At 41.0% G+C, this 470,942-nt stretch overlaps 5 protein-coding genes, 1 non-coding gene and 1 pseudogene across 16 annotated transcripts; 5 read left to right on the forward strand and 2 right to left on the reverse strand.

Annotated features, from left to right (window-relative positions):
• Window positions 1–5,472: 5,472 nt before the first annotated feature.
• RELT (RELT TNF receptor) lies at window positions 5,473–30,438 on the forward strand. Of its 3 annotated transcripts, none has more exons than XM_060605682.3 (11): window positions 5,473–5,748; window positions 17,496–17,564; window positions 18,600–18,674; window positions 18,769–18,935; window positions 19,136–19,215; window positions 19,854–20,111; window positions 21,424–21,504; window positions 21,726–21,807; window positions 21,972–22,229; window positions 22,664–22,862; window positions 23,004–30,438. In XM_060605682.3, exons 1-11 carry the CDS (start codon window positions 5,473–5,475, stop codon window positions 23,049–23,051), a joined length of 1,593 nt encoding a protein of 530 aa, XP_060461665.1. In that variant the 3' UTR covers window positions 23,052–30,438. The 3 variants fall into 3 exon arrangements, with proteins under 3 accessions (XP_060461665.1, XP_060461666.2, XP_060461667.1); XM_060605684.3 differs by lacking the exon at window positions 5,473–5,748 and adding an exon at window positions 13,729–15,535; XM_060605683.3 differs by lacking the exon at window positions 19,854–20,111 and having other exon boundaries at window positions 5,643–5,748.
• Window positions 30,439–34,009: 3,571 nt separating this feature from the next.
• On the reverse strand, window positions 34,010–233,128 carry FAM168A (family with sequence similarity 168 member A). 4 transcript variants are annotated; one of them, XM_060605674.3, is made up of 10 exons: window positions 232,819–233,128; window positions 219,281–219,354; window positions 94,127–94,214; window positions 55,271–55,351; window positions 50,475–50,501; window positions 45,353–45,478; window positions 38,267–38,409; window positions 36,361–36,535; window positions 34,900–35,030; window positions 34,010–34,185 (listed from the first exon to the last, which is right to left on the reverse strand). In XM_060605674.3, the coding sequence occupies exons 3-9, from the start codon at window positions 94,194–94,196 to the stop codon at window positions 34,918–34,920; spliced, it is 735 nt and encodes a 244-aa protein (XP_060461657.1). In that variant the 5' UTR covers window positions 94,197–94,214; window positions 219,281–219,354; window positions 232,819–233,128; the 3' UTR covers window positions 34,010–34,185; window positions 34,900–34,917. The 4 variants fall into 4 exon arrangements, with proteins under 4 accessions (XP_060461657.1, XP_060461656.1, XP_060461659.1 ...); XM_060605673.3 differs by lacking the exons at window positions 219,281–219,354; window positions 232,819–233,128 and adding an exon at window positions 217,856–218,150; XM_060605676.2 differs by lacking the exons at window positions 45,353–45,478; window positions 219,281–219,354; window positions 232,819–233,128 and adding an exon at window positions 217,856–218,158.
• On the forward strand, window positions 40,543–40,615 carry TRNAM-CAU (transfer RNA methionine (anticodon CAU)). The gene has a single exon. It is a non-coding gene; the product is annotated as a tRNA-Met (tRNA).
• Window positions 233,129–239,287: 6,159 nt separating the features above from the next.
• Window positions 239,288–241,276, forward strand: LOC132661305 (bifunctional purine biosynthesis protein ATIC-like; annotated as a pseudogene).
• A 14,390-nt stretch (window positions 241,277–255,666) lies between these two features.
• Window positions 255,667–271,542, forward strand: PLEKHB1 (pleckstrin homology domain containing B1). Of its 5 annotated transcripts, XM_060605677.2 has the most exons (9): window positions 255,667–255,682; window positions 255,825–255,907; window positions 258,607–258,682; window positions 259,834–259,986; window positions 260,567–260,669; window positions 261,769–261,808; window positions 264,689–264,793; window positions 269,533–269,632; window positions 270,204–271,542. In XM_060605677.2, the coding sequence occupies exons 2-9, from the start codon at window positions 255,890–255,892 to the stop codon at window positions 270,338–270,340; spliced, it is 732 nt and encodes a 243-aa protein (XP_060461660.1). In that variant the 5' UTR covers window positions 255,667–255,682; window positions 255,825–255,889; the 3' UTR covers window positions 270,341–271,542. The 5 variants fall into 5 exon arrangements, with proteins under 5 accessions (XP_060461660.1, XP_060461664.1, XP_060461661.1 ...); XM_060605678.2 differs by lacking the exons at window positions 255,667–255,682; window positions 255,825–255,907 and adding an exon at window positions 257,219–257,375; XM_060605680.3 differs by lacking the exons at window positions 255,667–255,682; window positions 255,825–255,907 and adding an exon at window positions 257,579–257,721.
• A 10,666-nt stretch (window positions 271,543–282,208) lies between these two features.
• On the reverse strand, window positions 282,209–368,660 carry RAB6A (RAB6A, member RAS oncogene family). Of its 2 annotated transcripts, none has more exons than XM_060605672.3 (8): window positions 367,974–368,660; window positions 324,434–324,492; window positions 315,168–315,221; window positions 313,675–313,780; window positions 311,585–311,696; window positions 303,201–303,294; window positions 285,721–285,787; window positions 282,209–284,271 (listed from the first exon to the last, which is right to left on the reverse strand). In XM_060605672.3, the coding sequence occupies exons 1-8, from the start codon at window positions 368,041–368,043 to the stop codon at window positions 284,207–284,209; spliced, it is 627 nt and encodes a 208-aa protein (XP_060461655.1). In that variant the 5' UTR covers window positions 368,044–368,660; the 3' UTR covers window positions 282,209–284,206. The 2 variants fall into 2 exon arrangements, with proteins under 2 accessions (XP_060461655.1, XP_060461654.1); XM_060605671.3 differs by lacking the exon at window positions 313,675–313,780 and adding an exon at window positions 313,503–313,608 and having other exon boundaries at window positions 367,974–368,656.
• A 27,054-nt stretch (window positions 368,661–395,714) lies between these two features.
• MRPL48 (mitochondrial ribosomal protein L48) lies at window positions 395,715–464,011 on the forward strand. Its single transcript, XM_081790163.1, has 13 exons — window positions 395,715–395,858; window positions 395,946–396,035; window positions 402,169–402,292; window positions 402,483–402,536; window positions 410,851–411,029; window positions 420,138–420,190; window positions 423,081–423,118; window positions 427,007–427,060; window positions 435,723–435,811; window positions 450,031–450,200; window positions 460,240–460,342; window positions 462,454–462,543; window positions 463,716–464,011. The coding sequence occupies exons 1-13, from the start codon at window positions 395,715–395,717 to the stop codon at window positions 463,788–463,790; spliced, it is 1,263 nt and encodes a 420-aa protein (XP_081646289.1). The 3' UTR covers window positions 463,791–464,011.
• The last annotated feature ends 6,931 nt before the right edge of the window (window positions 464,012–470,942 follow it).

The following is a 470,942-nucleotide window of genomic DNA, read 5'->3' on the forward strand; positions in this document are numbered from 1 at the left end:
CACCTCCCTGCAGCATCACTTCACTTGGAAGATCTGGGAAGGAGGGGATTATATTAAACACACATATTCCGGGGTAAAAGGCAACGTTTGTGTGGAATTCATGGTGCAACAAAGCAGAAAGGACACAGACTTTGAAGCTGGACAGAAATCTTGACTTTACCACTAACTAGCTATGTGACTTTGAATGACTTGTATCCCCTGTGAGCCTTCATTTCCTCATTTGTAAAATGGGGCCATTAATCCTTTCCCCCACAAAGAAGAGATTTGTTCTGCCCTGAAATAAAAGGGGGGATAGTTAATGGAAAGGGGAACTGGCAGTAAATAGTTTTCAGCACAGTGGCCCACATTTTGGCACTCCGTCTCTGGACACTTGGCTTTTTCACCTTGAGACTCTGGTTCCTCCCTTGCTGCCAGATGGCTGCTGTTCTCACTGCTTCACAGCTTCTGTGGCCTTGGGGCCTCTTCACCTCAACATAGGGGTCCTGGTCAGACTTCAGTTCTGGCATTGGATACCCAAGGCCGGATTCTCAGCATGTTCTCAGCTCAAGTACCTTAGTAGGACTGGGCCAGGCCCAGCCCACTGTTACCGAGGAGGCCACATCCCAGGGCATTGGTCAGCCTGTGGACAGGTGTTTATGCCTGAGCCAGTCAGCTGTGGGGAGGGAGGTCCTGGGATGAATAGTTATCAGGCCCCAGGCCCAGGGGAGGGTCCTAGAAGAATTGGCTCCTCTAAAGCAGTAGTTCTCAACCTTGGCTGCACATTATAATCACCTGAGGGGCCCGGCCCATATCCCAAGCCAATTAAGTCAGAATTCTGAGTGTAGGACCCAGGTATCAGTATTTTCCAAGGGAACTGGATTGAAGTCTAATGTTTGTATAAAGAAGTACACAGTTGTTAGTGTGTGGCTTGATGAATTTTCATAATGTAAATACACCCGGATCAAAAAGCCGAGTATTTGTCAGCCTGAAAACTCCCCAAATGTCCCCTCTGAGTCTATCCTCCAAGAGTAACTGTCTTAGGACACCATGTTTTAATTTCGCCAGCTGAGGTGGAGAACCAGTACTTTAAAGGGTATGGCCATGGCTGGCCATTGGGGTCGGCTTGAGGCAAGGCTTGAGCAAAGCAAGCAGCTTGAGGCAAGGCAAGCAGGGGAGGGGGGCCAGCTGGAGTGAGGAGTCCATGGTGTAGGCCCAGCTGGGGGAGAGGAAGAGGTAGGGGAAGCCAGAACATGAGCTCTATGAAAGGGGACTTCATTTTGGTTTTTTGCTCCATCCCTAGGCTGCCTGCAGTACCTGACACGTAGTAGATGCTCAATAAATATTTGTTGAATTAAATCTGGAGAATTCTGTTAGGGTTTCCTTTCAGGTCTTAAATATCACAAAACAATAACCCCAGCTCCCAGTTATTGTTTGCTACAAGTCAGGAGCATGGATCATCTCAATCCTCAGAATGGTCCCGGGAAGTTGGTACCATTATTATTCTCTTTCTTCAGATGAGGAAACTGAGGTTCAGAGAAGTTAAATGCCTTCCTCAAGGTCACCAGTCTGCTAAGTGGTACAGCCTGGATTCACATGCGATCTGTCTGCTCAGGTCTCTGTGGCTCAGGGAAGAGAAGAGGGGAAGTCACATGGAGTGGCTGGAGGACAGGAGAGACAGAGTCTGAGCAGCCAGAGCCACATCCAATCACTCATGAGGTGTCTGGCTCAAGTTCCTTAAACCAGCCCTGGGTGGGGTGTTCTGACCTCAGAGGACAAGAGAGAGCCATCTCTTCTCCAAAGGGATTCTCCAAGTGGTTCCTTGGGCTAGGGACAGAGGGCAGGGTTTAGCTAGACATCTACCTCAGGGGGAAGATGAGGCAAGGAGAGGGATAGGGACTTATTTCAGATCACACAGCAAGGCAGCATTGAGGCTGGGGGGTGGGGTGGGGGTGGAAGCTGGGTGGGTGTAGAGGACAGCCCAGGCAGGAAGGTTTCCTGTGATCAGAACAGTCAGAGAATGACCCTTAGAACCCCTGAAGCACAGAACTAAATTAGCTGGTCTTCAGGGGCCCCGTCATATGCCTTGAACTGGGGCTAGCAATAATCTGCAGGTCCAGAAGACTTGGTGAAGGGACAGCAAATTTGGCTAAGGCCCCGGCTTAGACATTTCGGGTAGAGACTGGGGAGGAGATAGGGGACTCAGATGTCCGCACTCAAATCTCAGTCCTCGCCTCCCTTCACTGTGTGACCCCAGGCAAGTGTCTGCCCTCTCCGGACCCAAATGACCTCTATGAGACCTTCACATATTTTGCATGCCTGCCAAACACCAATTCTCTCTTCTGTCCTCACAGACCTTAAGCCACAGGCCAGGTTGCAGGAAGCAGCAAGGGGAAGTGCTATTTTGGGCCCATTATGGCCAAAGAGGAGTCCTGCCTGGCAAAGGCAAGTGAACAGGCATCCTAAGCTGGATCAGGGATAGATTGCAGGACTGAACTGAGGAGGTGGATATAGAGCAGGTATCAGGGACAAGTAGGGGCAGAGCCCAGATGCCAGGGTGTGGGGACGACACAGGGCAAACACTGAGGATGCAGGAGGAGAGGGAGCAGATAGGGGTTCTGAGCCTGGAAGGGGTTCTTCTTTCTAGAAGAAGCTGGTACCCCTGACAATGGGGTTTCAATAGATCCTCACAACACCCTGGGCTGGGAGCTTGCTCTCAGAGAGATAAAGTCACTTGCTTAAGTGACACAGTCTGGCAATGGCAGACTGAGACTTGACCTCTTTCTGTGCGACACCAAAACCTAACCCCAGTGGGATTTCAGACCCATGTCGGGGTCTAGACCTAAATTCGGACTGCACCTAGCTCTCAGGCCCAGCAGCCTCAGCTCAGTGTCTGCCCTGCCCCAGGCTGAGCCCCACCCACCCTGGCCTCCTAGCCTCAGTTCCTCCTTAGACCTCCCCATGGAGCTAAGGCACAGACATAGGGGGAAGCCTGCCCTTAGAGGGGTAGGACTTGGCCAGTTGGGGATTAGCCAAGTGCAGAGCATTGAAATTTTTAAAAAAGATTTTTTTTAATTTTTAAGTAATTTCTATAACCAGTGTGGGGCTCCAGTTTACAACCCAGAGATCAAGAGTCGCATGTTCCACTGACTGAGCCAGCCAGGCACCCCTAGAGCACTGAAATTTAAGTCGGAGCCCCCAGCATTCCTCCTCCTTTGTATTTCCATGTTAAAATTCCAGTGCAGCCAGCAGAGGGCGCTACCACTTCTGGTCCGCAACCCAGAGACTGACATCTGCTCAGGTTCCTTGCAAACAACTGCATCCCATGCCTCTGATCCTTTGGGACAGGGTCCCCACTGCAGGCAGGGCCTCAGTGGGACATGGAGCTCATGACTGTGCCTCTGGAGCACCATCGCAGCTCATCCTGGTTTACTGGAGCATGTGCTGTGCCACCTAAGATGAGGTGCTGGGTTTCTCTGGGCTCACTTCCTCAGCTGCACCATAACAGGTTCAAATGAGATGGTCTCTGAGGTCCCTAAGTGCAGGGATTGTAATGCTAAGATTTCGCAGGTTCATGTGAGATGCCAGGAGTTTTAAAAGCCTGTGATTGTGAGAGTCCTTTGTTCTCAAGCCTGTGGCTCTCCAAGCTCTATAAAAAGCCTATCTAAATCTCTCCTGTGGCCTCCATAACTCTTTCTCTGTCTCCTCACTAGATGCTCCCAGATTCTTGAGCAGGGTCCCATCTGTAGCTCATTGTGGTTCAGGAGTCAGAGCTGGTAGTAAATAACAGTTAGGCTCCCTCATAACCTGAGGGTGCGGGGGTGGGATGTGTGTGGTCTGTGGCTCCAGGAGACCCAACTCCACGGAGATGCAACCTGAGAGCCCGAAGTTGCCAACCAGAGTCCCCAAAGCCACAAGAGAGACCACATCAGCCCCACCATTCCTGATCTTTCCTCCTGGCTCAGGTTGCTGCTGCCCACCCTTAGCACTCAGACAGGTGGGGCAGATCACCTCCTGCCACAGAGAACCGGAACGACCTTCAGGTAACAAGTTTGGCACCCAGATTTTCAGATGGGGAAACTGAGTCTGGGGAGGGATTTGACCAAAGCCTCACAGAGAGCTGGCAGTAGGTGTATACCCTCTGTAAGATGTCTGATTAATAGCCTATGCTCCTTGACCAAAAAGCATATCCTCATGTAATCTATTAAGTGGCACGTGACATGCCACCATTTGAACTCCAGAACTTGGAACTCAGGTATAGAAGGTCCTCTTACAAAGAAAACATTTGCAGGAACAGAGGGCCTCTTGGGCTACTCTCATCGCCTCACCAGGTGCCAGCATGGATCCTCTCTGGGCTCCCCCCACCCCATGGGCTTGGATTTGAGATATTCGACCCTAGGACCACCCTTGCCCTAGCCCTGAGGGGTGTCCATTGAGATGTGAGGGGGATGGGGCTATGATCCTGATGTCAGTCACCTGGAGCTCTTCACCTACAACCTGGGCATGGCCCAGGGAAATGGAAACTCTTCCCCTCCCCCTCTCCCTCTGCAGGTGTCCAGTTCTCCTCTGAGAATCTCCTGGACCCTGGGGACCTGACCTTCCCCACCCCCTCACCCTACAGCTCAGGTTCTAGGACTCAGTTTGTTTAGAAATCTCCACCTCTTCCCACAATCTATCCCCAATAGACTTATTTACCTTCCTTTACCTCTGTCATGAGCTGTGATTATCCCTTTCCCAGCCCGCCTCTGCCCCCAACATGAGGCCCTCCGTGCTGTGTGCATCTTCTCCCAGCCCTGCTGTCCTGGGAGGACCGCCTGGGATCCCCTCAATAGTACTGAGTGGGGGAAACTCTGCCTGCTGAGCTGCTGCCTCCAGTCCTGGCCCACCATATTGCACAACTCCAGAGGGCACAATTCACAGAGCTGGGAATACAATGTGAATAGTGTCCTGGAGTCCCTAGTCCCTGCCTAACTGGGCACCCAGATAGCTGGCAATGGGAATTGGCAGAGTGGGGCAGCTGGTGGTAGGGAAGGGAGAACACTGTGTCATCTGTCCCGTTGGAAGGAGACACTCACTATCTTGTCAGAGAGGGGTGGGGTGGGGTAGGGTGGGGAATGGGGACAGGAAAGGTCTCTGGAGGAAGGCGCTTTGGGTTGCGCCCTGAGGCATGTGCAGGAGATCACTACTTGTACCTCCATTATAGATTCACTTTCACTTGGACTTTCCTCAACAAGCGAGCACTTCCAGGGGCCGACCTGGGCCTCATCAACAAAGTGAGGTCGTTCTCCCTGGTTGCCAATTTCCAGGAGGAAAACAAGACCCAAGAAGGGGTGGCGGTGGTCCTGCCTGAACCGGCAATTGTGACAGGACCCGGGGTAGCATCCAAGTCTCCAGACTGTGTTGCATCGCGCAACCCCTTCTTTCTTGGTTTGGAGTCCAGGAGAGGCGGATCCAAGAAGCCTCGCAGCCCCCTGCAGTTCCCGGGGGGCGCGAGAGATGGCGAAACAGAGCGGCGCGGCCCGAAGGGAGAACGCGAGGCCCTACGCGGCCTCAAGGGGGTGGGGACCTGGGGGCTCGAGCCCGGGCTCTGACGTAGGGGGCGGGGCCGGAGACCGTGACGCGCGGAGGCGGGGCTGCGCACCTTCCCGGCCCGGCCGGCGATTCATTCAAAAGGCGCGCAGCCTGCGCGGCCGCCGGTGCGCTCGCGGAGCCGGGCCCGGCCTGCCAGTCTGCCGAGGGGTTGAGCTGCTGGAGCTGCTGCGGGGCGGTCAGGTAAGGAGGGCGCGTGGGGCCTCAGCCCGGGGTCTGCTTCCCGCGGCCGGGGCCAGAGTGGTGCGGACCCGAGTGGCGCCCCCCTGCCTCCCCGAGTCTCTGAGGAAGTTGGCCGGGGCGGCGGATGCCGCAGCCCCGGCTCTGCGCACCCCCTCCCCCGCGTCCTGTCCCGGCGTCTTCCGCGCACAGGTCCCTGCCGCTCTCTAAGCCCCCTGCCCCGGGAGCTGCGCGTCCTCTAGCCGCGACTCCAGGCCCGGCCGTGCGCGGGGGCCAAGCAGCCGCGGGACCTGCAGTTTGAGGAGTCGGCGGGCCCCGGAGACGCCCCCGGCCTGGGAAACTTGGACCGAGACCAGGAACGGGTGCGGGACGGGACGGCTGCGGCGCGGGGCGGCCGGACGGGGGGGAGCTCTGAACGGTGTCAGCCCGTGACTGTGGGTGACACGGCGCGTGAGGCGGCCCAGCCCGGGAGAACGTGTGGCCGGGACACTGGGCAGTGACGCCGGGACCAAGCGGGAGACACAGAGGGGCTCTGTGTATCTCTGACAGGCCGAGTGAGTGCGTGTGATTGTGTGAGAGAGACCCCAGGTCCTTGCGGGTGACCGTGACCCCAGCTTACTGTGAGACCCCGGTCACTGGGGTCACTGAGAGTGTATGTGGCCTGGAACGAGACCAGGGCAGGGCCAGAGTGACTCCCTAATGTGAGTGTGAAACAGAGAGGAACCCTAACTGATTTGGAGAACCAACCTCCAAATCACTGGGGCCTAGTGTGCTCGTGGGGCCAAGTAGTGTGTGTGTGTGTGTGTGTGTGTGTGTGTGTGTGTGTGTGTCCAAGCCTCAGGAGAATGAGTAAGAGGCAGAAAGAGGAGGGACCTCAACCACCTGCCGTACAAAGAGGGAAGGGGAGGAGGGGAGGCAGGGGCGGCTCCACAGCTGTCCCTAAGAGGGTGCCTCTCAACATCTCAATTTAGTCAGCCGGGAGGACCCTGAGTGACTTACTCTGGCAGGGAGAGAGGAGGCCAAGGCTGGGTGACATCTGCTGAGATGACTGACACTTCTGGCAGCATCCGAGGGGCCCTGAGGTAGCCTCAGGCTCCACCTCCCAAACACACTCACACACTGAGGTCCCAGATGCCTGGCAAAGCTTTGTCCCCAGTAACCTGTATTCTCACTGGGCCTATCTTCCTCTCAGACCCTGCCCCCATTGGGCCTCAGTCTCCCTTTCTGCACACTGAGGCGTTGGGCTGTGAATGGACTGTGAATCATCACTTTGGGATCCTCTATTGTTTTTGGGTCAACCGCCTCTGTTCTCCCCTCCCTCCCTCCAGGCAGAAAGACTGCAGTAGGGGGTGGGGGCAGGTTGGCTGCTGGGGACACAATGGCCCAGGGGCTGCTGGCGACAGGGATGGAAGTACAGCTTCTCTGACAAAGCCCAGAATTCCGATCCATAGACATTGACCTCTGTGGCCCCGGTCTCCTTCATTTCCCTTTGTTGGGGGAGAGGGGGCATGGAGTTGTTCCCCATGAGTGGTCTCTGATCTGGAGAGCTGAAGCACCATCTGGGCTACCCTCTGAGGCACCCACCCCCACAAGAGGGTCTGTTGGGTCCATGCAGGGCAGAATGGAAATTGGGCTCTCTAGACCAGGAGGGGTGAGGAGGTATCTGCTAAAGGATCTGGAAGTTCTGTCCTGCTCTGAAAATGTTGGTTGCATTCTGTGTTGGGGCTGAGGGCAAGGCGACAGTACCAGGTGCTATGCTGAACACTTTGTGGTGTACTCTTGTTGAATCCTCGCAGTGGTTCTGAGATAGGACTATTTTTCAGAGAAGGAAACTGAGGCTCAGAGAAGCAAAGTGACTTGGCCAAGGTCATGCTGAGTCCGGATACTGCCAGGACTGGAATTCAGGTCTTCTGCCTCTGAAACCCTGTGAGATGCTTGGAGAGGGCCACCTATCTTTCTAATATCTGTTCATGGCTTATATAGGCTTCCCTCTCTCAAACCCGGACTGGCAAGCATGGCCTTGCCAGAGTGTGCCATTGTGAGTTCTGAGTGTAGTGTGTATTTGTACACGTGTCTGTGTGGGTGGGTAAGTTATATGGTCTTCCTGTTCCTCCTCTTCCCTTCCCCCAGCTCTCACCCCTAGCGGGAGGTCACCAGAGAGGCCTGTCTCTTGCCTTCTAGAGTCTGCAACTGGCCTTGGGAGCATCCACACAGCTACAAAAAGTGTCAGGAGTCAGCAGCACAGCCCAGGCTCCAGGGGTGGCAAGGATAACTGAGAGTCCCAGCTGACCTTCACCATACCGGAGAGGCTCTGTTCCACTACTTAGAGTTGCTCTGGGCGTATTTTCCCAAATCTACCCACAAGCTGTGGTGTGGGGGCAGGCTGGGGATGACCTGGGGTTGCCCCACCCTCTCGGTCCTTCAGTCTCCCCATTCTTCCCAGAGGCCCCGCAAGTTCTGACCACTGCTGCCACTGGGCCGAGGGCTGTTGCTGGGGGGTCAGGGTGTCTTTTGGTCCTCCCTGGAATGACTGGGGCTGTGCTTCTTGGGGCTGATCAGAATAGCTATCTTGGTCTCCTGGGGCTGAGCCTGAGTTATTTCTATCCCCAGCAAACAGGGAAATAGCTCTGGGCCCAGGGCGGAGGAGGAAGAGGGGAAGGGTTAGCCTCCTCTTCTCATCCTAGCCCTGGTGGAGGCCCTCCCAGTCCTACCCTGTTCACTGCCCAGGCTAAAGCTTTCTGGGAACTTGGACCTCCCAGAATGACAGTGGGGCCAGGGTGGGTTTCCACATATGGCCCCAGTTGGGACTGATGTGATAGCTGCTGGAGGGAGGTACCTGTGTTTGGCCAAGGAGGGGAGACGTTGAGGGGCAGCCATCACTGCACGCCTGCTCATAGAGTCAGCCTCATTTTACAGAGGGAGAGACTGAGGTTTGAGAAGTGCTGGGACTTACCCAAGGTGTCCAGAAACCTGGTATTCTGGCTCTCACCCTCCAAACAGGGTACCTTTCTTCCTTCTGTCCTGCCACATGTTCCCCGGCAGACTGGACGTGGCCCAAGACTGGAAGCAGGCTCCAGACACACCTTCACAAAATCAGGCCTCCCTCTGTTGTTCCACTCTGGCCTTGCTGTCCTGCCCCAGACTCCCGTACTGGCCTCTCTGCCTCCATTTCCAGTTCTTCCACGCACTGTCAGAACATCCTCCCTAAGGCAACTTACTTTTTTTTGCCTGCATAACATAGTCCAGACTCATCTGAGCATCAGCACTTTTCCTTCGAAGACCTTCTGAACTTTACGTCTTCACCTTCATCTCTCTTTGCCGTGTGCCTTGGTTCGAGTCTGCCTTTGCTCTTGCTGTCTCCCCTTTCTGGAACCCTCCTGGCCATTCAGGGTACAGCTACCCCTCACCCAGGAAGCCCTCCCAGCCCAGTGTTAGCCCCTCTCCATTGTTGTGGTCACCTGTCAGGTGTCCCCCCCCACCTCCGCCCCCTCACCTTTGGGAATGGGCACAGGTGTGGGACACTCATGGGCACTACATACCCGGCTGGGAAGGGCAGGCCTGGTCAGCAGCCTGCCCTGTCTTGCCATATTGGTGCCATATCGGTGCCGGCCAGGCCTCTTCCTGAGGAACGACAGCCACTGTAGGCTGAGGGCCTATTGTGTGCTGGGGGGCTTAGAGGTGAAGACCCATGACCATTCTTTTTGAAGGGGAACATCTGGTGTCTGGGCCCTCCTCAGACAAGGCTCTCATTCAGGGCCAGCACATTCCCTGCTGTTTGCCAGGCCCTGGGCTCAGGTCTCAACCGTACTGACAGAGGATCTTATTCCTTCCCAGGCTGCTTACTGGGGAGCTGAAACTCAAAGGGCAGAAGGGACCAGTCCTAGTTTGAGTCACACAACCGTGGTGCTGGAGTCTGGTGCCCAAGCTCTTACCCAGCCCTGTCTCCCAAGTGGAGGCAAGGGTTGTCTGGCATCCGTTTCCACAGAAAGATCATGCTGGCTACCTGCATTGGGAGGAGGAAGTAGTGGGGCTGTTCAGCACCTGGCCTGGCTGGATAAGGCCAGACCCCTTTGTTATGGGGCTGGCCCTTCAGCCGGGTGGGTGGGAGGGGTACACCAGAGAGGGCGGGGTTTTGCCTGAGGTCAGCCAGCGGGGCCCATCTGGCCCCACCCCCACTCAGGATTGAGTGTTGCTGGGACCAGGTCTCTGGCAGAGCTCAGTACCCATTCTTTGCGGAGGCCCTGGGTGCCTGGACCTGGCCCTAGTGCCACTGGCCACAAGGAGGACAGGAGGGACCCAGGGCTGCATCCCTACTGTGTGCTCAGCCCTGGGATTAGGACCCCAAGGCTCTCACATCTTTAGCCTTATGCCCTGAGGGTCAGCAGTCCCTTCTAGGTATAGGTAGGGAAAAGAGGGCCCCCGAGAGGGGAAGGGACTTGCAAGACCCTAGTGTAACTGGGATCTTAACCCAGGTCTGTTTGCCTGGAAAGCCATCCTGGGAAAGATGAGAGCTCTATAAATAAACTGCCCATGTGGCTGTGAGTGTGTGCCCTGGCTACTTGGCACAGAGAGAGGGATGGAGGGGCCTCTGCGGCCAGTTAGAAGCGGGGTCTGAGTGTGTGGGTGGAGAGAAGGAAGGAGGGATCTAAACTTGGATCTGCATATTGTAGTCACCGTGAGAAGGAGCAATGAGCTCAGGGAGTGGCCTGGTGCCCCTATGTGCCCACCAGCCTGCCTGCTTGCCTGCCTGCCTTCCCTCCCTCCCTCCTTCCCTCCAGGGAGATCACAGGTGGCTGAAGGGGTCAGGAGAGGGGAGGGTCCACCCAGACAGGGAGGCTGGGAAGGCTTCCTGCAGGAGGTGGCACCTAGGCTGAAGCCTGATTGTAAGAAGAGTCACTTTTCTCCTGTGAACTCTGGATCCTCCAGCCACACCAAGAGGTCAGCTGAAGAAACACAACTATCCCAAATTACAGAGGAGGAAACTGAAGCTTGGGGTTGTGGGGCTGGGTCCTGACTGCTCAGCACCCTTCCACCTTCCTGATTGTGGCTTTAGCTGGCATGGGAGCAGGTGGATACAGGCCTGGTATAGCAGCTGAGAAATGGGCACCCACGGGCCTCCCTGGGAGGCCAAGGCTCCTTTGTCCATGCTGCTGGGACTGATGCTTGGTTCCCCAAAGCACCCTTACTTGCTCCAAAGCCACTGGATGACCTTGGCTGGATGCTGCTTAATTCTGAGCCTGGCTCCTCCTCTGGCCCTTGTGGGTTGTGGTGAGAACTGATCCTCAGGAGAGGTTTGGTCAGGCCAGGCCCTGGTCAGCCCTGTTTACAGTGGCTCCACTTATCCCTGCAGCATCCCCAGAGATAGGGACCAGAGCCCTTGTTTGCAGAGGAGACCCCTAAAGCTCAGGGAGGGTAAGTATTTTGCCCAAGGTCACAGAGTCACTAAGTGACAAACAGCTTGAACCAGGAGTAACTGTTCTGGAACCCAACCTCCTACCTTGTGCTGACCCCAGTCCTCAGTCTCCATGGGTTGGGGCCTGACCTAGAATTTCTGGGGAGAGGGTTCTTTTCCCCCGCACCTCAGGTCTAGAGGAGTCTGAGGACAGGGCAGGCTGGGCCTGTGGTCTGCCCTCAGTCTCTTGTGAAGCTTTGCCCAGGTCAGGGTGACGGGGGGCCTGTGCTGAGCAGACTGTGATTGAGCACGGTACCGTGATTGGTACCGAATGTGCAGCTGGGGTTGGCGGCAAAGGTGGCTTCTCAGAGGAGGTAGCAGTAGCATGAGTGAGTGGGCCATTGCCATCCTGCCTTGGGGCCAGGGAGACGGCCCAGGGCTGGCTCGGGCTCCCTGCATGAAGCCCAGGGTGCTAAGTGGTTGGGTGTCAGGCTGGAGAAGGCCTGTAGGAGCAGAAATGCCAGGCCTGGGGTGGCAAGGACAAGGGCTGCCTGTCCTCACCACTGGGTGGGTTAACCCTGTCTCCTTTGAGACCGACTTGTTACAGGGTACTCCTTAGTCTCTCTGAGCCTCAGTTTTCTCATCTGTGAAGCCTGGGACCCCATCTTTGAGGCCTGGGATGGGATTGAGGCGTGCAGTAAGTGCTTAGGGGGTTTGGGGAGGCCCAGCTCTGCCCCAGAGATGACTGTCTGGTTTAGTGCCCCCCTCCCCTAGCCCCAGACTCAGCTCAGGTAAGGGATCGGGTTTGCAGCTGAACTGCACCAGACTGGGAGGAGCGGGGCTGGCCCAGTCTGGCCACCTCAGCCCTTTTCTTAGCCTCAAGGGCCAATTAGCTCCCTCAGCCCCACCTGCCCCCATCACTTCCCCGAGCCTCTGAAGTGCAGGCCCGGGGGCAGCCTGGAGGTCTGAGGGGCAGAAACATGCCCAGCCCCCGGGGTGGGTCGGGGAGCAGCTGCTGTCTGGTGTGCCCTGGTGTGGGATTTGGGGTTCACACGCATGGAGTCCTCACCCAAGGGTTGTGCCCGGGAGACCAAGGCTGCCCAAGGCTGGGCTGGGAACGGGGGTGCCCTTCCCACTGAGTGGCCCTGACATAGCCTCTGCACAACTCTAGGCCCCCAGCCTGTCAGCAGCCTGAGGAGCTGGGCTCCACCCTGGGACTTGCTCTTCAACCCCCTGGGAATTCCCAGCCTTCCCTGGGCTTCCTGCTTCTCAAAGGTGCCACTGCCTTGTCCCACAGGAGCTGGTACATAGGGCAATATGCAAGTTAGTGTGGGTGGAGGCAAACCCTAGAGACCCCCAGGAATGGGGGCAGTACCTCCTTCCCTGGGGCCTGCTTGGGTGCTTTGTAATAGCCTCTCAGTGAGCCCCTTCTGTATGCCACTACCTCCCTAGCCTCTGCCATCTGGTTGGTAAACACTCAGAGACTATCTGCTATATGCTGGACCCTAAGCTAGGCTCTAGGATTAAGAGGGGTCAGGAGTGAGGTAGGAGGCAGAATCAGACAGACCTGGGCCCCTGCATCACCACACACTGGCTGTGTGACCCATTCAAGTGATCTCCCGTGGCCTCAGTTTACCCAGGTGTGAAACAGGGATACTCCTAAGGAGTAGGGGCAACTGAGGGCCTGGCCCGAGGGAATGAGGGCCAGTTGCCTTCCCCGTGAGGGTGGAGGATGGAAAGGAGGCATGCCTAGCTGCCCTCACCGCTACCCACTGTGGACACCGCCCTACTTCAGCTCCAGTTGCCAGGGAACCACTGGGTTCCTCACTAACCTGGATTTCTAACTATTGGTGGGCGGCCTTTGTCTTGCTGCCTCGAGTGGTCAAGGAAGGCCTGTGCCCAGCTGTGTTTCCTGGCAGCTCTAGCCTCTGAAGGCTGCAGGGAGGTCCGCAGGCCCTAGAGCCACCGCTGGGAAACACAAGTACCTGCCTCCCACCCTCTGCTCCAGGTGGGGACCTGCCTCTCACCTCTGTCTCCCCAGTCCAGCCTTCTTGGCAGGCAGCCCAGGAAGCCCTCTGAGAGGCAAATTGTTCCATACCTCTCCTCTGCCCACTAACCCTTCAAGTCTCCCACAGGCCCTTAAGGCAGTGCAGGCTTCTCAGTTTGCATCCAAGTCTTGGTGTGACCTGGGCTGTGCCCACCTATCTTTCCAGACCTCTCTCCCTTCTTATACCCCCCTACCTCCCAGAGCCTCACCATGGCTAATTCAGCACCTCCTGTGTACAGGCTCTGGGCCAAGCATAAATAGAGAAGAATCTCTTTTGTACCTCACACCTGCTTGTCAAGTGTGTGTCGTTCCCTGCTCCATAATTTATACATGGGGAAACGGAGGCATGGCGAATGCTTACTGAGGGCTCATTCTGTGTGTCAGGCCTTGTGCTGCATGTTTAAGGTGAATTCTCTTAGCCTCACAGCAGCCCTCTGTCTTGATGGGAGCGGGGGTGTCCACAGCCACAGAGCCAGTTGAGGAGCAGAGCAAGGCAGACTGATTCTCCCCAAGTTAGCCCAGGGGTTCAGATCCAGTTTCAACTCCCCCCCCCCCCCCCCACCTCCCGCCTAACCCCAGCCTCTGGGCTCCTTAACGGAGATCCTGGTCTCTGGCCCACCCAGCCTTGACAGAACCTAGGTGCTCTCCTGATCCCTGCCCCCCTCCTTCAAACCCATCCCATCCCCAGTTCAGCATATATCTACCCACTTACCAGGGCCCTGGCCCTGTGCTGCGCACTGGGCACACAGGTTGTGGGGAAGGGGCCGGGTAGGGTACATGTGGATGATGACTGTGTAAGGGAAGGTAGCGGTGGGGGGCTTCCAGGAGGAGGTGAGGGGCCTTGAGCTGAGCTCTGAAGGAAGAGTAGGTATTGGCCAGGTGATGGGAAGGGTTTCTGGGTAGGAGAGGCAAGTGTAGGGGAGTGAAAGAAGCTCAGAATGGCTGGGGGAAGGGGCAAGGGCCAGATCCCAGTGTAAGGATGCCTAGGCTGCAGGTGGGGCTGAACTGGAGGCCAAGGGCAAGGGCCCTTGGGGATTCAGTGGAGCTTCAGTAGGAGGCCAGGTTGAGGTTGGAGAGTGAGTAAGTGCAGAGGAGGGCCCCAGGCTGGGGCCTCATGACCCTACAAAGCTTCAGTTCTGGGAAAGGGGAAGCTGTGGAGACCTGGGTGGTGTCACAGCTTCCTCTTTGAGGCCTCCAGGGCTGCATGTCCCTGGGGCTCCGCTGCCCTGGTTAGTTGGTTTTCTTCCAGGGAATTTCTGGTTCTAATTGTTTGGGCATTTTTGGAGATGGGGGTGGGTTGCATGTTAGGAAGCTTGCTCCCCCTCAACCTGTTTTGTGGAGGCCTCCCGCTCCAGACACTGCTGGGGGAGGGCTTTGTGGTGAATGAGACAGACATCCCTGCCCTTGCTGCTGTTGGGGTGGGGTAGGGGGAGCAGCGCTGAACAAGTAAGCAAACAAATACTTAATTACAAACCTGAGCCAAGGTGCAGAGGGAAAGAAGGGAGTGATGGGGAGGAAATCACAATACCTTCCTTAGGCTTGTTACCTCATTTAAACCTAATCACGGTCTTGCCCTGGGAGACAAATATCCCCATCTTGCAGATGAAGATACTGAGACCCAGCAAGGTGTAGCAGGGGCTCCGGTCCCACAGGGAGTTGGTGGCAATGGGGACAGGCCCAGGTTAGACTTCTGGGAGGAGTGGCCTCTAGGCTTACTTCCTCCTCTGCCCCTGGGGCCCTGTTGGGTGTTTCTCCTCTGTCTGGAGCACTGGGCCCTGAGAGGAGGCTCCCTGCTGTGGGCCTGGGTCTGCTCAGCCACCTTGACAGCCTTCTTCCAGGAGGCTCTCTGGAGGCCTTGGAAGGTCACTGACTTCCTGGCCTTAGGACTAGGCAGAGAGGTGGGGATGGAGCCTTCACGGACACTCAGCCAGCTGAGGGACTTTGATCCGAACTTGCTTTTCAGTCAAGATTTCAGGACTCCAGGCTTAGAGATGCTGGAGTCCTGGTGGGACAGGGGGTGCCGAGGGGCAGGTCAGAGCGGCAGGTGCTGCCCTGTGTGTACACAGAGGGGGTTCTGGGTGGCCTACCATGGGCCGCCTGACCGGACAGGTTCATCGGGGGCTCAATCTAGCTGAGTGAGGGGGCTGGGAGTGCAGCTGTAAGCAGACTCCGGCAGCCAGACTGGAGTAAGTACCAGTTTGGGGTAATTAGAAGGCACGTAATTAGAAGGCGTCAGGGCGCTAGGCGGCAAGTGTCTGTGAATATGCCTGAGTGGGCCCTTGCTGGCTTTGGACCCCTGGAAGACTTTCCTCCTGGAAGTCTCAAGATCACGGTTCCCCATCGGCCTGGAGGTGAGCAGCTGTACAGCCCCTCACTGTGGGTTCAGGTTACCCAGCAGGTGCCAGTCAGGGCCAGGAGTGGGACTGGGGTCCTCTCCTCTGTGGCTGTTGTGCCTCTTTTCACCCCTGGTCCAGCCCCTGTGGGGTCAGCCTGAGGCCTTGGGCTTGTGGTCAAGTCCGTGGATTAGATCCTATGAAGAAGGATCTTCATGGGGGGGCAGGGCTTGAGTGGGAGCTCGGCCTGGGCAGGGGAAGGGACACCTTGGGCCAGAAACTGGAAAGGAAGACTTGTGACCAAATTAGAGGAGGGGACAAGTGGGGGAATGGGTCTGAGTATGCTACCTGTTGGGTATAGACAACCAGGGTGTGGCCTTTATGCTGTGGCCCGACCTTCTCCTGTCCTAGGTTTTCCCCTTAGCTGGCCTTGGGCCAAGAGTGACTTGGAGAGTCCCGAGGATGTTGTGCCTGCCGCCCCTCCCCCTCCCTTGTGGTGTAATTCGAACCCCTGGCTGCTGCCACCGAGGTCTGTGTAGGGGGATCAGTTTCCTCTGGCTCCTTTTCCACGTGGGAAGGCCAGGCCACCTGTGCCCCCGAGGGGCTCTCATATGACCTGGGGTTTACGGCAGGCAGCGCTTCTCCCACCAGACTTGGTATCGGGCAGCACGGGGCTCCGGGTAGGGTCCCCTCAATCTGCTGGGGGCCCTGGGCCAGTGGCTTGGCTGCCCCTTGGGGGTCAGAAGCTATATGGCCTGTGGCTGAGGCCTGACAAATCCAGCTTCCTTCACCCTCCTGAGCCGGAAGGCAGGTCTCCTGGAAATAAGTGATGGAACTCTCTTGTTTTGCTACAGTCCCATTTATCTAAACTGAATCCTCCTTCCTGTTCTTCCAACCTGCCTACTGGCTGGAGGCTTTTCTCCAGAGGACCCCATGCTTGGAGCCTGGGTGCTCAGCCTCAGGCCAGCGGCCATCCCATGCGGCGCCCTCACCCTGCCTCGTGGTTTGTTGGCACTTCCCGCTGTCTGGCAGGGGGGCATTTCCCTGTTCATCTGTTGACCATTGGTATGGTCAACAGGGATGGGAACTCTCTGAGGATGGGGACAGTGTCTGTCTTCTTCTGTTTCCTGCGCCAAGGGCAATGCCCGACACACAGTGGTAGGTGCCTGAGAGAAAGGACAGAAGGCTGAACACTGGTTGCTATGACAGCAGGAGGTCTGCTCTTGACCCAGAGATGCAGTCACACCTCTTCCAGTGTTGGACATGTCCTTCCACATCCTTCGGTGGAGAAGACTGCCCACTGGGGAGTGGGACTTGTGGTGGGACTGGGACTGTGATGGGGGGCAGTGAGTAGGGAGACATGCAGGCGCTTTGATCCCGGCTGTGAGGGGAAAACGAAATCTCGAGAAGCTTCTGGACAGAGATGCCTTCGTATTTGGCTTTGATGGCTGAGGGAAAGTACCTTCCTTGGAGCAGAAACAGCAAGAGTGAAGGCAGAGAAGCCAAGGGGCCAGGCCCACAGGAGGTCCAAGTGGCAGGAACCTGGGAGCTGGAAATGAGGTTCAGAGTCTGGGCATGGGGGGATTGCAGGCCCTCTCAGCCCCCACCCCCAGGACTGCTGCTGCACACTTCCTTCCTCCCAGGGCCCCCCTGCCATGTCCCCATGCACATGGCTATTTATGGAAGGGAAAGGAAGCCCTTCCTCCTCCGGGAAGTCCCCCAAGCCTGGCAGAGCCCTCTGTCCCCCTCCTCTGCTGCCCTGGGAGGCCGGCCCCAGACAGGGCACCCCCCATCTCTACCCAGGTTTGTGGGGGAAGGGGGAGGTGCGGTGAGTGTAGGCCAAACCACCCCAGTGTTGCCTGCCCAGCAATACCTTGCAAATTCCCATCCAGTCTTGTCCTGGAAACAGTGCTGGGAGGACAGCAGCTGCCTGCCTTTTCCCATCTCCTGCTGAGCCTTCCCTCCATGTGTGTTGTAGGCTGGTGACTCCTGGGGCCCGAGGATGAAGCTGAGCCTGCCACACTGGCCCCTGTCCTGCCTTTTTGTGGTGAGTTGGGGATGGGACCTGGGAGTACTGAACCCTGCACCCCAGCCCTTCTGAGTTCAGGAACCACACGCTGGCTGCCATGCTAGGGTTGGTTACACACCTCTTCCTTTGCAAATTGAGGCAGTCCAACCCTAGGAAACACCTCCTGGCCTGTGTGGCTCTTGGTGCAGGAGTCCTCCTAGGGTTTGGCAGGTGTTGGGAGCCAGGGCTGGGGCCTGGGGAGGGTCCCAGAGCCTCCTGTGTGACATTCCTTCTGCCCTCCAGGGCAGCTGGCTCTATTCTGTGCTTGTTACCCCAAGTTGGGCCAAATTGGAGGACAGGTTTGGGGGGGGGGGGGAGGGGAATCTGCCCGCAGCAGGAGGGATTCAGGGCAGATAGTTCATTCCTGGAGTGGGGTCCAGAGGGAGCTGTCAGTGGAATGTGCTGGGGGAGGCCAGTTGAGATCCCTTCCTTGAGGTGTAGCCCGCCCCGTGTGGGTGCAGGAGTGTGAGCTGGCCGGCCTTGTGTGGAGAGGTCATGGAGGAAGTTGTCCCAAAGACTCTGCTGAGGGCCCAGAACAGGAAGCACTGGCTGCAGACTTGGCCCCAGGGATGATGAACAGGGCCTGGTTAACAACAGGCCCAGCCGTGGTGGCGGGGCCACAGCCACAGGAAGGGAGACAGAACTTGAGAGAGGAATTCGGAAGCATTTCCTCTTTATCGTCCTGATTAGCTGGAATGGATGTGACTCAGGGACCCAAGGGCTTGAGATCCTGATCTGGCTCCATCTGGGGTTTTCCAGCACTTTCCAGAAGCCGATGTGGTTTTCTTTCTACCTAGGCAGTGGTGATGCAGCAGGTATGGGACAGGCAGGTTTTACTCGGAACAGGAGGGATTGAGGTTAGAGAAGGTCACTGAAACCTGGGGGCTGGCCCTGTGTGGTCAGTGGTCCCCACTCCTGAGACATTAGGAAGTGGGTGGTGGATAGATGGCCCCAGAGATGCCATATCCCAGCACTTTCTGCTCTCTCAGTGTGTCCTGCCTGCTGTTCTTCCAGCTGCTGCGCTGGCCTCTGGCCACTCCAACATCAAGGACCCTTTGGCGGTGCCCACCTGGGGAGGAGCCCAGCCTGGTGAGCTGCCCTGTCCTGGGAAGACTGTTGAGGGCCAGGGGCGGGTTCCCCAGACCTGGCTCCCGGCTTTGTTCTCATCCTTTCCCTCCCACAGGACCTGGGGCAGGGCACATTATGCAGGTCCTGTCCCCCCGGCACTTTCTCTGCTTCATGGGGCCCTGGCCCATGCCAGCCCCACGCTCGCTGCAGCCCTCGAGGGAGGCTGGAGGCCCAGGCAGGCACAGCGACTCGAGACACCCTATGTGGAGACTGCCAGCCTGGGTGAGCCATGGGGTGGGACTTGAGGGCTCATGGCGAGGTGACCAGGACTTTGGGTCCTAGGGTCCCAGCCTCACCCACCCCCTGAGCAGGCCTGTCTTCCCATCTGTGAAATGGGAGGGGTCAGGACCAGTGAGTGTGCCTGGCAGGAGCCTCTCTTAAGGATAGTTTTTAGGCCTTAGTGATGTCTTCTCTCTTTGCAGGTGGTTTGCCACTTCAGGGGTCCCCCTTGTCTCCTGTCAGCCGTGCTCCTGGACACCTCTGGGTACTCGCAGCTGTTATGGTGAGTGACAGATCGGGGGCAGGACTGGTGGGGGTCCGGTGAGCTTGCCTGAGCCCAGGGAAGGGTGCGCAGCCAGAGGGCGTCCGGCAACATGTGTTCAATTGTTCCGCTGGCAGTGTCTGCTCTCCTCGTTTCTGGGTGGCAGGACCCATCCGGCAGGTGGCAGCCATGGCTTGAGGCCCTGAGGAGCTAACACCCTGCCTGTCCCCTGTCCTCTTCCCCTCAAAGAGAGACACATGAAGATGCGTGTGAGCGCACACTCACACATACACGCGCACACACCTCTCGCTTGTTGTCAGTCACTTTCTGAGGAAACTAATTCATCGGCCAGTCGTGGGGGGTGGGATCCGGTGTCCACAGGCCCAGGCATGTGCTTAGGTACTGTGTTCACCCCAGAATGAGGGGTGGACAGGGGGCTGAGGGTCTGGCTGTCCTGAGGTCTGAGGAGGCCTTGCTCAGGCTGATAAGATGGCCAAGAACAAGTAGGGGTGAGTTGGCCTTTGCCTCCCCAGCACGGTGGAGTGGGCAGTAGGCGGCTCTGGACACATTTGTGCCCCCACCCCCCTCCCATTTAACCCAGGCCCTGGGCCTCTCTGCCTCCATCTTTCCTCCATGCCTCCATCCTCTGTGGTGCTCAGAGCGGGGACGACGGGCCCGACGTGGTGTGGAGATGGCAGCAGGGGCCAGCAGTGCTGGGGATACGCGGCAGCTTGGGAATGGCACGCGGGCAGGTGGCCCGGAGGAGACAGCTGCCCAGTATGCGGTTATTGCCATCGTGCCTGTCTTCTGCCTCATGGGGCTGCTGGGCATCCTGGTGTGCAACCTGCTCAAGCGGAAAGGCTACCACTGCACGGCCCACAAGGAGGTTGGGCCCGGCCCTGGAGGTGGAGGCAGCGGTGAGGCTCAGCCTGGGGTCTTGAGTGGGGAGGCCAGAGGGTAGGGTCTAGCTCAGCCCAGCTCAGCCTGGCGGCTGTGCAAGGGAACCTGTTGGCCTAGAGGGACTGACAGGGAGGGACCTGCAGAGGGCTAACCAGGAGGGCTTCCTGGAGGTGTGCGTGCGGCTGCAGAGGAGACCGTGCGAAGTGACAGAGTAGAAGGAAAGGTGAAGTGGCCTGAGGTGGTGACGGGGGCAGAGCAGAGGGCAAGTGGCTTCAGTGGGATTCTGGTCCTGGGTGAGGCCCTGTCAGGCTGTAGGGATCTGAACTCTTTGGGGACTGCAGTTGTATGTATATGGTTCAAGGGTCGGACTGCCTTCTCAGGTTGATCTCTGACCTGAGTGGCTGGCAGGGCAGCTGTCCTTGGCAGACCCCACGAGGGGCTCAGGTTTCAGCTCCAGGCCATGGTTTGAGTTAGGAGTCCTGGAACCAGAGGGAGAGATGTGTTCCCCCCACCCCCGGGTCCTGGGCCCCTTTTTTCTTCCTTGCACCGTCCCTTGAAGGCCAATAGGGCAGGGCCCCCCATGCACACACACTACCCACAGAGCCTTGCGGGCAAAGTTAAGATCGAACCGGTGCTTCCCATGCCTGTGCCACAGGCTGCCCGGGACTGGCCAGAGCCCTTCCCAGCTCCTGACGCTGCAGGCTGGCAGGGACAGGAAGTGCACAGGGGCTTTAGGCAGGCAGGAAGATGGCAGCTCAGGCCATTTTGTCTGGGACTGCACTTGTTTTCTCCTAGCCTAGGTTCTCCTTCAGCTGTTGGCTGCTACCTGGGTGCAAGTCCTAAGAGCTGTTTGCCACTGGCCCAGGATTGATTACGTGGCCTGTTCTCACACTCTTGAGGTTTGGGCCCTGAGGGCCCTCAGTTAGACATATGGACAGGGTGGTGTGTGGGGAAGTGTGATAAGCCCGGAATGACAGAGTGTGCCCGAGAACTGTCCAGGGTTCTGGGCGGGGAGACAGCCCACAGCTACCTGAGGCTGTGCAGGGGAGATGATAGGCCCCAGAAGGGGTGGCCCCCCTCACCCTCCAATTGCAGGGAGCAGTGATAATGAGCTTGCAGAGCCTAAGCTGAGGCCTGGAGTGCCACCACTGCATCAACACCCAGGCTTGCAGCACAACTCACAGGAAGGCCTGCGGTGCCCTCTGCTGCCACATCTTGGCATAGCTGTTAAATCTGGAGTCAAGTCTGGAGCGCCGCCCGCCCCCCCCCCCCCCCCCCCCATCAACCCTCCACTTCCCCAGGACCATGGCTGTTGCTTTTCTTCCACAGGGATCAACCCCGCCTACCGGGCTGAGGACGCCAATGAGGACACCATTGGGGTCCTAGTACGCCTGATCACCGAGAAGAAAGGTGAGGGGAGGTCTGACCCCATCCCCATGCCGGGGAGAGGATGGTCTCCTCTCTGCTCCGCCCCTCCCACCGAGACACCTGGGGCCAGCCTGGCCCTCTCTCATCAGTGTGGCTGAGGGGTGGAGGAAAAGGCACGAGGCCTGGGGTGGGGTGGGGTATGGGTGCATGGGGAGCACCCCTTTGTGGCCCAGAGCTGGGTTCTGACCACAGCTGCCCAACAGAGAATGCCGCGGCCCTGGAGGAGCTGCTGAAGGAGTATCACAGCAAACAGCTGGTGCAGACCAGCCACAGGCCCGTACCCAGGTGAGTGGGCAGGTGATCCAAACCCACAGATAATCAGCCTGCTTCCTTGGGGATTCACCACTTGGGTATGTTCCCTTTCATGTTCACGATTCCCCTTTATTACCTCCTGGGACCCGCTGGCGCTGGCCTGCCCTAGTGACCACTTCCTCCTGTGCTCGCTGTAGGCTGCCGCCGGGTCCCCCCAGCATGCCACACGTCTGCCCACATCGTCATCACCTCCACACCGTGCAGGGCCTGGCTTCACTCTCTGGCCCCTGCTGCTCCCGCTGTAGCCAGAAGAAGTGGCCTGAGGTGCTGCTGTCCCCTGAGGCCGCAGCTGCCACTACTCCTACTCCCAGACTCCTGCCCAACCCGGCCAGGGCTCCCAAGGCTGGGGCCAAGGCAGGACGCCAGGGCGAGATCACCATCTTGTCTGTGGGCAGGTGAGGTGGGCATAGATACTGGAGGGTCGGGGAGAGACATTACAGCCAGGGTGGGAGAGACAGGGCCCTATTTGAGCCCTAAACATCCTGCTTGGTGACTGGTCCCTCTCTGGCCTCAGTATGCCTCTCTGGGCAGAAGGAGGGTTGTCAGAGAGAAGTCAGGTCTTCCAGCTATGCTGTGTCTCACATGAGCCCTTGGGCGCCAGGGCAGGGTCCTGGCCTCCATCACACCTTGGGCCCCTCAGGCCACAGGAGTGTTTACCTGCAGCGTTGAGAGTGGTTGGGAGCTCATCTGTGGGTGGGAGGGCATAGGAAGGGCTCAGACTCCGATCCATGAACTTGGTGTGGGATCCTGCGGGTGTTGCCCTTTCTAGACCTGTGGTTCTGTCTTTAATGGAATCATCACACCACCACTCCTCACTCCACCACCACAGGTTCCGAGTGGCCCGAATTCCTGAGCAACGGTCAAGTTCAGCGGCCTCTGAAGTGAAGACTGTCACAGAGGCTGGGCCCTCAGGGGGTGCTCTCCCTGGCTCCCCACAACCTGGCCTCCCCACTGAGCAGCAGGCACTGCTGGGAAGTGGCGGAAGCCATACTAAGTGGCTGAAGCCCCCAGCAGAGAACAAGGCTGAGGTGAGGGCTAGAGGGGAAAGTGTCAGTTGGCACCTGGGCCGACCCTGACTGCAAATAGGGCGGGGGTGGAAGTTCAGGGGGCCCTGGGCAGGGAGTACAGAAGCCCCTGACTCCACTCTGACCCCTCACCTTGTCCCCCAGGAGAACCGCTATGTGGTCCGGCTAAATGAGAGCAACCTGGTCATCTGATGGTCTATCTCATCTGAGAACATGGCAGCCCTGCCCTAGGAGGTTCTGAAGGCTTCCTGGAGGAGGTAGAGCTGCAGCTGGGCGTGTGAGGACCAAGAAGTAACGGCCCAGCAGACAGAACAGCAAAGGCCAAGGCCTGGAGGTGGGAGCGTCCGCCCCAGTGAGAAGGCAGGCCAGCTGGCAGGTGCTGTGTGCAGGAGCAGGTTGAGAGCCCCTCCCCTGTCCCTGCCACCCAGTTTTTTCTCTGAAGGATGCCCTGTGCCCTAGCCTGGCCAGATCCTGGGACCCTGCAGGATCCTCTGTACCACTAAGTGGCAAGGCCTTGGCCTGGTGGGGAGGGGCCCTCTGCCTGGTGCTCCTGGCCCCACACCTTGGTAATTAGCTGCCCTTGCCTCTGTACAGGGCCCTAGTACGGACCTCTCCTGCCTCTTCTAGTGGGCCCAGTAAAGGGAAGGAGCAACAAAAAGCCATGGGCTGGAGACTTGAGTTCCCAGGCTCTAACCACGGGCAAGTCCCTGGCCATCACCTGGTTATAATTCTTCTGACTATGAAGTGGGAAAAGAAAGGCATCTCAGGGCGCAGGGCTTCTCCAGTTACTTGGCAGGTTCTGGCCCGGGTCATGTGAGGGGAGAGCCTGACTCCTTGCCACCCCTCCCATTAGTAGCTTTATCTGGCCCCATTTTTGCGGCTTCTAAGGCCTCTGCCTTCAGGCCCCCATGGGGCGGCCCATCCCTGGCTCTGTCTATAAGAAGGGGCTTAATGCATGTATCTGCTCCCCACCCTGCTGTTTTTATTGAAAATGGTACCACAGTCTTGACCTGGGCAGGGCTGTAGTACAAGGTGCCAGCCTGCATAGCCACCCCAAGATCTCAGGAGCTTTTGGGGAGAGGTGTGGGTGAGGGGCTGGTAAGGTGCCCCTGGCCTCAGTGGTTTGTGTGTCCCTGTGGTGTTGGTGTCTGTCCCCCAGCCTGGGCAGTGCGGGCGACTGCCCAGCCCAGTCCCTATGTCCACTCTGGCTCAGCAACCTGGTTATTTATGTGGGGTCGTGCAGGCATGGGCCCCACTGCCATCCCTGTTTCTCTTATTTATTGAAACTTTGCTGTTGTCCTGTCTTTGTCTCTATTCCCATCCATTTATTGGATAATAAAAGGTGGGAAAGTCGTGTCATGAAGAGCTTCTTTCCCTGTGACTCTTCCCAGGTCATCTGGCCATTCACCAAATAGCTGTGTGCCAGGTACTGTGTGTGGGACAGGCCATCCCTCCCCTCGCAGTGTTGGCTCTGTGGCAGGTAGGCATGGGGACAGCGGGTGAAGTGGGGCTGGAGGAGGCCCCTCACTTCATCAGGTTCTCACTGAAGCCCCTAGAGGTAGTGCTGTCCAATAGATATATATATATAGTATGTACCAGATATGTAATTTAAAATTTTCTAATAGCCGCATTTTTAAAAGTAAGAAAAAGATAAGCTTAGTATCAATAATGTATTTAAGCCAGTATAACTAAAGTATTTTCATTTCAATATAAAGTCAGTATAAAAATTATGCATGAACCACTAATTTTTTTGTTTTGAAATCTGGTATTTTACACTTAAAGCACATCTTAATAAGAACTAGCATATTCAAGGGCTCAATAGCCACATGCGGCTAGTGGCTCCTATCTTGGACAGCACAGCTCTAGAAGAAGTGGAGCCTGGGAGATGGATGGGGTCAGACCTGTTGGGAGCTGGAGAACGTGGGAAAGGGAAACGTGGTCTGCAGAGAGAGAACAGCATGTGCAAAGGCCCAGGGGAACTACGAGGAACTGGAGAAGCTGGAAGTTGAAGGTGACAGGTGTGGAGACTGGATTGGGTGTGGGCAGAAGACAGCTACACGTGCTCTTGGAAGCCATCAGTCTTCTGCCAGAGATGCCAAGGAACCTCTAAGGCATTTAGGAAGGGGAGCTGGTCAGCTTGCTCTTGGTCACAGCGTGGAGGGTGGAGCAGGAATTCTGCATGGAAACTGTCGCAGCTGTCCAGGCAAGAGGTGGTGGAAGCCAGGGTGTGGGGGGCAGGATCTAAGATTCCTAAGATGGAACTGCTAGGACTTGGTAACAAGATGTGGGTCAACAGATTAGGGCCAGCTGGGTGGGGAAACCGGAGGAGGAGCCCAGGAGACAGCTGTGATACAGCCCCCTGGGCGTCTGGAATGTGAAGGCCTGAAGTGCTCGAGAGACCGACCTGGGCTACAGGAATATTTAGAAGCACTCAAGTAGGCATTTGCACCAGGACTGGACCAGGAAAGAGGGCTCAGGGCAGACTCTTGGGCTGCCCCAGAGGCGCTGCCAAGGAGGTGGGAAGGAGACCAGGGAACTGCAGTGTCCTGCAAGTGAGGGAAGGGGAGTGAGGGGCAGGATGGTCCACAAGGCCAGGTGCTGCCACAGGGTCAGGACTGCAGCAGTCCTTGGTTCGTGGACATGGTGAGAACAGGACGAGGTCTGATTGGATTGAGCTCCCCACAGAAGCCAGATTGTGACAGGCGATACTGGTAGGGACTTGGGCCCCAGGGAGGTAAGGTTTTTAATTCTGGGCTCTCTAGGTATTGGTATATTTTTTAAAGGTGGAAGAAGGGGACACGTTTAAATGCTAATGGGAGAGTCCCAAAGAGAGGCTGAAGAACCGGATACTGATGTTTGGTGGAGTCTGGGGAAGTGTGGAAAGGGACAGCCTGTGGGAGTCCCAGACCTCCTGGATGAAGGCGGCTGGTCAGGATGGGACTCCAGAAGGCCCAGCTCATGTTTGCTCTTGCTGCTCCCCCGAGGCCACAGGTGCCACTACTCCTACTCCCAGACCCCTGCCCAACCCGGCCAGGGCTCCCTAAGGCTGGGGCCACAGCAGGATGGCAAAGTGAGATCACCATCTTGTCTGTGGGCAGAGGCCTTTCTCCTGTGCAGAAGCCATGGACCTGGCCCAGTTAGCAGCACAGAAAACTCCTGCCCAGAGAAGCTGGGCAGACATGCCTTGAGATTTGATCTCTCCCTGCCTCTTTCTTGCCTCTCCAGGGCACAGGCTTCTCTTTCTGAGGCTTCTGAGGTGTGTAGGAAAGGGAGGGGACTTCCTAGGGCCTAGGAAACAAAGCTTTCCCTGTTCTAGGAGAGAGGAGGGAAAGAGACAGGCTGTACATCAGGAGGAATTTTCTGGAGCACCATGGGTTGCCAAAGTCTAAAACAGGTTGTTCATTGTAGGGGCCTAGTGCATCATCCGTGCTCCCAAGGAAATGTTCCCTTGGACTACCAGGGTCCACTTGGTGTCCCTATTTGCCAACTCTTAGCTGCATGTCAAGATTTGGCTTCTCAAACTTGGCTGTCCCCTGAGCCAACCAACCCCACTTCACCCAGGACTTGGATGACACACCAAGATGATGAGAAAGCAAGAGACGGGGTGGGAGTTGGGTCCCTCCCACTCTCCAGCCTCCTTTCCCAGGGGAAGGCTGGACTGGGGACTCTAAACGCCCTCTTGCTGTGGAGACTGAGGCTGGGTCTGGCTTCCCAGGCCAGGTAAGAGATAACCCTCACCTTGGTGCTGGGCCCTGGGGTAATAAGCACAGCTCTTCTCCAGCACTGCCTGCCAGCCCCCACCCCCCCAACCCCGGCACCCCATTTTTTGCTTGCTGGAAGGTCAAAGTAGGACTCTGGCCTAAATTTCTTCACCTGTCCCTAAAAGGATGGGATGCATTGCTGAGGGATCAGGTACGGGTATATCCAATACCCTTGGCCTTCAGGGCCCCCACCCTCATCTGAAAGTTTTCCTGGCTTGTCCCTCTGAATCTTGGCAGCCCTGGGAGCCAGAGGACAGACTGGGGCGCTGGGCTGAGGGAAGTTCTGAGTCTGACCTTTCCTTATTCCACCCCTCACCCCAAGGACCAAAATTGTGAGTATGGGGCCCAGATCTCCACCTCCCTGTCTGCTCCTGGTCCTCAGCCCTGCCATTGTGACCTGGAACTGAGTCCCTGGAAAATCCCTTTCCTGCTCTGGCGAAACTGCTGTGACACAGCCCAGCAAAGTCTGTGGCCAGAGGTGCCCTCAGCCCCCACACATGATAAGAGCTTTCCACTGCAAGGGAGGGAGAATGAGTCTCCTGTGAGGTGAGGACAGGAGGGAAACTGGGGAGCATGCTGCAGAGGCACAGGGCATGGGTTGGTAGCAAGGGCTGGAGAGTTAGGAGTATATCCTGAAGTCCAATTACAGCTCTAGTGTGAGCCAGGTCAGTGAGCCTCTTGGGGCCTTAGTTTTTTCTCTAGTTGAGGAGGCTGAAATACTTGACAGGCTATAGGAGCATCAGGATTTGGGGGCCAGGCCCTGGGAGGCAATGGTGGCTACAATGACAAGGGAAAGAAGCCTGGGCCTGGACTAGGGCAGTGGCTTTGCCCAGAGGGAGGAGGAGGCAGAGATTTAGGATGGAAAATGGACAGTAGTTGACCATTTGGGTGGAGACCACATAACCTCCCTCGACTGTCCTTCTGTGACTACAAACCTGTAAGCTCCTTCTTCCCTTGGTTTCCCAGCTGACAAACTCTCCCTTTAAGCAAACACAGACACTGCCTCCTCTGGGGTGGGCAGGGGAATGTGGGGCCTGGCCAAGTGTGAGCTCCGACTCTGAATCTCACGGCTCTGTGACCTTGGCCAAGGTACTTACCCTCCTTGGCTGCTCTGTCTTGAGGGCAGGGTTAATAAATAGGGCTCGCCTCCCATCCTGCTGTGAGGATTTTGAGAACTAGCAAACATAAAGCACAGCGCTGGCCACACGGTGAGCCTTGGAAGATGGCAGCCTTCATCATTTATGACCTCCTGGCCGTGTATCACACACCTCAATTAGTCCAGGTGCTGATGGTCACTTCCCAGACCCCTCAACTGAATCCCAAGGAAGCCCTGCTATGCCTGAGGGGAGATGCAGCATAGTCATTACCTGACTGGTGAAAACAAGGTTAGCATCAGCTTGGGGAACAACCCAGGGGACTCACTGGCCTAAGAGGTGGTGTCTCCCTGCCCCAAGAACCACCAGTCTGGTCACCCCGGACTTTTTTTTTTTTTTTTTTGGAAACTTTTTTTTCTTTTAATAGTTAATGAATGTTCTACAGCTTACAGTAAATATCATAGTTACAAATTCTTGGCTTCAATCTTTCAGAGTGATCACTATCTGATCTTCAAAACAAAATGAAACAAAAACCCAAAAGAATCCAAAACAACAAAACAAAACCAGATTTACACTTCATACACACAAGGCGAGGCCACGGGGCTTTCCAATCTTTACACTCCAGGCTGTGTTTTGAAAACACTGATAAGTTCTTTGATCAAACTACTTGGAAGACACCGGTCAAAGGTTTATTATTATTATTTTAAATGCTTTTCTTTTTAAAATGTGAGTTCCAATAAAATTTAAAAATTAGATTCCAACCTGTAGATTAAAATGAATTAAAAAATACAAAATCATATACAATGCTCTCACAGGGATGTTACATGCCACGAGAACAGGTTTCTCTGTCACGTGATATGATATAGGGATGCAATGCCTTTAGTCAGGAGATAGACCCTTGGGCCTTTAAAGGTCATTATAGACAACTCCAAGTTGCTAGAGGCCTGGCCTTACCTCCCCTTGGGGTAAGGAGGAGCTTGAGTCCCACCATAGATCCACACGATCTGGCTGACTTGAGAAGGTGGTCTGTGGGTAATCCCACTCTTTTCCTGACTCACAGGCATGAGGAGGAAGGCTAGAGCCTTGAGATGCTGGTCTTGCTGGGGTCAGGCCCAAAGAGGATTTCACCCATTTGACTCCTATTGGGCTGGTACTTATCTGCAAAGCTGTTCTATAGGTTCTCTTCAGGAAGGAGAGTACCCACTCTGCCAGGAGCTGCAATGGGTCCAGGGCCTCACCGCCACAGCATGAATGCCCAGGGACTATGGATGCAGCCGCAGGGAAGCAAGAGCTCTAGTTACCCTTTCTGGTTTTGTGGCAGCCAGTCCCAACTCCTGTGTTCCTCACTTGGCCACTGGGTTGGACTCAACAGCATGCAAGATAGAAAATAACCATTGGAGAAACTGAGGGAACAGGGCCCAAGTCTGGCTCAGGCAAAGTTGGCTATGGAATGTTGAAGCTGGCCTGCCAGGCAGGAATTGTGAAGGCTGGGCCCTGGAACCATGTAATACATAACTTCAGAAACAAGTTTTCTAGGAGAAGGGAACACAGGTAAAGGACAAACCCTGCAGCCAACCTGGCATGCCCATGGAAACTTGATCTCTGAGGCTCAGGAATGGAATTCAATGTTAGCCTGGTTGAGTTTCCTCTGCTGTTGGGCTGGGCCTGGATTCCCCTGGGGCTGTGCCCCTCCTACCTGCTCACTCCACTGCCTAACCTGCCCCTCTCTGGACTCTGGAGCTTGGCAAGCAGCTGGGGACCGCACACTCTGTAGTGATGTGGTAGAACAGAGGGTGGAAAAACAGGGCTTCCATTTATCTTCACTCAAATGCAACTAAGAAATGCCATGGTGATACCTAAATGATTAATCCAGCCAGAGTGCTATAACCAAGACCACACAAAGACCAAGACCCATGTCCTCCAGGCCTTCCTTCTCTGGCCATGAGGCAGACCCAAGGAATTGGGTATGCAGGGCTCCGGGCTTGGCTCAGCCAGGGCCTCACTGGGGCTCTTGGCTAAATCTTGTCTACACAAGGACGCCAGAACTTGGTGACTAAGGGCCTGCCTGCGTTTTATGCTCCATGTGATTCATTTCTGAATGCCACTCAGAACAGAGTAAGCCCCTCCAAAGGAGCATTCCTAGCTGAGATTGGTAAACCTCAAACTTGGAACTATACAGTGTCTCTCTTGGTCCTGGTTCTCACCCATGGGAAAAGCAAGCCCAGGGATTGAAGGCATGTGCTTTTGGCCATTCAAGGCTACATCAGGTCCCCTGGGAGTGTCGACTCACTGCGTTTGGACAGTGGGCAGGCCCTCCAGGGTCAGAAAGCAAGGGGTATGCAGGCTTCCCTGGGACACGGGTCTTTCAATGGACAGAAACCTGGGGGCTGCCCTTGAATGTGTCTTCAGCTCTCGGCATCATGACCCCAAAGTGTTATGTTCAGGTTAGGCCTTCTGTTGCCAATTTTCATCCTCCTGGTGCTGCCAGGGTCCTCGGGGCCCCTCATAAAAAATCTCATTTGGGAAGACTGAGCTCCCCAGGTCTTTTGGAGTCTTCCTCTGTTTGGAACAGACAGGTAGCAGCCCACCCCTTCTTAATGCCTGCCACTGAGATCCAGCAGGTGCCAGCAGAAAGAGCAGAGGATTTGAAGAGTTCAAATCTCAGCTCTTTCTCTTAACTGTATGACTTTTGGCAAATCTCTTCAGCCATTTTTTTTTTTTTTTTTTTTTTTAAAGTAAGCTCTAGGCCCAGCATAGGGCTTGAACTCACAACCGAGATCAAGAGTCACATGCTCTACCAACTGAGCCAGCCACATGCCCCAAGTCTCCTAAGCCTTTTAAGACTTAAGTTTTTTCCATCTATAAAATGAGGATTTGGCAATCAATGAATGTCAAAGCACTTTGTACATTAAAAAAACATGTGGATAGGTTTGTGTGTCCTTGTTCGATATTCAGATAAGGGGATATACACTTTAGGGTCATTGCCAAGAGAGAAGAGCCACAGCAACTGTCCCGTCTCATGAGGAAAAAAATGTTTTCACAAGTGGCAGGAAAGTTATGTTTCAGGCTCTCACCACTGGGGGGCACTCCAGACTCCAGATTCCTGGGCCCCAGGCTAATGAGGAAAGGGAGTCAGGTACAAGTTGGGGAAGCCAAGAGGGTTGGCTGGTGACTAAAACCACCTGTACCCCTAACCCTGGCCACCAAGCTTGTGGTACTGGGGGCAGGCACTGGAGTGGAGGTGTCTGCATGCTGGTGCCAGCACTGTAGCTCACTATGTCATGTGGGCACACTCCTTGTCCTCTCTGGCTTGCTGGCCTTCCTAACAATGACAGGGCCCTTCCAGCTCTGACCTTCTGTCCAGCTTTACCAATGGGCCACCCAGTATCTTTAGATGCCTCCCAAAAGATGCCTATGATCCTGCCACGAATGTTCATTCTGCCAGAGGCACACTACTACTACCCCTGCTCTCCTGGACTTGTTCCCTTTGCGATGACTCCCCAAGCTTGGCCAGGCTTGTGGATCTCCGTCAAAGCAAGAGGGGGAGGCCAGCAGAACTGGGGCTCCACCATGCACACTGAAAAGAGGGTGCTGGACTTGGGGCTCTTCCAGACCACAGCCTTTCTGTACCTTGTTTTCGCCTTGGGGCCTGTCTTTGATCTGGAATTACATACTAGGGCAAAGAAAGGGTGCAGAGCATAGATGCTTTAGCCCTCAAGCCTGTATGTGCAGTCAGACTGGAGGGAAAGCAGACAAACTGGGATTCAAGTGGCTCTGCCACTTATGAGCAAATCACTTTGCTTTCCCAAGTCTCAGTTTCCTCATGGATCAAATAGGAGGAATAATCTATTTCACAGGGTTAAGCCACATGATGGATGTGAAATTGCTTTGTGAACTGTGAGGTACTAGATGTTAGTTTTTCCTTACTGGCATAGGAAGAACAAAAGCAACAGGGCCATTCCTAGGTCTCCTCCTTTTTACTTCCTCTCTGTGGTTCTACCCAGCCCACCTAGAGGTAGCAGGGTACATGGAAACCTATTAGGATACTAGCTAGCATTCTGCTCACCTTGGCAAGCTCCCTTTTCTTCTACAACCAGTTTCCTCATTTGTTAGATGGGTGTAATAACTCTGACCCCGTCTCTCTCTCTCTCAGGGCCAGTAAATTAAAGGCTGTGAAGTGCTCTGAAATCTATGAAGCACCTGACAAATGCAAAGGTTTCCTATTATTATCATTAGTATTATTTTGGCATTTTCCACACACATATGACATAATCTAGAACAACCTTCACCCACCCTTACAAAACCAGAGAGTAGGAGGAGGTATCTGCAAAAAATGGATTAACACTGGAAAACTTTGTTGTTTTAAAATGAAACCCCATCAGCACTCTAGAACAGACCATTTAGAATAGCTAGGTTTCTCCTTACTGGTCCTGCAGTTCCCTGGAAAGCCAAGAAGGTGGGTCCCCCAACTCCTGGCTCTGGGTTGGATGCTGATGGGCTTTGCCCTCCTGGGAATGCCAGACAACCTCTGAGGTCCTTCTGGCTCAAGAGTTTCCTGATTTCTTCCTCCTTTAAGGGAGACATGGGAGGTAGGGGTAAGGGTATGTCCAAGTGCATGTGAATTTAAAATGAAAAGGGTTGTTTAAAAGTCCCAAATGTTATCAATGATCCCATTTTGTACAGTAAAATGTTCCTGCACCCCCACCCACACAGGAGCTGCTAGCTCAGCCAAAAGCTGGGTGCAGGGGACAATGCTGGGCAACCTGGGCTCCTGGCTGAGACTAGCCTGGACTCCTGACTGGGGGGTTCCTCTTCTCCCATGAAAGCCCATGCCTCCTGGGCCTCATCCTTGTCCCCTTCTCTTTTCAGGAGGAGGGGCTTTTGTCCTAAAAGCATAGATCCTCCTTTTCAGCCAGCCCACTTTCTCCTTCTCCTAGGGCTGGAGTCAGGTATAGAACGAAAGTTCTAGATGTCTTCACAGAATTTCCAAATGCTATTTCTTCATTTGCAATTTCTGTTCCTGCCATTTGCCCCCATGTGACCTCTGCCCAGTCTTTAACCCCGCTTTGGAATCGATGGAGAAAAAGAGCAGAAACAAAAGCCCAGAGACTGTTCCAGAGTTCACCGGGTGTGAGTGCTGCTGACTTAATTTCTACAAAACCAAGCCAATCCATCCCTAGTTAAATTTTTGTGGATAACATGCCCCATGGTAGGAAGCCTGCATTTAATGCTAATTTACTGCAAGATCTAGGGAAGTCCTTTCATCTTCTCTGAGCCTCAGCTTCCTCATCTATCAAACAGGGGAATGGATGAGATGATTGCTAAGGTCCCATCAGTTCCATGAGTCTATGAAATGTTTATTGCTATTGCTTTTCCTTCACTATCCTGACCTTCAGAGCTGCCAGCACCCACCTGGAATGTGGTTCCTTCACTTTGGCCGTGAATGGCACAAGATAACCAAGAGCCCCACGGACAGGCTGGTGAGCCCTGGCACTGGGAAGGGCAGAGGGAAGGGAGAGAAATGCCATAGGTTCCCACTCTAATCAGGAGGAAGCATCTCATCAGAGTGGGTCCCTGTGGGCTCAAGGGCCAAGGTCTGGATTACATAGGGCATCTGGCCTTCCAAGGCTTTGGGAGGCTGGGATACCATCACCCTGCAGCTGCTTGGCAGGACTGAGGTCAAAATTACATTTTGAGGAAGTGCCAGGTCAGTTAACAACACTGTGCAAATCAGAAGGTCCAGGCCCAGACAATTTGGCGAGAGACCTTACAAATCAAAGCCAGCAGGCAAGCACCTCTCTCCCCTCTTCCTTCCCCCAGTGCCCTCCCTCCCCCCACCCTCCCTCAAGTTCTCCCAAAGAAAGAATCTGGTTTTCCCAGGTTCTCACCTGGGGTATTAAGCTGCTATGAACACTCCTACCTAATTCAGGTGGTCCTGTTCTCGGTCTGTTGCGATGGTTCTCAGAAGACATTTCCTTTGTGTCAGGACATAGTAACGTCCTAAACTAATCTTGCTCCGGAAAAATAAAGAACAATCTCCCAGAGATGTAACCTGCTCAACAGCTTTGAGTTCCTACCCTAGACCCAAGGGCCACAAGTGTTACGCTCTTCAAAGGAAATCACACCTTCAGCTGAACCATTGCAATAAACCCTGCTCTCTGCCACTAGACTAGGATCCCCGGGGACTGGATGCTTGGGGAAGGAGAGAAGAGCAGAGAGGATGTGCTTGGTCAGGAGGAGGGGACAGAGCTGGAAGGGTAGCTGCTAAGAAGGAGACATTGGGGAGAGGCAGGAGATTAGAAAAAGCAGCTTTTACAAAAACCAAAAATAAAAACCAAAACCGTTAAAGATGCATAAAGTGACCCTTGCACTTCCGTTGTCTCTTCTTGCAAATAGAGGTGGTGCTGCTAGGGAACTGCTCCAGCACCTGTGTAAGACTTGAGTAGTTGCATACAATGTGTGACTCCAGATCTGAGGAAGGAAGAGGAGAGCCATTAGTGACCATGATATTCCTGTCAGGCCATTTCAGGAAGCCACTGGATCCCCTCCCCTCACTGTGGGAGCCCTAAATGGAGCCCTCTGTGCCTCCCTAGTGGAGCTGCCTGCTTCCTGTCCAGTGCCCAGAGCTCCTGGAGGACGTGCAGGGTAGGGGAGATCAGGAGGTAGGGCAGAGGTATTAAAAGTTGATGTCCCTCAGGAGCAGTCGAGGGCAGTAAGGAAGCTGGTGGGTGGGGGGGATGTTGGCCCAAGGTCTCCAGCCGCCCCCCTCCCCCGCTACCATCGCCAACATCTGATTAAGGTAAGATTGCATCTGAAGAATGAGGACCAGAGTTAAAGGAAGTCTAGAGACTGTAGGTAAAGAGCACAGAATTTAGCACTAGAGGGCTGGAGTTCAAGTTCCAGCTTAATTCTTACTGGTTAAGTGATGTTGAACTATCCATTTATCAGTAAAACAGAACTAATAATCCTCATTTCACAGAGCTGCTCTAAGGATTATGAGATAACATACGTAAAGTATCTAGAACATATGGAAAGTGACAGCTATCATTAAGGGTAATATTACTGAACTCAGAGCAGGAAAGCAACTGGTAACTGTCACTGGCCCCTACCAACACCTGTGCTTTGCTAGGGGCGGTTCTGGTATTTGGTCATCCTCCTACCTCTCCCAGCCCAGGCCCCACTCACTTGGATGGGCTGCAGGCTTTACCAGTGCGGGGGCACATAGCTGTACGCAGGGGTCCCTTGGGCCCTGTATGTTGGCATGGACACAGGGTGTGCCCCAATCGCGGTGTGCTGGGGTGCAGTCAGCAGGGTACCTGAGCATCCAGAGAGAAGAGTAAACCCAGTGAGGCTGTCCCAGGGTGCTGGGATGAAGAGGATGAAGCCATGGTCTTTCACACAACTGCTCCCCAACCTGGGCCCCCCACCTGCTCATGAACTTCCTGCCCCTCCCACCTTGCCAAGCTTCATCTCGTTAGGGAAAATTTTGCTGATACGCCAAGACAGAGTCAATCACTCATCTTCAGTGGCCTCCTTCTACTCTTCTTTGTATGCTTTTTGTAATCTACCGAGTGGAAATTGTTGGTTTATATGGTTGTATTTCCCATGGGCCCTGCTGTTCCTAAAGGCAGGGCTCTGGTCTGATCTATCAGTAACTGGTCCACAGGACCAGAACGAAGGCTGGCACCAAGCAGATATTCGATAGCTTGCTAACCAGATTTAGGGAATGAGGCCTCAACAACCCCTTACATTAGGGGGCCACATAAAATCCCAATTCTCACCCCCTGCCCACTAGACCCCTTGTACCCTCTTCCCTCAAATGATTCTTTAAAAGTTGGGTCTCTAAAAGTTATCCACAACCCTCTTGTCATCTCATGCTCTTCTTTTGAATGTCCGCCGTGCACCCAGAGACTTCCCTAAACTTACTCTCCCAGTGTCGTCTCCATCCCTATCCTCAGGGTTCCTGAAGGGCAGGGCTCTGATGTGATTTCTGGAGTAAGCCAGAAATGGAAAAGGGGTCCCTCATGCCTTACAATTAATTATTGGACAGGGGCTTAAGCTTCTGCCTGCTCAATAACATTAGCCCCGTGCACTCCCTTCTAGAACCCTGCTGCTACCAGAGTATTAGTGCCATCATCTTTCCTCTAAATGACAGCCTCCCCACTGACCTACCTGCTTCCAGCCTCTCCTATATAACTGTGCCTCCACCCTGCAGCCCAAGAACGTTTAAACCAAAACCATCTCTCCTCTGCTTGAACCCCTTTGCTAGCTCCCCATTACCTAGAGGTATTCGAGTCTCCCCACTTTACTTTGCTGACTCCTCCAGCTGCTCTTCCAAACCCATGCCCCTTTTTTCTAAGGACCTTGGACCATTTCCATTCTGTGAACGTGTTATGCTCATGTTCCTTCCACCTGGACTGCCCTCCCCTCTTCCATCTCTCTGGTCAGCTTCTGTTCACCCTTTAAGGTCTAGCTCAGTATGTCCTCCTCGGTGACATCTTTCTCATCCCTATGGACAACATTCCCAGAAACCCCCAGAACACAATTTCTCATGCTATGGGACACTCGATTCCATGACTGTGTTCTCCAGTCTGTCATGAGTTTCTGGAGAAGGGGGATGGACACTGACATAGATGCTGCCCTCACCTGCTGACATTGCCATGGTGGTGCCGGCCACCATGCCCATGGCCACACCGTTGGTCCGGGGGGCAGCAACAGGCGCTGGGTAGATGGCAGAGGGAATGCTGTTGGGCTGGACAACCGTGGTGTGGTGGATGACGTGGGGCTGGGCAGCATACACCGGCTGTGTGTAGTAGGCTCCCTGAGGGAAAAGAGGCCGAGGTCACACAAGCTTTTGGAGATGTGGGGTAGGACATGGGGAGGAGGAAAAGGGAGGGGGAGCCTGTTCCTCCCAGACCCTATGGGATAGGGCCAGATAAGCATGGACCTAGAGATACAAGGTCTGGGCCCCAGTTGGGATTCTGTGTCTGTCTTACTACATGACTCTGGACAGTGCAGTAACGGGCTCAGCTTTTCGTTATGAATTACGAAAAATAAGGCTCCAGCCCTGTCCTGCTTTGCTCCTAGGGTTGCTATGATGATCTAATAGGGTAACAGCCCGAATTCTGACATTTTAAAATGGTTGGATCTTACTGCAGTGTGCTTCTATGAGCTGCCTAAAATGTAAGGGCAGGGACCACAGTCAGTGAGTGAGAATATGGATGGGGCTGGTGAATCCAGACCACTGTGTACATGCACATGAGGAATTACCAGAGGGGCGATCACACTGGTGCGAGTACTGCCGTTTTACCTACTGGGGACTGTCACAAATGCAGAGCATTTCCCCAGATGTCTCTTACTATTTCTCTTTAGGCAAAGAGGTGAGGATGGAGACAGTTGTCTTAGGTGACTTCCCACTGCCTAGATCACAGGGCTGCTTCCTGCTGCCACAGCCCACAGGCCTGGTGACCTTTGTGGGGAGTAGACACAGCCCCCTGGGTCATCTTACTCCAGAGCTTTCCCAATGCCTCTACTAACTAATGACAGGAGCCTCAGAATATGGGTTTATAATCCCAGAGGTCTGAGAACATAGTGCAAAGCAGCCTACCACAAACCAGAAAAACGATCTCCAGCCCACTGTTCTATCTTTTAAAAGTTTTGCATTCTATTCTACAATGTAGCTTTTCTTTAAATCAAAAAGTGTTCTCCTCACTACTTAAAAACCTCATGTAGAACTGTCAGCCGAGAAAAAATGTGCCATGTGGTATGCTGGAGCCTCATATAGTCCCTGTCATAGCCATCCCCTCAGAGTACACACATTCTCTCTAGCTGAAAGAGCCCAGATGGGGACACTAAGGCACTCAGAGAAATAACTTACTGATGGTCACACAGGGAACTGGTGACAGAGCCTGAGAACTTATCTCCTCCCTGTTCAGCTCACAGACTTTATCAAGGAAGGGTAGGTGTGGGGGTTAGGGAGAGAAGCCCAAGACACATGGGGTCTCATCCTGACTCAACCAACAGCTCCCTGTGTGACCTTGGACAACTCACTCTCCTCTGGGTCTCAGCTTCCCCACTTGTATAAAAAGGAATTGAGTGGAGTGCCTGGGTGGCTCAGTCAGTTAAACATCCAACTCTTGGTTTCAGCTCAGGTCATAGTCTCATGGTGGTAAGACTGAGCCCTATATTGAGCTCCACACTGGGCGTGGAGCCTACTTAAAATTCTCTTTCCCTCTCCCCCTCATTCTCTCTCTCCAGAAAAAAAAAAAAAAAAAAAAAGAAGGAATTGAGCTAGATGATTTCCAGGGGCCCCTGCTCCTTTGACATTCTGGGCGCTATTCATCTAAACGGCTTCATGCATCACCCCTGAGGGGCTGAGGTGGGGTGAGGGAGTCTGTAGACTACAGGGCTACCATTTCTATGATATAATAATGGCAAGTGGTCAGAGCCATGAACTTGCCTTCCCTCTCTTCCTTACCCACCCCCAACCCTCCTAGGCTGGTCACTCCTTTACCTGCAGAAGTGGTGGGCCCAGGCTTCCACATGCACCTACCTGGGCATACAGATTCTGCTGGGGGTAGGCACTTCTGATTGGATACATGGCCGTCTGATAGGGGTTGGGTGATGGGGAGTAGGGGGGTGGAGCAGTATTACTCTGGGTCGGTGGGACCTTGTACGGTGTCCCTGCAGTATATCCTGTACCAAGGCAATAAGAGAGACTTCCAGTTAGTTGACAGAACATTGTCAGAAGGTAGCAGGTCCCAGTCACGACTCCCCAGACAAGGATGGGCTGATTCCAGGCTGGAAACACAGATGAGAACAGTGAACAGGGCTCCACCCAGAGAGCCTTGGCCCCAGAGGCAGCTCCCTCAGTCCTGGTGCACAGGGCACACAAGTGATTCTGGCATCTTGTATTTTTCTGGGTCTCAGGCGTATGACATATAAAATAAGAGGCTGGAACCAGATGATCTCCTAAGGGACCCTTGCAGCTCAGACAGTTTGGGATTCTGTCTACATGCTGTGAGACAGGCATGTACACACAGACAGGAGACCCTCCGCCCACTTGCCCTTTATCGCACTCTGTCTTCCTGCTTTTCTGTCTCCTCACTCAGCAGCCCGGGTGTCTTCTGCTGCTGTTTCTCTTTTGTTTTCCCCCTTATTCTTTTTCTCTCCTTGTATCTCTCTCTTTGGAATTCTCTCTCCCACATTCCCCTTCTTCCCTGAGAGGGTTAAGGTGAAAAGCCCACAGAAAACACCATTCAGAGCCAGCCTTTCCCCCCACTCCTGGGGCTTGGAGGGAACCACCTCTGCCTGAAGTCAGGGGTCATGAAAGTTCACATCAACCTGAAACCTAGGCCCCAGGGAGCTCACAATCAGTGACTTGATTAAACTGTGCTACCTTTGACTGTTCTGGAAAATAGAGTCAGATCCTATGTCCACAGGAAAAAGCTGAGACATAAATCACCCAGGAACAAGACTATGTACTCACAGAACACAAAATGAAATGATTCTATGGAAACCAAGTAATCATCAAGTGACCCCTAACTCTCTTACTTTATACAATGGGCTCAGAAAGGGCAAGTGTTTTTACAAACTGCTCCTTCTTTCTAAGTTGAAGGGACAGTGCCAGAAGACCTTGGCTTTGGATCTCCAATGGGGTGTTGCTGATACTTCTTCCCTGGGCTTCCCATCCAGGCTCAGCCTGGTTGGTACATCACTGACCTTCTCCTGCCTCAAAGTAAGGTCTTTCACCTACAAGATGCTCACCAAGGACTGTCAGCAACGTGGTGCTGATTCTGCAAGAAGAGACTGGGGGGCAGAGCAAAGAGGGGTGCTTTATTGGAAGAAAACAGACCAAGGCTTCAGTTCAGGCTTTTTTTTTCCAATTTGGTGTGCCTATTATCAAGTGTCTGGGCTTTAGTTTCCTATTTTGTTAAATCAGAAGGCTAAGAGTGAAGATCTCCTCCTGAACTAAAATCCCATTTTTCTAAAGATCCTAGGTCTCTTTTACCCTATCCCCGAGTAAAAGCAAGCTGCTGTAAGGTCACAAATCTGTCTCCATCCACAGCACTGGCCTGGCGCCCGCCGCCCCCACCACCTCCCCGCCCCTGATGAAATACTCAGTAGGACATGAACGCTGCTATTTGGTCACCAAAAAAGGCACCACCGAAAGGCATCCTTGTCCTCTTCCCTGGAATCATGTCATTTACTTTTCCATCTGCAGATCCATAGTTTATTCCATGAGAAACTGGTTTTGTGGTCAAATACATTTGGGAAATAAGTAGCAATGAAGATGGAGTGGAAAGAATACATTCAGGAGAAGGTAGCATTGTGAAAAAAAGAGAAACTAGACATGGAGGTGCGAATCAGCTGAGAGAAGTCTGGAGCAGATTCCTCCAAGTTTCTAGATTGTGGCACTAATTATGATATGTGGTCAAGGCAGGTGAAGCAGATACTGCAGGGGCAGACAGAAGTCTAAGTCTGTGATATCTACAAGGAGCCATCTGAGGGGCACTTCACCTTGGAGGCATGGTTTTTTAATCTGTAAAACAAAGGTGGAGGTTCTCAAAATGGGCGTGTCCCAAGACTGTGCGATGAACTATATCATTCTGAAGGATTTTAATCACTGTTTAAAAAAAAAAGTGCAGTAATGTAGAATAGAGATAAATAGGTTTGTTTTTTATTCCATGACCCTGAGAAGTTTTAAAATGACAGGATGAACTATGAATCTCCGAGATAGGGATATGCAGGAGACTATTTACAAATTTAATTTACCACTGAATCTTTTATTCACGCTATTAACATTTAAAACAGGCAAACTATAGGGGCGCCTGGCTGGCTCAGTTGGAAGAGCATGCGACTCATGATCTTGGGGTCATGGGTTCGAGCCCCATGCTGGGTGTAGAGATTACTAAAAAATAAACCATAAAATTAAATAAATAAATGAATACATAAAACCTGAAAACTACAGTTTTTGTAATTGCAACTTATCTTGGTAAGCAAAGTTTTATTGTAACAGCCACGTCCATTCATTTACTTCTCAACTATGGCTGCTTTCTTGCTACAACGGTAGTTATGACAGAGACCATATGGCCTGAAAAGCCTACAGTATTTATTATTTGGACTTCTACAGGGATAGCTTGCTCAATCTGATTTAAAGGAATAAAATAAGGTTATGAGGAGTCCAGCCAGAGTGGAGAGCATCTCTTTTCTATGCAGAAGGGCAGGATACCCTTGAATCCTAAGATACCTGTCTCTGAAAGCTATACAGCACAGAGTAGCGGTTATGAGTAGTCTGGAGCCAGACTGACTGCCTGGGTCTGAACCCCAGCCCTGCTATTTAACAGCTGTAGAAAACAGCAGTCTCCTCATCTGTAAAATGGGGACAACAGTACCTATTTCATTGGGTTGCTGTGATAAATACATTAATTAATAATTGCAAAGCCCTCAGAATAGTGCCTGACACATTAAAAGCATTTCGTAAAGGTGAGCTATTATTCTTTTCTCTCTCTCACTGTATAGAGAAACACTTAGTAAGCTTCCTACCCTGGCGGTGTGCAAGCAGAGACTGGTCTGAAAGACTACAATAGAGAGGTTAAACTATGACTTCCATTGTGTGATCCAACTTGGAACACAGACTCCAGGATTCTAAGATTCTAAAACTGTATGGTTTAAAATACCATGACTTCACAATTCTTTCAAGTTAATAAGCCAACGATACTGGCAACTTTCCTTTATGTTCCCCAAGAATGTGCTCTGGAATTTCTATCCCTAGGGGAAGGCTGCTCTATTCCTCTATGCCACAAGGACAATCAACCACCTTACAAAGTATTGAGGTTATCTCTCTGAGGAAAATCAAAAAGCACCAAGAGTCTGCAGGAGAATTTGGTTTCCAAGTCTAAGAATAACTTTTTCTGAAAATGTTTCCCTTTCTTCATGTTATGAAATGAGATACACATATACTCAGAATACAAATCAGCAGCCAGAGTACCCTTGGCAGCCAAAAGATGATGCTGCAGAAGAAGGCCTTGCTCATTTGTCCAGACAGTTTGAGAAGGAAGAAGCAGAGCTAGAGATCATTAAGCCCCCAACACAGACATTTCACAGATGAGATGACGGACAGATGAGATGCTCTGAGACAGAGCAACTGCTCGCCAGGACTCAGGACCCAGTGCTCCTTCCTCCAACTACAGTAGTTCTCAAGGTTTCCACCTGTGTTAAGAGGCTGCAGGAACTGCCTGGGCTCCCATCCTGGGCTTTGTCAGTGAGTCAGGTCAATTCTTCTCTCAAGGAATACCCTCATTTGGACTGGATAGTATCAGAAGGCATTCTAGTGTTGATATTCTAAGTCTCTGAGTATTTCAGTGAGACTTATGAGAAAATCACTGCAGTGGACTTTCTACAACTGACTGACAGTCCTGTCTGCACCACTGAGGATTATAAAGTCCCCTGGAGCTATAGCCTCAGCTACCTTGGGTAAGGCAAAATTTAGGATTTGTTATTCTGTGCATCTAAGTAAAAGAAGCTATTGGGCTTGATGATGCAAAAACAAACAAACAAAAACAAAAAACAAACTCACTGATTTTGCTGAAATGAACTTAGACTCAGCTCCCTCACTGGAGGTCTGGCACTTGTGAATGGACTTCTACCTAAGTCTGAAGGTCACAGGATTAGGACTTTGGAATGCTATGCCTTCAGGACATTAGAGACTTGCATTCAACTTTTTACATTTCAAATGAATCTGGAGCTGAGAGTGAGGCAGCGACCTTCCCGAAATCGCACAGCAAATCAGTGCAGAGCTGGCTCAGAGTTCAGGGCTTCCCATGACCTGGGCAGCGGTTCCTTTCTGAGTTATAGGTCTCTGCAGTCCAATCTTGGACATCTGACATTTGGCCTTCATGTCATCATTTCATTAAAGGCAATACTGTGACAGAAAAAAGGGAATTAGATCACTAGAAGTCCCAGCTCTGCCTTCTGAAAGAGGCTTTGTTTATGAGGCCCTATTCTTTCTCTCAGGTCCCTAACTATAATTTTAGGGTCCATCAAACAGGAAAATAAATAGAGTCTGCACATTAGTGAGATAAAAACTGTTTTAGCCCTCTCTTCAATCCTTCTGCACTACCATAAATCTTTTTCAGTTGGAGAGCCCCTACCACCTTCAAAGGCATTGATCCTTACATCAAGGATGCCTTTTAGACTAATCGGTTTATTGACCATCAGATTTACATGTCTGAACAAAGCTCTATGTCTGAGTCTTGCCTTGACCCCCAAGTCTCCTTGTTGATAGCCGAACAAGAGAGTGTGGAATAAGTAGGAGGGAGACCCAATTACAAACAGCCTTAGCAAGTGTTGGTAAAATTAAACTGAATTTGTTAAAGTGCCCTGAATTTTCTGTAGCAATTAGAAGCCACAAAATCTGTGTCGGGAGGAAGCCTGGTGGGAGTGGGAGGGGCAGGTGAGCCAACCTCTATTTAAAAATTCCACAGGTTCACACACTACTGGCTTTAAAGAAAAGGGGCACATTGTGGTCCTTTCCAGGGACTGTGACAGCCTGTGAGGACAGTGGGAGGTAGCTGCAGGACATTTCAATGGGACTTCAGGAAGATTTCAACACAGGAGAAGGTGAAGCCTTCTAATATTCAGACATTCTCACTGTAGAAAGGGTTGCCTGTGGAGGGAATGAATACCCTGGAGATATATATGTGAGCAAAGGCTGGCTGGTCAACTACGGGCAGGGTAGCTAGAAAGGTCCCTGCTAGGGTGGTGGATATTGAGTACACAGCACCCTGGTGACAGAATCAGGAGTCTAACAGCTAGACAGAACTTTCAAAGGTCCTAGTCCAGCCCCCTCATTTTACAGTTGGAAAAACCAAGGTCCAGAGCATGGACATAAATTATCCAAGGTTGTACAGAACCAAGTCTAGAATCCAACTCTTCTGGTCTCCATCCCAGGCCTCTTTCTGCTAAACTATAGTAGGTGTGTCTATATGCATGTACAATCACGTGTGGGTTTAGGAGAAAATATGTATATGTATAAGCCCATTTACATATATGTTTGCTCAATTCTACCTGAGGTACCTGAGAAAACTCCCTACTACTGCCATCCCTCTCTTAATGAGTACAATCAATCTCATGAAAAAAGTCAATAAACTTAACCTGAAATTTAAACCTGAGTGATATCTTTTTAGTTGTGCTGCTTGCTACTTGGATGACATTCGACATATTACCTTTCTGAGCCTCAGCTTTCAAACCTGAATAGAAATCCACCATAATAGGACTATAGTGTAGATTAAATGAGAGGGTGATAATGAAAGCAAATTCTCTAAAGGTGAAGAGTTAGGTTGTTTAAATGTAAGTTGATGACGACATCTAGGGACAACAGTAACTAAGGAGAAAATAACATTGGGTATTAAAAAAAAGAAAAAATGCAGCATATTCATTTAATCCACTTAACAGATTAATAATTTACTGAACTACAAACTATCAGGCTTTATCTGCAATATCCCTCTTAAGGGTATGTCAAGCTTCTGCTGGCACAACTTAAGAAAAAAAGCACTCCCCACAACCAAAGCCAGCCATTCCTCTTTGGGACAGCTCCAACAAGGCACAAAGTCTTCCTTATATGGAGTCAAAATGCCACTCAGTAACTTCTAAACACTGGTCCTCATTTTACCCACAGAGACATCTTGTATTAAAAATCAGGTGTGGGGGCACCTGGGTGGCTCAGACGGTTAGGCGTCCGACTTCAGCTCAGGTCATGATCTCACAGTTCTTGAGTTTGAGCCCTGCATCAGGCTATGTGCTGACAGCTCAGAGCCTGGAGCCTGCTTCAGACTGTGTGTCTCCCTCTCCCTCTGCCCCTCCCCTACTTGCACTCCGTCTGTCTCTCTCTCTCTCTCAAAAATAAATAAACATTAAAAAAAAAGTAAACATCAGGTGTGAAGGTGAAACCATCAGTCACCCCACTGAACCTCAAGATGAACATAACCAATCTGATTGGCCAGATGGTTTCTGTCTTCCCTGAGGATTCCCTGTACATACCTTGCTCTCACAGTGTAGCTTCCACTTGGAGAATATTTCTCATGCAGGGGGCAATTCTGCCTCCCCAGGAGACACTTGGCAATGTTTAGAGATATTTTGGTTGCCATAATGAGGGTTTGCTGGCATCCAGGGGGCGGGGAGGAGGGCGGGGCAAGGCCAGGGATTCTGCTTAGCATCCTACAATGCACAAGTTAGCCCCCTACAACAAAGAATTTCTATCTGGTCCAGATGTCCATAATGGCAAGGTTGTGAAACCCTGTGCTAGCTAGAGGAGCCCTCTCTGTCCAAAGGTCCACAGGCCTTCAAATGTTCTTTCCCTTAAAATGTAGTAACAGTTCTTCCCTTATCAAACTTGTTGGCCAGGTGCATACTTCCTCCTCCCTCCCTCACTGCTTTGTGTCTCCCCAAAGCCGGGTACATGATCAAAGAGGATGACCTTCCCTGTATGAGGAAGGTCAATTTTTTGTGTGGGTAGGAGAACCTCTTAAAATAAGTGTCTTATAAGGTCAGTTTTAAAAGTGCCCTTTCCTTTCTTTCTAAGAGACAAATCAGTCCCAACCAAGGGGAACAAGGAAAGGAGGAGACAGGCTGTATTTACTGAAAGCCGCAGAGGATGCTTGGTAAGTTCGGTTCTCGGTCCCGGTGTCCACTGGGAGGTGGAAGGTGCCTTCAGTACCACAGGAAGACGAGTTCTGTGGCCAGGCCTGTTTCATCAGCAGAGTTGCTTAAGGGAAGACACAAGAATGGCATTAGGCAGAAATAAGAAGTGGGCACCACCAATCACAGACACAAAGCAAGGGTCTTGTGCTGGATGGAAACATATAACCCAAGGGGCCCTGTTCAGACACACAGGATGGTTCAGCCTTTCTGAGATGGGCGAGTGGGTTGCGGGGAGTGCTGAAGTGAGCTTCCAAATGATTTGAAACCAAGGAAATCTGAGTTTACACTAAGAAAGCCAGGGTTTTCTATCCACTACCAAAACCTTATGAAGATGCCTATGAATACCACCTCTTACTGACATTCTGGCCTAAGGCTCTGGGATATTCCTTAGCCGCTTTCTTATGAATATGTCACAACTTGGAGCCTTTGACTGTGTACTGGGCCACATCAACCAAGTACTCATTTTTCATGTCTGAAATCTCACCTGGGGGGTATTTAATAAGTTGTTTTCAAAGAGAGACCTCAAAAGAATTATCACGTGACATGAACCTTGCTGGACTGCCATCTCTTTTAAAGGGACTGAGCTGTGGCGGTTCAGGAGGCATAGGCTGTCCACGGGGGCTCTTCCCATTCCTTCTTCTTCTGTACACCCAGCTGGAGCCAGACAGATAAACATCTTGCACACCCTTTATACCTCCTATTGAGGTGCTGCTGTGCCCCACCTGAGATATCTCATCATGAATTAGAGATGATCTGCTGGGCCATTAAGAAATTCTATGTCAAACTTGGGATAGGTGTAAAATAGAGATGAGGCCCAGTCTGAAAGAAATCTGCAGACACTTCTCAGGTTCACCTGAAGCTTAGCCTGGGAAATTTGAAGGATGATGTTTCATATGATCTGGAAGTGGGGAATGACTCAAAAAACTTACCTTCATGGTATCCTGTGGGGAAGGAGAGAGGAAAGAGGGTTTCAAAGGGGGGAAATGCCTAACTTTTTAGAGATTTCTGTTGATATACTTTCTCCTAAAGGAGAAACCATTCTTGACCCAAATTTCTGTTTAGAGTAGGAAGAACAATTGTAATAGTATCTTTTCCACTCAAATAACATCTTGGGTATGAGGGGTTTTAAAGAACATTAGCAGGATGTGGGGGCTACACTGGCAATAGTTGGATATACTGGAAACATTTTAACAAGGGGCTAAGGTGCAGCACGGTGGCATGAGAAGTATGCCTGTCCACTCTGATTCTGCCAGGGCAAGGACAGCCCGCCTCCAGAGAGATCCCATAACCCCTCTGCCCATCCAGGTAACAGGTAATGCCTCTGGTTCCTTCGGCCTTGGGAGTACTGAGGCCAGAGGAAGAGGTCAAGGACCCTGCTGTTTTGCCAAACTAAGGCTAGAAGTGTAGCTGTTCTAGGCTGACTCTGCGCTTGCATTAATGGCCCGCAATATATACAGCAGATGCTGAGAAATGAGAAGGAAATCATGGGCAGGAAAGTGACACTAAAAGGAGAATTCTGGCAGAAGAAATGGACACCCAGCAGAATTCCATGCAGAGTCCAAAGCCTTTGCTGGACACCAAGACATGGCTCTGCAAACAATACAGGAGGAGGGCAGTCAATTTTAAACAATTACCTTGAGTTTCTTTTCCCTGGGGTGGGAGCAGGGGGTGGGGATTAATAAAGGATCCAATTAGTGTTGAAAAATCTTATCAAGATGTCTCCAAATTTAGAATCTGCCACTCAATGTGGCTGGAAAGCCCTGGTCACTCCAAACAACTTCCTAAAAAGTGAAACATGTAATTCTGAGAAGTCAGATGTCCTCAAGACCCTACAGGGTTCCATCAGGGAGCAGAAGGCCTGAATTTAGCCACAGAAAATTTGGATGTCCTGTTCCAGGCCAGTTTTTTCCCCCAAGTGGTGCATACTTCACCATAATTTTCATCATAAGCCAAAAGTCTGACATCAGTCTGAAGGACTGCATGACAATTAAAGCAAATCAAGATTAACCAAAGAGTAACTGAAGCCTACACTGCACTCAGCACTGAGGGGAGCGCCACAGTGGACAGGAACACATGTGGGTCATGGTCACCGCACACAAGGTATTTATGGGCTAGCTGGGGATGCAACACAGCCACACGCCAACCAGAGAGTGAACAAGACAGCATTATGCACAATAAAATAACATTCCAGATTAACCAGGAAAGAAGCAAGTGCGACTGTGCCTTTGATTATGTCTTATCTAACTGATCAAGTGAACTAAACTGTTTATGTCCTGAAGAAGTGGGTATTTCCTTCTGGTTTCATTAAAAAAGAAGAGAAAACAAATATTGGGATTTTCTGTGTTTCTCTCTATATTTGAGTACTTTATAATTTAAAACTGGACAAATATGAAGGCTACAAAAACCAACAAATATTAGCTGTCAACTTGACTTCCTCATTGGTCTGTTGTATTGTGCCATATGATCTTCCTCTTCCATGTACAATTCTAAAGTAACCCATTCTGTTGGTGGTAGCAACTGAGAGCTCAGTTGTGGGATAGCGACAATCCAACTGAAACTTTAGAGGCACAGTAATAGAGGAGGCTGCTCTGACAGGCATGCCTGCTCTTGGGTGCCATGAAAGGTACCAACTCCTAGAAATGTTCTACACTTTCAACTAGGTGGTAGTAAAATACAAGTGTATACATATGTCAAATATTACTGAGCTGTACATTTGAGACTAGTGCACTTTATGTACTACTGTATATGTATTCTTCAATTTAAAAAGGAGAGAGAGAGAGAGAGAGAGAGAGAGAGAGAGAAAGGGAGAAAGAAAGAGAGAAAGAGAGAGAGAGAGAGAACACACCCTTGGCAGTGAAGGGCCATGGCCCAGTCACAGCATGCTGCCCACATCCAGGTGCTGGGTTGTTCACTTCCCTGGATACGGGGCCCTCACGCCCTCTGACACTTTGAACAATCTGTTAAGCACACTTACAAGGAAGAGAGGCAGCAAGGGACCATCATCCTGAATAATGCAGTAGGTCAGGAAATCTGAGTTCTAACCTGGGCTGTGCCACTTACTAGCTGGGGGACCTTGGGCAAGTCACTTAATCTTTATTTTGTTGTCTCATAACACAGCAGTAATAACTTCTCTCTGATTGCTTCATATTGTTGATGTGAGGATCAAAGTGAAGTGTCATCCAGTCTTAACAGTTTCTAATTCTGGTATCTGCTCGTCTTCCATCCCCACAGTTATAGACAGCTCTAATTTAAGTTCTCATCAGCTCTTCACTACTGCAACTGCTTCCTCATTGTTCTGTTTTTACACCTGCCAACTTCAATCTACAAACTGCAATCAAGAGACATTTCTAAGACCTAAACCTAATCACAAAATCTTAAGAACACTCCACGGTTCTCCACTGCCTACAGGCTAAGACTGAACTTCTTGTGTGGCATTCAAGGCCCCTCATGATCTAGCCCTGTGATCTCTCTAGTCTCTCACTGTTCTCACTTTCCAACCCTACACTATAGCCACACAAACTTTATCATTCCCAGAATATGCCAAGGAGTGTCACAGCACATCTCTGTATTTTTGCTCATGGTTCACTCTTCTTGGCCTGTCTTTCCCCAAATGCCACCTGGTAAAGATTTATTCAGCCATCAATCATGAGCTTGCCTCTACTATGAAGTCTTTTCTTTTCCCCACCCTTTGACCACAGCCCCTTCATATATCCCACATGGTTCGCTATCCCAGTTTCTGTGATTCTTAGAAACCCCTGTACTTGCTGGCTTGTCTGTCTCCCCCACTAAATTGAGTTCCTTTAGAATAGGGACCTTGTGTCACTAGTCTTTATCTCTAAAGAGCCAGTGCAGGGTCTGGCACAAAGCATTCTGTGAAGAGAAGAGCTCCGCACATACTTTTTAGTATTTCTATTTCAGATGTTATAACTAGAGGGGTGAGAAAGCATGAGAACTTCTCTCACTTTTTATGGAATCTTCTGTCCAAGTTCATTGATCCTGAGGCAAACAAAAAATGGACTCTCCATAAATGATAAGAGAAACAGGTCTGTGACTGGCAAAAATAATAAAATTATAAGAGGACAGACTGCTAACATTAGAGGGAGCTGAGAGAACATCTGTAACAAAACACTATCTATGGCTTGGAGACATTAGCAAATTGCCCAAGATCACCCAGCCCACAGCAGTGGCAAGGAGAAATTTCACAGCTCATCTCCTGAAAGATGCGCCATACACAAATTCAATATTCAACATCCAAATAATTCAAGTTTAAAAGCTGAGAAAGTGTGCAGAGATTTTAATGAAAACATTGTCCTGAGCAGCCCAGGTGAGAGTAGTGAAAGTGGCAAGTCCCTCTCATGGTCCCTTACTGTCTGTGACAAAAAGGACCTAGTCCAGTTACACTGCTGGGACCCTCACAGGTGCCCAGAAGTTCCCGTGGTGCTTTGGGCCTGGAGTCCACACTGCCCACTTAGTTAGCACACTTGGCCCTCACCTCTCACCATCCAGGAAAATGCCCTGAAAATGAGCTAGAGCTCAAGATTTGGGCTAAGGGAACAGATTGTATCTAAAGTCAACCAGGTCTTTCAAACATGTCAGACTGCCAATGGAGATGGAAAATCTGATCCTGGGGCAGATTGTTTTGGGGTTCTTATAGGCATGATCCAGGTACTCCTCCACAGGAGCTGCCACAAAGCCAACAGAGAGGAGCCATACAAGCTGAAGAATTTTGTTCACTTGATTGTTTGAATTCAGCAGCCAGGTTAGGGTGAAAGTTTCTGACCTAGGTCAGATGGGACCCCGGAGGTGAGGAAGGGGAAAGACGCCTTTTAGTGCCATGATCCTTCATTGCTGCCCTAGGGGACGGTTCATGTGTGTCTCCAACCCATGATTTTGCACCATCAGACATGTTCCTGCATGCTTTAGGAACTGCTGCTGAGCCACCTGGGGGAGCCCAAGCCTAAGGGATGGGATTTGGGGAGGGAAGGAGAGGGAATCTACTGTTGTTACGAGATAACACATTCATAGGCCATAATACAGATGAGGAAAAATAGCTCTCCTACCATAAGCTGAATGCAGGAACTGAAACTCTGTTGGATAGAAATGTTAGTTGAAATTACCACTAAGAACTTGTGCAAAGTAGTATACATTGCAGTTACAAAAACAGACTGTCTCAAGATAGCAGTTTCCCCCAGGCTACATAAGAAACAGTGAATGCACAGGGCGTGAAGTGTCTCTACCCTGGAGGGAATGACAGACTTGCCATCCAGGAAAGCCCATTCATTGAAGAGAAGCACTCTTCCTTGACGCCACTGCATCTTCCAGGCATCTGACCCAAGTTAGTGCTCTTGAACTGCAGAGGGACTTCACACATGACAGAGGCTTTGTGTGTGAGAGGAAGTAAAGGTTCAGGGTTCAAAATCATCACCTTTGGCCTCTGAAGAGCTCTCTGTAAAGCCCCAGAGGGCTAGGACCAATGCAGAGGTACTTCATCACTTGAAACTTCTGGGGAAGTGAGGTGCTACAGGAGGGGCTGTAGGGTCAGACAGACTGGGTTTGAATTCTGGCTCCACTGCTTTTTAGCTGTGCAACTTGGGACAAGTTATTTAACCTCTGAGCAAAACTGGAGGCAGGAAGATTCAACTCACACAAGACTAAAGTAAAAATTAACATCTGTGTCACGACTCACACACTGCCTGGAATATGGCAGGTATTCAGGAAGCACAAATTCCTTTCCCTTGCCCTTCTCCAGGTTTGTCACATACAAAACAGGAACAATTTGTATTTGTACTTCATAAAGTCGCTATGAAATCAAGTGAGACAGTAGGTGAAAATGGTTTATAAACACATCTCTTGTGAGGAGGTATTTCATTTCTATCTACATTAGTTATTCTGTTTATCCTTTTCTTTCATTTTCAGGTCAGATTACCAATAATGTGATACATCCTTTGGTTTTCAGATTCTGAGAACGAATCTCAGTTGGCTCCTGCTTCCTGCAGAGCCAAATGGTCCTTAAATAAGATCCCCGAAGTCATTAAGAGCTTAGAAAAAAGCTCCAAGTACCCACTGCTTTCAGAACCAATGAAAGAGTGAAATGTTTCCCTGCATCGTGAACAGATGACATCTTAGAGTACTCAGAGCTGCTAAAAATAGCTCTCTCTGAAGCAACTTCTTGGTCTCCTTGAAGAAGCTGAGAGAAATTTAAACCTGAGAGCCTGGCTCTTTGCAGGCTTCTACCCCACAGGCATCTCTCAGCATCACAAATGGCTGCTTCTAGCAGGAAGCTGAGAGTAACCTACACTGCCCTTGAGCCGGCCCTTCCTCAACAGGAGCTCCCCTACTGCAGTCAGGAGACCTGGTGAATGCAGAGGCTGGCCTCTGAAAATATGGAACAGACCAGTGGGGTGTGTCTAACTCCAAAGGAAAGGGATCTGCTCAAGGTCACATCAAAATCAGTCCTTCCAGCTTCTAGTTAGGGGCCTTCTGACACAATGTGGGAATACCACGCTCTACAGTGGATTGTATGGGTTTCTAAGGAAATGGTCAGGTTGCTTCAGTCATAGCTTAGACATATGGTGAAATTTTGAAAACATAAAATTGGGGAAAATCAAGTTAGAAGTGGGATGATATTTGTTTGTTTTAAAATTAAGACCTAATCAGTACTTTATACATGCTGGAAGCTTTCCAATCTCTCCTCTTTTTTTCCCCACAGTCCCAGGCTCCTTCTGTCTGTTCTCTCTAGTCTGGTTGCTCTAGTCTAACTTCTCAATTTCTCTCTGGCCGGCCACAGACCACATGCAGGTGTGGTGGCAGGATGCCTGAGTTTGGATCTTTGGGCTAGTTCCTAACTCCTCTAAATTTTAGTTTTCCCACTTGGAAAATGGGAATAACAATAGTAATGACTTCAAAGGTTTGTTGTGATAGAAAACAAGTCAATATCCATAAAGAGCTTAAAATAGTCCCTGGTACATAGGAACCATTCAACAAATATTATCTATTTATTTTTATTCCCTGTCCTTCCACTTTCTTGCTAAACTAATCCTCAAACAGTTCCACAAACCAGCACCATAAATTCTGTACATTATGAGAAAATGCCCCAGTGCTGGAATTAGAGCCTTGAAGAATTCATGGCCTCCACCCTCAGTGGAGCCTCCTGTTACACGACTGTGTCACCTGCTGGTGACACTTATCCTTCCCCTTCCAGTAAGGCTTTCACACATTGACCTCTCTCCTTAAGAACCCTCCCTCTATCCTTGTTCACCTCTCCAACAGCAAATCAAAGTCATTAAACAAGAACTCTCCACTTTCCACTGGACAATTTACTCTAAGCACATGCATCTGTGACCTTTCCTGTAGTCGGAGAGGAAGAGCTGCCCTCCTGTGTGAGGCAGCCCCGTCCACCTGCTCCCCCAAACAAAGAAGAGAACAGAGCTCTAGATCTCCCACCTCAGCAAAGCTTCCTTGAAGGCCTGGGTCTATCTGGCAGCCTCTCTGACTTATCCTCCTCATTTGCTCCTTCCCATCAGCGCTTACATGCTCACATGCTTAATCATGCTCACATCTAAAAAAATGCCTCCTTTAACCCCACCTTCCCTTGTTCTCCTTTCCCTTGTAGTCAAGTCTCTTGTAAGAGCAGGCTCTGCCTGCTAACTGCTTCTTCACTCCCGGGCTCCCCATTTCATTGACTCTGCTTCCGTAGGTCACTGGTGGCCTCCTGACTACACACACACATCTTCTTCATCCTGACCTTAGCTGACCTTGTGAAATTACTCACCTCATTTTGTTTTAGACCAGATAGTTTACCAAGCCAATTCACAGATCTCACAGCATTTAAATTTAAATCATTTCTATATTGTGAGATACTTGATAATCAAAACCACCGTAGTTTTTCAGACAGATCTTATCAAATTTGATTAAATCTTTTATCAGGGTAAATTTCTGTAGCTTTCATTGTTTCTGCCTATTACACATTTTTTTGGAAATATGTATCTTGTTGATTAAAAGTGAATATAGAATAAACTATTAATGCTGAGATAGAGACGTTTTAGCTTGTGGATTACTCCTACCCTCACAAGCTCTTTGAGGTCAATGACTTCAGCTTTCTCAAATCTGAATCACATGCAGTGTCTTCCAGAGTGCTTTGGGCATAGCAGGGCCAAAATAAATGTCTGTGGAATGACATACCTATGTAAAGACTTTAGGGGTTAACATCACTTATTTGCATAAAATAGTACTTTGTCTCTCAAAAAAGAGGGAGCTCACGGTATGTGCGTGAGTGTGTATGATTACAAAATGATCCCTACTTTAGAATGGGGCAACTGAGGTTCAGAGAGGTCGAGTGACTCTAAGGTTGTTAATTTAGGAAGTGACAGTCAGAACTCACATCTAGGTCTTCTGACACAGACCATGTTCTTCTCTTATTTAAATATTCCAGAAGAAAGGGAACAATGGTAGGATGAGTGCTGGATTGACACAGAAAAGCATGAGACCAAGAACTCGAAGATCTGCCAAGGGTTCTAGTTCATATGCTATTGCTGCATCATTGAGTAATTTGGACAAAACACTGTTTATCTCTGGATCTCTCTTGTCAAGAGAAGGAGCTGAACTGGAGGATCTCTAAGGTCTTTTCAAGCTTTTTAACTCTAGAATAATCATTACTAAACAAGAACATGGCGGGGGGGGGGGGGGTATGATTATGGCATTTAAGGCCTTTCCAAATCTGGCCCTTGGACATCTGTAGTTCAGATTCATCTATTATCCCCACCCCTACAGTGTGATTCAACCATTCCCACATCACCATTCCTTTGCCCAGGCTCTACTCTGTTTAGAACGTCCAATTCTTTCCTTATGTGCTTAAAAGAATGTCTCCTGCTTCTCCCTCAGGTCTCTATTGAGAGACCCCCTGTGAAGCGTCCTGTACCCTTTCATCACACCGCACAGCTATGAATTTGTTTATATGCCAACTCCCAAATGAACTAGAAGTTATTTTAGGCAAAGATGGCTCTTTTTCTCTATTGTAGTGTGGAGGACATTCAACAAATAAATACTTGTTGAGTAAATGAAGAGGAACTTACTTAAAACCATCTACACCCCTGAGGTAAGTAAGTAGCACATTTCTCTGAGAGAACTATTTTGTCCAAGGCCTCACAACTAGTGAGTTGAGTAATCAGGATTCAAACCCAGGACTTTCTACATGCAGCATCCAGATTCTTTCTCCGGCCCCTTGAGTGTTAAAGCACCCACTAAGTATGAGGGTTAGTATTGGTGGTAAGACCTCTGCACTGCTCCTAGCCCAAATGAGAACAATTTTTTATTTTTTTAATATTTCAAATCTGTATCAATCTCTATCCAGGAATGGATAAGATAAAGGAATGCTAGGCCTTTGTGATTTGTGAAAAACAGGTTCCTTGCCTCAGCCTGAAAAGCAGTTCTTTATCCTCTGGTGGCAAGTCTCTCACTCTCTTCCAAATTCCACACCCAGGAAGTCTGGTGTGTGTGTGTTTGCATCTGTGTGTGTCTCAATGGCAGCCTTAGGGAAAACCGAGCAAAGAACTGATTTGGACGTTGTTTGGGAGAGCAGAAAAGGTTCTGTGAAGAGGATGCATGTTTCAGATATTCCAGCAGAGAAAAGATGGGCCAACCTTAAATCCCAAGGAGAACGGAGGAGATTCTATTCCCACCCCAACCCTTAGGCTCAACTGCCCCCAGTTCCCAGAGGGGACTCCCAGGAGAATCAGGCCTGGATGGGCGGAGTCCAGAGCAATTAAGGACAGGAAAAGGCCAGCAGGTGGGTTTGTTTTTCCAAACAGAGTCCCACCTCCCACCCCAGGCACCACTGCTGTCTTCACTTTCTCCTTACCTGGAGCATAACTGGGGCTATTGGTGGGGTACAGACTGGGATTGTAGGCAGGGGCTGCTGCGGGGTAGGCTGTAGGGTAACCTGTGAAGAGACAAAAAAGCCCCAATTAATTGGACAAGAAAAGGAAACAGAATCCAAGTCCCAGGGTTGGCCTTCAGCCTCTTTATGGGCCTTTTTTTTCAGACAGTATATGTGACCACCTTTTAGCCTCTTGAGAAAAGGCACCAATACCACAATCCTAATACATGCAGATTTTTCTTTTTTTAAAAAATAGCACAAGAAATGGGGCTCCTGGTGGCTCATTTGGTTAAACATCCGACTTGGGCTCAGATCATGATCTCACAGTTCGTGGGTTCGAGCTCTGCGTCTGGCTCTGTGCTGACAGCTCAGAGCCTGGAGCCTGCTTCAGATTCTGCGTGTCTCTCTCTCTGCGTCTCCCCCAGTTTGTGTTTTCTGTCTCTCTCTCTCTCTCAAAAATAAAAGTAAACATTAAAAAAACAGTGTAAGAATTGTATGTCTACGTACTCATTGTAAAAAAGAAAAAAAAATGGAAACACCATCAAAGTGTATGTGGTAAAAAGTCTAAGTTTACTCTCACATTCCTGCTGCAACACTACTCTACTCCCCCAAGGTGGTAACAGCTATCCTGGAGAGTTTTCTACACATTTTTATATATTCACATATATTCAGTGGTGTTCTGGTAAATATTTAACAACTGGCTTGAGGGGATTGAAGTGGAGTTCTATTTCTAGCATTTGCCAAGTTCCATGGTAGAAATACTCCCACCATGGCTAATTTCAAGCTACCAATGTCACTGAAGGAGTAGTTGGGAAAAGGCGCTCACAACTGGCTCTAGAGGGTGCACACAAGCTAGATCTAGCCTGCCACTGCATGTTATATATTGTTGGTGTTGCTGTTTAATTTTTAAAGGATTTTTTTTTTAAGTACAATCTACTCTCCAATGTGGGGCTTGAACTCACGACCCCAAGACCAAGAGTCACATGCTCTACCAACTGAGCCTGCAGGGAGCCCCTTTTTTGGAAATTTTTATTGGGACAAAATACATATAACAAAATTTGTGACTTTAGCCACTTAAGTCCATAATTCAGTGTCATTAATCATGTTCACAATGTTGTACAAACATCCCCACTATCTGTTACTAAAACTTTTTAATCACTCTAAACTCTATACCCATTAAGCAATAATATCCCATTCCCTCTAACCATAGCTCCTGTTAACCTCTAATCTACTTTGTTTCTATGAATTTACCTATTCTAGATATTTCATATAAATCGAATCATATACTACCCTTTTGTGTCTAGCTTCTTTCACTTTAGCATAATGTTTTTGAGATATGCCCATGTTTAAGCATGTACTGAAACTACATTCCTTTTTAAGGCTGAATGATTATCCGCTGTATGTATATGCCACATCTATTTACCATTTATCCTTTGGTGGTTTCTGAGGAACCACCCAACTGTTTTGCATTGTGGCTATACCATTTTACATTCATATCAGCAATGTATTAGGGTTTCAATTTTCCCATATCCTCAGCAACAGTTGTTACCTTTTTTTTTTTTTTTAATTATAGCCATCCTAGTAGGAATGAAGTGGTATCTTGCTGTGATTTCAATTTGCATTTCCCTAATGATTAATGATGTTGAGCATCTTTTCATGTGCTTATTGGTCATCATATACCTCTTTGGAGAAATGTCTATTCAAAATAGTTGCCCATTTAAAAAATTGGGTCACTTGGTTCTGTTGTTGAGTTTAAGGAATCTTTTATATAATCTGAATATTAAACCCTAATCAGGTATATGATTTGCAAATATTTTCTCCCATATTCCATGGGTTGTCTTTTCCTTTTGACAATGCCTTTGATGCACAAAAATTTTTAATTTTGATGAAGTCCAATTTACCTATTTTTTTGTTTTGTTGCTCATGCTTTTGGTGTCATATCTAAGAATCCATTGCCAAATCCAAGGTCATGAAGATTTAACCTTATGGTTTCTTCTACAAGTTGTATGGTTTTGGCTCTTATATTTAGATTACCAATCCATTTTTGTAAATGGTGTGAGGTAGGGGTATATGTAGTTTTATATTCTACTTTTTCACTTTAACATTGTAAGTATTTTTCCATATTAACTACATATTATTCAAAAACATTATTTTAAACATCTTTATGATATTCCATTATGTAGATATCAAATCATTTAACCATGACTCTGTTTTTAGATGTTTAGGTTGTTTGCAAATTTTCATTATAGTAAATGCAGCTATGAGAACAACCTAAATAAATCTTTGGCTAAATCTCTATTTTAGGAACGATTCTAGAAGTGAGATTTCTAGGTCAAAAGATAGTGCTATTTTTAAAGCTCATCCATTCAACAAATATTTGAGTATTTACTCTGTGCCAGACACTGTGATGCCTGTACTTGTGGAACTTATATTTTAAAAAGGTAGGAGAAGGCAGTGGATAAATAGTAAATATGAATAAACACAGTCTAAAGTGCTATGGAAAAGAGAAAAATGGCAGGGTAGAGAGTGTAAGAAGTGCCAGAGTGTTGGACGGAGGCACTGCCATGTTGAATAGGGTAACCAATATAAGACACATTGAGAAGGTAAGATTTTCACAAAGACTTGAAGGAAATAAAGTTAACCGAGCAGATAGCTAAAGAAAGAGCATTTCAGATGAAGGAAAATGTACACAGCCCCTAAGTGGAAAGCCTATGGGATGTGTCCGAGGAACAGCAAAGAGGCCAGTACGGCTGAAGTGGAACAAATGAGGGGGACAGTAGCAGTAGAGGAAGTCAGAGAGGTAAAGGGCTGGACAGTTCACACAAGGCCTCATAGTCCTATTGAAAGGACTTCACTTTCATTCTGAGTGAAATGAGAAGACATCACAGGGGTTTGAGCAGAAGAATAATATGATCTGACTTTCGTTTGAAAAGGGTCACTCTGATCACTGTGTTGAAAGCAGAGTATAATGTGGGCAGTGTAGAGAAGCAGAGACCAGTTAGAAGGCTACTGCAAACTCCTAGCAATAGATAATGGGCCTCAGATCAGGGCAATATCAGCAGAGGTGATGAGAAGTGACGTGCTAAGAGTTTTCACATACTTTGCCAAACTGCTTCCTAGACAAACTATCAATTTGTACTTGCACTAGCAGTAGGTAAGTGCCTGTCTCACTGCTCCCTGCAGCTTTTTAATGCTCATTGGTATTTTGACTGATGATGGAAAGCTGATTTTAAAAGTCAAAGATTAAATCCCTAAATCCCTAAAAGCTTCTTTGGGATTTGTAAATATTGCGCTTTAATAATGTATCTTTGTTAGTATGCCTTTCCCTAAATCTTTTCCAACTCCAAAGAAAATTCATCTCACTTTATCCCTCAATCATTTTCTAATTTCAGAACCAAGGTAGATAACTTGTTGTCTCTTAATTAGCATCATGGAGATCTGCTACTTATCAAGAAGAAAGTCAGGGCTTTAATCTGAGAAGCAAAGTGACCCAGTCTCCTAGCTGAAATCTATATTCAGCTTCACATGAGAGGACTGTGAGGCCAAGGGTAATCATACCCCTGTTTTGTCATTTCAGATGCCTTTTACTTTGGGGGGGGCAATTATAGGATCTCCCTTCAATGTTTCCAAGTAGAATTATTTTTCATTCACTTGTGTTTGACAGATATAAGATGGCTGAATAGAACGAGCTTTATTTGATCCTCCAACCCTCTTTGTTTTATAAATGACATCCTCAGGCTGAGAGAAAGAAAAGGGACTGCTGATGCTAGAATGTACTCAAAGGCCATTTGGTTGACCCTCACATTTGGGTCTAGGGCCTCCTCTATGACACACTCATGGGATCATTCAACCTAGCCCTTACATCTCTACAGATAGCAAACTCTTTCCTTTCCTGAGACCCCTACTACACCGTGAGATTGCTCTGATGGTCTGAAAGTGACTTTTCATACTTCACTGAACTCTATTGGTAGCTTCTGCCCTTCAGAACAGAACAAATTTGAAGACACATGTATCCCCAACTACAGAACTTATCACACTGTACATCAACGGTATGTTTATATTTCCTGTCCTGCTCACCCTCCCCAAACTGTAAGCTCCCTGAAGACACAACTATGTCTTATTTGCTTGTATACAATAGCTTTCGGTCAGTTCCTCGTTCCCACTCTATTAACACACCACTCCTCCCCTCCCCTTCCCTCAGCCTGGACAGGAAGCATCTGAGCTTCTCAAACATAAGGTGGTGGTGAATAGTCTTTGTGGCCAGTAGAGAATCTCTTCCCCACCATCAACTTTCCTTCTCTAGAAAGGGCATCAAATGTAAGCTAGTCTTCCTCCCTACAACTTTCCTGGTTTGGTTTTGTTTCCTTGTTCCCAACGATATTATTCATCTTGCTGCTTCTGTTGATGATGGTGCTGGCATCTCTAAAGCCTGGCACAGATAAGGCAGAAAATAGGTACTCAATGCAGAGATTATGGCGGGGGAGGGGGGCGGTATTCTGGAGCTAAGATAGGTTTATAAACAAGAGAAACAAATTCAGCAGGGTCCCTGGCTTTGAGAGAGTCACCAACTAATGAGGGAGAAAGATGGATAAGTGGATAGTTAGAATGCCTCCTGAAAAGTGCCATGATAAAGGTTGAGAGTGGGCAGAGAAGAGGCCTTCATTAACCAATATTTTTTAGTATCTACTATCTGCCAGGGATTATGCAGGGCACTAGGTGTCCTGGATGTGGATAAGAAAGAGAAAGAAGGACATTCCAGGCAAGAGCATGGAGGGTAGCATTTTGGGGCATCCATAAGTGGCTTGGTTTGTACCTTCCTTGGCTCTAAGAAGCAGGACTGATGGGGTAACCATACCTGAGAGGAAAGGTTGTCTTAGGGGCTTGAGCTCATCATTTTATCTTCTTGTAACCATGTCTCCCTTTATAGTGGATGGCTCTAACTTACCTTTCCAGCTATATCTGTCACTATGTCTGAGTTTCGTACTGTTAAACCAGACTTCTCTCCTCAACTCCTGACTCATATAGTATCTAACTGCCTACTCAACATCTCCATTTGGATATTTGCTAGACTATCAAAGCTATCAGATAGCCTGGTCTCTGGAGCTAGATCCAGGCTTAGGTTTGTATTCCAGCAACACGACTATTTATGTGATCTTGGGCCACTTATTTACCCCCTCTGTGCTTGAGTTTTCATCTGTAAAATGGGAGTGTTACTTACCTAACAAGTTGCCCTAAGTTTAAATTAGTTAAGACCTCAAAGCACTAGGAGCCAGGCAAATAGTTAAGACTTCAAAAAGTCAGCTATTATTATTTCAAACTTCTACTTGAAAAGAAATTTTTACTTTCTATCCTCCTATTCCCTTCCAAACCTGTTCCTCTGCAGTTTTCTCTACACCAGTAAATGACAACTCATTCTTCCAGTTCCTCAGGCCAAAAACCTTAGATTCATCCTTGATACTATTCTTTCTCTCCTATCCACATCAGCAAATCCTTTCAGTTCCACCTTCAGAATATATTCAGAATCTGACTCTCTCTCATTGCCTACATACATCTTTCCAAATTACTGCACTAGCTTCATAATTGGTTTCCCTGCTTCTACCTTTGATTCTGTGCAGTCTATTTCCCACAGCAGCCAGAGTGATCCTGTTAAAACATTAAATCAGATCATGACACTCCTCTCTTTAGCTTCCCATGGCAATCACAAAGAAATCCTTTTAATGACCCACTTGAGCCTCAGCCACCTCTCTAAACTTCCTCTCCAACTATCTGCCCCCATGCTAATCTACTCCAGCCACATTGGCCTCCTTGCTCTTCTTAATGTGTCAAGCATTTTCCCATCTCAGCCTTTTACTCTTTGTATTCCCTCTTCCTGGAACTGTGTTCAAAGGATTTTATATTCTTTCTAAAATAGTACTCTCAACTTTCATTACTCTCTATGCTTCTTATCCTGCTTTGTTTTTCTTCACAGCACTTAGCCTGACATACTATATATTTACTTGCTTAGGGGAGACCATCTGTCTCCCACCACTAGAATATAAGCTTAGTCCACAGTAGCACTTGCTGGTATGCAGCTATTCCCTGCTGGAAGTCTCCTCCTGGCACACTCCAAAGACATTCCCTTTGACTCTCAAAGACCCAAGGAAGCAGAATGCATTCCAGGTCCTGGTCCCCCAAAGCTACCTGGATCTGTGGAAGCTCATCAGGGGTAAAGATATTGAGTTCAAATAATACACCATATACATTTCTCCCACTGCTCACACAAAGATATTTTTTACACCTGTGATTTCATTTGAGCCTCAAAACAACACTAATGTTGGGGCACCTGGCTGGCTTAGTCAGTGGAGCACATGACTCTGGATCTTGGGGTTGTGAGTTCAGACCCCACATTGGGTGTAGAGATTACTTAAAAATAGAATCTTAAAACAAAACTAAACTAATGTTATTTCCCCCATTTTGTAGAAAAGGAAACAGAGGCTTGGAGAGGTGAAGTGTCTTTCTGGATAAGGTTTTTCAGCAAGTCAGTGGTATTACTGGAAAGGGAATCCTGAAAGCAATAATACGTTTTCCACACCTGTCAAATAACTATGATTTGGTCCTTGGAAGGAAGTCTGCCCCTTCTATAGTTAAATTCTTTGAAGGTCAGGAGTAAAGAGAATAAACGGAAAAAATGAGCTTTTCTCCTTTGTATCCCAAAAGCTATAGTAGTGATCAGGTTTCCTGGGATTCTGATGTGTACATTTTAATTGCTTTATGGATGTCAATATAATCTAATCCCTTCCTCTTGTTGTCACTAGGATTAGGACTGAAGAAATGTAAAGCTAGTTTTCGATTAAAATGGAAATTGGAAATTGCTTTTAAGAGAAATCAGAGGACTATTTCTGAAATGACTTGATCTTTAGGAAGTAAGAAAGCAAGAGTATCAAAAGGCTAGTGGAAAACTAACTCCCTGGCTTAGGAAGACAAAGAGGATTATGTCTTTGTGATCAGAGGACACTTATGCAATGAAGACATTTTAGGTCTGCAGCTCAAGATGAAAAAGAAAAAAACTGCCACCCCCTTCACTTCAAGGCCTGGTGACCAAAACCCAAACAAAAAATATTTAATTCTCTCAAAATAAAAAAGAGGGTAAAAGGAAGAATATAATTTTGAATCTGTATTATGTTCTGAGCATTATGTCAGGCCTTCTTTATCTAATTTAATCTTCACACTAACTCCATGAAATACCTTAGCAATCCCATTTTAGAGATAAGGATACTGAAACTTAGACTTATCTTACATATCTTAGACTTACCTTAAATAGCTTGTGAACAGAGTGGAGACAGAATCCAGACCTGCTGAGACAAAGTCCATTTCTACCAACTTCCCTACCTCTCCTCAAAACATGAGTCTACTCAACACAAACCTTGGGATTTGGCTGCCCCCCACCCCCAACAAGTTTTAGCTTCATAATGTGGGAAAACAAAAAATTACTCAATTTGGTCAAAGATGGTTCAGTTACCCAAAACACAACACAACACAACAGCTATTATTCCCACTCAGCATACTAATGTAAGTCATACTGGTGCTACTGAAAAGCATCAGAGGGGTGCCTGGGTGGCTCAGTCAGTTAAGCGCCAGACTTCGGCTCAGGTCATGATCTCACGATTTGTGGGTTAGAGCCCCACACTGGGCTCTGTGCTGACAGCTCAGAGCCTAGAACCTGCTTCGGTTTCTTTGTCTCCCTCTCTCTCTGCCCTTCCCCCACTTGTGCTGTCTCTCTCAAAAATAAACATAAATTTTTTTTTTTTTTTTTAAAGAAAAGCATCACACAAGCACTGAATTACAGAGTTAGAAGAGGTATTAGAGGTGATTGAGTCCAATTTGCCACCCAGTACAAGAATATCCTTTATAATGGTCCTCATAGCTGGCCACATGGCCCCTGGTGGCACACTCTTCTAATGATGGTATGCTCAGAAGCCCTTTAGGCAGTCAAAGTTCCTGCAGGAGAGCTCTGAAAGTTAAGAAATTCTTTACACTGGCTAACAACCTGGCTTATAAGGTATCTGACCCTGAAAAGCTTCCAAGCTACTGGTCCTGGTTCTCAAAGAATATGTCTGTTCCTTCTGCTCCAGGACAATCCTCCAGAGATATGAAGGTATCAGATATTCTTCCTGAATCTTCTCTTGTCTAAATCCAGTAGGTCCAATTCCTTCAACCCTTTCTCCATCCTGATTGCCCACCTTTAGCCAGACTTCAATTTACAAATCCCCTTCCCTTAAAGCAATTCAACTTTCTTCTTGCCTTGTTCAGTCTTCTGCTGATGGGTTTTCCCCAATTAAAAAAAAAAAAAAATGGGCACTTAGGTAGCTAAGTTGGTTAAACATCTGACTTCAGCTCAGGTCATGATCTCACAGTTCACGAGAGAGAACAGCTGACAGCTCAGAGCCTGGAGCTTGCTTCAGATTCTGGGTTTCCCTCTCTCTCTGCCCCTCCCCGACTTGTACTCCATCTCTCTCTCTCTCTCTCTCTCAAAAGTAAATAAAACATTAAAAATTTTTGAAAAATAATTAATTGACGTATTAAGATGCTGGTGATGTGCAGTCAGTGAAGGCCAAAAGTAACTTAATCCAGATTTCTTCATCATTATCCATCAGCATAGTTAATATCTACCAAATGCTTACTCTGTGCTAACAGGATGTAAGGTTCCTTACAGAGGAACTTAAAGTTTAATAGGGAAATAATATAGGCTACTTATATTAATCTACAGGTAATCTATATGACATACAATGAGAGAATGTCGGAGTGTTACCAGAATGCGGAGGAAGGAGTGAAGAACAGGTCTGGGAAAGCTGGGAATGGCTTGTTAGAAGAAGGAACATTTGATTGGCCTTGAACAATGAGTGGGAGCAGTTTGTCAGAGGTGTGAAGGAGTGGGGACAAAGAAATAGATCCTCCCTTCATGCATGATGGCATGAAAACGTATGCCACACTAGGGAAACGGCAAATGGTTTAGTACGGTTGGAGTTTATAGTATGTAGGGAAAAGCAACAAGAAATGAAGATAAGAAGGTAGACTGAGAACAGATTGTGAAGGGATCTGAATGCCAGGCTTACGGATAGAATTTATCACTCAATAATAAGAATCCACTGGAGGATTCTGAACCAAGAGTTTCAGATTTGTGTTTTGTCTACTCCAGCAGCAACTGTAAACAGGTTCAGAGTGGGTGAGATCAGAGGGAAGGACCAGATAGGAATTACTGCAATTGCCCAAAGGCAAAGCTAAAACAGTAGCGATGGGATAAAGAGGAAAATGGGCAACAACAAAGATGCTTAGGAGACACAGCCTACAAAATACCATCCTTATAGCAAAACCTCACTTTTCCTGCTGTGAGGCAAAAGGCTACAAAGCAAGATGGGAAACATTCTAACTGCAAGTTTTATAGGCTTTTTGTTGCTTCTTTTAATAGGCAGAAGGAAAGAAAATAAATCAAATGGACTCTTGAATCTCTTGGCTCCAGAAAACAGCCTGAATCTGATTTTCTTCCTAGCTGGGAGGCCTGGCTGCTTAGAGTGCTATCCTGGCGAGACTGCAGGTCAGTCTACACAGACAGCGGTTCTACAGGGCTAGCTCTGGACCTGCCCACAGACTTGAATTTGAGGTAGCCTAAACACTGGCAAGGCCTACCCACCCAGACTCCCACTAGTGAGCCCCATGGAATTTTAAGGGTGGTAAGTAAGGCACTGTTCTTCCCAGTTTAGGGCAAGGCAACTCCCTCTGAGAAATATCCAGTAATCAATTGTGCTCTGACCTGTGTTGCATCTCCAGGGAGGACTTACCCTCTAGTTAAAAAGCCAGTAACCTGTGTGGGTCATTCATCCTGGATGAGCCCTAGAAGAAGAAGGCTGCTAAAGCCAGAGCAGGTTTAACATGGCATGCCTTTAGTGCAAAAGCAGTATCATCAATGAAAAAAGATAAGAAAATAGGTTGTTAAATAGCCAAATTATGGAAAGAACCTAAATGTCCATCAACTGATGAATGGAAAAAGATGTGGTTTTTTTTTTTTTTTTTTTTGGATATGGTTTATATGTACAATGGAATACTACTTGGCAATGAGAAAGAATGAAATCTGGCCATTTGCAGCAACATGGATGGAACTGGAGAGTATTATGCTAAGTGAAATAAGTCAGGCAGAGAAAGACATACCATATGTTTTCACTCATAGGTGGATCCTGAGAAACTTAACAGAAGACCGGGGGGAGAGGAAGGGGGGAAAAAAGTTACAGAGAGGGAAGGAGGCAAACCATAAGAGACTCTTAAATACCGAGAACAAACTGAGGGTTGATGGTGGGGGGGGGGGGGGAGAGGGGAAAGTGGGTGATGGGCATTGAGGAGGGCACCTGTTAGGATGAGCACTGGGTGTTGTATGGAAACCAATTTGACAATAAATTATATATAGAGAGGCAGGGGGAGAGAGAGGGGCAGGGAGAGAGAGGGGCAGAGAGAGAGAGAGAGAGAGAGAGAGAGAGAGAGAAAGAGAGAGAGAGGGGAAGAATAGGTTGTTAAAACTAATAATAAAACTGTTCCTTAGGTAAGTACATAAGGCCAAGTGTGTGCTGTTTCTGAAGGGAAAAAAAATTCTTTTACAAATCTAACAGTATCTCCAAAGCTCCCTCCCTGTCAGCATGGGGTATGGGAGAAATTCTAATGGAAAGCAGATGGCCTATTCTGTCTCAAACTCCACTCCAGGAGTGTGCTGCTGCCTTTTTTTTTTTTTTTTTTTTTTTTTTTGGCATCTATGAAGGGAGGTCTCAATACTTTACAGATTGTTTGGTGAGTGATTCCCACCCTCCCTGTATTTATTTTCTAAAAAGAAATAAAAGAGCAGATGAAATTTTGCAAATTGATGATTTAGTCCATAAATTCGTTTTCCTCCCATGTCAATTCACTTTTTTATTCTATTATGCTGTTTTAAGAGATCTGGAAAGGGAAGATCTTGTTTAAATTCAGTAAAACATAGAATACTTGTTTCTTCCATGTGAAGAAAAAATTTGATCCCCATCTCATACTTCTCCAATTCCAGAAAGACCAAAAACTTAAATATTAAAACAACAACAACAACAACAACAACAACAACAACAACAACAACACTTAAAACTATTAGGGAAAATAGGAGAGTATAGTTTGAACTTGGGATTAGAAAGTATTTCTTAGATGAAATCAAAAGGAAAAACCAAAAAAGGTTGATAAATTTAACTCACTAAAATTTAAACAAAGTTAAAAAACAAGTACAGAGAAAAGATATTTGTAACAAATGTATCCAGAGTAAAAAACTCATATTTAATCAACAAGGAAATGAAAATAAGCCAATAACATCTAATCACAGTATTCACAGAAGAAATCACTCAAAATGACTAGGGAAAAGGAGGAGAAAGGGAAAAGATGTTCAATCATACTAGTAATCAGCAAAATGTGAATACATGGAATAAAATATCATTTCACACCTATTAGAGTGACAAAAATTTTAAAGTCTCACAATAGCAAGTGTTGGGAAGGATCTAAAACCATGGGAATCAGTAAAAGCATTCTGAAGGGCAATTCGGCAATACCAGATAAAGATACACAACCTAGCAATTGGGAAACTGGATTTTTGAGGTGGGTCTTGTGAGGTGGCAGGATTCTGGCAGGCAAAGATAAGAGGAATGACATCCAAATAAAATAAAACCAAAAGAACAATATAAGCAAAGTCAGAGACAGGAACCCATCTGAGGACTGACAAGACTGTTTTCTAAAGTGGCTACACCATTTTTTACATTCCCACCAGCAGTATGAGTTTTCACTTTCTCCACATCCTTGTCAACACTTGTTATTACCTGACTTTTTGATTACAGCCATCCTAGGGGGGTAAAGTGCTATCTGATTGTGGTTTTGATTTGCATTTCCCTGATAATTATGTAGGAACTGTTTCATGTGTTTATTAGCCATCTGTATATCTTCTTTGAAGAACTATCTATTCAGGTTCTTTGCATATTTCTTAATTGGGTTGTCTTTTTATTATTGAGTGAAGAGTTCTTGATATATTCTAGATGCAATCTAGAACTAGATGTCTTATCAGATAGATGATCTGCAAATATTTTACCCCATCCTGTAGGCTGTCTTTTTGCTTTCTTGAATGTCCTTTGAAACACAAAAATTTTCCCCTTTTTTAAAAATATTACTTTTATTATATTTTTTTTAACTTATTTTTTAAATGTTTATTTTGAGAGAGAGTGCACACAAGCAAGGGAGGGGCAGGAGCAGAGAGAGAGGGAGAGAGAGAATCCCAAGCAGGCTCCACGCTGTCAGCACAGAGCCTGATGCAGGGCTCGTTCTCATGAACCGTGAGATTATAACCTGAGCCAAAATCAAGAGCTGGATGCCTAACCGACTGAGCCACCCAGGTGCCCCCAAAACTTTTTACTTTTGATGAATTCCAATTTATCTATTTTTTTTCTTTTGGCTGTTTGTGCTATTGGTGTTATATAGTTAAGAAACCACTGCCAAATCTTAAGCTCACAAAGATGTACCTCCAAGCTCTCCTGTATAAGTTTTATAGTATTAGCTCTTATATTTAGGGCTTTGGATCCATTTTAAGTTAATATTTGCATATCATGTGAAGTACTTCATTCTTTCATATGTGGATATACAGTGTCCCAGCACCATTTGTTGAAATGATTATTCTTTCTCTATTGAACTGTTTTTGGTATGCTTGTTGAAAATTGACCATAAATGTGACAGCTGGCTTCTGGATACTCAATTCTATTCCACTGATGCATATGTCTACCCCTGTGCCAAAATCACATTGTGGCAAAAATCACAATAAATCCACATTTATTATTGTAGCTTTCTAATAAGCTTTGAAATTGGGAAGTGTGGGTCCTCCAACTTTGTTCTTTTTCAAGATTGTTTTGGCTAATATAGGTCCTTTGAATTTCCACATGAATTTTATTAACATCTTGTCAAAATCTGCAAACAAACCAGCTAGAACTTTGATAGGGTTTATTTTGAATCTGTAGATCAATTTAGGAACTATTACCATCTTAAAAAATATTAAGTCTTTCAATCCATGAACATGGGATGTTTTTCCATGTATTTAGATCCTAATTTCTTTCAACATGTTAGAGTTTTCAAAGTATAAGTTTTACACTTCTTTTGTTAAATTATCCCTAAGTACTTTTATTCAATTCATTTGCTATAAATTCATAATGCTGTACATGGAATGGTTTTCTTAATTTTATTTTTGGGTTGTTTATTATAACTATAGAAATACAATTGATTTTTATATATTGATCCTGTATCCTATAACCTTGCTGAACTCATTTATTAGTTCTATCAGTTTGTGGGTTCCTCAGAATTTTGTACATGCAAGATTGCGTCATCTGCAAATACAAATACTTTTACTTTTCATTTCATTTTCTTACCCCGTTGCCCTACTTAGATCCTCCAATACAGTGTTCAATAGAAAGGGTAAGACTGCACATCCTTGTCTTATTCTCAGTGTCAGAAGAAAAGCATTCAGTCTTTTAAAACTAAGTGTAGTAATAGCCATGGGTTTTGCATAAATGTCCTTTGTCAGACTGAGGAAGTTCCCTTCTATTCCTAATTTGTTGGGCTGTTTCTTTGTTTTGTTTTGTTTTTTTAATCATTAAAGGGTACTGGAGTTTGGCAAATGCTTTTTCTGTGTCTACTGAGATTATGTGGGTTTTGTCATTTAACCTTTTAATATGATGCACTGCACTGATTGATTTTCCTATGCTGAATGGATCTTGCACCCCTGGGATAAATCCCACTTGGTCACAGTGTATAATATAATCCTTTCTATAACTTATTGGACTCATTTTGGTAGTATTTGTTGAGGACTTCTGCATTTATATTCAAATGGGATACTGGTTCTATAGTTTTTTGTGATGTCTTTGTCTGGTTTTGGTATCAAGACAACACAAACTAGTCTCACAGAAATTAGAAAGTGCTCTATTTTTGAAAGAGTTTGTGGACAGTTAGTGTTAATTCTTGTTTAAATGTTTGTCAGAACTCACCAGTGAAACTATCTGGTTCTGGGCTTTTCTCTGGGGGAATTTTTTTTTTTTTTATTACTAATTCCATTTTTTTTTATTACTTGTTATAAGTCCATTCAGATTTTCTATTTCTTCATAAATCAGCATTGATAGTTTGTGTATTTCTAGTAATATGTCCATTTCACCTAGGTATCTAATTTGTTGGCGTACAACTGTCCATAGTATTCCCTTATAATCCTTATTTTTATAAAGTCAGGAGTTAAGTCTCCTGTATCATTCCAGATTTTAGTAATTGAGTCTTCTCCCTTTTCTTCTTGATCAGTCTAAAGTTTGCCAACTTTGTTGATCTTCTGAAAAGCAATAAACTTTCAGTTGATTGATTTTTTTTTTCTATTTCCTCCCTCCCTCCCCTCTTTCCTTTTCCCCTTTCCTTTTCTCTTTTCCTTTCCTTTTCTTTTGAAAGAGAGAGCATGTGCAAGAGAGCAGGAGAGGGGAAGAGGGAGAGAGAGAATATGCCCAGCACAGAGCCCAACACACGGAGCTCAATCTCATGATCCTGAGATCATGACCTGAGCCAACTCAGAAGTCGACACTTAACCAACGGAGCCACCCAGACACCTTTGTTTTTCTATTTTTAAATTTATTTTATTTCTGCTCTAATCCTTATTATTTCCTTCCTTTCCCTTATTTTAGGTTTAGTTTGCTCTTTTCCCCCCAATATGTTAGGGTGAATTAATTATTTGTTTTTAATGCAGGCATTTACAGCTATAAATTTCCTTCTAAGTACCACTTTAACTACACCCCATAAATTCTGGTGTGCCGTGTTTAATTCATTCCAAGTATTTTCTAATTTCCCTCATGATTTCTTCTTTGACCCACTTGTTATTTAGGAGTATGTTAATTTTCACATAATTGTGAATTTCTTACATTTCTTCTATTTTTAATGTCTAGTTTCACTCCATTGTGGTTGGAGAACATATTTTGTATGACTTCAATACTTTAAATGTATTGAGAGTTGTTTTATGGCTCAGCATATGGTTTATCCTGAATGTTTCATGTGTACTTGAGAAGAATTATATTCTACTGTTGGACTGTCCTACAGATACTGGTTAGATATGGTTGGTATACAATGTTGTTCAAGTTTTCCATTTCTTTGTTGATCTTGTGTCTGGTTGTTCTATCTATTATTGAAAGTGAGGTACTGGAAGTCAGCAGGATGCAGTGGTCAAAGAAAGTGAGGTACTGAAGTTTCCAACTATAACAGCTGAATTATCTCTTTTGCTCCTCATTTCTGTTACCTTCTGTTTTGTGTATTTTGGGGCTCTATTGTTAGGTGCATATATAACCATTACATCTTCAGGCTGGATTGACCCTTTATCATTATAAAATATCCCTTTTTATCTCCAGTAACATTTTTGGGGGGGGTTTGTTTTAAAGTCTATTCTGTTTGATATTAGTATAACCATTCTAGCTTTCTTATGGTTGCTATTACATTACCTTTTTCCATTCTTTTACTTTCAGCATTTTTGTATCTTTGAATCTAAAGTGGTATCTCCTGTAGACGGTATACAGTTGGATCCTGATTTTTTTTTTTAAATCCAGTATGGCAATATCTGCCTTTTTATTTTATATACAGCAGATTTAATAAAGGCATTGGAACAGCAGGCTGTGTTGAAAAGTGAGTAAAGATGTTGACAGTAAAGGAAAAGAGAGAAGATGACAGCCTAAGGAGGTAAGAGGATCCATAGGAATTTTTTTTTGGAAAGGACTCATTCCTTCTGAGAATCGGGAGAAAGAATCTCCTGCTCTGGCTCTCTTATGGGAGCCATCATAGTCCAGCAGGAAGAACAGGTGGTCTGAAGGCAGGCAAATGTGGATTCAAAAGTCCAGTGTACCACTAACCAGACATGAAATCATACGCAAGTCTCTTTACCTGAGCCTCAAGAACACAGGGCTATAATATACTACAGGGTAGAAAATTAAGACTTAGCATGCAAAATACCTAGCACAAAACTTGGTACAGAGTAGTAAGTACTTCAATAAATGTTAGTCCCCACCCCTGTCCCTTTCATTAAAAGTTCCCTAAATGGTCTTATTTAATGAAAATCTTCTAGATCCTCAATCACGTCCCTTACCTCCTGCCTTTCCCTCCCCCTTACATGACTCCTGGTGATTAAACCTATTATTGCTTGGTCAAACACAAACTGGACAAAAGCAAGATCCTACCTAGTTAGTGTGGCTCTTTATGCAAACATCGAACCAGTCACTATGCTTTGAATATAGGTAATTTTTTTTGTACTGTTGTGTTTATGTATACTTACAATCTTTTATGCATTATAAAGCATTTTTGTCTCTTTAAAAGAATTTATAAATGAAAGTATCCCCACATTTTTGCATTTTTCTCATTTATTTTCAGTCTATTATTTCTGCTTTGTGCTACTGGTTAATAGTGAGAGTTAAAGAAACCTAAATGTCTGTCAACAGGGCGTTATGAGACAAATCTAAATAACCCAACAACTCGAACTTCCTTAAATAAATTAAGGTGTTACAGGACAGTGAGCAGCATATAATCTCATTTTTATTGAAAAATAATGTGTATGTGTGCTTATTTTACAAGTTCTAGGAAAAAAAAAGATATACCAAAGTGTTAACAGTGATGGTCTCTGGATCAGATGAACTATGGATTTTTTTTTTCTCATATTCAGTATTTCCTGAGTTTTTTAAAATGAGCACATTGTTTTAGAAATAAAGAAAAATAACAACAGAAACCACAAAATGTTTATATTAATGGACACTTAGGTAGATTCCATTGATCTCCTATTGGTTAGATATTTCATCTGTTCCAAATAACGGCTACTCATCCTTCAGGCAGAGCCAGGACTAGAATTCAGATACTTATATTTTCCAGCTTTATGTAAAAATGTCCTAAAAACTCTTTTTGGGCTCTACAAATTTAAGACTGATGTTCCTAGAGACTTATGAGCTCACGAGTGAGGTCCTAAAGGAAGAAGGTAGAAGATGGTATGACATGCACACCAGGACTGGGTTTTCAAATAAGCTGAAATATGGAACATGTCTTCAAAGATTCCCCCCAAAATGCTTCCATTTCAACATATTTTTTGTTTAGAGCTGCCACTAAAGTACTGTGTGACCCGGGTAAGACCCTTATAATCCTTATCAAATTCTGAATCTCCATTTCTGTGTCTGCAAAATAATAACAGCTACTGTTAAATGAAAATCTCCCCTATTTTACAGATAAGAAAACTGAGGTTCACAGTTATGCAAGTGACAAGACTGACACCAGATCTATCTAATAAAGAAGAATAAGGGTAAAGGAATCGTGGATTCTATTTTTATGAGTTATTTTATTTCTTCCTTTTAACACTAAAGAGGCATCAGTAGACCTTTCTTTGTATAATGCAAATGATATTGTACACTATTGGATTGAATTAGAAGGTGCATTGAATTATGATTAACTCATGGCCTCATTTTAACAGCTGAGTAATTAGATCAATCTAATCTTCTGAATTTTATTGCTTATTTTATTATGGCCTATAATCAGTTGAAATTACAATGGGAAGTTCAAGAGTCTCACATAAAGGCAATATGCTCTAACAGGCAACATGCTGTAAGCTGAGTACCTCGGCAAGTTACTTAACTACTCTGCACCTCAGGTTCCAAATCTGTAGAACGGGAATAGCATTATCTTGCCCCTTCATTACCAACACGTGTTGGGTTTAGAAATCCCAGCACTAGGAAAAAGGGGGATTCCCAAAGGGTTATGAGGAAATTACCTGAGAAATTACAAGGAAAGCTCCCAGACATATGCTAGCCCTGGTACTCCAGAGAACTCAGTGAAAGGCATAACCGTGCAACCTGTCACCTAAGTCAGAGGAAGCCTGATTCTTCCTTCTCCCTCACTTCCTGAATCCAGTATCAAGTCCTAAATTATTAATTCATATTCCACAAATGCTGAATGTCTACTGTATGCCAGATAGTGTTCTCTCTAAAAATGTCTCAAGAGTGTCTTTTCCTGTCCATCCTAAATACCACCCTTAGTTCAGGTCTCTCGACTGACCTCTTTAAAGAGCTCCTAACTTGTGTTCTAACCTCCATTTTCTCTCCCTCTAATCCATTCTCTGCACATATCCAGAGAGATCTTTTGAAAATGCCAATCTATCCATCATGCCTAAACCATTCTGGTGGCCAAGAATAAAAGTTCCAAACAAATATCCAAAGAAGGATAAAGATATTGCTATGGATAAAGTTGCAAAGTTCTTAGCATGGCATAATAACCCTCCAAGTCTTCTATCCATCTAGATGTCCCATCTCCCCTCATGGCGACTCTGGCCTGGCATTTTACACTTTACCAACACCAACCCCAAAGCTGTTCTAGCATACTCCATTTGACTGTTCTGCTTCTAGGTCACCGTTCAGGATGTCTTCAATGCTTGATTGTCCTTCCCTTGCCCTTCACCTTATTTCATTCTCCAGAAAGTCTGCCTTGACCTTCCTCCCTTGAGGCTAGAGTAGGGGCCCCTTCTGACTACCCCCCACAACTGGCTTTTCTTACAGTTCTTATCAAATTATATTTCCAAATTGGTTTTCTCAAATTCTCATCCCCCAATTTGGTGGATCTAGTATCAGTCCTGTGATAACTCCCTAAGTTGTGGTTCTCTTTGTCCTTATATGTCACCGACAGGGGTTTCTGCTGGGGCTCTCACTGTCCAAATTTATTTTTTTCAGTTGCCTTCACACTCTATTCACCAAGTGTGTGGCTAGTGCCCTGGGTGTGCCAAGGCATACTCATCAAACAACCTCCATTTCCCTGCTGACTCAACTTGCAGTGCAGAAAAAGGAAGTGTGGAATTTAGATTCAGATATAGGCTCTAAACCAGTTTTGCCATTTCAGACTCTGAATTCTGGCACGTTATTACTTCCACTCACAGAGCTTCAGCCTCCTCTTATGTAAAATGGGATAATAATTACTTTATGAAGCTGAAATAATATTAGTAATAAAACAATATTATTACTTATTATGTGTCAAGTATTATGCTAAGCACTTTACACTGATGTCATTTAACCCTCACAGCTCCTTCATAAGGTAGGTTCTACTACTATCTTTATTTTATAGATGAGGAAACCAGCCAGGGAAGCCATTTACTTGCTGAGGCCACTGTGGTAGACCGTGGGTGAGCTAACCCAATGCTCATTCCCAGCCCCCTCTGCTCTTTGACTATTCAGGCTGGCAAAGCTAAAAACTCATTTTTCCAGCCTTCCCAGAACTTAGAATTAGCTAAGTGGCCCAATTCTGACCAACGAGATCTACACAGAAATCTCCTGCGAGAATTGTGGGAAAGCCTTTGCTTTCTTAGTAAAAGGACAAACATTACTGATGTTCCTCTATACTCCCTTTTTCCTCCCTCAATCACAGACATGATACTTACAGCTATAGCAGCCATCTTAGATCAAAAGGGGAAAGCCAACAGGCGCAAAAAAGTACTAAAACTCCCACTCTTGATTTCAGTTTGGGTCATGATCTCACAGTTCGTGGGTTTGAGCCTGCACTGGTCACTGTGCTGACAATGAGGAGCCTGCTTGGGATTCTCTCTCTTCCTTCTCTCTCTCTTCCCCTACCCTGTTTGCTCTCTGCCTCAAAATAAATAAATAAACTTAAAAAAAAAGGGGGGGGGGGAGCCAAAAGAGTCACAGAATACTGGTCCTGAAATCACTGACCTAATAAATCAATGCCATCAGTCATTAACCTCCAGACTTTTCTTTATGTAAGAAAAATATACTTTGTTTAAGCTACAAATAGTCAAGTTTTCCAGTAGCATCTTCAGGTATTTATACTTCAGGCACTTATACTTTGTATAAGTGATATAAAGTAATCAAATGATGGAGCTAAGACTCAAAAATAGGCAGCCTTAACCATTAAGCTATATGAGAAACACTTAGCACTGGACTTCTTAGGGAATGGGTACTCAAATGATGAAATGAGTAAAATAATATCAGTCATTCAGCATTCTTCTTCAAAGTTCCAAGCTCCTCTGGAAACTCAAGGATTGCCAGTAACCTAAAATCATAATGTAGCTGCTCAGGAAGAGACCACCCCTTTGGACACTGTGTCCAGCCCTCTTGTCTGCATTTCTGAATTCAATTCTCCCAGCTCAGGGTCTACCCTAAGGAGGGAAAAGGGAAGGAAGATCTGGAGCCAGATCTTGGATGCTCACACCTACCTATCTCATGGTACCACAAAGCTTCCAGGCCTCCTACCATGCACACATAAGAGGACAGAGTTCAAGGAACTCAGCATAAACTTACAATCGTGACAGCACCTGTGGTGACAGTGAAAGACAAAATCTTTGGAAGCCAGAGACCTTTGGAGGCAAGAAGTGTGGTTTTGTAGCTTAAACAAAACCACGGACTATTGATTTTTCTGCCTCTTCCTGCTGAGAGCAGTAATAGCAAAAATCTGATTTAGACACTTAAATTCAAGTACCTTCCCCACCAGCAGAGCAATTTTCAAGTAATCACACTTTTGACCTCACCCAACATGAGTCCTTTTAAAGCCAATTTTAGGGACCAATTATTTAGTTCTCCTAACATGTGCAGGGAAAAAGATACGATTGCTGGCTATCATGCTGGAAGCTGTAGTTTCTATTCCCATATCCAGGGTTTAGACTGCCTGTTCAGAGACCTCCCAATCTGTCTGAGAAGGGGCCAGCCACCCTTGTCACAGATGACACATGATCTCTGTTCTAAAGCTGCTTGGAACTCAAAGGGCATTTCTCAGAGAAATTATGGAATTAATGATGGCAAGATTTCTAGATAACCTTAAAGAACTGGGAGAGAAGAGAATGTCATTTATTGAACAGTTACTAGATGGCAGATAGGAGCATCAGAATCATTTAGGGAGCTTGTGAAAATAGCTTGCTGGGAACTACCTCCTGAGTTTCTGATTCCAGAGGTCTGGGGTAGGGCCTAATAATTCTCATCTCTAACAAATTCCTACACCTGGGACTATACTTTGAAGCCACAGAGGTCACAGAGACTTTGGAAACCCACAATTTGGTCCAAACTCTCAACCTTTTTCCACAACACAACTGTGTTCATGATAGCAATGATGAGGGATGGATAGGTACAAAGATGGAGCAGACAGGATGTATATGAGTGTATACTGGGGAAATGGTAAGACAAATAAAAACCAGATAATTCTTAGATACCATTCATGGTAGCTTAGGAGCTGTCAATGGGTTACAGATGAATCGAGACACTGATTCCTTAAGCACATAGGGTGTCTGGGAAGGAAGTAGGGCACAGGAACTCCCTCGTAGCCTTGTCTGTTTATCCAGAGTTCTCTACAAATACCATCATTTTCTGTGTGGAAGTACTGGCTTAGAGCTAACTGTGCATCACTGGTTTAGAGAAGAGTTAAGAGAAAAACATTTATTCTAAACTCTGAGGTCAATTTGCCAGATACTTATGAACCTCTGAAAAGGCTTCATTATTAGAGGCTTGATCATTTGCCATTTAATCATTCAACCAATCAACAGTTTACTTTGTCCTTTTTTTTTTTTTAATTTTTTAAACATTTATTTATTTTTGAGAGAGAGAGACAGATAGAGCATGATTCGGGGTGGGGGGCAGAGAGAGGGAGACACAGAATTTAAAGCAGGTACCAGGCTCCGAGCTGTTAGCACAGAGCCTGACGCAGGGCTTGAACCTGCCTACTGCGAGATCATGATCTGGCCAAAGCTGGAAACTTAACTGAGTCACCCAGGTGCCCCAAGAGTTTACTTTGAATTAGGCACTATGTTAAGCACTGAGGACACAGTAATTGTCTATGAGAGGAATAAGTGTTCCAGAAATATAAACAATTCTAAGGCAGTAAATAATATAGACAAGTAACTCAGTGATTAAGAGAATGGAATATCCAAACTTAGACTTGATTCTGGCTCCACTACTCTGTGACAGGGACAAGTCTTTCCATCTTCCTTAACTTGTGTCTGTATCAATAAAAACTTTGGAAAATAAAGGTTAACTAAAATAATGATGATACAGTTCTCAAACTGGGCACAGGAACCCCTGTGGGTACTCAACAGTATACTAAAGGGTAAATGAGCAAATATAGTGTACTTTCTTGGTAGGGTAATTATACCAGAGGGTAAACAATTTAAATTATCTGTTGTACAGAAAACAACTATGACTATATAATGGTGACTTAAAACAAAATTCTTATGCAGTTTGAAGATAATGCAGGGGCTTCAAGTAATTTTTAACCTTGGAGATCCGCTCTGGGCTATATTCCCCCACTGATTCAGAGATGAATTTGTTCTCCTCTGATGTCAAGTACACTTGGGTAGGAAAGTTTCCAAAATACTGTGCATGGCCAATAATGGATGACCAACAAACAGCAACCATTATTGGTAATAATAGATAGCTGTTAGTTATTACTAACCCTTCCACAGGAGAAACCAACTTACTCTGTAGTGTCTAGGGTAGATAAAGGTGTCCTTTCTACCCAGGTATCCCTTTTTTCCAAGCTCTGGACTTTTCCAGTTGCTCCCCAGAAACCCTGTGATTCCTTGGGAAGTAGAACTCCCAGGAAGCAGGCCAATTTTGCCCCCATACACCAGGGAGTTCCCTTCAAAAAAGAATTTCAGCACCAGTAAAGTAGCTAGTCTCATCAACCTCCAGGCCTCCCTGGCCTCAGTCTGCTCAAGGAGTTAACCCCCAGGATAAGAACAATCATGGACCCAGCAGCTCACTCCTAATTAGCTTTGTCTCATTTAAAAAGCTCTTACTGATCAATTATCTCCTTAAAGTCTTACAAACAAGTGATAGATAAGGTAGGTATTATTATTCTTACTTTATAGAGGAGGAAACTAAGGTCCTCCAAAACAAAGTGATTTGTTTAAGTTTTCAGTTAGAGACAGAGCCAGGGGTCAAACTCAGGTCTCTGACTTCTAGCAGAGATTCTCCCCACTACATTAAGCAAAAGTCATCATTCCAATGAGAATCTACGTAGCACGGCCAAAAATTCAAGTCCTTTATCGATATCTCACCAATTTTCAGCTGTAGTCACAGCCACAAAATTATATTTTCATTGACTAAGAACCATAAGTAACTAATAGAAAATGAAATTAAATTGCATGAGCTTAATCAGCAGGACAAGGGCCCTAGTGGTGACTATGGTTATATCCGACCTTTCATAGGAGGACACTTATGAAAAGGCTTTCATGGTTTCCTACTGATCTTGCCCAAGAAGGTCAGGAGCTCTGGGGCAAGAAGCCCTGAGATGATAGAAGGCACAGTCACTATAGGAGAGGATTCTCAGCTGACTGCATCTTCCCTGTTTCTGAAATCTTCATCAACACCAGGGATTCCAAGAAGGGGCACAGAAAATTTTGTTCAAGAAGCAAAAGAAATAGTTTAAGGGAATGAGCCAGTTGTTTTAATGAAAGAAGGCTAACAAAAATTTATAGATTAATGCCCAGAATGTTAGAGCTGGAAGGCAAATTGCTAAACAACACATCTAAGCCCCTCAGCCTAGATGGGAAGGGAAGGCAAGAGAGATGGGCAGGCCTTGCTCCAGCGTCTTGAGTCATTAGCAGCAGACCTGGAACTCGGCTTCTCTTCGTGCTTTCAGACCTAGTTCCATGCCTGACTTCTCAGAAGCCTTTCCTGACACAACCTCTGCCAGAGTTGTGGCCCCTCCCATATGCCCACCAAGTTTTCATAGCAATCTGTACATCTATTTATTAGGTTAGACTCTTGGAACACAATGGCACATCCCTTTGCGACAGCATTTATCTCAGTGTGCTGTAACTGTCTACTTACATGTCTGTCTTTCCCCTTCTTAATCTGTGCTGGTTAAGGTGGGGAGTCAATAGAGGGGCAATACACACAAAAGACACACTGTATGTGTTGTCTTCACAAAGCTGATAATCTCACACTTTGAAGAACAGGGTGTATAAGAGAATTAGAAGGTCAGAATTCATCTTGAGCAGTTCAATTAGCTCCCTACTGTAGCAGCAGAACCCTTTTTGTCAAACAAAACCTCATCAAGAAGCCTAATACATAAAATGGGTATGAACAGATCTCTACCGAAGGGGAAAGGGGCACCCACTTGGCTTACCTTTCCCTTTAACAGCTCCTAAGGCAACCTCCTACTTTTTTGAATGAGGGAAGTGAGCCAAAATAAAGAAACTATTTATGCTAGGTCTTCCCCTCATTCAGCATAAGATAGAGGTCAGAGGAGGATCTTTAAAGCCTGGCAAAACTAATGAAATCCTTTATGACTTTGGAAAAGTCATTTAAGCTCCTTGTGTCAGTTTTTTCATCTAGGGTGGGCAAGAAGGACCTTGTCCTCCAAATACAGGGTTTACGAGTTTGCCTTTGATGGCTGAGGGGCTGACACAGAGGCTTGCAGCCATGGTCCAACCTCCCTGGGCTGAAGTTTATTCCAGAGGATTTAAAGAAACAGATGGATAAACAAAATGTGACAGATACATTATATGGAATATTATTCAGTGATAAAAAGGAATGAAATCTCGATACAAGCTACAACATGGATGAACCTTGAAAACATTGTGTTAAATGAAATAAACCAAATAAAAGGACAAATATTATATGATTCCATTTATGTGAAATATTTCAAATAGGCAAATTCATAGAGACAGAGATTTAGAGGTTTCCAAGGGTTAGAGGGAGGGGGGAATGGGGAATTATTATTTCATGGACACAGAGTTTCTGTTTGGGATGATGAAAAAGTCTGGAAATAGTGGAGATGGTCACACAACACTGTAAAGGTACTTAATACCAATAAATTATACACTTAAAAATGGCTAAAATGGTAATTTTTATGTATATTTTGCCACAATAAAGCAAAAAAAAATGTAAGTCTACTTATATTTCGCTTAAGGTGACACTTAAAAGCTACATGACCTTCAGCAAGTTACTTAATAAGCTGAACCTTATTCCCTCATATGTATAAGGATAACAGTTCTCCCTTGTATGGTTATTATGAGAATTGGAGACAATGTCTGTAAAGTGCGTGGCACTGCACTGACAGTCATTAATGGTAATTATTACTATAATAATTATCAACAGCAAGCGTAACATTATAATATAAACATAATGATAAATAACTTAATCCAATGAATATTTAATGAGTAACTAACTGTCTGCTCTGTTCTAGGCACAGAAGGTACATGACTGCTGCTCAAAGAGCTCACAGTCTAGAAAGACATGAAATAAATGAACAACTACAGAAAACAGGAAGCCAAGAAGGAGCAAGGAAATAATAATCCAACACCACCACCAACACTTCTTTCTTTGGGGGAAAAGGTTGATCTTTTCTACAGAAGTGGGAAATCATTTTGTGATCCAGGAAAGTAAATCTGTCATAAGCCAACAGCAAATTAGTTTAAAGTGCATGATTCTTGCCCAGACAAGATTTAATCCATCTGCTTTTTGTGTTGACATCACACATTATGTATCAGAGGCAGACACACTCACTTCTTGTGTTCTCTCCAAAACCCAGAGAGGCTTTGCCTGACAGCTTGGTGGAATAGGAAGAGCCTCGCTGCAATTTACTAACAGCATAAAGTTGCACATATTTATTAACCTGAGTCTTCACCTATAAAATGGATGTTTTAATAAAAATTTGTAGGGGCACCTGGGTGTTTTGACAGCTCAGAGCCTGGAGCCTGCTTCAGATTCTGTCTCCCTCTCTCAGCTCCTCCCCCACTCACACACTGTCTCTCTCTCTCTCTCTCTCTCTAAAATAAACATTAAAAAAAATAAAAAATAAAAATTTCTACCCATAGTACTGTTGTAAGGACTCAATGAAATTACAAATGGTAAAAAGTTTTCTAAGTTGTAAAGTATTGTACCTCTTATTTATTATTATCAGGAGTTTTGTGGGCCCTGTTTTTTCACGCTTCAGAAGATATCTGTCATTGGTGAGTCAATTTTTGTTTTTTTTTTAAATTTTTTTTTGAATGTTTATTTATTTTTGACAGAGAGAGAGACAGAGCATGAGCGGAGGAGGGGCAGAGAGAAAGGGAGACACAGAATCCGAAGCAGGCTCCAGGCTCTGAGCTGTTAGCACAGAGCCCAACGCGGGGCTCGAACTCACAGACCGCAAGATCATGACCTGAGCCAAACTTGGACACTCAACCGATTGAGCCACTCAGGCGCCCCCAATTTTTGTTTTTAAAAGTCAAATCTGGCTTTGTTACCAAAGAAGCCAAGACCCAAAATGAGCCTGTCCAAGGCTGACTACATAGTTAACATCAGGAGGTTTAAGGACAGCTCTTCCTTGCTAAGAAGCTCAAAGGAATCATCAGACTTCAACTATCATTGTTTGAAAAAAGAAAATTTGCTATAAACCAAGTTTGTTTCCTCTGAAGATCTGTGCTATCTGTACAAAACTCATAAGTAGAAAAATCTCCCTATTCCATTTAGTCCATATAGAGGGGTTGACCAGTCACAATAGATTATCCAAATTAAATGTTCTGGGCCTCGGTTCATTCACCTACAAAGCAAGAACAATCTCTTCCACATTGGCTACCTGTCCCAGATTCTCCTTGCCATGACAGAGGGCTACTAACTTCTCTCTTTCTTCTCGTCTTCCCTTCCTTCTTTCAAAATTCACTAAGTCTATTCTGCACTAAGTCACTGTGCCAGGTGCTGGTGATATACACGCACACCTTGGAGATACTGCAGGTTCAGTTCCAGACCACTGCAATAAAGTGAACATTGCAATGAAGTGAGCCAAACGAACTTTTCTGTTTCCCAGTGCATATAAAAGTAATGCTTACACTATAGTGTGGTCTATTAAGTGTGCAATAGCATTATGTCTAAAAAAAACAATGTACAAACCTTAATTAAAAATAGTTTATGGCTAAAAAATATAAACCATCATCTAAGCTTTCAGCAAGCTGTAATCACTGATCACAGATCACCATAACAATATAGTAATGGAAAGGTTCGAAATATTTTAAGAATTACCAAAATGTGACACAGAAACATGAAACAAGCAAATGCTAATGGGAAAATGGTGTCAAGACTTGCTTGTCTCAGTGTTGCCACAAACTTTCAGTTTGTAAAAAATGCACTATTTGCGATGCACAATAAAATAAGGTATGCCCATAATGATGACTAATAACAAAACAATGGCTACTAATGTTTTACTACCTAATAAGAGCATAACTGTATGCCAGATGTTTTACACATAAGTGGCTTGGAAATTAAAAAGCAGCATAAGGTGAATAGAAAGAAAACTAGTTTAACTGTCAAAGTTTTGGGTTCTACTTCCAATTTTGGTATCGGTTAGTTCATCTATCTGACTAAAAAATACTTAGTCAATATTCATGGCATGCCAGGGACTGAGTACTAGGAAGAGAGAGGTAAATCAGATATTGAATTCATGGTGAACTGTAATAGGTGTTGTCCTTAGGCACTTATGAAACCTCAGGTTCCTCACCTGAGAAGAGGATTGGCCCTGATGATCTCTAGTGAAATTATAGCTCTAAATAAAAACATAATACCAGCCACCACTTGGAAAATACAGATACATAGGATGAGCAGGAAATGGGCTGGAGGGATGTGAATGGTCAGGTCATAAAAACCTTCTCTTGCAAACTAAGGAGTTTTCAATTCAACCAAAGGACAATGACGTATCATTAAAGGGTTGTAAGTACTAGAGAACCCCGCATCTGTACTGAGTGCAGGGCCTGCTTCCAATTCTCTCTCTGCTCCTTCCCTGTTCATGCTCTCTAAACAAACAAACAAACAAACAAACAAACTTGGGGGGGAAAAAAAGAAGAAGAAATGGGCAAAAGACATGAATAGACATCTTTCCAAAGAAGACAAACAGATGGCTAACAGGCACATGAAAAGATGCTCAACATCACTCATCATCAGGGAAATACAAATCAAAACCACAATGAGATACCACCTCACACCTGTCAGAATGGTTAAAATTAACAACACAGGAAACAACAGATGTTGGGGAAGATGAGAAGAAAGGGGAACACTCTTACACTACTGGGAATGCAAGTGGTGCAGCCACTCTGGAAAATGGTATGGAGGTTCCTCAAAAAGTTACAAATAGAACTAATCTATGATCCAACAATTGCATTACTAGGCATTTACCCAAAGGATACAAAAATACAAATTCGACGGGGTGCCTGGGTGGCTCAGTTGGTTAAGTGGCCAACGTCAGCTCAGGTCATGATCTCACAGTTCCTGAGTTCAAGTCCTGCATCGGGCTCTCTGCTGTCAGCACAGTGCCTGCTTCAGATCCTCTGTCACCCTCTCTCTGTTCCCCAACTTGTTCTCACTCTCTCCCTCTCAAAATAAATAAACTTAAAAAAAAAAAAAAGAAAAATACAGATTCAAAGGGGTACATGTACTCCAATGTTTATAGCAGCATTATCAACAATAGCCAAACTATGGAAAGAGCCCAAGTGTCCATCGACTGATGAATGGATAAAGAAGATGTGGTATAGGAGGTGCCTGGGTGGCTCAGCAGGTTAAGTGTCCGACCTCCACGGTTTATGAGTTCAAGCCCCATGTCGGGCTCTGTGCTAACAGCTCAGAGCCTGGAGCCTGCTTGGATTCTGTGTGCCTGCTTGGATTCTGTGTGTGTGTGTGTGTGTGTGTGTGTGTGTGTGTGTGTGTGTGTGTGTCTGCCCCTCCCCCCACTCATGTCCTCTCTCACTCTCAAAAATAAACATTAAAAATTTTTTTTAAAAAAGATGTGGTATATACAGATATATATGTGTGTGTGTGTGTGTGTGTGTGTGTGTGTGTGTGTGTGTGTATACACCCTCTCACACAAATAATGGAATATTACTCAGTCATCAAAAAGAATGAAATCTTGCCATTTGCAATGACATGGATGGAGCTAGAGTATATTATGCTAAGCAAATAAGTCAGTAAGAGAAAGACAAATACCATGATTTCATTCATATGGGAAGGCAAGGGAAAAGGGGGCTACAAAAGACAGAGAACAAACTGAAGGTTGATGGAGGAAGGTGGGTGGGAGATGGGCTAGATGGGTGATGGGTATTAAGGAGGGCACTTGTGACGAACACTGGGTATTACATGTAAATGATGAATCACTAAATTCTACTCCTGAAACTAATACTATACTATATGTTAACCAACTAGAATTTAAATAATTTTGAGAAAAAAAAATGAAAAGAGTTCTATGTATGGACGGTGCGGATGCTTGCACAATAATCTGAATGTATTTAATGCCACTGAACTGTACACTTAAAAATGTTTAAGATGTCAAATAATTTTATGTTATGTGTATTTTACCACAATTTAAAAAAAAAGACAGGACTTAGTAACTGACTTTAGAAGGCAAAAGAAAAAGCAGTATTAAGAAGGACTCCTATGTTTCTGATTTGAGGGAATAGGTGAATGATGGTACTAATTACAAACTGATAAAAGGAAAAATGCATTATAAGGAAAGATAATAGGCTCAGTTTTAGACATGATGCATCTAAACAAAATAGGAGACATTCATGGAGAAGAGGTTCTGAAGACAGCTAGATAATAAACTGGTCTGAAGCTCAGAAGAGAGGTTTGCTGTAGAGCTAGAGTTTATGAATCATCAGCCTACAGACAGTAGCTGGAACTAAGATGAAAGAGAAAGTGGGCTCTTGGGCAACACCAACTTTTACTGGGTGAGTGGGGAAAGAAAAACTGGAAAGCAGACAGACTCAGGAACAGCCAGAGAAGAAGAAAGGAAAAACAAACAGAAAAATAAACAGAAAGACTATGTTGTAATCAATGAAAAGCAAGGAATGAGAAAACTTCCAGAAGGGAGGAATCTGGAGTTTCAAATGATATAGAAGTGTCAAATTAGAAGAAAGGCTGACAAGGGTCCACTGGATTTAACAACAAGGAGATTACTAGTAACCACAGGGAGAAGAGTTAGTAAGAATTCTTCTTAGAGACCTATTTCAGTCATAGGTGAAAGTAATTAATTGACCTGAGAAGTCTTTCCTGAGTAGACATTCAGTCTGAACATCAGAAGGGAGTTTTGTGGAGTAGTTTTCACCATTTCCTGGGCTCATCTAAGATCCTAATCACTATGATGTCCAAGAGATAGCCAAGTTGGCTAGAGCAGTAAAAGCACTTGCTTTGTAATGCAGAAAATCTGGGGTTTGGGTTCTGCTATACAATGTGACCTTGGGAAGCCTGATCCCAACATTTCATCTGGAAAATAAGGGCTATCTCCCTAGACTTGTTATAAGAAATAAATATGAGGGGGAAAAACCCCACAAAAGGTTCTTTGCAAAGAACAAACTAGTTATAGTTAGTCTTAAAACCTCCATCAAGTGATCCTCACAAAGGAGGGTGAAGGGTGCAGGCCGGGGTCACTGAAGAGAAAGATACTCTTTTTTAGTCTCACTGACATTACAATGATTATTCATTGTATCTGCACACTGTCAGCTTAATTATCAAGGTCTTCCACCTGAAAAACTGTGTCAAATACAAATATACTTCTTAAATCCAGTTGTTTTTTTTTTTAAGCAAAAAAAGCACTCTAGGAAAAAAAAAACTGAAAAATGACAACGAAGTCTTTGAACAGATCAATTTCCTAGTTTTCCAACCTTGAGAGTCATGTGTTTTGTTGGAGTATTTGAAGTATTTCAATGATAATTGCTGTGAGCTGAAAGCACAAAATTCATTTAGGGCCCAGCACAGGAGTGGGGGAAAGGATATGAGCTGGTATGGACCAGCAGAGGACTGAGAAGTAACCAGGAGAGGATGTAAGATGAAACCTTGATGTTGCTCTGTGGTAAAGAGACAATGAATACACAAACCCGAAACAGGGGGACCCAGTTCCAACATTTCTGCAAAACACTTCTCCATCTTCTCACCTATAAAATTATGGGTTACTTTAAGAGGTCCATCTATTCTCACATTTCAGAATTCTTTCCAATTGGGTTTTGGAAACTTCACTCCAAATCAATGGCTGGCCCTGTTACATTTATTACTCTCTGCTGTCTTGTGAAGAATAAATTCCTAACGGTTTCCCCCCACCCCCGTTGCTTTTTTTCTTTTTCTTTCAGATGATGTACTGAGGCCTAGAAAGTTTAATAATTTATCTGACATCACACAGTTTTTAAATGGTAGAATCAGGTCTAAATCTAAGTCACTCATTCTTTACCCCACATTCTTTCCCCAGTAGAGATATACTTAGTGTTGTGCATTGTAACAACTGTTAACTGAACACCACATTTGAGCCAGCCATGGTGCCTTAGACTTCATAAACATTTTCATGGGCCTGTGAACCAACCATCTGTATAGATCATGACTCTATTTTAGAGTTGAAGAAAATGAGACTGAGAAAAATTAAAGAACTCACCCAAGGTCCTACAGCTAATTAGTGGCAGAGCCTGGAGTCCACCCCAGATCTGATAGATTCCAATATGTGTCCTCTTTTCAGCATCTATTCTAGATCTCTGGTGATGCTTGGACACTCTCAGCATCAGAACATTTTAAGGAAAAGGAAAAGGAAAAGGAAAAGGAAAAGGAAAAGGGAAGGGAAGGGGAGGGGAGGGGAGGGAAGGAGAGGGGAAGGGGAGGGTAAGGAAAAGGAGGGAGGGGAGGGGAGAAGAGAGAAGAAGAGAGAAGAAGAGAGGGGAAGGGAAGGGAAGGGAAGGGAAGGGAAGGGAAGGGAAGGGAAGGGAAGGGAAGGGAAGAAAAGAAAAGAAAAGAAAAGAAAGGAAAAGAAAGGAAAGGAAGGGAAGGGAAGGGAAGGGAAAGGAAAGGAAAGGAAAGGAAAGGAAAGGAAAGGAAAGGAAAGGAAAGGAAAGGAAAGGAAAGGAGCATGGAGAATTATTTAGGTCTTGTCTACATTGCAAACTTCTGGCAGAGAAATGTTTCTGAGGCCTTTCAGAAAAAGAAATGCCCCATTCTTTAAAGAGCCCCCTAGTATGGTAAATCTATGTGAAGGGTATTTAAGTGTTCACTGTATTTACTATCTTTATTAACTGGCTCAGGCTGCCATAATATAATACCACAAACTGAGCGGCTTTGACATTGATTTCTCGCTCTCTGGAGGATGGAAATATGAGATCAGAATGCCAGCCCAACTGGGTTCTAGTGAAGGTTCTTTTCCTGCCTTGCTAATGACAGCCTTCTTGCTGTGTCCTCACATGGCAGAGAGAGAGTTCTGGTGTCTCTCTTCCTATGAGAGCACTAATCCCATCATGAGGGCCCCATCCTCAGGACTTCAACTAAATCTAATTATCTTGCAAAGGCCCGAACTCCAAATAACATCACAGTGAGAATTAGAGAGAGTGTCAACATATGAATTTGAGGAGACACAAATATTCAGTCTATAACACTACGTTTTAAGTGTTTTAAAGTATATGGACATAGTATATTCTCTGAATTCTCTTTTCCAAGATGCACAAGGAGCTAATTATAATCACTTCACAGGACTGTTTCAAGTATAAAAATATTGTCTGTAAAACACTGAGATCAATTTTTGGCACACAGTAAGTGCTCAGTAAAGGAGTTTAAAAAGGACGTGAAAATACTGTCATTTGACTAGCAGACAACTGTTCACTGAAATATACTGTATTGCTGTATACCATGATTTACAATAGGAAATAAATATTTGGTCTTCATCTTTATTCCTAGTGCAAAGCTCCTAAAACCACTGGAATTTCCTAAGTGATAAGAGCCATAAAGGTATCTTGACATTCAAAATAAACTCCTTTCAACCACATCTGTTTATGTTAATGAGTGACATCTGGAAAGCAATGGGGACAGGTTTGCCAGGGGAACCAAACATGTGATTGGAGAGTTGGAACTTTCAGTCCAACCACCCTGACCTCTGGGGAGAGGAGAGGGGCTGCAGCTTGAATCAATTGCCAATGGCCAATGGTTTAATCAATCATGTCTATGTAATGAAGTCCCCATAGAAGGCAAAAAGGACAAGATCTGGAGAGCTTCCAGGCTGGTGAACACATGGAGGTGCAGAGAGAGTGGCACCCTCTGGAGCTTCCGTGCTCGTTTCTACATTCCGTGCCCTATGCATCTCTTCCATCGGCCTGTTCCTGAGTTATATTCTTTTACCATAAACCAATAATCTAGTGAGTAAACTGGTTTCCTGAGTTCTTGAGCTGCTCTACCAGATTAAATGAACCCAAGGCAGTGGTTGTGGGAACCTCTGATTTACAGGCTATCAGTCAGAAGTACAGGTAACAACTTGGGCGTGCGATTAGCATCTGAAATAAAGACAGTGTTGTGGGATTGAGCCCTCAATCTGTGGAATCTGACACTAACTCCAAGTAGATAGTATCAGAATTGAGTTGAACTGTAGGATACCTGACTGGTATTGGAGAACTGCATGGTGTGAGGAAAAAACCCACACATTAGAACTGATGTCAGAATCATAATTGTGTAGTTATATTTTATTTCCGTCTCAGATTCCACAGAGAATTTCAAATCAGTTTTTCCAACCTCTGTTCCATGTGGCCACTACCCCATTACCTCTGAGGCAGATGAGACCACAATGAACTTGACCTTCCACTTTTGCTTCTACTGCCCTTCACTAGCCTATTCCAAACTGCTGGCCAGAAGCAGGCTTCTAGCCCCTCCAAGGTAAGGCTCCCTAGTCCTAGAAAGTGAAAAAACAACCCTCTCATCTAGCTTATCACTGGGAACAGTAAAAGGAGTACATATTTTAAAACATATCAGCTTACTATAACAGGAAGCACATATACTTCGAAATCATAAAGACCTGATATTTCCTCATCTTTTAGAAGCTATATACACTGGCCAAGTTTTATGACCTGAATTAAACCACCAATTAAACCACCATTAAAAGATGATCCTATGGGGTTTGTGATTAATAAGATTAATTATAGAAAGTACTCAGCATGTGTTTGCCAAATGGTAATACTCTTTAACATAACCATTACTGTTATTAACAATAACAAATGTTTACTCTAATGCATTACATTTGGCATTTGCTTATAAATTATCTTACTTGGGTTTTCTATTTCCAGCACTATGGAGAAGATAACCTGAAAATCTACTTACTACATAACATCTTGAAAAGCTGGATAACAAACACTTCATGTCATATAATAAACATAAGCAGAGTTGAGATTTTAAGAAAGAAAAAGAAATCCCCAGGAGTGAAAAACTGAAGAGGAAACTAACTCTCATAGCTGATGTTGGTCTGGGCAATTACAGGGCTTGCTTTATTTCGCCACTGGAGGTGGGAGATGAGGCGTTGGGTCCTGGGAAGGACAACGGAACTCGAATTCCTTCTAAAAAGCTGGGATCTTGGAAGAATCATATTGTCAGTTCAAAAAAAAGGGGGAGTGCCTGGGTGTCTCAGTTGGTTAAGCATTCAACTTCAGCTCTGCTCATGATCTCACGGTTCATGGTTTGTGCCCCATGTCCGGCTCTGTGCTGACAGCTCAGAGTCTAGAGCCTGCTTCAGATTCTGTCTCTCTCTGCCCCTCCCCTGCTTGCACTCTGTCTCTCTCTCAAAAATAAATAAACATTTAAAAAAATTAAAAAAAAAACTGACTCAAAAATACAGAGACAATGGAAGCTTAGCTTAAAAAAGAAAGTTTCCTGAAGAATTTGAAACCTTGGCCTATGTGAAGTCTGAACTTACTCTATTTGTGTGGAGTTTATTCTTCCTATGTGGCCTTAGAATCTGCAGCAGAGAAATTAACTTAAAACATAGTTTCAGGCTTAGAAACAAAGACACTCCTCCTTCTTTCCCTTGGGAGGAATACTAATTATTTCACTTAATTTTCACAAGTCCTATGGAGTAAGTAATATTATCTCAGTTTATAAAAGAAATTTAAATTAAGGGAGATTAAGCAAGGTTAAGCTAGGTTAAAGTCACCTAGCTATTATCTAACAGAGCTGGGATCTGAATCTTGTTGTCATTCATTCAAAAAAAAATTTTTTTTAATGTTTATTTATTTTTGAGAGAGACAGAGACAGAATGTGAGTGGGTTAGGGGCAGAGAGAGAGGGAGACACAGAATCCAAAGCAGACTCCAGGCTCTGAGCTGACAGCACAGAGCCCGACGCAGGGCTTGAACTCAAGAGCTGTAAGATCATGACCTGAGCCAAAGTCAGATGCTCAACCAACTGAGCCACCCAGGGGCCCCTGGTTGTTGTTCATTCAATCAAAATACATTTACCAAGTTCTAATACTATGTGCCAAGCAGAAACAAGGTCCACTTCCTTCCCAATATATCACACAGCCTAATCTTTTTTGAGCAAATCAATAGATAAATGCAACTGTTTTCTTCTTTCTCAAGTTTAGCAATTCAGTGAGAATGAATGCAGCCAGAATCACAGGAAACCCACAGGATTCCCCTGGGCTCTGTCTGCCAAAGTGGCTCAGTCCTCTCTGCCAAAGAGACTTGGGTTGCTGAGACACTAAACTGGGAAGAAAAAGAGCAACTACTGCTCGGTAGGTCCTGGTTTTGGCATTAATTTCTTAGAGCAAACACACAACAATTTTAGCATATCGTAAATATTTTCAAACAGAAATTTCAAAATATTTACTATTAATGTTAAGTAGGGATAATAAGGCTGTTGTGATAAACATAAACATATGAAATTGAAAGTAATAACAGCTATAGTTATATCAGGCTCAACATCCAACATATTTGAATGTTTTTTTGAGTTGCCTCACATTAAGAAAATCCTGATTTACAAACACAAGTAGCTACGACTATTTGTGTTTCTTTAAAAATTAACATGCATTCTTAGAAGCTTAACACACTGATCATCTTATTTGTATACATACTTTATAAAAATAGTTCTAAATATTTTTAATAAATCAAATCACATTATTTGAGGAATTTCTGAAGCACCTTCCTAGTGTTTTTACAGAGCAAAGTATGGAACAATTAAACAAAGGACACTTAGAGAACCCTCAAGTTTCTGTCTAGGAAGTTAGGATACACAGTAAAGTGAGAAGTTATAAGAAGGAACCAATATATTCCGAAATTCACTGCCAATGACTCTCTTCTGGGACAAAACTCTCTACTCCCTCTTTCACTTCCAATCCTGCCATGAAGACCATTATTAATCTACTTTTTGAGTGTCATTTCCCACTTTTCCCCTTTTCTTTTTTTTTAATAAAGATTTTATTTCTTTTTTTTAAGTAATCTCCTTCCCAGTGTGGGGCTCTAACTCATGACTCTCAGACCAAGAGTTGCATGTTCTTTTGACTGAGCCAGCCAGGCGCTCCCCCACATTTCCCCTTTCCTGCTCTTTACTCCAACTAATCTCAAGTAATGACTGTATGTAATCTGACCATACCTTCTTACGTCCCAATGTGTTTATTCATATTGTTACCTTCACCTTGGATCTATAATCACTGTATTCTTGAAGGCCCATGCTATGCTAAGCACCATGCTGGACAATCTAAATACATTTTCTTATTTATTTCTATTACCATACGTTTTACCCATCTTTATTTATTTGTAAATAATAACATTTTTAAGTGCTTACTTTATGCCAGATATTATATGCTCAGTGCCTTACACTAGTTCATTTAATCCTTATGACAGCCCTAAATCAAAACAGTATCGTACTGACACAAAAGTACACACATAGATCAATGGAATGGAATAGACAGTGCAGAAATAAACCCATGTTTACATGGTTAATTAATCTATGACAACGGAGGCAAGAATATACAATGGAGAAAAGACAGTCTCTTTAATAAATGTAGCTGGGAAACTGGACAGCTACATGCAAAGGAATAAAAGTGGACCACTTTCTTAAGCCATACACAGAAATAAACTCAAAACAGATTAAAGGCCTAAATGTGAGACAGGAAACCATAAAATTCTTAAAAGAAAACATCTCTCTGACACTGGCCATTGCAACATTTTTCTAGGTATGTCTCTTAAGGCAAGGGAAACAAAAGCAAAAATAAATTACTGGGACTACATCAAAACACAAAGCTTTTGCATAGTAAACCATCAACAAAATGGAAAGGCAATCTACTGACTGGAAGAAAATACTTGCAAATGATATACCCAAGAAGGGGTTAATATCCAAACTATATAAATAACTTACATAACCTAACACCAAAAAACCCCCAAATAATCCAATTAAAAATGGGCAAGGGATCTGCATAGACGTTTTTCCAAAGAAGACATATAAATGGCAAAGAGACACATGAAAAGATGATCAGCATCACTCATCATCAGGGAAATGCAAGTCAAAACCACAATGATATATCACCTCATGCTAAAATCAAAAACACAAAAAAGAACAAGTGTTGGTGAAAAAAAAGACCCCTTGTGTACTGCTGATGAGAATGCAAACTGGTGCCATCACTATGGAAAACAGTACGGAGGTTCCTCAAAAAATTCAAAACAGAAATAACATATGATGCAGTAATTCCACTACTGTGTATTTACCCAAAGAACACTAATTTGAAAAGATATATGCATCTGTATGTTTACTGGAGCATTTTTTTGCAATAGCCAAATTATAGAAGCAACCTAAGTGTCCACTGACAGATGAATGGATAAAAAAGATGTGGGGCGTGTGTGTGTGTGTGTGTGTGTGTGTGTGTGTGTGTGTGAATGGAGTATCACTCAACCATAAAAAAGAAGATCTTGTCATTTGCAACAACACAGATGGACTTAGAGGGTATTACACTAAAGTGAAGTAAGACAGAGAAAGACAAATACCCCATGGTTTCACTTTGTGTGGAATCTAAAAAATAATTAAACACAACACAAACAGACCTATAAATACAGAGAACAGACTAATGGTTATGGTTGCCAGAGGGGAGTTGGATGGGGGATGCAAAATGGGTGAAGGGGAGTGGGAGATACAGGTTCTAGATATAAAATGAATTAAGTCACAAGGATAAAAGGTACAACATAGGGATAGTCAATGATAATGTAATAGTGTAGTATGGTGACAGATGGTAAGTACATTTGTGGTAAGCACAGCACAACAGATAGACTTGTCCAATCAGTATGCTGCATACCTGAAACTGAAGTAATAGTGTGTGTCAACTATACTTCAATTTAAAAAAACAAACACCTAGAATAAAGAATAAGTGTGAGGAACAAAAAAAAAAAAAAAAAAAAAAAGAAAGGAAGGAAGGAAGAAGGTAATATTATAATGGGAATACAAAGGCTCTGGAAGGTTAAAAAAATTTGCCTAAGGCCAAGTATGGGAGAGAATGATTCCAGGAAGAGTGCTCTCTGAGCTCAGAGTGGAGTTCTTAAAGAACAAGGTGATGCTATCAGGGGACAATGGCAGTCCAGACAGAGGGACAACATACACAAAGAGAGAAGTAGGAAACAGCTTGGTATGCAGTTCAGGAAAAAGATCAGCTTTCAGGATCAGCAGACCTGGGCTCAAATATCTATTTTTGGTTTTGTTTTATGGCCTCTTACTGTGACTATGGCTTTCTCAACTGTCAAATGGTGATAAGAAGCTGTACCATGAAAAACCGGTTTAAAATCAAACATGATATGTGAAACTGCATCACAGGGCTAGGTCCATGGTAGGTATTCAATAAATGTTACCTCCCTTCCTTTCCCCTAGATGACAATTTAACAATCCTTAGTTGTAAGAATGTCATTTCCATCTCCATTGAACCCCAGACATATCTCTCTTCTACAAGTTCCCAAGCTTTACCAGGGCTTTTGGAGGCACAGTACACCAAAAGTCATTCAGCAAGTTATTTGGTAATGCCCTTAACCACCGTTTTTCAAAATGAGAACTATTTTCACACCACTTACCTGTGTAGGCCATGTTCTTAGGGTTGCCATAAGGAGCCCCAGGCTGCACGGGGCTATAAACAGGGTTCATTGTGGAAGACTGAGGATCCTATACAGAAACAAAGAAAATAGCACTGATTATTGATTGTTCATTTTCCCTGACATCAGTTTCCCTTCTATAATCTTCAACTTATACTCACAGAGAACAACATGGTATAGCAGAAAAGAAGCAAAAAGCCATTTGTTTGTACTTGGCCCTATGCTATACACTTTTCTCCTTATACAAATGAAGATACTGAGAAGCAGAGAGGTGATACAACTTGCCTAATGTCAACCCAGACCTTTTGGCTTTTAGTTCAGAACCAGACCCACTATCCCACAGATGACTCTGCCACTGGTATACTGTGTGGCATTGGCCAAGTCACTTCCTCTCTCCGGACTCTAACATCGTGATGTCAAATCAATTAGTTTAGGCTCTCTGAGGTCTTTTCCAATGCTAAGGATGCCAGTCCGGGAGTTGGGTAAGGATGCACTTCTACTGTTCATCAGGGGAGTGTAAGAGCCAAACAATAAATACACAGACTATTAGGAAGAGCAGCAAGTGTCTCACCAACCCTTTGCACCTGCAGAGGACAAGATACCAGTTACTAACAGATTTGGGAAAAATGGAAATTTATCACCACTGAGAATTTTAATGCAAAACACAGTCAAGATCTCTTTCAAAATTTGTTCAACAGAAAGAAACTTGGAAATCTGTGTGCAGTAAGTATCACCTGCACAAGTGCTTTGTTAATTACCTTAATGAAGCACATTCTCCATTCTGATTAATGGAAACATCTGTCATTAAACTCTGTTTTACAGCCCATTTGTCCCATCTTGTTTAGAGAACCATCTCTGACACATAGGCCAGTACATGTTTGAAAAACTTGTCTCTACAAATATATTATCTACACTTCATAAAAATCAAACAATTCTCTCCTAACTAGGCTCACATGATGGATGGGCAATTTTTTAGGTCATTAACTTCTCTTATAGCACCTCAGGACAGGAAACAAGCCAAATGTCAAGACAGGCAGTCAACAACTGGCTTGATGACAATTGCTCTGAGATTAATTAAGTCTCTCCAGGCTTCTGGAATGAGAGGTGGAGTAAAGATGGGTTCCCAAGGAGAGGAAGGCAGGGTGGTCAAACAGGCAAAAAGGAAAATGCTACTGGTTAATTCCAGAGGCTAGAACTTCCTGAAAGGTAGCCAATGGGCAGCCCTGGCAAATGACCCCAAGGCAACAGGCTAGATTAAACTACTACCAGTAAATGAACTGAAAACTTGAGGATGAAGGTTACAGGATATATATATATTTCGGCACAATTTAAGGAGAAAATACCCCTTGCATCCAGAGTTATCTAAGAATATGGCCAGGTAACATTCTCTCTCTAAATATAAGCACTCTCCTTAACAGATACTGGGAGAATTAAAAAAGATCTCAGAATGTCAAAATACACCACCAACTGTCAGGTGGTGCACACATGTAAATGATGATAGTGATGATGTGATGGCAGCAACAACACAGAAGACAACTTGTACACTTTTCCTGCCTTAGGTCTCTCTTCTACCCAACTAGTTCTTTGCTAAATAATGTGGCGTAAGCAAGACTGTTAAAGTGCTAAGCAGCACAACTGGCCTTGTAAAATCTAGTCACACTCCTAATAAGAAGGTAATCCATGTTGCTGATTGGGCAAGGTATGAAAATGTTTTTCATAACCAAAGAAACTCAAAAACTTTGGAAATGGTTTCCTCCTGCTCCAAAATGAGGGCCTCAGCCTCAAAAGGATATCTTGACTGGGGAGCACCCCACAACAGCATTGATTCCAAGCCCTACTGATGACTGACAGAAATGAGATATTCCATGGGTTCAAAATTTGGATTAAGAATGTGACAGCCACTTCTGGGGAAGCTGCTTGCAGGAAGACACGGTCCCTGGCTTTCAAGGGTAAGTCAACCCTTTACGAGAGAATCCGCATACTCTTAATAGTTTCAGGGACAGACTAAACATGAGTAGGAAGATCACAAGCTCTATGATCAGATAGATTTAGGTTCAAATCCTAGCACTGCCACCTACCAAATGTGGGACCACAGGCCACTAACCTTTCTGAGCTTCAGTTTCCTCTAGCCTCAAAATGGAAAATATTACATACTTTATAAAGGTGTTGTAAGGTTTTCTTAAAACAGATTTATTGAGGTATAATTTACATATAGTAAAACTTACCCCTTTGGGGTATATAGTTCTATGACCCCTGAAAATGTGTAGTCATACAAACACCACCACAAGTAAAATATAAAGCATTTTCATCACCCCAAAAAGTTCTCTCATCTTTGTATTCAATACCCTCCCATTGATTCCCAGCCTGTGACAACCACTGATCTGTTTTCTGTTGCTCTATATATACACACATAACAACTTTTACTTTATAGATGAAATAAGTGAAGCTGAAAAAAGGTAATGAACAGCCCAAGGTCACAAAGCAAGTTAAGGGCAGGGTCAAGACTAGCACCCCAAATGGATCAAAGACCTAAATGAAAGAGCTGAAATACAAAACTCATACAAGAAGGAAGAAAATACAGGCATAAACCTTTGTAACCTTGGACTGGCAATGGTTTCTTAAATATACCAAGAGTACAAACAACCAAAGGAAAAAAAATACACTGGATTAATCAAAACTAAAAACTTTTGTGCTTTAAAGACACCATTAAGAAAGTGAAAGACAACCCAGAGAAGGAGAGAAATTTGCTGACCATATACAGTTGACCCTTGAACAATGCAGGGGTTAGGGGTACCAAACCCCTGTGCAGTCCAAAATCTGTATGTAACTTTGACTCTCCCAAAACTTAACTACTAAGAACCTACTGCTGACTGGAGAATATAAACATTCGAATAACACGTATTTTGTCTATGTATTACATACTGTATTTTTGTAATAAAGCTAGAAAAAGAAAATGTTATTAAGGAAATCATAAGGAAAATACATTTACAGTATTGTACGGTAAAAAAAAATCCACGCGTAAGTGGACCCACACAGTTCAAACCCATGTTGTTCAAGGGTCAACTGTATAGGATAGGGGATTGGGGTTTTTTTAAGGTTTTGTTGTTGTTGTTGTTGTTGTTGTTGTTTTAATTCTGAGAGAGCAAGAGCACAAGTGGGGGAGCCGCAGAGAGAAAGGGGGACAGAGAAAATTCCAAGCAGGCACTGCATAGACAGTGCAGAGACCGACATGGGGCTAGAACCCATGAACTCTGAGATCATGACCTGAGGCAACATCAAGAATCACATGCTTAACTGAGTCACCCAAGTGCCCCGGGTATTGTATTTGTATATAAATATAAATACCTGTATTTAAAAAATATAAAGAACTCTTATCTTGGGGTGCCTGGGTGGCTCAGTCAGTTAAGTGTCCGACTTCCACTCAGGTCATGATCTTGCGGTTCATGAGTTTGAACCACAGTGCATTGGGCTCTGTGCTGACAGTCCATAGCCTGGAGCCTGTTTCGAATTCTGTCTCCCTCTCTCTCTCTGCCCCTCCCCCAGTCGCTGTCTTTCTCAAAAATAAACATTAAACAAATTTTTTTGGAAAAAAAAAAAAACAAAAAAACTCTTATCTTTACTCAATAATAAAAAGGCCAATAACTCAATTAAAAAATGGGCAAAGGATCTGAACACACATTTCTTCAAAGAAGTTATATAAATGATATAATGAGATACTACTTCTCTACACTAAATGGCTAAAATAAAAAGATAACAAAAAGTGTTGACAAGTGTGTGAAGAAAATGGAACCCTCATACAAAGCTGGTGGGAATGTAAAACAACACAGTCACTTTAGAAATAAATCTGATAGTTCCTCAAATAATTAAACAGAGTTACGATATAATCCAGCAATGCCACTCCTAGGTATATACCACAGAGAAATGAAAACACATGTCCACATGAATGTTCACAGCAGCATTATTCATGATAGTCAAAAGATGGAAACAGGGGTGGCTTAGTCAGTGAACCATGCAACTTTTTTTTTTTTTTTTTGACATTTATTTATTGTTGAGAGACAGAGAGACAGAGCACAAGTGGGGAGGGGCAGAGACAGAAGGAGACAGAATCCGAAGCAGGCTCCAGGCTCTGAGCTGTCAGCACAGAACCTGACGTGGGGCTCGAACTCACAAACTGTGAGATCATGACCTAAGCCGAAGTTGGACCCTCGACCAACTGAGCCACCCAGGTGCCCCGAAGCATGTAACTCTTCATTTCAGCTCAGGATGATCTCATGGTCAGTCAGGGATCAAGCTCTGCATGAAGCCTTCTTGGGAGTCTCTCTCTGCCCCTCCCCCACCTCACTCTCTCTCTCAAAACAAAAACAAAAGAGGGAAACAACCTAAATGTTCAACTGGTGAATGGATAAATGGAATGTGATACATCCATACAATGAAATATTTGGCAATAAAAAGAAATGGAGTATTGATACATGATACAACATAAATGAATCTTGAAAACATTACATTAAGTGAAAGAAACCAGTCACAAAAGGTCACATATTACATGATTCCATTTATATGAAATTTCAAGAATAGGCAAACCTATAGAGACAAAGGTAGATTAATGGTTGCCTAGATTAGTTCATGACACATGAAACCTAATAACTTCCAAATCCACATTTTCTCACAATAATTATTATAACGTAACACTCAACCACACATCCACACCCACATACACCCTACTTTCATAACATTTCTTCCTGATCACTCCTTAAGCAATTCAAACCCACCATACCCAAAAGTAAACTCAGAATCTTTTCCCAGCCCCATTCTTTCATCCTGTATTGCCTGTCTCAGAGTTACTGACAATCCATCCACCTAGCACCTAAGACAAAAACCTGGAAGTTATCCTAAATGCCACCCACTCTTTCACACCTGATCATGAGCTCCCAAAAAACCCTACTGCCCCTGTTTGAAGTTTCATCATCTCTTGTCTAAACTACTACAACAGTGCCAAGAAGTCTATTTTTCCACATTCTAACCCAGTCTACCTCATCCTTGATATTCATTATTAAAACAAAGGTTGGATGGGTTACTCTCCTCAAAGGCTTTGGGAATAAAATCCAAATTCTTTCACATGGTGTACAATATTCTCTATGCTCTATGGGATAGGGCTTAGGAATCTATGCATTTATGTTTCCAAGGAGATTTTGAAGCCCAAATAGTTTGAAGACAATGCCTGAGACTCTCTTTCCCAAATGTCATTTGTCCCACATAAACTTGATAGAAGAACAACAAATATTCCTACCTACACTTGAGCTGGGAGAGGAGGAGAGACAAAATTTTCTAAAAAGTAAAATATATTGTATATCAGATAGTGGTAAATGCAATAGAGAAATCCACTGAGGGTAGACAAGGAATGCTGGCCGGGGGAGGGGAAGTGCAATTTTTTAAATGGCTAGAGTGTCATTGAGTGACATCTAAGCAATGAATAAGTTGAAGAAGCAAGCCATACAGCTGAGAGGAAACTGTCCAAGTAGAGGAAACAGCAAATGCAAATGCCCTGAAGTGGAACTATGTCTGAGAAACACCATGGAGGCCACTTTAGCTAAAAAGCAGCGAATGAAAGGGAAAAGAGTAGACAGTGACATCAGACAGGTAATAAGGGCCAAATCATGCAGAGCCTTGTAGACCAGTATAAGGAATTTGTTTTTTATTTGAAATAAGAAGCCACTGGAGTATTTTGCGCAGAAGAGTGACATGATTTGACTTCATTTTAAGACTACTTTGGCTGCTGAGCTGAGATCAGATGGCAGGAAGGCAAATGGAAAAGGGAAATTAGTCAGGATGCTATTTGAAATAATCCAGATGAAGAATAATGGTGGCTTGAAACAGGGTGGTAGCAGTGGTGATAGTGGTGGTGGAAAGTAGTCATATTTTGGATATATTTTGAAGAACAGGCTGACAGAAATTACCAATGGATTGAATATGGAGTATGAGAAGGAGAAAGACATTAAGGATGACTCCAAAGCTAACTTGAGAAATTGGAATAATAAAAATAACCACTTACTGGGATGAGAACTATGAAGAGAGCATGTTTGGGAGTGAAAAACAAATTTGGATTTGGACTTAAATTTGTGATACCTAAGAATACTACTACTGATTGATAGTACAATCTATCAATGATTGATAGTACATTACTACAATGATTGATACACAATGGGTATTGTGTAGGGATTAACCACTACCAATATTATAAATATTACCTCTATTACCGGCAGCTACTATTTACTGAACATCTACCAGGTGACAGGCACTGCGCTAGAGACTTACCTTATTAAGTCCCTATAAGTCTTAAAAGGTCACAGTGATCTTGCAATATAGGTATTATTTTCACTGTATTATAGATAAATAAACTTAAGTCTAGAGAAATAAAGCAAACTATCCAAAGTCTCATTACTAAGAATTGAGAAAGGTCAGTTTCATAACCAGGTCTGTCTGATTCCAATGTCTAAGCTACTTCCACCATGCGAGATGAAGTTCCTAGTCTCCCAAACCCAGCACTAGATTCTCCTCTGGAATGGCAGGCCCTGAGCCTTTCCCTTTAACTCAGGATCCCTTGTGACCTTGACAGATTCCTCTCATGGAGGCAGTTCATATCTACCTGCTGGGTCCCAGCGGGGCACACACAGTCAGTTACAAGAGAATAAAAGCACTGCCTGCCTGACTTCTACAATCTCAGCTGCCATACACTCCCTACCCATCCGACCTGATTTCACTTCTTTAGTAAGAAAAGTAAGTGCCCACTGTGCACATCCTTCCTAGCTATCTCTCCAGAGCCAAGTATGGAGTTGCCCCTGCTTCCTGGGGCTGAACCACAGCAAGTCTACATTTCTTGTGCCAGCGAACACAACTGTGTAATAGCTTCCTTCTCATCTTATTCAGAATAAAATCCAAAATCCTTATAAAAGTCTACAAGGCCTTCTATGATCTGACCTCACATGCCCACATCTCTGATTGCAACTCCTACTACTACTACTGCCTTGCTTTCTCCACTCCAATCACAATGACCTCCTTGTTCTCTGAACACAGCATGCATGCTTACATCTCAGGATCTTTGCACTTGCTCTTCCCCCCACCCAGAATGCCCTTCCCCCAGATATCCAAATAGTATACTCCCTCACTTCAATCAGGTCTCATCTCTTACCAGAAATGACTTCTTTACCTTAACCCACCTACCTAAAATACTTCCTCCAAAGATGTTATTCTCTGTCCCATCATCCTGTTTTACCTTTCCTATTGATACCTATCACTACCTTATATATTTTCTTACCTATTTATTTTCTCCCCAATTAGAGTAAGTTCCATAAGAATATGGATTCTGTTTGTCTTGTATCCCCAGCACCCAAAATATTACCCAGCACAGAACGGACACTAAATACATAGTAGTTGAATGAATAATGAACCATCCTTCATATTCTCCAAAAGACAACTCTGAAAAAAGCGTCAAAGTGCTTGCCACTTCTTGGCATATCCCAGTGAACTACTTGGCTCCACATCTCCCCAGTATTTATTTCCATTGTCCATAGAAGCCTCCATTGGTAGTTCACCCCTCTAATTGCAGAATAAGCAGTGGTGAGCCAGAATAACATGTGAGAGAGAAAACAGGTCCTAAAAACTTCCCTCCTGGTGCAGCTAGCAGCTTTCATACCCAGACTGTTCTGCAAGTGACCTGTTGCTGCTCCCCCAAAAAACACGTGAACTATTTCTTTCAAACCAACAGTAAAACCTATGAGCATAAAATGACAAGGAAAAAAAAAAGCCCATGGATTCAGGATGAGTACTTGGAAGTACTACATGCACAACAGGTTGCAGCATTAAAAATTAGTGTTGTAGCTTGCAAACTACTTTAAAATTTTCAAAGAATTTTACCATTTACAAAGTGTTTTACAGTTTATGAAAATTTTAACTACTATTTCACTTGATACTTTGAGGTAAGCAATGCAAATTAACTTCATTTGACAGATAAAGGAATGAAAGCTCAAATGTTTATTGCACTTTGGATGGGTACTGTACAGAAAAGAGAAAGATGGTGTCTGCCCAAAGAAGGTTATGGTCTAGCTGGGGAATTTTTAAAGTTCAATAAAAATAAAGATGCCAAAAATAATACAAGGAGACAGAAATTCTGGAATGCTTAAATTGCTCAGCAAACCTTCTCCCTAAAAAGCAACAAAACTGGATAAAATTGTCAAAAACAACCAATTCAGGCCTCTGAAAATTAACCAAAGGCATACATACATCAAATTGAGAAAGGATTATTCAGGAAAAATTATTGAACCATACTAAGAACGTGAGAATCTGTGGCATTTTAGCCTAGAGCTGCCCTTATCTCCCAACCCCCAGCTTCCTGGGAGTAATTCTGTCAGAGCAGGCCAGGCCAGGCCAAGCCAAGAGGATGACTGGAGCCAGAGTGGGCTGATTTAATCTGAAGCTGAGCATAGAAAATCAGCTCTGGATACTATGCCCAGCATCACAATAGGGTGACAATCTGAGGAACAATAGTAAACAATCCAGGAAGGCCACTACTGGAGCTAGACAAAGGTCATACTATTAGTATTAGGTAGGGCAGGCAACAGAGCAGATAAACCAGAAATTTAAAAGGGCATACTAGGGAACCAAACAGCCATAATGGGTCTTGGTAAGACCTACTATGGGATCCCTGGTGGTAAAACTTCACAGTTGCTAAGGAGAAACTGGAGAGGGTCCTAGCTATCTACTGACTCTATGTGAATGTAAGGCCTTGAACACACTGAAACTAAAGGCTGATGCAGAATTGTAAGTTGTCTGAAATTTGAATGCATTACCCAAATGACAAACAGATCCTATAGCAAAGAGTACAAAATTTCCTGGCCTAGGGGTTAAGCCAATCATTGACCACTAATCTACACTGACCCAGGGGTGACTTTTAAGAAGCCAAGTTTAGGGGCGCCTGGGTGGCGCAGTCGGTTAAGCGTCCGACTTCAGCCAGGTCACGATCTCGCGGTCCGTGAGTTCGAGCCCCGCGTCAGGCTCTGGGCTGATGGCTCGGAGCCTGGAGCCTGTTTCCGATTCTGTGTCTCCCTCTCTCTCTGCCCCTCCCCCGTTCATGCTCTGTCTCTCTCTGTCCCAAAAATAAATAAAAAACGTTGAAAAAAAAAAAAATTTTAAAAAAAAGAAGCCAAGTTTAAAAATTAAAACAATAGTTTTAAAAGTGTGACCAGAATAAACTACATTCATGTTAAATAAATAACTAAATATTCATGTTTAAAAAAAAGACATCAGTAGTCACACACTGCAGAAGAGATAGTCACTACAGAATAGTCTAAGCAAGTTACTAAATAAACAAAAACACCCAGCAACAATATCCCCCAACCTCCAAGGGGGAAGAATCTGAATCAAGAGTTGCTACAATATATTATCTAGAACATGTAGTTTTCAACCAAAAAAAAAAAAAAAAAAAAAAATGAATCATGCAAAGAAACAGTGAAGTATGCCCCATTTACTAAGGAAAAAAAAAAGACCATAGATACTGACTCAAGGGAGCCCAGATATTGGAATCAGCAGATAAATATTTTAAAACAGCTATTATAAATTAATAAAAGGAAACCATATTTAAAGAATTAAATGAAAGTATGATCATAATAACTCATCAAATAGAGAATATCAACATATAGAAATTATAAAAATAAAAGAACCAAATGGAAACTGTATTCTGAAATAAAATATTCAAGGATTCAACAACAAATCTGAGCTGACAGAGAAAAACATCATCAAATCCAAAGACAGATCAATATAGATTATACAATCTGAAAAACAAAAATAAAAATAAACTGAGTGAGTGACCTGTAGGAAATATCAATCAAACCAACATGTAAGTAATGGGAGTTCCAGAAAGAGGAAAGAAAAAAAAAAATGAGCAGAAAATATTTGAAGACATAATGGCTAAAAGCTTCCCAAATTTGATTTTAAAAACAAATAGGGGTGCCTGGGTGGCTCACTGGTTGAGGGTCCAACTCGATTTCGGCTCAGGTCATGATTTCGGCTGAGGGTCAAGTCCTGTTTCTGGCTCCACACTGGGCATGGAGCCTGCCTGAAATTTTCTCTCTCTCTCTCTCTCTGCTCCTCTGCCCTGCTCTGCTCATGCTCTCTCTCCCTCCCTCTCAAATTAAAAAAACAAGAAAGAAAACATTAAACTACACATGTAAGATAGATAATGAACTCCAAGTTGGCTAAACACAAAAAATATCCATACCTGTGTACATCACAGTAAAAACTGCAGAAAGCCAAAGAGAAATTTTTGAGAGTGGCAAGAGAAAACAATCTGTCAGATAAAAGGGAACAAGATTAACAGCTCACTTCTCATCAGAAATAATGGAGGCTAGAGGCAGTGGAATGATATATAAAATGTGCTAAAACAAAAAAAAGTAAACATATTAATCAAGATTTATAACCCCCTTGGAACCACAGAAGAGCCTGAAAAGTCAAAGCAATCCTGAGAAAGAACAAAGCTGGAGGTATCACAATTCCAGATTTCAAGATATACTATAAAGCTGTAGTAATCAAAACAAGTATGGTATTGGCACAAAAAACAGACACACAGATCAAAGGAACAGAATAAAGACCCCAGAAATAAACCCACATTTCATGGTCAATTAATCTATGATAAAGGAGACAAGAATATACAATGGCTAAAAGACAGTCTTTTCAATAAATGGTACTGGAAAGACTGGACAGCTACATATAAGAGAATGAAACTGGACCACTTCTGAACACCATACACAAAAACAAACACAAAACAATAAAGACATAAATGTGAGACTTAAAACCATAAAAATCCTAGAGAACACAGTTATCTCTCTAATATCAGCCATAGCAACATTTTTCTAGATATGTTTCCTAAGGCAAGGGAAACAAAAGCAAAAATAAACTATTGGGACTACATCAAAATAAAAAGCTTTTGCACAGTGAAGGAAACCATCAACAAAATGAAAAGACAACACACTGAATGGGAGAAGATACTTGCAAATGATGTATCTGATCAGGATCTGATACCCAAAATATATAAAGAACTTATACAACTTGGGACGCCTGGGTGGCTCACTGGGTTAAGCAACTGACTTCAGCTCAAGTGATGATATCACAGTTCATGAGTTTGAGCCCCACATCAGGTTCTGTGCTGACAGGTCAGAGCCTGGAGCCTGTTTCAGATTCTGTGTCCCCCTCTCTGTCTCTGCCCCTCCCCAACTTGTGCCCTGTCTCTCTCTCTCTCAAAAATAAACATTAAAATTTTTTTTAAAAAGAACTTATACAACACCAAAAAAAAGCAAAAAAAATTAAAAACAAACAAACAAACAACAATCTGATTAAAAAATGGGAAGAGGACCTGAACAGACATTTTTCCAAAGACATAAAGATGGCCAACAGATACATGAAAAGCTCAGTATCAGTCACTGACAGGGAAATGCAAATCAAAACCACAATGAGATACCATCTCATGCCTGTATGAATGGCTAAAATCAGGAATACAAGAAACAACAAATGTTGGTAAGCATGTGGAGAAAAAGGAACCCCCATGTACTGCTGGTGGTAATGCAAATTGATACAGTCACTGTGGAAAACAGTATGGAGGTTCCTCAAAAAATTAAAGATATATGATCCAATAATTCCACTATTGGGTATTTACCCAAGAAAAATGAAAACACTAATTCAAAAAGATATATGCACCCCTATGTTTATTGTAGCATTATTTACAATAACCAAGACATGAAAACAACCTAAGTGTCCATAAATAGACAAATGGGTAAAGAAAACATATATACACACACACATATACAATGGAATACTACCCAGCCATAAAAAAGGATGAGATCATGCCATTTGAGGCAACATGGATGGACCTAGAGGGTATTATGCTAAGTGAAATAAGGCAGACTGAGAAAGACAAATATCATTATGATTCCATTCATAAATGGAATCTATAAAAAATAAATAAAACAGAAAGCAGAATCAGGACTATAAACAAAAAACAAACTGATAGTTGTCAGAGGGGAGGGTGTTGGAAGGGCTGGGCAAAAGGGTGTGGAGAGGAGAGGGAGATACAGGCCTCCAGTTATGGAATGAGTGAGTCAGGGGAATATAAAGCAGAGCATGAGGAATACAGTCAGTGACAATGTAATAGCATTATAATGGGACAGATGATAGCTATACTTGGGTGAACATAGTATAATGTATAAACTTATCAAACCACTGAGTTGTATACTTAAAATATCTAACACTGTGTCAACTTTTCTCAAAAAATAAAATAAAAATAAAAAATAGAGGCAGCTGGGTGGCTAAGTGGGTTAAGCATCCATCTTCAGCTCAGGCCATGATTTAGCAGTTCGTGGGTTTGAACTCCACATTGGGCTCTGTGCTGACAGCTCAGAGCCTGGAGCCTGCTTCAGATGCTGTGTCTCCCTCTCTCTCTGTCCCTCCCCCGCTTGCACTCTCCCTCTCTCTCTCTCTCAAAAATGAACATTAAAAAAATAAATTAAAAATTAAATATCCTCCTTAAAAAAAGATTTATAACCCCAGCAAAACTATATTCAAAACTGAAGGCAAAAATAAAGGCATTCCCATATAATGACTGAGATAATTCACTGGCAGCAACCTGCCTTTCTAAAAATACTAAAGATGGCACAAAAACAGACACTCAGATCAACGGAACAGAATAGAGAACCCAGAAATGGACCCACAGACGTATGGCCAACTAATCTTTGACAAAGCAGGAAAGAATATCCAATGGAATAAAGACTGTCTCTTCAGCACATGGTGCTGGGAAAACTGGATAGCGACATGCAGAAAAATGAACCTGGACCACTTTCTCACACCATACACAAAAATAAAATGGATAAAACACCTAAATGTAAGATAGGAAGCCATCAAAATCCTCTAGGAGAAAGCAGGCAAAAAACTCTTTGCTCTTGGCCGCAGCAAATTCTTACTCAACACGTCTCCAGAGGCAAGGGAAACAAAAGCAAAATGAATTATTAGGACCTCATCAAAATAAAAAGCTTCTGCACAGCGAAGAAAACAATCAGCAAAACTAAAAGGCAACCAACAGAATGGGAGAAGATATCTGCAAATGACTTATCAGATAAAGGGTTAGTATCCAAAATCTATGAAGAACTTATCAAACTCTATATCCAAAAAACAAATAATCCAGTGAAGAAATGGGCAAAAGATATGAATAGACACTTCTCCAAGAAGACATCCAGATGGCCAACTGACACATTAAAAATGCTCCACATCACTCATCATCAGGGAAATACAAATCAAAACCACAATGAGATACCACCTCACACCTGTCAGAATGGCTAACATGAGCAACTCAGGCAACAACAGATGTTGGCGAGGAGGCAGAGAAAGACAATCTCTTTTGCACTGCTGGTGGAATGCAAACTGGTGCAGCCACTCTGGAAAACAGTATGGAGGTTCCTCAAAAAATTAAAAATAGAACTACCCTACGACCCAGCAATTACACTACTAGGTATTTATCCAAGGGATACAGGTATGCTGTTTCGAACGGGCACATGCACCCCAATGTTTATAGCAGCACTATCAACAATAGCCGAAGTATGGAAAGAGCCCAAATGTCCATTGATGGATGAATGGATAAAGAAGATGTGGTGTGTGTGTGTGTGTATATGTATGTGTGTGTGTGTGTGTGTGTATATTTATATATATATATGTATATATGTATATATACATATATATATACATATATATATATGTATATATACATATATACATATATATATATATATATATGTACATACAATGGAGTATGACTCGGCAATCAAAAAGAATGAAATCTTGCCATTTGCAGCTACGTGGATGGAACTAGAGGGTATTAAGCTATGTGAAATTAGAGAAAGACAAATATATGACTTCACTCACATGAGGGCTTTAAGACACAAAACAGATGAACACAAGGGAAGGGAAGCAAAAATAATATAAAAACAGGGAGGGGGACAAAACAGAAGAGACTCTTGGGGCGCCTGGGTGGCTTGGTCGGTTAAGCGTCCGACTTCGGCTCAGGTCATGATCTCACGGTCCCTGAGTTCGAGCCCCGCGTCGGGCTCTGGGCAGATGGCTCAGAGCCTGGAGCCTGTTTCAGATTCTGTGTCTCCCTCTCTCTCTGCCCCTCCCCTGTTCATGCTCTGTCTCTCTCTCTGTCTCAAAAATAAACAAACATTAAAAAAAAATTAAAAAAAAAAGAGACTCTTAAATATGAAGAACAAACAAAGGATTACTGGAGGGGTTGTGGGAGGGGGGATGGGCTAAATGGGTAAGGGGCATTAAGGAATCTACTCTTGAAATCACTATTGTACTATATGCTAACTAACTTGGATGTAAATTTAAAAAATAAAATAAAAAATAAATTAAAACAAACAAACAAACAGATAAATAAATAAATAAATAAATAAATAAAAATACTAAAGAAATACTGAGGCTATCAGGCTGAAAGGAAATGGTACCAGAGTGTAATTCAAATCCACGTGAAAAAATAAAGAACACCTGTAGAGGTGATTATGTAGGTAAAAAGTATAAATATTTTTCTCTTATATACTGTCTTTTAAATTTATGAAAACAATAACTCCAAAACTGTATTATTGGGCATATTATATATAAAGATTTGACTTATATAAAAACAAGTAAAGGAGAGGGGGGAATGGAATTATATTGAAACAAAGTTTCTATATTTTACTGAAATTCATTTAGTTTGTATCTGAGTAGATTATATGTGAAGCAGACTGTAATAAATACAATAATTTGTAATAAATTAAGATATACATTTAATTCCCAAAACAACAAAGAAAATATCAGCAAGAAAAAGGAAAAAACCAATGATACATATCACAACATGAATTAACCTTGAAAATATCATGCAATAAAAGCAGCTGGAGCAAAAGACCACATACTATATTATTCTATTTATATGAAATGTTCAGAAAAGGCAAATTTATAGAGGCAGACAGATCTTTGGTTACCTGGGATTTGGAGTAGGAATGGGGATTGATAGCACATGGGAGCAAGAGATCTCTATAGGGTAATAAAAATGGTCTAAAACCATTTTAGTGATTTTAGTGATAGTTGCACAATTCTGTAAATTTACTAAAATCACTGAATTGTATACTTAAGGGTGAATATTATCATATATAAGTTATATCTCAATAAAGTGGTTTAAAAATACAAATTAGTGTTTCAAGAAATAGTTCCAGATTTTTTATAAGCTAAAAGTATTGTCATTTAGTTCAACACCTTCATTTTATACACATGAAGATACCTCCTGTGCCAGGCTCTGTGCAAAGTGTTAGAGATAACAGGACACAATTTCTATTCCTGAGGTATTTATAAGAAAGAAACAGACATAGAAATTGACAACTAAAAGCAATACAGTACTGTTATTATATTGAGTGTTTAGAATTTATAACTAACTAAAGGATGGTAGTCAGGGAAAGAACGCTAGAACTACCACTAGGTGGCAAAACACTCAGTTAAAGGATTCTAATTCCTAGTGCCTCCTGTAGTTAGGTGTGGCTATGTAATTAGTTTTGCTCAATGAGATACAATTCAAATATCGTTAGCCTTCTATTAAAGGCTACTTAAAGGGAACAGTGTTATCTGCAGGCCCAGCTTTCTCCACTTACTCCTTCCTGCTATCTAGAATTAGGACACAATGGATTGGAATTCATCAGCCTTCTCTTCCATGATGTAACCTTGAGAATAGAAGTCTCAAATCAAGGATGGTAGAAGGAGCCTGTGTCCTTGATGATTTCATGGAACAATCAGGTCAGGCCTGGACTGCCTACCTCTGTACTTCTTTTACATGAGAGTTTTAATAAAACCTTATATTTCCAACCCACTGTTATTTTAGACTGTTGTAGCTGAACCTAGTTCTATTTGAGGGAGAGATGTTGAAGATTTAAAAAACTGTCATTCGATCTGTTTTGAATGATGAGGGGAATTCTACAGAAGGCAAAGGAAAGGACATTCATGAAACTAAGTCATGAGCGAGCAAGGCAGGATGTCAAGCAGCTCTGAACAACTGGAGCACAGAATCTAAGTGAAACATGATAGGGATATTATCATCCTATACTCATTTCTCAGTTGTGTCTACACAGTTCTTATGAAGAATCTCAGAAGGCCAGATAGGGCATGACTACAGGCCATTTTATGATCCCAGAGCTCTCTGAACTTCTGTTATAAATACTCGTTGCAGCTGTAATTTGCTTGTGCAACTCTTTTCTTCCTGCTACATTTGAAGCACCATGAGGTCAAGGGACCATATGTTTTATCCACTCCTAAATTTCTAGAAAAGGGCATGGTATAAAGCAGGGTGCTCAGTAAACATCTGTTGATTAGGCAAGATGAATGAATTAATGGGTAAATAAAAATAAACCTTTACTGGAATTCAACAGTTTCATATCACATATTGCTTCTTCTGAGCAAACAAATTTAAGAAAAGTCCATTTCAGTGGGTTTTTCCCCTTAATTTTATCAGTATGATGATACACAAGGAAGGCCAGTTTTTATAATAGATGTCTGCTTCTTTATACGTCTGCCAAATGTAATCAAACTGCCCATTAGATTTCCATTTTACAGCTCTGTATATATCATTTCATCTTAGAAAACGTTTCAATTTAAAGGTGAAATGGAGGAGAACTCTGATTTCTAGGATCTGCTAAGAGGATCTCAATATCAAAAAGGTTTCCACTGTTAACAGAAAGCTCTTTTCATGTAAAACTTCAACAACCACCTCTTGTGCCTGCCTGCCTGTAAATGATATGCTCATCTGCAAAATGTCACATTCTAACCACCGGAGCATTCAGTCCACCGAAACAGCTTTAAGAAAATGGCTTTTTTTCTTTTTTAATATAAGCGATGAATCATAGGAATCCACCCCCAAAACCAAGAGCCCACTGTATACACTGTATGTTAGTCAACTTGACAATAAATTATATTAAAAAAAAAAAAAGAAAATGGCTTTTTTGTTCATCAAAAACATAACAAAATTGTCTCTCCAGTCACATGTTTGCAAATAATACAAGATTTCTTCTCAGGGTTTTTTTTTCTAAGGGCAAACAAATTTCAGAGGGAAACTCCCTTAATATACAATCCAAGTATCCATTAAACATCACAAGTAGTTGGGACTTACATTGTCATTTCTCTGCCCTTAAAAGAACTCACCTTTTAATGGGGAAACATCTGCAAATAAAAATTACTATAATAAAAGTGCTATACTAAAAGTGTTTAAACAGAGCAAGGATGTCATTCTGCTTTGCAGAAGAATTAAGAAAGCTTTCATAGTGTAGCAGTTTTACAGCTTAAAAGGATGGTGCAAGAGTTAACAATTACTAAGAATCAGAGAAGTTAAATAATTTTTCAAGATCCCATAGATAGCTAGTGGCAAGCCAAAGACTAAAACCTGGGTCTTTAGATCCCAAGTCTAGTCTTTTCTATGACATCATGCTATTTCCCAATCCAGAAGGGATACCTAAAATGGCTGTAATCTTAAAATAGCCTTTTCCTGCCTTCACACTTTATAATCCAGCAGGTATTATCTTTTTTGAGTTCCCCTGAACATGCCATACTTTCTTGCCTCTGAGTCTTTCCAACACTGCTGTTCGCTGTGCCTGACTGAAATACCATCCTTTCTCCATCATTCAGGGGTTCTCCCTGATCTACCCTATCTCTTAATCTGGGTAATTCCTCCTCTTCTCTTCAGGGCTCAATTAGATGTCACTTTCACTGGGAAGCTTCTGTAGTATTTATCACACTCTTAACATAATTATATCACACTCCCAACTCCTGCCAAGTCCATGAAAGCAGAGATGTGTCTTGTCAGACTTTTATTCCTAATACCTAGCACAAAGTCAGGAACACAGTGTGTGCCTGGAAACTATTCACTGAACAAACTGATTGCATACCACAGTTTCACAACCGCATAATACAATGATCTTAAATTATCACATACCTCTGAAGCAAAGTTATAATTTGCTAGAAATGGATTGCTATAGGCAGACTTGCTATATAACATCCCAAGCTATAGGAAATAGTCAACACGCATTTCTAGAGAAGCTATAAATCAGAGCCTCTCTTTAATGGTTACTGACAAGAGGCTAGATTTGCAATGCAAATATATAAGCCAGATTTTATCTTCTTAGAAGAGGCCTGTAATATAATATAAAAGTACCAGTGCTACTTTTCAAAAGTACAACTGCCATATTACCTATGACATCCAGCTGCAGAGAGCTAGTTGGAAGAGGCCTATGGTCATGGCATCCAAATACCTTTATTTATTTATTTTTTTGAAGGAAAACAAAAACAAAAACTGAGGCACAGAGAAAGGAAGGGACTACCCCAGAAATACATGGCAAGTTAGGGTCATGGATTGGGTCCTTAACAAAACCCAGGTCTCCAACTTTACACTGGAGGCTTTCTACCATCTCTCCTTGATATCATTCTCTGCATGGACAGATGAACAGACGATTAGATGGGAAGACAGACAAATGGACAAGATAGCTATATGAAAACACAGTCCCAATAAAGCCCCTCTTCCCCCTTTTGCTGGTAATAAGTCTTACGTGGCATTTTAGATTGATCTGTCATGAGACACAGGATACTAAGGAAATCTAAAGAAATAAAGGTATTCATTGAAGTACCTATTCAGTCAAAGTGTTCTACCAGAATATGTTAGTTCTCTGGAGCAAACCCACAAAGCCCACTAGACTGGCAATTCTCAACAGCAAGTTTATAGCACACAAAGTTATGATCCTTCCTAGGGAAGCAACATGTGCAAAGTGCTACCTAGAAACTTCATATAATAGTTAAGAACATAGGTTTTTAAGTCATAGCACATGTGAGGCCTTGTATGCCACACTTAATTTCAGTTTCCTCTTCTGTAGAGTGGAAATACTAGTGTTAACTATATCCTAGGATTGTTGGGAGGACTAAATAAGACAATACATGTTTTGCCAGAGTACAAACACGTAACAAATGTTGATTTTTATCATTATTGCATCTGGGGAAACATCCTCATCACATATGATTTTCAATGCCTTGGACCCACAATTTCTATAGGGACAGGACTGTTAGACTTTAGACTTTAGACTGTTCTCTTCCTGGGTCTGAGGTTTTAGAAGGGTAATTAGCCTCAAAAGGCTAAGAGGAGTATTAATTTCACCTTGAGGCCATCTGTTCCAGGAATGCAATTATCTCATCTATAACATGGAAATTGAGCCCTACCATATAATCTAAAGAAATGCTATGAAGATAAATAGGGAGCGACGAAAAATTAAATTAATAAAGTGACATATCTGTGTTTTAGAATGACATTTCATGAGAAGTTGGAGGATGAACTGGCAGAATAGAAACAAGAACTAAAAAGGAAGAGTGGAAATACAAAAGAAGGAAAGAACATAGAAATTATTTCAGAGTCATAAGTGATAGGTTTTAGAAACTCTATACAGGGCTCAATGAGGAGAAAGTAAGGAGTTTCTAGGTAAGCAGTGAAATATGGCATTCATTTTTGAACAAGCAGAGGCAAAGATGTCCAGTGAACAACTGGAAATCAATATGATCTGAGATGACGACTGCTGTGAACTAACTACCCACCAACCATTAGTTCATTTGCTTAGAGGTCAGCAGTAGTCCAACAAGGGTATAAAGGCAGTAAGGAATGAAGGAACATGGAGGAAGAGTAACAGGACAGCAAGCAGAACATGCTGTCAGATGTAATTCAGAGCCAAGTAGGACTCCCAGAAAGCATGTCTTTAGAACCTTCTCAGCTGTTAAAGGAGCAAGCCTGCTTGGCTCCCAGTATGCTTGCTTGCTTTCTTCCTTTAGTCAACAAACCTTCACTGGGTGTTTATGTTATACCAGGCCCAGTACCAGCATTAAGGATATAGAGATGAAGGGCGCCTAGGTGGCTCAGTCGGTTAAGTGTCCAACTTCGGCTCAGGTCGTGATCTTGCGGTTCATGGGTTTGAGCCCCGCATCAGGCTCTGTGCTGACAGCTCAGAGCCTGGAGCCTGCTTTAGATTCTGTGTCTCCCTCTCTCTCTCTCTGCCCCACCTCCACTCATGCTGTGTCTCTCAAAAATACATTAAAATGTTTTAGACAATTAAAAAAAAGGATACAGAGATGAGTATAAGTTATGATACCTGCCCTTAAGGACCTTGGAGCTAGCAGACAAGGGAAACATATCAAGAGTCAAATAAGGACACCCACACGCTTTGGTAGGGACAAACACAGGGATATAAAGAGCCTAACTCCATGCACTCTTTTCTCCAGGATGTCTTCCCTAAATATTATTATTAGCTAGTATTTGTGGAATGCTTCCTATGAGCCAGGCATTTTTCTTAGACCTTTACATATATTAACTATTTAATTTTCACAACCACCCTATGAAGTAGGTACTATTATTCCCTTTTTACCATTGGGGAAACTGAACAGCCTGGCCTATGATGAACTCTCTCCTCTGAGCTCCCATAATCCTCACAAAGCATTTTATATCTTCACACAGTGCTTTGTATCATTAGCTTTTTAAAAATACTCCTTGAAGATAAAGCCATAATTTATGTCTTTATTTTTCAAAGGGCCCAGCACAGGACCAAGTATCTACAAGTATTCAGTATTTGCTGAACATCAAAATGACTGTCCATTGTCCAAGTTTTACATCAGATCCTAAAAAGAGCAATCATTTCTTATTCATACATCAAGTCCATAGTAATTATTCAGTCTGAGCCAATCGCTGGTGCCAGGTATAAGCTAAATAGAAATAAACCAGACAAAGAGCTTACCATCAAGTTTACTGTGGCAACCACTAATGTCAGCCATTGTTTAAAATGAGCTCTATTTTCTTCAGACATTAGAGCCAGAGATACATGTGTGTCTTCTGAGAATAAACTATCAGTTGAAAGAATAGATGGGCGAATGACAGACACTCTGAATCTTGGACCAGACCTTGCTGTGGCCACCAGAAAGCTCAGAGTTGAATTTGCTACCAAATCTTAGCAAAAAAAAACAAAAGCAAAAACAAAAACAAAAAACTCCTGGTACTAAATTTATCTTGGCTTCATTTATTCTGTTTTCCTTATTTTCCCCCTTCATTGTGAATCTCTTTATTTACTTTTGATCCTATTATGTTATGATATTTGAAAAACTAATTCCCTTCAGGGGGAAAAAAAAAAGATGAGCATGTAGAATTTAACTGGTCAAACTGCAGATGGTATGATCAGTCTCCCAGGTCCAAATCTCTGCTGAAGAACTGGATACAAACCAGGCAGCACGTGCAAGTCAGGAGTGCAGATCTCAACTGTTCTGCCTCTGTGCTCTAATAAAGGGAGGAGGTCTCTGCTGAAGGAACTATATTGCTTCAGGAAAAGCCCCCCACTTATAAGTTTTAAACTCCCTCATTTATGGCTAGGAAGGTTCTGAAACTAGACCATGTTGAACTAGACACTCCCTCTGACTTAACAGGAGCAAGTCTCTTAGAATCAATTTCTTTATCTATTCCTATCTACCTACTTCTCAAGGCTGTTCTGAATGAGATATGAAAACATTTAACTGTACAGTAGTACACAAATGTAAGGTATTAGGGAGAAGGGGGTTCATTATTTGTAATTCAATATGAGAATGGGGTACCTAGGTGGTTCAGTTGGTTAAGCATCTGACTCTTGATTTTGGCTCAGGTTATGATCCCAAGGTTGTAGGACTGAGCCCTGAGTTGGGTTCCACACTGAGCGTGGAGCCTGCTTAAGATTCTCTCTCTCTTTTTCCTCTGCCTCCATCCCCACCTTGCACTCTTTATTTCTAAAATAAAATAAATAGAATAGAATAGAATAGAATAGAAGAGAATAGAATAGAATAGAATAAAACGTGAGAATGGTCAACTCGTTTAGGCAAGCAATCTTGTAGGCACTGGACACTCAAAACACTGGAGGATTTTTTGTTTGTGGTGGTAAAATATGTATCACAAAATTTACCAATTTAACCATTTTTAAGTGTATAGTTCTGAGGCATAAAATACATTCACACTATTGTGCAACTATCACCACCATCCATCTCCAGAATTTTTTCATCTTCCCTAATTGAAACTCTGTACCTACTAAAGACTAACTCTCCCCATTCTCTCCTCCCCCAACAACCACCATTCCACTTTCTACCTCTATGAATTTAATTATTCTAGGAACCTTGTATAAGAGGAATTACACATGTCCCTTATGACTGACTTATTTCACTTAGCATAACATTGCCAAGGTTTATCTGTTGTAACATCAAGACATTGATTTTTAAAACGTTCCAGACTTCCTGTTTTAGATAAAGATGATCACAAACTAGAAGTCTGACCACCATTTATTAGCTTTTCAAGATAAAATCAAAAGCTCACTGCAGGATTTTTTTTTTCCCCCTCACGTGCCACTGGGATTTCCAAATTGATTTGTAATCTGGAACAACTATTTCTGAATAGATCCCTCAGATGAAGCAACCTGAAAATAAATTCCAGCATGTTCATTAGGAAGCAAAATGACCCTCAGTAAAAAAGACAAAGTGGTATCAATGTTTGAATATATAAATTAATGCTTCGAACAAGATCCAATCTACTTTGGCACTGCCAAGCATATTTTCTTGCAGGAGAATAATGTGCATCTGTCTGCTTTTTGTAATACACCTATAAATGTTTCTTATTCCAAAGCAGTATGTTTTTAATATTTGCAAATAAATTTATATTATCCACATGGATTATTATTTTGAATGTTTATTTATTTTGAGGGGTGGTAGGGTGGTTCAGTAAGTTAGGCATCCGATTTTGGCTCAGGTCATGATCTCATGGATCCTGGGTTCAAATCCCGCATGAAGCGCTCTGCTGTCACTGTAGAGCCTGCTTCGGATCCTCTGTCCCTCCCCGACTCTCATGTGTGTACACTCAGGCGCACACTCTCTCTCAAAAGTGAATAAACATTAAAAAAATAAAAAATAAAAATAGGGGTGCCTGAGTGGCTGGCTCAGTCGGTTAAGCGTCTGACTTCGGCTCAGGTCACAATCTCATGGTTTGTGAGTTTGAGCCCCATGTCGGGCTCTGTGCTGACAGCTTGGAGCCTGTTTCAGATTCTGTGTCTCCCTCTCTCTCTGCCCCTCCCCTGCTCACGTTCTGTCTCCGTCTCAAAAATAAACATTAAAAAAAATTTTTTTTTTTTAATAAAAATAAATGTTAGAGAGAGCACTCGTGTGGGCCGGGGGAGCGGCAGAGAAAGGGGAGAAAGATCCCAAGCAGACCCCATGCGGTCAGCACAGAGCCCAAAGCAGGGCTTGATCCCACAGTCCATGAGATCATGACCTGAGGTGAAATCAAGAGTCAGAAGCTTAACGGACTGAGCCCCCAGGGCGCCCACAAGTGGATAATTTTTTAACCAGCAAATCATATCTTATTCCAAATGTCATTGGAAAACCAATTTGAATAATCTTACTACAAACAATTAGAAAAGACCACCTCCTTCTCAGTTGGGAACGTCATTAGCTGCTGCACCCAACCCCACCCCTGGACCCCCAGGCTGTTTCTCATCTTCCAGACTTCACTCCTATGTGGCTTGTACATTGCATTTTCTGACTCTTACCTCTCTCCCCTCTTCATCTCCTGACCTTTTCCACTGTTCCCTCTGGATCTCAAGGTTAGCAAGTCTCTGTATATTCAATCTCTTCTGTGAATGTCCCCCCCCGTGCCTTCTTGCTCTAAGTGAAATCTAGCAGTCCCTGACAATGTTTCCTTTGCAGCCCTAGCAAATGGGGCTGTTTTTTTCTCTCATTCCCCATCTACCACTGGGCCTTGAACTTGTAGCCCAAGATATTTCCACTTATGTCTTAAAGGTTATGGTTCCTAGCAAATGGTTTTTCTCCCCAATACCATTCTTGCCATAATTCTTGGTAATTTCAGTAACTATATAAATAATGGCTACAGAATACTGCCCTCCCAGTTACTTGACCTCCTCTTCTCTGTTGATCTTGAATTCCACTCTACCTCAGCCTCTCATTCCATGGTTTTACCTTGTCATTACCAATAACTGTCAATTTTCTATAGCCTTAATTCCAAGTATCTCATTCTCCAGTCACTATCTCCTATCTTTCCAGTTTACTCACTATAGTTACCCCAATTCTAACAACCCTTCAGCCTATCAGGACATTTAATCTACTGATCCTACCTACATTTAATTTCTATCACATTCCTCACATCCTTACTTCCCTCCTAATCCTGGCTAGTTTAAATTCCTTGGTCAATTTTTATAATCACTCCCTGGGCCCTCTATCTTAACACAAGTTTGATTAAACCACAGCTCTGGTTAAATGTAATTCACCATCTACTCTCTGCCTACATTGGCACAGGTCTTGGGAGAAGAAAATATACACAACTATGTCCACCAAATTTAAACTTTAAACTTATGATCACTATTTTCATGTAGGCTCTAAATGCAACCCAATCATTCTGTATTTGCCAAGACAATTTACTTTTCCTACATTATTTCATGCTTTCTCTGCTGCTAACCTCACTAGTTATTTTATCACCTAGTGACTTTGCTTATCTGTCTAAATAAATCAATCACAAAAGAGAATGCTCCCACCACATTTACCTACCTAAGTGCGTCTGTGCACGTATACTCTGATTTCTCCCCTCTGACCATGGGTACCACTCCATATCCAACCCTCCAAAGACAGATAAACCAGATTCCATCCCCTCACCAAACAAATGACATTACTCTGGTTATTTCTTCTCTTTCTCCCACATTATCAGGTTTTTCCCTTTCTTCGGGATTATTCCTGTTAGCCTCCTGCTGCTTTTGTCTTATCTAAAAAAATAAATTAAAAAAAAAATAACAAAACCCCCATTCTTTATTCTATTGAACATGCCAGTTATCAATCCATTTCTCTACTTCCCTTCACAACAAAGCTTCTAGAAAGAGCTATTTATATTTGCTTTCTCTTGTCTTTCGTCTCATTCTTTTAAACCCATGCCAATCAGGGGCGCCTGGGTGGCTCAGTCGGTTAAGCGTCCGACTTCAGCTCAGGTCATGATCTCGTGGTCCATGAGTTCAAGCCCCGCGTCGGGCTCTGGGCTGATGGCTCAGAGCCTGGAGCCTGCTTCGGATTCTGTGTCTCCCTCTCTCTCTGCCCCTCCCCCATTCACGCTCTGTCTCTCTCTATCTCAAAAATAAATAAAACGTTAAAAAAATTAAAAAAAAAAAAAAAACAAAACCCATGCCAATCAGATTTTTCATTCCCACCATACATACCACAACTGCTGTTCTTATCAAAGTCACCAATGACCTCTACCATGCTAAAACTAGTGATCAGTTTTCAGCTCTCATCTTCCTTGATATGTCAGCAGAATGTGACCCAGCTGATCACTTTCTCCCCTCTTTTAAGCACTTTCTTCACTTGGCTTCCAGACGCTATACTCACTGAGTTTTGGTGGAGGTTTTTTGTTTTGTTTTGTTTTTCTGCATTATTCTGGCAGTTTTTTCTCAGTATCTAAACTTTGTGGTGACCTAGGCTCAAGTCTTGGGCCTCTTTTCTCTTTTCTATCTTCATGCATCCCCAAGGTCACTTCATCTAATATTGTGAATGTAAATACCATCTCTATTTTTATATTCACTCACCCTCTCCCCTGAAATCTGTTTCTCCTCAAGTCTTTTCCCAGTTCAGTTAATGGCAACTCCATCCTTTTTTTTTTTTTTTTTAATTTTTTTAATGTTTATTTATTTTTGAGGGAGAAAGAGAATGAGAGAGCATGAGTGGGGGAGGGAAGAGAGACAGGGAGACACAGAATCTGAAACAGGCTCCAGGCTCTGAGCTGTCCACACAGAGTCCAACACAGGGCTCAAATGAACTCTCGAACCGTGAGATCATGACCTGAGCCAAAGTTGGAAGCTTAACCGACTGAGCCACCCAGGCGCCCAGTCAACTCCATCCTTTCAACTGCAAAGGTCAAAATTTTGGTGTCTCTCTTCACTTCTCTTTTTCTTATACCTCACAACTACTTCAACAGCAAATTTTTTTCAGCTCTACCTGAAAATCAAGTCTCACTACCCCCACTTCATTCATCTTAATCTAAACCACCAACATCTCTCACCAGGACGGATGCAACTGCCTAATTGGTCTCTCTGCTTTAGGAGCTATCCTTTCTTCCATCTATTCTCAACAGAGTAGTCAGAATGAGTCTATGAAAACATATGAATAAGTTGTATCAGGTAACTCTTCCGTCAATGACTTCCCATCTTACTCTGTGGAGAAGCTAAGTCTTTCCTAGGATCTAGAAGACCCGACAAGGTCTACTCCCATTACAACATTCCAACCTCTTCTATTATTCTCCCCTTTGATCACTTCACTTCAGCCACCCTGTCCTTGTGCCATTCCTTGAAACATACCAGGTCTGGCTTTGGAGCCTTGGCACTTGCTGTTCTCTGCCTGGAATGTTCTTCCTCCAACTCATTCTCTCATCTTCTTCAGATCTTAATCGAAAGTTACCTTCTCAAGTGAGGCATTCCTTGGCTCCTTATTTAAAAGTTCACTGGTACCTGGGTGGCTCAGTTGGTTAAGCATCTGACTTCAGCACAGGTCATGATCTCACGGTTTGTGAGTTTGAGCCCCACATCAGGCTCTGTGCTGACAGCTCAGAGCCTGGACCTTGCTTCCAATTCTGTGTCTCCCTCTCTCTCTGCCCCTCCCCTCACTCACGCTCTGTCTCTCTCTCAAAAATAAATAAACTTAAAAAAAAATTTTTTTTAAGTTTAAACCTTCACCCCCAACACTATAGTTCTCCCTCCTTTGCTTTATTTTTTCCTCTTTCCCACTTGTCTACCATACTTAATATTTTACTTTTTATCTTGGTTATTTGTCTTCCCCGCAAAAATATAAGTTCCATTATGATAAATATTTGCATCTATTTTTGTTCACTGTTGTACCCCTAATCCCTAGAACAGTGCCCAGAACATGGCAGTTAATTTGAGAGACTCTCCTTGTTCTGTGACTCAGATGAAGCACAGATTAGGGATAACGAAAGCTTCCATTAGTCACTACCTACTGTGTGTCAGATGCTAACTCCAGTTGACCTGACTGATGTTATCACATTTATTCCTTGTAATAATCTTGAGCTTTCAGGAACCAGCTGTTAATAAAGAAAACACACACACACACACACACACACACACACACACACACACCTCCCAAAAACAGAAAGGAGATATGATAAGACACTGCTTATGGTAATACTGTTCTAGTGGGAAGCAGCTCTATGAATGGTCATCTATGGCAGAAGCCTTCATGTTTAAATTTTTTTTTTAAACGTTTATTTATTTTTGAGACAGGGAGAGACAGAGCATGAACAGGGGAGGGTCAGAGAGAGGGAGACACAGAATATGAAGCAGGCTCCAGGCTCTGAGCTGTCAGCACAGAGCCCGACGCGGGGCTAGAACTCACGGACCGCAAGATCATGACCTGAGCCGAAGTCGGCCGCCTAACCGACTGAGCCACCCAGGCGCCCCGAAGCCTTCATGTTTATATAGCACTTATAATCATGGGATGCTCTTATTACATAGCTTCTATCTCACATTCTTACATGATACAATTCTTCCCACTAGATTGAGAGTTCCTGGGAAATTGTCCTTTCACTTCTGCAACCTCAGAATCCAGCTAGCACAAAGTAGACTCCCGTAAATGTTTATCAAATTGAACTGAATAATTATGTGAGGCATTTATTCTCTCATTTTTATTAACAAAACTAATCTTTCAGCAACATTATGTAACATGTTCAAGGATGAATACACTTTAGTGAAGACCAGAGATTTGAACTCAAGTTCCCTATTCTTTCTCCTATGCAACACTGCTGTTATACAAAAATGATAACTGACTGAACACTGACTCTCTGATCTCATATCGTATGTGAGATGCAGATCCTTCACCCTAGCTGTACTCTGAGAAAAGACATCATAGGACCTTCACAAGACAAGTCAAGTTCCCAAACTGAACCCCATAAAACCTGACAAGTCTCACATTCAAGCACTTTTCCCTGATTCTTTTCCCTCCCCACCCCCTTTGTTCACTTCCTTTATTCCTTTGTATTCATACCTGCCTGCCAAGTTAGCATGTAAAGTACTTGGAGGGCAAAGGCTATATCTTACTCTTCCTTCTATTCCTCTAGCACAGGATTTGGCACACATTAAGTACTTTGTGAATATTTGTTAAATTACAAATGCTAAAAGCCAAAAAAAAAAATCAAAGATCAATTTTTTACTTTCCAAAGCATTTCTGCAATCATCTAATAACTCAATGGGGAATCAGAGGTGGGATTAGTCTCTACTTACAAAGTTGCCCAGACTCTACCCTGACTCCTCACACTCTAAACCCAGTGTTCTTTCCTTCATGTAACAACAGGTTTACTATCCTTCTTAGAGCCAAGAAGATGGTTGAGGCAAGAAAGAAGGATCAAATTGACAAAAAAACCAAAACAACAACAACAACAACAACAACAACAACAAAAACCTGTTACACATTTGGGGTGCCTGGGTGGCTCAGCTGGTTGAACCTCTGACTGTTGGTTTTGGCTCAGGTCATGATCTCCCGGTTCATGGGATCTAGCCCTACATGGGGCTCTGCGCTGACAGTGTGGAGCCTACTTGGGATTCTCTCTGTGCCCCTCCTGCACATGAATGAGTGCGTGCACGCACGCACTCTCTCTCAAAATAAATAAACTTAAAAAAAAAAAAACCTGTTACATGTTTAAATTTATCACTTAATATAAACACCACATCTTAAATAAATAAGCAAGTGTGACATCCATATCAGAGCCAAGAGACTCAGTTTAAAATAAGCCCACATCTAATGACTCTCTACTCAGGGCTATTTGTTACGAAAATCACTTGGAAGAGGTACAGATGACCAAAGAATAAGATCTATTGTTTGCCCTATGGAGGTCGTAGTGTAGTTGCAAAACTGAGACTCAAACCCTCAGCTTAAAATCCTCATAGCAGACAAAATGAGAGAAGCTACTTGAACTCCTGGTTCCAAATAATAAAAACTAGAGGAGCTTTACATGTAACCTGTACACCTATACAATTACTGCAAGAGTTTGGACAAGGGAGGAAGGGATTTCTATGTGTGTGTGTGTTTTAGGTTTTTGTGTGTGTGTGTGTGTGTGTGTGTGTGTGTGTGTGTGTGTGTGTGTGTTTAAGGAGTAACATGATTTACCATGAAAACTGTGGCAAAGTTTGAGAAGGGAATGGGCCTGGGGACTATGGGGATGGGAAAAGGAAGAACAACAGAAGTGAAGACAGGACCAAAGGCTCAAACCCTCTCTCCTACTTGAAACTTCACAGATCCTTCCAGCAGGAACTAATCACTGTGCTCTGTTCAAACACACCAGGTGGAAGTCCCATTCTGGACCTGCTTCAAGTTAGACGTGATTGTTCATGTGAGTGCTTCCCTCCTGGGCTATGAGCTTTGTGAAAGCAGAGGCTATCTAGTTAACCTATGGAGTTCCCCACTGGCTGATACAGAGCTGAGCACACCATTAATTAATGGAAAGCGACCAAAGAATGTATAGCTTAGTAGGACCTCAAAGATCATTTAATTCAAGCCCTTCATTTTCCAACAGAGAAAACAGAGACCAAGTGACTTCCTCAAAGTCACAGGGCAAATCAGTAACAGATCCAGGACTGGACCGCAGGTTTCTAGACTCCCCAAACCAGAAGAATGGCAGTGAGGCTGCTTTTCCACCTGAAGCACAAGAGACCTCCTCTGCTTACTGTGTAGTTCAAAGACTACTGGGCCCTTGCAATGGGAGGTCCAAGACTCTGAATCAGGAACTGCTGCATTCCAGACAGTTGAGACTCTGAGTATCAGGCCAAGTCCTTTGTCTCAGGACAGAAAGGCTCAGAAAAACCAGGCAAAACCATCCTTCTTTGATGCAAAGGCCCCAGGAAGCCCTAGGCTACAGGCCTTGGCACAAGATCAGGAAGAGTTTGGTTGTGATGAAGCTGAAGAAACGGGGAAGAAATTTAAGATAGGACCAATGGAGAGATTGCTGCCCAGCAGCACCAACACTGAGAAAGCACGCCTGCTGAAAAGGAAAGATACTGAAAGAACAAGCTAAAGGCTCAGAAAATGGAAGAGAGGGTAATTTCAGGACACAGTGAAGACTCCTCAGGGAAGCACCTGTCTAATTTGAGGCTTAATGATATAGACATAACAAAAAAATCAAACCGGAGACAGCATGTGATGCCAAGAATAACCCAATTGAGAATAATGTAGCTTGAATGAGCCAAGCTTCCTCACTCTCCATCACAGCTGCTGGCCCACTCACCACCACACTCCATCAGAATTACTCAGGGTACTTATTTAAAACAGTTTTATAAATACATAATTTGATTTAAAACTTGGCAGAGAACTTGAATAGACATTTCTCCAAGTGGCCAACACTCATACAAAAAGATGCTCAACATCACTAATTATCAAGGAAGTGCAAATCAAAACCACGATGAGCTACTACCTCACATCTGTTAGGATAGCCAGTATTAAAAAAAAAAATTAAATTAAAAAAAAAACAGAAAATAACAAGGGTTGGCAAAGATGCAGAGAAACTGGAACCCTTGTGCAGTTTGTGGGAATGTAAAATGGTATAGCTGCTGTGGAAAACAGTATGGAAGTTCCTCAAAAAGTTAAAAATAGAATTATTATATGATCTAGCAATTCCACTTCTGGGCCTAAATCCAAAAGAACTAAGAACAGGATATTAAAGAGATATTTGCATAACTATGTTCACTGCAGCATTATTCATAACAGCCAAGAGGGAGAAGCAACCTAAATGTCCACTGACAGTGAATGAATAAAGAAAATATGGTGTATATTTGCAATATATTATTAAGTCTTTAAAAAGAAGAAAGGGGTGCCTGGGTGGCTCAGTCGGTCAAGCGTCTGACTTCGGCTCAAGCCATGATCTCACAGTCCGTGGGTTTAAGCCCCACATCGGGCCCTGTGCTGACAGCTCAGAGCCTGGAGTCTGCTTCCGATTCTGTGTCTCCCTCTCTCTCTGCCCCTCTCCCACTCATGCTCTGTCTCTCTCACTCTCAAAATGAATAAATGTTAAAAAAATTTTTTTTAAATAAATAAAAAATAAAAAGAAGAAAATCCTGGGGGCGCCTGGGTGGCTCAGTCAGTTAAGTGTCCAACTCTTGATTTCAGCTCAGGTTATGATCTCACAGTTCATGGGATGGAACCCCGCATCGGGCTCTACGATGACAGCATGGAGCCTGCTTGGGATTCCCTGTCTCTCTGACCCTCCCCTGCTTGAACTCACATTCTCTCTCTCAAAATAAATATTTAAAAACTAAAACAAAAATAAAATAATAAAAAGAAGAAAATCTTATCATATGCTACAACATGGATAATCCTTGAGGATGTTATGCTAAGTAAAATAAGCCAGTCACAAAAAGACAGATACTGCATAATTCTACTTACATGAAATATCTTAAGTAGTCAAACTCTTAGAAAGTAGAATGGTAGTTGCTAGGGACTCTGTGGGATAGGAAGTTGTTGTTTATTGGGTATAATTTCAGTTGTGCAAAAGGAAAAGTACTAGAGATCTGTTGTACAAGGTACGTATAGTTAACACTACTGTACTACACTACACACTTAAAAATAGTTTAGACAGTGACGTTTATGTCATGTGTTATTTTACACACACACACACACACACACACACACACACACACACACACACAGATTTGTAGGTCCCACACCAAAACTACTAACTCAGACCACCTGAGAATCAGAATGCTAAACAAGCTTCCCCCAGGTATTTCTGATACATGGTCAAATTCAGAAACCTCTGGCTTAAAACTAAAGGCCAAACTTTATTTCAGCATTCAAGGCCCTCCATGAGCCCATCACTCTCCCTCTCTCCCTCTCTCTCTCTCTCCTTTCTCACTACTAGCTTCTCCACCTCCTCCTCCTTTTTGCCCTCTAGCCTGGATACCCAGGAGGTGCTAGAGAAGTGCTGTTCAAACTGAACTTTCTACAGGGATAAAAATGTTCTACATCTGCAGTGTCCAATATAGTAGCTATGAGCCACATGAGGCTACTGAGCACCTAAAATGTGACTGTTGGCTACCATATTGAACCAGCACAGAATTAGGGCAACTGTTAGGACCTTAGAAGATAAAAGGGGCCACAGCAAATAAAATAGCTCCATTTAACTTTTTCTCGCACAAATATTATCAATGCACATTCATTCATTTAACAAATACTCATTGTTTACTATGTACCAACTACTACTCTAGGTGCTAAGGAAACAGCACTGTCTTCAAGAAGCTTATGTTCTAATGAGGCGGTGTAGTACTGTGGTTAAAAGCAAGGACTGGAGCCAGAGATCTCAGGTTCAGATTATCACTCCACTGCTAACTAGTTATGTGTTCTTTGAAAATCACTTAATGTCCTCATGCCTCAATTTTTTAATCTATAAAATGGGGATAATACTACCACCTAACAGGATTTTTATAAGGATTAAATTAGTTAACATATGTTAAGTGCTAAGAACAGTGCCCAACATATAAGAACTAGCTGTTACTATTATTGCTGTATTTTGTTGTTATTATGAGTGAGGAGCAACAAGATTAACAAATAAAAAATATGAACAATTAGCAGTACAGCAGAAAAATAAAGCAGGATAAGGGAACAGGGAGTGTCAGGATAGGAATTACAATTGTTAAGAGGATAGTTAGGGAAGTCTTACTGAGAGGGTGATATCTGACAAATGATCTGGAAGAACAGGAAAATAAACAAGCCATTCAGTATCTCAGGAAGAATTTAATACCCCTGTTAGGTGCTTAGTATTACTTACACCACTTTATAGATGGGAGAACTGAGCTTAGACTAAGGAACCCATCCCAGGTCATATGGCTTACAAATGACTGAGCCTAGAATCAAATCCAGAACTGCTGGATTCTAATTCCTTCTCCACTCCTGGACTCTGTTTGACCTCCATTCCTTTCTGCAGCGAAACAATACCAATGCATACTTTTCACATCAGTTTCCCCTTCTGGTACTGAGATTTACAGATTCATTCAGACTAGACAAGCTCTCTGAGTTAATGCATTGCTTGTGGGCACAGGCCATTAACCCACCCTGCCCACTTCACTTGCAGTCTCACCCACCGCTTCCTAAGCAGCTCCACACCAGGAGCTCCCCATGTTAACTGCAGGCTGTGCATAGAAAACAGGCATTTATCAAGACCAACAAGCCTCAAACACCAGGAAGGAGAGGTAAATTACACATCAGAGATAAAGGCCACTGCTTCCAGCCAGGCCTTTGAGGGAAAAACTCTGCTAGATGTGCCCTGTGGGAAAACTATGATCAAAAGTTAGGTTTAACCTATGGAACCTTTCTAATCTAAACTTGGTACACAAGATCTGTAGAACTGAGAAAAAACCAAACCTCCACATCCTCACTTTACTGTAAAAAGTCAGTGATTCAAAATACTTTCAATGATATTTTCTCTGTATGTTCTACTCATGCTCAGGAAATCTGTGGAAACATTGGCAACTTATTACAGAAACTCATTAGTGCTGCCAGGAGCTGTGGATTCCAGTCCTTCTCTACAACTTATTAGAAGTCACTTCCCCTTTCTGTGCCCCAGTTCCCTCATCAGTTAGAAGTAGAGGCTAGACTAGACATTCTTTAAAGGTTCCACTTTTAGCACTTTATTGCACATTATGTCTGAATAATGACACAGTACCTCTGTATCTTCACAATCAGACCCAAAATGCATTCATTCAATAAACATTTATGTAAGCAAGACATAGAAAACACAAATATATTAAATGACCCCACTCACATATATAAGTACTTCAGAACTGTGTTCCTACTAAAAACAAAACTTGGCTCCAGAATTTGGTAGTTTTGTTTTTTTCTAATCACACTTAACTAGGGTTGTGGAATTTTTATTATCATATGCTATATTAACAACCCTTCCCAAAATAACAACAACAACAACAAAATTCTCCCTATTAAATCGTAGCTCACACTTTTAAAAAAAATTTTTTTTAATGTTTTTATTTATTTTGAGACAGAGACAGAGCATGAGCAGGGGAGGGGCAGAGAGAGGGAGACACAGAATCTGAAGCAGGCTCTGAGCTGTCAGCACAGAGGCCGACGCAGGGCTTGAACTCACAGACTGTGAGATCATGACCTGAGCTGAAGTCGGACACCCAACCGACTGAGCCACCCAGGTGCCCCTTGTAGCTCACACTTCTATTCCTCTCCTTTAAATCACTCATAGCCTGAACTCATTAGGGGTTTTCCCTCCACTTACTAACTAGTGGGAGCACTACTGCTTCTGAATGTATCTTTTCCTTACAACAAACCATTAGTTCCTTAAGAACAGACCCAACATCTTATTTTTCTTAGCATCCCCAGTAAGACCTTTTTATAATTTATTTATAATCCAGAGCAAGACTAATCCAAAAGAATGTGAAACGGTTCATCTTATTATGATATAAAAATAAGACAGTTTAAAGTGAAAATGAATAAAAACCAGCTGGGACACACATTCCAAACCAAACAATCAAAATTCAGGTCCTATATCTACCATATATCTGCCATGTGATTACTGGCAATTTACAACTTTTCTGGTCAGCTTGTTCATCTATAAATGAAGATACAATGCCATATCTCACAGAGACAGTAAACCACAGAAGTTAACAGAACTGATTGTCCAGTCAGGCACTACTGGCTGGATTCCAGTCTGAGCTCCATCACATACTAACTGTGTGATCTTGGGCATCTTGTTTATCTTCTTTGGGTCTTACTGTCTTCATCTGTTTCAAATTGTGATAACACCACTTTTACAGCTGATAGAAGAGTTGAGTGAAATGATACATAGCAAGTATTTAGCACATTGTCAGGCACACAGTAAGTACTCAATAAAAAGTAAGTACTCATAGTAGGCATTATCTCTAGGTTGTTTATAAAGGTATGTTATATAAAGGCAAAAAAAAAAAAGGCTCTACACTTTAAGTGCCATGAAATGTTTGGAATGCCTTATTACAATTACTCATATCCAAAACTATGGAGCAAATTAACAAAAATGAGGAGAAAACAAAAAATTGTCCAAAGGCAGTTGTCTTAAACCACATTTTGTATATATAGTTCCTTACAGTTCCCTCTTTTGCATTTTTGGCCTCTTTCCACAAATCTTTAACACTGCAGTAAAGCAGAAGTGGGCTGTAAGCTACACACTTGCAACCAACAGAAAAGGTGAGGCTTAAGGTTTTTCCATCAAGTTGGGACAAAATTGCCACGTCTCCTCCTCCTGGCCCTGCAGGCTGCCTGAGCAGAAATTGATAATCTGTAGATACCAGGAAGGCCAGTTTAAACTGAAGCAGCGGGTTCAATTTAAAATGTAATTTTTGTTGTTTTTTCCCAAATACTACTAAAATGCAGTGGTGTCTTTGGATCTATGACCTGCTCTGCAGGATGACACAAGGCAAAGCCAAAATATGAAGGCAGCGGAGGGCATAAAAGGACAGAATACAACAAAAACATTCAAAAAGCCAGCGAAGCATGATTACCAACGTTTCATGTACATGTATTGATTAGACCAATATGTGTATAGTCACTATGGTACAATTATGTTTTAATGCATTATGATCTGTGTATAAGAAGAGTGCCAAAGAAAAGGCTGATCTGTGTTCCATATACAGAGTCCTGAAGTATCAGAACCAGAAAAATTGTTAGAGGTCTCCAGCTCAGCATCATTGTTACTGTGGATGCAGGAACTAAAGGAAAGAGGCTTATCCATGGCCACACAGGCAAGTCAAGGACTAGAGTTGGGATCAGAACCCAAGACTAGGCTGATTATGGATTTGTTTAAAGTGTAGGAAGGGTGGGGCGCCTGGGTGGCTCAGTTGGTTGAGTGGCCGACCTCGGCTCAGGTCATGATCTCATGGTCCGTGAGTTCGAGCCCCGCGTCGGGCTCTGTGCTGACAGCTCAGAGCCTGGAGCCTGTTTCGGATTCTGTGTCTCCCTCTCTCTGACCCTCCCCCGTTCATGCTCTCTCTCTGTCTCAAAAATAAACGGTAAAAAAAAAAAATTAAAAAAAAAAAGTGTAGGAAGGGAATATATTAAAAACCTTGTCATTTGTAGAGAAATCTCCAGAGACAGTTTAAGAATCCTCATATTTACATATGTCACTATCCATAAGTGGGAGAGATTCCTTAGCTAAGTAAACCACTCTCATCTACCATTGCCTCATCAAATGCTTTTCAAATGCTCTTCTCAGGAAAATGGGAATTACAAATGTCATGGACCTCTGAGGCTGCTCCAGAATAGCCAAAGCTGCATATGGTAAGTTCATCCAAGTGAAATGTCTAAAATAAAACCCCACAAGAGTAGTAAGGCAGAGTTCATTACCCAGTTGCTGTCCAGGGTTCCTACAACTCATCTTTGAAGAGGGAGCACATCTGCAGTGGTATCAATAGAAATAAAAATTAAATCCTCAAATCCAGAATTCTATGCTTTTTAAAACCTAGCCCCAACCTCCACTTTCCAGTACTCCCCTCCTCAAAAACACTCTAGGCAAATTAGAAAGATGCTTGGCTTTCCAACTTTGTTTAAAGAGGAAAAGAAGTATGTCCTCACTTCTCCACAAATCCTGTGCCTTCCCTGTGAGTTCAAATCCTAACCATCCTTCAGGCCCAACTCAAGACTCCCAACTCCAGGAGGCTTTCTTTAAAAAGTGCACATTAAAGTGATCTGCCCTACTCAAGGGACTTTAGTGTCACTCAACCTAATTTGCTGAACCAAATCTGGAGAACCCCTGAGTTAAGTGCCCCAGAGGACTGTCCCCAGGTGGGAGGCAGGGGAGAGAAAATGGTAGCCATTCCTACATTGTTTGTATAGTATTTATTGATTCAGGAAACAAACACAAAATTCTGAATAAAATGACTTGAAAACTGAAAATAAAAATAAAGTGATCTGTCCTCTTTGGCTCCAAACCTTTTTCACCTTTTCCCCCCAATGTTTCTGGCTGCCTGAGTCCTACCTCCCCTCACTTAATCCAACCTGTGCTCTAGCCACATCAGTCTAGTTGCTTCTCTCCATGTACAGCCAACACTCACTGCCTCTGGAGCTTGGCTCTGTCTGGATCACTTTTCCCCTGTTAAAAGCATACCAATCCAGTAAAAGTTTACTAGAAAAAAGACTGTACAACTTGGACTCAGAATACCTGAGTTAGAACCCCAACTCCATTGACTCCTAGCCAAGATTTCCATCCAGGCCTACCTATCTCTTTCTTTCTTTTTTTTTTAAATAATTTTTTTAATGTTTATTTATATTTGAGAGAGAGACAGAGACAGAGCATTAGTGGGGGAGGGGCAGAGAGACGGAGACACAGAATCTGAAGCAGGCTCCAGGCTCTGAACTGCCAGCACAGAGCCTGACGTGGGGCTCACACTCACCAGCCGTGAGATCATGACTTGAGCTGAAGTTGGACACTTAACTGACTGAGCCACCCAGGTGCCCCTACCTATCTCTTTCCACTAGGCAATGCATTCTCCATATGTAACATCAGATAATAACAAATCTGAGCATATCTAATAACTTGGGCTCTCTGAAAGATATAAAGGTATAAAAGGCATGATCTCTGCCTTCTAAGAGCTTATGATTTTATATGAGTGAGAAAAAAGGAGGTAGCAGGGTCTGGTAGGTAGAAAAAGTGACCTGGAGTTAAGGCATCAGAGTCCTAGTCTCACCTATGGAACAAACTCTGTGGAATCTGGGTAAATACTTTCCATTTATTGGGTCTCAGCTTACTTGCTCTGCAAAATGAGCAGGGGTTAACCAGGGTTTTTTAGGGTCCTCCCAGCTTGGATATTCTGTGAAAAATAACCACAGTACTAGCCCACTCATGAGGTGAGCCAAAGGGCAGTACAGATAATGCCTAATGTAATCAGAAACAAGCTGCTGAATTCAATGGAAGCTGCTTTGTTCCTGGTAGATCCAGTGGAATCTTTTGCAAAGGAGAAGTGGGAAAGTTGAAGCCAAATGATGAAAGTATCTGCTGCTAAGAGGTCATGGCTAATCACAGGAACACTTCTCATTCACAGGAAGCTCTGCACAAACTCTCCATTCAGGTCCCAAGGTCCCTGCCCACACAAAGGAGCCTGGTTGCCCAGAGAAGAGGTACCAGTCAGAAGCCTCACAGGATAGACAATGGATAAAGTTAAATGGGACACAGCCCATCTTGCCCAAAGCTGAGGCATCTTGAGCTTTCCCAGACATTAAGTTTTTCCTTGCCAGACCAGGTAACAGGAGCAATAGAACAGCAGGGCTCCAGATGCTGAATTTTTCAAAATATGTACTGAATCTCAAGTCCTTTCAGCCAAAAACATAGTTTTGCTTTGCTTTGTAGGACTTATAAATTTCAAAGAAACAGCAGCAAAGTATTTTTGTAAGGACCAGAAATAGTAAAAAAGGTTTTATAATTGGTCAGATTCAGGTTTAAGTCCCAAAAACTACTTACTATCTACATGACCCTGGGCAAGAAATTTAATACCATTAAGTATTAGTTTCCTCATCCATAATGATATGACTAAGAATCTCCAACTCACAGAGCTGTCCTGAGAATTCAATGAGGTAAACGATAAAAACATTGCAGTCATTCAGTGTGAATTTCTCCTTCCTTCCTGCTCCCATATTATACTGTATTTACTTCTAGTATAACATTATTATTATCCTTATATATCTCTTTATATATATATATATATATATATATATATATATATATATATATATATATACACACATATGCTGTGAGTATATATGTATATGTATACGTATATTTGTATATTTACATACTGTTTACATATCTATCTCTGCCATGAGATTGTGAACAGCTTCAGAGCAGGGACAGTATTTTAATCCACATTTAACATCTCCTAAAACAGTGCCTGGCATATAGTAGAGGCCTCAGGAAATTGGATGAATGTGTCTATTATGTGTCCAGTCCTATGCTAGGTGCTATAAGGGGAACAAAACAATGATCACAATAATGTTAAACATAATAAGACATAACAACAACAAACACATAGCATTTACTGTGTTTCAAACACAATTCTAAAGCCTTTAAATTAATTCTTTTCCTGCTCCTGTATCACACTTTCAACAACCTGATGAGGTAGGTATTGTTTTCCCCACTTTGTGATGAGAAAACTGAGGCACAAGGTTAAATAACTTGCCCAAGACCAGAACAGGCAAATCCGAAGAGAAAGAAAGTAGTTTTTCGTTTGCCAGGGGCAATTAATGTATCAGTGGGCCTCTGCTACTTTAAAATGTTTTTATTTATTTTTGAGAAAGAGACAGAGACAGAGAGAGCACACATGAATGCAAACAGGGGAGCGGCAGAGAGAGAGGGAGACACAGAATCTGAAGCAGGCTCCAGGCTCCAAGCTGTCCAGCACAGAGCCTGACACAGGGCTCAAACCCACAGACCACTAGATCATGACCAGAACCACAATCCAATGCTCAACCAACTGAGCCACCTACGCACCCCAAGGGCCTCTGCTACTTTAAAGAGTAAGAATGTCTGCATGGTAGGGGCACCTGGGTGGCTCAGTCAGTTAAGTGTCTGACTTTGGCTCAGGTCATGATCTCAGTTTGTGAGTTCTAGCCCAACATCAGGCTCTGTGTGGTCAGGGAGGAGCCTGCTTTGGATTCTATCTCCCTCTCTCTTTGCTCCTTCCCCACTTGTACTCTCTTAAAAGTACAACACATGGTAGAAAACCCTTCATTCGTTCATCCAGATATATTTATTAAATGCCTTTTTTTTTAATGTTTGTTTATTTTTGAGAGACAGAGAAAGAAAGAGCGTGAGCAGGGAAGTGGCAGAGAGAGAGAGAGGGAGACACAGAATCCGAAGCAGGCTTCAGGCTCCTAGCTGGCAGCACAGAACCCAACGTGGGGCTCGAACCCACAGACCGTGAGATCATGACCTGAGCCGAAGTCAGACGCTTAACTGACGGAGGCACCCAGGTGCCCCTTAAGTGCCTTCTATGTACTTGGCAATGGATGAAACAGACATGATTCCTGCCCCCATGGAGTTTATTGCCCAGTGGGGAAGACCAATATGAAACAAATAATTACAAGTATACTAATAAATTATTTTTAAAAAAATACAGATTGCTATGGGAACTCAGAAGACACAAGAGCATGTCGGCATAGAAAATTTAGATTGTAAGGCACCTTCAGGGTCACTGAGTCCACATACTTTTCTGTTTTAAGCAAGTGAGTAGTAAACAGTCTTTCGCCATCCCAGTCTCTGCACCGTCACCTCTCATGCAGGTAGTCTAGAATCCAGGTCACCTGATTACTACAGCCTATTGCTCTTTTTGCTATTTTAATTCATAGATTTTTAAATCCAACAGAAATAGATGTTATCTATTAACAGTTAAAGAACACTACTTAGGGAGGAAAAAGTCTGTATAGGTCATGATGGATTGTGTTTGCCCATTAATTCTCTGAGGGTGCACTTCTTCAGAAATAAGTATTTCTGTCCCTCAAAAAGATCAGGGAAAAACAACAATTCATAAGTATCTTAAATACTGTATAAGCTTGGTTTTGGCTCAGGGACACCAATAATTTTCTTGAAATACCTAATATGACCTTGAGTGTTTTTGAACATGAAGGCAGATACTAATACTACAACATAAGATAGGAAGCATAAGCCATTCATGTTAAGGTCAGTTACAGAAGTGGAGATCAGGAATCATTCCTTTCAGCATAAGCCATAACTTAATAGTAAATGCCTACATGGTACCTGCTTGGCTCAGTTGGTTAAGCCTCCAACTCCTGGTTTTGGCTCAGGTTATGATCTCACCATGCATGGGATTGACCCCCTGCATCAGGCTATGTGCTGACAGCATGGAGCCTGCTTGGGATTCTCTCTCCATCTCTCTGCCCCTCCTCCACTCACTTGCACTCTCTCTTTCTCTCAAAATAAATAAATGAACTTAAAAAATAGTAAATGCCTATAAAAAAGGGCCTTAAGAAACTAGAAAAAGAAGAGCAAATTAAATCCAAAATAAGCAGAAGAAAAGAAATAATAAGAGAGCAAGATCATTAAAATTGAAAACAGAAAATCAATAAAGAAAATCAATGAAACTAACAGCCTGTTCTCTGAAAATATCAATAAAATGGATACTAAGAAAAAAAGAGAGAGGACACAAAAGACGAGCATCAGAAATGCAGACATCACTATAGATCCCATGGAAATTCAAAGGATAATGAAAGAATACTATAAACAACTCTAAATGAAACAGATCAATTCCTTGAAAGACACCATCTGCCAAAACTCACACAAGAAGAAACAGATGATCTGAATAGACATCTATTAAAGAAATCAAATCAATAATCAATAAACTTCTAAACAGAAAGCACCAGGCCAGGATGGGTTCACAGGATGGGGTGAATTCTACCACTTAAGGAAACAATTATACCAATTCTCTACAATGTCTTCCAGAGAATAGAAGCAGAGGGAATACTTCCTAACTCATTCTGTGAGGCCAGCATTAACCTAATACCAAAACTAGACAAAGGCATTACAAGAAAAGAAAACTACAGACCAATCTCTCTCATAACCATAGACGCAAAAATACTCAACAAAAGATTAGCACACATATTCTTTTTTTTTTTTTTAATTTTTTTTTTAACGTTTATTTATTTTTGAGACAGAGAGAGACAGAGCATGAACGGGGGAGGGGCAGAGAGAGAGGGAGACACAGAATCTGAAACAGGCTCCAGGCTCTGAGCTGTCAGCACAGAGCCCGACGCGGGGCTCGAACCCACGGACCGTGAGATCATGACCTGAGCCGAAGTCGGACGCTCAACCGACCAAGCCACCCAGGCGCCCCAGCTCACGTATTCTTAAAGAACGTAAAATGAATTATACACCATGACCAAGAGGGATTTGTCCTAAGTATGTGAGGCTGGTTCAACATTCAAAAATCCATTAAGGTAATCCATCATATCAACAGACTAAAAAGAAAAATTATACAATCATATCAATAGATGCAGAAAAGTTTCTGACAAAATCCAACACCTACTCACAAAAATTTTTAGTAAACTAGTAAGAGAGGGGAACTGTCTCAACTTAATAAAGACCGTCTACAAAAAACTACAGCTAACATACTTCATAGTGAGAAATTCCAACTATTCCCACTAATATCAGTAACAAGGTAAGGATGTCACCTCTCACCACCCTTTTTTAAAAAATCATACTAGAAGTCCTTGCCAATGCAATAGGCAAGGAAGGGAAATCAAAGGTACACAGATTGGGAAGGAAGACATAAAACTGTCATTTTTCACAGATGAAATTATAATCTATGTAGAAAATCCCAAAGAATTGACAAAAAAACCCTCCTGCAACTAATATGTAATTACAGCAAGACTGAAGGATACAAGGTTATTATATAAAAGTAAATTGCTTTTCTGTATATTAACAAAGAAGTAAAATTTGAAATTAAAAACACAATACCATCTACATTAGCATCCCCCCAAAAAGAAATAGGTATAAATCTAACAAAATGTATACAAGATCTATATAAGGAAAACTACAAAACTCTGATTAATGGAACAAAAGAACTAAGTAAGTAGATATTCCATGTTCCTGGAGAGAAAGACAATATTATCAGGATATCAATTGTCCCCAACTTGATCTATAGATTCAATACAATCCTAATAAAAATCCCAGCAAGTTACTTTATGGATATTGACAAACTGATTCTAAAGTTTATATATAGAGAGGCAAAAGACCCAGAATAGCCAACACAGTATCAAAAAAGAAGAACAAAGTTGGAAGACTGATGCTACCTGACTTTAAGACTTACTACAAAGCTACAGTAACCATGACAGTGTAGGACTGGTGAAAGAACTGACAAATACATCAATGGAACAGAATAAAGAACCCTGAAATAAAGCCACATAAATATAGTCCATTGATCTTTGGTCAAGGAGCAAAGGCAATATAATGGAACAAAGACAGTCTCTCCAACAAATGATGCAGAAAAACTAGACATCCACATATAAAAAAAAAAAAAATCCATCTAGACACAGACCTTATACATTTCACAAAAATTAACACAAAATGGACCACAGATTTACATGTAAAACACAAAATTATACAACTCCTAGAAGAGTAATAGAAAACCCAGATGACCTTGGGTATGGTGATGCCTTTTCAGATACAACATCAAAGATATGATCCATAAAAGAAATAACTGATAAACTAGACTTCATTAAAATTAAAACCTTTGCTCTGCAAAAGACAGTATCAAAAGAATTGGAAGACAAGCCACAGATTAGGAGAAAAGATTTGCAAAAGACACATCTGATAAAAGACTACTCTCCAAAATATACAAAGAACTCTTAAAACTCAACAATAACAAAGCAAACAACCCAATTTAAAAATGGACCAAAGACCTTAACAGACACCTTGCCAAAGAAGATATACAGATGGCAAAGAAGCAGATGAAAAGATGGCTGGCTCACATCATCAGTCATCAGAGATGACTTATTAGAGTTGCTAAAATTTGGAACACTGACAATACCAAATGCTGGCAAGGATGTAGAGCCAGGAACGATCATACATTTCTGGTAGGAATATAAATAAGTAAAGCCACTTTGGAAGACAGTTTTATGGTTTCTTTCAAAACTAAACATACTCTTATGGGATCCAGCAATCACACTCCCTAGTATTTATCCAAAGGAGTTGAAAATATATGTTCACACAAAAACCTATAAAAGAATGTTTACAGGCAGCTTTATTCATAATTGCTAAAACTTCAAAGAAACCAAGATGCCCTCCAATAGGTGAATAAATAAATTGTAGTACATCCAGACAACAGATTATTATTCAGTGCTAAAAAGAAATGAGCTATCAAGCCATGAAAAGACATGAATGAAACTTAAATGTATATTACTAAGTGAAAGAAGCCAATCATAAAAGGCTACATATTGTATGATTCCAACTATATGACATTCTGGAGAAGGCAAAACTATGGAAATAATAAAATCAGTGGTTGCCGGGGGGAGGGGGATTAGGAGGAACGGACAGGATTTTGCTGGCAGTGAAATACTCTGTATGATATTATGATAGATGTGTCATTATATATTTGTCCAAACCCAAGAATATACAACACAAAGAGTGAACCCTAAGGTAAACTATGGATTTGGGGTGATTATGATGTATCAATGTAAGCTCATCTTTGGTTAAAAAAAAAAAAAGGTGCCATTCTAGTAGGTAATACTGGTGAAAGGGGAGGCTATCCACATGGAAGGAGGGGGGTATATGGAAATTTTTGTACCCAATCAAGAGGTAAAGTATAATTCTCTTCCTCATGAATCTGAGCTGGACTCACCCAACCAGTAGTATGCAGCAGAAGTAAAATGCTGTGTGACTTCCGAAGCTTAGTCAAAAATGGCGATTCAGAAAAAATTTTTAAATGGCCATTCAGCTTTTGCCTGGTTCTCTTGGATACTCCCTAGAATGCATCCTTTATTCATTCAAACTTTCAACAAATATTTGTTACGAATCCCTACTATGTGTCAAACCCTAGACATTGTTTTAGGTAGTGAGAATGCAACAATGAACCATTCAGCCACTGCCCCTGTCTTCAGAGTTTATACTCTAGAGGAGGAAGATGATGAAGGGCAGACAGGACAGACTAAATACATCATATAATTACAACTTGTAAGAGATGCTCATAAAAAAGCAAATAGAGATTTTCTTGTGAATAGCAAGTTAAGAAAGGACACTCCAAGGTAGTGACATTTAAACAAGCCATAACAGAGGAGTAGTTAGTCATAAAGGAGGAAGGTTCAGGGAAACATTTTTGGGAAAGGAATAGCATGGGCAAAGGCACCGAGGCAGAAAGGAACTTGATATGCTCTTAGAGGAACTGAGAGAGTGTGGCTGGAACAGAGTGAACATGGTGGAGAACACACAGGAACAGAAGATAGATTTTTGAAGCAATACTGTTAAGTTAATCATAGATCAGTGAGAGTAGCATATCAGCAAACTCTTATAATTTATTCTTTTAAAGCCAGGTTATATAACTTCAGATATAAAACAAAAGAACTCAAGTAATAAGTGCTGATACTCAATGCTGTATGACTAGATGCAGTCACATAAGCAAGCACATTATGCAAAAATGGGAATGTTTCCAAGACAAAAGAACATATGGTTTGAAGGCCTTCCTGTAATTAACCTCTTTAGAATTTCAGGATACAGAAAGACAGAACTGACTTTCTCATTGCCTCATTAATGGTGCATTTCATAAATCATACCTAATTTGACCTAGTTTCTTTAGCAATCTTCTCAAAATGTTTCTCTGAAATTATAATTCATAAATGGGGAGGATGATCAAGCTTGTCACCAAAGGATGCCCTGTCTAAAAAGAAACAGCCCCTTTACAGAATTCAGAACATCAAAGGGGCTCCCTACATATCCTGCCCAAAGGCTTTGTCCTCTTATCAGGTGTCAAGCCCTTGAAAAAGAAGAAATGGGCTTACACATTATTTCACACTACTGTCAAACATCTGTTTTTGCACCCAAAGACAACTGAAATAATGAGCTGAAAAAACCATTACTGGCAATGGCTCCCAGAAAACCACCTCACAAGCCTGAGACCTCCCAGCAAACACTACCTTAACAGCAAGGTCCTTTGGTCTAAAAGACTCTCTCTTACACTGGTTGAAACCGGTAAGTTCCAAGTTACAAATGAGCTGATAAAATTTTATTATGGTACAGCAGTTTCAGGAAGTATGTTACTATTTTTATAATAAGATGGATTTTAGTTTTATAATTTAAAAGGATTGGTGTCTTTTTTCTGCATATGCAACCTAGCCTATTATTGTGGCTCTTGGTAGGAGCCATAAAAGAAGGAGCCCATTGGCCTCCTCTCCAGGAATAGTCTAAATAACAGGACAACGACTCTATACTCTTGTCTGTACTGTTGTTGCAACACCTGTGGAACTCTCTGAAGGCATTGCTCCTCAGGGACAAGAAAACTGAGACACACCTACCCCTACCTACATTGGGACCCTCTTTTCCTCTCCACTGAGCCCAGGGCTGGCAGGAGATAAACACAAAGTTCTGCTCTTGTTTTTGCTCACATCCGGTCATGAAGTTTGCTCTGCTGGTGAATAACAGCTCTTACCTTCATCTTCAGAACTTAGAAATCAGTGTTTAACAACCACAAAGCAAAGAAAACCAAAGGAACATGCAGTTAATGCCTGTGGACAAGAACAGTTTAATGGTAGTAACAATGAAAAGGGGATAACCTAGTATTTGAAGTAAACCACAAGGGCACTGACTCATACTGAGGCCTTCACCCTGGGTTGAATCTTGTTCAAGAGTTAACACATGAGGGCAAAGAATGAATCTCTAGCACTAGACAATGGGATTCCTTGCTGAGAATAAAATTCTCACGCATGATAGGAGAGCAATAAATCATTTGCAGAAGTGACTCAAAGAAATATCTGGAGCACAGGAAATTCAGGAGCACTACAGTCCAATGAAGAGGTCAGAGAGGGAATTCTCAAGGAAGTTGAAATTGGAGCTTAGAAAAGAAAAGAAGGAAACGTACCTTGCTAAAGGGGGTGGAGGACACAAAAAATGTAGCAGGACAAAAGCTTGCATTCAAACTGTCTGACTCCCAAGCCTAAGCTATGACTTCCCTCTCTTACAATAGGAGTATTTTGTCAGGTGCCAATGAGTGATTTTTAAACGTGCGTGTGTGTGTGTGTGTATGTGTATAAAAACATTATTATAGATTATTTATTTATTTATATATAATATGTACTTGTACATATTATATATAAATACACATACATACATACACACACACACACACATAATTCCTGTAGAAGAGCTATCCCTAGTCCATCAAAAGGGAAAACAGAACTGCCAAGTTGGCATTCACAAACCAGTTCTATAGTAATTTATTACCCCAGCATCAGCTACTCAGGAACTGGGTCATTGGGACTCTTGTTTGCTAGGTCAGTCACTTTGCAGTGTCCTAGATGCAGAGGCTGTAATGACCAATATAAAAAATATTGAGAAGGCTCTGTTGGAAGCACAAGCATTCACTTGTATGATCACCTCGAGGCAGGCTGGAGGATAAAGCACACTGGTAAGAATCAGAGAGCCAAAGGTGGAATCTCAGCTTCTCTAGATATTCACTCTAAAACCTTGGACCCCTTAACTCTCTGGGCCTTATTTCTATGTAGGTAATAGCCCTTTACTTCCTATGTATGTAGTACTATAAAGCTTATAACAAAAAAGTGGCAGTCCCCTGCCTTACTCCTGATTTCTGCTTCCCAAAGGCAACTAGTTTTAACTTTGGCTCTTTCTCTTGGCATTTACCTCTTTATTTCCAAAAAAACCATGCTTGTACTGGTTATTATTGACTTAATTTTTTGGTCAATTTTAGTTACCATTTATCTTTCTGTATAACATAATCATCACCCCCACACCTATCCATACACATATATACACACTATTCTTCCACTAACATAGTCACATCACAGTTTTTAGTTAAACTAGTATTTAAGATATACCCATACAATAGAATAATACTCAGAAATCAAAAGGAATGAACTACTGATGTACATAATGACTTGTATGGATCTCAAGGGCATTATGCTGAGTGAAAAAAAGGCTATTTAGTGTATTATTCCATTTATATACTTATCTTGAAATGATAAAATTATAGACATGAAAAACAAATTAGTAGTTACCAGGATTTGTGGTGGGGGGTAGGAGTATGACTATAAAGGGATAGCAAGAGGGAAATGTCTGCAGTAATGGGATATTCTCTATCTTCATTGCAGTGGTGGTTACACAAATACACATGTGATAAAATGGCACAAAACTATACATACACATTGCACCAATGTCATTTTCCCAGTTTTGATACTGTACTAAGGTTATACAAGATCTAACCATCGGGGGAAATTGGATAGAGCGTATATAAGACCTCTCTATACTATCTTTGCAACTCCCTGTAAATCTATAAATATTTCAAAAATGTTTTTAAAAATTAATATTCAGAGTTCACATTATTATAATGTTTTTCACAACTAAGCCACGTAATGTATTATGACTGCATTGCCCTTCTTGGACAACTAGAATTCTAATTTCTCCTTGAATTAACAGTTGCCTCAGTTTTAATTTACTGAGTTTTAAGTCCTTTTCCCCACTTCACCTCCAAAGTCTCCAAAATAATATTAAAGCTCCTTTTAATATTGTCAAAAATATCAGATAAAGTATTGGTTTCATTTTACCTTTTCTTTAAAACACCCCTCTAGGAGATCTCCACCGTCTTGTTCCAATCTGGTAACTCTCTCTTGTCTCAAGACCTGCATAGCTGTGGTCTTGGAATACTTCTTTCCCACCACTCTGAGGTTTCTACTCACTTTTCTATATTGGAATCCCTTGTTCCTAGATCCACGCCTTCCTCTTTCTCTTCCATCTCATCATGATGTATCAAACTACCAAGTTTCCTGAGATAGCATACATGGGAAATAAATGTTTTGCAATGCTGCATTTCTAAAAATCTTTTTCTTTTTTCTACCTTCAGATCAGATAGTTACTTTTGACTGGGTATAGAATTCTAGATTGGAAATCATTTCCTCTCAGAATGTAAGGTAATTCCTGCAATTTCTTCTAGCTTCCCATATTGCTAGGATGTGTACGACCTGTTAATTCTCTCTGGAAGCTTTTACAGTATTCTCATTCTACCCAGTGTTTTGAAATTTCATGATGATATATATATAATTTTTTTTATTCATTGTATGGAACATACTTGATTGGGTTTTCAGTCTCTACATATGTGTACTTAAGTTCTGAGAAATTATATTATTTGTTTGATGATTTCCTTCACCCTGTGATCCAACACCTAATTATGAGGAAACTCAGAGATCTAAAGGGAAGAAATAGAGAAAACGGACAAGGAAATGATAAAAAAATAAAAAATAAATCAATTCTTTTGAATTTAAAAAACTTTTACATTTAAATAAATTTCTTTTTTTTTTTTTTTTTAAGTTCATTTATTTATTTTGAGAGGGACAGAGTGCAAGCCGGGAAGGGGCAGAGAGTGAGGAGTACAGAGGATCTGAAGTGGGTTCTGTGCTGACAGCAGAAAGCCCATATGTGGTTTGAATTCAAGAACCGTGAGATCATGACCTAAGCCTAAGTCAGCCACTTAACTGACTAAGCCACCCAGGCACCCCTACATTTAAATAAATTTTAAACTGATCTTCTAACTTCTTTCATCTCCTACCTTCTACTTATTTGTTTTTATTCTTTCTTAAGTTCTAATACATTTAAAAGAATTTTTTTAAGTTATTTATTTTTTTTTTGAGACAGATTCAGCACAAGTCAGGGAGGGGCGGAGAAAGAAGGAGAGAGAGGATCCCAAGCAGGCTCTGCACTGCTAGCACAGAGCCTGATACAGGGCTTGAACTCACAAAACCACAAGATCATGACTTGAGCTGAAACCAAGAGTTGGACACTTAACCGACTGAGCCATCCAGGTGCCCCAGACTTCCAATACATTTTTAAGGGTCGAAGATTCTTTCTTGTTCTCTATTCCTTCTTTTTAACAGGACCTTATCCTTATTTCATAGAGACAGTATCTCCTTTGATGAGTTTTTTTCAAATTTTCTTTTGCTCCCTACATTCTCTCTCTTGTGCTCTCCACCCACCCCTCTCTTTTGGAGGTAGAGTTCGTTTCATCCGTTTCTTTTCATTCTGTCATTCATGTTAGAGGGTTTTTTTCAAATATTAGGTGATCTTTGCCTATTCTCTCATATTTAAGAGTAAGGCACTTGCAGATACACTGTATGAGCAATAGGGCATGTTAACTTCTAGGTTCCTTGTGACAAGAGAAAGTGACAAACCAGTTTTTTACTGGGGAGGTCCTCAACTTCTGTGAGTCAGTTACTCAGAGAGGAATCCTCCAATCTCCCACCTCAGGAGAAAAAGCGGCCTCCCAGCTTTTACTTCCCTAGAGAATAAACCTCCAATGTTCTGAAATAGTGAAAAGATCTGGGTTTTTAACTGTTCCTTATAACCAATGAACCCCTGTTTTCAGCTCCACCTCTCAGTCTAACATTCAAGATGCCAAGAACCTCTGCTATCCAGAGCTTTCTAGAGTTCCATACCACAAATGGCTTTCTTTGTTCATATCCACACTCCCTCTGCAGCCTCAGCATTCTGCCTTCCCTAAATCATCCATCACTTATGGCTCTTTTCCATATTCTCCCATTCTCTTAGCCTTTGTAAGTTAATACTAGTTATTTCAATGGAGTTTTTAAAAGGAGGTAAGATGTACATGCTCAATCCACTTTATTCTCATCATAAGCCCTCTTGAAATTCTTGAGAGAACAAAAGATAGAAAGAATTTGAAAGTTCTTGTTAAATTTGTGAATGTTCAGTAGTAGTGTTAGTGGTAAGAGATGTTATTTTTAAACAGTTATGCCAGGGGTGCTTGGGTAGCTCAGCTGGTTAAGCACCCAACTCTTGGGTTTTGGCTCAGGTCATGATCTCATGGTTTGGGAGTTCGATCCCAGCATTGGGCTCTACACTGACAGCACAGAGCCTGCTTGAGATTCTCTCTCTGTCCCTCCCCTGTTTGCACTCTCTCTCTATCAAAATAAATAAACTTTAAAAAATAAATAGCTATTCCAATACAAAGGGCTTTTTTCTCTCTGGTGTTCTAAGGAAGCATCAAGTTTTGTAAATAAAATGTCAAAAGTATTTGCAGTCTATATATCAAAAGATGAATACCTTTAGTATACAAAAGAGCACTCCCTCACCAAGTTGATAAGAGACAAAGAACCTAGCAGGGACTATGCAATAAATGACACAAAATTCACAGAACTACAAATGGCCAATAAACATGAAAACATGTTTAGCTTGTCCAGTAATTAGGAAGATGAAAATTAAAACAATGAGGTCTTTTTCTCTCATGAGTATAGCAAAAACTGTAGAAAGTAATAATATCCAGTGTTGACAAGGTATGACAATGTTCCCAGTGATAATCAAAAACCAAAAAACAAAAGGGCCTTCTTGCTCCTCAGTTCTAATTCTGACCCTCACTATGTGACTCTAAACAAGTCACCCTCCCCTCCTTGGGCCTCAATTTCCTTTTGTTATTGTTGTCTAAACAAGAACAAAACCCAGGGTCCCTGTGTGGCTCAGTCGGTTAAGCATTTGGCTCTTGGTTTCGGCTTAGGTCATTGAGCTCATGATTTGTGAGATCAAGCCCCGCTTAGGGTTCTGTTCTGACAGTGTGGAGCCTGCTTGGGATTCTCTCTCCTTCCCTCCCCCCTTCCCTCTCTCTCTCAAAATAAATAAATAAACTTAAAAAAAAAATCATCAAGAGTATCTGACTTGCTTATCTCAAGGAGTGCTGCAAAGAAAAAAGCAACACTGGCCATGAAAGAACTGTAATCTTTATACCTCAGAACAATCCTGTAGCATTTATGAGAAGGAAAATGAGAGCATATTCTTAAAAATAAGCTGCTTATTGTTAGCTAAATATCCTATGAAAGAAAGTGAATTTTCCCAAAGAACTACAGAAAGAGAATTAAAAAGAAATCTAGGTTCTGCTTTTGCCGTAAGACTTTAAACAAGTCCTCTAATCTCTGTGCTTCAGCTTTGAACATCTCTAAAAATCTATACCTCTGTGACAAAGAGAGAAATGAAACCCTTGAACTGAAACAGTTGGAATTCAAACTAGCCCAAGTCTCTTGCCTAAAGAGGCTAAGGAGATCAGAGGCCAGCTTTGTAGAGACATCCAGTTTACTGTCCTATAAAACATTTTTTACTGGCCAGCCCTCCTTCTTGGCTTATACCAAAGAAATAGCAAAATAATGGCATGATCATACCTCATTAAAGGCCTCTAACAAACCCTCCTCAGTCTTGTGTACAAAGCAATGAACCCAGAAATACAAGCTAGTGGAAGTTTTGAACCACAACTCAGTCTTTGTACTCCACTTTCTCTATAGAGAGCAACTTGGAATAGCAATGTCAGGACGACAGCTTGGGAAGGAAACTTTCAGGGGAAATAGTTCTGTCTGGAGACACGGTAGAAAAAGAAATACCAATAGATCAAGTAAAACGGTTCCTAAAGGAAATGACAAGACCTCCCCACTGAAAGAATTAACCAATGAGTATTTATTAAGCCCTGATCCATCCCACAGCAACTATTACACCCTCAGGGATCTTTTCCTTCAGATCTCCTAAGAGCAGTCATTGCCACTATTTAGCACTTAGCATACTCAAATACTATGTGCCAGGCACTGCAACAGATATTTTCATTTACATTAGCCAGTTTCTTTCTCAAACTAAACCTATTATTAGGGAATTACTAGCTCCATTTTACAGATAAATAAATTCAGGCTCAGAGAAATTAACAGATTTACCCAAAATTATGGACCATTATTATTGTCATTATTATTTATCATTATTCTCATTTTAGTGAAAAGGAAACTGAAGCTCATACAGGATAAATAACTATTAAGTTGCTAAGTAGCAGAATGGGATTTTGCCCAGGTGATTGTGCTATTATAGCCCATACTAATTCCACTATATGGCTTTTCCTGTTCAATGCTAACCCACAAAATGAAAGTAAGATTTCAACTCTAATGAGCATGCAGTTAAAAATAAATGACATGTGCAGGCTTTCTTCAGTTCCTTCCAAAGAATAAATGTCATTACTTCTGAAAAGCAGTTAAGCAGCAGCATTTATGGCCAAGAAAATCAAAGGGGAAGGTAACTATCCTAAGATTCCCTAGTCAATGATAGTATCAAAAGAAATGAAGGAAAGGTGACATTGGCCCAAGGGTTTTTCACTGTCATGTTGAAATCACACTCCCATGTCAGCAATCAGTGGTCATCCCAGTGGATATTCGCAAAATAACTAGCTGAATAATCTGATTAGCAAATCCTGACATTATTGGTCTCTTCCAATGCTTTCAATGAAAAGCTTTTCTTATTAACACTATCTCTCTCAGGCCACATGCAATACTCTGACCCCTCAAGCAATAAGACAGGCATCTGGGTCCCCAGCATTGTCTGGCTGACAACCAAAGAAAGGAGTAACTGACTCTCAAACCTAATTTACCTAAAGGGTCTACATGTGCTGGCTCAGAAGCAACAAAACACACTAGCCTCATAAATTCTGTGTCCTAACAATAATTAAGTGGTCTATCTAATTTCAGGCCCCAGAAAAGGAAAGAACTGTGTAGGAGCAAGAGAAAAGAAGTTTAATGTAGGGAATGCATCAGAACTCTTTTGTGAGCTGGTAGTGTGGGATTTGGAGAAAGAATACCCTGCTGCCAGACAGCAACTGCTCCACAAATCAGATATCTGAAGCTCAGGCTCAAACTGGCTTACTTGAAAGGCCAGCTATTAGCAAACACCATCACTGCAGCCTTGCAAGTACTGCTATTTGCTTTGTTGTTACTTGTCCAGCCCCAAACGACCAGAAAGAGAAAATCAATTCCACACATTTATATTGCCATCAGCTAATAGAAACTCTGTGCTTGTACGCTTGTAAGCTGGGAGAAAGGGATAGAGTGTTGCCCTGTTCAAAATTTTACAACAGCCAAACCTGAGCTCATATCCCACTTTTGGAACTTACAGGCTGTATAACTTTGGTCAAGCATCTCAACAGTCCTGAGCCTCAGTTTCTCCATCTGTAAAATGGGTATAATACAATGGGCTCTAGGGATGAAATGAACTAAACTGCACACGACACATAATACATTAATCTCTTTGCTCTTCTGAGGAATATACTTATGTGCACACTACCCCAGATTTCAGAGCATCGCCCTTTAGGAAAGGGGATATGTTTAATTTCATATTAAATATATGAACAGGAAAATGTTCTCACTGTAGCATCTGATGCAAGGTATGCACATGACAGGCACAAGACAAATGGCATTCAATAAGGTTTTAACTGCTAGGGAGGATGTTCAGTTCCAATTTCTTCCAAGATAATCAGACTTACACCAACCTAGAGAAACACCTAATTTTCTCTTACTGAGTCTTTCCTTCATTCAAACAGTATTTACTGAGCAATTCTTTAGTGCTAGGCTCCTTCTGGGGCAATGTAGATACAGAGACAAATATGACACTGTTCTAGCCACTATCAAGCCCATGGTGCAATGAGGAAAATAAGTATCAAAACAGATTAGTACAAAATGGAATGTATTACTTGCTTTAAGGTTCCAAACAAATTCTTCATTGCCCTGCTCTGTGATACTGGACTGGACTCTACAGGCTACATGTTTCCATTCCCAGGGGATTCATGTCTATTTTGCCAACAGAGCGTGTTGGAAAGAGATTACAAAGCTAAGAGAGAAAGAAGGGACTTTTACAGTGCTTGGTTTTTTCTACAAATCAGCAAGTAGATCAGCATGCAGGGGATCATGGTAGATTTCAGCACAGTGGCTTTCCAGGTTTTGAGGCGAGCACTCTCCAGCCAGTTTCTTCTTCACCACAGCAGAAAGCAACACATTCCTACAGCAACCATACACTCTCCTCAGAGGCCTGAATTTCAGCCTTGCGGAGCTCTCTTTTCTTAAGCTTCTAAGTTCCTTCCTCGTTTATCTTTCCTTCAGCCCTAGGGATGGTACCAGTTTTCTGCAGTTACTACCTCTATTACACCTTAGAGTTTCTTTTTATCTCTTTTGTAGTTAACTACTTTTTATCTAGTTAACAATTCTTCATATTAAATTTTACCTGTTCAAATTATTAGTGTGGTTTCTAACTTTTCAAGTGGACCTTGACTGCTATAAGTAGAATAAATGATGTGATACTGGTCATGGAGTCCAACCTTCATATTTTACAGATAAGAAACTGAAGTTTGAAAGATTGGAAGTGACCTACCTGCCCAAGGTCACATGATGGTAGAATTAGAATTAGAATTCCTGCATTCTGGCTCTCAATAAACAATAAACATGTACCAAGCACCTATCCTGTGTCCAGGCGCTACACTGGCTGTTGAAAACACAACAAATGGACTATACCAAAATCCCTGTCCTCAGGGAGCTCACTACCTAATTGTGGAGACAGACACTAAAAAAGAGAGTTGTAGGCAGAGTGACAAGCCCTAAGACAAAAAGAAAAGGAATTATTAGCTCTAGGAGGGTCAGCAAAGGCTTCTTAAAGGGTCTCACTGCACCATGTTTTATTCCCTAAACTGAAGGATTCCTGAGCTGATTAGAAGGTTAAACAACCTCAAAATAAACCTATACCCAAGGCTTAAGAAATATAAGTAACCAAACGATAAACCTCCACTCCGACCATAATCAGAAACATCATTAATAGCAAATCCTTCTAGAATAGAAAGCAATATAGAAACAAATCATGGATGAACACTTGTCAGTATTAACTTAGGAGGCAACTACACTGGCTTACAAAGGGCGACAGGAGTTGGGATAAGACAACAATCAGCTATCAGCCTGGAAAGCTTTATAGAAGAGTGTGTAATTGTACTAAGCTCTGAAGAAAGGCTAGCAAGATTGGAGAGGAGATGCAGCCTATCTCAGAGAACACCTACATGTGAAGAAGAATATACCTAGTGAGTTGACACAGCATAGTAAGAAGGGGGCCTTGATAGTCCTAGATCAGAGAGGAGGCCTACTTTACCTTACTCTCCAGTTCTAGCTGAATCAAGCTTTCCACTGCTTCCCTCAAACAATAAGCTCTTTCATATTTCTAAGATTCTGCATATACTGTTCCCTCTGCCTACAACGCCCTTCATTCCCTTTCTGTCTAAAGATGTGACCCATCCTGCAAGGTACAAATCAAACATCATCTTCATTGTAAATTTTTTTCCAGTCACTCCTCTCACTCTTGGTCTGATCAGAATTGATCATTCCCTCTTCAGTGCTCTTTGTGTATCTCTCAATTATAGTGCTTTCTTAAACTACAATATAATTATTTGTCTGTGTGTGCCTTCTTAACCAGACCATAAAATTCCTAAGCAGTGTCGATTACTATTCCTAGTAAACAGCAGGAGCTCAATAAAGGTATACAGAATTGTTCTACTGAACTGTCTAGACAAACTCAGCCTTTAAGCCTTAGAATGAATGGATTTCAGAGCTCTAACATTCCCTGATTCATGATAAATCCCTCCTGGGGTCTAGAACACTGGCTGTACTAGAAACTCAGTAAGTTATTTCTACTTGAGAGCTTAAATATTTCCTTTTGCCAAACTGGCAATGCAACTGTATCTTTAGTGTTTCCACTAAGGGAATTAAAGTTTGTTGCAAGTCCAAACATTACAGTTCTTTATCCTCCTTCCTTACATAAACTGGAAAAACAGACTGAGAATTCCAATCAGCTGAAACCTTCCCAGGGAAGAGGACTTGGCTGTTTACTAGTATTTCAAACCATTGCTGTTAATATGCACATGGCTGGCGTATTTTCTCTTTTGGCAGTTCATTCAGAGTGAGGAAGTATCATGCACTAAAATCAGAGAGCAAGATTTGGAGTCAAAAGAAGAGAATGAGTCCCAGCTGTGCCGCTCTTTATTTTGCCAGGTGACCTTGAACAAGTCATTTAATCTAAGCTTCAAACTCCCCAGAGAGGAAATAGAAAAAATATTACCTGTTCCCTGGGTTACCATAAAGATCAAATGAGGACTATTCCTTATTGTGCTGAATTCTAATCTTATGAATTTGACCTTCTCTGTAGAAGGCCACTTACAGAGAAGACAGAGAACACAAGGGTTTAAGTCAGACAACCTGAGATTGCTCTTCCACTCAATTATGTGATATGAACACATCATTTAATCTCTCTGAAACTCAAACTGCCCTATACATACAACCGGAATAATCCTACCTGCCCTACTACCTTGTAAAATTACTATGAAGCTTAAAATAATGAGATGATATGGATGAAAGCAATTTATTTGACAAGCTATGAAGCTTCATTGCAATACTTCACTTGTATGGAATTCAGTGATCCAACAACCTTGTCTTCTGGATCACATAGAGAACTAGAAAGTAAGCAAAAACACTTCTTCAAAGCCAAAATAACTATCTTTATTTTAATTCTTCACACTTTACAGGCAGTAGAATCCCTAAGGCCTCACTTTTCCTTTACAAACACATCTAATAAACTCAGTAATTTCAGAGCACCACATACAGTATGTGAGAAGTGACAAAGAAGAAAAGGCAGAAAAATAATTCCAAAACAACCACAAGATATATAAAGCACAGTACTCACCAAAAAAGAGGCCCTTAGCTTTTTGTTTTTGTTCTAAAGTACAGCATCAGATAGGTTAGTATAGAATACAATAGCTCCCATGGCCATCAGTGCAACACAAAAAGGCAGAATAATTGATATTCACAATAATGAACCTGAATCTCAAGAAAGATTAAATAATATTGTCTATTCTGAGGAGGGGAGTATATAATTTAGACCCCACCTTTGGACTTTTTATAAGGCATAAAATCATAAAAACAAAGAGAAATGAGAAGAGCAACAGCCACCAAATATTGAAAGCTAGAAAGCAGCAATAATCAGTAACTGACATCAGATCCAAGAAGGATAATACTGAACCAGCAGTGGCGGGGGAGCGGGGGGGGGGGGGGGGGGGGGGGAGCGGGGGGGGGGGCAGGCAGAGACAAAAAGTAACCTGATTTGCTATTTCTGTGGAGGTTTTGTAGAAGCCCCACAAGTTTCAGAAACTGGTAGCACCATGTTCAGGGTTTCTTTTTCCTCTGAAAAGGATGACAGAGGGTCTCTAGATAAGGGAATAGCAGGTACAGTTGAAGGCAGGGTTACAATAGTGAAAATAAGAATGTTAAGTAAAATGAGAGCCTTCCTCTCCCAGTCAACTTCCAGACCACTAGAGCCAGGCCAAGAACATCTAGGAAGAAGACTAGAAGATCATTCCACAAAATCTGACCAGCCCTAGTGAAAAGACCTACTGATGCTGACATTGTAGGTGCCTCACCAATATCCCAGGCAGATCACCATATAGTGAGGTCCACAATCAGTAAGCCCCACCCAAATATTTAAAATTTCCAATCAGCTTTTTAGTATCCCATTTTAATATGAACAAACAACCAAGGATCACCAGATATCTGGGGAAAGCTCCAACATGAAAAACAGAATTCAGATCTTATTCATATCAAATTTGAGAATCCAGGGGCGCCTGGATGGCGCAGTCGGTTAAGCGTCCGACTTCAGCCAGGTCACGATCTCGCGGTCCGTGAGTTCGAGCCCCGCGTCAGGCTCTGGGCTGATGGCTCGGAGCCTGGAGCCTGTTTCCGATTCTGTGTCTCCCTCTCTCTCTGCCCCTCCCCCGTTCATGCTCTGTCTCTCTCTGTCCCAAAAATAAATAAAAATGTTGAAAAAAAAAAAATTTAAAAAAAAAAAAAAAAAAAAAAAAATTTGAGAATCCAAATGAAAAGTTATATGAAAAAAAGCCTAAGTATAATAATGATGCTCTGTCAATGATTTATCATTGATTAAACGATTTAAAAATTGATTCAATCACTGACTAAATATCACAAAATTAGATCAGATGGACCTACATCACCAACCTGATAATAAATAGCTCTTTTGAAACCTAGTGATTCATTTTACTGATGACTATTCATTTCATCAGGGTATAATAAAATACAATTTGCTACGTCTTGGCAAAGGCTGTATTAGATCTGTGTTTATTTTTCTAATTCTAAAGATATCTGTTGTAAATGGATCTACATATGAATGGAGTGTCCCAGTGAAGGCACTAAAATAAGTCAATGGGTCATGAATAAAAGCATTAAGAAACATAATTGTGTCTACTAATCACTGATGCTAAACATGTAGATTTTTGTAAATACAAAATTCTAGATGAACCTAGAGGAGGGAAGTCTCTCATCCCATGGCACCCCACTTTCAGAAGTCAGGGAGAACTTCACAGAAAACATGGTTTTTGAGAAAAGTTTTAAAAAAAATTTTTTTTTAACGTTCATTGATTTTTGAGACAGAGAGAGACAGAGCATGAACGGGGGAGGGTCAGAGAGAGAGGGAGACACAGAATCTGAAACAGGCTCCAGGCTCTGAGCCGTCAGCACAGGGCCCGACGCGGGGCTCGAACTCACGGACCGCGAGATCATGACCTGAGCCGAAGTCGGATGCCCAACCGACTAAGCCACCCAGGCGCCCCAGAGAAAAGTTTTAAAGAAAGAAGTCTGTCAAGTAAGCCAGAGGAATAAGAAAGAGGGGAAATACAGACAGCAGAAAGACTATCAGGGGCCAAATACATGAGGACTAAGGGATTGAGAAGCATCACTGGAGCACAGGCAGGAGCAGTGGGAAATGAGGCTAAAAGTGTAGGTCAAGACCAGACTGAGGAAGATCTCATATGTCATAGAAGGAATCTGGACTCTAACCTAGAGGCAACTGAGAGCCAATGGAGAGCCAATTAAGATGACCAGATGTGAAATCTTGGAAAAGCTCATTCTGAGGATGGTATTACAGATCTGGGGGATGGGAAAGGAAAAGGTGGTGGCTACAATCTTCCAAGCTATACACTTACTGTTCCCAAAAGGCAGGTCTCATACTTACAAACCCCAGGTTCTGCTCTCACCTTACCACGAAACAGATTATTCTATCTCTAAGAAACCAGTGGATACCAGGGACACACTCTAATGGTCCCCCTGAGGAAACCAGCATCCAAAGGCCTCCACTGCCAGGTTCTTTATTCTTCCCTCCTAAGGTCTTCTTTAAAGGCACAAAGATTATGTTATGTCACCTTACCAGAGTATACCTCTCTGCCTGGTTTCAATGAGTGTGGCAAATTCCAGCCACTTCTCAAAGCTATGTTAAACTAACACACACATATACACACATGTATATGTGTCTGATTTCTCCATGTACATTCCTTAAGGATGATGGGAAGAAAGATGGGAAGAAAGATGGGAAGAAAGATAGAAAGGAATATTTAATAAGCACCTATTCAATGCTTGATTCTTTCCTATAAATTCTCATTTAATCCTCATCACAACCTTAAACAAGGTAGATATTTATATTCCTACTTTTAGAGATGAAGAAATTACCATGCAAAGAGATTAAATGATACACCCAAGATCACAGAACCAGTGCAAAGCAAAGCTGAAATTTAAAGCCACGTATGCCTATACATTTACCAAGGCTTTTCTACTACCTCACACTAGGTTTCCCTGTATCTTATTTTATTCATTACTTAATCTCCACTTTACTCTGTCTATTGAATTGCATTATACTGAGCCACTCACAGAATAGATCAACAACCTGGAAAAACAACCAAACAACAACAACAAAAAGTACACGTGGAAAACTTAGGACAACAGATGTAAGTAGTAGTAAGGATAGTAGAAGCAGCAGCAGCAATCCCAACAAGCTCTGTGGAGCCCTAGCTGATACCGGCAAGGACAGAAATAGCCAAAATCCATGCTGACAGACCTCCATTCCAAAATTTTATCTCTTCTTCAGCCAGCCCCAGCACAGTCCTTGGTAAAATACTGCCTAAAGTACTGCACACATCACAAATGAATTCCAATAAGCAGATGCAATCTCTCCCTGAGGCATTCTCACTCTCACAAAACCACTAGGAACTGGAGAAAGCTTTTGTTCTCCATCTGAACTGCCTGCAAGCACTTGGTGGTAAAGGGAAATTGGGTTTGAGAAGCAGATGGCTTGTCAAAGAGCCTAAAACCTAAGGTGAAGAGGAAGCAATTTACTAAAACCAAACATTCCAAAAGAGAAACCAAGGTATCTCTGAGGTGACAAAGAATATCATCATAGTCATGATTTGCCCTCCAGAGGGTCCCCAAAGCACCCTGTAGAAACAGAAGCCAAGTCTTACAGACTAGCTCTAGATGCACTGGTCCCAGAGTTATCACCACAGGTTAATATTAACATTCTGAATTTTTCTAAAGTAAGCATCACTTGTTTACAACAACTGTGTTTAGTTATGAAGATTTGACTATGGAAGGACTCTGACAAGAGAAAGTACTATTATACCAATTATACCAAAAACTATTATTATAGTACTATTACACTTGGCGCAAGACAGACGCTTAATTACTGTTTGCTCAAGTGACCTGAAAAAGAGGAGAAATTAACATTTAATACCTTCTGATTATCAAAAATGACCTTACCAGTTTCCATATACTTGATCTCATTTAACCCTCAAAACAATCCAGAACAAGTGTTAATCATCCTAATTTTATATATAAGAAGAGAGGTTCAAAAAAAATTAAGCTATTTGCATGGTTATTTAGCTATTAAGAGGAAAGAGTTGTGATTTATTAACAGTATCAGCAAATCATACGGATACTGGAATACCCGAGTTCTAGTGTTAACTATGCCAAACTGTTTGCAACTTAAGCTAAGTCCCTTCCTCTCTCTGGATTTGAAATTTCTCCCCTAACTCAACAGTGGTACAACATTTAACTTAAAGACTAAATTATCTTGAAACTCCAGGAATATAGGACACACAATCAAGACCCTACTGGACAAGAAATTCTCCCTTGCTGCCTAGTGTTCACTCTGCTCTGCTCTTCCTCTGGCTACACTCAATACTAACAGCTTACCTCCACCTGTCCATCAGCCATTTCTAAGCCGGAAGCATCCCTTCCAGGGCAGCTCACCACCTGTGCTGGATGCTTCATTAAGTGTAAAGCTGATACTGTACTTTGCTGGAAGCCTGGTGCACAAATGTTACCTGGAGATGAATAAATCATTCCAGTTGTGTTGGGTTGCAATTGTAAGGGCAGCAGCTGTGGGTCTAAAAACAGATGGTCTTCTAAGGATAGAAGACTTCTCTCCTATCTGATTTTCCTAAGGCAAGCAGGTTTGGGTCAGCAGGAAGCCTGGCTGGGAAGTGGCTGAGTAGAGCTAGTATCCAGTGATGAGGAAAGACGGCAGAAATGCACATGCAGTTTCTTTCCATAATAAATGAATATATCAGAGGCTGCAATTACCAGAATCCCAACCCATATTTTTATACTTACTCATCAACTTCTAAATCATTTTCTTTTCAGTCCAACACTTCTTTCTTTGATTTTAATACAAAGGTGAGCTCAGGGAGACTGCCTAGCCTGAGCACAAAAACAGAACTTTAAGATCGCTGACTAAAACAAATTGAAAAGAAAAGAAAAGAAAAGAAAAAAGAAAAACAGACTAAACTTACTGGATGACAGTGGAACGAGTGCCTAGGACATAGTCAATAATAATAGTGTGCAGTAAACATACGTTTAATAAAGTAATATTCCAGCCACCATCCTAGATGTTTTACATACATTCTCTCATTTCACTTTCAAGATACCTTTATTTTATTATCTCCATTTTAGAGATAAGGTAATTAAAACTCAAAGAAGTCAGGTACTCTGTCCAGAGTCACACAGCAAATTAAATGAAGGGAGTCATAACTGACCCTCCAGGGCTAAATGACTCCAAAGCTCTCTGCATCTTGTCAACCTCCTGTCCTACCAATGGCTTCCTTGCTGTTCCTCAAACACATCTAGCTCATTCGTACCTCTGGACCTTTATGTTTCTTGTTTCCTTCATCATGTCTCATGGCTTTCTACTTTAGATCATTCAGGTCTCTGCTAAAATGTCTTCACTTCAGAAAGGCGCTTTTTTTTTAACTTTTTTTTTAATGTTTACTTATTTTTGAAAGAGAGACAGAGCATGAGCAGGGGAGAGGTAGACAGAGGGAGAGACAAAATCCAAAGCAGGCTCCAGGCTCTGAGCTGTCAGCACAGAGACTGATGCAGGGCTCGAACCCACAAACCACGAGATCATGACCTGAGCTGAAGTCAGACACTTAACCGACTCAGCCACCCAGGCACCCCAGAAAGGCTTTTCTTTTCTTGATCATTCCCCCAACATATCCTGTTCCCTCACCTGGATTTTTTTTTTAATTATGGCACTAACATTATTAGTTAATTTGTTTGTTTACTATCAGTCTTACCCACTAGAATGAAAGATCAAAGAACAAAAAGGGCTTTGGTTTGGTCACAACTGTATCCCCAGCACTTAGAACAGTGACTAGTACATTGCAGGTGCTCAATAAATAATCAATAAATGAATTCCATATGCTCAAAATCACAGAGCTCTAGAATATTAGTGTAAAAAATATAGTTGTTATACAGTATAAAGTGCACATGCTTTGAGATCAGGCAGATCTGGGTTCAAATCTCTAACTGACTATGACTATGTGACTTTGACAAGTCTCTGAACTCTATTCTTCTCATCTGTAAAATGGGCATAAAAATATAAGTCCCATAAATTTGTTATAAAGATTAATGTGCTATAAAGTATTATATACATACGTTTATTATGATGATGGGGAAAGTTTCAAGACAATTTAATCAAGCCTTTCACTTTAGGGATCACCCACAGCCCAAAAAAGTAACATGAACTGTCCAATGTCCCACAGTTACTTAGAACCAAACCAGGCAACCAAGTTGGGACACTTGCAATTATCCTCCACAAGTTACTTGGACTCTGGTACTTCACTTTCCCTTGATTCTTCTTTTACCTCACTGGCCCTTCCTTTCATCTTCTCAGCCTCCCCAGGGCTCCAACATCAAATCTCCTCTGCTCTATCTACACACATTTCTTAGGTGATCACAGCTACTTTATGGTTTTACATATGCTCATGACTCCCAGAATTAGATCTCTAACCAGAACTTCTCTGAAATCTAGATTTGTAAATCCAACTGCCTACATGACATCTCCTTTTGGTTGTCTAACAGCCATCTATTATGTAGTATGTGTAAAACCAAACACCTGATCCCCTCCTACAAATCTGCTCTTCTCAGTCTTTCCCATTCACATAAATGGTAAATCCAATCCTATAGTTGCTCAAAGCAAAAAACTTCCTGTGACTTTCTTACTCCCATAGTCCTCATCCAATTGATCAGCAAATTCTGTCAGCTCTACTTTCAAAGCATACCCTGATTCCAACAATTTCTTACCACCTCTACTGCTAACACACTGGCTCAAACTTTCATTATCTCATTCCCTAACTCTTGTTAATGGCTTCCTATCTGATACCACTGCTTCTATCTGATACCCCTTGCCATCTATCTATCCCCTGACCCTTTCTCCTCAGAAGCCAAAATGATCCTTTAGATTCAGTTCAGATCATGTCACTCCACTGTGTTCAATACCCTGCAATGGCTTCTCATCTCACTCAGAATAAAATACAAAGTCATCATCATGGCCTACAAGACACTGTGTAATCTGGCTCTCTTCGAACTATCTATCTTACTCCCTACCATTGTCCTCTTTGTTCGTTACACTTCAGCTACACTGCAATAAAGCTAAATTGGAACACCAACATTCATGTTGTTTAGAAACTACTCTGAGGTGGCCAAAAACACATACCAAGAAGAACATGCAAGCCTCAGATTCCTTTTTCCTTTTTAATGTTTATTTATTTATTTTTGAGAGAGAGAGAGAGAGAGAGGAAGAGGGAAGGGGGGAGAGAGAGGGAGAGAGAATCCTAAGCAGGCTCTGTGCTATCAGTGCAGAGCCTGATGTGGGAATCGATCTCATGAACCGTGAGATCATGACCTGGGCTGAAATCAAGAGTCAGACTGAGCCACCCAAGACCTCAGATTCCTTAATGTGAACAGCAGGGACATTCTTTATTCTTTCCCTTCTTGTTGTTCACTGATAAGCCTAGCACAACCCCATCTCAGGAATTTAGCATTTATAGCTCTGTCTGCCCATTCTGCCACTGAATTATTAATATGATTTGTTCCCTCATTTTGTTAAGATCTCCACTCAAATTTCACCTCACCAGAGAGGCCTAGGTTAACCAATCATATCTAAAATAGTCCCCTCCCTTTCAATAACTCCCTTTCCCCATATATTGCCTAATTTTTCCTGTCTCTGCTCAGTAGAGTGCAACTGAAAGCAGGGGCTTTAATTTATTCACTGCTCTATCCACAGTGCCAAGATCAAATTTTAAGTGCTGTATAATCAATACTAGTAATCAATTCAGGTATTAACTGTTCTTTAATTAATATCTTATATTGTCAGTCTGGTCTGGCCATAAAAAGACTGAATATTATTTTAAAATTTCTCTTTTTTGGATCTCCTTCCTAAGGATTTTCAGTGCTAGTAGTAACTAAAAAAAGTAAAGAATAAAACATTTAAAAAAAAATTGGCACCTGTGTGGCCTAGTCATTTAAGCGTCCAACATTGGTTCAGCTCATGATCTCACAGTTCGTGAGTTTGAGCCCCGCATTGGGCTCTGGGCTGACAGCTCAGAGCCCAGAGCCTGTTTCAGATTCTGTGTCTCCCTCTTTCTCTGCCCCTCCCCCTCCCCCACTCACGCGCTCACTCTTGCTCTCTCTCTCGCTCTCTCTCAAAAATGAATGTGGAAGATGTGGAGAAACTGGAACATTTATTTTTTTTAATATTTATTTAAGTAATCTCTACACCCAACATGAGGCTCAAACTCATGACCCCAAGATCAAGAGCTGCATGCTCCACTGACTGAGCCGGCCAGGCATCCCCAAAATTGAAATCTTTGTATTTCAGTATATTTCAGTATATTTATATACTGGTGGGAATGTAAAATGGTACAGCCACTTTTGGAGCTCCTCAAAAGGTTAAACATAAAGTTACCATATGATCCAGCAATTCCGCACCTAGAATGCATTTTCCTCCACTTGAAAATGAAAACATATGTCCACACAAAAACTTATATATGAATGTTCATAGCAGCATTATTCATAATAGCTAAAAAGCAGAAACCACCCAAATGTCTATTAATGATATGATGAATAGATTAATAAATGTGGTATATCCATAAAAGGGAACATTAGGAAATGAAAAGGAATGAAATATTGATACATGCTACAACATGGATGAACCTTGAAAACATTACACTAAATGAAAAGAAGCCCAGGGGCGTCTGGGTGGCTCAGTCGGTTGAGTGTCTGACTCTTGATTTCAGTTCAGGTCATGATCTTGCAGTTTTTGGGACTAGGCGCTGCACTGGGCTCTGTGCTGACAGTGCAAACCTGCTTGGGATTCTCTCTCTTCTCTCTCTGCCCCTCCCCTGCCAATGCTTGTATGCGTGTGCAGGCTCTCTCACACAAGCTCTCAAAAATAAATAAACTTTTTTTTTTTTTTTTTTTAAGTATTTAGAGGGCACCTGGGTGGCTCAGTCAGTTAAGTGTCCGACTTCAGCTTGGGTCTTGATCTCATGGTTCATGAGTTTGAGCCCTGCATCAGGCTCTGTGCTGACAGCTCAGAGCCTGGAGCCTGCTTGGGATTGTGTCTCCCTCTCTCTCTGCCCCACCCCCACTTGCACTCTGCTTCTCTGTCTCTCAAAAATGAATAAACGTTTAAAAAAAGATTTTTTTTAATAAAAAATAAATAAAGTATTTAGGATTGAGGCACTCAGTCTGTTAAGCGTCCAACTTTGGCTCAGGTCATGATCTCATGGGTCATGAATTCAAGCCCCACATCAGGCTCTATGCTGACAGCTCAGAGCCTGGAGTCGGCTTTGGTTTCTGTGTATCCCTCTATCTCTGCCCCTCTCCCATTCAGTCTTCCTCTCTCTCTCTCTCTCAAAATGGAATAAACATTAAAATATTTAAGTGTTTAGGATTAAGTGTTTAATGGGTATGTGATTTCTTTAAAATACATACATACACAGGAGCACCTGGATGGCTCAGTTGGTTAAGCATACAGCTCTAGATTTCAGCTCAGGTCATGAACTCGCAATTCCTGAGTTTGAGCCCCACACTGGGCTTCATGTTGGCAGTGTGGAGCCTGCTTGGGACTCTCTCTCTTTCTCTCTCTCTCTTTCTCTCTCTCTCTCTGCTCCTCCCCAGCTCTAAGTAAATAAATAAACAGTAAATAAATAAACATAGCCTAGGGCTGGTGGATATGAAAGAAGTATGAGGTGACTGCCAAAGGATATATATTTCTCTTTGGGATAAGAACATGAAAATTAATTATGATGATGGTTGCACAATTCTGTGAATATACTAAAAGCCACTAAATCATACTCTCTAAACAGTTGAACTGTATAGCATGTAGGATTATTGCTCAATACAGCTATTATTTTTAAAAAACTTTAAAATGTAATCTGGAATTTATTTTAGGTTCCACTTATCAACATACTTAACATTCACATTCAACTTAACATTTATTGAATGCTAAATAACTCTCACCTTCTTTATTTTACTTAATATTTACAACTAAAAATGCTATGAGATAGGGGTTAACAGTTCACCCACTTTGCAGGTAAGAAACATACAGCTCATAGAAATTAAATGATTTAAGATATATGGAAGTTATCAGAGCCAAGAGTCTGTCCTGCCTTCACTGTCTCCAAATCTAGGGGTCTTTCTCACCTCTCTTACCCCACTTCTTACTAGTGAGCATAACTAAGACCCAGCTATAGCACTTACTCATCAAAGCTATGAATTAATAAACCAAGGACTAAGAGAACATGAGAACACAGATTTATAACCAAAGACTGAGAGAATGATTATCAAAACTGTGTATCATAAAATCCAATATCCTTGCATTAATTACTTGGTCAGCAGTGCTCTGTTACATGAAAAGAAGGGGGTAGGTTTGATTTCCAAGGTCACCTATGGGGGGAAATAAAGGAAAGAGAAAGAAAAAAAGTATACAGTATCCTCCAGCAAACCAATTAAGAGCCATAAGCACTTCAGACTGGTTTGCAGCTGATCTTGCCCATTCTTGAAATAAGACAGTTTCTCAATAACACCACCAAAAAGCACTTATTAAAAAGCTAGCTGTGGGGGCACCTGGGTGGCTCAGTCGGTTAAGCATCCAACTTCGGCTCAGGTCATGATCTCGCAGCTCATGAGTTCAAGTCCTGCATCGGGCTCTGTGCTAACAGCTCAGAGCCTGGAGCCTGCTGTGTCTCCCTCTCTCTGCCCCTTCCCCCGCTCACACTCTGTCTCTCTCTCAAAAATAAACAAACATTAAGAAAAAACTTTTTAAAAAACTAGCTGTGATGAGGAAGTTTTTCTGAGTGCTCTTGACTGAGACTGTGGTGCTGGTTACACAATCTATGTATGTGTCAAAATTCATTGAATTTTATGACAAAAAAATAGCAATTTTATTGTTGCTAATTTAAAAGTAAAATTTAAGAAAAACCACATTTAAAAAATAAGCGTTTGGGGGTGCCTGGGTGGCTTGGTCGGTTAAGCGTCCGACTTCGGCTCAGGTCATGATCTCACGGTCCGAGAGTTCGAGCCCCGCGTCGAGCTCTGTGCTGACCGCTCAGAACCTGCAGCCTGTTTCAGATTCTGTGTCTCCCTCTCTCTCTAACCCCTCCCCTGTTCATGCTCTGTCTCTCTGTGTCTCAAAAATAAATAAACGTTAAAAAAAAATTTTTTTTTTAAATAAGGTTTTGTGCATCAAGACATAATCAACAAAGTAAAAACACCCACAGAATCGGAGAAATTATTTACAAATCATATATTGAAAAGGAATTAACATCCAGAATATAGACAGAACTCCCAAAACTCAACAACAAAAACCTGATTCAAAAATGAGCAGGGGCACCTGGGTGGCTCAGTTGGTTAAGCGTCCAAACTTCGGCTCAGGTCATGATCTCACAGTCTGTGAGTTCAAGCCCCACATCAGGGTTGCTGCTGTCAATGCAGAGCCTACTTCAGATCTTCTGTTCCCCTCTCTCCCTCCCCCACTTGCGCTCTCTCTCAAAAAAACAAACAAACAAACAAAAAACAACACTGAAAAAAGTGGGCAAAGAACTTGAATAGACATTTCTCCAAAGAAGATATACAAATGGCCAATGAGCACATGAAAAGATACTGAGTATCACTAATCATCAGGAAAATGCACATCAAAACTACAATGAGCTACCACCTCACGCCCATTAGGATAGCTTCCACCAAAAAACTAAAAAACAAGAAGTGCCAGTAAGGATATGCAGAAATTTGAACCCTTGTGCACTGTTGGTAGGAATGTAAAATGGTACTGCCACTGTGAAAAACACTATGTAGTTTCCTCAAAAAATTAAACACAGAATTATCATATGATCCAGCAATTCCACTTACAGGTGTATACTCAGAAGAATCAAAAGCAGGGTCTCAGATATTTGTACACCCGTGTTCATGGCAGCATTATTAACAACAGCCAAAATGTGGAAGGAACCCAAGTATCCACCAAAAGATGAATGGATAAAAGCAAAATGTGTTGTTTATATACAATGAAGTATTATTCAGCCTTAAAAAGGAAGAAAATTCTGACATGTGCTACAAACACACATGAATCTTGAGGACATTATAAGTGAAATAAGCCAGTCACAAAAAGACAAATACTGTAAGATTCCACTTATATGAGGTACTTACATTAGTCAAAATCAGAGAAAGTACAACAGTGGTTGCCAGGGGCTGGTGGGAGGGGCAATGGGGAGTTGTTCAATGAGTATAGAGTATCAGTCTTACAAGCCCAAAAGAGTTCTGAAGATGCATAGTGGGAAGGTTGCATAAGAATATGAATGTACTTGGGGCGCCTGGGTGGCTTGGTCGGTTAAGCGTCCGACTTCAGCTCAGGTCATGATCTTACGGTCTGTGAGTTCGAGCCCCACGTCGGGCTCTGTGCTGACAGCTCAGAGCCTGGGGCCTGTTTCAGATTCTGTGTCTCCCTCTCTCTCTGCCCCTCCCCTGTTCATGCTCTGTCTCTCTCTGTCTCAAAAATAAATAAACGTTAAAAAAATTTAAAAAAAAAAGAATATGAATGTACTTAATGTCACTGAATTGTACACTTAAAAATGATTATGATGGTAATGTATTATATGTATTTTTTACCACAATTTATTTAAAAACAGATGAGCTGGGCATTACCTGAGGTAAAATGATAATAGTAGCTAATGCTTATTGAATACTGACTATGAGTGAGCACATTATCTCACCCAACTCTGACCATAATCCTATAAAGTGGGGACCATTATGATCTCTCACAAATGAGATGTCTGAATGTAGTAAGATCAAGTCAGTTGTTCAAGACAACATAGCTAGTAACTGAAATTAAATTCAAATTCAGGCAGTCTGACTCCAAAGCCTAGGACCTTAACTGCTGTACTACAACATAAAATACTATATAAAATACCACAAAGATAGCTAGAAGTTCACAAAGATAACTATTCCAGCCAGTCCTGATAACCTAAACTATCAACTGAAGAGACCCACAGTAGAAGCAGACATACTGTACAACCAATACAGCAGATCAAAAGCATTGTGGAAACATCAAGATTATTCTTATAAAAAATGTACACACATAAATTTAGTGAGCTACACAGTCTCTCTCTTTAGAACCATGCCCCAAATCAGTCCATAAAAGAAAGAGCAAAATAATGACAGTTCCAGATCACAGGTGGGATGGACGGATGGACACACGGACACACGGACACACACACACACACACACACACACACAATCTAAGACCCCAGCCTTCAGCATCCCAATTTTAATACTGCCCCCCCACCCCAAACCTCGTAGGGTAAGATTCAAGCGTCACCTTCTTCCTTTGCAGGCACTTGGAAATTCTGAGTCGTTTCGGTATTTGCTCTACGCAAAAGACTCCCCTTTAGCCTAAGGCTTTGCAGAACAAACATCACCCTCTGTATCTTCACCAGATAAATGAGTGCTAGAACTTAATCTATGCCCAATGCTAAGCAGATTTCCCATTACTACTTAAATTCTTTATTCTCTCATACCTCACAGTTTACGAGGTTTATTGATATAAAGGCAGAAACTTAAAAAAAAAAAAGTACAATAAGCCAAACAAAAGTGTCAACAGCAGGAATGGGGGGCTAAGGAGGAACCTGAGCATAGAAGAGAGACAAGGAACTAACTTTTTGTATAACCAGTCCCTATTATTCAAGGAAAGGCAATGAAGGCTTCTCAGCACGAGTTCCCTTCTCTCCTGTAGCTTCTATCAAATAAACACATATATAATAAATATACTTATTAGCTACATTTATTAAACCCTAGGCCATACTTCTTAATTCTCCATATTTCTTTGTAAAATTTTCTTAGTCTTTCCAGGAATTTTAATCCTTTCCTTAAAAGGAATCCCTGATTAAACAGAGAAAGGTGCCTGGATGCATCAGTCCTTAAGCATCTGACTTCAGCTCAGGTCATGATCTCAGGTTTGTGAGTCTGAGTCCCACACTGGGTGAACTCGAGCCCGGCCTCAGGTGAGCTTGTGCCCCACTTCGGGTGAGCCCCACTTCTCTCTCTCTCTTTCTCTCTGTCCCTCGCTCACTTGCGCCCTCTCTCTCTCTCAAAAAAACAAAACAAAAAACAAAAAAAAAAACAGAGGAACAACAGTCTTACATTCAACCAAACTTAACTGAGCATATACTATGTTTCTGAATTAGATTTTTTTCATAAGCTTCTCACTTAATTCTCAAAAAGAATCCTTTGACTAAAGCATTTTTGGATGCCACCCTTTCTCTTTTTATTTAAACCACCAAGTAAATTGAGAATCATACAGTTAAACAACTTACAAACATCTTACACCTAAAAAAGCAAAGGGAAAAAAAAATAAAGGAGCTAGGATTCAAACCTAAACCTTCGCTCTCACCTCTCTGAATCTCAAATTCTTCATCTGCAAAATGGAAATAATATTATCCATGCTCAAAGGCTGATGTAGGGAAACAAGTGTTGGCAAGGATATGGAGAAAAAGGAACCCTTATGCATTGTTGGTGGGAATGTAAACTGGTGCAGCCTCTGTGGAACACAGTACAGAGGTTCCTCAAAAAATTAAAAATAGAATTACCATATGATCCAGTAATTGCACTACTGGGCATTTACCCAAAGAAGACAAAGACACTAATTCAAAAAGATATACACCCCAATATTGTTTATTGTAGCATTACTTACAATAAATAGCCAAGTTATGGAAGCAGCCCAAATGTCCATCAATAGATGAATGGATAAAGATGTAGTATGTGTATATATACACACACAACAGAATATTACTCAGCCATAAAAAAAAAAAAAAAAAAACAGGGGCGCCTGGGTGGCGCAGTCAGTTGAGCGTCCGACTTCAGCCAGGTCACAATCTCACGGTCCGTGAGTTCGAGCCCCGCGTCAGGCCCTGAGCTGATGGCTCGGAGCCTGGAGCCTGTTTCCGATTCTGTGTCTCCCTCTCTCTCTGCCCCTCCCCCGTTCATGCTATGTCTCTCTCTGTCCCCCCCAAAAAAAAAAAAAAAAAAAAAGTTGAAAAAAAAACCAATGAAACCTTGCCATTTGCAACAACATGGATAGATCTAGAGGGTATAATGCTAAGTGAAATAAGTCAGTCAGAAAAAGATCAATACCACAGGATTTCATTCATATGTTGAATTTAATAAACAAAACAAAGAAAAAAGGAGACAAACCAAAAAACCAGACCCTTAACTATAAAGAACAAACTGATGGTCACCAGAGGGGAGGTGGGATGGGTGAAATATGTGAAGGAGATTAAGAGTACACTTAATCATGAGCACCAAGTAAGGTATAGAATGGCTGAATCACTATCATGTACCCTAAAACCAATATAACACTGTACTTATTTAACTATACTGGAATTAAAAAAAAAAGTTGAAGTAGGAATTACTACATGCAAAGCACTCAGATCAGTACCTGCTCCTCAATAAACATTAGTTCTTTTCCTTTTTTCTTTCATGCTTGAATTGTCTGGTTTGTTGGCTTATTCCAAACAAATAGCATTTTCAGTGTTGACTATTGCTTTTCTTTTTTCTTTTATTTTTTCAAGATTTTACTTTTTTACCTTTTTTTTAAAACTTTTTTTTTTAATGTTTATTTATTTTTGAGACAGAGAGAGACAGAGCATGAACGGGGGAGGATCAGAGAGGGGGAGACACAGAATCTGAAACAGGCTCCAGGCTCCGAGCTGTCAGCACAGAGCCCGACGCGGGGCTCAAACTCACGGACAGTGAGATCACGACCTGAGCCGAAGTCAGACACTTAACCGACTGAGCCACCCAGATGCCCCTTTTTTACCTTTTTAAAAAAATTTAATGTTTATTTATTTTTGAGAGAGAGAGAGAGAGAGAGAGAGAGAGCGCGAGCGCACAAGTGGGGGAGGGGCAGAGAGAGAGGGAGACACTGAATCTGAAGCAGGCTCCAGGCTCTGAGCTGTCAACACAGAGCCCGATGTGGGGCTTGAACTCAGACTGTGAGATCATGACCCGACCCGAACTCAGACGCTTAACCGACTGAACCACCCAGGTGCCCCTTTTCACTTTTTTTTTTTTTTTTTTTAACATTTATTCATTTTTGAGAGAGCAAGCAAGCGAGCGAGCCAGCCAGGGCGGGGACAGGCAGAGAGAGAGACAGACAGACAGAATCTGAAGCAGGCTCCAGGTTCCTAGCTGTAAACAGAGCCCAACACAGGGCTAGAACCCACGAACCGTGAGATCAAGACCTGAGTCAAAGTCAAAGCTTAACCAACTGAGCTACCCAGGCGCCCCTTACCTTTTTTTTTTTTTTTTTTTTACAAAGTTCATTCGTTTATTATTTCTGAGAGAGAGAGTGCACACAAGCGAGGGAGGGGCAAAGAGAGAGAGGGAGACAGAAACTGAAGCAGCCTCCAGGCTCTGATCTGTCAGCACAAAGCCTGACATGGGGCTCAAACTTATAAACCATGAGATCATGACCTGAGCTAAGTTGGACGCTTAACCAACTGAGCCACCCAGGCGCCCCAGAGATTTTACTTTTAAGTAATCTCTACACCCAACGTGGGGCTCAAACTCACAAATCTCAAAGATCAAGAGTCACATGCTCCACTGACTGAGCCAGCCAGGAGCCCCAAAGTTGACTGTTTTTCTAAGCTAATTTATTAACTAGTTTGTCTTGGTCCCCACAACGATGTTCATCACATGATGTGACTCTGAGACACTCAGGAGCATTTCTGGCTCACCTGGCAACTAGGATGCCTGCAACAGAGCACTTACTTTATGCTCAGAGACTTGCATAAGGATTACTTCCTCTCCTCTATTCTCCCTTAGACAAACAGACGCACACGCAGGTAGAAAAAATTTTGAAGCCATAATTAACTTAATTCACATAGAGTGACAGAAATAGAAAAAGCCACAGTGTTCTGGCCAGGCAGTAGGCTTCAGGAGAAACAAAAATTCTCTGGCTGGCAAAGTGAGGGGAGTAATAAGCATCCACTAGGGAGGAAAAGAGTCATGGCCAAGTGGCAGGAACTAGGGAATGTCTAAAATGAAAGGTCAACATCATCCACCAGAGCCCTTACTCCTGATCCCCAGAATAGATTAGGTGCCCTGATCTATCAAACAAGAACTTACACCAGAGAAAAGTCTGATTATGAGCTCCCTAAGGGATAAAACTATAACTTAAATCGAGATCCCTGGGGCACAGAACAGTATAGACAGGCATTCATATTTGTTGAGATATAATGAATGGATAAGTGAATAAAGTCAGATTGAAAGGTTTTCTCCATCTTTTCCACATTGCACTAATACTACACAAGGAGAGTTCCTACCATCGTCTATCATCCAATCCATAACTATGTTTTATTTTATCTGTTTTGTTTTGGTTTATATGTTTTATATGTTTATATTTTCCAGCTTTATTGAGATATAATTGACATATAACATTATATAAGTTTAAGGTGTACAACATATTGATTTGATACACTTATATATTGCAATGATTACGACCACACCATTAGCTAACACCTCCATCATATAATTACCATTTTTTGTGTGGGGAGAACATTTAAGACCTACTCTCTTAACTTCCAAGAACATAGTACAGTATTGTTAACTATATTCACAATGCTGTGTATTAGATCCCCACTACTTATTCATCTTCTAACCAGAAGTCTGTATCTTACTATATTTTCATTCTTAAAAAACTGGTAACCTAAGTCCTAAGAGAGTGGTGACTGGTTTCTTGTTTGTTTTGTTTTTGAGAGAGAGAGAGAGAGAGAATCTTAAACAGGGAGTGGAGTCCAATGCAAGCTCGATCTCACAACCCTGAGATCAAGACCTGAGCCAAAATAAAGAGTCAGCCCCTTAACCAACTGAGCCACCTAGGTGCTCCAATTCTTTTTTTTTTTTTTTAATTAATTTTTTTTTTAGTAATCTGTACACCCAATGTGGGACTCAAACTCATGACCCCAAGATCAAGAGTCACACGTTCCACTGACCGAGCCAGCCAGGTGCCCTGACAGTGGTAATTCTTTTAAGCTAGGATATGTGACAATCAGGTATAGCCACTCATCTTTTAAGATTAAGATTCTTAAAAGCCTTAACCTTTTCTTGATTTCCTCTCCCCATTCCCAGAAATGCCTAATCTATTTCTTTCGTTGGGTTCCACTTTACCCCAGATGTATCTGACCTATTCCTAGCTAGAACCCTAGATATACTTCTATCATAGCACCTATTAAACTTACTTGTACTTCCTTATTTACATATCTGTCTTGTTACTCATTTGCCCCTCCAGATCTGTGCTTTCCAACACCGTAGCCACTAGCCACATATAGCTACTTAAATTCAAATACGTTACTTAAAACTAAATAAAATTTAAAATTCAGTTCCTCTGTCTCACCAGCCACCTTTCAAACACACAAGGGCCACATGTGGCTGGCTGGTGACTACCATATTGGATAACACAGATATAAAACATTTCCATTACTGCAGAAGGTTCTATTGGACAGCACTGTGTCTACATCATATATGTTCCCTAAGGCACACACAGTCTAGCAGGCAATCTGGCAGGAGTTATGCTTAATTCATTGTGGTAACCTAGCCCTTGGTAAATTCCTAGTAAGTCTCTTAGGAATGACTAACAGCTTGTTCTACCTTTCTTATTATTACACACCACCAGGGCCTTGGTTTCATAAGTTCAATGTCCCCTATAGGCTAGAATCAGTGTAGTAACTCACCATCATACCAACTTGTGAAAAAAGGTTGGAACCACAATAGTTAGGATTAATCAGAAGCCTAAGTTTGGTCTGTCTCCTCAAACCAAAGCTCCACTACTTAATGTGAGACTTGGTGAAGAATAGGGCTTATTTCTTGTTTCCGTTTTAGCATGTAATTAAACTCTAAGTAATTCTAAAAGGATTTTTTTTTCAAATATTGGAACAATCTGACAACTCAGCAGAAATAAAAACAAGGAGACACTGAAATTTATCACACTTTTTGGACTTAGTATGTTCTTTATTTACACATATAGTCTAATCTCAATCTCTCTCTCTCTCTCTCTCTCTATATATATATATATATAGTCATTTGGCACACATTTTCTGAGGCCTTATTAAGGGCTGAGGGCTAAAAAAGAAAAATAAATTCTAGTGGCAGATAGAAACAAATTAGAATAATACAAAGGGGTAAGTGCTCTATGATAAAGGGCAGTACCAGGAACAATGAAGAGCACAAAGGAAAGGCTGAGAACCCAATGGTGAAATGCGACAGAGGGTGGGGGAACTACAGGGAGGCTGCTCAAAAATATGCCCAAGGTAAGTTTTAAAGGGTAATTAAGAGGCTGGTAGATGAAAAAAGGGTGGAAGGTGTCATACACAGAGACAATGGCATTGAAGAAGGTACAGGCAGGCATGTGACTTAGACAGTAAATGTCAAGTAGTTCAATCTGGCTGGAGCAACACGAAAAAGAAATAAGATTTGAGGCTAATGAGGCAGGCAGAGCCAAATCATGAAAAAGCTTTGCAGAATAAACTAACCTATGAAGGTTTTTAAAGTAGGAAAAAGGAGTGCAATCTATATTCAACAAAGCTCACACAGAAGCAGCATGGAAGATGATTTGGAGGAGGTAGGATAGGAGCAGGGAAGTTGCTGGAAAAACCTGATGAGATGGTATATTTTACCACCACCACCACCACCACCACAACAAACTGGGGGAAAAAAGTGATGAGATAAGGGCCATCTGATGCAAACAGTTTTAAACACAACCTATTTTAAATGGGTCTGTCTTCATTAGTCTATGCCTCTCAAAGCTGTAACACCACGATTCAATTATACAGCACAACTACAAAAGCAACTGTTAAAGTCAATTAAATAAACTAAAAAAATTACACTGCACTCTTATTCAACATTCTTTGAACTAAAGCTGCACATTTTTCTCTATTCCACCGCACACAATTTTGGAAAAACACTTCAGCCAGCTGAGCACATCTGTGCAGTGTGCAACAAGTGTAAACAATTTAACAGGAGTTTAATGAAACATTTCCTATTCTTATTAGAGAAAAAAATTAGAAAATTCTAACATGGCAACATCAGGTTGCAAATTGACATTTTTAAATTAGTCTTTTTTTTTTTTTTAAATGAACATGCCAATTTTAAATCCCATCTGGTTGCCTGGTGCAGCTGTCTTGAATGAATACAGCACTTTCAGTTATTAGGCACTTGGCTAAAGCATTCAGAACTGCCATGTGCCATCTACAGCCACAGCCACAAGTATATATAGTACTGAAGAAGTACCTACATACTCTTACTGGTATGAGAGAAATTCTTAGTCTATCCTGAAGTAAAGGGGACATATGGGAAAATGAAAGAAACAATCTCACAACTTTAACAACATATCTTTTTTCCCTTAAAAGGGAATGGAGTCTTGGGGCCCTGGCCAGCTCAGTTGGTGGAGCGTGTGACTCTTGCTCATAAGTTCGAGCCCCACATTGGGTGTGGAGCCTACCGAAAGAAAAGAAAGGAAAAGAAAAGGAAAGAAGAGAAGAGAAGAGAAGAGAAGAGAAGAGAAGAGAAGAGAAGAGAAAAGAAAGGCAATGGACTCTGATAACTTTGATCCCATAGTTCCTTTGCCTAGAGAGTTTTACCTACCCTCCTGCCTTGGACCAACAAAATCTTAAGAACGAAGGCTTTGTAATTAAACTAAAACCAGGTTCAATTCCAACTCTACCTATTATACACTATATGAACTGAACACAATTCTTGATCTTCCAGAGACCAATTTCCTCATGTGGATAACGATAACACCTAACCTGGCAGAGTTTGGTGAAGATGATAGAAAATGTACATAAAGTATCTATAGAACATCTGGCTCATATGGGCATTCAATAAAGGGTAACTATTTTTACACTCTCCTTTGCACCTCACTGTAATTTGTATATAACAGTAATTATGCACCTACCTTAAAAGTTTATTTTGAGGATTAAATGAATTAATACAGGTAAAGGGCTTAGAACAGTGCCTGGCACTTAGTAAGCAACCGTTAATTGCCGGTTGCTATTGTTGTTATTACTATTACACACCATTATCATAACATGTTTCACACTGAATTGCAATTTCTTTATTCACTGTCTTCCTCCCTAGTACTTAGCAGAAAACCTTGTAAACAAGCTGTTGACCAGTTGAATAAATAATGGCTGAAGGCATGAACTGAAGAGATCACAGTTCTGTGATAAGGGGGAAAACCTTTCAGAATTTATTACACAACTGTCATATAGTAGCCATTCAATAAGAATGTGTTGTTGGGGCCCCAGGGTGGCTCAGTCAGTTAAGGGTTCGACTTAGGCTCAGGTCATGATCTCACCGTTCAGGAGTTCAAGCCCCACATTGGGCTCTGTGCTGACAGCTCAAAGCCGGGAGCCTGTTTCAGATTGTGTGTCTCCCTCTCTCTCTGCCCCTCCCCTGCTCATGTTCTCTCCAAACATTAAAAAATGTTTAAAAAAACAAACTGAGGGGCGCCTGGGTGGCTCAGTCGGTTAAGCGTCCGACTTCGGCTCAGGTCACGATCTCATGGTCCGTGAGTTCGAGCCCCGCTTCGGGCTCTGGGCTGATGGCTCAGAGCCTGGAGCCTGCTTCCGATTCTGTGTCTCCCTCTCTCTCTGCCCCTCCCCCGTTCATGCTCTGTCTCTCTCTGTCTCAAAAATAAATAAACGTTAAAAAAAAAACACTGATATTTAACAAAAGATTTTAATGACACTTGAAAATGTTTATAACCTAATGTTAAATTAAAAAGCACTCTGGGGCTCCTGGGTAGCTCAGTGGGTTGAGCATACAACTTTGGCTCAGGTCATGATCTCGCAGTCCATGAGTTTAAGCCCTGTGTCAGGCTCTGTGCTGACAGCTTAGAGCCTGGAACCTGCTTCACATTCTGTGTCTCCTTCTCTCTCAGCCCCTCCCCCATTCACATTCTATCCCTCCCTCTCAAAAATAAACATTAAAAAAAAAATTTTAAAAAGGCACTCCACAAAACTGTTTCTATAGTATGATCTTTATATGAAATAAATAGGAGGGACACCTGGCTGGCTCAGTCACAGGACCATGCAACTCTTGATCTCTGGGTCATGAGTTCAAGCCCCATAATGGGTGTAAACATTACTTACATAAATAAATAAGGTTTAAAATAAATAGGCGGAAAACAATGCTGAAAGTTTTAAAAGTTAATCTCTGCCTAGTAGAATACAGGGAGGACAGGATATAGAGAGAGTTTTGTCAAGTTTTCAAATTTCCCGTAACAGGCATTTTTCAAAAAACCACAGAGGTTTTTTGAAGAAGAAGAAGAAAAATGAGGATGTTAAATGCCATCAGGACTACTCAAAACCTTTGGAATCTCTGCTAGGTGAGGATATAAAAGGCGTATTATTTTTATACAAAAGGATTACATTAATTCTAGTGACAAGTGACACAACTACACGGGTGAAACACAATAGGACAGCAATAAAGAGGAAATCCAATCAGAGTCCCTGGTGGTCACTTTCATTCTGGAATGTCTGTCAGCAGCAAAGTCAAGTTCAACGAGTGAGGTGAGGAATGATGCCTGATCGGTGAAGGTGGCAGAAATATAGCTAAAACCTAGTGCTAAAATTTGTGAGTTACTTAAAAGCACAGAACCTGTCAATTACCATATGGTATGATATAGACCATGATGGAAGGCAACAGCAAGAATGTGGCACAATAGTATTCCAGAAGGTCCAAGAAGGCTTCATATGCAAGAAAACTACTTTATTTTTTTTGTATTCTTTTTTTTCAATATATAAAATTTATTGTCAAATTGGTTTCCATAAAACACCCAGTGCTCATCCCAAAAGGTGCCCTCCTCAATACCCATCACCCACCCCCCCCCACCCCCCATCAACCCTCAGTTTGTTCTCAGTTTTTAAGAGTCTCTTACGCTTTGGCTCTCTCCCACTCTAACCTCTTTTTTTTTTCCTTCCCCTCCCCCATGGGTTTCTGTTAAGTGTCTCAGGATCCACATAAGAGTGAAAACATATGGTATCTGTCTTTCTCTGTATGGCTTATTTCACTTAGCATCACACTCTCCAGTTCCATCCACGTTGCTACAAAGGGCCATATTTCGTTCTTTCTCATTGCCCTGTAGTACTCCATTGTGTATATAAACCACAATTTCTTTATCCATTCATCAGTTGATAGACATTTAGGCTCTTTCCATAATTTGACTATTGTTGAGAGTGCTGCTATAAACATTGGGGTACAAGTGCCCCTATGCATCAGTACTCCTGTATCCCTTGGGTAAATTCCCAGCAGTGCTATTGCTGGGTCATAGGGTAGGTCTATTTTTAATTTTCTGAGGAACCTCCACACTGTTTTCCAGAGTGGCTGCACCAATTTGCATTCCCACCAACAGTGAAAGAGGGTTCCCGTTTCTCCACATCCTCTCCAGCATCTATAGTCTCCTGATTTGTTCATTTTGGCCACTCTGACTGGCGTGAGGTGATATCTGAGTGTGGTTTTGATTTGTATTTCCCTGATAAGGAGCGACGTTGAGCATCTTTTCATGTGCCTGTTGGCCATCCGGATGGCAAGAAGACTACTTTAAAAGATAAAGACTTAAACCTGGAAAAAGGGGAGAAGGCCATTCTAGGAAAAAGGGGCAGCCCAGAGAAGAGAAACAATTTAACATGCCTGAGAAAAGGACATTCATTTCTGTGTTGCCAGAGTACAAAGTGCAAGGCAGGCAGAGGTGAAAGATGTGGGTGCAGAAGTCATCAGACGCAGGTCTCAGAGGACCTAAATACCTGGTCTGTTAGCCAAGCAGCTTCACATTAATCAATCAACAAGGGTACCAGTCCAAAAGAAGTTTATTCCAGGAAAAGACACTGGCCGCGTTGTGGTAAAGATAAGTGAAATCAGGTAGCATAGAAAAGAGTAACCAACCCAGTCTGGGGGCTCATAAAGTTGAGAGAAGGTGCTAAATTTGAGACATGAAGGAAAAATTGAGCTAAGGGCAGCAACATACAAGATGATAGCACACTGTTGATACCTGGGGTCTGATACAAATTCTGCAAATCAGGGAACCAGTCCTTCCTGCAATGCTTCCAAAGAGGCAACCATTCTCATCACCAGAATGTAAGCTCCAAAGACCTCATTTGTCTTGTTCACTGCCATGTTTCCAATACTAAAAATATCAAGCACAAAGAAGCTGCTCTATAAATATTTGTGAAGAAAAAGACATAAGGGTGCTTGCTGTTATATTAAAAAGCAATGGGAATTCACAGTAGCCAAAAGGTAGAAGCAACCGAAGCATTCATTGACAGATAAATGGATAAAAAATAAATGTGGTATATACATACAATGAAAAATTATTCGACTTCAAAAAGGAAGTAAATTCTGACATATACTACAACCTTGACATTATGCTAAGTGAAAAAAACAGTCATAAAAGGACAAATGCTGTATAATTTCACTCATATTGATGAGGGAAACAAAGGCAAGAGAAATGTAGCTTAAATTAAACCTCCTTACAGCTTGCAGCTCACTGATAGATACCTGAAACATGTAGAGCGTGACCTTCCTCAAGAAACTTATGGCTTCCTGAGTGCTTTAATGTTTATATTTATTAAAGACTAAAAGTAACATTATCCTAAGAGCAGTTAGCCTGGCAAGGTCCTGAAAATCTTGCTTCAAAATTCCTTAGAAACTTACTTTAACTCTATCCCCTCTCCCTCCACAAACTTAAAAGTATATTATCAGTCACTCTTCACAATCCCAGTGCAGCTCTTTCTGCCAACAGGTCTTGTTCCTGTGCTATAATAAAATCACCTTTGTGCACCAAAAACATCTCAAGAATACTTTCTTAGCCATTTGCTCACAAACCCCACTTCAAACTGCATCAATATGAAATTTGAATAGAGTAATTGAATTCATAGTGACAGAAAGTTTAATAGTGGCTGCTAGGGGCTGGAAGGAGAAGGAAATGGAGAGTTACTGTTTAATGATTATAGAGTTTCAGTTGTGCAACGTGAAAAACGTTCTGGAGATGGAAGGTGGGATGGTTGCACAACAATGTGAATGTACTTAATGTCACTGAACTACACATTGTAAAATGGTTAAAATGGCAAATTTTATATATATTTTAATTCCAAAACCCAGGGGAGCCTGGGTGGTTCAGTCAGTTAAGCATCCAACTCTTGATTTTGGCTCAGGTCATGATCTCATGGTTTTGTGAGTTTGAGCCCCAGGTTGGGCTCTGTGCTGGCAGTGCAGAGCCTGCTTGGGATTCTCTCTCCCCCTCTTTCTCTGCCCCTCTCCCACTCAGGCTCTGTCTCTCTCAAAATAAATAAATACAAACTTTGAAAAAATAAAATAGGGCACCTGGGTGGCTCAGTCGGTTGAACATCCGACTTCGGCTCAGGTCACGACCTCATGGTTCGTGGGTTCAAGCCCCGTGTCGGGCTCTGTGCTGACAGCTCAGAGCCTGGTGCGTGCTTCAGATTCTGTGTCTCCCTCTCCCTCTCTGCCTCTCTCAAAAATAAACATTAACAAACATTTTTTAGTAAATAAAAATAAAACAAAATAAAATTACAAAACCCACCCAAAAAAATGTTACTTAAAAAGGAAGCAACAGGGAAAACAAAAGAAATGTAAAAAAGGTTAAAGTAGTATAGGAACACCTGGGTGGCTCAGCTGTTGAGCATCTGACTTTTGATTTTGGTTCTGTTCATGATCTCACAGTTTGTAGGATAGAGCCCTGCATCGGGCTCTGTACTGACAGCAGGGAGCCTGCTTCTCTTTCTCTTTCTCTTTCTCTTTCTCTTTCTCTTTCTCTTTCTCTTTCTCTTTCTCTCTGTCTCTCTCTCTATCTCCGCTCTGGCCCACCCTGCCCCCCCCCCCCACTCGCACATATGCTCTTTCTCAAAATAAATAAGTAAACATTTAAAAAATATATAAAGCAGTACAAGTATAACTAAAGACTAAGGCCAACCCTTAGGAGTTCGGAGCCAAAGGCAAATAGCAGTGTCTCCTCAATCCCTCCCTTCAACTGTCATTTCCATCCATATCCAATTTAGTAATTTTACATGCATTGAGTACCAATTAAAACAAATACTAAGTGTGGAATCCCCAAGGAGTCACAAACAAGCAAATCCATGGGCAACCTGAGTGACGCAGTATGAAAAACCAGTCTCATTGAATTTACCTTTTGTTTACCTTTGTTGGTAACAGAAAACAAAGGTCATTTACTTGAACACCTAATATATGTGGGGCACTGTGGCTGGAGTTTTATGAACATTATCTCTAATTGTAACGGTAACCTTGAAAGCTAAATGTTAAAATTCTATTTTTATACTGAATTATCTAGGATGAGTTACCTACCTCTCTGTGCTACTACAGGGGCTTAGGCCCCCAACTTGTCCTGCCCTCCAGCTCTGCAGAAGCTTTAAACTGGGAGTACCTAGATTAAGTACCAAATACTTTTCTGGGCAATCCCCAATGGCCAGAGAGGCGGATGCTCTGCATACTGAGCCACTGGAGGAAGAAAAGAGGAGGGGATCAGCTCACCAAAGGTCTTTCAAACCCCAAACAGACCAAGCAGGACAAAAATACAACTTTGTAACAATGTTTCCTCCAGGACGGCAACGGCAAATGTGCCACTGGCAATACCTAATATATATATTAGTGCGGCTTAACAAAAGCTTCAATGACTAAACAGCCCTCACTCCTTTTCTTCCCCTAGATCAGCCCCAGAAACCATTACCAGGCTCTCATCTCCTTCTAGCCCATTTGCCTCAGGCTCTCACACTCCCATCTGTGCCACCCCCAACACCACCAAGTTCAAGACTAATCTAAGGAAGCTCTTTTCTACTTCCATACACCTTTCAATCCTGCTCATTCCTTTACCTACCTCTGCTAGGTGACATCTACTATCAAGTAAACTAACTGTACAATTTTCACTTTTTTTTAATGTTTATTTATTTTTGATAGAGGGGAGGGAGCATGAGTAGGGGAGGGGCAGAGAGATAGGGAGAGAGAGGATCCGAAGCTGGCTCTGTGCTGAGCCTGATGTGGAGCTCAAACTCATAAACCATGAAATCATGACCTGAGCCAAAGCCAGATGCTCAATCAACTGAGCCACCCAGGCACCCCAGTTCTCAGACACTTCTAAACACATTAAATCACTTACTCCTTGCAACAACTCACAGAGATCAGTATTAGTATTTCCACTCGGCCAAACTGACTCAGTTTAATCTAAATAAATAAGTGCAAAATATCCACCGGAAAGGCCACCTTTCTTTTATCTTTTTTTTTTTTTAAGCCTTTCTTCAAAGCTTCCAATAGCATGGTGTCATGTCTCACTGGCCAGATTTGGGGCATATACCCATTCCTAAATCATTCACTGGCAAGGGGCATGGGATTACCATGACAACTGACTTAAACTAATTCCCTGGGGTGGAATGGAACCTGGCAAACACACAACAACCACAGTGCCCATCACCTCTAGAACACAAACAGGAAATAATGAGAGAAGCAGATTGCCTTCATACTCCTTAGTATATTTCCTTCATGTCACAGTGACCCCAAAGACTCTGAGTAAGAACTATTGGCCTGGGGAAGAGGGAAAGAAGCACTCTATAGAGTTCAGAGTCTGTGGAGAGCATTCTGGAAGAGAATCTAGAGACCTTAGTTTTAGTAATAGTAGTACGCTAATTCTAAACCTAAGCCTGCCATGCAGGCCTTGCTAAGAGACTGACTCTCCCTAGCCTTCAGTTTCCCTCTCAGGATTAAGAGACCACTTAGATCAGTGTTTTCAAACTGGTCTTCAGAGAGCTAAGGGTTATGAAAAGGTGTCCAGGACCAGAAGTAAAAAGAAGGGGGATACAAAGGAGTAGTGTCATAAGCCCCACTCCAACCAGAGCAGCTTTCCTTTGATCTCCTCATGTAACATTTGGTAGAAAGAGTTCTAGCACTTTAAAAATTTTTTTATCCACTACACTAGATGATCAATAATATCCTTTACAGATTAGCATTCTATTTCTCAATGAAACACATACAGCTGAACAATCCCCCAATAATCACTTTATAGTTCACTAAAGTTATGAATGACCTTCACATTGATGAATCCAACAGAAATCGTCTTTATTTTTATCTGATCTCTCAGCATCATTTAGCATTGTTGTTCATCTCCTCCTTATTGAATCCCTTGGCTTTTGAACATTACATTCTCCTAGATTTCTCCCTGTCTCTATGTCCGCCCCTTCTCTGCTCTCCAAGGTTATCCTCTTCTGCTCAGTGATGAAATGTTTAAGACTGTACCATTCCCTTTTCTTTTCTCCCTCTGTTCTCCCTCCCTAGACAATCTAATCCATGTCCATGACTTTATTTACTATCTAAATGCCAAAAACATAATCAATGTTTCTCTAGACTGTTACCTTTCTCTAAGTTCCAGTTATGCTTATTTGACTATTCAATATCATCCTTTGGATGTCTTAAGTCACCTTAAATTCAACATGTCCAAAACTGAATTCATTATATTCTATCCCAAACTGGTCCTTTCCAGTGTCCCCATTTTAGCTAAAGACACCACCATCTACCTCGGAGTTATTAAGCCAACAACTTGGAAACATTCTCATCACTTCCTTCTCCTTTATCCCCAATATAATTTATCACACAGATCTATAAATTTCACCTACTACATCTCTCTTGCATTCCCCATTTCTACCTATCATCCTCTTCATCCAACCTACCATCTTGTGTCTCACATGGACCACATCTGTGCAAGAGCAGCCTTCCATTGACTGGTACTACTCTATAATCATTTTGGCAGTGGATTCTTGGATATTACACCAAAAGCATGAGCAACAAAAGAAAAAAATAAATTGGAATAAACTGGACTTCATCAAAATTTAAAATTTTGCATATCAAAGACATTATCCAGAAAGTGAAAAGACAACCTACAGAATAAGAGAAAATATTTGGAAATCATATATGTAACAAAGCTCTGATATCCATACTATGGAAAGAATTCTCATCATTCAACAACCAAAAGGCAAAAGCCTAACTGAAAACTAGGCAAAGGGGGCGCCTGTGTGGCTCAGTTGGTTGAGTGTCTGACTCTTCATTTCAGCTCAGGTCATGACCCCAGGGTTGTGGTATCGAGCCCCACGCTCAGCATTGGGACTGCTTTAGATTCTCTCTCTCCATCTGCCCCTCACCCCAACTCACACATGTATACACACTTTCCCTCTCTTTCGAAAGAAAGAAAGAAAGAAAGAAAGAAAGAAAGAAAGAAAGAAAAAAAAATTTTTTTAATTAAAATGGGCAAAGGATTGAATATTTTTCCAAAGATATACAAATGACCAATAAGCACATGAAAAGATGCTTAACATTTGTCCTTAGAGAAATGCAAATCAGAGCTATAATAAAATACCATATTATACCCACTAAAATGGCCATTTTGGAGGGGGGAAAAAAAGGAAGACATAACAAGGAATGTTGGGAATGATGTGAAAAAATTTGAACCCTCATACATTGCTGGTGGGAATGTAAAGTGGCACAGCTGTTATGGAAAACAGCTTGGCAGTTCTTCAACAACTTACACAATTATTGTATGACCCAGCGAGTCCACTCTTAGGTATAGATCCAAAAGAAATGAAAGGAGGTACTCAGATGATACATGTGCCCACATGTTCATATAAGTATTATTCACAATGAACAAAAGGCAGAAACAATCCAAATGTCCACCATCACATGAATAAACAAATTGTGATATACAAATACAGTGTAATATTCAGCTATAAGAAGGAATGAAGTACTGATACATATGACAATATGAATGAACCTCAAAAACATTATTCTAGGGGCGCCTGGGTGGCTCAATTGGTTGAGCATCCAACTCTTGATTTTGGCTCAGGTGATCCCAGGGTCGTTGGATCAAGTGCCACATCAGGCTCTGCACTGAGCATGGAGCCTGCTTAAGATTCTTTCTCTCTCCCCCTCTGCACCTCTGCACACACACATGCTCTAAAATTAAAAAAAAAAAAAAAAAAAAAAAAAAAAAAAATCATTCTAAGCGAAAGAAACCAGACACAAAAGTCCACATACTGTATGATTTTATTTATATGAAAATATCCAGAACAGGTAAATCCAATGAGACAGAAGTAGACTGAGGCTGACACTGGATGAGGGTAGGGAGGAACAGAGAATGACCACTTTACATATAGGGTTTCCTTTTGGGGTAACGGAAATGTTTTGGAACTAGATAGAGGTGGTTGCACAACAATGTAAATGTACTAAATATCACTGGATTTTCACTCTAAAATGGTTAATTTCATGTTATGTGAATTTCACCTGAATCAGTCAGTCAATCAATTGGATAAGAGAACTCTCTCATAAGTCCACCCCCAAAATTCAGTTATTGTCTTTTCTTCTCATGACCCAAGTTGTAACACCAGATAGTGTATTTCTTGATTCTCATCAGGAAAGAAAACAAGAGCTCCAGGGAGTTGTTTTCACAAATGAAAAGAACATAAACAAAATCCTCAATAGCCCTACTACAACATTAAATAAGTCCAAGTGGCTAGGTCTCACTTCAGGAAAGCCCAATGAAAGCACTTTTCCTAAGACACCTGTTGCTGGGATTCAGGATACATGTATAGAGACAAAGAGAACACTTAACCGAAAGAAGTTTTAAGTAGCTTTGAAAACCAAAAAAATGATAATAATAATAATGCAATGGATACAAACAGCAAGTGTGGAAGGCTATCAACCTGCCATGTGCTAAAAACAAATGTAGCTTAGGGGCGCCTGGGCAGTTCAGTCAGTTAAGCATTTGGCTCTTCATTTCAGCTCAGGTCATGATCTCCCGGTTTGTGGGTTCAAGCCCTGCGTCAGGCTCTGTGCTGACAGAGCAGGGCCTGCTTGGGATTCTCTCTCTCCCTCTCTCTCTGCCCCTCCCCTGCTTGCACTCTATCAAAATAAATATATAAACATTAAAAAAATGTAGCTTAATCAAAGAAAAACTGAAAGAAGTATGTATTTATTAAAATGGCCAAAATAAAATAGAGTGATAATACTAAAAACACTGGCAAGGATGCAGAGGAACTGGATTTCTTATACATTGATGGTAAGAATGTAAAATGGTACAGCCACCCTAGAAAAATAGTTTGGCAATTTCTTACACAACTAAAATGGACTTCCTATATAACCTAGCAATTGCACTGTTGGGCATTTATCCCAAAGAAATAAAAACACAAAAACCTGTACACAAATGCTCATAAGGACTTTCTTTGTAATAGCAAAAACCTGGAAGCAACCCAAATGTCTTCAAGAGAAGAATGGTTAAATAAACTCTGGTACATCCACATGATGGACTTCTATTCAGCAACAAAAGAGAAAATAAAGATAGATACAATAATCCAGATAAATCTCAAGGGCATTATGTATGGTGAAGTCAATCTCAAAAGGTTATATCCTATATGACTCCACTTATTTATCACTCAAAATGACAAAAGTATACAGATGGAGAACAGATTAGTACCTGCCAGGGGACAATGATAAGAATAGGCTGAGGGAGAAAGGGAAGTAAATGCGCAAATATAAAGGGGACAATACGAGTGAGTTTCTCTGTAGTGAAGGAACCACCTCTGTATCTTCATTGTTGTGGTAGCTGTACAAATCTAAACATGGTATAAAATTGCACAGAGCTCTATACAAACACATACACACACACACACAAATACATGTAAAAAATAGTGAAAAATGAATGAAAAAGGTTTGTAATCTAGTTAACATATTGTACCAAGATCAATTACCTGGTTTTGATATTGTTACACTATATAAGATGTGACCATTGAGGAAAGTTGGAAGAAGGACACACAGGACTTTGTGTCTATTTGTGCAATTTCCTGTGAGTCTATAATTATTTCATAATAAAAAAATGGTTTTTTTTAAAGCAATACAATTGAACAAACATTAATTGAATATCTGTAACATGTCAGGTTCTGTGTACGGTGTTACATTCTGTAACAAAATGTTATTCATCAAAAAATTATATAGTACAGGGGCACCCGGGTGACTCAGTCAGTTAAACCTTCAACTCTTGATTTAGACTCAGGTCATGATCTCTTGGTTTGTGGGATCAAGCCCTGTGTTGTGAGTGCAGAGCCTGCTTGGGATTCTCTCTCTCCCTCTTTCTCTGCCCCTCCCCACACCCTCTCTCTCTCAAAAAATAAAATAAGTAAACACTTTTAAAAAATTACACAGTACAATGTTGTCTAAAACAAATTTTTTTTAAATTTTGATAGCCGTAACTTTACACTAAATTTTTTTTAATTTTTTTAAATGTTTATTTATTTTGAGAGAAAGAGAAAGTCAGAAGAGCGTGAGCGGAGGAGGGGCAGACAGAGAGAGACACAGAATTGGAAGCGGCCTCCAGGCTCTGGGCTGTCAGCACAGAGCCCCATGTGGGGCTCGAACTCACGATCCATGAGATCATGACCTGAGGCGAAGTCGGACGCTCAACCAACTGAGGCACCCAGGTGCCCCCTGACTTATCCACTTTAAAAATTAAAACACTTTTTGCTGAAACTAATATATTTACTATTTTCTCTAATACAGCAACTATTACAACATTAATTTACTATTAACATACTTAAGAAATACATTATTACTACTGTATGCCAAAGCACATTTTTTATACCATTAACAAATATATCAGGAGCTCAGAAACACATCACTAGCTCTCCTTTTTCAAACAAAAAAAGCCTGGAAGGTGCAGAAACATGTGAGCTGGAGAGAAAAAGAAAAAAAAAAAAAAAAAAGTTGTTTAAACTGAAAGAGTAACTACATTTGAACATATACTGGGATAGGAGGAAAAAGTAGCTTCTTGGGAGTGTATCTATCCTAAGAAATGGGACTGAACCAGAGCACAAAGGTGGCCCATGGCAGAAGATATAACTGGTATAAAAAAATGAGAAGCGTCTTGAGTCCCGAGGAGAGGCAAGAGGATAAAATCTAACAATGCCAACAGTGTTTGGATGGTCTGGGATCCTACCTTAAGCCCCCATACCAGCCAAACAGATCTACCTGCTGGACTTCCAATGTATCTGTTGCTCTGCCGGGAAGTCTTTCCTGGTTACGCAAGCTAAAAGTGGTCTCTGAACTCCGACTATCACAAAAGTATAAATTAAGTACCACCTCTAGGAACTTACTCTATACTACTATAAACTGTAGTTTATAGTACATTTTAATCCATCTCCCACATGAGTAGGACCTTACAAAAATGCAATGCATTAACATGGAATAAAATATGTAAATCAAGAGCATTTGGTTCAGGTTTCATGCCAATATGGCTACGTCCATGCTATTCCCTATGCCTGAATGATAAACCCGTAAATGTTAAACTGCTTTCCCAGAGGAAATGTCTTATTTTCTCCTTGTAAGTCACCTTTCTTTCCTAGGCTTCCAGCAAATTCGGAGGTAAACTTGTAACTCACCTACAGCAAGTGGCAAGACCCATATATTATTCTACTTTCATTAGTACTGAATAATTTTCCTTTTTATAGTATTTTACTAAGTTACTATTATAAACTACCCTAAATTCTTTGTGGAATAAATACACTAAAGACCACACAAATTGGTAAACCCTACTATATCCTTATAAATGTATTAAAATTATGGCATACAGGACTCAAAATGGCATAGCCATTCACTTAAAAAAAATCCATAAACCAAGATCCTTATCAGGCCTCCTCCCATTAACTGAAATGGCTTTATTTTTATATCTGCATCATTTAACTAAGGGGCAAAAAGTGACACTTCACTCACTTTGGACAATAAAAAAAACTTTTGGATAATTTAAGTATCCCCTTACCCTATATGATTCTTGTTCTTGAGGTATAATGCTGCAATCTTAGGAAGGATTGTGATTCAAAGCATTATAGGGGAATATTTACAGCTATATACCCTCTTTTTTTTTTTTTTTTTTAAAGATTTTATTTTTAAATAATCTTGACACCCAACATGGCGCCCAAACTTAAAACCTTCAGATGAAGAGTTGCATGACCAGGGCACCTGAGTGGCTCAGTCAGTTGGGCATCCGACTCTTAATCTCAGCTCAGGTCTTGACCTCAGGGTCATGGGTTCAGGCCCCACATTAGGCTCCAGACTGGGAATGAAGCCTACTTTTTCAAATAAAAAAAGGCGCCAGTCAGGGGCCTCAATTCATCTCTCTGACCCTTATCATAGATGGGAATAATACTTAACCCTGATGGGCTCCTTTGGAGATTATAAAAGACAATAAATGCAAATCATCAAGCAGGTCCTCAGTAACTTGTATCATTTGATTCAGACTTCAGTCCACAATCCAGATTTCCTGCTTCAAGGTGAAAGTGTTTTCCATTATAGAATGAAGTCTACAATGTTAGTTAGACTTTTTCCATTTGATTTCTTGCTTAATCTGGTTTCGAACTTTAAATCTCAATAAAGAACTAAAGACCACCTATTAATAGGGTAGTTCTGCTGAACATGGACAAAACATTCCCTGGGCACCAATGAAGCTTATTTAGCAAGGAAATAACTCACTAGGGACCCAGGGAGGGAGCATTTACTAAACTATTCAATGGGATATCACTATATTATACACTACCCTTGTGACCAGAATTTCTAATACCACTACTCTCCGTATCCTTTATTATTTAATACTGACATGATTGATTGGTGAAATCAACAAAACTGTGCAAAGACAAAATGCGCAGGTGGCCTTTCAAGCAATTCCAGACTGACGCTTCATCCCTATCAGGTATTTCATTTCTCTCATTTCATCTCTCTTATTCACCTATGCCAAGCCAGTCAAACATTCCTAGTATATGCTCTGGAAGGCTCAATCACTCTATTTTCCATCATAAAACAACTGACAAGATCAGCTCTCTTACCTGTTAACTGAAAACCTAACCGCTGAAGACAACACTACTTACATAATAGCTATCTAACAGGTAGTACTATTAGCTAAGTGTGGTTTAGAGATAATTTATGTAGAATGCCTACACAATGTGCAGCCTAAAGAAAGTATACAGTAAATGGTAGCTGCTATTGTCATCATTAATAACTATTCATGAATGCCCACTATTCTACCAATGTTGTGCTGAGCACTAGGGGGAAACAATAGGTCTGAATGCAGTCTCACTCTTAGAGAGTATACAATCTAGTTGAGAGAAAACAAGGTAACTGTTATATAAAATTTTATAATTAAATGGTGAATTGTGTGCCATAAATAAAGTGCTGGAGGAGACTAGAAAGCTTTTCCTTCCATTAACTCACAAAAACTCTAAGGCAGAACAGAAATTATTATTCTCATTTTATAGAAAAAGAAACTGAGACCAAGAAAGAAAAACAATCGTGTAAATGTTCATAGAGACCAATCATTTATGCATTTAACAAATTCTAGGCCATGCACTATGCTAGGGGCAGAAGAGAAACAGATCAGTTAGGACTCTTTCCATTGCAGATGACAGAAAACTTACTCCAAACTAGTTTAAATGAAAAGTTTATTGGTTCAATTAACTGAAGCCCAGCATTATGGAAGACTAGGGAGGATCCTCGATTCAGAACTCAAAGTCACCATCTCCATCTCTTTAGCCTCCCTTCCTTGGTGTCGGTTTTATCACAAGCCAGACTCTCCTCTTATAGTGGCAAAATAGCTTAACAGCTACTAATGCTTCTAGAAACTAATATCCTTCTATTCCAACAAGACTGGGAGAGGGTCTTTTGTAGTGGCTCCCACAAGTGTCCTAAAAAACCCAGTTCAGACCAGCTTAGAACATATATTCATCCTAAACCAATCGCTGTGGCCAGAGGAATGTCATGTAGTAGTTAGCTTGGGCCTGGCTCAGATACACCAGAGCTAAGAAGTTCCTACCCAAACCACACAGGGCAAAACAGGGAGGAAGTGTGGTTCCTAAAGTCAACGTCTGAGGTCATTACCAAGATAAGGGGGAAGGTAAGGAAGCAAACTACAAATGCCCACTACAAGGAACCCTGTGACTGTGCTCATGGAATATAGAGTTTAGGGCAATGATTTGCAAGCACAGATGTCTGGTTTTAAAGAGTTAAAGTTATGGTTCTAGTGAGAAATAAATATAATTGCAGTACAACGTGATAAGTACCACAGTGGATATGTGAACAAAATGTCACAGCATTCAGAAACAAAAAGGCGCTAAGGCCACTTGGGGTACTCAGGGAAGCCTTCATAGAGGTGATATATTGACCGACCTCAGCCCTAAAGAGAACATGGCAGGAAACAAATCACCCAGCTACAACAGTAGAACCAAGATTTCCTGATCCCCCTCGGGAATCTTCCCACCACTAGGTCCTAATGGTATGAGAGGAAGATGGTAGTGGGGTACCAATGGGGGTGACTGCCACAGAAGCTCATTTAAACCAGCTACTGTAACTGCTCAGTATTTAAACACACTGAAAAGGCCCTGTCTGCACAAGCAGCAAAACCACAAAGACCCTGCCAACCCTACTGAAAGACGTTCAGTTAGATGCAGTCATGACCCAAACCCAGAGCTAGACAGTCTGTCATTTCCCAGCACTTTAGCTTTGCCACCTCCTACCATGCCGCCTCTTTTCCACTACATGTGTAAGGATCGAAAGTTCAAAGACAGAAGTACCAAACACACTAAGCTGAGGCCACATTATCATATGACAAAACAAGATAAAAGCCCCATAAAACTGACATCTCCACACATACAGTTTATGTTTATTGAGACAGCATGATGGACCAGAAAGGAGGCAGGGTTTGGGATCTGCTTCGATCTCCATCACTTACTAATTGTGTAATCTTGGGGCAAGCCACTTTTCTGACCCTCGGTTTCCTCACCTGTCAAACGGGAAATATGAGTGTACCATCTCCCTTCATGGAGCTATCATAGGAAAAAAAATATATAAAGCAAGGGAAAGCACTTGGTCAATTGAAAAGCACTGTGTAAATGTCGGTTATTATGTTCTTTAATTCTTTGTGGAAAATGTTTCAAAGTCTTATATAACTCTTACTTTTATAAAGAGCAAAAGCCTCAATGCTTCAAAACATAGGGCCTCAGGGGCACCCAATTGGTTCAGTGGGTGGTGCATGTGACTCGATCTCCAGGCTATAAGTTTGAGCCCCATGATGGGTGTAGAGATTAAAAATAAAATCGTACCAAAAAAATTTTTTTAATTAAAACAAAAAAGTTTAAACAAAACATATGAACTTGAAAAAGACAAAACTGTTTCCAGGGAAGGCTTATAAAAACAATGCCACACTAAACATTGGTGATTTGTTTTAAGAGCTGGTATGCAATTAAGAGGATTCCACTGTTTCACCAGGCTCTTGTGGCATCCAATTAAGTAATAATATGAGGGAGAAGCTCTTAATTACGGAGGAAAACTTCCACAAGCCAGTGACAGGTGTGCAGGGCTCAAGCTGAGATCAAAATAGTTGACTACAGCATTAATCCCCACTTTCCTTTTTCCAAAGATACTTAGTTTGCATGCAATTAGTTGAAAAGTAAACCAGACCAAATGACTGCCATACTTCAAGCTTTATTGCCCTTTATCACATCAACATCCACCGAGTTTTAAAGGATTAACACTAAAACAGATGGTTTAAATCCACAATAAGGGAGTTTCAGTGATCAGAAATGATAATGACCAAGCTAAATTTACACTCATCACTGAGATGTCACCAAGTTTCCCTAAATTGTACCTATTGTAAATTGAAGCTATTCCTTTTTCATTTTCATGTACTTTGTAAATAACCTACAGAACAAAACCATCTTTAAGGGGGTACATTTTTTTTTCTAGTTTGCCTACCTTTTCTCCAAAATGAATAGTAAACCTCTTTTGTCCCTTGATTTGATCAATAAAAGCTAAAGTCAAACATCCAACATTTATTTTGCACATTACACAGAAAGCTTTTAACAGCACCTGCATAAAAGCCAAATTAAGCACATGCCCAAAATCCAAACAGAAAAATAATTTTCTCACAACTTTGATTATTCCAAGGTCCAAGTGTGACCTTTCAAAGAGATCGACTCTTACAAATTAAACCATTTATGTAAATTCTCAACACATGACAGGGTGATGAGGCTACCACAAAAGCACCCATTTGTTGAAACAGCCCTTTTCTAGCAGGGTTACTCTTGACTGCCAAAGAAAAGAGTTCCCTGAAGGTCAGATCTCCAAATGTGGTGTTGGGAAACAACTCCCGAGAAATACGTACACACATTGAATGAGTCATTATGATCAGAAAAACACAGGATTTGGATTCAAGTACCAGTCTGTCACATACCCCATTCATTCAAACAATTATTGAGTAGCTGCTCTCAACCAGTCAGAATATTGAGTGCTGATGGTATAAGAAGACAAATTATAAATTAGTACAATAAAGCATTACAGTAAGTTTTATGACAGGCATCAACGAGGGAGAAGCATGAAGAGAAAACAGTCAATTCCACCTAGAAAAGAGAGGAACAGCTTTATAGAGGAAGTGATGTTGGTACTAGAATTTTAAAAATAAAACTAGGCTGTGTTTGCCAAGTTGAGAAAAGAAGAAGGACCATTTGAGCAGAACAAACAGAATGAGTAAAGCTTTGGCAATATAACAGTATATGGTAAACCCTGGGAAGGCCAAGTGGTTTGGCAGAGTGAGGCTGAGAGGAGGGAGGTCACTGAAGGTGACCCTGACAGTAGAGTAAAAAATAGACACTACTATCTGGGCAAGAGATGCTAAAAGTCTGAACTGAGGAAACAGCTTTGGAAATGGAGAAAGGTATAAATTTGAGAAATGTAAAGGTGATACTACCCACAAAGCTTAGTGTAGATATGGGAAGTACAGGAAGATAAGGAAATCCGAAATTTCTAGTTTGGGTGACTGAATGGCGATGTCATTCACTAAGATAAACACAAGGGAAGAGCGTTTGGGCGCGAAGGCAGTTAAGTCCAGTTTTAAGCCAATCATGTGATTTTAAGCCCATCACTTTAATACTTCAAAATCAGTTTCCCAATTAACAAAATGGTTATAATACAAAATACCTGAAAGGCTGTGGTGAGAATTAAATAGAAAAATGGATGGGGAAAGGGCACAATTATTATTACCTTCTACTTTGACTCTGTGGAAGAGACTGCTAATAGTATCCATCTTTTCTTTCTTGCTAAAAGCAAGACACTCCCTTACCTCCACTTTATGCCAAGATTTAGTTGAGGCATGCAACTAAATGGAAACTAAATGGAAACATTTCTCAATGTTACTTACAACTGGGTATACCATGCTTCTAAGTACAATGAATGCCAGTAGAAGTGATGTATGCAACTTCCAGCTCTTTTTGAAAGGCAACTATGTGCCCTCTTTTCTCTCTTCTCATGAGCTAGAAGGTAGAAGTGCTAACAAGCTGTCTTAAGCTTGCCCTCTGATGAAGACATCATCTTGGAAGTACAACAAGATAAAAGTATTCTGGGGTGCCCGGCTGGCTCAGTCAGTAGAGCACACAACTCTTGGTCTCAGGGTTGCAAGTTCAAGCCCCACATTGAGTGTAGAGATTACTTAAAAATAAATCTTTAAAAAAATAACTTAAAAAAAATAGATAAAAGTATTCTGGATCCCTGGATGATTTCATGGAGGAGAACTTCTGCCCTTCCTGGTCACAACAGACCTATTTCTTAACTATTATATAAGAGATAAACGTCTATCTTGTTTGACCCACTCAATATTTGAGTCTGTTTCAGCAACTACCCTGTACTCTATATACCCTCCTGAGCTTGTAAAACTTATAAGAAAACTATGCAAGACAAATTTCAAGGCCCTAAAAATCTACTTAGGTATCGGTAGTACCTTCAACACTGGAAAGAGGAACATACCTGAGTACATATGCATATGTGCACTCATGACATAAAGTGAGAAAAGAGTTGATGTATGCCAAGTGACAGAGCAATACCAGGCCTGTAGCCAACTAATCAAGACTGACAATTCTAGTTTTTGATCTCATACAGTTTCTACATTAAAACAACTCTTAAAAAAATCCAGTAATATGTAGATTACTATCTGACACTCAGATCTACAATCTGGAACGATGGAGTCAATTATGACATTCCTAGGTGAGGGTTAACTTAAATGAACATAACAACCACGTCAGACAAAAATAAGAAGAGAGACTTAGGAATTCTCAAACATTCTGAACTACAATCATACCTAAAAATAATTCAGGGCAATGTACCTGGGAAACCAAGTAGCTAGGCTATGACATGACTATTTGAATGTGATATTGCCTAGAAGCTAAATGAAACAAAACCGGTTTCTTCCCAAGGACCTGGAAGGAGGCTATTTATGGAACTAGTTCCTTGATCTGTTTGTTACTATTAGGATGTTCATATCAAAAGCCACACTATTTATTTGCAGGACACATGAGCCCAAACACTTTATTTAGCTTGTAACTGTGGCCATGTGACATCACCTTTAGGGCAATATCTGACTTCAAAACTGCCAAAGTAAGAAAATAGCTTTCAAAGGAAAAAGAGCGTGCTGTGCAAAAGTACAGAAACCTAGGTTCTAGCTAGCCTCATGTTGTCCGCTGTCAAACTATATGACCTTAAACCAATCAACTGACTTCCCTGGGCTTCCAGTTCCTTATCTATAATATAGGAGAGAGGGAGAGTGAGCAGATGATGATCTCTTCCAGCCCTAGGAAGTTCCGGAGTTTTTAAATCTTCTAATGATATACTACTGAGTTAGCCTACTATTATTTGAATATCTATATTTCAAGGTAAAAAAAGAGAAGTCACAATATAGCATCACTTCAATTTATTTAAGATGCAAACTTAAAAAAAAATATACTGGAAAACTAATTTGCCACTGTCACATCCTCTTCATAGAAATACAAGAGAAAAGAAAAAAAAAAAAAAAAACCTGACAAGGCAATCAAGGGTCCAGCACAATTAAGTTCACACAACACCAGAAAAATGGCTTCTTTAAGGATTTACAAATGCGTAACTGGAATCTCTCTCTCATGTGAAAACTTTATTATAGACAGGTAACTTATACTGGTTCAACTATATTAAATGCCACTATAATTAGTGTTACTGTAATTCTCAAACAGAATCAAATAGTGACCAAGAATGAACCAATCAGGAGAAAGCATAAGATACATAAGTAGCAATTTTAGCATCATCACTCTTTAATAATACTGTGAATTAGCATAAACTGTTGCAATCATGCATTCAGCAACCTTTACAGAAAATATGTTCTGTGCCAACTAGGAAAACAAAGGCCTTCTCTCTCTCTGTCTCTCTCTCCCCTCCCTCCATGTCTCTCTCTCTCTCTCTCTCTCTCTCTCTCTCTCTCTCCTCTCTTTCACACACACACACACACACACACAGAATTGTCTAGGTCAGAATTGTCTATGTCTATGTCTATCCAGAATTGTCAAGGAACTCTTACAGTCTATCTACCAGGGAATTTTGCTCCTTGGATTTAAAAAAGAAAAGCACACAGAAAGATTTTTTTTTTTTTTAAGGCTGCCTCTTATCTTCAGTGAGTCTAGGTAAAGGAATCTATTTTCCCTATCTAAAAGATTACTGTGCATTCCTAAGAAACCAGATGTGTAGCTATAACCAACAGCAACAGAATGTTTGAGGGGAAAAAAATATAGGAGTTGGGAGTCAGGAGACATGGGATCTGGAGTCCAGATTCTGACACTCAACAAATGCATGACCTATATTAACTGATTCACTTCACTTTTCCCTACCTATAAAATGGATGCAGCATCATACACATTTCACAGAGTTTTAAGGCTCAAATAAGATAGAGAATATATTTTACATATACCCATATATCCTTACAAGCTGTTTCTGAGAAAATATAGTACAGGGGTTAAGTATGTAGCCTCTGAAGTCAGACTGCTTGACTTCTAATCACAGATGCATCCCTTTGTTAGTTGTGAGACTGAGTAAATTACTTGAGTCTTAGTTTTCCCTTCAATAAAATGGGGATAATGAGGATTAAAAAAATATTGCACTTGGCACAATGCCCGACATACATACAGCACAGTGTTAGCTACCATCATCATCATTATTAGATCTGTGGACACAGTGAACACAAGATGAAGAAATACATGGTCCTGCCCGAAAAGAGCTACCAGTTTAGTGCAAGAAACAGGTAAGTAAAAAGAAAAATATTAAATAACAGAAACTACAAACATAACTATGCAAATATCAGTTGACATTATTATATATGAAGTTAATATGATAAAGCAAATCACACTGATTCTGAGTGTGGGGGGGGCCTATGGAGATCCATCTCCTGCCTAATCACTGCAACATCTTCATACTAGCAGACAAACAGGACAGAAGAAAGAAGTCTAAATGTGTTATAATCAAATAAAATGGAGACTTTGAAACTATCCTATACAACAAATAGTCTATCCCAATACCCAACAAAAAAGGCAATGCTCCAGACAACATAACACAATCATTTGTAGCAAAGAAAAACTGACATGCCCCTGAAAGAAAAATGAATAAAACTGGTGCAGCACCAAAATCCAGGGCCAAAAGGCTTTCATCGTATGAAAAAATCTTTAACCAACACACTGCAGCATTCAGATACATCAATAATTAAACACATTAAAAATTTTGGTTGATGTTCCACTTAGGAAAAATATCATCTGCATTACTGAAATGCTGTAAACAGAACCAATTTTCAGGGAAGAGATAACCTGAATATGACTGCATAAAATTAAGCTTTCTAGTCTGTGAAAGCAGATCCCCCACTTGCCAGCCACCTGCACCTCTTTAAATGAAAATATGCCAATGTGCTCACCTGAGAGCCACCAACTGATTTATGTAATAAGCACAAGATTCACTTGGAACTTGCCCCCCAAACATGGACACACTTAGCTGTTGGGAGGTAGGGAGAGCTGGAAATGAAACAAAATCTTCTGTACATATTCCTAGAAGACATAAAACTGGGATTTCAACTTTAGTGCCCTCAGGAGAGAGGCTACAGCTGTTACCACCATCCTTACTCTTTCAATCAATTCTCCACACAATGCCTAGCATTCTAAGATTTTCTAATGAGGAGCCTCCCTCTTCCTTGCTCTAAGGATCAAGATTAGACCAAGATCTGAACCTCATAAGTTCTTCCCTAAATACTCTTGGCTGGCCATAAGCTCTACTCCTACTCCCAACCCATTCTTACATTCATTCACCCAATACTTCCTGCCCAAGGACCTCATTCTGGCCTCTTCTCTTCAATCGTCCCAAGAGCTAACACAAAACTCATCAAAACATTTCCTTTATACAGTTCAAGTGAAATTTAAAATTTCTCTTAAACTCTTAACAATAAAGAGCAAACCGCAATAAAGAGCAAACTGAGGGATGAAGGAGGGAGGTGGATGGGAGATGGGCTAGATGGGTGATGGGTATTAAGGAGGGCATTTGTGATGAGCAATGGGTGTTGTATGTAAGTGATGAATCACTGAATTCTACTCTTAAAACCAATATTGCACTATATGTTAACTAAAATTTAAATTTAAGGGGCGCCTGGGTGGCTCAGTCGGTTAAGGGGCCGACTTCAGCTCAGGTCATGATCTGGCAGTCCGTGAGTTCAAGCCCCGCGTCAGGCTCTGTGCTGACAGCTCAGAGCCTGGAGCCTGTTTCAGATTCTGTGTCTCCCTCTCTGACCCTCCCCCGTTCATGCTCTGTCTCTCTCTGTCTCAAAAATAAATAAACGTTAAAAAAAATTTTTTTTTAATAAAATTTAAATTTAAAAAATAATTAATTAAATTTATCTCTTAAAATGGTGGTGAATTCTCACTAAGCCCCACCTAATCTACCTATGAAAGTCACATAATTACTATCTCACCTAGCATTTTTTAATTTAAAAGACTTTTTCACATCTATTATCTCATTTGATCCTCACAACATATGAGAAGGTCAGCTATTATTACCCCTATCCCAAGTCATAGCCAGAGAAAGTCAGCTGTCCTAAGAAACTCAGCTAGTAAGCAGCAAAGCTGGAACTTCAACAAGTTTGTATGATCACAAATCCAATGCTCTTACCATATATGCACTCACCCTCTGGACCAAGAGCGTATAAACAGTGAGCCAGCTGTATGTCCCTTAAACAAATTACCTAGTTTGGGCAGCAAGTTCCTTGAGAAAAACGAACTCTGTCAATTTAACAGTTTCAACAAGAAATGTAACACAGTGGCACTAGAAGTTGGCCATCCTTTAATAACTCTTATGGCCAATGATAAAAGAAACATCAAATTATTCTAGTAGTTCGATACTACTAGAGTTAAGTCTAAAGAAAGAAAACCAATGTTTATTTAGCCTCTACTATGTCATAGGCATATACTGGGCACTATCACATACATTAACACCAGTATTCCTAGTAAATGGGTATCATATCCCTATTTTGCAAATGAGCAAAATGAGCCCTTACCCAAGGGCTAAGGGTTAGCCAACAAGGGTTAAGAGCTTTATCCAAGATCACCCAATAAGTGGTAGTGCCAAGACTTAAAAGCCCAGTCCCCAAACTCCAAGTGTGAGGTTATTTGAAACCAGAGATTATTATATACTTTGGTACCTTTTAAAGCATTCTTAAAACAGTGTATGTTTGGAGGGCCTTTAATTTTGGTAAGATAATCAAAATACTCCATGTACCTTACTTATATAATACAAGATTAGATGACAGGGATGTGCCTGGGTGGCTCAGTCTGTTGAGTGTCTGACTCTTGGTTTCAGCTCAGGTCACGATCTCAGTTCGTGAGATTGAGCCCCACGTTGGACTCTATGCTGACAACATGGAGCCTGCTTGGGATTCTCTCCCTCCCTTTCTCTCTCTCTACCCCTCCCCCGCTTGTGTGCACATACACACTCTCTCAAAATAAATAAATTAATTAAAAAAAAAAAAAGATTGGAAGGGCGCATGGGCGTCCAGTCGATTAAGCATCTGACTTCGGCTCAGGTCATGATCTTGCAGTTCATGGTTTCAACCCCTAAAACAGGTTCTGTGCTGACAATTCAGAGCCTGGAGCCTGCTTCGGATTCTGTCTCTATTGATAGCTCTTTCAAAATTAAATAAACATTAAAAATTAAAAAAAAAAAAAGATTAGATGACAGGAAGAACAATCATATGTGTATCTGATGGTACGTACTAAGTCATGTAATACTGAGCCAATCGCTGTAATATCTAAGAGTTTAATACAAACTTTAATGTCTCTTCAGAATGTCTTCTACTACAATTAAAAACCTTGCAGGAGTTTTGAATCTGATAAACTGCCTGCCACATATTAGCTGAGATACCTTAATTTGATTACTTCTCTGAATTTAACTTTCTGCATATGTGAAACAGAAACAATACCTACCTCTCAGTATTCTAATTAAGATTTGGAGATAATGTATTTAAAACACCTAGGGGCAATGTCTAGCATGCAGTAGCTATTATCATCCTTTACCCTCTGTGGATGTATTTCCAGCAAAAACATGTAGATGAAAATTAAAAACTCAAACGTACGATTTTTCCAAAAAAAAAAAAAAAAAGGAATGTTTGGTAGCATTGAAAATAAACATTCAGATGATTTAAATTCTTTATTTTCATCTAGATATTTTGTTATTAAATACACAAAACCTTCAAAAACAAATCCCAGATGACAATCAAAATCAAATTCAGCTATTTTTCCCTTGAATCCCTAAGCAGAATTTCTTCCCTGCTCAGAAGATCCTCTAGTTACCTAGTAACCACCTGCCAGCCCCAAACTAAAGAAAATTGGCTCTGCACTGGGCTAATTACCCAACCAGCCTGAACAATCTAAAACGAAGTCTGGAATAAAGGGAATTGTCAGCCAGAATGTTAGTGAAATTATCCACAACAGGAGACCTGAAAATCCAAATACCACCGGGCAGTTATTTCCATGAGAATAAAATCACAATTTATGAGCCCTGCAAATTATACCATTATTAAAACAAACATCCCATTGAGGCTACGGCTATCAGATAAATGGCTTTATTGTCCCCATTGTTTCATCCACTGCAGCAAAGAGGTGCAAACTGAATGAGCGGTTACCAGAAGCAGCAATTTCTAGGAAATTACAATGCAGACCTCCATCTTAAAGCTCCCTTTGTGTTGGGCTATAAACGCTCGGAAGGGGAAGAGGGGAACAGAGAATCAACTCTTTTCTCCACTGCCCCAAACTCAAAGACCATGACAACTTTACAAGCAGAACTCACCAGTTATCCACATATTTTCCTATTTGTTTTTACCCCAGTAGGTCATTCCTGGGCTCGCCCAGAAGGAAGAATCTGAACTAAGCGAATGCACTTTTTTCACTAAGAAATGTTTAGACAATTCTCCAACCCAAATAAACACAAACAGAAGAAACAAGAAAATAGCCCCTGGTTTCCCTGGCTCCCACAACACAAAGTACCTCCAGCAACAGCAATGAGAATTAATGAGAAAGTACAAAAGTATAGAATTGGCTCCTCCCATTATTAGAAAAAAAAAATCCCTTTATAATAACCGCTAGCATCATAAACTTCAAACTTCATTTTAATACTTAAATGAAAAATCTGAGATGCTAACTAACACCTATCCTGAGCCAAACTGAAGCAGAGAATGAGGAAGGCAAGTAATCCTTTCAGTAATAGCTCGCTTAAACTCCACAAATCTACCAATTTTGGAAACGGAAGGAACTAGCATCACAAGGTATCTGCTATATGCCAACCACTGCACACATTACTTATAATCCTCACAACAACCCTCTGAGGCAGACTAGATATCCCTTATTGACAGGTGAGAATTTTAAGCTTAGAGAAATTAAATAACTTGCCCAAGGTCACAAAGCTACTAATGGAAAATTTGAACTTAAGGTTCTCTGACTTTAAATTGACTTTAAATTCTAAGCACTTTCAACCTTTGGTTTTTGCTTTTTTGTGCTACCTGTAGAACCTTATAAAATACACTTTTTGGAAAAAAGGAGTGTTAAGACATCACATTTAAGTGCTACCTGAGGCTTTTACAAAGTTCTGACGATACAAGGTAGTCATGGGACAATGCATATGAACCAAGACTTCATCATACAATTCACTTTCAAAATTCTCCTCTAATCCTCTCAACAAATTTGTGTGATATGATCCTTCCCAACTTTACATGTGACAAAATTTTATATGTGAGGCTCAGAAAGATTTTATGATTTGCCCAAAGCAGCATGGAAACTAGAACTCAGAACTCTTGACTACAAGCTCATTGCTCATACAACTTACCACAATGCCAGACTTAAACACAGGCATCAAGAACTCAAAAATCTGCTGTGGCATTCTTTGCTTATTTATGAAGAACATCTGTTCATAATAACATGTGGAACACTGGGCATGGAGGAGGGAAGGACAGAGTATCAAAAGCCCTTTAGGGCCTCAAGTTACCTAAATCTAAACGTTCCTGTTAAAAGCTCATTCGGTGGGAAAGGACAACAAGATTTAAGGTGATATTAAAGCATTTTGGAACTCTGAACTCCTAAATGTACTCTGGACCACTAACTGAAAGCTGGGCTGATAATACTGACTTCCAGTGACTGAAGGCTGCTATGTGTCAGGCACCATGCTAGGCTCTTTCTACACACTTATTCCTAGCTTCTTCATGGTCCTTTGGACAGGTGATAGAACTCCTATTTTACAGATGAGTAAACTAGACTGAGAGATGATATGACATCTCCAAAGATGACCAAATAGTACAGTGGCAGATGAGGGATCTGAACCCTGATTGGGTCTGACTTCAAGACCATGTTTAAACTGTAGTAACAGAAAGCAGATCAACGGGTGCTTGGATGGGGGATCAGGGAAAGCAAGAGGAAGGGATTACACAAGGGTGCCAGGAAACTTTTGGGAGGTGATGGATATATTCACTATCTGAATTATGATGATGGTTTCACAGGTATATATATGTCAAAACTTAGCAGAATGTATTAAATTTCTGTCATTCACTGTCAATTTTACCTCAATAAAGGTGTTTAGGAAGGAAAAAATACACTGTTCTTTTTACTAACCACTGATCAAGTTTTACTAACCAGAGTATCTACCCTTAAATTGTGTCTGACCTCAGGGAAGTCAGGCCAAGGAATTCTTTCCCTAACCAATTTAATTTGGAGTTTATATAAACTATTAGTAAAACATCACTGAAAAACAGTTTTAAGAGTAACAGGTTTTTTCCAAACACTCTACAACACTCCATAATACATTTCTATATAAATAAAATATTAATTACAAAACATAGCCTGATAAAAGGATAAAGAGTGAAGGCTTTGGCATTACCCAACCTGGACTAACTCCCATCTCTGGTTCTTACAAGTGAATCTAGTCAGGTTGCTAAATCTCCACCCAGTTCCTCACTTACAAAATGAAAGTAATAATAACAATACTATAATTTATTGAAATTGTTAATTATATGCCAAACACCAAACTTAGCACTTTATCTAATTATCTCATTTAATCCTAAAACCTATATACTGTAAATACCACTATATTTCCATCTCAAAGATTGATGAAACAAGTTATAGAAAGATTAAGTAACTCTGAAGGTCACAAAGCCAGTAAGTGCCAGAGCTGGGATTTAAACCTTAAAAATTACTTGCGGCAATAAACTTGAAGAAGGAATAAAATACTATTAGTGTTAGCATACTTTAAATGATAGGAAGCCCCCTCTATTCTTTAAAGGTTTTCTAAAAAAGTATTATATTAAAAGGAAAACTTTTTTGGGGCGCCTGGGTGGCGCAGTCGGTTAAGCGTCCGACTTCAACCAGGTCACGATCTCGCGGTCCGTGAGTTCGAGCCCCGCGTCAGGCTCTGGGCTGATGGCTCAGAGCCTGGAGCCTGTTTCCGATTCTGTGTCTCCCTCTCTCTCTGCCCCTCCCCCGTTCATGCTCTGTCTCTCTCTGTCCCAAAAATAAATTAAAAACGTTGAAAAAAAAAAATTAAAAAAAAAATAAAAAATAAAAAAATAAAAGGAAAACTTTTTTAATGTTTATTTATTTTTGAAAGAGAGAGAGAGCACACAGAGGAGGGGCAGAAAGAAAGGGAGAGAGAGAATCTCAAGTAGGACCCATGCTGATAGTGCAGACAGAGCTCGATGTAGGGCTCAATCCCGGGAACCATAAGATCATGACCTGAGGAGAAACCAAGAATCAGGCACTCAACTGACTGAGCCACCCAGGAGCCCCAAAAAGAAATTTAAAAACATATTCTACAAATTAAACTTTTAACTGATTAAGGCTAGTGTTTACTTTATTCAATTTATCCCTAATTCTCAGTCTGCAAGTAACTACTATTTTTCTCTGCTTTACTGATGAGGAAAATGCAATTCTTAAATTTAAATAAACTCCAAAGGTAACACAGACATAAGTCTTCTGACAAGAAATAGAACTCTTTTCACTTTGGCTTGTTGCCATCCATGCCACTCAGAACCACATTCAATATTTTTTCAGACACCACACCGTAAACATCTTAAGAGCATCTTCCATAATATCACAGAACCCCAGTTTCATGGACTAGACTTAAAACTCTTTGCCCTAATTCATGATGCCAACAGTGTTAGTACTTCAAAAATGACACACTAATATATGCAGTCTTTTTCTTACTTATTTCTGGACTAGGTAAGAAAACCGATGCTCCAATCTGCCAAAATACTATTATCATTGAATGAAAAACAAAAACCAGGATATAATATTTGTATAGAACATTTATTTATGAAGTTCTTTCACATGTATTAAATCCTTGCAACTTTCAAAAGTAGATATGGATGTGATTATTCTCATTTTACAGGGGAAAAAACTGAAATCCAGAGTACTTAAACAACTTTCTCCAAATCAGAGAGCTAGTAAGTGGCTAAGCTGGAGTTCAAACCTAGGTCTTCTGACTCTACATCCAGAATCTTCCACACACCAGACCCAGTCTTCTTTCAGAAATAAGCTCATGTGTTTACTCCTCCAAGAACTCTTCCCTGAAAAAGGTATTAACACCCCCCCCTCTCTGCTTGTTATTTTACAGCATCTATGAGACACTGAATGTAATGTATTTGTTTATACCTGCTTCCTTGCACCCGGGAGCTCCTTGGAGACAGAGACCACATCCTACTCATCTCTGTGTATCATCAGAACCAACCTAGCACAGAGCATGACATCCATGTTAACTAAATGAACACATGCATAAATGATTATTTTTATGTGCTACTAAGACTCTAGCAAAACCTTTTTTGGAAGCCGTAATTTAAATCACCTGTCAGGGACCACTAAGTGCTTAACAGGGTAGACAAAAAACCCCACATTTCCTAAAGTCTCTACCACCAAAACTAATAAGTCAAATCCAATATTTAGGGTCAAAAAAATCAAATGCACAAGTTGAGTACTGATCAAATTTAGTTTTATAGCATTCATTCTATGTTATCTGAAAGTTAAAATTGACCAAAAACTTAATAAAAGAAGGGGGCACCTGGGTGGCTTAGTCGGTTAAGTGTCAACTCTTGATCATGATCAAGCATCACGATCTCATGACTTCCCCCTTCCCAACTCATGAGTGCTCACTCACACACTCTCTCTCTCTCTCTCTCTCTCAAAATAAACTTTTTTAAAAAGTTAAAAAAAGAAACTTGGAAGTAGAGAATAGAACCAACAGTTAGAAAAGCAAACAAAAGGTCCAAACTTCTTCATTTACCAATATAACCTTCATTCATTCCAAGTGAGATTCTAAGATCTGTCACAAATCAAGTTCTGAGTATTTACAGGTCTACTGCATATACAGCTCCACTACCCCAACTATGAGCAAAAATAGATGAAAGCTGCATCAGAGTGGACTGAAGTGTAGCAGAGGTAACATGGGGGAGGGGGGCGGAGGACAACAGAAAACAACAGAAAAGCCATTCCACAAAAACTCAGTCTAGAACAATATGGAGGCACAATACGGCTGGTTGGGAAAGTACAGCTGCTAACAGATTAGCCTGACACTAGGGATTCGATCAACAAGACCTTACTGATGCCCTTTTCCTCAAGGGCCAAAAATAGGCCCTTGGGAAAAAGGGTGATCAGATACAATCCCTGCTCCCTGCAAGTGGAGGAAATCAATAAACAATAAACAGATCATTACAATCAGGGCACCCCAGAGATGGGGCACCCAATCCCAATCTGAGAAAAGCCAAGGAAAGTTTTCCAGAAAAGGTTAACTCCTAAGCTGAGTCTCAAAGGCCAAGTAGGAGTTACACCAATTAAGATGTCCAGGCCCAGAGAGGAGGATGTGCAAAGACATTGAAACAAGAGGCATGGAGCATCTGGAGAAATGCAAACACAGTACAATGTATACTTTATTAGTACTAGAGATGAAATATATAAGGTGGGAGGAGAGGCAAACAATGAGTGGTTCAGTTGGTTAAGCATCCGACTTCGGCTCAGGTCACGATCTCAGTTTGTGGGTTTGAGCCCTGCGTTGGCTTTTGTGGTGACGGCTCAGGGCCTGGAGCCTGCTTCGGATTCTATGTGTCCCTCTCTCTGCCCCTCCCCTACTCGCGCTCTCTCTCTCAAAAATAAACATTAAAAAAAAGTTTTTAATCCCATACTTCATTCTAGAAAGATATGAATAATGGCTAGCATTTCTTAATATATGCTAAACACTGTGTTAAGTTCTTCATATGAATTATTTCATTCAATCCTCACAACTATCCAGGAATTATGTACTATTATTACTGCCCTTCCCCTTTTAAAGATTAAAAAAATGAGGCACAGAAAAGTGAAGTAACTTGTCCAAGGTCTCATAGCTAATAAGGGGGAAAACAAGGGCAAAAAAGATGTATTACCTTATTTCTGAAGAGATCATTAACAATGTAACAAAAATTCATCCCATTAGATCTCTTTAATTCCTAAATATCCAAATTAGTTAAATAGTTTCATAGTTTATCACTAAGAAGGTTGACCGTTTCCCCCACAGCAAATGGTGATGAGAATCTAGTGTGCAAACTTTGTAGCACTAATCTACACAGTAGCCCAGAGGAGCTAGGTTATGTCCTACTCTGTAAAAACTGGTTCACTCATTTATCACAGATTCATTTATTAAACAAAAATGTACTAAGCTCCACTAGGTTCCAGGTATCAAGGATACACAAATAATCACTGAGACATTGTCCATGGAAGACAGAACAGCATGTAGGAAAGAGCTCTCATAGGCCATGGAGACAGAAAAGTCTGGGGCTAAATTCCACCCTAGTCATCTACCGGCTGGTGGGTCTGAGCAGACTCTACATCTCTCAGCCTAAGTTTTCTCTTGTATAAAATAACCGTGACCATCCTACAGGATAACTGTGAGTATAAATAAGATTAAAAAACATAAAGGACTAGCACAACGTAGACACACAATGAATGTTCATTCTCCTCCCTTCGGAACTGAGGCTCCAGGCAGTTTAAGTGTGCTGGCAGAAAGGTTAAATGATGCTCAGTACTACAACTTGTCTAACCCACCTCCTCCGTTCTCCACTGCCCAATCACAGTGAAAAACCAGTCATTATGCAACAAAACTACTTGGCAGTGGCTTCAACTACATCTTTTTTCTTTTTCTACTGTAAATGCTCCAGAGGTTAAGGGCACGAGGACTAAATACCTAGAGAACCACTTTTATACACAGTTATGCACAGTTCTCTAAAGGCTATTTCATACCTTTCCTTCACCACAAGGTGGTGAATAATAAGCACCAACCCCAGGGATTTTCTTTTTCTTTTTTTTTTTTTTTAACGTTTATTTATTTTTGAGACAGAGAGAGACAGAGCATGAACGGGGGAGGGTCAGAGAGAGAGAGGGAGACACAGAATCTGAAACAGGCTCCAGGCTCTGAGCTGTCAGCACAGAGCCCAACGCGGGGCTTGAACTCACGAACCACGAGATCATGACCTAAGCCAAAGTCGGCCGCTCAACCAACTGAGCCACCCAGGCGCCCCCCCCCCCCCCCCAGGGATTTTCTAACATCCTGACAAACCTGTGAAACTGTTCAACTCTAAAGTATTTTGGTTCTACTAAACCAAGTAAAAACCAACTGCATTCATGCTGGCTTTTTTTTTTTTTTTTTTAAGTTTTACATTATTTAAGTAATCTCTACACACCTCACGTGGGGCTTGAACTCAGGACCCCAAGATCAAGAATCATACATTCTTCCAACTAAGCCAGCGAGTTGCCCTAGTGCTGGCTTTCAAAACAGTATTGTTAGTAAAGGTTTAATAAAACCACCTATTCTTCTGATGAGAAATAAGTAAAGCCTGGAAACACAATCATCATCCAAATAAATAAAAATATACCATCCTGTATTGAGTGAAGGCAGTGACACCAGACTGTAATAGTATCTTTCCATTCTTCATAACTATGCCAAAAAAGAGAACTAATTTCAGTTTCACTGAAGAATGCTCTTGATAAAGCCACAAAAATGATTAACTTTATTAATCTCAATCATTAACTGCACATCTTTTTAATATTCTGTGATGAAATTGGAAGTATACATAAAGTACTTCTCCTGCATACCAAAGTACAAGAATTGTCTCAAAGAAAAACATTCAAGCATTCGTGCAATTAAGTTTCAAGCTGAACTAGCAGCTTTTTTCATGAAACACCGTTTTTACTTGAAAGAACAACTGGCAGATGAACTATGATTATTCAGACTTGGATGTTCAGCATTTTTTCAAAAATGAATGATGTGAGACTCACTTCATGGAAAACAACTGTCACTATTTGTTGCCATTGCTAAAATTTGAGCTTACAAGCAAAAATTAGAAAAGAATTGACTGATAAGATTGGTGGTAACATTAACTAATGTGATTTTTTGACATTACATAATAGAATACAACATTTAGAAGATCTATGTAACTCAGTAAACCAATATTTTGCAAGTGACCAATATATGATGCTACAAAATCATGCCTGGGTAGAAGATCCATTCAAAGTACAAAACAGACCAACAGATTTTAAGGTAACACAATACAAAAAGCTCACTGATATAGTTTCATTTTCTATAATGTAATGGACCTTTAAGAAACTAAGAGTCGTCGGGGCACCTGGGTGGCTCAGTTGGTTAAGTGCCCAACTCCTGATTTCATCTCAGGTCATGATTTTACAGTTCGTGAGATCCAGCCCCGCGTCAGGCTCCATACTGACAGCACAGCACAGAACCTGTTTGATATTCTCTCTCTCACCTCTCTCTCTGCCCTTCCCCTGCTGGCACATGACTCCCTCTCTCTCAAAATAAACAAATAAACTTTAAAAAATGAAACTAAGAGTTGTCAGGCACTTGGTTGGCTCAGTCAATAGAGCATGAGACTCTTGGTCTTGGGGTCATGAATTCAAGCCCCACATTAGGCGTAGAGGTTACTTTAAAAAAAAATTTTTTTTTTAATTTTTTTTTTTTTAACGTTTATTTATTTTTGAGACAGAGAGAGACAGAGCATGAATGGGGGAGGGTCAGAGAGAGGGAGACACAGAATTGAAACAGGCTCCGGGCTCTGAGCTGTCAGCACAGGGGCCCGATGCGGGGCTCGAACTCACGGACAGCGAGATCGTGACCTGAGCTGAAGTCAGCGCTCAACCGACTGAGCCACCCAGGCGCCCCTAAAAAAAATTTTTTTAAAGGAAAAGAAGCTAACAGTTGTCAAGTTTTGGTGTTGATATTCAAAAAAGAATATCCACAGTTATCTAAAAAGGCAATTAAAACATTCCTTCCTTTCCTAGCCACATATCTATGTGGGACTGGATTTTTTTTTTAAGGTTATTTATTTTGAGAGAGAGAACACACATGCACACACGCATGCAGAAACAGGAGAAGGTCAGAGAGGAGAAAAAGAATCCCAAGCAGGCTCCATGCCATCAGCCCAGAGCCGGATATGGGGCTCAAACTCACTAACTGTGAGATCATAACCCGAGCCAAGATGAAGAGTCCAACGCTTAACCAACTGAGCCACCCAGGCACCCCAGATCAGGTTTTTAATACAAGCTGCTTTTATTAGCTAGGTAACCAAATGCAAGCTACTTAATCCCTACAAACCTCAGTTGCTTTAGTTTCCTCTTCTGTAAAATAGGCACAATACCCTACACAAGGTAAATGTGATCATTAAATTATATAAGGGAGAAAAAATACCCAGCATATTACCTGATATGCAACTTATTAGGTCCCTTTTGTCTTTCCATCCTCATCCCCTACTAGTTCTCAGACCTGAGACAAATTACCTCTTGAGTCTTGATTTCTTCATCCTTAAAATAATGCAATATGACACACCTATGCACTATAGGTCAAATAAAATAGTATAATTCTGTTTACAGAAGTATAGTATAACAATACTTATAGAGATTTTTGCTATAAATTCAAAATAAAACAAGGATGACACATTAGAAAACTGGGATATGTTAAAAAATTCTAAAACAAAGGCTAGAAAATATGAGCATCAGCAGAAACTGTCAACCTTGAAGGACATGATCACAAGGCAAATCAAGATCATAATCTTCAGTCAGCCAAGAATTGAAGTTTACTGTAAAAAATATATCAGCCACAGTTCTTTCAAAATGTGCATATCTAAGAAAAAGCACAATCTATACCATTATAAAAACAGGCATATTCTAAAAGGACGCAGATAACTGCTTAAATGGAGGGAGGAGAGGGAGTTGCATTGGAGCTTTATAAACCAAAGCATTCTTACAGCATCTTCATATAGAGATCAATGGTCCATTTATTAAAACATTAAACTCTTAGATAAACAGAGTAACAGTTTGACAAAAAAGATTCTGTATAATTGTTCTCTACACTAAAGATATGCATAATTGCCCACGACACCAAATTTTATAATAAATAAAATAAGAAATATGAACTTGCTTTAGTCTCTTTTATCTTCAATATTCTACAACCTAAAGTTTTATTTGTGATAGTCTATGGGTTAAGAATGAAACGAAGATGGGGCACTTGGGTGTCTCCGCTGGTTGAGCATCTGACTTCGGCTCAGGTCCTGAACTCATGGTTTGTGAGTTCGAGCCCCACACTGGGCTCGATGCTGTCAGCACAGAGCCTGCTTCGGATCCTCTGTCCCCGTCTCTCTGCCCCTACCCCACTTGTACTCTCTCAAAAGTAAACATTTTTTTTAAATTGAATGAAACATAAGAGGAGAAAAGAGGAGGGGCTTCAGGAAGAAGATGAGGAGGGAAAGGAAGAACAGGAGGAAAAGGAAAAGAAGAAATTATAGAGACTGCATGTGACCCGCAAACCTAAAATATTTTTTACTGAAATCATTTGCCAACTCCTGAATATAACCTCTTGCTGCTTCTACTTCTGAATCTTAAGCTATACACCAACATCATCACCAAAGCCTTTATCAATCCAATAAAATTCTAAATTCCATTCTAAAAAAATTTTAAAAACAACATAGTATCTTACTCCTTACTAGAATATCATACTCCTGGCTTGTCCTCTATCCTTACTAGATTCAGTTCAAAAACTAATCACTCACTACTTGTACCCTCCAAAAACTAAAACTATAAAGATGACTAGGATACAGTCCCTGCCACCAAAAAACTTACAGGAGCAGACAAAAACAGTCAATTTACCTAAAACAGAGTATTATGACATAAGCATGTATTGGATGACCCTGGGAACAAATTGGGGGCACTTACAGCAACCTTTAAGGTTTTGAAAGGTTTCTTAGGGGAGATGGACCCAACCCAGAGGGATGAATAAAAGGAAAAACGGCATCAACAAAGGTGTGAAATTGCAAGATATCTGTAAGAACTACATGCTACTCAGTATTCCCAGTCATAGGAAGAGTTACAAGCAGAAGTACATAGGCACAGGTCACAGAAGGCCTAACAGTTATGGTAAGGAGCTTAGACTTTAGAGCCAATAAAGGGATTTAAGCAAGAGAACAATGTGGACACATACACCTACTGGATAGATGTCGTAGCTGCTGAGTAAGACAGGTTTACTAGATGGGTGATACAGAAACCAGTTGTCCAGGTGAGATCAGGGTCTGAACTAAGGCGGTAATAGTAGGAATGGGGAGATGAATTCCAGAAATATTTAGAAACATTTAATTGGGGCTATGAAGGATAAGGGAGAAGAAATGACTAAGGGCACAAGAATATGCAATGGGAAAAAGACGGTCTCTTCAACAAATGGTATTAGGAAAACCAGACAGCTACATGCTAAAGAATGAAACTGAGGGGCGCCTGGGTGGCGCAGTCGGTTGAGCGTCCGACTTCAGCCAGGTCACGATCTCACGGTCCGTGAGTTCGAGCCCCGCGTCAGGCTCTGGGCTGATGGCTCGGAGCCTGGAGCCTGTTTCCGATTCTGTGTCTCCCTCTCTCTCTGCCCCTCCCCCGTTCATGCTCTGTCTCTCTCTGTCCCAAAAACAAATGAAAAACGTTGGAAAAAAAAAAAAAAAAAGAATGAAACTGAACCACTTTCTTACACCATACACAAAAATAAACTTAAAATGGATTAAAGATTTAAATGTAAGACCTGAAACCATAAAAGTCCTAGAAGACAGGATAGGTAGAACTTTCTCTGACATCAGCCATAGCAACATTTTTCTAGATATGTCTCCTGAGGCAAGGGAAATAAAAGCAAAAATAAACTATTAGCACTACATCAAAACAAAAAGCTTCTGCACAGCAGAGGAAACAAAACTAAAAGACAACCTACTGAATGGGGTATTTCCAAAGACCTAATCAATAAAGGGTCAGTATACAAAATGTATAAAGAACTTACACAATGCAAGACCAAAAAAACCCCAAGTAATCCAATTAAAAAACAGAACATTCTGCAAAGAAGACACAGAGATGGCCAACAGACACCTGAAAAGATGCTCGACATCACTGATCATCAGGGAAATGCAGATCATAACCACAATTAGATATCACCTCACATCTATCAGAATGGCTAAATCAAAAACACAAGAAACAAGTGTTGGCAAGGATGTGGAGTAAAAGGTGGGAATGCAAACTGGTGCACCTCTGTGAAAAACAGTATGGAGGGTCTTCAAAAAATTAAAAACCGAATTACCATATGATCCAGTAATTCCACTACTGAGTATTTACCCAACGAATACAGAAACACTAACCCAAAAGGATACACACACCACTATGTTTATTGCAGCATTATGTAAAATAGCCAAATTATCAAGTGTCCACTGATAGATGAATGGATAAAGAAGATGTGGTATATATACACGATAGAATATTAGCCATAAAAAAAGAATAAAATCTTGCCATATGCAACACGGACAGATCTAGAGGGTATAAATGCTAAGTGAAATAAGTCAGAGAAAGACAAATACCATATGATTTCACTCATATGTGGAATTCAAGAAACGAAACAAAGAAAAACAAAAGAGACAAACCAAAAACAGACTATTAGCTATAGAGAACAAACCGATAATTACCAGAGGGGAGGTTAGAGGCAGGATGGGTAAAACTGGTGAAGAGGATTAAGAGTACACTTATCATGGGGCACCTGGCTGGCTCAGTCGGTTGAGCATCCAACTTCAGCTCAGGTCATGATCTCACAGTTTCATAAGTTCAAGCCCCGCGTCGGGCTCTGTGCTGACAGCTCAGAGCCCAGAGCCTGCTTCAGATTCTGTCTCCCTCTCTCTCTTCCCTTCCCCTGCTCACGCTCTCTCTCTCTCAAAAATAAACATTAAAAATTAAAAAAAAAAAAACCAGTGCTCAGTCACGAGCACGGAATAACATACAGAATAGTTTGAATCACTAAACTGTACACCTGAAACTAAGGTAACGCTGTATATTAACTATACTGGAATTAAAATTTTAAAAAAAACAAAAAAAGAAAGAAAAAAAGAAGGGCACCTGGGTGGCTCAGTCAATTAAGTGTTCAACTCTTGGTTTCGGCTCAAGCCATGATCTCACGGCTTCATGGGTTCGAGCCCCACATGGGGTTCTGTGCTGGCAGCAGGGAGCCTGCCTGGGATTCTCTCTCTCTCTCTCTCTCTCTCTCTCTCTCTGCCCCTCCCCCACTCGCACTGTCTCTGTCTCTCTCAAAATAAATAAACTTTTATAAACAAATAAATAAAATTTTTAAAAAGAGAAAAGACTAACGGCACATATTCATTAGCCAGTATGACTGGATATATGGTAGTACATTTGTTACAAGACTACAAGAAGAGATGATTTTAACTTTTTGTGTGGAAGGGGACACAGAATGGAAGAGGTTAGAAGTATATGGGGAAAATGGGTTCTGTTTTGGACCTTATGAATGTGAGGAAAATCTAAATGTAGAAAATCTGTATGTAGATGGCCAGTAGCTAGTCAGATTTACAAGTCTGGAACTCACAAGAGAGCTTCATGCTGGAGATATTTCAGAGTCATCAGCATATAGGTAACAGTTTAAGCCAATAGAGTGGGCAAGACTACTTCAGGAAAGAATCTTAGTTCAGTAACTCAAGGAGCCAACCCTAAGGAATACCAACAGTTACTGAGAAAGCAGAAACAATAAAGATTTCATCTTAAATATCAGCTGATTTCCATAGCTTCAAAAATCTCTTCCAGCTGAACAACTGGGAAGAACAAAAAAACCACAAAACGTGTTCATTAATACACCTTATCTAACAGACAAAGTAAAAATTAAGAAATTCAGTAGAAGAGGACTTTCCAGGTAAGAGGCATAGCATATCAAAAAAACAGGAGCAAGACAGTACAGTATGTTTGGGGATTTGTTCATTTGGTCTTACAGTAGGTATACATGCTAGAAAGGCCTTAAAAAGAGGTATGAAACTAAGGCCTACAAGAACACTGGGAGGGAACAATCAAGGAAGACTGTGCTTTTGACATCATGAACCAATTTTAAGCTTTCCTTCCACAACACATCCACATCTCCTTTAGGTCTCAGCTCAAGCATTAATTCCTCCAAACATCTGTCTCTTGCCAGTTCCCCTAGGCAGATCAGGCCACACCAACCTCCATCCTCCCCATGCCCCTTGTTCATGCCCCACTGTGGCATTTATCCTACCATGCTATGGCAATGTGTGGCATGTCTGTCTCCCAAATGTATCGACTCTAAACTCCTTAAGAGCAGGGAATTTTAATTTTTGTAGCCCATACTTACAGCACCCCCCTCACTGCCATCTAATAATCACTCAATATGTATTTTGGTGGTTTTTTTAAGTTTATTTATTTTATTTTGGGAGAGAGAGAGAGAAAGGGAGGGGGGGGGGGACCCCAAGCAGGCTCCATGTTTATCAGCCCAGGGCCAAATGCCAGGCTCCATCCCATGAACCATGAGATCATGACCTAAGCCGAAACCAAGAGTCAGACACTGAGCCACCCAAGTGGCCCTGTATTTGTTGAACAAATGTCTTAAACCTATCTGAAGCAGACAGGACTACTAGCTCTTTGGCCTTGGAATGTGTTGCAGTTGTGGATTTATGTTCTTTGTTTTGCTTTACTTATGATAATATTACATAAATTTCTATTCCAAATGTAAAATGAGTGTGAGGAGATACAGCTCAGAAAAATACTGAACAAAAGAACAGCATACAGGAAAAATTTGCTCTAAACAATTCATAAGTAAAAGAAAAATAATAGTCATGGCTGTCATATTAAGCACCAATTATATATGTGCCAGTGAGTGTTCCAGGTTCTTTGTCCTTTTTATCTCATTTAACCCATACAACAAATCAACAATGGAGTATTATCACCCTTTACATATGTGCACATCATTTATCTCACTTCTCTGTCTTGGTTATAAGTTACAGGTGGAAAACTGAGTTTTGTCAGAATAATGAAAAGCAAACACTGTATACTGCATTCTCCACTTCAATATAGCCTCGTTTCATTTTGAGCTAGCCAGCACAGTTACTGTGGGACCAAGTCTCATAAATTCACTAGGAGAAAGTCCTCTAGCACATTCTCTGTCCCACTATATCCAACAATCTTCAAGTTTCAAGGGAGAAATTGTGAACTGTCCATATAACCCTCCTCCAAGAGCAACTCTTCAGAAAAGCAATAAATCAAATATGACAAGCTTTTTACCTCTGTGTGGGGATTTCAATTTTGTAAACTAGGATGGTAAAAACCCTAACATTTATATAATACTTTCCAGTTTAAAAAGTATTTCCACATTTATTATCTCATTTGAGACCCATTTTACAGACAAGCAAACTGAAGCTCCAACAGATTTTAATGAATCTGGATTTCACATCTCTTAGACAAAAAAATCCTTGATGTCTAGGTTGTTAAATTCTGATATGTATAACTGAGGACTTCCTATCCATGGTACTCTCTGTACATCAGAGGACAGACCCTCCTGTACAACCAGGAAAGGATCAATGTACTAGGCAGACTACCTGCAAAAAGACACACACAAATTCTGATGAAAAGAATGAAGTGACCTATCAAAACAGGAAACGAAGTTCTACGTTGGTATAACAAAGAATTAGTATCTAATAAATACAGAGCTAGCAATGAGGAAAAAGCTCTAAGAAAGTGCTGTTCCAAAGCTCACAAAGGCTGCTATTACCCCCTCCCATTCCTATTTCCAAGTACGATTGATCCACATCTGGATAATCTCATCAGCCATAAACGCAAGCTGGCTTCTTGCTATCTAGACTACCCTGTGTGTGTGTACACATGCTCATCTATTGAGGTATACATATAATTTTACTTACATATACATATAAGTAAAAAATATAGCCATATAATGGGATTATAGACAATAATTTTGCTTCCTTTTCCTTTTTGTAATTTCCAATTTCTACCACATGCATGTTATTTTAATGGTAGAAAAAAAATAAGAATGATAAGAATATGGCCAGAGAATACTTACACTATGATTCTATTTACATAAAATTGCAACAGTAAAAAAATAAATTGTTTAAAGATATGCACTTGTTTGGTAAAACTATAAAGACAAGAAAGCGATCCACACAAAATTCAGGAAAGCAGTTACTTATGAGGAATAGAGAAGGAGAGAGATTCAATCAGGCAGGGAATAACAAAAGGCTTTAAAGGTACTAAAAATTTCCTTTTTAAGCTAAGTAGGAAAAAGATAGGTCTTCAATTTGTTACCATACTTTAAAATAAAGATGTATATTATATGCACCTTTATACATACGATTTATTCTGCAATGTAAAAAGAAGATACAAACAGGGTTGGAAAATCAGAATTTGGGGGCTGTAACCCAGGCTTTTCCATTTACTGTGACCTTAAACAATTCATTTAAACCCTCAGAGCAGTTTTTCTTCTTATTTTATAGACGAGGAAGCTACAGCTAACATATGTTTAGCACTTTACTGATTAAAGTTCCTAGACTACAGTACAAACATGTAAATAGATAAACTGTGAGATGATAATACAAAGTAATCCCTCTTTATTAAATTATAGAACATCGTTATACCAAGAACTCAATGGTAGGACACACAAGGCTATTTACATTCTAGTATCTTCTTGTCTCATAATAATGGCAACAATTAATGTTTTTTAATATGTACTATGTAATCAACCCACTATGTTAAATACTTTCCAGGGATTATTTTGTTTAATCCTCAAAACAACCCTATGAAATTAAAATTAGTTCTCTCATGCCCACTTTACAGATAAGACTATTGTGCCCAAGGTCACAGAGCTAGCAGTATATGGTGGACTCAATTCAGAAGCCACACCTTTCACCACACCAAGTTATGCCTCACTTTTCTCAATTTAAGATTATTTATTTATTTATTTAGAGAGAGCACAAACGGGAGGGGCAGAAGGGGAGACAGAGAATCCCAGGCAAACTCCGTGCTGTCAACGCAGTGCCCAACATGGGGCTCAATCCCACAAACCGGGAGATTATGACCTGAGTAGAAACCAGGAGTTGGGCGTTAACTGACTGAGACACCTAGGCTCCCTCTCACTATATTTAATTCATCTATCTCTCCCAACAATGAAAGACTCCTTCACAACTGTTTTTTGTTCATTTTTATTTCCCTGACACTTAGCAGGCAATAAGTAAATAAACATTGAACAAATAGTTCATATACATACAGTGTTTTCAATGCATAACGTTATTTCAGGACATGAACTGATTTGTTTCCCTTGATGGCCTTGCCAAACATAAAAGTGTTTGTTTGTTTTTACTACTTTAACCATTTTTAAGTGTGCAATTCAGGAGAAGTACATTCACAACGTTGTGCAACCATTACCACTAAGTATGAAAGGTTTTTAATGACTTTGCTGAAATCAATCACTCAGCTATCAATAGGTAGAATGGGGATTTGAACCCAGGACTCTCCACCCCTAAATTCACAGGCTATTCATTCTACCGAGGGGCCTATCAATACTTCCATCTGCTCCCTCCTTCTTACCAGAATATCAGAAGAATTAAACACACACTTTATATACATTTCTACTGCACAGGTGCCCACAGCTGTGACGGGGGAAAAATCCACCAAGACGCTTCTCCCAGGTGATTACTCTTCATTTTGAGCTTTCAAAAGCTAGAGCTTTAACATAAATATCTCACCTCTAGCTCAAGCCTGCAGATCCGCAAAAGCAATGTCTGCACCCCAAAGTTATGAGAAGAAATGCTTGCATTAGATTACACTCTCACTGAATTACAGGTAACTGCTCAAACCTGGTTTTTATTGTAATACAGCTTCCTTATAACAAAACACTTTCAATCCCAAGGATAAGTCAAATCTTCCATCATTCTACCTATTTTGGAACAACAAAAAAAAAGGATTCTAAGTATTGGGCATTTTTACATGCTCAACTGTGAAAGCCAAGGAAAATGGATTGTTTACGAGCTGAAGTCTGAAGCTTGAACAAGCAAACAAAAAATCATTTTGATCCTGTTGATGCCAATTTTATCCTCTTTACATCCCTCCTCATGTTTTCTCAGTCTGAGCTCTAATCAACAGCTACTTCATGTTTAACATATCATAGTTAATGCAATTAAGTGCAAAAAATTGTTTCCCTAAAACTGTTTCCCCCCAATCACACCCCTCTCTACCTTCCAGGATCACTATTCTGCCATAAGAATGAACATATCATGAAGCTTTAAATAAAATTGCTGATGAATAGATGGAGACACTGTTTCTGCAGTTAATGCAATGTTCCTATATCAACACCAACTCCTAAAAAAAACACAAAAATGATTCTATATGCTTTACTTAGCCACATCAGGCAGAATTCTGACCATCTGAATTCCTTTAGGAGAAAATTCAATCTATAGAAATATAGTCCAATTATTTTAAATCTTATCAAGTAATGTCAAAAGAGAATCAAATGAAAAACTCCATCAATACCAAACCATTTCACCAATGAATATTTATGACATTTCCGTATTTCCTGTCTTCTCTCTGTTTACATAAAGCAGTGGTGCCAAGATTCATCTCAGGATTATTAGCCTGCAATACAATGATGGGCCTAATTGCCTTGCAAACCAGGACACCAATAAATGGAGTCTTCAGACAATCAATTTTAAGAGGAGAGAGAAAAAAAAAAAAGGCCTAAGCTCTTTCTACATACATGCACTTTGCCTAAGAAATAAATTCAGCCTCATATTTTTCAGTCTCATTTATGGGTTCTCAAGCAAGAAATGCTCCCTTAAATATCTCAACTCATCAAATCTATTTAATTCCAAATTCCAGGACTAATTTTCAAATGCACCAAGGGGAGGGTGGGAAGAAGCAGGCAGAGACATCATATAGAAAGATATCTATCACATTTCAGATTTATCTTCTCCATCTTTAGTTTGGGAGGTTTTTTCCTCAAAGTTTCTTTTTATGATAAATGAATAGAAAACACCCTCCCATCGCCCCCCCCCCCCTTAATTCTACTTTAACTGAAGCCCCTCTTAACTTCACCTTTCGGGTTGATTTACTTCCAAATATGATACTAATACAAATGAAACAAAAAGATCGAACTAACAGCTTAAGACATCCTCTAGGAAAGAAAGTCTTTAATGTACCTTCTCTGTCCCCTGCAAAGTCCCCTCTGATTACTGTCCCTCCCCTAACCACAGCCTCCAAAGCTGTCCATTTAAGTACAACCCCTTACCCTCTTGTGTCTCTTGGAGGACGTAAGAATCTTTCCTCTCTAGAATCATCCAACCCACTTCTTCCCAGCCCTGCTCACCGCCCCACTCCATCCTCCCTGCCCCATCCGCACCTGCAACTCCAGGTTTCCCACTCCTTAAATAGCTTCTTTGCCACCTCACCATCAGCAACCACCCCTCCAGTCCTACCAGTTCATCTCAGACACTCCTTTTCCAAAACTCCCTCCACCACCTTGGAAAGGGGCATTTTCTTCAAGATACCATCCCCCAACCTTGTGCACCACCTGCCACTATTCTTTCACTGTGTCTAGCCCAGCAGCATCTTCTGAGCCCTCTGACTCAACCCCGCACCCAGGGAGCCACCATGCCTTTTCCAGTGGCTCTAAAATCACCCTAAATCCCATCCCCTGTGTCCCCCTCCAATTTCAATCTCTGCCTGCCCATTTTGGGCCTAACTTCTAATTTACCCCCCTCCTGCCAGCTCACCATCATACTCCTCTCATTGAAAGTCCCACCCCCACCAAGCTCCTATTCCAACCTCCATAAGCACTCCCCAGAAAAACCCCCAATTCTACCTCCTCTGCTCTCCTAACCCACGCTATTCCATAAGTCTCCACAAATTACACCACCCCCAGAGGGCAAACGCCCACTTCAAGCTCAGGTCTCAACCCATGCCAAGCCCCTTACTCCCAGCCCCTACCACCTACTTTAGTCTGCCTTAGGTCCATCCCAAATTCCACCCTCCTGAATTAACACCCCTCCCCCAGGGTCCTATCCAACCCTGCAATCCCACTGTCTATTGAAATCATCTCCCCACCTTGCACCCCGGCTGGATCCCAAGCTGTCAACTGCTCCAAGCCAACCCCAAATCCATCACCCTCATTCAGTCCCCTCCCCCATTAAAAGCCATCCCACTCCAGTCTCATCATCCATGTCGCCCAAAAACATCCCAAATTCCACCCCGACCTCCCAAGCTCACGCTCCTGTCCCATATCGGGTCAATCGCTATTAAAAGTCCCCTTCCCTTGTCGCCGCCCCCCCCCCCAACCTGCTTGGGTCCCACCCTCACCCCACCCCCAGCCCGCGCCTGGACAAGTCTCCCCTGCCAACCCGCCGTTCCATCGCGATCTCAACCCCCTTCCCCCAACCCGCGCGGGGGCTCCGCAGCCCCCACTCTCGTTCTCCGTAAGTACCACCGGCCCAGGCTCCGAGAGAGCGGACCAGGAGAGGGGGGGAGGTCTCCTCACCGGCGAGCCGCTGCAGGCGAAAACGGCGGCGGAGGCGGCGATGCCCTTGTCTTCTCAGGAGGCTACAGCGACGACGCTCTCACTCCCTCCCCTGTGTCCAGTAAGGTGGCGGATGGCGCGCAGGGACCGAGAGCCTCCTCCTCAGATTCGGCTCTGAATCCTCTGCAGTAGCCGACGAAGAGCCCGACGGGTGGGGGGAGGGGACGCTCGGCTGCGGGCGAAGGAGGAGGAGGCGGAGGGAGGGGGCGGGGGACCGCTAAGAAGGGCGGGGAAGGAGGAGCCTGCGCGGCGCCGCGACACGTCCCACAGCCTCAGCGCGCCGGGACCACAATTCCCGGCATGCCCTGCTCCGGCCCGCGCCTGGCCTCCGCGGCCTACGCCTCCAGCCGCGCGCCCTATGCAGAGTGGCCGCGCCCGCCCTGGTCACGGACAATGGAGTAAAGTCAACCATCCCTTAGCGGCTTTTGTAAACTCAGAAACCATTTGTGAGGAAAGTTAGGTCTCCCCGAGCCCTCTTCTCAAAGTAGCGATGTTTGCAACGTCTCCCACCTCTTTACACACACATACACCCGCCGCCGCCCCCTGCTGGACTACACTTCCCAGCATGCTCCCACAGTCTCCCGCCCTCCTTCCGGACCCTTCTCAGAGGCGGTACTAGAGTTCCCAGGGGGTGGTGCCTGCGAAATGCTGGGAGATGCAGTTCTCGTTTCTTCCTCCATGTTAAGAAAAAGAAGTGAAAGAGAGGAAAAAAGGAAGGAATAACCCACTGAGGATAGGCCTAGATGGGCTAGATCACCTGTGAGTCTGTACTCTCATCGCCAGCCCCGTTGCCACTGTCACACCAGAGCTAATTCAGCAGCTCCCTCCTGGTCTCCCTGCAAATCAGAGGACGATTTGGCAACTTAAATGCAAATGTGAAAAGAGGTTGCTTTTCGACCGGGCTCCATTACTTTAATTTTTTTTTACCTTAAAAAGAGAATGAAACATTTTGAAAAAGATGAATGCACAAGGTGCATTGAGGTTTTTGATTATCGGGGTATTGTAAATCTCCATTTGTATATACAAACAATACAGTAGTAAGCAGCTATTTGAAATGATGATGTAGATCTATTTATTGACACGAAAAGCTATTCACCATTTATTCTGGAGGGAAACACATTGATTACAGAACAGCATCTTTAAATGGTCCAATTTACGTGAAGTTTGAGACGATAGTCTATAAAAGCATAGTGAGACTTAAGCAAAGAGGTTCCCCCAAATACTATCAGTGTTTATCTTGGAGGAAAGGGTGTCAGATTTCAAGTAATTCTTATTTTCTTATTGCCTGAACTGTTTAAAAAAGAGCATCTAATTTTTTAAGTTATAAGACTATTTTCAAAAAATTTCCAAAATCCAACAACAGTTCTTTGCTGCCTAAAAGCTTACCACGGCTTCCTGTTGCCCTCAGTGGTGCTCTGGGATGAGGCCTGTCTGGTTTTTCTGTGAGCTCAACAGTTCCACTATTAAAACAAATAATGGTGGTTATTTACAATTAATAAAAGACCATTAAATTAGTAGAATGTTTTCTATTCTCATTACCTATTCTCAAATTTTTACTTCTTCCGGTCTTTCCAAAGCCATTTCCTCCTTTTCTCCTCATTCTTGAAATTCAAACCAAAATCCCACCTTCCCTAGAATGAATTTTAGGCACATTAATTTTCTTTCTATCTGAATTCTTATAGCACTGGTTTTTAATCTCTGGGCCAGAGATCTCTGTGGAGATGGGGAGTGAGGAGGGAGGAACAGAGTTACTGTAAAGGGTCTGCAAAGCTCTCCTTAAACAAAACATTGTCTATTGACTGAATAAGTCTTATACTTAAAAAAATAATTTTTCTTCTGTGTCCAACTCTCCTAGCATATGGAACATGGCATCAGATGATCCCCTATTTAGCATAAGTCCTGTTATGGTATTTTAGATTTAGGATATTGTTATTCCTTGATGTTCTGAACACTAGAACATTCAAGCTCCACTAGCCAGCCCACTGGAGAACCTCAAGCCTACGTGAGAAAGGCCAGGTTCCTTGTATCAGAGGTTAATGTGGTCTACAGCCCTGCTGCAATCAATCTCTTCAGCTTCACCCCACCTAACTCTAGTTACACTTCTGTTCCTTATGACTCACTCTGCCCAAATATATCGGGCACTGTCATTTTCTTTTTTTTTTTTTTTAAGATTTTTTTTTTTTTTCAGTAATCTCTACACCTAATGTAAGGCTCAAACTCACAACCCTGAGATCAAAAGTTGCACATTCCACCAACTGAACCAGCCAGGTGCCGCGGGCACTATCATTTTCAAACTGCCTATCTCATTTTCATCCTTTTTGCCCAGCCTTAAAAGCCCAGTACCATACATACATTTCCCCAAATATCATAGCCCCTCTGCTCCCTTTTTTTAAGTTTTTAAAAAAATTTTTAGTGTTTATTTTTGAGAGAGAGACAGACAGAGCACGAGTGGGGGAGGGGCAGAGAGAGGGGGAGACACAGAATCCAAAGCAGGCTCTAGGCTCTGAGCTGTCAGCACAGAGCCCAACATGGGTCTCTAACCTATGAATCGCAAGATCATGACCAGAGCCAAAGTCGGACACTTAAACAACTGAGCCACCCAAGTGCCCCTCTCTTTTCTGAGCTGAGTAAGAAAAGTGCCTGTGACATGTTTGCTATGTGACAGGGAAGTCCCTTCCCCTCCCTAATTGTTGCATTGCCCAGGCCCTCTTCTAAACCCTCTTTACTCCTCTCCTCCTTCTTTTTCCCATTTGTCCTACTGGAAGAAAGAGGGGGGCCAGGTGAAGATCAGAATTAGAAGGGATCTGGTCTGGCCAGGAAGTAAAGCATTATCAGGTTTAGGGTCACAGGGATGAGAAAGTTTACCAGACTATCCTAAATTAGACCTTGCCTTAAACATGCTGGGTGACCTTTAGTAAGTCTCTTAACTGTCCTGAATCTCAGTGTTTACATCTGTAAAATGGAAGGAATGATTCCTGCCCTGTCTCCTCAAAACGTTATTAGGAGAATCCAATAAAGCAATGAGTATGAGAGTATTTGGAGACTGTTAAGTGACACTTACAGTGCAAACCCTTCATCTAATTTGAGAATTCTCTCTCCGAATCCCCACCAACTGTTGGTATGTAAACTTTTTACTCAGAATTAGACCATTATTAATGGATTTATTAAAGTATTTAAGGTATCAACTCCATGAAGCCAATTTAATTCCTTGATAAATTTTCTGTATAGCACAGTTAAACAATTTCTAACTTTTCTAGATCTTTTTCTATATTGAATTTGCATCAAGATATATTCTTTTCTCTGTCAATTTTACAAGAAAGATCAGATTCTTCGGTTATCTTTTATCTTTACCAATTTTTACTGATTTTTGCTTCAGCTATTACGAAGTTTCTAGTCATTATTTCCACCAATTCCACCTTTTCCTGGAAGCAGTTTGAGCCATTGTCAGTTTTATTTTGTGTTGATTATGTCTACCAAGTGGAATCTTCCCAGGGGTCAACTTTGCAATGTTTAATGTTACCAACAAAGATGGGATCATTCAGTTTGCTTTTCCATCCATAATAAATGTTTACCACATGTAGTTTTAGCCATTGTCAGTTTTATTTTGTGTTGATTATTTCTACCACATCTAATTTTTTTTTTTTTGTTTTCTGCAACCCAACCAAAACACACTCAAGGACAAAATGACAGTGTCAAAACACTATCCTTTGCCTGTTATTCTGATTAACTGGGACTGTGAGATGGTTTTGTCTCCACTGTGTTAATGAGTTTGTTTGAGCTCCTCTTTCTCTCAAAGCATCTCTTTAAGAGCATTGGCACACATGTGTGGGCTGGACTCTTAAGAATTGCTTGCAAAAAAAAAAAAAAAAGTATTGCATTAGAATGGCAGGAAAATGGACATTACAGACCATGTTAGGAGAACCAATTTTCATTGAGCCAGCTGCTGGGCTGGCATTTAAGATCCATTATGTCATTTAATCCTTCAGCCTAAACTTCCTTTACATGCCCATTTTATAGCAGAGAAAATTGAGGCCCAGAGAGAGGAAGAGATGGCCGAATTAGGATCAGAAACCAAGCCCTAGTTTAACACTTGGTGCAATTTGAATGTTTACAAGTTCCAAAAATTATGTAACTTAATTTTTAAACTTTTGCAATCGTCTTAATGGAAAATTAAATTATAATTTTAGAGTTTAGCTAAGATAAACAAGAAAAATGCATGAATATAAACAAAGCATTCTCAAAGAGCTTTTTGTAAATTAAAAATAGAATTACCATATGATCCAGTAATTCCACTGTTGGGTATTTACCCAAAGAAAACAAAAACACTAATTCAAAAAGATATATGCACCCCTATGTTTATTTCAGCATTTATAATAACCAAAATGGAAGCAGCCCAAGTTTCCATCAATAGATAAATAAAGAAGATATGGGGTGTGTGTGTATGTGTGTGTGTGTGTGTGTGTGTGTGTGTGTATAAAATGGAATATTACTCAGTCATAAAAAAAAGAATAAAATCTTGCCATTTACAACCACATGGCTCTGGAGAGTATTATGCTAAGTGAAATAAGTCAGTCAGAGAAAGACAAATACCATATGATTTTACTCATATGTGGAATTTAAGAAACAAAATAAAAAAAGAGGCAAGCAAAAAAGAAAACCAGACTCTTAACTATAGAGAACAAATTAATAGTTGGGGGGGGGGGGTTGTGTGGAGACATGAGTGAAACAGGTAAGGGGATTAAGAGTACTAAATGATGAGCACTGAGTAATGTATAGAATTGTTGAATCACTATATCATATACCTGAAACACTGTATGCTAATTATCCTGGAATTAAATTTTTAAATGTTTATTTAGTTTTGAGAGAGAGACAGACAGAACACGAGCTGGGGAGGGACAGAGAGAGAGGGAGACACAGAATCCAACGCAGGCTCCAGGCTCTGAGCTGTCAGCACAGCAGGGCTCGAACCCACGAACTACAAGATCATGACCTGAGCTGAAGTCGGCCGCTTCACCGACTAAGCCACCTAGACACCCCTTGAATTAAAATGTTTTAAATATATTTAATTTTTTTAATATTTATTTTTATTTTTGAGACAGAGAGAGCATGAGTGGGAGAGGGGCAGAGAGAGAGGGAGACACAGAATCTGAAGCAGGCTCCAGGCTCCGAGCTGTCAGCACAGAGCCTGACATGGGGCTCGAACATACAGACCGTGAGATCATGACTTGAGCCGAAGCCGGATGCCCAACCGACTGAGCCACCCAGGCACCCCTAAATATATTTTAAAAAGAGATTTTTTTGTGTGATAGCAAATGAGATAAGGAGTATGAAAATGTTTTGTAAATGACCAAACACTGGACAAATGGAAGTTACTACCATTTGTGATGAAGGCTGTTATATCAACCTGTTAGGCCATTTTCCCAGAGTGCTAGAAAACTAATAACATAATAACATTCAGTAGATGGGTATCAAATGCCCATCCTAATATTTAATTCTAACAACCAATACTAAAGAATAGGATTGCATCCTATATATCTATCCTTTAAGACCCAATTCCGACATCAGGAAGCCTCTCCTCACCTTTGGTTAGGTTAGAAGCCCACTGTGCTCCCATGGACTGCTCACACTATATGTTCACTGTCTATTTACTGTCCTCAAGGACAAGGAGCAAGGTGGTCTGGTTCATCTCTGTGACCCACCTAAATCAGTTCAGCCGGGGGCTTCTCCCAGCGTAAGCCTTCAGTAAATAGTGGTTGAATTAATGAACAAATCAGGGGCGCCTGGGTGGCTCAGTTGGTTGAGCGTCAGACTTCGGCTCAGGTTGTGATCTCAGGGTTTGTGAGTTTGAGCCCTGCGTCGGGCTCTGTGCTGCCAGCTCAGAGCCTAGAGCCTGCTTCAGATTCTGTGTCTCTGTCTTTCTCTGCCCCTCCCCTACTCACACTCTCTCCTTCAAAAATAAATAAACGTTAAAAAAGAATAAATCAATCCATTAGGGGCTGCTAGCTGGCTCAGTCAGTGGAGCATGGGACTCTAGATCTTTGGCTTGAGAGTTCAAGGCCAACAATGGGCATAGAGATCACTTAAAAATAAAATATTTTTTTTAAAAATCTAAGGAAGTTTATTTTTTAATTAACATGACAAGTATATAGACCATATAATCAACAAGGGAAATAACAATAAAGCTTGGGGGAAGAGTTTTTTTAAATGACAATGGAAAGATAAATTAAGGGCAAAGGTAAATCATAAATGAATCTGCACAAACATTAACAGCTATGGAAGCTTCCATGCAGCAGCAGGCAATTGGAGGAAAGAGGCTTGACATCCCAGGTTCAAATCCTAACTCAACTAGGAATGCGTGTTTAGTCACTTCCCCTCCTACACCTGATCCTTATCCATAAAATTGCTGACCATATAGAACCCCAGGGCAGATAAAAGAATTAATCAAAGTACCAGATGTTTTGCATGCTCTGAAAAGCTGACAGAAGTGAGGGCTGTTACTGATGAAGGTCAGGAGAGAATTTGCTGGGAAGTTTACGTTTAGGAAGATCCTTTACATAAAGCTGCTCAGTTCATAAACTTGAAAACAAAAAAAAAAAAGCAGTCTGATTATAGTGGGTTAAATTGTGTCTCCCAGAAAGTCCCAGTTTTAACCCTCGTGCACGTGAATGCGATCTTATTAGAAAGTAGAATCTTGGCTATTAAAAATCTTAGGATGAGATCCATCCTGGATTTAGGTGGGCCCTAAATCCAGTGAGTGGAGGTGTCTTTATTAGAAAAAAGAGAAGAGATTTGAGACACAGAGACAATAAATGGGAAGGCCATGTGAAGATAGAGGCAGAGATGAGTAGTCACGCAGCCCCAAGCTAAGGAACACCAAGGACTATTGGAAGCCACTAGAAGCTGGGAGGGAGGCATAGATGGATTCTCCCGAAGCCTCCAGGAAGAACCAAGCCTGCTAACATCTTGATTTCAGACACCTGGCCTCTCAACTGTGCAAGGATACATTTCTGTTTTGTTTTTTTTTTAATTTATTTTTTTAACATTTATTTATTTCTGAGACAGAGAGAGACAGAGCATGAACGGGGAGGGTCAGAGAGAGGGAGACACAGAATCTGAAACAGGCTCCAGGCTATGAGCTGTCCGCACAGAGCTGGACGCGGGGCTCGAACTCACGGACCGCGAGATCATGACCTGAGCCGAAGTCGGCCGCTTAACCGACTGAGCCACCCAGGCGCCCCGCATTTCTGTTGTTTTAAGCCACGAGTTTGTAGTAATTTGTTAAGGCAGTCCTAGGAGACCAATATACCAATTAAGCTGGAAGCCCAAGTAATCAACTAATTAGCAAATATTTTAAGACCCCCCAAAAAGATTCAGAAGAGTATATTTTGGGAAATGTTTATCCGTTCCACTTAATCTCTAAAAGCAGCTATGGAAAATTTGTGTTAACATCCATTGTCTTCAAATCCATGCCTTTTCTCTTTTTAACTAGTAGTTCTTGACCTGTCTCCTGGGGTGGCCCATACTTTGAATGAGTAGAAAGAACTCTGGTATCATACAAATTGCACAGACTTAGGAGACCAGATCTGGGTTCATATCGCAGCTCAGCCACCTAGAGGCTACCACATTGAGAAAATCATTTGTCCTTATTGAACCTCCGTGTCCTCCATTGTAAGATGTGACTAATATTATCCGCTTCATAGGGTGAAATGAATTAATTCATGTCAAGTACAGTGCCTGACCCAGGAGATTCATAACTTTGCCTTGTCCAGAGAGCAATAGAGATCTTCTCTTTTTATTTGGGTGATGTTTGGCTGGTGGAGGAAGGGAAAGGAAGGAGCCACCAATTTTCATTTCAACTAGAAGGTGGGAAAGCATTCCAGAAAAAGAGAAAGAACAAGAACAAGTGCTTTTATTTCCAGAAGAGCTGAGGTTCCTCTGGGTGGGATCTATGAACCCCCCTAGAAGAAGATGGACAGCGTTGGATACTTATGTATTATTCATTCAGCATAAGGTACTGACCCCAGGCACAGTAACTCCTGCATTGGCTGCCTGGGATTTGGGTGGAATTGGGGCCAAGAGAGAGAGGTCACTGGTACTCTAGTTATCAAATTCCATTCTGGACTGAGCTCCTTTGGGAAAGTTTACTGAAGTGGAAACCCTTGAAGTGTACTCTGAAGGATGAGGAGGAACTCATCAGACAGTGAAGGAACCTGTAGAGGGCAGAGGAAGCGTCCCTGAGTTCAGGAAAACTCACATCAGGGGTTCTCAACCCTTTTCGTGCCATGGACCCTTTAGGTAGGCTGCTAAGGCCTACGAAGCTCCTCTCAAAATAATGATTGTAAGTGCATAACATAAAATACCAGAATTACCAAAGAAACCATTTATACTGAAATACAGTGATCAAATATGAATATATATTCATTCACAAATTAAAGATCTCACTACCTAATAACTACACAGTTTCAAAGTAGTGATGAACACAAAATATGTCAGGATATTTTCAAGATATTTCAAAATATTTCAAGATATTTTGCAACAACTGTAATGTGATAGGGAAACATCTGTGATTTCTGTTGGTGACAAAATTGGAAGGTACTGCTAAGTCTACTTGTGGCTTGTCACCTATATTCAAAATGGAAAGAAAAACCAGATTTCTGTAAAGATTAATGAATATAAAAATGTAGCTCTCCCATCCAAGAGCACAGCCCTCTGGACTCTCAGGCCCCAGGTTAAGAATCTCTCTTCCAAGTAGTTGGACTAGAGCATAAAAATTATGTAAGAAGGGACGACAGAGACTGGGGGCTTGTGTCTGTGACAGGAATTTTAATTTTTAAAAAATTTTTTTAATGTTTATTCATTTTTGAGAGACACAGTGTGAGCGGGGGAGGGGCAGAGAGAGAGGGAGACACAGAATCCAAAGCAGACTCCAGGCTCTGAGCTGTCAGCACAGAGCCCAATGTGGGGCTCAAACCCACGAATCATGAGACCATGACCTGAGCCAAAGTCAGATGCTTAAGTGACTGAGCCACCCAGGTGCCCCGGGAAAGGAATTTTTTTTAAATATAATTAATTGTCAAGTTAGTTAACATACAGTGTATACAGTGCACTCTTGGTTTCGGGGGTAGATTCCCATGATTCATCGTTTACATACAACACCCAGTGCTCATCCCAACAAGTGCCCTCCTCAATGCCCATCACCCATTTTCCCCTCTCCCCCACCCCCTTATTAACCCTCAGTTTGTTCCCTGTATTTAAGAGTCTCTTATGGGTTTGCTTCTCTCTCTGTTTGAAACTATTTTTTACCCCTCCCTACCCCCATCGTCTTCTGTTAAGTTTCTCAAGTTCCACATATGAGTGAAAACATATGATATCTGTCTTTCTCTGACTGACTTATTTCACTTAGCATAATACCCTCCAGTTCCATCCACGTTATTGCAAATGGCAGGATTTCGTTCTTTCTCATTGCCAAGTAGTATTCCATTGTATATATAAACCACATCTTCTTTATCCATTCATCAGTTGTTGGACATTTGGGTTCTTACCATGATTTGGGTATTGTTGAAAGTGCTGCTATAAACACTGGGGTACATGTGCCCCTATGAATCAGCACTCCTGTATCCTTTGCAGAAATTCCTAGTAGTGTTATTGCTAGGTCATAGGGTAGTTCTATTTTTAATTTTTTGAGGAAACTTCACACTGTTTTCCAGAGCAGCTGCACCAGTTTGCAAGAGGTTTCCTGTTTCTCCACATCCTCGCCAACATCTGTTGTTTCCTGAGTTGTTCATTCTAGCCACTCTGACCAGTGTGAGGTGGTATCTCAATGTGGTTTTGATTTGTATTTCCCTGATGATGAGTGATATTGAGCATCTTTCTATGTGTCTGTTGGCCATGTGATAGGAATTTTTAATGGAGTGTGGGGTTGAGAAGGTAGTGCCATGCAGTTGGCAGAGACTAAGGATCCAGCCAGAATTGAACTCCAATCCTCCTTCCTATCTCCATCCTCACAAGCTTGTGACCTTTGGGCAAGTCACTTCATCTTTCTGCAAAATGTGGATATTCACACATACCTCCCAGGGCTGTTATGAGTGTCTAATGTAAATTTCTCTTCAACCCTACAACTCTGTAAAGAGACAAGGATTTTGCATTTTGTTTTGTTGTATTTGTTTACAACTGTATTGTTTTGGTTCTTTATGAAAGAGGAAAGCTTTAGAAAGGTTGGCAGGAGACACTTGGGGATGGCAGGAATGAATAGAGCAAAGCGGACAAGATCAGGCAGACGGGAAGTTGTCTCTGGATGGACTGATCTTACGTCTCAGAGAATACACTTGAGGTAAGCAAAACAGTGCAGACAGAACAAGACTGAGGCAGGAAATCCCCCAGAGGGAAAAGCCTAGAAGTCAGAGCCTCTGTCCAAATACCTATGGCCTGCCATGTCGCTGTTCTGCTAGAGATGGAAAAGTTCTGAGAATGGAATAACCACCTGCGTACCCACTAGTTTGCTCTCATTGTAGTCTTAAGGGGGCGGGGGCTGTTCCTTTTTTCCCCAGTTTTAGGAAGTCTTTATCTATTGTGAACAATCACCTTTTGACAGTCAAAACTGATTTCAAAGAGGATAAATTTGCACAAATTTATCAAAGAATGCACCAAACCCATCCTTTCCAGCTCTCACATTTTCTTGTAGGCTTTTTGTTTTCTCCTAAACTTCTCTTGAAACATTCTAATCCTAACCTGGATGAATTAAGGGGAAAAGAAATGTGTCTGCATCTCACCCAAGAGAGCCTGGGGGGCTGTTTTCTGCAAAGGCCATTCAGGAGCCAATGCCTTTGAGGGTAGTGAGAGATTACCAGAAGTAGGAAGGTCTGGGGCTTGGACATATGTGTGGCCTGCTGTCTGGAGGGACAGCGCATGGTAGATAGAAGGACATTGGTATCCATTAATCAAAATATTTTTCTCTACAAAAGACCAGATCCTTTGCAGGGGAAGGAGCCCATATAATGTAAGCTCTGAATTGGATTTAATTTGATTTAAATTGAATAAAGTAATATGTCATTTCTTACTTCCCTAACTTTGTGGAGTAAGATTCATACCCGCTATATAATCAACAGAAAAAAATAAAACTGACAACATCTAAATTGCACACAGTGAAATTACTCATCGACTAAAATGGATGGAAAAATCAAGGAAGCCTTCTTGACAAAATGTAGATCTGGAAAATTCATCCCAGGAAAAGTGAACTCCATAGAAAATAGAAATAATGACCACAAAAGATAACTTACAATGGCAGAAGCTATAATTATTAAACTGTGATATGGATTTTTTAAATTGACTGGTAACACAAATCATCATTATGAAATTTATACCGAAAATTATTTTTCAGATGAAAATAATTATAGTTCAATTTAAGCCAAAATGAGTAAGTTGGAAATAGATTTAATGACTGTATAGAAAAATCAAAGGTATTGAACTGACTTAATGGGATTTGTTCTGGGAAATATTTTCTCAGTGAAAAGTAATCAATATGATATAATTCCATCAAAAATTTGTATTCATAACTACAAGACAAAAACGTCCTCAGGGTCAGGTAGACTCAGCCGGTAGAGCATGCAACCTATGATCTCAAGGTTGTGAGTTTGAGCCCCACGTTGGGTGTAGAGATTACTTAAAAATAAAAATCTTTAAGGGCGCATGGGTTGCTCAGTCGGTTAAGCGTCCGACTCTTGAATTTGGCTCAGGTCATGGTCTCACAGTTTTGTGGGCTCTGCGCTGACGGTGCAGAGCCTGCTTGGGATTCTCTCTCTCTCCCCTTCTCTCTGCCCCTCCCCTGCTCATGTGCTATCTCTGTCTCTCTCAATATAAACAAATAAACTTTAAAAAATAAAAATAAAAATCTTAAAAAAAAATTTTAATCTTTAGGGTCAAAGTGGGGGCCAAATATCTTGACTCTCTACTAAAGCTCCTAGAGAGAGAAAAGAAATGAAGACGGTGGCCAAACCTTTGCTGATCTACACTTTATCAAGAAGATTTCCCTGATCCTTTTATCAATTTTTCATCAATAAAAAGTTTCAGGGATGCCTGGGTGGCTCAATGGGTTAGGCGACCCACTCTTGATTTCGGCTCAGGTCATGATCTCATGCTACATGAGATCAAGCCCCGCATTGGGCTCTGTGCTGACAGTGCAGAGCCTGCTTGGGATTCTCTCTCTTCTTCTCTCTCTGTCCCTCCCCTGCTTGCACTCTCTCTTTGTCTCTCTCTCTCTCAAAATAAATCAGTAAATATTAAAAAAAATTTTCACTGTGTGTAATTTCACTGCTGTTTTATTTTTTCTGTTGATTATGTAGTCATCAGTGCCCTACAAGATAGGCCCCTGCCTTGGGGCCCTACTACTTAACATTCTCTTTGTCCATCCATTTCTCCATCTGTCCACTTAATAGTTACCAACCAAACAAACACCTACTCTGTGCCAGGCCCCGGCAAAGGAATCAGGCCAGGCCCCTGCCCTCAAATGATTATAATTTTAATTATTTTTTTCTAATTCTACACTCTTTCTTGTTACTTCATAGGAGAGGACCTCCAGTACAATGTTGACTAGAAGGGATGATACTGGGCACCCTTTCCTTATTCCCATTTCAGGAGGAAAGCTTTTTCTATTTTATCAGCAAGTATGATGTTAGATGTAGGTTTTTTGTGCATGCCCCTTATCAGATGAAGGAAGTTCCCTTCTATTCTTAGTTTGAAAGGATTTTATTATAAATGATTGGTGGCTTTTATCAAATTAATTTTCCACATCTCTTGAGATGATCCTATGACTTTCTTAACTTTATTCTGTTAAATTGGTGCATTATATTAATTTTCAAATGTCAGATCAACTTTGTATCCCTGGAGTTAACACAATTTGGTTGTGTAGTATTATCCTACTTATTGATCTTTGGGTTTGGCTTGCTGATAATTTGCTTAGAATTTTCACATCTTTGTTTAGCCTATAATTTTCCTTCCTGATAATGTCCTCGCTAGGTTTTTGTACCTAGGTAATGCTCATCCCATAAAATAAGTTGAGAAGTACTTCTATTTTTTCTGTCCTCTGGAAGAATCTGGACTTGGAGTTTTCTTTGTGGGAAGATTTTTTTTTTTTAATAAAAAATTCAATTTCTTTAATAGCAAAAATTTAACAGAAACTACTCAGTTTTCCTGTCTCCTCTTGTGTCAGTTTTAGTAGACTGTGTTTTTCTAGTTATCTGTTCATGTCATCTGAATTTCAAGTGTGTTGGGATATAGTTACTCACCATTTCCTCCCACAATCTTTTTGATTCATGTAGGATCTGTAGGGATGGCACTCTTTTCATTTCTAAATTGAGAATTTTGTCTTCTCTTTTTATCTTTCACCTATGTGGCCAAAACTTCATCAACTTTACTAGTCTTATCAGAGAATTAACTTTTGGTTCTTTGAATCCTCCCTTCATATCTTTGTTTTCTATTTTATTAACTTCTTCTGTCAACTTTATTATTTTCTTCTTTCTACTTCATTTGGATTTAATTTCTGGGTGTTTTTCCTGACTAGTTGAAATAGATATTTAGATAATTTATTTTCAGCCATTGTTTTCTTTTCAATATACTCACTTGAAGCCACAGATTTCCCTCTAAACATGGCTTTAGCTACATTCCACAGGTTTTGACATATTATATTTTCATTATCATTTGAATCAAATACTTTGTAATTTCTATTGTGATTTCTTTTTTGACCTTTGCATTATTTGGGGATTTTCTAGTTTTCTTTGTGTTTTTGATTACTAGCATAATCCAACTGTGGTCATTGAACATACTCTGTATGATCTTAACTCTTAGAAATTCAGTTAGACTTACATTATGGCTCAGCATATCAATAAATATTTGTGTGCACTTGAAAAGAATATGTATTCTATTGTTATTGGATCCAATGTTCTATTATGTCAATTATGTCAAAATTCTGAAACATGTCATTCAAATTTCATTTGTCTTTATTGATATTTTTATTTGCATATTCTATCAGTTACTGAGAGAGTTGTATTAAAATATCCCAGCATGATAATGGATTTGTCTATTTGTCCTCGAGAAATAGGCCCTGCCCTAGAGGTTATCACAGTCAGATATGAGGGCTGACACAAGTAAGTAATAATTGTGAGTATATGTTTAAACATTCTAGCAAAGAGAAACCCAGGGAACACCCAATGTTTTGGTCATATAGAACTCATGGAAGCTCCCTAAATATGGATTTTGTTTTTCCCTACAAGACCTTTGTCTAAACCACGTGTCACAAACTCAAATGCCTATATTTGAAAGGAACAGGGACAATATAAAATGAAAAGAAAACTTTAGATTTCTAAACTTGTATAATAGTTGAGGAAATGGGCTGAAAAAATTACTCAGCTGCAAACATGGTCAATCTTTCATGAGAAAAGAAGGATGACTCTGAGGGCAGAACCAAGACTCACAAGGAAGTATTCCCAAGTTTGGTCTGAATCATGTAAGTGCTTGATTTCAGAAGCAATGTGTGCCCTGCTTGATTTCAGAATTGCTATGGACCAGTGACTCCTGTGTACCTGTTTCCTCTCTATTTGAGCAGGAAGGTCGATAGCAGTTACCTTGGTCCTGCTTGGGATGTTGGGCAGGTAGAGAGAAGACAACTTGTCTCTCATTTGCAGGTGTTTGGATAAAGCAGAACTGTACTTGATGAGACTACTTGAGGAACTACTCCCAAGGAGACTTGTTTTCATCTGAATTTGACTAAAATGACAAAATTCAGGATTTCAAGTTGATACTGTGATGGGATGAGACTTTCAGGGCCTTACAGGAAGGTGAGAGTATTTTGCATGTAGGAGAGACACAAGTCATTGGGGTTAAGAAGGCAGATTATGTTATCCAGCCTCGAAGATGGCCTCCATAATTCTTACCTGTGATAGAGGGTAACTTCTAAGATGAGGTCATAAAAAGCATTGTGGCTTCTGCCTCACTCTGTCTTGGATCTTAGAAGGTGGCTGCCATGTCATGAGAACAGATCCACATTCTGAGGAACTGAGACCTCCTGCCAATAACCAAGCTTCCCATAGAACCTTCAGATGACTGCAGCCCTGGCTGATGTCTTGACAGCAACTTCATGAGAACCTAGAGCCAGAACTAGTTAGTTAAGCCATTTCCAATCCTTGACACAGAAAATATGTGAGACAATACACATCTATAGTTTCAGGCCACTACATTTGGGTGTAATTTCTTACACAGAAATAGATAATTTATACTCCCACTTGGACGGCTCACACTTGAACTTTAAAGAACTACATCTATTTACAGCATAGAGGATGATTGTTATGGCAATTGAACTTACATCATCACTAATACACTAATACATCATCACTGATATAAAGCGGTCCCTCTGAACGAACCATTTCTTGAGCCTCATCGCACACCCATCCTTCACCTGCTATCTCCCACTCATTCTCCAGGATTTATCTCAACTATTTCCATCTCTAAGAAGCCTCCTATTCCCAGGGACAGAGAGACCCTATATTTTCCTCTGCAGCAGCACTGGTCACTCTAAGCAGAAACTGGCTAGGTTCAGGTCTGCCTTGTGTAGCAGATGTCAAGCAACTTGAAGGCAGGACCCTAGGCACGGGGCCAGGCATGGGACAAGTAGGGAGAGTCAGTGAGTGCTTACTAAATGATTTAATGAGTTTGGAAGCAGTTTCTCACCCCTGGGGGCCTTGGTGAATTTTTAGGGCCTCTGTGAAATGGAATTCCTGTACTCTTGAGGTCTTCAGGTACCTTAAGGGAAGACTCAGTGGACCCCTGGGGAACTCCTTTGTACTCCTTTGTTAGGCCCACAACCAACTCAAAAGACAGACACCTCTTAAGGAGATTTTCAGGAAAGGCTCAGGGATTCATGGTTGTAAGGAACAAAACCATGACAAAAATTTCTGGCTGATTTAAGAGAAGGAATTTATTAAAGGAATATGGGACTAGGGGTGGCAGAGTAGCTCAATTGGTTGAGCACCCGACTCTTGATTTAGGCTGAGGTCATGATCTCATGTTCATATGGGTTCAAGCCCCACATGAGGCTCTGTGCTGACAGTGTGGAGCCTTCTTAGGATTCTCTCTCTCCCTCTCTCTCTCTGCCCCTTGCCTGATCTGTCTCTCTCTCTCAAAATAAATAAACTTAAAGAAAAGAATATGGGAATAGCACATAAAAAGATGCTCAACATCTTTAGTTGTTAGGGAAATGCAAATCAAAACCACAATGAAATCCTTCAAATTCACTGGAATGACTAACAATTTAAAAGACGGATAATAACAAGTGTTGGCAAAGATGTGGAGAAATTGGAAACTCCATACATTGTTGGTAGGAATGTAAAATGGTGTAGCTTCTGTGGAAAACAGACTGGCAGGTCCTCATAGTTAAACATGGAGTTATCATATGACCCAGCAATTCCACTCCTAGGTATATATCCAAGAGAAATTAAAACATATGTCCATACAAGAATGTGTACAAGAATGTTCACAGCAGCACTATTCATAATAGTCAAAGAACAGAAGCAACCCAAATGTCCATCAATTAATGAGTGAGTAGACAAAATACAGTATATCTATATAATGGAATGTTATTTCACATAAAAAGTAATGGAGTACTAATACAACATGCCACAACATGGATGAACCTTGAAAACACTATGCTACATGAAAGACACTAGTCACAAAAGACTACATATCGTATAATTATATTTATATGAAATGCCCAGAGTAGGTAAATCCATAAGTACACATAGTAGCTTAGTGGTTGCCTAGGGATTAGAGGGTGCTGTGGGTTGAATTGTGTCCCCCCAAAAGATATGTTAAGGTCCTAGCCCCTGGTACCTATGACTGTGACCTTATTTGGAAATAGGGTCTTTGAAAACATAATTAAGATGTAAACTAAGAGGGGCACCTGGGTGGCTCAGTTGGTTGAGCCTCCGACTTCGGCTCATGTCATGATCTCATAGCTCGTGAGTTCGAGCCCCGCGTCGGACTCTGTGCTGACAGCTCGGAGCCTGGAGCCTGCCTCAGATTCTGTGTCTCCCTCTCTCTCTGCCCCAACCCACTCACATTCTGTCTCTGTCTCTCTCAAAAATAAATAAACATTAAAAAAAAAGATGTAAACTAAGATAAGGACTATAGAGTAGGTTATGTTCTTTTTTTTATGTTTATTTATGTTTGAGAGAGAGTGGGTGTGCACACGTGAGTGTGGTAGGGGCAGAGAGGTGGGGACAGAGGATTTGAAGCAGACTCTGCACTGACAGCAGAGAGCCCAGTGTGGGGCTTGAACTCACAAACCATGAGATTATGACCTGAGCTGAAGTCAGATGCTTACCAAATGAGCCATCCAGGCCCCCAGGGTATGTTCTTAATCTAATATAAGTGATGTCTTTATAAGAAGAGAACAGACACACAGTGAAACGCACAGAGAGATGAATGCCACATGAAAACATAAGACACAGAGGAGAATGTCACTTGGTAACAGAGGCAGCAATTGCAGTGATGTACCTGCAAGCCAAGGAGCACCGGGGATTGCTGGCAACAGCAGAAGCTAACTGAAAGGCTGGAACAGATTCTCCCCTAGAGCCTGCAGAGAGAGCCTGGTCCTACCAGCACCTTGATTTTGGACTAGACTCCAGAACTATGAGAGAATACATTTCTGTTGCTTTAGGCCACCCAGATATTTTGTGTTATGGCAGCCTTAGCAAAGTAGTACAGGTGACTAGGGAGAAATGGGGAGTGATTCCAAGGTGTATGGCCTTTTTTGGGGGGGCGATGAAATGAAATGTTCTAAAATTCATTGTGGTGGGACACCTGGGTGGCTCAGTCGGTTAAGCATCCAATTTTAGCTCAGGTCATTATCTCATGGCTCATGAGTTCGAGCCCTGTGTCAGTCTCTACTCTGACAGTGTAGAGCCTGTTTGAGATTCTCTCTCTCCCTCCCCCTCTCTCTGTCCCTCCCCTACTCACTCCATCTTTCTCCAAATAAATAAATAAACTTTAAAAAATCAAAATAAAATTGATTGTGGTGATGGTTGCACAATTCGGTGAATATACTCAAATCACTGAACTGTTTATTGAGATATATCTGTTACATATATGTATATATGTGTATACACACACGTGTGTGTGTATACACATATATAGGTTACATATATATGTTACATATATGTATATATGTGTATACACACACGTGTGTGTGTGTGTACACATATATAGGTATATATATATATATATATATATATATATATTTTTTTTTTTTTTTTTTTTTTTTTTTTTCCTTCAGTGCTAGGGTGCCCGGGTGGCTCGGTCAGTTGGGCATCTGACTTCGGCTCAGGTCATGATCTCGTGGCTTGTGAGTTTGGGCCCTGCGAGGGGCTCTGTGCTGACAGCTCAGAGCCTGGAGCCTGCTTTGGATTCTGTCTTCATCTCCCTTGCCCCTCCCCAACTTGCACATTCTCTCTCTCTCTCTCTCTCTAATATAAATAAGCGTTAAAAAAAATTTTAAGTGGTATTGGGGAGCTCACAGAATCAACAAGAGTCAAACGGAACCAGGTATAGAGCCAAAAATATCACCTCAAATCATATGAAACTGGTCTGGGGAGAACCCCACAGTTGCTTTCTGAAGGATCAGCCACTACAGACTTAAAAATTATTATTAAATGAAGCAGGTCCTCTTTTTTATATCGAGGAGATGTATAATTTACATATAACAAATTGCATTCATTTGAAGTGTATAGTTTGATGAGTTCTGACTAATGTATATATCCCATGTGACCACTATCACAGTCAAGATACAAGATATTTTCATCACCCCCAAAAGTTTCTCTGTGCCCCTTTACAGAGAGTTAGTTCCCTGTAGAGGGAATCTCCACCTCCAGCCCAAGGCAAGTACTGATCTGTATCCTGTCCACTTCCTGAGCCTGCTTCTCCAACCTTCACCCAACACCCTTCCGATAAATTCCTTTTCTTTAAGTGAGCCAGAACTGGTGTCTGTGTTCACAACCAAACATCCTGGCTGATAAAACAGGGAGAAAACAAAGTAAGGAGAAGGGAGGAAAAAAGTAACTCAGACAAAATCTATCCACTCAGATATATAAAGTGCAAAACCAGAGGAAAACAACTCATACATTCCTCAGGGATACATCCCCTTTTGGGTAAACCCATAAAGAAAACCAAAGGCATGACTGTGCAGTCTGGGTTATGGGTTAGCAAGTGTTCTCGATACCTCCCGCTGCTGTGAAGAGAGTGGACTCCCCCGCCCCACTGAGGTTGAGCTTGGCCATAGGACTTACTTGGGCCAGCCGAATATTAGTAAGCACGAGATGAGCAGTGCCTTAAACGTGCTTGTGCTGCTGTTTGCCGTGGCTCTCCCACTTCAGTGAGCTGCCAGGAGGAGAATAGGCACCAGGTAGACTCTGATCCTAGTAGGGTGGGAGACACATGGGGCAGACCTGGCTCCAGTTCTGCAGTCTGGAGCCCCACCCAGACAACCCATGGCCTGAAGTAGAGCCACCCCACCAAGCCCAACCTAGATTAGTGCAACGTGCAGACCATGAGAGTGAGGCAAAGGCTTGTCAAGCTGTGAGGCGATACGTGGCATTTTTGTGGCAACAACTGATGAACACAGTGAGCAACAGCCATTTCGGGAAGGGAGAGGAAGGGATGTGATCAGGGCTTCAAAGTATTCAGGCTGAGTGGTGGGCTTACAAGTGTCCATCACGTCGTTATTTAAACTATACACATCTATTATACATACTCTGTTATTCACAATTTTTTTTTTCAAAGCTTAAAAAAAAAGTGAGGGAGGAGTGTGGGGCCAAGGCCTATAGCAAGCATTTCTGGGCTGAATGGAAGGTGGCTTGGGAGCGGGTGGGCAGATATGAAGGGCTGGTGCAAGAGGAGGATGGTGGGGACTGCACGGAGCCGAGTGCAGAGATAGGCAAGAGTGGTGAAAAGACAGTGCTTGGATCCAGATGGTAGAATATTAGATTTTACTTCCTACTTCATCCTTCTCTGGATTTCCCAAATTTTCTACCGTGGACATATATGACTTTTGTAATCAGAGAAAAGAACAAAAATGTAATGGGAGACGCAGGGGGTCACTTCCCAGCAGGCATTCTCTCCTTCCCTGTTGATAGCATGAATCATGGTCCAAGTCAGCCATGGTCACATTTCCCTGTTCCCTGTGGCTGGGTCAGTGGAGCCTGGATGCCCCAGTTCTGACCAGTGAAATGAAAGGGGATTTCCCCTGGTGGGAGGTGGGGGCAGAGTTTTGAGAAAGCTTTCTCTCTGTGATAAAAAAGAGGATAGACAAGGAGGGAAGATTTTGGATGTTGTTGCATAATGGCGTGATATTTGGATCTGTAGCAGCCATCTTGCAACCTTGAGGGGAGATGTTGCCAAGGTGGGTGGCTGAGGGGAGAGATGGCAAGGTCCTGTGGGACAGGTTACGCACTGAGTCAATTCAGGGACTTTTCTGCTGACTTCTTGTTAAATGAGATTATGAAAATTCTACAGCTTAAGTTGCTTTTGGCTTAAAGTTTTGTTTTGTTTTGTTTTGTTTTGTTTTTAGTAATCTCTACACACAACATGGGGCTCAAGCCCATGACCTGGAGATCAAGAGTCACATGCTCTTCCAACTGAGCCAGCCAGGTACCCCTTAAGTCACTTTTGGTTAGGAAGCCTCAATTACAATGACAACATCCTAATTGACACAGGATGTTTTTTCAAGTGTAAGGTGAGATACATCTGATGGCCTTAGAGATTCATTCATCTCCCTAGATAGCTAGCCTCATGATCTCAGCTACAGGATTTTAGGGGTTCCCCCTTTCTTTCTTTCTTTCTTTTTTTTAAGGATTTTATTTAAGTAATCTCTACACCCAACATGGGGCTGGAACTCACAACCCTGAGATCAAGAGTCACATGCTGTACCAACCGAGCCAGCCAGGTGCCCCATAGGAGTTCCCCTTTTCTAACTAGGCTATTTCCTTGACAGAGGTACTTCCAATGTGACATAGTCACATAGCTGTTCTCTCCCCATACCCATTCTTTTTAAAAGTTCCTGGGCACCTGGGTGGCTCAGTCGGTTAAGCAGAGGACTTTGGCTCAAGTCATGACCTCATGATGAGTGTGAGCCCTGCATCGGGCTCACTGGTGTCAGTATAGAGCCTGATTAGGATCCTCTGTCCCCTCTCTCTCAATCCCTTTCCTGCTCGTGCTCTCTCTCTTTTTCTGTCTCTTCAAAAATAAATAAACATTAGCCTGCCTGATCGTGCGTGTTCTGGCCACTCTGTGCCCTTCTGCATTTGGCATCGCCACAGCTGCCCTCATTCACTCCCCACCCTGCCACCTGCAGCCATGGCACCAGGCCAGCTCTCCTAGTTTAGTGTCTCTGACAAAACGGGCCTCGTGGAATTTGCCAGAAACCTAGCTTCTGTTGGTGTGAATCTGATCGCTTCTGGAGGGACTGCAAAAGCTCTCAGGGATGCTGGTCTGGCAGTCAGAGATGTCTCTGAGCTGACGGGATTTCCTGAAATGATAGGGGGCCGTGTGAAAATCTTGCATCCTGCAGTCCATGCCAGTATCTTGGCTCATAATATCCCAGAAGATAATGCTGACATGGCCAGACTTGACTTCAATCTTATCAGGGTTGCCGTCTGTAATCTGTATCCCTTTGTGAAGACAGTGGCTTCTCCAGATGTAACTGTTGAGCAGATTGATATTGGTGGAGTAACCCTCCTGAGAGCAGCAGCCGAAAACCATGCTCGAGTGACAGTAGTATGTGAACCCGAGGACTATGTGGCCACGTCCACAGAGATGCAGAACTCTGACAGTTAAGACACCTGCTTGGAGACTAGATGCCATTGAGCCTTGAAGGCTTTCACTCGTACGGCACAATATGAGGAAGCAATTTCAGATTACTTCAGGACACAGTATAGTAAAGGAATATCTCAGATACCCTTGAGGTATGGAATGAATGCTCACCAAACTCCTTCTCATCAAAAGCGCTGAAGCCCAATATTCCCATCACAGTTCTAAATGGAGCCCCTGGATTTATAAACTTGTATGATGCTTTGAATGCCTGGCAGCTAGTGAAGGAACTCAAAGAAGCTTTAGACATTCCTGCTGCTGCCTCTTTCAAACATGTCAGCCCATCAGGTACTGCTGTTGGAAATTCCACCAAGTGAAGATGAGGCCAAAGTCTGCATGGTCTACGATCTGTATAAAACCCTTACACTCTGGGGCGCCTGGGTGGCTCAGTTGGTTAAGCATCCGACTTCAGCTCAGGTCATGATCTCACAGTTTGTGGGTTCAAGCCCCGTGTTGGGCTCTGTGCTGACAGTGCGGAGCCTGCATGGGATTCTCTCTCTCTCTCGGTCTCTCTCTCTCTCAAAAATATTTTAAAAAACAACAACAACCCTTACGCTCATATCAACTGCATATGCAAGAGCAAGAGGGGCTGACGGGATGTCTTCATTTGGTGACTTTGTTGCATTATCTGATATTTGTGATGTCCCTACTGCCAAAATTATCTCCAGAGAGGTATCGGATGGTATTGTTGCCCTAGGATATGAAGATGAAGCTCTGAAAATACTTTCCGAAAAGAAAAGTGGGAACTACTGTGTTCTTCAGCTGGACCCGTCTCACAGTCCAGATGAAAACGAAGTTCCAACTCTCTTGGGTTTTCCTTTAAGTCAGAAGAGAAATAATGGCGTCATCGACAGGTCATTGTTTAGCAATGTTGTGATCAAGAATAAAGATTTGCCAGCGTCTGCGCTCAGAGACTTCATTGTAGCCACCAATGCTGTGAAGTACACACAGTCTAACTCCGTGTGCTATGCCAGGAATGGTCAGGTTATCGGTATTGGAGCAGGACAGCAGTCCCGAATACACTGCACGACCTTGCAGTGGATAAGGCAAACTATTGGTGGCTTAGACATTATCCACAAGTGTTTTCAATGAAGTTTAAAACTGGAGTGAAGAGAGCAGAAATCTCCAATGTCATTGATCAGTGTGTTACCAGAACCATAGGCGAGGATGAAGATTTGGTAAAGTGGAAGGTACTGTTTGAGGAAGTCCCTGAACTACTACTAACTGAAGCAGAGAAGAAGGAATGGGTTGAGAAACCTAATGAAGTTTCTACCAGCTCCGATGCCTTCTTTCCTTTCAGGGGTAACGTAGACAGAGCTAACAGGAGTGCTGTGGCATAGCTGCTCCTTCCGGCTCCGCTGCTGACAAAGTTGTGATTGAGGCTTGTGATGAACTGGGAATCATTCTTGCACATACGAATCTTCGGCTCTTTCATCATTGATTTCATTGCACAGCATTTTATGGTTTGTTCCATAAATCGCATGTGACATTTTGACAAATACATTTTTAAAAAATTAAAATATTAAGTCTTAGTCAAAACAAATAAATAAACATTTAAAAAAATCCCTTCTTTTTTAATCACTCATGCCAGCCAAGTGTGTTCCTCCTCCATCTCAACATTACTGGAACAGGGCCCTTTCTACTGCGACTCTGGCGACAGGGCAGTGAGAAGTGCGTTCCAGGGGCTGCTTGTCCCCTACTCTCTGCCTGTATGGTTCCCCTTTTCATGTCCTATTTAATATCTGCCCTGCTGAGTAGGGCTAGTGGTAAGTGTCCCATAACCTTTTGCATGACAAAATATCACACAAGGAGGAAACGGAAAGATAGCGACAGTAAAGCAGACATAACCTAAAATTGACCGATGTCACTATTTACAGATTGCAACCGGTTCTGTCCTCTGGACCAGCCTGCTCCTCAACTTGCATGTTGATTAAGTGCCAGGTGTGAGAGGTGAGAGTCAAGGTCTTTAGAGCAGTGGCCAGGTCTACTTATGGAGACCTCCCCAGTGGGCCCACTCCTCATGGCCCTTCCTTTACCAGGTCTTCTTTCAAGAAATCACCAGTTCCTTCCATCTCCCCAAAGAGTGAACCTTTTTTTTTTTTAATTTTATTTATTTTGAGAGAGAGAGGGTACATACAAGTGGGGGAGGGGCAGAGAGAGGAAGAGAGGATCCCAAGCAGGCTTGGAGCCAGGAGCCAGAGCCAGATGTGGGGCTCCATCCCATCAACCATGAGACCATGACCTGAGCCAGAACCAAGAGTCGGAAGTTTAACCGACTGAATCACCCAGGTGCCCCAAGAGTGAACTTTTAAAAACAGAAATCACATCACACCATTTCCTTGTCAGAAGCTCTCCACAGCTTTCCATGGGACTTGGTATGTGTTCGTTCCTGTCTGTTCACCTGGGTGGGAGGTACCCCAGAAATCTGAGGATCCGGGACGAGCCCCCAGTTTTTATTGAAGCCTCCTACACACCTCGCCTTCTCCCACAGGACCTGAGAGAAGGGAGAAGCTCCAGAGAAATGGGGCTTCATGGCTTCAGCCACGTAGACACGTCTAGTGTCCTCCCAAATACTGTGTTCTGAGAATTCCAAGGCCACAATCTTTAACACCGGTTGTTCTTTAGGAGGAACCTTCAGTTGCCCCTCCCCACTCCCCATCCTAACTATCTCCTCCCCATGAAGGACAGACTGCTAGTGGAAATCATCTACCAACCACAGGGCTAACTTTACAGGTACTACCCATGCTGGGGACGGTCAGGTCACGTTGGCTATAAGGAGTGCTCTAAAAATGCCAGCCCAGAACAGAGGCCAGTTTATCAGGTTCTGCACCTTGGCTTAAGCTTTGGAAAAGTCCTGCACTGACTTCCCCCCACCCCCCCAACCCGTGCCCCGCTTCGGTGCAGTAACCAAATATGGCCACAAGAGGGAAGTAATGCATCTTCCCAACTGCAGGGGTTTGGCTTCCACCAGGAACAGCTCAGATGTGTTCACCCTGCTAAAGCAGAAGGGCCAGATGGAGATCTGCGGGTGTTCCTGTGAAGGCAGATAACCTGATGTGCCTTTAAAATGACATTATTTAAATACTTGCTCAAATGTATTTCATGGGGAAGAAAAGAAACTGCTTTTCTAAATAAATTAAAAACTAAAAAATTATATATGTAAATACATATGTAAGTATGTAAATACAATATAGTTTTTTTAATGTTTATTTATTTACTTTTGAGAGAGACAGAGTGTGAGCCGGGGAGGGGCAGAGAGAGAGGGAGACACAGAATCTGAAGCAGGCTCCAGGCTCTGAATGTCAGCACAGAGCCCAGTGCAGGGCTCGAGCTCACAAACTGTGAGATCGTGACCTGAGCCAAAGTCAGACGCTCAACTTACTGAGCCACCAGGTACCCCCAGTATGTAAATACAATATAAATAAACATATATACACATACTCCTTGTGGGTAGCAACTAGGAGGGTCATAAAGGAGACTGGTGGTGTTTCTTGATCTGCGTGCCAGTTACACAGGTAGGGTTCATTTTGTGAAAGTCCATCAAACTGTACTATGATTTGTGTACTTATCTGTAAGTATGCTGTGCCTCAAGAAAAGTTTATTAAAAAATCAATGGTCAGGGGCATCTGGGTGACTCCATCGGTTAAGCATCCAACTTCAGCTCAGGTCATGATCTCATAGCCTGGTTTAAGCCTTGAGTCAGGCTCTCTGGTGACAGCTCAGAGCCTGGAGCCTGCTTTGGATTCTGTGTCTCCCCCTCTCTCTCTCTGCCCTCCTCAGCTCGCTCTGTTTCCATCTCTCTCTCTCTCTCAAAAATAAATAAACATTTTTAAAAAATCAACGATCAATTAAAAACTATACTCTTTATGTTCAAAATAAGAGGCTTATGCAAAAATGACAAAAAGTTTTTGAGAATTAATAGGTAATCTATTCACAAGTTTCAAAATTCAAATGATACCAAAGGGTGAATGAAAATCTCCCCTACTCCTGTTCTTTAGGCACTCAGTTCCCGGCTATAACACTTATCTATTATTGTGCAATAAATTGGTCCAAACTCAGTGGCTTAAAGCAACAACCACTGTATTTGCTCACGACTCTGTGGGTCAGTGATTTGGGCTGGACCCAGCTGGGCAGGGCTTCTGCTGGCCTTGCCTGGGGTGAATCATGTTGCTTCAGCTTTTTGGCTGATGGATTGAGGCTACAGGCCTAAGATGGCCTCACTCACAGGTGTGACTGTTCAGGCTGGCTGTCTGGGGGCCTCTCTTTCCCTGTGATCGCTCTCATCTTCAAGGAAGCTTCTTTGCGTGGTGGTAAGAATGGAAACTGCAAGGCTTCCTAGGCCCAGAGCTCTGACATCACTTCAGTGGCATTCTATTGGTTAAAGCAGGTAACCGGCCAGACAGCTTTGAGAGTGGGCAAAAACAGACTCCACCTCTTGATGGGAGAACAGCACAGTCACATTGCAAAAGGCCACACACACAAGGACTGGGAGGAATTTGTGACCATTTTTTTGCAATCTACCACATCTCCCATGGAAATTCTTACATAGCCCTCTAGAAATATTTTGTCCGTGTTTAAACAAATGCATTATGTACATATACATAAGTATATGTGTTTAATATTTATGTAAAATTCATATATATGCAAATGCCTCCACTTCAAGTTACACACCTAAGAGCCTTTCCTAAATTCTCCCTTTCCCTTAGGATCTACACCCAGTCCATCAACCAGCTAATTAAAAACTCCAAAGTGCATGCAAAATTTATCCACCTCTCGCCATCTTGTTCTAGTGCTTGTGAAAGCACCCTTGATTGTTGCTCGCATGACACTTGTGCTGATTCAGATCCTTGCAGAGGCCACAGGGACCTTCCAAGGGGTCAGGCCCTCCTCCTGTGGGCGTCATTCTGAACTTGATGGGCACTGAGTTCTTTGCATTCCCTCCTTGTGTTCAGTTACTGTTCTCAAAACATAAATATTTTCTATATGGAGAGGTGGAGTACAGAGCTCTAACTCCAGCCACGAGCTGTGGCAGAACCGCGCCCTGTGTTCTGGTATTGCTCGTGTGAGGGAACTGGGGCCTTGGTGTCTTTTCCTGCAGGCAGAGTTCACTCAGTAAGATTCCACCAACCAAGAATGTTGTAACAGTGTGACCTCACTGCTTCTGGGAGGGTCTAGCAAATTTTCCCACTTCCTCCCCAGAAACCAGATCAAGGGGTGTGAAGATGGGATGTCTTTTTCAAGACACCAGAGTCCAGTGTCATCCTTTACTTAGAATATTGGTATCTATTTACCCTACGTTTACCTCATCAAAGGAGCCATTCAAGCGACTTCTTCCTAAATAAAGTTCTGTTCCCAGGAGTCTTGTTGTCTAAACCCAAATGTATTGGCTATTGTTCCCAGCAGCCCTTCCTCCCCTCCTACCCCTTCATTTTGGAAACAGAACTTGCCCTATATGGGCACATGACAGAAGCTGGGCCAGTCAGAATCCTTCCCTGGGATTTTTTCCTCCTGGAGCTGGCGGGTAGGAAAGAATGCAATAGACACAGAGCCTGGAGAAAAGAGTGAGAACATACTTTTTGCTTAAGCTAGAGTCAGCTTTCTGCGTGTACAACCAGAAACTGCCTAATACAGGCCATTTCTGAAAGTTCCTCCTGACCAGGCACACTTATCTGTAAAGGACTGGGATGTATGCCATTTTTTATGACCAGAAGACAAATGTGTTAGAGTTCATATTGAAAGTACCCATACCCCTACTGCTAAAGCATAACACTAAAATGTAATCCCCAAAATACTTTCTGTTATCATCAGGCTTTCTTCCCCTTTGGAAGTGGAATGGGTTGCCTAGACAGGATATGTGTGTAAAAGGGCCATGGTACAATGCATTGCAAGCCACTGCCTTGCACAGTCAGGTCTTAGGGATATTCAGTCTGACGGCACCAGGTCCATGAGTCCTAACCTCTGCACACTGTCTAACCAGTGTATTGGAAATGTCGATGGCAGGGAAAAATCCAACCAGACTGACCAAGGAAGTTGGTGCAGCCAAGATACACATCACTGGAATCAGCAACAGGGACAGATGTGGAAATTTTTGGAGTCCTTCAAAAGGCCCTCACTGAGGAGACATAGCTGTGGATGATGAGTCTGAGTGAGTACAGGTCCTACCAGGCCTTCTAGATTCTCAGCTGCCTCTCCTTTCCCTCACAACTGCATCCCAGCACTAACCCAATATCTGACACAAAGAAGCATTTGGTAAAACTTGGTTAAACCAATAGGTAAATCAGTAGCCCTCCTTTAATTCCTAGATAGGCCACATTTCTGAGAAGTAGCATACAAGCGCAAGGCTGGAGAGCCATATCCATGAAGAACATAAGACAACACACCTTTTTTGAAAAATTCAGTCATCCAAGTCCACTTCCTGCTGGTGCAGGTTCAAGGGTCCAAGGAGTATTGTGAGGGGTGAGCAACCAGAGGCTTCTGCAGGCTGGGTTTGGGGTTTCCTTGATAGCACAATTCCTTAAAAAATTTAGTAGACCTTTGGTCTACTAAACAGACCAAATAGGTCTATTTGGTTCTGGTCAGTTTCAGTGTGAGTAACCACAGCCAAAGACCTCATCTAGGCACGGTTTTCGAGCCTGAAGACTCTGATCTTTTCCTTATCACTCATTCCTCCAGCTGGATGATGGCTCTCTTCAGACCATTTGAAACAATATGCATGGGTGGGAAAGCACCATCCTTCCTTGCCAACAGGCTCACTGCTTTTCTGAAGAGGGTACTTGTCTTATCTCCTCCTAAAGCTGCCACTGTGCAGTTAACAAACTGAAGTGCTTCAGTGCAGAAGCAATTGGCTTTTTAAACTCTACAATACTCAAAATTAAAGGATTCTTGGTCCACCCAGATTATAGGTAATAGCAAAGTGTTCCTCCCTTAGTAAAGCTGTACAGAGTGGCTAGCTCTAGTTTGAGTTTCGTTATTTCTTTCTCTCCAGCAGGATTTTGCTAGAAGTAGCAAGAAAGAGCTGGAAAACATCAACATTCTAAATTTCCCTACCTTTCTACATTATTACATTGCATTGCCACAACCTCAGGTAGCCTATGATCTGCCTTTCAAGATGGGGTAGCTAGAATTTGAAGCTTACCACTCAATGAATCATCCCTTCCAGTATTCACAACCTGTGTAGTACCCTCCCTTGAAATCTGGGCTGGTCCTGTGACTAACTTTAAGGCCTTAAGAAGGTCTGGCAGCTTTCACTTTTGTCTACTTGGGATCCAGCTGCCATGTAAAGAAGCCCAAGCTAAGTCACATGGGTGGAGAAAGAGGTCACAGCCCTTCCAGCCATCCCACCCACACACATAAGTGAAGGCATCTTGGATATTCCCTCCCCAGCCACCATCTGACTCATCAAAGACCCTTGTGAGACCGGCAGAAGAGCCACCCAGTTGGAACCATCACCCTTCAATGCACAGAATTGTGAGAGGTAGTAAAATGTTCATTGTGTCAACCCTTTAAGTTCGGGGATGGTTTGCCACACAGTAATAGGCAACTAACGCAATTTTTGGATCAAATGTTTTACTACTGTATAACAAGAGTCACAAGCTTTCCAGTCTGCAGTGCCTGAGTCCTTGCCATCTGCAACCCAATGCACTCATCAATTAAGCACCTCAGTTTTGTTACTTGCAGTGATCTATTTCTAGATAAAAATTCAACATTAATTAGAAATAGGTTTACCTATGACGGAAAAATTAACGTGATGGTGGCTTAAACTAAATAAAAATCTATTTCTCTCTCACATAGATTTAGTCCAGAGATAAGTAATCTAGAGCTGGCTTGACCCTCCACAATTTCAGGGACCCAGGCTCTTTTTCTCCTGTTCCACCATCCTCAACACATGACTTTTCTCTCATGGTCCAAGATGGCCACTCAAGCTTTAGCCATATGGCTGCCTTTCAATCAACAGAAGGTGAAAGGGACGAAGAAAGATATGTCTCTCCCTCAAAGGCCATTTCCTGAAGTTGCACAGGACACCTCTTATATCTCATTTGCCAGAACTTACTCACATGGCCAAATAAGTTGGAAGATATGCTGAGAGAGGTGGTCCTAATTCCAAGTGGCTATGTGTCCCATTGTAAATCTAGGATTCTACTAAGGAAGGAGAAGAGTGAATTTGGGGGATAAACTAGTAATCAGTGCTCTGATTACACTGGCTTTCTAGTCAATTCTGTTTTCTAGAGAGCAAGGCTCCTCCTCTGTTCTCATTTTTCATACTTCCTTTTGTCAACTCTGAAAGAAGAATAAAATGGAGAAAGAAAAGGGGGAGGTGAAGGGGAAGGGAGGGGAAAGGGACAGGGGAGGGGAGCGGCAGGAGCAGGGGGAAGGAGGAGAAGGAGAACAAAGAAAGAGAAAGAGGATGAGAAGGGGGAAAGAAAGAAATTTGTTAGTGTTACAGTTGGAATTAAATTAAATTTACATAGTAATTTTGGAGAATTGACAATTTTATGAATTTCTATCTTCCTGTCCAAGAACATGGCATGTCTTTTCATTCATTCAAATCTCATTTTATATTTTTAATACAATTTTATGGTTTTCTCTTTATAGATTCTATACTTTTCTTAAGTGTATTCTGAAGTATTTCATAGTTTTGGTTGCTCTAGAGGTAGTTTTCCTCCCAATTTTGTTTCTGAGTCCTCACTCGAAGAGTAGAAGAAAAGACTAACACCTTTGCGTCCAAGTACGAGACAGCAGCTTTTAGCAGTGGGTGCTCCCGCAGAGAACAACTGGAAAATCTAGATGAAATAGCCTCCCTGTCCACTCAAGAACAAATGTGTAAAGGGGGTGAAGAACTTCTCAACCAACCAGGCCTGGGCACTAAGCTTCCGGAGGAGGAGGTACCAGCGGAAAGGGGAGCCAAAAATCTGCTGCTGTTTTTTACACCTCAACATAAAGGTTTTTTTGTTCTTTTTTGTTTTAAGGTTTTATTTTTTATTTTTATTTTTTAATATTTATTTATTTTTGAGAGAGAGAGAAAGAGAGCATGAGCGGGGGAAGAACAGAGAGAGAGGGAGACACAGAATCCAAAGCAGGCTCCAGGCTCTGAGCTGTCAGCAGACAGCCTGATGTGGGACTTGAACTCAAGAGCCATGAGATCATGACCTGAGCTAAAGTCAGACACTTAACTGACTGAGCCATCCAGGCACCCCAGGGTTTTATTTTTTAAAGTAATCTCTACACCTAACGCGGGGCTCGAATTCACAACTCCAAGATCAGGAGTCATGCTCTTCTGAGTCAGCCAGGTGCCCCTCAACATAAAATGTTCTTAAAAAATTTTTTTCTTTTTGCTTTCTATGTTTATCTTATATGCTGTCACTTTTTCCAATTCTCTCATTACTTCTAGTAGTTTTTACTAGAGTCTCTTATGTTTACTCGGTATATAATCTTAACAGTAAAGAGAATTTTATCTCTTTTTTTCTTAAGTTTATAAGCTATTTTACCATGAGGCTCTTGCTAAACCTGCATGGAATAACTGAATACTTGAAGAATGGAAAGAGTTGCTAAATACCTTGATAATGGAATCAAAAAGTTCACTAAAATGTTTTGAACTCCTTACTTGCAGGGCTTTCTATCGGCCCTTGTGTTAATCCTCATAACATGGCAGGAGGCAGGCTTTGCTCTCCCCGCTTACAGATGAGGAAAGGACACTCAGAGAGGTTAGCTAACCTGTTCAAAGTCTCTTACTGGGGATGGCAGGGGGAATGGGGAGCCAGGGCAGGGCTGCCACCTCCTCCCCTTCTCTCCACCATTTGGCACTCGGTTCTGAAAGGAGTTTTAAGCTCTCCTAAGGGAACCATCTGCTGAGGCAACACAGTGAGTGTTATGTGTAAATCTGCAGGGAGAGCAAATGATGGCTTTGTCCCTCTTTCAACCGTTTACCCATTCATTCTCTTCATGAACATGTGTGGAGCACTGAGCACTTATTCTGTGCCAGGCCCTGCACTGGGCACTGGGGACACAGGGATGATTAGGCCCAGTGACTACAGGATAGGCAGCAAGAGAAAGTGCTTTCAGGCGGAGGGAGCACAGAGAATAGAATGAGTCCTCCTGGGGGCCACAGTGGAAAAGGAAGCAGGAGAAAAGAAGGAGCCCTGCATAAGGTTGAGGGTATCAGGGTATTTGACACAGGGCTGTGCCCCCTTGACCCTCTCACTCTGGTCTGCCCAGTTGCCAGACAGGTTTGGTTCTGGAAGGAACCTTGCTCAGTGTTCTCCACAATGTGGCACAGCAGGACTCGGTGACAGCAGGGGGCTCTGTGCAGCCTGGGTGCCATGGAGGGGTTTCATCCTGCCTTGAATCTGCGCTGTTGGCAAACTGGGAGATGCCGTAGAGTTCTATGCAGAACGAGACCAGTGTCACTCTCCCAGAGTCAAGGGAGAGAGTCGTGTGTGCAGTGATGGTAGGTATGTTAACAGTTCTCTTGGTTTTAGGCAGAATTTTTCAGTCAATTAAAAAAATTTTTTTCTATACCAAGAGTCAAGGGGCATACCATTAACAATTCAGCATAGTTCTCATAAAATGAAAGTTCCCATCAGTTTCACCCTGAGGTGAAAGAAGATAAAAGCCCAGAAGTGACTGACGACCTGATACATCAAACCCCATGATTTGGATCATCTTCTGCTTAACAGCAAACCAGCCAGGAAAAGAAAATCCTCAATATTTAGATCAAGATAAGCCCATCTCTTTTTTCATGAGAAAGATCCAAAATCCATAAAAAAACCAAATCTGTGGGGTGCCTGGGTGGCTCGGTTGGTTGAGTGTCTGACTCTTGATTTCGGCTCAGGTCACGGTCCCAGGGTCATGGGATCGAGCCCCACGTGGGGCTCCACACTGAGTGTGGAGCCTGCTTGGCATTCTCGCTCTCTCTGCCCTTCTCCCCTGCTCATGCTCTCTGTCTCTCTCTCAAATAAATAAAAAAACCCACAAATCCGTAAAAAGAAACCAAATCTATAAAAGTACAAGTGGAAAAAGCAAAAGCAAATTTAAAACCATACGGGTAACAAAAGCACCTTTTGTTTAGGGGCTTCATACAGAACTCCATGGCCTGTGTGAAGAGTCAGATCAAGTCTCTGGAGGAATGTTGGCTAAAGATGAAAGACCTAACAGCTTCCCTTGGGGAAGGCAACATACATAATAAGTTGGAATCAGGAGGTGGAGACAGTATTTATGACCAGACAAGAAGAGCCAGGAGGACACTGGCTGATATTGAAAAGTCGAGTGTGCATTTAAAAATCCAAGATGGAGAGAGACGTCAATTCTACATCAACACTGCTAAAGAAGGGAACAGAAAAGCCAACAGGACAGATCATCTTAAAAGCCTTCAGGTTGAGGGGCATCTGGGTGGTTCAGTGGGTTGAGCGTCCAGCTTTGGCTCAGGTCATGATCTCCCAGTTTGTGGGTTGGAGTCCCACGTCGGGCTCTGTGCTGACAGCTCAGAGCCTGGAGCCTGCTTTGGATTCTGTGTCTCCCTCTCTCTTTGCCCCTCCCCTGTTCGCACTCTGCCTCTCTCTCTCTCTCAAAAATAAATAAACATTAAAAATAATATTTTTAAGTAAAAATTAAAAAGTCTTCAGGTTGAACAAACCTCCACTGAAAAAGTACAGACCAAAATCTCCAGGGGAGAGGATGTGAAGTGATAAACTTTATCAAGAGAAAGAAATGGAGTCTCTTGAGAAATTATCTGTCCAGAAAGATTATCACTTGGAGCAAGAAAAGGAAAGTTCTGAAGCAAATGACAAGATGAGCATGCAAATGAAGAGCTGAAGACCTTCAGAGTGCAAGTCAAAGACCTTGAAGGGGCGCCTGGGTGGCTCAGTCGGTTGAGCGTCCGACTTTGGCTCAGGTCATGACCTCACGGCCTGTGAGTTCAAGCCCCGCGTCGGGCTCTGTGCTGACAGCTTGGAGCCTGCTTCAAATTCTGTGTCTCCCTCTCTCTCTGCCCCTCCCCTGCTCATGCTCTGTCTCTCTCTCAGAAAGAAATAAACATTAAAAAAAGACCTTGAAGAAAATCTGGAAAGCATCATTTATCCTTTTATTGCCTTGAACTAAAAGATCATGACCATTGGACAAGAGCACAGGAGGCTGAAAGGAACCTTTTTATCTCAAGAAAAGAGATTGTAAACATGAAACAAAGAACAATGGGAGCCATAATTAAACTTGAGCTTCTAGATGATGATCCAGATGGAGCAGTTTTCAGGGAGCAGTTGCACTGCCCCCCATCTCTGGTATGGGGTGCTGTTTCTTCTGAGATAGGAGGGTCTCAGTTCCCCTTCTGTCAGACACATCTGGTGTTTTCAATAGATTCAAATGGGAAGTTCATGACAAGACATCTACCTCCCCCCTGTATCGGTAAGGGTTCTCCGGAGAAACAGAACCAGTAGGCTACATATTCATATATAAAGAGTTATCTCAAGGAATTGGCTTATGTGACAGTGCAGGCTGGCCAGTCTGACATCAGTAAGGCAGGCCAGCAGGCTGAAAACTCTCAGGCAGGGGCTGAGACTATAGTCTATAGACTGACTAGTCTTCTTCCTCAGGGAAATCTCGGTTTTGTTCTTAAGGCCCTTCAATTAATTGGATGATTATTGAGAATAACCTCCTTTACTTAAATTCAGCTGGTTGTAGAGGTTAACCACATCTACAAAATACCTTCACAGCAACACCTAGATTAGCTTTCGATGGAAAAGCTGGGTACTATAACCTAGCCAGGTTGACACAGAAAATTGATTCCCTATGCCCCAGGAAGCCTGGATACTGGTCATCCCTCACCCCATCCCAAACCCACGGCTTTCCACCAAGAAGTTGTGCTCTTTATACTCCCTCATGGGCTGGGTTTTTCTCTGGACACTCCCAACCAGGAAATGGAAGTATATCACCTTCCGGGTCCATTGAGCCTCCACATAACCCTTCTACTCAAACTCCTGAAACACAAGAAGGGCCCTATACCATTTCACTTAATTTTCTTCAAAATTATTTTTGAATTATCTATAACTTTTTAGCTTAAAAGCTTTTCACAACCCAACAATAAAAAACAAATAACCCAATTAAAAATGGACAAAAGATTAGAATAGGCATTTCTCCAAAGAAGATGTACAAATGGCTAATAAGCACATGAAAAGATGCTCAACATCATTGGCTATTTAAGGAAATGCAAATCAAAACCATAACAAGATAATACTTTTCACCTACTTAGGACAGCTATAATAAAAAAGATGGACAATGACAAAGTTGATGAGGATATGGAAAAATTGGAACTCTCATACACTGTTGGTGGGAATGTAAAGCGGTGTAGCCCCTTTGAAAAACAGGTTGATAGCATGAAATGTTAAACATAGAGTTACCATATGATCCAGCAATATCACACCCAAAAGAAATAAAAACATATATCCACACAAAAGTTCTCACACACATGTTCATAGCAGCACTGTTTACAATAGCTAAAGAGTGGAAACCACCCAAATGTCTATCAACTGATGGATAAATAAAATATGGTATATCCATACAGTGGAATAGTATTTGTCAGTAAAAAGGAATGAAGTACCCTGGGATGCCTGGGTGGCTCAGTCGGTTAAGTGTCTGACTCTTGATTTCAGCTCAGGTCATAATCTCTCAGTTCATGAGGCTGAGCCCCACATAGGGCTCTGTGCTGACAGCACGGAGCCTGCTTGGGATTCTCTCTCTCCCTCTCTCTCTCTCTGCCCCTTCCCTGTGTGCATGCTCTCTCTCTCTTAAAATAAGTAAATAAACTTAAAAAAAAAAAAAAAGGGATGAAATACACATACAGATACATGCCACAACGTGGACAAACCTTGAAAACATCATGTTAAGTGAAAGAATTCCATCACAAAAGGCCACATGTTGCATGATTCCACTCAAACAAAATGTCCAGAAGAGGCAAATCCATAGAGACCAAGTAGGTAGTGGTTGTTGCCAGGGGTTGGGGGAAAGGAATGACCACTAGAGGGTATAGAGTTTCTCTTTGGGGTGATGAAAATGTCCTGAAATTATTTAGCGATGGTGGTTGTACAAGTCTGCATATATTAGAACACTGAATTGTACACTTTTTTTTTTTTAATGTTTATTTACTTTTGAGAGACAGAGAGTGACAGAGAATGAACAGGGGAGGGGCAGAGAGAGAGGGAAACACAGAATCCGAAGCAGAATCCAGGCTCTCAGCTGTCCGCACAGAGCCCGACATGGGGCTCGAAACTACAAGCCGTGAGATCATGGCCTGAGCTGAAGTCTGACACTTAACTGACTGAGCTACCAAGATGCCTCTGAATTGTACACTTTAAAAGACTGAATTTTATGGTATATATGTCACTAGATTATTATGAAAAACCTTTCACATAACTTTTTACTTTCGATCAAATTGCACCTTAAAATAAATTTCAGAATTTTAAAACAGAGCTAGTGTGTTATTCGCATTATATCATACTGTCTTGAAAATATGAGTGGTAAATTTTAACTTGATGAGCTAGTTCACTATTCTCTAAACAATATATTATATGAACCGTTCACCCACTAGAGACATTTTAAATAGCCAAATACTTGTTCTCTGCCAATGGTTCTATGCACCACAGTTACAAGAGAAACCTGAAAGTTACTTGTTAGCTTGTTGGTCTCAATACATTTCAGTTGATTAAACAGTCTCTCAAAGCCAAGACTTTTGAGCTGGGACTCCTGCTATGCTTTCAGCATCTCTCACCTGTTGACCCACATTCTTTCCAACAGTCTACACAGCTCTGGAAATTAAAGACAATCTCAGCGGTAATCGTCATGGCTTCAGGGTCTATGAACTCCCAGGAATTACATGCAAAATGTGATATGTGTGTGCATTTTTTCCCCGCGAGCAGAATCTACACCCTTTATCAGCTTCTCAAAGAGGGTCATTGACCAACATTTTAGACACATATGCCAGATGAGGCTGCATTTAGATTCTGTACAGGTACCCGTGGTTTTAGTTTGCCGCTCACCATTCTCCTTTTTCTTGTCATAGCATCCCCTCTTTGGGAGGGTGGTGGAGGACTCATCCCCCTGAATTACACACTGTTGCAGGAGAATCTTCCCTTTTCATATAGTTGCTAAATCCAGAGTATGTAATCTAGGAGCTGTCTGCCCTGTTCCCCCACTCCTCTATGAAGGACACCAAACAGCCCCTCACAGAGGGGAGCAAGGAGAGTTGGGGAGAGGGGCAGAATCCAGGTCTAGATTTCCTGAGGCCAGCTCCACCCTTTCCTTCCTTCCTTCCGTTCATCCTTCCTTTCTGCTTCTCCTTCCCTTCTCTACCACCTTTCTACCTTCCTTCCCTCTCTTCCTACGTTCTTCCTGCCTTCCTTTCTTCCTCCACTTCCTTCTCTTCCTTCCCCTCCTTACCGTCTGTATTCCCTCCCTTACTCTCTCCCTTCCTTCCTTGCACTGTGAGGCGGATATTTAATTAGGAGAAGGCAGGGGTGGGACGTTTCAGGGTCAGAAAGGCACTGTGGTTTGGTAAAGCTGGTTCCTGGGGATGCACGGAGACGTAGGAGCTCAGCGGCTAATAGGATTGGTCATGGCGAATCCTTCAGCAAGGCGCGCACAGCACGAAGGGGCGAAGCGCCGGGGTGGCTCAAGGTCAGGATTACAGAAATTCAAAAGCGAGAGAAAGCTTAAAGAGCCAGGCTGTGCAGCCAGGGCTGGGGTGATGGCACTGTCCAGCCAGGCTGGAGAAAGCAGATTTAGCCACGCCCCGACCGTGGGAGGAGGCCCGGCGCGCCCCTGCTTCGGGAATCTTAGAGATACTAGGCCAAGACCACAACCAAATTACCGATGATTTGTTACCCAATGAACTGAATGAAGGTCAGCAGCTGAGATCAGTCCGGGAGGTTGGGGAGTGACTGGAGAGGGAGGACGATTTTTCTCTAGGATCTGTATGCCTCCTCTTACCTCCCCCTTCCGGCTCCCACTTGGTAGCATCTTCCTGATCCCTTTATCTCTTAAGGCGCTCAGGAAAATGACCCCCTGCAGGAACCTTCTGGGAAATGCTGCCCTGGCCGCCCAGGAACCATGAGTCCTGCAGCCCCGGTAAGGAACAGGTCTCTGGGACAGGAAGAAGGGTCCAGGGCAGGGTGGGTGCCCCTCTCAGACAGGGTTTAGGACCAAGAGCCCTTCAGGCCCTGACATCCCTGTTCTCTGAATGACATCCTGGATCTGCTCTTAGTTGGGGTTTGGTGGGGTTAAGCTATTTAGGAAATGATCCTGGAAGAGGAGCCCAGGTTGTAGATACAGAAACAATATTCTTTCTCCAGTTGGGCCTCCTTCATTTTTGACTATGCCCTAGAGAGATCTTTTCTACCCACAAATCAAACCACCTAACTCTCCATCTTGAAACCCCCACCCCCAAAGCTCCAGTCACTATGTCATAATACCCAAGTAAGTCTTGAGCCTGTCATCCCAGGCTTCATGTTATGTCCTTGCAAAACCTGTAGCTTCATCCCTTTCCACTCCCCATGCCCTCCCCACCCCTGCACTGTACTTTCCAAACACACTGAAATACTGCATATTCTTTTGAACTTTCCTTTTTAAAATTTTTTTTTTTAATGTTTATTCATTTTTGAGAGACAGAGAGAGACAGATAACGAGCTGAGGAGGGGCAAAGAGAGAGGGAGACACAGAATCCAAAGCAGGCTCCAGGCTCTGAGCTGTCAGGAGAACCCGACACAAGGCTTGAACCCATGAACCGTGAGATCGTGACCTGAGCTGAAGTTAGATACTTAACTGCCTGAGGCACCCAGCTGCCCCATCTTTTGAACTTTCTGATCAGTGCTCATATGATTCTCTTAGGTCTACCCCCTGGGAAACTACTCATCCCTCAAGAACCCTTTTTAGCCTCCTTGGGAGGCCTTCCTGAACCTCCTGGGCAAAGTCAGACTCTTTTCTCCCATTGTTAAATCATACCCTGTGCTCTACTTGTGTTTCCATTTAGTCTATCCCACCAGACTGGAAGCTGGGGAAGGAAGGAGGGAAGGCCTTGTCAGGTGCTCCTTTGTGCCCTCCACTAGCATCCAGAACAGTGCCAGGCACAAACCGAGTATTGAAAAAACGTGACAAGACTAGGAGCCTGGCTTACTTACTTACTACCTTACTTTTTTCTACAGAATGAGTTAATGATTCTTAGGAAATGTATTTCATGATAAATGAGCGCACAGATGTCTTGGCAAAATAAAATTGCAGGTGCATCTGCTCACCTGTGCTCCAGGTCAACACAGGGTTTCCACCCAGGACAGGCCTTGTGCAATCCAGCTCTAGGGCTTCAGACTACAAGTCCCAGAATGCCTCGTGATCGCGCATCTCTCCCCGCCCCATCCCCTCCCAGGAGATGGGGCGGGACCTGGGGGCGGGGCCCAGGGGCAGCCAGGCCCGGGGCGCAGCCCGGGTATTGAAATGCCCCAGGCTCTCTGGGGCACACAAAGCGCAGGCGCAGCAGGTTGGGTAACAGCAAGCATCAAGTAGCGGCCGTTTTGGCAGCAGCATCCGCCACAGGTGTAGACAGGTGGGTGCATCAAGGGGAGGCTGGAGAGGGAGTTTGCACCTGACCCTCTTTGTCTGACCAGTGTAGGGCTTGGAGAGGGGAGGGAGTGGCAGGAGAAGTAGGGACAAAGCCAGGCGTTCCAGCTCAGGTGTTCCAGCTCTTGCTACGCAGCAACAGGTGTAAGCAGGTGGGGGAGGGGCAGAGCCACCTATTCGCAAGTAAGTCGCCCTCAGGAACAGAGGGAACCTGGATTCCAGTCCAAGCTCCATCACATACACGGACAAGTCGTTTGCTGTCCCTCAGTTTGTCCATCTGTAAAATAGGAGTCAAGATTCTACCCATCCAACAGAGTTACAGTGGGGACAAGGTGACGTGGTATAGTACATGCAGTGGTTTCAGAACTTGGCTGCACATTAGAATCACCTGGGATCTTTAAAAACTATCAGTGCTTGCCTCCCAGCCCCAGACCTTCTGATTTAATTGTTATGGGGTATGACCTGGGTATTGAGAGTTTTAAAAGCTCCTACTGTTGTAATGGTTAGAAGTTGGGACTGCTGGGTGTGAATGCTGGCTCCTCTGTTTACTAATCGAGGGGATCTGCGTAAGTGGTTGAAGTTCTCCAGGCCTGTTTTCTGGGAGTAACAAGGATTTTCATGAGGTTTCAATGAGATAATAGACAAAAGCACTGAGAAGCATATCCAGCATATAATGCTCAGTCAATAATAGAAGCTATTGAACTATTATTTTACACACTTTGTAAACGTCTCAGGTGAGATTCAAATGGGAGGGAAGCTTTTTTTTTATCATGAAAGTCCCTCATTCATTGTCATGATTCTAATATTCTGTGCCGACAGCATTTCAAATTCCCAGGGTTTCCAACATTGTTAACTGTTCCCCACTCCAGCCTCTACTTGCCTCATAGACACAAATCTAGAAACAGAAGCCAGAGAGAAGGGACATGGCAAAGGTTTTGGAGCTGAGATTGGAATTTAGGCTCCTGACCCCCACCCCCGCACAATGGGTGGCTGCCCTGCTGACCCCACGAGGACAGTGCTCCCATTATCTTTCTAGAGCAGAGAAGGAGAAGGAGACGGGCAGGCTTGCCCTTGTTTGTTTACTAACACTCTCTTAAACGTTTCCACGTTTCCTCGGTGGCTTCCCCAGGGAGGGCAGGGCTGGGGGCTTCTCTTTGGGGAGCTGCCCCGGAGCTGCTGATGAGGCTTGTGTGTCCTGTGAATCCTCCGTCCGACAGGTTCCACCTGACTCCACCCTGGAAAGTCCTTTTGAAGAAATGGCCCTGGTGAGGGGCGGCTGGCTGTGGAGACAGAGTAAGTAACCTTGGGCCAAATCCTCGTCCATTGTGTACCTTGTCCAGGGACAGGGGTGAAGGAAGTGGCTTGTTAGGTGTGCCACAGTGAACACTTCTCCCAAGAAACAAGACCCTTTTTACCCTTTCTCCTTTGTTTATACTCTTTCCTCTGCTTGGAGTGTCCTTCCTATTCCTGACTGCTTGGAAAATGTCCCCTTCTGGGAGAAGCCTTCTCTGACTTTTCCTCTAACCTCCACTCCGCCTCTGCTGTAGCACCAAGCTGGGTTAGAGGCTCCCTACACTGTTCCCAGTGCGTTATGCATACCTCTGTTATAGCACGGATCCCCCCAAAATGTAACTGCCTTCATCTATGGGTCTTACCACTCCCCCACTCCATACTGACCCCAGACTGTGAGCTCCTCGAGGGCATGGACTGGGTTTGATGCTCTGCATATCCACAGCACTAGCCCAGGGCTGGCCATGGAACGAGGCTCAGAATAATATGAAAATGCCTCTATGCTTTGGGATCTGTAAAGCCTTAAGAAGCTTCTTTATGACTTTGCCTTTTCTGTTAAGATTTTCAGTCGTAAAATGTCCAAAGGTAGGGCTCAGGCTTCCAGACCCACCTCTGACCAGAATCATGATCTGAAGAAGAGCTCTCCTGGGTTAGGGGTTCTCCAACACCCCATGACCCATTCTCAGTTCATTCAATTCAGCAAACACTGAACCCAGGTCCTGCTGGGTGCCAAGTCCAGGGTGGGGAGCTGTGGACACCCCAGTCCGGTAGAAGAGGCTGACACTACAGAAACAACTGTCATACAAGTGCAAGATAAGGGATTAGATGGAGGCTCAGGGTAGGAAGAGGCCTTTGCCCTTGAAACTTGGGGCTTGGCCTTGGAAGCCCCCAAGGAAGGAATCTGGTCATTCATTTACCATTCAACACATTTATGGAGCTTCTGCTATGTGTTAGGCCCATAGGCACATAGGGAGGCACTGGGTAAGCAAGGCAGAAAGAGGTTCTGCCATCATTTCAGGGGGTAGATAGACAAGAAAGGCATGGTTATAACACTGGGGGCTGCGGGTGAGGGGATTCTGGGAGCCCGTCCAGGGCTCCTGCCCCCTAGCAGGCTCTGAAATCAGCCTGCCTAGCAAATGTGAACTTTTGCACAGGCTCCATCCTCCGCCGCTGGAAGCGAAACTGGTTTGCCTTGTGGCTGGATGGGACCCTGGGCTACTACCGTGATGAGACTGCACAGGACGAGGAGGATCGTGTGCTCATCCAGTTCAATGTCCGCAGCATAAAGATCGGCCAAGAGTGCCACGGTGAGAAGCCCTTTTCCCTCTGGCACTGTGACTATGTCCATGGCCCTCCCATTGTGTCTGTCTGATAACATCTGCATGAGGCTCTTGCCAGCTTCAGAGGGCTTCCATAGACATTGCTTCTGGGTCTCTCAACTCCAACTCATGTGGGTTTGAATTAAGATAGCGGCTCCTTATTGAGTTCCTACCCTGTGCTGGGCCTGGGTCCTGTGCTGGGGTCACAGAGGTAAGTCAGACAAGGTTCCTGCCCTCTGGGTGCTAGAAACTGGATAAAGATGAAAAGAGATAAGGAGGATCAGAGAGGTTAAGTGACTGGCCTAGAGTCACAGAGCAAATCTCCTCAACCAGGGGTCAGGCCACAGTCATAACAGGGTAACTGATAGATGTCTAACTATGGCAATAGGCAACGTGGAAAGGTTGAAAGGCTCTGAAGAGTAAAGCAGAATCCCAGAGAAAGTGTGTGAGATCAGAGGAGGTTGGCAATGGCCAATAAACAGGACCTGGAGGTCCGTCCCTATTCTTGTTTCTGGTTTACTGGGGCCTGTGCCCCGTGGAAACCCCATATGTGTGTGTCTGTCTCTAGATGTGCAGCCCCCAGAGGGCCGGAGCCGAGATGGCCTGCTGATTGTGAACCTCCGGGAGGGCTCCCGCCTGTATCTGTGCGCAGAGACCAAGGACGATGCCGTGTAAGTCCTCTCAGGAGAGGATAGGGAGAGATCTTGGGGAACGTAACCGGATGCCTCCTCCTCACTGGGCCTTCTGATTCCCAAAGTGTAGGAAGAGGGGACAAAGATCAGTCAACAGGGAAGAGGTTGGGCAGAGTGGATTTGAATGGCTCGTGGTGATTGGTGTGGTACCCAGAAAAGTCCTCACATCACCCTGTGATGGAACCTGGGACTATGGAGGGAGGAGTGGGCACACTGGCCTCTCCTCAGGTGTGTGGTCCTTGATCATACAGGGTCGTGTATTTAGCAGGCTCTGAGATGAGCCCTCACTTGGGGGTGATACAAAGGAACAGACAACTCTGTGGCATCTGTAAAGGACCTCCCTCTACTGCCTCCTGAGGAGATGCCTTAGTGGGTGGCCTTTGATCTGAGGTGGAGACCCTGCCCCGCCTCACAGAGGCAGCCCACTGTGTTGCAGAGACATGCCAGTGTCTGATGCAGATCCACACTGTGAGGCCGGGTGTGTCTGCTTACTCACATTCTTTCCCTTCCTACCCTTGGGCTGAGGGGTCAGTAGGCCTTTGCATTGTAGGAGAGTGAAAGAGATGGGGTGTGTGGGAGTGGGGGAAGCTGAGCTCTGGCCCGACAAAGCACAGAGCCGCCTTGTCCACACTAGCTAGGTGCCATGGCAACCAACAAAGGCCTGATTGTCCTGTGTCCACTCGGCCCTCACGGGGCTCTGGGGTCAGAGCGTTGGGGAACTGTGTGTGTGTAGGTTTGGGGTGTGGAGGTGAGCTGCAGCTAGAGAACCAGCCCAAGCATGCCAGAATCTGAAGGCCCCAAAGAGACCACCCAAACCCAGCTGTCTAGTGTCTAGACGGGGAAACTGGAAGAGGGGCAGACTGTGGACTAAGAATGAATTAGGAGGCTCCAGCTCAAACGAGGGCTCTGTCTGTGTGACTGGGGTGGGAGAGGGGTTTTGTCTACCCAAGGGGGTCAAGGGGACCTCCCCCCTTTACAGGAGACTGGGGCTGAGGCTGTGTTGAGGACGAAAGTCTTAACAGCTAGGGGCCCAATCTCCCAAACTCCCTCCTCAAGGTCTGATGGGTTTGCTTTGCAGAGCGTGGAAGACGGCGTTACTGGAGGCGAATTCTACCCCGGTGAGCCCCCCATTCCCTCCTTTTCCCCTCCCCACCCCTTCCTGCCATGGAATCATGGGTGACTCAGACTCGGTCTCCACCTGCCAGGAATTCTCAATTCCCATAAATGTGAGTGAATAGGCTTGTGTGGACTCAGAGACTGTGAGTCCAAGTGTAAAAGGACAGAAGACAGACAACTGGTGCTTGGAGAAGAGAGAGAGACTGTAGGGGGTGGCATGTAAGCTGGGGCAAAGGAACTGTCTTTTATTGAGCAACTATTATGTGCTAGGTGTGACACAGGTGCAGTTCCACCTACTCCTGACAACAGTCCTGTGAGGCTGGGATTATTATTACCTCTCTGAAAAGGATAAGATTGAGCTTCATTCATCCACACAACAATTATTTACTGAGTTCCTACTATATTCAGGCACTCTGAAAAAGGGCAGGGATCAGAGGTAAACTAAGTAAAGAGATGTTGGCCCTGTTCTCCTGGGTTCAATCTAGTGGGCAGCCGGGTGTGAGGAAGCAACTACTCACACAGTTAATGATTCTATTGCAACGGTGTTAACTGCTTTGACAGAGATGTGCACCGTGCATTCAATGTGTGACCACCTTGGTGGCCTGGTCCAGATGGGAGTTCAGACAAGGCTAAAGATGAGACCCTGAAGGATAAACAGAAATTGACTGTGTAGAAAAAGGGCAGGGATCAGAGGTAAACTAAGTAAAGAGATGTTGGCCCTGTTCTCCTGGGTTCAATCTAGTGGGCAGCCGGGTGTGAGGAAGCAACTACTCACACAGTTAATGATTCTATTGCAACGGTGTTAACTGCTTTGACAGAGATGTGCACCGTGCATTCAATGTGTGACCACCTTGGTGGCCTGGTCCAGATGGGAGTTCAGACAAGGCTAAAGATGAGACCCTGAAGGATAAACAGAAATTGACTGTGTAGAAGGGGTGGGGTGGGGTAAAGGGAACAGCTTTCCAGGCAGAGGAACTGCATGTGCAAAGGCCCTGAGAAAGGGTAAGACTTCAGTAAGTTTAAGAACAGAATGAAGGCTGGGGCAGCTGGAGCTTAGGAAGGGAGAGCAAAGGGAGTAGGAGGGTTGGCAGGGCCAGGCATTATGGGATGTGTTAAGATGTTGGTTTCTGCTAAGAACACCGGGAAGTCATTGAAAGCTTTTAAGCAGTGGGATGATATGAACAGATCAGACCAGATTTGTGTTTTAAAAATATAGTCTGGCTGGTCAGTAGGGAATGGCCTGTAGAGGGTAAGAGTGGATGCCAGGAGACCAGTTAGAAGGCTGGGACAGAGTCCTGGTGACTGGCTGGAGGTCTGGTCTAAGGCCTTGCTAATGAGGATAAGACATATTTAGGAGGTAGAGTCAATAGAGCCTAGTGATTGATGGAGGTGTGGGTTTGAGGAGCTGCCCTAGGTCCCCAGCTCAATGATAGCCCAGCTTGGCCTTGACCCCATCTGCCTGACTCCACATTGTGTGCTTGCTCCTTCTATGTGTGGTGCAGTGGAGCCCAATCTCACTCAGAGAGACTCTGCTGGAAAGTAGCAGAGAAGACTGGATTGTATTTAGAACCCTTCTTAGACATGCACCTGCTGAGGGCTGAGCATTGTGCTCAGTACCTGCCATCAGTTATATCATTTAATCTTCCAACAGCTGCGGTAGGGCTGTACTTTTAGTTCCATTTTACAGATAGGGAAGTTGAGGTTCAGAGAGGAAGTGACTTGTCCAAAGCCTCATAGTCTTAAGTCAGCGGAAGAGCCTGTATTGGAGCCTAGGTCAGTGAGATTTGGAGGGAAGGGCATTACTGGTAGAAAGAACTGCATGAGCAGAGGTGAGGGGTGAGATGTGCACGTGTGTGTGTGTGTATGTGTGTGTAAGTGCCAGGAGTCTGTCCTGGCTGGACAATAATACATGGAGGGAAAGAAATGGGGGAAATGACCTCTGAGGAGCGTTGTGGGAAATGACAAAGGGCATTAAGAAGGGGGGACTTGGCCAGACTTTGGGGAGCAGATTCAGGCTTCTGGGTGGAGACTGGATTAGAAAAAGCTGGAAGTGAGGAGGCTGGAACAGTAGTCTACAAGGCAGAGACACCCCTGTTGGCTAACCTGGCTCTGAGCTCCAAATTCCCCATATGCAGAGCAAACGAGTCCCACCCAAAAGAGGCAGAAGGAGGTGAGGGCTGACCGTTCTGTTCTGCACTCTGTGACTCTATGAAGCTGCCTTGTCCCTCCTCTGCCTGTGCACCTTCCTGCTGCTCTGTTTACCATAGTCTCTGCTCTGACCCTCTACTCCCCCTCCCACTGTCCGCCGTCACACACACCTGTCTGATCCCAGGGCTTGCTTGAGTGGAATGTGTTTGTGCCTCAGTCTTTGTACCAGTGTCTGCCTGTCTCTGAGTGTTCATGCCTGTGTCCGTGACTTCTCTCTGTTCTGTGCCTATGTAGGAGTGACCTGCGCTTTGTCCCTCCATGTCCTGCAGATTTATACCCCACTCTGGACAGAGGCTCTTCCAGGGAATATAGGGCCAGGGTCACAGCCAAGGACAAGGCTGGGAGGCCAGTGAAGGGGAGGACAGGTGGGTGGGAGGGCAGATCAGAGTTGTTCTGTCCTTTCTGGAGACTGAGGGCCTCAGCAGCCTAAAACCGGTGAAGGTGGGCTAATTATGGAGGGACACTACTGATCCTTCTCTGGGTAACTTTGGCAAAGTGTCCCCCTCTGAGCCTCCCTCCATTACCATGGGCTGAGGAGGAAGAGGACCACTCTTTCCCCTGCCCAGCTGGCAGAGGGCTCAGGTTGGGCCTGTTAAAAACTGAGTTTCTCCAGATATAGAGGGCCACTGACACCTCCCTCCCTCCCCCTTCTTGGGTTTCTGTGGCTTGAGCAGGCCCCAACCGGAGCCACCGTCCCTCCCAGGAGCCGCCGGGTTTGCCCCAAGGTCAGGTGTGTGACCCGCTCGTGGAGCCCCTGTAAGGTTGAGAGGCGGATCTGGGTAAGTGCTGGCTCAGCCCTCCCTGCCTCCATTCTGGCCACAAAGATGTGCCTCCAAAACTGGGCCTAGTCACATCCCTTCTCTGCTCACAAACATTCCATGGCTACCTATCACTCACAGAACACCAACCACAGTCCCATTCTCAAGGATCCAGCCTGAGATCTCAAGGATCTCAAGTCCCATTCTCTCAGGATCCAGCCTGAGCCAATCTCACCTACCACATCCCCTCATCCCCTGTGCTGTAGCTGCTCCTCCAGCTTCCCAGCTGCACCAGACCTCTTGCCTCTTCCCAGGCTTTGCACATGCCGTTCTCTCTGCCGTGAAGACTCTTAGTTTCCTTATTCCTCTGACAAACTGATGCTTAGCCTCTAAGAGCCACTTCAAAGGCTACCACCTCCTCAGGGAGGACTTCCCAGACCTCCAGGTATTGTCACTCCCTTCACAGCCTGCTGGATTAATGCTTAGTATCATCTTATTAGGCCTCGTTTCAAGTCCCTTTATTTCGGTCTCTATTCTCCCATGAGACCTGGGACTTCCTCCAAGGCAAAGACTGGGTCTGATCAGCTCTGCCCCTATGGAGCCTGGCTCAGTGCAGTGCTGGGTATACAGCAGGTGCTCAATGAGTACTTGGTGATAGGGACAGTCTGTTTTTTGTTTTTTGTTTTTAATTTTTTTTAACGTTTATTTTATTTTTGAGACAGAGAGAGACAGAGCATGAACGGGGGAGGGGCAGAGAGAGAGGGAGACACAGAATCGGAAACAGGCTCCAGGCTCTGAGCCATCAGCCCAGAGCCCGACGCGGGGCTTGAACTCACAGACCGTGAGATCGTGACCTGAGCTGAAGTCGGACGCTCAACCAACTGAGCCACCCAGGCGCCCCAAGGGACAGTCTGTTTTGACCCTCCTTCTTCCCAGTGCATGGAGCTGGGGCACAAGTGGGCCTCAGGCAGTGTTCACCGAATGAGTGAATGACTAAAGGGAGGAAGGAGGAGTGAAAAACCTCTGTTAATGGCATCACTATCACATATCATAATTTAGTCCACATCTGTCTCCCTTCCTCCTACCCCAGAATTTCTGGAAAGCAGGATTGGGGGATGAATCCTATCTCTGTCCCCAGTGCTCAGCAGGGCATGGGGTGGGTACAGTGGGGGCCTATCTTCGAGTGCTGGTGGTCTTATAGTCAACTGTGAACTTCTTTTCTAGTACAGTGGTGTTTGATGTGGCTGTGAGTTAGAATCACTTCAGGACTTAAAAAAAAAAAATCTAAACGTTCATATCCTACCTCTGGATGCTCTAATTTTGTAGGTCTGGAGTGGGGCCTTGGAAATCTGTGGTTTAAAAAAGTTATTCAGGTAATTCTGATGTCCAGAACCACTGAACCCAGAAGGCTAGGTCTACCTAGGTTCAGGTGCATAGACGTGGCTCAGCTGGATTCTCACTGTGCCTTGGGAGTGGGCATTGTAGGAAAGACATTGTAGGAAAGACTATCCCTATTAACAGATGTAAAAACTGAAGCTCTGAGAGGCTACATAACTTGACCGGGACACTTGATTCTTCAGTGGCAGGACTAGGATTCCCATCCCAGCATTCTGAGACATCCCCCCTACCCAAATGAGGATGTAAGTTTGTTTAAAGATTTTTTTTTAAATGTTTATTTGAGAGAGAGAGAAAGAGAGAGAGAGAGAGAGAGAGAGAGAGAGAGAGAGAAAACACAAGTGGGGGAGGGGCAGAAAGAGAGGGAGACACAGAATCCAAAGCAGACTCCAGGCTCTGAGCTGTCGGCACAGACCCAGATGCAGGGTTCAAACACACAAACAGTGGGATCATGACCTGAGCTGAAGCCAGAGGCTTAACCGACTGAGCCGCCCAGGCACCCCAAAGATGTAAGTTTGTTTAAAGTGGGGATGCCTAAAAATGGGGTTTAAAAAGCTGTAAACCTTATAACAACAGCTTTTCTGAGGGAAGGGAACTTATTTGTATGTGGCCTCCTGATTGGCTGACCCTGCACTTGCAAAAGGGGCTGGGCTTGCAGAAAGGGAGAGGATCAGGGATCAAGCCCTTACGTTCTGTCCCTAAGGTCCCTGGAGGATCCCCTGCCTCGTTATATGAGTTTACCTCTGGGCCTCCCAGACCTAGAGGGTAGAAACAGGTGCCGCCAAGGGGCATGAGTTGGTGTTTTCCATTCTCTCTGAGGCCAGATGAGGCCACAGGCTCACTGTGCAGCTGCCGTGCAGATACAGGCTCTAGATCCTAAAGTCTCTACAAATAAAAATGGGGATCTGAGTGCTTGGATCTCTCTAGACCCTTCCAGGCATGGAGCTTAGATCCTGGCTACCCACCACCAGAAAGCTCTATTGGATCACTTTTAGGGAAGAGCACAGTGAGGGAAGTCACTTGAGACTGAGCATTGTTTGAGCCTACTGTGTTACCCTGGAACTGGTCATTGTCCCTAAATTGAGGCTGGACTTAGAGCTGGGTGACCTTAGTTCAGTCTGGCTCTGTATTTGACTCACTTGAGATAAATTCAGTACATTAGGCAGCTATCATGTTCCAATGAGGCCTAATTAGACCCCCTTGTGGGTCTCAAGTCTGATGGGAGAGACACACTCACAGGGATACAAACAATGACACTGCAGAGTGACTGGTGCTGTGATAAGGAGAGTCTAAGGGCTAAGTCTGTTCTCCCAACAGAACCTGAGGTTCAGGGAGAGTAATACTTGGGTTCAGTCTGAAAGATAAGTTAGGTAATTGAATGAAAAATGAAGAAAGCATCCTCATCAAAGAGAAATGGCATGGAGGGGTGCCTGGGTGGCTCAGGAGGTTCACGGTCAGGCTTTGGCTCAGGTTGTGATCTCATGGTTTGTGAGTTCAAGCCCCGTGTCAGGTTCTGTGCTGACAGCTCAGAGCCTGGAGCCTGCTCTGGATTCTGTCTCCCTCTTTCTCTGCCCCTCCCCTGCTTGTGCTCTGCCTCCCTCTCTCAAAAATAAATAAACATTAAAAAATAAAAAAAAAAAAAAGAAATGGCGTGGGGATTTGAAATCACAGGTATGTATTTAGAGAAACCCCCTTTACAACCAAATTTCTTGAAAGGGATGTCATGACATGTTGATTCCATGCCTTATTTCTCAACCATTCTTCAACTCTCCATAGTCTGGATTCTCCCCCTAACCACTCCTCTGAAAAATGTTTTTTCAAGGTCATCCACAACTTCCAAGTTGCCAAATCAATGGCTTATTATTCTCTTGGCACTGGCCAAAAGGATGGACAGAAGAGCATAGTTAGAGGATAAAATCATGAGACTTTGTGGCTGGTGTGATATGGAAGACAAGCGTGTGAAGATGAGAGTGCCAACCTGATGCCTTGGTTTGAGTATGTGGTAGTGGCATTTAGAGAAAAGCGTTTGTGGAAGAGCAGGTTCAGGAGATAGAAAGGTGATGAAATCCCTTCGAGATAGGTGGAGTTTAAGACACCTGACTTCTAAGAGGAGTTGGACCATTCAGGGGTGACACCTAGTTTGAGAGAGATATAGAGTAGAAGGGGGCTAAGAAGAAGGAGCCAGGAGACTAGGGGATCTTGCTCCCTCTCTAGGTCTACTACCTCATGGGTAAAATGAGGGGCATGGATTAGGAGTTTCTATTTAATTCAGCGTATATTTATTGGTTCTTGCTATTCACTAGATCCCGTATGTAACAGAAATTAATCAGAGTCCGTGTCTATAAATAGCTCACATTTGGGGTATAGGCAGGAAAGTCCAGGAGGAAAGATAGCCCATAGAGAACTTAGGAAGAAAGAATTCTTTCTGAAACCAAAAGGGCTTCCTGGAGTAGATGATTTCTGAGTTAGGCTTTGAGGGGTTGATTCTAATGGAGAGACTGCTTTCCTCCCTCAGAGAGAGAAAAGTGACCATTCTTCTCTGAGCCTCCCACCCCCAGTTCTGTGGTAATGTGGAGATAATAATGCCTGCAGTAAGGATTAGAGGAAGTAATACATATGAACACCTCCCTCGGAACCTGGTACATGGTGGATGCTTGATAATACTTTAGTTACTTTCCATCCATCCCCTCCTTTCTTTTCCTTCCTCCCCAACCTGCTTTTACTTCCGGGCCTGGGGGCTGGCCAGGTGCCCTACCCAGTGACTAGGAGAGTAGAAAAATCCATTGGCTTTCTCCAAATGGGACCATTGGAGAGCAGCTAGCAAATATTAGATTACATAGGGAAGTTGGGAGACATGGGGAATTTAAAAATCTATATATTTTTAATGTTTATGTGGAGAGAGCGCATGAGCAGGGGAGGGGCAGAGAGAGAGAGAGAGACAGAGACAGAGAGACACAGAGAGAGAGAATCCCAGGCTGACAGCACAGATCCTGACTCAGGCTCGGGGCTCAAGCTCACAAATTATGAGATCATGACCTGTATGGAAATCAAGGGTCCCACACTTAAACAACTGTGCCACCAAGGTGCCCCGCTGTGGAGGATTTTTGACCAGGGGAGTGATAGGTAGGAGGGTAGGGTGAGGAAATGGGATCTGGATGTAAGGGCTACAGTTTTAGAGGACAAGGACCATGGGCCATGTGGGGAGGCAGGGCCTTTCTCCAGGAGCTTGCTGGTTCCTGGGGATCCATTTCTAACCTTGAAGAAGTGGTTTTGTAGGCCCAGAAGAACCTAAGCAGGGTGTGGTGGGTAGGGGCCCAAACCTGGGCCAGGGAGTTTCTGGGCAGTAACCCAGTGGGGCTCCCCAGGTGCGTGTCTACAGCCCGTACCAGGACTACTATGAGGTGGTAACTCCCAATGCTCATGAAGCCACATACGTACGCAGCTACTACGGACCGCCCTATGCAGGTAAGTCTCCAGCCTGGCCTGCCCCCTGCCCAGATCCAGCCCCAGGCCCCTGCAGCTGGGACAGAAACCACTCTTGTGGGGACCACGGATTTTTCCGGGCGGTACCCACCACTGGGCCCTCCCCATCCCGAGACTCGGAATATCTCTTGAACCAGTGTACCTCCACACTCCAGAACTGACCTCACTTCTCTAGGCTGTCTGACCAGCAATACCCGTTTCTGAGCTGCTGGCGACCCCTGGTGGCTAACGCGGGAGCGGCCGCCTCCTTCCGCCCCAGGGGCTGGCGGTTGGGAACGCCCATCCTCTGATGTGGCCTGGAGGTTCTTAGAGATACTGAGTTTCCTCGCTGTTCCACTCTAGCCCCATTGTCCCAGCAGATCCAAGGCCTGTAAGCCCTGGAGAAGGAGTGCAAGTCCTTTCCGCATCAAGGCCTCAGTTTCTCCGATTGAGGTGCAGAAGAGTGGGCTCAGCTCTTTACCCTGGGTTGGGCATGAGTCTAGTGGGAGGAGAGGAGTGAAGATCTCTCTGCTCCCTACTCTGAAGTCCCCGTCCCTCACCGTTCTCTCCACAGGCCCCGGCGTGACGCACGTAGTAGTGCGGGAGGATCCCTGCTACAGTGCGGGCGCTCCGCTGGCCATGGGCATGCTCGCGGGGGCCGCCACAGGTGCCGCGCTCGGCTCGCTCATGTGGTCTCCCTGTTGGTTCTGAGCCCTGGGACTGGGAGTGTGGACCCTGCGCCTAGACCAACAGACCCCTTTTCCTCCTTGACCCCACCCTCCACGATTTAAGTCCTGCTGTACTTCGGCTCCTTCTTCTCCACTAGTCCCCCTGGACTTGGATCATCCATATCCCACTCCCCCACTCTCACCCCTTGCGTTGCAAGAAGCTATCATCCCAGGCACAAACATAGCTCAAAATCCTTGTATCTATTGCCAGACACCCCAGACTTTTGTTATAGACACATATAGACATGGTTCCCTCCAATACACCAGGACACAGAAAACGACTCATGTGACTTAAAGTTCCCAGGTACTGGAGACCGAGGAGTCAGGTTTTTTCCTCCAGCACCTCCATGGTTGCTGGGAAAAACAGAAGTAAACAAACACTTGACAGGACAGTTATCAATCCTTTGACACATGAGGGTAAAGAACAGAAGGTAGGCTAGGAGTAGGGTTGTTGCAAGAGTGCAGAGCAATGATTATCATGGACATGTCCAAGGAATTAAAAGTTCATTTAGGCTGGGGTGGGGACTGGGATAAGATCATGATGGCCCTCCAGGCTAAAGAGCTTGCTGGGTAAAGGGGAGATGTGAGCTTTTTGGAGGGAAGTTTCATGATTGCGCCTATAATGAATATATTGCCTGTTAATACTGACACATTCTGAAATCCAAAACACTCTCTGAGGTTAGCCCCATCCTTCCCACTATCAGCTTCCAGGGTCCCCTGTTCCTTCAGTGCTCAGAAAACACTTGTTCCCATGTTAGGGGTGCCTGGGGCAGCAATTGAGTTGAACCTGGGGTCCCCTTGCTGGGGGGCAGATAAGCTGTGTTCAGGACCTCCAGCCCTAGGATGGTGCTTCCATCAGGAAATGCATTCCTGGTCCCCAGGAACTTGGCCCTCTGTCCATAACTGTGGCTGTCACCATCTTAGGCTTTGTCTCTTCCTTCACTCTGGGGGAGATGGCAGTGTTCACCTCTAGGGCCTGATCCAGTGGGAAGCCCCATGTGTGCCTCCCTGTATGTGGCCCAGCAATCTCTCCATTTGGCTCCTTTACAATTTCCTCTCCCACCCTGTCCTAACAGAAGAGCTAACATTCCTACCCAGTAGCCAGAGTAGCCTGCTAAAGTTCCCTTGTAGGTATGGGCTCTAGTGGCCCTGCTGCAGAGACTAATAAAGATATGGTTGGCTCTAGCCCTGGCTCTGGCTCTGGCTCTTTTGTCCACCTTCCCCTCCCCGCCATGGTACTTGTCTCCCTGGGACTCAGCACCTACTTGTGCCTTCTTTGGTATAGTAAGAAGAGTGTGTGGATTCTGAGAGCAAGTAGAACTGGAGACAGCATCTTAGCTGAGCAATTTGGGGCAATTCACTTAACCTGTCTGGATCTTGCTTTTCCCATCCATAAGGTGGTAGGTTGAAGTTGGCCATGCCTGAGGGCTCATAAGGAGAGGCTGCCTCAGCATAAAAAGATGGTCAACATTGCTCCTCATCAGGGAAATACAAATCAAAACCACACTCAGATATCACCTCACGCCAGTCAGAGTGGCCAAAATGAACAAATCAGGAGACTATAGATGCTGGCGAGGATGTGGAGAAACAGGACCCTCTTGCACTGTTGGTGGGAATGCAAACTGGTGCAGCCACTCTGGAAAACAGTGTGGAGGTTCCTCAAAAAATTAAAAATAGATCTACCCTATGACCCAGAAATAGCACTACTAGGAATTTACCCAAGGGATACAGGAGTGCTGACGCATAGGGACACATGTACCCCAATGTTTATAGCGGCACTCTCAACAATAGCCAAATTATGGAAAGAGCCTAAATGTCCATCAACTGATGAATGGATAAAGAAATTGTGGTTTATATACACAATGGAATACTACATGGCAATGAGAAAGAATGAAGTATGGCCTTTTGTAGCAACATGAATGGGACTGGAGAGTGTTATGCTAAGTGAAATAAGTCATACAGAGAAAGACAGATACCATATGTTTTCACTGTTATGTGGATCCTAGGAAACTTAACAGAAGACCATGGGGGAGGGGAAGGAGAAAAAAAAAAAAAAAAAAAAAGGTTAGAGAGGGAGGAAGCCAAAACGTAAGAGACTCTTAAAAACTGGGAATAAACTGAGGGTTGATAGGGGGTGGGAGGGAGGATGGGGGGGGTGGGAGGGAGGGTGGGTGATGGGTATTGAGGAGGGCACCTGTTGGGATGAGCACTGGGTGTTGTATAGAAACCAATTTGACAATAAATTTCATATTTAAAAAAAATTAAAAAAATAACTATAAAAAAATAAAAAAAAAAGAGATGCTGCCTCAGGGTGTCTGTCATCTGAACTAATGAGTGATCCAGGCTGTGCCCTGTCTGCTGAGAGTCCAGTGGTGTTGTCTTTTCCAGTAGGTTCTTATCCTTCTAGAGTTGAATCAATGAGTTGGTCTCAGAAAGCAGGTGGTCAGGGAAGGAAACAACCATTTTGCATCAGACCTTTTGAGGCTGCAAGTGACAGAGACCCCCTGCTCAAACTGATTCAAGCTAAAGAAGGGAAAGCATTGGGTCATATAACTGAGAAGTCCAGAAACTGCTTGGTGCAGAAATTCAGTGTCCCTTAGACTTTGTTTTCATCTTTATAGCCACTGGGCTTGCCCTTTCAGAGGCTTCAGTGATACTCAGCAGCTCCAGACCAAATGCCCTTCTGGGTTCAAGTCTAGCCAAGAGAGCTTTTCTTCTCCTCATAGTATGAATAAAAGTCCTGGGACTGAAGAGCATTATCCCAAATTGGGTCCTGTGGTCATCCATGAGTCCATGGTGATCTGGAAAAGATGATCTAAAACAACAGGGCTTACAACAGGGGTGGAGTGGTGTCCCAAAGAACGTTTAGGGCACTGTTGCCCAGAAGTAGGATGGATAAGTGGCAAAAACATCAGGTGTCTGCCCCAGCCACATTCCCAGAGACACCAACTTAGAGGGAGACATAAACAAACACCAGTGATTCAATGAGATGAGGTAAGTGAGGAACATGGTACAGTGCGAGCTCTGAGAAGAGGTATTCAACTCTGCCAAAGGAAGTGGGGAAAGATCTGGGGCAGGGATGAACCTTGAAGGCCAAGCAGGGAAGGGAGGGAGAGCTTTCCACACAAAGAACACATGGAAGAAATGGCATGAGCAATGGCCTCAGAGGACTTTGGTCTTGAGAGCACAATGAAGTTCAGCCTGATGTCACAGTCTATTTCATGGTGAGGAGGGATGGTAGATGAGGCAATATTATAGAGAACCTCCCACAGCTGGGTTAAGTGCTCTTCTCTGTGCCCCTACAGCCTCAGGACTACCATTTATCACCCTGATGAGACCTGGTTCTTTCCACTCACCCCATTGAACAGGGCAAGACAAATGGATGTTTCAGATGTAGTTTGCTTCAAAATCTCTCCACTAATAGGATTGTGGCATGAATTTTTTATCTTCCAGCTGTCCAGTAGACAATTGTTCACATATACATTAAAACAAACATTCTCAGAAAACAGTCTGACCTGGAATTGACTTATGGACCATATCTGGCTCACACATTCTTTTGTTTGGTCAGTACAGTGGTTTTAAAAAGTTTTCAATTAAGGGGTACCTGGATGGCTCAGTTGGTTGAGTCTCGGCTCAGGTAGTGATCTCGCGGTTCATGAGTTCAAGCCCTGCATCCGGCTCCCGGATGTCAGCGCAGAGCCCGCTTCAGATCCTCCGTCCCCCTCTCTCTCTCTGCCCCCTTCCCCGCTTGTGCTCTCTCGCTCTCAAAAATAAATAAACATTTAAAATAAAATTAAAAAGTTTTGAATTAAAATGTGATACCACTACACACCACCTAAAAGGCTAAAGGTGAAAAAGACTGACAACATTAAGCAAATGGAAATCTCACATGACTGTAAATTGGGACAACTGCTTTGGAAACTAATTCGTAAAGACAAATATATGCATACCTTAGAACCCATCAATTATACTCCTAGGGTACACCAAGGAGAAATGCGTACATATGTTTACCAAAAAATAATAGGTATAAAAGTATCACAGAAGTAGTGGAAAAAACTTAAATTCTAGAATAGGTGGATCTATGGTATATTCCACTCACAAAATGGAATACTGTTCATTGAAAATTACCCATAAGTATATGTAAAATTGAGAGTGAATAAAAAAAATGAGTGAAGGGAAAGTGGGAAAATAGAGTTATACTATGCAAAGTTTTCTGTACTTTATGGGAAGTAGTACAATATTGACTTAAGTGTATGCTGATAAGTCAAAGACGCACAAGGGAAGAAATAAGTGTTGGCGAGGTTGTGGAGAAAAAGGAACCCCTGTGCACTGCTGGTGGGAATGCAAACTGGTGCAGCCACTGTGGAAAATAGTTATGAGGTTCTTCAAAAAGTTAAAAATAGAAATACCCTATGACCCAGTAGGCCCACTATTGGCTATTTACCCAAAGAATACAAAAACACTAATTCAAAGGAATAGATGCACCCACCCCTATGTTTGTTGCAGCACTATTTACAATAGCCAAACTATGGACGCAGCTCAAGTGTCCATCGACAGATGAATGGATAAAGATGTGGTACATACACACGATGGAATATTACTCAGCTATAAAAAAAGAATGAAATCTTGCCATTTGCAACAACATGAATGGAGCTAGAGAGTATACTGCTAAGTAAAATAAGTTGGCCAGAGAAAGACAAATAACATGATTTCACTCATATGTGGAATTCAAGAAACAAATGAACAAAGAAAAAAGACAAACCAAGAAGCAGACTCTTTAATTACAGAGAACAAACTGATGCTTACCAGAGGGGAGGTGGGTAGGAAGATGGGTGAAATAGGTAAGGGATTCAAGAGGACACTTATCAAGATGAGCACCGGGTGATGTATGGAATTGCTGAATCACTATATTGTACACCTGACACTGATATAACACTGTATTAACTATACCAGATTAAAAAAAAAAAAAAAACAAAACAAACACTTGAAGAATTAACAATCAGTCCTTCTCAAACTTTTCTCAAAAAAAAAAAAAAAAAAATTAAGAGGAAGCACTTCCTAACTCATTCCATGACAGCAGCATTACACTGATACCAAAGCCAAAGATATACAAGAAAACTACAGACCAATATTGATTTTAAAATCCTCAAAAAACCACTAGCAAACTGAATTCAGCAGCATATTGAGAAGAATATACACAATGACCAGAAAATACACACAATGATTTATTCTCAGAATGCAAGGATGGTTCTACACATGAAAACTGATCAATATACTATACTAATTAGTAGAATAAAAGGGGAAAAAACCCATGATCTTCCTAATCGATGCAGAAAAAGCATTTGACAAAATTTAACATGTTTTTATGATAAAAACACTCAATAAACTAGGAACAGAATTTCCTTAACATGATAAATACTACATTTAAAAATCTATGGTAAATATACTCAATGGTAAAAGACTCAAAGGTTTCCCTTAAGATCTGAAAGAAGACAGAATGCCCACTTTTGTCACTTATATTCAACATATACTGGAAGTTGTAGCCAGAGGAATTAGTTTAGAAAAAAATAAAAGGCATCCATATTGGAATGGAAGTAAAATCAGCTGTTTACAGATCATATCTTATTACAGTTGACCCTGAACAACACAGGTTTGAACTGGGTCCACTTATATGCAGATTTTTTTTTTTTTCAAGAAATACAGTATGGTACTGTAAAGATACGTTCTCTTCTTTATGATTTTAAATCTTTTCTCTTGCTTACTTTATTGTAAGAATACAGTATATAATACAAATAACATACAAAATATGTGTTAATTGACTGTTTATGTTATTGGTATGGCTTCTGGTCAATAGTATTTGTAAAGGTTTGGGGGACTAAACAGTTATATGCAGGGGCACCAGGATGGTGTTCAGTCACTTGAATGGCAGGCTCTATTATTTTGGCTTAGGTCATGATCTCATGGTTCATGGGATCAAGCCCTGTGTTAGGCTGCACGCTGGCAGTGCCAGAGCCTGCTTGGGATTCTCTCTCTCTCTTTATGCCCCTCCCTCTCATGCACTCTCTCTAAAAAATTAAACATTAAAAAAACCAAAAACCAGTTATACATTTGTTTTCATTTTAATTCTGGTATAGTTAACATACAGTGTAATATTAGTTTCAGATGTACGATATAGTGATTCAACAATTCCATACATCACCCAGTGCTCATCACAAATGCACTCCTTAATCCCCATCATCTATTTCACCCATTCCCTCACCCACCTCCCCTCTGGTAACCATCAGTTTGTTCTCTATAGTCTATTTTTGTTTTGTCTCATTTTTTTCCTCTTTGTTAGTTTTGTTTCTTAAATTCCACATATGAATGAAATCATATGTTATTTGTCTTTCTCTGACCGACTTATTTCACTTAGCAGTATACTCTCTCTAGCTCCATCCATGTTGTTGCAAATGGCAAGGTTTCATTCTTTTTTTATAGCGGACTAATATTCCATTGTGTATATGTACCACATCTTTATCCATTCATCTGTTGATGGACACTTGAACTGCTTCCATAGTTTGGCTATTGTAAATAATACTGCAATAAACATAGGGGTGCATATATCCCTTTGAATTAGTGTTTTTGTATTCTTTGGCTAAATAGCTAGTATTGTGATTACTGGATTGTAGGGTAGTTTCATTTTTAACTTTTTGAAGAAACCTTTTACTGTTTTCCACAGTGGCTGCATCAATTTGCATCCTCCACAAAAGGGCTCCTTTTCCTCCACATCCTTGCCAACCCTTATTGTATCTTATATGCAGATTTTTGACTGCACAGGGTCAGTGCTCCTAACCCCAGCATTGTTCAAGGGTCAATTATATGTTAAAAACCCTAAACATTTCATACAAAAATCGTTAGATCTAATAAATTTAGCAAAGTTGCAGGATACAAAATCAATGTAAAAATCAGTTGCATTTTATAAACTAGCACTGAACAATCCAAAAAAGAAATTAAGAAAAAAGATTCCACTTTCCATAGCATCAAAAAGAATAAAATACTAAGGAATAAACCTAACAACCAAGGAGGTGAAAGACTTGTATGCTGAAAACTAAGACATTGCTGACAGAAATTAAAGGCGTAAATAAATGCAATGTGCTTCAAAACTTACTACAAAGCTACAGTAATAAACACAGTAGAGTACTAGCATTAAGGAGAGACATACAGACCAATGGAATAGAATAAACAACCCAGAAATAAACTCTTACATATGGAGAATTGATTTTCAACAAGGGTGCGAAGACCATTCATTCAATGGGGGAAGGACAGTCTTTTTGACAAATGCTGCTGGGGAAAGTATGTCCACATGCAAAAGAATGAAGCTTGGCCCTTATCATACACAGTATACAAAATTAACTCAAAATGGATCAAAGACTTAAACATCAGAGCTAAAACTATAAAACTCATTGAATAAAAACATAGGAGAAAATCTTTGTGATATTGGATTTGGCAATGATTTCTTACATACGACGCCAAAAGCACAGGCCAAAAAAAAAAGGTAATTGAACTTCATCAAAATTTAAAACTTTTGGGCATCAAAGGACACAATAAGTGAACACGCAACCCACAGAATGAGAGGAAATAGTTGTAAATCCATGTATCTATTACAGGATTAATATCTAGAATATATAAAGAACTCCTGTAATTCAACAACACAATAAACAACTACATTTAAAAATGGGCAAAGGACTTAAATAGACATTTCTCTAAATAAATTATATAAACAGCCAGTAAGCAAGATGTTTAACATTACTAGTCATTAGGGAAATGCAGATCAAAATCACCATGAGATAGGTACCACTATACACCCACAAGGATGGCTATTATCAGAAACATCAGAACATAAAAAGTGTTGATGAAGATGTGTAAAAATTGGAACCCTCATATAGTCATTGCTGCTGGGAATGTAAAATGGTGTGGCTGCTGTGGAAAGCAGTTTGGTATTTCCCCAAAACGTTAATATAGTTAAACAGAATTGTAAGACCCACCCATTCTACTCCCAGGTATACACTAAAAAGAACTGAAAACAGGGATTCAAACAGGTACTTATACACCAATTTTCTTGGCAGCATTATTTTAAATAGCCATGGGGCGCCTTGGTGGCTCAGTTGGGTTAAACATCCAACTCTTGATTTTGGCTCAGGTCATAATCCCAGGGTCTGGGATCGAGTCCTCTGTCAGGCTCCATGCTATGCATAGAGCCTGCTTAAGATTTTCTCTCCCTCTCTCTCCCCCCTTCTCCCCTGCTCACACACTCTTTCTCTCAAAAAATAAAATAAAAATTGAAAATGCTAGGCTTATAAAAAAATAAAACGTAAAATAGCCAGGGGCGCCTGGGTGGCTCAGTCCGTTAAGCATCCAACTTCAGTCAGGATCTCACGGTTCATGAGTTCAAGCCCCATGTAGGGCTCTGTGCTGACACTTCAGAGCCTGGAGCCTGCTTTGGATTCTGTGTCTCCCTCTTCCTCTGCCCCTCCCCCATTTACCCTGTCTCTCTCAAAAATAAACAAACATTAAAAAAATAAAATAGCCAAAAGGTGGGAACAATCCAAGTGTCCACCAACAGATGAATGAGTAAACAAAATGTGGTATATACATAACTTGGGCTTTTATTCAGCCATGAAAAGGAATAAAAGTCTGATACAAGCTACAACATGGGTGGACACTAGGACAAATATTGTATAATTCCACTTACACAGTTATCTAGAATAGGCAAATTTAGAGACAGAAAGCAGAATGGAAAAACTGAGAGTTGTTAAAATAGTTTGCATTCTAGGGGCCCCTGGGTGGCTCAGTCGGTTAAGTGTCTGACTTCAGCTCAGGTAATGATCTCACGGTTCCTGGGTTCAAGTCCTGTGTCAGGCTCTGTGCTGACAGCTCAGAGCCTAGAGCCTGCTTCAGGTTCTGTGTCTCCCTCTCTCTTTGCCCCTCCCTTGCTGACATTCTCTCTCTCTCTCTCTCTCTCTCTCTCTCAAAAATAAACATTAAAAATTTTTTTACTAACATTTTGCATAAAAGAAAACATAAAATATGTACTTTTTTTTTCAACTTTTTTCACTTAGGCTATATTGAGATTTATCTATATTGTGGGTATCAAGTTTATTCTGCTTCACTGCATACTATATTACATAGTATGCATGTTTCATAATTTATTTATACAGTATATTCACCTCTTGATGGACATTTGGGTTGTTTCCAGTTCTTGGACATGTAAAGCTATGAATATTTGTGTGCAAGCCTTCATATAGACACATGGCTTTCATTTCTTGTGAGTAAATACTTGAGCATGAAATGGCTAAGTTAAATAAATGTTTAACTTCTTTAGAAACTGCCAGTTTTTCCAAAATCTCAGACTACAGTGTATGAGAGTTCCAATTGCTCATCTCCACCTACACTTGATATGGCGTCTTTTAAAGTTTTAGCCTTTCTAATATGTGTGTAGTGGTGTCTTGCTGTGGTTTTAATTTGCATTTCCCCAGTGACTAATGATGTCAAGCATTTTTCATGTCTTTTTTTTTTTTTTTTTTTTTTTTTGCCCTTTATAGATCTTCTTTAGTGAAGCGTCTGGTCAAATCTTTCACCTTTTTATTGGCTTGCTTTCCTATTAAGAGAGTTCTTCATATATTCTGAATACTGGTCCTTTATGAAGCATGAATGAAATTCACAAGTATATTCTGTCTGTGGCTTGTTTTTTATTCAATTCCTTGCAGTCTGTTTTACTGAGGACCTCGGTTCCTCACTGGCTGCTGGTTGGAGGCTGCTGTCAGCTCCTTACAAAGTGGGCCTCTCCATAGGAGCTCATAACAAACAGACTGCTGCACAAAGGCAAATGAGAGGAGTCAGAGAGATTGGCAAAAGTATTTTTCATAATCTAATCTTCAAAGTGGTATCTTATCACTTTTGCTGTATTCTGTTCCTTAGAAGCAACTTACCAGGTCCAGTCTATACTTAGAGGACAAGGATCCTACAAAGGCATGAATACCAGGAGGCAGGGATCAGGAACTATTTTAGAAGCTGCATTCTATGCAGATGCTTATGATAAATACTGTCTTCATTTTCAGTACTTTAGTTCTTGCTTTTTTAGCTTTCTGGAATTGCTACTAGAAGTTGCTATGTGTACTATTATCCTCTTAATCTTTTCTATTTCTTTGCTTTCTAGTGAAGGAGTTCCTCAATTCAATGTTCTCACTAATCAGTGGAATGCAGTGTATGTACCATTTATCTAATGTGTTCCTTACTTCAACTATTTTTCACACTTAATAGTTGTATTTGGTTATTTTATGATTCTTGTTCCATATTGCTAGTATCTCCACTCTTCAATATTTATCACACCATTTTAGTCTTTTTGAGTATTTCTACTCCAGATGGTATTCACTTTTTCTAAACTTATTTATTTATTTATCTATCTATCTATTTATTTATTTATTTTTAAGACAGAGAGAGAGAGTGTGAATGGGGTAGGGGCAGAGAGAGGGGACAGAGGATCTGAAGCAGGCTCTGCACTGACAGCAGAGAGCCTGACATGGGGCTCAAACTCACAAACCGTGAGATCATGACCTGAGCTGAAGGCAGATGCTTCACCGTCTTGATTCACCCAGGCGCCCCAGTATTCACTTTTTCTTTTGAGGCAGTTTCAGGTATCCAACTACTCTGGCTTGTGGCTCCAAATTCTCCTGGGGGTATGTGTTACAAGTCTGGGAAGGTATACTGGGCAAGGGACAAAGACCAGAATGTCGTGTTTAAGAAGGGGAGGAGACAAACTGTGGGACAGAGTTCCAGGAACGACAAGACCATACATGTAGCTGCTCCCATTCAGTAACATCCCACTAAACCACACATTATTTCAGAGTCTTACCTTTAAACTAGTTTAGGAAGAAGCAGCTTTGCAGGGGGCAGTCACCTAGATTACAGCTCATTAACGCAAGTTTTGAAAGGGAAAGCCTAGAGAGTGAGTGAAAGGCCTAAGGCAGGCAGGTCATTCTCCACCTATTTTCATCAACTCCTCACTTAGTTTACACTGCCCTGATATTACCCCTGTGGACACCTGTACCCGTAGTCTGGCCTGTAGCCTCCCTTTCTGTAGTAAGGGAAATAGCTATCATTTGTGCCAAGGCAAGGGCCAGCTCTTTTTTCTGTAAAGGGCCAGACAGTAAATATTTTTGGCTTTTGGGGTCATTCTGCCACAACTACTCAACCCCACCTTTGCAGTGAATTCAAAAAAAAATTTAATTTAAAAACAGGTAGCAGGCTGCATGTGGTGGGAGGGCAGGAGTTTGCTGTCCCTGTCCCTAGGCAAAGGTGGGGTAAGGAGGAGGCAAAAGCAGAATGTAAATTACTTTTCTTAATATATTATTGCCTCTACCAGTGGCCCTGTCTTTCAAGTTGTAGCCACTCACCCCCACTTGTAACAGCTGAAAAGTCTTCTGACTCCCTAGGGGTTTCTTAGTGCTGTTTTTTTATTTTTCTGGATTTCAAGTTCCCTTTATAATTCTAAGGAGGAAGTAAGAAATTCATACTAACTTACTACCTTGGCAGGAATAGAAACCAAGTCAATAGTTGTTTTTGTTTGTGTTTTATTTATATATTTTTGGCAGCAAAATTGTTTATTAAAAAAAAAAAATCTAGACTATGAACACACTTCACTGCTTCAGTTGAAGAACCCCAGGCCAAATAAAAAGACCGATATTAAAAAGCAGCATAACTGATTACTGTTTTAAAGATACATAAAAAGAATCATACACTACAGTGTAGGAAGACAATCACCCCCATGTCAGAAATCACAACTTCTTCTAAATAAAGAATATGACCCATCTGCCATATTGAATTGATATTTATTTCAGGACATGCCATGTCAAAATAAAAACAAAAGAGTCAACCCTTGCCTTTAACAATAATATTGTATTATAAAAGCACTTTACAACTCCATCCCATCTTTGAGTATAAGTTACTGGTATGTGGGCTAATGATTATCTGAAAGCATTTCTCTATTCAGACCCATAATCCAAGTGCTCTCTGAATATTACAAGGTGACAATAAGTGGGAACTGGAGAAGGAAGAGGAAAGAGAGGGGAATAAGGTTCCCAGTTAAGGGTTTTGTTGCAATGAGGGGATAAGGAAGTATGAAGATATTTTTTGTTGTCTTTTCATCTTTATACTGTGTTAAGTAATGCTTACAACGTAAATTCAGCAGGCTTTTCCTGAGCTGTAACTCAGAAATTTTCGTCCTGCAAATAATGTATTTACAAATGTGTTTATTAACTTACACAGCAATCTCACAATAACTAGTAAAGATTAAAATGGTGCACTCCTAGTATATTTGTTTACAGTGTTTTAAGGGAAATATATATTGCCATGGTGATGAAGCTCTAAATAGATCAGACAAAACATCTAAAAACTGAAAGTAGTTTAAAAAAAAAGGCAAAGAAATAAATATCAACAAAGAAAAAAGATTAATTGTAGCTTAAATATAAAACTAAATCACTAGTTAATTAACCAAACTATACAGATCTAATAAAAAGCAAAACCAGCCTGAAAGACCCAACATTAAAAAAAAATGCTAAAAAATAAGGCATAAATCTGCATAATATTAAGTTTTACTTCCATTCTCTCCTTTCCCTCTTCTATGTATGCTTTTCCAGATCTGCCGCTAGGGGCTTATAAGAAACCTGTTTCCATTTTCAATTTGACCTCAAATGTCCTGAGCAAAGTATTTGCTATTCTGTTGAGGATTCTTTTGTTGTTAAGCTTTAGATATCATTGTTTCTACAATGATAGCTTTAGATATCTTGTTTATTGTAGTTTTGATCACGGTACCAAGTTTAAATTCTTCCGCTGGTTATTCTTAAAAGAATTTGATTTCTGTAGTGCTTTGCCTGCATAGCATTTTTTGAAACAAGAAAGAAAAACCCAAGAGAAATCTATTGCTTACAAAAGTTTTCTTCTTTTTTTAAACAAACAGAATAACTCTATGTTGAGAATTTTAAAATCCTGGGAGAAATAGTTCACTGGGAGAATTCAGTATTAAAAACATGTTCTGAAGCACTGTTAACTCTTCTCTCCCAGGGACTAACATGTGAAAGGGTCATTTGTTTTGGTCTGAAATACATTTTATGCTCATTTAATTTGTAAGTACTCACTGTGTTCATTAGGACTCATTTTGAAGATGCATCAGAACCCTTTTCTTATTCAAGCACTGCCTACCATGATAGTTGAGTTTTGACCTCAAATAAAGTCTAAATAATTTATATCAGCGCTCAAGAATAATTTTGGACATCTTGGCCCAAGGCCTAGATCAAGTGGTATCACTAAATTTGAAGGATAACTCCATTGGGCTTGGTCTGACTCCTGCTTTGTCATACCTCATTTGTTTTGAGGGAGAGATGGTAAGAATAGGGAATGCAATAAGGGAGAGGTGAGAAAAGCAGAGAGAGATCAAGTAGGTAGGCAAGTGCTGCTGTGAACAATTGCTCCTTAACCTAGCCACAGACTGTTGGAATTTCCATCATTTTGAAGTACGTTATCCTAACATTGAAAAGGAAAAAAAAATTGAGAAAACGTATCTAATTTTTAAAGTTATCACTGGAATATGTTGGAATCATTTGGCTTTTTGTAAAATATAAATAATGAAGACACTGACTTTTTTGTGCTTGTGAAGCTAATAGATCATCTCCACGAGACAGGCAGCAATGATGAATTGCAATACGTTATTACTGAAGGGAAAAGGTTCAAGCCAATATTCACACTGCAGTCAATGAAAGAGTAAGGGGGCCAAAGCAGTGAGCTTCTGAAGAAAAGTTGAAGATGCCATGGAAGATTAGCAGGAACAGCCTCCTTCACTGACTGGTTGCTCCTGAGGCTTTTCCAGTTTTATGTCAATCACTGAAACAAAAGTTAAGGAGCTATAAATGGGAAAGTACAATTCCAATTCTGCTGAACATTGACATCTCTTGCAAGCTCCTTCTATTCCTACTGGCTTCAGAACTGATACAGCCATTATTTTCTAGTATAGCTAGCTCACTATAACGAGATGCTCAAAGGGAATAAACTTGTTTATATCTACTATATGCAACAAGGGTCAGAATAAAGTTAAGCCCTATTCATAAGAATTTGTTTTAAGGATATTATAGGAGCAAGAAACCATGTAAAGATTATGTTCCTTATGAGATTATCTGAAACTCTGAAAATAGCTTACAAAAGAGTTCAGGGAGAGAATTTAATAAATAATGGGACTTCAACTCCATAGAACACATTATGCTATTAGAAGTAATAAAGGCTTAGGGGCACCTGGATGGCTCAGTCAGTTAAGCATCCGACTCTTGATTTTAGCTCAGGTCATGATCTCACGGTTCATGAGATCAATTCCCATGCCAGGCTCCATTGCTGATAGTAGAGCCTGCTTGGGATTCTCTCTCTCTCCCTCTCTCTCTGTCCCTTCCCCACTTGTGCATACTCTTTCTCAAAATAAATAAACTTAAAAAAAAAAAACAACCTTAAAAAAATAAAGGCTTAGAAAACATAAAACATCTAGCAGTGGGAAAAGCTGAACACAAAGTGCTATGAATTCTATGGCTTAATAAAAATGCCTATGGAAAAACGCTAAATATATAACAATTAAAATATTAAGATTCAAAATCCTTTGAAATAACGATTATTACATGTACTTCATTATGTCCTGTTTCTGAAAGCAGAGGCCACAATAACACTCAAGACTGAATTATTTCTTGCCTGTGCCCAGCAGAAAGCTCAAGAAAAAGCAAGGGAGGAAAATATGATATATACTGTAGGGAAAAGGCCCAGAGCCAATGGGACTCAAAATTAAGAGGCAGAGGGCAGTGATTCTAAGTTTCCTGCTCATTAAAAAGCAAGTAAACACAAACCCTCTCACTGATTAATTGCAGTGAGAAGCGGGCTACAAAGGATGCCCTTGAACCACCAGATCTCATGTGCTACAGAAAACCTTGGAGCTTCAGGGTCCCTAGGTGGCTCAGTCACTTAGGCATCTTGACTTCGACTCAGGTCATGATCTCACAGTTCGTGGGTTTGAGCCCTGCATCAGGCTCTAGGCTGACAGTTCACAGCCTGAAGCCTCCTTCAGATTCTGTGTCTCCCTCTCTGCCCCTCCTTTGCTCGCTTGCTCTCTCTCTCAAAAAATAATAAAATGTTAAAAAAATGTTAAAAAGAAAAAAAAAAAGAAAATCTTGGAGCTTCTACATTCCTAAGTCATCAATTCCTGGTTGTAAACGGTGATGGCATATTCCTTAGCCAACCAAGTGGAGCTCTAAAGACTGATGTTAACAATACAATTTTCTGATGAAACAAAAAGGATACTGTCTTCTCTGCTTCTGTCCTGTGTGCTTTCCATTCCAGGCAAAGCTGCTGCAACACGTCGGAAGAGCTGTGGAAGAAAGAAATGTGATAATTGGAAGGGAAAATTTAGCAAATGGTATCAAGTGAAAGTGGATGACCACTGGATGGTGAATTAAAAGATATGGCTTCTGGGTTATTTCTCATTTAGACCTTAGCATAATGAAAACATATAAAAATGTCTATTTATTCTATAAATGAATACTATGTGCGGTATGCCACATACAAAGAGATACAAAGATATGATCCTTACTTTCCAACTGGTGATATCAGACATGAACAAAGAGCTAAGAAGCAAGCAGCAAAAATGCCATTTGAGTCATAAAAACAAACTTCTATAACAACTCCGAGAAAGGATAGATTGCTCATTTAGGAAAACTGGATAGTGGTATTCCTGTCTTTTATAAAGGGTTAGCTTCTAAAGCCAGTGAATATATAGTAAAAGTCTAGTCAAAATTACCCTGGATAATTCCTTAGGAAAGCACTATGTTAGAGACTAACATACCACTTCTCATATCCAACACAGATGGCTTTTCTTCCATCACTAGAAAAAGCACCAGTGGAAGTGGTTGGCTTGTGTCTGAGGTATGATGTTATGAAAAATCTCTTCAAAACAATCACACTCAAGCCAATGGGGTGGTCACTTTGAGAGACATGTGGGAACAACAGATTCGTACCTCCTATCATATGCCCAATACTAGGCATCAACTCATTGGGTAGAATGGCAGGTGAAACTGCCTGATTATTTCATTCTTTTTGGGGTTTTTTTTGGTACGCAGTGTAAAATTCCTAGAAGTTAAATACGCATGTGATATAACTCCCTTGTACAAAATACCTGCTTGTTTGAGTCATTGTCTCAGGTTCTTTGAGGACATAGAAATGAACAAAATGTAGTTTTTTAATTCAAGGAGCTCACAGTCTAGTGAAAGAGATAGATGCAAACAATTCTTTATGTCACAATGTGGTAAGTGCTACAAACCAATGAAGTACAGGGAAACCTGGGTGGCTCAGTCAGTGCGTCTGACTTTTTTTTTTTTTTTTAATGTTTATTTATTTTGGGGAGAGAGCATGTGCGTACAGAGAGGGGAACAAAGGATCCAAGGGAGCTCTGTGCTGACAGCAGATAGCAGAGAGAGCCCGATGTGGGGCTCGAACTCAAGAACCCCGAGATCATGACCTGAAGTCTGATGCTTAAAACTGACTAAACTACCTAGGCGCTCCAAGCGTCTGACTCTTGATTTCAGCTCGGGTCATGATCTCATGGTTCACAAGCCCACATTGGGATCCACACTGACAGTATGAAGCCCGCTTGAGATTCTTGCTCTCTTCCTCATTTTCTGCCCCTCCCCCATTTGTGGGTGCGCATGCGCATGCTCTCTCTCTCAAAAAGAAAAACAAAAAACAAAAAACAAAACCAAGGAAGTACAAAATGATATGAGAACACAGATATAAGAAAAGAAGGCTCTGGGGCGCCTGGGTTGCTCAGTCGGTTGAGTATTCGACTTCCGCCTGGGTCATGATCTCACGGTTTGTGGGTTTGGGCCCTGCATCGGGCTCTGTGCTGATAGCTCAGAGCCTGGAGCCTGCTTCAGGTTCTGTGTCTCCCTGTCTCTCTGCTCCTCCTCTGTTAGTGCTCTGTATCTCTCTGTCTCTCAAAAATGAATAAAAATATTAAAAAACATTAAAAAAAAAAAAAAAAAAAAGAAGGCCCGTCTCAGGATACTGGGAAAAATCTTTAGGTGGTAACATTTCGGTTGGGATTTAAAGGCAGTTAAAAGTTTTTATTGGCCAGAGTGCCTAGGTGGCTCAGTTGGTTGAGTGTCTGACTCTTGATTTTGATTCAGGTCATGATCCCAGGGCTGTGGCACTTGCCCCTGCATGGGGCTCCATGCTAAGCATGCAGCCTGCTTAAGATTCTCTCTCCCTCTGCCCCTCTCCCTTGCTCTCTCTTAAAAAAAAAAAAAAACAAAAAAAAACAAACAAACAAAAAAAACACTTGGTTGTATTTCACTATGCCAAGTACTCAGAGTTTAAGTGTTCCACAAATGTTGCTGAATTAAAGTGAGAAGGAACAGAAACAATAGAAGGCCAGCAAAGGGATGAAAGACTGGAACTCTAATCTGTTTAGGGAAAGGAATACAGAAAAGGACAAAATTTTCATCTGTAGGCAACAGTCTGGTGGGATAGGATTAGGGAAGACTTGAGAAAAAGTATAATTGTTTTGGTTCTGTAAGGTTTAGTGGCATTTTAGAGATGTACTAAAGTAAGGGCTAGCCTCAATATTCCCCCTTGTGCCTGAATCTACTGAAATCAGAAATGTGGGGACTATACATTATGGCTACACAGCTAAGTGTGAAAATCACTGAGGCCAAGACTGAATATCACCATTATAGAATGAATTTCCAGGATGCACAGTTTGATCTAGCACCACATTTGTCTGCTGCTAGACAATCAAATCCCTGAACCATGTTCAGAGAAAAGCACAAGGTATATTCAAGAGTATTTAGGTAGTCCAGACTGGCTACAGCACAGAATATATAAAAGAATTAGAAAGAAGCTGTATATATTAAAGACCAGACTACGAATGTTCTGGCAAGCATATTAACTTTGTCCTGCAGGTAAAAGTAGGCACTAAAAACTGCAGTTTGCATAAGGAATTTTATCAGGGGTTCTATTTATTTTACTATGGCTACAAAGATCTACAAAGCACATGTTGAAAGTGAAAGGGAGGAATGGCAAAACCCTAAAAGCTAAAAGGTGAAGTGCAGGGGCGCCTGGGTGGCGCAGTCGGTTAAGCGTCTGACTTCAGCCAGGTCACGATCTCGCGGTCCGTGAGTTCGAGCCCCGCGTCAGGCTCCGGGCTGATGGCTCGGAGCCTGGAGCCTGTTTCCGATTCTGTGTCTCCCTCTCTCTCTGCCCCTCCCCCGTTCATGCTCTGTCTCTCTCTGTCCCAAAAAAATAAATAAAAAAAAAAAAAAAAAAAAAAAAAACGTTGAAAAAAAAAAAAAGGAAAAAAAAAAAAATAAAAGGTGAAGTGCAAAGTTTCTATTGTGGGCAGGCCACTTAGGGGACAGGTCTTTTTTCTGTTCCTCAGTTTTCTCATCCGTAAAACGGGCTTAAAATAATAGTATACTTAACTGACTAGATTATTGTGGAAATTAAGGGAAATCATTAGGTAAATTGCTGAGAACCAATATGTTATACAGAAAATCTATAATAAACAGTAGCTCTATTTCTACTAGAGACTAGCCTAGCCCTGTGGGCTAGGGAAAAAAAATTTTTCCACATTATGATATCTGGCCGTGAATTCTAGGACTACAGCAAAACACTAACAGGTGTAAAATTCTGCTTTAAGAAGCTATTTAAAACTGGTGGGAAAGGTGTGGGAGTTGGGAAAGACCTTCTGAAAATATCAGGGCAGAAATGAAATGTTCTTACTTAGGAATATCTGGAAATCTTTCCTAAGATCTCATAGTTCGCTTCTGACATGAAATATTTATTAAACTGTTTATGTGTTCAAAATGTACAACCTTTTCAGCTCTTAAAGATGTCAGTTTATTACCGGCTAGCTTAAAAATGGATTTTTTGTGGGGGATGCCTGGGTGGCTCAGTCAGTTAAGGGTCCGACTTCAGCTCAGGTCATGATCTTGGAGTTTGCAAATTCGAGTCCTGCATCAAGCTCTCGACTGTCAGTGTGGAGCCTACTTTGGATCCTCTGTACTCCTTCTCTCTGCCCCTCTCCAACTTGTGTACATGTTCTCTCTCAAAAATAAACAAACATTAAAAAAAAATCATTTAAAAAATGGATTTTTTTTGTGTGTGGAGGAGACATTGGGAAGGTTTATTTACTTTCTGTGAAAATGGAATAAAATGGTTTTTAAGTTTTGATGCTTAAAAGTACTTATCTAATGAGGTCTTTCAGAGAGGGTATTATTATATTCTTACCTGTCTACCTATTCTCATAATATAACACAGTTTTTAATGTGTTTCTAGAAAGAGTATAAAATTTGAGCCAAGAAACTATACTAACTTCCCCGTTATTATAGCTTTGTGACCTCAAGGATATTAATTTCTCTAATCCTTAGATTCTTTCTAATAAAAACGGGGCTACAGTTGTGAAGTTCAACTTATTATTATTATACCTTTGAAAATAATTAGAAAAAAGTTATGTTAGGAATTTCCTTGAAAGGTTATGTGTGAAATCATTCCCTCTAGACCAGTGGTTCTTGATACCTACCATGCATCAGAATTACCTGGGAAACTAAAAACAAAACCAGATGTTTGGGTCCTACCGCCAAAAATAGATTTAACTAATTTGGGGATGGACTGGGCCCTTACCATTCATTAAAAGATCTCTGGATGATTCTAATGTGCAGCCATGGTTAAAGACCAATGCTGTAATACTAATTTGTAAGGAGTGTGAAGTAATCATCAAATAAAGCAAGAAAGAAGCTAATACTGAGTGGCTACTTTGTAGAATCTTCATGTTTTCTCATTTTAATATCTTCCTATGAGGAACATATTAGTGTCCTCATTTTATAGAAATCTAAGGCTGAAGAGAGAATTTACAATACACCAAATAAAATAGCAGAGCCAAGACTCCGAAATTCATATTTTTTTCTACTACCTTATGTTGCCTAGTATAAATAGAAGTCTCTTCTATATGGAAAAGCATTGTGGAAAGGCCTGTGTGAAGAAACAGCTAACAATCCTGAGTAAGAGGAGTTTGCTTTGTGAAATACTATTATTACACACAAATCACAGACATAAAAACTTAATCCATTTTCAAGGACTTAAAATTTTTAGGGGTGCCCAGATGGCTCAGTCAGTTAAGCATCTGACTTAGGCTCAGGTCATGATCTCGCAGTCTGTGAGTTTGAGCCCCATATCAGGCTCTGTGCTGATAGCTCAGAGCCTGGAGCCTGCTTCAGATTCTGTGTCTCCCTCTCTCTCTGCCCCTCCCCTGCTCACTCTTGCTCAAAAATAAATAAACAGTAAAAAAAATTTCTTTTAATTTATCTATAGTTTTAACCAGTGTATTTGAAAATTTTAGTGTTCCCTCAAAATATTTCAATTAGATTAAAAGAATTGTTGCCATTAACCTAAACTCAACTCAGGACATCCTTAAAATGAGCCAAGAAAAAGCTTTTTACAAAAGCAAAGTTCTATCCTTACAGAAACATATGTAAGACAGGAAGGAAAAAAACCTTAGAGGATTAAGTTGTCTTAAATAATCATTAAAGGAAAATCTATTTTTTAAATGTCAATGATATGCTAACAGAGCTCTTGCTTTATTAGGAATCACAGATGACTAAGCATGGGGCCTTCCTTGATCATCCTATCTGTATGTGATCTTATTCATTTCTTCAACAAATATACCTCCTTGTGCCAGAACTGATTTTACATCTCAATAATTACTGTGGATCTTACTGTCTCTGTAGCATTGGCTAGGCATTTATCATGTACTACTTACCCTTCACTATATAGTTTTCATGAGAATGTGACTCTTCTCAACTGTATCATAAGTTTTTTAGAAATCAAGAATCATATTTTACATAACTTTAAGTTCTCCAAGGAACCTACGATGGTCTTACATACTGTAGGTAATTGATACTTGTGGCTTAAGGTACATGATAAAAGTAGAAGATAAAAGTTCTCTGATCAAGAACTAAGGCAGACATGGAATAGACTGGTATAGAAAATACACTATCCCTACCAATGCTTAAAGTAAGGTAAATATAATTTACACACACACGTGCATGTGCGCAACCCCCCTGTACACATGCAAGCTTTCATTGATCTGTTAGCACTGATGCACATCAGCTATCACTAATTTTTCACGAAGTCCTTACTTTCTTTCATATAAGATGTTTTTCTTCTGACAAGCACTGATGAGTTTAGAAGTTAAAGATCAAGAAGTATTTCTGTTCTTTTCCCATTTCCCAGTACTGCAAAATTATAGAATATAATAAGAAAGGTGACACCCACACACTTAATACTCCACTAAAAGAATGTACTAATTCTCAGATGAAAAGTCAGGTGAAGCCTTAAATAATTACTTTCTCATTACCATTTCCTTCAGCAATTTAAACACCATACCACTTTCATAAAAGAAAGCAATATTACTGCATTTTAAAAAACAGAAAAAAGAGGGATAAAATTTTTTTCATAGACTATCTTTTTATGAAATATTGAATGCAATGAAAAATATTACTTAAATATCTTATATAATACAAATGATTGTATGAGGTATTATTAGTTATTATAGTTCTAGCCCTGATAGTATTTTTATTAAAAAAAAAAAAAAAAAAAAAAAACAACTATGACAATATTCTTTAAGACATAAACAGGATCTTAGAGTTGAATGCTTAAACCAGATTAAAGAGCAAAGGGCTGGGGCACCTGGGTGACTCAAGTCGGTTAAGTGGCCGACTCTGGCCCAGTGCATGATCTCACAGTTCCTAAGTTTGAACCCCACATCGGGCTCTGTGCTGGCAGCTCAGAGCCTCAAGCCTGCTTCGGATTCTGTGTATCCCTCTCTCTGCCCTTCTGCCACTCACGTGCTCTCTCTGTCAAAAATAAACAGAAAAAAAAAAAAAAAAAGAGCAAAGGCTTATGCACAGAAGAGCAGTACTGTGCAGGAATAAATTTGCTTTATTTTAAGCCAGAATTCACAGGCATTAAGGCCCAATCACTTGAACCATGGTCAGACACTAATGATGCATTAATAAAATCTCTCCCAGAATTATTTATAAATTTTTTACATTTATGAGAGAGAGAGAGACAGAGCACAAGTGGGGGAGGGGTAGAGAGGGAGGGAGAAAGGCAGAGAAAGAGAGAGAGAGAAACAGAATCTAAAGCAGGCTCCAGGCTCTGAGCTGTCAGCACAAAGCCTGACACAGGGCTCGAACTCACAAACCATGAGATCGTGAGCTGAGCTGAAGTTGGACACTTAACCAAATGAACCACCCAGGTGCCCAAATTATTTAAAAAGTAAATGGAGCAACAGAGAAAGCCCATTTTCAGCTTTTATTATGTATATTATAACCCAGTATATAAGGGAGTAGGGAGAAGGAATCCAATTAGCAGATGAGCAGAAAGCTAGAAAACATCTCTGTGCATGGAAAATACAACCAGATGGTACCTTTAATACTGATAAACATATCCTCTATATGGTAAGACTACTACGTACCTTCCAGTGAAAACACATGATGATTTTGTTAAAATCAGTACAATGCACAATCATCAAAAGTAACTGTGCTTTTGAAAACATATACAGCTGAACAAACACACACAATGCTTACTCAACAGGCATGTAAGACTGTGATCCCCAGTGTTTTCCAAGATAGTGACTGAACTGTGAAATTTACCTGGTGAATTTCTGACCACCAGGACCAATTCTGAGTTGTGACTGACCTACAACAAAAACTCAGGAGTCTGAGATTAATTCTTCTAGTAATTTCTGCCAATATGTGTTACTTATTGAATATATAATTTAAGTAATAAATCTATTTATTTTGTTATTAGATAACATACAGAATTCAGGAATAAACTAGCTTTCCATGTTAAAAAAACAAAACAAAACTAAGCATGTACATGCTAAATAGTTGTTACAGTGATCAGATATATTAAGTTTTACCCCCATAAATTTAATATTAACTCCAGTTTTGGCAATAGCAGTCTAGCTTGTATAGGACTAACACTCTTGCAGATAGCAATTATTAACTCTGGAGAAACTATAAAAAAAAAACCAACTATTTAAAGGTTCTTAAGAGCAACAAAAAGCAGATACAAATTAGGGGGAATTCAACCCTGGGAAGAAGGGAACTCACATTCACTGGGTAGGATCCATGTTTATACAGGTTTTCCCAAGAGCTATTCCTACTGGGCATGTACAAAATGGGGTGGTGAGAGCTCATGCAGAAAACTAGAATTTTAAAGGTTTGAGGTGCCAGTGGACTGCTAGTGTGGCTGGACTGAGAAAAGAAATAACAAAAAGGAACAAGCCAAGAGGAGGAACCCTAAAGTCTACATATAAATTTCCTGCAGATCTCAGTTGACTCTTTAATGGTACATATGTAGGAGAGACTACAAGGAGTCCATCTGAAAACAACAGCTAGAAGGCAGGAAGAAATGAGCAGACTTTAGTTACTGCCTGCTTCAGGGATAAAGTTTAGAGTCTGAATCCCACAAAAACAGAAAAAGCTTGATAAATACTACAGGCTTTCTACAGATCCATCAAAGCAAAACATAACATTAAGATCCCACAAGTTCAAGGTGATCAGTCAGCAATTAAAACACTGCCATAATAAAACTCAGCATTTTGCAGAGAAAAGTAACAGAAAGCAGAGTCTCTATGTATTATACACAATGCTGAGCATACGACCAAAACTTACTAGACACATAAAGAAACAGGACAATTTAACCTAAAGGCAAGAGGAAAACTGCCAGTAGAAACAGACTCAGAGATAACTCATATGTTGGATTAGACAATAATTTCAAAGCAACTACTATAGGTATGTTCAAGGACTTGAAGGTAACAATGCCACAATTATCAAACATTGGGGTATTCCAAAAGAGATATAGAAACGTAAAGAAATAAAGGACAAATCTATGACTGAGTACGGAATCTGAAACGATAAATTCACTGGGTGGAGTCAATAGCAGTTTGGATACGGAAGAAAAGGATTGGTGAACTTGAAGACACATCAAGAATATTATCCAAGCTGAAAGAGTAAAAACAGGATAAAAACAATGAGCAAAAGCCTCAGTGACCAGTGGGATAATATCAAGCCATTTAACAGATGTGCCATTGGAATTCCAGAAGAAGAGGAAAGAAGAAAATGGAGGAAAAATACTTAAAAATGACACATTACCTATAGAATTATTCTTAAAATGGCCTTTTAGACTAAGTGAAAGCTGAGCAAATTCATCACCAGGAGACCTTAACAAAAAACAGTAAGGTTGGGGTGCCTGAGTTGGTTAACCATCTGACTTCGGCTCAGGTCATGATCTCATGGTTCATGGGTTTGAGTCCCATGTCGGGCTCTGTGCTGACAGCTCAGAGCTTAGAGCCTCCTTTGAATTCTGTATCTCCTTCTCTCTCTCTGCCCCTCCCCTGCTTGTGCTCTGTCTCTCAAAAATAAATAAGTGTTAAAAAAAAGAAAACCCACAAAAACCATAAGGTTAAGTTTCCTTGATTTTGGCTCAGGTATGAACTCATGGATTATGACATCAATCCCCATGTTGGGCTCTGAAATGGCAGTGTAGAGCCTGCATGGGATTCTCTCTCCCTCTCTCTCTGCCCCTCCACTCACACTCTCTCAAAATAAATAAATAAACATTAAAAGAAAAAACAGTAAAGACAGTTATATATGCTAAAGGGAAGTGATACCAGGTGAAATTTCTATCTGTAAGAAGGAATGAGGAGCACTAGAAATGGTAAATATATGGGTAAACAAAAAAAGCTGTCCTTTTCTTCTCTTAATTACTGTTTATTTACTTAAAAATTTTTTAGGGGCGCCTGGGTGGCTCAGTCAGTTGAGCGTCCGACTTCAGCTCAGGTCATGATCTCACAGCCTGTGAGTTCGAGCCCCTCGTCAGGCTCTGTGCTGACAGCTCAGAGCCTGGAGCTTGCTTCAGATTCTGTCTCCCTCACTCTCTGCCCCTCCCCTACTCATGCTCTGTCTCTATCTCAAAAATAAATAAACATTAAAAAAATTAAAAAATTTTTAGCGTTTTTATTTATTTTTGAGAGACAGAGAGACACAGAGTTCAAGAGGGGGAGGGGCAGAGAGAGAGAGGGAGACACAGAATCCCAAGCAGGCTCCATGCTCTGAGTGGTTACCACAGAGCCTGATGCGTGGCTGGAACCTACAAACTGTGAGATCATGACCTGAGCTGAAGTCAGACACTTAACCAACAGAGCCACCTAGATGCCCCTCTTAATTATCGTTTAAAACAAAAATTAAGACATTTATTATGGGGGCCATGATGTATGTAAATATAAAATGTGTGGTGGGGTGCCTGGGTGGCTCAGTCGGTTAAGCGTCCGACTTCAGCTCAGGTCACGATCTCGCGGTCCGTGAGTTCGAGCCCCGCGACGGGCTCTGGGTTGATGGCTCAGAGCCTGGAGCCTGCTTCCGATTCTGTGTCTCCCTCTCTCTCTGCCCCTCCCCCGTTCATGCTCTGTCTCTGTCTCAAAAATAAATAAACGTTAAAAAAAAAAATTAAAATGTGTGGCAAGAATAACACAAAGGATAGGTGCATAGGTGCAAAGGATGTAATGGTATATACACTCTAGTATAATCCCTAATGCAACCACTAAAAAAAAGTTATGAAAGGTTTAGCTAAAAATAAAGAGGAATTAAATTACAATATAAAAATATTTGATTAAACTAAAAATGACAGAGGGGCAAGCAGATAACAAAGAGCAAATGACAGACATAAACCCAACTATTTATTAAATCTAAATAAACCAAATACTCCAATTAAAAAGTAGAGATTTTTCAGACTGGATTTTTAAAAAAAGTGAGATGCAACTATATGCCATTTAAAAGAAATCCACTTTACAAGGAAAAAGATATACCAAGCAAACAATAGGAATAAGAGAGCTACTGTGGCTATATTAAGATCAGATAAAAAATTGGAGACAAGGGAGTATTATCAGAGATAAAGAGGAACATTTGTGAAGACTTAAAAAGTCAAAGCATTAGGAAGACAATAATAATCCTAAATATGTATGCACCGAATAACAGAACTTCAAAATACATGAAATAAAAGCTGACAGAACTAAGTGGCAAAACAGGCAAATACAAATGTTGTACATTTAATACCTCCCCCTTCAGTAACTGATAGAACTACAGACAAAAATTAGTAAACTCTTCAAGATTTGAACAATGCTATCAACCATCTTGATATAACTGAGATCTAAAAACATTATACCTGACAACTGTACAGAAACATTATTTTCCAGTATACATGGAACCTTCACCAAGACAGGCCATATGGTAGGCCATAATACAAATATCAATAAATTATGAATGACTGAAATGTTACATAGTATATTCTCTGACCACAACAGAATTAAATCAGAAGCTGGAATAGTATAGGTATCTAGAAATGCTTCAAATTTTTGCAAATTAAATAACATATTTCTGTATCTTCATTGATGTAGTCATTACATCCACATATACACTTATCAAAATTCATCTAATTGTAAACTTAAGATATGTGTATTTCACTGTATACAAGTGTTTAGCTCAATAAAAAAATTAATGGGAAAAAAGTTCAATATATGTTTACCTGAATTCAAAGAAACTCAAGATGTAAGAGTATCTACATCTAAGTTGCAGTCAAAATACTGAATGAAGGACAATTTCTCATGTAACCTAGATTCTCTACACTTGTTCAGTCTATGAAAATTCTTAAGACAGAGTCAAGCTCATTAAGTAGATCTTTTTCTTATGGCATAACATGGCAGCTCTAAGCATCTGTTAAAAAAATACAGCATATTATTCTCTTACTCAATGAACATTTATTGAGTTCATTATGGTGGGAGACAGAATTGACAAAAAAACTTCTATATTAAAAGGAGTGCTACTTCAATTATTAGGAAAGGCATTTAATCTAAATTTGATTATGTCTGAACTGACTTTTTAAATTACAAATAGCAGGTAGAGAAGAAATAGTTATTTTACAGAGGGACAGTAACATACAATGGCAATATGGGAACACAGTAAACCCAGGAGACTTTGAGCAGTGTAGTATGGCTATATAGTGGCCAAAGATCAAGATAGCAATGTATACGGGGGCCAAGATTTTGAATAGCAGGGCATAGCATACTAAGGACTTTGCTTAAAATTCAGGATAAAATTCATAAGTAACCTGTTCAAATGTGTATTTTTTTTTTAATTTTTATGTTTATTTATTTCTGAGACAGAGAGAGACAGAGCGTGAGTGGGGGAGGGGCAGAGAGAGAGGGAGACACAGAATCAGAAGCAGGCTCCAAGCTCTGAGCTGTCAGCACAGAGCCTGACACGGGGCTCGAACTCACAAACCGTGAGATCATGACCGGAGCCAAAGTCGGTTGCTCAACCGACTGAGCCACCCAGGCACCCCTCAAATGTGTATTTAAAAACGAAGACCGTGATAGCAGGATGGAGAGTAATCTCAAGTAGGGCAAGACTGAAGGCAGATGTCAGTTAATAAGCTATGGCAGCAGGCAAGGCAATAGACAACAAGGCCTTAATACAGGAGAATCAACAAGAGTAGATATCTAAATGACTGCTTGTAAGACTTGAATACAAATGAGTCAAAAGAAATGAGTTTCACAGGTTTGTTCTCCTACTGCATGGAGACACATTTTGGCACCGGGATATGTATTTAATTCCTTATTTTGGCTGTACACAAGACAGGGCCTTTTAAGTGTAGGAAATCTGTCTTTTGTATCTAGCAAGGGTTAGAGAATCAATATTTGTCCTATCAAAATGAATACATTTGACATACTTGTTGAACCATCTCCATGGCTTAATAGATCTTCTTACAAAGTATAGTTTGCATGAGAAACTTCTTGAAATTCGTGTTAAAAATGTAGATTTTTAGGGCACTATCCTAGACTTACTGAATCAATACCCAGAAGTTGTGCCCCAGGAACCTGTTATTTTATATAGGTTTCCAGGAAACTACTATCCACATTAAAGTTTAAAACCATTAAGCAATTCTTTAATGGTAGGAGATCTTCCTGGGGACAATGTGCCATTCTAAAAACCTCTGTACTTTCTTACCTTTGTTTGGATATCAGGTATTCTACTCTCTACCAAAGATAATAGGATGGAGGAAAAACACATTCCTAATCTCAATAGTATGCTATATGAGTTTCAAAAATATCTGTCTTAGGGAAAACGTCACTAAGGTTTTTTCCCCTACTGCCAACATTTCCAAAGGCATGATAAACATTAGATTTGCAAAATAGGCACTGAACTCCAGCCACACAAAGTTTACTGCCCAAAGTCAGGAGTAAGTAGATTTGACTTAGGCTTTATTTTTAAAAAATCTGAATATTTCAGGGCTGCCTGGGTGGCTCAGTTGGTTAAGCATCTCACTCACTCTTGAATTTGGCTCAGGTCATGATCTCATGGTTTGTGATTTTGAACCCCACATAGTGCTCTGTGCTGACAGTGCGGAGCCTCCTTGGGATTCTCTCTTTCCTTCTCCCTCTGGCCCTCCCCTGCCTTCACTCTCTCTCTCTCTCTCAAAATAAATAAAATTTAAAAAAAATTTTTTTCAAATATTTCCATATGGCCAATATATTAAGTGATATCAAAGGATATGTTTTTTGACTTTTAAACTTCGGGGTAGTTTGTGAGGGCAACCACAAGAAAAAAAACACATTTCTTCCATTTCTAGTCATTTAAATAATTAACACTTTATTTTTTTTATTTATTTATTTTTTTCAACGTTTTTTATTTATTTTTGGGACAGAGAGAGACAGAGCATGAACGGGGGAGGGGCAGAGAGAGAGGGAGACACAGAATCGGAAACAGGCTCCAGGCTCCGAGCCATCAGCCCAGAGCCTGACGCGGGGCTCGAACTCACAGACCGCGAGATCGTGACCTGGCTGAAGTCGGACGCTTAACCGACTGCGCCACCCAGGCGCCCCAATAATTAACACTTTAAATGATACCCTATTTGTTTAGTTTTAAGGTCCTTTATAAAAACGAATTCAAGGAAAAGACAACCCATTATAATGAGATGTATTTTTTAGCTAAAATTTAAAATCAACCAGTAATTTTCCCACATGACAGAAATATACTCCATATGATTAATCACTGACAAAGGGGAAGATCTGAACCTATTATTTAAATGTGCTTATTAACGTAAGATTCAAATTCATTTTTTGTTTTGTCTTAATTGGTGGGGGAGAGGGAGAGTGGTTCCAGGATTTTTGTCTTAACTAAATTATGCAAGATTACAAAGCAAAGGTCTATAAATATTGAAATAAAATTCTATTACTATGGTAGTCCCTATAAAATGCAAAGTAATGGTTTTCATGAGTTAAGAAAGAAGCTACAAAAAAAAAAAAACAACCAAAACCGAAGGCAGCTAGCTCTCTTCCAAATTTGAAAACATTAATTTAATCATATTTGTATTTAAAGACAATAAAATCAAGTCCCAGTAGAATTAGGCACTTCAGCAAGATCACATATTCAGGTATATCTAAATAAGGAGAAATAGGGGCACCTGCGTGGCTCCGTCAGTTGAGCATCTGACTCCTGATTTTGGCTCAGGTCATGACCTTGCGGTTTGTGGAATCGATCCCCAGGTCAGGCTCCTTACTGACAGTATGGAGCCTGCTTGGGATTCTCTCTCTCCCTCTCTTTCTCTCTGCCCCTTCCCTGTTCATGTTTGCGCATTCTTTCTCTCTTTCTCAAAATAAGTAAATAAACATTAAAATAAAACAAATAAATAAGGAGAAATAATAAAGTAGCAAATAGGTTTTGAATTCAGAGTAAGATTGTTTTGTAAAAGAATTCTCCCTTCGTTATCACTGGCTAGCTATATCTAGTGTTTGTATGGGTCAGGCTTTTAGAAAAAATTATGTGCCAAATGCTGAAAAAGTTCTAAAATCAAATTGAGGTAACGGTTGCACAATTCTATAAATTCCCTAAAAAAACCCCTAGATGTTCAACATCGTTCATCATCAAGGAAATACAAATCAAAACCACAATGAGATACCACCTCACACCTATTAAAATTAACTATTCTACAACCCAGCAACTGCACTACTAGGTATTTATTCAAAGGATACAACAATGCTAATTTGAAGGGGCACATGCACCTCAATGTTTATAGCAGCACTATCAACAATAGCCAAATTATACAAAGAGCCCAAATGTCCATCAATTGATAAATGGATAAAGAAGATGTGGTGTATGCGCACGCGCGCACACATACACAGAAATATTACTCGGCAATCAAAAAGAATGAAATCTTGCCATTTGCAACAACACGGATGGAACCAGAATGTATTATGCTAAGTAAAATAAGTCAGTCAGAGAAAGATAAATATATGGTTTCACTCATATGTGGAATTTAAGAAATAAAACAGATGAACACAGGGGAAGGGAAAGGAAAATAAGATAAAGAGAGGGAGGCAAACCATAAGAGACTCTTAAATACAGAGAACAAACAGGGTTGCTGGAGGGTTGCTGGGTGGAGGGATGGGCTAAATGAGTGGTGGGCATTTAGAAGGGCACTTGTTGAGATGAGCACTGGGTAAATAAATGATGAATCACTAAATACTACTCCTGAAATCATTATTACACTATATGTTAACTAACTTGGATTTAAATAAAATTTTAAAAATTAGAAGAAAAAAAAAGCAAGAAAACCCTGAGTTATTCATTTAAAACAAGTAATTTTGTGGTATGGAAATTATGCTTCAATACAACTATTAAGAAATAATGTGCTTATAAAATAGCAAATGAATGACATACCTCATTTTCTCAACATCCTGAGAGTTATCTAAACTTAGAAGCAATTAAATATCATCAAGATGCTAGCTGTCACTAGTGACCACTGTATGCTGAGGACTTTAGACCTCCATACCTATGAGACTTCTCAGGGTCAGGACTAGAGGGCCACAGCAATCCCTTTAGACATTAACCCAGCCTGAAAGATGTCCCAAAGGCCATACTTTGACATATAAGCAACTAGCTCATATCCTTATCAAAATGTCTGTAATAGAAAAAGCTAGATGAGGCTACCTACTGCTTTGTCCTAGAACAGTGACAGATGATAATAATTGTGCTAATTACTTCTATTACTCAAAAAATTTTTTGAAGTTTTATTTATTTTTGAGAAAAAAAGAGCATGAGTGGGGGAGGGGCAGAGACAGAGAGGGAGACAGAATCTCAAGCAGGCTCCAGGTTCTGCGCTGTCAGCACAGAGCCTGATGCAGGGCTCAAACCCACAGACTGCGAGATCATGACCTGAGTCGAAGTTGGATGCGTAACTGACTGAGCCAACCAGGCACCCAAATATTACTCAAAATGTTAAATTATCTGTGGTTCCAATGGGTTCATTTACTTATCATTTTCTTTCTTTTTTTTTTTTTTAAACATTTTTTAATGTTTATTTGTGTGAGAGAGAGAGAAACAGAGACAAAGCATGAGTGGGGGAGGGGGACAAAGAGAAAGGGAGACACAATCTGAAGCAGGCTCCAGGCTCTGAGCTGTCAGCACAGAGCCCAACATGGTAATGGAATCCATGAACCACGAGATCATGACCTGAGCTGAAGTCAGACACTTAACCAACTGAACCACCCAGGTGCCCCTACATATCATTTTCTAAATTCCATAGACATTGGTAGGCTCTGGGAGTACATAATTTTGATGGGAGAAATATTTCCAGTATAACATGGTAACTTCTATGACAGTGGTTTCACAAAGGTCAGGGGCCTGAGAAAACACAGAAAACTCATTTACTGCTAAACAGAATAGCATGTAGATACAGTATGGTAAAGAATGTCAGGAAAAAAAAATGTCTTTGAAGAGCTGACATCTAAAATGAAACTTAAAAGGATGAATACGTTATCAGTCAAGAAAGAAACTGAACATTCTAATCAAAGAGAACACCATGAACAAAGATTTAGAGCCATGGAAGAGTATGCTACAAGGAGGGACTTAGTAACAGTTCAAAATTACTTAAATATATCTCAAGACAAGGAGAGATGGGAAAGAAAGTGTCAAAACTGAAAATAATATATAAAATTTTTCTTAAAGCTCAACTTATTCAGTTTATAGGATTTTATTTTAACCTACTGATCACCTAGAAATAAAAAAAATAATTTATTGGTTTGAAAATCCTATAAATCTGGGACCACTACTCTATATGATATGCAGCCCTAGAAAATTAAGCAGTTCAGTTTTTGGCTACTTCATCTTTTAGAGAAGTTTGATAATGTGAGGTCTCTTCATATTTTCCAGCTCCCCCAAAACACTGCTGTTATAAACACTGTTAAAACAGCAGCAGTTATTAAGGATAAAGTAACCAGAATATACTTTCACAACCACAAGCAAAATACCATTCTCATGGCATTTTCTCATGGTACTTTCTTTTGTCATTAAACTCTAAAATTAAAAAAAAAAAAAGTTTTACCTTGAAACAATGCAATAGGAGGCAGGGTATGGTTAAGTTTACAACCTTGCGATCATAATGAAATAGTTGTCCTGTGCACAATCTGAAAAGTTTGGCAAGCCTTTTCTCTTTTTCCAAAAACTGTGTCACATTTAACTTTTTTTCACTGTTTATCATGTTACTAGTTCATGAGGTCTGCTGTTACCAACCAAAAGAAAATCTTACACTAGAGAATACTCCCACAATTATTTTATAACATCTCTTTTCAATTTGATAACCTCTATCCATACTCTAAGGACACTCACCTGTTTTACATTGTATCCTGCTTTTGCACTTGTTTCAATAAACATAACATTCAGCTCTTTGGCTTTCCTCTCTCCTTCCTCAATTGATACTTGCCTGTAAAACAAATTCAAAAAATAAATTCCTCTTTTTGCAAGATGGTATTGTAAAGAGTATAAACAAGATTCTGAAAATAACTTTTCTTTTTGTTAAGTTTATTTATTTGAGAGAGACAGCACGAGTGGGGGACGGACAGAGAGAGAGCGAGACAGAGAATCACAAGCAGACTCCATGCCATCAGCATGGAGCCTGATGTAGGGCTCGAACCCATGAAACTGCAAGGTCATGACTTGAGCTGAAACCAACAGCTGGATGCTTAACCAACTGAACCACCAAGATGCCTATGAAAATAACTTTCCTCGTATGTGTGCTGGTTATACAGGTAAGAATAGTTTGAAAATTCATCAAGCCGCAGTACACTTAAAATTTGGGTACTTCTGTGTGTATGTTATACCTAACCAAAATTTTTTAAAAAGGCATTTTTTAATGATTTGCTTTTATTTGGCTGACCTCATCCTGTAATTTTTTTATTTTTAAAATCTTAATAGCCTGCTATTTTCTCTTAATATTAGATCATAAGCATTTAGTCTTATGATTAAAAACTTCATATAATTTTTTATTACTGGACAATTTGTCAATTTGCTACTATAATTTATGTAACCACCCCCAAACTGTTAAAAATGCTAAAAATTTTTTTTTCAAATTTCATACTACTGTGAAAAATGTTGCTATAAATATCTTTGTGCATAATATTTTATGCACTGTGGATCTTTTCTTTAGGATAGATTTTGTGGATTTCTCTAAGTGGAGTCAAAAGGCATGTATATTAAATTCTCTTGATACATTTTATAGGGCATTTGGTGACACATTATAATTAGCAGCAATGTGTCTCAAATTGTAATATGTTCTTTAAGTACAAGATTATGTCACTTATCTTGGAGTTCCTAGTGCCTAGCTGGCATATAGATATTTAATAAATATGCAAATATTCTAATTAAATGGATCTAAAATATCAGCTGACAAACTCAGCTTCCTACAACACAGAAAACCAAAGCAATGCAAGAGAATTTCCACAAGCTCTCACCACATCTATCCACCAATCTATGTTGTGTACACTTATATTCTACTTCTAGTCCTGCTACTATGGAGGAAACTGTCCTTACGCCCCAAACTTCACCTTTGTACTAGATTCCACTCTCTTCTTGCCTACAAGATATTATTCTATAAATTCTCCACTCTCTAGAAAAGTTAGGAAAGAAGAAAATGAGTATTCTAAGCAAAGAGAACAACAGCACAGAAATTCTTATATAGCAATCCACCTGTTAATAATGTTTTACTACATCTGCTTGTTTTATCCTCTCATTTCTATGTATTTATGTATGTGTGTGTGTATGTGTGTGTGTGTATAAATTAAAAAAAAACACACACTGGAGAGTAAGTTGACAATTTGCAGACCTTTAGCCCTAAATATATCAACAATGTGTTTTGTTTTTTTTTTTTTTTTAATTTTTTTTTTTTCAACGTTTTTTATTTTATTTTTATTTTTGGGACAGAGAGAGACAGAGCATGAAGGGGGAGGGACAGAGAGAGAGGGAGACACAGAATCGGAAACAGGCTCCAGGCTCCGAGCCATCAGCCCAGAGCCTGACGCGGGGCTCGAACTCACGGACCGCGAGATCGTGACCTGGCTGAGGTCGGACGCTTAACCGACTGCGCCACCCAGGCGCCCCAACAATGTGTTTTTTTTTTTAATGTTTACTTATTTTGAGAGAGTGGGGGAGGGAGAGAATCCCAAGCAGGCTCCGTGCTGTCAGGGCAGAGCCCAACATGGGGCTCAATCTCACATACCATGAGATCATGACCTGAACCAAAATCAAGTCAGATGCTTAACTGATTGAGCTATGTAGGTGTCCCAACAGTGTGCATTTCTTTAAAACACTTCTATCAGACGCCCTAAAATTTACTCTTTGGACCTCTTCTCTATTTATAATTACTCCCTTGGTGATCCCAGGCAGTATTATGGTTTTAAATACCCATCTACATGTTGATTAATCCCAAACTTATTTATCTAGCCTGGACTGCTGCTCTGAACTCCAGGCTCATATATCCAATTGCCTACCTGACATCTAATTACATATGAGAATATCTAATAGCAATTCTAAATTTAAAATGACCAAAAACTGAAGTCATAATATTCCATCCTAAACCACCTCTTTATGAAGTGTCTCCCTATCTCAGTTAATGACAGTTAATCAGGCCAAGAATCTAGGCATCATTCTTGACTCCTCCTTCTCCCACACCCCATATTCTGTCCATCATTACGTATTCTATCCATTGCATGAGTATATCTTCAACAGTTCTATCTTCAAAATGTATCTGAATTTGACCACTGATCACTACACATGCTACCACTATCCTGGTCCAAGTCATCATCATTTCTTGCTTCGATTTCAGCCTGGATTATTCTCTTCACTTCTACTCTTACATATTTTCCACAGAGCAAACAGTGATTTATGAAAAGTTACTCTTCTGCTTGAATCCTCCAATTTCTTTTTATGTTTATTTATTTCTGAGACAGAGAGAGACAGAGCATGAGTGGGGAGGGGCAGAGAGAGAGGGAGACACAGAATGTGAAGTAGGCTCCAGGCTCTGAGCTGTCAGCACAGAGCCTGATGCGGGGCTTGAACCCACAAACCATGAGATCATGACCTGAGCCGAAGTCAGTTGCTCAACTGACTGAGCCACCCAGGCACCCCATGAATCCTCCAATTTCATACAGAGTCTTTACTTTGCCCCACTTAACCTGGTCTTTATGGTCTTTTTCAAAAACTATTATTTTTTAATCTCATTGCCTACTACACTTTCCATTATTCTCCTCACCAGCGATATACGATTCCTTGCTGTTCTTCAAATAAACTAAATGTATTCCCAACTCAAGGATTTTGCACTTTCTGGGCCATCAGCTTAGAACCTTTTCCTCCTCAGGATATCTGCATAGTTGACTCCCTTGCTTCCTTAGCATATTTACTCAAAACTCACCATTTTCTCAATGAAGTCTTCCATTTCTATTCCATCTAATATTTTTTAATTTTTTTTTTCAACGTTTTTTATTTATTTTTGGGACAGAGAGAGACAGAGCATGAACGGGGGAGGGGCAGAGAGAGAGGGAGACACAGAATCGGAAACAGGCTCCAGGCTCTGAGCCATCAGCCCAGAGCCTGACGCGGGGCTCGAACTCACGGACCGCGAGATCGTGACCTGGCTGAAGTCGGACGCTTAACCGACTGCGCCACCCAGGCGCCCCTATTCCATCTAATATTTTAAACTCACACCTGACATTTCATATTTCTTTTCCCTGCTTTCTTTTGTACTTTTAGCATGTTATCATTATCAAACATACCATGCTTTTTTTTTTTTTTTTTACTATGTGTTTTTTTGACTTATTTATTTGCCTGGTTCATTTTCTGAAATAAAAGTTCCTTGAAGACTTGGCTTTTTTTGTTTACTATCCTACCCTAGAGTAGCATCTTCTGAAACATAAGTGGTACTCAATAAATACTTCTGAATGAATGATTATTATGAGTGAATGACTATCCTACATGTAAAGGATTCCAGAGAAATTCTTCCTAGTTTTAAAACTAGGAGTCACCCTAATCAAATGGTTGAAGGTCAGCTATAGCAATGGTCCCAACTGTGGTTTGATTTCGTCGGAATCATGGGAATGCAAGCTGGTGCAGCCACTCTGGAAATCAGTATGGAGGTTCCTCAAAAAACTAAAAACAGAACTACCCTACGACCCAGCAATTGCACTAGCAGGCATTTATCCACGGGATACAGGTGTGCTGTTTCGAAGGGACACACGCACCCCCATGTTTATAGCAGCACTATCAACAATAGCCAAAGTATGGAAAGAGCCTAAATGTCCATCGATGGATGAATCGATAAAGAAAATGTGGTATACATATACAATGAATTTGTCAGAATCAGCTAGAAGATTCATTAAAATACAGATTTAAGGATACCACTCTAAACTCATTGAATCACAGCATCTAAAAGTAGGATCTAAAACCCCCAAATTTAACCGCTGAAACAGCTACAGCACCGTAAGTTAACTAAAATTTAAATAAAACAAAAAACAAAAATTGAAAAAGTTGACCATGATCCTTTATAGCCAGAATCTTAAAAGAGGGTCTAATAAGCCAATTTACCCACTGATTCTCAAAATTTAAACATCTGGGAATCACTGGGCTACAGGGGACAGAAAGTATTGAGCAACAGGGCGCTTATTTTGAAACACTGAAACAGATATACTCTGGTCTTTTCTACAAGTTTTTACACACAACAAATTGTAATTCTCAATGTGATAAAGACATTTAACTTTGAATCATTTTTATTAAAACTTTTTCTCCTAATTACCAAAGTAATTTTTAAAAAGGGCAATCATTAGGGGTGCCTGGGTGGCTCAGCTGGGTGATCACTGGACTTCGGCTCAGGTCATAGTCTTATGGTTCGTGAGCTCAAGACCTGCGTCGGGTTCTGGGCTGACAGTTCAAAGCCTGGAGCCTGCCTCAGATTCTGTGTCTCCCTCTCTCTCTGCCCCTCCTCCACTTGTTCTCTCTCTCTCTCTCAAAAATAAACGAATCTTTAAAAAAAAAAAAAAGGGCACTCATTAACATTAGAGTCCTCCATAATCCTACTCCTTCTCAAAGATGTAGAGACAGTTAAGTCCCATGTATGCTTATACAGATTTATTCTAAAAAATAAAAGAAAAAAATATATATATACATCTACCATCAATTTTCTTAAAAATTTTTTTTTAATGTTTATTTATTTTTGAGAGAGACAGAGACAGAATGCGAATGGGTTAGGGGCAGAGAGAGAGGGAGACACAGAATCCAAAGCAGGGTCCAGGCTCTGAGCTGTCAGCACAGCCTGACGCGGGGCTTGAACTCACGAGTGAGATCATGACCTGAGCCGAAGTCGGAAGCTCAACCGAAGTCGGAAGCTCAACCGACTAAGCCACCCAGGCACCCCTACCATCGATTTTTTTTTTTTAACACAAAGAATATCATGCTATACATACTGATCAAATCATTTTTTAAGCTTCATGTGTTAGACATCAATAAATTCCTCTCATTCTTTTTAGTAGCTACGTGTACTTCATTTATAAAATGCTACTGCTACTGATGGACATTTAGATTGATTTTAATTTTTAATATTACAAATAATGTTGAAATAAACATTCTTTTTTTTTTTTTTAATGTTTATTTATTCTTGAGAAAGAGAGCGTGAACAGGGGAGGGGCAGAGAGAGAGGGAGACACAGAATCTGAAACAGGCTCCAGGCTCTGAGCTGTCAGCACACAGCCCAACGTGGGGCTCGAACCCACAAACTGTGAGATCATGACCTGAGCCGAAGCCGGACGCTTAACTGACTGAGCCACCCAGGCGCCCCTGAAATAAACATTCTTGTATGTTCATTTTTTTCCCCACATTTGTGCAGGTGTATCTGTGCAATTACTGGAGGTGGGTTTGAGTCAGTGAGTATTTTATTTATTTTTTTTAATTTTTTTTTTTTAACGTTTATTTATTTTTGGGACAGAGAGAGACAGAGCATGAACGGGGGAGGGGCAGAGAGAGAGGGAGACACAGAATCGGAAACAGGCTCCAGGCTCTGAGCCATCAGCCCAGAGCCCGACGCAGGGCTCGAACTCACGAACCGTGAGATCGTGACCTGAGCCGAAGTCGGACGCTCAACCGACTGAGCCACCCAGGCGCCCAAGTCCATGAGTATTTTAAATTCTGATACTGTTAAACTGCTTCATCCCAATATATTAGTTACATTTTCAGTATATGAAGAGTTCTTGTTTATTAAATTCTTGTCAATACTATGTATTATCAATCTTCTGAATAACAGCTGATCTAACAGGTAAATATGATCTTCATATCGATAATATTCAGACTTAACCAATCTTTGTCTTTATGGCTTTAGGGTTTCATGTCATGATTCTAAGAAAAAATTTTTATTAAAAACAATATTTTTTATTTTTTTAATTTTTTTTATGTATATTTATTTTTGAGACAGAGAGAGACAGATCATGAGCAGGGGAGGGGCAGAGAGAGGGAGACATAGAATCCGAAGCAGGCTCCAGGCTCCGAGTTGTCAGCACAGAGCCTGACGCAGGGCTTGAACTCACAAACCATGAGATCATGACCTGAGCCGAAGTCAGACGCTCAACCGACTGAGCTACCCAGGCTCCCCTTATTAAAAACAATATTTTTTAATGCTTGTTTTTGAGACAGAGAGAGATAGAATGTGAGTGGGGGAGGGGCAAAGAGAGGGAGACACAGAATCTGAAGCAGGCTCCGGGCTCTGAGCTGTCAGTACAGAGCTCAATGTGGGGCTCAAACTATTGAACAGTGAGATCATGGCCTGAACCAAAGTCAGACACTTAACCCACTGAGCCACCCAGGCGCTCTTCATGTCATGCTTATAAAAGGTCACCCACTCACTACCAAAACATTTTTCTTCTAATTCTTTTTTAACAAACATTTAAATATTTTACTCATTTTAACATTAATTTAGTGGAATGAACAAGGCTTTAATTTTTAAAAAATATTAACAGTTGAAGGGTGATAGTCTGGCAAAAATTGCTGAGAAAGGCAGTAATTCCAAACCAATGAACATACATTACCTTGAAGAAAAAATTACTTCAAGTATAATTTTCTAGCATTTGTGTACTCAACTGAAATATTACACAATAAAAGAATAGATGATATACTCATCCATTTGGCTAACTCTACCTGTTAAAACAAAACAATTCAGACACACAATTTTTCTATTTAAAAATTAAAGTATTGGCCGGGGGGGGCGCTCAGTCACTTAAGCATCCAATTCTTTTTTTTTTTTTTAATTTTTTTTTTTAACGTTTATTTATTTTTGAGACAGAGAGAGACAGAGCATGAACGGGGGAGGGTCACAGAGAGAGGGAGACACAGAATCTGAAGCAGGCTCCAGGCTCTGAGCTGTCAGCACAGAGCCCAACGCGGGGCTCGAACCCACGGACCGTGAGATCATGACCTGAGCCGAAGTCAGACGCTCAACCAACCGAGCCACCCAGGCGCCCCTAAGCATCCAATTCTTGATTTCAGCTCAGGTCATGCTCTCACAGTTCATGGGATCAAGCCCTGCGTTGGGCTCCATGATGACAGTGTGGAACCTGCTTGGGATTTTCTCTCCCTCTTTCTCTCTGCCCCTGCCCTGCACACACGCGCACGCACTCTCTCTCTCTCTCAAAATAAACATTAAAAAAGAAAATAAAAGAACTAGAGACTCTCTACTAGAAGAATATATACCTATATCATTTTGAAATTCTCATAGTGTAGATAAATAAAATAGTGAAAATTTATGATGCCAATTGATGTCCAAACAATTATTTTCATAAAAGAAAGATGATTATACTCTGAGTTTACTTTTAAATCAAGAAAAACTTTTTTGTCAGTGTACTACCAATTCCAAATGAAGTACCATGGGAAGAAATGGGCTTAACATTTGCACAAGCCTTGGAACATATTGGATTTCTTTGCAACATTTTAATTAATAGTACAAATTCAATACCTGAATTTCAATATCCATCTCATGAATAAACAAACAGCAATAGTAAAAGCTTCTACTATTAAGTGAAATGGTCAAGACTATTTAAAGCAGAAAGACTATCCAGTAGATTACTTAGGATGCTGAAGGCAGATATTCAAGCCATGGGCTCTACAGTGAATGTTAATAATTTTGCATCCTGTGACTTGAATATGGCTTTGCTCATTTGACTAAGGTATTACAATCAAGCTATTCAGTTCAACTACACAGTCTGGTTCAACCATACAACTTATAAAAAGAAAAGAAAAACTACACCACTGAATTATAATGAATATTTATAAGAAGTCTACCAAAAGAGTGTGCATTTAATCATTATGAATAATTTTTAAAGATAGGATTTGTTTCTTCAAACATTTTGTCCTTTAACAGAATACTGCTCATGTTTATGAGGCCTAAAAAATGCAAAATAGTTACCAGCTTCGTGTGTAAACAATCTTTGTTTCCCCCCACATGTAAACAATCTTGCACAAGAACTATTTACACATGGGCTTACACAAAACAAAAAAACTCATTTTCCTTTAAGGAAATGTTCAATGTTTACATTTATATTTCAGGTTCTCACACTGAAGAAAAGGGGGGTATAAACTTAAGAATTAAACATGTCTCCTTTCAAAACAATTCTTCAGTAATAAAAATAACAGGTTGTTTAAGGAAGAAATCAAACATTCGATACACATACAAAATCACTCTATACCTCTTGTCAGCAAGATCTGTTTTATTTCCTACTAGCATGATGATAACATCACTTCCTCTTTCTGTTCTGACATCATCAATCCATTTTGTAGTTTGCTGGAATGAGTTAACATCTGGTATAGGAGGGTGGACAGAGAGATTAGTGTTACCTCAAAGTCTCCCCAAGTGACAGACTAAAAAAACAAAAACAAACGAAAACAAACCCTGGAAGTTGGAGGGGGGGGGTGGCACATTAGGACCCACTTTTAATGTGCCTGCAACATAACTCCATTTTATCTGAGTACAACTGTCAGTGACAAATCACAAAAATAAAGTCCTCAAGGTTCCTTTTATAGTATAAAAATTTTGAACATGACCAAATGAATGCAATGTACCATTTATAATAAAAATTAAAAAAAAAAAAGCTTTTTAAAATTTAAGGACAGCTACGGCAGATAACATGGTGTCACATTGCCACAACATTTTTTTGATTACTTACACATACCCAACATGACAAAGAAAGCATCTCCAAAAGTATGTCAGCCAGTAAATCCCAACACATCCAGAAAATTTGTAAAGCTTTAAATAGCTTTAAACACCACTCTGTTTGCACTGCTTATTCAGTTTGTGATCACTTTAACTTGAAGTTTATTAGTTTAATGCACCAGAATCACTTGTAACAAAATCCATCTTTCCTAGCACCCAATTCTAAGTAGAATACTTAAACACTTTTTATAGCAGCTCCAGAAAACAGTTTACTAATATTTTAACCACATGTGCATTTTTAAAGAAAAAGACACCAGGTTTCATTTGATTTGGTTAAAGTAAGCACAAACATTTTAAAGCTGCAAAACTTGTCAATGCACAATGAACATACATTGTTTTAAACAAGTAGCAACCCAAAGTAAAGCTTCAAGAAAAGAAAGATTGCATATAGCACATACCCCACCCCCCCCCAAAGGTCTCTGAATGCAAACTTGTAACTTATAATTCTGCCATTGCAATTATTAAGTAGTTATGACTTCTAGCAGATATACAAAAATGTATAATATCACTAACGCAAATCAATAGTTTGTATATGTAACACTCTTTTTGAAATAAGTCTAAGATGTGACACTATTCTGGTTTTCCTACAAATTATGGACTACTATATGGAATGATGGCTTAATATTGCCTGATATATATAATAAACCAATTTACAAAGACAATTTTAATCAGAGAGCATTTCCCTGTCAGTCACCATGTTCTGTGGGAAATTTACAGGCACTTAAAATGCCAAAGACATTATTCAGTCTTTAGGGAAAAGAAAAAGGAAGATCATCACTTGTTTTAGTCTCCTATTTAAAATTTCTTTTTGGAGAGAAATGAAAGTGTAATTTGTTAGCAAAAAAGTCAGTCACAGAATCCAGATGTGATTCAAATGAAAATGATTAATAGAAAACTGCACATTACATGTTTTCTCTGCCTTCTCTAGAGAGAGGATGGCTGGAAGTGGAAAGCAGAGAAAAGTTGGCTAGCAGAAGCTTTTAATAGCCTCAACAGAGAGCCTTGGAGAATCTGAAAATGTTGGCAAGAGGCTTAAATGCAGATTATTTTATTTTAGAGAAATCTGAGATCAAGTTAAATGAAAAAGGAGACATTCTTCCAACCATAATTATGGTGTGACTTAGGGATAACAGGATACTAAGAAAGCCTTGGAGAGAATTCATGATTAGATCTGAAGGAAAATTTCCATGGCAAAAAAACCTGGCACAGTGGAAATAAAGCATATTGGTACATACACAAAAGCAAATATTTCTGACCTAGCTGGTCTATAAGGTTTGCTATGACAAAACTCATTTTTACATGCTAGTATAGAAAACAAGCACAAGACAAGAACATGCATGCAGCTAAGCTAAAGGTTGAAAGAAGATTAGAAATGCATAATTCCCCCCACTCACTTGTGATATCATAAACAACAACTGCCACAGTGGAGTCACGAATGTAGCTAGGAATCAAGCTCCTGAACCGCTCTTGACCTGCTGTGTCCCATAATTGCAATCGTACCTAACAACAAAATCAGTCAAACAAGCAAGAAAAATAAGAAAGGTCAACCCGTTGCAAAATACCTACTTGTGATATCGTAAACTACTACGGCTGCAGCAGAATCACGGATGTAACTGGGAATGAGGCTACGGAAACGTTCCTGACCCGCAGTATCCCACAGCTGCAGCCTGATCTGTGGGATGGGAAAAAATAAATAAAAAAAAAAAAAAAAAACCAAACTCATACTAAAAATAAAAAAGAAATAATGTTTTTAAAGGGGAGAAGGTGGGAAGGAGGTAAAAAGCAGACTCATGCAAAAGGTTGCAGGGAGGTGAAGAATGAAAATAACACAAAACTCCTTTCCTTTTTCAAAAGAGAATAATATTAAAAATTTGCTCTGTAGGTACATGACTTAAAAATGGCAATAGGGGAATATTTCACAGAATCAGAAATACAGCTCCCTTTTTTTCACTCCCTATAACCTCTCTTTGAATCTTATGCCTTCCAGACAGCAAAAAGTAGATTCTGTTGACGTTCAGTGAGCATAAAAGGGAAAAATGAAAGTAAATGTCAACAAGCAGCCCTGGCTATCAGAGTAAAGGAGTGAGCGCTTCTCTGAAAGCCTCTCTGAAGTTAAAAGCATCTCTTTTCTATTGAGTCCAGAAATTGGGTCTTTGACTACTGTGCTTATGTTTCTCCCACATGTTTCTTCCCAGAACACTGTACATAACCCAACAAAAAAGGAAAAATATCTTTTTGCAACTCTACATAAAAATTTCTTTATTTTCTTACTTTTTCACATCTACATTTGAGGAAGAAAAGCCTGAAAACAAGTAGTACTGTACTATTATAAAGCAATTTCTAAGCTTTCAAAATTTAAGAAATGGCATGCTAAACATTAAAACATAAAAGAAAAACCCACACACTTCTAGGAAATAACATTAGAAGCACAATAATGTTTTTTTGGGTCTAGGTCCTGAAATAATGCATTTAAGACAGTCACTGCTTAGTTGATAGGAATCTCTTCCAGAGACAATAGGCTGGAATACACTGTGCTTAAAGGGAGCATTCCAAAAGACAGGTGTCTAAATCCAACAAATAAATAACATATTACTTCTTCTATTCACAGTCACTTCGGTATACATCATATTCTGACAAATAAAATCTCGAAATTCACAAATGATGTGATATTCAAATGAAATATTTCTGAATGCTTCAAGAGTAGCACTCAAAAAGTCTTTAGCAGCTCTAATTTCTTGATGAAAATACTCTTCATTATCTCAATGCTATCTATCTGTTATCATTTTTCCAAATCAGGATGACATATTTTATTTAGCAAGCCTAGGGCCTTCAGGGCTTTCCAATAACTTGGCCTTCTCTCCCCTTTGCATTTTACTTGGGGATTAAATCAGAATGCTAAGTACTACCACTCTGTAATAACAGTTTTTCTCAAAGCTTATACACTAACTTTGTCAACTTTACTAAGAACTTCTTACAATGACAATTACTGATTACAGCTCTGATCACAGTTTTCTATCCTGGAGTGCTGCAGAAAATTGCACACTGAAAACATTACTCACTGTTCGATCCTCCAAGTACATTGTTTTTGATAAAAAGTCAATACCAATTGTTGCCTGTAAAACAAAATAAAACAAAAAAATTAAATAATAATAATAGTTTAATGGCAGTCAGCAGTTTAGGGTTCAAATGATAATTATGACTTCTATAATTAGAAGAAATAATTAATAAACATATCATAGCTAAGTATAAATGACCAAAATTTTTAGTGATAATGGCTTCCACCACTGAACATGTGCTGTGTAGTAAGGGATTCTTTAAGGCCCTTTACATGACCATCTCTAATCCTCATACATCTCTGCAAGGGTAGCTATTGTCATCCCTATTTTAATCTTTTATAGTTAATAATATTGGGGTTCAGAGAAGTTAAAAAACTTGTCTAGGGAAACAAAGCTTTTGCTATGGAGCTGAGAGTAAAAGCCCAGCTTTTTCCAATATATAATGATTTATATACATTTATACTTATACACACACACACACACACACATATATATATAAAATTTTAAAGTGTGGTAAAATACACATAACAAAATTAATCATCTTAACCATTTTTAAAAATACTACTTTTTGGGAGTAGTTTTAGGTTGACAGCAAAACTGAAAGGTACAGAGATTTTCCATATACCCCCACCCCCACATATGCATAAAACCCCCTACTATCAACATCCCCCACCAAAGCAGTACCATTGTTACAGCTGATGAACCTACTGACACCGATTTTATACATATACATAAGTATATATAAAATATAAACATTATATATTATACAAATAAATAATATATATAAAATATATAAACTTAAAATTATATATACATATAATTACACACATACATATATATATACATATATATAATTTCTTTTAAGTTTATTTATATATTTTGAGATAGAAAGCACAAATGCGCCGGGGGGGGGGGGGGAAGGTGGGCAGCAGAGAGAGAGAGAGAGAGAGAGAGAGAGAGAGAGAGAGAGAGAGAGAGGAGAGAGAGAGAATGAGAGAATGAATCCCAAGCAGACTCTGCACTGTCAGAGCAGAGCCTGATGCGGGACTCAAACACACAAACCGTGAAATCATGACCTGAGCCTAAGTAGGACACTTAAAAGACTGAGCCACCCAGGCGTCCCTGACACTCATGTATTTTTTTAAGACAGATTTTACTTCTAAATTGTGGTAAAATACGTATCATAAAATGTGACATTTTGACCATGTTAAGTGTACAATTCCACGGCAGTGATTGCATCCACAATGATGTACCACTGTCAACACTATCTGTTTTTAACACTTTTTTATAACCCCAAACAAAAACTCTGTGCCCATTAAGCAATAACTTATTATAATGTATGGATATATCAAAATTTCTTTATCCATTCATCTACTGTCGGACATGGGTTGTTTCCATCCTTTGGCTACTGTGAGTTCCTATTTTCAATTCCTCAGTATATACTTAACAGTGGAATTGTTAAGCCATATGACAATTCTATTTAAACTTTGTGAGGAAATGCTAGACTGTCTTCCCACAGTAGGAGCATCATTTTAAATTTCCAATAGCAATGTATGAAGATTCCAATGTTTCCACATCCTTGTCAGCATCTGTTAGTTTCTCTTTTTAAATATATAATACTCAACCTAGAAGGTAGGAAATGGAATCTTTTTGTGGTTTTGATTAACAGTTCTCTAGTGACTAATAATGTTGAGCATCTTTTCATGTGCTTACTGGTCATATGTACATCCTCTCTGAAGAAATGTCTATTCAAGTCCCTTGCCCACTTTTATTATTTTTTTTTTTACATTTATTTATTTTTGAGAGACAGAGCACAAGTGGAAGAGGGGCAGAGAGACAAGACACAGAATCCGAAGCAGGCTCCAGGCTCTGAGCTGTCAGCACAGAGCCCAACGTGGGGCTCCAATTCACAAACCATGAAATCATGACCTGAGCTGAAGTCCAATGCCCAACCAATTGAGCCACCCAGGTGCCCCTCCCTTGCCCATTTTAAAATTAAGTGTGTCATTTTATTATTGATTTATAGTTCTTTATATATTTTAGATATCAAGCCCTTATCAGATATGTAATTTTCAAATATTTCCTCCCATTCTATAGGTTGGGCCTGGTGCTTTAATTGAAAACCAGTTGTCAATAGATATATGCATTTATTCATGAACTCTTAATTCTATTCCACTGGCCTATATGTCTATCTTTATTTTGATTACTGTAGCTTTGCAGTAAATTTTGAAATTGGGGGTGGGGGAGCCTGGGTGGCTCAGTTGGTTAAGCACCAACTTTGGCTCACGTCATGATCTCACAGCTCATGAGCCTGCTTTGGATTCTGTGTCTCCCTCTCTCTCTCTGCCCCTTCCCTGCTTCCACTCTGTCTCTCTGTCTCTCTGTCTCTCTCTCTCAAAAATAAAATAACTGTTAAAAAATTTTTTTGAAATCAGTATTAGTCTTCCAATTATTATTTTCCTTTTTCAAGACTATTTTGGCTTCTGTAAATTAGAATTGACTCTTTCATTTCTACACAAATGGCAGCAGAAATCTGACAGGGATTGCACTGATTCTGTAGACTGCTTTGAGTAGTTAGTATTGACATCTTAATATTAAGTCTTCCAATCCCTTTGCCTGGGATGTCTCTCCACTTACTTAAGTCATCTTTAATTTGTGTGTGTGTGTGTGTGTGTGTGTGTGTGTGTGTGTGAGCAGTGCTTTGTAGATTTCAATTATATACCGACTTTTATTAAGAAAGCAAACAAGCATACAAGCAAGCAAGCAAGCAAGCAAGCAAGCTAGCGTTCTCCTTTATCCTAAACTATGTGACTACATATTACAAGTGTATCTCTCTCTATATAATTCCATCATATGACATTTAATCTGAAAGTGTGTATCCTATTCTGTTATAGGCTGGGAATAATGGGCTTATAAATTCGAATTATTGTGCAAAAGCATCTAATTGACAAACCTGAAAAATATATAGGAATGGTATAGGGCTACATTTAAGAAATCTCATTAGCAGAACCTCATTTAATCAGATAATGTGGTAGAGGCAGCTAATTGTCTAGACAAATATCCCACTTTCCCCTTCTTCCTTATTAAAAAAATCAAACATTTATTTAAATCCATACTTTTCCCATTAAAAAGACTACATTTTCCAGTCTTCTTTGTGCTTTAAATGGGGTTGACTCAGTTGAGAGGTGCACTGTTGGTATTTTTCCTTTTCTCCTTCTTCCTGCCTGGATATGGATACCACACCCAGAACTCCAGAAACCATTCAGTAACCATGAAGCAACCTTCACAAGGAAGTCATATATGAATGAGATCTGATTAAATTTAGAAGGCATCTTAGTCCCAGAGGACCATGGAGCTGCCACACAAGCCCGGGACTACTTTACCTCTAAACTTTTTACATGAAAAAAATTCTCATATCACTTACTAATGTTATTTTATGTTTATTATAAACAGCCAAAAGTAATTTTAATAGCTACAAACAAAAATATGCATTCTCAGATCTCACAGTCAACACATATAAATGTTTTTTAAAATTAGTACAAAGTAAGACTTTATGATAAAATGTATAATAATCCCCTCCTTCCACTGCACTATCCTAGTTTTGGGACATCATTCATACACTGAACTCATAAAGGTCAAAATTAACCTGAAAAGCATAGCCTGTTCCTGCCTGCTCTTCTTTTCAGTTAATTTTATTCCAAGCAGAGCTACAATGGCAAAGAAGTCGATCAGCCACAGGAATTAAGCCAACAGCAGGAAAAATAGAAAGAATGGCTAGGAAACTAAACATTATCAGCTATTCTAGGATCTTAAATGTTACTGATGTGGAACTAATTCAAACTTTCATAAAAGAGGGATGAGACATCAGTGCTGCCTCTTGCTCATCTTCTTTATAGAAATGCAGAAGGCAATAATTGTAGAAGAAACCAAAGGTTAGAGAAAATTCTCCCACATATCTTAATTTATAGCTTCACATTATTTTAAGTGTTAATTAATTCACTGGGTAAGGAAAGTCTACTTTGTAAAAGACAAAAAATTAAACTGAGTATTTTTATTGTGGGAGCACACAATTCAAGATTGAATAATGACTTACCTAAATACATCAGCATCAAGATAATAATGATAACTGTAGTTTGGATATTTATACTTGGATGCTCTCCACTCAGAACAGTGTTTATGTGCCCCAATAGCAATTTTCTAAAATACTGCAGATGTAAACTACTATTTTGTCTGACTTCCTTCCTACATAACTGTTTATCACCTTTTCTGATGCCATACACAGTCGAGACCCCTCAACATCATGATTTTAAGGAACATGAGTTTTCCTACACAAAAGTAATTAAGTAAGGAAAACAAGTTTTCCTCTGTACCAAGCAATGATAATCAGCTTCCTTTGTGGTCCAAACATACAAAGTTCTGTTGCCTAGCTGCTGCTTTCCCTAGCAGGAGAAGATAAATCAAGAGTAAGTGTTGAGAAAGGCAAAGACTAGAATAAAGAAAGAAAAGAGTGGACAAGTTAAAGAAGAGTCTATCTAACATTGACTAATAGAGATAAGTAAAAACAATGAAGAAAGGCAAAGGATCCCAGAAGCAAGACACTGATATGGGTTCCATTTTAGAAAGGTAACCATCCCATTACTACACATGTTTATGTATATTTATGTATGTGTATATTTATGTATGTATGTATACTTTTCTCTTAGATATCTTTGTGCCACATTACTTAGAACAGAAACTATGTAGAATCTATTTCAGAAATGAGTCGCTATAATAGGCATAAAATTTTACTTATGCAAGGTGAACAAGTTCTAGAGATCATTGTGCATATATTTAATACTGTATTGTATACTTAAAAATCTGATTAGGAGGTAGATTTTATATTAAGTGTTCTTAGCACAGTTTGAAAAAAAAAGGAACTGTTCTCCCCCTACCTCCCATAAAATGACAATACTTCTGATAGGAGAAAAAAGAGTCCTTAAAAATTAAAGGAAATTTAAAAATAAGAAATCAAACACTGGATGAGAAAAGTAGTCCCATTAGTGGGGCGGGGGGGTGGGGGTTGGGTGCAGATTTTATTTCCATATAACAAAGTATAATTTTGTGTAGAATAATTTAAAGCTTTAACTTAAAGAGGTTAAGGATGTATTTGATCACCACCATCTTCCTAGAAAAATTCACTTAAGCTGTTTTAAACATTTCAGTATTTTAAACTATACAACCCTGAATTTATGGGGTTTTTTTTTCCAATTAAGACAAATACTTTATTCAAATCCATCAGAGAAATGGACAGCGTGGGTTGTAACAAAGCATTATGCTTTAAAGCACAGATCAGTAATTGTATATAAAGAGTATACACTGCTACATACAAATTAAATTGATCAGAGCACAACTTTAAAGCAGCACCTTTGTGATTTTTTTTTTTTTAATTTTTTTTTTTTTATTATTTTTTTTTTTTTAATTTTTTTTTTTCAACGTTTTTTTTATTTATTTTTGGGACAGAGAGAGACAGAGCATGAACGGGGGAGGGGCAGAGAGAGAGAGGGAGACACAGAATCGGAAACAGGCTCCAGGCTCCGAGCCATCAGCCCAGAGCCTGACGCGGGGCTCGAACTCACGGACCGCGAGATCGTGACCTGGCTGAAGTCGGGACGCTTAACCGACTGCGCCACCCAGGCGCCCCAATATTTTTAACTTTAGTACTCCTCTCCTCCTTCATGTTCTCCTTCAACTGAATCCACACCAACCTCTTCATATCCTTCTCAAGGGCAGCCATGTCCTCAGAGGCTTCAGAAAACTCTTCTTCATCCATGCCCTCACCCACATACCAGTGAACAAAGGCATGCTTAGCACACATCAGGACATCAGGTCCAGGTGAGCCCAGGCCTCAGCAATGGCTGTGGTGTTGCTCAGCATGGCTGTACTTTGGCCAGGTCTCCACCAGATACCACAATGGGAGGCTGATAATTAATGCCAACTTTGAAGCCAGTGGGGCACCAGTCTATAAACTGAATGGTACCCTTGGTCTTGATGGTGGAAATGGCAGCACTGACATCTTTGGAAACCATGTTGCCACAGTACAACATGCAGCAAGCCATGTATTTTTTTTTTTTTTTTTTTTCTTTTAAATGTTTATTTTTGAGAGAGAGAGAGGACGAGTGGGGGAGGGCAGAGAGGGAGACAAAGAATCTAAAGTGGGCTCCAGGCTCTGAGCTGTCTGCACAGTGACTGATGCGGGGCTCAAACCCCCAAACCGTGAGATCATGGCCTGAGCTGAAGTTGGACACTTAAACTGAGCCACCCAGGTGCACAGCAAGCCATGTATTTACCATGGTGAGAATCATATTTCACCATCTGGTTGGCTGGCTCAAAGCATGCATTAATGATCTCTGCTACAGAAAGCTGTTCATGGTAGCCTTTCTCAGCAGAGATAACAGGAACATATGTGGCCAGAGAGAAGTGGATGTGGGGATAAGGCACCAGGATAGTCTGGAATTCTGTCAGATCAACATTCAGGGCTCCATCGAATCTGAGGGAAGCAGTGATGGAGAACACAATTTGACCTATCAACCTATTTAGTTTAGTGTTGGCTGGGCATTCAATATTGAGGTTTCCACGACAGATAGCATAGATGGCCTCATTGTCTACCATGAAGGTGAATTTATGTTGATTGCCACTTTGTAACAGCCTTTGGAATAAGAAACCCTCTAAATTCAAAGTAATCTCAGAAGTTAGTCTGAGCAATATAATCTTTCTCAAATAAACGAATGAATCTAAAACAGAAATAAACAAAAAAAGAAAAATCTGTGGGTTTATAACTGGATAAAGAAAATAAGTGGTGAATAAGAAGAGCAACTTTAAGAGAATCAATTCCAGATGCTCTACTTAAAAAGAACAGGTTTTTTTCTTTTTCACTTTGACATACTGCCCAAATTTTAGTCAATTAAGGACTCTTTTGACCAGTTTCCTTCTTTTTAAATGAAATGAATTCAGTGCAAAGGAATCATACAGAGAATGTGAATTATTAACTAAAGTTTATCATTTTTGTAAAATAAAACTTCACTTAAACTAAGTTTGATACATACATTACACATGGCTCCTATAAGCCCAATAATAAATTTCTAGCAATGAGACTAGCTCTTTAATTAGTCATTTCAGAAGTCTTTCTGATGTGTGTGTGACCGGGTGTATATAGGGAATCTTCAAATGATTCAATGAAGAACTCTTCACCTGATAACTAAGTTGGTAGCTAACTACAGAAGGTCAATTCTTCATATTCAAAGATAATACTTAATATATTGTCAAGCTGATTTCATTAAATAAGGACCTAGGGTACTACATTGTCCAAATTTTCCTGTTAGAGCTAAACTAAAAGAATATCTAGGACTGTACCTAATTGTTATAAAAACCTGTAACTCACATTGTTAATAAACGTCTCCTGTTAATGCCAAAGCACAATATTTTAGCTTCATTAGCAACAACTTTTCCACAAAGAACCAAAATCCTTCCCTATCTGTCAAATTCTATCAATATCACTATATTTATGTCAACATCACTACCCTTATATATGTCTGATTGAACAGCAACCTGAAGAAACAGCAATAGCACTTTAATATATGCTTGAAAGATCTACTTAATTTCACTGAGACCATGAGTGTAACAAAATCCTTTAGAAACACCCAGAGAACTCTAAATAGGCTCTAGCTAGTGAGTCTTTAGCCCAAGACTCTGACCCTAGTTCAGATTTTTTAGCCTATGGTATTTGGGTCTACTCCCGAACAGTTAAGCTTACATTTTTCAGGAATTTTCCACATATGGCTCAATGACATCAATATTTTTGTTAGTCTCTAAGACTTGTATTTGTAGTTTTTCTGATGAGAAGAGACAGAGCATTGCTCAGAATCAAGATACTGTACAAAAGACAAGGTCATCTAGGTAAGGCCTATAAGCCATAGAGTTGTAGGGACCCAAAAAATTGGGGATATATGATATAAAGGAGTCCAAAAGAAACTGAAGCACTCTTGTTGATTGAGCTATTTTTCATTTTTAAACTCGCTTTTCTCAGGTCTTATGAAGTAGCTAAACCATTTCTGAGATATTCAAAAGAATAATAAAATATATACAGTACATATTAACTGGTTTTTTATTTAAGAGACTTTTCTAAAATGTCAGATTTATGGATGAGTCATTTCTGTTCTATGATATTTATGGTTGTTAATAAAATGCTTAATTAAAAACAAATTCCTTCTGGGGCGCCTGGGTGGCGCAGTCGGTTAAGCGTCCGACTTCAGCCAGGTCACGATCTCGCGGTCCATGAGTTCGAGCCCCGCGTCAGGCTCTGGGCTGATGGCTCGGAGCCTGGAGCTTGTTTCAGATTCTGTGTCTCCCTCTCTCTCTCTGCCCCTCCCCCGTTCATGCTCTGTCTCTCTCTGTCCCAAAAATAAATAAAAAACGTTGAAAAAAAAAAAAAATTAAAAAAAAAACAAAAAACAAATTCCTTCTTAGGATGATGGAAATGTTCTTAATCTTGACTGTGGTGGTAGCTTCATAGGTATACACATCTATCAAAACATGTCAAAATATAAAGAGTTAATTCTTTACTACTATGAGATTTTAACAGTTCTGTATGTTTGGGATAACAGTTCTTTACCATGTGTCCTTTGCTTGTTTTAGGTTTAGTTTACTTTTCTAATTTCTTAAAGTAGAAGGTTAAATTACTGATTTAATGTACTTCTTCTTTTCCTTACAGCACTGCTTTAGCTGTATCATATAAATTTTGGTATGTTGTGGTTTCTGTTTTTTTTTTCCATTTGTCTCAAAGTATTTTCTAATTTCTTTTGTGATTTTTTTTCTTTGACTCACTGGTTATTTGGGAATTTGCTATTTAATTTCCACATATTTGTGGATTTCCAAAATCTCCTTCTGTTAATGATTTCTAATTACATTACTCATTTATTCTTGACTTTAAGTGTAGATCAAAAGGTCAGATAATCCTAGGCTTGAACCACATAACAGAGTACCTACAATCACTCCTACCTCTGTCCCAAATGGTAATTACCAATAATCTTTTGGAAAGGACTTTGGAAGAGGAGATAAAGAAATCAAGTGAAAAGACTGAGGACAATGAGCAAAATCAGTTATACTCTGTATTTATAAAGCATTTTACAGATTACAGAAAGTGCTTTTATGTAAATGTGAACTTTTAAAAAGTCCTTAAATATTACTTTTAACACAAAATAGAGACAATCAGTAAGTTGGCAAAAATAAAATACCTGGTAGGTGTTGTCAAAACTGTCATACATGAATCTGGTGATCAAGGATGTCTTTCCAACTGAAATGAAAAGGAAAAAGATTCACTTAGTTAACATATTACACTGGGTTCTCAAGCCATTCTTCTACAGAGGACTGCAATTACAGTCAGTGGGAAATATCTGCAATGGTTCTACTACTAATAATTTTAAGATATATAGCCCCTATTTGTTGAAACACCTTTCTCTAATAACAGATAACAATCTCTCAAATTAAGAGCACAGGTAAAGAGTATATAGTTAAGAATTGAGGAAAATGAAAAGATGGAGGAAAACAATCAATTATGTTGACATTTCTAATTCACAAAAGGGCAAGCAGATATTCACTTGGGCCCTAACAAACAGAACTAGGATTAGACTCTGAAGAAATTATAATTCACTTACTGGACAGTAACCTGGAAAAATTGAGGTTCACATTCACTTCATTTAATGAATCAAACTCCTGAGAATATAAAGACTAAAGATGGAGAATCCTAGGAGAAATAGGAGGGCCACAAGAACTACAATGTTTTAAGAGTAACAAAGAAGTGACAAGGAAAACTGTATTGAAACTCATCTCAGGATCACATCTCTCCACTTCTCTGGCAAGGCAATCCCAAAGATTCATAATACTACTTTGTGCTGGTATTTTCAGGTTAATCCACAGGAAAGTGTCACTAAATAAAAAATAGTGGAATACTGGCAATTTCCTTACCAATGGGCATACTCTCCAAGGGCAAGAGCCATATCTAATTTTCCTATTTTTCCAGTAGCTTGACACAGATCCAACAAATACTAAATTAATACAAGTAAGTGTATTAATTATGTCAATTAAAGAGTGCAAATAAGTATCTCAAATGCTCCCCCAAATGTAAAAGAGGTGTGATCCTGGCCTCTATATTATATTCTCTAATCTTATATCATATGAAAACCTGAGGAGAAAAAATGGGCCAAAGAAGGAAGAATCCCACTAAATCATGTACCCCAAATGTCTTATTTCAGAAAGCCTAAAACAGCATGTTGAAGAGAAAAGCTATAGCTAGTCCCCAGACCCTAGTCAAAAGCAAATTGATGTTTGAGAAGAAGTCTCTTTATAAAGCAACAGTGGAACTATGTACTTCTTCATTAGTAAATAGTACATATAGTTTCCATTTTTTAAAAAAAAACACCCACCACCTCTTTCACATAAAAGAGTAAAATGTATATTTGTAAAGCAGGCAGCACAGAAAATAACAAGAACAAAGTGAAAATTATGTATATCATACCACCCGTATACAACTAATGTTAGTATATGTTTTTCTGAAATATTTTTTATATTTAAAAATACATACTTAAAGGTAAAATGCTAGAACCATTCAAAGGAAAGCCAGAAACAATATACGCAGTACTATTTTGAACACTGATTGGACTCTATAAAGTAAATGTAGGGCACCTGCGTGGCTCAGTTGGTTGAGTGCCTGACTCTTGATTTCAGCTTAGGTCATCATCTCATGGTTCATGAAATCAAGCCCCATATTGGGCTCCAAACAGAACCTGCTGGGGATTCTCCCTCCCTGTCTTTCTACCCCTCCCCACCCCCTCAAAATAAGTAAGTAAACTTAAAAAAACAAAAAAAGGTAACATGGCCATAATGGCAGAAGAAATTATGTTGCACTACCTACCCAGCCTCCAGGTTTTAAAGAACCTGAACACAGACCATAAGAAAATACAAAATGAAAGATACTATATCCTTGAATGAAAAATAGCAAAGTGAGGTTTTCCAGTCTGTAATTTTTTGCGTGAAACACGACCATACTTAGGTTTCTGGCAGCCCACAACCTAACTGACTTGAGTTGGAGGACAAAGTTCAGGGCACAGAACAATTAGAAAGATTAGGGAAAGGAAGCTACAAAGAAAGTGAATAGGAAAATCTGCATTTAAAACATAAAACATCTCCATCCTTAGCTGATTTCCTAAACTACCTATGAGGATTGATGGGAAGACTTCAGGATTCCCAGTGAAAAGTAGCAGCTGGGTTTTGAAACAATTGAGCTACTACAGGACACGGGGAGTTTAGAGTTTGAATCAAGCCAAGGTAACTGCCTTCTCAGCCACAAAAAACTCTTTGGAGGAACAACAAAATCCAGAGTCTCTGTATACTTTCTCCAACATGTCTACTATATAATAAAAAAAATAGTAAATGCAAAGAAATAAAAACACATAATTCATACTCAAAAAAAGAAAGAAAGAAAACAGGCTCCAATCCAAGATGACCCAGATGTTACAGTTAGAAAACAAGGATTTAAGGCTGCGATTATAGATATATTCTCTGTGCCCCCCATATACAATATATATACACACACACACACATATACTGAATGACCTGAGCCGAATATTTGAACATGTACACACACACACACACACACACACACACACACACACACACAAAGGGACAGAGAGAGAATCTTAAGCAGGCTCCATGCTCATCACTGAACCCAACTTCCTATGACCCTGGGATCATGACCGGAGCCAAAATTAAGAGACGGATGCTCAACTGAATGAGCCACCCAGGCGCCCCAAACTCTTTTTTTTTTTAAAAAAAGTGACTCTTGATTTTGGCTCAGGTCTGATCTCGTGGTTCATGGGTTTGAGCCCTGCATCAGGCTCTGTGCTCACAGTGCGGAGCCTGCTTAGGATTCTCTGTCTCCCTCTCTCTCTGCTCTTCACCCCCGGCTCAAAAAAAAATAGACATTTTTTTTTTAAAGTAACAAAGAAGACTTTGCAACTCATGACATGAGATGAGCATAACCCTAACAAAGACATTACAATAAAGTGAACATTATGGATCAATTATCTCTCATCAACACAGACTCAAAATTCCTTAACAAAGTATTAGCAAATCAAATCCCTGTACATATAAAAATATCTTCATAAGTAGGTGGGGATTATCCCAGGAATAAAAGGTTAGATCATACAAAATAAATAAAATAATGTAATCCAGAATATTAACAGAATAAAAGAAATCTGTAAGTTTATCTCAATATATATATAAACATAGTATATGACAAAATTCAACAGATTCATGATGAAAACTCTAAGGAAACTAGTAAACCCGAAATGGAAGGAAAATGTAGCAATCAGATACAGTATACACAATGAAATCTATAGTCACCATTGTAATGGTAAACTAAACAGTTTCCTCCAAAGAATGGGGGGGGGGGGGGGGCGGGAAGCAAGGATGTCCAACCCACCACTTCTTTTTTACTTTTTACTTTTGTTTTTAGAGGGAGAGAGTGTGTGTGTGTAAGTGAGTGGGGGTGAGGGGCAGAGATACAGGAAGAGAGACTCTTAGGCTCTCAGTGCAGAACCCAACTCAGGGCTCAATTCCATGACCCTGGGATCATGACCTGAGCCAAAATCTAGAGTTGGACGCTCACCTGACTGAGCCACCCTGATGCCCTCAATCCACCACTTCTATTCAGTATGGTATTGGTGGTCTTAGCCAGTGCAATACTGATAAGAAAAATAAATAAAAGGCACACAAAACAATGTTCTCTTTTACTGATGACACGACTTCTCATGTAGAAGAATCCTAAGAAACGAAATTTTTAAAATCTACTAGGACTATAAACAAACAAACAAAAATCTACTAGAACTAGTATATTTGGCAAGGTCTCAGTACAGAAGGTCGATATACAAAAATCAACTGCGTTTCTAAATACCAGAAGCAAACAAAACCAAAAATGTTAAATTCCACATATGGTGAATAAACTTAACAAGATGTGTAAGAACTCTACATTGAAACCAAAACACTCTATATTTAAGAATATTAAGAAAATCTAAATAAATATAAAAATATACCATATACTAAATTAAGAGGAATCAATATTAAGATATCAATTTTCTCCAATTTACACGTTAAACATAATCTCAATCATAATCCCAACAGCCTTTAAAAAATGGAAAATGAGAAGCTGATTCTAAAGTTTACAAGAAAATGCAAAGGATCTAAAATAGTTAAAACAAACTTGAAAACAGTGAGCAACTAGGCTGTTGAATAACCACCTCTATCTCTGTGAGACCAAAACTTTTTCTCCTACCCAATGTCCCTAACAAAAGGAACTGAAAATCAACAATTTTAATTTTCTTCCACATTAGCATCTCAAGGATATTATAAGAAAATTAACAATTTATTTTAAATCTTAAACAACTTTCCAATATGAAATTAACATTTTATTCCCAAGCAAACATCTCCACTATAATGACACTGTTGTATCACAAGGAATTTTAGATAACAAATGTTTTCATCCTAATCCTTAACCTTTCCAAAATTTGGTAGAGATCTAATTTTTTTCTGCCAACTCTTGTTTAAGGAAAAGATTTAATTTTGCTAGCAACAGAGAAAAGTAGCACCGGGATGAAACTAACAAAACACAGTTAATGCGAAAAAGTGAAATTTTCTAAGTGATACATTAGGAAAGAAGATTTCAGAGAAATCTCAAGGTGGCTCTATTTCTTTCCTACCAACCCTTACAAAAATACTCTTCATTGATGAAAGCCATACCTTCAATTAATCCTAATTCTGCAAATTTGTCTCTAAAACTGTCATTAGATCTAAGGTCTAAGTAAGTTTATTTTATAGACATAATTTAAGATGAATTTAGGAACATGTGGGTAAAAGGTCTTTTTTTTTTTTTAAAGGGGGATTTAAAAACTTAAATGAAGGGCCTCTATGGAGCAAGCAAAAATAAAACAGTGCTCTCAATATATACTAAAAAAAGAGGCATTTATACTTAGTCCAGGGCTCTTTTTTCATTATGTTATTTATACCGTGCCAGACACTGCACAATGTTTCAGGACCATTTTTTCAATCTCAAAGCCATTTAAACAGCCACTGCAGCCTTAAGAAGACTATTCCACTTTTTAGAATGTTCTTTCTTATAAAAAGAGCAAATCAATTCCAAAAATCGGTAACCCCAGTCTAATAATAACAAAAAGATCAAATTCCAGCAGAGGAGCATCTCACAAAATACTTGACCAGTACTCCTCCAACTGTCAAGTTTATTAAAATAAAAAATCTGGGGCGTCTGGGTGGCTCAGTCGGTTAAGCGGCCGACTTCAGCTCAGGTCATGATTTTGCGGTTCGTGAGTTCGAGCCCTGCGTCGGGCTCTGTGCTGACAGCTCAGAGCCTGGAGCCTGTTTCAGATTCTTTGTCTCCCTCTCTCTGACCCTCCCCCGTTCATGCTCTGTCTCTCTCTGTCTCAAAAATAAATAAACGTTAAAAAAATAATAATAAAATAAAATAAAATAAAATAAAATAAAATAAAATATCTGATGGGTGACTGGGTGGCTCTGTCGGTTAAGTTTCCAACTTCAGCTCAGGTCATGATCTCACAGTTTGTGAGTTGGAGCCCCCCCACCAGGTTCTCTACTGATAGCGCAGAGCTTGCTTTGGATCCTCTTTCTCTCTGCCCTTCCCCTGCTCACGCTCTCTCTCTCTCAAAAATCAACATTAAAAAAAAAAAGTCTGAGAAACTGTTACAGCCAAGAGGAGCCTAAAGAGACATGAAAACTAATGTAATAGGATATCTGACAGAATCCTGGAACAGATAAAGGACACTGGGGAAAAAAGTAAGAAAACCTAAATAAATTATGGATTTTACATAATAATAATGTATAATATTGGTTCATTACTTATGAAAAATGTACCATATTAATGAAAGATGTCAATAATAGGAGAAACTGGGTACAGGTTTATGGGAACTATAGTTATCTTCTCAGTTTTTCTGTAAATCTAAAACTATTCTAAAAATTATAGCTTATTTTAAAATTGTTTAATTCGTTATTCATTTATCCTTAAAACAAAATAAAGCAAAAAAGGTAGATCAGTGGTTTCTTAGGGCTAGTAGGTAAAGTATAGAATCTTTCATGCATGATGGAGATGTTCTTTATTTTGTGATTATTGCACTGTCAAGCCTCAAAGAATTGTAGTTTTTAAGAGCGTGAGAGTATGAGTGGGGGAGGGGCAGAGGAAGAAGGAAGGAGAATCTTTTTTTTTTTAAGTTTATTTATTTATTTTGAGAGAGAGAGTGAGTGAACACATGCAAGGTTGAGGGACAGGTGGGGAGGAGAGAGGGGGAGAAGGAGAGAGAGGGAGAGAAAAGGAGAGAGAGGGAGAGAGAGGGAAGGGGGGGAGAGAGAGAGAAAGAGAGAGAGAGAGAGAGAGAGAGAGAGAGAATGAATGAATGAATGAATGAATGAATCTTAAGCAGGCTCCATATCCAGAGAGCCCAATGCGGGGCTCAATCTCACGAAACAGGACATCATGACCTGAGCCAAAACCAAGAGTCAGACACTTAACTGACTGAGACACCCAGTTGCCCCTTTTTTTGTTCAAATATTTACTTAGAGAGAGAGAGAGAGAGAGAAAACACATGAGCCAGCGGGGGAGGGGCAAAGAGACGGAGAGAGAAAATCCCAAGCAGGATCGGCAAAACCTGACGTGGGGCTCAATCTCAACCCCACTAGATCAAGACCTGAGCCAAAATCTAGAGTAGGGCACTTAACCAACTGAGCCACCCAGGTGCCCCTGAAGTGCAGTTTATTGTTTATAAATTAGACAACAGCCTTCCTCAGTAAAACTAATAAGGAAAAATAATTTGTCACAAAACAGCCTCAATAAAACAAACTGCAAAAGTTTCATTTAAGTGAAGTTTCAAGCAATCGGTAGATTTCTCAAAGATTCAATATTCTAGGACAGTGGGCTCCTAAGTATTCTGACTATAAAAGAACATTAACATATACATTTAAAATTCCAATCCAGTATACAATTACATTACTGAAGTAAAAGTTTTATGAAACTGCTATGGACTATGCATTCTGATATTTTCTCTCCATTGTTTTGTAGGCTAATTGCCAGAACTATTGATAGGATGATTAGATTTCTGGGGCTGGCTTTAAAATATTCCTATGTAGGGGCTCCTGGGTGGCTCAGTTAGTTGAGCGTCCAGCTTCGGCTCAGGTCATGATCTCACGGTTTGTGAGTTTGAGCCCCACATCGGGCTCTGTGCTGACAGCTCAGAGCCTGGAGCCTGTTTTGGATTCTGTGTCTCCCTCTCTCTCTGCTCCTTCCCCTTGTGCTCTGTCTCTCTCTGTCTCTCTCAAAAATAAACATTAAAAAAGATTTTAAAATATTCCTATGGACATCAGTCTTCTGCCCAAACTCAAAAGAAATGAGGTCGGTATTTTTATCAAGTATGATGTTATTTGTAGGGTATTTTGGGGGAAGGGGGTTCCTGGTAAATATCCTTTATCAGATTTAGGATGTTCACTTCTGTTCTTAATTAAAAGCGTACTGAGGGGCGCCTAGGTGGCTCAGTTGGTTGAGTGTCTGATTTCGGCTCAGGTCATGATCTCACAGTTCAAGCCCCGCATCAGGCTCTGTGCTGACAGCTCAGAGCCTGGAGCCTGCTTCGGATTCTGTGTCTCCCTCTCTCTCTCTGCCCCTTCCCCACTAGTGCTCTGTCTCTCTCTCAAAAATAAACATTAAAAAAATTTTTAAGTGTAACTAATTACAAATAGGTTTTTAATTTTGTGATATGCTTTTTCTACATCTACTGAAATGACTATATGGTTTTACTCCTTTAAGTTAATGGAATGAATTAGAATGGCTGACTTTCAAATATGAAATCAATCGTGCCTATATAACTGATTTATTTTTTTAAAGTGATGAGATTATTAAAAAGGAAAATTACAGGCCAATATCATTCATGACCAAAGATACAAAATAATCTACAAAATTTTTAAATAAGTAAATTTAGCAACAAGGCCCTGCATACAAAGTCATTATACAAAAATCAACTGTATTTCTACACACTAGCCGCAAACGAAAACTGAAATTTAAAAATACTATTTATGCAGTATCAAAAACAAGATACCTAGGTATCTAATAAAATATGCAAGATTTCTACACTGAAAATTGTGAAACACTGCTGAGAGAACTTAAGGAAGAACTAAATAGATGGAGAAATATACCATGTCCAAGGATTGGAAAACTCAGTATTGTCTCAATATTGTTAAATTCAATGCAATCCCAGGGCGCCTGGGTGGCTCAGTCAGTTAAGCATCTGAATCTGGCTCAGGTCATGATCTCGCAGTCCATGAGTTCCAGCCCTGCACTGGCTCTGTGCTGACAGCTTAGAGCCTGGAGCCTGCTTGGGATTCTGCGTCTCCCCTTCTCTCTGCTCCTACCCCGCTCATGCTTGCTTGCTTGCTCTCTCTCTCTCTCTCAAAAATAAATAAACATAAAAAAATAAAAATAAAAAAATAAATTCAATGCAATCCCAATTTAAAGAGCAGGGTCTAGGTTAGTTTGGTATAAATTGACAAAGTGATTCAAAAACTTATTCATAAAAGCAAATAACTTAGAAGAGCCAAGACAATCTTTTTTTTTTTCTAATTTAAATCTAAGTTAGCTAACATACAGTGTTATAATGATTTCAGGAATAGAATTTAGTGATTTATCACTTACATATAACACCTAGCGCTCATCCCAACAAGTGTCCTCCTTAATGCCCCTTGCCCATTTAGCCCATGCCCCCACCCAACACCTGACCAGCAACCCTTAGTTTGTTCTCTGTATTTAAGAGTCTCTTATGGTTTGTCTCCCTGTTTTTGTATTATTTTTGCTTCCCTTCCCTTATTTTCATCTGTTTTGTATCTTAAATTTCACATATGAGTGAAATCATAGGATATTATCATTCTCTTATTTCGCTTAGCATAATACACTCTAGCTCCATCCACATTGCTGCAAATGGCAAGATTTCATTCTTTTTCATTGCCGAGTAATATTCCATCGTATATATATACACATCTTCTTTATCTATCCGTCAATGGACATTTCGGCTCTCTCCACAGTTTGGCTGTTGTAGACAGTGCTGCTATAAACATTGGGGTGCATGTGCCCCTTCAAATCAGCACTCCTGTATCCTTTGGATAAATACTAATTGTTTTTATTGTTGGATCACAGGATAGTTCTATTTTTAATTTTTTGAGGAACCTCCATACTGTTGTCCAGAGTGGCTGCGCTAGTTTGCATTCTTACCAACAGTGCAAAAGGGTTCCTCTTTCTCCACGTCCTCAAGGACATGTTGCTGTGCCAAGACAATCGTGAAGAGTAACACTGAGGAATCTACACTACCAGAGGAACCTACACTACCAGATTTCAAGATTTACTATAAAGCTATAGTTATAAATAAGACAATATGATATTAATGTACACACAAACAGGCCAATAGAGTACGGTCCAGAAATGAACCCACATAAGTATGGCTACTTAATTACAAAGGTGTAAACAGAATTCAGTGGGGAAAAAAAGGGACACTGGACATCTAAACATAAAACATAAAAGAATCTTAATCCCTACAACACTTTACACCATATACAAAAAATTACTTTGAGATGGATCACAGCCCTAATTTTAAGTTTAAACCCTAAAGCTTCAAAAGTACAGGATACTATCTTCATGTGCTGGGGGAGGCAGAGATTTCTTAAATAGGGCTCAAAAAGCAGTATAAAAGAAAAATATTTAAAAGTTGGACTTCAGGGGCACCTGGGTGGCTCAGTCAGTTAAATTTTCAACTTCGGCTCAGGTTGTGATCTCGTGGTTCGTGAGTTCAAGCCTCACGTTGGGCTCTGTGCTGACGGCTCAGAGCGTGGAGCCTGCTTCAGATTCTGTGTCTTCCTCTCTCTCTGTTCCTACCTGCTCGCACTCTGTCTCTCTCTCTCAAAAATAAACATTAAAATTAATTAATTAATTAAAGGTCTATGTATCATTTTTCGTTATTCCCCATTATATGACTTTTGGTTAACTGATTACCAACACTAATGTCTACTGAATTTCTTTACAAAGAAGCAGTAGTTTTAAACACAAAAAGGTATACATTTACTCAAAAGATAATTCTCTAAATAGCTCATTTTAGATTAGCAAACTGGAATGAAAAGTTAAAAAATCCCATTCATGCAAATATTTGTAAGTGATCTCTAACACTTATAACATCACTTACAATGCTGTCTTAATGCTCCCTCCATATAAAATAGAAATTCTAGCTCAAATCCAACACTTATAATAACATTTCTGAAATGACACCATCTGCAAAATACTATGTACTCTCTTGTAATTCGCTAAAGACCAGGCATGACAATGATTTCAGTGAAATTCCAATTCTATTTTACTATAATGACAACCACTGGCAAACAATTTAGGTATGAAATCTAATCCAAATGGTAGGGCTGTATCTTTTAAAGATTTGTAGCCCAAAGCAAATGTAAGAAAAGATCCTACTCCTATTTCTTCATTTTAATGAACACACACACTAAATGCCAAGGATAATGTGAATGCTAAGATTAAAACAAAAACAAAAACAAAACCATAGCCCCTATTTGGTTTAAATAGGGGAGACAGAAAAAATTAATTATTGAGCGTGATAAAAAGTACAGAAGTGGGACACCTGCCTGGTTCAGTCGGTAGGGCATGCAACTCCCAGTCTTTAGTCATGAGTTTGAGCCCCCCGTTGGGGAAAGAGGTTACTTTACGCACAGGATGTTGTGGGCAGGAACAGTCTTCTATAAGGCTGGAAGATTAGAAAAAACTTCCCAGAAAAAAATGACTTTAAAGTTGAGGTTGGAAGGTGAAGTTAGCTAGAAGAGAGAGGGCAGATGGCATCACAGGCCTTTAACAAGCACCATGAGCTATCCTATATTTGAGGGCCTACTTGCAGAGCTTTATTTAACTTTCTAATCTTATCTGGAATATACCCAAAATGAAATAAATTTAAATATGTAATTCCATTTATACATGGGAGTACCTGAATTACTGAAAAACCAGAACATTTGCAATAGGCCATATAAAGGATATATCTCTAAATTATAGTCTTTCTGATGAGATTTTACTTCTAATACTGAACCTGTTCCAACCTCAAAAGTCTACTGAATGAAAAAGGAATATATGAAGCAGTTTCTGGGTTAGAATCTCAGTTTTTTTGTTTTTTTGGTTTTTTTTTGAGAAATAATTCACAGACCATAAAATTCACCCCTCTACAGAACAAAATTTAGTGGTTTTTAGTATATTCACAAAGTTGTACAACCATTACCACTAATTCCAAAACATTTTCATTACTCCAAAAAAATCCCATACCTATTAGTGGCCAATCCCTATAATCCTCATCCCTGACAACCATTAATCTACTTTCTATCGCTATGGATTTTTTTCTGTTTTCCAGCCCACCTTTACCATCTATGTAACTTGGAGTTTAATTAATCTTTCTGTGCCCCAGTTTCATCTATATAAAATAAGTATAATAATAAATCTTATGTCACAGAACGGTTGCTTATATACATATAAATGTGGTGTGATTCGATATGCTCAGTGAACATAAGCAATTCTTAGCATTTTAGAAGACAGTCCTCTTTGTAACAATCTAAGACTTCAATGGAAGAGTAAAGGTAATTCTAGATGAATCTAGAATTTAAGTATTCCCTAACTGAAAACAAGTGCTGGGTCATAAGACAAGTCTCAACAAATTTAAAGGCATTGAAATCATATAGGATATGTTTTCTGCCCTCAGTGAAACTAAACAAGAACTTTATAACTCAAAGGTATCTAGAAAGTCCCAATGTAGGAGCCAAGATGGCAGAACAGCATGGAAGTTTTTTTGTGTTTTGCATCCATGAAATACAGCCAGATCAACACTAAACCATCCTGCACACCTAGAAAACTGATCTGAAGATTAACACAACAATCTGCACAAACTGAACCACAGAACTCAGCAGGTACGTGGCGTGGAGAGGTTAACTAGGGGAGAGAGAAGTGACGGAGGGCAGGGAGCTGTTTTTGCTTGCGGAGAGAACATGGAGACAGGGGGAGAGTATGGGAAAAGCACCTCTCACAAAAGCAGCTAGAGAGAAAGTGGAAAAGTGGAAACAGCCACAGGGACTGAAAAAAAAAAAAGGGAGAAAGGAGAGGGTTTAAATTCCATTAAGACTCTATAAACAGAGGGAGTGCGGAGTCTAAAACTTTGCAGCTCGGTACCTGGCAGTGCTCTGGTGGGAAGGGTGAAACCCCAGGAGCAGAGTAAAGTCTGGGGAGTCTTCGGGCCACACAGGGAGAGTCAGTTCCCCTGCTGGGAGGACATTTGGTAGAGTCTGTGCGACCACCCCAGCAGACCCCAGGGGTCCCAGCAGACCCCAGAGAACAACCACATTCACTGATGCTGGAACAAGGTCATTAAGGGTGAAGCCTGGTGCCAGACGTGTGTTGTGATTTTCCATAATCCCTGAAACGCTGCTGCTACACAATCGCGTTAACTTTTTCTGGGGCGGGCTGGCACCCAGCCACAGTCTCTGGGCATCAGCAGCAGCACAATCCCGCGAACGTTCCTGGGTGCAGCCGGCACCCAACAATTGCTTGGTGAGACCCTCCTGCGGAGGGTCAGAATGGGTCAAAAAGGCAGTCCCTCAGAAGTGAGGGGTCGGGAAACACAGCAGTATCTGAGAATACACTCAGGAGGGAGGTGCCGTGTGGCAACCTGATGGCTTGGTCACAGACAGTGTAAAAGCGGGGAGCGGACAGAAGCTGGAGACAAAGGACGGGTGCGTGATTGCTGACTGGGGAGAAAAGAGTTCTGATATCAGAGACTGGGTAGATGGGTGACACCATTTTCACCCTTCCCACGCATGTGCATACATACCTAAAAGCACCACAACAATCCACCCCAGTAAGCTAAGCAGTGCCATCTAGTGGAGAACGGAGCTGTTAAACTGAGCCCCGCCCAACTGGGCCAATCTTGCTCTTCAGGAACAATACAAGTCTCTCTGCCTGCTTAGTTTATGCACTATAAAGTGCTTCATAGTTTGACTTCTAGGGGAAAACAGTGTAATTTCAATCATATTTCAGGATGTTCACTGGTCCATCTATTCAATTTTCTTTTTTTGTTTGTTTCTTTTCTTTTGCTTGAATAAAGAAAAAAATTTATTTTTATTTTCAATTTTTCTTAAAAATATTTTTAATTTCTTTCTACTATATTTTTTACTTTTTTGTTAATTTTTCAAATTCTACTTTACTTCCATCATTTCATTTTATTCTATTTCATTGTATTCATTTTTTTCAAATTTTCAAACGTTTTCTTTTTATTCTTTTTCCCTTTTTTCTCTAATCAAGCCCCTTTCAACACCCAGACCAAAACACATCTAGGATCTAGCATCATTTATTTGATTTGTGTGTGTGTGTGTTGTTTTTAATTTTAATTTTTTTTCCTTACTAATTCCTTTGCTTCCTTCAAAATGACAAAACGAAGGAATTCACCCCAAAAGAAAGCACAAAGAAACGACAAGCAGGGATTTAGCACAGATACAAGCAAGATGTCTGAACCAGAATTTAGAATCACAATTATAAGAATACTAGTTGGGGTCAAAACAGATTAGAATCCCTTTCTGTGGAGATAAAAGAAGTTTTTACTTCTAGCTTTTGCTAGTCAGGATGAGATAAAAAATGCTATAACTGAGATGCAATCTGAAATGGATGCCACAGCGGTAAGGATGGATGAGGTAAAGCAGCATATCAGCACGATTTAAGAATTAGAAAATTCAGTGAGTCATTAAAAAGAACATCAGAATCATAAAGGTCCCAGAAGACGAAGAGAGAGAAAAAAGGGTAGGAGGGTTATGTGAGCAAATCATATTGGAAAACTGTCCTAACCTGGGGAAAGATACAGACATCAAAATCCAGGAAGCACAGAGGACTCCCATTAGATTCAACAAAAACTGACCATCAACAAGGCATATCATAATCAAATTCGCAAAATACTCAGGTAAGGAAAGAATTATGAAAGCAGCAAGGGAAAAAAAAGTCATTAACCTACAAGGGAAGACAGATCAGGTTTGCAGTAGACCTATTCACTGAAACTTGGAAGGCCAGAAAGGAGTGGCAGGATATATTTAATGTGCTGAATTGGAAAAATATGCAGCCAAGAATTCTTTATCCAGCAAGGATGTCATTTAAAATAGAAGGGGAGAGGGGCGTCTGGGTGGCTCAGTCGGTTAAGCGTCCGACTTCGGCTCAGGTCACGATCTCGCGGTCCGTGGGTTCGAGCCCCGCGTCGGACTCTGGGCTGATGGCTCGGAGCCTGGAGCCTGCTTCCGATTCTGTGTCTCCCTCTCTCTCTGACCCTCCCCCGTTCATGCTCTGTCTCTCTCTGTCTCAAAAATAAATAAACTTAAAAAAAAAAAATTTTAAATAAATAAATAAATAAAATAGAAGTGGAGATTAAAAGTTTCCCAGACACATAAAAATTAAAGGAGTTTGTGAACACTAAACCAGCCCTGCAAGCAATTTTAAGGGGGACTCTCAGAGGGGAGAAAAGATGAAGGAAAAAAAAAAAAGAAGAAGAAGATCAAAAGCAACACAGACTAGAAACAACCAGAGAACACCACCAGAAACTCCAACTCTACAAGAAATATAATGGCAATAAATTCATATCTTTCAGTACTCACTCTAAACGTCAATGGACTAAATGCTCCACTCAAAAGACACGGGGTAACAGAATGAATAAGAAAACAAGATCCATCTATATGTTGTTTACAAGAGACCCACTTTAGACCTAAACACACCTTCAGATTGAAAGTAAGAGGATGGAGAACCATCTATCATACTAATGGTCACCAAAAGAAAGCCGGAGTAGCCATACTTATATCAGACAATTTGGACTTTAAAATAAAGACTGTAACAAGAGATGAAGAAGGTCATTATATCATAATTAAGGGGTCTATACACCAAGAAGACCTAACAATGGTAAACATTTATGCTTCAAATGTGGAGGCACCCAAATATATAAATCAATCACAAACATAAAGAAACTCATTGATAATAATACCATAATAGTAGGGGACTTCAACACCCCACTTACAGCAATGGACAGATCATCTAAACAGAAAATCAACAAGGAAACAATGACTTTGAATGACACACTGGACCAGATGACTTAACAGATATATTCAGAACATTTCATCCTAAAGCAGTAGAATACTCATTCTTTTCCAGTGCACATAGAATGTTCTCCATAACAGAGCACATACTGGGACACAAATCAGCCCCTGACAAGTACAAAAAGATTGAGATCATACCATGCATATTTTCAGACCACAACGCTATGAAACTCGAAATCAACCACAAGAAAAAATGTGGAAAGGTAACAAATATTTGGAGACTAAAGAACATCCTACTAAAGAATGAATGGGCTAACCAAGAAGTTAAAGAGGAAATTAAAAAGTACATGGAAGCCAATGAAAATGGTAACACCACAGCCCAAAACCTCTGAGACACAGCAAAGGCAGTCATAAGAGGAAAGTATATACCAATCCAGGCCTTCTTAAAGAAGGAAGAAACATCTCAGATACAAAACTAACCCTACACCTTAAAGAGCTGGAAAAAGAACAGCAAATAAAACCCCAAACCAGCAGAAGACAGGAAATAATAAAGATAAGGCCAGAAATCAATGCTACCGAAACCAAAAAAACAGTAGAAAAGATCAATGAAACCAGAAGCTGGTTCTTTGAAAGAATTAACAAAATTGATAACTCCCTGGCCAGTTTGATCAAAAAGAAAAAGAGAAGGACCCAAATAAATAAAAACAAGAATGAAAGAGGAGAGATCACAACCAACACAGCAGAAATACAAACAAGAATAAGAGAATACTACAAGCAATTATATGACAATAAAATGGGCAATCTGGAAGAAATGGACAAATTCCTAGAAACATATACACTACCAAAACTGAAACAGGAAGAAAATTTGAACAGACCCATAACCAGTAAGGAAATCAAATTAGTACTCAAAAATATCCCCCAAAAAAAACAAGAGTCCAGGGCCAGATGGCTTTCCAGAGGAATTCTACCAAACATTTAAGGAAGAGTTAACACCTGTTCTCTTGAAGCTATTCCAAAAAAACAGAAATGGAAGGAAAACTTCCAAACTCTTTCTATGAAGCACTACCTTGGTTCCAAAACTAGTCAAAGACCCCACTAAAAAGGAGAATTATAGACCAATTTCCCTGATGAACGTGGATGCAAAAATCCTCAACAAGATATTAGCCAACTGGATCCACCAACACATTAAAAAAATTATTCACCACAACTAAGAGGGATTTATACTTTGGAGGCTGGGCTGGTTCAATATCCACAAAACAATCAGTGTGATTCATCACGTCAATAAAAGAAAGGACAAGAACCACATGATCCTCTCAATAGGTGCAGAGAAAACATTTGGCAAAATACAGCATCCTTTCTTGATAAAAAACCCTTAAGAAAGTAGGGATAGAAAAATCATACCTGGAGAACATAAAAGCCATATATGAAAATTCCAATGCTAATATCATCCTCAATGGGGAAAAACCAAGAGCTTTCCCCCTAAGGTCAGGAACAAGACAGAGATGTCCACTCTCACCACCGCTATTCAACATAGTATTGAAAGTCTTAGCCTCAGCAATCAGACAACACAAAGAAATAAAAGGCCTCCAAATCGGCCAGGAGTAGGTCAAACTTTCACTGTTCACAGATGACATGATACTCTATATGGAAAGATTCCACCAAAAAACTGCTAGAACTGATCCATGAATTCAGCAAAGTGGCAGGATATAAAACCAATGCACAGAAATCGGCTGCATTCCTATACACGAACAATGAAGTGACAGAGAAATCAAGGAATCGATCCCATTGACAATTGTACCAAAAACCATAAAATACCTAGGAATAAATCTAACCAAGGAGGTTAGAAACCTATACACTGAAAACTATTGAAAGCTTATGAAAGAAACTGAAGAAGACACACAAAAAAATGGAAAAATATTTCACACCCCTAGAAAGGAAGAACAAATATTGTTAAAATGTCAATACTACCCAAAGCAATCTACATATTCAATGCAATACCTATCAAAGTAACATCAGCATTCTTCACAGAGCTAAAACAAACAATCCTAAAATGTGTATGGAAAAGGCCCTGAATAGCCAAAGCAATATTGAAAAAGAAAACCAAAGCAGGAGGCATCACAATCCCAGACTTCAAGCTGTATTACAAAACTGTAAACATCAAGAAAGTATGGTACTGGCACAAGAACACTCAGATCAATGGAACAGAATAGAAAACCCAGAAATGGACCCACAAACATATGGCCAACTAAACTTTGACAAAGCAGGAAAGAATATCCAATGGAATAAAGACAGTCTCTTCAGGAAAAGGTGCTGGGAAAACTGGACAGCGACATGCAGAAGAATGAACCTGGACCACTTTCTCACACCATACACAAAAATAAACTCAAAATGGGTGAAAGACCTAAACATAAGACAGGAAGCCATCAAAATCCTTGAGGAGAAAGCAGGCAAAAAACTCTTTGACCTTGGCCACAGCAACTTCTTACTCAACACGTCTCAGGGGGCAAGGAAAACAAAAGCAAAAATGAACTATTGGGACCTCATCAAAATAAAAAGCTTCTGAACAGCAAAGGAAACAATCAGCAAAACTAAAAGGCAACTGATGGGATGGGAGAAGATATTTACATATGACATTATCAGATAAAGGGTTAGTATCCAAAATCTATAAAAAACTTACCAAACTCAACACCCAAAAAACAAATAGTCTAGTGAAGAAAAGGGCAAAAAACACGAATAGACACTTCTCCAAAGAAGACATCCAGATGGCCAACCGACACATAAAAAATGCTCAACGTCATTCATCATCAGGGAAATACAAATCAAAACCACAGTGAGATACCACCTCACACCTATCAGAGTGGCTAACAATAACAACTCCGGCAACAACAGATGTTGGCGAGGATGCAGAGAAAGAGGATCTCTTTTCACTGCTGGCTAGAATAAAAACTGGTGCAGCCACTATGGAGGTTCCTCAAAAAATTAAAAATAGAACTACCCTACAACCCAACAATTGCACTATTAGGCATTCATCTAAGGGATACACGTATGCTGTTTCGAAGGGGCACATGCACCCCAATGTTTATAGCAGCACTATCAACAATAGCCAAAGTATGGAAAGAGCCCAAATGTCTGTCGATGGATGAATGGATAAAGAAGATGTGGTATACAATGGAGTATTACTAAGCAATCAAAAAACATGAAATCTTGCCATTTGCAATGCGTGGATGGAACAAGAGGGTATCATGCTAAGTGAAATTAGTCAGAGAAAGACAAATATCATATGACTTCACTCATGTGACGACTTTAAGACACAGAACAGATGAACATAAGGGAAAGGAAGCAAAAATAATATAAAAACAGAGAAGGGGACAAAACATAAGAGACTCTTAAATATGGAGAACAGAGGGTTCCTGGAGGGGTTGTGGGAGGAGGATAGGCTAAATGGGTAAGAGGCATTAGGGAATCTATTCCTGAAATCATTGTTGCACTATATGCTAACTAATTTGGGTGTATATTAAAAAAATAAAAATAAATTAAAAATTAAAAAATCTAATAATGGAACACGAAAGATAACTAAAAGGAATGCTTTAAAAGGGGCAGATTATTAAAGATTAGAGAAACTCCTTATTGGACCTCTAGAAAACCAAATTATACTAATTTAGGGCAGAATTTCTGTAAGTTGTATAATAATTCCTTATATAATATACTCTTCAAGAATACTTAAGATTCAAAGAAGACAGATGTTTGTATAATAAGAGAAGTCTGAATTATTCTACAACCTATATAATGAAAACATATGAACTGCTTTGTAATTCTTAGCCAATTATACTGGTCAGAAAATACTGAAACGGACCAACTGGTTATTTATATTTTTCTAACTTTTTCCCACAAAAATAAGCCACTGTAAAAGATTATTGTGCTATGATACTAATAGTAACTTAAATCAGATGCTATGATTTTAGTAACAGAGCTAACAAAAAAACCCCTATCTGGAGTCACTATTCCATCATGGTAATGAAAGCAGTTAAAAAAGGGACCATAGGAGTAATGCTCAACTGCAAGCAAAATCCAATGCAATATCATGTAAAAGATATCGCTCATAGGTAATGCAATTCTATAGCAAAACAGAAAAGTGGGGCACAGGTGGAATAGCATGTGACTCTTGGTCTCAGGGTGGTGAGTTTGAGCCCCAGGTTGGGGGTAGAGTTTACTTGGAGGGGGGGGAGGGAGAAACTCAGAAAAATCAATTAACCAAGCTAATGCTACTTCAATATAGCTAACCTAGTCAACAGTACTAAAGTTCAATAAATCTAGTGGCCTTTTTCTAAAAACCTAAATTGAATAAAGATTTTGTTCCTCCTAGGGGCACCTCAGTGGCCCACCCGGTTAAGCATGTATCTCTCTTTTTTTTTTTTTTTAATGTTTATTTATTTCTGAGACAGAGAGAGACAGAGCATGAGTAGGGGAGGGGCAGAAAGAGAGGGAGACACAGAATCAGAAGCAGGCTCCAGGCTCTGAGCTGTCAGCACAGAGCCCGATGCAGAGTTTGAACTCACAGACCGCAAGATCATGACCTGGGCTGAAGTCGGACGCTTAACCGACTGAGCCACCCAGGCACCCCATCATGTATCTGACTCTTGATTTCGGCTCAGGTCATGTTCTCACGGTTCGCGGAATCAAGTCTGCTGCATTGGTCTCTGTGCCGACAGCATGTGGAGGATGTTTGGGATTCTTTCTCTCCTCCCTCTCTGCCCCTCCTTCTGCCTGCATGCATCCTCTCTCTCTCTCAAAATAAATAAAATTAGGGGCACTTGGGTGGCTCAGTTGGTTAAGCGTCTGACTTCGGCTCAGGTCATGATCTCAGTTTGTGAGTTCAAGCCCCGCGTCAGGCTCTGTGCTGACAGCTCAAGAGCCTGAATCCTGCTTTGGATTCTGTCTCCTTTTCTCTCTGCCCCTCCCCACTTGTGCTCTCTCTGTCTCTCAAAAATAAGTAAATGTTAAAAAAAATTTTTAAATAAACTTAAATAAAATTTTTTGTTTCTCCCAAAGTTAAAAAAAAAAAAAAACTATCCTTATACAATCATATTAAAAAATAGGGATTATGAGTTTGTGTAGAAGATTTGTTGAAATAAGTAATTTGATATGTATGTCTTGAAAGTTGTTTTTAATAAAGGTGCTTTAGCTTTCCAATAATATTTATATGAGAGGCATAAGACCTTTAGTACGGGTTTCCAGGATGATGAAATTGAGACATCCAGAGGGGGGAAAAAAAAATTAGAACATGAGATGAAGACAGGAGAATTAAAATAAAAACTTAAGGGGTGCCTGGGTGGCTCAGTCGATTAAGTGCCAGACTTCAGCTCAGGTCATGATCTCACAGTTCGTGGGTTCGAGCCCCATGTCAGGCTCTGTGTTGGCAGCCTGGAGCCTACTTCAGATTCTGTGTGTGTCTCTCTCTGCCCCTTCTCAGCTCACACTCTGTCTCTCTCTCTCTCAAAAATAAACAAACATTAAAAAAAAATTTTTTTAAAAACTTAAAAAAAAAAACAAACACTGGGTGATATTTGGAATTGTTTAATTACTATATTATACACCTGAAACTAATGTAACATTGTATGTTAACTAACAGGAATTAAAACAAAAACTTAATAAACAAAAAGAGATAAAGATAGGAAAGATACTCACACGAAGGTAAAGACTGACCGGCTAATCTTACCAAAGATAAATAAAAAATAAATATTTGGGGGCACCTGGCTAGGTCAGGCAGCTGAGCGTCGGACTCTTGATTTCAGCTCAGGTCATGATCTCACTGTTTATGGGACTGTGAGCCCTGTGTCAGGCTCTGCTCGGGCAGTGCGAAGCCTGAGTGGGATTCTCTCTCTATCCCTCTCTTCCTGCCCCTCCTCTGTGCACACTGCCTGCTGTATGTCTCTCTCTCTCTCTCTCTCAAAATAAATAAGCATTAAAAAAAAGTAAACGGGGCGCCTGGGTGGTTCAGTCGTTTAAGCATCTAACTTAGGCTCAGGTAGTGATTCACAGTTCATGAGTTTGAGGCCAGCATTGGATCCTCTGCCCCTCCCTGATGCTTGCATACTCTCACTCTCTCTCTATAAATAAACATTTTTTTTTTTTAAAGTAAAGAAATATTTTATTCTATGTTTCTCACTTCATTCCAAAACCAAGTGCTAGAGAACAATGAGGTTGGTGGATGAGAATGAGAAACAAGTGATAAAGCACTTACCACAAAAGAGTTCACAATCCACTGAAAGAGATACGTCTAAGAGAATGAACAAGAGAAGAAAGCACTGGGCAAAGTGTCCAGCCTGTATACTGCTAGAGGAATCTTTTCTCAATTTATAAAACATTCCAGGGGGTTAAACATCTGATTCTGGATTTCAGTTCAGGTCATGATCTCATTGTTCATGAGTTTGAGCCCCTGCACTGGGCTCCAAGCTGACAGTGCGGAGCCTGTTTGGGATTCTCTCCCTCTCTCTCTGCCCCTCCCCTGTTTGTGCTCTCTTTTTCTCTCTCAAAATAAATAAATAAACTTAAAAAATTTTTCAAGGCTCCCTAGTATCCATAAGATAAAGTTAAAAATCCTTAGCAGGTATTCAAGGACCTTTACAATCAAACTGGAACCTAGCCTTCTAGACTCACCTCTTACTCTTGCCAAACAAACTTCATCTGACAAGAATAGAAAGCTATTAGTTATTCTTCAAGTATAACATGTACCTTAAAGCCTCTGAGATTTTGCTCATGGAACCTAATTTTGTGGAACGTTTCTTTCCTGGTTACATTATGAACTTATAAATTCAGTATCTGCTATGGTTCTGCCTGAAAGAAAGAAAAGCTAAATTACCTCTCAAAATTACTTTCAGCCTAAGATTGTATTTCTACAAGTATTTTAGATGGCAGCAAGGCTTTTATGGTATTCCTACAACAAAGTGAACATCCATCTATGGATGTATTTTAAGGATAAAAAAAATGGATTGGAAATCATCTGTACTCTCAAAGAATAGTCCAGTGGAAAGTTCAAAATAAGTACTAGCATAAGATTCATTTTACCAGCATTTTTACTCAAAAATATTAAGTCCAGGTGTAGACATTTAACATAATAAAAAGCATGATCTGCTTTTTCTTATGGGAAAAAATAAGAAAAAATAAGAAATAATAGAAAAAATAAAAAGAAAATAAATAATAAATAATAGATATATAAAAGATAAAAAGATAAATAAATAAAAGATAAAAAGATAAATAATAAATAACAAAGAAAATAAATGATAAATAAAAGAAAAAGAAAAAAGAAAAATAAGAAAAAAATGGCAATACAAAAAACACTCATCTCAAATTATCTTGTTTCTGCATTTATTTACTAGTTTACCTCTCCCAACTTATGAACTGTAAGCTGCAGAACAGGAACTTCATCTATCTTGTTCATGCTATCTACACTCACAGTATCAGTTCCTGCTGGCACTGAAAAATTAACCAATAAACAGAAACTTCACCAAGTAGACAACATTCATTACGAAGGTGGCCCAGAATGTAGCATACAACAGTCTATGACAGCCTTTCATTCTTGAAAAGATGGAAGTAGATACAGCTCATAAGACATGCTTAATAATAAAGCTCAGGAAATTGAGATTTTAAAATCCGAAGGTCAAATTTACTAATTTACAGTAAGAAATAACTTTCATAAGTATGGCAATATTCAAGTCAATATGACTAGCAAATTTTCTCATTCAAGCTGTACACTTATGATTTGTATGCTTTTTTACCTGTTGTACTTCAAGAAAGTTTTCCTTATTAAAAAAATCTAAATAATCATTATTTAAAACAATAACATCATACGGGGTTTTTTTACATACACACACACTTAAAATACACATAGTAAAGTCAGAGGGAGTGGTAAGTAGAGTTCTAAGGTCCTTACATTGTCCAGAAGGGTAAAGGAATCAATTAGCTGCAAACTTTTGTAAGTCATGGCTACCTGCCACAATTTCTACGGTAATCAATAAATGGAAAAAAATTTATAACTTCCCAATTAATAAAGCAAAGAATATGGAATAACTTTTTAAACTGGGAAAACGCAAGCAGGGGAGGGGCAGAGAGAGGAAGAGAGAATCAGAAGCAGGCTCTGCACTGACAGACTGACAGCAGCGAACCTGACGTAGGGTTTGAACTCATGAACCGTGAGGTCATGACCTGAGCCAAAGTCAGATGCTCAACCGGCTGAGTGCCCCAAGAATATTGAATAATTTTTAAAGACTATAAATTCAAGTAACAGAAAAGAAAAAGAAATATCAAGGACAAAAATAAGTACATTAAAATGGTAGATTTACTTTAAATCCAAATATACAATTATATTAAATGTAAATGTAGTAATGCTCCAATTTTATAAACAGATTATCAGCCTGGACAAACACAAAACCTAACAGGATGACCACTAAAACACATCTGAAACCTAAGAATATAAAAAAGTTGAAAGTAAAAAGAAATAAATATAAATGCTATAAAAACATTAAAAGAAAGATGGTATACCTAAATTAACATCAAAGCAAACTTTAGGGCCAAAAGCATTACTAGAAATGAAGTGGAACACTTGAAGATGATAAAAGGTTCAATTCACCAAGAACGTATAACAATTACACATTTGTATATATCTAATCTCAAAGTCTCAAAAACACATAAAGTAAAAATGAAAAGAACTATAATCACTGGGGGAGATTTTAACATATCTCTTTCAATAGCAGGATAGACAAAAATTCAATAAAGACAGAATATTTGAACCACATGATTAACAAAATTGATCTAGTAATCTTACAAAGAATTCAGCATCTGACAACTATAAAATACATTCTTTTCAGGGAAACATGGACTATTTATTAAAATTGATATGGGGCACCTGGGTGGCTCAGTCAGTTGGTGTCTGACTCCTGGTTTCAGCTCAGGTCAGGATCTCATGATTCACTGGATGGAGCCCCACATCAGGCTCTGTGCTGACAGCACAGTACCTGCTTGTGATTCTCCCTTTCCCTCTGTCTCTGCCTCTTTCCCACTCGCTCTCTCTCAAAAAATACATAACCTTTAAAAATAAAATAAAATTGATATGACATGGGCCACAAAAAATTCTCAAGAAAATTAAAAATACTAAAAATATATTCTCTGATTATAGTACAATTAAGGTGGAAAATATAAAGAAAACTAGAAAATCCCCAAGTGTTTGGAAATAATATACTTCTAAATAACCAATGTGTCAAAAGAGAAATCACAATACAAATCAGAAAGCATTCTGTACTGAGTAACAAAAGTATTGCATATCAAATTTTCAAAACACAACGGTAACAGTATTTAAAAGGAAATTTATACAACATGCACACTTACATGTAGCATATATTAGCTAAAAGTCAGTAAGCTACATGTACTGCTCAAGAAGTTGGAAAAGACCAGCAAAAGAAACCATAATACAGGAATTAAAGAGCAGAAATTAATGAAAAAGAAAACCCACAACTGAGAAGACTGACTAATAATTCTTTGGGGGAAAAAACACTATTAAATTTATAAACCTCTAGCAAGTCTTATCAAGAAGATAGAAGATACAGATAGCCAGTATTAGACATTGAAGAAGCATGATTACTTGGGGCACCTGGGTGGTTCGGTCGGTTGAACGTCTGACTTCGGCTCAGGTCATGATCTCACAGTTCATGGGTTTGAGCCCCGCATCAGGCTCTATGTTGACCGCTTGCTCAGAGCCTGGAGCCTGCTTCGGATTCTGTGTCCCCTTCTCTCTCTGCCCCTCCCCCGATCACACTTTGTCTCACTCTGTTTCTCAAAAATAAATAAGTGTAAAAAATTAAAAAAAAAAAAAAAAGCATGATTACAGATCCCACAGACATAAAAGAGCAATATGAATAATTGGTAGTAATAAATTTAAAATCTTAGGTGAAATGATCAAAATCCTAGAAAAACACTAAGAAGGCAAAATATTAATAGTCCTATGACTACTAAAGAAACTGAAGTTCTATTTTTTCTTTAATGTTTTTTATTTATTTTTGAGACAGAGAGAGACAGACAGAGCATGAGCAGGGGAGGGGCAGAGAGAGAGAGGGATGGAGACACAGAATCCGAAGCAGGCTCCAGGCTCTGAGCTGTCAGCACAGAGCCCAATGTGGGGCTGGAACTCATGGACTATGAGATCCTTACCTGAGCTGAAGTCGGATGCTTAACCAACTGAGCCACCTAGGCGCCCCTGAAGTTCTATTTTAACAAACTTCTTCAAGATTGCCAAAGGCCTAGAATTGCCAAGCCACGCCACTCTTAAATAAAAAAAATAAGGTGGAAGGATTTACTCTCCGGGAAATCATTTTTTTAAAAAATGCTTATTTATTTTTGAGAGAGCGCACACAAGCAGGGGAGGGGCAGACACACACACACACACACACACACACACACACACACACACACACACACAGAATCCAAAGCAGGCTCCAGGCTCAGAGCTGTCAGCAAGAGGCTGATGTGGGGTTTGAACCCACAAACCATTAGACCATGACCTGGTCCAAAGTTAGACGTTTAACCAACTGAGCCACCCAGGCACCCCTCAGCCAATTTTTTTTTAAGTTTGTTTATTTTGAGAAAGTGCACATGCACACAGATGTGGGAGGGGCAGAGAGAGGAGAGAGAGAATCCCAAGCAGGCTCCATGTTGTCAGCACACAGCACATGGACTCAAACCTATGAACATGAGATCGTGACCTATGCTGAAACCAAAAGCAGGCTGTTTAACTGTCTGAGCCACCCAAGTGCCCCAAATTAGCCACTTTAATATAAACTTATGGTAAGTCTGGTATTGTTATAAGGGTAGACAAACCAACTGGCAGAACAGAAATTCCAGAACCAAACTGATTAATTTATACACAGCTGATTATTACAAAACTGACATGGCAAAGCAGTGAGGAAAAGTACTGTTTTTTTAATACATGTTTGGATAAATATGTACCCATGCTGAAAAAATTTAAACCTGACTGACATATACTTCAGAACACACATCAAAATCAATTTATAATCAATGGATTATAAACCTAAATGTGAAAGGCAAAGCAAACAAACACATAAACCCAAAAACACTTCTAAAACATAATACAGGAATCTATCTTCATTACTCAGTAGATGGAAAAACTTCTTAAAACAGGACGCATCTACCACATTAAAACTAATATTTTCTGCCCATGAAAAAGTTGTCATTATTGTAAAAAAAAAAGAAAAAAAAGGCAGGGCACCTGGGTGGCTTAATCAGTTGAGTGGTTGAGCATCTGACTTGGGCAAAGGTCATGATCTCACGGTTTGTGAGTTTGAGCCTCGCATCAAGCCAGCTTCAGATTCTCTGTCCCCTTCTCTCTCTGCCCCTCCCCTGCTCACTCTTCTTCTCTTTAAAAAAAAAAAAAAAAAAAAAAAAGGTAAAAAAAAGGAAGCAAGCTAGGTTGGTCTATTCCGAAAACCAAAAAAAAAACCAACCACACACTTTTTGTTTTTCTTCATGGAGAATGAAGAACACACACTTTGTAGGACGATGAAACAATACTTTAAGACTCTACCACACAGTATCTGTACCATGGGTTAAGTCTTTCTTTAAACTGTGACTATAAACTCTCATGTGTACCTTAACTTTTCCCCCGTGGCAAAATTTAAGCAAGAATTTTTGACTTTGGAAAAATGTTTCTGGATATTACAATAATAATCAAAACTAAAACCCCAACAAAGAAAAACAAGGCTTGAAAATATTCTCCTTTCCCAAAACCAAGACCACACTGTATACACTATGTTAGCCAACTTGACAATAAGTTAAAAACAAAAATTCTTCTTTCAACTCTAATAAAACAAATTTTACAGCCTATCAATGTTTTTTAAGTCCCAAGAAATAAGGAAATGAACATCTTTGCTCACATGAGCTTAAACTAACAATAAGTACACTTTAAAATATGGGTTATATATCACTTAGGTATAGAGGATAAATTGTTTCATATTTTAGTTCAAGTTAGTTTTGTTTTGTTTTAAAGAAGGAATCTCCAAATAGTAGATCAGGATCTCAATCTCTCATGGGGTCAGTGTTCATTTGAGTCATTGCATCCTCCTTATACTGAGGTTACCTCAAAATTCCAGAGAAAGAGGAGTACAGTCCACTTAGGTGGCCCCTTTACATTGTCCAAAGACATATTTTAGTATCTTTTCATATATTCCTACCCATTTATGATCACAAGACTTCTAGAAATTAAAATAGTTCTTTTTCGCATATATTTTAGGCATAATTTTAAATCAGCATTTCTACTATATTTGCATTTCTTCTATATTCTTTCAAAGCTGCTTAAGCTAAGTTTACTCTCTTCTCCAAAACACTTTTCAAAATCCCTAATAGTGCATTTATTATATCCTCCTATAAAAAGCAGTTTATGTGACAATTTCAATCAGAGCCTAACTAATCTTATCCTGAATACTGTGGCTATTCATTTTTTGTTGAACATTATTTTCACATTTGTACCTAATACTCCAGTGCAACCAAATACACAAAACTTCATTCAGCATTATGCTGAAATGCTCCAAAAAATCATTTTTCCACTTAAAAAAGGAAATATTCTCTAGGTGATTTCATAACCTAGTGTAATCTACAACTTTTTCAGCTTAAGCATTTCTTGTTCAGATCTTATACCTGCAAAGTAATTAGCTATTATCTTTTTTGTATAGTATCATAGCAAACTTAAAGCCTTTTCAGTTGTGTTTTTGCCTTCTTGATGAGACTGAACAATTCCCAGTTGAATGTCACATTTTAATTCCATAACTAAATAGATCTATGGTTTTCCTTGTGTATAAACAGTATTTTGAAATGATTCTGGTAACTCAGTAATATAATCATTAACAAAGCAAATTTTGGAGCGTCTGGGTGGCTCAGTCAGTTAAGCATCCAACTTTGGCTCAGGTCATGATCTCACAGTTTGTGAGTTTGAGCCCCGTGTCCGACTCTGTGCTGACAGTTCAGAGCCCGGAGCCTGCAGTGGATTCTGTGTCTCCCTCTCTCTCTGCCCTTACCTGGCTGTCTCTCTCTCTCTCTCTCTCTCTCTCTCTGTCTCTCTCTCAAAAACAAATAATAAAATATTTTTAAAAAAAAAAGAATTCTGTCATACAAATTACAAAAGTCTGGTAGTGCAAAATACCTGAGAAACACTTAACTTTAACAGATTTAGTTCATATAGCTCAACTTTCAAGAGATGATTAGTTACTTCACTTCTGTGTTTGGGGGAACACCTAAGTATCCTTTATTTTCTGCACATATTTCACCTATATAAAATTTAACAAGGAAAGGTAATGATAGTTTAGGGTTTTATTACTGGAGTTCTAGAACTAAACTGTTCAGCTGAAATCCCAACTTGGCCATTTACCAACCTTATACAATTGGGTTAAGTTCTTTAACCTCTCTGTGCCTCAGTTTCCTCAAGGTAAAATAGGAATAACAGTAGTACCTATCTTACGGGACTGTTTTAACTTTTTATTTGGAAATAATATTAAATTTACAGAAAAGTTATAAAACTAGTACAGAGAATTCCAGTATACCTTTCACTCAGCTTCTCCTAAGGAGAACATCTTAAATAGCACAATTATCAAAACTGTGAGATGAATAGTGATACAATGCTATTAACTAAACTACAGAACTTATTTGCCTTTCACCAGGTTTTCTACCAATGTCCTTTTTCTGTTACAAGATCCAACCCAGGACTATTAGGACACTATTTAGTTGTCATGTTTCCTTAGTCTCCTCTCATCTGTGACATTTCCTGTCTTTCCTTGTTTTCATAACGTTGACACTTTTGAAGAGTACTGGTCAATTATTTTGTGTATGTCCCTCAATTTAGATTTGCCTAATGTCTTCTCATTAGATTGAGATCATGCATTTTTTTGACAAGACTACCAAAAACTGATAAGCATTTCTCACTGCATCGTAACAAGAGGAACATGATATAATGTTAATGTCTTATTCCTGATGTTAACCTTGAAGACTTGGTTATGGTCATCTCTACATAATTTTTCTACTATAAAAGCTACTGTTTTTCCTCTTGTAATAATTATCTTAGGGGAGATACTTTGAGACTAATTAACAAACGTCCTATGTCTTTTCAAACTTTTGCCAACCAATTCTAGCATTCAACAATGGATCTTGCCAGGGGCACCTAGCTGGCTCAGTCAGTAGATCTTGCAACTCCAGACTCTTTATCTGGGGGCTCTGAATTCAAGCACCATGTTGGGGTACAGATTACTTTAAAAAAATCAATCTTGGGGCGCCTGGGTGGCTCAGTCGGTTAAACGTCTGACTTCAGCTCAGGTCACGATCTCACACTCCGTGAGTTCGAGCCCCGCGTCAGGCTCTGGGCCGATGGCTCAGAGCCTGGAGCCTGCTTCCGATTCTGTGTCTCCCTCTCTCTCTGACCCTCACCCATTCATGCTCTGTCTCTCTCTGTCTCAAAAATAAACATTTAAAAAAAAAATTTTTTAAAAAATCAATCTTGCATACAACAATTACTGCAGTATTCCTTTTTTTTTTAAGTTTATTTATTTATTTTGAGAGAGAGGGAAAAAGAGAATCCCAAGCAGGCTCCATACTGTCAGCACAGAGACCAATGTGAGGCTCAATCTCACATATCGTGAGATCATGACCTGAGCCAAAATCAAGAGTCGGACACTTAACCAACTGAGCCACACGGGTGCACCATTACTGTGGTATTCTAACGGTGATTTTGCATTTCCCTCATTCCATCTATATTTATTAACTGGAATTCTTCTATAAGAAAGAGTGGTTCTTATCTATTTAACTCTGGATTCATGGATATTTAATCTGTGGGTTATAATGTAATATCATCATCATTTATTTTGCTCAAATTATCCCAACTTTCTCTACTGGGTGCTCTTTCACATTGGTTCCTGTGCCCTTTTAAGAAGCCCCATTCTTTCTTAAACACTTCCTTACTTTGCCACCAGAAGCAGCTCTGGGCTCATCTTGTATTTTCCCTGCCCTAGCCCTGAAATCAACCATTTCTCCAGGAGCTCACAGAGCTGGTTTTAAGGATTAAATCAGTTAGATTGTAAGGTACTTAAACCAGGGCCTCATATGTAGTAAGTAATCAAATGTCAGTCGACATTATTACTTTGTATGCAAAACAAATATATTGATGTCAGGAAACTACAAAACATAAATTTACTCACAAAATTAAGGTATTCTGACTATTGAAAAAATTTAGTGGTTTGATAAGAATTACATATTTTCCAGTACAGTTGTCAGGAGGTGCTACATGGAGTTTTGCATTTAGTTACAAAGGAATACTGAGCACTTTATTGGTCTGCTAGGGCTGCTATAACAAAGCACCACAAACTGGTTTAAACAACAGAAATTTACTGCCTCATGGTTTTAGAGGCTACAGTTTTAGAGACTAAAAATTCTGAAAAATAAAAATTATCACAGTATTTAAGATAATACCAACCAGACTAAGGTTGAAATAACTATTTAGGTTGTTTACATAAAAGACTAAATTATTTCAGGGGCGCCTGGGTCGCTCAGTCAGTTAAGCATCCAACTTTGGCTCAGGTCATGATCTCACGGCTCGTGGGTTCGAGCTCTGCATAGGGCCCTGTACTGACAGCTCAGAGCCTAGAGCCTGCTTCAGATTCTGTGTCTCCGTCTCTTTCTGCCCCTCCCCTGCTCACGCTCTGTCTCTCTCTCTCTCTCTCTCAAAAACAAAACTTTAAAAGACTTAATCATTTCAGTATCAGAAACTTTGAAAACAAATGTACAATATTTTGGAAAGAAAAAGAAGTTCAATTAAAGAATTTTGAGAGTACAAAAGGAATGCTTTATTTAAAATTGTACTCAATCTTTTGTGGGAAGGAACTACTTTCAATTTCTGGAAGCTTTGTGAATATTAAATATGTAGAAATATATGACAGTGCTAACATGAAGTCCATGGGTAGAGCCTACAAAGAACCATCTATGCAATCCATACCATATATGGGGATGGGAAGATTCTTCTCATTTTACATACAAGGAAACTGAGGCATGGAAAAGTTAAAGTGAACTCTTTAAAAGCACATAATTTATAAAGTGGGAGAGCAAAGACCACAGTTCAGTTCTCCTAACTCTTGCTCTAAGACTTTTCCCCATATCATATTAAGTTTAAAAGTTTTACAGGCCAGGGGCGCCTGGGTGGCGCAGTCGGTTAAGCGTCCGACTTCAGCCAGGTCACGACCTCGCGGTCCGTGAGTTCGAGCCCCGCGTCGGGCTCTGGGCTGACAGCTCGGAGCCTGGAGCCTGTTTCCGATTCTGTGTCTCCCTCTCTCTCTGCCCCTCCCCCGTTCATGCTCTGTCTCTCTCTGTCCCAAAAATAAATAAAAAACGTTGAAAAAAAAAAAAAAAAAGTTTTACAGGCCAAAGGAATGTCTCATAATAAACAACTTGATAAATGTGGAAAGTTTACAAATGAGTAGTAACTTTAGTAGTTTTCTACTTTTTTCCTACTCAACATCAATATGATAATGCTTTTGTCACCTTCTTAAAGAAAGACCTCCTCAGGCTGCCTGGGTGGCTCAGCCAGCTGAACATCCAACTCTTGATTTCAGTTCAGGTGAGGGTCTCACAGTCATGGATGAGCCTCAAGTTGGGCCCTTGTGCTGGGTGTGGAGCCTGCTTGGGATCCTCTACCTCCCTCTCTACCCCTCCCCCACTCTCTCTTCAGCTCAGGTCATGATCTCACAGTCCGTGAGTCTGTGAGTTCCAGCCCCACGTCGGACTCTGTGCTGACAGCTCAGAGCCTGGAGCCTGCTTCGAGTTCTGTGTCTCCCTCTCTCTGCTGGATCCATCACCAGAAACTGTTCACAATGTCAGAGATTCCTTGGTCTTGTCTGTAGGCAATTTCTCCAATAACCTGTTCCCCTGCACTAAGGAGATATACAAATGGGCTAACTCCTTTCTGCAAGACTTAGAAAAGTCCTCTTTAGTATGGGATGGTACCTCACAGAATGTCATCTAAATTCCTCTGATCCCTGTCTTGAAAAGGTCAATCAGGAAATTCCAGCTAAGGGATACCTTACTCCTCTGCACTCTGCCTGGATTCATTTTTGTCTACAGTAGATAGCATTTCCCATGGGCATACAAATGGTTAGATAGCTGGCAAATTGGAGGTCAATGCTTACTGGGACATTTAAGTGTCCCTGTCAACATTTGTAATAAATAAAAAACCTCTCATTGTTCTGCCCCATTAAACATCCATGGCTGCTTTAAATGGAAACTGAAGGAGGCCTATATGACTCTGGGTTTACCTACACAGGGAGAGCTTTCTCCTCAGGTTGGATAAGTGCCAAGGAATGCATGGTCAGAAACTCCCTAACTTTAGGAGAGGTAGCTGATTTCACAGCCAAAGCAGCGGCAGCCCAACAATGATCACTTGAATCATTAGATCAAGTGGTTTTGGATAACTACATAGTCCCTGATTACCTACTTGCTAAACAAGGAGGCATATTTGTGCAATAGCAAATACTACCTGTTGCACATGGATAAATATCTCTGGAGAGGTAGAAATTCAATTAAACAAAATCAGAAAAAAAGCCCTCTGGTCACTGCAAATTTCACCTAATGACCCCTGATCTTTTGACCTATTTAACTGATTACCTTCAAGCCTGGGCTCCTGGTTTAGAACCATCAAACTGTATTTTTCACATACTTTTGATTCTGCTTTGCATAATTATTTTGAAGTCTTTTACTTGTCACATGTCAAACTTTTACAAAAATGGCATATACAATAGGATGATGCTAGCTCAGTGCTTCAAGATTTTCTCTAACATTTATGACCCTGAAAAGATATAGACTAGGTAAGAAGTATCTGAGAGTTCTCCCGCCTAAACTTTCTTGTTACTCAAATATGGCCTTAAATGGTTTCCAACTGCTATGTACTTTCCCTCCCATGTGGAACACAACATGGGGGAAAGGTCATCTTTCCTGACACCAAAGGACAAAAGCACTAAATACAGAAAACCCGACTCTTGACCAGCGAGGCTTTCAGAAGATCTTAATCTAAGGGGGAAAACAACAGAAACCTCATTTAAAATGGAGTCACAAGACCAGAAGGGGGAGTTCTCAGGCCATACCATTCACCGCAGCCCTTTGCAGACCCACCAGGAAGAGATTTACCTTGCATTCCCAACAAGGAGAAATCTACTTTACTACCCCAGAAGGATAGATTCCCTCCTTGCCTAGCAACAGCCCAACCAATAGGAGACTATCACAACTCAGCCAACAAAAAGTCACTAAGCTTCAAACTCCCAGTTTACTCCAAGGGACTTTTTGTTTATAACAGCCCCTCCCAATTTCCCTTCCTCTATAAAAGAGCATATCTCTGATTTGTTCTCCAGACTTGCCAATGGTTCACGAAGGCTTACTTCTCCTGATCTGGCATTCCTCTGCTATTCCAAATAAACCCATTTTGCTGGTGAAATAACTACCTGGCTGTTTTATTTTCAAGGTTGATTTTATTCTGAAAGTGACAAAATAGGGGCACCTGGGTGGCTCAGTTGGGTAAGCACCCGACTTTGGCTCGGGTCATGATCTCCCAGTTTGTGAGTTTGAGTCCCGTGTCAGGCTCTGTGCTGACAATGCAGAGCCTGGAGCCCAGAGCCTGCTTTGAGTTCTGTGTCTCCCTCCCTTTTTGCCCCTCCCCTCCTCACACTCTGTCTCTCTCTCCCAAAAATAAATAAGCATTTAAAAATAAATAAATAAATAAAATTAACATTAAAAATAAAAAAATAAAAATAAAAGTGACCAAATAAACCTACAAATGTGAGGCTTTTGAGTTTTTGAAAATTAATTTTTTATTGTGATAAACTATACATATAAATTTACCATTTTTAAGTGTACAATTCAGTACATTCACAATGTTTTTAAGATAAGAAGTTACTGATTTACATTTTTATAAAATTCATTCTAATAATTTAAAGGATAGACTGAAGAAGAGGTCCAAGAACAGAGACTGGAAGGTCCAGAGCAATGTAAAAGATTTAAATCTACTTTAATGTCAGATTGTAAGCAAGAATAGAGAATATCTGATTTATTAATAACTATATCCCCCAGGACCTAGCTCCATGCCTGGCACACCATGAGCATCTGTTAAATGAATAAATGATCTTTAAGATTCTATTATTCTAAGAATGGAAGACATGTATTCTGCATAGCATGTAACACCCTAATGATGATTAAAAAGAACTCTTCTGTAATATGCATAACAATAAAGGTAAAGATGAGTATTAGGTATAAGATCAGAGATACGAGGGTAGAAGCCAGACTATGACAGTCTTTAAACCAAGAAGAAGAGTTTGGACTTCATCTCAAAGAGAAATCTATTGGGGTGTCTGGGCGGGGTTTCATACAATCTCACAATGACAGTACTGATAATGCTTATTATCCATTAATTTAAAGAATCCTACAATATTTAGCCCTTTAGTGACTGACTTATTTCACTTAGCATAATGTCATCAATATTCACCCATGTTGTAGCATGTATCAGAGTTTCCTTCCTTTTTAAGGCTGAATAATATATTTCATTTTATGTATATAACACATTTTGTTTATCCATGTATCCATTGACAGACACTTGGGTTGCTTCTATCATTTGGCTACTGTGAATGCTACTATAAACATGGGTACAAATGAGTTGGTTTTAATTTTATAAAATGAAAAAGGAAAAGGAAAAAAAGAGAAACTGAAAACCCTAAGCAATTTCAAACATCTAAAAGTACTGGTTCTCAGAAAATCTAAATCATCCAGGTTGAAGGTAGAAAGTAAATGGAAAAGTGGTAATTGACCTAATAGGTTCTATAAAGATCAACTTTAGACTGACAACGGAGAAAGCTGAGAAACAATCTGATTTGTGCCAGAGAACCCCCCAAATGGCTCAGGAATTGCGGGCACCAAGCGTAAATAAGTATTAAGGTGGTGCTAAAAACAAAACGAACAAATGAAAGTCCCCTCCACTGTTCCACACAGCCAGGTCCCTCTCCCACTTCACCAGAAGATTAGAGAGTTATTCTATGAGAAAGGAAAATAGAGAGCTTCTGGACTGGGAAATAAAAGAAACAAGTGAGGGCTAAAATACAAACAGTATTCAAAACAAGGAAATTAAATCCATTACTCTATGTTATCATCAAACTCTGTCTGCATTCAGCACTAAGAAAACTGGGAACTAAACTTACTCCCTCCAGCAAGACACTGGATAATTCTTTATGAATCTGATGGGCAAAAGAATTAAAGGAGCTAACTCCCCCCAAAAGAACTCAGCCAGATCATCCTACAGAGAAGCTCCCTAAACCCGCACGAGTGCTTAAAATCAAGCTTTTAGTGCTCAACTTTTTTAAACATAGGAGGATAGCCAAGAATTACTTGTTTTTTGAGGACCACATCAAGCAAGAAAGAATAATCAAAATAAACAGAGGTACTAACAATATACAAAAAACTGAGTATTAGGAAGAGGAAATACATCTCAATAATATCCTCAAAATAATAAAAGATACTGGAGGGGCTCCTCTGTGGTTCAGTCAGTTAAACAAATGTCTCTTGATTTTGGCACAGGTCATGATTTCACAGTTCATGGGATCGAGGCCTGGGCTGGGCTCTGCACTCATAGTACAGAGCCTGCTTGGGTTTCTCTTTCTCCCTCTCTCTCTACCTGTCCCTTGTTCACTCGCACACATGTACACACGTGTTCTCTCTCTCTCAATATCAATAAATAGAAACTTTAAAAACCAAAGATACTAGAATCAAAAAGATGCTACAGACAAGGAACATTCAGAAAACAAACAAAAAAAACCTCTTTGAAATGAAAATGATAGAAATAAAATAGGATGGAAGAAAGCTGAAAAAATCTTTTGAGAATTAAAACAGAAACATGAAGAAAAAGAAAAGACATAAAATAAGACAAAATCAGAAGATCAATCCAGGTCTAATAATTCAAGAGGGAACGAAAAATGGAGAAGAGGATATCATACTAGTTAAGAAAATTTCCTAAAAACTAAGAACATAAGTTTCCAGTTTGAAAGAAATTATATCTATTATTCAGCACACAAAATGAAAATCGACACATCAGTATGAAAGATCAAAAGACCAAGAGTCAGAAAGGTAACACTAAGAATCTACAAGTCTATACATTAATGTTTTTGAACTTCTTTAGGAATGTATCCAACTTAAAATTCTAAACTCCACCAAATTTCCAGTGTAAAAGTTGTCCAAATACATTTTCAGAAACACAAGGTCTCAAAAAACTTTCTCCCATGTTTCATTTATTAAGAAACTACCAACTGGAGAGTATGTTCAGCCTCATGATAGAGTAAACCAATAAAAAAAAGGAAAATGTAATCTGAGAAACAATGGATCCATCTAACACAAGAGAAAAGGAAATCCTCAAAATGATGACAAAGGTAGATCCCAGGTTGACAGCTGAGCACCCATCATGGGGGTGGTAACTAGTATATATTAGAATAGGTCAGAAGGTTCTGGAAGAGAGGTCTTCAAGAGGTCTTCAAATTAAATGAATTTCTTCTGAGGAAAAACCTGATGCATTCTTATACACAGAGACGTGATTTACATTGTGGATAAAAAGTTGGGGAATAAATTCAGGATATGTATATAAATTAAACAAAGGAAAACAAAAAAAAATACGCAAAAAAGTATAAGTAATCAGTATACTACATGACTCTGCTGTGAATATCATTTACCTAATTACAATACTGTATAAATGAAATACCGACCTAACCAAAATGTATGATATCTATAACTAGAGGGTAGAAAAAAACACTACTACTAGGTTAGTGTTGCCATATAAGAAATGGAAAAAACGCTTAGCAAAGTTAAATAAACTTTCCAAGATAACACTGAAATACTGGGTCAGGATTAGCGCCAAAGTCTGATTGTCTCTGTCTCTGTCTATATCAATATATGTTGCCTCCCCAAGGACAAGAGCTTAACAATATAGCACAGGAATAGATTTGAAAATTTCAAAACAGGGAAATTTGATATTAAAAATTACAGGGGCACTTGGGGGGCTCAGTCGGTTAAGCATCCGACTTTGGCTCAGGTCATGATCTCTCGGTTCCTGAGTTCAAGCCCCGCATTGGACTCTGCACTGGCAGTTTGGAGCTTGCTTGAGATTCTCTCTCTCCCCCTCTCTCTGCCCCTCTCCTGCTCATGTGCCCACTCTCTTTCTCCCTTAAATAAACTTTAAAAAAAATAAAAAATGTGTTATCTTGGAGATTTCTATAAATGAAGTAACTTAAGAGTGATCCAATTTAACTGTCATAACTAAAAACAGCATAAGGAGAGCTAATAACAAATCAAATGTGGTATCCTTGATGGAATCCTGGAACAGAAAAAACACTAGATAAAACTAAAGAAATTTAAATAAAATATGGAATTTGGTTAATAATGTATCAATACTGGTTCATTAATTGTGAAAATGTACAAATGAATTATCTTTGCAGTTTTTCTGTCAATATAAAACTACTCTATTTCTTTAAGTATTTATTTATTTATTTTGAGGGGGGTGGGGGGGGGAGAAAGAGAGACAGAACAAGCCGGGGAGGGGCAGAGAGAGAGAATCCCAATAGGCTCTGCACTGGTAGCAGAGCCTGACGTGGGGCTCAATCTCACAAACTGTGAGATCATGACCTGAGCCAAAATCAAGAGATAGATGCTTAACGGACTGAGCCACCCAGACACCCCTAAAACTATTATAAAATAAAAAATATTTTTTAAAGTTTTATTTATTTAAGTTATTTCTACACCCAATGTGGGGCTTGAACTTATGACCCTGAGATGAACTGAGAGTCCCTATGCTCCTCTGACTGACCCAGCCAGGTGCCCCTTACAAAAATTTTATTGGAAAACAAAAAACAGAAATGGAAAGCTGTTTTTGTATGTACAAATAATATGGAAAGATCTCTAGGATGTATTGTTAAGTAAAAAAAGAAAGGTGTGGAGTAAAGTCTGATACATCTTATATAAGAGAAAATAAGAAATTATATTCGTATTTGCTTGTATTTGCATAAAGAAATCCCAGAGTATACACAAGAAAACAATATATACAAACAATACATATGGCAGGAGGGGGTGGAGTAGAGAAAGGAGCTACCAGAACAAGGGTAGTAGTAAGTTTTCTCAGAGTACACCTTTTTATGTTTGTATTACCTATTAAAAATAGAGGGGGGGGAAAGTTATCCAGTTTAAAGCCCTAAGAGAAATGGATTAGATGAATTCTGAAAGTCTCCTCCAATTCTGTAATGTTCTAATTCAAGAATTTCAGCTCAAAGTACTTAAATTATTAGTCATTTATAATGTGTCTTCCCTGAAACCCCATGCTCCTGTCACTTCTTTATACCTTTTAACTCTATTTTTCTAAGCAGCTGCACTTATTACACTGTATTGTTTTAGATATTATATGCAATATTTCTTTTATGATAAAATGTAAATTTAAGCTTATGTTCTATCAAATCACTTGACAGCATAGTTTTACATGCACTTGTGTTAAATTAAAATAGTTACCAAGCATGGAGTGCCTGGGTGGCTCAGTAGGTTAAGCACCCAACTTCAGCTCTTGCAGTTCATGGGTTTGGTTCATGGGTTCGAGGTCAGGCTCTGTGCTGACAGCTCAGAGGCTGAAGCTACTTCAGATTCTGTTTCCCTCTATCTCTGCCCCTCCCCTGCTCGCGTTCTGTCTCTCTCTCAAAAATAAACATTAAAAAAAATTTTTTTTTTAAATAGTTTGAGCACTTCCCACGTGCCAGGCACTCTTGTAAATGCTTCACATTTATTAACTAATTTAATCTTCACAATAACTCTGTATTATAGTTCCTATTACCTTTAGAGAAGGAAATTGAAGCACAAAGAAGTCAAATAATTTGCCCAAAGCCAGTGGCCAGTGCTAAAATATGAAACCCAGACTCTGCTCTTAATCACTAGCTCTACTGTTTAGTTTTAAGGCTCCAAAACCAGATCTGGAAAACATTCTCTTTGACTGCCCTAACTTGCAGTATGAAGCTCCATGGTACAAATGGCTTAATATCATCTAATCCAGCAGTTCTCAAAGTGTGGTCTACTGACCACCAGGATCCCCAGGACTCTTCAGTAGAGGGTCCAATACCCTCCTGGGAGTCAAACCATTTTCATAATATTGTTATTTGGCTTTTTTCACTCTCGTTCTCTCATGAGTGTACAGTGGAGTTTCCCAGAGCCTATATGACACGTGACATTACAATAGATTGAATGGAGAAGGATCTGAGAATCCAGATATTTTCTCATGAGTCAAAGACATTAAAGAGATTTGCAAATTTGTAAAACAATGCCATTCTCTCACTAAATTTTTTTTTTTTTTTAATTTTTTTTTTCAACGTTTTTTATTTATTTTTCGGACAGAGAGAGACAGAGCATGAACGGGGGAGGGTCAGAGAGAGAGGGAGACACAGAATCGGAAACAGGCTCCAGGCTCCGAGCCATCAGCCCAGAGCCTGACGCGGGGCTCGAACTCACGGACCGCGAGATCGTGACCTGGCTGAAGTCGGACGCTTAACCGACTGCGCCACCCAGGCGCCCCTCTCACTAAATTTTTGTTTGCAAAATAGTTCTTTCATGTAATGGGTTTAATTATTTTTATTTTTAAATGAATTAAGTATTTTTAAATTTTGTTTAATTTTCAATAAATATTGATATAAACCATATGAACAGTTCTTCAGGGGCCTCAACAATTTGTAAAAGCATAACAGGTAACGGTATCTTGAGAAGAAAAGTTTAAGATCACTGATCTAGCCAATCTAAACTGTTCAGTACTCCTGATCCCTGATGGAAAGACACATTTTCCCTATCTAGCATGTTATAATTCAAAAGACCTGATGTAAAAAGAGTAACATAGAATGAAAAAATAAGCAGCACTAGGCCAAATATGTGCTTCTACCTGAGATATTTCCTAATTTGTAACCCTATTTGTAACATTTGTTTGTAGTAATATCTTCCACTATAAACCATGAATGCATTCCTAAAAGTGCCTCAGCATTTCAAGACAGCAGCCAGAGGTAGCAATAAAAGAGATTTCTTAAGGAAACTTCGGCTGTAAATTGTATACTCCAACATTCCTTCATTAAATCATGTATACTACTGAAATATAAACGCTAAGACTTGTTAGAAAGATTACCAAGACTAGTATCATTAACTTGCTCTCACACTTCATATACTGAAACAACTCATCTTCATTACAAAGCACAGAAGCTTTATTTTTGATAAGCTAAACAGAAGTCTACTTAACTCCAAATCAGTTCCATGAACACATCTTTAATAACATTTGACATACTTTTAGGTTCTACGCTAATAGCAAACAATTTAACAATAGCTTTAACTAAACAAAACTAATTCTTCTCAACCTACCCCCCCAAAAATGCAAAATCCTGGTCTCATTATTATTATTTTTTTTTTTAGCAAAATGGCAAGAGTTATAAAAAAAAAAAAAAGCAGGTTCCCTGCTTCCCAACCCCAAGAATCTAAAGTATCCCAGCATACAATCAACTAATGTAAGTATAAAATGTTATTGTTAAACTACTAAGTGCCTACGGGAAAAATAAAACATAGATTCCACCACAGCAAAGACTAATACAGGCTACTAGCTTTGATTCCTAGTAGATTCAACCATCATTCATTTACCAAATATTTCTGGTACCTACGAGCCTGGTGCTATGCTAGGCACTGGGGATACAATGAACAAAATAAGTTGTAATCTTCATGGGACTTACGTTCTGCTGTGGGTAACAGACACACACACACATACAAATAAGAATTATAAATGTGGTAAATGCTTTGCCACAGATTAGTTTTTGAAAGCTGAATTGTGGAACTGTAAAACCTAAAATAAATAATTCATGAAGAGTTACATCAAGATGACATGGGCTCCAAAGACCTTTACTAATGCATAAGAAAACTACAGACACTGCCCAGGAAAACAGAGATCAATCTTTCACTGTCAAAGCTATCGGATAGCATTACTTAGCATTATAGCAGCCTTAAAAGATAATTAACCCCACAGTTCCAGAGTTAAAAAGCATGTAAATACAATACTTTAGAATATCTAAGAGGAGCCTAAAGAAACACTGACATCTAAACATAATGTGGTATCCTGAACTGAATCCTGAAACAAAAAAAGATGAAAAGAAATCTGAATAAACTATGGACTTAGTTAATAATAATACATCAATATTGGTTCATTCATTATAAAAAAGTACCATACTAATTTAAGATGTTAAGAACACCGAGGAATACTGGGGAAACTGGGTGGGGCTATATGGGAACCTTCTGCACAATCTTCTCAATTTTTCTGTAAATCTAAAATTGTTCTAAAAAATAGTCTATTAAAAAAAATCTAAGATGACTTCAGGAACTACAGGGAGGTCATTGTCAAGACTTAAATAAAGTAAAAAATGAGAAGCCACGGAACTCTGCAATGTCATTTAGAACATAAATACTCAAGGAATTCAAAGGAAACCTTCAAATATCGAACTTACGATCTCTACTCATACTAAAACCTTCCTAGGGCAGAGATTAAAGGTTTCTTCATGCAAACTAAATAGTTCTTCATCACAACATAAGGCCGGCAATAACATCCCTAGAGTGCACAATAAGCACTTTAGATCCTATTTATCAATAATGACGAATACACTATATTTTACACATGGCATTGTCCTAAAAGTGCCATAAAACACCTAGACTGGGTTCACGCTCACAGGTCTTACCAAGTTAAAGAAACAAGTTTATACATGCTTCAGGAATATTCATAAGCAAAGAGGAGACTATCCTTTTCCTTGATAAGGAAGGAAGAGGCAAAGATTATATATGAAAAGAGAGAAATGATTTCTCAGCTCCAACTAGAAGCAATTTTGCAACTAACGTTAATCTACTTCAATGCCATATATATTAGTATAAACAGTTCAAGGTAGTTGTAAAAGCTCTGAATTTATATCAGTTATCTGCTTTCCAATCAAAAGAAATTTTCTTCCCTACAGCCTAATCTAAGGTACCTAGCAGGTAACTCAATGATGATTTAGAAGGAACTAACCTCTCAATGTGTGAATTTTAAAGATGGTCATGAAAAATGTAAGAAAAACAAAAAAGGATGATAATCTCTAAATTGTCGAGTGCCAAGTTTCTAATTTAGCATAAAATTGGAATCACAAGAAGTTATTTTGGAGAAAGCCATCACAAAACTATGATCCTGTATGTAATACAAAGTAAGCGACAGCAGAAGCCTGACCAGGTAAGTAAGATCACGCTACTCATCATATACTGTGGAATATTAAGCATAAAAGGGTCATTTAGCTGAAACGGCATTACATATTGAAATCTAATTTAGATAACCAGATGATGAATCTATTCTACTCTACTCCATTACTCCCTAGCCCCTAAGGAAATCCTACAAAACAAAGATGTTCGTTATTCTCAGGCCTTCTCTCACAGGAATCCTAAATATATTTATATGTTGAAAACACTCAGAAGAAATGAAATAATTAACATTTCCCCGGTAATCCCCGTTTGCACCGCCATAAAGAGAATCAGACACTGCTTCATGTTGAAAGGAGGAGAGGTGAGATGTGAAAAATTCCAAGTAAAACGATCATGACATAGCATCTGGCAGAGATCGGCAAAGCATCAACAGTGCCAGAAGAATTGTCAGGGCTCAAAGTCATGAGAAGAAAATGAGGTTTTCCAACAAGCCTCAGCCTAACCCAAGAAACAAAAATCACCACTACCGCCACCACCCCTCTTACTCCCCAACCACTCCATCCTCAAGTCGCCTCCAATTCAGACATATATCTTCCAAACTAATTCCCCACCCAAGGGAAAACCATCCAAGAATTTCTACGACCCCCCATTTCCCACCTCCCATAAGATCCGCATATCCCAGGGCCAAGCCTCTAAGGAAAACAACGCCCTAATCCCCCCACCCTCCTAGTCCAAGGTTGAAGAGGGTCGGTTCCCGGGAGCGGGGCTTCCCGGAGTGGGGCTTCCCAGGGTGGGCCATCACAGAGCTGACGAACTGGAATAAAAGCAAAGATAAGGGTGGGGCTCAAGGAAGGGGGCTACGGTTGGTGAGACGAAGGAGACGGGAGGAATAAAGGGATGGACAGCAGGCTGGGGCTGGGCGGGGTGAGGACTGGGGGGAGGGGGCAGACCGACGGGAGAGGCCCGGGCTGCGGCGGGGGGGGGGGGGGGGGGGTTGGGGGGAAGGTGGTGGAAGGAGACATCTGAACCGGGGACGGAAGGGTCAAAAATCTGACCGACGGATCCAGACGAAGAGGAGCCGGTGGCTAACAGAGGTCAGCAAACACCGGGCAGGGCTGGGGGTTACCACCGAGCGTAAACGCGAGGCCGGTAGAGAGAGCCTTCGCGGACAGAAGGGCCGCACTGGGGGCGGTGCGGGGAAGCCGCGGCCAGCTGCCAGGAGTGGGGGAGCCGCGCACTCACCGCTCTGCTCCCCCAGGAACACCAGCTTGAATTTCCTCAGCGGATTCCCGAAGTCTCCGCCCGCGGACATGATGAAGCCGAAGGAGCTGCCGCCGCCTCAGCCCAGAGACCTCTCGGACCGACGCTGCACCAATCGGCTGACGAAAAAGGTGAGAGGAAGGACCGGCGCCGAGCTCTCTTGGACCCTGCAGGGCCCGGCGGCGGAGCAAGACTGGAGGGCAGGACTCCTCCCCACAGACAGGCAGCCGTCGCCGCCGCCTCCCCGCAGAGTCGCCTTAGCACCGAGAGGCCCGCGGCTAGGAAAGGAAGGATGGCGGTGTCGGAAGCAGCCAAGGGTGGGCTCTAAGTTACCAAGGCTAGCGCCGTTCCCTTCTCAGCACCCGGCACCGAGACTGGGGTGAGAGAAGAGGAAGGTGGCGGAACCGGAGCCGCAGACGCGTCTGGGACCTCTCACGCGCTGCGCCTCAGCTCCCACAGCTGCCGCCGCCGCAGCCCAACCTGCTGAGTGCGCGAGCCTCTGGCGCGGCGCGCGGCGAGCCCGGGCGCGAGCGTGCCGCCCCTCCGGCCGCCGGCGTGCGTGCGTGCGCGTGCGCGCCACAAGCCAGCGCCTTCCTGGTTTAGCCTGCTCTCCCGGCTTCTCCTTCACAGCGGAGACCAGGGCAGGTTAGGTTGCCACGCCAATCGGGAGAAGTAAGGGGGAGGCGGGGCGGAACCCTGGGGAAGTGACGGGGGTAGAATAAGGAGCATGTACGTCACTAACGTGAGAGCCAATCGGAAAGGGCCAAAGGCGGGCAGAGATGGCAGTGAGGTGGCGGCGCGAGAACGCGCGCGGCCCTAGCGCTATGGAAAGCGACTCACGGTGACTACCATGCGAAGTGTGGCGCGTCGCAGCCGGAGGGGAGGGGAAGCGTGGGGAGGAAGGAGGCGGGGCCGGCACCTAGGTTGAATTGACCCCAGCACGGTGAGCGTGTGGTGTGAGATCCCTAAGGTGTCTACTGGGTTTCTCTTCTCCAGAACCCTCAGCCCTGCCTCGTATTCCTTAAATCTGCCCTTCACCCGTGCACCCACCCACCTACTCCATTTTTTTTTCTTATCATAATTCCTCACTGTTGCTCCCAGGAGTTTCATAACTACCAGAAGCAGAGCCTCTACATTTTTGCAGATGAGGAAATTGAACCTCAAACCTTCCTCAGAAGGAAATGACTTACAAAATCCACGAAGCCATAAAGTGGAACCTAGGTTATGTCTTTTTCCCCCATTGAACCTCTGCGACCTCATTATTGGTAAGCCATTCCACTTCCCTGACCTGGCTTGGTGTGTTAACAGCCTTTGTTCCTTTGTGGGTGACGCCCACCTTCCACTGTGCTAGAAAAGGATTTAGACATCATGTAAATCAAACCCTTCATTTCACAGATGGTGAAACTGAGGTCCAAGTAGGAAAACAGCTATGCAAAAAGGTCACACAACAAATTAAAGGTAGAGCCTGACCTTGAGCCTGAGTGTGAGGGAAGAAATATTTTAAAGATCACCTTTTCCTCCTGAGGCTAGGTTTCTGAATCAGTTATGGGTGGACCTCCCTTAAATTAGACCTCTGAAGCAGGTGCATTTTTCTGTGGAGAGGATCCATAGCTTTCATTAGATTTTCAATCCAGTTTATGACTCAAAAAATGAAGGTTAATGTGACAGCCAAGAAGAACCTCAGGAGACCCGACAACTAGGTATAATGTAGATGTAAGTAACAGGACAACTCAGCATAGGCTTTTAAGCTGAATGGGATCCTGGGAGAGAAAAAGGACTTTAGGCAAAAACTAAAATAAATCTGAATAAATATGAACTTTGGTTAATTACAGTGTATCAATACTGGTTCATTAATTATAACAAATGTTTCATACTAACATAAGATATTAATAATAAAGGTAACTGGGGAAGGAGAGTTCATATGGGGACTGCTCGGTTTTTCTGTAAATTAAAAACCTAAAAAAATAAAGTATATTAATAAAACATAAACAAAAAGTTAAGAATCACCAAATTAAAGAATTCAGCATCCACATCTCACCACACTATGGGACAGCATCCAAAAATGTAATCTCTATCCTCGAGGAGGACACTTTTAAAAAACTAGTATCAAAAAAACGTGGAAGGAGCGCTGAGGTGGCTCACTTGGTTAAGCGTCTGACTTCGGCTCAGGTCATGATCTCATGGTTTGTGAGTTCAAGCCCCACCTCAGGCTTTGTGCTGACAGCTCAGAGCCTGGAGCCTGTTTCGGATTCTGTGTCTCCCTTTCTCTCTTCTCCTCCCCTGCTCGCACTCTGTCTGTCTCTCTCTGTCTCTCAAAATAAATACACATTTAAAAAAAAAATGGGGAGTGACAACCTGGCTGATTCATTCAATAAAGCATGCAACTTTTGATCTTGAGCTGTGAGCTCAAGCCCAATGTTGGGAGTAGAGATTACTTTAAAGAAAAAACTATCAAAAATACTTCCCAAGTTAACAACAAAATAAAATCTTACAGGATCAAACAAGCACCATCTCAAACTCAGTGATGAATTGCTGAACTAGAATTAAGGAGAGACATAAATTAAGGGGGGCTTTCTATGAGAACTCAAAATACTGTCTATTCTGGCCTATCAAGACAATAGCTGTATCTCCAAACCTCCTTCCCTATCAAAATTTACTCACTTTTGGTTCCTCACAGCCAAGTGGCAAAAGGATTTTGGAACACACCTCTAAAATGAAGTGGACGGGGCGCCTGGGTGGCACAGTCGGTTGGGCGTCCGACTTCAGCTGATGGGGCTGATGGCTCAGAGCCTGGAGCCTGTTTCCGATTCTGTGTCTCCCTCTCTCTCTGCCCCTCCCCTGTTCATGCTCTGTCTCTCTCTGTCCCAAAAATAAATAAACGTTGAAAAAAAAAATTTTAAATGAAGTGGAAAATTGGGTGCCTGGGTGGCTCAGTTGGTTAAGCATCCGACTTCGGCTCAGGTCATGATCTCACAGTCTGTGATTTTAAGCCCTGCATCAGGCTCTGTGCCGACAGCTCAGAGCCTGGAGCCTGCTTCAGATTCTGTGTCTCCCCATCTCTAGGCCCCTCCCCTGCTCATGCTCTGTCTTTCTGTGTCTGTCAATAATAAATAAACGTTAAAAAAAATGTTTTTAATGAAGTGGAAAATAAACAAATAAATGATAAAAACCCAAGTCATGATATGGACATTTATGTTTTGTGTGTTGTTGGGTTTTTTTAATATTTGATTTAAAAGTAGCTTGTCAGGTCTGGTTGGGCCCTCCCCACCAGTAACCCAGAACCGTGGCACACACCAAGAGCAGCCCACGCCAAGAGAATATTCAAAAAGAAAACCTCTTGCAAACATAAGTGAGTGGCTATTTTTTCTTCCTGATGGGTACCAGGTTTTCATTATATTTCCTGAAATAGCTTTTAAAGTAACATCTGAGGATTGGAGCTATAATTACTTTGTACTTCCTCCAGAACTTTATGAATCAATTCCTCCCTGTTGCCTCCCTGGTCCCTGTAGTCACCTAGACAGGTGATGCTTTTCTTATTTTGAAGAGAGATGTGGTATAATCCACCTCTTCCCTTAGCTGTTTCAATATTTAAGCTAGCATTTTGCATTGACACATACACAGCCTCACTCTTCTCCGAAGTTGCACTCATATTTATCCAGTACTGTGTATAAGTCATATGTATTGCCTTCAGAGATCTTATGGTCTAAAAATTGTATATCAAGTGCATGGGGTTCATCAAATGGAAAGTTACTTGCGGGGGTGGGCAGGGAGGAGGAATTAAAGAGGCCTTTTTCCAGAGTGCTTTCACCAACACTTTCTGCTCCATGATTTCTTATGCACTCTTCTCCTTACCATAAACACTTTCCCCTCCCTTTCTCTCTCCAATTCCTACTCATCCTTTAGGTATCATCTTTCAAGTCTTCAAGAAGAATTCTCTGTCTGCTCCATCCCCACCAACAGTGTAAATACTTCTACCTGTCCTCTGCTTGTACCTTATTCTTCCCTATCGCTTAATTATTATTGTTAATTGTCAGTGTTCCACACCTGACTGTAAGCTCCATGAGGTCAGAGCTCATGTCTTGTATACCCAACACTTGCAGAGTGCTTGACGTAATAAGCACGCGACAGTTATTTGCTGAATAAATGAAATAAATGGGAGGCATTATTTTTAGCTTTCATTAAAGGATGAATGAGATTTGGGCATGTGAAGATGGAAGGGCGAGAGCATTTTGGAGGAAGAGAACATCACCTAAAATCACATTATGTAAGGACGCCTAAGTGGCTCAGTTGGTTAAGTGTCTGACTCTTTTTTTTTTTTTTAAATAAGTTTTCTTTATTTTTGAGAGGCAGAGAGAGACAGGGTGTGTGGGGGGGGAGGAGCAGAGAGAGAGAAAGACACAGAATCTGAACAGGCTCCAGGCTCCAAGCTGTCAGCACAGAGCCCGATGTGGGGCCCGAACTCACCAACCGTGACATCATGACCTGAGTCGAAGTCAGACGCTCAACTGACTGAGCCACCCAGGCGCCCCAAGTGTCTGACTCTTGATTTCAGCTCAAGTCTTGATCTCCAGGTTGTGAGTTCAAGCCCTGCGATGGACTCCATGCTGGGTGTGGCGCCGACTTGAAAAAAAAAATCACACTATGTAAATTGATACTACATTCCTTAACACCACTTATGAAAAAGATGCTCAGAACAGATTTGTGACTAAAAATTTGGGACAACGAGAGAGGACAGCTTTGGCAGCTCCAAATCAAAAGTATCTGGAACAGTTTTCTTTAAACAATTTTAAAGGGATCATTAGAGGCACCTGGATGGCTCAGTCAGTGAAGTTTTCCACTCAGATCACGATCTCATGGTTCGGTCCATAGGTTCCAGCCTGGAGTTGGGCTCTGAGCTGACAGCACCGAGACTGCTTGGGATTCTCCTCTCCCTGTTTCTCTGTCCCTCCCCCATGCTCTCTCTCAAAATAAATAAATAAACTTTTAAAAAGTCCTAAAAAAAAAAAAAGAGGTAGATGAGGAAAAACTGCCGTTCTTCTGCCATTAGATGTGATTATATAAGGACATGATATCTAGAGCATTAAGAAAAAACCCAACCCATTGTTGATGGCTGAGCTAAAAGCATCATTGAGCCATTGTACCAATCCAGGAAATGGCCTTCCTCTGGATATCTTTCTGGCAAAACAATAAATGTCTTTGTATTTAATAATGTCTTCAGATGTCTTCATCATTGTTACTTGCAGCTGAAAGCATCTGACATTCTCATCTTCGGATCTCTTAAAACATCTCACACAATTCCTTGAGCATCAGTTATGCAATACTGTGTGTGTGTATACATAATACAGTGATAGTTATCAAAAGGAACTGCCCTTTTCTGTTTACTACTCCCTAAAAAGAATTTATTAATCTTGGAGAGGCAGGAAATCAATAGAAGTAGAAAACTGCCCAGGTAAAAGGACTGTAATCATATTGTTCATATTTGAAACAAATAATAGCTCTGGCAGGAATTCAAATTCCATCAAATGTGAAGCCCTTCTAGCCCACTCTGCAGGTTATCATAATCATCACTGCTAAAAATAATAGTGGGTCAATATAGAAAGCATAAAAATGAAAAATGCTCAATAATTCAAGGTGACCAATGAAACGAGTAGAATTAACACAAGGTATGTTTTAAGTGAGTCTCATTTTTTTTTTTAAAGACTATGAGAAAAAAAAAAAGAGGAGGGAGGCGTCATGTCAAAATCAGTTTTCCAAATACCCTGACCTACAAAGATGTGCCATGGGAGAAGTATAAAGGTTATTCAGTCAAGGTGGAGGAGAAGGTGGTAAAACCTCAATGGAATCATCCTTCCTGTGATTATAGCCAATTCATAAGCTAAGTCAGAAGATATTTTTGCTACAGACTAATCTACAGAATCTATTTTTGATAATTCCATTTTGTTCCGTTCATGTGAATCATGGTCCTTGTTATGAATAATGTGATTTCTCACAGCCTTAGATGTGGGGTGTTACTTCCAGGATTTAAAATTGCAGTGGGGGAAGAGGTTGCTTCTTTTTATGCCAGTTCAGCATGTGTAATACCTGACACATTGCTAGAGCTCTCCTCTCCCCACACTGTATCCCCCACAGATAATAAAGTCTCCTCTAAGATGTATAGGAGAATGAATCACTCCACTTACCACTAAGAGATAATCACTCTCAGAGTAGAAGAGAACAACTGCTTCTACTGCTGTTTATGTAAAGAACAGAGCATCTTAGGACAGAAAAGTGGGACCAATACTGTTTGCACTAAAATGCCAACAGACTATACAGCCAAATTGTAACTTGCCTAAGAAGCCAAGAGAAGCCATCTTTTTGTGAACATTTCTCCCGATTTTTGAATAGCACAAAGTGACTAGGACTTATTTTTATTTAATTTAATTAATTTATTTAATTTATGTATTTATTATCTATTCAGTTTATTTATTTTACGAAGTCATTACATCCAGCGATGTGGCTGATATAGCTAGCTGAAACTATCCAGTGAGATAAGAAGCCACAACATCACTTGGGAAAATTAAATTAACTTCCAGTTACAGGATGAGAGATTAAAGATGTTTCTGCTTCCTTCCTTTTCTGGAATTGTTCTAAAACAAAAATAAAAAATAAAAATGCAAACTCTGGCTCTCTGTAACCCAGAGCCATAATATTTTAAGTTGGGAGACAAAGATAGAACAGCAGTAACTGACTAAACAGAGCGTAGAAAGGGCTCCTTGAAGGAGAAAGTAACAAGAAGCAAGTCAAGTAACCAAACAGAACCCCAGAAATGTTCAAGAATGTGAAGTACCAAGTACTACAGAAGGTAGGGGTAAGGAATGGGGCCAAAACCAAGGGAATTGTATCAAAGACTACATAAATAGTAGTCATGAACCCATCTGCATCTATGGAAGAATTAAACACAAGGGGCTCTATAACCAGGCACAGTGTACTAGGAGTACTAGGCTCAGATAACCAGGCATAGTGGAGTGCTAGGGTAAGGTGCCACCAGAAGATAGGGGAATTGATAACCAAAGGTCTCTCCCCATGCCCCTTTCATAACACTGGCAGTGTTTTATATGCCCTCCCCAAAAGACTGAAAGATAAGCTGAAACGTCCCAGAAAAAAAAGACCTGTAAATTTTGAATATGGGGGTAACTTCGGTAAAAAAAAAAAAAAAAAAAAAAAAAAAAAAAAAAGCCAGGTGAGGGGCACCTGGTTGGCTCAGTCGGTTAAGCGTCCAACTTCAGCTCAGGTCAGATCTCGTGGTTCATGAGTTCAAGGCCCACATCGGGCTGTCTGCTGTCAGCACAGAGCCTGCTTCTGATCCACTGTCTCCCTGTCCCTCTGCCCCTCCCTGCTTGCGTGCTCTCTCTCTCTCTCAAAAATAGATAAACATTAAAAAAATTTTTTAAAAGCTGTTTGACCACTAAATCATTCTATAATGAACCCTTCTAATCAGTAAATGCTACCTCCTCACATTGACCTTCCAATTAGTTTGATGTCTGCTATTAAAACTGAACAAACCTTAAAGGTTTCCCATATACTTGATAAAAGTCTCCAATATGAAACAAAGAAAATAAAACAAATAAACCAGCAAGAAATAAATAAGAAAGTCTATGATGAGAGAAAAGTTATTGCATTTATGAAAGAAGAACAAGATCATATTAAAAAAAAATTTTAATGTTTATTCATCTTTGAGAGAGAGACAGAGACAGAGAGACAGAGAGACAGAGCATGAGTGGGGGAGGAGCAGAGACAGAGGGAGACACAGAATCTGAAGCAGACTCCAGGCTCTGAGCTGTCAGCACAGAGCCTGATACAGGGCTCGAATTCGCGGACTTCGAGATCATGACCTGAGCTGAAGTCTGACACTTAACCGACTGAGCCACCAAGGTACCCCAAGATCATATTTTTTAAAAAGGAACACTGAAACAAAAACAGGCTTTCTTAGAAGTTAAAATTATAACAACCAAATTTTAAAAATACAATAAAAGAGGGGCAGTCAGAAGAGCATATGACTCTTGCTCTCAGAGTCATGAGTTCAAGCCCCACATTGGGCATAGAGATTACTTAAAGATAAAACCTGAAGAAAAAAGAAAAGAAAAGAAAAAAGAATTGGAAGATAACATTAAGGAAATGTTCCAGACAGCACAGCAAAAAGCTAAGAGATGGACAATAGATAATTTGAGGAGTCTTTAAGATTAATCCAGGAGATGGGACATACAAATTACAGGAATTATATGGAGAGAAAACAAAGAAAACTGTAGTAAAAAAAAAATTATAAAATAAATTATATAAATAAAGTTCTCACACCCGGGGGGCATGAGTTTACAGATTGAAGTGTATGTCAGTTGCCCAGCAAAAATAAAAGAAAACCACATCAGCTTATATCATGAAATTCCACAACATCAAAGACAAAAGGAGATCTTAAAAGTTCCCAGAAATTAAAAGCAGGACATATTGAAAAGATTGAAAACCAGAATGGCATCAACCTTCTCAATAATAACACTGGAAATTGGGAAACAATGAAGCAATTTCTTCTAAGTGAAAGGATTTTCCCAGCTATGCAAGGTCTCAAAAATTCACACTTTTCCAAAAAGCTATTGGAAGACCCAAACAAGGAGCTAAATGAAAGAAAAGTTACAGATCCAGGAATCATAAATCTTATACAGGAAAAAAGTAAAAGGTATTCTCAGGAAATGCAAAGAGTAGTCACAGGGCAACAGTTGTACAGCAGGCCTAGAGAGTAACCAGTAGAGATGGAGCAGAAAAATGGAAGTTAAATTTAACCACATAGGAAATGGAGTTGAGACAACTAGAGGAAAAGCTGCCAACAAGTGCAACAAAAACTAGGCAAATGGAAATAGCATCTTAGCACTATCAGACTTTTTTTTTTTAATTTTATTTTAAAGGAATCTCTACACCAATGTGGGGCTTGAACTTACAACCCTGAGACCAAGAGTCACAATTCTACTGACTGAGCCAACCAGGTGATTTGAGCGCTATTAGACTTTCTTTTTAAATTTAATTAATTAATTTGTTTGTTTGTTTGTTTTAAGTAGGCTTCACACCCAGCATGTGAATAAAGGGTTTTGAACTCATGACCCTGAAATCAAGACCTGAGCTGAGATCAAGAGTAACTGACTGAGCCACCCAGGCACGCCCCCACTATTTTAAGACTTTCTTAAATGAGTCATATATACACAAATATGTATGTTATTATACAAAGATACATATATTTTCTTGATTAAACAATTAACTCTTTTAAGTTTTAAAGCTCTTCTCTAATTCTTATAGTTTGCCAGTCCCTCATTAAACACTAACCATATGCTACCTTCTATTGTTGTTAAACTTCTTTCAGAAAACTATTTATTGAGTATCTATTAACCACCCTAATTTATTTACACTTCATAACAATGCAATGAGTTAGATACCATTATCTTCACTTAAAAAATGTGGAATTTAGAAAATCAGTAATAGAGCTAACAGGAGATGGGAATCACTTAAATCAGGAAAGTTACTGTCGTCCTTGACTTTTTCTTCTTCTGTATCATCCACCATCTAAGCAGTCACCAAACCCTATGAAAGCTACTCTTTAACATCCTTCTATTTAATTGTCTCCATATTCACTGTTACCATTAGTAGGATAATTTGAATGAATCTGGGCTTTCATGCTCCTACCACAGGCCCATTTCTCATGGCACTAGAGTCCAAAGGAACACAAAAATGTCACTCTCTGCACTCCACAATGTTCTCCAGTAGAGACTTTCATTATATCTACGATCAGGATCAATCTTGAAGAACTTGTCAAAAATTAAGATTATAAAGCTCTAAACTGAAGCTACTAAGTCAAAATCTCTGAAAGTATGGCTTTGGAAACTGATTTTTAACGGGTCTAGCAAGTGGAATTTTATGCACTTTAAGTTTGAGAATCAGTCTATTACTCCACACTTTCTTTGTGTCCTGGTTTGTCAATTTGATTATAAGCTATTTAAGGTAGGAGTGTGCCTGATGCATATAATGTACTTCCTGGGTCTTATATGTATTTGGTGCTCAGAAAAATATGCTAAGAACCGAATATTGAATCTATGTGCATGGCAATATATATAAAATAAGTTAAGCAAAGGGTGCCTGGGTGGCTCAGTTGGTTAAGCGTCCAACTTGATTTCGGCTTGGGTCCTGATGTCATGGTTCGTGAGATCGAGCCCCACATTGGACTCTGTGCTGATAGTGTGGAGCCTGCTTAGGATTCTCTCTTTCTCTCTGCCCCTCCCCTGGTTGCTTGCACTCTCGCTCTCTCAAAATAAATAAATATTTAAAAATAAAAAATAAATGCATAAAAAATAATAAAATGAACAAATACCATCAATAATCTTTAGAACTTATAATTTTTGTGGCCCCTGAGTGGCTCAGTCAGGTAAGCTTCTGACTCTTGATTTCAGCTCAGTCATGATCTCATGCTACATGAGATCAAGCCCCACATTGGGCTCTGCACTGACAGTGTGGAGCCTGCTTGGATTCTCTCTCTCCCTCTCTTTCTGCCCCTCTCTTGCTGTTCTCTCTCTCTCTTAAAATAAATAAATAAACATTTTTAAAAAAAGGAACTTATAATTTTTACTTGACTGCATCATTTACTCCTATATTAAGAGGGCATACATTTAAATGTAGAGTTGAATGTATATTAAATATTTACATAAATTATTACTAATTAAGATAAAAAATGTTACTAGAGACAAAGAAGCATATTTTATAATGGTAAAAGCATCAGCCCATCAAGAAGACATAACACTAATAAAGATATATGGACCTAATAATACACGAAGATTTAATAATAGATGAAGCAAAAACTGACAGAATTGAGGGAGAAATAGACAATTCAACGATAATAGTTGGACTTTAATACCCTACTTTCAACATGGATGCAACAAATACAAATGGCCTAAGATAGGCCTATCTTTATGGCCTAAGATACGGTCTATCATCGTATCTTAGTCCATAAAACAAGTCTCAATAAATTGAAAGTATTAAAATCATACAAAATATGTTCTCTAACTACAATGTAATGAAATTAAAAATCAATTAACAGGGGTGTCTGGCTGGCGCCGTAGGAAGAGTGTGCGACTCTTGATATGAGTCATGAGTTCAAGCTCCATGTTGGTTGTAGAGATTGCTTAAATAAATAAATAAACTTAAAAAAAACTTTAAACATCAATAACAGAAGGAAATTTGGGAAATCCACACATATGTGGAAGTTAAACACTACACTCCTAGGTAATCAATAGGTCAAAGAAGAAAGCACAAGGGAAATTAGAAAATATTTTCAAATGAATTAAAGAAAAACACAACACACCAAACCTTCTGGGATTCAGCAAAAGCAGTACTTAAAGAAAAATTTTAAACTATAAATGCCTATGTTGAAAAGAAAGAGGACCACAAATCAATGACCTAAACCTCCACCTTAATAAACTAAAAGAACAAACAAAAAAGCAGAAGAAAGAATATAACAAAGATTAGAGCAGAAATATATGAGATAAAGAACAGCAAAACCACAGAGAAAATCAATGTAAACCAAAAGTTAATCTTTGAAAAGTTTAACAAAATTTATAAACCTTCAGCTAGATTGAACCAGAGAGAAACAGAGAGAGGAAGCAAAGACTCAAATTACTAAAATCAGGGTGAAAGAGGGGACATTATTACCAACAATAGAGAAATAAAAGTGATTATACAGGAATACTATGAAGAATTAAATGACTACAAATTAGATAACCCAGACGAGATGATCAAATTCCAGAAACAACAACAACAACCATACAAACAAAAAACCCATAAACTACCAAAACTGACCCAAAAAGAAATCTGAATACATCTATAACAAGTAAAAAGAAAGAATTGGTAATCAAAACACTTTCCAGGGGCACCTGGATGGCACAGTCGGTTAAATGTTCAACTCTTGGTTTCAGCTGGAGTCATGATCTCACAGTTCCTGGGTTTGAGCTCCACATTAGGCTCTGCACTAGAAGTGTGGAGCCTGTTCAAGATTCTCTCTTTTTCCCTCTCTCTCTGCCCCTCCCTCGCACTCTCTCTCTTTCTTGAAAAATATATAAATAAACTTAAAAAAAAAAAAGAATTGTGTATCTGATTAAAAATACTTGATTATCAGGGCGCTGGAGACCTCAGTCGGTTAAGTGCCTGATGTCAGCTCATGTCATGATCTCATGGTGCATGAGTTCCAGCCCCAAGTTGGGGTCTGTGCTGATAGCTCAGAGCCTGGAGCCTGCTTCGGATTCTGTGTCTCCGGCTCTCTCTGCCCTTATCCATCTTGCTCTCTGTCTGTCTGTCTCTCAAAATAAATAAACATTAAAAAAAAAGTTAAAAAAAAACCAACCTGATTATCATTCATCCAACATAAAAATATAATAATTAAAAAAAAACTTTCCTGGAACTGGATGTCTACACTGATGAATTCTACCAAACATTTAAATTTGAATTAATACTAATCCTTTAAAAATTCTTCCAAAAAGTAGATAAGGTAACGCTTCCCAACTCATTCTATGAGGCCAGTATTAACCTGTTACTGAAACTACACAAAGACACCAAAAGAAAAAAAAGTAAACTACAGACCAATACTCCTTATGAATATAGACACAAAATTCCTCAAGAGTATACTAACATACCTAATCCAGAAGCATATAAAAAGGATTATGCACCATGACCAAGTGATATTTATCCTATGAGAATCAATGACTATATTATACCGTACGAACCAAACACAAAAATGCGTTATCATCTCAACAGATACAGAAAAAACATTTGACAAAATCCAACACCCTGTAATGAAAAAAATACTCAACTAGTAAAGGAAGGAACTTCCTCATCCTGGCAAAGTGCATCTATGAAAACCCCAAAGTTAACATCATACATACTGAAAAATGGAACGCTTTCAACCTAAGATCAGGAACAAGAATATCCACTCTCACCACTTGTATTCAACTTTGTATTTGAGGTTCTAGTCAGACCAATTAGAGAAGGAAAAGAAATAAAATGCATAGAGATTGGAAAGGAGAAAATATCCCTTTTTGCAGATGACATCATCTTGTATATACAAATTCTAAGGCTTCACACATACACACACACACACACAACTAGACCTAATAGTAAGTTAGTTCCATAAGGTGGCAGAATACTAAATAAATATACAAAAATCAATTGTATTTCTATAGATAGCAATGAGCAATAGAAAGTGAAATTAAGAAAACAATTCTACTTATAATAGCACCAAAAAAGAATAAAATATTTAGGAACAAATTTACAAAAGAAGTGCATGATATTTACATTGAAAATGACACAATAATTAAAGAACTGAAAAAAAATTAAAGAAGACCTAAATAAATGGAAAGAGTTCCCATGTTCATGGATTGGAATACTCAATACTGTTAAGATGAAAATACTCTCCAAATTGATCCACAGATTCAATGCATTCCCTAGCCAAATATCAGCTGGGTTTTTTGGTAGAAATTGATGAGCTAATGCTGCAACTCACACAGAAATTCAAAGGACCCGGAATAGCCAAAACAATCAAGACTGTAGTACTGGCATAAGGATACACACATAAATCAATGGAATCAAACTGAAAATCCAGAAATAAACCTACACATTTCTGGTCAATTGATTTACAACATGGTGCCAAGACAACTTACAGGAAAAGAGTATGGTCTTTTCAAAAATTGGTGCTTGACTGGAGAGTGTGATGCTAAGTGAAATAAGCCATACGGAGAAAGACAGATACCATATTGTTTCACTCTTATGTGGATCCTGAGAAACGTAACAGAAACCCATGGGGGAGGGGAAGGAAAAAAAAAAAAAGAGGTTAGAGTGGGAGAGAGCCAAAGCATAAGAGTCTGTTAAAAACTGAGAACAAACTGAGGGTTGATGGGGGGTGGGAGGGAGGGCAGGGTGGGTGATGGGTATTGAGGAGGGCACCTTTTGGGATGAGCACTGGGTGTTGTATGGAAACCAATTTGACAGTAAATTTCATATATTAAAAAATAAAAAAAATAAATAAAAAAAAATAAAAAAATTTAAAAAAAAAGATAAAAAAAATTGGTGCTTGGACAACTGTATATCCATTATATACAGATTGTACATATATATAATCAAAAAAATTAAAAAGGGGCCTCTGGCTGGTTCAGTTGGTAGAGCATGTGACTCTTAATCTCAGGGTTGTGAGTTCAAGCCCCATGTTGGGAGTAGAGATTACTTTAAAATAAACAAATAAATAATTGATTAATTAAAAATGGATCAAAGACTTAAAAGTAAGAGCTAAAATTATAAAACTCTTAGAAGAAAATATAGGTGTAAATCTGTATGATCTTAGATTTAGAATGATATTTTAGATCTGACACCAAAAGCACAAGCAATGAAGAAAGAATAGATAAATTAACATTAAAATTTAAAACTTTTATGCACCAAAGAGTACTATCAAGAAAGTGAAAAGATAACACTCAGAATGGAGAAAATATTTACAAATCATAGATCTGGTAAAGGTCTAGTATCCAGAATATATAAAGAACTTTTTTAACTTTTTTTTTAATGTTTATTTTTGAGACACAGAGAGACAGAGAGAGAGGGAGACACAGAATCCGAAGTAGACTCCAGGCTCCAAGATGTCAGCACAGAGCCTGACACAGGGCTCGAACTCACAAACTGTGAGATCATGACCTGAGCTGAAGTCGGATGCTTAACCGACTGAGACACCCAGGCACCCCTAAAGAATTTTTTTAAAAAAGATTTTATTTTATTTTTTGAGTAATTTCTATACCCAACATGGGACTGGAACTCACAACCCCAAGGTCAGGATCACATGCTCCACTGACTTAGCCATCCAGGTGCCCCAAGAATATATAAAGAACTTTTATAACTCAACAATAAAAAGACAACCCAATTAAAAATGGACAAAGAATTGAACACACACTTCTCCAAAGAAGACATATAAATGGCAAATAACCACATGAAAATACATTCAATATAATTAGCTATTGGAGAAATGCAAATAAAAAAATATAATGAGATACCACCTTACAAGTGGCTATAATAAAAAAAACCAGAAAACAAGAATTAGAATTAATGTAGAGAAATTCAAACTTTCATACATTACTTTTGGGAATATAAAAGGGTGCAACCACTTTGGAAATCAGTTTGGTACTTCCCCACAATCTTAAACATATGGTTACCATATGACTCAACAATTGTACTTCTAGGTATACATCCAAGAGAATTGGAAACATATGTCCACACAAAAACTTTCACACTAAGGTTTACAGGAGCATTATTCTTAATATCCAAAAAGCAGAAACAACTCAAATTTCTATCAATTGATGAATGGGTAAACAAAATCAGATATATCCATATGATGGAGTATTATTTAGCCACAAAAAGGAATGAAGTGCTGATACATAAAACAACATGGATAAACCTTGAAAACATGCTAAGAACCTGGATGCAAAAGGCCTCATATTAGCTTTTCCTTTTGGGGATGATGAAAAGATCTGGAATTAGATAGTGGTGATGGCTGTGCAACATTGTGAATCAATACAAACCGCTGAACTATATACACTTTAGAAGGGTGAATGTTATGATACGTGAATCATCTTTCAATTAAAAAAGTAAACATAAGTACAATAGTTTATGTTATACAGAAGCATTGTCACAGGTATGGTTTCTTCTTTATTTCTTATTTCTTTATTAAAAAAAATTTTTTTAAGTAACCTCTACACACAACGGGGGGCTCAAACTCACAACCCCGAGATCAAGAGTTGTATGCTCCATTGACGAAGCCATCTATGCAACCCTTCTTCTTTATGCTAATCGAAGGTAGGATGAAAAAGGGGTTTTAATGTTCATGTTAACTGATGTTTATGTTAAATATTCATGTTTCTGGAAAAATCAAAACTATGGAGACAGTAAAAGGATCAGTGGTTGTCAGGGGTTCAGAGAGGAAGGGTTGAAGAGATAATTTTAGGGCACTGAAATTACTCTGTATGATATTAAAATGGTAGATATATATCATTATACATTTGTCCAAATTCAGAAAATGTACAACACCAAAAGTGAACACTAGTGTAAACCATGGTCTTTGGGTGACAATAATGTATCAATATGGGTTCATCAATACCAACATATGTACCATTCTAGTGGAGAGTATTGATAATGGGGGAAGCTATGCATGGGTTGGGGCAGGAGATTCTTAAAGAACTTTTGTATCTTCATCTCACTTTTGCTATGAACATAAATGTGCTCTAAAAAATAGTCTATTAAAAAAATAACAGTACAATAAATACCCATGAACCTAATCCCAAGTCTGTATACATTGTTTAATGTGTTTCAACATTTACTATGTACAAATGAAACACAAAGCAATGTGCCTTGTGCTGAGGAGGGGGGAGAGAAAACAAAGTTTGGACATCAACTTCATGTAAACACTGAAACAGGGGCACCTGGGTGGCTCAGTCGGTTTAGCATCCAGTTTCCGCTTAGGTCATGTTCTCATAGTTCATGAGTTTGAGCCTCACATTGGGCTCTGTGCTGACAGTGCAGAGCCTGCTTGGGATTCTCTCTCTCTCCCGCGCTCTTTGCCCCTCCCCTGCTCTCTCTTTCCCTCTCTCTCTCAGAAATAAATAAATAAATAAATAAATAAATAAATAAATAAATAAATAAAAACTTGTTAAAAATAACAAAAATTGGGGGTGCCTGGGTGACTCAGTTGGCTAAGCGTCCAACTTTGGCTCAGATCACAATCTCACGGTTTGTGAGTTCAAGCCCCGTGTCAGGCTCTGTGCTGACAGCTCAGAGCCTGGAGCTTGCTTCGGATTCTGTGTCTTCTTCTCTCTCTGCCCCTCCCCAGCTTGTGCTAAGTCTGTCTATGTCTCTCAAAAAATAAATAAATGTAAAAATATATATATATATATATACATATATATGCATATATATAAATTACAAAAATTAAACAAATCCTATTTTATTTGATTCCCTATACCTATTACCACTGAATTATTATATACTTTAGGATATAAAGGAGGGATATTTTTGTAATCAAAGAAATCTGTTTAGTTCTTAGCAACAAAATACAAAGAACATTTCTAATGAGATTTCTAACTCCTTTGCCAAATCTCTTCTCTCTACACATTCTTAACATTTTAAATTAAAAATTGACAATAAAAAATAAACAATCATTTTGTTTATTTGATAATTTGATAAATTGACAATTTAGAGGCAACTGGGTGGCCCAGTCAGTGAAGCCACCGACTTCAGCTCAGGTCATGATCTCACGGTTTGTGAGTTTGAGCCCCATGTCAGTCTCTGTGCAGACAAGTTCAGAGCCTGAAGCCTACTTCGGATTCTGTGTCTTTCTGCCCTTCTCCACTCGTGCTCTGTTTCTCTGTCTGTCTCTCAAAAATAAATAATTATTAAGAATAAAATTAAATTGACAATTTATTAAAATTGTCAAAAAATAATTTGACAATTTATTAACTAATAGATGAGGTACTTGTGTGAGGATACTTTGACATGTATTCAGCCATTGTGGAACTTAAAATGAAGTTGAAAAGGAAAGACATATGAAAAGCTTAAATGTTAACTATACTGGAATAAAAATAAAATAGTTTTTTAAATTTCAATTAACAAAATAAAAGTTTAATAAAGATTTGAACAACATTTTAAAACAATAAACAGAGATCTCACAAAGCATTGCATGTCCAAATAAAGTACTAAGGCAATTAAGAGATTAGAGAAAAGAGAGGTTACCTCATGATGCATTATATTTATGACAAGGATGAAATCTCAGCTGCATCTCGGCATAATAGCAGAATTTGAGGAGATGGAAGGGGAGTAGAAACGGTAAAAGTTCTGAAACTTGTATGAAAATATTATAATAATATTATATGTTATATATAATTATCTTTTATATATAAAGATGTGTATAATTATACACCATATATATTATATATATAACCAGTGTCAATATATGTCTTCAAGTCTCCTGAAAATTATTACTATTAAGACTGTTCCCTTGTGCTGAAAATGTCAGCATTGCATAGTAGAGCCAGGCTGAAAGTCTCATTATTTTCATCAGAAAAAGTAAGATCCTAAATTGTTTTTGTTGCCCAGATCTGAGATTATCAAGGTTAGTGTATAAACAGTCTTTCCAGAAGAGGCTTGAAAGAACATCTACACTGCAGCTGTATTCCAATACAGACAACAGGGTTGATATGTGCCCTTTGTCCACACTCCACTGTAGTCTGATGAGAGAGGAAAAAAAAAAAGGCACAGGTTGTTTGCTTTGTTATTCATTTACTAACATTGTCAGTTAGGAATCCTTCAGCGGAAAGAAAATCCAACTCTAAATAGCTTAAATAATAGGGCAAATCACATTAAGAGGTTCCAAGCTAGGGAAGCTTCAGATTTGGTTAATTTCTGCCTAGCAATGTCTGCAATGACGAGGTTCTTCTGTCTTTGCTCTGTTTTCTTCAGTATATGGACTTTTTCTTTAGATACTGGCTTCTCCAATAATGACAAGATGGATGTCATAGTTCAGGTTGACACATCTAGACACTACAAAGTCCAAAGAGAGAAGATGGCTCGATGTATCTCTATTTAGAAGTGAAAAACTTTCCCCAGAATCCCCCCAGCAGATTCCCTATTACAGCTCACTGACCAGAATATCTTCATATACTTATCCTAAATCTGTCACTGGCAAGAGAAATGGGATTACTATGACAAATACAAAAGTATATGACTTTGTGGAAGGAGACAGATTATTGTAATAAAACTATGATTTTGTTATAAGGGGGAAAAGATTGAAAATGACATTTTGCAGCCCACCACCAATGTTCACTACACTAACACATCAGTTCAGTTTCAGGTATGCTCGTTTCCCATACATTCATTTGTTCATTTATCTACAAACACTTTTGCCTGTACCAAAGCACTATGTACCAAGCACTGTGTTTTCCTACTGGAAGGACAAAACATTAAAACATTTGGTTCCTGCTCTCAGGTTTATATCAATCTCCTGGTCAGAAAGCTATGTAAAACTGAACTAAACTAAACTAAAATATAAAATAAAATAAGTTAGAATAATGTAAGTAATAGAGATGCAGGTACGTTAAAACTAATTTACAAGATCTGCTAAGAAGAGTGTATTACTGTTTATAGACTTCAGAGATCATACATATATTTCATATTTCATCGACCACTTTGAAACTTAATTACATATGGGTGAATTGTAATTTCCTCCTCCAAGAAGAATAGGATTTATGTCCTATTTTGATGACTTTTCTATGTACATTTTATTATAACCCGAGCCCAAGAAAAGACTCACTGTTGGTGATAAGTCTTTTTGCTACTATACTATACTATACTATACTATACTATACTATACTAGTCTGGAGTTCAGAACTCAAGTCCGAGCTAGAAGTACAGATTTAGGAGTCATCACTTTACAGGTGGTGATTGTAGTCATGAGGATGGATGTGATTACCTAAGTAGAGTATACGCTGAGAGTTCAGGAGAGAATCCTCTGGAATAACAGTATTTAAAGGCAGAGAAAATGGAGTGCCTGGGTGGCTCAGTCGATTAAGAATCCAGCTTCGGCTCAGGTCTCTTGATTCGTGAGTTCAAGCCCCATGTCAGGCTCTGTGCTGATAGTTCAGAGCCTGGAGCCTGCTTCAGATTCTGTATCTCCCTCTCTCTCTGCTCCTCCCCCACTCATGGTCTGTCTCTGTCTCTCCTTCTCTAAAATAACTAAAAACTTAAAAAATAAAAATAAAAATAAGATAAAGCCAGAGAAACTAACCTGTGAAGAAATACCAGAAAGTTAGGTGGAAAACCAGGAGAGAGTGGTGATCAGAAAAGAAGGGAAGAGAAAGTTGCAAAAGGAAAGGTGTGGTCAGCAACACCAAATGCATCAGAGCAAAAACATATGTTGTAGACTGAAAATCATTCTTTGAAACTGCTCTCAAAAGATGAATGGCTGCAAATGGGCACAGGAGTCTTTTGGGGTGATAAAGATGTACTAAAATTGGATTGTGATGATGATTGTACAATTCTTTGACTAAAAATCAGTGGATTACTGAGCACTCAACATGAGTGATTTTTATCATATGTAAATTATATATTAGTAAAGTGGATTTTTTTTTTTTTTTTTAAAGAGTCACCAGTGGCCTAAGTCAGAGAAGTTTCAATGGCGTGAGAAAAACAAAAACCAGATTTGGATTTAAGAGGACATGGGAGATTAAGTAATAGCAGCAAGAAGTGAAGACTCATTGAAGGAATTTGGTTTTTAAGAGGAGGAAAGAAAACAAACAGGCAGCAACTAAAGAGGCATACAGATCAAGAAAAAGAGAAAGATAGTGAGTTTAGTTGTAGGCATATTCCATTTGAAGTAAGAATCCAAATAATTATAGGTACATAATGACTACTTTTTGTTTTAGAAGTAGAAATTGAAGTAGTAGAAATTTAGTACAAGTTTCCACAGTAAGTGGAGATAGAGCTGAAGCTACAAAGAAAGCAACACACAGCAGATTAAGCTCCCCTCTTTGGTCTCTAGGCAAACTCTTTTCCCAGAATTACTGAGCCATGAGAGTATCAATAGGGCTTTTTCATCTCTATCAGCCTCTAGGCATATATGATTCAGCTGATTTTTCAGTATATATAGTGAAGAAAATCTCTCCACTCTCATTTCAGTTCCTCACTATGAGGAAGTTTTTCCTAATATTTAACCCAAATCTCTCCATTCGGAATAGAGTGCTTTAAAACTGTTCATCTAAGGCGTATCCTGGGTGGCTCACTTGGTTGAGTGTCGGACTTAGGCTTAGGTCATGAACTCACGATTTGTGGGTTCATGCCCTACGTCAGGCTGTCTGTCTGGTCTCACAGAGCCTGCTTCAGAGCCTCTGTCTCTGACCCTCCCCTGCTCATGCACTCTCTCTCTCTCTGTCTTATAAATATTAAAAAAATAAAATAAAACTGTTCACCTAAGGGGGAAAAAAATGTATGCTGTTGTGCTTTCTGTTGTCAATGTTTACAAGGTCACCAGATATCCTCCGAAAATACTAGATCACATCTCTAATCTCTCTAGCCTTGTTTTCTCCATAAGAATTAAATTAGTAATGCCTGTAGAGCATTTAGCCTATACAGAGAAAAAACTCAATAGATAGTTACTATCATTTGGAGGAGAGAGATGAAAAAAATAAAGAAAAAACCATTACAGATGTCACTCTCTCCCACCTTGGAATACCATCCCTTTTATAGTATTTTATGGAAAACTTAACATTAGTATCTAAACTACTAACCCATTTTCCTTATAAACTCATAAATTAGGGAATTAAATTACTCACATTACAAAACAATCCATCAGTTGCCAAGGACTTACAAGGTTTCTTTTTTTTTTTTAAAGATTCTATTCTTAAAAAAAATTTTTAATGTTTCTTTATTTATTTATGAGAGAGAGACAGAAAGCATGCATGTGGGAGTGAGGGACAGAGAGAGAAATTCAAGCAGGCTCCCCACTGTCAGCGCAGAGCCCAATGAGGGACTTGAACTCATGAACTGTGAGATCATGACCTGAGCCGAAATCATGATTTGAGCCGAAATGAAGAGTTGATGCCTAACCAACGGAGCCACCCAGGCACCCCTTAAGATTTTATTTATTATCATTATTATTTTTTTAATGTTTAATTAATTTATTTATTTTTGAGACTGAGAGAGAGAGAGCACAAACGGGGAGGGGGAGACAGGGAGACACAGAATGTGAAGCAGGCTCTAGGCTCTGAGCTGTCAGCACTGAGCCTGACATGGGGCTGGAACACACAAGCTTCGAGATCATGACCTGAGCCAAAGTTGTACATTTAACCGGCTGAGCCAGCCAGGTGCCCCTACTTTTTATTATTATTTTTAAATATTTATTTTTTGAGAGAGATGGAGAAAGTCTGAGCATGAGCAGGGGAGGGGCAGAGAGAGAGGAAGACACAGAATCTGAAGCAGGCTCCAGGCTTCAAGCTGTCAGCACAGAGCCTGATGTGGGACTTGAACTCATGAACTGTGAGATCATGACCAGAGCCAAAGTCTGACACTTAACCGACTGAGCCACTCAGGCACCCCAAGATTTTATTTTTAAGTAATCTCTGTACTCAACATGGGGTTCAAACTCACAACCCCGAGACTGAGTCATACTACCTACTGAACCATCCAGATGCCCCCTTCCCCTGCTGTTTTCTAAGATTTTTTGCATGTTTATTTTGAGAGAGAGAGAGAGAGAGAGAGCACACATACCTGCATGTGTGAGTTAGGGAGGGGCAGAAAGAGAGAGGGAGAGAGAGAATCCCAAGCAGGATCCACGCCATCAGCACAGAGCCCCACCCAGGGCTCCATCCCACAAAACCCAACTGTGAGATCATGCCCTGAACTGAAATCAAAAGTCAGATGCTTAACCGACTGAGCCACCCAGGTGCCCCTTTAAGACTTTTAACAAGGTTTTGGAGTGCCTGGGTGGCTCAGTCAGTTAAGCATCCCCCTCTTGGTTTCAGCTCAGGTCATAATCTTACAGTTTGTGAGTTCGAGCCCAGCATCAGGCTCTGTGCTGAATGCACTGACCCTGCTTGAGATTCTCTCTCTCCTTTCTCTACCCCTTCCCCACATGTGCTCTCTTTCTCTCTCAAAGTAAATAAACTTTTAAAAACATATATTAAAAACAAAAAGTTTTTTTAAGTTAAAAAAAATTTTTTAATGCTTATTATTTTTGAGAGAGAGAGAGCACAAATGCCCCCAAAAAGATTTTTAACAAGGTTTCTTTAAGCACCACCTTCTTAAGTATTTGTTTAGGGATCATTAAATTCCATTAAATTTCTACCCGAAAGAAAAACAAAAGTTCAAGTATAACAAACTACTATTGATTAAATATCAATCACAAATTAAGATAAAGTACATTTGAGATTTAAATGAAAAAAGAGTAAGTCGTTCTCTAGCTTTCCATTTGACTATACAGAGAATTAAAATATTGATCAATCCTGTTTAATACCAGATATTTATGCTTAAATAGCAAGGAACAGGCAAAAGCCATGCTGATTCCAAGACAGAGCTTGACTACAGACGGTGTACTCTCTTGCCCTTATAAATACAAACGCTGGAAGGGATCAGTATTCAAAATTCAAAGAAACAAACTACACACAGATTAACAGCACTTTGTAGAAATATTATTATACATGTAGTTTTTGTTTGCTTATACGTAATTTCAGTGTCCTGACTTATATCTTCCAATAATTATAAATTTTTGAGGACACAAATTTTACCTTTATTTGACCTACAAAGCCTAATCCACTGTTTTACTGTAGTGGTGTTCAATAAAGACATTGAAATAGGGGTACCTGGGTGGCTCAGTCAGTTAAGTGCCAGACTTCAGCCCAGGTCATGATCTCAAGGTTTGTGGGTTTTAGCCCCACATCGGGCTCTGTGCTGACAGCTTGGAGCCTGGAACCTGTTTCAGATTCTGTGTCTCCCTCTCTCTCTGCCCCTCCCCCCCCCTTTCTCTATCTGTCTCTCTGAAAAATAAATAAGCATTAAAAAAAGACATTGAAATAATAAATGTGTAATATTGGTATATTATAGATTGCATTGCCAGATAAAATATAATATGCCAAATTAAATGTGACTTAAAATTTTATATTCAAATTTAACAGGGCATCCCTATTTTTATTTGCTAATTCTGGCAACTCTAAATATGGGTAACCTGTTGAAAAACAAAATTTCACTGAGTAAATTTTAAAGACTTTATTGGCTTTATTCAATGATTCATGAATCATGCAGCATCCAATCTGGCACACAGAAAGTAGCTCTGAGGAGCTGTACAAAATGAAAGACTTTTATAAGAGTGGAGAAAAGGAAGTTATACTAGACAAAAAAGAGGACTGGTTATGACAAGGCCACTTTCCTTTAGGGGATGGCAAGGGTCTATCAGGTAGATGACTTAACTAGTGCTGATTAGGCAACGTTTGATTGACTGGTTTAACATTCCCTTTTGGGGAGAGCCAACACTCTAAGTTAAGCCTCAGTTTGGTGGCACAGAGCTTAGCATTAAGTGACTCCATTGGGGCCTGTTGTCTTGTTTTTGACAAATCTTTAGTAAGAAATCAGATTTTGCAGCCACATAGACTAGCTAAGGGCTTCTCTCCTTAGTAGTGAAACTGCTCTAGTCTGAAAACCAAGGGATCCCACATGGTCATCCGAGAGTGAACTAGAAAACATGTTATACTATAATGGTCTCATTTTATAGAGAGGATAGAATAAAATATTCCCTATAATTCTCTGCAGAAAAATTCCCTACAGATAATTATTATGTCTTTTTATGTTCCTGCGAAGAGATATGCTCTGCAGGTAAAAAATCATATTTATATACACTTTTCTTTCAGATTAGTTTATTTTTAAAGCTGATTCTAATAGAAAATTGGCTCAAGAGATAGGAAGATTGGTAGAAAGATTTAAAAGAGGGAGATATTATTATTGGTAATTTCTCCACTTATAAAAATAAATGCTGAGTGAATGCAGCTTCTATTTTAGACACAAATATTTTTTTAAGTTTCCAAAAGTAAAAGCGTCCATATTCTTTTTAAAAGCACATCATAACATGTCAATGACCCCACCACCATTACCACTTACTTTGATTAGGACAGGTTCTGAGAATTCCTCCCTCCTCCCTTTCTGATTTCTAATTAATTGCTCCCCTACCAAAGCTTATAGTCTTGAAGGAAAAAAATAATGCTATTTAAAAATGTCCAGAAATGAATGTTATGGGGAAGCATGGGCATTACATACACACCACATTCATCCTGACTTGGATATATGATGGGACTAGCCTTGTCCAAGTTCTAACAGGGTATACCATGTAAATGTCAGAGAAAGAGACATTGCCAGTACTCACTTTACAAATTAATTGATAATATAAGAATAAAGAAGCTAATAGATTTAAAGTGATCTGTAGATATTTGTTGAATAAAAGGAATTTAAACTTCAGACATGTGTGCCTAATATTTTTAAAAAGACAACTTTTGGTAGTGCCTGGGTGATTCAGTTAGTTAAGTATCAGATACTTGATTTCTGCTCAGGTCATGATCTCACAGTTCGTGAGATCTCCAGTCTCTCTCTTTCTCTCTCTGAAAATAAATAAACTTAAAAATAAATAAATAAAAAGCCAACTTTTAGAAGGGAATTTCTTTTAATATACACTGGTGAAAAAATTAAAGTGAAATTGACGTTTTGGCTTTTGGCTTCAGTAGAAAGCCCCTCAGGTAGCTCAGCCAGGAAAGATTTAGATTTCTAAAATCCTAGTATTCCAGGCTATGAAGTAAAGTGCATTCTATAGATGTCATGTCCTGAAGTGAGCCAGGATCCTATTTGTTTCTTTATCAAAGACATCAACTTTCATTTCTTTGTTTAATACTGACCCCTATATTATCCACTCAGAGTTGTCTACTGTCATAATAATTTGATCTTTATATATAGCCTTCTCTGTTTAGACTAAGAGCAAAGTTGTTCTGAAGATTCTAATCTATTATGTTGTCTTATTGAAGACAAAACTCCACTAAATAACTTTAAGTGTGTGTTTTCTTTTATTTATCACTGGTTGTGAATAGAACGCTAGAGTTCAGGCCTAGCTGTTATTAACTTCCAGTGACCTTGTGTGCTCAGGTTTTCTCCCTGTACATTTCAATTTTCTCCATCTGTAAAATGAGATGGGCCACATGATCTTGCATTTGGCAATAGTTTCTTAAATATGACACCAAAAGCACAGACAAGAAAAGAATAAATAGATAAATTGGACTTGACTAAAATAAAACACTTTTGTGCATAAAAAAAAAAAAAAAACCACTATCAGGGGCACCTGGGTGGCTCAGTTGGTTAAGCATCTGACTTCGGCTCAGGTCATGATCTCACAGTTCGTGAGTTTGAGCTCTGAGTTGGGCTCTGTGCTGACAGCTGGGAACCTGGAGCCTACTTCAGATTCTGTTTCCCTCTCTCCCTGCCCCTCCCCCACTCATACTCTGTCTCTCTTTCTCTCTCTCAAAATAATAAATAAGCTTAAAAAAACCACTATCAAATGAGTAAAAAGACAATCCACAGAATGGGAGAAAATATTTTCTAGCCATATATCCAGGGTATATAAAGAAGTCCTACATACACTTCAATAATAATAATAAATAATTTTTTTAAAAAATTAAAAAAACTCCTACAACTCAACAGTTTAAAGATGAGCAAAGGACTTGAATGGAAATTTCTCCCGAAAAGATATAAAAAATGACTAATAAGCACATGAAAAGACGCTCAACATTGTTGGTCATAAGGTAAATGCAAAACAAAACTACAATGAGATAATATTTCACACCTACCAGGATAGCCATAAAAATTAAAGACAAAATCAGAAAATAAGAAGTGTTGGTAAAGATATGGAGAAATTGGAACCCTCAAACATTGCTGGTGGTAATATAAAGTGGTCCAGCTACCACGGAAAACAGCATGGCAGTTCCTCAAAACTTTGAATCATAGAATTACCATATGATCGAGCAATTCCACTCCCACGTTATATACTCCAAAGTATTGAAAGCACAAAGTCAAATACCTGAATGAAAGTGTTTATAGTTGCGTTCATAATAGCCAAAAGGTAAAAACAACCAAATGTCCATTAACTGATGAACGAATAAACAAATTATGGTATATCCATACAATGTAGTATTATTCAGCCATGAAACAGAATGAAGTACTGATATGAGCTACAACATGGGTGAAACTGGAAAACATTATTCTAAAAGAAGCCAAAAACAAAAGGACAAAAGCGCGTAATTCCACTTAGGACATGTGAAATATCAATAGGCAAATTCAAAGAAACAGAAAAGTAATTAATAGGAGGGGGCAATGGGGAGTTATCACTTAATGGGTAGTTTCCATTTAGGGTGATGAAACATTTTGGAAATAGATAATGGTGAAGTGAACGCCATCAATTTAATGCCACTGGACTGTATGCTTAAAAATGGTTAAAATGGAGGGTGCCTGGCAGGCTCAGTCAGTGGCGACTCTTGTTCTCTGGATTGTGAGTTAAGGCCCCACATTGGGTGTAGGGATTACAAAAGAATAAAATCTTTTTAAAAAATGGGTTAAAATGGAAAATTTTGTTATTTACATTTTTCCACAATTAAGAAAAAATAAAAATAAAAAGAGTTGGTCCTAGGATCAGTTAATCTCTAAGTAGGGTGGCTTATTTAAGTTCCAGAACAGCCCACACTTACAACTGTTGTACCAATCGTTAATTATTAATGGTATCCTCTTAGGCTCTGAAAGCTGTCTAGTTTGGATAATAAATTATATGGTCATCCTATCTCTAAGGATCTCTAATTTTCAATGGTTCTGAGATCCTAACCACGGGCATTAGGACCTTGGAAAGGCTTCATGATGACATCATCTCTAGAAAACTAAAACCCACCGGCCTCCTGGCAACTGGAGGCAGTGCGGGAGCCGTGAGCACTTCATACAAGCGCCTAGCTCCCAAGCGATCAATCAACTCTTTCCTTTGGGTTCCCAAAGCGCACGGCGGAGAAACACTGGGAGAGTACGGCGATAGTGGATAGAGCCAACGGCCCCACCCTCCTCTGCCCCGCCACTCTCAGCATGGCTGCCCCTGTGGAAGTGGGCGAGGGAGCGGCCCACCTCCCTCGGGCCCCAGAGGGGCGGGCCCCGGAAACCAAAGGGCTTCAAGGGACCAGTGGGGAGAGACAAGGGGCCGGAACTAGCGAGGGCGTCGGCTGCAGGGCAGTGAGGGATGGGGGGGGGGGGGGGGGGGGGTTGTTCTTGGGCCAGGCTGGACTTGAGCGCGTATTGTGGTTGCCACGTTATCCCCAGCTTTTGCTGCTGGATTTTGCCCTGTTGGATGCCACCGTCAGAGCTTCCGGTTTGAATTCCAGCAGAGTTGATCAGTCTCCACCCTATTCAGTGCCTGTCCCTCCCCTGCAAAGCCAGCCCTACTCAAAGCCCAGCTGTCCCCTCCCGCTCCTTTAAGATGACTCATCTCAACATCCCATCTCTGAGACAAATTGACGACTCCAGGTGTGGCCTGACGCTTTTTAACTTAAAACAATTTTTTCCTGATTATAAAAATATACGCATAATTCAAAAGATTGTGATAAAACAAAAATGATTATTCCACCAACCAAACTCGATCAAGATTACAGTTTGTCATTCTTCCTTTTTTTGTTCAACTGTGTATCTGTTTTAACACAATTGGGACAATGCTGCATAAAATTATCTATTGTTGTTACATACTATTTTTCTTTGTCGTTTTAATTATATGCATAGTATAAACTATTCCATGGATGAATGAGCCATAATTTTCATATTCCCCCAATGAGCTTTTTAAATTTTTTTAAATGTTTATTTTTGAGAGAGAGAGAGAAAGTGTGAGCAGGGAGGGGCAAAGAGAGAGGGAGACAGAATCCTAAACAGGCTCCAGGCTCTGAGCTGTCAGCACATAGCCCAATGTGAGGCTCAAACTCGTGAACCACGAGATCATGACCTGAGCCCAAGTCCCACCAAGTCACAACTGACTGAGCCACCCAGGCACTCCTTCCCCAATGGCTTTTTAAACACTTGGAACTTTAAGTGAATAGTCAGTTGGAGGTGGGGCAGGTAGAGGAGAGATAGCTAAGAGCTGAGCTATTCCACAACTTCATCCTCCACAAGATGTAAGTTCCACAAGAATTAGATTTTAGAGCGTTCAGAGATGTTACAGTCTTAGGGTTCTAGAGTATTACAGTTTTGAGAAACTCAGAACCATTAAACCTCAGAGTGGTAAGAGTGCGGAAGAAACAAATCCAAACTTTCACCAAGGCAGAAGTATCCAGAGTTGGAAGGCCTGGCTTCCTCTTAGCCAGACTTGAATCATTTATTCACTTGGACTAAGCCTTAGTTTCTTCATCTATAAAATGGAAATAACAACCACAGAATTTTTCTTTAACTGGTTATAGTCTACTATGGCAGAAAAAAGGAATCCATGGTCATTAGAGATGGAAGGACTTTAGGAATATGTGTGTGTGTGTGTGTGTGTGTGTGTGTGTGTGTGTGTGTGTGTGTCTGTATAGCGTATTTATTGTATTATATGTAAAACAATGGATAAAAAGGAACCACTTCTAGATAAAGAAGAAAGCAAGAGTTTGGGAGGGTAGCCCCATTCACTTGGCCTTTTCCTCATCTTAGAGCTTCTAATGCATCACCCTCCTTTTATAGATTTCAGTATGTAGATTTGGGTACAGATTTGAGGTGTATACAGTGGAAATGACTTTCTCCATGTCACATACTGGTAGTTTTCTTAATTTTTATCTATTTTTGAAAGAGAGAGAGATAGAGGATCTGAAGCAGGCTCTGCGTTGACAGCCCAGAGCCTGATGCGGGCTCGAACTTACATACTGTGAGATCATGACCTGAGCTGAAGTCGGACACTTAACCAACTGAGCCACCCAGACACCCCTAGTTTTTCATGATCTCCAGTAGGGTGGTCTTTCCCTGAACATGAACTATTTCCTAAAACATAAGAATGTGTATAAAAGACTGAGATTGCAGGAATAAAAGCATTAACACCAAAGGAAAAATAGGTTACAGACATGAACAGGCAATTCACAAAGGAAATACAATTGAATAACGAAGCGTGGAGGAAAGGTTCAACCATACTAAAAACTGAAAAAGAAAACATGATTTATGAACAACCAATTCTCAAAGATTTAATTTTATTGAGATACAACTGATATATAACATTATATTAGTTTCAGATACATAACATAATGATTCAATATATGTATATATTGTGAAATGATCACCGTAATAAGTTTAGTTAGCATCCATCACCACACCTAATTATAAATTTTTTTCCTTGTAATGAGAACTTTTAAGATATACTCTCTTAGCAACTTTCAGATATACCAAAAGCATTATTAACTAGAGTTAATACATTACATTACATTACATTACATTACATTACAACCCTAGGACTTACTTATTTTGTAACTGGAGTGTATTTTTTTATGTTTATTTATATATTTTGAGTGTGTGTGTGTGTGTGTGTGTGTGTGCACGCTCTTGCACTAGTGGGGGAAGGGCAGAGAGAGGAAGAGAGAGAATCCCAAGCAGGCTCTATGCTATCAGCAGATCAGCAAATGGGCACCCCCATTCACAAAGATTTTTGATATACTTCCACGAACTATACATTCACAAATATTTTTGATTTTTACTTACCAAATTTGGAAAGTTTTCAAATATATTAATATTCAATGCTTGTGAAGATGTGGCAAAAACAGGATTTGGTGCCTCTGAAATAAAGTTTGGCAAAACACATCAAAAGTCTCAAAATGAATCTGTCTAGAACTAATTCTGCTTATCATGATAGCTATCATAAGAAAGTAATCTTAAATATGAAGATTTAGTATAATCTGCAGTACTAGGGCACCTGGGTGACACGGTTAAACTTAAACGTCCAACTCTTGATTTTGGCTCAGGTCATGATCTCATGGTTCCTGGGATCAACCCCTGCATAGGGCTCTGTCAGCATGGAGCCGGCTTGGGATTCTCTCTCTCCCTCTCTCTCTCTGCCTCTCCCCTTGTTTGCACACGTGTGCGTGTGTGTGCATGTGCACACTCTTTCTCAAAATAAGTAAATAAACTTAAATAATAATGATAATGATCTGCAGTATTGAAAGTAAACAATTTAGGATTCAAGGATACATTTTTTTAAAGATATGCATTTTCTTTTTTTTTTTTAAGTTTATTCATTCATTTTGAGAGAGACAGTGCAAGTGGGGGAGGGGCAGAGAGAGAGGTGAACAGAGGATCTGAAGCAGTCTCTGTGCTGACAGCAGACAGCCCCATTTGGGGCTCGAACTCACAAACCATGAGATCATGACCTGAGCCGAAGTCAAAGGTTTAATTGACTGAGCTACCCAGGTGCCCCTCTAATGATACATTTTTTTAAGTTTGTTTATTTATTTTGAGAGAGAGAGAGAGACGGGGGGGGGGGCAGCGAGGAAGGAGAAGGGGCAGAGAGAGAGAGGGAGAGAAAAAGAATCCCAAGCAGGCCCAGCACTGTGAGGGAGGAGCCCAATGGGGGTCTTGACTCACAAACATAAGATCATGACCCTAGCTGAGCCTAAGTTAGAGCCTTAACTGACTGAGCCACCCAGGTGCCCCTCTAATGATACATTTTTATAATAGAATATTATGCAGCTACAAAGTGATATTTGGAATGAGTTTTTAATTTTAATTTTTTTTGAATTTTACTTATTTATTCTTTAATGTTTATTTATTTTTGAGAGAGAGAGCATGAGCAGGGGATGGGCCGGGGGGTGGGGGGGAAGGACAGAGGATCTGAAGCAGGTTCTGTGCTGACAGAGGTGGGCCTGATGAGCTTGAACTCACAAACTGTGAGATCATGGCCTGAGCCAAAGTCAGATGCTCAACTTACTGAGCCATGCAGGAGCCCCTTTAGGATTTTATTTTATTTATTTATTTATTTTTTAATTTTTTTTTCAACGTTATTTTTGGGACAGAGAGAGACAGAGCATGAACGGGGGAGGGGCAGAGAGAGAGGGAGACACAGAATCGGAAACAGGCTCCAGGCTCCGAGCCATCAGCCCAGAGCCTGACGCGGGGCTCGAACTCACAGACCGCGAGATCGTGACCTGGCTGAAGTCGGACGCTTAACCGACTGCGCCACCCAGGCGCCCCTAGGATTTTATTTTTAAGTAATCTTTACACTCAACATGGGACTCAAAGTCAACCCGGGGATCAAGAGTCCCATGCTCCACTGACTGAGCCAGCCAGGTGCCCCTGCAATGAGTTTTTTTTTTTAATATTTTTTTTAATGTTTATTTTTATTTTTGACAGAGAGAGACAGAGAATTAGTGGGGGAGGGGCAGAGAGAGAGGGAGACAGAATCGGAAGCAGGTTCCAGGCTCCGAGCTGTCAGCACTGAGCCCGACCGGGGCTCGAACTCACAGACTGTGAGATCATGACCTGAGCTGAGGTCGGACACTCAACTGACTGAGCCACCCAGGCACCCCGTGAATTTTTAATAACCTAGGGGAAATGTTTATGTCATAATGTACTGGAAACAAAACTGCCCCTAAAATTGTATGAAGACTGTGTTAAAACTATTTTTTAAAGACATGGATAAAAGAAAAATACAATAAAATGTTAAGATATCAGCTATCTTTGGGTAGTGTAGATTAAAAAAAATTTTTCTTTTCTGTCTTCTCCAAATGCTTTACAGTAAGTATGCCCCACCCCTACCCTTTTTAAGAAAAGGCTCTCAAAGTCTCAAGGAAGTGTAGATTATTATAAGAATCACTTACATTTTGGTTAGCAAACCTTGGAGACAAAGGTGTTAAAGTTCTACAGCAAGCTCAATTTTTGTCCACAAGTATTTTTGGGGGTGCCTCTGATGTGTAAATGCTATAAAGATGCTGGGAGAAACACATGCTGAATCAGACAAGGATTCTAAATCAGGCAGCATGGTCTGGTAGTCAGACACACAAAAAAATCTGTAAAAGCTATAAAATAGATAATAAAGTCCATAAAGAGAGTATAGGAAAATATGTTACACAGTTATCAGTGTAGTAGGAGTAATGGGTATGTAACAGAAGTGGTTAGAATGGTAAATTGGAGGAGCACTTGGGTGGTTCAGTTGGTTAAGCGTCTGACTCTTGATTTTGGCTCAGGTCATGATCTCACAGTTTTTGGACTCTGCCCAGCCTGCTTAGAATTCTCTCTCCCTCTCTGTCTGCCCTTCCTCTGCTTGTTCTCTCTCTGTCTCAAAAATAAATAAATTAAAAAAAAATTTTAATGCTTATTTTTTTAACGTTTATTTATTTTTGAGACAGAGAGAGACAGAGCATGAACGGGGGAGGGTCAGAGAGAGGGAGACACAGAATCTGTAACAGGCTCCAGGCTCTGAGCTGTCAGCACAGAGCCCGACGCGGGGCTCCAACTCACAGACTGCGAGATCATGACCTGAGCCGAAGTCGGCCGCTTAACAGACTGAGCCACCCAGGCGCCCCTGTAATATTTATTTTTGAGACAGAGACAGAGCATGAACGGGGGAGGGTCAGAGAGAGGGGGACACAGAATCCGAAGCAGGATCCAGGCTCTGAGCTGTCAGCACAGAGCCCGATGCGGGGCTCGAACTCACAGACCGGGAGATCATGACCTGAGCCGAAGTCGGATGCTCAACCGACTGAGCCACCTAGGCGCCCCTTAAAAGAAAGAAAGAAAGAAAGAAAGAAAGAAAGAAAGAAAGAAAGAAAGAAAGAAAGAAAGAAAGAAAGAAAGGTAAATTGGAGATGGATCATGAGAGCAATGAATGCCAAGGTAAGGAGTGTGTTGTTAAATTAGAGAACTGTAAGGAGCTATTGAAAGTTTTGTTTGATTTATTTTGTTTAAATTTTTTCTTTTAATGTTTATTTATTTTTGAGTGAGAGAGACAGAGCAGTGGGGGAGGGGGAGGGGCAGGGAGAGAGGGAGACAGACTCTGAAGCAGGCCCCAGGCCCTGAGCTGTCCAGCCCAATGCAGGGCTCGAGCCCAGGAACCATGAGATCATGACCTGAGCTGAAGTCAGATGCTTAATCAACTGAGCCACTCAGGCACCCCATTTTTATTTTGTTTGTTAAATCATAATCTCCATTATATGTGCTTCAAATGACTGCTTTTGGAAATGAACTGGGGTGGGGATGAGACTGAAGGTTTGCAGATCAATGAGAAGGCCAGCACAATAATTCAGGTAGAAGACTGTGAAAGTGGACCTTGGGCAGTATGGAGGTAAAGAAAATGATCATTCAAATAAAGATAGAGGATAGCTGGAGATGAAAGTTAGAAACTCCTATCTCAGTAGTTCAAGGAGGTAGTATTATTCTATGAGGAATTTATTTCAAAATCTGCCTCCACACCATGATCGTGTAAAATCTGCACCTGTGTCTCCTCATCCCAAGCTACCAGGCAGGAGAATTGCACTAGAGGTTATGAATAGTTTGCTAGAGTGAAATTATGTTCTTTCTGTTTTTTGTTTTGTTTTGTTTTGTTTTTCAGTATACATTTGGTATCTGGTGCAAGGTACAGAAGGAGAGGAGGAGGATGGCCTCTCTGGTGTCCAAGTATCCTAGTGGCCCTGTGCTGGCGAGCTTTGTGCACCAGGTACTCTCCCAGTATCCCTGTGCTAGAGGCTGGGCTGGACTAACCTGAGCACAGGTTCTGGGTTTCTGGAAGGATTGACTGAGTGGCACACCTAGCTGCCTGATAAATGGTTCTTTGTACCCTTCCTTCTTACAGCCTTCTATGATCTCACTAACCACTCGAGCTTCCCTCTTGCAGCCTCTTTCATCATCCTTTCTCCCTTTCTCCAGGGTTAGGTAATCCCTTCTCACTGGGCCTAGACCTGCACAAGCAGAAAATTCCTGGTAAAGTGTAGGCTGGTGAGTCAGCATCATTCCCTTCCGGCTTTCCTTCTGGTAGCCAGCTCTCTTTCGCCTCTGGCCTTTTATCTTTTGATTTTTTCTTGTAAGTATGATTTTCTTTGTACCAAAACCATTCCAAAGAATAGAAGCTGAGAAGTTCTACCGAAGCTAAAATAGTTCTCAACTGGAGGTAGCTTAATGCATATATTTTTACTTTAGCCATAAACTAGAGCTATTTGGCAACGTTGGGAAATTTTTTATAACAGGTACCATAGAATTATTACTTTAAAGGAAGTTTAATCTGAGATCAAACATATTCTTCAAAAGGGCCTCCCTTTATTCTCTCTTCTTCCCTAAGGCTTTCTCTGATGTGGCTGTGCTGAGGACTGGAGCAGGGCTTTTTTAAAGCTTTTATAGAGGGGGTACCTGGGTAGCTCAGTTGGTAAAGTGTCCGACTTCGGCTCAGGTCACGATCTCACGGTTCACGAGTTCAAGTCCCATGTCACGCTCTGTGATGACAGCTCAGAGCCTGGAGCCTGCTTTGGATTCTATGTCTCCTTCTCTCTCTGTCCCTCCCCTGCTCACGCTCTGTCTCTGTTTCTCTCTCAAAAATAAATAAACATTAAAAAGAAATTAGGCTTTTGCAGAAGGTTGACTTGTAAAAATAAAGCCAGAAAGGCAAAGTTCCTCCATGTTTTTTTGGTGTTGCAAGATCTTGGAGAAATCTAAACTCCATAATTATCACTAAGAACTTTTAAATATTCTTTCATTCATTACTTCATTCAATATTTGTTGGAGCCTCATTATGTTCTATGACCTGTGCTAAATTATTGGGGTACGAAGAAAAATGAAGAATACTCCTTTAAGAATACACTGCTCAGGACTAAGTATGAGATGAAGTTGGGGCTCCTGGCTGGCTCAGTTGGTAGAGCACGTGACTCTTGATCTCAGGGTTGTGAGTTCCTGCCCCACACTGGGTGTAGAGATTACTTAAAAAAAAAATCTTAAAAAAAAAAAGATAAAGTGGACAAATATTAGGAGACCTCTGTCTGGAGCGGGAGGGGAATTTACAAGGCTAAAGAAGTTGGTGCTTCAGTGCACTTAGCCTCCATTCTTATCTGGGAAAAGACCTCAATGTGAGTCCCTCAGTAAAGTTGCTTGTGGCCCAAATTCATGTGTACTGTATAGACACCAGTTCACGAAGTGTTTTTGAGATTGGCAATGGGAGGATCTCAGCACTTGTAGTTTGCTTTTGGTGTTGGTGTTGTTGACCATTAGAAGCAACATCCAGAGCTAGAAATATATTGTCATTACCCTGTTTTTTGCCACGTCCAAGTTGTTTAAGCTTAGGCAAGCCACCTATCTTCTTCCCTTTGGTTTTTTATCTACAAAGTGAGAAAACTTACCTATCGTAACTTTGATAAAAATTGCATAATGTTCATGTAAGTTGTTTGAAAAGTACAAAACAATAAACACAATAATATCTGTGTTAATCTTTTAGGTGAAAAAAATTACTCCTTTAAAAATGCTCACAATGCAAATAGTGTGTTGAGAGAAAGTGACCTCGAAGTGGGGGAGGGGCAGAGAGAGAGAGAGAGGAGAGAGAGAGAGAATCCCAAGCAGGCTCCATGCTGACCATGCAGACCCCAATGTAGGACTTGATCTCACAAACCTGAAAGATCATGACCTGAGCATAAACCAAGAATTGGAGGCTTAACTGACTGAGCCACCCAGGTGCCCCAATAATTTTTTAAAGTTTGTTTGTTTGTTTGTTTGTTTGTTTGTTTTGAGAGGGAGAGAGAGAGAGAGAGCAGGGGAGAGGCAGAGAGACAGGGAGAGAGAGAATCTCAAACAGGCTCTGTGCTGTCAGCACAGAGCCCAAGGCAGGGCTTGAACTCAGGAACCATGAGATCATGACCCCAGCTGGGAGGATCAGTCAGATGCTTAACCAACTGAGCTACCTAGGCACCTCGCCCCAATAATTTTTTTTAAGTTTATTTATTTATTTTGAGAGAGAGAGCATGCACAGGGAAGGGCCTAGAGGGAGAGAGGGAGAGAGAGAATCCCAAGCAGGTTCCACAAACACAGAGCCAGATGCAGGGCTTGATCCCACAAACCTTGAGATCATGACCTGAGCTAAAATCAAGCATCGGATGCTCAACCAACTGAACCACCCAGGTGCCCCGTAATCATTTTTTAAAGTTAAGTGATCACAAATTACTATTTGGTTCTGTTATCCTTAGCCCTACTATCTTAGCTGCCTCTCTTATAATATCCACTCATCATGAAGGCAAAACTATCCAGAACATGGACCCAAAAGGATTTGTTTCAGGCAACCTTTACAGGTGGCATTCAAATGTTCTACCCGTTTTCTTCTATTTCTCCCACTGGGGAGGTCAGGAGGAATTTGGTGAGCCTCAATCTATTTCCCACTCTAGGATGATGGCCCAAGGAGCTTCAGGAAATAAAGGGGGGGGGGTGGCAGCAGGTCACATGCCAGGGAGAATATTTCTTTATATACACATTTCAGTTAAACTTGAAGTCCCTGAAACATTCACTAGTCTCTCTTTTTCAAAGTCACACCATGAGTGGGGCACCCAGCTTGGCTCAATTGGTAGAGGGTGCAACTCTTGATCTCCAGGTCATGAGTGCAAGCCCCACATTGAGTGTGGAGCCTACTTAAAATAATAATAATAATATTATTATTATCAACAATAATAATAATAACAAATCACACAGTGGGTAAATGATGGAAGCAGGGTTGGATCTGAGCCCATATTCTCTGCACATTCTCCCATCTTTATGTGTCTACTATGCCACTTGTGGATGTACAGACAAGAATGATGTCATAGAGGTAGGAGAAAAAAGAGAAAGAAGAATAGGAAGCTTTCATTTCAGTTCACCAGATGCATATTACTATGGGCCAGGCCCTGGACTAGATGTTGGACATACAAAGATGAATAAGGTACATCCTTTACCTTGGGCAGCTCATAGTCTGTAGGAGGATAAAGCAAGAAAGCAGGAGACTTGGTACCTGGAAAGTTGGCCTGTGTTGAGCTATCTTGGTTTCTCTAAGGGAGTCTTAGTTTTTAGAGGCTAAAGACAAAATAAGCCAGAGAAATTACAGAATAGCTGCAGATACAAGGATTTCTGGCCACATCTGTATGAAAGTGTCTTTCTGGCAAACTCAGCAAGCTCATATTCCTTTATAACACATGACATCATCAACTGAGCTTGGAAACAATAATATCCATTCCAACACATTAATAGATATTGCTGCTATGGTGTCTTTACATCCATATATACTGATTTCACCTTCCTTTCGGGTCCTAGATTCCTGACCTTTTAAAGTATTCTAGTTGTCTTGAAAAATCCTTGTGCTTTGCCAACAGAATTAATTGTCCCTTTCTTCCTTCTTATCCCGCTTCCCCTCAGCTTTCTCCCTCCTCAGAGTGTATGAACAGTACAAAGATAGGTTTTGTATCTTACCAGGTTACATTTGCCTGGGCTAGACAAGGAAGGAAACTCTCTGGCCAAGCCAATCTGCCCTTTTGGAAACCTATAGTCACCATCCGGTGGAACAGAAGGAGCACAGGTGCTGAAATCAGGTAGGTCATCACCTGCAGCGTGACTTATGTTTACTAGGTAACTTCTTTGTTTCTTTGTTCCTCATCTATGAAACGAGTGAGTGATTCTCAACTTCACACAGGCATTGGGGGAGTTGAATGAACCTATATACCTGGAAAGACCTGACCTGGCACAAACTAAGAACTCAATAGTTTTGTTTTGTTTTTTTTCTAAAATCTCAACAGCTTTTAGATACGCCGTGCAGGCAAAAAACAAAACAAAACAAAAAAAACAGTCACTGTGGTGGAGGAGGGATGACTTATCTGCTATTTCTCAGGCAGAATTAATTGCCATCTCTGTGTGGTCCCAATATTTTGCACGTAATTCTGCTATTTCATTTACTATACTATATATTAATTATTTGTTACTATCTCTTCCACATATTAAATTGTGAGTTCCTCAAGAACTGAGATCCTATCTGATTAATTTATTCTAGTGGCTAGCACAAGACATGGAGATCTGACTTCTAGCCTTGATTTAAAAGCTGATTGAGGGGTGCCTGCTGGCTCATTCGGTAGACCATGCAACGCTCGATCTTGGGGTTGTGAGTTTGAGCCTGATGTTGGGTTTAGAGATTACTAAAAGAAAGAAGTAAACTTAAAAAAAAATAGGTAAAAGCTGATTGACTCTAAGTGAGGCTTTCTGACATTCAATTGCTTCATAATAATTTTTTTAATGTTTATTTTATTTTTGACAGAGAGAGACAGAGCATGAGTGAGGGAGGGGCAGAGAGAGAGGGAGACACACAATCCAAAGCAGGCTCCAGGCTCTGAGCTGTCAGCACAGAGCCCGACGCGGGGCTCGAACTCACAGACCACGAGATCATGACTTGAGCCGAAGTCAGACACTCAACCGACTGAGCCACCCAGGCACCCTGTTTGCTTCATAATAATTGATAACTGCCTTCTATTAAGTGACCACTATATGCAATGCTGTATGCTCAGAGCATCACTTAACTATGAATTTGTCCCTTTAGATGATCTCTTAGCAACTCTGCCCCTAAGAGATTAAGGGCTACCTTTGGGAGGCATAGATTTACCTACTTAGCCCTTTGCAGCTCCTTGGAATTTCATCATAGGAAAAATTGATAAAACAATAGGTTAAGGGATCTTGACAGGGTTTCTGACACCAAAGCAAACTCCCTATCACTGAAGCCCCATTCATATTTACCAGGTTTTACATCTTTTCCTTGTTAAGGAAAACAAAAACAACAAAATCAGTAGCAGCAATAACAGCAACAATAAAAATAATTGCATATTTATTATTTCACTTGACGTTGATTTTATGTGACCATGTTCTCCCTTCATACACAGAGTTTATGTGCATATCTCTGTAGTTAGAATCCCTTATTGCTTTATAATTGTTTATAATTTGACTTCCCTACTGATCTCTACCAGCCACTTAAAAAATTATAAATATTTAGGGTGTGCAATATGATGGTTTGATATATATACATAATGAAATGATTATTGTGGTTCAACTAGTTAACATACCATTTCCTCATATAGTTATCTTTTGTGATGAGGGCACCTAAAATTTACTCTCTTAGCATATTTGCAGTATTCAATACAGTATTATTAATTATAGTTATCATGTCGTACTTTAGATCTCTAAACTTAATTTATCCTGCGTAACTGGAACTTTGTACCCTTTGATCAACACTTCTCCATTCTGCCCCCCGGTCCTGCTCAAGCCCCTGGTAACCACCATTCTCTACTCTGCTTCTATGAGTCCAACTATTTTAAATTCCAAGTATAAGTGAGATCATGGAGTATCTGTCTTTCTGTGCCCATCTTATTTCATTCAGCATAATATCCTCCAGTTTCATCTATGTTTTAACAAATGACAGGATTTCCTTCTTTTGAAAGGCTGGTATAATATTTCATTATATATTCGCTATTTATACTGTTTTCCATTGTGGATATACCAATTTACGTTCTCACCAACAGTGTGCGAGGGTTTCCTTTTCTCCACATCCTTGCTGAAACTTAGCTTTTGTCTTTTTAATAATAGCCATTCTAACAGGTGTGAGATAATATCTCATTGTGGTTTTGTTTTGCATTTCCCTCATGAGTAGTGATGTTCAGCATCTTTTTTGTGTGTGTGTGTGTGTGTGTGTGTGTGATTAAATTTATTTTTTTTATTTTTTAATATATGAAATTTACTGTCAAATTGGTTTCCATACAACACCCAGTGCTCATCCCAAAAGGTGCCCTACTCAATACCCATCACCCACCCTGCCCTCCCTCCCACCCCCCATCAACCCTCAGTTTGTTCTCAGTTTTTAACAGTCTCTTATGCTTTGGCTCTCTCCCACTCTAACCTCTTTTTTTTTTTTTTTTCCTTCCCCTCCCCCATGGGTTTCTGTTACGTTTCTCAGGATCCATATAAGAGTGAAACCATATGGTATCTGTCTTTCTCTGTATGGCTTATTTCACTTAGCATCACACTCTCCAGTTCCATCCACGTTGCTACAAAAGGCCATATTTCATTTTTTCTCATTGCCACGTAGTATTCCATTGTGTATATAAACCACAATTTCTTTATCCATTCATCAGTTGATGGACATTTAGGCTCTTTCCATAATTTGGCTATTGTTGAGAGTGCATTCAGCATCTTTTTTAAAAAAATTTTTTTTAACGTTTTATTTATTTTTGAGACAGGGAGAGACAGAGCATGAACAGGGGATGGTCAGAGAGAGGGAGACACAGAATCTGAAACAGGCTCTAGGCTCTGAGCTGTCAGCACAGAGCCCAACGCGGGGCTTGAACTCACAGACCGCGAGATCATGACCTGAGCTGAAGTTGGCCGCCTAACCGACTGAGCCACCCAGGCGCCCCCAGTATCTTTTTACGTACTGTTGGCCATTTGTGTGTCTTCTTCTGAGAAATGTCTATTCAGGTCCTCTGCCCATTTAAAAAATTCTTGATTTATAATTGACATACCATGTTATATTAGTTTCAAGTGTACAACATATATATTGATTTAACACTTCTATGTACTACTCAGTGGTCACTATGATAAGTGTAGTTACCATCTGTCACCATACAAGGTTATTACGATATTATTGCCTGTGTTCCCTATGCTGTACTTTTCATCTCCATGACCTATTTTATAACTTAAGTTGGTACCTGTTAATCCTCTTCATCTATTTTGCCCACCCCCACCCATCTCCCCTCTGGACCACTGATTCGTTCTCTGTATTTAAGAATCTGTTTATTTTGTTTTTTAGATTCTACAGATAAGTGAAATCATATGGTAATTGTCTTTCTCTTTCTGACCTATTTCACTTAGCATAATATCCTCTAGGCCCATCCATGTTGTGGCAATTGCCTTTGTCCATTTAAAATAAAGTGCCATTGGGGTGCCTGGGTGGCTCAGTCGGTTGAGTGTTGGTTCTTGATTTTGGTTGAGGTCATGATCTCACGGTTCATGGGTTCAAGACCCACATCCAGTTGTGCCCTGACAGCACTAAGCCTGCTTGGGATTCCCCCTCTCCCTCTCTTTCTGTCCCTCCCCTGCTCGAGCACGTGCATGTGCTCTCTCTCTCTCTCTCTCTCTCAAAATAAATAAGTAAACTTAAAAAAAAAAATTGAGTGCTATTGAGTTGAATTCCTTATATACTTTGGGTTTTAACCCCTTAGCAGAGGTATGGTTTGCAGATGTTTTCTCCCATTCTGTAGGTTGTCTTTTCACTCTGTTGATTTTTTCCCTTGCTGCACAGAAGCTTTTTAGTTTGATGAAATTCCCTATGAGCTACTTAAGTTCAGGGACCATGTAATATTCATCTCCGTATTCCCAAGATTCAATAAGAGGACTGGCACTATGTTATGATAAGTAAATGGTTAAGGTGTGTAAAGTAAATGAATGTGCAGTGTCATCATTATCTCATGTGAGAAGGCTTATATAAGAGGGAAAACACTTTGCATAAGGAGACTGAGTTTGAAACTCAGCTGTGCTTCAGTTGGTTGGCCTGGAAGAAGTCTCTTAACCTCTTGGAATATCCTTATATCTAAAATCAAGTGATAATATTTCACTAACAGTCTTGTGGGGAATAAATTAAGTGATGCTCTGAGCACAATGCATTGCACATAATTGTCACTCAGTAGAAAGTAGTTATTATTGGGGTGCCTGGGTGGCTCACCCAGTTGAGCATAGGCTCAGGTCATGATCTCACGGTTCATGGGTTCCAGTCCCAAGTAGGGCTCTGTGCTGACAGCTCAAAGCCTGGAACCTGCTTCGGACTCTGTGTCTCCCTCTCACTGACCCTCCCCTGCTTGTGCTCTGTCTCTCTCAAAAATAAACACTAAAAAAATTTTTTTTAAGTAATAAAAAAAGAAAGTTATTATCAATTATTAATTACAAGGCAACTGAACGTCAGAAAAACTCGCTTAGGGCCAATCAGCTTTTAAATCAATGTTAGAAGTCAGTTCTCCATGTCCTGTGCTAGCCACTGGAATGAATGAATCATACAGGATCTCAGTCCTTGAGGAACTCACAAATATGTGAAAGAGACAGTAACAATTAATTAATACATTGTATGTTGGATGAAATATCAGAATTGTGTGCAAAACACTGGGACAACATAGATGTGGCAATGAATTCTGCCTGGAAAAATTGCAGTGAAGGTGACATTTAAGCCGTGGTTAGGGCAGTCTTGAAGGGATTTCTAGATACTGAGTCTCAGAAGCTACCGGAACCAAGGTGCTGCAGGGATTGAATGTGTCTCGGTCGGATATTGATACTGGACCCAGGCGAGGTGTTCCGTCAGTGTTTCCAGACGCCGGGAGATCGCTGCAGCTTGGGCGGGTCTTCAGCTTGCACAACTACCGGCCGCAGCAGCAAAGGATGAACGGAGCTCTAGGAAAGGTAGGTTCCACGCACGCTGGGCGCGGCGGAGGTGGTGGGGAGACTAGAGGTGGGTGGTGGCCGCCTGGCTATCACGGCCTCTGCAGACATCCGGGTATGAAACACTGGCGAGAACAAGGTTCTCCCGGCAGCACCCGCGGCTTCTTGCGGTCAAAGGGTTGTGTTTCATCCACTCCTCCCCGGGCGAACACAGCTGCGATTACCCGTGGGCCACGCCCCCTCCGCTAGCCACGCCCCCTCCGCTAGCCACCCTCGCCACTCATTGGCCTGGAAAGGGAAGAGCCGCACAGTGGAAAACTCTTAGAGATTGTCGGAACCTATGCTGGTTCCGACAATGTCTGTGACCTTGAGCAGGTCATTTTTATTTTTGCGTTAAGTAATCAACTTCCAGAGTGTTTTAACTTGGTGACCTGATTAGGATGTGAGGCTACTTGACGATAAGAAAAGGATAATAAGCTAAAATTTTACCTAACAAAACCCTATTTAAATGACTTCAGTAAAACCGTCTGAATCACGGTAAAGGCAGTCCTTGGTCTTCTCTTGCCCTTTTAACAGACGAACAGATTACAGGTGTGTTGTTTTAGATATATCATGATGCTTAGAATGATGTCTTACTTTTAGCAATTTTTGTTAAAATTGTATTTTAGCCGTTAATTGTAGAGATTATGTCTCCATGATGTACAGATCAGCATGATCTTTGCTGTTCATGGAACTACCAGTAGGTATCTTCAGGTGGGCCCTGAATGTCTTTAGGCTTGTTTCCTTAATGGTGCACACCTTGCTTCTTTATGAAATAACTCACTGATGTTCACCTCAGCCTAATTGTGAGAATTTGGCCAGATCTGGTGAAAGGATAATAGAAAAAAATCAGGAAGTTTCAAAATTCCATTGTTAAAGATAGATTGGTGACTCTGTGCTCCTGCTGTATTTCTTTTTATTCTGAGGACTGCTGAAAGGGAGGGATAATTTTTCAAGGAATACTGTTTTCTACCATTCTCTACTACAGGAGACCCCATGGAAATCTGTCATTAGGGCATCACCTAAAGATTCAAGGGCGGATAGGACCTCTCCAAGTCTGATGCCACTGTTACCTTTCAGACACCTTTGTTATTGATTTTGTTCTTCCACTCTGCTCTATTGCTTTGGCCAGAGAGTCTTCACTTGGAGTGTCCTCACCTTCTCACCACCCATCCAAATGCTCCATCCCTCAGCACCCAGCTCAGGTCTCATCTTTTCCATAAAACCTTTCTGACCACATTGTCTAAAATGCCTCAACTAGCTAGTGTTATCTTTTGGCATCTAATCATATGTAGTCTTGTGACCATCTTTGTCTCAGCCTGTCTGGAAGTGTTAGTTAATACTTTACGTTTATAAGGAAAAGCCATGCGACTTGCATCACACCCGGATTCTATCTCTTGTGAGGTATATGACCTTAGGTGGGTTATTTGAGCTCTCTGTGCTTCAGTTTCATATCTATGGAATGCAGATGATAATGCCCACCATATGGAATTGTTGTAAAGATTATACAAGATAATGTAAATAAGATTAGTTTGTAAGGTGTGAAGGAATGTATGCAGGAATATTGATATTATTTCACAGTTTATATACTGCTTTCATTTGCATAGTTTCATTTGATTTTCACAGTATTATGAGATAATCTTGGCAGGCACAACAAATCAGGAAATGGAAGCAAGCTACTGGCACAGTGTCTGGTACATAATAGTTCTCAAATATTCTACTGAATGCCTGAATGAATGAATGCTCTTTTTTTAAATAGGTCAACAGCCATTTAAGTGGTGGAGCTGAGACTGGAACCAAGATTTTCTACCTCTCCTAAGACCCAACTACTTTTCCTTTTTCATTCCTCATTTCACAGATGAGGAGAACCAAAACCTTCCTTAACCTTCCCAGTCCTTTCCATCTTTGTGACCTGTACAGCCCATTACACTGCTCTCACATTGCAGTGTAATAAATAATTTGCACATCTCCTGCCTTCACTAGAAAGATTTGAGAGTAGGCAACTGTATTTTTTTTTTAACGTTTATTTATTTTTGAGACAGAGAGAGACAGAGCATGAACGGGGGAGGGGCAGAGAGAGAGGGAGACACAGAATTGGAAGCAGGCTCCAGGCTCTGAGCCATCACCCCAGAGCCCAACGCGGGGCTCGAACTCACGGACTGTGAGATCGTGACCTGAGCTGAAGTCGGACGCTTAACCGACTGAGCCACCCAGGCGCCCCCAACTGTATTTTCTTTATGTCTATATGTACCCAGCCCACAGTGTACTTGGCCTAAAGTAGCTCCTGATAAATACTGAGTGAATAAGTGACTGAACAAAAATTGACATTACATGCAAGTAAATGGTAGAGCTGGGACTAGAACTTCAGACTCTTAGCTCAGTGTTCTTTCCTTAGGAGCCCAAGGAGTTTTTAGCTTACAGTCATCTCACATTTGAGATGAGTGAAAAGCCCTGCTTTAGTGGAATAAAACAGGGTGGGATTACATACCTCTTTGGGTCAATAGAAGTAGTAAGTAGAAGTAGTGTTAAGACCATAATGCCGATATTCATCAAACCCCAGAAAACATACTGATTGATCAAGATGGCAGGATGATGTCTGTGGAAGTCAGAACATACCAGCGAATGAGTAATGACTCACCTGCGGAGTTACTTTCCACATAAAATGGATGGTCCTGGAATATCAGGCTTAGGTCTGAATGTCACTCACCCTGAGATTACTGTTCTTCCCTCTGGGATTACCATACCTCTGAACCACAAGGATATGATTAGGTGAGGTGTGGTGATCACAAAAGGTATGCCAGAAGGAGCAACCTTGGGTACTGATCTCATTGTAAGGTGTTTTCAACTAAAAACATTGAAGTCTAACGTGGGGTAGAGTTCATGTAAACAAAGAGCAGTGAGGACTGAAGCAAATGACAAACCAACAGACATGAATTAGGAGGACATAAGATGTGACATAGGAGGGCACAAGTTTCAGGGTGCCTAGAAAGGCGGGGAGTCCCAAAGCCCAGGAACGTGGCCAGGAAGTTGGCTATTTTCTGGTTACTATTAGACTGTAAGCTCTGCAGGACAGGGATATTTTACTATTTTGTTCATGGTTTTCTCCTTAACACCTGTCACACACTAAAGTACATATTGTTTAATAAATGAGGAGCTGAACAATCACCACATCATCATCACTGCTACCAATTTGATCATTAACAACGTGCCTTGCACTTGCTAAGTCCTTTTTATATATTATCTAATTTAATTGTATCAACAACTCTTATGAGATAAATATTTTTATAACCTCTTTAAAGATAAGGAAATGAGGTTTGGATGGATTTATTAATTTAATCAGCAGATGTTTACTGACCACCCACAATGTGCCAGAGTATGGTAGGTGTTGGGATGTAGCAGTTTCCTGTCTTCATGGAGCTTATATTCTTAGCAAAATAGACAGGCCAATTAAGCATATAACTACTTAATTAATTGTGATAAATGCCCCAAAAGAGATTCTGGGTGCTATGTGAGTGTATAACAGCAGGATCCAGGTACATCTGAGCAGTAAGGAAAGTTTTCTTGAGGATGTTACATGACTAAGACTTAAAGAATGCTAGAATTCAGACAGAGAGAGTATGTGCAAAGGCCCTGAAATGAGAACACGTTTGGAGTTCCAGAGGGCCCAGAAGATATTGGGAATGAGAGAAGCAGTGGGACTTGAACCAAGGGAGAATGTGCAGAGAAATGTGGGGATGAGTCTTGGGGAGATGGTAGGGGATTGGACTTAAATTTCAGGTAACCACAGGTATTTTGAAACAGTTTAGCCCTGGAGGAAGGTAGGAAATTGGGCTTAATAAAGGTCAACTGTGGCCTAGAAGTACCACCCAGCAGTTATGGTGGAAGGCCAGACGTTTCTTTCTTTTTAAAAAAATTGAGATATCATTCATATACCGTAATATTTACCCTTTTAAGATGGACAGTTGAGTGGTGTTTAGTATATTTACAGAGTTGTGCAGCTATCATCAAAATCTAATTCCAGAGCATTTTCTTCTCTGCAAGAAGAAACTGTACCCATAAGCAGTCATTCCTCATTCACCCCTCTGCCCATCCCCATGTAATCACTGATCTGCTTTCTGTCTGTATGGATTTGTCTGTTCTGGTCATTTCATGTAAGTAAATCGTAAGTATGCAGAGCCAAGTATATTTTTTAACATTTATTTATTTATTTATTTATTTGAGAGAGTGCGCACATGCAAGCACGAGCAGGGGAGGGGCAAAGAGAGTGAGAGAGAGAATCCCAAGCAGTCTGTGCACCATCAGCACAGAGCCTGATGCGGGGCTTGAATTCATGAACCATGAGATCATGACCTGAGCCGAAACCAAGAGTCAGATGCTTAACCAACTGAGCCACCCAGGTACCCTGAAGCAATGTATTTCTTCCTAAAAAAAAAAAAAAAAAATTAATGTTTATTTTTGAGAGGCAGAGAGACAGAGCATGAGTAGGGAGGGGCAGAGAGAGAGGGAGACAGAATTTGAAACATGCTCCAGGCTCTGAACCGGCAGAGCATGGAGCCCGATCCAGGGCTCGAACCCACAAACTGAGAAATGATTTGAGCCAAAGTTGGACACTTAACCGACTGAGCCACCCAGGCGCCCCAGAGGCCAAATATTTCTTAAGTGACTTGCCAAAGATCAGACAGCTAGCTATTAAAATGGAAGTTTCAGTATTTAAACCCAGGTTTGTGTGAATCTATAATCTGTGCTCCTAATAGCCATAAAGACTCAGTGCAAAGATGGACTTGGACAGTCAAGAAATTAAACATATGAGGAAGAGACTTGGCCAAAGGGAAAACTACAAACAAAAGCAATTTTGAAAGAACTTAGGAAAAAGTTGGCCAGAACACCACTTGCCAGCTGTGTGCTTTAGGCACATGAATTCACCTTTCTGAGCTTTGGTTTCCTCACAGTTAAATGCGGGTAGAAATACCTACCTCACAGAATAGTTGTGAGGATTAAGGGAAATGATGTTTGGCATATAGCAGGTGCTCAGCGAATGGTGGGATTATTGATGCCATTATTATTAGCATACGAATTTCATACTAATATAAATTAGTATCATTCTTTTGAGAGGTAGTGTGGTAGAATGGAAGGCATGGACTTTAGATTCACTCAGACTTGGGTTTGAATTCTTGGTGCCTCTTATCAAACCTATAACTTTGGGCAATTTTCCTAAACCTTTGGTTTTTCCTCTATAAAATGGATGCAATTATCTCAATTATGCCTCTATCAGAGGATTAGTGTAAAGATGAACTGAAATAGTATACACAAACTGCTTACCACAAAGAAGGTACTCAATACATGATGTAACTGCTACTTTAAATATTTGTTGATATAGAAATGTATTCTGTTAATATTTGTAAAACAACTTTCAGTTGCTTTCATGGGCCCCTGACTCACTGTTGTCACCACTCACCCTGGGGTTCTGGGTGTGTGAAGATACTCATTCCATATAGATTTCTCCCCATGACTTCAATTCTCTGTAGATGCGCAGTCCCCTGGTTCTTGGCTCCTGAGCTCATGGCACAAGTATTTTTGTAACCCACTGCAGCAGCTGTGTCCTCATTCATTCATTCATTCACTAGCGTCACCACCTCCTCTCCCATTTGCTGTGGAGCTATCGCTGCTTTTCATTTGCTGATTGGGGGGGAGTGGGTATTTGTGGATACAGTCCCAAAATAGATTACTTTTGTTCTGATAAATAATGCCGAGCATCGCAGGGAAGAGGAATCACATTTCCCAGAGCTGAAAGGGAGAGTTCACGCTACAATTTGAATGTCTTCCAGAAAGTTGTCAACCCTTAATCCTGGCTTTTAGATAATTAAATCCTTTGCTTTTGTGGAGACTCAGAAATCTGAATGATTAAAGTGAGGAAAAATCAGTGTCCTCTAGATCTTTCTTCCCATCCAATTCTTCTGTATGAGGTAACCCACTTAATATATTTTCTTCACTCATTTCTATTCTGTTTGTCACGGTTGATAGACCTTGGGCCTGGAGGAATCTTAGGCTAATCTGCTCCAGCTTCACAGAGGGGAAGTACTGGCCAAGGTGTGATGGTGGAGCTGGAGCTCCTGTCTCCCAAGGCTCCCCGTTGCCTACCTGCTTTTTATGCTGGCTAATATTAGGTTAAGCATATTGTGCACATAATTACAAAGTCTTTTAGTATCTGGTTAATTGCAGTTTTAAGGATTGCCTATGCATTTTGCCTTTCCTTCCATCTATTCATACCCTTTCCAATCTTCATGACCTCACATTCTCTGAGAGACTTTTCCTAAATTTGATCACCCCCAGCCCAATTTCTTAAGCACTAACACATATGAGAGAGGATATAGAATGGTGGGAAAATTATGGACTTTAGAGTCAGAGAATTCTAAGATTGTATGCTAGTTCTGATAGTGGCTGTTTGACTTTGGGTAGATTACTTAACCTCCATTTCTTCAACTGTAAAATGAGGTAATAATACTTATTCTGATTCAGATGCATGGTAGGTACTCAACAAAATAGATGTGGGTGCTTAATAAATGGCATTCACTTTCTAATCACTTATTTATTCACAAAAACAAACCTTGACTGAAAGTCTACAACGTGCCTGAGAAGAATACAACATGACCTCTGCCCCTGAGGAGCTCTTAGTTTAGCATAGTGGTGTATGGGTGAATCTTCTGGGGAGAATGTTCATGACTTTGAGCAGATTCTCAGTGTCTGTATCACCCCAAACGCTAAGAACTTCTCCTGGCCATCTCCACCTGAATTTCTTGCCAGAGGTGCTTATTATTCGTATCACCTATTTTGTCTTAAATCATATAATGCTTGTGGTATATTGCTTAGCTGTTTATTTTTATTTTATTTTATTTTTTAAGGCTTATTTATTTTTTAGAGAGAGAGTGCAAGAGGGAGAGGGGCAGAGAGAGAGAGGGAGACAGGATCCCAGGTAGGCTCTGCACTGACTGCAGCCAGCTGGATGCCGGGCTCAAAGTCATGAACAATGAGATCCTGACCTGAGCCAAAGTCAGACAGAAGCTCAACCAACCAAGCCACCCAGGTGCCCACTTAGCTGTTTAATATAGATGTATGTCTGTATCTCCAGCCATTCAAACTCCTACAGGACAGGGATTATGCTTACATTTTTTTAGCAGCTCTGTTGAGATACAATTCATATACCATACAATTCACCCATTTAAAGTGTACAATTCAATGGCTTTTAATATATTCAGAGTATGGGGTGCCTGGCTGGCTCATCCAGTAGAGTATGGAAGAGCATGTGTTCAAGCCCTACGTTGGGCTTAGAGATTACTTTAAAACACACGCACACACACACACACACACACACACACACACAGAGTGTGCATCCTTCACTACAGTCTATTTTAGAACATTTTGGTCACCCCAAAAAGAAACCCCATATCCCTTAGGTGTCATCCCCACCATCTCAGACTCTAGCTGTAGGCAACCACTAATCTACTTTCTTTCTCAATAGGTTTGCCTGTTTTGGGTATTTCATATAAATGGAGTCATACAATATCTGGCTCTTTGTGACTGGCTTCTTTCACTTAGTGTAATATTTTCAAAGTCTGTCTATGTTGTTACATTTGTTTTTATATTCCCTTTAATACTTAGCACAGTAGTTGGCATATAACAGCCTTTTAAAAAATAAAATTTATTTTATTATATTAAAAAAACTATTTTTTTGTTGTTTATTTTGAGAGAGAGAGTGTGTGTGTGAGCAGGGGAGGGGCAGAGAGAGAGGGAGAGAGAGAATCCCAAGCAGGCTCTGTGCTGTCAGCACAAAGCTTGATACCGGGCTCGATCTTACGAGTCATGAGATCATGACCTGAGCTAAGATCAAGAGTCGGAAGCTTAACCAACTGAGCCATCCAGGCACCCCAAAATAAAATTTATTTTAGAATAGTTTTAGAATTACAGAAAAGTTGCAACGATAGTACAGAGAATTTCCACATACCACACATCCAGTTTTGACTATTATTATCTTACACTTTTCATAAATTAATTAACTGATACTGATATATTATTAACTAAAGTCCATCTTTTTTCCTATTTCTTTCATTTTTTTAAAATCTAATGTCATTTTTCTGTTCCAGGATTCCATCCAGGATATTATATTACATTTAGTCATTACATTTAGTCACCACGTCTCCTTAGGCTTCTCTTATCTATGACAGTTTCTCAGACTTTCTTTGTGTAATAGGTTTTTAACATGTACATGTTGAAGGGATTTAAATTGTTACCCGTAGAGGACAGGACTGTCTCTTTATATTAGAGAGTCTTAGGACATTTAGTATTTATTATCTAGTTACTTTATAAAAAGACCTCTATGTTAAACACTCCCTTAGTAAAGTTATACCACTGATCTTTCAAGTGGATGCCAGTAGGGCAGAGTGAGCTTGAAATAACTGGGGAGGGTGGAAACTCAGGGAAGTTGCCACTGCTACTGTCTCCTGTCATTGTTTTGTTGATATTGGCATTTATTATTATTATTATTATTATTATTATTATTATTATTATTATTGAGACTGTGCTGTAACAGAGGCATAGCCTCTGGAGTAAAACAGTCCTGTTAGGCCCTTATTAGCTGTAATTTCTTAGAATATAAATTCTGTGGGCCTCAGCTGTCTCACCTGTAAAATTGCCTTGCAGTGTGTTGAAAATTAAGGAAGAATTAAGAAAGTCCCTTGCATGGTGCCTGTGCTTGGCAGATGCATAGTTGTTGATTGATATTAGAAAAAAATTAGATTAAATTGGAAAGGGAAAATAAGGTAAAAAAAAAAAAAAGAGCAGCATGGGAAGAGAACTTCTGGGTGTTTTGTTTTGTTTTGTTTTGTTTTAGCATTTTCTATAGTGGGTGGAATAAGAAAGAAGATGACTTTGGTTTGCCTACATATTTGTTGTCAACTGAAGGACATCATCTTTGCTAGACAAGAGCCTTTGGGTTCTTTTTGGTTTGTATGCTTTGAGTTTCTAGCGTCTTTTTGAAGAAGTGCTTGGAAGGCTATGAATGGTTAAGGTTGTCCTAACATGGCTATTTTGCTGTAGGTGCTGTGTCCAAGGAATGATACCATTTTTAAGCAAGTCTTTTCTCTCTTAAGGTAAGGATATTAATAACAGTGGTTAAATATAGCCAATATTTGCACTCGGCTAGGGTTTACCCATCATTTGTCTTTCATCATCTCCACTTGTGTGTCTGCTAAACATCTCAAGTATTAACTCTCCTGCCATTTTTCTCTTTCCCCATTCTCAGTAAATGACAACTCCATTCATGTAGTTGCCCAGGCCAAAGTTCTTGCAGTCAGTCTTGACACTGTTATTTTTCTCACTGTACATCCAATTCTTTAACAAATCCTCTCAGCTCTACTTATGAAATATACACAGAATCAGACCATTTCTCACCTCCAGTTTCAGGTCTCATGTTTTCTGTTTTGCTAAACTACTAGGGACCAGTTCCTTCTAATCTTCCTTATTACCATCATCCTGCCTCCTAACTGTTCCTCCTTCTTTTTGATTTTAGCATGAAGGATAGAAGACAAAACTTAGTTTGTATTTGACAAAACTTAGTTTTGTCTTCTAATCGGAGTGGTCCATTTATTTATTAATGTTTTTTGTTTATTTTGATAGAGGAAGAGAGAGAGGGGGAGAGAGAGAGAGAGAGAGAGAGAGAGAATCCCAAGCAGAGAGAGAGAGAGAGAGAGAGAGAGAGAGAATCCCAAGCAAGCTCTGAGCTGTCAGTGCAGAACCCGATGTGGGGCTTGAACTTATGACCAGGGAAATCATGACCTGAGCCAAACTCGAATCGGAGGCTTAACCAGCTGAGCCACCCAGGTGCCCCCAGAGTGGTTCTTTTTAAAATCAAGTTTCTCTCTCAGAACTCTCCAACGGTATCCCATCTTACTCAAAATAAAATCTACACTCCACCATATCCTGCAAGGCTTTACATAATCTGTTCCCTCATCCGCATACTACTACTTACTCAGTTTTAGCCACACTGGTGGCTCCCTTTCTAGTCCTTGATGATCTAAGCACTCTCCTGAACCCCAGGATCTTTGCCCATTCTTCCCTTAGATATCCATATGGCTTGACCCCCTTACCTTATTCAGGTTTGTGCCCAGATGTCATCTTATCAGAGAGGTCTGCAATGACTACCCTATGTAAAATAGCTCCTTCCACCCCAATCAGACTTTATTTCCTTACCTTGCTTTGTTTTTCTTCATTGCAGGTATCATCACCTGACACATTTTATATATATTGTATGTGTACAGATACCAGATATTTAAATTGTCTTCCCTATCTGTCCCCTAGAATATAAGTATCATGTAGATAAGGATTTTGTTAGTGTTGTTTCCTGCTGTATCCTTAGAGCCTAGAATGGTGTCTTGCACATAGCAGGCATTTAATAAATATTTGTTTAATGAACGAATAGATCCTTATAGTGATCTCATGAAACAGGTCATATTATCTTAATTTTATACATAAATAACTTAGGTACAGAGAGGTAAATTAATTGCTCTAAGATGACATAGCTAATATGTTGTTGGAGTTAGGATTCAAACCCAAGTTCTTTTTTCACTGCCTTGCATATATAGTTTGCTACCTCCCATCTTCTCTAAATGATAATGAATGGCATTTGGTGGTTTATTTCTCTATTCAGTAGAGATATTCACTGAGTGTTTTATGTGTGGCAGCCATATAATATAAAACAATGAATTGTATATCTCCCTGGACCACATGACAGTCATGAGCCTGAATGATTTCTTTAATCCTTTACATTTATTGAGGCCTCTCTCCTATTATTCCCTTTCCATCTTAATCTATTTTTCCATCATTAATCAGTCAACTCTTCAATAAGTAGTTACTATAGAACCATTTTACATGTTCTCTCTAATCTTCACAAAAACATGACAGGACAAATATAAATATTGTCATTTTACAAAAGAGGAAACTGGCTCAGAGAGTTTAAGATAGATTTTCAATCTCATGGGATTATACTATTATTATCTGCATTTTAAAGAGGAGATAACTGAGTTACAGAGATCTAAAAAACTTGTTGAAGGTCACAGTTTGAACATGGTAGAGTCAGCATTTAATCACGGATCTGCTGGTCTCCCAACTTGTTCTGCAATTTAGTTTCAAAACTTCGCAGGATGCTGAACCTGATAACCTAGTGAGCTGACAGAGCCGTATAATTCTCTTCCATGTTCTTTGGTTTCTGTATTCAGTCTGCAGTCATTGCTGTCCTTTCCTCTCCACTCCCTGAGCATGTTCTAATAATGCAAGACTACCACCTCACTAGTTCTTTTGCCTCAGTCTCACCTCTTCCCATTCATTGCTCACCTGCTGCCAAGGTTAACTTTCCAAAGCTTAAACTTGATCATGTCACTCCTGTGCTTAAACTCGGCTAGGAGCTTCCCACTGCCTATACAGAGTAAAGACCAAACTCCTTATCACAGCATACAAGGTTCTTCCTCACCTGGCCCAGGAGAACCTCTTTCACCAACTCCCCTTTTCCCTGCTGCTTAAGTTCTACCCATATCCAGCTGCTTGTTGTTCCCCAAACATACCACTTTCATACCTCTGCCTGGAATGCTTTTCCTTAAGGCTAAATAGTTGAGAACAGTTCTTCATTTTTAAAACTCCAGTCAAACAGTTTTACCCCCTCTAGCAGAAATGACCACATTTTCCTTCATGTTCCACCAAATCTTGTATAAGTTTTCATTCTGGATCAGCAATGTATTGTGGCTCACATTTGTTTACATGTCTCTCTCCCAACTAGACTATAGAGAGAGACATTTTACTTATTTTTATATCCTTAGGATGTCTGGCACACAATAGCACCTAATAATGTTTGTGGAAAGACGGGAAAGAGGGAATAAGGGAATTTCTAGCATTGACTTATCCTTAATGAGAGGCATACACGTTTTGGTAATGGTATAGATTAAATGTGGGTATCTAATTTTATTCAGCATACTCTTTCCCTCTTTTTAGATTCAGAACTTCAGGAGAAAATCCCATCTGTTCTGCAGGTATGTGGTTATTTCCTGATATAGTCTGCCTGCTTTAAGTGACCCTCTAATGATCTGTAATAATTTTGTCTAGAAAGATTCCTAACATATCTTTGAGAAGAGTGGCTGGGACCACATTCCACCCCTCACGTGGAATTGGGCAATGGGCAAGAATCTAAAGTAGTGGTTAAGAGCAAGAGCTCTATAGGAAGTTTGGATTCCAGCTCTACCGCATACTTACTCTGTGACCTTTGGCTACCTCACCATAGCTTACTTTCTTCACTTAAAACAATGAGGATAATTATAGTACAAACTACAGTGAATTATTTGAAGATTCAATGAGATAAAATACCTAAAATTAATTATTATAATTGTAATTGCTACTATTTCAGACCTGTATTTCATGTCTATCATCTACCAGGCAAGGGCTTTTCTTACAGTATTTTGTCCAAAATAAATGTCCATTCAATCTGATTAACTCAATAAATTTCAATCTGCTTCAACCCAATTACTTGCCCTTTTTGCTTTGTCTATTATGTGAGAAGTTTCAAAGTAGCTGTTTGATTTTAATGACATCTGTCATCTGCCTAAAGAGTCAGAGGCAAAGGAAAGGGAGAAAAGAAGGGAACTAACGTTTACTGAGCGCCTCACATATGTCAGCAGTACATAAAGAGGTTTTACATCTATTATTTTTCTTCAGAAGATGGCAGCAGTATGTAGAGCATCACCATTTCTACCAGCCCCACTGCCCAGCATCTCAAAATATGAGCTTATTTTTACTTATTCATTCTCTCAACAAACATTTATTGTACCAAGATGTGTTTCAGGTGCTGGGATACAACGTTGAGAGGATACAGTCCTTGCCATTTGGAAAGCTTACAGTCTTGAAAGAATTTTTTCCCTAAGAACATACAGTGAACACTTTTCTACCCACCAATTATTTATTTATTTTTAATTATTATTCATTTTTTTGAAGAAAGACAGTGTGAGCAGGAGAGGGGCAGAGAGAGAGGGAGACACAGAATCTGAAGCAGGCTCCAGGCTCTGAGCTGTCAGCACAGAGCCCAACGTGGGGCTCAAACCCATGAACAGTGAGATCATGACCTGAGCCGAAGTCGGACACTTAACCGACTGAGCCACCCAGGTGCCTCTCTACCCATCATTTAGAATAATTTGTTGTTAACATTTTGCTTTCTCTATCAGGCATCATGACACTTCACTCTTAAACAGCTCAGCATTTCTAGAAGTAAGAACATTCTCTACATTCTGTTAAAGAACTGCAATACTATCATCTCACTCAGGAAAATTAATAGTAATGCTCCCATATCATCTAATACTCTATCCATTTCAGTAATTACCTGCAAAATGTCTTTTCTGGGCATTGTTTATAACCAAAAGCCTGTGAAATTTCCCACTTTGTATTTCACTGTTATGTCACTTTTAATCTAGAGCAGTTCTACCACTTTTATTTCTCTCTAATAGTAACATTAAAAAAAATAATTTATTGTCAAGTTAGCTAACATACAGTGCATACAGTGTGCTTTTGGCTACGGGAGTAGATTCCCATGATTCATCACTTACATAACAGTAACTTTTTGACTAGGTCAGACCATCTGTCTTATAGAATGTCCTCCCTTCTTGATTTGTCTGATTGTTTCCTACTGCTGTTGTAGAACATGTTCTGTCTCCTTCCTACAACCTGGAAGTTAGATCTAAAAGCTTGACAAGATTTAAATTAAACCATTTAAGCAAGAAAATTTCATAACAGATGCCCTGAACTTCATTTTTTAAAAAATGTTTATTTATTTTTGAGAGAGTACAAATGGGGGAGGGGTAGAGAGAGAAGAAGACAGAAGATCTGAAGCAGGTTCCCTGCTGACAGCAGAGAGATGGATGCAGGACTAGAACTCACGAACCAACCATGAGATCATGACCTGAGCCCAAGTTGGACGCTTAACCAATTGAGCCACCCAGGTGCCCCGATTCAGGTGCCCTGAACTTCATATGGCATCCTCTCAGGAGATTTAAAAAAAATAACTAAGAATATCTAATTATAAAATTGAAAGACATGCATTTAAAGAACATGGGAAATAAACATACATATACACAAGAAGCTGAAGTAGACAGAAAATAAAAATAATACTATTCAGAAATTATTGTTTAAAAAAAAAGTTATTGTTTAACATTTTGTTGTGTATCCTAACAGGTCTTTTTCTAGGCATTTATATCTCTTTCTCCATAGATATATACATACATACATACATACATAAGTAGGTGGATAGAGGGATGGATTTTGTTTGTTTTGCAGTGATGGGAACAAATGATGTAATGTTTTATAATCTTTTTTTTTCTTAATCCATAGTGAATATGTCTCTACTACCTTGAAGATATAAGTATAGTTATTTTGAATGTACTGCCTTATATTGGACAGTTCGAAGGGGAAGATTTTGTTTTTTAATTTTTTTTAACGTTTATTTATTTTTGAGAGAGAGACAGATCGTGAGTGGGGCAGGGGCAGGGGCAGAGAGAGGAGTAGGCACAGAATCCGAAGCAGGCTCCAGGCTCTAAGTTGTCAACACAAAGCCTGGAGGCAGGGCCTGAACCCACAAGCAGCAAGATCATGACCTGAGCCAAAGTCGGGATGCTCAACTGACTGAGCTACCCAGGTGCCTGAAGGGAAGATTTTGAGTCTGGCTTTGAACATGTTGAATTGGAGTGCCTATGGGGAGGATAGTAGCCCATTGGATACATTGATACTGAATTCAAATTATAGGTCTGGATTGAAACTGTACATTTGGAAACCATCATATTGTCAATGTTAATTGACGTCATGACAGTGAATGGGATCAAGGCCCAAGAATCAGGCCCTTAGGAACTCCAACATTTAAAAACTGGGTAGAGGGTGAAAGAGATGGCTAATGAGGTTGAAAAAAGGAGGCCAAACTGGTAGGAGAAAACCAGCATAGTATAATTTCATGTCAGACACAAGGAGAATGTTTCAAGAAGGGAAGAGTGGTCAAGTATGTTGGAGTTAGCACTGGGTGCTGCTGAGAGATCATGAAAGATAAGACCCTAACATTCTTTGTCTTTAGCAACATGGAGGTCACTGGTGATCTTAGGAAGGCAGTGTGTTGTGTAGGTGGGGTGGGGCTAGTTGTGGAAGTCAACTGTGAGTTGACAAGTGAATAGGGGTTGGAGAGCTAGAGAAAGCTGTTACAATGTTTTTATGACCTCTGAGCAGGAGCAGAGAGAATTAGAAGGAGGTGGAGAGGAATGTGGGGTCCAGGAAAGGTGTTGTGTTTGTTTTTTTAACGTGTTTTTTTTCTCTTTTACACTTTTTATTTTGAAAGATTAAAAAAATATGGAAGAGAAAAAAAAGATAATATATCACAAAACCCAGATTGGGCAATTACTAACATTTTGCTAGATGTTCATTTTATTTTGTTTCGTTTTGTTTTAAAAAGAGATTATGATCAAGTGCACTTATTTCCCAGCTTTGGTCTCTTCTCTTACCTGTCAATTAGAGGCAAAATTCATTTTGAACTGGTATGTGTTCTGAGTAAAGTTTTTTTTTTTTTTAATTACAATTAAAATTATCAACTAAGAATTGTAAATGCACTTATATGGATGCATAGGATAAACGTAAATATAAACTGTACAAAAAGGTGTATGATGAAAAGCTGAATTTTCTGTTTCCCAGTCTTACTTCCCAGTGGTATCTACTGATCACAATTTCGTATATATTTTTCAAGAAGTTGTGTTCATATACGAGCATATATATTTTATGTGTGTATAACTGTGTCTTAATGCTGGACATTTAGGTTGTCCTTAGTTTTTGCTATTTCAAAAAAAATGCTGCAGCAACAATCTTTATACTTCTTTGTGAACTTGTTTCTGTACATCTGTAAGATAAATTCCTGGAATTGAAATTGCTGAGTCAATGGATTGTGATTAAAATTTTTGGTAAGTATCATCAGATTGCCCTTCAGAGAAGCTGTATTAATTTACATTTCTATTCTCTGGTCAAAACTGGGTTTAAAAAAAATCTTATTTTTTTGATAGTAAAAAATTATGCCTCATAATTTACATTTCTTGAGAGAGTTTATCATCTTTCCATATTTTTATTGTCTATTTGTATTTCTTTCCTTATGAACTGCCTGTCTATATTTTTTGCCCATTTTTTTATTGGATTGTTTGCTTTTTCATTTTACATAGTTTTAATATATTAAGGAAATTAGCATTTTTCTGTCATCTCTGCTTTGCATTGCTTCTAGTTATCTGTTTCTTGACTTTTTGTGTTTTTTGTTGGAAAGAAGTTTTACGTTTTTATATACCTAAGTTTATTAATCTTTGATTTCTAGATTTTGATACTTGCTTAGAAAGATATCTGTTCCAGGATTAGTTTAATCTTCATGTTATCTTCTGGTATTTTTTCCCCTTTATATATGTAATCCATCTGGAATTAGAAGTGAGTAGGGATGCAATCCCACCCCCTCCCAAAAAAAATGGGTAGTCAGTTGTTTCAACATTTATCGAAACATCCATTGATTGAAAAATCCATAGGTTGAAACTCATATACTAAGTTTCCATATAGATCTGGGATTATTTTAACTTTGTTCCATTGATTTGTCTGTATATTTGATGCCACTACTAACCCTTCTTTTTTTTTTTTCTTAATTTTTTTTTTTAACGTTTATTTATTTTTGAGACAGAGAGAGACACAGCGTGAATGGGGGAGGGTCAGAGAGAGGGAGACACAGAATCTGAAACAGGCTCCAGGCTCTGAGCTGTCAGCACAGAGCCCGACGCGGGGCTTGAACTCATGGACCTCGAGATCATGACCTGAGCCGAAGTCGGCCGCTTAACCGACTGAGCCACCCAGGCGCCCCTCTACTAACCTTCTTAATACTACTGGTTACTATAGTTTTATAGTATATTTTAGTATTGAAAGGTACTTAAATCTGAGGCTTTTGGGGGTTTTATTTTGTTTTTAAAGCTAGGATCAAATAGGGCATGTTAAAATCTATTGAAAAAGATCCTGTAGGGATCCTTTTGAGTAAACATAATTTACTCAAACAGTTTTCTATTTAGAGAAATTTAAGCTGTCTCTAGGATTTTTGTTGTTGTTATTGTTCTACTACTTAATTTTATTTATTTATTTATTTATTTATTTATCTATTTAAAATTTACATCCAAATTAGTTAGCATATAGTGCAACAATGATTTCAGGAGTAGATTCCTTAGTGTCCCTTACCCATTTAGCCCATCCCCCCTCCCACAACCCCTCCAGCAACCCTCAGTTTGTTCTCCATATTTATGAGTCTCTTCTGTTTTGTCCCCCTCCCTGTTTTTATATTTTTGTTTCCCTTCCCTTATCTTCATCTGTTTTGTCTCTTAAAGTCCTCATATGAGGGAAGTCATATGATTTTTGTCTTTCTCTGACTGACTTAGCATAATACCCTCCAGTTCCATCCACGTAGTTGCAAAAGGCAAGATTTCATTCTTTTTGATTGCCGAGTAATACTCCATTGTATATATATACCACATCTTCTTTATCCATTCATCCATCGATGGACATTTGGGCTCTTTCCATACTTTGGCTATTGTTGATAGCACTGCTATAAACATTGGGGTGCATGTGTCCCTTCGAAATAGCACACCTGTATCCCTTGGATAAATACCTAGTAGTGCAATTGCTGGGTCATAGGATAGTTCTATTTTTAGTTTTTTGAGGAACCTCTATACTGTTTTCCAGAGTGGCTGCACCAGCTTGCATTCCCATAGGATTTTTCAATGTAAAGAACACTATGATAAACATCCATGTACATCAGTATTTGTATTCTTGTCTGATTATTAACTTAGAATACATTTTTTTTCAAGAATTATTAATGTTTATTTATTTTTGAGAGAGAGAGAGAGAGAGAGACAGAGCTCGAAAGGGGAAGGGCCAGAGAGAGAGGAAGACACAGAATCTGAAGCAGGCTCCAGACCCCGAACTGTCAGCACAGAGCCTGATGTGGGGCTTGAACTCATGAACCGCGAGGTCATGACCTGAGCCAAAGTTGTACGCTTAACCGACTGAGCCACCCAGGCGCCCCTTAGAATACATTTCTAAAAGTCAAACTGGTTGGATCAAAGGAAGTGTGCATTCTTTTTTTTAATGTTTACTTATTTATTTCGAGAGAATGAGAGCAGGGGAGGGGCAGAGAGAGAGAAAGGAGAGAGTCCCAAGCAGGCTCTGTGCTGCCAGAGTCCATCACAGGGCTTGAACCCATGAACCATGAGATTATGACCCAAGCTGAAATCTAGAGTCAAATGCTTAACCAAGTGAGCCACCCAGGTGTCCCAGGAAATGCACGTTTTACAGCTATTGATGTGCATTACCAAATTGGTCTCCAGAAAGATTGTGCTATTTTATACTTATTTGGTATTTGAGAATCCCCTTTTTTTACACTCATCAACGTTGAATGCTACTATTTTTTTTTTTTTTTTTTTTTTTTTTTTGATATTTGGAAATATTATGGGGTGCCTGGGTGGCTCAGTTGGGTAAGTGTCCGACTTCGGCTCAGGTCATGATCTCATGGCTTATGAGTTCAAGCCCCATGTCAGGCTCTGTGGTGACAGCTCAGAGCCTGGATCCTGCTTTGGATTCTGCGTCTGCCTCTCTGTCCTTTCCCCATTCACACTCTGTCTCTCTGTGTCTCCCAAAAATGAATAAACGTTAAAAAATTTTTGTTAATATTTGGTAATATTATAAGTTAAAAAATGCTATCCTTCGTATTTGTAGTTTGCATGTGTTTGATTACTAGTTGGTTGACTGTATTTTCATATATTTACCTGCCATTTGTCTTTTCCTTTGCCCATTTTATAATTGTTGTCAGGGAATCCTAGTGCCTAGAAGGCCCAGAGAAGCTCACCAATGCTGGCATGCCAAGATAATTCTACTTGAAAGGACATAGTTTTGTTGACATTTTTCACGAGTTCTTTGAGATATCCTAACGTCAGAAATTCCAAGATTGAATTATAATGATTTTCAGAAAAGAGTGGGGAGCAGTGCCCTATTCTTACCTTTACCCGTCATTCTCTCTGTAGGCTTGGGTACCATCCCAGCTGCTCTCTCCAAGAGATGGGCATGGTTGTAGTGATTGTCTTTTTCTTACTGATTTAAACGTACATAGAGAGGTAGAAGTAAATACATAAAAAGAAGTCTAAGGAGCTTAAATAAAGAGAACTCAGAGTCCTCTCATTACAGCATGAGCAAAAAGATGGAATCAGAGAAACATGGCACATTCAAATCCAGGTAGTTCAGTGTACTATAATTAGAAAAACTGGAAAAGTTTTTCATTGTAGTTTGTCTTGGTAAAATATCTTAAAAACCTTTAAAAAAAAGAGCAATTTCTGAGCACATACTATTTGTCAGGTGCTGGGGTATACCTGCCCTTGTGTTGTGTAAGGATCTGAATGGAGAGAGAATATCCTGTAATTAATCCTGACTGGGGCTACCCCAGTAATTTTCTCTTTCTCTCCAGCATAGCCCTGCTAAAATTACTTGTGCTAATTTTGAAAGAGAAGTAAAATGACATTGTTTACCCCATCCTAGATTAATGGGTTTAGTTTTCAGTTTAATAAGCAAGGACACTGAAGGACAGTCACGCTGTCATATATAAAGTAAAGGGATGTGATGTGGGAGAAGTCAATACTGATTACATCCTATAATTGTGCTAATTGAAAGATCTTCAGAGCCTCCTTTTGAAACCCTGGGGTTCTGTGTCTTCAGTGAAAAGAGTTGCCTTTCCTCTTAGGAGGCTGCAATGTTAATGTGACAGCAGGAAAGCCAGTTTGATGACTAGGAGCAGGGGAAGAATTCAGTTGAACTTATTAGAAATCAGAGGCTTTCAAACTGGTACACTTTATAACGTAAACAACTGGCTAATTAAGCTGTTTAAACACTGGTAATTTAACCAAAACCTTTCATTTAAGGGGGAAAATGGTTAATTTAACAGTAGCTTGAACCAGCTTTTTAATTAACCAGCTGCTCTAATTATAGGAATTGCCCTAAACTGAATTTGAAAATGCTTATTCGCCAAGGAATTCCAGCAGATGAGAGGCTGAGGCAGGCAGTGTGGCGCTTTCGCCTAAGATGTGTCACCATCTCAAAGATCACCTTTTTGAAACCAGTGGGGGGCGGGGGGTGGGGGGGAGGTGGCGGTGATTCAGTTTCTGTGTACTTAAAGATGGTGGTTGGAATCTGAGTTTTCTTCTTTATTTACACAGAACGTTTCACTATAAAGCGGAAGTATCCAAGAATTATAACCACGAAGTAAATTCGATGGTCTTTGTATGTTTAGGGCAACAGAGTAGGTTCATGGAGATGGTGATATTTGAGCTGGCGCTGGAGGCTGGCTAGGATTTCACTAGTCTGAGAGGTGTAGTCCCTGCAGGGGGGCCGCCCAGCATGGCACAGAGGCACGACAACTGTGTGGCTTATACAGAATGGCAAGCGTTCTTTCTGTGGCTGAGGAGCAAACTCTAGAGGATGGAATGGGGGGGATGTAGATACAGTGAGATCAACAACAACTTAGCCAAGGCTACTGCTTGAATCTCCTAACCTACCCACGTTCTTTTTCCCCACCCCCTTGTCCATACATCAACCAAAGAGATCTTTTAAAAACATACCAGTCATATACTTTCCCTGCTTTAGGCTGTTCAGCTTGAAATCCAAACCCTTCACAAGGCGGAGAGTGGTGTGTTCCCACCTCTGCTCTAGTCTCTGGTATCTTCTGTGCCCTTTTCACTTTGCTTCAGGCACACTGACAGCATTTCTCTTCCTTGAATGTGCCAAGTGGTGTCCCACAATGGGGCCTTTGAACATGCTGCTCCCTCTCCCTGGAACATTTATCCTCTGTCTTTTGCCTAATAAATTCCTTTCAGGTCTCAATTTGTTTTATTTATTTTTTTGAATAGATAATATGTGTATACCTTTATCTACAGTAAAGATACAAAAGAATATAAAATAAGCAGTAAGTCTCCCACTCCTCCTGCTTTCTAATCACTTCCCTTCCTTGTGGATAACCACTATTTTCCTCTGAATTCTGGTCTCAGTTCACATGTCATTTTTTTCAGAGAGGGCTTCTTGATCTTCCAGTCTAAAATAGATCCACCAGCTGTATGGCCATAGCCTTCTGTGCTTTTTTTTTTTCAGTATCACAATTTGTAATTTTATATTTATTTTGTGACTATTCCGTTAATGATTCCCTCCTCCCACTAGACAGTAAGCTTCATACTACAGCTCTGGAACCTGAAGACTCAAAGGGTCAAAGGTCTTAGATTCAGAGAGACAGAATTGGGATAGTAGCCAAGAAGATACCTCAGTTGTGTTCAGTGCTCCTTTGGAACCTCTGTCAAAAATACCTCCTTCTTCCTTGAATGGTAAATTCTTACTCCTCTTTAAAGAATGCATTTGTTACCTCTTCTGAACCTATTCCCATTACCCTCCCCTACTCCCACCACCTCCCCCCACCAAGGTAGATTCATTGTTCCTTCCTCTAGGCACTCACTACCTTGTTCTCATCTCTATTAAAGTAATTTGTACACCATAAGGTAATTATCTGCTTTCCTATCATCTTTCCCTAGTACCCATTGAGTGTCTCCAGGGAAAGGGGCATATTCTAGTCATCTTTGTCCCAGTGTCTATACAGTTTTTGGCATGTACTAGTAAATGTGGAGTAATGCATATCATGGAAGGGACTCATGATATCTAGGGTTTGTCTTGATGAAATAGTGTGGGTTGTAAATGCAGGATTGGCTCTGAAGCCAATCTCTGATTGGCCTGGCATAGAGCAGACCTGCTTGGAAGTCCATTTTAGAAAAGAGAAGCCTAAGAAACATTTCACTTCTCCACACCATTTTCTTTTTAACCTCCCTGTAGAATGGTGGCCCTGGGGAAGATGAGGGCAGGACCACAGGAACTAGGAGGAAAGGGAGCAGAACCTAGGACTAACACTTCTCCAGAAGGTAGACAGTGAGTAAGAGAGACAGAGAAGAGCTGTGGAGGGCTGGTTCTAGTGAAAGAGTAGAGATAAGAAACTGATATCTGAGCTAGGAAAGATCATATCTAGCCAGAATTTATATTCCAGAAATTCAGACGTTATAATAACCCATCTGAGTACAGGCTGTTCAGTGAGATAGACCTGGGTTTAAATTGCAGTTCTGCCTTTCACTTGCTGGATGACCTCGGCCAATTCACTATATCTTTTGAACTATAGTTTCTTTTTTCTTTTTAATTTTTTTTAACATTTTTTATTTTTTGAGAGAGACAGAGACACAGTGCGAGTTGGGGAGGGGCAGAGAGAGAGGGAGACACAGAATCCAAAGCAGGCTCCAGGCTCTGAGCTGTCAGCACAGAGCCCGATGCGGAGCTTGAAGCCACAAACTGCGAGATCATGACCTGAGCTGAAGTTGGCCGCTTAACTGACTGAGTCACCCAAGCGCCACTCTTTCTTCTTTTTAAATTAAGTTTTTAATTTTAATTCCAATTCCAGGGCTCCTGGGTGGCTTGGTCAGTTGAGCGTCTGACTTTGGCTTAGGCCATGATCTCACAGTTCATGAGTTCTAGCCCTGCATTGGGCTCACTACTCTCAGTGCAGAGCCTGCTTCAGATCCTCTGTCCCCCTCTCTCTCTGCCCCCGCTCTACTCATGCTTTTTAAAAAATAAATAGTTCCTTGGGGCGCCTGGGTGGCTCAGTCGGTTGGGCGTCCGACTTCGGCTCAGGTCGTGATCTCATGGTTTGTGGGTTCGTGCCCCGCGTCGGGCTCTGTGCTGACAGCTCAGAGCCTGGAGCCTGCTTCGGATTCTGTGTCTCCCTTTCTCTGACCCTCCCCCGTTCATGCTCTGTCTCTCTCTGTCTCAAAAATAAATAAACATTAATAAATAAATAAATAAATAAATAGTTCCGGTATAGCTACCATACAGTGTTATATTAGTTTTAGGTCTATAGTATCGTAATTCAACAATTCCATACATTACCCTGTGCTCATCATGGTAAGTATACTCTTTAATCCCCATCACCTATTTTACCCCTCCCCCACGCACCTCCCCTCTGATAGCCATCAGTTTGTTCTCTAAAGTTAAAAATCTGTTTCTTTGTCTCTCTTTTTTTTCTTTGCTTATTTGTTTTGTTTCTGAAATTCTACATATGACCAAAATCATATGGTATTTGTCTTTCTCTGACTGACTTATTTCACTTAACATTATACTCCCTAGATCCATCCATGTTGTTGCAAATGGCAGGATTTCATTCTTTTTTTATGGCTGAATAATATTCCTTTGTATATATACACACACTACTTCCTTTCATCTATCAATGGACATTTGGGCTGCTTCCATAATGATGCTGCTATAAACAGGATGGATGTATCTCTTTGCATTAGTGTTTTTGTATTTTTTTTTTTTTTTTTTTTTTTTTTTTTGGTAAATACCCAGAAGTGCAATTATTGGATTGTAGGGTAGTTCTATTTTTAGCTTTATGTAAAAATTTTATTTTATTTTATTTTATTTTTGAGAGAGTGTGTGGAGGGGAGAGGCAGAGGGAGAGAGAGGGAGAGAGAGAAAGAGAAAGAGAGAGAGAGAATCTTAAGCAGGCTCTATGCCCAGTGTGGAGCTTGACATGGGGCTCTATCTCACAACTGGGAGATCATGACCTGAGCCAAAATCAAGAGTTGCATGCTTAGCCAACTGAGCCACCCAGGAGCCCCTTATCTTTAACTTTTTTGAGGAACCTCCATACTGTTTTCTATAGTGGCTGCACCAGTTTGCATTCCCACCAACAGCACAAGAGGGTTCCTTTTTCTCCATATCCTTGCAACACTTGTTTCTCGTTTTTTTGATCTTGGCCATTCTGATAGGTTTTGACTTGCATTTCCCTGATGATGAGTGATGTTAAACATCTTTTCATGTGTCAAGCTACAGTTTATTTGTAAACAGGGATAAAAATATTTAGGATTAAAGGGCTTCCCTGAAGGTAGATCCAAGTGGTGCATCTCTGGGCCTACCACAATAAATATGTATATGGAGATCCTGGTTTATGCTTAGTATACATACACACTGTTCTGTATCTTAGGTTTTTGTTTTTGTTGTTATTCACTTGGCAATGTGTGTTGGAAGTTGTTCTATATTACAATTACAAATAAATAGATGGTTTGTAAAACTTTGTGAAAATTTGTGATTGTCCTCTTACCTGGCTATATTTGTCACCCATCTCCTTCTCTGTATGGCCCATATGAGAAACTTTAAAAGGATTATTGCCTGTTGGGGGACAAGAGAAAACAAGAACACTGTGAGAAAGTATTTTGTCCTCCTACCACCAGTGGCTGTAGCAGGAGATAATTTCTCAAGGAAAGATAGGTAGTGGGGATTGGATATAGTCCAGGGCCCAAAAGTTGAGAAAAAAAGGGGTAAACTGAGAGTCAGTCCAGGATTAAGAAGTAGCTCTAGTTCTTTAATCAGTAAGTGGCCTGCTGTCCTCAAATATTCCCAGTCTTGTGGTGGAAAATTTGTCTCTTCGTGTGTGATCTGTCTGCCCTGGAAGAGTTTTGAAACCTGTTTGTCTTATTTTCTGTCTTTTAGGTGGCATTCTGTTGAGCACCAGTCGACACTACAAGACAAAGCCTACCCATGGCATTGGAAGATATAAGCACCTAGTTAAAGCCCAGGAGGTAAAGGGAACAGGGGTCCATTTTAGAAAAGGACAGTGTACAACTTTTGCCAAGAACTAAAGATCAGACACACACTGGTTGGATAATATTGGAGGTAGAAAGGATGGGGGGGTCATCCTTTAGTCGTCTCCAGTTATTTCATTTGGATATTATCTACGGTGGGGCTGTTTCTGCCAGCTCTTGATCTTGTCCATATACCAGGTTATCACAGGGAAACGCAAATGATTTGGCTTCATTACTTGTGGTACTTTAAAAGAGTATCTTCTTAGTACTTATTTCAGTATGGGCCTCACATTAAATGATATGCACTTGACTTGAATGGTTTGTGGCAAGTAGAGGCAGATTACATTTTCAGCCAAATAGTTTTATAGTATTTGCAGATTTAAAATATGTTGATGTTCCTTGAATCCATTATCACAGATAACTGGGAGTTAGTTCCAAGCCTTCTAAGATTATTTAGCCCATTTCTTAGGATTCCCATAGCAACAGGATTGCTTCAGTGGTGGTTAGATTTCTGTGGATGTGCAGAGAATTTTGTTGGTGAGGTGGACACAACACCAGCCTGAAAGTCAGAAGGTCTGGCTTTGAGTCATGATTCTAGCACTTCCTGTAAACAGTGCAGTTAAGAAGGATTTTGCTCTTGGGGCGCCTGGGTGGCGCAGTCGGTTAAGTGTCCGACTTCAGCCAGGTCACGATCTCGCGGTCCGTGAGTTCGAGCCCCGCGTCGGGCTCTGGGCTGATGGCTCGGAGCCTGGAGCCTGTTTCCGATTCTGTGTCTCCCTCTCTCTGCCCCTCCCCCGTTCATGCTCTGTCTATCTCTCTCTGTCCCAAAAATAAATAAAAAACGTTGAAAAAAAAAAATTAAAAAAAAAAAAAAAAAGAAGGATTTTGCTCTTCTACTTGGGGAGACTTCAACATCACTTTTGGTTCTTTGGTTTATTGTAATGCTTCCATGTAACCCTGAACATCTCCCGCTGCCCCTCTTTCTCCTTGGCAGAGGTCCACCACTGTCTTTGGGCCTCAGAAGCCGCTAAACTTGCATGTTCTCCTGAGCGTCATCTTTGTAGTAAGGAATTTCAGAGGAACATTGCCACATCTGGCAGCCTCCCGGCAGGGAGCAACCCAAATAAATTGTTCATTTGTAGTTTGTAGTGGGAAGAGACCTTAATTGGGAACCAGGAAAGTTGCGTTCTAGGCTTGGTTATGCTACTTATTACACCTTCACAACTCCGGATAAGTTAACTTTACCCCTCTGGGCATTGCAGGCCCTGAAATTATACGTAAAATGTTTTCTGTGTGTGATTTTTTTCTGGGAAGAGAGTCCATAGCTTTTATGAGTCTTCATAAAGGCTGAGGAACGGGATTAGAATTATCTTTAAGACTCTTTCAGTTCTGAGGGAAGCCTGGGTGGCACAGTTGGTTAAATGTCCGACTCTTGATCTTGGCTCAGGTCATGATTCACAGTTCGTGGGTTCAAGCCCCGCATCAGGCTCTGCACCATCAGTGCAGAGGCTGCTTGATTCTGTCTCTCTTTCTCTCTGTCCCTCCCCTGCTTGTGCTTGCTCTCTCTCTCAAAATAAATAAATAAACTTTAAAAAATTAAAAAGAGTCTTTTAGTTCTGATATCATGTAACTCTGGTGTCTGAAACAATTGTTGAATGTCTGTTATGTGCTAGGCATTGTTGAGGGTGCCTTGCCTATTCAGACTGGGTTGTAATAAGATTTTATAGGATGAATGAACAAGACCTGGTTCATGCTCAGAGGGCTGATAAACCATTAGAGATAAGACACAGATACTTATGCTCCTAAGCAGAAAGCGACAGGTGCTAAAAGGAAGATAACAAGGTGCTATTAAAATTTAAAAGGAGTGACTTACACCCTCTTTGAGTTGTGACACCTTAAAGTAGTTGTTGGAATTGTTTTATTTTGGGATATCCCTCTTCTAAAAGTCCCACGTAAATTAGTAGGAAATAAAATTCATTTTGTTTGAGCCTGCGTTCTTTGTTTTTTTGTTAATTTCTTGGGATTTTTTTCCTCTAAAAGATAATTTTCTGCATGTGCCATGCTCTGACCTTCTCCCTAGTTTGGTATAAAAGGAAGCTCAATGCCACATTAGTGCCATCTGTCCCTGTCTTTCTCCCTACTCTCTTCTCCCATCTCAGGGATACCATGCTTTAACTGCATTGGACCTCTCGCTTTTCATCCAAATCATCATACCGTTTCAAGGCTGTTCTGTCTACTTGGAAGGTCTTTCCCTTTTCACTTGGTTAATACGTCATCAAACCTTTAAATTCTTGTGGGGAAATGGGGTGAGGAGGAAAACAATGAATCTCCCCTTGTGAGAAACCTTCCTGGGTTCCCTGTACCTGGGCTACTTGTCCTACCATGAGCTGCCAGAATTCCTTGTGCTTCCTCTGTCTTAGGACTTACTGCTTTGTTGTAATGATCTGTTTGATGACCATCTCCCCTTCCAGATGGTGAGCTCTCTAAGGGTAGAGACCATGTCTCGTTTTTCTCTGCACCCTCAGTGTGTAGCAGAGGGCCAGGTATCAAGTAGAGGACAGGAAATATTGATTGAGCTGAACTGAAATGTGGTTATTGGAACTGCCCCGAGGTTTTGTCAATCAAAGCTGGCAAACACAACCCACTATTTGCAAACAGCTGGCTCCAGATGACCTTAGTTGCTTGAAGGGAGTGATGCTCTCTTTGGTTAGTGCTGTAGGCTTTTCTGTGATGTCCTTCATCATCCCTCGGTGTCTAGCCAGATAGTAGCGGTCACTGATGCAATCCCCTTGCTTCCGACACAGGACAGCACATGAAAGCTCTTGTCTGCCAACTTGCAGAGGCTCTGTCCCAGGTCCCTGTCTCTTTTGCCACCCCCCCCCACCCCCCCCGGTGAATTTGACTAGAAAAGCTAGAAGGGATCTTGTGGTCCCCTTTCTTTCCCTAAGCATAGCACCTAGAAAAAACAATAAGCAGCCAAAGTCCCTTCCTTCCCTCTCTAGTATCCAGGCTGGGCCCTCTACTCTCTTGAGCCCCCATCCTTAAGACAAGAGTTAATTCTCATGTACAAAGTGCCCAGATCTTGTCCTATTTCTGCTGGTGTAATCTCACATCCTGTAAGACCCAGCTTGACTGTGGCAGTGAGAGATCACATTCAGAGATAATCTCCAGGCCTAACACTGTGTCTGAATGTATAGATCTCATTATTTCCTCAAGGCCCTGAATCATTCTATTGAATTTAAAAGGCTTTGGATTGTTTGGAATGTTTATTTCTTTCTTTTTTTTTTTTTTTTTTAATTTTTTTTTTTTTTCAACGTTTTTTATTTATTTTTTTTGGGACAGAGAGAGACAGAGCATGAACGGGGGAGGGGCAGAGAGAGAGGGAGACACAGAATCGGAAACAGGCTCCAGGCTCCGGGCCATCAGCCCAGAGCCTGACGCGGGGCTCGAACTCACGGACCGCGAGATCGTGACCTGGCTGAAGTCGGACGCTTAACCGACTGCGCCACCCAGGCGCCCCGGAATGTTTATTTCTATGAAATGAAAATAATGTAGTCCTTCATATTGGTGTAGCACTAGGTGATTTCTCCCAAGACCACAGACTTGCCCTCAGCTGTTATTAATTGGGGTATTAATCCAAGATTCAGAGAACTGCTAAGAGGAAGGTATGGGAGGATGAAATGGAGGCAACATAAATTACTGTCAGTTTGTAATTGTTCTGTGTTCTATTTTCTAGGCCCTGGGGCAAGAGAGTAATATGTATCTTTTGTAATGTAGGCAATTTACTTCCCCTTTCTAGAATGGCCCCTAGGAGTCAAGATGTCTTCTGTCTTGGAAACTGTTTGCACTGTTGACATACAGGAGGTGTCTGTCATTTATGACACCTATTTAGTTTATTGTAACACCCATAGATAGATTAGCTCCCACAGCCACAAGGCTGTGAGGAGACTGTGGCATCGTTCCCAGAAAAATCAGCAAATCAGAATTACTTGATAGTGACAGTCCTAGCTTCCTGGGAACAGAAAGATTGGTTTTGCCAGTGCAGTAACCATAGGGCTAGACTTGGATTTAGGACTGGCTTAGGGAAGAGTTGTTTTAAATTAGCATCTATGTTTTTCCTCAAGTCTGCCTCTTGTAACTCACTGAAAAGTAAAACCATCATTGAGCATCTACTATGTGCCAGGCACTGTGTGAACACAAGAGATGCTTGGGTGAATGGGACACAGTCGCTTCTTACCCAAAGCATACAGCAGGCTAGGAAAGGTAGTGCTCAAAAATGTAACTAACCGTACATGGTAAGTGCTTTACTAGCAGAATGAACTGACAAGAGAACAAAATTAAGGAAGCAATTCTCCCTGAAAGGGTCAGTGAAGGTGTTATGGAAGTCAGCTCTACAGATATTTACTAAATGCCACCTACATCATACACTGAGTATGTAAAGTGAACTGACCCTAGGAATAACCAGCTGCTTGGGATACACTGGGAAACACTGGGGCTATAAAGAACATGATAGAGTTCCCCAGAATTTTTCTGAGTGATTATTAATGATGACCTGACTCTTAGCCTGTGCCATTAGAGTGCCCTGGTCTCTAGCCCACCAGTCTCATTCTGCCTTGCCTGTTCTGCTGAATTACAATAATGTCAGAGTTTTAGAGGGAGTCATATTTGATATGAATAGTAGTAATGATCCCTTTCCATTTTCAAAGTGCTTTCACATCCATTATCTCAGTGCCTCTCAAGCCATGTGCTTTTGGAACGCTAGTGATCCTAGAGCCAAACCTCTCCTCAAGTGTACTAATGGCAATCTTCCGCATTTTAGTTTCCACAATTTAGAACCTAAATTTCAGGTTTTTTCCCCCAGTTTTACTTGATGAAAACAAATATTAACAGAGAAACTCAGATATGTTTTCTTTTTTTTTTTCATATTTTTTGAGATGCAGAGAACTCCATTTATATAATACAACCATATTTTCTGCTAGTAAAGTCATTCTTGTTGTATATGATCCACGTATCTTGACAAACATTTTATGGTGTATCACAAAGACAAACATGGTTTTGTTAGGCCCTTTGCAACCAACAAATTTGAAAACCATGCCATTTGATTCACCAACTATCCTGTGAGATAGGCAGGGTGGAAAAGGAAACTGATTGAAGGGCATTAATGATTTCTCTATGACATATGTCTAGTGAATGACGGAACCCAAACAAGAATTCAGTTCAGTCCAACTCAACATTTAATGTTTCTGGGCTCAAGGAATAGAGAAATGAATGAGATGTAGTAGCTTCTTATAGGAATTGAGATAGTAGTTTTGTTGCCATAATAGAGAGATCCACTTAATCTAGAGGCATAAACAAGATAGAAGCTTACTTCTCTCTCACATAAAAGTATAAGTAGATATTCTAGCTTTTGGCTTTGCCACACTTATCATACTGCTTCTAACCCATAGTCCTGAGATGGCTGCTCCCTCTTCAGCCATCATGTCCACATTCCATCAAGCAGTCTGGAGAAAGGGAAAGTAGTGTACATAAGCTCTTGTCCCATTGGCCGGAAGTGAGTCATATAACCATACCTAGCTATAAGATTGCTTGGGACATGCAATTTTTATTATAAATGGTCATATACCCTGCTAAAATCCAGCAGTTCTGTTATTTTTTTTTTTACTTTGATTTCCTTAATTATTCTTTCATGAATAAAGTTTGCCATCTGCCAACTGTTGTGTTTCAGCAGTTATCTTATTAAAGGAGAAATGGAGAATAGATATTGAGGAAACTGGCAGGCTCTGCACACTTTGCCTAAAGGGAAAGACGGAGGTTAAGAGAAATGTTTTGGAATTAGGCAGACCTGAGTTAAAGATTCAGCTCTGATGCTTACTAGTTGTATGTCCTTAGATACATCATTTAACTTTTCCAAGCCAGAGTTTCCTAGACTTTATGTAGGAATTATACTTCCCAATGTTGTTGTGAGAAATAAATTAAGAAAACTTTAAGTACTTAGCACAGTGTTTGAAACATAGAGCCCATAAGTGGTAATGATGATGGTGATAACATTAGTCTGCCTTTTTACAATCCCATAGCGTTCTATTTTCCTCTCGTAAAACATGCATCTCCTTAAAATTACTTGTTCTGTATATGCCTTTCCTTATAGATTGTAAGTGTTAGTGAGCAGAGACAATGGCTGTCTTATTACCTATCATATCCCTAATGCTAACCATGGTCTTGCTCATCACTAGTCAGTAAATATTTGTTGAATAAATGCAGAGGCATACATGTGATTGGTAGTGGTATATATGGGGGAAGGTTTGCTATGGGAACACATAAGAGTGGTACCTAATTTAACCTGAGGAATCAGGGAGGGCTTCCTGGAAGAACATGAACTCAGTCTTAAAAATAAGCAGGAGTTGCTCACATTAATCATGTGGGGTGAAGAGTCAAAGACTCTGCAAGGAGGGGAAACCTCCTGGGTGAAGGTAGGAAGACACTGAGATGCAATTGGGAAACTTAGGAGTTTTTTAATCATGGGGTCTAAGGTAGGGGATGAGGGACCATAAGACCTGAGAAGTAGGTAGGTCTAAATCAATCCTTTTTAAAAGATACCATTTATTGGAGCACCTGGGTGGCTTAGTTGGTTAGGCGGTTGACTTTGGCTCAGGTTGTGATCTCATGGTTTGTGGGTTTGAGCCCCGCATTGGGCTCTATGCTGACAGCTCGGAGCCTGGAGCCTGTTTCAGGTTCTGTGTCTCCTTCTCTCTCCTTGCCCCTCCCCTATTTGTGCTCTATCTCTCTCTCCCTAAAAATAAATAAACATTAAAAAAAGATACTGTTTATTAAGTAACTACTATATACCCTTAAGTGTGTCTGCTTACTGCCCTTTCAACTGCAACCAGCAGCTTGGGGAGTTAATCAGCATGGTCCAGGAAAGTAGCTTGTGCTGAACTTGCCATGGAGGTGGGCTGCTCTTTATGTTTAAATTGAGATTTGGTCTTTCACGTGTCTCTTCTCTCTCTCTGAACTGTAAATTCCTTGAGGGCTGGGAGTGTGTTTTCTGTTTTGTTGGTGTCTTTGCTGAGAGTGATTGAATTAGTACTGTGCATACAGCAGGTGCTTAATAAGTGTTTCATTCTGTAAAGCATGCCAGTAGGATACCAGGAGCATGATTACCTCCAATTTATAGTATAATAATGCTCTATTGGTATGCATTACTCAACCTTTTTTAAAGATACCATTTATTGAGTAACTGCTGTATACCAGATGCTGTAACTACTATGTACCAGGCTTTAAAAGCATTATTCTATTTTATAATATTATAGTATACTTAACACAATGAGCACTGAGTAATGTGTAGAATTGTTCACCTGAAACTAACATAACACTGTATGTTAACTATATTGGAATTGAAATTTAAAAACTTAATAAAAAAAAAGAAAGTAAAAAAATAAAATAAAAGTGTTATACCATTTTATAACATTTAAATAGTGTATTTTATTCAATCCTCAGATATCCTAGTTATTAAAGACCCTGTCTGAGGACTCTAAGACTCAGAGAGATTAAATAACTTGCCTAATTGGCTAGTAATTTCCAGAGCCAGCATTTGAACCAAGGTGGTCAGAACTATGTGATGTCTATGCTATTTCCATTTCATATAAATTTACTATTTCAAGCGTCACAAGAACTTTAGGTGTTACAGGTAAAGAAACTGACACCTAGAGAGGTCATTCAATGTCATTTAGTGACTAAGCAGACAGGATTTGAGTCCAGATTTTCTTTGGCTTCCATCTAAGTATAGTGTTCTTTATGCAGTACCAGGCTGTGACTTTTTTTGGCCATCCTAGTCAGGGCCAGGCCTTCTGTCTGGCGTATGTCTCTTGAGTATGTCACATTGAGTTATAAACATAGTCACTTGATTTCTGTGCACCTCATAAACTCAGTATGGACTGTTCAGAGTACCATCACCAAATCATTCAGGTCCCCAGGTATAAATTTAAAAAAAATTTTCTTTAACGTTTATTTATTTTTGAGAGACAGAGACAGAGCGCAAGTGGGGAAGGGGCAGAGAGAGAGGGAGACACAGAATCTGAAGCAGGCTCTAGGCTCTGAGCTGTCAGCCCAGAGCACGACTCAGGGCTCGAACCCACGAACCGATGAGATCATGACCTGAGCCAAAGTCGGACCCTTAACCGACTGAGCCACCCAAGTGCCCCCTCAGGTGTAAATTTTTAAATTTTCATCACCAGAATTTTTGGAAGCTAAATTTTGGAAGCTATATTTGCCTTTTCACTTGAGGATTAGGATGGTACTATTCCTTCCCAATTTTCCCACCTGGAAAATGCCACCTATTAGGCAGATATTATCACTTTCACAGAATCTAAAGGAGAGAGCCTGGGCTTGGGGCCACAGACCCAGCTTCCAGCCATGGTTAGACATAAAGTGGTTATCTTTGCCATGTCCTTACTATTGTGACTGTAAACAAGTCATTTCCCCCTTCTGGGTTTCAGCTTTCCCCTTGGTTAAAATTAGGGAGGGAAAGAAAGAGAGACTATATTGTTTCTGAGATCCCTTGCAGTTACAGCAGCCTGTCATTCTAATCTGACTCCTTTCTCTATCTGCCTGTTCCCAGCAAAGCTTCCTAGTAACCTTGGGCAAGTGAGGTACTTTCAGAGGATCTCAGTTTTCTCTCTGTAAAATGGGGATAATAATGTAGACTTTTTTTTTACAAAAATGGTTTAGTAATATATCCCATGGCCTATTTGGAAGGTCATAGTACAATCCTATAGGGATCTAAGAATGGCCACCCTGGGCCATCACACACTGAATACAGGTCAGTCACAGGAATGCAGAAGTTTGATGGTGGATACTAGTAGTCCATTGTCCCTGCTGCCTTTCTCCTATCTTCTCTTTCTTTCCTGCCTGACTCTCCTCCATGTGCAATTAGGGTGGGCTTCCCCAAACACAGCTCATGTACATCCTTTGCACAATATCTTTGTTTTTTTAATTTTTAAAAAATATTTATTTTTGAGAGAGGGAGAGACAGAGTATGAGTGGGGAAGGGGCAGAGAGATGGGGAGACACAGAATCAGAAGCATGCTCTAGGCTCTGAGCTGTCAGCACAGAGCCCGATGTGAGGCTTGAACCCACGAACTGTGAGATCATGACCTGAGCCAAAGTTGGACACTCAACCAACTGAGCCACCCACGCGCCCCTGCACAATATCTTTAATAACTCCCCATGGTGGTCATAAGAGCATAAACTCAGGCAGTAGGGTTAGAAAGGAGGGGATGGATATGAGAAAGATTGTACAGGTAAAATTATAGGAACTGGTGACTGATATTATATGAAGGCAAGGTCTTGCTGGTTATGCTGTGCCCTGGCTCAGAACTGAAATATAATGTCACAGTGGGCTCCTGATAGTGTGGATCGGTCCAGGCATATCTAGGCCAACACAGAAAAGCAAGTGAGATGCCAAGAGGGATACTGGAATCAGCTTTTTTGGTTTTGTTTTGTTCCCCTAAAGTGACACCTTTGAAGAGCCTGGCATTTTCCCTGGTTATAAAAGCTTTCTAAAGGCTTCAGAGAAGCTCCTCCCCTCTCTGCTGGAAAATTTTAGCAGCTCCTCATTGCATTCCTACGTTAGCATTCTTCACAGCTCTGACTGCAATGCTGAATGTCTTGATGAGAAGTCTGGATCATTGCATTTGGCCACGAATGTGGTAGGCTCTGAAAAAGAGAGAGACAAGCTCCTGTTCTTTGATGGTTGGTCTCTAGAGGTTGGCTTCTCACTCATAGCATAGTCTAGGACCCTGGGGTGGCCACGACTGTTAAGAATTTTAGCAATGAGAAATTATAAGAGACTATATACATAATAAAGAAGTGGGGAAGACTCTCATCATAAAGATAGGAAATCCAGAAACTATAAAGGCTATAAAAAGAATTTTAGCAATGCAGAGGCTGCAGTGGAAAAATCCCTGTATTGGGGGTCAGGAGGTCTGGGTTTTAGTACCTAGGATCTGCTTGTCTGGCTGTGTGGCTATGGGGGACATGTTTAATTTCTCTGGGCTTCGTATTCTTCCCCTGCAAAGATGAAGAATTGGGACACAATTGTCTCTAAATGCTGTCCAGTTCTAAAATTCTAAACCTGTGATTCATTGCATGTTTTCTCTTTGCCAGGCCCTGTGCTAGATTGGAATATAAAAGTGAAAATAGCAATAAAAGTTTATATATATTCAGTGTTTAATTATGTGGCACAGATTGTATTAACCACCTTACATAATGTTTTGTTCAGTTTTCAGAACATCCCTGTGAGATCAGGTCTGTCATCAGTATTACTGGTCTTGTGAAAGGATCATTTCTTGGTCTTCCTCCTACTCTCCTAGATTGGGCCTCTGCTGTCTTGGACTGACCCAGGGAGCAGTGATGGGAGAGAATCATTCCAGGTGCTTCGCCAGGAACAGTTCTGCTGTAGCAGCTACTAGGCTGTTGGCTGTTAGATAGGGGTGACTTAAGACATGTAAATAGAGATAGGTTTTTGACCTTTTTCTTCAAAAAACTATTTCTTTTTTTTTAAATGTTTATATTTTTGAGAGAGAGCACATGCCACATGCAAGTGTGCACACCTGTGAGTGGGGGAGGGGCAGAAAGAGAGGGAGGCAGGATCCCAAGTGGGCTCCGTGCTGACAGCAGAGAGGCTGATAATGGGGCTCGAACTTACAAACTGTGAGATCATGACCTGAGCCGAAGTCAGACATTTGACCTACTGAGCCACCCAGGCGCCCCTTAAAAAATCTATTTCTACCAAATAGTAGGACTTATCATAAATGTTCAATAGTTAAGATGTGGTATTGGCTCAAGGACAGACAAATAGCCCAACAGAACAGAATAAAGAGTATAGAAACTGATCCATATATCTGTGGGCACTTAGATGACAAAAGTGACACTACCGTCCAATGGTGCTAAGTCAACTGGACTGGATGACTGTGAAAAAAAATTACTCTTTAAAAAAAATTTTTTTTTAAATATTTATTTTTGAGAGACAGAGAGAGGCATAGCATGAGCAGGGGAGCGGGAGAGAGAGACACACACAGAATCCGAAGCAGGCTCTAGGCTCTGAGCTGTTTGTTAGCACAGAGCCCGACACGGGGCTCGAACTCACGAACTGCAAGACCATGACCTGAGCCGAAGTCGGATGCTCAACTGACTGAGCCACCCAGGCACCCCGAAAAAAATTACTCTTGATGCCTATTTCATACAATACACAAAAATTACTTCAAGATGGATTGTAGATCTAAATGTAAATATTAAAATAATCTACAACTAGAAGATGACATATGAGAATATCTTCACAATATTAAGGTAGAGATTTCTTAAACAGGACACACAAATCACTATAACTGCAAAAGAAAGAATGAGTAAATTGAATTACATAAAAAATAAGAACTTCTACTCATCAAGGTACACTATTAAAATATGAAAGGGAAGCTATAGGGAGGGAGCAGATATTTGCAGTATGTATATTTAACAAAGGATCATATCTAGAATATAGAAAGAATCTACACATCAGTAAGAGAAAGGCAGACAACCTAATCTAAAAAATGGGCAAAATACTTGAATAGGCATGTTACAAAAGAGAGTATCCAAATGGAAAGGTGCTCAGGCTCAATAGACCCAAAAGAACTGCAAGTTAAAACCCTAATTCATTACCATTTAATACCAACCAGGATGGCTAAAGCAAACCAGAAAACTCAACTACACTAAGTTTTGTGTTGGCAAGAATGTAGAGCAGTTAGAACTCTCATTCATCCTGGTGGGAGAAGAAATTGGAAACATCTTTGTAAAACTGAGAGTACTTATTAAAGATGAACATATGCATACTCTATAATTCAATAGTTCAGATTGTAGGTATTCATGATGTACTATTAATTATGGACATATGTTAGAAACAATCCAAATTTCCATCAGCTGTAAAAAGGATAAATTGTTGCATATTCATACAATAGACTACTAGATCAATGAGAAGGAAAGAACTGCTATTTCACCAAATACATGATGAATCTTACAAATATAATGAATGAAAGAAGGCAGACGTAAAAGATAGCATAGCGTATCATTCCATTTACATTAATTTCAAGAACAGGCAAAATCATTCTGTGGTTTTAGAAGTAAGAATAGTGGTCATTTATTTGAGGAGCACGAGCTTTTGGGGTGCTAGTGGTCGTCTATGTGTTATTCAGGATACTGATTATACAGATATTTTCACTTTGTGAAAATTCATTGAGTTGTGTACTTACTTATGCATTGTTTTCAGTATGTGTATTTAAAAATTTTTTTTTAATGTTTTATTCATTTTTTGAGAGAGAGACAGAGAGACAGAGCGCAAGCAGGGGAGGGGCAGAGAGAGAAGGAGACACAGAATCCAAAGCAGGCTCCAGGCTCTGAGCTGTCAGCACAGAGCCCAATGTGGGGCTCGACTCATGAACCGAGAGATCATGACCTGAGCTGAAGCTGGATGCTTAACCAACTAGGCCACCCAGGCACCACTTTAGTATGCGTATTATATTGCAATAAAACTTTTACTAAAAAAATTTTCTTAAAAATATAGTAGAGTTTAAGATTCTAGTTTTGAACTGACAAAAGATTAACTTTATTAAAAATTCAAAAAATATACAAGAGAAATAGCTAAAAAAGTCTCCTTCCCACTCCTATGCCCAAGCTATCCAGTTCCCTCACAGGGAGCCAATGATATTAGTATTTTTGTGCATCCTTCCAGACATATTTTTAATATATGATTAAATACATATGTAATTACACACACACGTGCGTGCACACACACACACACACACACACACACACACACTTTTTTGGTATGCATGGCAATATTCTGAGCATGTTATCCTACAGTTTGCTTTTATCATTTATTTTAAAGACTTTTCCATATAGTACAGAAAGAAATTCCTATTCCTTCTTAAAGCTGCATAATGTATACTATTGTATGAATGTTCCATGATTTATTTAACAAGTCCCCCCCCTCTTGATGAGGATTCAGGTTAGATTATTTCTGGTTGAGAAGATTTCTTGATCCTGATCTATGTTGGGTTAAATATCTATTTTCCCAGGCCTCATTTTAACTTTTTACCACAGCCTGCACAGGTTGATATGTAGTGAAGCAATATGAAATGGTAAAGTAGAAATAATTTGTCTATTTCTTGGGGCGCCTATGTGGTTCAATTGGTTAAGAGTCTGACTTCAGCTCAGGTTATTATCTCATGGTTTGTGGATTCAAGCCCTGCGTTGGGCTCTGTGCTGACAGCTCAGAGCCTGGAGCCTGCTTTGGATTCTGTGTCTCCCTTTCTCTCTGTTCCCGTCCCCAACTCATGCTCTGTCTCCTTCTGTCTCTCAAAAATGAACGAATGTTAAATTTTTTTTTTAATGAAAAAAAAGAAGTAATTTGTCTATTTCTCAATTTTTTAAAGAAAGATTGGGGGCTCCTGGGTGGCTCAGTTGGTTAAGCATCTGACTCTTGGTTTCGGCCCAGGTCATGATCTCGCAGTTCATGAGATCTAGCCCTGCGTAGGGCTCTGAGCTGATGGTGGGGAGCCTGCTTGGGATTCTGTCTCTCTCTCTCTCTCTCTCTGCTCCTCCCTGTGTGCACACACACTCTCTCTCTCAAAATAAATAAACTTAAAAAAAAAAAAGGAAGACTAAATGACTGCAGAAATTGAAAGCTGCAGGGGCCGGAAGAGAACTAATCCTGGGTTTCCTTGCAATTGATTTAAGATTCTAATGAAAGCTAAGGATTCTTTCCTTCAGAAAAATATGCATGCTGGTAAAATTTTGCATATAAATTTTGGGGTTGATAGACCATTTGAAATTCCTCCATGGATTCTAGATTAAGAATCAAAAAACCCACCAATTTGAAAATTGGGAAACTGAGGGCCAGAGATGAGAGATGGGTTTCATATCAAGTTAATTGCAGAAGATAGTCACTTGTATTTGTGTTAAAGGAATGCCAGCAATATTCCCTCTCCTTTTGTTGGCTGATGTCATAGCCCAGACTGGTAAGGGAAGCTACTCTTTCCTTCCCAAAGAAACTTCAGTTTGAAGGTAGGGTAACCTAAGACAAAAATGGTAAATTTATTTGAAAGATTGATTTCTTTGATAACAAGATGGGATGATTAGAATTTTTTGTGTAATACTTTATTTTCTTTCTCCTTTTGTTTTTGGTTCAGCCCAAGAAGAAGAGAGGAAAAGTGGAAGTGAGACCCATTAATTTGGGAACAGATTATGAATATGGGGTTTTAAACATTCACCTGACTGCATACGACATGGCCCTGGCAGAGAGTTATGCCCAATATGTTCACAACCTCTGCAACCATCTATCCATTAAAGTTGAGGAAAGGTATGAAGGATGCCTTTGCATGGGATGTTTTTGGTGTGAGTGGTATGCTCGGCTTTGTCGTTAAATGAGGTTTTGAGGTATAATTTACATTTAGTAAAATTCATCCTTTTAGGTATATAGTTTACCACAATCAGAATATAGAACAGTTCTATTAACCCCCAAATTTCCCCAGTGCCCGGGTGTAGTCAAATCCCAACCAACAATTGATTTGCTGTCCCTGTTGTTTTAATTTCTCCAGAACATCATGTAAATGGAATCATACAGTATGTAGCTTTTTGTGTCTGTCCTCTTTCACTTAGCATAATACGTTTAATATTCATCTATGTTTTTGCAAGTATTTTATTGCTGAGTAGTATTCCATTAAATGCTGGACCTTAATTGGTTTATCCATTCACCAGTTGATGTACATTTTCATTGTTCTCTAGTTTATTGGTAATTATAAATAAAGCTGTCATAAGCATTCTCATGCATATATCTTTTCTCCTGGATAGCTACCTAAACCTGGGATTTGGAGATTGTATGGTGAATGTATGTTTAACTTCATAAGAAACTGACGTCTGTTTTCCAAAGTGGCTGCACCATTTTGTTTTCCCACCAACAATGTATGAGAGTTACAGTAACTCCTTTTCCTGGGCAGCACTTGGTATTGTTATTTTCCTCCCTAAAGATATATCTAATAGATATATAGTGGTATTTCATAGTGAGTGGTCTTAATTTTCATTTCCCTAATAAATAATGATTTTGATGTCTTTTCATGTGCTAATTTGGTGTATATTTGCTTTGATGACTGTTCAGATCTTTTGTCCATTTTTAAAATTGGGTTGTTTGTTTTCTTATAATTAAGTTATGAAAATTCTTTATCTATTTTTGGATACCAGTTCTTTTTCAGTATGCTTTGCAAATATTTTCTTCCTGTCTGTGACTTATCTTGTCATCTTCTTAGCCGAGTCCTTTGGAAGGCAGACTTTTTTCAAGTTTGATGAAGTTCAGTTTATTAATTTTTTTTTAAATTTTTTTTTTTAAGTTTATTTATTTTTGAGACAGAGAGAGACAGAGCATGAACGGGGGAGGGTCAGAGAGAGCGGGAGACACAGAATCTGAAGCAGGCTCCAGGCTCTGAGCCATCAGCCCAGAGCCCGACACGGGGCTCGAACTCACGGACCGCGAGATCGTGACCTGAGCCGAAGTCGGACGCTTAACCGACTGAGCCACCCAGGCGCCCCTATTAATTTTTTTTTTTATTCATGCTTTTGGTGTCCTAAGAAAATATTGTCTAACCCAAGATCACAAAGGTATTCTCCTGTGTTTTCTTCTAAAGGTTCTATATTTTTAAGTTTTACTTTTAGGTCCATGATCCATTTTGAGTTATTTTTGTATATGGTATGAGATATGAATCAAAGTGTTTTTGTTTTGTTTTTTTTTCATGTAAATAACCAGTTGTTCCAGCACCATTTGTTAAAAAGATTTTCTAGCTTTTATCAAATTGTCTTAGCACTTTTTGAAAGTCAGTTAACCATGTATGTGTGGGTATATTTCCGGACTCTCTTCTGTTACAACGATGTATGTATCTATACTTATACCAATACCAGCCTGTCTTGATTACTGTAGCTGGATTACTGAAACTACAACTTTTTTTTTTCAAAATTATTTTGGCTATGCTAGGTCATTTGGTTTTCCTTAAATGTTTTATAATTATAGTTTGTCGATTTCTACGGAAAGGAACCTGATGGGATTTTATTGGGATTGTGTTGAATCTGTAGGTCAATTTGAAGAGAATTGACAACTATTTTGATTCCTCTGATCCTTTAACGAGGTATATCTCCCCATTTATTTAGGCTTTCTTCGCCTGCTCTGGTTTTCATTTACTCTTTGGATTTGTTGGAAAACTGTAGGGGAAGAGAACTAACAATTACTGGCTATCTACTCCAGGCCAGGCACTTTACATATCTTATCTCTCAGGGTTTCGGAAGGTGTGAGATGCCCTGTAGTTTGCTTTAAATAACATTAAATCACATGGTGAGAGATTTCTTCCCTTTTTAACTCTCATTCATCCTAATTATGTCAAGGAGAGATTTTTTAGTGTGGTTCTGGTATGTCCTTAACACCACTCTAGCACCTCCTAATCTTTATAGCAGAGAAAGGACCTCAGACTCAAGAGTCTTTGGCTAGCAATCATGTCTAACTAGAATTTTATACCATTATTTTGTTTCTGTTGTACTTTTTAAAAGTAAGCTCTGGGCTCAGCATGGGACTTGAACTCATGATCCTGAGATTAAGAGTCATGTGTTCTGGGGCACCTGTCATGTGTTCTGTGGTTCAGTTGGTTGAGTGTCTGACTCTTGATTTCAGCTCAGGTCATGATCTCATGGTTCGTGAGTTGGAGCCCCACGTGGGGCTCTGCACTGACAGCATGAAGCCTGCTTGGGATTCTCTCTCTCCCTCTCTCTGCCCTTCCCTCCGCAAAATAAATAAACTTAAAAAAAAAAAAAGTGTCGTATATTCTACGGACTGAGCCAGCCAGGCACCCCCATTGTAATTTTTTTTTTAACTTCTATGGATGGCAGCTGATACTGGTCTTCCATTTACAATAGTGATATAAAGTCAGGCTTACTGAGATATAGTTTAAATTCAGTAAAATTCACCCCTTTAGTGAACAATTTCTGAGTTTTGACAAATGACAGTATGTACTATCATCATCCAGATGTAGGACATTTATATTATCCCAAGAAGTTCCCTCCCACGTTTGTAGTCAGTCCCTCCTCTTAGCCCTAGTCCCTCACAACTAATGATCTGTTTTCTGCCCCTATAGTTTTTTTTAATACTTTAAAAAAAAAAATGTTTACTTGGGGCACCTGGGTGGCTCAGTCGGTTGAGCGTCTGACTTCAGCTCAGGTCACAATCTCGCAGTCCGTGAGTTCGAGCCCTGCGTTGGGCTCTGTGCTGACAGCTCGGAGCCTGGAGCCTTGCTTCGGATTCTGTGTCTCCCTCTCTCTCTGTCCCTCCCCTGTTCATGCTCTGTCTCTCTTTGTCTCAAAAATAAATAAATGTTAAAAAAAATTTTTTTTTAAGTTTACTTATTTTTGAGAGAGAGAGAGAGAGAACAAGTGAGGGAGGGGCAGAGAGAGAGAGAGAGAGAGAGAGGGAGACACAGAATCCAAAGCAGGCTCCAGGCTCTGAACTGTCAGCACAGAGCCAACATAGGACTTTAACCCATGAACTGCAAGATCATGACCCGAGCTGATGTTGGAGGCTTAACCGTCTGAGCCACCCAGGTGCCCCTATAGTTTTTGCCTTTTCCAGAATGTCATATAAATGGGATTATACACTATTTTTCCTTTTGAGTCTGCTTCTTTCACTTAGGATAATGTATTTGAGATTGATCTATGCTGTTGCCCGTATCAGGTAGTTTGTTCCTTTTTGCTGCCAATTAGCATTTCATTGAGTGGATGCTTGTTTGTTTATCCATCCAACAGTTGAAGGACATTTATATTGTTTCCTGTTTTGGGCAGTTATAAATAAAGCCACTATAAACATGTACAGCTTTTTGTGAGAACATGTTTTCATTTCTCTAGGAATTTGATTGCTGGGTCGAATGGTAAGGGCAGTGGATGTTTAAATTTATAAGAAACTGCTAAACTGTTTTCCAAAGTGGCTTTACCATTTTCTTTCACATCAGCAACTTGAATTCCAATTGCTCTACATCTCAAGTCTCTCTTTTATTTTTTTTTTAAGTTTATTTATTTATTGAAAGAGAGAAAAAATGTGAGCAGGGGAGGGGCCGAGGGAGAGGGAGAGAGAGAATCCCAAGTAGGCTCCACGCTCACTGTGGAGCTAAACGCAGGGCTCAATCTTATGACTGTGAGATCATGACCGGAGTGGAAATCAAGAGTTGGATGCTTAACCAACTGAGCCACCCAGGTGCCCCTCAAGTTTATTTTTTAAATAACTTTTTAAGTGAACTGATTTAAAGAAAAATCATTTTGGTGGTTTGCCATTTATTGCCATATTATTTATTTATTTTTTTTTTAAATTTTTTTTTTTTATGTTTATTTATTTTTGAGACAGAGAGAGACAGAGCATGAACGGGGGAGGCGCAGAGAGAGGGAGACACAGAATCTGAAACAGGCTCCAGGCTCTGAGCGGTCAGCACAGAGCCCGACGCGGGGCTCGAACTCACGGACCGCGAGATCATGACCTGAGCCGAAGTCGGACGCTCAACCGACAGAGCCACCCAGGCGCCCCTATTGCCATATTATTTAAAGAATAATCATTTTGGTGGTTTGCCATTGTGGCAAGTAATACGTGGCACAGTGTGTGGATGTGGTAAAAATTACACTTTCTTACTCATTAGATAGCAGTATATTCCCATTTTACAAATGAGGAAACCAAGGCCCAGAAGGCTCAAAAGTCACAAAACCAATAAGTGGCCTAGATTTAACTCATTTCTGCCTGACTCCCAGTATTTTTAATCCTATAGGGTCTTATTTTAAGTTCCTAAGCTAAATTTGAACTTTTAAACCTTGGTAACTTGGAATATAACTGTGCTAAACATGCACTTGAAAAGATTGGATAATAGCCTGTGACTTAAGCTCTCACAGCTAATAGTACTTCAATTGTTTTAGGCCTAAAGATGTGCTTTATCTTTTCCTGATGCCCCAGAGAGTTGGTTGCTCTTTCAGCACTTGACGCATACTTCTATCATGTCACTTAGTGCTTTGGGCCGTAATAATCTATTCATGTGTCAGCTGCCCTCCCTACTGACTAGTGGGAACCGTGTTCTTTTTTATTTCTTTAGCATCTAGCACAGGACCTGCCACATGGGGGACATTAAGCCGTTGTTGAAAGAATGACAGGTTCTTGAATGTGACTGAACAACGCAAGGGTGTGGTGTATATGGTATACATTTCCTAAAGTTTAATGAAAGTGTCTTTAATTAATGAATTAAAATACTGATCGAGTCTATTCCTGCTGTATGGTTGGTATTGTACTAGACATCCTGACTGGAGGATACCAAGGAGAATGTCCCTGATTTTAGGGAGTGTGTGTGTGTGCGCACGTGTGTGTGTGTGTGCGCGTGTACAACGTAATGTGGAAGGTGGTAAGTGAAGGATGAAATGCAATGTCAGTTCAAGGAGGCTGAACAGCATAATAATTTAGAACAATGCTTCCTGAAAGTGCCACTCTGCAAAGATATCAGAAGCTAATGCCAAAATGTACATTAGTGCTTTGCTTCCTTCATCAAGAAAGTCTCACTATTGAAAAAAAAAATGTTGGTTGAATTAAATGTTGGTGTGTTTAATGACTGTTGCATGCTTCTTATCTTGTAACGGACTGATAACAAGCAGTTTGTTCACCAGCAACTTAACTTGCCTATGGACCATACTTTGAGTAGCAATTGGTTAAGAGCACAGGCTCTGGAATCAAACGGCTTGTGTCCAAATTCTAGTTCTACCAGTTGTTGGCAATATGACCTTCGGAAATTCTGAACCTTAGTTTCCTCCTCTATCTAACTGGGATGATAATTTTCTTATTCCTTTAAGTTCTGAAAATTAAATAAGAAAGTGTATGATAGCACTTAGCAGAGAGGCCAGAACATTGTAAACACTCTGTAAATAATATTGTTATTAACAGCTACTGAGAATATATTTTTTTTTAGCTGGCAGGGATTAGGGGTAGCTTCTCAGAGGTTGTGGTGGCAAAGAGGCATTAAGTGTCATTTACAGAATGTTATCATACCTATAGTGGGTTAATTCCCTGAAATAGTGTTTTACATTTTTAGAAGGACTTTTTAAAAGGTGCTGTTTTTAAAACCTGGCTGTGGAAAGCTCTGGCTTCTTTTGAGTAAAGGCAGGAACGCAGTAGCATTTGTTGAGCACCTACTATCAACCAACCATTCTGGCTTTTTTTGTATAATGTTGCTTGATTCCAAGAAGCACCTAAGCACCTAACACATAGTGAATCAAAGTATCAACTCTGTGGCCAGACTGCTAGGGTTTTGCTCTGGTTCTGCAGCATTCTTATTGTGTGGCGTTGGGCAGTTTACTTAAACTCTGTATCTTGGTTTCCTCATCTGTAAAATGGAGTTAATACAAGTTCCTACATACAAAGGCTATAGTGAAAATTAAGGGAGATAATATATTTAAAGTGCTTATAACTGTTCCCAACGAGAGTTGGCTGCTAGTATTATTATTATTTATTAATATAAAAGAAGCTTGCCTATGGTCATACATCTAATAAAAGACAAGGTCTGGATTTGAATCCACGTTTTTTTCAAATTCTCAATTCTTTGTAATTGGTTCTACATGCAGCTTTTAGTGTGATCTTTCTAGAATGGAAATATTATCATGTTACTACCATGCTTCAAATCCTTCTATGGCTTCCCATTCCTTTAGGATCAAAATGAAAGTTCCTCACATGGCTTGCTAGGTGCTCTATGGCCTGGGCTTGCTTCTGTTGCCTTAACTCATATTTCCCGTTCCTTCTTCCTCTCCCTCCAATTAACAGAGGCTTTGATTTTATCCCTTTCCACCTCAGGACCTGTGCATATGCTTGCTCTCTAAAGCTTAGAATACTCTTTCCCCTTTACTTAACTAACCCCTGCTTTTTTCTTAGCTTCTTCAGAGAACCTCATTAGATTAAGTCTTTATGTTAAATATTTGGGAGAAGTAAAGATTATATAACTTCCCTTTCATGGCACTCATTCCTTACCCTCGTAATTACTTGTCTCTTATTGGTCTTCCTTCTTAGACTCTAAGATCTATAAGGCAAGGACTTTCAATCTCCATTAGCAGTATAACCCTAAGACCTTTCCCAGTACCTGACACATAGTAAGCACTGAATAAATATTCATTGACTTGGATTGAGTTTTAATAGTCATTGGCATGATTCTTAGAACAGCAGAATGAATGATGTGCTGCTTTTTGCCTCTTTTCTAGCTCGTTTCTCCAAATAGCACAGAGCATAAAGAGATGTTCGTTTTCAGCAACTCCCTTCTCTGCATTGATTGAGGTTTTCAGACCATTGTATTGTTAGGCATTCTCACTGCCCAGCTTTTCAGAGATAAAATGATTTTCTTTTCTTCTGATTTTCATTTCATCATGATCCATTTTTCCTCTGGGAGTGGTGGGGTAGGGCTCTGACCTTGAGATGGAATTGGGCAGGGGAGCAAAGTGCTGGCTTTTGTTCTATAAATGGTCTGCACTGCTGCAGCTGCAACTCACCCAGGAGGGGAGAGGAAGAAGGTCCTGCAGGTTTCTTAATCTGCCTGCCTCCCTTGCAGAGCAGCTGCCTGGAGATGGAAATCTTATTCATCTGGGAGCAGCTTCCAAGCCTGAAGCTGATGTAGCCCCTGTGCTTTGTGGAGACTAAAAGCATCACTCAGCATCACTCTCTCTAACGCTACTTTTTTTTTTTTTTTCCTTGAAGTCCACTTACATTGCTTAAAATGGAGGTATGATTTATATTTAGTGGAATCCATGGATTCTAAGTTCCCTAGTACCCCAACAGGCTCCCTTGTGTCCTGTCTCAGGCAGTAAGAATGCTATCCTGAAGGTAGCATTATTTTGTCATTTTAGATTGACTTTTGACAATTATTTCATTTCTTCCCTTCTGCTTTCCCTGTCTGATCGTTCAAGTTATGTTTATTGCAGAAAATTTGTAAAATACAGAAAAGTGTAGACACTGAAGAAAAATTACATGTATTCTTACTACTCAAAGGCCTATTCTACCTTGAAATGACCAGAGTTCCCAGTATTTCTTTGTCAAACTACGTCAAACTATGGTTTTTCTGTTGGTTTTCTCTGAGGGCTTATCAATAGCTGCTTCACTTTTTTGGAATGCTGCCTAGGCAAATGCCTATATGTTCATTCTTTATAACTTGATAAAATGCTACCTCACCTGTGAAGTCTTCCCTGAGCTCCCTTTCTCTCTCTTGTCCCTGTAATATTCAGTACGTGACTATTACTGCCTTTTTCTTACTGTAGTGAAGATGTTTGTGTACTTTCTTGTCTCTCCAAAACACTCTTAGTGAGCTCCTTTATTTATTTATTTATTATTATTTTTTAATGTATATTTATTTTTGAGACAGAGCAAGAGACAGAGTGCAAGCAGGGGAGGGGCAGAGAGAGAGGGAGACACAGAATCCGAGGCAGGCTCCAGGCTCTGAGCTGTCAGCACAGATCCCAACGCGGGGCTTGAACTCACGAACCGTGAGATCATGAGCCGAAGTTGGACGCTTAATCAATTGAACCACTCAGGCACCCCTTAGTGAGCTCCTTTAAAGGATAGGCTACATATTGCCCAGTAGTGTGCCTAGGACAAAACAGGCTTTGAGTAAATGTTTGTTGAATGAATGAATGAATGAATGAATGAATGAACAAATGAACAAAATCTTGTGAAAGTAAGTGTTGAATAGAATGCATGCTCAGTGGCAGGAATGGACAACTCCCACTTTAGTTAGTCAGTCTTATTTGCAGAATGTCAAGAAAGAAAACTAGTGTTTTAGAATACTTTTTACTTTCCTGAAAGCTTTTGGAAGAGGAAGTCAGAGATTGTGCTAGAAAGTGGTAAGGAATGTTATTTAGGGAGGTTACCTGGAAGTTTGCAGTACCTAGCATTTACTCTTTATAAGGGCAAGGGAATTGGCATTTGTAGTCATATTATGCCGGGCAAATTACTTATATAATCTTATTTAATCATGCAACAACTCTATGAACTAGGTATCATTATTCTCATTTTGTAGCTGAAGAATCTGAGACTCAGAAAACGGAATTAATTGTCCAAGGTCAAATAGGTAATAAGGGGCAGAGCCAACATTTAAATCCAGGACTATCATGTCTCTAATCCACTTCCATTATTTCCATTATTCATTTCGTAGAGAGCCATGCCCCTTGCTATCAATCGATGAAGCTTTGTTTGGCATGAAAATTCAGGAATTCTATTGTTATTATTCCATTTATCTTCATTTTGATGACCTTTTTGACAAGATAACACTAATACCATATTTCTGTGTAGCCATCGATCCTATTTTATCACCACACCTGATCTTCACACGTCTATTAATTTAGACCTAGATTATAATCCCCTTTATTGTGGAATAAACTGAGGCCGACAGAGACAAGTAACTTGCCTTAGTAAATATTGCTAATAAGCTAGAGGGCCAAGATTTGACCCTAAATCCAGTGTTCTTTTCACTGCAGCATGTAGATCTGCTGAAGCTGATTATAGCCAGCATAGTCTCTACAACAGTATTTCTCAAGCTGGGGACATTTAATAATGTCTGGAGATAATTTTTTTTATTAAAAAAATTTTTTTAATGTTTATTTTTGAGGGAGAGACAGAGAGCAAGCAGGGGAGGGGCAGGCAGAAAGGGAGACACAGAATCTGAAGCAGGCTCCAGGCTCTGAGCTGTCAGCACAGAGCTCGACGCAGGACTCACAAACCGTGAGATCATGACCTGAGCCAAAGTCAGACGTTTAGCCAACTGAGCCACCCAGGTACCCCTGGAGATAATTTTTATTGTCACCATTTCAGGGGGGTACTGTTGGCATCTTGTGGGTAGAGATTAGGGATACATAGGCCAGCCCCCCCGCAACAAAGAATTATTTGGTCTAAAATGTCAATAGTGCTGAGGTTGAGAAATTTTGCTCTTTTAAAACAGTTGGGTTTCATGCCTCATTTCTCCAGAAGAGGTGAAATACCCAAGGTTAGCCTCCAAAGTGATGAGATTAATTCTTTTAGAATTGGCTTTTCTTTAGTAGCAGTGAATAGTTATTAATCACCAGATTTTATTCAATGTTCTATCAGGCAAGAACTAGGGATGCAGAAAGGCATTAGACATGGTCTGTTCCTTCAGGGAGTTTAGAGGTTTCTGGAGGAGGTTTAAGAGGATCTGCTTACTTTACCCTGGTTGCAGATAAACTGCCCTAGATTCCAGGAGTCACTGCATTGCAGGAGTGGCTGTACTCAGGGACCATCCTGATTCAAGTGGTGCTGCTGACTTAAAGGAACCCTCCTCATAGCTGACTCTTCCTTCCCATAGTTATGCGATGCCCACCAAAACCATGGAGGTATTGCGGTTGCAAGATCAAGGCAGCAAAATGTTCTTGGACTCAGTTCTTACCACCCATGAGCGAGTGGTTCAGGTAGGCACTCTGGGAGAAACTTGAAATGTATTTGCCTCTCCTGGTTCTTCTTCTATTTTTTTCTCCTTCTGCCATGCCCTTCTCTTCCTGTTGCCTGCCCCCTGAAATGATGATGTTCTCCAGGCTTTAGTTCTTGATCCTTCCATCTCTCCTTGTGTAATACCTTCCCTCTATGCAATCTCACTCATTCCCCGGGTCTCAGTGGCCATCATAATATACCGACAACCCCCTGATACATATCTCCCAGTCCTGATGGGTTATATACTAATAACCCTTAGATGACATCTCCAGTCCTGATCTCTCCGTTGAGCTTCAAACCTGATATCCACTTATTTACTGGACTTCTCCACTGGGATATTCCACAGGTGTCCTACACTCAGCATATATAAAACCAATTGTAGAGGAACTGACGTTTTGCTTTTTAAAGTTTATTTTTTTAGGGGTGCCTGGGTGGCTCAGTTGGTTGAATCTGTGACTTTGGCTCAGGTTATGATCTTGCGGTTTGGGGGTTTGATCCCTGCTTCCAATTCTGTGTTTCCCTCTCCCTCTGCCCCTCCTCTGTCACACTCTATCTCTCTCTCTCAAAAGTAAACACTAAAAAATTTTATTAAGTTTATTTTTTTTAATTTATTTTGAGAGCGAGAGAGAGGGAGCTTGTGAGCAGGGGGAGGAGAGGGAGGGCGAGAGACCGAGAGACCGGGAGAGAGGGAATTCCAAGCAGGCTCCCTGCTGTCAGTGCAGGACCTGATGTGGGGCTTGATCTCAAATAGTGACATCATGACCTGAGCCGAAATCAAAAGTTGGAGACTTAACCAACTGAGCCACCCAGATGCCCCCTAACAGCTTTATTGAGAATATTATTCATATACAATTTACCCATTTAACATGTACAATTAAATGGATTTTAATATATTCACAGTTAGGCAACCATCACCACAATTTTAGAACAATTTCATTACCCCGAAAGGAAACTCTACCCATTTGCAGTCACTCCTCTTTCCCTGTCCCCCCCAGCTCCTGGCAACCACAAATCTGTTTCTGCCTCTATGATCTTACCTCTTCTGGACATTTCATTTAAATGAAATTATACAATATATGGCCTTTTCTGTCTGTCTACTTCCACTTAGCATGTTTTCAAGGTTCATCCATGTTGTAGCAGGTATTAATGCTTCATTCCTTTTTATTGCCAAATAATATTCCAGTGTATGGACATCACCCCTTTCTGACCCACTCAAGAAGTATATCAACAAGACGTATATATTCCGTAATATATGTTCCGTAATATAACATTCCGTAACAGAATGTTAAGGTAGTAACACCTTAAATCTATTATGCTAACTTTAAAAATTAAGTACTTAACAATCTTTAGTTATTTAAATATTATCAGAAATAAATTATTTGAGATACAGATCTTAAGAAAGATCTATCTTGCCACTGAGGCCCATAGGATAAAGTTTGATCTCTTTAGTGCCTAAATACCTTTATGATTCTCTTCCTGCTTTTCCTCTTCTCACCCCATTCATTCCAGCCATACATGGAACTCATTTTAATTCCCTAGTACTGTGTGATGCAACCACACTTTACTGATTTCTTCTGCTTTGAAAACCCTCCCTATTACTGCTGAATTCTCCTAGTTTACTCCTGTTTTTCTTCAAGACTCCACCTAGAAGTTACCTTTTTTCGGAAGCTGTCTTTGACCTCCTTAGGTTAGGAGATATTTGTCTTGTGGGTTCCTGCAGCCCCCTGCATGCCCTTCTCCTACACATCTGATTCGCCTCTGGATTCTCCGCACAGGGTCTGACACTAGTCCAGTCTATGTGGGTACACCTGAGTTGAATCAGAAAGTCATCCTGGACTTGATAACCTCTTGGTCCAGTTATGACATCCATTGTCTGCAGGAGAGATACTAGCCATGACTACTATGTTGGCAAGCAGACACTTTGATGGCAAGAGGAATCCTGTAGAGGTTGGCTCTGAAACTGGCTCTGGGTGTTAATCCTCTACCCAAGGGCCCTGTAGCTCTGCTGAAGCTGACATCTGAGCTCCTGCCATGTCTGCCCAATCACCTGGCTTTCAGTGCCCTCTCTTAGAGCATCTTCTTTCCTTTGCAGATCAGCGGTTTGAGTGCTACATTTGCAGAGATTTTCTTGGAAATAATCCAAAGCAATCTTCCTGAAGGAGTCAGATTGTCAGTGAAGGAGGTATGTGCTAGTTTGAGAAGAGGCCCCCTGGTGGCCCACCTGTGTTCAATATAGATAAGAGCATCTGGCTTTAGAAACAAGACAGAAATGTGGGTAATTTAGCCCAGATAATAAACAGGAAAGGTTTGCAGACTGGTATAACTGTGGTCATTATCCTGCCTCTTCCAATGGATCAGGGATGATCCTTTATGGACCACAGGAGCAGAACTCCATCACAGTATCCTGGTGTTAGGGGTGAACCCATAGTTGTGTGCAGAAATAACATGATTTAAGATTACATACAGTCTAATTAATCAGAACACAAATTAGGAAATGTACTTTAAAGAAGAGTTTCCTGGACCTTTAAGGCTTGACTGTAGCCTGACTGAAGAAAGAATGCCAATCAGAAGGAAATTTGGCATGCAAAACTTAGAAAACATTAGGAACTTCAGCCTAAATACTGAGTATTTGGGTCCATATGCCAAGACAAGCCTTGTTATGACACAGATACATCAGGTCATTTTAGACTGATGCAATTTGCTGCATCCAGCTCTCCTTGTTCTGAGTCCATGCTTGTTAATTCTCTTCTTGTTATTCAGGTTTCACACAGATCTGTATACAGGAGAAAATGTGCTGGTCATGCTGACTTAAATATTCCAGTCCTTATGTCTTTCCTGTTGTAGATGGAGAATTTGGGCATTGCCTCTCTTTAAATGCTTCTAATGAGATACTCAGCATTCTGACATTAATTCTTTATATGTCTGTCTTCTCTCACCAGACTTAAGTTCATTTAAGGCAGGGAGGAAGTCCGATTCAACTTAGAATCCCTAGTCTCTAATATAAGTCTCATGAAAAGTTAGTTGAATCTGAATCATTCTCTACAGAGCTGTCTGATGGCTTTTTTAAACGTGTATTTATTTATTTTTGAGAGAGAGAGAGAGAGAGTGCGAGCAGGGGAGAGGGACAGGAAGAGTGGGAGAGGATCCCAAGCAGGCTCCATGCTCAGCACAGAGCCTGACTCAGGGCTTGATCCCACAAACTGTGAGATCATGACCTGAACCAAAATCAAGAGTCATATGCTTAACCGAGTGAGCCACCCAGATGCCCTGCTTTTTTTTTTTTAATGCTGTGTATGTATGAATAACTGAAAGCTCTGTAGTAATTCCCACTTACTTTCTTTTTCTTCTCCCCAGCACACTGAAGAAGACTTCAAAGGAAGGTTCAAAGCTCGGCCAGAACTGGAAGAACTGTTGGCTAAGTTGAACTAGCTCATTGCCAACCCTTTCAAGCCAGGACTGGTGATATTGAGTGCCAAGGGGAAGAGCTTCCTGGGTGGTCAAAATTAAGAAGATCCTTTAGATATTGTAACTACCCATCCCCATTAACCAGGAATGCCTCCTCTCTTATATGGAGGAGTGTTGCTGATTACCACTTTCCTTTGAGCCAACCTAAGACATCCTTCATCTAATAAAAATCTGCAGCTGGTGGACACGTGCGTATGTGAGAAGTCCGTCCATCCTGTGGAATATCTTTTATTTTTTTATTTTAAGATTTTATTTTTAAGTAATCTCTACACCCACCCAGCAGCGTGGGGCTTGAACTCACAACCCCAAGATCAAGAGTCATATGCTCCACCGACTGAGCCAGCCAGCTGCCCTGTGGAGTATCTTTAAGGGATTCTATTTTCTCTTTAGCACAAAAACATACTTCCCTTCAATATTTCTCCAGTTACAGTGATCTCATTCTTTAAAGCAATCTGGCATTGAGTCTTTTAGTGAAACAGAGGATCATAAGTAAACTTGGATAGAAGGAATAGGGACGGGGCTTTTGGTTTTGCTTATGAAAAAAGCTCTCCAGATAGAAACAAGGTCTGTCCATAATGAAAAAAATCGCTTTGTGGGGCAGTGAGTGACTTGTCATATTCAGGCAGATGTTACATAACTGCTAATTAGGGTTACCTGGAGTGGGTTTAAACAAAGAATTAAAGTTGATTTTGGTCAGGGGTCAGAAAACTGCTTGTGAGCCAAGCCCCACTGACTGCCTGCTTGTTTATTTGTTTTAATGTTTGTTTGTTTATTTATTTATTTATTTATTTATTTAGAGAGCATGAGTGGGGTAGGGGAAGAGAGAGAAAGAGAGAGAGAGGAAGAGTGGGAATCCCAAGCAGGCTCTGCGCTGTGAGTGTGTCTGACACAGGGGCTCAGTCTCATGAACTGTGAGATCATGGCTTGAGCTGAAATCAAGAGTTGGATGATTAACCAACTGAGCCACCCCAGCACCCGCGCTTTTTTTTTTTTTTTTTTTTTTAAGTAATTCATTGAGGTGAAATTCACAAACCACAAAATTAACCATTTTAAAGCAAACAATTTAGTGGTATTTAATGCATTCACAATGTTATACAACTACCACCTATATCTAGTTCTAAAACCCCATTGCCTATTTATTGGAACAGAGCCATGGTCACTCATTTACATGTCATCTATGGTTGCTTTCACACTGGCAGCTGAGTAGTTGCGACACAGACTGTAAAACCAAAACATTCATTATGTGTCCTTTATAAAAACAGTCAATCCCTGATCTAAGTCACTGATTCTCAAACTTAAGTGTGTATCAGGATCACCTGGAGGGCTTTTTTAAACATAAATTGCTGCTCTTACCCCCAGATTTTCTGACTTAGTAGATCTTGAATGAGGGCCTATAATTTGAATTTCTTACACATTCCTAGGTGATGCTGATGCTACTGGTCCAGGGTTAACTTTTTGTTTTAACATTTATTTTTGAGAGACTGAGCAGATGAGCAGAAGAGGGGCAGAGAGAGGAAGACACGGAATCCAAAGCAGGCTCTGGGCTCTGAGCTGTAAGCACAGAGCCTGACGCAGGGCTTGAACTCATGAACCATGAGATCATGACCTGGGCCGAAGTTGGATGCTTAACTGACTGAGCCACCCAGGCCCCCCAGGATTACCTCTTTGAGAACCATTCGTCTAAGTGACCTCTAATGTTTTTCCTATTTTGAACATTAGTTCGTTCATACTTTTGTACATAATAGCTTATCATTTATTGAGCTAGACCCTGCTCAAGGTACTAAATGAGCGCTAATCCTTACACCAGTCTTTTAGGGTGTGTATAGGAGTGTGCATGTGGATGGGTATCTGTGTATGTGAAAAGGTTATGTGTGAGTGGTGTGTCTGAGTATGCATGGGTGTATCTCACATTTACTGAGCCCTCATTATATCTATGTACTTTATAAAGATTATCCTTGAGATTGATAGTATTCCAGTTTTATACATGGAGAAACTGAGGTTTGGAGAGATGAAGTGACTTCCTTTTCCTGAAGGGTCACATAGCTAATAAGTGGCAGATCTTTCTCCTCGCTTCTGTGGGATACTCCTACACAGAGATCTGTGGGAGCCCAGAGCAGTCTTAGCATTGCAGGTACTTTTCTGAAACTCAACAGTTTCAGTCCTGATGTTATTATGGTTTCTTTGCCTTGGTCTCTAAAGGCAGTAAGAAGAAACTCAAGATTTCCTTCCAAGGTATAACCCTAAGGGAGGGCTGTCAAGAGAGCAGATAGCCTCAATTAAAATGCTTCACTGAATTCCCATTGGAGGTTCAGCAGGCTAGTACTTCCAAGTGAACCCCACTGGGAGTGTGGGCAGAATTTTTTAGGTGAACACTGATATTTTGGTTGTAGAATTATTCATTGCTGAGTCTCCTTTAGAGAAGATAAAAGAGAAGTTGCTAACGATGAGTGTAAATTTGGGGGATGTATAGTGACATGAAGATAAGAAGATGAATAAACACATGTTTGCAAACACACACACACTGTCCCCATATCTATCATATGGACTCCATTTAGGAACCTGGAAAACAGCATTTCTTTTCAGTTTCCCACTTTTCCTTGTTATTGATTTGTGGAAGCAGGACACAGGATTTCATAAATTGAGAAGATATTAGAGCTGAAGAACATTAGGACCCAGCCAGCCTAACCCTCTCTTTTAGCAGGTGTGGGTTAGGGGCCAAGGAAAGGCAGTGCTTTACCCAAGGTCACTGGGCACCTCATTGGCAGAGCTGGGAGCAGGATTTAGATCTCTTGATTCCCAGTCCATCCCTTTCCATTACATCATGGAGGGATGAGTCAGGCTTATCTCGTAAATAGGAGGCAGCTGGGTTCTGTCACCTTGGAGTCTTGTGTCACTGACCTCGTTGATTTTTCCTCTTGCCAGAGTCAAAGAGCTTTTGTTACTCATTAGTCTGCCCTGAAATAAGTGGAAATTGCTCCTAATGTCTTATCCTGGCAAGAAGGATGGGAGATATTCTGATTGCTAGAACCTCAGAGTTACAATGACAAGCTTCATTTGACTCTCTAGAGTGAGGCCCATAAGGAAATGGACTTTCCTAGAATCACATGGCAGTGAAATCAAATGGAATGCAAGTCTTCTGGCTCTAGGTTGAAAATACCTTGGCCACCCTCCCTGAGACAACTTATTATAAAGGAAAGAGTCAGACAAACTTGGGCTATTCCTAGTTTCTGCACTTATTAGTCTTAAGGCCTCAGGTGAATTATTTTCACCTCATAAACCTCAGTTTTCTGATCTGTAAAGTGGAAAGAATCCCTTTAGCAGTTTGAGATAGAGATAATGTATACAATGGGCTAGCAAGTGCTCAGTAAATGTTGGATTAGCTTCCCTTCTAAACTTCTTCAGCATACTTTTTAAAGAGTTTTTTAAAGAGTTTTTTTAAGTATAACTTAAAAAATATATAGTAAAACAACCTATCTTAAGTGCATATTTGATCAGTTTTAAAAAATAGTCACCCCTAGAAGTACACTTCTAGCCAGATAAAGAATACTTCCATAACCCCAGAAAGTTCCTTGACATTCGTTCATTCTTCCTCAGAAGCAACCATTAATATCATTTCTAGTGCCACAGATTAGTTTTGCTTTTCTAGTATTACATATAAATATCACAGTATATACCCTTTTGTGTCTGATTTCATTTACCCTGTTTTATCCATGTTGTTGTGTCTATCAATAGTTCATCCCTTCAGCATACTTTTAGTTTTCAATGTCCTGGTTAGCGTTAAACTGTGCCCAGAACCACCATGAAAACATGAGGGGTAGGCAGAAGAGACAAGATGGAAGATCAATGGATTGGGATTCAGAACATCTGGGTGCTAGTTTTGGCTCCATCAATACATAACCTTCGGGATGATCCGTTTTGGTCTTCATTTGAAAGATGAGATAATTGACCCAGCAGGGAAACCGACTTGTCCAAGGTCACTGTGTTAGCCAGTGAGAGCCAGAGATAGCTCCAGTTTACTCAATTCCTGGTCAGTGCATATCACTGAGATTTCCAGAAATGAATCTTTATGTAGATCAGTAACTTTCAAGAAGGACTGAATGCCTGGATTGAATGGGCAGTCTTCCTAAGTAAGGCCAGCAAATTCCTTAGCTTCATGTTTTAGTCCCTTTCTTCTAGCTAAGGATGCCTTGTTCTGCTACCACAGAAATTGGCAGCTGGAAATTGGCAGCCGTGGATTCTGAGAGTGTTTTAGTTGCAGGTAAAGAAATGGAATCTGGACATTTTGGGCATTCAAACACTGTAGCAATGCTCAGAGACCCCTATTTCTGGGGTGTAAATTGTACCTAAGGAAAGAAAGCTCTCTGCGCAAGCACTAGGTATGTCTAGAACTAGACCTGCTGGAAAGGCAGTGCACACAGAATTGGCCAATGTGTCTTGTGCTGGTTTAATCTGTGCTTTGATATCTTTGTGCCATTTTTGTCTTCAAATGTCTGGTTTCCCTGGAGAATCTGAAATGACTCATTTAGTTCTTATAAATCCCCCTGGAATGACTTTCATTCCCAGTCATTTCAGATTTAGCTCACCATTTAGACAGAATGCCCAGGCTCTGTAAGATGCCTGAGCTCCAGAGAATGAAAACTCTTCAGAAGAAAGCTGCTGGAAAAGAATCCCTCCCACTTCTGCCAGCTTTAAGTCCCTGCTGGAGCAGAGTAGGGAACTCTATCATTCTATACAGCGGACAGTGTAAGGTTTCAACCTGGAATGGCTCCAGTTCTCTTTAGATTTCTAGTCAGCAGCCCAAGGACTTAGCCTCGCAACTTTACCTGAGGAAGGGAGTGGGAGGCATCTCTTATTACTCATCTAGTAAAATGCCATTACAGTGCACCTTTGTCCTGAGCACAGGCCAAGTCCCCAGCTAAAGACCTTGCAGGGAAGGGCCAACTCTTGAGTCTGCCCTAGGCCTAGCCAAGGGTGGCATCCACCCAGCCAAGAGGTCTCTCCACTCATCCCTGGCACCAAGCCTCTGTATACAGGTAAGTATAGGTTATATAGGGATAAGCACGGACCACCTTAAATTACAGCTCCATGGCTATGGGCTCCAGAGCTGAGAGACTTAAAAAACGTGCCAATCTACAACCCTGTGGGCAATGTGTACTGGTTAATCTTTAAGTAAAACACTAAAAAAAGAAAAAGAAAGAAAGAAAAGGTAGTATTTACATAGTCTATGTAGTTACTATTTGTTAAACATTATACTAAGCACTGGATGACTATGAGACCACAGAACAGAGAACAGCATAGACTTTAGAATAAGACTTGAAAGTCTGACCCCCAAACTGACGTTTATTTCCTCCTCTGTAAATGGGAGCTAATGGAATTATGGGGATTAAATGAGAAAATGTGACTCAGGAGAGTGCCTAGCACACAATAATAATCACAATAATAGGCAACATTTAGTGAATGCTTCCTGTGTACCACACAGTTTCTAACTCATTCAACAACTTTATAAGGAAGGTCTACATTTATTAGTTTTAAGGCCTATGGTGTGTATTTTACAGAAGAAAAAAACAGATCCTGAGATGTTAACTAATTTGCCCCAAATCACACAGCTTAAGTGGCATAGTGGGATTTGAAAGCATTGTATCATAGGGATTGAGAGAAAACGATGGAACCAAACAGCCTGGGTTAAATGCTTCATAACCGTTATAATATATAACATAACATTTATATTACATATGACACACATATATAATATACGTAAATATAATATTTATAAGAGTTTTAATAGTTCAAAATACACTAGTAATTTTTATTATTTGCTATTTATATATTGTCCCTCATTTAATTCTCTAAGTATGTGTATTAAACAGGAATTATCCCCATTTACTTTGAGGAAACAGATTTGGGTGGCAACAGAGCCCTCTTTACCCAGATATATCCTGTGACCCACCCAGTGTTAGCTCCCTGGTAGAGCTGGAGTCCTAAGAAAGTTACACTTAGCTGGTTTAGTTTCCTCCTGCTAGGGAGGTCCTTCTAACCTTCCCCTTTGCTAGAATCCCACCTACCTTACCCACAGTCTATCATTTCTATTTTAATTACACAAATTAACACATACATTCCTGTTGTAAAAGACTTGAATATATAAGCAAATATAGTTCTTATTGGAGTTTTACATTGTGACCATTTATCCACTCTTTAAACAATGCTGCAATAACGTAACAGTATATATACATCTTGTAAAAATATATTTAAGAGGGCTCCTAAAAAAGGAATTTCTATTGAAATATTTTAATTTTTTCTAAGTTTTTATTTTAAGTAATCTCTACACCTAATGTGGGGCCTGAATTCATGACCCTGAGATTAAGAGTTACATGCTCTTCTGAATGAGCCAGCCAGGTACCCCGCTGTTGAAATTTTTTTTTTTTTTTAATTTTTTTTTTTAACGTTTATTTATTTTTGAGACAGGGAGAGACAGCATGAATGGGGGAGGGTCAGAGAGAGAGGGAGACACAGAATCCGAAACAGGCTCCAGGCTCCAAGCTGTCAGCACAGAGCCCGACGCGGGGCTCAAACTCACGGACCGCGAGATCATGACCTGAGCCGAAGTCGGACGCTTAACCGACTGAGCCACCCAGGTGCCCCTGAAATATTTAAAGTATTTATAGATCCCATCAAATTGTCCTCCAAAAGCTTTACTAATTTATTATCCCTTTAAGTGTGATTGTGCCTGTTCTTCATCCTCACCAGTACTGGTCATTATAAATACTTTTAATTTTTGTCAATAGAAATAGCTAATAACCACTTTAACTTCTTTATGTTTCAATTGGGTTGTTTGCTTTTTCTCACTGATTTCTAGGTACTTTTTACTTGTGCAGATGGTATTCTGTTACATATGTTACAAATAGGTAATGTCTCCTTTATCATTAAAGGTTCAACTCAACTAACTCCCTTGAGATTCTTGCTGACAGCTGCAGTCCACACTGCTCCCTCTGATGACTCAGCATTGAGCAGACATGCACCCCAAAGAGATTCATCTCTCTCTATATGCCCAGTCATCCCATTCTAATTGGATTTTATTGTTCTTTAAACTCGTATTCCTCCTGTCTTCTACCCTCTTCT

Source organism: Panthera onca, chromosome D1 (assembly GCF_046562875.1).
Source record: "Panthera onca isolate mPanOnc1 chromosome D1, mPanOnc1 haplotype 2, whole genome shotgun sequence".
In the NCBI taxonomy this organism is placed as follows: domain Eukaryota; kingdom Metazoa; phylum Chordata; class Mammalia; order Carnivora; family Felidae; genus Panthera; species Panthera onca.

What these genes read in the sequence shown, in the direction of transcription:
- RAB6A (XM_060605672.3), bottom strand. Translation starts at nt 368,043, where the DNA reads ATGTCCGCGGGCGGAGACTTCGGGAATCCGCTGAGGAAATTCAAGCTG. An exon ending in TGTACTTGGAGGATCGAACA is followed by an intron (nt 313,781 to 315,167) that starts GTGAGTAATGTT and finishes CCCATCCCACAG; the next exon opens with ATCAGGCTGCAGCTGTGGGA. An exon ending in GGACAGAAGCAGAGAAGACA is followed by an intron (nt 284,272 to 285,720) that starts GTATCCTTTTTG and finishes CTTTTGTTTCAG; the next exon opens with TGATTGACATAAAACTGGAA.
- FAM168A (XM_060605674.3), bottom strand. Translation starts at nt 94,196, where the DNA reads ATGAACCCTGTTTATAGCCCCGTGCAGCCTGGGGCTCCTTATGGCAAC. An exon ending in TAGCCCCAGTTATGCTCCAG is followed by an intron (nt 50,502 to 55,270) that starts GTAAGGAGAAAG and finishes TCTATCCAACAG; the next exon opens with AGTTTCAGTTCCTGCATTCA. An exon ending in GTTCCTGCATTCAGCTTATG is followed by an intron (nt 45,479 to 50,474) that starts GTAGGAGAGCTA and finishes TCTTCCCTTAAG; the next exon opens with CAACTCTGCTGATGAAACAG.
- PLEKHB1 (XM_060605677.2), top strand. An exon ending in GATCGGCCAAGAGTGCCACG is followed by an intron (nt 259,987 to 260,566) that starts GTGAGAAGCCCT and finishes GTCTGTCTCTAG; the next exon opens with ATGTGCAGCCCCCAGAGGGC. An exon ending in AGGTTGAGAGGCGGATCTGG is followed by an intron (nt 264,794 to 269,532) that starts GTAAGTGCTGGC and finishes GGGGCTCCCCAG; the next exon opens with GTGCGTGTCTACAGCCCGTA.
- RELT (XM_060605682.3), top strand. Translation starts at nt 5,473, where the DNA reads ATGGCGAAACAGAGCGGCGCGGCCCGAAGGGAGAACGCGAGGCCCTAC. An exon ending in CCCTGTCCTGCCTTTTTGTG is followed by an intron (nt 17,565 to 18,599) that starts GTGAGTTGGGGA and finishes CTGTTCTTCCAG; the next exon opens with CTGCTGCGCTGGCCTCTGGC. An exon ending in GGGTACTCGCAGCTGTTATG is followed by an intron (nt 19,216 to 19,853) that starts GTGAGTGACAGA and finishes TGTGGTGCTCAG; the next exon opens with AGCGGGGACGACGGGCCCGA.
- MRPL48 (XM_081790163.1), top strand. Translation starts at nt 395,715, where the DNA reads ATGGCTGCCCCTGTGGAAGTGGGCGAGGGAGCGGCCCACCTCCCTCGG. An exon ending in AGGGCGTCGGCTGCAGGGCA is followed by an intron (nt 395,859 to 395,945) that starts GTGAGGGATGGG and finishes CGTTATCCCCAG; the next exon opens with CTTTTGCTGCTGGATTTTGC. An exon ending in TCCATTAAAGTTGAGGAAAG is followed by an intron (nt 450,201 to 460,239) that starts GTATGAAGGATG and finishes TCCTTCCCATAG; the next exon opens with TTATGCGATGCCCACCAAAA.